Raw genomic sequence first — 555,808 nt, 5'->3', positions numbered from 1 at the left:
TTTAATTGATGGGAAGGGAAAAATTACAGAATCGCTAAAAACACTAAATACTAAAAACAGTCTCTTATGTAATCCTGCTGCCTGCACAGGGTAATACACATATGACTGAAGACACCGAGACTTTGTCACAACTTGTCACAGGAAAGACAGAAATGTATACAGAGAAAATCTGACTCCCAGGATGGAGATTATACTCTGTATACCCACCCGTCCTAAAACAATATCAGGACATCATTTCGGATGACTTTGTCACGCAAGACTTCCGGGAAAAGCATTCCAGGCTTCATGGTATCTAAAGGAACATTCTCTGTGCGATAGAAGAAATGCTGAGTTATGTCAAACACCTTGTGAGCAGCCGGGCATTGCTCCGTCACCTCGTCATGATCTCATCTACCGGCTGGGACTTTACCCAACACAATGCAAGAAGAGATAGATAGATAGATAGATAGATAGATAGATAGATAGATAGATAGATAGATAGATAGATAGATAGATAGATAGATAGATAGATAGATGATAGATAGATATGAGATAGATAGATAATAGATAGATATGAGATAGATAGATGATAGATAGATAGATAGATAGATAGATAGATAGATAGATAGATAGATAGATGATAGATAGATATGAGATAGATAGATAATAGATAGATATGAGATAGATAGATGATAGATAGATAGATAGATAGATAGATAGATAGATAGATAGATAGATAGATAGATAGATAATAGATGGATAGATAGATAGATATGAGATAGATAATAGATAGATAGATATGAGATTGAAAGATATGAGAGAGAGGGAAAGATAAAAAGGTCGACCATATTAGACTGAACATAGATATGAGAAAGATAGATACATAGATAGATATTAGATAGATACACATGTTGGGGGGGGGGGGGGGTTGTACGGTATATGTAATGCGCTGACAGACCTTTTAGCCCCCCAGGAGCCACCCTCTCGTCTCCCTCCTTCTGTAAGGGTGGGCGTCCATAAGCATTCTTAGCCTTCGGAAAAATTCTCTCCTTTGCTGGTGGTTAATGGGTCTCCTAGGTCTCAGAATTTCCTGGAGTTCAGGTGGGTCGATGTCATCGTCTGTAGGAAATAAATATTACCGCTATTACCCTTGGAGGAACATACAGGAGAGAGGGGATTACCATATGTGTGTTTGCTGCATCCCATGCTGAGAGGCAGGAGGATACAAAATGACTCTTGGGCTTTTACCTTCCCACCTTTTTCTACTATTGTGGTGCCTATGGAGAGCGGTAAACGTGCTTAAAGGGGTCTCCGGGATTAGAGAAAAGCATCTGTTTCTTTTTTTTTTTTTTAACTGAATTGGAGCTGAGCTGCAGTTCCAAGCATAGCCTATTGACAAGAATGGCGCTGGTTGTGGAAAAAGGACAAACCTGTATACCATTTCCAATCTGCTTCCTATGTAAGTTACGTTAAGGTGAACGGTTATCACATATGAAAGAACTCCGGGTGAGATCTGCTGAGCTAAATACCCTGATATTCTGGCTCAAATTGTGAAAAAAATACATACATATTTGCCTTGCACCAGTTGGGTTGTGACATTTGTTTGCATATCACTAGACAATGGGGCATGGCTTAAAAAGGAAGGGGGCTGAGGGTCACAAGACTGAGGGGTGGCTTAAAATTTTGATGCAAAAAATTGGTCTAAAGTAAGACAACAAAGAGATAGTGTAAAGGTAGCAAAAAGTGCAAAAATGCATCAAATTTATTATCCGGCGTGAGCGTTTCATATGCCAAAATGCATTGGAGTAAAATGTCACAAATTTATTAAAGGGGTTTTCAGGTAGTAGAATATGGATGGCCTGTCGTGCCCTCCTGATCAGCCTGTCTGCCCCATAGGTTCAGTATAAAGCTGTGGCCTGCTCTCACTACATTCATTGGAAGCTGTCTGGCACAAGGAAAGGTATAGAGTGGGCTCAGCATGCATGTTGGTACCTGCATCCCTTGTAATGGAGGCCATTATGGTACCAAAAATGGTAAAAAGCAGAGTGGATCCAGCATGCATGTGCTTCCAACACTACCTGAACTTTATGGCGGCCATTATGGCGCATAACAGGTAGTATTTAGTGTTAGGACCCGTCTAACAGAGATCGCCTTGACGTACGGCAGACGGGCTCAGATGGTTTTGTACAAAATGCATTGGCCAAGCATCTCACTTTATAAATAAGCGTAGCATTAGCACTATAATTTTGGGCATTATTGTACTTTATCTGATTTGCAGGGTGCTGCTGCATTGTCTCTTTTTTTCCTCTGTCGTCAGGATAGGTCATCAATATCTGGTGGGGGTCCAACTCCCGGCACCCACGTCAATCAGCTGTTTGAAGAGACTGTGGTGCTCCGTTGAGCACTGCGGCCTCCTCACAGCATATCGAGCACAGCACCACACATTGTATAGAGACTAAGCTGTGCCTAGGCCGTGTGACGGATGTACGCGACGTCACCGGCCCAGGAAGAGGCAGCAGTGCTTCAAACAGCTGATCGGCGGGGGTGCACACCTCTTAATAAATTTGGCACGTTGGTGGCTGTTCTAAAGACAGGAATTGAAACCTAGATTTCTGCTTGAATAGTAAATCTGTGGGACCAATGGTTGTCCCACCTCCTCCCTCTTAAAAGGGTCATCCAACCCCTATAATGACCCCCCTTCCCCCAATGCCAGGGCCCTGCAGATAGATTATCCTTACCCCGCTCCCCGACACCTGCGTCGCTCCTGTTCCCCACACAGCCACCACTGCATCTCCCCATCGCGCGAATCAAAACAATCGGCGATAAGGGGGGCAGCCAATCACAGGCCGCGACGGGAATGAGCCTCCCTAGCACCGCAAATGACACCGCGTCACGGCCTGCTATTGGCTGAACCCTTTCCCCCATCACCGGATGCTTTGATCCACGCGACAGGTGGACGCACGCGACAGGTGGACGCAGCGGCGGCCGTGCAGGCATCAGAAGTTAGAAAAGTCACTTTTTTTTTTTTGGGAGACGGGGACAGGTGGTCGTTTGCTCATGGTGACATCTAGATTTCAGATTTTTGGCCAATGATAAGGAGCTGAATTTCTGATAACAACTCCCATCATTGCTTATTAGAGACTGGAAGAATGAGAATGGTTGTCTTCCTCGCCTCCGCAATTTGACAGTAAATAAGAGATGGGGACGTAAAAGGCATCATTGGTAATATTGGGACGAAAGTGGTTTGGTCTATTTTTTTAAATGTAATTTATATGACCCTCATTGACCTGGTGTCCTCTCATTGCCTCCTTATCTCAGACGTTTAGATGTTCCTGGAGGGTATCTGGCCAAATAACTGTTATCTGGCGGTTATATACTGTAATACCCAGGGGTGGCTGCAGTCACACATTACGTTACTATGATCTGGTCTTACGATCTCACCTGACATGGTGATGTCTCCGGGTAAAAGCGGCAATAAGTGAAAGAAAACTTCAAAAATTAGAGAAATCGCACAAAGAGATGCTGTCCCTCTGATCGCTTTCACTGCAGTTTGTTTCCATGGTGATGATTATGATGTTCTATCCCTTTTACAGACTTCCATTAGCCAATCAGAATCAAGTACTGGGTTTTAAATGTCTATGTGGTTGAGTCATTGTAGCACAACACTTAGTATTTTAGGCCACGCCCCCATTTCTGTCTAAGCCACGCCCCCTTTCAGAGTAGGCACAGAATTTGATAACTTTTGACGATAAGAAGGAAATGGACCAATAAGGGTGGCATTTTGAGGTAAAAACACCATGGAAACCCATTGACCTAGAGGTCAAAAAATGGAGCGATTCGGCGCATCTTGGTGTAAAGAAAGCTTCTGTGCCCACTCTAAAAGGGGGCGTGGCTTAGACAGAAATAGGGGCGTGGCCTAAAATACTAAGTGTTGTGCTACAGTTCAGCATAGGCACCCGCTCGAAAGAGGCCACTGTGACGTGGTAGGTGGGCCTACGCATTTTGATCAAAATGTATATGAAGAACCTCACGGTCAAATAATGGAAGAAGTTTATTAACAGCTTTGTGGCAGTTTTTAGCACAAATAAGTCATCATTTGTGCAACAATTCACAAAAAAGTTGCAACCAACTCACCAAAAGTTGAAAAAGCGGGTGGCCTAAAAATTTATTAGAGATCTATTAATACGAAAGCCAGAAAATTAGACAAATTTTGTAACAAATCTACAACTGCTCATGGTGTAGATTTAAGTTTCTATCTTTAGGACACACCAAAAAACACCAAATTTATTAAGCGACGTTCTCCTTTAAAAAATAAAATAAAATACATTTTAGTTTTTTTAGATACTGTACCTCTATACTGGTGAACTGTACCATGGGCATATGCACTTTAGAGGCATCCCATGAAGCTATTATGGAACACTTGGGAAAACTGGGCCCGGGATGGTCCCATCCCCTTTGGTGGTGATAACCTGTGTACAGCATCGGACTGAAGTCCATTGGGCCCACCAGAGGAAATGATCCTGAGGGCCCACCCTCTGTGTATATAGGAATAAGCGTAGCATTAGCACTATAATTTTGGGCATTATTGTACTTTATCTGATTTGCAGGGTGCTGCTGCATTGTCTCTTTTTTTCCTCTGTCGTCAGGATAGGTCATCAATATCTGGTGGGGGGTCCAACTCCCGGCACCCACGTCAATCAGCTGTTTGAAGAGACTGTGGTGCTCCGTTGAGCACTGCGGCCTCCTCACAGCATATCGAGCACAGCACCACACATTGTATAGGGACTAAGCTGTGCCTAGGCCGTGTGATGGATGTACGCGACGTCACCGGCCCAGGAAGAGGCAGCAGTGCTTCAAACAGCTGATCGGCGGGGGTGCACACCTCTTAATAAATTTGGCACGTTGGTGGCTGTTGTAAAGACAGGAATTGAAACCTAGATTTCTGCTTGAATAGTAAATCTGTGGGACCAATGGTTGTCCCACCTCCTCCCTCTTAAAAGGGTCATCCAACCCCTATAATGACCCCCCTTCCCCCAATGCCAGGGCCCTGCAGATAGATTATCCTTACCCCGCTCCCCGACACCTGCGTCGCTCCTGTTCCCCACACAGCCACCACTGCATCTCCCCATCGCGCAAATCAAAACATTCGGCGATGAGGGGGGCAGCCAATCACAGGCCGCGACGGGAATGAGCCTCCCTAGCATCGCGAATGACACCGCGTCACGGCCTGCTATTGGCTGAACCCTTTCCCCCGTCACCGGATGCTTTGATCCACGCGACAGGTGGACGCACGCGACAGGTGGACGCAGCGGCGGTCGTGCAGGCATCAGAAGTTAGAAAAGTCAGGTGGACAGGTGGTCGTTTGCTCATGGTGACATCTAGATTTCAGATTTTTGGCCAATGATAAGGAGCTGAATTTCTGACAACCAATCCCATCATTGCTTATTAGAGACTGGAAGAATGAGAATGGTTGTCTTCCTCGCCTCCGCAATTTGACAGTAAATAAGAGATGGGGACGTAAAAGGCATCATTGGTAATATTGGGACGAAAGTGGTTTGGTCTATTTTTTTAAATTTAATTTATATGACCCTCATTGACCTGGTGTCCTCTCATTGCCTCCTTATCTCAGACGTTTAGATGTTCCTGGAGGGTATCTGGCCAAACTGTCAGGCTCGGACTGGCCCACAGGGGTACAGGGGAATCCCCCGGTGGGCCCCTGAGCAAGGTGGGCCCCTAGTCTCCCACCCCCTGCACAAGTGGCACATAACACAGTAGACTTACTGCACTACATACATATATTCAATGTACAGCACCTCCAACAGCCTATGTTCATATAAAAAACTTGTTAGATTATTTATTATATTTGAATGTATCCGTACGGTGGGCCCCAGGTACCCCAGTCCGACACTGAAAACTGTTATCTGGCGGTTATATACTGTAATACCCAGGGGTGGTTTTACCTTTTCCCCGGAAAATATTTGTGGCCGTAGTCATACGTTACTATGATCTGGTCTTACGATCTCACCTGACATGGTGATGTCTCCGGGTAAAAGCGGCAATAAGTGAAAGAAAACTTCAAAAATGAGAGAAATCGCACAAAGAGATGCTGTCCCTCTGATCGCTTTCACTGCAGTTTGTTTCCATGGTGATGATTATGATGTTCTATCCCTTTTACAGACTTACATTAGCCAATCAGAATTAAGTACTGGGTTTTAAATGTCTATGTGGTTGAGTCATTTGCAAAATTGTATTTGATAACTTTTGACGATAAGAAGGAAATGGACCAATAAGGGTGGTATTTTGAGGTAAAAACACCATGGAAACCCATTGACCTAGAGGTCAAAAAATGGAGCGATTTGGCGCATCTTGGTGTAAAGAAAGCTTCTGTGCCTACTCTGAAAGGGGGCGTGGCTAATACAGAAATAGGGGCGTGGCCTAAAATACTAAGTGTTGTGCTACATTTCAGCATAGGCACCCGCTCGAAAGAGGCCACTGTGACGTGGTAGGTGGGCCTACGCATTTTGATCAAAATGTACATGAAGAACCGAACGGTCAAATAATGGAAGAAGTTTATTAACAGCTTTGTGGCAGTTTTTAGCACAAATAAGTCATCGTTTGTGCAACAATTCACAAAAAGTTGCAACCAACTCACCAAAAGTTGAAAAAGCGGGTGGCCTAAAACATTTATTAGAGATATATTAATACGAAAGCCAGAAAATTCGACCAATTTTGTAACAAATCTACAACTGCTCATGGTGTAGATTTAAGTTTCTATCTTTAGGACACACCAAAAAACACCAAATTTATTAAGCGACGTTCTCCTTTAAAAAATAAAAATAAATACATTTTATATTTTTTAGATACTGTACCTCTATACTGGTGAACTGTACCATGGGCATATGCACTTCAGAGGCATCCCATCAAGCTACTATGGAACACTTGGGAAAACTGGGCCCGGGATGGTTGCAGCACGCCAGACCTGCAGGGTATAGCGACAGTGAGGTCACGGTTATGGGCAATCGAGGGTTACTCACTTTTTGGAGGAGAACCCTGGGCAGGCATGCGGCAGTGAAGGAGAGGTAGACACAAGTTCCTCTGGGGCACACTCTATATGGAGAGACCTGGCCTGATGTTGTGTGAGGTGCCCTGGATGTTGCAGGTGTTTAGAGTGCCTGAAGCAAGGTCCCTTTTAAGATTCGTGACGCCAGTGCCTGTAACGGTGGCACACCGATTTGTAGGAGTAGTAAATGAGTACGCAGTTGATAAACCAAACGTTGCTTTACTTGGTGAAAACAGTCCAACTTTGTACATGCAGTTACAGAAGATGTTAATGCAGTCCTTTACAGTTCCGAATTCACAGCAGGTTCATATCACAGCAGGTTTCAATCTTGCAAGATACTTGGAGGGTATACAACTAATACTTTGCAGTGCAACGCTGCTCTATCCCCTTCAGCTATTTTAGCTGGCTGGATCCCAAGGCCCGGATGCCTAATTGCTGGCTTAAATCCTTGGTATAAATTCCTTCCTCCAGTATTGGCACTTGCTTTAAGGTTACAGTACCTTTGTTCCTTAGCTGTTTTCCATGATGGCTGTTAAGGGTGGCTGCAGGTTTCTCCCAGGAGGTCCTGTCCTACTACTGGGGTATCTCATCTGTGTTTTGCTGGCTAAAACAACTGGTCTCCAGGCAGGCTGTACTCTTCCTAGCCTCCTAAGGCAACTAGAAACCAGGACTGTCTAGCTGCATGTCAGGAGGAGGCCCTCAGCATATCTCTGGCTGGTGCCTTCTCACTTCTGTCTCCACAGACTCCTGACTATGAACTAACTCCTCCCTGTCTGGGCCTGAACATTTATACTAGGGGCTCCCTATCTCCCTCTAGTGTCTAGGATGCCTAACTACACCCAACTAGGCCTGCTATGCATAATACAGGGAAAGCATTGCATGTAAAAACACACAGAAAATACATTAAATGCATAATCAAATATAAGACAACTGTCCCTTGTGAGTAGAAGTAACACGCAAACCAATTGACCCTTGTGTAGTGCCCACGCCTACCTAGTGGGACACTACATGGTCCCATCCCCTTTGGTGGTGATAACCTGTGTACAGCATCGGGCTGAAGTCCATTGGGCCCACCAGAGGAAATGATCCTGAGGGCCCACCCTCTGTTTATATAGGACCTTAAGGACCCTGTTTTATTAGGGGTCCATTATTGTCAGAGCTTCGGCCACCGGAGGATCCTCTAGTACTCTGGTGGGCCAGTCTGACTCTGCCCGTGTAGGACTCTTCTGTATGGAAGAACAGGATTATAGCTTAGGCAGAATTTGGAAATCCACCCAATGGTCATGAGAAGGCATGAGTGGTAAAACCTGGCACCACAATGGAGGGGGTCCGCTTTGCTCCTTGTGGCCGTGTCTCTTATACCACCGATTTGTACTGATCTACTGAATTTGGTCCTGTGCATAGACGTTAGCCTTCTGATGCCAAATTCTTTCTATTATCAGTAGAAACACCTCCAGTCTGATGAAACTGACGAATCTCTACAGGATAGAGTTGAAAAATGGCTGAACAAAAAAAATCTGTTTTAGATATATAGCAGGGGTGGCCAACCCGTGGCTCTTGAGCCGCATGTGGCTCTTTGCTTCTTCAAGTGCGGCTCTAGCTGTGGAGCCGGGAAGCAGTCAGGCCGGCTCGCTCTCCACCCCATGCTCAGATCTCTTCTCCTGATCGGGCACTGTTACTACTTTCCAGCTCCATCTCACTCTCCACTATGTCCTGATGCACACAGTATGAGAACTTAGTACGTGGAGACCCGCACTATGACCTGACGTTGTGCTCATCAGGTCACAGTGGAGAGCGTGTCAGACCTGCAGAGTAGCAGGTGCCCGAGCAGGAGCCCAGTGCCTGATCAGGAGAGGGAAGACATTTTTTTAAATGATAGAACTGAGCATTGGGGTCTGATCTAAGCATGGGAGGTTTTGATCTGAGCATGGGGGGGGGGGTATGTCCTGATCTGGGCAATGGGGGTCTGATCTGAGCATGGGGGTCTGATCTGAGCATGGGGGTTCCGATTTGAGCATGGGGTGTCTTGTTTGAGCATGGGTTTGTCAGGTCTGAGCATGGGGGGTCAAATCTGAGAAAGGGGGAGATCTGTGCATGGGGGGGGGCAGGATATCTGAGCACTGAGGGTCTGTTACTGGGAGTCTGATTTGTGCTGTCTGATCCGAGCATGGGGGTCTTATTTTGGGGGTCTGATTTGGATGTCTGATGAGGTTTGGGGATCTTATTTTAGGTCAGATGAGGATTGGGGATCTGATTTAGGAGTCTGATGAAAAAAAAATATATATTTTTTCTCTTATTTTTCTTTGTTAAAACCTAGGTGCATCTTGTAGGGTGAAAGGTACGGTGACTCCTGTGTAAATGTGTAGCTTGTGGCTCCTCGTAGCCATATGTTGTTGTTTTTTGGCTCTTTGTGTCTGTAAGGTTGGCCACCCCTGATATATAGTTAAACAAAAGCTGTAAATAAAAGCTGGCCAAAAAAGGTAAAAAAACCACATACAAAAATATATGCTATGAAAGACTAAATGCCTTTTTTGGGGGATGATAGTCCATACTTAGGATTGGTCATCAGCATCAGATCAGTGGGGGCCGACTACTGGCACCCCCACAAGCTGTGGTGCTCCATATATTTCATAGTCACGGTGCCTAGTACAGGAGCTGCAATATGAGGCCTCGCCACTGAATAGAACATCGCACTCAACAGGACCACTAGGACCCCTTCAGCCACCTGACCGGTGAGGGTGCCGGAAGTCACCCCCCCCCCCATGCCGATTCGAAACTGATGGCATATCCAAGTCCCTAGAAGACCCCCTTAACTATACCACACACAATAGTACACTCACTACCTTAATAATAAGCTTCCTCAGAAATGGTCTGGAGGCCACTCGATACCTCTGAAGGCAGCTCATATTAGTTGTATTTCTGGATAAATAATAATTAAGACGTGCTATTTCCATCCAGGACACAGACGTGAGTGTAAAGCGATGGCCTCTGGTCTGTGTAACCGGCAGGAAACACGCACTGACACATTCTTGGATTGGATGCACAGCAACCAGACGGCTGTCACCCATCTACAAGCCAAAGAGAGAATGATAGCAAATAAAGCCACGTCAACACAGATGGGTTCGAAGAGAGATCTGGATCTGTCTAGGCGTAGATAGGAGGAAGGGTGGTGGGTTTATGTCCTGGATGTCAGGGGGCGTGATGAGATCCATCAGCCATCAAAGGACTGGTCAGGAGCAGGGAGGTAGCTAAAGGCTCAGGGGCCCTGGTGCAAGAGTTCAGCTTGGGCCCCCCTTCCCTCAGTGCTTGGTGGCAAGGGGTAGAGAAGCACATAGCCTTTGTGCTGCCTGAGGCTAAAAATGAAACGGGAACCACCCCCTTGCCAAATTCTTGACCTAACCCCTTACCTTCAGCCAGAGGTGTAACTTGACCAGTCTGCACTTTCTATAATACTGGTGTCTTATTATGCGGCACAATGCCCCTGGTCAGGAGGATGACTTTGATCATGTGTTGCCCGTTTATAAGAGGAAGCCATGGCCATGAGGTCCATAGGAGGCAGTCAAAAACCAACCCATTTACTGGAGGCCCATAGACCACCAAGGAACCTGATGTACAGGCAGGGAGGAGCATTTATATAGTCCTGATCAAAAGTTTAAGACCACTTGAAAAATGGCAAAAATCCTATTTAGCATGGCTGGATCTAAACAAGGTTCCAAGTAGAGCTTCAACATGCAACAAGAAGAAATGGGAGTGAGACAAAACATTTTTTGAGCATTCAATTTAATGAAAACAACGAATAAACTGAAACAGGCTGTTTGTTATTCAGCTGATCAAAAGTTTAGGACCACACCTCCAAAAAAAAACGAAACCCCCCCAAAACAGAAATCCAACTTCCAAACATGAACTCAGTAATGAGTAGCGCCGCCGTTATTGTTTATCACTTCCAAAATTCGTTTCGGCATGCTTGATGCAAGCGTTTCCATGAGGTGAGTGGGAACATTTCTCCAAATGGTGAAGACGGCCGCACGAAGGCCATCTACTGTCTGGAACTGTTGTCCATTTTTGTAAACTTCCCTTGCCATCCATCCCCAAAGGTTCTCAATTGGATTTAGATCAGGGGAACACGCAGGATGGGCCAAAAGAGTGATGTTATTATCCTGGAAGAAGTCCCTTGTCCTGCGGGCATTGTGTACTGTAGCGTTGTCCTGTTGAAAAACCCAGTCGTTGAGGAATGCTCTCTCCAACATCTGGACATAGCCGGCGGCCGTTTGACGCCCCTGCACTTCCTGAAGCTCCATTGTTCCACTGAAGGAAAACGCACCCCAGACCATTATGGCGCCCCCTCCACTGTGGCACGTATAAAACATCTCAGGTGGGATCTGCTTGTCATGCCAGTAACGTTGGAAACCATCAGGACCATCAAGGTTACATTTTTTCTCATCAGAGAATAAAACTTTCTTCCACCTTTGAATGTCCCATATTCGGTGCTTTCTTGCAAAGTCCAAACGAGCAGTTCTGTGGCGTTCAAGGAGACGAGGTCTTTGAAGATGTTTTTTGTTTTTGAAGCCCTTCCGTCTCAGATGCCGTCTGATGGTTATGGGGCTGCAGTCAGCACCAGTAAGGGCCTTAATTTGGGTCGAGGATCGTCCAGTGTCTTGACGGACAGCCAATTGGATCCTCCGGCTCAGTGCTGGTGAAATTATTTTTGGGTCTTCCACTTGACTTTTTTGTTCCATAACCCTCAGGATCATTTAAGAAATTCCAAATGACTGTCTTACTGCGTCCCACCTCAGCAGCGATGGCGCGCTGTGAGAGACCCTGCTTATGCAGTTCAACAACCCGACCACGTTCAAAAAGGGAGAGTTTTTTGCCTTTGCCATCACAACGTGTGACTACCTGACAGAAAATGACAATGAATCCACATCTTTGCACAGATTTGGCCTTTTAAAGGCAGGTGGTTCTAAAATTTGGATCAGCTGAAAAACAGCCTGTTTCAGTTTAATCGTTATTTTCATTAAATTGAATGCTCAAAAATGTTTTGTCTCACTCCCATTTCTTCTTGTTGCATGTTGAAGCTCTACTTGGAACCTTGTTAAGATCCAGCCATGCTAAATAGGATTTTTTGCCATTTTTCAAGTGGTCTTAAACTTTTGATCAGGACTGTATGTTGCTGGTTTCTATGGGACTGACTTGGATTTGTATAGCTAAGCTTGGTGATCCCTAACTGTTGTGGAACTACTAGTCACAGCAGTCACAAGGCTGGATGAGTATAATGGAGTTCCAGGGGTGGCGCCACCTGTCTCCTTCCGGATGGTATTGCACGCTGCTATCTATACAGAACAATAAAAAACGAACATTGCTGTTGCTGGATGTACAGTGCCGCTCTGAGTTTCTGTGCTGGTACATAGAAGAGAAGGAATGCACTTGCTGTTTGGGAGCCAGACAGATGTATGGGATCAGTCCGAGCAGCAGCTCACCATATTGCACTACAAAGTTCACTTTATTCTGCATATTTCCTGCAAACCACTGGCCGGGTCCCAGGCTCTGTGAAGGGATTTCTTTCTTTCAGCCACACAAGCTAAGTCTGGAGACAGTCGCTCCAAAGTGGGATATAATATATTATAGAAATTGATTCCAGCGCAGGGTACAGAGTCTGGAAATAATTTATCCCCATTTCTGTAAATGACTGTGGACAGGAGATGTTCCTTCCAGTCTGTAAAAGAAGGGTTAATGGAAGGAATTGCAGAGGATAGGATCCATTTGTAGTTTTGGGGCCCCAATGCAAAAAGACAGTAGATGGGCCCCCATGCAAATTCTGTATATGGGCCCCTTGCCCTTCAGTAGCTCATCGCAGAGCACCAGCTTTATGTCTTCCTTGCAATACAGAACTAATTTTAATAATTAAAGGGGTTATCCAACCTCAAAAATGCCCCCTTCCCCAAATGCCCGAGCCTCTCACACACATTGTACTTACCTTGCTCCCCGGCACCAGCTTCGCTTCTGATGCCCCCACGGCCGCCGCTGCATCTAGCAGGTGATGCTAGGGAGGCTTGTTCCCGTCACAGCCTGCTATTGGCTGTCCCCCGACGATCCGCGCAACGGGGAGGTGCAGCGGCGGCTGTGCAGGCATCAGAGACAACAGGGGTGCCGGGGAGCGAGGTAATTACAATCTGTGTGAGGGGCCCGGGCATTTGGGGGGGGGGGGGGGGGGGAGAGGCATTTTTGGGGTTGGATAACCCCTTTAAGTAAATAAATAATTATATTCAGTCCTGTAGATGGTAGGAAGCTGCTTTAAAGGGGTTTTCTGGGATTTTGATACTGATGATCTATCCCCAGGATAGGTCATCAGTATCTGATCGGTGGGGGTCCGACACCCGGGACCCCTGCAGATCAGCTGTTTTGAGAAGGCACTGACGCTCCTGTCAGCGCCGCGGCCTTCTCGGTGGTCACCAAGCACAGCGCCATACATTGTATAGCGGCCGTCCTTGGTATCGCACTTAGCCCCATTGAAAGAAAAAGTGCTGGCCTCTCTGGTGGCCGAGACGGTGCGAGCGCACATAGGCCGGTGCTTTTTCCTATAGTGTGCAAGCACGACCACCGCTACTGGATTGCAGGGTGGTTGTAACCATGGAAACGAGCAGTGTATAATGTGATGGAAAAATGAATCCAGCCAGCGAATGAAGCAATATGGACAATCACAATACATTAGTAAGTGCCTTGTATTAACTATCTCTACATGATAAATGTTACTTGCTGAAGTGAGAGGACCCCTTTAAGGCGTCATACACACAACTGTATGTATTTTGAGCTCCAAAAATTGCGTATCCACAAAATACGGATACTGCCCATGTTGCATCCGTATTTTTTTCTGACCCATTGACTTCAATGGATCTGTGGTCCGCATTTTGCAGCCAATTATAGGGCATGTTCTATCTGCAGAATGGACATACGGATGCAGAAATCACACGGATTGTCCATGTGCTTAAAATATCCCTATGTTTGTTAAAGTCAATGGGTCTGCAAAAAAATGCGGACTGCACATGGGCCGCATCCGTATTTTGCAGATTAGCGGTTTGCGAACTGCAAGACGGATACAGTCATGTGCATGAGGCCTAAATTCGTCATGTTAGGTGCCATGTCCCAGTTGTTTCTGAAATCTTTGTGCCCCTCTCCCTATTAGCTAGATCACTGCCTGCACAAACCTATGGAGCACTTATCCCTAAAATAAGGCTGCAGGACAAATACACGACACATCACTTACGTATTTTCTACTAGAAAGCGATTAGCGCCAAATACATTGAATTGCTGAGATTTTCAGTATTGAGGCGTGAAAAGGATGTGGTTTTGGCCGTTACCATCTGCTGCTCTAAGTCTCGGAGAACAGAAAGTTCCCATCAACAGAAAGGATATCGAGGAATGTCTGATTTTATCAGAAGAGCACTCGGAGGGCTTATATTGAGCACTGAAATTGGTATTTCACGCGGTTGTACGTCCTGGTACACGGGGATCAGTATAGCCTATGGTTGGGTCTCAATCATGGCGGGCGTCATGTATAGCTGTTGTGAGAAGCTGAGTTGCCACTGCTGACCCAGCTTTCCCAGACTCCTGATAGGCCAGCCAGCCGGACTATACCGATATACAGCTCCGAGGGATATAAAGCGGCACAACCGGGCATTTCTGGCACTCAGGATTCCATGTCGGGGGATGTCCAAGATGGGGGTCTCAGGATGACTATAAATATCAGTTCCTCAAAGGATTGTCCAATTTTTTTTTTAAAGGCAGAAAATCTATTAGAATAAAAATTCTAATACTTACTGCCCTGAACCCCCTCCGTTTCAAAATCTCTGCTCCAATCCTCCCTGCTGCTGCAGCCATGATGTCACAATTTGACTGCAGCAGTGACATACCCATATATGGCATGAGGGCGGTGATTGACTGCAGCGGTGATGTACCCATATATGGCATGAGGGCGGTGATTGACTGCAGCAGTGACATACCCATATATGGCATGATGACAGTGATTGACTGCAGCGGCAATGTATTTATATATGGCATGATGACAGTGATTGACTGCAGCGGCGATGTATTTATATATGGCATGATGATAGTGATTGACTGCAGCGGCGATGTATTTATATATGGCATGATGACAGTGATTGACTGCAGCGGCGATGTTTTTATATATGGCATGAGGGTGGTGATTGACTGCAGCGGTGATGTACCCATATATGGCATGATGACAGTGATTGACTGCAGCGGCAATGTATTTATATATGGCATGATGACAGTGATTGACTGCAGCGGCGATGTATTTATATATGGCATGATGACAGTGATTGACTGCAGCGGCAATGTATTTATATATGGCATGATGATAGTGATTGACTGCAGCGGCGATGTATTTATATATGGCATGATGACAGTGATTGACTGCAGCGGCAATGTATTTATATATGGCATGATGATAGTGATTGACTGCAGCGGCGATGTTTTTATATATGGCATGAGGGTGGTGGTTGACTGCAGCGGCGATGTATTTATATATAGCATGATGACAGTGATTGACTGCAGCGGCAATGTATTTATATATGGCATGATGATAGTGATTGACTGCAGCGGCGATGTATTTATATATGGCATGATGACAGTGATTGACTGCAGCGGCGATGTTTTTATATATGGCATGAGGGTGGTGGTTGACTGCAGCGGCGATGTATTTATATATAGCATGATGACAGTGATTGACTGCAGCGGCGATGTATTTATATATGGCATGAGGGTGGTGGTTGACTGCAGCGGCGATGTATTTATATATGGCATGAGGGTGGTGGTTGACTGCAGCAGTGATGTACCCATATATGGCATGATGACAGTGATTGACTGCAGCGGCGATGTATTTATATATAGCATGATGACAGTGATTAACTGCAGCGGCGATGTATTTATATATGGCATGAAAGTGGTGGTTGACTGCAGCGGCGATGTATTTATATATGACATGAGGGTGGTGGTTGACTGCAGCGGTGATGTATTTATATATGGCATGATAGTGATTGACTGCAGCGGCAATGTATTTATATATGGCATGAGGGTGGTGGTTGACTGCCGCAGTGACATACCCATATATGGCATGAGGGCGGTGATTGACTGCAGCGGTGATGTACCCATATATGGCATGAGGGCGGTGATTGACTGCAGCGGTAATGTACCCATATATGACATGAGGGCGGTGATTGACTGCAGCGGCGATGTATTTATATATGGCATGATGACAGTGATTGACTGCAGCGGCGATGTATTTATATATGGCATGAGGGTGGTGGTGTACTGCATTTATTGCGGGTCAGATGCGGACCCATTCACCTCAATGGGATCACAAAAGATGCAGACAGAACTCCGCGTGCTGCCCGCATCCGTATGTCCATTCCGCGCAATCTGAAAAAATATAGAACATGTCCTATTACTGTCCGCATTACAGACAAGGATAGGACAGTTCTATTAGGGGCCGGCTATTCAGTTCCCCAAAAAAAAAACGGAATGCACATAGGCAGAATCCGTGCTTTGTGGATCCGCAATTTGCAATTTGCGGACCACAAAACAGCCAATGGTCATGAGCATGAGCCCTTAGCTACAGATTTCACCCTTTACATTGGAAGTATGAGACGTGCATCAAAACCGCACCAAAAAAACGCTGTTAGACATTGCGGATTTTAGTGCGGATATACACAGAATTATGCGGATCTTATGCACGTTCACCCGCACTCGTGTGCAGGTGGCCTTGGGGTGCCTTCACACACTGCAGATTTTGTTGCAGAATTGTCATTTATTTCAATGGGACAGCGAGCGCATGGATTTCTACAATCTCCATTCAGAGAAATGGAAAATTCCGCAGCGTGGGAAGGCGCCCTTACACCGACAGCTCATAGACTTCAGAGGGAGCAGCGTAATTCTTTATTTCCCCTGTGGTGGCGCTGCAGAAAAAATTCCACGCTTGCTGCTGATTTCCTCCTGCTGATTGAGGGTGATCCCAGCGGCGGGACATCCTGTATCGGCTTCTTTACAAGGCTGTGTACATGACCTCTTTAAAGACTTACATTTCCTGGCAATTTTTCTCATTCGAGGGGACAGTATTGTTTAAGGGCTGACCTGTGAGCTGGATGTCATTGGGAATATATTTGTTATTCCGTTACCATAACTTTCTGTAAGGAGAAGAGTCCCCGGAGGATTAAACTAAGGTTCAATTCCAATTCTGATAAGGAAGTTTGTTGTTGGACGGTCTGGCGGCAGAAGTATGTAGAATATTTACTTTTCTCATGGGAACTAATATTTCTGTAGAAAGTTTCCATGTCTGTCCAGGATATAGCGTTCAGTGCGGCAGAGCCCTGGGAAGGAATTCTGCCTCCGTCGCCATTCATTAATATCTAGTCGTTTGGGCGGCCAATGATTTCTCCAGTTTAGAAGCAGGAGTATTTTCAGCTGAGAACTCTTCCCACTTTTACATTTTTTTTTTTTAATACATATACAATCAGGTCCATAAATATTGGGACATCAACACAATTCTAACATTTTTGGCTCTATACACCACCACAATGGATTTGAAATGAAACGAACAAGATGTGCTTTAACTGCAGACTGTCAGCTTTAATTTGAGGGTATTTACATCCAACTCAGGTGAACGGTGCAGGAATTACAACAGTTTGCATATGTGCCTCCCACTTGTTAAGGGACAAAAAGTATTGTGACAATTGGCTTCTCATCTGTTCCATGGCCAGGTGTGTGTTATTCCCTCATTATACCAATTACAATGAGCAGATAAAAGGTCCAGAGGTCATTTCCAGTCTGCTATTTGTATTAGGAATCTGTTGCTGTCAACTCTCAAGATGAGATCCAAAGAGCTGTCACTATCAGTGAAGCAAGCCATCATTAGGCTGTAAAAACACAACCAACCCATCAGAGAGATAGCAAAAACATTAGGCGTGGCCAAAACAACAGTTTGGAACATTCTTAAAAAGAAGGAACGCACCGGTGAGCTAAGCAACACCAAAAGACCCGGAAGACCACAGAAAACAACTGTGGTAGATGACTAAAGAATTCTTTCGCTGGTGAAGAAAACACCCTTCACAACAGTTGGCCAGATCAAGAACACTCTCCAGGAGGTAGGTGTAAGTGTGTCAAAGTCAACAATCAGGAGAAGACTTCACCAGAGTGAATACAGAGGGTTCACCACAAGATGTAAACCATTGGTGAGCCTCAAAAACAGGAATTAGAGTTTGCCAATCTAAAAAAGCCTTCACAGTTCTGGAACAACATCCTATGGACAGATGAGACCAAGATCAACTTGTACCAGAGTGATGGTAAGGGAAGAGTATGGAGAAGGAAAGGAACTGCTCATGATCCTAAGCATACCACCTCATCAGTGAAGCATGGTGGTGGTAGTGTCATGGCGTGGGCATGTATGGCTGCCAATGGAACTGGTTCTCTTGTATTTATTGATGATGTGACTGCTGACAAAAGCAGCAGGATGAATTCTGAAGTGTTTCAGGCAATATTATCTGCTCATATTCAGCCAAATGCTTCAGAACTCATTGGACGGCGCTTCACAGTGCAGATGGACAATGACCCAAAGCATACAGCAAAAGCAACCAAAGAGTTTTTTAAGAGAAAGAAGTGGAATTTTATGGAATGGCCAAGTCAATTACCTGACCTGAATCCGATTGAGCATGCATTTCACTTGCTGAAGACAAAACTGAAGGGAAAATGCCCCAAGAACAAGCAGGAACTGAAGACAGTGGCAGTAGAAGCCTGGCAGAGCATCACCAGGGATGAAACCCAGCGTCTGGTGATGTCTATGCGTTCCAGACTTCAGGCTGTAATTGACTGCAAAGGATTTGCAACCAAGTATTAGAAAGTGAAAGTTTGATTTATGATTATTATTCTGTCCCATTATTTTTGGTCCCTTAACCAGTGGGAGGCACATATGTAAACTGTTGTAATTCCTACACCGTTCACCTGAGTTGGATGTAAATACCCTCAAATTAAAGCTGACAGTCTGCAGGTAAAGCACATCTTGTTCGTTTCATTTCAAATCCATTGTGGTGGTGTATAGAGCCAAAAATGTTAGAATTGTGTCGATGTCCCAATATTTATGGACCTGACTGTATATATATATTTTTGCATTGCTAAGTATTAGCACTGTAAGGCCTCATGCACACAGCCATTGCCCAGCTGTGCCCGTATTGCGGCCTGCAAACAAGCGGTTCGCAATATACTTGCACCGTATCACAGATGCCGACCCATTCACTTGAAGGGGCCCGCAATCCGGGAGATGCACGGATCGGAAGCACTGCGGAGTGCTTCTGTGGGTTTCTGTCCGTGCCTCTGCACTGCAAAATAGTAATGCATGCACTACTTTCTTGCGGTGCGAACCGTTGGATGCAGATGTGAATGGGTCACGCGGTCGATGCCCGTGCATTGCAGCACGGGCAAGGCAGAGGCACGATTGTGTGCACGAGGACTAAATGAACAGATTGAAAATACTTTGGGTGAGATTCATTAAAGGGGTTATACCGGGATTGATGTAAAAAAAAATAAAAAATCTGACATCATATAGTACATGACAATCTCTTTCTAAGGGCTCAAGTACACAAACGTATTTTTGGTCCGCATCCGATCCGCAAATTTTTTCGGGTCGGATGCGGACCCATTCACTTCAGCACCCATATGGAGTGTTCTATTATGGGACCGACGTTCCGTTCCACAAAATGCGTTACATAGGCGATATCCGTGTTTTGCAGATCCGCAATTTGTGGACCGCAAAAACAGCTACAGCCGTGTACATGAGCCCAAACATAGCTAGAATCAACCCTGTACCTCACATGGAGACAGAGATCTCTACATTCACTGCTCCAATTGCTCTGCTAGATTAACTTCAACATAGCAGCTCAGGGGGTGTGTCCTTTCTCAGGGCACATGCCCCCTCTGCCGTAGCTCTCTCCCTATCACAGTGCAGGGGGTGTGTCCTTTCTCAGGGCACATGCCCCCTCTGCCGTAGCTCTCTCCCTATCACAGCGCAGGGGGCGTGTCCTTTCTGCTGCAGCTCTCTCCTTGTAACTGCCACAGCTTCTAACAGAACATGGCCGTTGAAGATTTAAACTGAGCATGTGCGACCAGCTCAGTGAGACGGACAAAAAAATAAGGAAAAGAACAACCAGCAGGTGTCGCAATACAGATACATTTTATTGATTAGCTCACTGGCTATACTACATTTTTAATTGCATGCAATTAAACCCATAGCGGTACAGTATGTCGCTGTATCTCTCTCTAGACTGTGGAGAAGGAAATCGCGGGGTGATTACATACCGTACCAAAGTGATGAGTGCAGAGAAAATGTTAGTGCTCGTATGGATTTGTGCCACAAAACTGGTGCAAATTGAATAGAAAATCCCTCTTTTGTGTTTCAGATCTTCATTGTTTTCTGCTTGCTATCAGTGAATGGAAACATTCTTGTTTACATCCAGAGGCAGCGCACACCCAGTGTGTCTGACAACAGTTTGTAGCAGTTGTAATTACATTGCAGGTAAATATTGAAGGAGACATATGGGCAATGTAACCCATTCAGCTGACCGACGGGGGTGTCGGGGGTGGGACTCCTGCCGATCCGATACTGATGACCTGTTCTAAGGACTCTAGGATGTGTCATTTCTCTATTATTCCTACTAGAAGTTCTGAATAAATTGCTAAAAGTTTGCCATAGATGACGCTGGATGAATTTGCGTGTTCATTTAGTAATTGGCGGCTCATGCACACGAACGTATTTTCTTTCCATGTTCGTTCCGTTTTTTTTGCGGGTCCGTTTTTTGCGGACCGCAAAATACATACAATCATGTGCATGAGCCTTTACACAGGGTATTCCTAGGAACACTTCTTCCCGATAATTGCCCCAGTCATCAAGGGGTCTTTATATCAGCACTTTCTGTTACTTGTTTTAACCCCGTCATATCCATTGACGAGCAGTCTATCATCAGATCCTAGGGAAGGGGGGGGGCTGTGCGCCCTATGACTCAGTCTCATTAGTCTCACTGATCTTTTGTGTGCTTGCAGACTAATGTAATTATAGAGTGTAATGGGTGGTGGCCCCTGCCTCCCGGAGCCCTCAGGCCTCCTCACCAGCTCCAGTGTTATTGATCTGCTGTCCGCACACAGCCCTTGTCCTCAGATAGTCAGGTCATAGATAATAGTATTGGCAAATTGGAGCGGGAACGAGATAAAGTCTGGAGCCTGAGCCCCTGTCTTGGTGTCTGATGTTACATGGACTGCTCATACGTGATGTTACATGGACTGCTCATACATGTTACATGGACTGCTCATACATGTTACATGGACTGCTCATACATGATGCTACATGGACTGCTCATACGTGATGTTACATGGACTGCTCATACGTGATGTTACATGGACTGCTCATACATGATGTTACATGGACTGCTCATACATTATGTTACATGGACTGCTCATACGTGATGTTACATGGACTGCTCATACGTGATGTTACATGGACTGCTCATACGTGATGTTACATGGACTGTTCATACAATATATTACATGGACTGCTCATACACAATGTTACATGGACTGCTCATACATGATGTTACATGGACTGCTCATACACGATGTTACATGGACTGCTCATACATGATGTTACATGGACTGCTCATACGTGATGTTACATGGACTGCTCATACATGATGTTACATGGACTGCTCATACACGATGTTACATGGACTGCTCATACATGATGTTACATGGACTGCTCATACGTGATGTTACATGGACTGCTCATACATGATGTTACATGGACTGCTCATACATGATGTTACATGGACTGCTCATACATGATGTTACATGGACTGCTCATACATGATGTTACATGGACTGCTCATACGTGATGTTACATGGACTGCTCATACATGATGTTATACGGACTGCTCATACATGATGCTACATGGACTGCTCATACATGATACATGGACTGCTCATACATGTTACATGGACTGATAATACATGATGTTACATGGACTGCTCATATGTGATGTTACATGGACTGCTCATACATGATGTTATACGGACTGCTCATACATGATGTTGCATGGACTGCTCATACATGATACATGGACTGCTCATACATGATACATGGACTGCTCATACATGATGTTACATGGACTGCTCATACATGATGTTACATGGACTGCTCATACATGATGTTATACGGACTGCTCATACATGATGTTACATGGACTGCTCATACATGATGTTACATGGACTGCTCATACATGATGTTATACGGACTGCTCATACGTGATGTTACATGGACTGCTCATACATGATGTTACATGGACTGCTCATACATGATGTTATACGGACTGCTCATACGTGATGTTACATGGACTGCTCATACATGATGTTACATGGACTGCTCATACGTGATGTTACATGGACTGCTCATACGTGATGTTACATGGACTGCTCATACATGATGTTACATGGGCTGCTCATACGTGATGTTACATGGACTGTTCATACATGATGTCACACAGACTTCTCATACGTGATGTTATATGGACTGCTCATACGTGAAGTTATATGAACTGCTCAAACATGACTAAAGTCTGGAGCCTTAGCCCCTGTTTTGGAGTCTGATATTACATGGACTGCTCATACGTGATGTTACATGGACTGCTCATACATGATGTTACATGGACTGCTCATACATGATGTTACATGGACTGCTCATACATTATGTTACATGGACTGCTCATACATGATGTTACATGGACTGCTCATTCGTGATGTTACATGAACTGCTCATACAATATATTACATGGACTGTCGACTGTTCATACAATATATTACATGTACTGCTCATACGTGATGTTACATGGACTGCTCATACACAATGTTACATGGACTTCCCATACGTGACGTTATATGGACTACTCATACACGATGTTACATGGACTGCTCATACGTGATGTTACATGGACTGCTCATACACGATGTTACATGGACTGCTCATACATTATGTTACATGGACTGCTCATACATTATGTTACATGGACTGCTTATACGTGATGTTACATGGACTGCTCATACGTGATGTTACATGGACTGCTTATACGTGATGTTACATGGACTGCTCATACGTGATGTTACATGGACTGCTCATACGTGATGTTACATGGACTGCTCATACGTGATGTTACATGGACTGCTCATACATTATGTTACATGGACTGCTCATACGTGATGTTACATGGACTGCTCATACTTGATGTTACATGGACTGCTCATACATGATGTTACATGGACTGCTCATACGTGATGTTACATGGACTGCTCATACATGATGTTACATGGACTGCTCATACATTATGTTACATGGACTGCTCATACATGATGTTACATGGACTGCTCATTCGTGATGTTACATGAACTGCTCATACAATATATTACATGGACTGTCGACTGTTCATACAATATATTACATGTACTGCTCATACGTGATGTTACATGGACTGCTCATACACAATGTTACATGGACTTCCCATACGTGACGTTATATGGACTACTCATACACGATGTTACATGGACTGCTCATGCGTGATGTTACATGGACTGCTCATACGTGATGTTACATGGACTGCTCATACATGATGTTACATGGACTGCTCATACGTGATGTTACATGGACTGCTCATACATGATGTTACATGGACTGCTCATACATGATGTTACATGGACTGCTCATACATGATGTTACATGGACTGCTCATACAATAAACTTCATGGACTGCTCATACATGATGTTACATGGACTGCTCATACAATATATTACATGGACTGCTCATACATGATGTTACATGGACTGCTCATACGTGATGTTACATGGACTGCTCATACATGATGTTACATGGACTGCTCATACATGATGCTACATGGACTGCTCATACAATATACTTCATGGACTGCTCATACGTGATGTTACATGGACTGCTCATACATGATGTTACATGGACTGCTCATACAATATACTTCATGGACTGCTCATACGTGATGTTACATGGACTGCTCATACATGATGTTACATGGACTGCTCATACGTGATGTTACATGGACTGCTCATACATGATGTTACATGGACTGCTCATACATGATGTTACATGGACTGCTCATACGTGATGTTACATGGACTGCTCATACAATATACTTCATGGACTGCTCATACGTGATGTTACATGGACTGCTCATACATGATGTTACATGGACTGCTCATACGTGATGTTACATGGACTGCTCATACAATATACTTCATGGACTGCTCATACATGATGTTACATGGACTGCTCATACATGATGTTACATGGACTGCTCATACATGATGCTACATGGACTGCTCATACGTGATGTTACATGGACTGCTCATACATGATGTTACATGGACTGCTCATACATGATGTTACATGGACTGCTCATACAATATACTTCATGGACTGCTCATACATAAGCTTTAAGGTAGAAATATAAGATGTCTGACTTAGACAAGATGGCAGACCCACAGATAACATCTTACACTAAATTCTCAGATCAGACCCCCCTAAATAATTTCAGTCTTCAGTAAAGACCCCTAGACTAACGCAGACTCCAGACCACATCCCTAAATAAATGCAGACCTCTGATTGTGCCTCATAAACCAATCCAGACCCCCTAATCCCCACATAGAGACTCCCTAAGCGCAGACTCAGACCCAATGAATAAATGCAGACACCCTAAATAAATGTTGACCCCGTGGCCGGGCTCAATAAACCAGTACAGACCCCTGAACCTCGTATACAGACCAGATCCTCTAAGTACAGACCCGTGAACGAATACAGAACCCCTAAATGAACAGACACCAGGTCCCCTAAATAAATTCAGACTTCTGTAGAGACCCTGAAGCTAAAACAGACCCCAGACCAGACCCCCTAAATAGCAACAGACCCAGACCTTGTAAATAAAACCAGACTCCGGACCAGACCCCATAAATAAGTGCAGACCCCTGACCTCCTGAATAAATAACATCTATGCTGTGAACTGTAATACGGTCACTGTATCCGGCATAGAGGCCGGCTTTCAGACGGACAAAAAATGCTACATGCAACATTTTTTTGCCTGGCCGAAAGTTGGCATATATGCCGGAAAGCTGCCGGATTACCGCGGGATCCCATTACAGTAAATGGGGATCCGGCGGTGCATGGTAGTTGCCGGCTATGCCGTACACGGTGAACTCCGGCAGTGCAGATGTGAACCCAGCCTTAGATATCTCCTGCAGGCTGTTTCAGCAGGGAACAGATGTCTGGATCCGGCATTGCCGAACGCTACCTGCCGGCCCTATTCACTATAAAGGGGGGAGATCCTGCTGCAACCCGGCAAACATGCCGAGAATATCAGCGGTTTTCATCTGCCCGAGAATCAGCATATTTGCCCAGTTGCGGCCGGATCTCCACTGGTCCACATTATAGTGAATGGGGCCGGACGGCGATACGGTAGCTTCTGGCAATGCCGGAATGCAGAGAGATCCGGCAGGGAGCCAGCCGCTTTCTGGCATATGCGTCGCCTTCATCTGCTGTGAACCCAGCCTAAAAGCGCTAGTGTGAAACAGGGGCGGACTGGGAACTAAAAGCGGACCTGGAAAAAAAAAAGGCAAAAGGTAGCTAGGGCCAAATTGACAGAAGGCAGGGCAACGTAATTAGGCAGGTCCAGCAATACCATAGTGTAGAGCAATATACCGCCCCCAGCTGGACCAAATACCACAGTGCAGCACAAACTACTGCCACCTGTGCCACAGGATTCAACTGTATCACTGTCCTGAGGACATCGATACTGTTGAATTCAGGAGGGCCCTGCAGCTGCTGGCCAGATGTGTAAGAGAGAATCAGATCTGGCGGCCGTGAGGATGACTTGGGTGGCTCTCCTGGGCATCGGGCCACCGGGAAATTTCCCTGGGTCTATGGCCAACCTGCCCCTGGTGTGAAACTAGACTTAGATGGGAGAAAAATTCCTGCGAGGAGGACAATTAATAACAGATCTCTAACAGAACTTACAAAAATGTATGCAAACTGATCAGAACTGACGCTCAAAATACGGGATCCTATTTTATTTTGTTTTTCAGTTTTTCTGATGGATCAGAAGAATGGAAAACAAAATGGTGATGTGAATGCCCCCTACATCCGTATCCGGGCGAAATAGTCACCTCTACTATAGTTCCTGCAATACTCTTCACTTCCAGGAACCCTCACAAACCCTCATGCACACGACCGTTGTGTGTTTTGCGGTCCGCAAATTGCAAACCCGCAAAACACGGATGGCGTCTGTGTGCGTTCCGCAATTTGCAGAATGGCACGGACAGCCATTAATATAAATGCCTATTCTTGTCCGCAAAACGGACAAGAATAGGACAGGTTATATATTTTTTTGCGACCCTCTAAACGGAGCAACGGATGCGGACAGCACACGGAGTGCTGTCCGCATCTTTCGCGGCCCCATTGAAGTGAATGGGTCCGCATCCAAGCCGCAAAAACTGCGGCTAGGATGCGGACCAGAACAACGTTCGTGTGCATGAGGCCTAACTGGAAGAATCGGCAGCGAGCACATTTTACTTTATGAAATTGTTGTTCCACCCCGATTACTTGTTTATACATATTCTCATAAAAGAAGTCAAATCTGCTGTTTTCAGAATTTTTTATTTCCTAATTCCCCAGCAAATATTTCACATTCTCTTCCAGGATCCACATCAAACCCCCGGTCTTCAAACAGGATAAAATATGCAGATAATTTGGCGCTCCATCTTTGATCTGAATCCCACTTGTCAATTAACCGGTTTTGACTGTGAGCCAGGAGAACTGATTCAGCCGAACCCAGGACAACGAGATGAAACGCAGAGGTTCTTGCATCACGACCAGTTCTTAGAACGCAGATTTCAATTATTGAGGATTAAAATATGGAATAAAATATGAATTTTATCCTATCCGTACATGTTCCTCGAGGATAAAAGTGGGCTTACCACGGGGAATTCCATCCTAGTCCTTTAATCACCTTAATATGATGGCCACAGTTATAATCCCCATTTACCGCGTGTATAGCGGCGCCAGATCTGTAGGCGCATTATTCGGATCCCCATCATTACCTGCGATCAAACCTCTTTATATTCACTCTACTATTTCATTAGAAATTATTCATCTTTATCTATCTATCTATCTAATATCTAAATTTGAAAAATTCTATTTTAAAAGTAATGTTCTTTAATCACCAAAAAGCAACGTTTCAGTCCTCTTACTGGGACTTTTCTCAAGCAGATATCTATCTATCTATCTAATATCTATCTATCTATCTATCTATCTATCTATCTATCTATCTAATATCTATCCATCTATCTATCTAATATCTATCCATCTATCTATCTAATATCTATCCATCTATCTAATATCTATCTATCTATCTATCTATCCCATATCTATCTCCTATCTATCTATCTATCTATCTATCTATCTATCTATCTATCCATCTCATTATCTATCTATCCATCTATCTAATATCTATCTATCTATCTATCTATCTAATATCTATCTATCTATCTATCTATCTATCTATCTATCTATTATCTATCTATCTATCTATCTATCATTATCTATCTATCATTATCTATTTATCTATCTATCTATCTATCTATTATCTATTCTATCTATCTATCTATCTATTATCTATTCTATCTATCTATCTATCTATTATCTATCTATCTATCTATCTATCTATCTCATATCTATCTATCTAAAAAGGTAAGGCGAATAAAATAACGCAGCATTTCAAAAATAACATTTGTGTGAAACCACCCCCTGTAATTCCTCCTAGACATGGATGAATAATTGGACAGGTGTTACCAGTAAGGGGATGTGTCCCACACAAACTATCCAATCATTGAGGACAGTATAAGGCCACATGCACACAAACGTGTGTTGGCCGGACCCGTGCTGCGGACCACAAGTTGTGGTCCCCAATGCACGGGCATCGAGCGTAGGTCCCCCACATGCTATTTACTTGAAGGGGGTCCGCGATCCACATCCGACGGTCCGAACTTCAAAAAAGTAGTGCATGCACTCCGCGGTGCTTCCATGGGTTCCGTGCCTCCGCACCGACCTTCCGGATTGCGGACCTATTCAAGTGAATGGGTCCGCATCCGTGATGCGGGGTGCACACGGCAGGTCCCCGTGTGCATGAGGCCTTAGGCTGAGTAGGGACACATCCTTTTGAAAAAGGGAATAGTGCCACCTGGTTGTCAATGTCATTTCCAGGAGGAACAACAGAAGAATGGCACAATGCAGCGGTATGCAAAAAGATGCAACAGCTTAATGAACTGCCTCCCCTGCACACCGGCCAAAAGGTATGGTGGGGCAGGATCCTAGACGCTCGCTGACAGTCCTGCCATCCTGATATTGCTCACTTTCGACACCTGTCGGCTCCATCACTTTCCCAATTCGGCACCATATTGCAGACAGTCTAGTGAAGGCTGTCTCGGTGACAGGTGACTCTTTGATCTCGGTGTCTTTTAAAGCTCAGACAGTTGCAAACTGGAGACTGTACAGACCCCGAAGCTTCAGCCGATGCTAAAGTCCACTATTAAAATCATGTTTGATTGGCATCAGTGCAAATATAGCTGCAGGGCCAATCCTCAAGTATGGGAGGGAGGAAGAACTCGTCTTGTGAGGAGTATAGCGGTATTGCTATTATCAATGGCTGCGGCCCGTGTGGACAGGCTGGGGATCTCCTAACAACGTATCTTGTAAATTCCTACAAGACCATCAGGGAGAATGCACTGGAGAAGCGGCACATTCACACGTGTCACAGGTTTTTCCATTGTGTTTTTTTTTTCTTTTCTAATGAAGCAGAATGGGTTAAAAAAAAAAAACGAAGCATTACTCACTTCACCGATCCTCCACTTCCATTCCAGCGCTGCTCTAGTCCCCGCTTCTCTCTACTTCCTGCTCCCAGTTTGACACACAGGAAATGGCAGAAGATGCCCCCTCAGCCAGTCACTGGCCACTCAGATGACCTGCCTCCAACAATGATTGGCTGAGGGGGCATCTCTAGCTGTTTCCTGTGTGTCCAACTGAGAACAGGAAGTGGAGAGGAGCAGGGACCAGAGCCGCATCAGAATGGAGGTGTGGGACTGGTGAAGTGAGTCATACTTCTTTTGCCAGAAATCTTACCTTGGCTTGGTGGCACTCTTCTCTTCCTCTTGGCGGGGGTGGGGGGTGGGGGGGGGGGGTGAATAAGGACTCACAGGCTTGTTGGCAGCAGGAACATGGGCAATTGGGATTTTAAATTTGGGAATCGGGGGAAACAGACCCCATACAGAGAATTGGTGGAGGAAAGTACACTTATGATAGTATGTACCAGATTTAAACCTACCTAGAGTACCCTTGCTGGTCCATACTCGGAGCAATGGGCTATGTATCTAGATATATAAGTTGATGGGGCCATAGTGCTGTTACAGCTATTGCTTAAAGGAGTTCTCCCATGATTGATGTAAAAAGAAAAAAAAATTCTGACATCATATAGTACATGACAATCTTTGTCTAACAAAGCTAGAACCAGCCCTGGACCTCACGTGGATCCACAGATCTCCCCACCATGTATTGCTCCAATTGCTCTGATAGATTTATTTCATGGGTTGTGGCCTTTCTGCTGCAGCTCTCTCCCTATCACAACTTAGGGCAAGTCTTTTCTGCTGCAGCTCTCTCCCTATCGCAGCTCAGAGGGTGTGTTTTTCTCAAGGGCAAGTCCTTTCTGCTGCAGCTCTCTCCCTATCACAACTTAGGAGGTGTTTCCTTTCTGCTGCAGCTCCCACCCTGTAACTGTCTATGGCTCTAACAGTAAATATGGCTAGTGAAAGTCGAAGGATGGAACTGAGCATGTGTAACCACCTCAGCGAGGTGGACTGAAAAATAAAAAACAAACAGCAGGTGGCGCTGTACAGATAGATTTCAGTAAATAACCCAGGGGCTATACTAAATTTTAAATTAAATGCAATTACAAAAGTATTCAGATCCAGGTGCTGGTTTGAAAAATGTAGTGTTTTTTTCGTGGGAAAACCCCTTTAACAAGCCTATGGCCTATGGATATGTGGTATCCCTTATTATCTCTTTCTACTGGTGCCAATGGGAATCCTATCCTTCGCACAGGCGCCTCCACATCCCTCCCAGGGACTTTCTCTCTATTCAACAGGGGATTCTCAGTCTATAGGATTTTGGTTGAAAGAATTTATTGGATTCTGCTTTTCTATAACCTGCATTGGCTCACGCCTGAAAAAAAATAAAAAATACCCCTATTCTTGAAACGTGTGGGTGTTACATAAAGCTACCGCCTCGGGGCTCGCTCATTTTTGCCTTAATCTATGACACGCAGATCTTTATCAGATAAGAGTGTTTTTACACAAATTCCTTACGTTGATCAATCTCGGTAGCCTGGAGGGACTGCACTGGTATTTTTATGGTAAGAGTCAGACAATGATGGGTTAATCGTAGATAATGTGAGAATGTGAAAAATGTAAAAACAAACAAAAAAAACGTCCAGCGTCGTATAATGCAAAATACAGATGCGGCCTGACGCTGTGCCGGAACGCGTGACCCGCCACTGAGTGGCAACAGGCAAAAGAGGGGGCCCATAGCAAAGATCAGATTGGGCCCCTCCTTATGGTGGTTTTGACGCCCACGACACAAGGATCTGGTGTTTGCTTTCGTCTCCTTGCTCTTTTCATGACCCTCAGGCCACTTTCCTCCATACAGTTCATCTGGTGAGGAGAGTCCGGCAGTGTCCTCTCTGCTTCTCAGTAATGCTGTCTCACTTTCTTCATCGGCGTTCACACATTGTGGTAACGTTGCAGGTTTTGCAGCATTTTTTTGCATTTTCTGAAGGCAACATTATACATGAACACAGCCTTACTGTTGCTTCCCCCCCCCCCCCCCCCTCTGAGGAGCAGGGAATCCGCTGCCGCTTCGAGAGCAGCCGCCCTTACAAGACGCAGCATGACCCCAAATCCAAAATAGCAGAAGAGACAGAGACAAGACTGAGCACGTGTGTCCACTCTTGCACATTTACTGTGGTGGACACCGACAAATGACTCAATAAAAACAGCAGGTGGCGCTGTTCTAATGTCATTCCGGGAATATCTGTGGATATAAGTAAATACGAAAAAAAAAAACAATGTTTAGAATAATGGCCTGGACTATATAAATAATATTCTTTTTGGGACACTCCTTTAAGAAGGCCATACTCATTAGATGAAGCTTGGCGGCACCAGTCTACCATCCAATGTCTAGGGCGGTCTCCTCTCTAAAGGGAAAGAAGGGTTGGGCATTCTGGATGCTTTGCTCTCACGGAAGATAATTTTATATATTTTTTTTTAGCTGATTGCTGTTGACTTGACTATCCTTATTATTCCTTCTTTTTTACTATGCCTTAAACATTTTATACTATTTATATTGAGACCATGACCGTACAAGCTGGAAGAAGAGAAGACACCATTGTCATACACAATGTGGCTCCTGAGGGCAAGCGAGAAAAAAAGCCAGTCTGCTCCTCTCCTGGTAAGCTCCGACAGGGATACCACTGGAGCGGTTTTACGCTTTCCCGTAAAAAAGAGAGCACGTCTGGCAGGGATACATCCAACATGTGCAATCAGTTAGCAGCTCGGAAAAATGTGGAGGTGTTGCACAAAAAAAAAAAAACATTTTCCTGTCTTGTAGCATCTCACACACCTATTGTTAGCGCAGGGCAGATGAGGATACATGAAAGGAGATGCTCCCTTTCTGGTTGGCACTGATGGCCGCCTCGCGGCATAATACAAAACATACAGCTCATGGGCTCATGTGTTAGAATTGCTGAAATGAATGCCGCCCTGTGGTTCTGATCTGACTAAGGTCTCCTGCACACGACCGTTTTTTCCCCCCGTTTTCTGGCCGTTTTTTGCGTTCCGTATACGGAACCATTCATTTCAATGGTTCCGCAAAAAAAACGGAATGTACTCCGTATGCATTCCGTTTCCGTTTTTCCGTTCAAAGATAGAACATGTCCTATTATTGCCCGCAAATCACGTTCCATGGCTCCATTCAAGTCAATGGGTCCGCAAAAAAACGGAACACATACGGAAATGCATCCGTATGTCTTCCGTTTCCGTTCCGTTTTTTGCGAAGCCATCTATTGAAAATGTTATGCCTAGCTCAATTTTATCTATGTAATTACTGTATACTGTATAAGCCATACGGAAAAACAGAACAGAAACGGAAACACAACGGAAACAAAAAACTGAACAACGGATCCGTGAAAAACGGACCGCAAAACACTGAAAAAGCCATACGGTCGTGTGCAATAGGCCTAAGGCAACATCTATGTGGAGTTTTCTTCCAATGCTTTTGAGGCACATTTTTCTGCAATGGGACACAATTGGCAGAATGTGTGTATTTTCTATGGATGGGAGAATTAGACTGGGGTTCCCATTAGGGAGATAAGCAAGCCAGGAAGGGAGAGGGTTAATGTGTAGAGAATAAAGGACTTCTTCTTGTGCCATACCTGTAAGGTGGGATCAGGAATACCAGAAAAAGATTTAAGGGTATGTCCACCTTCAGAACAATACTTTATCCTATTTGTCTAATGCAGGAGCTGTTGTAAAACTACAACTCCCACCATGCCCTGCTGTAGGCTGTCCGGGCATGCTGGGAGTTGTAGTTTTGCAACAACTGGGGGGGGGGGGGGGGGGCGCAGGTTGGGCATCCCTGCTCTAATGCATCCAAAATGAGTCTTCACTTAAGGGTGCATTCACAGGACCGCGCCACGCTTGGCGGTCTGCAAATTGCCGATCCGCAAAACATGGAATGCTGCCCATGCCAATTTGCGGAACTGAACGGGCGGCCCATTTTAGAAATGCCTATTCGCGGACAAGAATAGGAGACGCTCTATATTTTTTTTGCGGGGCCACGGAACAGAACAACGGATGCGGACAGCACGCGGTGTGCTGTCCGCATCTTTTGCGGCCTCATTGAAATAATTGGGTCCGCACCCGTTCCGCAAAATGACTGTTTTGTGTTTACAACTCCTATGCAGACCTTCGGGTCTCCATGGTAACAGACAACAAAAGAACCTTGTGTAGTCTGATCGTGCCCTCAAGATTGCTTTGTATCAAGAGTATGACAGCAGGATCACACGTTCAGGTTGCTTAATGCAGTTTTGGAATTCAGGAGCGGATCATAAAAGGTGAGAAAATATAAAGGACGGATACGACTTGTCCTGTTTTTTTTTTATTCACGCCCGATTTTGGCTTCTAAAACTGCATCAGGAGACCTGACCGTGTGGCTGTACTCACATGATGGTTGATCATATGAGTGACCTACATCACGCCATCATCCTTCCTGGCACAGTGACATTACCAGCTCCAGCCATAGAGCCCAGGGAGGTCTCGATTCACTACTGACCCCAAGAGTGGTTTCCCAAGGATTCTTGAGTGTGACTTGGGGCACAGTGGCGTAAAGTGAAGCACTTGGACCCAACGCAAAATCTTCAAAAAGTTATGCTTCAAAGCGTAACTTTAAATCTCCATCTATTTATCTCCTAATCTATAGTAATAATCCCAAATGTATGGCCAAACAGAAATGAAGTACATTAGAATGTTCTTATAGGAAGAGCAAAAAAAATATAAAAAAAAAAAAATACTGAAACTTCTGCAGCTGTTGTTTGAGAAATCTCGCCAACAAAATGCACATTCCTTATCTCCTGTGAGATTTGTGAGAAATACACTTTTTCTGCTCCAGTGCCAAAGTAGCAGAAAGGAATTATTTCGTCTCAATGGAAGACTGTGGGAAATCTTGTCGGTGCACTTGCAGAACAAATAAAAAAGGAGAGGCCGAGGGACGGGGAACAAAACCGCCAGACGTAGTCGTTTAGATGCGGACTCGATAAGGAGGAACCCACGCAAACACTCATCGTGCTGTTATGTGTGTCCAATGAGGGTACGTCTACGCGGCGATTTTGGCTGTAGCGCCAGCAAAGATCTCAGTGTAGCGGGGCTGTCATAGGTTGCAGTGTGGTTCGCACGCTTGCTGTGGATTTCTTGTGATTCACGTCTCGCAGTCACGTGCAAGTCCCGCCGCGACTCCATCCATTCCTATGGCAGTCCCGCCACATGGCGATCTTTGGTGACGCGACCGCTGTCGCTGCCAAACTCGCAGTGTAGTTGTATGCTAATGCTGAGGTGGAAGCGGAGAATTGCTAGCGCACGGGATGTCTGCAGATGTTGTTGGAGGATAGCGGGTTCAGGGTCTGCATATTTTATGATACGTTGCAAAGAAAAGTAAAGGAAGTCAAGTGCAAGTCGCGCCGCGACCACATCCATTCCTATGGCAGTCCCTCCACATAGCGATCTTTGGTGACGCGACCGCTGTCTCTGCCAAACTCGCCATGTAGTTGTATGCTAATGCTGAGGTGGAAGCTGAGAATTGCTAGCGCACGGGATGTCTGCAGATGTTGTTGGAGGATAGCGGGTTCAGGGTCTGCATATTTTATGATACGTTGCAAAGAAAAGTAAAGGAAGTCAAGTGCAAGTCGCGCCGCGACCCCATCCATTCCTATGGCAGTACCGCCACATGGCGATCTTTGGTGACGCGACCGCTGTCTCTGCCAAACTCGCCATGTAGTTGTATGCTAATTCTGAGGTGGAAGCGGAGAATTGCTAGCGCACGGGATGTCTGCAGATGTTGTTGGAGGATAGCGGGTTCAGGGTCTGCATATTTTATGATACGTTGCAAAGAAAAGTAAAGGAACAGCCAAAACTTTATGCCACGTGGTTACATGTAGACCAGCCGGGCATCATTACATTCTGTGTAAACAGGAGTGTGAATATTTGCAAAAAATTTCCTTGGTCATTTTGGGTCAAAGAAGTAAAGCCTGTATTAGACAGGCAGATCGGCAAGCGATTGTCGGGAGGAAAGCGTTGCCTGCTCGCTGCTATTACATCCACCAATGTCCTCCGTGGCATGGGGAGGAGCGATCGCTATACCATTGCTCATCCCCATACTGTTTAGTGGTTTGCCAGCGGCAGATCGCTATTAGACAGCATGATCTGCTGCCGGCAAGTGCTTAAAAATCAGAATAGCCGATTAATGAGCGTTTGCTGCAGTATTACACTGGAAGATGATCGATAACGATAGCGATTATTACCGGCCAGTGTAATACAGCCTTAAAGCTAGTTTCACACTAGCGTTAGATATCTCTGAGATATCTGGATCCGGCGTTGCCAGACGCTATCGGATATGAGTATAGGGTTGTCAGGAGAGATAGGCGATCATTTGGCCTACAGCTGTTGACTGTTTTTGTCCGCCTGAAGATTGATTATAATCAAACCCTTTGACCCCACTGCTATAGGTAGCGATAAAAACTACTGAACCTCTGTGCTGTCCGCGACACGTCGGACCCATAAGAAAACAAAGAACGCCAAGGGCACCACATGTTTACCAGACATCTCACGTGAGCTGCCTCCATCCTGGAGGAGTCTCCCCGGACACGTGAACCATCATGAAGTATTTACTTAGATCAACACTTCAGCTTTGTCATAGCCTGAGGCGCGGGGCGACATCTGAGCCGGGCAGGAGAAGCGCTCTTCTCAACACTGGTCTTATACAACCTACGTAGAATATCGACCACTTCATATAAAGGGATATAAATGGAAATTGTACGTTTTTTTATTTTTCCTGGGAAAATCTAAAATACCCCCAAGGATCATGGAGGACGGGAACCGTCGGCGGCTGTGACTTTATACATTTTTTTTTCCAGCTTGTTATCTGAACCTGTCAACGCAGAGTAGTCATTAGTGTCAGCGGCAGAGCCTGCCCCAGACTCTGAAGGACAGGCTCCCATCATAGGCGCTCTTTATGTCTTCAATGTGGAATTTTAATAGTTCTCAACGTAACCGCACAGTAAAAAAACAAAAAACAGCCGAGGCTAAATGTCGAGCGTCCATCTCTTCTGAGCCGAGCAGAAACCTCCGCTGAACCGCGCTTTACTGCTGACATCTAGAAAATCCACCGCCTGAACTTTCCAAGGTGGCTCAACTTTCTGCTGCTCAGACTTCTACATTCCAGAAACAATAAAACCGCGGAGCGAGCTAAGCACGCAGATTGATTTATTTTTTTAAATTTCGGATAAAAATAGCTTGTTCCACATAATTCATATCCGATTAGTCATAGCGACCTGATATCTCAGCAAAAAAGGCGCATTGGATATTCCCAGTTCTGTCGTAGCCAACATAATACCGCAGCCTAAAGAATATTGTATGCCGTATAAACATTGCCGTCCTCAGTGTTAGGGGTCATGCACACAAACGTGTTTTCTTTTTTGCTGACCATTTTGCGGAACCATTCATTTCAATGGGTTCGGGGGAAAAAAAAACGAAGTTAGTCGGTGTTTGTCCATTCCTATTATCGCATCACGGACAAGGATAGGACTGTTTTATTAGGGGCCAGCTGTTCCGTTCTGCAAAATACGAAATGAACACGGACGTCATCTGTATTTTTTGCAGATCTATTTTTCTTGCGGACCGCAAAATACATACGGTCGTGTGCATGAGCCCTTAAAGGGTTTTTTTTCCGAGATTTTCATATTGATGGCCCATCCTCAGTATCTGATTGGTGGGGGTTCCGAGTCCCGGCAGTCCAGCCAATCAGCTGTCTGAAGAGACTGCGGCCTCTTCCTAGACCAGTGATGTCACGTTCATCGGTCACATGGCCTAGGTGCTACTCAGTCCAATTCAAGTACCAAGCATGGCCGCTACCAATGGGCGGCACTGTGCTTGGTGAGCTGTAAGGAGGCTCAGGTGAGTGCCATGACTTCTTCAAACAGCTAATTGGTGGGGGTGCTTGGTGTCGGACCCCCCCACCGATCAGATATTGATGGCTTTCATGAGTAAAGGCTATCTCTATAAAAATCTCAGAAAACCTCCCAAGCTGACCAAGGAGGGGGCTGCTAATATGGGATTTAAAGGGGTTCTCCAGGCTACAGATATTGATGACCTATCCTCCTATATAGGTCATCAGTATCAGAATTTTGGGGATTGGACACCTGGCACTCCCACTAATCAGCTTTTTCAGGCAGCCGCGGTGTCAGAAATTATAGAGTGTATGGAGCAGAAAGCTCCATAGTTTTCGGCGCTGGTGCGCTGCAGTGCGGCTCCCATTTAATTAAATGGGAGCGGAGCTGCTGTACCCCAGCACGGCCAGTACACTGTATACACCATGGCTGCCTGAAACAGCTGATCGGTAGGGGTGCCAGGTGTTGGACCCCAACCGATCTGATGACCTAGGTCATAAATATCTGTAGACTGGAGAGTCCCTTTAAACCATTGACTGAACTGCATTAATGGCCCCCAACCTCTGGACAGGTGCAGCGCTGTTTTTGAAAACAATCATCCACGCTTTTCTAATCCTCTACAGCCTAAAGCCACCATAGATTGTAGATTGAAGTTAGTCATCTAAGACTGACAGCAGTGGCCTACAACCACGGCTGCCTTGCTGTTGCCAAACTACAACCCTAGCATCCCATTAGGGTTGTCTTCTGTTGGATCATTAGGGCCCATTTCTGTGTCGAAGACAGAGATCCCCAGGGGATCACACGCTCAGTTTGAATGTTGTCGTTTGTGTTGCCCATGGGGAGAGAGCTGCTGACGGACATCTCTGATGGCAGCTCATCTCCAAGCAGACCAAAACGTTCAGGTGAAAAACGTCACTTTGCCCGATTCTTCTCTACCCTGAGCTCATCTTTTGGAGAGTCGGAATCTCCCCATACACATTGGTTTGTTGGCCGAACCCAACTTTTTGATATGGGAGCCTTTACTGTACTCATACTGGTTGTCCAGTCCAGGTTGTAGAGCAGTCCAAGTAATGGAAATGACACCCACTTCTGATCAGAAGACTAGGACAATGTGTCTTTCATTAAACTGAACGGCGAAGAGCAGAATCTCATCAGCGTTTTACGGTTCTTCACAAGAGGATAGCTTGTTTGGCCATTCATTGGATTAGGTGTAACGAAGTGATGTGGTCTGCAGACGCAGACATCAGCTTGCTCTTAATGATATGATTAGAACCTCGTGTGCTCCATGTTGCACGTAGTCTTCCAATTACTTTAAGTTACATTAACATTTTTCCATTACATCTTAGTCATGTGTCCTGGCAGCAAATTGAAAAAGGGCTGATTTCACTTCCAGGACATAGAAGCCCCTTGTGTTGTACTGGCCACTGGCGGGACACGCAGTCCACAGCATGAGCTGGGTCATCCAAATAATCACAAAACCAGCAATGACCACATTTTAGGTCTACATTTCTGCTTACGAGTAGGACTTTCACCCTCTTTTCCCACAGAACAGCCTGGGTTCTTAAGGTCATGGTTTCCACAAGGAGCTGAAAACAACCAGAAGCTGATTTGATGGTGTCAGGCTGGGACTCTGCAGCCACTCGCTGGTCACTGTATGCAATTTATGGCAATGTTCAATGTTTCCTATGAAAAAAAAAAGGACCTTGTGACTACTGAAATAACAACGTCACCACCTTGAGATGCCATTGTCTTTGGGATATGTTGCACTATGCGATGGGAGTAACCATAAACATATGGGTAGATTGTGGCCACAAAGGGATGCACATGGACAGAAACAGTACACAGGTAGTTAAACCTTCTACAACCATCACCAGAACCAATGACACGTCAGGATGGGCCTGTCATGGTGGTGCTCTGCGTCTTTCTCTGCCCTCCAGCAGAGAGAAAGTCTTGTGTCCCATTCTACAGTCCTCAGCCTAGCTGCTAGATCTCTTCTTTTGTTCCATAGGGCATGCGTTTGTTCCCCAGGCCTTGAAGGGCCAGTGCACCCGTACACAACCTGCACCACCCGATGTGGGTTCTGTGGGTATTTAAGGCACCTCTCCCTTTGGAGAGGTGGCTGAACAATAGGTCTTTCTAGCTTGCTGGATCCCGCACATGTGCGATAATCAGTTTTTCTGCCTGTGTACTGACTTCTGCCTGATTCCTGGATACTCACCCTGTATTGCCTGTCCTTTGGACTGTTTCACAGTCACAGCGAAGTCGAGACCCTTGTTTAGGGCTTACAGGGTGAATACTAGGGAGCCACCAGGAGAACACCCTTAGGTTTAACCCCTAGCCAAATCCGTCGACTGGCACAGTGGTTTCACAACCACTGTCCGTAACAGGGTCCATGGAGTCTACACCAAATTCTGACTGCTGCAGCAGTAATTTCAAGATTTATTGCACGGTTTGTGTCCTCCCAAACGGCTGCCCAATTTTAAGCCTCTACCAGCTGAGCTTCAGTAACGTATCTGATCCGGTTTTTTAATCTTGTAACCCATGCTGAGAACCAACATCACAATCATTGCAGACTGGGCCTAGAAAAGAGTCCCGGCCACCTGAGAAGAGTCCTGGTCATTCATGAATTCCTGCTCTCCTGCTGATGACTGACCGTCTAATACCTAGTTTTCTCCCTTTTTCTCTAGGAGAGAACTGCCAATCCTCAGCAGATGGTCGGGGAGAGCAGGAGATTAGGAATAACCAGGACTCTTCTCAGGTAGATTTGACTCTTTTCAAGGCCTGAGCTGCAATGGTTATGATTCTGGTTCTCGGCGACCACTTAGTTTTAGCTCATGAGTGACACACCGCTGAGATCAGCATTTCTGTCACTGTTTTATGCTGCCCTCAGTGAGGTCAGCCTACAGTTGATGACAGGTTTTCTTTAAAAAATCCATAGATTGCTTTATAAAAAAAATAAAAAAATGCAAATTTTGGTACTGTTTCTTTTTGAGACAGAATTTGATTAAAAAAAGGAATGCAAAATTTAAAGGAAGGACTTCTTCCTGGATTTACTTCTGGCTTTGGCTCAAGTGCTTTATGAAGTCACCCTGAAGCTATGTCCTAAATATATATTTTTTTTAGAACTTGGATATTAACGTTAAGCATAGAAATGTACGGTAATTACCACGAGTCAAACATTATAGTGGTGGATAAATTGCAGCCACTAGATGAGACGATGGGGAGGGCTGTTCTAAGGAAATGCTGCCATCTGGTGGACACATATAATACACAGCAGTTCTGTGTGAGCGTTTACAGTATTATATCAATTTAAGGTCACCGACACAGATCTGGTCTACCAGTTAAGCTTCTACTGCCCTCCGGCTGGACAATGAGGTAGTGCAGTTTTTTCTTCTGATAGGATAAATACAATTTTAATCATTATGTATGATTCTTACAGTTCTGATTAGTATCAAATACTGTATCTACTGAACAAATACAGATCTCACAGAAGGTGGCCCACATTTACTAAAGGGAGTGTACATAGAGGTTGTCCCAGATTGCACCAAAATTTGGTGCACCTAGCTTTAGAAATATCTGCTGTGATCCACTGTGGATGGAGAGTACATTTGCATTGTGTAAAAAAAAAAAATTCAATTTTAGGACACTTATTTATTTTGCAGAACTATCTATTCTTTCTATTGGCTACTTCTGTCAATATATTATATATATATACACACTGCTCAAAAAAATAAAGGGAACACAAAAATAACACATCCTAGATCTGAATGAATTAAATATTCTTCTGAAATACTTTGTTCTTTACATAGTTGAATGTGCCGACAGCAAGATCACACCAAAAAAAAAATGGAAATCAAATTTTTTAACCCATGAAGGTCTGGATTTGGAGTCACCCTCAAAATTAAAGTGGAAAAACACACTACAGGCTGATCCAACTTTGATGTAATGTCCTTAAAACAAGTCAAAATGAGGCTCAGTAGTGTGTGTGGCCTCCACGTGCCTGTATGACCTCCCTACAACGCCTGTGCATGCTCCTGATGAGGCGGCGGACGGTCTCCTGAGGGATCTCCTCCCAGACCTGGACTAAAGCATCTGCCAACTCCTGGACAGTCTGTGGTGCAACGTGACGTTGGTGGATAGAGCGAGACATGATGTCCCAGATGTGCTCAATTGGATTCAGGTCTGGGGAACGGGCGGGCCAGTAAAATAGCATCAATGCCTTCATCTTGCAGGAACTGCTGACACACTCCAGTCACATGAGGTCTAGCATTGTCTTGCATTAGGAGGAACCCAGGGCCAACCGCACCAGCATATGGTCTCACAAGGGGTCTGAGGATCTCATCTCAGTACCTAATGGCAGTCAGGCTACCTCTGGCGAGCACATGGAGGGCTATGCGGCCCTCCAAAGAAATGCCACCCCACACCATTACTGACCCAATGCCAAACCGGTCATGCTGGAGGATGTTGCAGGCAGCAGAACGTTCTCCACAGCGTCTCCAGACTCTGTCACATGTGGTCAGTGTGAACCTGCTTTCATCTGTGAAGAGCACAGGGCGCCAGTGGTGAATTTGCCAATTTTGGTGTTTTGTGGCAAATGCCAAACGTCCTGCACGGTGTTGGGCTGTAAGCACAACCCCCACCTGTGGACGTCGGGCCCTCATATCACCCTCATGGAGTCTGTTTCTGACCGTTTGAGCAGACACATGCACATTTGTGGCCTGCTGGAGGTCATTTTGCAGGGCTCTGCCAGTGCTCCTCCTGTTCCTCCTTGCACAAAGGCGGAGGTAGCGGTCCTGCTGCTGGGTTGCTGCCCTCCTACGGCCTCCTCCACGTCTCCTGATGTACTGGCCTGTCTCCTGGTAGCACCTCCATGCTCTGGACACTACGCTGACAGACACAGCAAACCTTCTTGCCACAGCTCGCATTGATGTGCCATCCTGGATAAGCTGCACTACCTGAGCCACTTGTGTGGGTTCTAGACTCCGTCTCATGCTACCACTAGAGTGAAAGCACCGCCAGCATTCAAAAGTGACCAAAACATCAGCCAGGAAGCATAGGAACTGAGAAGTGGTCTGTGGTCACCACCTGCAGAACCACTTCTTTATTGGGGGTGTCTTGCTAATTGCCTATAATTTCCACCTGTTGTCTATCCCATTTGCACAACAGCATGTGAAATTGATTGTCACTCAGTGTTGCTTCCTAAGTGGACAGTTTGATTTCACAGAAGTGTGATTGACTTGGAATTACATTGTGTTGTTTAAGTGTTCCCTTTATTTTTTTGAGCAGTGTATGTGTATATATATATATATATATATATATATATATATATATATATATATATATATACATATATACATATACACACACACACACACACATACATACATACATACATACATACATACATACACACACACACAGTGCTGCCCATAATTATTCATACCCCAGGCAAATTTTGACTTAAACTTACTTAAAAATTTGCCAGGAGTATGAATTATTATGGGCAGCACTGTATAGAAGGACGTATATATGTGCGAGTATGTATGTTTCGCGATCACTCAAAAACGAAACTTGGTATACACTTCCCTTGCTACCTGGAAAGAAGGGGTGGGGGACTGTGGAGGTCACTGTTAAGGCGGCGGGGTGCTGTAGAGGTCACTGTTATGGGGGATACTGTTGATATGTTTTAACAACACACACAAACATTAAATTAAATAGATGAAATAGACCCGTGCGAAGCCGCGTCCTTCTGCTAGTTCATTTATATTTTTGACAACACTTAACATAATATTACTAATTACCTCAAAGAGGCTGGCCAGCTTCTACAGTTTTACCAATGCCTCGGACAGCGCTTCAGTTAAGGCTACTTTCACACTGGCGTTTTGGCTTTCCGTTTGGGAGATCCGTTCAGGGCTCTCACAAGCGGTCCAAAACGGATCAGTTTTACCCTAATGCATTCTGAATGGAAAAGGATCCGCTCAGAATGCATCAGTTTGCCTCTGTTCCGTCTCCATTCCGCTCTGGAGGCTGCTTGCAGCGTTTTGGTGTCCGTCTGACGAAACTGAGCCAAACGGAGCGGTTCTGACACACAATGTAAGTCAATGGGGACGGATCCGTTTTCTACGACACAATCTGGCACAATAGAAAACGGATCCGTCCCCCATTGACTTGGCTATGTTACAGATAATACAAACAGATCCGTTCTGAACGGATGCAGACGGTTGTATTATCTGAGTGGATCGGTCTGTGCAGATCCATGACGGATCCGCACCAAACGCGAGTGTGAAAGTAGCCTTACATAAAAAAGCACTCACCTGCTCCTCACCAAGCCGTTCCAGGTACTAAGGTCCGGTCCGGCTCCTTCCACATGCTGCGGATTTTGTTGCAGAATTTTCTGCGACTGAAAACCAGTTCCATTCATTTCAGTGGGGCGCTCGTCTGAAAGGGGCCTAAAGCGAATTCACTGTTACGCCAGGCACGGTGCTTTGTAGGGCTAGCTCGGCTGAATGTAATACCTTTCACTTACCGTTGCTTCATTCGGTAGAAAAAGTACTTTTAATCCATATGCAAATGAGCAGTTAAGTGCACTGAGAGTGGGCCCATGCCTCTCTGTGCTCCTCCTGCCACACCCTCCCTCTCCTTCTTGATTGAGAGGGCCAGGTTTCTGCATAGTCCTCTTGCCTGGCTATGACAATCAAGAAGGGGGAGGGGCTGGCAGTGGAAGAAGGAGGAGCAAGTGTGCTTGGCTTGGGCCCGCCCTCAGTACACTTAAAAAGGGGTAAGCTCCTCTCAGGCTTTGGATGGCATATCGCTAGGATAAGCCATCACTATCAGATAAGGGCCCTTGAAGTGAATGGAAAGCAGCGGTGCATGTGTGGCCCATCTCCATTCACAGCTATGGGAGTTCCAAAAATAGCTGGCTCGGCTACTTCCAGCACTCCCATAGCGGCGAATGGGGCCGTGACTGCGCTTGCGCAGCTGCTCTCGGCTATTTCCGGCAGAGAAGACGACCAACTTACAAAAAGCAGATTTAATTCCAGTCTTCTATGTACATAAATCAAGCGCTCTGCAGAACCCGTACAATAACTTACCGCGAGACGCACTCCTTTATAAAAGGTTTCTAACACAATGCAGACGAGTGGCAGAACCGAGCTGCATTATAATCACTGGTTCATACAGTAAAAACACGTGTATTGCCTGGCGGCAGCGGCAGGTCCTCACGGCTCATTACATTCACCAAGACTAGCACCGTATACCACACCCACGGTCCTAAGATAGAAGTACTGCAGCCAAGACGTTGTGCTTAAACAGGCAAATACCGATGCATGACAGATCTACACCAACGGTCTCCAGCCCGCTGCAAAGCTACAACTCCTGACATGTCAGAGAATGGCAGGAGTTGTAGTTTTGCTACAGGCTGGAGACCACCGGCTTACACATTCAGCTATGGAGGTCATCTGATGGCAGGATGGCTGTGGGAGACTCTTCTCATGGCCGCCCCTTCGATGCCGGCGTCCTGGTCAGTGTTGCAGTGGTCGGTCACACTTTGCGCTTCTTAGTAGAAGGCGGCTCGTCCTGGTCGTCCTCTGAAAAAAAGAAAAGGAACGGAAATCAGGCAGGCTCCGCAACTAACTTCAACTTCCGATGAAAATTCTCTCTCGGGGATCCCACGATCTTGTGATCCCAAGAATGAAGAATCCCCGAGTCCTGAATGTTGCTCCATTGATTTCTATGGCCCTGATGGCGCGCTTCCAATGCCTGCCCCATAGATGTGAATGGAGCGGTGGACTGACTCGCCCACTATAATAAAGTGTTAGAATGGGGTTTGATACATAATGGTGGGGATTTGTTCATCACTTTTTGCAAGTTTTCTACAAATTTTGCCAGATTTGCCAAAATTCTAATGTTTTGCAATTCTCCGCTTTTTTTTTTTTTATTTTTTTTTTAAAGCGTGCAGGACTTAGCAAAGAGGACAATGTCGGTGGACAAATTCACTATAGCTTATGCCAAAAACTAGTGTCAGCTACATGGCACTGCTAGAGCTACATGATTTTTGGGCAAGGGACTACCGAAAGAAGCGTTACATTTCGGAAGTGGCCTGAATGGACCTCTTAGTAAATTTGGCGCCTCTCACTCTAGCTAATGTCAGTCTATGTAGATCTCCCCCAATATGTGTAGTCTCAGGTGAAGTGGCGACAGGTTTGGATTTGCACGGGCAATGTGTGACTTCCGTAAAAAGACCTCTGGGGGACATTAACTCTTTAGAATTTATTTGGCTGCTTTCCACTGTCACTGTGGCATCCGAAGCCGCCGCAGATACACAGGCCTGTGGTGACAACCGTCACTGGCAGATCTGACCCGGACCGGCTAACACCCAGGGGTTCTGCCATGCCGCAATCATGTGATCATAAGGTCTAACAGTGCTCATTGGAGCAGTAGGTAGCCAGCTTTAGGCCCCTATTCGGTTCACCATTACCCCAGGAGGTCCCCGAATCTCCGTGTGACTGGAGCGGTGTCGTGCATGTGTAACCAGCCCTGCTGGGGATAGAGCACCGCGCCATCGCTGGCAGTCCCACAGAAATGAATGGAGCGGTGACCACGCATGCGAACCACCACTCCGGTCACATGGAGATTCGGGGACCTCCTGGTCAAATATTATGGTGCATAGTAGAGAAGTCCCTTTAGCCGCAGTGGTCACAGGTTTATGTAGGATAAGGTAATACCGCCTGTGAAAATACCGTAACTCCACTCAGACAGGAGCAGATAAGAGGTCTGCGGGGCCATACAAGTGAAAACCAGTCAGAGCACTTGTCACTGGTCTGGTGCTGGAGGTTTATTACAAAGGGCTCAAGTGCACAGCCGCAAAATACACATACTGACTGAGTGCACGCCGCCATTTTTATTACTTCTGCAGAAATGTCCTGTTCTTGTCCGCAAAACACACAAGAATAGGACATGTTCCATTTTCTTGCGGGGCCGTGGAACGGACTTACGGATGAGGACAGAACACTTTTGCGGCCCCGTTGAGATGAACTAGTCCGCCTCCGATCCGCAAAAAATGCAGATGGGATGCAGACCAAAACTACAGCCCTGTGCACGAGCCCTAATTCGGATCCATACGGTCTCTTACCAGAAGGGACGCCCTCTGCTTCTTCATCCGGCAGGAACTTGGCTTTGTTGACTTGCTGGGGGGCATCATCGCCGTTGTCTTGGTACATACTGGACCACTTTATTGCCATGTCCAGCTCCGGTGGGGGACCTTTCTTCTCCTCCACCTTGTAGGACTCGGGAGGGGGGACCGCATTAGTCTTCCACACTTTGAATTCTCGAGGCGGCTGCGCAGAAAGAAAAACGGAATTGTTAATATCCCAAAAAAAGCGAATAAAAGGTCAACGAGCCCCGGAAACCTCGATCCAGGGGGCAGCAACTAAAAGTAAGGGGGAGTGAAGGGCTCTGGATCCTTATTCTGGTGATTGGGATGATGGGAGGGGGGGGGCTATAACAAACCACTTTAGGCTTCTTTCACATACAAACCTGCTAAAAAAAAAAAACTAAAAATGTTTGAATTACTTTTTTTTGGTGCCATATCGCTAGGATTTGCCACCAATGTCAGATAGGAGAGGGTCGTCCCTGGGACCCTTACAAACATCTCCTAGCAACCATCCGTGAAAAAAACAGCGCACCCGACCGCAATGCGTTTTTCACTGAAGCCCCATTCACTTCTATGGGGCCTTTTAGAGCCCTGCACCTATCATATCCTGTCCAAGATGACAACTCCTGTAACAGACGCGCGCCTCTCTTCTGCCGTCCTCGTGCCGGGACCTGGAGCGGATTTCTGGCGTCATTTGCACCAGTTTTCTGCGTCCTCCCTGCGGCTTTTCTACGCCAACTGGTGTAGATTCATAAGTAATGACCCCCTTATCCAAAAGGCTCTCGGGATGAGTTGCAGTACCGGGCACCACCACTGGACAAGAGTGGTGCTGTATCAAAAGAAATATATAAATATTAAATAAACTCCTTAAAAAGGGGAGTGTTAAACATCTACGACCGACCCGTCAGTATCCGACAATCCAGAGCCTGGGGGGCCGCAGGGAGGAAGCGCTCACCTGATGCATATTAAGGCTGATGTTATGCTTACTGCTTGCTGTCAGTGAATGAAAGCACTGTTATTATACACATAAGGCAGAGGTCTGCAACCTGTGAAACTACAACGCCCAGCATGCACAGTAGAACTTCCGTAGAAATGACTGGAGCATGCTGGGAGTGGTAGTTTCACAGAGACCCCCTAGCCCCAGCTCCAGGGCTCCCGCAGCGCCTCCTCCCGACTGCCGGCGGTATTACCTCCTCGGGGGGCCGCACCAGGCGCTTCTCCCAGTCGATGGCCTTGGTGGTGGGGGCGCTGAGGAAGGAGGGCCGGGTGACGGTCTGGAAGAGCTCGTCCGGGCCCGGCAGCTTCTGGGCGGACAGAGGCCTCTTCACCGCCGCCTTCACCTCCTCGGCCTCCTCCTCGCTGCTGTCCGAGCTGGAGCTGCCATAAGCGGCGAAGTAGCTGAGAGGATCCTTGTCCTCCTCCGCCATGGTGCAGCCTCTAATGGCGTCCCGGGAAACAGTCACTTCCGGCGGCTCTGTGGTCACAAGTGGAGGAGCGACATTTACTGAGATGTCGGCGCCAGACAGTCTTCAAGGAGATGCCCCCATAGTGTCCGTCGTGGAATACCCCCTTAGAGTGCCAGTAATAAAATACCCTCATAAAGAGTTCCCCTATAAAGACTGCCTACCAGAGAATACCCCCATAAAGAGTGCCAGCCAGAGAGTGCCCCCCATAAAGAGTGTGCCTCCACAAAGAGTGCCAGCCAGAGGGCGCCCCATTAAGAGTGCCAGCCAGAGGGCGCCTCCATAAAGAGGGCCGGCCAGAGGGGGCCTCCATAAAGAGGGCCGGCCAGAGGGGGCCTCCATAAAGAGGGCCGGCCAGAGGGCGCCTCCATAAAGAGTGCCGGCCAGAGGGTTCCCCATAAAGAGGGCCGGCCAGAGGGGGCCTCCATAAAGAGTGCCGGCCAGAGGGCGCCTCCATAAAGAGGGCCGGCCAGAGGGGGCCTCCATAAAGAGGGCCGGCCAGAGGGGGCCTCCATAAAGAGGGCCGGCCAGAGGGGGCCTCCATAAAGAGGGCCGGCCAGAGGGGGCCTCCATAAAGAGGGCCGGCCAGAGGGGGCCTCCATAAAGAGGGCCGGCCAGAGGGGGCCTCCATAAAGAGGGCCGGCCAGAGGGCGCCTCCATAAAGAGGGCCGGCCAGAGGGGGCCTCCATAAAGAGGGCCGGCCAGAGGGGGCCTCCATAAAGAGGGCCGGCCAGAGGGGGCCTCCATAAAGAGGGCCGGCCAGAGGGGGCCTCCATAAAGAGGGCCGGCCAGAGGGGGCCTCCATAAAGAGGGCCGGCCAGAGGGGGCCTCCATAAAGAGGGCCGGCCAGAGGGGGCCTCCATAAAGAGGGCCGGCCAGAGGGGGCCTCCATAAAGAGGGCCGGCCAGAGGGGGCCTCCATAAAGAGGGCCGGCCAGAGGGCGCCTCCATAAAGAGGGCCGGCCAGAGGGGGCCTCCATAAAGAGTGCCGGCCAGAGGGGGCCTCCATAAAGAGTGCCGGCCAGAGGGTTCCCCATAAAGAGTGCCGGCCAGAGGGTTCCCCATAAAGAGTGCCGGCCAGAGGGGGCCCCATAAAGAGTGCCGGCCAGAGGGTTCCCCATAAAGAGTGCCGGCCAGAGGGTTCCCCATAAAGAGTGCCGGCCAGAGGGTTCCCCATAAAGAGTGCCGGCCAGAGGGGGCCCCATAAAGAGTGCCGGCCAGAGGGGGCCCCATAAAGAGTGCCGGCCAGAGGGGGCCCCATAAAGAGTGCCGGCCAGAGGGGGCCCCATAAAGAGTGCCGGCCAGAGGGGGCCCCATAAAGAGTGCCGGCCAGAGGGGGCCCCATAAAGAGTGCCGGCCAGAGGGGGCCCCCATAAAGAGTGCCGGCCAGAGGGGGCCCCATAAAGAGTGCCAGCCAGAGGGTTCCCCATAAAGAGTGCCGGCCAGAGGGTTCCCCATAAAGAGTGCCAGCCAGAGTACCCCCATAATAAACAGTGCCAGTCTCATTGCCATCATAAAAAACACAAGCCAGAAAATGCACCTATAAATAGTGCCAATCAGAAAATTCCCCCATAAACAATGTGTCAGAGTGTCCTCATAAACAGTGATAGAGCATGCCCCCCATAAACAGTGGAAGTCAGAAATTGACCCCAAAAATAGTGGTAGTCAGACAGTGCCCCCAAAAATAGTGGTGGTCAGACTGTGCCCCCATAAACCCATGGTAGTCAGACTGTGCCCCCATAAACTGTGGTAGTCAGACTGTGCCCCCATAAACTGTGGTAGTCAGACTGTGCCCCCATAAACCCATGGTAGTCAGACTGTGCCCCCATAAACCCATGGTAGTCAGACTGTGCCCCCATAAACCCATGGTAGTCAGATTGTGCCCCCATAAACTGTGGTAGTCAGACTGTGCCCCCTTAAACATGACAAGCCTGAGGGTCCCCCCCATAAAGAGTGCCAGACAGAGGACAGCCAAAAGCAGTGTCAGCCACAGAGTTCCCTGTAAACGGTGCCAGCCAGAGGGTGACGAGTTCTTATCAGAGTGCCCCCATAACACTGCCGACCATACAGTACCCATATATAAAGTGCCAGCTGGAGTGTGCCCTGCTGCCAGTCCTGCCCTCTCCTCCATACGCTGTGTGAGAAATCTGCGGCTGATATTCACCTGCCGTCACCACCAGCAGCAGCAGCCTGTATAGTAACGGTAACTTAACATTTAAACCATGTGATGAACGTAACAAATTATAAGTAATCGGTCCGCCAGAACCGGAACCGCTCTGTCATCGCCGCTGCCCTTCTTGTTACTAGAAAATATGGGCGGGGTGGCTCCTTATGTCCATCAGCGGGTCACCCGGGCTTCCTCCCATCTCATGGACATATCTGACAAATCTCAGCCTCCACAGTAAAGCCTCATTCACACGTCAGTGATTGGAGCCTCCACAGACATAAGGTATAAGGGAGAGATCCGCACCTGTTCTGTGTTTAGAGCCGCACCTGGTTTTGGCTGACAATCACTGATGGAAATCACTGACCGAACACTGACGTGTGACTGAGGCTTCACACGGTTCTGATTTAGTTTTTTAACAAGGTGTGAAGTGTTTCGATGACGACATCATGGAGGCCAGAGGCAGCGCGCGTCTCCTCCTGCCACATTACTACCTGGAACACAAGGTAAAGCATCGGATTCCTAACACATGTAGCAGTTTTATTATATATTCTGGACCCAAATGTGAACAGTCTTTTGTTTGAGTTAAGAAAATATTAAATGTGCACAGCAATTGGTTTCATTGCTCGGAAGCGTCTCCAAGGGCTAGTTCACACCTCGCAGTAAAACACAAAATGCACCCCCACCCTCCTACAGAAAAACGAAGCGACTTTGCAACCATCGTGATTTAGAGCTGTCTTACTGTATGCAGCTCCTATGCATAATAATATGTCTCCGTGGTTACAAGCCACGTACAAACCCTTCGCCCCCGGCTGATCCTGCAGTCAGGGGACGCTCCCTTTCATCTGCCCCATTTCCATCTGTCTGTAAGCTGCAGAGAGGGGCCCGTGAATGCAGGATCAGACTGTGCTCGTAGTCTGTAACTATGGAGACGCAGAAGTCTTCGCAGGAGCTGTGCACACAAAACGGCAGGTCATTTTTACTCAAACTATTCGCAAAGTTGATTCAATTTGCACTTGACCTTTCGAGGGGGTACGCAGCTGGGTGCAGTTGGATCCTGCAGTCATGTGTGACTCCCTTTCATCTGACCCTGCTGCGTGCTAAACAGCAGTGGAGGGGACACATGGAAGAGAGTAAGGGCTGTTTCACACACGCGTGTCATCCGCAGCGTGAATGAGAGCCAAGCCCCGCTCCGGACAGCAGAGACATGACTGATAATGCTCCGTGCCTCTCTGTGATCTTTTTACTACAAAATCACAGTGAGATTAAAGGGAACCTGTCACCGGGATTTTGGGTATAGAGCTGAGGACATGGGTTGCTAGATGGCCACTAGCACATCCGCAATACCCAGTCCCCATAGCTCTGTGTGCTTTTATTGTGTAAAAAAACCTGATTTGATACATATGCAAATTAACCTGAGATGAGTCCTGTACGTGAGATGAGTCAGGGAAAGGACTCCTCTCAGGTTAATTTGCATATGTATCAAATCGGGTTTTTAACACAATAAAAGCACACAGAGCTATGGGGACTGGGTATTGCGGATGTGCTAGTGGCCATTTAACAACCCATGTCCTCAGCTCTATACACAAAATCCAGTGGACAGGTTCCCTTTAATCTCACTGTGATTTTGTAGTAAAAAGGTCACAGAGAGGCACGGAGCATTATCAGTCATGTCAATGCTCCGTGTCTCTGCTGTCCGGAGCGGGGCTTGGCTATCATTCACGCTGCGGATGACGCGCGCGGGATCCGCTTGTGTGAAACAGCCCTAAGGCTTAATGCACACGATCAGGATTGCCTGCTGAAAATCCGCACATTGTATTCTATGAGAATTTCAAATTCTCATGTACACGATGCAGATTCTTTCCGTGCGGATCTTGACCTGTGGTGCGGATTAAAAAATTCGCAACATGTCAATTTATGTTATTTTTCATGACCGGATTTTCTTTATTCACTTCAATGGGGAGAGTAAAATCTGCAATCAAATCCGCACCAATTGATGCGGATTGTCCGCACGGATTTCAGTGCGGATTCATAAAACACATAAATCCTGAACGTGTGCATTTACCCTAAGGCTACGTTCAAAACCAGCCATTAAAAATGGGCACGCTGTCAGTTTTACATGGCCATTCTGCATCCATTTTCTGGCCACTTGTCAGTTTTTAATGGCTGTTTTGCATCCGTTTTTAAAAGCCATGAAAGGGGCGGAGCCTGACCACGCTGCAGTATGGCCGCATAAGGCCGAATGCACACGGCCGTGTTCCGCGGCCGAGAGCGGTCCGTGGTATGCCCAGGACTTGGAAGACCGCCTGGGAACAACTGGAAATCCCACCCCTTGACATCCCCTCGTGGATGCCCGCCGACCAAGGAGACTCACTCCCTAAGCTTCCGCGCCCAGAGTCGTGGAACCTGGTGTCGTCGTAGAAGACGGATAAAGCCAAGAGAGGCCGAATGTCTAAAACTGCTACCTGAGTACTCAAACTGTTTATCTCATACCCAACGTGTGTCCCGAGGCTACACGAGGGCGGATCCTGACCCAGATGAGCCTTAGCATCTCTGATTCAGGTCTTACTCCATCTGGCTTGAAGAATTCACCCACAGATTCGGAGACAGGACCCTTCTTAGTGGCTCCTCACAAGCTGGTGGAACCCTCGGCCCGCACGACAAGCCCTCCACCAAAGTTGCCCTAAAAGGATAGACTTCTTATTATATTCCTTTTTTTCTTTTCCCTTTGAGTTCCTCTAAAAGATTTCTATGCCGATAATTAGCTTAGATTAAGATCTATTGTTGCTTATTACCATGTTTTATCTTAAAAAGGGTTCAGCTAGTATCCCACCTATTTTGGTCTAACCCATACCCTGAAGAATTCACAAAAACCTCCAGGTGCTCTTTGGGACCCCCCTCTGGAGAGCTCCCCCGCAGATGAGAAATGCGTGGGTGCCCAGGTACACTCCAGAAGCCTTGTAGAGCGTTTGTTTCACTTCATGTGGTTGACCACCACACATTCTGAGTTATCTTGTACTGTCCCACCTCTAACCCACGCTACCCCCAGTTTCTGCCTGCACTATCCCTTTTCTCTCTATAAACCCTTTCCCTTGGGGGGGACCCCAAAGCTGCTGCAGTAATACTGTCATTAATATTATGGTATCTATTGTAGAGTGAGGTCTGAACGAGCCACGAAAGCGTTCCCAGGTACTTAAACTACTACACAAAGACCGATCATCAATTTTCTTTTTTCAGGAAACCCACTTCAAATTGGGTAAGGTACCAAAACTGCCTCCTAGACGATTCTCTCGATGGTTCCATAGCACATTTACATCTGCCAGTATTGTCATACACAAACAACTCCCATTTAAGCTTACTGCCACCATCGCTGACCCAGATGGTCGCTACCTTATGATTTAAAGGGACTATAGCAGGCTCGCCGGTTACATTAGCGAACCTCTATGCTCCCAATAAGGGACAAATTCCGTGGCTCGTCCGGACCCTTAGGATGCTCTCCTCCTTGAAAGAAGGAATTGTTGTGCTGGGGGGATATTTTAATACTCCTATGGAACCTGACCTAGATTACTCCTCTAAACGTACTTACCTCTCTTACTAACAATTAGGTCGGCTCCGAGGGGTGTTGAGAACTCTAGGGGTTACAATGTCTGGCGCACTTTAAACCCATCATGCATTGACCTCACCTATCACTTCCATGTGAGATCTTCTGATTACCTTTTCCTTTCCTCCCTAGAGTTCAAAAAGCGTCATTCATACACCTATTAGACTTCCACAGACATATCAGGCGCATCTCTATACCCATGATTAATAATTGAACCTTATCCTGGTTAGAGAACCAATTAAAAGCGACACAATTGCCCAGGAAGCTTCTCTCACCGTCATATAGACTATCTCTGTCCAGTGCTCTACTTCCTAGAGGCATGGGAGAAGGAGCTCGAGATCAACCTCACAGAAAAGGCCTTTATACTTGCTAAAGCTTTAATAGATGCATCAAAATACAAGAAAACTCATATAAACTTTTGACAAGGTGGTATAAAACTCCAGAATTCCTTCATAGGATAAATCCGGAAATCCCAGCCCATTGTTGGAGATGTGGGTTCCGTTTCCCACATCTGGTGGCTTTGCCCTCGCATATCCCCTCTCTGGCTAGAGATTAGCTTTAAGATCTCACAAATCTGCCATACCAAACTCACTTTAGACCCTAAGTTGATTCTACTATGGTGTCCAAACGAAACTCTCAAACCTTCTAACTAGGGATCGACCGATATAGATTTTTTTTAGGGCCGATACCGATAGCCGATAATTTATACCGATATTCTGTGAATTTTAATTTTTTGAAAAAAAAAAAGAATTCATACACAAATCTGCTGAAAATTAATATGTTTATTGTTAACGTTTTTTTTTGTAAATCTTTCTTTTTCATTTCTAATTAATATTTTGGTGGTTTTTTTTTTTCACTATTAGCCCCCTTAGGGACTAGAATCCTTGTCCTATTCTTCCTGATAGATCTCTATCAGGGTGAATAGGACTTCACACTGTCCCTGCTGCTCTGTGCACACAGCAGCAGGGAGATTACCATGGCAGCCAGGACTTCAATAGCGTCCTGGCTGCCATGGTAACCGATTGGAGACCCAGGCTTACACTGCTGGGGCTCCGATCGGAACTGCCACTGAGGAGGAGGGGACCCTGTGGCCACTGCCACCAATGATTAATACTGGGGGGCGTACTGCGCCACCAATGTCTTTAATACTGGAGTTGGGGGGGGGCGCACTGCACCACCAATGATTCATACTGGGGTTGGGGGGCGGGGGCACACTGCGCCACCAATGATTCATACTGGGGTCGGGGGGGCGCACTGCGCCACCAATGATTCATACTGGGGTCGGGGGGGAGCGCACTGCGCCACCAATGTTTTAATTCTGGGGTTTGGGGGGGGGGCGGGAGCTGGCTGCAGAATCACATAGCCGGCTCCCGACCTCTATGAGCTGTAGCTGCGATCCGCGGCAGTTAACCCCTCAGGTGCCGCACCTGAGGGGTTAACTACCGCAGATCGCAGTTACTTGTCATAGTCGGGAGCCGGCTATGTGATTCTGCAGCCAGCTCCCGCCTCCTCTATATGAATTAATGAGAGAGTTATCTTCATTGGTGGCGCAGTGGCCATAGCCCCTCCCCTTCTCTCCTCCCATTGGCGGCAGCAGCAGCACAGGGTGGAGGGAGACACTGCTTCCTTCTCCCCTGTGCTGCTGAGGGAACACGGAGAGCGCTGTCAGCAGCGCGATCTGTGTACCCGATTCGTTATCGGTATATCGGCAAAATAGATGTCGTCGATAAATGTAGTCAATCACTACTTCTAACAATAATCTCCCTACCATGCTCATCACAGCAGCACGGTTACTGATTCCATACTTTTGGAAGAGCAATACAGCCCCAACTATAACAGATTGGATAGAGAAAGTGGAGGACCAGATGTACCGGTTTGAGGAGCTTGCCCATTGGGAGACCGGGACCCACACCCACCCGAAGTTCCAGAAGTCATGGGGACCGTGGAAAACATTCCTAAAATTTGATTAACATAGGTATACCCCACTTTCCACAACTTGATATTTTCCCAAAAATTACCAGAACCATTCAAAACTCCTATACCTTTTCTCGCCTTCCTATCACACAGACCCATATTAGAAACTCGATTCTCAAGACAATCTTGTTCAGAGACCCTTATCTAGGCCTTGTAAGATACACCTCAAGAGAAAATGACGCTATTAACGTGAGAAGCATCTTTTCTGAAGTGACCCCCCACCCTTTGCCGCTGGTCACATACAGTACCTGATATGTTTGTAAAACCTCTCATCAACTTCATTCTGAACTAATGTTATTGGACTCCCCAATTTAGATTAGAGGTATATTTTGCGATATGACCAGTCTGTACTCCTGTTCAACTTACAGTGCATTTTTGTATTCTTATACTTATCTCAACATTTTGTGTCTTATGCTTTTCCAATTTGCTTCATGTAAATTGTTACTATTTTTGGTTTTAAATAAAAAGAGAATTGATAAAAAAAACTGCCATGAAAAACAAACAAATTTCATAGTTTAGTTTTCTTAGCACCTCAACCCCTGCAGTGCCCCCAATATAACCCCACAGTGCCCCAGTATCTATAATGGCTGCTCTCTAGTGCCCCCAATATCTATAATGCCCCCCCCCCATAGTAACCCCAGTATATATAAGGCTCCCCACAGTGCCCCCTGTATATAAAAGTACCACCTCGTATATAAAACCCCCCCTAATAGTGCACCTCTGTATATAAAATGTCCCCCAATAGTGTTCCCCTAATATAAAAAGGCCCCCAGTATAAATAAGGCCCCCCCCCCCCATAGCGGCACCAATTTTGCTGGATGCAAAAAAAAATACCTCATCCACTTGAATGCACTGACACCCGCATTACACTGGTGGGAACTGGAAGGACCTGACGGCAGTTAGATGGGTGCACTCCTGTTCTATATGGCCATTAAAAATGGGCCCATTGGGTTCAATGGGGTCCGTCTGGCCATGAAAACGGCCCAAAATAGGAATTGACTGCTATTCAATGGCCGTTAAAGAAACGGCAATGTGAATAGTCCCATAGACTTTGATTGGTTCACTCTTGTGAATGTAGCTTAACACATTCCTGCAGGAGTGGACTGCAAACAGGTTTGAGAAACATAGGACTGCATAGGAGCTGTATACTGAAAACAGTAGGATATTTCCAATGCTTATCAAAGTTGCTTTATTTTGTTCGATGAATTGGAGCAATACAATTGGTTGCATCAGTTCCACGCCGGTCTTAGCCTGTCCACCACTGGCACCAGATGCACCACAAATATCAGGAGGCACACACCTCTCAATAATTGTGGTGCAGGTCTATGCGCCAAAATGGAAATCTACACCAGCAAGGGAGCTAGTGTAGTCATTCACTATAATCTATGCCAGTTTCCTGCAACCAGAATGGATGGTCTATAGACCCTACAGGTAAATTACCTGGTGGGCTGATGCCCAGGGGGCCGCCCAAGGCCTCCTCATGGCCGCCAGCTGAGTATATAAAGATCTGATACTCTCAGCATTAATTAATGTAGGAGCGTGAATTCAACTGTATTCCCGTCCCTAGTGTGGGGTGGGCAGCAGTATTTGTGTTGGCCCTGCCTACTCTTGTTGTCCCGCCTTCTGTCAGTTTGGACCCACCTACAACATGGGGCCACTTTTAGTTTGTTTCTAGGGCCACTTTTAAGTTCCCAGTCTGCAACGCCACCTACAGTGCTGCCCATAATTATTCATCCCCCTGGCAAATCTTGACTTGAAGTTACTTTTATTCAACCAGCAAGTAGTTTTTTGACGGGAAATGACATAGGTGTCTCCCAAAAGATAATAGGACGATGTACAAGAGGCATTATTGTGGAGAAAAAAAACATTTCTCAGCTTTTATTTACATTTGAGCAAAAAGTGTCCAGTCCAAAATTATTCCTACCCTTCTCAATAATCAATAAAAAAGCCTTTATTGGCCATTACAGCAATCTAACGCTTCCTATAATTGCAGACCAGCTTTTTGCATGTCTCCACAGGTATTTTTGCCCATTCATCTTTAGCAATGAGCTCCAAATCTTTCAGGTTGGAGGGTCTTCTTGCCATCACCCTGGTCTTTAGCTCCCTCCACAGATTCTCAATTGGATTCAAGTCTGGACTCTGGCTGGGCCGCTCCAAAACATTAATGTTGTTGTCCGCTAACCATTTCTTCAGCACTTTTGCTGTGTGTTTTGGGTCATTGTTATGCTGAAATGTCCACTGTTGCCCAAGGCCAAGTTTCTCTGCAGACTGCCTGATGTTGTCGTTGAGAATCCTCATGTATTGCTCTTTTTTCATGGTGCCGTTTACTGTGATTAGGTTCCCTGGTCCATTGGCTGAAAAACACCCCCAAAGCATTAGGTTCCCACCACCATGTTTGACAGTGGGGATGGTGTTCTTTGGGTTGAAGGCTTCTCCTTTTTTACGCCAAATTAAGGAAACATCATTGTGACCAAACAATAAAATTTTTGTTTCATTTGACCATAACACAGAAGACCAGCAGTCTTCTTCTTTGTCCAGATGAGCTTTTGCAAAGGCCAAGCGAGCTTTTGTGTGCCTTATCTGGAGAAGTGGCGTCCTCCTTGGTCTGCATCCGTGGAACCCAGCAGTGTGCAGTGTCCGTTGGATTGTCTGCCTTGAGACATTGCCACCAGCAGAGCCCAGATTCACCAGGATGGCCTTGGTGGTGATCCTTGGATTCTTTTTCACCTAACTATCCTCCTGGCCAGCACCGGTGTCACTTTTGGCTTCCGACCACGTCCTCTGAAATTTTCGACAGTGCGGAACATCTTGTATTTTTTGCTCAAATGTAAATAAAAGCTGAGATTTTTTTCCCCCACAATAATGCCTCTTGTACATCGTCTTATTATCTTTTGGGAGACCCCTATGTCATTTCCCGTCAAAAAATTACTTGCTGGTTGAATAAAAGTAACTAAGTCAAAATTTGCCAGGGGTATGAATAATTATGGGCAGCACTGTACCTGCTATGCTTCGCCCAAATATGTAGAAAAATTGCAAGCAGCACCAGCCCTTCACCGCCCCCTTCCCACCCTGCTTCGCGGTGGGTTCCAAACCCCCTAAAAGTTGAGTAATTTTGTGTTCTTCAAACTGTGTTCCTTTTTGGTGCCAGGGGATAATAAAGGTCCCCCATAGTGTGTGCTGCCTTCTCTTCCTTTGTCAGTCTTCGTCTTGACCTCTGTACGGTTGGCACCTGCCAACCACTGGGGTGAGATCAGACAAGTAAACGCCCAATCCGTCCAGTCCCATTCTCCCGTGATGTATACACAGGAAAGTGTCAGTGGATCCTGCCAAAAATTTGAGAACCACCAGTAATGTTTTAAATCCTTTGCTATGACCATTGGAGCAGTAATGAAGTATTATCCACAGGATGTGCCATAAATGTCTGATAAATGTGGGTCCCACCTCTGGGACCCGCACCCGTATGGATAAAAGGGAATCCTTTTACCCGCCGCATTCACTCGGATAACCAGTATAGAGGTGGCCGGGCACATGCGCAGCTCTATCAGTTATATGGCAATTTTGTAAATAGCTAAGCAACCGTGCACTATCCCCCCCCCCCCCATTCTTCACATTCTATTAGGCATTTATAGGATATCCTGTGGATATGCCATACAAGTCCAACCAACCCATTCTAACTAGAGGTAGATGTGACTTTGGTTGGACCTTCCTCCTGGTAGTTGGCTACTATTTTGGGGGCAGGGGGTTTAAACAGCACCAGGACAGTTTTCAATATTAGCCCCATAGTAGCAGCATTAGCTTCCTGCTAGTAGCAATACCACGAAGTAGAAGACAAGTAAGTATCCCTCTATCCCCATCCCATTCAGTCCAACCCCATACAATGGGAAACCGGAAAGGAAAGCTTTGTACTCCAGGTGACAAATCAAGTCCACAAAAAATTACTGTACGTGTCCATGATGTTTTCTTCTGTCAATTACTCCACCATTCAGTGACCAGAGCTGTGCAGAACATGAATCCGATGCTACCTGGTGACATAAGGGCACAGTATATATTGTGGGATCATGGATTGAAAGGAGAACTGGACCTCAGAGGAAGAAACTGGCTGTCGATGGTAGAACACGCACAGGTCTCCACGGGCTCCCCTGGAGGAAGGATGGGAAGTGGGGGCGCTCCGAGCTCTCCGGGCTTGGGGAACTTGTTGGAGAAGTTGCTGTTCTTTGATTTGTTCTCGACAGTAGATGGACCTCTCAGTGTAGGGGGGGAACTAAAACAATGGGGGAGACTGGGCTCGCCTTCAGGGTGGTAGAGAATTGTGGATTCCATTTGGGGCGACGCCAGTTTTTCATCAGCAGTGCTTAATCCATTGGATGTCGGGGAGTGGTCCAAGCAGCAATCTGCAAGACACAAAATGTAGTTCGAGGGCTAAATGAAAAGTTTGTAGCATACAGGATATAGTGATGAGGAATTCAAGAGGGGCCTGGATGTATTTCTGGAGTGTAATAATATTACAGGCTATAGCTACTAGAGAGGGGTCGTTGATCCAGGGAGTTATTCTGATTGTCTGATTGGAGTCGGGAAGGAATTTTTTATTCCCCTAAAGTGGGGAAAATTGGCTTCTACATCACAGTTTTTTTTTTGTCTTCCTCTGGATCAACTTGCAGGATAACAGGCCGAACTGGATGGACAAATGTCTTTTTTCGGCCTTATGTACTATGTTACTATGTTACATAAAGGGGTTTTCTGGGGCCCAGCACCCCACCTTAATGAATCATATCTTGACTGCAGTAGAAACTTTCTAATATACTTAAACTTAAAGTTGTGGTGATCGGCCACTCTGAAACCCGGTCAATCTGGAATTCCTACATCCATCAATCTCGCGTCCTTTACCAGGTTTCTGGCCTGGACATGAGGTCACTACTGCAACTATTCCTCTCTCTGGCTCATGCGCAGATCCACCTTATCTGCACATGAGCCACGGAGCCGAATAGCTCTGGCCCCGGCATCCGCAGCACCTCCCCTCCTGCAGTAGTCACGTCCCCGTCTGTAGTTCAAGCTGTAAAGCTGGTAAATTATGTGATGTTGCCGGATGAAGGATTTTCGGAGGTGGTTCTAGAGCAGCCGATCCACGCAACTTCAAGATGGTAAGTATATTGAAAACTTTCTGCAGGAAAGATATGATGATTAAACTGGGGGCTGGGTCCCAGAAAACTCTTTTTAACATGATTTGTTCTAGGATTTGTCATCACGTCATGGTTAGTGGGGTTCTGACCTCTAGGAATTGAAGGGGCCATCGTGCTGATTCAGCAGAACGCTGCGGTCCCCAGAGGACTCAGAGATCGGACCCCCACACATCGTTTTGATGCGTTTTACGCAGTATGTTTGTTCAAATACGTCTGTAGTAAAATATTGTAACGCCTACATACACAACCATTTTTTGGGCTTTTTTTTTTCAATACACAGAGATTGGGTATTTCAGATTTTTTGTGGCATATTTTTCATAAGCTTTTCTATAGGATTTTGATGGTCTATCCTCAGAAAAAGGTAATCAATATCAGATCAGGTGGGGGTTTTGCTGTAACTCCGGTCCCGGAACGACACAGCTCCGTCCAATGTGTAATTTACAGCACCGATTACTGCAGCACTGCTGCCATTGAAGAAGCTGTGTGGTTCTGGTGTCGACTTCTGGCTCTGGAGCGCCAACCAAATAGCAGATTGGCGGATGTGCGGGTCGTCGAATCCTCCACAGATCAAATATGAGGATAGGCCATCAATAACAAGATCTCAAGCAACCTCTTTACGACTAATCGTCAGTTCTGCCATCCAAACTGTACTTTTTTCACCGAGCTGCTGTTTTGGTATAGCAATCAGTGACTACATTGTCCTCTCCAAGACAATCTGCTTCCATCTTCTCAGACTCCTTTGATTTACACAACCCAATATACAGGCTGATTATTGGGAACAAACATTCCTACAAACTCTCGTTCCTGATAATCGGCCTATGTAAAGGTGCTGCGTTTCGCTCATTCATCGGATGAAATGATCGGAGGTGCGGACACCTCAATCATCGTTCCTGGGCAGCAGATCGTGCGGTCTAAACAGTACTCTGCTGCCTAGGAACATTTTGTATGTGGAGGGGATCTCTGCATGTAAATGTAATGTAAATGCAGCACTTCACCTCCACTTAACGAGCAGCGACTGCCGGGAAGGATTGCTTCCTTCCTGAGAATCGGCTGCTCCTCGGCCCGTCTTCATGCGCCTTAAGGGTCCTTATACATGTACAGATGATCGGGCAGATTGCTTGTATAAAGGCTCGTTCTCGATAATCGATCACGTCATTCAGGCAGCAACGAAAATTATTGTTTCTGTAAATCAGGTTGTGGTGTATAAATAACGATCTGCTGCGCAGGAACAATGGTTTTCTATGGAGACAAGCGATCACTATATCGATCACTTGTTCACATACATCTAAATGCGGCCCTCATCTCCACCGATGATTAGGCAATTATTGGGAACATCTGCTTCATTCCTGATAATCTGCCAGATCATCTCTACTTGTGAAAGACCCTTTAAGTGTGCTGCAAAATTCCAGATAGCACCTGCAATAAGGGTACAGTAACAGACACCCCACTAAACTCATCCTTCTAAGAAGAAGACCTGCCACCGCCTCGATGAGCTTTGCAATGTCCTTCACCGTGGAGATGCTCAGATTACCTTTGCAGGAGTCCAGCCATGAGTTTTTCACTCGTAGCACCTCGTCGGTTATTTTTTCGATAAGAAAGTCCTGTGTCCTTTGTTGTCGAATGGATTCGATTAAAGCATCGAGCCCTTTTGGATTTTTGGCCAGTCGATCCAGCATTTCTCCAGCTCTTTTCCGACTTGTTGTTTGGCATAAAATTTCTTCTGTGTCCTCTTTGTTCAGTATCATTTTTGAGCGCAGGTAATCAAAGTGTCTTTCCGCAATCAGCTTTTCACATAAATAGGGTCGTAAGCGTTCAGTGGCCTACAAGAGACAAATTATATAATGACAGGGGATGCAATTACCGGAGAACTTGTCCAGATGGTGGCCTGGTTGCTGCTTGTAGGGCTAGGCAGGGATGGGGTTGCTCCACTCACCCTGTGTGTATTGGGTCTAATGCTAAGTGAACTTGTCTGCAGTACTGCTAGAGTTAATCTTTCCCTCTTGCTTTCTATCCAGCTGCTGACTAAAGTGCTGATCAGGTCTCCTATTTATACTGGGCTGTTTGTTCCTCCCTTTTGCCTGAGCTTTAAAGTTCCTAGTGTTGCAGCGAAGGTGTCCTTAGCTGGTTGTCTGCCCGTGTACTGTACCTCTGCCTGTTCTTTAACTATTGGATGTCCGCTGCCCTCACTATAGCCTAACTACTCTACTGAACCATTGCAGCCTGTCCTGACCTCAGACCAGTTTCACAGATACGTGCAAACTCTGCAGTTTCTGACTACAAATAGTGCCTGATCCTTCAGTGCTTCGCGCTAGCCTGCAGTGAAGACCAGATCCCCGTATAGGGTTTAAAGGGTAAAAACCAGTCCACACTCATTGCTCGTTTCATGTCGTATGTGACCCCCAATTTTGATGTTTTTGTCTTTGTTTTTGTTCTGTCACGAGACAACCCCTTTAAGCTCACCACCGGATATCATGAATACTGAAAACGACATGTTCATGATGTGGAGACACTGAAAAAAACAGATTATTGCCCCTTTATATGGGTGTTGTCCAAGATGTGAATGCTTCCACCCCTTCCAGAAAGACCTGTAAAAAGATGTATACTCACTGGCTCCCTGACGTTGCGGTCAGACTCCCTGGCTGTCTTCACATGTAACTGGCCTGCATGGATGTTGTCATGTGTACGACTGCAGCCAATAACTGGCCTCAATGGTGACACATCTCCAAGTGGCATGTGATCCAGCAGTTACGTGCCGCTGGAGGGGACTTCACCGCTTAGGCCTGTCGTTGGCTGCAGCGGCACACATTGGCCCATCAGTGCAGTAACCGGAACTGGAAGTCTGGTGGAGACAGACACAGAGCCAGACCGGAGTGGTGGGGAGCAGGTTAGTGTAGACCTTTTCACAGATCCTGCTGAGGAGGGGGGGATTTAAAAAATTAAATCCCTTAGAAGCGATTTAAGGCCCCGATACACATTAGAGTAAAATCAGCTGAACTTTGTGATTTTGGCAGGCTCTGCTGATATTAGGCCACTTTGACACTGGCGTTTTGGTTTCCGTTTGTGAGATCCGTTCAGGGCTCTCACAAGCGGTCTAAAACGGATCTGTTTTGCCCTAATGCATTCTGAATAGATAAGGATCCGCTCAGAATGCATCAGTTTGCCTCCGTTCCGTCTCCATTCCGCTTTGGAGGCGGACACCAAAACGCTGCCTGCATTTAGGTGTCTGTCTGACGAAACTGAGCCAAACGGATCCGTCCTGACACACAATATGGCACAATAAAAAAACGGATCCATCCCCCATTGACTTTCAATAGTGTTCAAGACGGATCTGTTTTGGCCATGTTAAAGATAACACAAACGGATCCGTTCTGAACGGATGCATGCGGTTGTATTATCTGAACGGATGCGTCTGTGCAGATACATGACGGATCCGCACCAAACGCCAGTGTGAAAGTAGCCTTATGTGTATGGGGGCCTCTTGTGAGGGAATGGGCTTGTTGAACATCAGCACCAGATTCTTCTGTTCTCTGGGGGAGATAAGCCGCCCATTGGGGTGCCTGGCAGCGTCTTATTCCCCTCGCCCCCATCAGCACACACGCATGCTTCGCCAGGCACGGGGCGCATGTGTATGGAGGCATCTGGAGGAATAGCTGTCAGCCAGAGGTGTGTTCGGACCGTTATTGAAGGTGTATGGGCCCCTTTGGACTGGGATATAGACTGAGGAGGGGGATTCCTAGCGTAAGCGTATATTCACACACCCGGAGCAGTTTCCTTCAGACAAAAGTCGGATTATAACCCGTCTGCTTCTGGCAGAAATATACAGACATAATGTGAGTAACGTCTCTCCAGCTTCCTGACCTTCAGATGGTCCTGCCCCAAACCCCGGTCTTAGATCAGTATAGTCTGTTCAAGAGGGAATCCACCTGCCACAAATCAGGTCCATGTCACCGATCACCACCATTGAATACTCTGCCTTTCGGTACTTACTTCTTTCTTAATATCTGCCATGACATCTTCGTTCAGTTGGGGCGTCATCTTGGGTGCACCTGAAGGGCCCCCCCCAGCTTGTGATGTGTCTATAGTCTGTAGTGCAGTGAGAGTGCTAAGGTGAAACCACAAGCTCAGAGCGTTTTTTGCCCGTGCACCACCTCGCCCGGTTTCCTTTGCAGACTTTTCTCTAGTAACCTGCCGTGCTTCCTGTTACAAAGGGACGAGTCTCAGCGAGCAGGTTACTGTGTGCTTCCTGCCAGCGAGGTTGTCGATGATTTGTTTTAACCCAGTCCTTCCTCTTTGCTCCGCTGTGACGTGCCTTCTCTCATTTCCTGAATTCCTCTGACACGTATCTGACTGGTGGCTGCGTTTTTTTCCAAAGCTTTGCAGAGCCGAAACCCTGAACGACAGGTGTCGTCACAGTCAGAGCGGGAATCTCCAGCGTCGGACACCTCGGAAAAAACCAGGACTGTGCAAAACAACCCCGAAGGTTGCACAGGGTTCACCTGTTTAGAAGAGTTGCTTGTTAAACCAGTCCATAAACCCTGTAATGAACAGTAATTTGGTCTTTAAAGGGGTTTTCTGGGGATTTTTTCTTTAAAGGGTCACAAAAAACGCCTACCATATTTACACTCTCTGATGCAGGAAACCAAATCCAGCGCGCCGGTGACTTCAAGTAAAACGTCATCTTTATTGTAGAATTTTTTTAAAAACAGTCTGAACGCTGATCCATTAGAAGCATAAACTTAGCTTGCGCGTTTTGGATATACAAATCCTTAGTCATGGCACGTTACTGAATCAGGGGCGGACTCGGAACTAAAAGTGGCTCTAGAAGTTCAGTGGAAGTTCAGTGTCCAGGTACGGGGGGGATAATATTCTGTATTAGTCGTGACGCCAATTGCAGCGTGCGCAGGGTATTATCCAAGGGCCCTTCCAAGGTGTTATAACGCATGTCCCAGATAAGGAATGCCAGAGTGGTGTAATGGCCTATAACGTCTCTATTGTTTTGTGGTAATTGTGTCACGGTGTCTCCCTACCTGGGTACGGCCGGGCTCCTGGCTCACTTGCAATAAATTTGAGTGTAGTGATAGTAGGATTAATAGAGGAACTTTGCAGAATAAATGATGTCCAGACCTTTAGAAGAAGTTCAAACGTTGCTTTACTTGAAATAATTTACCTCCAAACAGTATACAGCTTTGGTCTCTTGGTCCCAGCAGGTTTCGGCAATGATTGGCAGGAATGAGTACTTCTACTTTAAATGTGGAGCTTGCAGGATAAACGTCTGCTTGGTAGGATTAGCTTCTGCACTTATCTGTAACTTCTGTGTGGGGACAGACTAGCTGAGGAGGAATTGGCTTCTCCTAGGACTCTGGACTTATCTCACAGATGGATTCTCAGGGGATGCTTTCTTCTTGGAACTCTGGAGTTTGGCTGTAGTTTCTGCTCTCTTCATCCAGCAGAGCTGAGGGTGCTCTAGCTGGGATATATAGGGACATGTCTCAGCCGAGACTATGTCCTTGCTGTCCTCCCTAAGAAGGGGTTCTCCTGGACACAGTCACACAGCCTACCCTTAGAAGGGATGGCTGGCACACTCACACTAACTTCCTTCTCCACCCATACCTCAGGATGTGGGTCCAGCCCACCTCTCCACAGAGTGGGAGCTAAGCTGGAATAAACCATTCCAACTCAGAAACACTAAACTGTAACTTGTACCTGCCAATGAGTTGCTGCCACCTGCTGGTAACCAGGCTAATTACATGAACAATTGCATTTAACATAGATTTATATGCACATTTGTGGAAGACATGAGCAAAATCATATCTGATGACAGTATAAAGACTCTTAGAAGATAGTAGATGTGTAGTAACACAACTCTGGGGTGTTACAGAAGCACTACGGAGTGCTTCCATGGGTTTTCTGTCTTGTTTTATTTTTTTGTGGTGTGTACGGATTACAGACCCATTCAAGTTGAACGGGTCTGCACCAGCCACACGGACGGTGCCCAGAAACTGCTGGTTTTCCGCCCATGTATGTCTTTAATATGTCTGGATAACATGGAGATATTGGAGGTTTTATTCCCCTCAGCGTCAGACAAATGGTGCCTGATTTTGACTTTTAGGGGGGTTGTGGTGCATCCGACATATTGTTTCTGACAACTAGATGAAAGATGATATTGTATGACTTCTGGGGTCAAGCGTTGAATTTTTTGTGTAACTACCCGTATAGGAAGGCCGTGGTTTGCAAAGTGGGGGACCATCTTGCAGCAAATTTAACCCCTTCTGATAAAATGGATCTAAAGCCGTCATCCTAATATAATAGAGGGATGTATTCTTGCACAATTCTTTTGACTTCATAATGCTTCTTGCTGTAACCTGTAACTAAAGTAGTCCGGTGTTCTTCTTTATCTTTTTTTTTTTTTATATATTTTTTATTTTATTTTAGAGATGGACGTGACAGCGCGTTCATCCTTGATTTAAATCCTCCCGCTCCAGAGAGTCTGCACTGTGATACGCAGCATTCAAAATTTTAATAGAATAAGGCCTCTTTCACACGGGCATCGCGTGTGAGGGCCGGACAAGATGCGGGTGCGTTGCGGGAAAATGCACGATTTTTCCGCGCGAGTGCAAAGTGTTTTAATGCGTTTTGCACACGCGTGAGAAAAATCGGCATGTTTGGTACCCAGACCCGAACCCGGACTTCTTCACAGAGGTTTGGGTTAGGTGTTGTGTAGATTTTATTATTTTCCCTTATAACATAAGCCGGGCTGCGCAAACAAGTGGATGAGGTGATTTAAAAAAAAAAAATTTTAACCCCTCCATCCCTAATTTACTATGCATTCTGTATTCAGAATGCTATTACTTTCCCTTATAACCATGTTATAAGGGAAAATAATAAAGTTTGGGTCCCCATCCCGATCGTCTCCTAGCAACCATGCGTTAAAATCGCACCGCATCCGCACTTGCTTGCGGATGCTTACGATTTTCACACAGCCCCATTCACTTCTATGGGGCCTGCGTTACGTGAAAAACGCACAATATAGAGCATGCTGCGATTTTCACGCAACGCACCAGTGATGCATGAAAATCACTGCTCATGTGCACAGCCCCATTGGAGTGAATGGGTCCGGATTCAGTGCGGGTGCAATGCGTTTACCTCACGCATTGCACCCGCGCGGAAAACTCGCCCGTGTGAAAGGGGCGTAAGGATACTTTCACACTTGTGTTGTTAATTCTGGTATTGAGATCCGGCAGAGGATGTCAACACCGGAATTAAACAGATCAGTTTTGATTTTGCACATCAGGATGCATCAGTTCCGTTAGGATGCGGTTGTGTGAAATCAAAATGTAAAAAAAATTAATTGAAAGTCAATCAGTGCTGGATCCGTCTTTTTCCATTTTTATGACTGGACACTAAACTGCAGCTTGCAGCGGCTTTGTGTCCGATCACAAAACGGAATGCTGCCGGAACGCAAGACGTCCTGATGCATCCTGTACGGATCTCTTTCCATTCAGAATGCATGTGGGGACTAATATCGGAAAACAACAACGTAAATGTGAAAGTAGCCTAACCCCAGGCTAGTGACCTGTTTTATTAAGCTGATGACTCCCATTCTGACGATGGTGCAGTCCCCACTGCAATCCACTACCTGGTCTCTGCTCAAAATGCCAGGAAAAGCCCATGCAGCCAGTTTCTGCCACAGGCCTGATGCACACCACCGTATTTTTCATCCGTGTGCTATCAGCAATTTTTGCAGACAGTACGATGACCCATTCATTTTTATGCAGATGAGCATAGGCGAGTAAGGTGTTAAATTGCTGTTGGGGGAGGAGCTTTTGTGGGAGTGTGTGTATATATAGCAACATAGTATTAGCTTGCCTAATTATAGCTTATTATACAGTGGGTGAGAAACAATCATCTCCCATGCCTAAAGTATGCAAGACTGCAGCCAAAAACAAAAAGGAGAAGGTGAGGACTGATAGTAAGCAGCTGTTGGTGGGCGATTCCATCATAAGAGGTGTGAAGTTTGATGAAAATGGTGTTGTGAGATGTCTCCCTGGTGCTACCGCTAGCAGGGATAGACGACGGATCCTTAATATTGTTAGGCAAGAAAAGCAGAAAAGGGAGGTGGATGTTATTGTCCTTCTTGGGACAAATGATCTGGCTTGCAATGAGGTTTCAAAGGTGAAAGAAGCTTTTCACACACTTGTAAATGATATACGGGAGGTTGCATCAACTGTTTCATTCTCTGCAGTTTTGCCAGTGCATAACCTTCAGCATGACAGGAAGATGCGCATTAGGGAATTCAATGTATGGCTTGGTGAATGGTGTCTGAACCAAGGGTTTGGCTTTGTGTCTCATGTTAGCTCTTGTTGGAATGGAAAAGAACTGTGCAAGAAAGATGGTTTGCATCTTTCTCTCAAGGGAACGAATGTCCTCGGTGAACAGTTCCAAGTATTTGCTAAGGAGCATTTAAACTAGGAAAAGGGGGCAAAAGAGTGATAATCCAGCAGTCCAACTGCCCCCCCGGAACAATGCCAGAAGATGCCGGTAGCACAAAGGTTAAGAAATGACAAGCTCAGATTCTTGTCTACAAATGCTTGAGTAGCTGTTACTGAGACGTGGTTCAATGGGAGTAATGACTGGAATATAACAATACCAGGGTTCTCTCTATACAGGAAAGACAGAGAAGGCAAGAAGGGGGAGGGGTAGCCCTGTATGTGAAAGATAGCATAAAATCTAATTTGATACAAGTTAGCGAGAACAATTTAGAGTCAGTTTGGGTTACCTTGCAGCTTGATAATCATAAGGTAACTCGTGTAGGTGTGATATATATAGACCACCTAGCCAAGTCAAATAATTAGATGATCTACTACTTAAGGAAATAGCTAAAATGACATTGAAGGGGGAAGTTATCATTATGGGAGACTTCAATCTTCCTAAAGTAAACTGAAAAACCAAAATGGCTACAGTATTTTTCGCCCTATAAGACGCACCGGCCCATAAGACGCACCTAGGTTTTTGAGGAGGAAAAGAAAAAAAGAAAAATTTTGAACCAAAATGTGTGCTTTTGGTGGGTTTTGAACTAATGGTGGTCTGTGTATGATACTATTATGGGGGATCTGTTGAGGACACTGTTATGGGGGATCTGTTGAGGACACTGTTATGGGGGATCTGTGGGTGACACTGTTATGGGGGGTCTGTGGGTGACACTGTTATGGGGGATCTGTGGGTGACACTGTTATGGGGGATCTGTGGATGACACTGTTATGGGGGGTCTCTGGATGGCTCTTATTGGGGTCTCTGGATGGCACTGTTATGGGGATCTGTGGATGACACTGTTATGGGGGGGGAGATCTGTGGATGACACATTTATAGCATCTTATGCTATGTGTCATCCACAGATCCCCCCATAATAGTGTCCCTGCTGTGTGAATGACCCCCAATACAGGGGGTGGGGGTCGCATCTGGTTTTATAATGACAGCGGGGCCCGTGCAGTGACTGTATTCTACTACACGGGCCCCGCTCACTGTATATAATCTTATCTATAATTGTAGGCATTGTTAATATATAAAAGTTCAGGGTAATCAGCGCCTGTATACCGTACTTACAAGCGCTTGTAGCAGAGAGGAGGGAGGAGGCAGGTCGGGAGGATGGGCGCTGCCAGCATGAGTCACTACGTCATGCGCCCACGTGGCCTGCTTCATTCATAAAGTGGGCGGCGCAGGCGCGTGACGTAGTGACACACGCTGCCAGCGCCCGTCCTCCCGGCCTGCCTCCTCCCTCCTCTCTGCTACGAGCGCTTGTAAGTACGGTATACAGGCGCTGATTACCTTGAACTTTTATATATTAACAATGCCTACAATTATAGATAAGATCATATACAGTGAGCGGGGCCCGTGTAGTAGAATACAGTCACTGCACGGGCCCCGCTGTCATTATAAAAGCAGATGCCGGCCCCCAGCCCCTCCTCCCTCTCAGCTGATACATCCACCGCGCGGCATCGCGGCGGATCGTATCATTGAAAATTCGGAAAAATGCAGCATTCGCCCCATAAGACGCACTGCTATTTCCCCCCCCCTTTTGGGGGGGGGGGGGGGAAGTGCGTCTTATAGGGCGAAAAATACGGTAGTTCTGCCAGGAGTACAGATATTCTAAATTCCCTACTGGGATTATCTCTACAGCAAGTAGTTGAGGAGCCAACCCGGAAGGAGGCCATTTTAGATTTAGTATTCACAAATGGGAATTTGGTATCTGATATTACTGTAGGGGAAAGCTTGGGATCTAGTGATCACCAGTCAGTGTGGTTTACTATAAGTACAGTGACTGAGTCACACCACACAAAAACAAAAGTTTTAGATTTTAGAAAAACTGACTTTTCTAAAATTAGATTAGTGGTATACGAGTCCCTATCAGATTGGAACAGTTTAATTGGAGCCCAGGAGAAATGAGACTACTTAAAAGTGGCACTATAGAAGGCAACAGAAAATTGCATTAGGCTTGTCAGTAAAAGCAAAAAAAGGAAGAGATCACTGTGGTACTCAGCAGAAGTGGCCAAAATCATTAAAAACAAAAAGATAGCATTTAGGAATTCTAAATAAATAGAAAAAAAACTAGGATGACAGGCAAATTTATAAGATTAGGCAGAGAGAGGCCAAACAAGTTATAAGAGCTTCTAAAGCACAGGCAGAAGAGAAATTAGCTCAGTCAGGGAAAAAAGGCGATAAGGCATTCTTCAGATACATAAATGAAAAAAGGAAACTAAAACAAGGAATTACCAAATTAAAAACAAAAGAAGGAAGGTATATGGAAGAAGATAAAGAACTAGCTGACTGCCTCAATGAATACTTCTGTTCAGTTTTTACAAAGGAAAATGAAGGAAAAGGACCTCAGTTAGGAAAGAAGACTAATGAATCTTTTGATGCATGTGTCTTTACAGAGGAAGAGGTTCTAAGTCAGCTGTTTAAAATTAATACAAATAAGTCACAAGGGCCTGATGGGATACACCCAAAGCTATTAAAAAGGCTTAGCGGTGAACTAGCAAAACCATTAACAGATTTATTTAACCAATCACTGGCAACAGAAGTCGTCCCAGAAGATTGGAAATTAGCAAATGTTGTGCCCATTCACAAGAAAGGTAGTAGGGAGGAATCGGGCAACTATAGGCCAGTAAGCCTGACATCAATAGTGGGGAAATTAATGGAAACCATACTTAAGGAGAGGATTGTGGAACATCTAAAATCCCATGGATTGAAAGATGAAAAGCAGCATGGCTTTACTTCAGGGAGATCATGTCAAACTAATCTTATTGATTTTTTTGATTGGGTGACTAAAATAATAGATGGCGGAGGTGCAGTAGACATCGCTCATCTAGACTTTAGTAAGGTTTTTGATACTGTCCCACATAGAAGGCTTATCAATAAATTGCAGTCTTTGGGCTTGGACTCCCATATTGTTGAATGGATTAGGCAGTGGCTGAGGGACAGACAACAGAGGGTTGTAGTCAATGGAGTATATTCAGACCATGGTATTGTTACCAGTGGGGTACCTCAGGGATCTGTTCTGGGACCCATATTGTTTAATATCTTTATCAGCGAAATAGCAGAAGGCCTCGATGGTAAGGTGTGTCTTTTTGCTGATGACACAAAGATTTGTAACAGGATTGATGTTCCTGGAGGGATACACCAAATGGAAAAGGATTTAGGAAAACTAGAGGAATGGTCAAAAATCTGGCAACTAAAATTTAATGTTGATAATTGCAAGATAATGCACCTGGGGCGTAAAAACCCAAGAGCAGAATATAAAATCAGTGATACAGTCCTAACCTCCGTATCTGAGGAAAGGAATTTAGGGGTCATTATTTCAGAAGACATAAAGGTAGGCAGACAATGTCATAGAGCAGCAGGAAATGCTAGCAGAATGCTTGGGTGTATAGGGAGAGGCATTACTAGTAGACAGAGGGAGGCGCTCATGCCGCTCTACAGAGCACTAGTGAGACCTCATTTGGAGTATTGTGCTCAGTACTGGAGACCATATCTCCAGAAGGATATTGATACTTTGGAGAGAGTTCAGAGAAGAGCTACTAAACTGGTACATGGATTGCAGGATAAAACTTACCAGGAAAGGTTAAAGGACCTTAACATGTATAGCTTGGAAGAAAGACGAGACAGAGGGGATATGAGAGAAACTGCTAAATACATAAAGGGAATCAACAAGGTAAAAGAGGAGAGCATATTTAGAAGAGAAAAACTGCTACAAGAGGACATAGTTTTAAATTAGAGGGGCAAAGGTTTATAAGTAATATCAGGAAGTATTACTTTACTGAGAGAGTAGTGGATGCATGGAATAGCCTTCCTGCAGAAGTGGTAGCTGCAAATACAGTGAAGGAGTTTAAAGGGGTATTCTCATCACGCAGTTTCATACTTACCTGCTCCCGGCGCGCTGTCCACTTCCTGGTTTCAGCAGGGAGCGGGCTCCATCTTGATTGAAGTCTTCTCCCGGCCGGGCCGCGCATGCGCCCTGGTGACTTCTTCCTGGCAAGTATACTACTGTATACTGGCCAGGAAGAAATCACCATAACGCATGCGCGGCCTCGGCGTGCGCTTTCGGGACTGCGCACGGCCGGCCGGGAGAAGAGAAGCAGTCGTCTGCGCAAGCGCGGCCACCGCGATTCCTGAGAAGAGCGGTGGCCGTAACCAGGGGAGACGGAAGACAACAGTCAGGTAAGTATATGTTTATTTTCTTCTAAGGGGTGGGAATTAGTTAATTAAATATATTTAGAAAAATGATCACTGTTAAATCATTAACAGATTTAACAGTGATCATTAAGATGGGAATACCCCTTTAAGCATGCATGGGATAGGCATAAGGCTATCCTTCATATAAGATAGGGCCAGGGGCTATCCATAGTACTCAGTATATTGGGCAGACTAGATGGGCCAAATGGTTCTTATCTGCCGACACATTCTATGTTTCTATGTGGCTTTGCACACATTTTGTGGGTCCCTTTGGCCGTTCGGCCTATTGTGGCCTGTATCGCGGACAAGAATGGCTCTTTCTGTTGATGGGAGTGAGAAAAATGTGGAATGCACAGGGAAGGCATTCGTATTTTGCAGATCCGCTGTTTGCGGACTGGAATATGTACACGATCATGCGCATGACGCCTTAGGCGAGTAGCTGAGCAGGCCTTTCCTCGCATTTCTGGTGTGTTAAAATTGGACAAGAGAGAGGGTATGACCACTTTCACACAGTCAGTATGTGGTCAGTGTTTGGTCAGTGATTGTGAGCCAAAACCAGGAGTGGAGCCTACACCGAGATAAGGTATAACGGAAGATCTGCACCTGTTCTGCGTTTTGGACCTGCACCTGGTTTTGGTTTAGAATCACTGATGGAAAACACTGATCAAACACTGGGACCTCGTTCACATTTTAATTTCAAGAGCATTTCATATCTGTCTTCCGTGAAAAACAAACGCGCCTTGGATGCCATCCGTGTTGTGTCCGTGATCTTTACAGCCCCATAGACTTCAATGTCCGTGTTTGGTTTGCATCATGGACCAAAGTAGTGCATGTCTCCTGACCCACTATCAGTAAAAAAAAATACTGATGTGTGAACAGACGCATTTAAAATCAGTGGGTATGTGCGCTGCCCGTGGAAAAATGTGAACAGCATGCGTTTGCGAAAAACGTAAACGTGAATGAGGCCTGATTGCGTGAAAGCGGACTTATATTTCTTTATTTATTTTTAACGTTTTCTCACTGGAAAACCCTTTAATAACAAAAGTAATTTATTTTCCTGCCATAGATTTTACTGTGAACTTGAGTCGGTTTTTTAACCTTTGCTTTACAAATTGGGAAATCCATTTCAGTTCCGTAAGATAATACGCTTGCTGCGGATTCCATAATCGGTGCAGATGTTTTTCCGCTCCGTCGGAGGAGTCTATAAAAACCCCATTCACATGTATGGTGCTGTAATCTGCAGCTTATACCCTTAGGCTAGTTTCACACTAGTGGCAAGGAACTCCGGCAGGGTGTTCCGGCGGGTGAACAGCCTGTCGGATCCGTGCTGCCGCTAGTGCACGCCTGCCCCCGGACTACCGCTCTGGCCCCATTGACTACAATGGGGGCGAGCTGGAGTTCCGGCGGCAGCACAGCAAACATGCCAAGAGGCGGCCGGAATAAAACTACTACATGTCGTAGTTTTATTCCGCCCGCCAGTTCCTTGCCGCTAGTGTGAAAGTAGCCTTAGAGGCGCCAAAACAATGACGTTTTTCTCCTTTTTAGTTCTTTCTTTTTTTAATATTGCAGAATCAAACCGAAATAAACAAAACTGATATCTTCAATTGAGTTCCTTGTGTCCTTGCAGTTATTTAGCAGTAGAGCATTTATACGTTCAGGTGATTTTTTTCAGATTTTTTTTTTTACGCAATGTGTCCCCCACAAGGCTATAAAACTTCAACTTTACATTTATTTTTTGCAGTCCCGTCTTCTCTTGTGATCAGGGCAGACATAGGAGTCTCAATTCCAAGGAAATGTAGTCCAGAGTGGGTACATTAGCCATGTGAATGCAAAAGTATAAAAATCCGTGTTCCTGTCATCTCTAGGCACTCAATCTGCTCTGTTTCAGGAGCAGAGACCTCTGCCTGCACATCACATACAGTGATTTAGGTTAAAAGCCCACCACTCGCTAACTACCATTTACAGTGTGTGACTAGTTACAGGCTAATAAAGCTGAAATAAAAGGTAATGGCGACCATCTGGGGTGTTCCTGCACGCCCGACAGCGACCATATAGCAGTCAGATTCCAGATCGGTATCAATTTGCAGATTTGCACTGATCAGGCGGAGTCACAAGCAGAATACATAACGATTACATCCAGTGACTCACGTCTGTCATCTTCTCTGATTGGAGATGTTCCCTTTCCTATTCTTCTCCATCCATCCCAGACCACTATGATGACTTCTCCCAAAGACTGCAGTGTTTGCTGTACAGACATCTTTGGTCCCTCACTTCTGCAACCACCCACCTATAGCAGGGATCAGCAACCTTCGGCACTCCAGCTGCTGTGAAACTACAACTCCCAGCATGCAAACATGCTTGGCTCTTGTTCTAACTCCCATAGAAGGGAATGAAGCATTCTGGGAGTTGCAGTTTCTGAACAGCTGGAGTGCCGGAGGTTTCTGATCCCTGCTATATAGCAACATAAATTGAGACCCGAGGCCAGACTCGCTAAATTAATCAGACCCCTGATCAAAACTATGGGCACGGTCAGGTTTCCTGATGCAGTCTTAGAGGCGAAAAGCAGGAGTGAATTTAAAAAGAGGAGAAAAGTCCTATCTGTTGTATTTAGACTTCCAAAACCATATGCAGGAACCTGACCGTGTGGCCGGATCCTAAATTGAATCGGACCCCAGAACAGACTTCCAAATTAATTCAAATATCAGACTCCATAAATTTATTGGACCCCAGACCAGACCCCTAAGTTGAATCAGACCCCAGACCAGACCCCTTAGTTGAATCAGACCCCAGACCAGACCCCTTAGTTGAATCAGACCCCAGACCAGACCCCTTAGTTGAATCAGACCCCAGACCAGACCCCTTAGTTGAATCAGACCCCAGACCAGACCCCTTAGTTGAATCAGACCCCAGACCAGACCCCTTAGTTGAATCAGACCCCAGACCAGACCCCTTAGTTGAATCAGACCCCAGACCAGACCCCTTAGTTGAATCAGACCCCAGACCAGACCCCTTAGTTGAATCAGATCCCAGACCAGACCCCTTAGTTGAATCAGACCCCAGACCAGACCCCTTAGTTGAATCAGATCCCAGACCAGACCCCTTAGTTGAATCAGACCCCAGACCAGACCCCTTAGTTGAATCAGACCCCAGACCAGACCCCTTAGTTGAATCAGACCCCAGACCAGACCCATAAGTTGAATCAGACCCTAGACCAGACATGTAAATTGAATCAAACCCCAGACCAGACTCCTAAATTAATTCTGACACCAGACCCCCTTAAATTAATTCTGACACCAGACCCCCTTAAATTTATTGGACCCAGACTAGGGAATGGTGGTCCCCCTATTCGAATCATAAGCGGCTGGAGGTGGAATCTAAAAACTCACTTAAAGGATTACTAGCTGCCCACTCCCTAGTGCCGATTCTGGGGGGGCCCACTCTCTTGATCATGCGGGCGGCAATATGGACCTGGCGCCATCATATTAGGGGTATAAATCTATTCTCTCCTACTACCTCAGAAATCCCTATATAATCCCGGGGATGTGGGGAGAGGGGAGCACCATCACGTATGTGGTGGAATGGCCCTACCATATTTCCCTTTTGGAAGGAAGTCTTTGACCTTATGTCTAAAGTTGCTGGCTTTCCCCTTCACCCGTCACTGGCACTAGCTATATACTCCCTTATGGGTTTGAGACCCTCCCATACACCCATCGTTGGGTAGTGGCAGGGATATTAACAGCAGCACGAAAGCTAATTGCTACCTGTTGGAAATTACCTGTCACTTTTCAGAATTGATAGCCTTAATTATTAAATATATGCTGCTTCACCCCAAGCTAGATCGCAAGTGTTGCACATCCTCTTATGCTTCCCATATTCCACAGATAGTCTTATAGGAAATACATCACACAGCTATTTATATCCGAAAAAACAAATGAGTGTTTGGAGGGAGGATAGATGAGCGGTTCTGGCGTATCACGATTACTGGTGCTGTTCCTATGTTCACTATTTTCTCATTGATCACATTGTCCTATTACCTGTTAACAATATTGATTGTTTATTATAGCTCTAAACATTGTACAAACTATAAGAATGCTGAATGCTTTCTTTTGTATTCATTATAATGTTTGAACAGTATCTCACTGATTGTTCTACTAATTTATACTGGAAAACCTAATAAAAATCTGAAAGTAAAAAAAAAAAATATTGGACCCAGGACCAGACCCCAAGTTGAATCAGACCCCATACGAGACTCCTAAATTAACTCAGACACCAGAGCCCCATAAATTTATTGGACCCCAGACCAGACCCCTAAGTTGAATCAGACCCCAGACCAGACACTAATTCAGACACCATACCCCCATAAATTTGTGGGACCCCATACGAGACTTCTAAATTGAATCAGACCCCAGATCAGACTCCTAAATTAATTCAGACACCAGACCCCATAAATTTATCAGGCCGCTTGTGTGTGTGTGGGGAGGTTACACAGAAGACGCTCCTATGAGTACTCTAATACTGCTATACTCTGGTCTAGTGGTGTCAGAAGCAATTTGTGAATTATCTTAGGTCAGTATAATATGTCGGTGCTTTAGACAAGGCCTAAAAGATAATGATGATTATAATACTAGACACTAGAGCTGTTTAAGTACAAGACAATGCGGTTCAGATTGCTGGGGGAACATCCTTATGCCTCCTTACTAGGTCTGTCTAGTAACAAGACGACTGTGCCCTGGATGGCATCACGACCTAGTGTGGCAGAGCCTGGAGGGTTAAGTATAGCGTCGCTCCTCCACCTGTCAGTGCTGCCCAGCTATCTGCCCACTATGGTCCATCCAAGCTGAACAGCAGTGATAAGTTCTCGGAGTATTGTTCCACCTCCTCCCCCAGCAATCTGCACCCCCTCCCCCCCACCTCGTGGTAGACAGGACTATGGCAAAATGGAATTTCTCCAGGTATTTCGGTTATCTCCAGGATCCTAAACTGATACACCAGTGGCTGGTCCCGAAAGCCAATCTTCCATATAACATGACAGCACTACTACGATATTTTAATGGAGGCCTAGAAGCTTTGAGCAGTAAATAGGCCTGTATGCAGAGGCGTACCCACCTTCGAAGCAGACCACGCGACTTCTGTGGGGCCCTGCACTGACCCTTTTCTCCAGCTCCTGACAAATTTACTGAATTTTCCACTAGGGGGAGATCAGCGAAAAGACATTTACAGCTTCCGTTGAAGTCAGTGGTAACTGTATTCATTTCTATACACTAAGCTCCCCCTAGTGGTGGTCGACAGGCAGCCAGTTTTATAATATATAGTATGATGGAAACCTATTTATTAATGTATTCATGCCAGTTGTCTGGTGTAATTACATTGAGAAACATGGTGTTCAGAATGAGCGCCATATTTATGAAGCACCTGTCCCTTTTTTCCAACATGGAAGTTGCATAGAGGACAGAGGTAGACTTTTTTTTTTTAATTATTACTATTTTTTTCATTAGTAATTTCTTCTGCATTGCCTGCGAGTATTTGATGCATGCGCACTGAAAATTGGTTGGTGCTGTATAGATAACAGATGACAAATGATTTCAGATGTACAACGCAGTCGTGCACTTCAAATCCAATGCCAGAGAGCCAGTATTTCTCAGCCCGGTGTACTTCCATCACTGTCCAGCAGAGGTCGCACATGTCCAACCTTCCATCCAGCGAGAGCATTTCTAGCTTCTTGGTTGATTGCTAATCCACATGTCACAGATCAGACACATAACTAGACCTGTCTGCCTGGATGGGAGACACGTAACTACAATATGAGCGACTTGCTCTTTGTGCGGTTTAAATGATTTGCCCACTTGTACATAATGAATTGCTCGGTTTGAGTTCTGCAATTTTCTAGTCTATTTCAAGCAGCCAGACCAGCTATCAGCTTGCATGCATGAGCTCAAAGAGAGAAGCCTGTATGTATAAGGGCTCGTGCACGCAGCTGTATGTATTTTGCGGTCCACAAAAAATACGGATGACCTTCGTGTGCATTCCACATTTTGCAGAACAGAACAGTTTGGCCATAAAAGAACTGTCCTATCCTTGTCAGTTATGCGGACAATAATAGGACATGTTCTATTTTTTTTTTGCGGAAATGGAATGCACATGGAGTAACTTCAGTTTTTTTTTGCGGATCCATTGAAATGAATGGTTCCGCAAAAAAATGGAACTGACATGGAAAAAAAATACGTTTGTGTACATGAGCCCTAACTTAGAAAACCCTAAAAAACTTTTACGATATGTCCGAAACTTACTAACTGACGACCTATCCTCTGGATCTGATCTGTGGAGGTCTGTGGCCTTCTCTCTACTTTTCCTAGGCCAGTGACGACACGTTCATCGGTCACGCGGCCAAGGAGCAGCTCAGCTCCATTCAAGTGATACCATGTACAACTGCTATACAATGCACGGCGCTGTGCTTGGTAAGTCGTGAGAAAGGCTGCGGTGATTACAGGAGCGCCGCTGCCTTCTCAAAACAGCTAATTAGCGGGGGTCCCGTTTGTCGGACCCCCACCGATCAGATACTGAGGATAGGTCATTAGTGTAAAAAAAAAAATTTAAAACCCTTTTAATGCTGGCCATTGCAGAAAGTGCCTACGATGGGCGTCTGGGTGTTAGAGCTGGACCATGAAGCAATTTCTTTTCCATCATGTGGATGGCCCGGTTGTGCACGCTCCAGTTACCTGGGGTAGAGGTGGCACCAGGCTGCACTATGGGAAGAAGACAAGCTGGCGGAGGCAGTGCAATGCTCTGCCTAGAAACATGGGTCCTGGCATTCATGTGGATGAGATAGGTATCACCTACCTCACCTTCTACAGACTAAGTGACATCTTCATGGAAACAGTACTCTTAACCCCTGGAACGCCCACCAGTACTGAGAATGAAGGTGCCGCAGGACGGGTTTAGTGCTGCATCCCCGTCTGACGTCTCCCTGCACAGCGGCCGGCCACCTGGTTGTGTAAGCTCTTGGCCACTCAGCCATTTTACTGGACAGTCAAGGAAGGGGATTCAGCCTTATACCAGCACTGCTGCATCCCCCGGGTTAGTGGGAACTTAGAGGTTGGACTGCCGCCAATCATAAAGTGATGACATATCCTAGATCAGGGATCAGCAACCGGCTTCAGCATTTTCTGTGAAACTACAATTCCCAGCATGCTCCATTCATTTCTATGGGCGTTCAGAGGAGAGCAGAGCAAGTATGCATGCTGGGAGTTGTAGTTTCAGGTTGCCTACCCTTGTCCTAGATACTCAAGATTGGAAAACCCTTTAAAGGGGTGTCCCTGCCAAATAAAAATGATTAGAGTGGGATGCAAATAGTGTAAAAATCCGCTGCCGTGCCAACAGTGCCCGCTGCACTCCACATCTTGCTCCTGCCCTGACAGGACAGAGAATGGCTGTGAATGCCGCTCTGTCAATGATGCACATGGTGCACCCAGGCAAGCAGCCAATGGCATTCAGCGATTACTTGGGGGCATCCAGGTCTTCCCTTCCTGATTTCACCTGGAGTGTTCCTTTTGCACAGCAGCCAGATTCCACAAGAGCCGGTGCGGCCGTTCTTCTCTGTATATGTTCTGATTTCAGAAAGGCGTGTTGTTGGTTTTGGGCCTTGTATTTTATCTAGGTCGTTTTAAATCTGGTCTTTCCCAGTGGAGCCATGCTCCTGGTTATATAGTCAATGTGATTCCCTGACAATATTACTTGGAGACGTACCTACCGTGGTTATTCATAGTTTGCACTGATGACCTACCTCATCGGCTGAGCTGCTTTGCCAGTCGTTTTCTGTGAAGTGGAGAACATCGGAATCACAGCGGTGGGGGATCTGTATGTTATTTATATTTTCTTTATACCATTTGTATCCCAGTGCAACCCCTTTGCTGGAATGCGCCTTTAAGGGATCTGTTAATAAAATTTTGGTGCCAAATACAACAGACGTCTTGTGGAGTCCATGTCTAAATGGGTCACAGCTGTTTTTTTTTTTTGGCGCAACTTGAGTCTTTTGGTGTAAGGATGACACTTAGATTTAGACTAGCACGGCAAACAGGTTGCAGGACGGCAATTGGAATCCCATCTAGGACTATGGAGGTGTGAGGCCTCATGCATACAAACGTATTTTTGGTCCCCATTTTTTTGCCGGTCGGATATGGAACCATTCACTTCAATGGGGCCACAAGAGATGCGGACAGCACACCGTGTGTCTGTTCAGTTGCATCTGCAAAAATATAGAACATGTCCTATTCTTATCAGTTTTACGGACAAGAATAGGACAGTCCTATAGAGGGCAGGACATTCCGTTCTGCAAAATGCGGAACACACACAGCCAGAGCAATTTGAAGACTGCAAAAATGGCAACAGTTGTGTGGGTAAGGCCTAAGGCCCCCTGCACACGAACGTGTGCTTCCCGTTGCCGTATTGCGGACCGCATTTGCGGATCCGCAATACACTGGTACCGTTCCGTATCATGGATGCGGACCCATTCACTTGAATGGGTCCGCAAATCCAGAGAAATGCGGAATGGAAGCACAGAGCAAAACACTACGGAGTGCTTCCGTGGGGTTTCGTCCCGTACTTCTGTTAGAACATGTCCTATCTTTTTGCGGAACGGCCGGATCGCGGACCTATTCAAGTAAATAGGTCCGCGATCCGCTGCGGCTGCCCCATGGACTGTGTTCGTGCACTGCTGGCTGCATTTTGCGGCCCGCAGCACGACCACAGGGTGCACACGTTCGTGTGCAGGGGGCCTAAGGGTGATACACGGAATCTAAATTACCACTGCAAACAAGCGGCAGGACGACGTAGGACTAGCACAGTTTACAAATTGCAGGATGATGCTTGGGATCCCGTCTAGGGCTGTGTAGGTGTAAGGCCTACAGGACGCCATATTGGATGCCTCCTAGCACAGCACAGGTTTGTATGGTGCCCAGGGCAGACATTACTTTAGTGAAATGTACAGAACATTTGGCGACTTCTTTATTAAATCAAGAGCAGAACTAAAACATGAGAATAGAACTACAATGTCACGGTTCAATCGGAGCATGGCCTGGTCATACGTGATCTGACAACCACACACCGGACGGAGAAGACCTCACTGGTGCCAAGTAATTGGCCGAATAGTGTTCAGACTGTGCACACAGACCAGACACCGGTACGTTATATCTGACTCCAAACCAATGTGCAAGAACATGACAGTCCTAGGCCTCATGCACACGGCCGTTGTTGGCTCAAACAGCGGTTCCGCAATATACTGGCACCAGCCATTTGTGCACTGAATCACGGATACGGACCTATTCTCTTGAATGGGTCCACTATCTGGAAGGTGTGGTGCGGATCAGGGGCATGGAAGCACTACTGAGTGCATTACTTTTTTTTGCGGTGCGGACGGTCTGATGCGGATACCATTCAAGTAAATGGGTCCTGAATCCGGTGGCCCTACAGTCGGTGCCCGTGCGTTTTGGACAGCAATTTGTGGTCCGCAGCTCAGGCACTGGCCAACAACGGCCGTGTGCATGAGGCCTAATTGTGCAGCTCGGTATTTTCCTATAGAACATGGATCTTGCATTTGCAGGTGTTTCTATCCCAAGAACTTTCGGATCATATTAAGCATCCACACACTATTCTCCCTCCTAGAGATCACAGCACCTACCATACATGAACATCTAGCTACAATGTGGTCCCAGTAAATACCTGAGTATACGTTATTCACAGCATAAAAAAGTCCATTAGCCCACAAGTTATATGCCTAAGTGAGGAAAGGGTCACAATACCCTAAGAGGTAATTCATATACAGTATTATTAAAGGAGTACCCCGGAGTGCGGAATTGCTAACAAGCCGCGGCTTCCTCTCTGACCACATATTACCTAGACCAGGGATCTCCAGCTCGTGGCCCTCCAACTGTTGAAAAACTACAACTCCCAGCGTGCTGATAGCTGTAGGCTGTTCGGGCATGATGGCTGTTGTAGCAACTGAAGGGCCACCACTCAGCTGTGCATGGAGCTTCAGCCATTTTACTGGATACTCAAGGAAGGGGATTCAGCCTTATACCAGCACTGCATCCCACAGGTCGGTGGGATCTTAGAGGTTGGACTGCCGCCAGTCATAAAGAGATGACGCATCCAGGGTCGGACTGGGAACTCAAAGTGGCCCTGGAAAAAAAAATACTAAAAGTGGCCCTGTTTTGTAGTCTGGTCTAAATTGATGGAAGGCAGAGCCAGCAATACCATATTGTGGCACATACCGCCCCAATAGAGCCAAATACCACAGTCCATCATAAAATACATCCCCAATAACTTCCACTGGCTGGTCATGAGGAGGGACTCCGGTGGCCCCGTGGACATCAGCCCACCAAGAAATTTCCCTGTAAGGTCTATGGCCAATCCACCCCTGGACATATCCTAGATTGACATCCCTGACCTAGACAGTCATTTGAATGGCTGAATGTAATACTATAATCCACCACTAGAGGCTGCTACAAGGGAAAAGAGCAGCCTATGCAGAAATCAGCGGATTGCCTGGACGGAACTGATGGTGCTCATATTAAAGGGGTTGTCTTTGATTTTAGACAACCGCTTTAAAGATACAGTCATGGTTGTATGTACTTACGGTCTGATTTGCCGACATCAATGTGATTAAATCTGACATTCTGCGTGGCTACTGTATACATATGGGGGTCATTTACCATAGCAACCAATCTGATTCAGTCTTTCATTTTCCAAAGGAGCTCTGAAAAATGAAAGGTGGAATCTGATTGGTTGCTATGAGCCACTAAGCCATCTCTACTTTACACCAGTTTTCATACATTTCCCCCTCTATGTCCCCATGGTAACAGACTACAAACTGTAGTCTTACCTGATCTCATCCTGCAGTCAGGTGTTCCTTCTGCCATGTCAACTAAACATTTCAGGCAGAAATCATCTCAAGTCCATTCAGCATGGAGACGTACATGATACCACATTACTGCACAGGTATAATTGTGAAAATATCACACGATGGAGCAAGCGAAAGAGGTGAGCAGCTTCCCTCATATATCGTATTAGTAATACCACTGAGCAATGCACAGAAAGAGCACAGTGTATCGTGGGAGATGAGAATACTCATTACCGGTCTATTCTCAGTATACAGTGTCATTCTAGGTCCGATATACGATTAATGTACATTAAAGTAACACTCTTACAAATATATTTATCCTCTGACCTGTTAGAAAGACGCATGATAGAAACTGCAGTAAAGAATTTTCTTACCGGTGACTGTATTTGCGAGTTATATCCTTCCTTCTGATCCTCAGCTGTGTCATGTGACCAGCACTCTGATCTCCAACTGACACAGAACAGGAAGTCAGTCACTTCTCTATTCATTCCCGACTGAGACTCCCACTGAGATTCATAGAGGAACTGACTTCCTGTCACATGACACAGCTGAGGATCAGAGAGGAGGTTATAACTTACAAATACAGTCTCCGGTAAGAAAATTACCTTCACTGCAGTTTACAAAATGTACCTTTCAGGTCAGAGAATAAAATGCTTGTTGGAGTGCTACCTTAAGAAACCCTACAGCAGGGTCATATGACTGATCACACAAAGCAGGAAGATATGGCAGATGATTATTATGGCATAATGTGATATGAAGAGGGTCCCCCTCCCCCCTCTGGGCTGGACAGCAATATGGAATAAGGCTTCACTCCTCCATGGTTCACTGTCAAGTGAAATCAAGGTTGTCCACCCTAAGGCCCCTTTCACACGGGCGAGTATTCCGCGCGGGTGCAATGTGTGAGGTGAACGCATTGCACCCGCACTGAATCCGGACCCATTCATTTCTATTGGGCTGTGCACATGAGCGGTGATTTTCTTGCATCACTTGTGCGTTGCGTGAAAATCGCAGCATGCTCTATATTCTGCGTTTTTTTCACTCAACGCAGGCCCCATAGAAGTGAATGGGAGCGCGTGAAAATCGCAAGCATCCGCAATCGAGTGCTGGGGACACGATCTGTATTATTTTACCTTATAACATGGTTATAAGGTAAAATAATAGCATTCTGAATACAGAATGCAAAGTAAAATAGTGATGGAGGGGTTAAAAATAAAAAAAAATTAACTCACCGAGTCCACTTGATCGCGTAGTTGCGGATCTCTGTCTTCTTCTGTAATGTTGAGCTGCCGGCTAAGGACCTGTGGTGACGTCACATCACATGATCCAATCACATGGTGATGAACCATGTGATTGGACCATGTGATGAGCACATTGACGTCATCAAAGGTCCTATTCCTGTGCACAGCAAAGAAGAAGACAGAAGAGATGCCGGGCTGCACGATCAAGTGGATTAAGGGGAGTTAAATGTATTTTTATTTTTTTTAACCCCTCCAGCGCTAGTTTACTAAGCATTCTGTATTCAGAATGCTATTATTTTCCCTTATAACCATGTTATACGGGAAAATAATACAATCTACAGAACACCTAACCCAAACCCGAACTTCTGTGAAGAAGTTCGGGTACCAAACATGTTGATTTTTCTCACGCGCGTGCAAAACAATGTTTTACACTTGCGCGGAAAAATCGCTCATGTTCCCGCAACGCACCCGCACCGCCCGTGTGAAACCAGCCTAAGGCCCCTTTCACACGAGCATGACTGATTAGGTCCGGATGCGTTCAGGGAAACTCGCACCATTTTGCATGCAAGTTCAGTTCAGTCAGTTTTGTCTGCAATTGCGTTGTTTTTTTTCCGCGCGAGTGCAATGCATTTTGATGCGTTTTTCACGCGAGTGATAAAAAAAACTGAAGGTTTACAAACAACATCTCCTACCAACAATCAGTAAAAAAACACATTGTATCCGCACTTGCTTCCGGATGTAAAGCGTTTTTCACTGAAGCCCCATTCACTTCTATGGGGCCAGGGCTGCGTAAAAATTGCAGAATATAAAACATGCTGCGTTTTTCACGCAACGCAGAACTGATGTGTGAAAAAAATGCTCATGTACACAGACCCATTGAAATGAACGGGTCAGGATTCAGTGCGGGTGCTATGCGTTCACGTCATGCATTGCACCCACGCGGAAAACTCGCTCGTGTGAAAGGGGCCTAAGGGCTCATGCATTTTTTGTGGACCTATTCACTTCAATGGGGCCGCAAAAGATGCGGACAGTATATCGCGTGCTGTCCGCATCCATATGACCGTTCTACAGCACTCGCAAAATATAGGACATGTCCTATTCTTGTCCGTATTACGGACTAAGATAGGACTATTCTATAAAGGGCCGGACATCGCGTTCCACAAAATGCACACGGCCGGCATACGTGTTTTGCGGACCATAAAAACAGCTACATTCGCGTGCATGAGCCCTAAAGGTGTTGTCCAGCATTAGAAAAACATGGCTGCATTCTTCCAAAAATAGCACCTGTCCATGGGTTGCGTCTGGTATTGCAGCTCAGCTCCATTATAATAATCAGTAAGGCAGAGCTGCAATACCGCTCACAACCTGTGGACAAGGGTGGTGATGTTTTTCTGTGTTTTGCTAATGCTGGACAACCACTGTGGTCAGCGACTACAACCCTTTTAGTGGAGATGGGGGCCACCTTAGTGCTGGGCCCCATGGCAGCCCCTATGTCTGCTATACTGAAAGTTATATCCATGACTGGAGTGAGATTACGTGACCTTCCCCTGTAACCCTCAACTCCTATTTCTTTTTTAAAGGGGAGGTGCATGTCTTTGGGGTAAGGGATCATGTGGTATAATATAGCAACCTGTTTTTTTTTTTTTCCAGAAACAGCGCCACTCTTGCCTACTGGCTGTGTCTGGAATTGCATCTTATGCAGTATGTGGAAAAAATAAAATAAAAAATGTCTTTGCCAAGATGCAACCCGTTGGAAAATTTGTCTTGCAAACTGGTTTCCGATTGAACTGTAGTTTGAGGACCTGTCACCTCTACTGACTGTTCTAGAACATACTTGCATTCCCCCAGAAATAACAGCAGCAGGGCATCTTTCCTTAGAACAGTGCGCTATGCGGTTCCTCTTTTATTCCTATTGGAAATATACGAATAAATTGACAACTAGAGTTTACTATTCCTCTTGTCAACAGGGTCTGTGTCGCTACACAGCCTGGCACTGTCAGAGTTGATTAGAGAGTAGAAGCACACACCCTACTGACAAGGGGAATAGTAACCCCCAGCTATCAATTTAATATTACATTTCCAACAGGAATAGCAGAGGAACAGCACAATGCAACGATCTATGAAAAAAGGGCTGCAGCATTGCTATTTTATGAGGAATGCAATTTTTTGGACTAAAGCAGACATGTCAGGAGGCTGACTGACCAACTCAGGTCGAGTTGGTCAGTCAACCCATCAGGACGGCCTAGCCACATCCAATAAAAAACAAAAAGGATATATCGATAATCACAGTCCGATTTTCTGCAGTGCTTCAAGGGGTTGTCCAGGATAACAAAAACATAGCTGTATTCTTCTAAAAAACAGCACCACCTCTGTCCTCAGGTTGTGTGCAGTATTGCAGCGCTGTCCCATTGACTCCTATGGAGCCGAGCCGGAAACAACCCATTAACAGGGGTGGTGGTATTTTTGCAAGAGAGCAGCCATGTTTTTCTAATCCTGGAGAACCCCTTCTTTCAGTTGTAGTAAAAATAAATAAATAAAGCGTGTCCCTTTTACTGTAGATACAAAGTTTAATTTCAGAGATTCGGATCAGACACTTTATTCTCCATAAGACAGGGTGAGATTTTTAACACGTGCACCACAGGTAATTCTTAAAAACAATCATCTACAATTTGCTAAAATTCCTAATCTGAGAAAACGTCAAACTTGTCTATTCAATAAGACTAAAGAAAAGAGACGGCTATAAACTCCACCGTATGCGATACAATGTGACGTCACCAAGCGCTCAGGCACAGTGGAGGTGGCCATTTTTGGGCTGTGCCCATAATTGCCTAAATGCAGACCATTACTTTATATTGCATCCCAGGTTATTATGGATTTTCACGGGGTGTTTGCCTGGGCAGCGGATTAGTTGCACCCACAGTGTTAGGATGACGGGTGCTGCTATTCAAATTGGTCCTCAAATATAAGAGCTGCAACTTGTCAACAATCAGGATCCAAAAATATAGAGTAAGGAGGTGGGGTCTTTTTTTTTTCCTCCAGAAATAGCGCCCCTCTTATCCAGGGGCTAAGTCTGGTATTGCAGCTCAGTCCTATTCGCTTTGATAGGGAGCTGTAATACTGATCATAGCCTATGGACAAGAGTGGCGCTGTTTTAGATAGAAACAGACCCTTTTTTTCTAATATGGACAACCCCTTTAGGGCAATACAAAACAATAAAAGCTGGACTTTGGTCACTATACTTGAAGAAGTTTATACATGAGGTCCCTAGGACGAGACCAGCCAAGACTGGAGAGACAATTGTCAGGTTCCTGGTGGAACTTTGCATGCGTCCCGTCCCCCACCAAAAAAAGAAGACTTAATTGACTTTGCTCAAAATCCCGTTTAAAGTACTGGTCCCTCATTGGCTGTGATGGGAAAGTCACGCCCCTCATTTGTGTTGGTGAAAGTGGGTGGACCTACACAAATATGGCGCTTGAAACCCGACCATGCACATGTTTACATATATCTCCCCTCATTAAGTCAATTGACCCCCCCCCCCCACCCCCTTCCCAAATTGTGTAAAAATTGTAGCAAATTCATAAAATGGTGGAATTCTGGATGATCGATCAGGCTCTGTGTGAGAATTTAAGGCGTTTCTTGGATGAATAATGTGATTTAACGCAATGATTTCACTATTTGTGAGTAACTTTAGCCCTCGACTGGATTTCTCGTAGCGTTGGATTGTCAGGTAACGGAGATTGGCGAGGCGGCCGCGGTGTGCACTTATTGCCGGCCGCACGGGTGCTGAGTCCACGCCCTCAGAGGTTTGGCGACTTGTTTATCAGTAGTGAGCAGCAGGTCAGGCATCCATCCACTTTGGACAGCTCAGAATTGGCCACAGGGATCAGCATGTGCTCCTTCAGCTTCTCAAACACCTGCAAAAGAGGGGCCAAAATTCACTGCAATTATACAGCTATATTATGCAGGTGCACATGGGCCTTAATAGCGCCCCTCATAGATCGCCAAGCATGATCAGGTTCTCTGCGACTTACTTTCACGCTCTCGGGGAACTCCTCGGGTGCTCGGTGCAGGAGTACATGGCCTTTCCCGGGTATGTTCAGGTAAATGACGTTGGCAGCCTGATCATCTGGGACCGTCAGCTTGTCATAGCGGTGATCACTCATCTGCTGCATGGTCTACAAAACAGCACAAACGTCATTCATCCTAGGTTTCGGTCACAGACACATTGGGGCACATTTATTGATCCTTCAGAACACGTAAACTTAAAGGGGTTCTCCAGGAGTAAATACTTTTTATCTAATGCCTGCAGTAAGATTCATACTTACCTGTTCCCTGCCACCCTGGTCCTCCGCACTGCCTTCCACATGTCCATCTTCTGATCCCCAGACTTTACCATGGGCATGATTACATGCTCTGCCGCAGCCAGTACCTGGCTTCAGCAGTGACGTGCCAACAAGTGGCACATCGCCGCTGAAGCCGGTTATTGGCTGCAGCAGAGCATGTGACCATGCTCATGGACCGCCAGATGTAAACAGCTCAGGGACCAGAACATGGATATGTGGGAGCTAGTGAGGAGGAGCGGAGTGGCGGGTATGAACCTTGCGTTAGATAAAAAAAAGTCTTTATGCCCGGAGAACCCCTAGAGACGAGGCGCGCCAACAAGGTGAACTCACATTCATAAATGAGGGCCATCATTCTTTGGTTCTTTTGACTCTCTCTAATGCAAGTCATATGGATCCATATGACTCAAGCTTTATAACGCGGTGTTGAAGCAGTTACAAAACTACAACTCACAGCATGCCAGAGGTTGTAGTTGTGCAACTTCTACAAATGGATAGCCATAGGTTGGAGAACCCTGATCCATATGGAATATAGTCAGAGGAACATGTACTGATCATCACTGCTTCTCATTGACCTTCTTTGATCTGTATCCTCCCAGTGGAGGTAAACCTTTCCTGTTAATATTTTCCATGTCTGTCATTGACTGGTGGATCACACTCCCACTGGTAGAGGAAAGACTCCAAACTTCTATCACCTGTGCAATGTAACCGTCATACAGTGTACACTGTGCAGACCAGCAGTAAACCACAACTCGGCCAGCTAACAGGGCTGATCCAATGGCTCGTCCGCCGTGTCGGCGTCAGAAGGTCCAGAGGTTTTGACAGATGAGAAATGAAGTTGTTTTCCTGAAACATTCCAACTTGGAAGTAACGTTCTAGGGCGGGGGTGAAAGGTTGGCTTTTACAACTCTATACATCTAAAATGTTTTGGAAATTTTTCAGATCATCTAGGAGACACAGCATGCGAGTTATGAGGAGCTAAGGGGCCAATATACTAAGAGTAAAGTTGGCCGAACACGCTTTGGTTGGACAGGCTGAGTATGGTGGAGGTATCTCAACTTTCCACTGATAGCAAGTGTTGGGGTGAAAGAAGATATATTAGGTTTCAACATGCCCAATCCAGAAGTGCCTGTCAGCAGCTTGTTCCCCTCCCCCTAATAAGAACATGTTGAGTGTTCACTCTTATGGGGAAGTCCAGAAGATTAGAGTCAGCTGAATGAGCTTTTGGCCCACATCTAATGCAAGGTATATGGCCACCAGCTTGGAGAGTGGGAGTGTTCAAGAGCTAGGAAAAAAAATAATCCACCTTCCATCACCAAACTAACTCCAGGAAAAGGCAAGCACCAGAAATGTTCATCGGGAACTTCTCGGATTGGTTTTCTATAGTTTTAAATGGTACCCTCAAGCCTGGTGTCACCAGGTCAATGGTCGGCTGCAGTGATATAAACACTCTGGAGCACCAGAAAACATGTTCCTTGGAGGGATGGATGAGACAACACCATCTGGCAACATGACAAAAACTTTGGGCTTGGTGGGTGCTAGAGGAACCCACCTGGAGGAATATGAAGAGCCAACTGGATTAAGGAGAAACAATCTTTCTCTGTTCCTATAGGGGAAAAATGCTGCATTTTATAAGATATACCCTTTCCGTAAATATGTTTCCCGGAGCTTGATTTGTAAGACGTTGACTGATCTGAACCTCCTTGAAACCTTAGGAATGAACTAAAACACTGGATGCCAGCTTGGCCTTATCACCACATATCATACCAGACCTCACTAATGGTCTTGAGGCCAAATCCACCACAGCACAATCAAAAATTTTCATAAGAAACCTTTCTAGAAGATGGGGAGGGGGAATCATCTTTTATTACTGTCCATAGGTCTTCTTGAGCAGGCTTCTAGGGATGCGATGATTGAGTGTCCACCTACTTCACGGACATGGAGTGGACCATCATGTCGGATTACCACCGGCAAAAAAGCCAACACAACTAAACAAAAAAAATTATTGATCCAAGTTCAGCCATTTTGGCCTTTAGTAGCCAAGGCCCATGTTCTCCTTCAATGATGCAATGTGAATAGGTAATCACGGAGATGCGGAACAGAAGCACTATGGAGCGCTTCCGTGTGGTTTCTGGCCGTGCCTCTGCACCGCAAAAAAATAGAACTTGTTCTATATTTTTTGGCGGTTCGGACGGATTACAGACCCGTTCAAGTTGAATGGGTCTCGATACGTCCCGGCTGCCGCACGGACGTTGCCCGTGCATTGGGGACTGCAAATTGCTGTCCCCAATGCACAACGTTCGTGTGCAAGAGGCCTTACACCAATAATGAATTCATAGGAAAATATCTGCTCAGCTCCCGAATTGGCTGCGGCTTTAGAATTCGGTAATAGATACAGTAAAATCCACCAGATAATGTCCTCGGGGGCTTTCAAGCATCTTAATAAACTCACTCAATACCTTAAGAGCTTTTTGAGCAGCCTCGCTGGAGCCGATGACAATGAGGTTTGGTCCGGCCATGCTGCAGAAACTCTTCAGATGCAAGTTATCGCTCACGGGGACTGTGGACACGGCGTAATCCTGTGAGAACCGAAGATGTTAATGTTAGGAGTCAGGCCGGGTTCACATCACCGTTTTGTTTTCCATTCTTCTGATCCGTCAGAAGAAGAGAAATAAAAAAAGAAAAAAAATAATAAAAATGTGATCCTGTATTTTTTGCATCCGTTATGCCCATTTTGCACCGGTTTTAGCCATTATTTTGTATGACATAATGCAGATGCAACACAGACGGTATCTGTATTTTGCGGATCCACAATTTGCACACATCCGCGTGCATGACGCCTTAAAGGGGTTGTCCAAGTTATATTTATTGATGACCTATCCTTAGGATAGGTCACCAATATCAAATCGTCTAGGGTCCGACACCCCCGCCGATCAGCTGTTTGAAGAGAAGGCGCGTGCCGTGCCAGCGCTGCCTCCTCTTCATTGTTTACCTGCGCGCCGTTACAAGTATATAGAAGCGATCCGTATCATTGAAATGAACTGGACGGCTTGGGTGTAATTACACCGTCTCACCACTGCAGATGCAACGGCGCGCAGGTAAACAATGAAGAGAAGGCAGCGCTGGCACGGCGCGCGCCTTCTTCAAACAGCTGATCGGCGGGGGTGCCGAGTGTCAGACCCCAGCCGATCTGATACTGGTGACCTATCCTGAGGATAACTTGGACAACCCCTTTAACCTTAAACAATAATCATTGTGTCTTACTGTATTAGGACTCATGCACACGACCGTATGTATTTTGCGGTCTGCAAAACACTGTTCCGCAAAAATACGGATGATGTCCGTGTGCATTCCGTGTTTTTGCGGAACGGAACAGCCGGCCCCTAATAGAACAGTCCTATCCTTGTCTGTAATGTGGACAATAATAGGACATGTTCTATTTTTTTTTTTTGCGGAACGGACATACGGAAACAGAATGCACACAGTCATTTCCGTTTTTTGGCGGCCCCAGTGAATGGTTCTGCATATGGGCCACAAAAAAACGAAAACAAAAAACAGAACGGACAAGGCAAACAAAATACGTTCGTGTGAATGAGCCCTTAGGGTGTTACATGCGCCATTTTTGTAGCATTTTGCGATAGCAATTCTGCAAAACTGCAGCAAAAATATCTGCCGTGGTTACACTGAAAAAAAAAAAAAACGTATATAAAATAAAAAAAAGGGGTTTTCCGAGATTTTCTTACTAAATGTGGGGATCCGACACCCGGGACTCGTGAGCACTGTGGCCTTTTCTCTGCTTTTCCTTGGCCGCGTGACGAAACGTTCATCTGTCACATGGCCTAGGAGCAGCAAGTGCAATACCAAGCACAGCCACTATACAATGTACGGCGCTGTGCTTGGTGAGCTGTAACAAGACAGCGGCGCTCACAGGATTGTCGGGGGCTCCACATGTTAGACTCCCACTGATCAGATACTGATGAGTCATCAGTAAAAAAAAAAATATAATAATTATAATAAATCGGAAAACCCTTTTAACCTTAATGAGATGGGCTTTTCTGGTTGGAGTGAATTGCACCATCATACGTGTTATAATGGAAGTCAATGATATTCATACACGTGACTGTTTTATTTTCCTTACAGAAATCCCCCTGTATCATATACCATAAAATACAAGATATGTACACTGCATTATTCTTACCTTAAATGTGTCGGCCAGAATTTCTGCTCCCCGTTGGTTCGTTCTTTTGGATAAACCCACAAAGAATTCTCGCCCTGAGAAAAGAAAATCATGTTACTCAGCACTGCCCCCTAGTGTATCTACTTGGGCGAGCTGCTTTTTGATTGCAGTGAACTATTACATATGTAACACCCCAGAGTGGTGTTACCACTACTGCACCCTGCTACTATCTCTAATCACCTAATATAATGTCATCTTATGTACGGTATTTATTCTAGGTCCTCCACACTGTACATTTCTAATATTTGCAACTGTTTATATGTAATGTGTCTGGTTCACCAGCAGGTGGCAGCAAACACGGCAGAGCTGTACTTAGGTAGAATGGAGCTTTCCATTCCATTTTAACCTCCCCTGTGGAGGGTAGTGGACGAGTACAACTTCCTGCAGGAAAGGTTCCAGGACCAGTGTTAGTCTAGCTTACCCCCTGCTAGGGGACAGGTGTGCAGGGGGAACGTCTCTGCTAGACGTGCCCACGCAAGCCAGAGCACCTTAAGCTCTGCTGGCCATAGAGGCCAAAGCTTAGAGCCTCAGGAGCCAGGAGGAAAGTTCCCTGGACTAATCTAGAGACAGACCATACAAAGAAGTGCAGCACACAAGAAGAAGCCAAGTCATACAGTCAGCCTGTCAGTACAGCAGAGCCAGAGAGAAAAAGAGTAGCAGGGTCGAATTTGCCTGCCAGTGTTAAAGGGAACCTGTCACCGGGATTTTGTGTATAGAGCTGAGGACATGGGTTGCTAGATGGCCGCTAGCACATCCGCAATACCCAGTCCCCATAGCTCTGTGTGCTTTTGTTGTGGAGAAAAAACGATTTGATACATATGCAAATTAACCTGAGATGAGTCCTGTCCCTGACTCATCTCACATACAGGACTCATCTCAGGTTAATTTGCATATGTATCAAATAGTTTTTTTGACACAATAAAAGCACACAGAGCTATGGGGACTGGATATTGCGGATGTGCTAGCGGCCATCTAGCAACCCATGTCCTCAGCTCTATACCCAAAATCCCGGCGACAGGTTCCCTTTAATGCTAAAGCCTGCTGGGACCAAGACAAAGTTTGTAAACCGTTTTGGAGAACGTTTATGCTAAGTAAAGCTGCTATTCAACTACATACAAGGTCTGGACTCAACCCTATTTATTGCTTCGGAGCCAACGCCTGGGGTCCAGCCGTATCCAGGTAGGAGCACCGTGACACAGACATTTTAAGCCGCACTATACCACTCGGCATTCCCTAAGGGGAGGCGCATGTTGCACATATATTACGTTGCAGTTCAGAAACTTTAGATGTTCTCAGTTTGAGACCAGCAATATTACAGGATTTTTTTTTACTATGGACCGTCCTCAGCATAGGCCATAAATATCTCATTGATATTGGTCCAACACATGAGTACAGACCATTAATGTTAAAATCCTGGAATACAGCTTTGCTAAAAAAAAATTATAAGAATATTTACACTGATTAATCTTTTTTCGTTTTTGTTCTACAGCCGACACGTGCTTCCTATGCACAGCAGGCTCCTCTCAGCGAGTTTACAGAGAATCCGTCATCTGATGGATTTTCTGTAACTCCTCCTGTGTGCACAGGGGAGCGCGCACTGTCTCCATCTCCCCCCCCCCCACCAGGAGCCTTGTATCAGAAGCTGCCAGGTTCGGCACACTAGAAGCCCCTCCCCCTCCTCACGGGCATCTCTCTCACCAAGAGCAGCTCCAGACTACATTGTGGTTACAGGACCTGTGGTGATGTCATGTGTGTGGGAGGAGTTAGGGGAACACAGGCTCAGTGTAGGACTGTGCTGGTGGAGAATGCAGAGGTACTTTATGTATGGAAGGTGTGTATAAAGCAGAGGTATGTCCGTGTAACCAGTCTATTGTACAGTTTTCTGTGTGTAATGAGTAGTTCTATCTGTGTAATGGACATGTAGCAGAGCTGTGTGTGCAATGCGTATATAGTAAACTGTGTAATGGGTGCCGTGTATGGCAGCGTCAGGCGGGCGCTGTGTAGGAGGTTGGATAAATGTAAAATTGTCTACATTTATTTCTGCATGGGAGACTAGCAATGGTTTTTCCCTGCAGAAATATCAGCCTCATAACATTATGTGGGCCTATGCATTATATATGTTAATTACCGCAAAATACGTACTCCTCCTCGGATATTTTTACTCTTCTGGAAAAAACGTAGTGCGACCTCTGCTGTCAACTGTAACATACCGCTGACAATCTGCTTCAAACTGCAGACATAACCCCTTCCATGCCATGGTCCTTAGGGACCGCTGTATGGAAGGGGCTAACCATCGGGCCGCTGATCTGCTGTGGCAGCGGCCCGATGCCGTCCCTCTCCCCCTCCCTTCCCCTGCCGTGTAGTATGGCCGTCCTCACCTCCATACAAGCAGTCACACCCCCCTCTCCTTCAGGATGGCAACAAGCCCCACCCCTTCAGGATGGCCGGCGCTGCAACAAGCCCCACCCCTTCAGGATGGCCGGCGCTGCAACAAGCCCCACCCCTTCAGGATGGCCGGCGCTGCAACAAGCCCCCCCCCCACCTTCAGGATGGCCTGTGACGCAACAAACAAGAGTCCTCCCCTGCATAACGGAAACGGAACTGATCCGTTTTGCAGCCCATAGACTTCTATTATGACGGAATGAATAACGGAATGCCTCTAAAGGCTTTCAGTTACACATTCCGTCACAGAATTGCGTTATGGTTCGTAGTAACTGAATCCATAACGCAATTCACCTTTTACCAACAAATGAAGTGTGAACGAATTTCCAAATATGAAATTCGCTCATCTCTACTGAAAAGTATTAATAAGACCAATTGGAAAAATGATTTTTAGCCCTAAATGAGTGAAATGCAAAAATAAAAAAAACTGTCCCGAAGGTCCATAGCCTTTATTGTGAAAAATGCAAGCAGATATATCACCTGTGAAGAGCACATCTCCACCGTCTAAAGTGGCGGTTTCATCAGTCATCTCGACCACGTTCATCTGCAGATCCTGCAGAGCTTTCTTCACAGCCTCCACCTGCAAATACAACCGGATTTGTCATTAGGATTATAATGCATGTTTGCTTCAGACATATAAAAGCCCCTGATGTCAGATATCTGTAGACTGGGGGGCAGCAGTTGCTACCAGGCCCAAAGAACCCTGTACCGCATAAGAAGATATCAGTATTATAGAAAGTGCATGCTGGTCAAGTTACACCTCAGGCTGGAGGGAAGGGGTTAGGTCAAGAATTTGGCATTGGGGGGGCAGTTTCAATTTTAGCCTCAGCCAGCACGAAGGCTATGTGCTTCCCTGCCCCTGGCCACAAAGTACTGAGGGAAGGGGGGGCCCCCCAAGCTGAACTCTTGCACCAGGGCCCATGAGCCTTTAGATATGTCCCCGTCTGTAGATCTTGGATATCTATAGTAATTACAACATGCCTAAACCTGCTCATGGACTTTACACCGCTATTGACAAATCCCAATAATGGTCTTCAGTAGATGGTTGATTCCAAGTAACCGCTGAGGTCACCTGAAGAAGACATGACCCACCAACCTGACCTTATATTTCTTATAAGTGCACCATGCAGTTCTTGTAGGATGATTAACCTATACCATCGATACATGAAGAAAACCAGTCTCCTTCTCCCAGTTAGAGCATATGGACGTTGTAGAGGGGTCCAGGCCACCTTCTCAGAGGCAGAGCCAGTAAGTAAGAGCGGCTCATGCTCCATTCATTTATTACATGGTCGCCATGTACTGCTGAATCAAACTTCTCCTGAAGCCAACAGCGGATCATTGGGGCTTCCAGGAGCTGGACCTCATCACCAAGTTTGCAGTCTTCAGACAAAGTTTGTGCTCTATGAACCCCTTTAACCAGAAATGACCAAGTCCTCAATCTCTTATGAACAATGGAACTAAATTTAACCTGGAACCAGTTTCACTCATTCTTTGGAAAACTGACCAGAAAGGGTCAGTTCTGAAGAATTTCCATTGAGGTTTTGCTGCTAATGAAGATTTTTTTTGTGCATTGCAAATGGTGAAATCCACGGTGCAAATCGGCAGCTTGCACTGACTTTCAGGTGGATGAAAGGGGCTAATAGGGTGAGAATGTCAATGTGAAAGCAGATGAAACAAAAGCAGAGATCAGTGCAGCCGATGCCACCGTATGTTCTCCAGGGGAAGTGGCCAAACAGCCGGAGGAGTATAACAAGCCTTGGATGAAGATTGATGGACTAAGTGAGTCCAACTGGTGGAGCTGCTGTTAATGGCTGTGGCAGAACTTCTTATTTGACTACTGAAAACTTGAAAAAGGAGTCCCGAGTACCCCGAAACACACTGTCTAGGTTAATATTTAATAAAGGCTGTAAAGTTGATCACCACATCGGTCGTGTCCATGCGCCTGCCAGCTATCACCGTAGAGTTGGACTCATTTAGTCCATCAATCTTCATCCTATGCCTTCCATGTGGATGGGATTTTGAAAGCCCCATCCACTCGTCTTGTAAATTACTGCAGATTTTTGTGGGCGGAATCCATACTGCATACCTGCCACGTCTGGACCCAGCCTAGTGATAAACAATGAACATTTACTATTAGTCACTGACTAAATCAGTAGCCAAATCTACTACCATAATCAGCATCCCTCTATTCAATTGTTTAGAGCATACCTCCGGTAAAAAATTACCAGGGCCCACCAAGCCAAGGTGACGAGCTAGAAGACTCTGCAGATCACGTTTCTTTTGGAGAATTTGTTTTTTCTGTCTGATGCAATATTTGAAGACATTTACTTAAGTGGAACCTTTGCTCAGAAGATGATGGAATATTTTGGACTTAATAGGATTAATAGCAAAATATTTGAGGACTCTTAATTGTCTTTACACAGGGTGTCTGAACTCTGGAAGCCGGATTCAGTTCCTCATACCTGTGCAGTGACTACTGGCAAGAAGCTACTAAATGACGTAAGTTCTTGTTTACTCATGCTGACAATTAATGAAGCAGCCATCCAAGTCTTCTCGAGAAACATGAATGTCTCTGTAATGTCTGTTCCAAGCGCCCCGGGCCTTAGGTGGCATATGTCAAAAAGCGCAACGAAATATGCAGGACTGTAAACACAGCCATATATCTCCTGCACATCTCTGCAGGTTGACATAAATACGAGGCTGACATTTGACAGAAGCCTGAGACTGCATGGGGCTTCTGAGAAAATTTACAAAAGAACCTACACCATACTCAACCGTGGCGCGTTGCATCACCAAAAATAATCAGAGCCCTGAAGACTTCACGGAATTTAAAAAGAAAAAAAACAGGCATCAAGTAAGGAGGTAGCTCAGGTTCTGAAAAGAATACCTGACAGGTTATCTTACCTGGGTACAGTCAGGACCCAAGGCTTTATAGGGTTTACATAATCGTTGCATGTCTATCATTTTTGTCATTCCCCGAAAAGAAGAGGCCAGATATCTAGCCCCGGGGGGAGGGGCGGTCAATGGTCACAGATTCCCTTTAAAACAGTTGTGCTAAGATATCAACATAACCCCTATGCCCAGGAGAAGTGCTAAGCATCTGATCAGTGGGTGCGTCCGTATGAATGGAGCAACAGGTCGAGCATTCATTCTCTATGGGACTAATGGATATGGTGGAACGCTGTACTTGGCCATCTCCAGCAGTCCTATAAAAAGAGTGGGGTTTGGGGCCCTGAAGCCCTTCTGTGAAGGACCGGACAACTTGCTATGACATCAGTCTTCTCCCGAGTATTAATTCTGCCTATATCCTTGCACAAGCTGCAACGTTATTCCGATTAATCCGAACTGGTTTGAAGCTTTATTTCACCTTGCGGCAGCGGCGTCGAAAAATAATATGAGTAATAAAGAAAGATCCCGAAGTTTTGAAGCAGACACATTCCTGAGTTATAAAATGTCTATGAAGGTAGATGAGAGGCGCGGAGTATCTGCCAGAGCTTCTCCGTTTCTGGGAAAGAAGCAATAAATGCGTGTTAATGACATTTCTAAGAATTTCCTGTTGTCCAGCTCCACAGTAAAAATCCAGTCTGTCGCACAACCCATTCCACATGTCTCCAGCGGGTCAGGCTGCCAGACTGGAGGTTCTCCTTCATATGTTGTTTGGAAACAAACTTGAGATGTCGATCAGAACGGCGAGGATATACAGTATTGAACTGCTTCATTATCGGGGGCAACAAAGCGTAGACGGCAACGTGGCGCCAAGTGGAGGTGCTGCTCCTTTCATCTCTATGGGAGCGCCAAGGAGAGGGACAGAAGTGCCTGGCCATCTCCATCTGTCCAATAAAGATGAATGGATCATGAGCGGGCATGCATGCCCCATTCATACTGGGAGACATTTTTTTTTTTTTTTGTGGGACAACACCTTTCAGGTCCATTTTCAGATGTCACTTGCTCAAATAAGGACCTGAGGAACCGCCTGGAAGTTTAATAAATCTGCCTCAAGCATACTATAAAGAGATATGACAATTTCTTTACAATATGGGGGGGGGGGGGGAAAGTCACTTCTTACATATTATGGGCAAAAATTAAGACTCCTCCCCTGATTGCCCAGTTCAATACCTCCAGTTGTTTTCTTTTTCTTCCAGAAAGTACCGATTCTCCTTGTGGAGATCCATCTGGTAGGGCAATGCACCCTGGGAAAAGTTATGCAAAGTAGCTCTCCTCCAGAGGGTAGAAAACTGTCTCTCTGGTACCACCAACTCCAGAGCTATAATGAGTGTTTAGAAGGCCAGAGATCAGAGATAAGGAGCCCTGAGCAGAGAAAAAAATACAGATCCTGCTAGTAGAGCATCTCAGCTCTGTACAGAGAAAAGGGCTCCATATTTTTAATAAAGACCAATTGAAAAGCAATTTTTTTTTAGCTCATAATGAGGATAATGCAATAATAAAAAATAAAATAAAAATAATTGCCCCAAAAGTGTACATAGCCTTTAAGAAAGTAGTAAGCAAGTATTAGATTATATTTTGTTTTGAAACTCAACAAGTTATTCTGCTGCTGTATTTAATTTAGCTGTAGGGAGAGTGCTATATAAGCCGGACCTTGAAGGATTGACACTGGTAATTACAGTTGCCACAGATCTATCATTTTTTGTACCCTCACGGCGGATGATTATGCAGAAAACACATGACCCGATGTCAGTCTGGGCTGGAGCCTCTACCCCACTGGCATTCTCCTGTCATTAGGCGAGAGGGCTGCACGCAAGGTCTGCCGCTTGTCTAAACATAAAGGGTGAGCGGAGGACAGAGCGCGCTCAGGGTTTAAGTGCACACACGCGAGTAAACTGCACCCGTACAACTGTTACAATTATGAAGCATCCGTCAACACAGCTTTGGATTATGACATCAGAAGCTGTAACCCCAGGCAAATATTTTCCACACAGTAGACATAACCTTGGTTGAAATGAAAACACGACCTGCAATTCAGCGCAATTCGGCTATGCTTGGTGTCTAGCTCAAACACCCCATTGTTTAGTGCAACACATAGATCACAACAGGCCATTCCTAAGAATGTTTATCCCTAACCATTGACCCCAAGGACTGGAAATACGCTTGTTATGACAACCCCTCTGCATTGCATTGAAAAGGGGGAAGCTTCCCCGGAGCATCCCATTATAATGCACTAGGGATAACATATAAAAAATATATATATGGGATAGAGAAGAAAGCCACTGCCAAACATTTCTCCCTGGAGAAGAAAAAGGTGTTGAAATTCAACCCGCTTCAGTCGGGAGCTCCCCATACACATTAGACTGTCAACCAATCCCGGGGAAAACAGAGCAGGTTCGGCTGCCAATATGTGTATGGAGGCCTGGATTATTAGTCCAGAACTGCACTGAGATTTCTTCTGGTTGCTATTGGAAACAGTCAACAAGCTTGTCAATGGGCACAGATTGTGTTTTGTAGTGTTTATACTGCAGTATTCTTTTCCTAATACTACAATCTAGTCTAGTTTGTATTTTTTGGACAGTTCCTAGTCCAAACTGTACAGAAAGCAAATCGCCACAACAAGCTCTGTACAGATACTGTAAGAATAGTAGAAGATTTCAGCTCTGGATCTCGTAGCATTGTTGTGAATACAGCTGTGGTCTAACACCGGCTGTAACTCAGGATCCGTATAAGATAAGTAATGCAATATCTTTGCAAAGTTGTAAAACACAGTGTACAGCGTATGCCCATTTTAATTTCAAATCATACCTATAATTAAAAGGGTTTTCTGAGATTTTTATACTGATGACCCATCATCAGAATAGGTCACCAGTATCTAATCGTTAGATATATATCACCACACCCCTTTTTGTACAGAACCTAGCTCCCTCATTGCACGCTTGGGCAGCAGGGGTTGAGTCTAATGATGCAGCATCCCAGTGTCACAAACATTTAGAGTGCCAGGAGATAACAGCCCTCCATGCAGAACCTGGGAGATTTGCCAGCACTTCTGGTTTCTGGGAGTCTCCCCTTTTTCCAAGAGCCTCCTGCACATGTATTGATCAGGTTGGAGGTGGCTACAACCCTACGCTGGGTCCCCCAGACACTTGAGTTGTCACAGGTTTCTGCTTTTCCAAGGGGATGGTAAGGCATGGTGCACGCCAATGGGAAATAAGTCCAGAGAGTCAAGGTCTGCAGTAAAACAGAGTGCTTCTTTACTGGAGGAACTCAAGTTGAAAACAATATAGGCAGTGCACTGAGCTGGCTTCTTCAATCTCCCCCCTGGCAGAAGAAGGTTTTGTGCTGAGGAAAGGCCTGAGCTACCTGTCCTTCTCTCTCTCAGAAGCCTGGTACCCTGACAAAAGGCTGGTGGCCCAGGGTCTGTGGCTCAGTTCACTGGCAGGTTATCCCCGTCTCGGCGTCCTCTTCTGGTCACTCGTGAAGTCTGACAGAGTATCTCATATTAAACACTGGTCCCTATCTGCAGACAACTCTGACTGCTCTACTTTTAAACAGTTTCCAACTCATCCAGAACCTTCTAATGGGAGGGGTGAAGCTGGGGAAGCATAGCCCAAACAACAATGTTATAATTCATGGCTGACATAGAATCTTATTGAGCCTCAATACAAGTCAATTAGAATGACTGATCAGTTTCCAGACCTAACCATCTGACAGAGCTAAACCAGACATTTAAAAGTTCACTGTGCCTGTTTTTTCCCTCCACAAATTATCTCTGCACAGTCCTTTATAGTTTTGAAAAATTGCTAGCTTCTCAGTTCACAGGCTCGAAAGTCCCAAAGTCTCTCAGTACTAGCTAGCTGTGCAGTACAAATACAGTGCAATAACTGTTCAAATGAATAGGATATATTACGATAAACCTATAAAATGCAGTTGAACAATATAAAACAGTATAAGTGTAAACAACAGCATAAATCATAGTGCAAGTTAACCCTTCAAAGTGCAAAGTAGTGCATAATAGAAATAGGGGAAAATGCCCACAAACATCAAGACTCCAAAGTACACTTGCTTCAGGGCACTGCGGACATTTCGGGAGAGTTTGCAAGTATGTATCTAACCCAGGATCTTCATTTCACAATAGATGATGGTCATAGCTCATCTCTTCCCCCTCCCTGCAAAATGACCCCTGTACAGGTCACAGAGCATGTCCACAACACTGCCATAGAAGTTAATGATCAAGATTGCTGGAGTTAACAGTGCAGATGTAAAACGCAGCCCTACATCTTGCATGGACCTTAACAAAATTTCAATGAGTATTTTTTATTATGTATATACACAAACACTTTGAGAAATGTATGTATGTCACTACCCTAAGTGCAGCAATGAATCCATCCAACGTGGCCAAGCTTAGTTTTTTCTAAATACACAAGAATTTATTCTTAAAGTCAAAAAAAAAGGAAAAGTTATATAATGGTGTTACTGGCAGCACCAAGGCTCAGCTTAGAAATACCAGCGCAGATTCTGTCTGATAAGGATGATGACATGAAATGGGGATCTGTACAAGCATGCTGAGAAAGTGCATCGCTGAATACTTTTCCTCTAACTTTTACAAAATGATCAATTGTTAAATATTGGGCAAAGAAACATTCCCCTCTCTGTCTGGACATGCTCATTGGGTAAAGTATGCACCTGGTCAAGCCAAGAATTCATTATCTTTTTAGGCACCAGCTATATCCCAAACTACCCAGAGTGCCTGCCAGCTCCCCGTCCACCCATGACCACACGCCATGTGTCCTATTTTCTAGTAGAAAAGTATTTAAAATTCATGAGTCTTGTTGAAAGCTCGGCTGTCACATTCTCGTCATTCCACAGTGTATGGGAAAGTGGGGGGAAAATAGAAGCTTCAACCTAGGCCATTATTACTGCCGAATACGAGATATGTCATTAAATTGCAAATAAAGCTACTTGGAGATAAAGTCGGTATCAATCACCAGGAATTCCTGGGCTAGGTTTCACTATCGGGGCTCCTTTCCAGCTGCGTTGTTTGTGCTAAAATAGCCTGTGAAAGAGGGTAACATTAAACTAGACGCCACCATTTAAAAAGTTGGGGGAAAAGAAAAAAAAAAAAACAACATACGCTTGAAATGAAGTGAAAGAATTCAGGAACAAAACAACCATCAGCAGAACCGAAGACTTGCTTTGTTCTTAAACAATACCAAAGACCCTTGGTCTACTTGGTACAATGCCGAAAAACCATAGCAACATCTGAGGGACAATGCCAGAACTTTCGTGACTGAGAAAAATAGGGTTGATGACCAAGGGCAGAGTCAGGGAAAGGCCCAAAAAACATGACCTTGGACGGCAGTAATTGTACGGACAGCTTGAGAAGAAGGGCTACTTTCACATCTGTCTTTTTGTTGTCCGCTTTTGAGATCCGGCAGGGGATCTCACCACAGCAGTAAAACGCATTTGTTTGAATAATACAACCGGCTGCATCTGTTCAGAACAGATCCGGTTGTATTATATTGAAAATGAACATACCGGCACTAAAACTTTTGTAAGCAAATGGGTGCAGAATGAGTTTTTTTTCTGTGTCCGAAAAAAACGGATCCGGCATGTTCAGTCTGCTTGCAGCGGTTTTGTGTCTGGCATGGGAACACAACAAACCGGAACGGAATGCATTCTGGTGCACTCCGTTCTGGTTTGTTCAGTTTTGTCCCCATGGGGACAAAACTAAAGCATTTTCCTCCGGTTTTGAGATCCTCTGCCGGATCTCAAAACCGGAAAGGAAAACGCAAGTGTAAAAAAATAGCCTTACAATGTAGTCCGAATGTGCAAAATGTAAGCCAAAAAGCAAACCTGCCACAGAACACAATCTTCGAAGAGAAGGAAACAGCCTTGGGATGTGTCTATCAGGATAGTTTGAGGGTCAAAGAGGGGAATGGCTTTATCAGGGTCTGGTTGACTAAATGGATAGAGATATCTCAGGCTATAAATAAGAGGATTGATTGGGTCATTATGGCTTCCACCAATCCAAGTGTGCTCATGTGCTTCAAGCTACTTAGCATGGGTATGGTTGCATCAGATCAATTTCGTTCACCTAAGTGCACCCACATTGGACTGATCAAGTCCTGGTGTCATCAACGGTTATATCTAGCTTGCTTTACCAATTTATGCCGTAGGAGCAAGATGCAATGTTTGATTCTGTGCGTTGGTTAGCTGGGGAATCTGGTATATATTGTTTGCCAAAAACAGGAGTAGATCCTCACAAGGAGCAGGCTGACTACTCGGGCTCTGCCTGAGAACTCGTAGAGAAAGCCAGGGACAATGTACACCTTTTGGAACTAAAGTTTTCCTGAACATTTTTTCCTGCAAAATTTTATATCAATCTGCTCAGCTCCTCCTTTTCTATAACATGATACCTTTGAATCACACACCATCTTCATCATGCAGGTGCCTTTTTTTTTTTTTCAAAGGCATGTATTTTGGTCTAAAGAGCATTTTTTGTACATTTTGGGTTTTAATAAAATGTTTCACCTTTTGGCCTCTGCAGCATCTGTGTATCACAGTACATAGCAGGCTGCAGTGCCGTTCAGAGTTAAATCCGTCAGAGAGCACACCTGACGGCTCAGTTTCTAGCCCATCCTTCTCCTCCTCCTGCACAATCTTCTACGCCATTTTATGATCAAATCAAAGTTGGACTGTGATGCACAGAAGCCAAACGGTGCAAGTCTTTTACTACAACTGTATTGCAGAAAAATGCTTTTCATGCAAATATATGTGCATTTACGTGAACAAAAAAAATTCACCTAAAAGATGTCCATGGCCTTTAAGCATAGCTTATGGGCCTCCATCTATAGGTGGCAGTGAAGTGACTAATTAGCTTGTCTGGCTAGCTGCTCAACATTCTTTACAGGAAATCACCGCTCTGGTGCGTCAACATTGATGTGTACAGCATCTTCACTTAGGGCCACTGTGGGGTGGAAGCTAAAAAATGTGCTTCTTCCAAGACTCTTCTCACGCTTCCTATCTGACCAGGAATGCCCCATCACCCAGGCAGTGGGACAACCACCTACCCAAGGGACGGTGAACTCAGCGACCTCAATAAGCAGATGTGTTCTGTATAATGCTATGCTCTCAGAGGTACAGTCTCTCCAGCTAGTGTGGTGGAGTCTTACAGGCAATGCTCCCTGGGAAACTCTATGCAAATCAACTCTCTTCCAGAAGGAGTTGGCCATCCTGTAAGACGATGACTGACCCATGAAAGTGGTTGTACAGGCAATATATGGTGATTACTTATCTTCAGGATAGGTCATCAATATATGATCGGCAGGTGTCCGACACCTGCTACCCTGCCGATCAGCTACTTGAACAGGAGACAGAGCTCCATGCGAGCTCTACTTCCCCTTCATTACACTACCCATCGTCTCGGAAGTCACGGCGGTGCAGCGCAAATACAAGTACTCTCTACAGAATGGAGCAAATATATTTGTAATTGCACTGTGCTCCCGCTTCAAGGGAGGCAACGTGCAGTGTAATGAAGAGGAAACAGTGTTCGCATGGAGAGTCACTTCCTCTTCAAACAGCTGATCGGTGGGGAACGGTTTGCCGATGAGATATTAATGATCCATCCTGAGGGATAGGTCATCAATATATACTGCCTGCACAACCCCTTTACAGACCCTTAAAGGGTTATTCCCATCTTGGACATTGGGGGCATATTGCTAGGATATGCCCCCAATGTCTGATAAGGCATAGGTCCCAGAGATGGGATATTTAGAATAAGGCCCACAGGATGCCAGACAGTGCATGCCCGGCCTCCCTCCACTCATTCTTATGGGAGCGCCGAAAATAGCAGCAGCTATTTTCGGAAGTCCCATTGAAGTTATCGGCAAGCGCGGCAACTGCACCATTCACTTTTAAGGGGGTTATGGAAATTTTTATTTTTTATATGTAACTTATGGAAATTTTTATTTTCGGCACTCCCACAGGAATGAATGGAGGGCGGCCGTACATCCAACACTTTGTGGGCTTCTTCTAAGCATAAGTGCAGGTCCCAGAGCTGAGACCTGCAACTATCAGACATTGGGGGCAAATCGCTAGGGATGTGTCCCCAAAGTCAAAGATGGGAATACACCTTTAACACATGACTAGGGATTTTTGGGACACCAAAAAGGAAGAGACGCCCGTCTGTAGACAGCCGTTTTGGTCTTCTTGCCTTTCAACGGTCCCTAGCAGGGCGAGAGGCTACTGATGTAGCTTCTGGGGAATACCGTTTTCTTCTCGTGGAGGTGCCGCCTTGTATTGGTGGCATTAGAGCAGATGTTTTCTTCCTGCTGAATATTTAAATCTGAGTGGGTGTAAATATTTTTGTTTTTTATGTCATGTATATGTGTAGGCACAGGTTTCTGGTATTGGTTATAAACTATGCGGCGGTATTACATAGGTACTATATGATAGTATGATTTTGCTACTGTAGCAATAGTTGAGAGAACTAAAATAGTTTTATAATTTTATGACGTAGTCACTAAATATATTTATGTGATAACAATGGTAGTTTTGGAGGCATTTCTGTTGCATGGAGAACACAAGTAGTTACTAATTCAGAAGCAACAGGTAAGGCCCCCGTGCACATTAGGCTATTGTCAGCAAAACCTGCCATTGTCAGTGGGACAGGCCGAGTGTTTAATCTGCGTAAGGACCTCCTGACATACCATGTTGAGGGAGAGACAATTTGGGCACTTTAAATTTAACAGTTTGACTGGGGAGCTGTGAATATAGTGCTCCTGGTGCTAGCTTTACTCACCGCTGCCAGGCCTTCTGCTGGCGCTGTGTCCTGACCGCGTACAGCATCAGGATGTAGTCACCAGGCGTCCTATGTCAGGTCACAATGCTGCGCTGTAGTGAGAGGTAAGCTCTCATTTTGTTTTATGTGTGATCTAAGGTCTGATGAAGATTGGGGGTCTGATCTGAGGTCTGCTGAAAAAAATATGGTCTTATGGTCAGGTGCGTCTTATAGAGCAAAAAGATATGGTATTTACCCCTCACCATTAGGCACCAAGTAGTAATGGCACAATAACCCATATCATCCAGGGGCCTAGGCCTGTCTCAGTGCCGCCTGACCAAATACAACTGTTTTTGGAAAGAAATATATGGACCATACCATGACCAGAAATGCAGCTTGGTGAATGCGCCCTTAGTCTGCAAATTCACAATGCTTTCTTCAGCTGTAAATGGAAAGAATCTGCATGTCATAATGGGCATCTATTCTCCTGCACACATGTTTTCTGTAACATTCAAAAGTCACTGACTCATAAAACATGCATGATCTCAGCAGACCCTTATTTGATCTTACTCCCCAGGCCTCTCTCTTTCGTGCGGAACAAGGATGACTTACGCAAATTTTTTTTTAGATGCCTTTACATGGGAAAAAGGGGGAACGGAGCAACAGGATATAAGGACCAAACATGGACAAGGCCTCAATTTCCTGGATGATCAAATCCTAGAATAATGTAGTGGAAAGAATGGTTTGCTCAGAAGAGCGATGAGGTCTGATCTGAGGACCCTGCAGAGGAAGAAAAGCCCAGTACGCTCTGAATGAAGTTTAACATTTCTCCTGCGGAGTGGAAATCTTGGCAGGAGCGTGTCCTTGCAAACAAAACAGTCAGTGTTCCTCCAGCTGTTTTGCAAAGAATTGGCAAAGGGACAACTTCGCGAGGGGAAAAGATGCACAAGTTTTCCATAAACTACAGCAGACTGTGTAAGCGACAACTCCTCCCGGAATAATGCTCGGTCTGTTCAATAAAGAATAATGTCCGATTTATTCGCCAGGTTCATTATTTGGATAGAACCATTCCCGCGCACCTTCGCGAGTTCACCGTCATTATTTATCTATTAGGAGATTCCTTCGACAAAACGGCCTTTTCACAAAAGACTGACGATCTCGTTATGGTGGACGGTGAAATATTATACAAGGAAGAGCGTGGTTTACAGAAAAAGTGTAATCAAAAGTCATAGATAACCCATTATCCGTCAGGGACAACTTTTTAATTCGCCTTTAAAACTTGCACAGACAAGTATCAGATTTTAAAAATGTACTTTTTAAAAAAAACTTTTTTTTTTATTTATTTTTTTTAAAAAGCGCTGCTTTTGCCTATTGGCGGTTACCAGTATTACCAGTGAAAATTGTAGCAATATTCCCAGTTACAGCATTGAAAGCCACTTTTAGAAGCAGTTGGTACGATCAAGAAATGCGTCAGACGTTTCGACTGACCGCTGATGAACATCACCAATGTAAAGATCCTAATTTTCTTTATCTGTTACACCACTATGGACAAGAGTAATACTCTTTCTTTGAAAAGACAAAAAAATAGAAACATGGACAACCCATTTAACCCCTTAAGGACCCATGACGTAGCTGTACGTCATGGGTCCGATCCCTAAACATGGCGCGTGCAGCAGGCGCCTTAGCCGCGGGGTCTCTGCTATTTTAAATAGCAGAGACCCGCGGCACATGTATGCGATCAGCCATAAGGCTGATCGCATACATCTTACCTTTCAGATGCCGTGGTCAAATGTGACCACGGCATCTGCGCAGACCAAAACCGGAAGTCGCGCTTCTGGTCCAGTAACAGCGTTCCCCGGCTGAGATCGGGGGACCTGTTACCTCGATCTAATAGACCGTAGCCTCAAGCAGGCTTCAGAGTCAATTAGATGTATATATCAATACAGGCCACTAGGTGACAGCCTTGTATTGATCTAGTGCAAGTGAAGTCTTTAATGATGGCTATGGGCAATTGAATGATTGCCAGTTATTGTCACCCAAGGGGACTTGAAAAAAAGTAAAAAAAAAAAGAAAAGTTTTTACAAATATATAAAAAAAAAACTAAAAAGTTCAAAATCACCCCCCTTTCCTTAAAATAAAAATACTTAACCAATAAAAAAAATATAAACATCATGGGCATTGCAGTGTGCGAAAATGCCGATACTATTAAAATATAACAATATTAATGGCATACGGCAAATGGCGTAGTGGGGAAAAAAATAAAAACAGCCAATAATTTTTTTATAAAAAGTAATCAAAAAGTCACACAAAATTGATATCACTGGAAAGAACAGATCGCCCTGCAAAAAATGAGCCCTCACACAGCCTCGTACACATAGCTACAAAAAGTTATAGGGGTCAGAATATGGTTATGAAAAAAATATATAAAAATCCCTCAAAGGTTTTAATTTTTTTTTCAGTATTAAAACGCAAGAAAAATTATACAAGTGTGGTATCGTTGGAACCGTACTGACCTCTAGAATGAAGATAACAGGTCATTTTTACCACATAGTGTACAGTGTAAAAAAATAATAATATAAAAACCTTTATCAGAATTGCGTTTTTTCCCCCAATTCTACCCCATTTGGAATTTTTTTTCCAGCTCCCTACTACATGGTATGCAACCATAAATGGTGCCATTAGAAAGTACAACTTGTCCCGCAAAAAAAAAAGCCCTCATAAGGCTATGTGAATGGAAAAATAAAAAAAGTTAGGATTATGGGAAGGCGGGGAGTGAAAAACGAAGACGCAAAAATGGAAAATCCCAGGGTCCTTAAGGGGTTAAACCATGCAAAACTAACAAAATAGGTAAATATATTCATCAAAAAGTATTGCTCGGTTGTGTCCCTTTCAAACCACACTTGGGACACAGCATAGCAGTATGGCACACACTTGTATTCGGCTGCCATTGACTTGACGGTGGCGTATACATTATTATTTTGCTGTATTGTATTGCACACTGTGTCCAAGCCTTACCTTTGGCGCATATGCCTGTAAACGCTCCTGGGTATAGGTCTACCACCAATGGTCCTTTTGGTCTCCATTGGATAGTATACCATTTTTTCACCTGTATGGTGAAGTGCAACAGACTGCGCTTTCCTATACTTTAAAACCTAGGTATATTGGATGGCATACATTTTATTTTTTACAATGATACAGGGGGGATATATGCCACTGTATGCTTATATGGTGGCACAAGTTAGAGCCTTCTGTTAGAGATATAATTCAGTAAATCTTCCCGATTTATACTGAGCCTTAGTCTAAACAGCAAAAAAAAAAGACGCATTTCCACACTACTTTCAGGTGACTTCCGAATAAGCTTACATGTGAGTACATGAAGATTAACAGTACTTCTGGCCATTACACAACTTGTGTCTCGCACTATTTAGCCTTGGTCTGTTATGCAGGCTCTCTCTAGTTCTCAGTTTTTCCACAGCTAGTGGGTGGAGGCTAGCTGCTATGATGTCTCCCATACATTGCACTTCGAAACAGGAGATTCTGCTCCCTAACTCTCTATTAATCAGAAACTGTATATAAGAGACATTCTAGCGATGTAGTGAACAGTATATATGTGACTACTTGGAGCGAGATATAACACTATTAGCTCCAGCCTTTGCGTCTGTGGCTATGTCTCCCTCACTGGTGCTCACTACCCCCCTCTATAGACGTCTTTGGGCAACGGTAATTTCATCCTTCAGTGATCCGACAGTCTGTTTTGGACTCTCAGCAGAGAATTCAGAGTGAATGTTAAAATTGCTGATAAAATGGAGAAAGAGGCATTTTTTCTCTAATAAGATATATTACAAAGTTTATTATATTCACCTGTACTATTGATTTATGCAAAGTTGTGTGACGTTAGTGACCATTTAAAGGAGTTGCCTCCATAAGACATGCTGCTGAAGACAGAAGGGTCATGTATTTGTTACCCCTACATGCCCTTCCCATGACCACTGGGCCGACTCCTTACCTCTTGCTTGCCAACATTGTGATTCCTCTGGAGAGGGTAGTGCTTAACAGGTTCCTCCCTCTAGCCCTAAGCAAAGGAGATGGGACCAACCAAAGTTGGGCTCGCTCATTCCAAGGACCCCACATCAACTTCATGTTCTACCTCTATGGGTGCTAAGTTGGGCTCGCTCATTCCAAGGACCCCACATCAACTTCATGTTCTACCTCTATGGGTGCTTTAATAAGTTTGTTCATATTCGGATAATTAACTTAAGTGATTAGTGAAGATTTGTACTTCATGTACGTCATGCCTTTGCCCTCCAAGTGTAGTCTTTGGTGTAGACGTACAGCTGATCCCGGCCTTGCCTAGAGATTTGGTAGATTTACTGCTCAATTATGAAAACACTTTGCTAGAAAACAGACTTGGCAGCCTCATTAGCTCTTAGTCATTGTGGATTACTTCCCATATTACTGTGAAACATAACAGGAATCGAGGAGATTAATCACAGCCCACGGTCCTCATCGCCACTGCGACTCCACGTATTCTTCTGTCTGGACCCGTCTCCCTTCACCTACCAAAATAATGAGACTTTCCAACAGTCTCCTTTCATTACTGTATGATGCAAGAGTCTTCCAGGTTATTCCTTTGTAACATCTGATGACGATCATTTGCGTCTGAAAATCAAAAGTCCTGCTGCAGAAGACTAATCCGGTCAGCTCAGCCGTGTTTTTTCAGGACAACCCAGAGTTATAATGAAAATGCCTGTGTCGGAACTGGATGGAAGCTCCGCCATCTATTGTATTATAGGTTTATGCCGGAAAATTATAAGTCCAGATGTCCTTTTGCAATAACGACGTATAACGGTTCGCAGGTTTCCGAATGATTGAGGTAAAACTTACATTGTAAACTGCAGTTTTAACCAGTTCTGCCACATTGGGACACCGCAGGAGTCACAGCGACAAGTAGTTCATGAATTAATCTAAAGTTTCTCTTACCAATTAAGGGATCCTATGAAAAAGATGAAACGACGGTTCTTGCCGAGAGCGAAATGGTCTACGTGAATTCATAATTTTAGAAAGTACAGAAGAAAATATAAGTGGTTCTCTTTGTCTCCTTCAGGTTGTATCGAGGAGAATTGTTTGCAATAGTTTTTAGAATGCATTTTTTAAGTTTTTGGATTCTCAGAAGAAAGAAAATTCAAGGCATGTTCACATGCGGTTGGTTTTTGCAGCAGATTTTGGTTTGATTTTTCGGTCCTGAAATTCTCTGCCAAAAAAGACTAACATAGCTGTCCACTGATTGTACTGGGAATCCATGCCGTAGTTCCTATGGCGCAGATTTTTCTGTAGACAGAGTTGAAACCAGCTGAAAAAAAATGAAAAAAAGCGTCCAATCCACGGGTGGATCCGTGACAGGCAAACTGTAAAACTGACAAGTTTCAATCTCACATTTCTACAGCAATTTCATGCCAGATTATTCCGGTGTGTATTTTGGCCTTGTGAACATGAGCTTAGAGAGGCTTCTGCTTCCGGCTATGTGCATTTCCCATTGCTTACATAGAACCAACATATTCCACAAACTTTCTTGCTTCCCTTTGGACTCTTTCACACAGGGGTCACGTGTGAGGGCCAGACAAGATGCGGGGTGCATTGAGGGAAAATGCATGATTTTTCCACGCGAGTGCAAAATGTTTTACCGCGTTTTGCACGTGCGTGAGAAAAATAAGCATGTTTGGTATCCAGACCCGAACCCGGATTTCTTCACAGAAGTTCGGGTTTGGGATCGGTGTTGTGTAGATTTTATTTTCCCTCATAACATGGTTATAAGGGAAGATAATAGCATTCTTAATGCAGAATGCTTAATAAAATGTCCATTGAGGGGTTAAAAATAACAAATTTAACTCACCCCATCCACTTGATCGCGTAGCTCTTCTATCTACTTTCTTCAGGACCTAGCTAAAGGACCTTTGATGACGTCACTGCGCTCATCACATGGTCCATCACCATGGTGATGGACCATGTGATGAGCGCAGTGACGTGACCACAGGTCCCTTCCATCAAAAAAAGAAAGAAGACATGCCAGGCTGAGCGTTCAAGTGGATAAGGTGAGTTTATAAAAGAGTTTTTACCCCTCAATCACTATTTTACTAAGCATTCTGTATTAAGAATGTGATTATTTTCCCTTATAACCATGTTATAAAAGGGAAAATAATAAAGATCTGGTCCCCATCCCGAACGTCTCCTAGCAACCATGCGTGAAAAATCGCACCGCATCCGCACTTATTTGCGATTTTCACGCAGCCCCATTCACTTCTATGGGGCCTGCGTTGCGTGAATATACAGCTTGCTGCGATTTTCATGCAACGCACCAGTGATGCGTGAAAATCACTGCTCATGTGCACAGCCCCATTGGAGTGAATGGGTCCGGATTCAGTGCGGGTGCAATGCGTTCACCTCACGCATTGCGCCCACACGGAAATCTCGCCCGTGTGAAAGGGGACTTTGTACTCCTGGTATTACAATACATCCCTTAGTTCAGGTATCAGGTTCGGGTACTATATGATCAATGGCGTAGCAAGTAACCATGGAGCCCCATGACAAAACTTGCATTATTGGGCATTATTTTTGAGTTGTGCTCTGCATTAAAGTGGTTGTGCCAAGAAAGGGGATGACCTATCTGTGGGGTGGCTGACTGCTGGAACCCCCACTGATCCCAAGAATGAGGATTCCATTCCTTAATGGAGTGGCAGGGTTCATGCTTGACTTGCTCCAGGATAGGGTAATGGAACCAGTGGGGGTCCCAGAGGTCAGACCTGCACCGATCAGATAGTTATCCCCTATCCTGCGGAAAAAGATGGCACAACCCCTTTAATGCAGTATTGTCACAGGACAAAAATAATGCAAAAAGTAGGGCTCTTTTCCTCTATCCATAGTCTAAGCGCACCTTATGTCTGATTGAAAATGGGCCCCCGTAGAAGGTGGCCCGGCTGCTGTAGTTATACTCATGATCCCAACTGAGGTCATCATTAGAGACCCTATGAGGTAAATAAAGTCTTGGTGCCACATAATACCCAACCCTGAAGCGTCACATGGTTCAAGTCCCATAATGCAACTTGAGTGCATGTAATTTGAATCATTTTCCATGCCCGTGTCCTGACAAAACACTTGCAATCTAGAAGCCTTCGGTATAGTATGTGTCCCACCACCATATGGCACTTCTGTATAGTAGTCCTCATGTATCTTCAGTGGTATAACACAACTAAGAGTTAATTATGCGTTGTATCACCATCTCGGCATCTTCTGTAGCCTTTCCAACATCATGGAAAAGAATAAAAGGAATATGAAGATGAACTTTCCACACGTGTCCATGTCCCCAGAGGTCATCATTGTCACACACAAACGTTTCCGCCTCATTCCTTTCCAGTGACTTTCCAGGAAAAAAAATATATATATAAAAAAGGTCCACCTGTCTGACAGCTGAATTCTTCCTGAGCATATTTCTCTGCTTTGGTTCAACCAATACGAGATTGATAGCAAAACCAGACAGAACGTATGAGAACATTACCAGACTCACGGGGGAAATGCGGAATACGTTACACGATGCTATCATGACCTTCCATGTTGAGTCTTTCCCTTCTTTCTAAATGCTTTTCCATTCTGTAATGCCGAAACCATGTCCTTTGTATGCTATGTAGTAAAGATGTCTAGTCTTTTGAGAGCAACTACTGAGAGGGGTACATACCTCATCCTGCAACATAAATAGCTCACCGCCAAAAGGCCTCACAACGACTGGGACCATTGAGGCCACAGGATTGAGAGAATGGAAATATTCGAAAAGGAGGAATGCATAAACCCAAGGTTCACTCCAGATGGCCGGTCTGAATTGTAATAGCAGACATGGCTGTGGGCAACAATAACATCAATATTGAGAGGGCGATTTAACCCCTGTCCTGACAGGGGTCTAGAAGATTATGGTCATACACAGAGAAGGCCAAACCAGACAAAATTCAGTCTAAGGTTTGTCCAGTAGGATGATTTTTTTTTATGATAAGGGGCAAAATGACATATTCTTTATTGAATAAATAAAGCAGCATTACTCACCTCACCGATCCCTGGCCACTGCTTTTCCGACACTTACTGGGTCTTGGCTGCTCTACATTTCCATGTCTGGGATCTACACTCAGGAAATGGGGTGAGATGTCAGCTCAGCCAGTCACTGATTGAGGTGGGTTATTTCTGTAGCCAGTGATGAACCTCTATGGGTACCCACTTGCCTCTCCTTTTTTTTGTTTGTTCTTTAAGGTTTAACCTACAAAAAAATAGCAGGAGATTAGCCCTGCATCTCCTGCTATTTTTTGTAGGTTAAACCTTAAAAAAAAAATAATAAAAAAAAGCACATAGAGGCCAGTGGGTACTGGGTAATTTTGAATGACAGCGAGGTGAGTAATGACTCTTTTTCCTCAGGGTTGGGACTGTCTAGCGTTGATGCCCCCAAGTACAGATACAAGTCTAGTTAAGCATTGAGTCTTGCATCTAAATCTTTCAAGATTTACAACAGACAATAGCAGCTCACAAAATGGAACTAATCTTGTGTTGTAGGTGGCGATGTAGGGCTGCAGGTGGTGGCTGTTGACGCCCACTAGGATTGTGTCCCATACTCAATGTATGCTCCTCTGCTGCATAATGAATCAACCTGGCGAGGTTTATTGATGTTTTCTATATATATATTTTTCTGTATTCTTCCATTTAAAGTCATTGGCCCCGATTTGTGATAGACCAGTGGCATATGCCAGACTGATGGCCCAGCACACTGCCGACAGCTGCGCCAAATTATGACGAGACGTATGCCTTGTAATAATTTAGGCACAACCTTCAGCAGTCTGTGCGTCTGAACTGGCAGCTTGCGTAGATTTCAGACTTCTTGGCGTAAATGAAGATAAATGTGGCTGGGGTGGGGGGTTAGGTCACAGGACCCGCCCCCTCCCCACCCCGTTTTCACAGAAAGGCCACTAAAACAAAACATTTTTTGCTCAAGTGGTGTTGAAATAGTCAAACACAGTTTGTGACTTTTTCCCGCCAGAAAATTGGAGTAAATATACGACGAATTAGGCTCATAGTGTGCAGCATGGAGGCTCACTGGTTCGCGCTGTTTTGAAGAAAAAAAACTTTGTGGCATTCTGTTGTTAGTACGCTACTGGAAGTCGGGTTCCCACCCAGTTTCGTCAGGCGTAACGTTACTTAATGCAGAGGTCTTCTGCGATTCCCACATAACGCCCGCTATCTGAGCAGTCTTTCCAGCGGCACAAGTCTGATGAAGGCCGGATTGTGGCCGAAACATCACGTATATGATATGCCGCATTTCTAATTAAATAAAATTTATTACACCGCACAAACTGGAGTCAATATTCTTCTTGGTTAGTGCTGTTGCCATACAGCGCTGGGTTCAAGTCCCACCATCAATCTGTTTCTTCACTTTTCTCCTGCACTCTAAATTTTTTTTCTCAAATTGTCCCATTTAACAGGGATTATCCCACAAATTTAAAACTGTTCTAACTCATACCTGGAGGACTGAGAGCAGGAAAGCGACTGACCACGCGAGTGCATCTCTGAATGCAGGAGAAAGTGCACCAGAAGGATAGACAGTAGGGGGCGCGACCAGAGAGCACAATTGTACATTAAAAAGACTGATAACGTTTTCCTTGCAATAATACTTAATTTAAAATACCCTATACATGGCTGTAATATCTGTTGAGGTTGTTCCACTAGGGCATATGGACATCATAAAGGTAAATCACCTTTATGTGACACAGAGAAGAGCTGTGGAGTATCAACTACATCAGCAATTCTTTTAAATGGCCACTGCAGGGAAAATCCGTGTATGGTAGTAACGGCCCCTGATGACGACAGCTGGTGGTTTCAGAAGACGGACCCAAGTCAACCATCTGGCTTCACTTTTAGAACAGTTTGTCATGGTAAGGTAACCCCGTTTAGGATTTGCCTTTAGAAAAGTAAAATCAAGCTTCGTCATAAACCACCAAGAACAAGACCTTTCTCATTATGGAAAACGTCTTTGACTACAAGAATTTCATCGGGATGTGTTACTGTATCGGGCACCTACAGGAATTATGTAATCTTCCCACCAAAAATCTGTTTAAAACCACAAAGAATCCTTAAACAAGTGCAATACCCAAAAGTTATGATGCTGCCAGTGGGTGGAGGGATGATGTTCTTCTACTTTCCTTTTAAAGTTTTGAAGCCTCCAGTGATAAGAGTGGCTTTTGTACGTGTGAGTCTTGATGACTCGAGTGTCCCTATGACACGAGGATGAGAAGAATCCTCTCACTGTTTTACCTTATAAGGACAAACGCCGCTCATCGGAAAAGTCTTCCCTCTGCACAGATTTCGTGCAGCTGTTACAAAGATCCGCCGCCAGAAGATGGCTTCGAGACTTCAGATTCCTGCGTGTTGGGATAATCAGCTGGGTTTGGAAAATCCTTCAATAATCTACTCGGTTGGCAATCTAACAAGGCTTCCGAAAAAACAACAGTTCAACATCTGGAAAGAAAATGTGCACAAGCCACAGAGAGCCCGGGGAGAACACAGGTCCTCATTTCGAAAAGAAGTCTTTTGCTCAGAACTAATGAAGACAAAAACGCGGGTGGAAAGAGTAAAACAAACTGGTTGCCTACATAATCTCACTCCAGTGGTCATAAGGAACAGAAATATTAATATTAATCAGGAAACTTCTAGCGTGTCAACCCCTGCTTTACTGGATCAGAACTACTATGGTGGTCTATCCAAAACATACCTATATATCAAAGGAAATAAATTCAAAAATGATCTTCTGGGAAGTCATACGAACAGGTCTGGATGCCACTTATTTTCTGTTTGGCAGGGCTCCATCAATGATTGGTATGGGATTTTGAATGTCCTATCAGGTTTCAAGAAAAAATAAAGAAAACAACAATCTACAAGCAAAGAGATATCCGCGTGCTTCAGATTAAAAAAAATCTGTGGTGTCCTAGGTCATTAACATCACCAATGTGATCTTCTCATGGCTCAAGACTTACGAGAAGACCTTTTTGACTTCATTTATGTAAAAAAAAAAAAATATATATATTTCTTTTTTATTATGATGATTACACTCACCGGTAATCAGATTTTCCAGACCCCATGACAGCACCACAGAGAGGAAAAAAAAAAGACCATGCAGCAGCACCCTGCAAATCAGATAAAGTACAATAATGCCAAAAATTAAAGTGCTAATGCTACGCTTATTTATAAAGTGAGATGCTTGGCCAATGCATTTTGTACAAAACCACCGGAGCCCGTTTGCCGTACGTCAAGACGATCTCTGTTAGACGGGTCCTAACACTAAATACTACCTGTTATGCGCCATAATGGCCGCCATAAAGTTCAGCGTGCACTCCTGATTAGCCTGTCTGCCCCATAGGTTGATTTTAATTAGTTAGGCACCAGAAGACATCCCCATGCCACCGGGCCGCATGCGGTTAAAAAACGCATCACCCCCCTGGAGCTGCTTCCCCAACTCCAAAATGTCACGTGGCCTTACTCCCATGGAGGGGCCCACGCACCTGCCGCAAGAACCGAGGGAAAATAAAAATCTTTTTCAATATCTTCTTGCATCACCAGTTCCATAAACACTATGTCCAGTGAAAGCTCATCCATGTAGGTCCAAAATTAGGCAGTTAAAGTAGAGCTTCAATAAGACTTGAGTAGCCCATAGGTTCTCAATGTGCGGTATGTATACCCCAGAGGGTACATGCCACGTCTCAGTGTACGATCATAGCCTTCGAGGTACTTTTGCATAGATTGTTTGAGTAAAAGGTACTTGGCTAAGGAATGTTGAGAATCACTGTTTACATGACTTAAAGGGGTTATGCCAGGATTAAAGTAATAAAATGAAAATCAGACATCATATAGAATATGACAATCTCTAACAGCTAGAACCAGCCCTGTACCTCACATGGATCCAGAGATCTCCTCATTCATTGCTCAGCTAGATTTATTTCAGGCTGACGGCTCAGGGGGCATGCACTTTCTCAGGAGGAGTGTCCTTTCTGCTGCATCTCTCTCCCTGTAGCTGCTGCAGCTTCTAACAGAACATATGGCTGGTGACAGCTAAAAATTTTAACTGAGCAGCTCAGCGAGATGGGCAACAAATAAGGAGAAAAAAATACCAAAAAACTAAACAGCAGGTGGCGCTATACATATACATTTTATTGAATAGCTCACTGGCTATACAAAATTTTTAAATAGATGCAATTACAAAAGTATTCAGATCCAGGCGCTTATTGGAAAAATGTAGAATATGTTTAGTGACGCAATCCCTTTAAGGAGGCCATATACATAGTGGCATAATAGAAGAATACGCCGTGGTACCATCATCATGTATCCTACCTAAACTGGAAATCTGGCATAAAAACGGTTTACTGTCAAACAAAATATAAAGGGACAAATGAGCGCCCGTTTCCGAGTACACCAGTTTAGGAGCATATCAGGGCAGACCTAAGTCATTGTCTTATATCCCATACCAATAGTCAGAAATTATGAGTTTGTATTTTTTGTTCATATTATTTTCTAGAAGTGTAGAACTGGCAAGAATAAGTCATAAATCAGTAGGAGGCTTAGCAAGAACGCGTTGTACTTTGACAAAAATAAATAAAAAATAAATTACCAAGTGACTTATCAGCAGAAACAGAATTCACCAGCTTCTCGGTCCAGAACCGCGTTATGTGGCTGCAAAACAAAGTATTTTTAGCTAACTCTGCAAATTCATGGAAAAGCATTACATAATGCCACTTTCCCAGAAACATTATCTCTCTCCAAACTGAACTAAGTTTCCTATCATACCCCTGACCTACTTGATAAAACCTTCACAACCTCAAGAATATTCCTTCCCCCCTGCGGGAAGACCATATATTTTTCATTAATATCTTGCATAAGATTAGATTGAAATTGTAACATTTTTTTCTAAGACATCTTTTGTGTTACAATGGTCTCCATACAGTAAGATGGTACCTTAGTGATCAGCTGCAATCTGCAGGGAAACTTGGCAGCATGTGCTCCATTCCCCTGCAGCACCCCCACAGGGGAAATTAAGTATTACACAGTCCTAGTAGAAATCAATGGACTATCCGTGTAATACGTCGACCTGTCGGATCCTCCGGAGTGAAAGACACTCTTCGTAGCCACTCTCTGCCACTGGAGAATAGGTGTGAATAAGTCTGAGCTGCAAAACCACTGCCCACGAAGAGCGTTGCTCTTTCTGAAAGAAAGCAACCATATTTTTCTAATTTCATATTACCCCTTTTAAGCGTTTTTTTTTTTTTTTTTAAAGAAGTGATAAATATTTGATCGCTGGTTGGCCGCACTCCTCGGACCCCCATTTATCAGTAGAACAGGGGGTCCAGAAACACCAGTTAATCCTCAATGCATGGCTGTGGTGTGGAGGAGCTTGAACGGAAAGGTGGTTGAGCATGCCCGATGTGACGCCAATCAATGTCACTACTCAGCTCTTTTCATAAGCTCCATAGTGGCAGGGGTGGAGTAGCCATGGACCTTACAGGGAAATGTCCCAGTGGGCCGATGCCCAGCGGGCCACCCAAGCCTTCCTCTCTGCCGCCGGCCAGGTACATAGTGAGCTCTCAGCAGTAATTAACGTTGGGATAATCGTGTACCCCGCCATGCCGTCCTGAATTCAACTGGAGAAATAGGAGGACAGAAAACAGCAGCTATTGACGGCCATCACAGAGGGACAGCTGTTGGGGCAGTATATTGTGCTGAACTGTGTAAATATTGTTCTGCTGGGACGGTATTTTGTGCTATGGTATTCCTGAACCCACCTACTTGTGTTGTCTCGCCTTCTGTCAATTTGGACCTGCCTACAACATGGGGCCACTTATTTTTATTTTTCTAGTGTCCACCCCTGTACAGTGGAGAAGTGTTTGAATGGAGAGGTGGTCAAGCATGCCCAATGTCACCCCGTTCAATGTCTGTGTGACTCATTGACCTCACTTGGCCGTTTCCATCCGCCCCAGAGACACAGTGGGGAGATGTTTGAATGGAGAGGTGGTTGAGCATGCCCGATGTTGCTTCATTCAATGTCACTGCTCAGTTGTTTCCATAAGCCCCATAGACCCTGGAGAGGTGGTCGAGCATGCCCAATGTCACCCCGTTCAATGTCTGTGTGACTCATTGAGATCTCTTGGCCGTTTCCATCCGCCCCAGAGACACAGTGGGGAGATGTTTGAATGTAGAGGTGGTTGAGCATGCCCGATGTTGCTTCATTCAATGTCACTGCTCAGCTGTTTCCATAAGCCCCATAGACCCTGGAGAGGTGGTCGAGCATGCCCGGTGTCACTCCATTTAACGCCTGTTTATATCAGTCCCATAGACACAGTGGGGAGCAATCTGAATGGAGAGGTGGCCACTACATTTTATTTCAAGGGGCTGTAGGGGGCCCAAAGTATAAAATTATCGAAAAGACATTAAATCCCTCCATCATGGTAGCTGCAGGACCTTTATAGCATATATACATGAGGCCTATGGTAACCTAGCCAAACACCGACGCATTTCATGTCAGGATGCCGTCTCCTGAACACATGATAAGAGAAGGCTACGACGGCGGAAACTGCTATAATACCACATAAAAGCCAATCCTACATACATCTTATCTCTGTATATATATATGTTTGCTAGACAGAGACAGATGAAAAAAGGGTGGGTGGCTTTAATAAACTCTTCTGCTGCTATCACCAAAGTGTCTCATTTTTTGGTTTTCAACGTATATATCTCTCGCCCCCTCCCCCCTTCTTGGCGCTATCTTGGATTCGTGCAAATGTTTGGTTTATATAGATAATCTCCTCCGGGGGTGGAGATCGTTCTGTTTAGATTAATCATACGACAAGAATGCTGTGGGCTAGAACTGCATTTTATTTTATAGAGGGGAAGCAATGATCCTCTCTCTGTTATCTGGGCACTGCAGTACATTCCTGGTGCTCAAATACTTCGGCTGCGGTACTGTTAAATCATAAACTGCATTTAAGCTGCAAACTGTCAGGGAACAGGATGTTCCGGATATTCTGCAAATATTTTCTGCGAACGAGAAAAGACAACAGAATAAAATATAGCATTGGGGAAGCCATCGTTGTGAAGGCTCACGTGCCGTATCTGTGGGCGGCATCGCTCAGACGAGTACCTGTCAAGTCAGATGTTGGGGGCACCTAAGCCTGCACTTAGGGGGCATTTACCCCACACTAACTTCTCTTGCAGATTCAGTGTAGCTCTGTCCATTGTACTTCCCTCACCAGCATCCACTGGAGCTCCTGGGTACTGTAGGTTAGAGGCACTTTAATGGAGTATTCTCATCCGGGACATTTATGGCATGTGGGTAGGATATACCAAAAATGTCGGATAGGAGCGAATCTGCTCCTATCTAAAGATCAGGACCCGCCACGAATGGAGAGCATGCAGCGCAAATGTGGCTCTCTCCAGTCTCTGCTGTGGGACTTCCAAAAATAGCTGAAAGAATGCACTCCGCTATTTTGGAAAGTCCCATAGCACTGAATGGAGAGGATGCAGCGCATGCGCAACATGCTCTCTATTTACAGCTCTGGGACATCCCTAAATAGCCAGGTCCCATAGCAGAGAATGGATAAAACTGTGCATACTGTTCATTCATATCAGGGCCCCATTCTTGAGGGAAGAGCAGGTCCTGGAGGTAGTATCTGCACCTATCAGACATTTATCTCCTATCCTAATCGATATGCCATATATGCTCCACATGAAAATACCCCCTTTTAAAGGGCACAGCCAAACCTTTTGGTATTCCGCTGCACCATTTGGTGTGAATTCTGTTGCATTAATCTCACGGATTTGCTGCAGGTTCGCCACAGATTTCACCCTCTGCATTGCAAAGGGAGGAATCTAAGACAGATAGCCACATACAGTTGCAAGAAAAAGTATGTGAACCCTTTGGAATGATATGAATTTCTGCACAAATTGGTCATAAAATGTGATCTGATCTTCATCTAAGTCACAACAATAGACAATCACAGTCTGCTTAAACTAATAACACACAAAGAATTAACTGTTACCATGTTTTTATTGAACACACCATGTAAACATTCGCAGAGCAGGTGGAAAAAGTATGTGAACCCTTGGATTTAATAACTGGTTGAACCTCCTTTGGCAGCAATAACTTCAACCAAACGTTTCCTGTAGTTGCAGATCAGACGTGCACAACGGTCAGGAGTAATTCTTGACCATTCCTCTTTACAGAACTGTTTCAGTTCAGCAATATTCTTGGGATGTCTGGTGTGAATCGCTTTCTTGAGGTCATGCCACAGCATCTCAATCGGGTTGAGGTCAGGACTCTGGCTGGACCACTCCAGAAGGCGTATTTTCTTCTGTTTAAGACATTCTGTTTATTCACTTCTATGCTTTGGGTCGTTGTCCTGTTGCAACACCCATCTTCTGTTGAGCTTCAGCTGGTGGACAGATGGCCTTAAGTTCTCCTGCAAAATGTTTTGATAAACTTGGGAATTCATTTTTCCTTCGATGATAGCAATCCGTCCAGGCCCTGACGCAGCAAAGCAGCCCCAAACCATGATGCCCCCACCACCATACTTCACAGTTGGGATGAGGTTTTGATGTTGGTGTGATGTGCCTCTTTTTCTCCACACATAGTGTTGTGTGTTTCTTCCAAACAACTCAACTTTGGTTTCATCTGTCCACAGAATATTTTGCCAGTACTGCTGTGTAACATCCAGGTGCTCTTGTGAAAACTGTAAACATGCAGCAATGGGTTTTTTTTGGACAGCAGTGGCTTCCTCTGTGGTATCCTCCCATGAAATCCATTCTTTAGTGTTTTACGTATCGTAGATTCACTGACAGGGATGTTAGCATATGCCAGAGACTTTTGTAAGTCTTTAGCTGACACTCTAGGATTCTTCTTCACCTCATTGAGCAGTCTGAGCTGTGCTCTTGCAGTCATCTTTACAGGACGGCCACTCCTAGGTAAAGTAGCAGCAGTGCTGAACTTTCTCCATTTATAGACAATTTGTCTTACCGTGGCCGGATGAACAGCAAGGCTTTTGGAGATACTTTTAGAACCCTTTCCAGCTTTATGCAAGTCAACAATTCTTAATCGTAGGTCTTCTGAGAGCTCTTTTGTGCGAGGCATCATTCACATCAGGCAATGCTTCTTGTGAAAAGAAAACCCAGAACTGGTGTGTGTTTTTTATAGGGCAGGGCAGCTGTAACCAACACCTCCAATCTCATCTCATTGATTGGACTCCAGTTGGCTGACACCTCACTCCAATTAGCTCTTGGAGATGTCATTAGTCTAGGGGTTCACATACTTTTTCCACCTGCACTGTGAATGTTTACATGGTGTGTTCAATAAAAACATGGTAACATTCAATTCTTTGTGTGTTATTAGTTTAAGCAGACTGTGATTGTCTATTGTTGTGACTTAGATGAAGATCAGATCACATTTAATGACAAATTTGTGCAGAAATCCATATCATTCCAAAGGGTTCACATACTTTTTCTTGCAACTGTAGTGTTGTGTGTTTCTTCCAAACAACTCAACTTTGGTTTCATCTGTCCACAGAATATTTTGCCAGTACTGCTGTGGAACATCCAGGTGCTCGTGTGCAAACTGTAAACGTGCAGCAATGTTTTTTTTGGACAGCAGTGGCTTCCTCTGTGGTATCCTCCCATGAAATCCATTCTTGTTTAGTGTTTTACGTATCGTAGATTCGCTAACAGGGATGTTAGCATATGCCAGAGACTTTTGTAAGTCTTTAGCTGACACTCTAGGATTCTTCTTCACCTCATTGAGCAGTCTGCGCCGTGCTCTTGCAGTCATCTTTACAGGACGGCCACTCCTAGGGAGAGTAGCAGCGGTGCTGAACTCTCTCCATTTATAGACAATTTGTCTTACCGTGGACTGATGAACAGCAAGGCTTTTGGAGATACTTTTATAACCCTTTCCAGCTTTATGCAAGTCAACAATTCTTAATCGTAGGTCTTCTGAGGGCTCTTTTGTGCGAGGCATCATTCACATCAGGCAATGCTTCTTGTGAAAAGCAAACCCAGATCTGGTGTGTGTTTTTTATAGGGCAGGGCAGCTGTAACCAACACCTCCAATCTCATCTCATTGATTGGACTCCAGTTGGCTGACACCTAACTCCAATTAGCTCTTTGAGATGTCATTAGTCTAGGGGTTCACATACTTTTTCCACCTGCACTGTGAATGTTTGCATGGTGTGTTCAATAAAAAACATGGTAACATTTAATTCTTTGTGTGTTATTAGTTTAAGCAGACTGTGATTGTCTATTGTTGTGACTTAGATGAAGATCAGATCACATTTTATGACCAATTTGTGCAGAAATCCATATCATTCCAAAGGGTTCACATACTTTTTTTTGCAACTGTATATAATTTGACGTGCTGCAGATTTAAAATCCACACCACGGGTCGGGTTATGTGCAGATTTTCTTGCAGAAATCGCAGCACGTGGATGATTATCTTCTCCAAATTCCTGCTGATGTGGATTTTCTGCATGCAAACCCGTTGCGCCTACGCCACGTGTCCATGCCTTTATACAGAAGATTGTCATATTACGCAGAATTTGGACCCCCTAGAACAGGGATCAGCAACCTTCGGCACTCCAGGTGTGGTGAAACTACGACTCCCAGCATGCATTATTGCTTGGCTGTTCTCAGAACTTCCATAGAAGTGGAGCATGCTGGGAGTTGTATTTTCACAACAGCTGGAGTGCTGGAGGTTGGTGACCCCTACACTAGAATATCCAGCAGGCCTCTGAAGTGCCAGTCCAACATCAGATTTTGGATGCAAGTTTGTAGATATATCCTACCTAAAACAACCCTATGTTCATGTTGTTTCAAGAGGACAGGTGGCCGTTTTTTTTTTTTAAATACAAGAATAAGACAGAAAAGAAACAAAAAAACATTCAACATATCAGATCTTAAGACATGGGGGATGGGGGCAGGAGGCCCCTCTAAGACGCCTAAGCTCTACCCAGTCTTATGTATAATGACGGTATAAACAGGTTGTCCAGGATTTGATTCCGCTTCCAACAACAGTGCTGCACCTGTCCACAGGTTGTGTGTGGTACTGCAGTTCAACCCAATTCTCTTCAGTTTGGCTGAGCTGCAATACCCGATGCAACCTATGGACTGGTGTGGCGCTGCCATGTGTTACATGATCATGCCTGGAGGCCCCATGCTCACTAGGCCTTGCAACATAAGTCTGGGCTCATGAAGGGGAAATATTCAGGGGTCACAGAGCATGAAGGTTCAGCATTTAATAGCCGTAGATATAGCAGACACTTAAACAAAAGCGCCACTTTAAGTAACGGGGCCTGGACGAAATCTAGTGTTACCTGAACAGACGGGCTATGTGTTGCTATGAAAAGAATTCACCTATACAAAAGGGCGCATTGTAAGTTGAGCCTTCCCAGAAACGCCATCCCGATCCCACCTGTAACGATCAGTATCTCCAAGCCCACACGTAGTGCTCAACCACCCATCAGTGCTTCACGGCCATGAAAAGGGCTTAAGATGAAGCCCCGAATACACATACCAGAGCTGCGGCCTACCTAGGAGCAGCATGGCTGCACATACGCTGAAACACTGCGCTGTCCACATTCCCGGCCAAGGAATTCGGCTTATAAAACAGGGGCTGAAAACAACCCTCACACTCAGTTCCAGTAATAGAGGGGATTTTGGCTTTAGAAGAAGCGGAGTTGGGGGGGGGGGGGGGTAAATGAATGGCAATCTGTCCTCCCAATATTTATTTTGGATTTGGACGACGTGACCGAGCCTTGAAAAGCGAAGAACGGGAAAAGGCCATCGCTTGTCTTCCATGGCTAATTAGCGGACAGCCCCACAGTAAAAGGTTACGCTGCTGCAGGAATGTGTTTCCAGTAAGCGGAAAAAGCCAAAAATACCTCGAGCAGCTGATGTTGGACCCTTTTCAAGAGATATTTGGTTTAATACGGAATTAAGGTGGGGGGGGGGGGGGGGACACACACTTCTTAAACATATCTGTAAAGAATAAATCAAGGCAACTGGACGTACTGTAGATTTCTTGAAAACGTTTCACTCGTTCTTCCAACGAGCTTTCTCAATTCTGAGTGACTGTACAAGAATTCTCTGGGAATAAATATGTAACTGAATCAACATCTGGTAATTATACCCAGCATGGGGTCAGAGGTCATTATACCCAGCATGGGGTCAAAGGTGTTGATACCATTATCCTAATTGGAGTCAGTAGGTGATAATGACCTGCCAGAAAAAGGGTGTCAAGACAGCATTGTATGTGGCAGACAATAGATGTCTAACCCCCCCGCCTCTATTCAAGCTTGGCTTCTCAATTTTTTCGTAGATGGCCTCCTTCACACCTCGTTTGTACCAATCGGCCTCCTTATCCAAAACACGTACTTGACTGTCTTCAAAGTTGCCTTGATTTATTCTTTACAGATATACCATGACCTGGATAAATGAGAACCTTCACAGACATATTCTCAAACATAGTCAGGGCTAGAGGACCTGTGGTATCCCAAGCATCTCCACTAAGGGACTGGGACGCTGTAGTCCTGGAGAGGTTCATGCATGGCCTTATAGCAGTTCATTAGTAATGCCCACTGAGAGCAGTCATGAACTGGTTAAGGGCTCATGCACACAACCATTTTTTTGCGTTCCGTATACAGACCGTATTTTGATTCCGTAACGGTCCGTATACGGAACCATTCATTTCAATGGGTCCGCAAAACATGCGGACAGCACCCCGTGTGCTGTCCGCATCCGTTGCTCCGTTCCGTGATCCCGCAAAAATTATGAGACATGTCCTATTCTTGTCCGTTTTGCGGACAAGAATAGGCATCTCTATAATGGGCCTCCTGTTTCGTTCCGCAAATTGTGGAAGGCACATGGGCGGCATCTGTTTTTTTTTTATGGATCCACAATTTGCGGACCGCAAAAGGCGGCACGGTTGTGTGCATGAGCCCTAAGGCTACATCCACACGACATGAAAAAGGGCCACTTTCAGAACCAACTGAAGTCTATAGGCCTTTAACAGCCAGTGAATGGCGGCTGTCAAAATCAAAGGGGCCGTTTGGACAGGAGTGCACCCGCCTAACGGTCATAAAAAGTGGGTACACTGGTGAAAAATGGCTTTTGAGGGGTTAAAATAAATTAAAAAAAACACTTGCTTCATCCTCTTGCACAGGCAGAGACAAATCGCTCCTCACTTGATGCAGAAGCACCTGCACTCCCAGCGGGAGGATGTAACACACTGGGAGCGCATGGTGACGTCATTACGCTGGGAGAGCAGGTCCTTCTGCATCAAGTGAGGAGCGACTGTCTCTGTACGTGCAAGAGGATGAGCGAGTATTTATAGTTCTTTAACACGAGCAGAACTGGGGAGCACTAACGAGGCCATTATTCACACTAGGGGGCACTATGGGGACCATTTTTTATACTAGGAGGATACTATAACGACCATTATTGGTAATGGGGGGACGCTAATGGGGGAATTCTTTATACTTGGGGGCACTATAAGGGTCACTATTCAAACTGGGGGGGGGGGGCGGTATGGGGACCATGTGTTGTCCAGGGGGAATTATGTATACAGTTAGGGGTTGGGATGTAAAAAAAATATAAATTAATAAAAAACCCACACACATGGATGCAAAATGGCCATTAAAAATGGACAGCCAGCCAGAAAATGGATGCACACCCGTGTTTTTTTTCTTCTTTTCCCCACCGTTGTGTGCATGTAGCCTTACAGGACACTCCTCTGCCCAGGGCTACATGGCGACTTTATGAAGATCACAACGTGACGTCGTATCTGATGAAATCAGCAAAAAATCCAAAACGTGCTGCATTTTTTTGGTCACCGGTTGTACGGCACTTGGCTATCAAAGACCGCAATGAGTGTCACACGCGACTCGATTGTGAATTTTTTTTTTTTGCAGCCAGATAGGAAATCTAAAATAATTCTGTGACTGCAAGTCGCAGACAAAAATCGCTGTGTCTTATGCTTCGTGGCCATATTATAACATTTCTATTCAACCGTTCTATCTGGGTCTGGGAAAGCTGGGTGACCACCAGTATGACCACATTATGGATCCCGCAGGGGTTGTCACCAAGTTCTTCCATATAATACAATGGTAAAAATGCTTAGTGAGGCTTTCAACGTTTCCATATTATTGCATACCTAAGTAGAATATATATATATATATATATATATATATATTCCTCAGGATTCTAACATGGTGCAAAAACAGCACCACCCCTGGATTTGTTTGGTATTGCAGCTTAGCCCTATTAATTTCAATGGAGACAAGCGGCAATACCAGGTACAACCCATGGACGTGTGGGGCGCCGTCTCCGCAGGAAAACATTAAACTTTTTTTTTTTTTTTTTATCACAATATACTACTTTTACATTTCCAGAACATAAAATGCAGATGCTGCCACTGCCCGATATGTACAGGGCGACTCGGGGGAACCTGAAATTCCACATTCCAAGCCACAGACGACACGAATGTAGAATGTCGACGAGCGACGTTCAAGATCTCAAAAATCACACAGAGCTTAGCATGACAATTACAATGGCCATTTATGTGGAGCAGACGCTAAACCTGACGAGTGCCTATAAGAATGTTTCACTGACTTGGCATGGACACCTCATGCCCTGTCACCTACCAGCAGCACCTGGAAATGACAAAAAAATAAAAAAAATAAAGGCTAAGTGCAGCATTCCCAGTGCAGCTCATGGAGACTCCACTAGGTGGCGACAGGGAATGGTTTCTAGAGACTAGGAATGTTTACTGGGTCTGCACTCTAAGCCCTCAGTCCTGACCCTTCTACACACACAGTAGAGAAAACACAACACACGTCCTAAAATATCCCAGAAATAGTCAATGTAATGCTGGCTCCTGGCAGTCAGGAAATCACCTGTATATCCAGCACTAGCGAATCTAGTAAGGACTCATGCACACAGCAAAGCGCGGATCCGCAAAATACGGATGACGTCCATGTTGCAATGTTTTTTGGTGGACCCATTGACTTCAATGAGTCCGTGGTCCAAGTATTGGACATGTTCTCTCTCTTGTGGAGCGGACATAAGGATGCAGAAAGGACACAGATCACCCATGGGGTCCATTCACAGGACAGTGTCAGTTTTGTGGAACTCAAACCATGGACAACGGCAGGTGCTCCATGCATCATGTTGCAGACCCATTGATTTCAATGGGTCCATAATCTGCCAGATACATTAAAGAATAGGACATATCTTATCTTTTACGGACCCGGAAGCCATCTCCAAAAGGGCCACCTGAGTAGGTTTCCTGTTCCATCATAGACTGTGCATACTGACCTTCTCTAATCAGACCACCCACCTAAAGACCACTTTCCAAATGGATTTTGCGTGGTCGTCGCAAAAGAGAGGTTCCAAAACACTATCCACATGGAGCAGAAAGAAAAATACGTATAGAAATAGGAGCACGCGGCAGATATGGAAAGCCACAGATTATACGGTGAATTGCACCCACCACTGGGAATCCACGACAAAATTCATAGAAAAAAAGTATCTGCCATATGGCACCATATCATGGAGGCAATCCTGTCAAATAAGGAAACTACCTCCAAGATAATAGGTAGTCCCTCAATTTAACTTAAAGTGAACCTCTGGCTTACTTACCTGGTACGGATCAGCCAATGCCCGGACCTCTCTTTTGACATTTAAGATGGCCTTGCCTCTTCTCGGACTCCCCTGCACACTGTGCATCCGTAGCCCAAGACACTTCCTGCTTTCCATTGCTGCTCTCGGATTGGCTGGCATTGTTCATGTGAGCCGCACCAGCCAATCAGATAGCCGTGCTGGACAAGCTGAAAGGGTCTTGGACCATGGATGCAAAGTCTACACTGGGTAGTCTAAAAAAGCGGAACGGTTATCTTGGATGGCAGAAGAGGGACCGGGGATTTGGGGAGATCCATGAGTCAAAGGATGAAGAGGAGGTCTCCAGGTACAGGATCTATCCATCCCCCACATAATGTGAGAGTTTGTGGTTTCAAAATGGAGGGTTGCTTAAAAGGGGTTTTTCCAATATTTGAGAATAGGGCCTGTTTTTATTCCTAGAAACAGCATCACCCTTGACCAAAGTCGGTGTCTGGCATTGCAGCTCAGTCCTATTGACTGCAAGGGAATGTGTCATCAGAAAACGTTTTTTATGTTAAACACTTTTGTGTTTTAAAAAAAAATAAAAAATAAAAAAAAATACTGCCGTTCTCATACTGACCACTAGGCCTAATATATGTCAAGGACTGCAATACCCGACACAGCCCATGCAGTAGAGTGGCACCGTTTCTTTAAAAAAAAAAAAAAAAACATTTGTTCTAAACTCCTTCTACTGTTAGAAGCCCCTGAATAAACCATGGCCATTCACAGCACCAGGTGCAAGATGAACCGACCGTCAGTGTCTTCCTATTGCCATTTTCTGTTTTTCCTTCTGTTACTACAGTGATTGTGGAACCACTGACAAAAATATGGACCTAACCCAAGGGTGTTATCCTGCCAGCGCCCTGTTTTTCACCCTTTAACCTCTACACAGGCATATGGTCTTTCCTGCAGGGGAGCCACCAGGCTGCTGCCTCTTGGAGGAGTCTCCATGTGGTTGGCTGCTGACCCACGGGGGTCAAGGGACCCATGGTGCAAAGCACGAGGGATCAAGAGAAACTCAACCAATAATAGGCTGAGGTCAGTGCAGGAAGAGTTTTCGTGAATCCGTGAAACAGTCCAAAGGTCAGGGCAGACAGCACATGGACAGTACAGTGATCAGGCACAGGTCAGGTCAGGTGGCAGAGGTTCCAAATTCGGGAATCAGGCAGTGGTAAGAGTCAGTGCATGGGCAGACAAGAAGATTATAGAACCTTTGCAGGATCTAGCAACCTAGTAAACCTATTGCACAGGCAGAGAACGAGACAAACAGCACAGCATATATAGCAGAAGCTGATTAACACATTAGAAGCAGCTGCACACAGAACCAAAGTAGGGTTTAACCCTTGCAATACTGCAGAATGAGATTAGGTTCAATGAAGAATATCTCCAAAAAGCACACAGTACGCAGTGCTGGAACTGGGACAGACACAGGCTGAAAGGAGCAGGGCCCATACCTGCCCAAAGTAGGGGGGCAGCGGCAGGCACGGGATGCAAACATAACACTTTCGGTGTATTCAGACACAGACATTCGCTGGGAATGTCCCAAAAACCAGACAATATGGAGCAATCTATAGTCCTAGTCCCATCGCTCAGTTGGATCTCACTGTAGAGCCATCTTGACGTACGTCTCAGCTGTGCTAACATTTGGTTTTTCACCTGACCTCATCCGTCTGGAACAGTTACATAAGATCCAGCTCCAGCGCTGATAACCGTTTTATCAGAGTGATCAGTAGACGTTCTGTCTGTACCAGACATTTCAGGAACTGGGAGCAAACTTTCATTTTTGAACATCTGTATTTCCCATCAAGCAGGATGACTCTCGTCTCCCCACCTGTGCTCAGTTAAGAGGTTCTTAAGTTTTCCTCTTCAATGAGGATTCTTCTAGCTCTTCATACTTCAACAGTAAAGTCACCGTAAGGATCGAGGGATGAGCAGGAGATGACTCAGGTGTCTGACACAGCTTGGGGTTCGGTAAATACATGGCAATCTGCACCTAACAATAGAATATTTGCCCAGCCCTGAGCTGATGCATCTAACCAAGAGAACTACAACTCTCATGATGTCACTTCTTTGGAACACAATGCTCTGTGTTAGAAATGTAGTAACTAAAAAAGCTAAGAGAACATGAGTAGGTGACATCATCGTTCTTCCATTGGCCATACACCTTTACTACTGGCAGGTCCATCATGGGGAGGTGAACAGGAACTGAACTTAAGGGTGTATTACATGGGCAGATTTCCATACAAACTCTTATTAGCGATCATCTTGCAGTGTAATACTGATGCTGATTGCCCGATGAATGAGCATGCTGTAAGATCAGGATTTGCCGGCGGCAGATCATGCTGTTCAATTACGATCTGGCGCCGGCAAACCACTGTAAAGCATGGGGGATGAGCGATGGCATAGAGATCGCCCCCCCCCCCCCCCTATGCTGCGGAGGAGATCGCGGAATGGCATTTGTCTCCTCCGCCAGCGAGCAGGCGATTAACGGGAAGGAACGTTTCCCTCCCGACAATAGTCTGCCTTAAAGGGGTTGTCCAAGTTATATTTATTGATGACCTATCCTCAGCTGTTTGAAGAGAAGGCGTGCGCCGTGCCAGCGCTGCCTCCTCTTCATTGTTTAGCTGATCGGCATGGGTGCCAAGTGTAGGACCCCCGCCGATCTGATATTGATGACCTGTCCTGAGGATAGGTCATCAATAAATATAACTTGGACAACCCCATTAAGACCAACATGTTCCTCCAAGGTCCATATTAACAAAAGGTCAAGCCCTTTTATGACCTAATCCATGTCCTTGAGGTCTTATCCCATCAATTGCTAAAGAAAAGCATTGCATCTTAAAAAGGCTCGTCTCACTAAAATATTCTACATTTTTCAATCCATCACCTAGATCTATTTTTAAAAATTGGATGTAATAAAAAGTTTTGTTATCCAAAAAAACTGCTGCTTGAACTTTTCCTCATTTATTTTTCCACCTCAGTAACATTGCTGAGGAGGTCGCACATGCTCAATTCCATCCTTCAAATGCTACCAGACAGATCTAATGTTAGGCCCCTTTCACACGGGCGAGTTTTCCGCGCGGGTGCAATGCGTGAGGTGAACGCATTGCACCCGCACTGAATCCGGACCCATTCATTTCTATGGGGCTGTGTACATGAGCGGTGATTTTCACGCATCACTTGTGCGTTGCGTGACAATTGCAGCATGCTCTATATTGTGGGTTTTTCAAGCAACGCAGGCCCCATAGGAGTGAATAGGGCTGCATGAAAATCACAAGCATGTGCGGAAGCAATGCGATTTTCACGCATGGTTGCTAGGTGACGATCGGGATGGGGACCCGATCATTCTCATTTTCCCTTATAACATTGTTATAAAGGGAAAATAATAGCATTCTTAATACAGATTACAATTAAGTAAATTAGGGATGGAGGGGTTAAAATTTTTTTTAACTCACCTCATCCACTTGTTCACGCTGCCCGGCTCGTGTTCTTTCTTCTTCTTCGATGACCTGTGAGGAAAAGGACCTTTGGTGACGTCACTGCGCTCATCACATGGTCCATCACATGATCCATCACCATGGTGATGGACTATGTGATGAGCGCAGTGACGTTACCAAAGGTCCTTTTCTCACAGGTCCTCAAAGAAGAAGAAAGAAGAGAAGCAGGGCTGCGCGAACAAGTGGATGAGATGAGTTTAATTTTTATTTTTTAACCCCTCCATCCCTAATTTACTTAGCATTCTGTAGTATGAATGCTATTATTTTCCCTTATAACCAGGTTATAAGGGAAAATAATAAAATTTACACAACACCGATCCCAAACCCGAACTTCTGTGAAGAAGTCCGGGTTCAGGTACCAAACATGCACGCGCGTGAGAAAAATCGGCAAGACGCATTAAAACGCTTTGCACTCGCGCTGAAAAATCGCGCATTTTCCCGCGACGCCCGTGTGAAAGAGGCCTTAGAAGGAGTGAGCTGCAGCAGGAAGGACACCACCCGAGCTGTGATAGGGAGAAAACTGCAGCAGAAAGGACATGTCCCCCAAGCCGTCAGCCTGAAGAAAATCTAACAGAGCAATGAATGGGGAGATCTCTGGATCCATATCCAGGACAGGGCTGGTCTAGCTTTATTATGTACTATATGATGTCCGATTTTCATTTTTCACATTAATCATGGGACAACCCCTTTAATAATGAAGCAATAAGCAGGAGAAATATACAAAATTCTTAAAACCCAAGTCAGGGATTAGTATATGGCACACCTTGACTCTCCTTGGACAGCAGAGGTTGGGGGGTTTTTGAATTTCATCCTTTTGTTCTAGGGGGAGATAAGCTGGTTCTAGAGGTGTAGTCCTTCTCCCCATTATGAACACATGCATGCTTTGGAAAATCTCTTTGTCAGAAGGGTCTCCCGACAATACGCTAAGCCAAGGGCTCCTGCTCCTGGGTCCCCATTGATCAATTCTAATCTGTGTGAGGAACCTGGTGTCAAGTGTTCAATTCCCCTACAGCACCCCCACAGGAGAAATGAAGAATTGCACGGTTCCTATTGAAAGCAATGGGCTGTTGGTGTAATGTATGCGACATGTAAGGTAGGGAACAGTGCAGCCCTAAGCTACACCTTACCACTGTCCCTACCTACTTGGATGATACGTCCTAAATGACGGCCTCCAACTTGGCGACGGTCCCTAATATAACCGAATGCAAGGGCCTAGACAAACTGGGATAGACAAACTGACTGACAAAGACAGAACCCGAAGGTCAAAACAGGCAGATTCTATACCAGGAGGAGACATCAGAAATATAAATCATCAGTCAGAGGCAAGCTCAAAGTCAAAGTATAAGTCAAGATCCAAAATGAGCAAACACTAGTGTGGCCATCCTAGGCGCTCATTGCCAGAAGACGCCTGTTAACAGCCGCCATTGACAGGTAGCATGTGATGTCGGCACAGAGCCCGATTGGGGTGATGTCCCTGCTCCCTCATAGGCTGACCAGCCCGACTACCGAGAAGTATGGTCGTGTTAGGTCCACCATTGTGAGAGACGTCTACAGTGAATGAAGTCACCCAGCTCAATCGAGAGACGCCACACAACAATGACGTTTAATGACGTACAGGCCAGAGGAGGACAAAATGAACTTACTCTGCTGCTATTTTTGTGGCACGTGCCCAATGTAGACATTTTTGTTGGCAGCCGGACAGAAAGAGATGAATTGTTCTTAACTTTTAGTATCACAGAACTAACAAATTGTTATAGACCCGACAATGGAATGCTAAAACGGAGCGACAGAACAATGCCCCCAATGTCCCGCACACAAGACGCCTTTGTATTCAGATATGTCGTGTGCACCTCTGACCACCTGCTGCTCCCCATATTACATGTCAACTCTGCTGACATTTAACCCCTAACTATGGGCAATGGCGTGGAAAATATCAAGAGTCGCCAGTGAGCTATACGTAGATCCCGTTACCGGCACCGCACAGAGATTACAATCTCCTTATGCAAGCCAAGGAACCTGTAGATGTAATGATATGACCGGTGGGGGGGGGCTCTTCATGCTGTAAGTCAATTCCTGAGGCATTGCCTCAAAATATGATTCGCAGACCTGCCAAATTTCTACATTTTTAGCACGCCTGTCATGGGAAAGAGAAGTGTGTAGTAAGCAACGCCAGATACATTATGCAACTTGTACAATTTCGATAAGCTTGGGCCGATTCCGTAGCACCAGCCATTGACCCAGCTATCCCATCCACCGTGAAGTTCTCCTTGGGTCGTCCTAAGGCTTCCTTCACGCGTCACGTGAATCACAGGCGTGGCGTGTGCGGTCCGTGTTCTCTATGGATTTTATTTCACACTCGCGGTGGGTCAGTGCGTTTATTTTGGTCTGTGATGCGGACCGTACACGTCAGTTAATGTGTAGAGGTCCCTAAAAACCACTGACACAACGTGTTTGGTCCATGGTTTTCACGGACCATTGATAGGTGACGCTCTGGAAATGAATTTTCAGCCTAGCAGCGTACGTGGAATACGGATGACGCATGCAGTGCTGATAGGTCATCAGTATCGGATTGGTGGGGGTCCGACACCCGGGACCCCCACCGATCAGCTGTTTGAGGAAGCACCGGTGCTTGCAGTAGCGCTACTGGGCTTCTCTCTGCTCACCAAGCCCGGTGCCATACATTGTATTATGGCTGTGCTTGGTATCGCAGCTCAGCCCCTATTCACTTCAATGTGACTGATGAACATGATGTCACTGGCTTACGGAAAGCTGCGAGAAGACCGTGGCGCTACTGTAAGCGTTGCCGTCTTCTCAAATTGCTGATCAGCAGAGGTCCAGAATGTCGGACCTCCACCAATCAGATACTGACGATAGGTCATCCGTAGAAAAAACGCTCAGAAAACCCCTTTAAAATTAGGCACCTTGTAGTTGTCGTTACCCTGTATGACCATAAACTATATGGAAGGGGGCCAGTAGTAATTAGACCGGGCACCAGCCAGCAAAAGCATGTAGTAACATTGGTCTCCTGAGATGTCTGCTTTAGTAACTACTTGCATTCCCCACGTAATAACAATTCTGGAGCATCTACTGTTACGACCATGTTCTGTCATTCCTCTACTATTCCTACTACACATTTATGAATGAATTACTAGCAGTCTGCAAGTAATGTCCACATGGGCGTTACCAGTCGGGGGTGTGTCCCTGCACAGTATGACACTGGCAGTGCTGATTGGATAAGGTCAGACTGTACAGGAGTAGACCCTCAACTGGTAACACCTAGTTGGACCTCCACTGCAGACAGTTAGCAATTCATTTGTAAACTTTTAGTAGGAATACTAGAGGAATTGTGCAACACAGTGTCATAGATGCTCCAGAAACGTTATTACATGGAAAACGTAAGTAGGAGTTACAGACCTGATCCTGTAGCTAGTGTTCAAGATGTTATCTAAATGTTAGATACAAGAGTTAGGGTGGGTTCATATCACGTTTCATGCCTCCGTTTGACGTATACGTTATATTAAAAGAAAACTAGAAAAAAAAAAAAAACACGTTCTTATATCCTGCGTTTTTATATCCACGTTTTTTGTATACATTAAACAGATTGGGAAAAATGTGATGGGGGCTAAGCCTTAATGGGGAGCGGTCCTGCGGTCAGCGATAGCCCTGCATACTCCATCATCTCCTTCCATCAATCTTCAAGAAATCTGTTTTTATTGTTTGGAACAACAGAAGGAAGTGATGAAGCGAGCGGAACCGAACCCCGGGGCTCATTGCTTATTCTCCTCCTGTTACATAATATCATTACATAATTAGCATCCGTGCCAAACAAGAAACAAAAAAATGGTGATAATAGGAAACAGTAAGAAGCACAATGTGATGATACTCCGCCGCCCGATACTCCGCCGCCCGATATATTCCCTTACAATGCCATTTCCAGGTATCAGATATTGGTCTGTGGAGGCCCACCATCTGGCGTCTATAGTGTCTGTAGCTCATTGATCGCCATTGTCATCTTGTCACACTAAGGTCGTAGATCTTTTTAAAGGGGTTATCTCATGATTAATGTAAAAAAAATGAAAAATCGGACATCATATAGTACATGACAACCTCATTCTAACAAAGCCAGAACCAGCGCTGTACCTCACATGGATCCAGAGATCTCCCCATTCACTGCTCCAATTCTGCTAGATATACTGTAGTTCGAGCTGGCATCTCAGGGGACGTGTCCTTTCTGCTGCAGCTGGTGGCAGTTGAAGGACGGAACTGAGCGTATGCTTCCGTCTCAGTGAGCAGGACAGAAAAATTAGACAAAGAGCAAACAGCAGGTGGCGCTATACAGATGGAGATCAGTGAATAACTCTGTAGATGGAATATGTTTTTAAGGACTAAAGTATTCAGATCCAGGAGCTGGTTTGAAACCTGCAGAATATTATTCGTGGGACAACCCCTTTAACCCACCCGGGGACAATACTGTAAGTTTTCATTGTTCTTATGTGGGTTTTCTCCTTTCTAAAAACATATGCTGGTAGTAAATGATCAGTTGTGCGCCATTAGGCTACAGGCGCACAACTGCGCCGTGTTTTGCGGTCCGCACTCATGTGCATTCTGTAATTTGTGCGACGGAATGGGCCGCCCATAATACAAATGCCTATTCTTGTCCACAAAATGGACGAGAATCGGACAGGTTCTATTTTTTTGCAGGGCCACGGAACGGAGCAACGGATGTGGCTCTGATATGGACCTAGACATCTGCACGGAGATTGAGACACGCCCTGCAATATCACACGGTGCCTCACGGTCGGTTCACACATGGGTTTTTAGTGCCATTCTTGTGGACTTCTGAGTTTTTAGTGGCTTTTTTTGCACCCCCAATTTTTGGGGCATTTTTTTTTTTTTTTTTTCGGCTTCGGATGTCTATGGAAAAAAAAGAAAAGGAAAAGAAGAGCACACAAAGAATTATTTTTTTTTTACTACTGGCATTTTTGTTAATTAGGTGGCTTTTTTTTACTCAAAAATGCAGCATGTTGAAGCTTTTACCATTTTTTCCTGGTGTTTTGACCTATTCTTCTCTCAGGGGAAAAATGCCAGAAAAAAAAACCTCAACTAACCAAAAAAATAATAATAATAATAATAATGTTAAAAATATAATAAAATAGGTTAGCAAATTTATAAAGGTCATTTTGGAATGTATTTATTTTATCTTTATTGCTCCAGTCTCCCGTTCTGGGCTTTGGTCACATGACCATGTAGCTCTCATTTCCAGTGATGTCATGTCCATGGGTGGGGCAGTGATAGGGGAGTGTCTATATAAAACTAGCTGGGTGGGAGGAGCTATAAACTAGTTGGGCATTGTTAGGGGAGTGTCTATATACCTCGATGGGTGGGAGGAGCTATAAACTAGCTGGGCATTTTTAGGGGAGTGTCTATATAAAAGTAGCTGGGTGGGAGGAGCTATAAACTAGCTGGGCATTGTTAGGGGAGTGTCTATATAACTAGATGGGTGGGAGGAGCTATAAACTAGCTGGGCATTGTTAGGGGAGTGTCTATATAACTAGATGGGTGGGAGGAGCTATAAACCAGCTGGTGTGAGGAAGGAGAAGTGCATCATGGGTTTGGTGGGATACAGGAACAGGAAGTGCTACATACAGGATGGATAGAAACCAGAGGGATTGGTTTACATGGTGAAAACGGGTCAGGAGAGTCCAGATTGAGAAAAATAACACATATGTACATGAAGTAAGCAACTACCTGAGCATATCTGTTAAAACACAGTGATCCTGGAAAACCTCTTTAAAAATGTCAGGTTGAGCCGACAGGGAGCCTTATATCTAAGAGCGCAAACCAGCGCTACTTCCAGATCCAATATGTAATTAAAGTGCATCTCTCCCTGCACAATGACAACTGATTAAGAAAACCTTCCAGCTCCACAGGCCTGCCCGCCGCTCAGAAACTGCTTTCACTGAAAGTGAAGTTTAATCGCTTCCTCTTCCATTTCACAATATTCTGCTATCTTCACAATGTACCACCAGGTGACAAAAAGGGTCTCATTTTATTCTGCATCTTCCTGTCCAAAGAATGTATAGAATCTACCCGGTCACGAGATCATCCAGGTGGGAGAGCAGAAAGTCTCAGCTGCGAGGTTCATACATGATCTATTATCTCTCTTCCGAAATGAAAGGAGATGTCTACAATTATCTAGATGTGGGACGCAGAGCGCGCGGCTTGTCTGAAAGATGGTGTAATTGCTCATGATTATACATGAGGTGGCCTACATGCAGACGAATGCTGCTATGGAAATCCTTGTGCTAAAGTATATCCATTCATCCACCCACATTGCAGAGGTTCATTGAAGTCCTACTGCTATAGCTGAAGCACCGCCGGTTCTCCCATCAGGGGTTACCTCGGGGTGGTGGCATTTTTACCCCTTGGTGACCACTGATCCGTGTTTTTACAGCAGTCACTAAGGGGCCTTAGGCTGGGCCGCTGCTTTTTAACAGCGGCCCAGTCTAAGCGATGTACGGGTCCCCCGTGCAGCGGAGGCCCGCCTCTTACATGAGAGTCGCGGCCCTGCCCTAACAGCCCGGACTGGCAGGAGTGCCGATCCGGGCTGTTTAACACTTTACATACCGCGGGCAATGGCGCCCGCCGCATGTAAAGTGCTGGCAGAGAGAGCGGACTACCCATGTCTCCCATCGGCACCCTGCAAATGCGATCACGGGGTGCCGATGTGTGTGAAGGCTGGCTGGGGTCTAATGTAGGCCCCAGACCAGCCTTGAGTAACTGCTCTGGCGCAGCCTGCTGGTCAATGTCAAAATAGCATTGCCATTAAAATTCAATGCACTATAGGGATAGTGTATTGCATTTTAAAGTAATCAAAATATTGCCTGTTATAGTGCCCTTGTGGGACTATTGAGTGGTAATTTTTTTTTTCCATTAAAGGGTTCCTACCACCTCATTTGGACCTAATTAGCTGTCAGACACTAGCGGTCTGCTCTACCTAACCATGCTATTCTAAGACCTTTGTGAGCAGCCGTTACACTAAAAAAACAACTTTTATTGCTATGCAAATGAGCCTCTAGGTGCTATGTGGGCGTCTTTTCAGCACCTAGAGGCTCCGTCTACTCTCCCTGTATTCCGCCCCGCTCGTCCCTCCAGCCCGCCCATCTCTAGATTGCCAGCCTCCATCTCATCCATCGGCCTTATTCTCGCGCCTGCGCCGTGTGAGTCTGTATTCGGCGCAGGCGCAGTGACTGTCTGACCGGCCGGGCGTCGTCTGTTCGGGAGCGGTCAGACAGTCACTGCGCCTGCGCCGAATACAGACTCACACGGCGCAGGCGCGAGAATAAGGCCGATGGATGAGATGGAGGCTGGCAATCTAGAGATGGGCGGGCTGGAGGGACGAGCGGGGCGGAATACAGGGAGAGTAGACGGAGCCTCTAGGTGCTGAAAAGACGCCCCCATAGCACCTAGAGGCTCATTTGCATAGCAATAAAAGTTGTTTTTTTAGTGTAACGGCTGCTCACAAAAGGTCTTAGAATAGCATGGTTAGGTAGAGCAGACCGCTAGTGTCTGACAGCTAATTAGGTCCAAATGAGGTGGTAGGAACCCTTTAACAAAAAAACGAAACTTTTATCCCCCATGGGAAATATGTTTTCAATAAAAAAAAAATTGCTAAAAGAAAATCTCCCCCATATGTTTGGTATTGCCGCATCCATAACGACCCAGACTACAACAATATCACATAAATTATCCCCTATGATGAAGGTCGTAAAAAATAAAAATTAATAACACGCGATCAAAAAGCATCATTTATTATTCCAAAATGATACCAATGAAAAATACAAGTCATTCCGCAAAAATCAAGCCCTCACATAACTCAATAGAAATAAAAATAAAAAAAATAAAAAAGTTATGCGTCTTGGGAAGCAGCAATGCAAAAATATTTTTTCTTTTTAAAAAAAAAAATATATATATATGTATTTGGTATCACTGTAATTGTACTGACTCAGAGAATAAAGATATTATGTTATTTATACCGGAGAATGAACGCTATAAAATTTATAACGTAAAAACGCAGTGGCAGAATTGCTGTTTTCCCCCATCTCCCTCCCAGAAAGAGTTTATAAAAGTTAACCAGAAAGTTATGCGTACCCCAAAATGGTGCCATTAAAAACTACAACTTTTTTCCGCAAAAACAAGCCCTAAAAAAGTTATAGCTCTTGGAATGTGACAATGAAAAAAAGGAAGAAAGACGCTTGGTCAGGACAAAAACAGGCTGGTCACTAACAGGTTAATCAAAAAGCTATAACCAGGGGCTGATCGAAGTGAATCTGCTAATATCATCCATAGTCCAAGTATGTGAATACCTGATCTCATCTATGTGCACTCCTCTAGGGAGACTTTAAACCTAATTTTGGAACATGACTATGGGGATCTGCATGTATAGGAGGTAGGCTTTTTTCTTCGGTGCCATAAAACACTGATGAGCATGCTCGATCGTTGCTCCAGACAAGGTCCTCCTAGTCATGGTCTTTAGATTTGGAGGAGCAGAGTACCCTGTTTTAACAATGGCCCAGCAGTTACTCCTCCTTTAGCAATCAGAAGTGCTCTGACCTTCAGGGGGTCATCAAACAAAATAGTAATTCTCCACCGCTGAGAAGTCAAAAGGCAACTCTATGACGTGAAGGCCCCAGCAGACAGATACCCATTTCTCAGCTTCCTGCATTCTCATGAGTGTGGCATGAGAACTGGGTATTGAGGAGTGCGGTATACTCAGGTATTAGTTACCCCAAAATTTTTACTTAGGCAAATTTTTACTTAGAAATTCAGGAGCTAAAACGGTCTATTCATCCATACATTCCGAAAGGAATTGACTTATAAGATCACGAACACCAATATTTACTGTAAACTGAATGCTGTAAAAAAAAAAAAGAAAAAGCGATGGCGCGTGGCTAAACCCGATATTAGAATGAAATCCTGCTGCCGAATAATAATTAACCTACCACTGGAATCTCAGCAATGTTTGGTCTATGAAGGAAGAATAACGTACAGTAAATGGTCCAAGATACGACCTATAGGTTTACTAAATACTCCACAAAACAACTACAGATGTCAGGAGTGAAGACCTTGCTGATGCTATGCGATTCGTATCAAATGGACTTTCCAGTATTTTGACCAATACAGGAGCTTTTATACCATTTACCACGCTCATCAGCGGGCACAAAACGTATCGGATTCAATTATATACTCGGGGCCCTGAACTGTAAGAGTCCAAGGGAGTCAACCAAACACTGGGTCATTCTTATAGGGCAGGGGTACTCAACTGGTGGACAGTGGTCTGAATCCGGACCGTGGTTGCCAGCTGTCCGGACCCCTCCGTGCACCCGGGTGTCAGCTCTCAGGGGGTGCCACAGTCCAGAAGCAATGAGGGCTTCCATTAATACAGATGGCAGCGCTCATTACTAGAGCGCTGGGAGCTGTAGTCCTGTCACTCACCGCTCAGCTCCCGGCGCTCCTCCCCTCCTTCAAGCCGGTGTTCTAACAAAAATCGTGAAAATACCTTACTCCGTGACTTCCGGGGGTGTGCGCCTCAGCGCAAGCACACTACCACGGCACGGGTAAGGTAACGTTACAGGGAGCGCTGACTCACGGACACTGCGCGTGCTTCCTCAGGGTTAAGGAGATCTGACGGTCTTTTCTCCTTTGCCCTCACACTGCGCACGCACGGATTGTGAAATCTCCTTACCCTCACAAGGGTTAGGGTTTAGGGTTATGCCCCAATATGGTGCACCCATCACCCACCCCCTGGACGACTGATAGTGCTGGGAGCAAAAGGAGAATTCACAATGGGCATTACTATTCTTAAAAAAAAGAATCGGTAGGACCCCTACAGGGATTTTCCGGCATAGTTTTTTTTCATAATATATCCCGAGGGTCTTAACCAGGGCCCATTCAGATACAGTGTAAACTGCAATACCTCACATGATCCATGAACAATTGTGGTTTCTACATTTTCTTTTATAGGTGCTGATCTTTGAGAGCATACATGTATACAGCTAAAGGACAACTCCACCCAAAACATGTCACCAGCTCTGTCTCCATTTTCGAAGTCACAAAACTGGTGACTGAACGTATCATCATAAAGGAGTATTTGGATAAAGCAATTCTATGGCCAGGATTAAACATTTGAAAACCTGATGTGTAACTCAGTGCCTAGCTACATGGGGATCGCCTCCTCGGTGCCTAGCTACATGGGGATCGCCTCCTCGGTGCCTAGCTACATGGGGATCGCCTCCTCGGTGCCTAGCTACACGGGGATCGCCTCCTCGGTGCCTAGCTACACGGGGAATCGCCTCCTCGGTGCCTAGCTACATGGGGATCGCCTCCTCGGTGCCTAGCTACATGGGGATCGCCTCCTCGGTGCCTAGCTACATGGGGATCGCCTCCTCGGTGCCTAGCTACATGGGGATCGCCTCCTCGGTGCCTAGCTACATGGGGATCGCCTCCTCGGTGCCTAGCTACATGGGGATCGCCTCCTCGGTGCCTAGCTACATGGGGATCGCCTCCTCGGTGCCTAGCTACATGGGGATCGCCTCCTCGGTGCCTAGCTACATGGGGATCGCCTCCTCGGTGCCTAGCTACATGGGGATCGCCTCCTCGGTGCCTAGCTACATGGGGATCGCCTCCTCGGTGCCTAGCTACATGGGGATCGCCTCCTCGGTGCCTAGCTACATGGGGATCGCCTCCTCGGTGCCTAGCTACATGGGGATCGCCTCCTCGGTGCCTAGCTACATGGGGATCGCCTCCTCGGTGCCTAGCTACATGGGGATCGCCTCCTCGGTGCCTAGCTACATGGGGATCGCCTCCTCGGTGCTTAGCTACATGGGGATCGCCTCCTCGGTGCCTAGCTACATGGGGATCGCCTCCTCGGTGCCTAGCTACATGGGGATCGCCTCCTCGGTGCCTAGCTACATGGGGATCGCCTCCTCGGTGCCTAGCTACATGGGGATAGCCCCCTCGGTGCCTAGCTACATGGGAATCGCCTCCTCGGTGCCTAGCTACATGGGGATCGCCTCCTCGGTGCCTAGCTACATGGGGATAGCCTCCTCGGTGCCTAGCTACATGGGGATAGCCTCCTCGGTGCCTAGCTACATGGGGATAGCCTCCTCGGTGCCTAGCTACATGGGGATCGCCTCCTCGGTGCCTAGCTACATGGGGATCGCCCCCTCGGTGCCTAGCTACATGGGGATCGCCTCCTCGGTGCCTAGCTACATAGGGATTACCCGCTATTTATTCTTCCTCAGATGTTGCCGATTGGCTCCTTTTCAACTCAGCTCCATTAAGGCCCCTTTCACACGGGCGAGAATTCCGCGCAAGTGCAATGCGTGAGGTGAACGCATTGCACCCGCACTGAATCCGGACCTATTCACTTTAATGGGGCTGTTTACATGAGCGGTGATTTTCACGCATCACTTGTGCGTTGCGTGAAAATCCAAACAAGCTCTATATTGTGCGTTTTTCACGCAACGCAGGCCCCATAGCAGTGAATGGTGCTGCGTGAAAATCGCAAGCAAGTGCGGATGCGGTGCGGTTTTCACGCATGGTTGCTAGGTGACAATCAGGATGGGGACCCAATCTTTATTATTTTCCCTTATAACATGGTTATAAGGGAAAATAATAAGCATTCTGTATTAAGAATTCTAAATAAAATTAGGGATGGAGGGGTTAAAATAAAATAAATAAAAAATTAAACTCTTTAAATTGTCTTTTTTCTTCTTCTTTGAGGACCTGGGAGAAAAGGACCTTTTGTGACATCACTGCGCTCATCAAATGGTCGATCACATGGTCCACCACCATGGTGATGGACCATGTGATTAGCGCAGTGACGTCACCAAAAGGTCCTTTTCTCCCAGGTCCTCAAAGAAGAAAGACGACAAGTCGGGCTGCGCGAACAAGTGGATGAGGAGAGTTAAATTTTTTATTATTTTGTTTTTAACCCCTCCATCCCTAATTTACTAAGCATTCTGTATTAAGAATGCTATTATTTTCCCTTATAAAATCTACACAACACCGATCCCAAACCCGAACTTCTGTGAAGAAGTCCGGGTTCGGGTCTGTGTACCAAACATGCCGATTTTTCTCACGCGTGTGCAAAGCGCATTAAAACGCTTTTCAATCACGCATTTTCCCGCAATGCACCCGCATCCTATCTGGCCCTCACACGCGACGCCCGTGTGAAAGAGGCCTAAGGCAGAGCTGTGATCTGTGACTAAGGCCTCTTTCACACGAGCGTGACGGATTAGGTCCGGATGCGTTCAGGGAAACTCACACCATTTTGCAAGCAAGTTCAGTTGGGTTTGTCTGCGATTGCGTTCAGTTTTTTCCGCGTGGGTGCAATGTGTTTTGATGCGTTTTTCACTAAAGCCCCATTCTCTTCTATGGGGCCAGGGCTGCGTGAAAAAAACGAATATATAGAATGTGTTTTTCACACAACGCAGAACTGATGCGTGAAAAAAAAACTGACCGATTGAAATGAATAGGTCAGGATTCAGTGCGGGTGCCGTGTGTTCACGTCACCCATTGCACCCGCGCTATTTCAGACGCTTGTATTTGCAATGCATATATAGTCCGTATTTAATGTAACGGATTCTGCTGCTAATGTTAATGAATAGAGCCATTCACATGGGCGATTAATTTCCATCAGTATTTGTTCGTGTGCAGGAGACCTAAAGCTTAGTAACACTGTCTGCAGGGAGCCTGAGGTAGTCTGGGACACACCCTTGTCTCATCATTGGTCCCTCCCCCCTGCAGCTCTGCCTCTTCTGATAGGCTTGTGCCCACACACGGCAGCCAATCACAGGCTCAGCATGAAGCCAGTGCATGGAGAGGAAGGGCCGAATAGCTACAGTACAGATTAATAAAGATAACCAGTGACTGCTGCACATATAGTGAGGGGAATGACCCCAAGTAAGGGGAGTCTGGAGGGTCACATTAATCAAAGACATTCAACTTTACCCCAAACTCTGTCGTTGTGGGCGGAGTCACTGCCTGTTATTTGCTAGGTCGCACGTTTTCTATTTTTGTATTATGAGAAAATGAAATATTTTAAATTTTGCAGCAGAACTTTCCACCATTTACCAAAGAATGACCTATTAAAGTTCTGGGCAAGTTCTGAACTAAAAACACATCATTAAATACAATATTTCTTACAAATCAGAGCCGCGCATTCCTTTGAAATAGACGGCATCTACTGCAGCCTGCCTGGTACTTGCTATAATGGGATATTTCCTGCTGTTATTTTTCTCAGGAAGGCTTCCAACCCCCTACCCCTCCCTGTCACTTGGAGACTCATTTTCCGGCTGGCTGCCCCTTTCCCCTGCCATTATGGAGCGACAGACAGTCCTTCCAAGCTTTGTGCATGCCATGAGCATTGCAACAAAGATGGACCAGGGGCGTGGTGCAGGCAGACAGACGAGCGGCCAGCAGAGCGCAGGACATGGGTCCTACCACCGCCAGACGTCTGATCCCACTGCAAATACTCAGCACCTCTGCTATCGTCAGTTATCCATATTTACTGGAGAGAGAGAGATAATAGAGAGAGAGATGATAGAGAGAGGATAATGATAGAGAGATGATAGAGAGAGAGATGATAGAGAGAGAGAGATGATAGAGAGAGGATAATGATAGAGAGAGATGATAGAGAGAGAGAGATGATAGAGAGAGAGAGAGAGATGATAGAGAGATGATAATTATAGAGAGAGATGATAGAGAGAGAGAGAGATGATAGAGAGAGAGAGAGATGATAGAGAGAGAGAGATGATAGAGAGATAGAGATGATAGAGAGAGAGAGATGATAGAGAGGATAATGATAGAGAGATGATAATTATAGAGAGAGATGATAGAGAGAGAGAGAGATGATAGAGAGATAGAGATGATAGAGAGAGAGATAGAGAGACAGACCTCATGCACACGACCGTTGTAAGCGGCGGCTCGGATGCAGACCCATTCATTTCAATGGGGCCGCAAAAGATGCGGACAGCACTCCGTGTGCTGTCCGCATCCGTTGCTCCGTTCTGCGGCCCCGCTAAAAAAAATCTAACATGGCCTATTCTTGTCCGCGCTTTGTGGACAAGAATAGGCATTTATATTGCCGCCGCCAAGCCCGCAAATTGCGGAAGGCAACAGGGGCGGCTTCCGTTTTTTGCGGATCCGCGGTGAGAGAGAGAGTTAAGAGACTTCATTCGCCTCTTTTCTGACATGCTCAGTGCATGACTTTTTATGCTTTTTTTTTTTAATGATGAGGGTTTTCCTCTCACCACCCCCGCTTTAACCCCTGATGGACTGAGGATTATAAACGTTACCCTCCGTGTATTATACAGTGCACTTTATAGATTTAGGTTATGCCTTTAGCAATGACACTTATGTTTTGCCAATACATGGAACGCACTTTATATAGGACTATGATGCGCTGTTGTATTGGAGGTCATTATTCGCTGGCATACACGTGTATATATCTGCTAGGAGACGTATCACGTTGCGTGAAAATGGCTCTGGAAAAAGCTGAGGTGCTGATGGTGTAAGGCGGTGTTCACACCAGGTTTTCGTCCCACTTTTAACATTACATTGGGGGAAAGAAAAAGGTGGAAGCACATAGTATGCTCCACTTTACCATCCTGTGGAGTCCAGGACAAGCGGAATCCTGTAGTGACGGATGGTCCTGTACGCCACCTGTCCGACCCATTCATCTATGGATACATCATATATATACATTAAACGTGGGACAAACACCTAATGTGAACACAGCCTGACAGAGGAATGAACTGTTCTGCACTGGATACTTGTCGAGTTCCGTAAGTTCTTGTGTAAGCAAACTGGACCTTGGATCAGGGAGTTGGTCGAGGGCATCCATCCGTGTAACTAGGTCCAAGGGCCGCTTCCCTCTCAGTATGTAGATGGATAGACGATAGATTCGATGGATGGATAGATAAATAAATTTGATAGACAGACAGATTCAATGGATAAATAGATTTGACGAATAGACAGACATATTTGATCATTAGACAGACAGACAAATAGATGAATGGTAATTGTGATGTGACCCTTATTGCCCAGGGGATGAATACATGGATATTATTTATTAATAATATAGAATAATAAAACATGAATTATTATTCTATATTATTGATAAGAGTGAAATTGATTGCCGCCCCCACCTCTCTACCATTAGGCTAGGGCTACACGATGACGTGTGTCACGTGATATTTTGTCGCACCAGTCACGCAACAATTTTTATAATGATAGTCTATGGTGCCACACAACAGTAGCAAAAAAACCCCATCCAAGATGGACTGTCGCGTCACAGTCGCAACGCGACACCATAGACTATCATTATAAAAAGGTGTGGTTGCGCCCCTTTGTGTCGCGCGGTGTGGTTGCGCCCCTTTGTGTCGCGCGGTGTGGTTGCGCCCCTTTGTGTCGCGCGGTGCGCTTGCGCCCCTTTGTGCCGCGCGGTGCGCTTGCGCCCCTTTGTGCCGCGCGGTGCGCTTGCACCCCTTTGTGCCGCGCGGTGCGCTTGCACCCCTTTGTGCCGCGCGGTGCGCTTGCGCCCCTTTGTGCCGCGCGGTGCGCTTGCGCCCCTTTGTGCCGCGCGGTGCGCTTGCGCCCCTTTGTGCCGCGCGGTGCGCTTGCGCCCCTTTGTGCCGCGCGACACATGTCGTCGTGTAGCCCTAGCCTTACTCTCTGAGCCAGGACACACCCTGGCTGGATGTAGCAGTATGTGGCAGTCAGGAGTCACCGTCTAGTAAGTGATATCCCTTCACCTGCTTCTTCCATACGGACCGGTTCCCCAGGCTGGGCCTACATCCCAGTCCGGCTGAAGCTGATGGGATACAGGTAGATTTAGCGCCGTTCTGACACTGACAGAGAAGCCTGGATCACAAATCACCGAAGATACAAAGTATCAACATGTGCGACACAATCCTGTCCACGGATACAGGCACAATACTTGTAACATTCACACACACACACACCATAGAAGGGTCCCCCATTATATTAATACGGGCCGCTCAGATACCACCACAGATTAAAATCTCCCACAATTACTGAATTCATGGAATTAAAACAAAAAATAAAAATAATAAAAAAAAGAAAACCCCCAATCTCAGACCTCTGTTGTCTGTCGGGTAAATTGCATTTGCTAAATCTGCTGATAAGAGCCTGAAATTCCTAATCAGCAGCGAGCAGATGGTCCTGTGGGCACGGCCGGAGCCACACCTTGTACCCATGCTTTTATTCCACCCCCCATACATATGCATTAATACAATATCTATCTCCGAGTAGCAAGACAGAAATGACCATGCACGGTTAACCCATGCAATGCCGGCCCCTGTGCAGGAGAGAAAGGGTTAACGACGACAACAGGTTGGCTGGGTCATTTACCTCTTTCCTCCTGCTGGGTGCCCCAGGTCTGGTCACCAGGGCGGTCTCGTTGAGCACAATGGCAACGTCTTCCACAAAGGGGGCATCTGGCATGGTGTTGTCCGCCTCCAGCTCGACGACCTGCAGCCCAAGCTTGTCCTTTAAGACCCTGGTGTAGAGCTCGTGCTCCCTCCTCGCCCTGGCTGTGTCCACCTCTCCGCTCTCATTCATCCGGAGAGCCTGCTGGCTCAAGGAGTCTGGGATGCTTCGCACGATGGCGTGTGTGCATTTGCCTAAGCTTGACACTGCTTGCACAGACATAGTGACAGAACCGTGCTCAGCCCTGAGCTGCTCAGTGACCACCCGGGTAAACAAAAACCTAGCAAGAGGCAAAGCTACATTCTCCGCCCGCATGTAAACTGGGCCCTAGGACAAAGATGTAATGCAGTTTGCAATTGGTCACTTATCACTGCCAGCTGATTGGGTGCTGCACAATCCAGTCTGACAGCTGCAGCCTTGCCTGGTGGGGAGCCGAGCATGTGGCTTCATTCATGGTGATTACTGGATGTTCCCAGCAGCAGCAGAGCGCAGGTTGCAGCATCTTCCAGGAACCTGCACCTAACGCTCTGGAGTTACGAACAGATAATGAGCAGGCGAATCCGTAAATCCAATCTGTAACATCATCCTTAACCCCTTAAAGCCTATGGACACCTATCTTTGAATCCAGATTTTTTTTAAATATTGCATTGCCTATGTTAAATGATAAAAAAAAAAAAATACAAAGTCTTCTGCAATTGGTGGCGATTAAGATTTGCAGCGTTTTGCATCAGCATCCTTACAATACATAGCAAGCTGCAGGGTGCTGTTCACAGTGAAACGGCATCTGTCAGCAGATTTGTGCCCAGGACACCGGCTGACGGGTAGGGATGAGCGTCAGGGGGCTATATTCCAATTTTGCGATATTTCACGAATATTTAGTAGAATATTCGTCATATATTCGCAAATTTCGACAATTCGAGATTATTTTATTGAATGCGAAAAAATCGGCAATGTAAAAATCGCGTAATGCGAATTTCGTAACACGAAATACAGGCGTGGGTCACTTTGGCTACATTTTTCAAGCTGCTAGAAGTTTCCTGAGACTGGAGAAAATGGTCGGCACGGCAGAACATTGCAATAGCTTTATACGCAGATAGAGCGCTCCAATATATTCGCGATTGCGCTAATCGGCAGTAATTAGAATATTTTTTCGCACTGCGTGCAACTTTTTAGCAGGTCTGACTACAGATTACTGATTGGTGCACTAAGTATTGTTGTGAACTTGACATTGCTTCCTTCTCATCGGCCCACAAGCAAGAAGCATAAAGTATTCATGTGTTCAGATGGAAAAAGATTCCGAATATTCAATATAACGAATATATAACACTATATTATAAATATTCGTGGCAATATTCGCAATAAAAATTCGCTATTCGAATATTCGTGCTCAACACTACTGACCTGTTACATGTGCACTTGGCAGCTGAAGGCAGGACTGGTGCAAGGATTTTTGCCACCTAGGTGAAAGCTCATTTTGCCGCCCCCCTTGACTCAGCCCTTTGACCCGACCCTTTTTTGTCGGCCACCTATTTAATGATTGTTGCATGCAACATTTTACTTGACCAGCTAATTTTATATATTCTAGGTGGTCATCGGTGCCATTTTGGCCTCAAAACATTAAATGACCCCCTACACTACATTACATCATTGACAACTGTAAGTTTTTACCTTGACTGGTGGTGGCCTAGGTGTGTTTATTAGCAGGTCTGCTCCAGTCACTGTTATGGGAGATCTGTGGATGATACTGTTATGGGGGGATCTGTGGATGATACTGTTATGGGGGGGATCTGTGGATGACACTGTTATGGGGGGGATCTGTGGATGATACTGTTATGGGTGGGATCTGTGGATGACACTGTTATGGGGGGGATCTGTGGATGATACTGTTATGGGGGGATCTGTGGATGATACTGTTATGGGGGAAATCTGTGGATGATACTGTTATGGGGGGGGATCTGTGGATGACACTGTTATGGGGGGGATCTGTGGATGATACTGTTATGGGGGGGATCTGTGGATGACACTTATGGGGGGGATCTGTGGATGATACTGTTATGGGGGGATCTGTGGATGACACTGTTATGGGGGGGATCTGTGGATGATACTGTTATGGGGGGGATCTGTGGATGATACTGTTATGGGGGAAATCTGTGGATGATACTGTTATGGGGGAAATCTGTGGATGATACTGTTATGGGGGGGATCTGTGGATGACACTGTTATGGGGGGATCTGTGGATGACACTGTTATGGGGGGGATCTGTGGATGATACTGTTATGGGGGGATCTGTGGATGATACTGTTTATGGGGGGGGGATCTGTGGATGACACACTATTATGGGGGACCTGTGGATGACACACTGTTATGGGGGACCTGTGGATAACACACTGTTATGGGGGACCTGTGGATGACACACTGTTATGGGGGACCTGTGGATGACACTGTTATGGGGGATCTGTGGATGACACTGTTATGGGGGATCTGTGGATGACACTGTTATGGGGGATCTGTGGATGACACATACGGTATATAGCATCTTATGCTATATGTGTCATCCACAGATACCCCTCCCCGCCGCTCACAGGAGTATACATTTATAAACTGTAATCCGTATCCTGCAGTAACTTTAAATTTAAATCAGCGCTCATCTCTTTACTACCTTACATTCAGCTCCAGTAACAGGCAGTGCGGGCGGCGCTCACTCACTGGCGTCACACGCCTGCTCCTCCCACTAGGTGGCGCAGGCGCGTGACGTCAGTGAGTGAGCGCTGCCGCCCGCACTGCCTGTTACTGGAGCTGAGTGTAAGGTAGTAAAGAGATGAGCGCTGATTTAAATTTAAAATTACTGCAGGATACGGATTACAGTTTATAAATGTATACTCCTGTGAGCGGTGGGGCCAGTGTAGAGTAGCACAGGAGAGTCAGAGCGGAGAGCGCTGTGACTTCTATTGCAGCCAGAGCGGTGGCCCACCTTGCTTATGGGTGGCGCCGGCCCTGGCTGAAGGCATCTGTGTTGGTCCCATGTTCATATGTGCTCACATTGCTGAGAAAAATTAGGTTTTAATATATGCAAATGAGCCTCTAGGAGCAAGGGGGCATTGCTGTTAGGCTAGGGCTACACAACGACATGTGTCGCGCAACATATTTTGTAATGGTAGTCAATGGTGTCGCACTGCGACATACTGCGACACGACAGTCGCACAAAAATCCATCCTGGATAGATTCTTTGAGACTGTCATGTCGCAGTGCGACACCAACTGTCGGCGTGTAGCCCTAGCCTTACACCTAGAGGCTCTGCTCCCTCTGCAGCTGCTGCACCCTCTGCACTTTGATTGACAGGGCCAGGTAGTGATGACATTTACACTGCCTAGTGTTGGTATACTATATACATTTATATACAGGGTGAGTCAAAAGTCCCAGGACACCCTTTTATTTCAGAAAGTAAAGTGAAAATGAAATATCTGAATACAGATGGTGGATGAGGGGGGCCTATCTTTTAGGCCAGGGATGCCCAACCTGTGGCCCTCCAGCTGTTGTAAAACTAGAGTAGGCTATCTGGGCATGCTGGGAGTTGTAGTTTTGCAACAGCTGGAGGGCCGCAGGTTGGGCATTCCTGTTTTAGACTATGTCCGGAAAATGGCTGCCATCTTGAAAGCCGCCATATTGGATCAAGGACACATTTTTCTAATGGGAAGGGGGTCATGTAGCATATGAAAGAACACCAGAATATGATCAGAAATCGATTGCCGCAATCTTGTGGTTCAAAAGATATCAACACACAAAGTTGCAACAACAACCGAGAACGCTCGTTCATCAGGTAATCGGTGGTGCATTTACACGGCGAGATCATCGCTAACCAGCTGGTTAGCGATGATCTGTTCAATTGTCGGCCCGTGTAAAGGGCCTTTAAGGTGCATGGCAAGCTAATCTATAGGATCTACTAATGCATATGGCCAACCCACCTAGTTCTTCCCAGAAGGAATGCACAGAATGTCTCACATACCTTGTGTTGTCCCCCACCAGAGAACAAAGCAGGTCTAAAAAAGCACAGACATCCAGAAATTTACATTTCAAGCGGATAATTCCGTCCTCCATAAAAAAGAATCAGACAAGAAGACTATTGGAGTCTTTTTTCTTTGATACTTTCATGCTAATTATTTCCCATACATGACATAGAGGGGAACTTTCCAGATGCACCTCTAGGACAGGGTCAAATGGATGGCTTATCCTTAGGATATCCTGGCACCCTTGGCGATCAACTGACTGAAGGGGCCTCAGCGCATGTGCACTTCTTTGTGTACCAGGAACATCTCCGTACATTTGGCAGTGGTCGCGCTTGGTATTACAGCTCAGGTCAGTGAAGGGGCCTGAGCTGCAATACCAGGAACGGCCACTACCAAATGTACGGAGCTGTTTACAAACAAGCATCCTCCCAGTCCCTACGATCAGTTGATCGGTGGCAGTGCCGAGAGTCAAACCCACCACTGATCTGATATTGATGCCCTATCCTATAAATATAATTCAGGACAACGGATGTAATAAAAATCTATTCCATTTTCGGGCAGGATTGTTCAAATTTCCAGACTATTGGATTTCAAAAATATTTCTGAATATCTAACCTTCGCTGTTTTCTCTCAGGGGACATGCTGCCACTATCTCCACGTGGTGTCAGAGGACTTCATGGTGGTCCCCAGTGCAGAGGAATGCTTATCATCTTCATCATCCCGCCATTCATAATCCATCCCGAGCCATGATGTGGATCCTGTGTGTGAGGAAGCAAAATGAAGTGAGCTATGATAAAATCAAAGGCAGGCACGGCAGCTTATAGGGCTAAAGGCTTCCGGCTCTAGTGAAAAAAAAGGAAAATGTATGGAATTTTCTTGTACGTATCTCCTTTAGGTCTGACTCAACGTACTGTAGACATATGGAACGATTCAAGGGTGGGGCAAGTAAGGCAGTGGCCTAAGGCCACAAACTGAGAGATACATTGTCATTTAGGATTGCATGTGTGCGTAAAATCCTGACAACGGTGAAATTTCTAAATAAATCTGCGGTATACGCATTGCAGCTCTTCCTTTGAATTGATTCAGACCATGCAAGTAAATGGGGCCGAACCGCGATACCAAACATTGTCTATGGACAAGGATGGCGCTGTTTCTGGAAGAAGAAGTAGACCTGGCTTCTTTCTAATACCGGACAACCCCTTTAACTTTTTGAATCCTAGGTTTATGACATCCGTCATAGTTACGCACACACTGACCATGATACATGAACATCATGTATTTCAGTACGAGATAAGTAAATCAAGGCAAGGAGTTTTCAATCTTTTACACAGATTTTATCTCTGAAATTTTGTACATTTCTGAGCAAAAGCAGATTTTTTTTCCCTAGACGTGCATACTTAAATCTGGTCTCTCATCAGGACAACCCCTGGTATGTTCTGCTAGGGCATACGGAGGTCATAAAGGGGGGGTCTCCAGATCACGTGACCCCCTGTGTGTGCCAGAGAAGAGAGCTGCTGGACTTCTGGCAGACTCGAGACGTTGCTGTAGGGAAAATGCTTTGCTGGCTGAATTTTCCCACAACACAACATGATGCTCTTAAAGGAATTGTCTATTTGAGAGAATCCCTTAAAAAAATGCTATAAGCTAAATGGTGTGAACGGCAAAAGAAAGAAATAGGACCGGATGCCCCCCTTTAAAAATAGCTCCACCTAAAAGAATTTTGTGACCATAAATCTGGTCTACAGATCCGAAGAAAAAAAGAAGAGGAACCAGCAAGTAACATCTTCTCCTTGTATCATACTTATTAAGTCTACTCAGCTACCGTTTCCTGTTTTGGGTGGAGCCAGGGAAGTAGAGGTTGGAGTTGCACCCAGGCCCTAGAGCCAAAAGATCTCTTTGCCCCACATATGGAGAAAAGGGAAGAGGCCATATTACAGATTTCACATTGTGGTTGGAGCTACCTTTCAAGGTGTACTGGACATACACATTAGATAGCTACCTCTCTCAATGACCCCCTCACCACACATACAAGCTCACCTTGGTATATTGCATATGCTCTGAATGGGCAGAAAGCAACTGCCAGACACCTTGGGCAGCGACTTATCCCCCCGAGAACAAAAGGATGGGACCTGTTGAAGTTCAACAACATGATCTTTCTATGCCCTGACATCCACCACTAGGAAAGAGTTGGGAGGCCCCATACATAATACCTGATTAGCTAGTCCTGCTAAAATAAGTGAGTTTGGGTAATATTAATTTAGTATTTCTGAGGTTTTTTTGGACATATAATACTAACTCATCAGTTTAGTGGCATCAATAAAATTTGGACAGGGTCATGTGATCCCAGTCTGACTTAAAGTCAAGAGCATACTCTCCTGTGTAGACTGGTAGTCAGTCTCTCCTGTGTGGCTGACTTCCTGGGAACTACCAGATTACATTACCACCTATCAAATCCCTTCTGGCAGCATTCAGACACATCTCCTCCACACCAGTCTCCACCGTCCTTGTTCCTCTGTATGTGTCCTCACACACTTATCGCAGTTGAAAATATCAAAAGAGCAGTGATATGGTAGGTGTGTCCAAACAATGATTAGCTGCAGACTTATAAAACTCTCTTGGCTCACACTTACTGTCTATACTATCTGAGTGCACTGTGTGCAGACTCTCCAGTGTATTTCTATTAGAGGCATTTGCACACTGGTCTCCCCTGACTCACTGTCTATACCTGTGTTGGCTAACCTCCGGCACTCCAGCTGTGGTAAAACTACAACTCCCAAGATGTACACTTGCTTGGCTGTTCTCAGAAATCCATTGAAATAAATGGCGCATCCTGGGAGTCGTAGTTTCACCACAGCTGGAGTGCCGGAGGTTAGCCATCACTGGTCTATATTAACTGTGTGCAGACTCTCCACTGTATTTGTATTAGATGCATCATTACACTGGACTCCCCTGACTCGCACCTACCATCTAATACTATCTGTGTGTACTGTGTGCAGAATATCCAGTGTATTTCTATTAGATGCATCTTCATACTGGTCTCTCCTCACTTACATCTACTGTCCATACTGTCTGTGTGCAGAATTTCTATTGTATTTCTATTAGATGCATCTTCACACTGGTCCTACTATCCATAGTATTCATGTGTGCTGTGTGCAGAATACCCAGTGTATTTCTGTTATGTGCTGCTTCACACTGCTCTTCCCTGCTTCCTGTAACGGTCACGTCCACACACACACAGGGGGAAGGATAGTGACCACTGCGCTCCACCCTCACACCAGGCCCTGCCTACTTGCCTCACGAGTCCTGATGACAGGGGACAACTGGACGACAGTCCCTTACTTAGGATATGTGCAGGGAAGACAGACAAGACAAAATACGGAACGTGAACGGACCGGGTCAGAACCAAGAGAGCTACGCAGTACAAAGGGTTAAGCAAAGAATGGTCAGGAGAAGCCGGGGTCAAATACCAGGAGAGTAGAGAAGTACCAGAGGAGTCCGCAAAGAGTAGTCAGGTGGGAGCCGAGGTCACAATACCAGGAGCGATACGCAGTACAGGAGGAGCAGGCAAAGGATCGTCAGGGAACAGGATCAGGTGAGTAATCAGTAGTCCAACAAATAGCCAGGAACCTAGAATTAACAGGCAACCTGTGGCCAGCAGGCCGCCTCTATTTATAGTGGGGTCTGAGGGTCATGTGACGTGGCCAGCGTCACATGACCGACAGACAGACAAGTCGAGCACCGAGTGATCAGCTCGGCGCTCAAGGCAGACCTAGGAGCAGGGAGCCTCCCAGCTAGCAAAGCCGCCCTGGGAATGAGGCCAAACACAGATCCTCGCTTCCGAAGCTAAGCAGCAGGTCTTCGGCTGATGGGAGACCGAGTGAGCCTTTGGCGCCCCGTAACACTTCCTGTATGTAAGGGCTGACAGGAAGAAACCTATCTCAAGCAGAAGGTCGGGAAGACAGGCTGAAGCTGCATCACAAAGGAATACACAGAGACTCTGCAGTAGCAGCGGTTCCCAACCGCCGGGCCGCGGCCCAGGACCGGGCCCTGAAGGATTGTTTGCCGGGCCGCACAGGAGAGAGGAGCGGAGACGCTAGGCGCATGCGCGCCCGACGCGCACATCAGAGTGGCCAGAGTCAGTGGAGAAGGAGGTAGGGACGGAGGGAGGGAATCCCTCCCTACCATGACGCGGCCGCCACAGAGTACAATAAAATGAGCGGCTCTGACGCTGCCCGCAAAACTGCCACCAATGAATGTGTGGCTAATATTAAAGTAGGAGGAGGGGCGGGGGAGGGTTTACCGCTGCACCATCTCAGCTAGTGTGCTCGGCGAACGGCAGCAGCGGCCTCCTCCTCCTCCTCCTTGTGTTCTTCAGTCCCCAGCCATTAGTGCTCTGAAAAGCAGCCGGCGCAGGTACCCGGCCCACACACTGCAAGATTATTGGCCTGCCTCAAAATAAAGGCAAAAAACATGTATCAGGCAGCCAGCAAGATTTGGGGTTAATGTGACTCATTAACCGCAATGTTGCCAGTAGCCATCATTTGAGAAGAAGATGGGGTCACCTATTATTAATCTGAGATACATGGTGCTATTAAATTAGTAACCCAATGTACCTCACAGTATAAAAGTAAGTGGCCCCAAGCACCTCATCAAATAATGGGCAACATTGGGTTAACCATTAATGTGAGGTTCACATGATGAGGTTACTTACTATTAATGTGAGGCACATGCAGGTCCAAATTGATAAAACAATGTGCCTCATATTAACAGCAAGTTACTCCAGCATGTACCTGACGCCATTAACCCCCTCTTTATATAGTGTTATATATTTTAATATGCACCTTGTGTTTTGTTATGCGCGTGAATCAGTCAGCGCCGACCAGCACCTCCCTAAGCCCCGCCCACCATCTGAGCCCCGCCTCAGAATCCCCTCACCCCGCCCGATCCCTGGGAAAATTGTCTTGCATGAAACTGGTCCATGGTGCAGTTCTGAGGTTGTGCGAGTTCTATAAAAACCCTGGCAACCCCTGTAAACTGTCTAAAACAACAAAAGAATGCATACCCACCCATTTTCTCTGCTGTTTCTTCCTGCGCTGCGCTCTGGTCCTCACTGCTGCTCTTTGGTTTTCTGTGCACAAAGGTCACCACTGCAGCCAATCATTGGTCTCGGCAGAGACGTCCCATGAACAGCTGAGGTCATTGATTGGCTGTGGTGGTGACCTGGGCACGGAACGTCATTACTGCAGCCAAGAAGATGATAGCAGCAGTGGAAGGACAGAAGCGCAGCGCTACAAGAAACAGAGGAAAATGTTTTCATTTGCTATTGTAGACCATTTAGAGGGGTTTTTATAAAATTTGGCCAACCAAATTTAAAGGGCGTCTGTCAACAGATTTGTACCTATGACACTGGCTGACCTGTTGCATGGTCATGGTTGGCAGCTGAAGGCATCTGTGTTGGTCCCATGTTCATATGTGCCCGCATTACTGCGTTTACACTGCCTGGTCCTGTCAATCAAAGTGCAGAGGGTGCGGCAGTTGCAGAGAGAGCGGAGCCTCTAGGTGTAACGGCAACGCCCCCGTTGCTCCTAGAGGCTCATTTGCATATATTAAAACTTCATTTTTCTCAGCAATGCGGACACATAGGAACATGGGACCAACACAGATGTCTTCAGCTGCCAAGCGCACATGTAACAGGTCAGCCAGTGTCGTAGGTACAAAACTGCTGACAGATGCCCTTTAAGAGTCAGCATAAAAAAGACAATGTGATGAGATGCCATCCATTCTGTCTCTGCAAAGCCAGAGAGGCATGATGGGAAATGTAGGCTGCATTAGGGGGACCGTATCAGAGGGCAGGAGGAAATTAAGGTGGCTGGCAACCCATAAATGGCACATTACATAAGAGCCTCTACATTACATAATCGTCTATGCTGCACTATATAGGCAAAAGGAAAAAAATGTCACCGCCACGCTTCTTTACGACAAGAAGGTATGAAGAACATTCCAGTCCCGTCTCTGTGTCTTGTTCTCTTTCCACTGTCTATATATTTATTTTGCCTAGACAAGTAAATGAGAGAGCGCATTCCTCTAAGACACATCTTCAGAATGGAAAGGAAAAAATGTCCAGGTGGGAAAATGAATAAAAGATGAATTTGCCTTTTCTTATATAAGGTATATTTCGAGCTGGCGGGTGAATAATGCGCCCCATTAGCTCCGTCTAATAACAGCCACATTTAGTTCGGAAATTTGGAATAGTCTCCGGGTAAATCTTTATTTTTTCTTCCATTCAATTCCAAACGGTTTTCCTTAGACATTCCATTCTGCAGCAGCGGAAAGTCATTAATCTCGTGTCTGACACAAATGAACATGGAGCAGTAGACATAGTTTCCACTGTTTGCGGACTGCAGAGGTTGTTTTAATAACTCTACGGGGTGAAAGCCGATGTGAACGGTACGAGAAATCTCAACAGATAGCCATAGTCTGATCTGGGAATGAATCGGAGCTGGGTGGCTACAGGATGGAAGCCTTCTTGTGGGAGGAACGCAAAACCCTTGAGAGGTACAAACAAGAAAGTTTGCTCTAGTCTAAACGGTGACAATGACATTATTATCATTCCATCACCAGGCAGGCAAACTGGGCAGAACAGCGAGGAGAGGCGCAGGCAGGCGTAAGCCCATTCAGTGTCATAGCCATACTGCAGAAACAGCAATTGCAAAACCTTGCAGGACCATGTCATCATTACACGTGGTAGACATGTATGGTCCCTGGTGGTCAGGTGTCAGGCCCAGGATATTTAAAGGGAATGTCCAGCGACCATATCATCAGAGCTACTTTCTTTCTAATACAAAGTGAGCTAGGATAGGATATGCCACCAATGTCAGATAGGTGCAATCTAGAGAACGGTGCCCCTGAATTGTAGGAGTGTACACTGTGCATGCACGGCGGCATGCTCTCTAATCGTTTCTATGGGAGTTCCAAAAATAGCTCGGCTATTTTCTGAAGTCCCATAGAAATTAATGGAGAGCCCACAGCGCAAGCGCGGCCACCGCTCCATTCACCTCTATGGGACTGCCGGAAATAGAAAGGAATGGAGGGCGACTGAGCATGCGCAGCTGCTCTCCGTTCACTTTAGTGGTCTTGTTCAGGAGATAGGACCGGGTCCCAGAGGTGGGATTTGCACCTCTCTGACATTGGTGGCATATCCGAGTGATATGCCACCAATGTCTAAGGTGAGACAACCCTTTCTAAAGGGACTTCAGGGACTCTATCAGGATAGGCCATCAATATCTGATCTGTGGGGGTCCGACTCTTGGCACCCTCCAAGATCAGCTGTTGGAAGAGGCTGTGGAGCTCTGTGACCTCTTCCTCAGGCATTGATGTCTCATTCCTCGGTCAAATGGCCTTTGTCCACCTCAATCCCATTCCGGTGAATGGGCCAGGGCTGCATTACCAAGCACGGCCATTATACAGTGTGTGGCGCTGTGCTTGGTATACAAGCAGAGGCTGTAGAGCAAAGTATACTATGCAGTGCTGCAGCCTCTTCAGACAGCTGATTGGCAGAGGTGACAAAAGTCGGACTCCCCCCATCGATCTAATATTGATGACCTTGCCTGAGGATAGGCCATGAATAGTTAAGCCCTGGAAAAGCCCTTTAAAGGGGTATTTCAATTTTTGCAGGATATGCCACAAATGTCTGATAGATTCAGGCCGCAGCTCTGACCATTTCCCCCCACCACATGAATAAGGTCAGGATGGAGGGGTGTGCAGAGATGGGAATGCCTGTTATAGTAAACTTCTGGCTGCTTGCAGTCACCACTAGAGGGAGCCTAACCCTACTACATACTGCAAGCAATGAACTCAATGATAAAAACAGATGTAATTAGTTCCCAAGCCCACCCTAGTGGGTCAGTCTCCAGAAGGGAAGTAATTTAATTCAGAGGTGGTCTTCTCAAAGAAGTGGGCTTCTGAAGAGGTCTCACTGTATATTGAGCTCCTAATAGCATCAATTTGCAGAATAAATGCCTTTGTAAATGACATGGATACAATAAACGAGCAGGTAAATCAAGTTCTTCGCAGAAGACTCCTGCTCTGGAGTCAGTACAGATGTCTATGTATAGGAAATGTCCTGAAAGACGAGAGGAGATTTACATTTGGATCCAAAAAGGTTTATTTCCAAGACTTATTTCCATCGGGACAGGTTGGATGACTTGAGGACTCTCATAGTGCCTTAAGCCATGAAAGCTCAAAGCCCAATGGAGTGATTGTCATCTAGGCATGTGGACCTCAAAGAGGACGGTCCCCCACTGGAGAGTTGCTGACAAGAGCGTCGCTTGCTCTGGAGGACTTGGCCTTATATAAATGGCCTGGTCCCATCATCGTCATCTAACCTGGTACTGTCAATCAACGAGGAGGATCAGTGGGGCGCTGAGTATCTTGGGCCCGCCGTCAGTGCACTTAACTGCTCATTTGCATATGGATCGAAAGTACTTTTTTTCTCCAAAATGAAGCAACGGCTCGCTAAGTGAAAGGTATCATTACATTCAGTTGTGCTAGCCCTACAAGGGCTGTAACAGTGAATTTCCTGCTGACGGACTACCTTCCAGGACAGTAATATCGATAGCCAATCCTTAACTGATCATTGGGGTACCACTCCTTAAACACCCCGGCTTTTTAGATGAACGAAGCTACACCATTTTCAATGTGGTTGTGGCTGAGCCTGGAACTGTAGCCCACAATAGGTCAGTTCCCTTTAAATGAATGGGCCTGAGGTGCAGTACCAGACTCTGCCAAAGCAGGATACATGGCACTGTGCTTGAGTGAACACCCATCGATTAGAAAACGATAGCAAATGGGCCGTCAATATGTACGGTCTCGGGGCCACCGTATCTGCCAGTCTGGGCCTGATTGGCTGCATTCTCATGAATCGCTGGGTTCATGGTGTGTGGGAGTTGCCCATCCTAAGCCGATCCTATTTCTCATCTCGCCCAATTGACGATGCACGCACACACAATGACCATTATCACTCGCCCTTTGTGTCACCGCTGCAAACATTTCTTTTTTTAATTTCAGGCATGTGAAGAATGCGTTTACGTCATTGGATTTCTATCAATCTTTCTGAAATAGTAAAGTGAAGAGGATGGCGTCGCCAAAATGTCAAAAAAATCTGAAATGTAATGAGACCATTCCGAAGCCGTTCGACGGCTACTATCTGCAGCTGAGAAAATTCTTAAGGGCTTTTTTTTTGTTAAAATGGCCTCCCAGTGATCGATTGACCCGGAGAGATTATCTGTAATCTGTTAGTGAACTTGGTAGCAAGTGCTTAAATTCCACTGCAGCGCCACCGCAGGAGAAATGAAGCATCACACGGTATCCATCAAAATCAATGTACTGTCTCTGAGACGCATGGACGTGTTGAGTCCTCCAGCATGAGAGACACTCTTTGTAAACGCTTTTCTTTTTGTTCTGGCTGGTTAATGAGTGTACTGAGCAGGGAACCCCCATTATTAAAGGGTTTGTTCCACATGGACGGTTATAAAGAATTTCTATCTATTTTTCTTTTTCATTTCGGCAGTACTGTCAGTTAAAATTAATAAAACAAAATACTGTCCTTGTGTAGCAGTCAGCACAGAGAGATAGAGCTCCTATATACATAGGGAAACCATTGTCAGTTTACATAAGGGGAAGATGTTATCCGAAGGATAATTCTCGTGAAAATAGTAGGTGTAGAATTGGGACAACAGCATGACAACTCTATTATTCTCTTGATAGGCCTCGATAAAGATGACCACAGAAGAGTATCGCCTTGGTTAGTGTAATATGTGATGCTCTAACTGAGCGCCTCTCTCTGAGTGAGTTAAGAGAAATGCTAAAAATCCAAGAAAAAAAAAGGAAGTTAAAGAGCCAGGAGAAAACATAGAATACCTGGAGAGACTTCAAAAAATGATATCCAGAAACCCATCCATCCAGTTCTTGTAAAAAAAAAAAAAAAAAAAATGAATATTGACATATGGGCTGTTTAAACGTGCAATTTTTTTTTTGATGGAAGCGTCCCTTTAATATTGAGAAGCAGGGGGTAGGAGAGTCCTTTTTCTGGATCTTCATCTATTGCGCAGAGAAAATAGGTTACAAAGAGCGCCTCTCTCTATGGAGGACCTGTCCTGTCCTGCATTACAAAGGCAACCCATTCACTTGAATGTGCACTGTGTAATGCTTCCTTTCCCCTGCGGGGGCGCTGCAAAGAAACTGAACACTTAAGCTGGCTATACACATTAGATCTACAGTTAGGGCCATATATATTTGGACAGAGACAACATTTTTCTAATTTTTGTTCTGTACATTACCTGTCACGGACGGGGGTAGGGAAGCGCGCACCCCTGACTGCCACCCACGCCTCTGCCCCTACCTACTTGCACGATCCGTCCTAGGTAACGGGGCGCAACTGGACGGCAGTCCCTAACTTAAGTAAGTGCAGGGGAAAACAAAAGACAGGACAAACAGAACACAAAGCAAGTCAAACTAGCCGAAGTCAAATACCAGGAAGTCAAATCAGTACAGGGGAGCAACAAGAGCGAGTCCAAACACAAGCCAGAAGTCAGTACCAGGAGATCACGACAAGCAACAGGGGATGAGCAGAAGTGAGATCAAACGAGCAGAGCTGAGGTCAGGATACAGGAAAACAATGCCAGGAATACAGGAGCGTATAAGGACCTTAATCACAGTTAACCTGTGGCCAGCAGGCTGCCTATTTAAATAGGCCTGGCTGGTAAGTGACATGACGTGGCCAGCGTCACGTGACTCACAGCAGCCCAACTCAGCCGAGCACCGATCATCATTATCGGCGCTCAGCTCCCCTGATGCTCGCCTGCTGCCATGGAGACGAGGACGCAGGCTACGTCCTTGCCCCTCTCCTTGCGCAGGTTGCCGGCGGTGCTGCGAAGGAACCACGCCTCGTCTGCCCCTCGTTACATTACCACAATGGATTTTGAACAAAACAATTCAGACGCAGTTGAAGATCAGACTTTCAGCTTTAATTCAGTCGGTTGAACAAAATTATTGCATAAAAAGGTGAGGAACTAAAGCATTTTTAACCTAAATCCCTTCATTTCAGGGGCTCAAAAGTAATTGGACAAATTAAATAATTGTAAATGAAATGTAAATTTTTAATACTTGGTTGAAAACCCTTTGCTGGCAATGACTGCCTGAAGTCTTGAACTCATGGACATCACCAGACGCTGTGTTTCCTTCTCTTTAATGCTCGGCCTTTACTGCAGCGGTTTTCAGTTGCTGTTTGTTTGTGGCCTTTCTGTCTGAAGTTTAGTCTTTACCAAGTGAAACGCTCTATTGGGTTCAGATCCGGTGACTGACTTGGACATTCAAGAATATTCCACTTCTTCTTTAATAAACTCCTGGGTTGCTTTGGCTTTATGTTTTGGGTCATTGTCCATCTGTATTATGAAACACCGACTAATCAGTTTGGCTGGATTTGAGCACACGGTATGTCTCTGAAAACTGTCATCAATAAACACTAGGGCCCCGGGGCCACTGGCAGCCATGCATGCCCAAGCCATCACACTGCCTCCGCCGTGTTTTACAGATGATGTGGTATGCTTTGGATCATGATCTGTACCGTGCCTTCACCATACTTTTTTCTTTCCATCATTCTGGTAGAGGTTGATCTTGGTTTCGTCCATCCAAAGAATGTTCTTCCAGAAATGTGCTGGTTTTTTAAGATGTTTTTTTCTAAGCAAAGTCCAATCTAGCCTTCTTATTCTTGAGGCTGATGAGTGTCTTGCACCGTGCAGTGAACCCTCTGTATTTCCTTTCATTCAGTCTTCTCTTTATGGTAGATTTGGATATTGATACGCCTATATCCTGGAGAGTGTGGTTCACTTGGTCGGCTGTTGTGAATGGGTCTCTCTTTACCATGGTAATTATTCTGCGATCATCCACCACTGTTGTCTTCTGTTGGCATCCAGGTCTTTTTGCATTGTTGAGGTCACCAGTGCTTTCTTTCTTTCTCAGGATGTACCAAACTGTAGATTTTGCCACTCCTAATAGTGCAGCAATTTCTCAGATGTTTTTTTTCTGTTTTCACAGATGAAGGATGGCTTGTTTCACCTGCATGGAGAGCTCCTGTGACCGCATGTTTACTTCTCAGCAAAATCTTCAAAATGCAAGCACCGCACCTCAAATCAACTCCAGGCCTTTTATGTGCTTAATGAGAATGAAATAATGAAGGAATTGCCCACACCTGCCCATGAACACAGCCTTTGAGTCAATTGTCCAATTAATTTTGGTCCCTTTAAAAACAGGGTGCCACAAGTAAAAGGAGCTGAAACTCCTAAACCCTTCATCCAATGTTAATGTGGATACCCTCAAATGAAAGCTAAAAGTCTGGACTTTATGTCCATGTCCATTATATAACTATAACTTGAATATGTTTTAGTAAACAGGTAATAAAAACTAAATGTGTGTCAGTGTCCAAATATATATGGACCTAACTGTATGTAGGCTGAACCTGCCGATTTCATTGGGTTTATCCGACCATCTAATGTGTATACGACCTCCTGACAGTAGTCATCGTGCTGGATTTCAAAGTCTGGCCATTTCTTTTTTGTCTTGGGGAGATAAGTCACTGCATACACTCACCTAAAGAATTATTAGGAACACCATACTAATACGGTGTTGGACCCCCTTTTGCCTTCAGAACTGCCTTAATTCTACGTGGCATTGATTCCACAAGGTGCTGATAGCATTCTTTAGAAATGTTGGCCCATATTGATAGGATAGCATCTTGCAGTTGATGGAGATTTGAGGGATGCACATCCAGGGCACGAAGCTCCCGTTCCACCACATCCCAAAGATGCTCTATTGGGTTGAGATCTGGTGACTGTGGCGGCCATTTTAGTACAGTGAACTCATTGTCATGTTCAAGAAACCAATTTGAAATGATTGGAGCTTTGTGACATGGTGCATTATCCTGCTGGAAGTAGCCATCAGAGGATGGGTACATGTTCTCATTCTGTTTACGCCAAATTCGGACTCTACCATTTGAATGTCTCAACAGAAATCGAGACTCATCAGACCAGGCAACATTTTTCCAGTCATCAACAGTCCAATGTTGGTGAGCTCGTGCAAATTGTAGCCTCTTTTTCCTATTTGTAGTGGAGATGAGTGGTACCCGGTGGGGTCTTCTGCTGTTGTAGCCCATCCGCCTCAAGGTTGTGCGTGTGTTGTGGCTTCACAAATGCTTTGCTGCATACCTCGGTTGTAACGAGTGGTTATTTCAGTCAACGTTGCTCTTCTATCACCTTGAATCAGTCGGCCCATTCTCCTCTGACCTCTAGCATCCACAAGGCATTTTTGCCCACAGGACTGCCGCATACTGGATGTTTTTCCCTTTTCACACCATTCTTTGTAAACCCTAGAAATGGTTGTGCGTGAAAATCCCAGTAACTGAGCAGATTGTGAAATACTCAGAGCGGCCCGTCTGGCACCAACAACCATGCCACGCTCAAAATCACCTTTCTTTCCCATTCTGACATTCAGTTTGGAGTTCAGGAGATTGTCTTGACCAGGAGCACCCCCCTAAATGCATTGAAGCAACTGCCATGTGATTGGTTGACTAGATAATTGCATTAATGAGAAATAGAACAGGTGTTCCTAATAATTCTTTAGGTGCAGTGGCGTACCTCCAATAGAGGCAGACCACGCAGCTGCTATGGGGCCCCTGGGGGAAGGGGGCCCGCAGTGGAGGATAGGCCCCGCCCACTAATTACACTTGTATGGCTACCTGAGAAAGAGGTGGCGAAGGACCTTTGGTGATGTCATCATCATGTGACCAGTGCAGAGGACTGGTAAAAGACCTGTGGCATATCACTGTGAGGGGGCGGAGCTTCTGTGTGGCGCCAGAAGGAGAGGTTAGTGGTGTTCTGGGATAACATAACATCCTAGAAAAGCTGGGAGTTGTAGTTTTGTCGTATTATATGTTTCTCAATGTAATTTAAACGTATGCCCTAGTACAGGCTGGTAATGCTGGGAGTTGTAGTTCTCTCCTCTTATACCCTCTCTTTGGAATGTATACTGATGACCGATAATAAGTCTGGCCATACTGGGGGTTATAGTTATTTCTTTTTAAAGCTCTTACCTGGTACAACTAGATGATGTCCTATAATCTGGACATGCTGAGAGTTGTAGTTCTCTTTTCTTAGGCTGGATTCTCATCACAGTTTAGTTTTCCGTTTTGCATGCAGGACTTTTTTCTGTCTAAAATAACGGATCTCCGACAGAAATGGCATAAACGGATGCGGAATGTGCAGAACTGATGCTTGAAATACAGGATCATTTTTTTTTCTTTCTTTTTCTGTTTATCTGACGGATTAGAAGAACTGAAAACTAAACGGTGATATGAACCCGGCCTTATACTCTGTGTAATATCTACTTGTATCTGATCATAACAGCCTGGACATGCTGGAAATTGTAGTTCTCTCCACTTTCACCTCTCCCTGTGTTGCTCCCTAATTTCCAATAATAATCTGGTGATGATGAGACTTGTAGTTCCCTTGTCACTATTATAATGTTCTGCAGCAGCTGAGGTGTATATTACTTGTTCACTTCTGTGCTGGTGACGGTCGCTGTTCTGCCGTCATAGGAGCACAACAACGAAAATCACCGCAGTTCCGGATCTGGCACTTCATGGACGACAACACCTGACGGATCCCGCTGACTATGATGAGATCTGTCAGGTTTCCATCTTCCAGGCTATAAAATTGTGTCCAGCATTTATGACCTGATCCACGAATGAGGCCCCAACACAGATGTGAACGAAGCTTTATATGTTCTGCAGCAGCTGAGGTATGCATTAGGAGGTTCTGACAGTTCATAAGGCAAGGGAGGCCATGGTGGCACTGGTATACTATTATGCCAGCACCACCATAGCACCCCCTGTGTGCTGCTTATAGTGGACCCTATGACGGATCTCAATACCGGAAAATAGAAACGCAAGTGTGAAAGTAGCTCCTAATGTCTACACGGCTGCAACTGCTGGGGGTATGGCAGGGGAGAAGCCAGGGCAGGTGGTGGGATGGGCCAGTGGACGGAGTTAGTGGGGCCCCATTAAGATTCTTGCTATGGGGCCCAAGGATTTCTATGTACGCCCCTGTTTAGGTGAGTGTATGTATGGGAGGATGAGGAGAGACGTCTGTTGGCCTAATGAGCATTCAGCCGACGGTTCCCTCACAGGCCACAGCTGACGGAGATCCACTAAAGGTGACACAGAAGTAATTAACATCTAGAAGAATGGGTCCTCATGCAATTTTCTATTAGAATTCCAAGTGTCCTAGAAAACAATGACTTCCCTCTAAACTCAACCATATAGCCCCAAAGGCAAACACATTCATATGATGTGAGCTCATCCTAACAAGGGAGTACACAACAATGGGCGAGCACATGAGGTGCCATGACATTCCTGCAGCCAAACACCTGTCATTTCAAAGAGTACAAAGAACATTGAATTCATTCAAGTCATTGTCATAGGAGTTAAGACCAGGCTTAACATGAGGTAAAATGAGTACAACTGTAAAATGTCAGTAACCAAGTTTAGTGGTCAGTAAAACACCAGGTTATGGCTTCCACCACTCCGCTTACCCATTCCGATGCTTCCGGCGGCATGGACCCACTGTCATCTCCCTTCCTTTCAGTGGGTCTGGTCTGCCCCTCCGTGCAAGCACAGCCTGCTTCTTGTAGGAAGGCCTTACCTCCATAGGGCCTGTGCGCACTCTCTCTGGCTCTTAAGGGGCCAGCACGCACCCTAATCCACACCAGCCAATGGCTGGCCACCTTGGGATACTTAAGGAAGGTTTGTGCGCTGGCTGTACTCACCCTCCCTGGTCTTCTTCTGGGTCCCGCTGTGCACTGTGATGTTGTGCGCCATCAGGTCACAGTACACAGTGGTACCCGGAAGAAGCGATAGAGTGGTGAGTCCTGGATCTGCAGCGTCGTCCGCAGTAAGAGAGGTAAGTTTATTTATTTTTTGTAAAGTCTGATCTGAGGTCTGATGGGGTATGGGTGGTCCGATCTGAGGCTAATAGGGTCTGATTAAGGGGTCTGATTGGGGACTATCTGAGGCTGATGGAGGCTCGGGGGTCCAAACTAAGGCTGATTGGGGCTGGGGGGGGGGGGGGTCTGATCTGAGGCTGACAGAGCTTGGGGGTCTGATTTTGGGGTCTGATGGAAAATATATTTTTTCTTATTTTCCTCTTCCAAATCCTAGATGCGTCTTATAGTCTGAAAAATACGGTAATCTTCATTTTCACTGATACTGAACCTCGATACCATATGGTTGCATTATTTAAGTATTTAATCAGCAGTGGAGACGTCATGCTGTGCTGTAGTTGTTGGAATAATAATTCTGCTCAATAGCCCACCGTAGCGACGGCACTGCAGCAGCAGGGGATTTAATGGGTAAGTACTGGCTTTTTTATCTTATACCATTTGATGCCCATGTCACATGATGATGCTATTTCGGAACCACAAATGTGCAATACTTCCCATCTATGGCATAACTGACAATACTGCACATGTGTGGTCCTGGGATCGGATGCATTAGATTTCACTGCAGGGCTGGGCGACCTCCCTATCCAGGTGTTTGCATGTACACATCACTGTCGTTCACCTGATTAAAACACAGTTTTCCTTTTGTTGATCAGAGGCTCGGTTTCCCGAGTTAAGATCCTTTTTCTTAATATACAAATTAGGCCTTTGGTGCAATGAGGGCACCATCGTCGCTTCTTTTTGCAGCCAAGCTCGGCTACTTTCTGTGACCAGCCCTTCCCTCGCTTGTTGGATTGATTTGGCAGAGGGAGGGACTGTCACAGAAATGAGTGGAGCTTGTGTGCAAAGAAAGTAATGGTGACGCCCTAATTGCACCAAAGGACTAATCTGCATAGTAAGAAAAAGTATCATAACTCAGAATCGGAACCCCCGATCAACAAAAGAAAAACAGCGTTTTAATCATATAAAAATGAGTCACGCTACAAGAGAAGGAACACATTTCCCAAAAACATGAAGCCAATAGATAAGTATACATAAAAAAAGTTATATAATTAATGCATGAAGATGGGCGGTATATCATAAATTGCAAAGTGAATATGAGATAATTGCAGCAATTAATGGTTTGAATGATGATAATATGAATTAATTGCTGCAATTATCTCATATACACTTTGCACTTTACTATATAATATATTGCCCATCTTCATGCATTAATTATTTACCTTTTTTTATGTATAATTATTATTTATCGGCTTCATATTTTCGGGGAATGTATTCCTTTTCTTGTAGTATGACTCATTTTTATATAAATTAATTTGTTTTTAACTAATTTAAAGGGCATCTGTCAGCAGTTTTGTACCTATGACACTGGCTGACCTGTTACATGTGCACTTGGCAGCTGGAGGCATCTGTGTTGGTCCCATGTTCATATGTGTCCGCATTGCTGAGAGCAATGAGGGCGTTGCTGTTACACCTAGAGGCTTCAGTTTCTCTGCAACTGCCTCTCCCTCTGCACTTTGATTGACAAGGCCAGGCAGGTGTGATGACAATTTCACTGCCTAGCCCTGTCAATCAAAGTGAGAGGGTGCGGCAGTTGCAGAGAGAGCGGAGCCTCTAGGTGTAATGACAACGCCCCCGTTGCTCCTAGAGGCTCATCTGCATATATTACATATGAACATGGGACCAACACAGATGCATTCGGTTTTGATGTGCGGCACTCTACCGCTACCTGTGAACCCATGCTATCTCTATCAACCAATCTGTCTCAAATGACTCAACCGTTCAGCTTAAATCTAGACCCGCGCTGCGCTGAGGAGGCAGAGGAGACAAGCAGCAAGTAGGCCACCACCAAGTCCTCCTGCATTATTGATCAGATGCTTCTAAAAATACGGTGCAGAATGACTATAAGACGGTATAACATTATAAACCATCTATGTATGCAGAGTGCCCTACCGTCTATTCTAAGGATCAGCAAGCAAGAAAGTGGTAATGTGGCTCCCGCTGTAATGACTGAGATGATCCCCGCTGTTTAACCCCTCCGTTTCCACAGTCAATAGTGACCACAGTAACTAAGTGGTCAGAGATAGGAAAGGTACCACCCTCGGTCACCCCATTGCCCCCTCATGGGTTGCTATGGCGGATCCTTCTTTCCACATTAAAAATGTTTTACGAGGGGGGAGGCATGGCCAGCAGCCAAGATGGCTGGACGTTTCTGAGCAGGGATCTGTGGTGTCGGCTATACCGGAATAAATCCTCACCTCTCCTCCTCATTGTGCGCGCTAGCAGTGGCGGACACGCTCTGGAACCAGAGCCTTTGCTCCTTTTCACCTGCTCTGTGACTACCGGTCCTGCCTTCCGAAGGATCGAGCCAGGCGGCGCGTCTTCAGGCAAAAGAAATGCCCATCCGACATCGGGACTAGCCGTGCCAGGGCACTGGACAGTACTGGGGGACCCCGCTTGAGGGGTGAGTTCGGGGAGAAGGGACCCAAAGTGTTTTGCTCCTGTTCCCAAGGTACAGGGTTTTTTTCCTGCCACACGGCCATTTTGTCAACTAGTCCTGGCATTGAGAAGGAGGGAGGGGTGTCAGTCACTGTGCTGCGATACTCTGGTCTGCAACTTCAGTTCCAGCGCTCCCTGGAAAACTACCACAGCCAGCTTTCACCTATATTTAACACCCTCGGCTATGCCGAAGGCTCCCTCATATACCCTATACTATATATAACGGCCCATAGCATCCTGCAAGTAGAACTTTAAAGGGGCAATAGCCTCATTCTGGAACTTTGTGCTCGGGCACATTGCAGGCACTATTGGCCTTCTCTGACTAATAGCCTGCCTTCCACGCAGTACACATGGGGCCACAGAAGCCACAAAGTTCCACTGAACGACTGCTTGAATTTGCTAGACAACCAGAGGACAGCTAGTGCTCCCCACTACCACAGCACAGTGTTCACATTAAAGCCAGCACGGCTACAGAACCAGCAACAGTGGATATGCTCTCTGAAGAAGAGTCTGAGGAGCTCACTCTTAAGCAAGTCTCTGCCCAAGTACTGGCGGCCATTACTGTAAGACATCCCTCACTGGGAAAATTGAGGAAGTGAAAATTGACCTTGGGCTCCTCCGCCAAGATTTACACAATTTAAGAGACAGAGTACAACATAGTGAGGAGCACATTTCTCATATAGAAGATGTCACTTCCACGGTCCCAAGATCCATTTCTGATCTCAACGCTAAAGCGGAGGCCTGGAAGGCAGACAACCTGGAAAACAAGCTACGCCGAAGGCCGATCACCAGACGAGTTCATAGAAAAATTAATAAAAGATCTTCCCAGATGCGACTTTCTCTCTGTCTTATGCTGTTGAAAGAGCTCATAGAGTACCAGCTTAGCCCCCGCCACCTTGGACCTCCCCTCAACCAATGCTGGCTAGATTTCTAAACTGCAAAGACAGAGACAAAATTCTCGAACTTGGCAGACGCAAACAAGAAATCAAGTATGACAACTCCAGAGCCTTCATTTTCCATGGAATTGCAGAAACAATGGGCTACTTTCATGGATGTTAAGCGGCGCCTGAGAGAGGCCAATATACCATCCTCCATAGGATATCCAGCCAAGCTTCGGGTAGTTGATGGCGACAAAGCAGTATTCTTCACCACACCTGGAGAAGTCTCCAAATGGCCGTCCCTGAGACGATGTTACCCAAGACATTGAGGAACCCTTTGCAGGCCGACAGGACCCTCCGCAAGTTCTCCGTAGGCTCTGGTTTGACTTTTCTTTCGCAGCTCTTACAGCTTAGTTCAGCTCCTTTTTTTCTTTCTTTTTGACACATTGGGTGTCCGCCATAATACAAATTTTTCTTGTGGTCTTCTGATCCAGCCATAGCCACAAACCCGCATGCTTCTGCCACTTGACATCATCCTGGTATTTCTGCCATAGTGAATGGTCTCAGACCCTTCACACCGTACTTCATACAGTGTAAAAACTTCTTTGTTATAGTTATCACTTTTTTGTTTCAGTTTGCTTGTTCTCTCTTCCAAGACGCCCTTATGGCATTACGGTTACAGAAATGTATGCATAGTGCAGGATGTTTACTTATGGGTGACACATATCTGCCTTTGAATCCATGGCTGACCTAAAGATTATGTCATGGAATGTCAGGGGTTTGGGCACGACTCTCAAAAGATCTATGGTTCATCAGAAACTCTAGGCCACACATTGTCTGTCTCCAAGAGACGCACCTTACCACCGCTACTTCAGGGTCAACGAAAAAGCCCTGGGTTCAGTGGGTTGCATGATCCCATCACTCCTCCTCCTCTAGGGGGGTATCTCTGTTGGTTCACAAACATTTACGTTGGGAGGTAAAAGATCTAGCTATCGATTCGGAAGGCAGATATGTCTTTGTTCATTCTCTTATTGACAATGTACATGAAACTTTTCTTGGCATTTACAATCCTTCCTGTGGGTCTATGCGTGTGTTACATTTGGCTGCGACTTTTGCAGCCAAAGGTTGCAGGTTAAAATAGTTTGCATGGGCGATCTAGATAGGTTACTTTACCCGCTTGCGGATCTTTTGCGGACATGGGTGGGCAGAACCATGCTAGGTCCTCATCATACCCGAGTACATTTCTACATGAGTTCGGCTGGTTTGATCTGTGGAGAACTTCACATCCTACTGAGCGGGAATTCTCTTGCTACAGTGGAGGTCACAACTCCTTACTTTGGATAGACTATAGGATAGGCAATGGGAATGTTCTTTTAGAGCTTTGCGCCATCAGTTAACTACCCAGAGGCATGTTGGACCACCCCCCTATATTAGGCACTCTGACACACAGCTCCACATTGATCATGTACAAAATGAACATACACCCTTTCTGACTGAACCATATGGGTTCTGCGGATGGCATTCCGGACCAGTTGGGCGAGTTTCTTATTACTGGATCTCCTTTGGGATGCTCTTAAAACGTACTTACAAGGTTTTCTACACTCTAGCATATCCTATATCAAGAAAGATACCAGTCGCTCTGAATCTGACCTAGCTGAACTTTGTAGTACCTTAGAACAGCAATTTATTAAACACTCGACTGATACTAATCAGTCTGCCTGGCTAGAGGCGAGTAGGCAGTATTAGCCACGCTAAGAGATAAGGCTGACTGGAAACTGTTCTTTATGAAACAAACAGCCTTTGAATTGGGCAACCAATCGGCTAAACTGGTAGCACAATTAGTACGTCACTCCTCATCCTCCTCCACAATACTGGCAATCTGCTCCCAGACAGGACTGGAATATCTTTCATACCTTTACCCACTTTTAAGACACCCTGTATCAGTCTAGAATCACTGCCTCAGCAGAGACTATCGCCACTTATCTGGAGGGCATCCCTTATCCCACCTTATCAGTCTCACAGTGTGCTCAACTGGAGCAAGCCATCACACTAGACGAAGTACTACAGGCTATCTCAAACCTCAACAATGGCAAATCCCCGGGACCTGATGGTCTTCCTAAGGAGGTCTATGCTAAATACTCAAATACACTGTCATTTGTTATCTACTTTCCACTCAGCCCTAGAGACAAAGACCCTACCTGATTCATTTATGGAAGCCACCATAGTCCTTTTGTTGAAGCCTGACAAGGACCCATTGGAGTGCAGTTCTTACAGACACATTACCCTAGATAGTGACTGTATACAGTCAAACTGGGAGAGAGGGAGGTCGGTATTGGACTATACGCTGACGATATATCTTCCCCTGAAGTTTCCCTTTCCCATGCCATAACAATGATAGATGGATTTGGAAGGTACTCAGGCTTAAAGGTTAATTGGGAAAAATCTGTATACATGCCGCTGAATAGCGATCCATGGTCTGGCTCAACACATATGGGCGGGAACCAACAAAAAAAAATTATATTACCAATAAATATGGACCAGACATGCAAAAAATCCATAATCCCTACAAATGATGTATAGTCCCAAATAGCAACAAATAACACTAAATATGTATAAATAACCAGTTTTATTGACATATATATATATATATATATATATATATATATATATATATATATATCAGCATAAACAAATGGCCATCACAATAGTTAAAACCATTAAAAACAGCAAAGATGTGATTGATAATGCCATGAACCCCTAAGGCTACATGCACACGACAGTAAAAAAAAAAAAAAACATCCGTTAAAAACTGACATTTTTAACGAACGTTTATTTCACTGATGCTTTTCTGAGAAACGGACGTTAAAAATGGACCCATTCAATTGTATGGGGGCATGTAGCCTAAGTATACAAAAATATGTACATGATTCAAATATCTGTCTCCAATTCTCTAGGTCTTGGAAAATCCAACAATAGGTATTAATTACATGAGTCATAAAGTGCAAACGTAAAGTCAACCAAATAATCAAAAAAGTAAAGTGCTTGGAAAACACCAAATAATTAAGAGGTCAACATTGACCCATATTATTGAGACACGGGGGACTGATGGCTACCACACCAAAGAGATCACCCAACGTACGTTTCGTGGTCAGCTTCCTCAAGGGATAATAGGAGTCCACCACCTTCAGGCCACCCAACGCATGTAGATGGCCTGAAGGTGGTGGACTCCTGGGTATCAAGATCACTAAACAACACTCCCAGGCCTTGCCTCTCAATATTCACCCCCTATGTATGAGATTTTAAAACTGGAAGTCACTGCCTCTGTCGGTTGCCGGGCGAATCAACTTAATTAAGGCGATCATACTCCCCAAAACACTTTGCTTCTTCCAGAACTCTGAAGCACCCATTCCGAAATGCAGACCATGGACCCATTATAGTAAAATGGGTTCGCAAAAAAATGCGAACGGAGCACGGATAAGGTCGTGTGCATGAGGCCTTAATCTTTATCCATCAGTAGCATCATGTGGCATATGTTACGCTGAGCACACGACCTGCAATCTGCATTGTGTATCCTGCATGATTTATATACAGAATATTGGCTCGAAACTCAATATGGACGCCTTCTGCAACGACTACCAAAGCAAGATAAGACTGCATTCGGCTCTCGCTTGTTTTCACAGTGGATCTTCCTGTTTCGCCACATCTGAAAAGCTCCGAAGGGCGACTGAAAATATACAGATGTATTTTGTTTTCCGACTCTTTAAAGATTTGCCTTAGACAAGAGGATGTGAAAATTTTCCACATGAATATGCGCTGAGCTTATGTTTAAACGGCATCGTTGTCACAGGCGTGCTCGCCAGGAGCTCATCAGGAATCAGACTAAATATTTATAAGCTCCGGAGGCATTACGTAATATCATACATCCCGATTCTACTTTATTTCATATTTATCTTACTATTTCTAACACATAGGTATATATAGACCCTTCATACACCATCTCTCTTATCCCTGTTTTCTCACACCGGCGCCATCCTTCAGTGTACCTCCAGCCAAAAAATTAACTCATCTGTGTCCCTTAAATATGTTTTCCAAGATTCCTAAGCTGTCCCATGAGCTGTCCAATCCCTCTAATGTTCCAGCACCACCACTCTGGTGCTCCCTGCAGCAATGACACCTTCGCCGACCCCACAAAATGACTGCAGCCAATTTCTAGCCTCAGTGTTCACGTAGTATAGTGGGGTACGTCACTGGTACAGTGTCAGTTTCTCTGCAGTAGTGACGTCCCAGACTACCCCATATGACTGCTGAGGCCAGTGACTGGCTGCAGTGTTCATGTGGGGTAGTCAGGATGCTGAAGTAATGGTTTCTCTACAGTGATAATGTTCCAGACCATCCCACAGGACTGCTGAGGCCAGTGACTGGCTGCAGTGTTCATGTGGGGTAGTCGGGATGCTGAAGTAATGGTTTCTCTACAGTGATAATGTTCCAGACCATCCCACAGGACTGCTGAGGCCAGTGACTGGCTGCAGTGTTCATGTGGGGTAGTCGGGATGCTGAAGTAATGGTTTCTCTACAGTGATAATGTTCCAGACCATCCCACAGGACTGCTGAGGCCAGTGACTGGCTGCAGTGTTCATGTGGGGTAGTCGGGATGCTGAAGTAATGGTTTCTCTACAGTGATAATGTTCCAGACCATCCCACAGGACTGCTGAGGCCAGTGACTGGCTGTAGTGTTTATGTGGGGTAGTCAGGATGCTGAAGTAATGGTTTCTCTACAGTGATAATGTTCCAGACCATCCCACAGGACTGCTGAGGCCAGTGACTGGCTGCAGTGTTCATGTGGGGTAGTCGGGATGCTGAAGTAATGGTTTCTCTACAGTGATAATGTTCCAGACCATCCCACAGGACTGCTGAGGCCAGTGACTGGCTGCAGTGTTCATGTGGGGTAGTCAGGATGCTGAAGTAATGGTTTCTCTACAGTGATAATGTTCCAGACCATCCCACAGGACTGCTGAGGCCAGTGACTGGCTGCAGTGTTCATGTGGGGTAGTCGGGATGCTGAAGTGCTAGTTTCTCTACAGTGATAATGTCCCAGACCATCCCAAAGGACTGCTGAGGCTAGTGATTGGCTGCAGTGATCATGTGGGGTAGTCGGGGATGCTGCAGTGCTGGTTTCTCTGCAGTGATAATGTCCCAGACCATCCCACAGGAAGGCTGAGGCCAGTGATTGGCTGCAGTGATCAAGTTGGGAAGTCGGGGATGCTGCAGTGCTGATTTCTCTGCAGCGATGACATCCCAGACTACTTAACATGACCGCTGAGGCCAATGATTGGCTGCAGCAGTGATCATGTTGGGTAGTCGTTCACACAGGATCAGTGTCAATGATGATGTCCCTAGCTACCCCATGTTTCCACTGAGATCAGTGACTGGCTTCAGTGTTCACATGGGGTATTCAAGTAGATAAGGAGAGAGTTTCACAGCAGCATATCCAGTGTGACTTTTTATTTGGGGACCAAGAGTGCACACACAAATACACAACGTTTCGGCTCCACAGTAGCCTTTCTCAAGTATACTGGTACAAAATTCATTGAACATATAAATACTATAATGAGCCCCCCATGTGACAAAATATAACCAATAAGGAAGACATACTACTTAATATCACCTGTGCGCTAATTAAAACCATGTAGCCGAAACGTTGTGTATTTGTGTGTGCACTCTTGGTCCTCAAAAAAAAAGTCACACTGGATATGCTGCTGTGAAACTCTCTCCTTATCTACTTGTGCTTATGGGATGGCGTTGGATTGGCGGTTCCACCGCGGCTGATGCATTCCGGACAGGTCAAAAGATCCATTTTGTGCTGCTCTACAATTATTTTTTACTACTGTATGGGGTATTCAAGGACGTCATCGCAAAAGACTGTACCAGGGCGAAGGTGCTGGATCCTCAGGGGATCGGACGTATAAGTAAACCTTCTTTTGTCATTTTCTAATATCCCCGAATTTACCTACATTTTTGGGGCCTCAAAGAACCCCTTCAATCCTCCAAGCTCGGCTGTTTGCACTTGATTTTCTTGGATAGTAAGGAGCTGTCTGATATCTACTTCCGTCAGTCCTGTTAGCTGTCCATGGTCTTCTTTGTCACTGAGTCAACTACAGGTGTGCATAGGAGGCCTTACATCATTTGCATGATTTTGGGGGCCATTGGCCATTACACTGGGTCAAAGCGGCCAAATATGTCCAATTACCCCAAGCTGGTAACAGTCAATGTATTGCTGGAATGATTGGTTGTGCATCACCCATGTAACCTAACTACCAAACACGGACAACTTTATTCCAGACAATGACGTTGCGTGCCAGTAAGGGATAACCACTGTGATGTCCATATGCCCTAAGAGCTACTGAATACAATAATTTCACAATGTATAGGAGCTATATATGTTACGGTATGGTTTAGTGGTAGACATCAAGATTAATCATTCCATATTTGCATTAACCAGTTATTGCCTTGTGTAACGGGCGGTGGGTGTGGACACACTGTGCCAACCAATCAGCTTCACTTTGGGCTTAACCTAAGGGAGTTGTCCTAGTGGTTCCCTGGTATTCACCCTTTAACCCCTATACAGGGATCTAGACTTTGCGGCAGGGAACAAACCAGGCTGCTACCTCCTGAAGTAATCTTGGTGTAGACGGCAGCTGAACCACTGGGGTCAGAGACACTGGTGTAAAGCACTTAGGGAACAGGCAAAAGGCATAGTCTGAATACAGTCCAAGGTCAGGGCAGGCTTTGTACATGCGTATCCCAGAGAACAATTCCAAGGTCGGGGCAGCAGCAAGGAGCAGAATCGGTAGTCAGGCAAGGTACGGTACATGGGTAGTCAGACAAGAGATCACACCTTCGCTGGTTACTATACATAAAAAAAACCTCAAAGCTCAGGCAAGGAGGTGGATCTATAAGCCAGTTAGATACGGAGGCTGATCAGCAGCTGGACAGGGAGCAAGAGGAAAGGATTAACTCTCACAGTGCTGAATGGAAGTTCACTGACCAATGGTTCCAATACACACAGGAAGAGAGGAGCGATGCCCGGGACAGCAGTGGGCATGGACAACTTCGTTCTTCTGTGACAAAATTGCAGTCGCCAACCCCCATTATTCCGGCCCCCTGCCCAAACCACCTTGATGCTGTGATGTCATCAATAATATTCATCAGCTGTACCGCAGAATCCCATCATTTTGCTACCAGCAATACATCCCGATCAGAGCCAACCACAAGACATGGGCACCGATTGTTCTAAGTGGTATCACCATGCCAAAAATAATGAGCGCATCCAGAATTTGTACAGCCAGAAGGACCGGAGGGGATTATGATAATTAGTGAACGTTACTCTGCATCTCTGTAAATACCCCTAGATAACAATGACATCATGCAAATCACAGAAACGTTGAAGCAACCACAGCGGATGCAAAAGACGTAGTGCGTAGACACATGGGGGAAATTTATCAACACTGGAGTTTCTGACGCCAATCTTAAAGAAATACACCGGGTACGATTCACCAAAATTATTGAGAGATGGTCAGTAGAAAATGTAAAGTAGATTTCTGATGTAATGTGTGCCAGTTTCCTGTTATTGTTAAATGTGGCAAGGTTGCAGACAAATGAGCTAAAAGTCGCAAGTATTGGAGCAAAACGGACTGGAAAACTGAAAACTGAAGTAGAAGGTTAATACTAGGGATGAACGAAGAGAGCTCTGGATCCTCGATCCGAATTAGCTTTGCTCAAAACGTCTGTTTATTGCTGAGATCTGTCACCGCGCAGCATTATGCATGGCCTCCGACGAGGCGAAGTCAATTATTCCCGAATAACTTTGGTATCTGATTTTTAAACTGAAAAAAAAAAAAAAACATTTTAAAATTGGATGTGAACTCTGCTTTGGTTCCGAGGTACCAGTCGGAACCGAAGCCAAGTTCGGATCCAAGTTTTAAAATGGTTTTTCAATTTAAAAATCAGATACCAAAGTCATTCACTGCAGTCTCGTGAGACTTCGGGAATAACTCGCTTCACTTCGTCGGAGGCCATTTTAATGCTGTATGGAGACGGATCTCCATACAGCATTAAACCGTAGTTTTGAGCGATGTGACTTCTGATCTAGGATCTGAAGCTCACTTCGCTCATCCCTAGTTAATACACTTCCCCAATTGTCCCTTATTGATATTTTTAAAGGGAATCTGTCACCAGCGACCTCCCTATCCATCTGTTTGCATAGACACATCGCCATGATTCTCCTGATTAAAAGGCTGTTTTTCTTCTGTTTCCGAGTTATGATAATATTTCTTAATATGCATATTAGGCCTTTGGTGCACTGAGGGCGTCACCATTGCTCTGTTCTGTGGTCAAAAGCTTTGATTAACAAGGCCAGGCAGTGGCAAAGCAGCAAGGGAGGGGCTGGTCACAGGAAGGAGTGGGGCTTGGGTGCAACACGAGCAATGGTGATGCCCTCAGTGCACCAAGCGCCTAATTTGCATATTAAGAAAGAGAGCCTCAGATCAACAAAAGAAAAATATAATTTTAATCAGGAGAGCCACAACAAAGTAGAGCATGCACATTTATTTCAGTAGCGAGGAGATGGGCTGCTGCCCAATACCGCCATATGAAACACGTCTGATACTTGTTTCCACCAACAGGTGAGAGTTGGGAGACACTCATAGACATTAGATGGTTGGCGGACCCCGATATCCGCCAACATTAATGGAATGTGTATGGGACGCCTAAAGGAGTAGAAAAAAAGGTTCCTTTTTGTGTCGAGAAACAGCGCCACTCTTGTCTACAGGTCATATTCGGCAATGCAGCTTAGCCTCAATTCAGTTGAACATCGACGAGCTGTAATACCGGATACGTTACTTCCATTTGTCAGATTAGCAAGAAGCAGAGGAGAAGTGGAAGAGAGTGCGACTGCAGGATCAGACTACACAGGGCATGTTTGTTGTCTGTTACCATGGAGACACACAGCCCTGCATTCTAGCTATACACACAAAACAGTACAAAAAAAACTAAAACATTTTGGATGCACTAACTGCAAATGCAGCCTGTTTAGAAGGTCCCTCATGCTGATCAAGCCTTGTTCTACCACCAGGTTATCACTTGCTTTTTACAATTTTACCATCCTTTTAATTTTAGTTTATGCAGTTTACATTATAGTATAACCCCGAGGGCCACAGTGAACTGACATTCCCTCCATGAAGAAATGTCCCGCCAGGAGCCAGGTATGTCCTGCAGGGATTAGGTGCTTCGGAGAGTACAAGATGCTCATGGCTGGAAGGAGCGCAGGTCCATGTAAGGATCAGATTCTCCGGAGCAAGGAAAATTCAAAAACATTCGCACACACATATTTCTTTTTAGACATCACGCCTGTACATTCAATTATAATGGCCTCCGGCTCCTGGTATGCAAATACATGGAGACGATTAAATCTGAACAGTGAGGCCAAGAGCGAATGTATATAGGTACATTATATATTATGTAACACCTGTGACTCCCACCGATCCCAAGTCTGGGGGACCGGTGTCCTCCTTTATGAATGGAGCGGCAGTGTGCATGCTCGGCCACTGCTCCATTTACATGAACTGACGCACGGATTCCATGAATGTGACATCACTGGCCTAGGAAGAGGCTGTCACCAGAGCACCCTCGCCCCTTCAAACAGCTGACAGAAAGGGGTGCTGGGAGTAGGACCCCCACCCATTTGAAATAGATCTCTATTTTACTCCAGCAGAACCTGTCTCCTCTCCCGACATCTTTCTTGGTAACTGCTCGCATCCCCCATGTAATAACAATTCTGGAGCATCTATTGTTATCACTCTGTGCTGAGCCATTCCTGTATTATTCCTGCTAGAAGTTTACAAATACATTGCCAGCAGTTTGCTGGGTGTTACCAACAGATGGTGTGCCTGACTCTGTCCAATCAGTGTTGCCAATATTAGACTATGCAGGGACGCCCCCCCCCCCCCCCTCCCCTGCAAACTACTGACCATTCACAAAGTTCTAGTAGAAATAACAGAGGAATCGTACAACATAAGAAATAAACGCTCCAGAATTGTTATTAGATGGGGAATGTCAGCAGAGGTGATGGGTCATCTTTTATATTCCCAGTGTATGGTAGTGACAGAGTTAAATAACTCGGACACAGCCCTTGCTAGGTGGTGGCTGGCTCCACTCCTTGCTCTAGAGCAGCGATGGGCAAACTACGGCTCGGCGGACCTTTTCATCCGGCCCGCAGAGCTGTCCGGAGGCAGCAGGAGTGGAGATGAGCGCTTCCATTGTGGACAGCGATACAGATGAATGGTGCAGAGGAGCAGGGGAGAGGCGTCTCCCTCGCCCGTTCCTCTAGTGCATGGGTGTCAAACATGCGGCCCGCAATGAATATCTTTGCGGCCCGGCAAAGATGCAGCATCGGGAGAGAGGAGGGGCTGGAGTCCGTATCTAGGGGCGGGGCCCGGTGCAGTCACTGTACTCTTACACCGGGCCCCGCCGCTCACCAAAGTATTTATAAACGTGAATCCTTATCCTGTTATTAAGTTGAACTAACGCTGCACTCTCCCATGTTCCCATGTTTCCGCAGAGCGGACGGCAGCAGTAACGTCACTCACTGACGTCGAGCGCCTGCTCCGCCCACTTTATGAATGAAGCAGGCGGAGCAGACGCGCGACGTCAGTGAGTGACGTTACTGGTGCCGTCCGCTCTGCCTGCTATGGAAGCGTGTTCGTAAGTGCTGTGGGGATACAGGGGAACATGGGAGAGCGCAGCGTTAGTTCAACTTAATAACAGGATAAGGATTCACGTTTATAAATACTTCGGTGAGCGGCGGGGCCCGGTGTATTGGGGGACACTGTTATGAGGGGGATCTGTGGATGACATATAGCAGTGTCATCCACAGATCCCCCCCATAACAGTTCCATCCACAGATCCCCCACCTCATAACAATGCCATCCACAGATATCCCACCCCATAACAGTTCCATCCACAGATCCCCCACCTCATAACAATGCCATCCACAGATCCCCCATAACAGCACCATCCACAGATCCCCCACCCCATAACAATGCCATCCTCAGATCCCCCCACCCCATAACAATGCCATCCACAGATATCCCACCCCATAGCAGTACCATCCACAGATCCCCATAACAGTGCCATCCACAGATCCCCCATAACAGTGCCATCAACAGATCCCCCATAACAGTGCCATCCACAGATCCCCCATAACAGTGCCATCCACAGATCCCCCATAACAGTGCCATCCACAGATCCCCCATAACAGTGCCATCCACAGATCCCCCATAACAGTGCCATCCACAGATCCCCCATAACAGTGCCATCCACAGATCCCCATAACAGTGCCATCCACAGATCCCCCATAACAGCACCATCCACAGATCCCCCATAACAGCGCCATCCACAGATCCCCCATAACAGTGCCATCCACAGATCCCCAATAACAGTGCCATCCACAGATCCCCCATAACAGTGCCATCCACAGGTCCCCCATAACAGTGCCATCCACAGATCCCCCACATGACAGTGCGTCATCCACAGATCCCCCATAATAGTGTCATGCACAGACCACCATTAATTCAAAGCCCACCAAAAGCACAACTTTTGGTTAAAAATATTTTTTTCTTATTTTCCTCCTCAAAAACCTAGGTGCGTCTTATAGTGAAGTTTAATATTTGTGTATATATATATAGGTCTCACTTGTGTTATTGGGCAACGGGATGTTGGAGGTCAGCAGTCATGAAACAACAATGTTGTTCTATGAAAATGTACAATTTTTTTATTTTTTTTTTGATGCGGCCCACATAAACTTAAATTTAGTTTTTTTGGCCCATGTTAGCCTTTGAGTTTGACATGCTTGCTCTAGTGCCTATAGCCTATTAGAGGCCGGTGCAGGCGGCGCAATGACATCATCGCGCCACCTGAGCCGTACAGCGCGGGACACAGGACTGAAGAGATCTGCATCGCATCACTGACAGCAGCATAAGGTAAGTATATGTGTTTATTGTTTTTATTATTTATAGTATACTGTGGCAAGAAGGGGGGTGGGGGCCCTATATACTGGCACAATATGGAGGGGAACTATGGAGAAGAGGGGAAGCACTATGGGGCCCTATATACTGGCACATTATGGGGGGCACTATGGAGAAGAGGGGGAAGCAATATGGGGGCCACTATGGAGAAGAGGCACTATGGGGGCCCTATATACTGGCACTATGGGGGCCCTATATACTGGCACATTATGGGGGGCACTATGGGGGCCCTATATACTGGCACATTATGGGGGCACACTATGGGGGCCCTATATACTGGCACATTATAGGGGCACTATGGGGGCACTATCTACTGGCACATTATGGGGGGCCCTATATACTCGCACATTATGAGGGGCACTATGGGGGCCTCTATACTGGCACATTATGGGGGGCACACTATGGGGGCCCTATATACTGGCACATTATGGGGGGCACTATGGGGGCCTTATATACTGGCACATTATGGGGGCTCTATGGGAGCCCTATATACTGGCACATTATGGGGGGCACTATGGGGACTCTATATACTGGCACATTATGGGGGGCACTATGGGGGCCCTAAATACTGGCACATTATGGGGTGCACACTATGGGGGCCCTATATACTGGCACATTATGGGGGGCACTATGGGGGCCCTAAATACTGGCACATTATGGGGGGCACACTATGGGGGCCCTATATACTGGCACATTATGGGGGGCACACTATGGGGGCCCTATATACTGGCACATTATGGGGGGCACACTATGGGGGCCCTATATACTGGCACAGTATCTATTCTGCATTGCAACAACAAAGATAACTCCAGACTTTGATGCCTTAGCAAAAAAGAGAGAACAACAACACTGTTCCCACTAAAATTGAAGGTGAGTTATACATACTATGTTACGAAAAAAATATATTGCATAAAAGTTTTGTACAATAACTCTTTTTATGCTTTTCTACCTTGAATTAAACTAAACCTTTAATGTTACGAAATTTAAATTAAATTTATATTAATTCACACAAAAACGCCCCATCCATCTACTCTTGGTCTGGGTCCAATACATGAACCCGTTGTGGCCCACGAGTCAAAAAGTTTGCCCACCTCTGCTCTAGAGTGTTCTAGGAGAGTCTGAGGAGTGAATTAGGAGAGGGACGACCCACAGACCATGGTTCTCCTACCTCGGGCCTTAGGATTCAGGGACTAACAGATCTCTATCTGATTGCTGCAAGATCTACAGCAATAAAGAGTAGGGAGAGAATTTGAGAACTTGGAATCTGCATGGCCAAGCAGTGGAGTCAGTAAGTTCAATACAGACTTTACTGCAGTGGAGGGATTACAGGTAAGACACCCTACACACTTAAGGAATGACCCAGTCAGTTGCATCATTCAGCCTATGCACATTACAGGTATAATTGCAAAACCACTGCCAGCCATAGGTTCTACTGAGAGAGACTTTAGCAAGATAGAGAGGAAAGAGGGCCATACCTCTCTAAAGAGAGACGTTTATTCTTCTTCCTCTGGCCTGGTTACTGACTCTTGCACTATGCGCCGGCCATTGCACCCATCCAAACACATCACTGGCCCCCCCGGCTGCCATCAGGCAGGATCCCCAGAAGCAGGGTCTGCCCCCATTGATAAAAGGGTGTAAGCATAGCTGCCATGATTGACTGTGACTACCAGAGCCACTACTACTCTCATCCTCCTCTCCAGCTCCTCACAGGTCACTCCAGACTTCCTCCCTCTTCTAAAAAAAAAACCTATCTTCATCCTTTTTCAACCAGACGTGACAATTTGCCAAGGTCCCGACTTTCATATGGTGGTATGAAATTATAAAAAATGTCTAAAAATGGCGAGCTGGGGTTCCAAACTTGCTTATTGCCCGAGGCCTCATTTTACTCATAATCCCAGAAAAAATGAATGAAAACTGTAATAATAATCAGACGCAAGTCTGTGGTGAAAGAGTTACTTGGCAGGCTCTGAGGCCTGATTGAAGAATGGGGAAAACTTGAAACATACACGTGAAAAGGAAGTTTACTTTTGTCATTCAAGAACTTTCCAACCTCAATACAAAGAGAGAGACAGAGAGAGAGACAGACAGCGAGCGAGCTGCAGAATTCCACCCCGAGATCCGTCTTCAGATAAATAGCACCGCTTTATGTAATCGAATATTTCTCCCGATGGTCAGTAATATGCAGCCTCCGGATCGGTCACCTCCGTGCATATTGCTTCTCCTGTCTGCGGCTGGGTCTGGTTCTTATTAGCCGGGAAACTGTACAAAGAATCCTTCTCTGCTCTGCCTGGAGCATTCCTAGGGGCTGACGCATGTCCCAGCCAGAAGCTGTTACTTCCTAGGCCAGGAGACATTCCCACGGAAATACTGGCCACCTACAGGCCTTGCATGAAAGGACTGCATTCATTCTCCGCTGTCAGCCATGTGCCACCAAAACAGTAAAAAAAAAAAAAAAAACTGATCTTACCTCTATCTGGAGACCGGCTCTAGAAGTCAAACAACACATCTCATAGGTTCAGAAGAAATCCAGCGCAGGGCAGAACCAGGGGACGAGGTGACCGTACAGATGTAGTATGGAATGATACCGGCCTATAGTAACAGGACAGCTAGGCTGTAAACGATATGTGAACATGATCAGCACTATGTGACCCTATAGTATTAGCACTATGTGACCCTATAGTATTGGCACTATGTGACCCTATAGTATTAGCACTATGTGACCCTATAGTATTGGCACTATGTGACCCTATAGTATTAGCACTATGTGACCCTATAGTATTAGCACTATGCGACCCTATAGTATTAGCACTATGTGACCCTATAGTATTAGCACTGTGTGACCCTATAGTATTAGCACTATGTGACCCTATAGTATTAGCACTATGTGACCCTATAGTATTAGCACTATATGACCCTATAGTATTGGCACTATGTGACCCTATAGTATTAGCACTATGTGACCCTATAGTATTAGTACTATGTGACCCTATAGTATTAGCACTATATGACCCTATAGTATTAGCACTATGTGACCCTATAGTATTAGCACTATGTGACCCTATAGTATTAGCACTATGTGACCCTATAGTATTAGCACTATGTGACCCTATAGTATTGGCACTATGTGACCCTATAGTATTAGCACTATGTGACCCTATAGTATTAGCACTATGCGACCCTATAGTATTAGCACTATGTGACCCTATACTATTAGCACTGTGTGACCCTATAGTATTAGTACTATGTGACCCTATAGTATTAGCACTATATGACCCTATAGTATTAGCACTATGTGACCCTATAGTATTAGTACTATGTGACCCTATAGTATTAGCACTATATGACCCTATACTATTAGCACTATGTGACCCTATAGTATTAGCACTATGTGACCCTATAGTATTAGCACTATGTGACCCTATAGTATTGGCACTATGTGACCCTATACTATTAGCACTATATGACCCTATAGTATTAGCACTATGTGACCCTATAGTATTAGCACTATGTGACCCTATAGTATTGGCACTATGTGACCCTATAGTATTGGCACTATGTGACCCTATAGTATTAGCACTATATGACCCTATAGTATTAGCACTATATGACCCTATACTATTAGAACTATGTAACCCTATAGTATTAGCACTATATGACCATATACTATTGGCACTATATAACCATATACTATTGGCACCATGCGATCCTATTCTACTGGCACTATGTGACCCTATACTATTAGCACTATATAACCATATACTACCGTATTAGCACTATATGACCCTATACTATTAGCACTATGTGACCATATACTATTAGCACTATATAACCCTATACTATTAGCACTATGTAACCCTATAGTATTATCACTATGTGACCCTATAGTATTAGCACTATGTAACCCTATAGTATTAGCACTATGTGACCCTATAGTATTAGCACTATATAACCATATACTATTAGCACTATATAACCATATACTATTAGCACTATATGACCATATACTATTAGCAATAAATAACCCTATACTATTGGCACTATGTGACCCTATACTATTAGCACTATATAACCATATTCTATCAGCACTATGTGACCCTATACTATTAGCACTATATAACCCTATACTATTAGCACTATATAACCCTATACTATTAGCAATATATAACCCTATACTATTAGCACTATGCAACCCTATACTATTAGCACTATATAACCATATACCATTGGCACTAGGTGACCCTACTCTATTGGCACTATTTAACCCTATACCATTGGCACTATATGACCATACACTATTGGCACTATATGACCCTATACTATTGGCACTGTGACCCTTGATGTGTTCAGCTCTGCTCAGCTGCTCCTCGGGGGCGGGGTTAGTAGTATATGGGCGCATAGAAACTATAAGTCTGTACATTACTCTGCTCACGTATCTCAAATGAGATAAGCACAGCAAGACAGGGCTGAAATAGCCCAGCAATCAGCAGAGCGCTTCTGTCTCTGTATTTCAGTGATCAGTAGAGGTCTCAGGACCCTCACTTTTGACATGTCGCTATGTCAAATCAGACATTTTCTGAAAGTGAAGGTCCACTTTAATTATTAAAAACAGCAGTGGACCACACATGCTGAGATGTCCCATGAGACATCTCCCGGTTCATAGACCAGATGTGGGGGTGACACCAGACGGACTTAATACTAATTATTTCAGTTAAGAAATATCTGTATCGCTCATTGGTGGCTGATATGTCATATTCCTTCCCAGTTCCTGCAAGGTTTCTGTAAACAATGGAGAGAAGCGGCATCTCCGCACACAAGCACCTGGAGTGGAAAAAGGGCTCAGGCAAGGTTCAGATGGGAAATGTGCCCGAGGGTCCAATAAATAGGGAGGTCAAACGATGCAGAGGTCAGGGCAGGCTGTGAGCACCATGTGCAGGCGTACATGTAAACATCAGGCAGGTGCTACACAAGAACACAGGGCGGACGGGACCGCAGCAAACGGAAAACGGCTGACGCTCCAAACAGAGGGTCATAAATGGCTTCATATTTACATATTTGGACATTGGCGCCTGCGGTGACTGCATTGCGTGACTTGTTGACCGCACGGAATTACGTTGATGTCACATCAGTAAATACACAGGAAACGCAACAAATAGAAATGTTATAAATGCACCAGAAATGCAACATTTTGTGCCAATGTTGCGTCTTAGGCCTAGTTCACACGATCAGTTTTTTTTGCGAGTGTACGGTCCGTTTTAATGTGTTCCGTATACGGTCCGTACACGGAACCATTCATTTCAATGGTTCCGCATTAAAAACGGAATGTACTCCGTATGCATTCCGTTTCCGTATTTCCGTTTTTTCGTTCCGTTGAAAGATAGAACATGTCCTATTATTGCCCGCAAATCACGTTCCGTGGCTCCATTCAAGTCAATGGGTCTGCCAAAAAAAACGGAACATATACGGAAATCCATTCGTATGTCTTCCGTATCTGTTCCGTTTTTGCGGAACCATCTACTGAAAATGTTATGCCCAGCCCAATTTTTTCTATGTAATTACTGTATACTGTATATGCCATACTGAAAAACGGAACGGAAAAACAGAACGGAAACACAACAGAACTCAAAAACGGAACAACGGATCCGTGAAAAACGGACCGCAAAAAACTATAAAAGCCATAGGTTTGTGTGAACTAGGCCTTAGGCCACACCCCTCAGCAAGTTAGGTGCCGAGGATTTTCCGAAAACTAGATGCACCAAATTGCACCATAAATGCAGCGATTTGTGACAAAGTTTTGCACGATTTGTGACAAGGTCCAGTGCACTGACATTAGTAAATCAGGGCCCATCGTTTTATAATCCTGGAAAACCCTTTAAAATGACCTACAATCGTCACAACGCTATCTTCTCCTGCATTGGATCTGGGAAAACCTTCAAGAGACGATCATTAAAGGGGCCTTCCGAGACTCTGCTGAAGCAAAATATTTTGTAATATACTTGTGGTCAACTACTAACCTGCCACCGGTAGGTAGTTTACGAGTCCTCATAGTAATATGGCCAGGGTGACGTTTACCGACTGCAATCTCGGCATGCCTAAGGGGCGCAATGTCATCCTATCCCCATCACAGAAAATGCGTTTTTCAAGGCCCACTAGGGTTTCAGAAAACTTCTTAAGGCTACTTTCACACTGGCGTTTTGGCTTTCCGTTTGTGAGATCCGTTCAGGGCTCTCACAAGCGGTCCAAAACGGATCAGTTTGCATTCTGAATGGAAAAGGATCCGCTCAGAATGCATCAGTTTGCCTCCGTTCCGTCTCCATTCCGCTTTGGAGGCGGACAACAAAACGTTTTGGTGTCCGTCTGACGAAATTGAGCCAAACGGATCCGTCCTGACGCGCAATGTAAGTCAATGGGGACGGATCCGTTTTCTATGACACAATCTGGCACAATAGAAAACGGATCCGTCCTCCATTGACTTTCAATGGTGTTCATGAAGGATCCGTCTTGGCCATGTTAAAGATAATACAAATGGAATCCGTTCTGAACGGATGCAGACGTTTGTATTATCTGAACGGATCCGTCTGTGCAGATCCATGACGGATCCGCACCAAACGCGAGTGTTAAAGAGTGTTTTTTCTGTTTTTAAGAAAAATCAAGAGGGGAACGAGGACTGTGCGTCTCTGTGAAGCCTGGGTGACTCTATGACTAAATGCCTTCTGCAACTTAGGCTACTTTCACACTTGCGTTTTTAATTCCGGTATTGAGATCCGGCAGAGAATCTCAATACCGCAATTAAACGGATCCGTTTTAATTTTGCACATCAGGATGCATCCGTTCCGTTAAAATGTGTGAAACAAAATGGAAAAAAAACGAATCCGGCACTAAATACATTGAAAGTCAATGGGTGATGATACGTTTTTTTTAGGCTGCCAAAAAAAATGGATCTGTCACCATTGACTTACATTGTTTTTTTCCCCCCATTTTTATGACCGGACACAAAACCGCAGCTTGCAGGTTACAAAGCGGAATTCTGCCGGAACGGAAGACATCCTGATGCATCCTGAACGGATCTCTTTCCATTCAGAATGCATGGGGACCAAACGGATCTCAATACCAGAAAACAGCAACACAAGTGTGAACGTAGCCTTAGTTCTTTCCTGGACCCAGAAGACGAAGAGTTTAGCAGAACTGACTGATAGGAAAAACACAAGGGTTACAGTGTAAGGCCTCGTGCACACGACTGTATGTATTCTGCAGTCCGCCGGCCGTGTGCATACCGCAATTTCTGCAGGCCCCGTCTATTCTTGTCCGTTTACATGATCAATTTTTTTTGTGGGACAGACACGTAGACTTATGGATGTGGAATGTGTTGTCCGCATTTTTTGCGTCCCCATTGAAATGAATGTGTGGGATGCGGAAAAATATGGAGTCGTGTGCATGAGGCCTTACTAGGAAACCTACATTAGAAGTATAAGTGGAAATCTTTTTTAATCTAAAATGTTATGGTCAGTTCAGTAGCTCAGGAGGTTGCGCCCGCTAAGTACACAAGAGTTTTTATTATTCACTAAAATCAGTGGAAGAAAGGACGATTTAGCGAGGATTCCTTCCAGCGTTCAGGATGTGAGGATTCGGTGCCATTGGTCAATATAGGAAAAATAAGGTCATTTCCAGGGACAAAAAATATTTACAGTGGCAAACGTGGGACTGTCCCTGGAAAGAAGCGATAATCTTTCAGACAGGATGAAGCCTCAACAGGACGGCTCTTATGATGTAAATGCCATCTATATTTAACGTGTCCCTGACGCATAGAGGCAGCCATTTTGTAGCCAAAGCCAATATTCCTAAAACTGCACCCAGTGAAATCACTGGGCAACGGACCTTGGATCGTCTTCTAAAGATCCAAGGAAAGAAAGGTTATAATTTATATTTTTTAAGATTTGGGTGCACGAAATGCCTGTCTTCAGACGGAGAGAGGTTTTTGTGGGAAAAGGTTCAGTATCAGTTGTAATTTATTGGTGTAGATCTCGAGAATGGAGTGACTTCTATAGAGCTATGCATTCATGGCAGAGTAAGGAGGGCCTGGTTCTTGAGGTGGGTTCCAAAAGTATTGGACATTTATGGCATATCCTGTGGAATACCCCTTTATAAATCACCTTGTCCCCAGGCAGGGGTGGATTATCAAACGGGAAGAGAAGAATGGGGGTTGTCACAAGCTTAGTTGCATCCACCACCCACTGTCCCTGATGGTCATTCGGTGATTCTATCCAGCCAAAAATTGGTGGAGAGGCACTTCATATGAGAAGGCCACATGCAAGTGTGGTCACCTCTGCTGCAACAGGGAGTCTTGTGGAGTCCAGGTTCAAGAGGCAGGATGGGGCCTCCAGAAAACTTTTTTTTGCTTTGCCCAAGGATCTCCACCATCCTGGTCAACCGAAGAAGAATGGGGGTTGTCACAAGCTTAGTTGCCTCTACCACCCACTGTCCCTGATGGTCATTTGTTGATTCTATCCAGCCGAAAATTGGTGGAGAGGCACTCAGGTACCTCTCATATACTTCATATGAGAAGGCCACATGCAAGTGTGGCCACCTCTGCTGCAACGAGGAGTCTTGTGGAGTCCAGGTTCAAGAGGCAGGATGGGGCCTCCAGAAAACTTTTTTTGCTTTGCCCAAGGATCTCCACCATCCTGGTCAACCGAAGAACCTGTAATAATTGGAAACCTCTTGTGGAGTCCAGGTTCAAGAGGCAGGATGGGGCCTCCAGAAAACTTTTTTTGCTTTGCCCAAGGATCTCCACCATCCTGGTCAACCGAAGAACCTGTGATAATTGGAAACCATCCTGGTCAACCGAAGAAGAATGGGGGTTGTCACAAGCTTAGTTGCCTCCACCACCCACTGTCCCTGATGGTCATTTGTTGATTCTATCCAGCCGAAAATTGGTGGAGAGGCACTCAGGTACCTCTCATATACTTCATATGAGAAGGCCACATGCAAGTGTGGCCACCTCTGCTGCAACGAGGAGTCTTGTGGAGTCCAGGTTCAAGAGGCAGGATGGGGCCTCCAGAAAACTTTTTTTGCTTTGCCCAAGAATCTCCACCATCTTAGTCAACCGATGAACCTGTAATATTTGGAAACCTCACAATGTTTTAGGAGCGGACAGACTGCGGTCACTGGGAGAGTAAACAAAAAAGAAACAACCAGAAGGAAATTAAAAAAGAACATAAAGTACATGGAACAAATGAGGGAGCGGACCCTTTACAATGAGTTCCAACCACATATTTGCCATCATGACCTCAAAGTCTCATTTCTTTGAGAACACCCATGGCTCGACACGATCACCATGACATAATCTGAGTCCACGGGACAGACAGCTTCTGGCTCAGCGGGAGGCGTCACCTCTGTCCGTGTTCATAGGGTAGAAGTCTGGACCCAATAGGGCCCAGTTTTGATTAAACACATTCCTTTCCGTATAGCAAAGCATGAGATGTATGGAGGCCTTTTTTTTTTTTTTTATGCACACGAAGGGGGTCGATTGTATACGCAGGCAATCACAATGCTAAATGTGATAAATCATTTCACGTCCTCTGGAACATGCTGAAACCATCCGAAATGATTTTTTTTTTTTTTACTTGAAATGGAAAAATGAATGATGTCATTATTTCCACCTCATTACCATTCTGCAATGAGGTAAACACAAGAAAAGAAAGCACAAGCCGCCCGCCTCCCCCCCTCCTCCCCCTCGTCCCGCAGCCTTGGAGGGATTCCACTACATAAGACATGAGGTATGCTACGAGCGATGCTGACCTCCCTCTGGAGAACCAGCAATGACGCACACCAGGGTCCTACCAAATATGGATCATTGCTGGATCGGTGGGAGGTGATGTCATGGATGGAATGTCCCTCTGATGGTCTGACCATCAGAACTGCAATCGTTAACCCCTAATGTTCATTTTGCTTATCTTTAGAAGTCCGTCCACCAACAGAACAGAAAGGATATGTGCGCACAAAAAAGGGCAAAATATGGAATTTTCAGCCAAAATAAGGGCTCATAAACATGAACGTATTTTTTGTTCGAGTCCGTTCCGTTTTTTGTTTTTTTGTGCGGCTCGTATGCGGAACCATTCAATTCAATAGGGCCGCATGAAAAACGGTAATGACTCGGTGTGCATTCCGTATCCGAATGTCCGCAAGTCCGTTCAAAAAAAAAAAAAAAAAAAAAGAACATGTCCTTTCCAAGCTTTCCCATTTCAGTTTCTGGGAAAGCTGGGTGTCAACCAATATGTCTGCCCTTACATCATCACAGGGGTTGTCACTGAGTTTTCCTGCAAGTCTGCCTAGTTATGCAGAGATATAGGGGGATGTGTCTAGTTATTCAGGTGACAGCTGCGTGACAACCGATATACAGGAAGCCATATTGGTTGTCACTCAGCTTTTCTAGGAACAGATACAACTAAGAAGAGCCAAGCTCGGAGGTCGGGCTGTCTCTGACGGTCTCCTCTCCTGACATGTCTGTTTTAATAACTACTTGCAATCCCCATTGTAATAACAATTCTATTCCTAAGACTCTATCTTGTACCATTCCCTTGTTATTCCTCTTATAATTTTACAAAAAAAATTGCCAGCAGTCTCCAATAAAGGTCCAGCTGGGTGTTACCAGTTGAGGGGGTGCCCCTGCACAGTCTGACACTATCCAATCAGGCCTGCCAGTGTCAGACATTGCGGGCTGCCGGCAGTTCATTCATAAACTTCTAGTAGGAATACTAGAGGAATGCCATTAGATGTTTCAGTACTGTTACTACCTGGGGATGTAATCAGTGTTTATAATAGACATGTCGGGATAGGTGACAGGTCCTCTTTATGAGGCCCCTTTCACACGAGCGAGTATTCCGCGCGGGTGCAATGCGTGATGCGAACGCATTGCGCCCGCACGGAATCCCGACCCATTCATTTCAATGGGGCTGTGTACATGTGCGTTGGTTTTCACGCATCACTTTTGCGTTGCAGCATGTTCTATATTCTGCGATTTTCATGCAACGCTGGCCCCATAGAAGTGAATGGAGCTGTGTGAAAATCGCATCGCATCCGCAAGCAAGTGCGGATGCGATGCGTTTTTCACGGATGGTTGCTAAGAGATGTTGTTTGTAAACCTTCAGTTTTTTATCACGCGCGTGAAAAACGCATTAAATCGCATTGCACCCGCGCGATAAAAACTGAACAACTGAACGTGATCGCAGACAAAACTGACTGACTTTGTTTGCGAAATCGCGCATTTTTCACTGAACGCATTCACAACGCATCCGTACCTAATCTGCACACGCTTGTCTGCAAGGGGCCTAAGGGTTATCAGCTGGATGCCCCAAGGTCCGCTCCTGGCCTCCCGGCAAACACCCGATTATAATGGAAACCACGATAGAATTACATAGTGCCCATTCAGATGAATAGCCGTAATACATAGCAGCTCTGCGTTCTGGTTCTGTGAGGTCCATACACTATCAGGGCATATGAACGGCGTCTATCTTCATGAGAATATTTATTTATTTTGTGGTGGGGGGATCCATATCCTTAATATCGGACGACACTTTTCAATACAGTAAAAAATTTATACCAACCCATACGGCTCAAAATATTTGGTCAACAAAAAAGTTTTTTTCAGGATTACTATGGTTTTTAGCAGAGATGTTCATGTACGTCTTACATCTTCCCCCTGCTTTCTCACTTTGGACCCTCCTGACCCATTTCTACCATATAAACCCATCACCCTGGTTTGTTTCCATCCTGTATGTAGCACTTCCTGTACCCGTCTCTGCACTTCCTGTTCCCATGTCCAACCAAACCCTTGATGCACTTCTCCTTCCTCTTCCACAGCTCCAGCCCCTCCCCTAAAAAACTCCCAGCTAGTTTATAACTCCTCCCACCCACCTAAGTACATAGACACGCCTCTGTGGCTGCACCCCGCCCATGGACATAACATCATATGAAATAGAAAGGAACTGCATGGACATGGTCATGTGACCACAACCCAGAACGAAAGATAGGAGCGATAAAGGATTTAAGAAATACATCACAAAATTACACAACCTCCATAAATGATCTTAAAGCAGGCATGCTCAACCTGCGGCCCTCCAGCTGTTGCAAAACTACAACTCCCATCGTTCCCGGACAGAAGGGCATGGTGGGAGTTGTAGTTTTACAACCGCAGGAGGGCCGCAGGTTGAGCTTCCCTGTCTTAGAGGATGTTGATGCAAACCAGAAAACCACTTTAAGCATGTAGCCTATGATCACAATTGGGGGATCCGTCAGAAACATTTCCCAATGTGACATATCTGATCCATTGGAGCATCTTGTGGAATTGTACCTCACTGATCTACGGATTGGACGTGATCCAGTAGAAGATCCGATGTCCCACCACGGTCAGACACAAATCACTGATTGCTATCCTTCTACATAAATGATACATAAAGGGGTCTTCCAGTTTCAAGAAATAAATTATATTCTTTGCCTAGTGAAACGTTACGCAATGTTCCAATATACTTTCTGTATCAATTTCAAGACCTCTGCTTGCTGTCATTCAACCTGTCTGCTTCCAGTGTCCCAGTCACACAGTTACAGGCTCATTGCCAAGCTCTGATACCTGGCCTGTAACGTGCTGTGGTCGCATAGCATGACTAGGACAGATTCCTGTCTGGCAAAAAAGGAGTTAAAAACTTGCCAGGGAAACCCCCCTCCCCCCCTCCCCCCCCCATATGAAATTAACATACAAGAGGAAATGTGAAAGGTGGGGGCGGAATCCCCCTTAACCTCAATCTCCAGCTGAGAACCTAAAAATACAATTTCCCTAGTGTGCGATAAAATGCACATCCGCTCGGCCCACACATGTGCACGGTCTACATACATCCACACATACATATTCCACCGTGCACTTACCTGAAGACTTGAGGGCCACCTCAGGGCATCCAGTGACTCCCACATTCTTTCACACCTAGATGTCTGAGATTTCGCTGAATTCCTCACAAAATAAGAAAGGTCAAGTTCTCTTTCCATTCCAGAAGCTACGTTGCCTTAAGCAGATTCTGCAGAGATCCTCAGTGTTAGTTTACCTGTCAGTTAAAGAGAGCGTCGTTATAATGGATCAGTCTACGAGACTGTCAGAACAATAGACAGAGAGGCTGGAGTGCACTCCGGTTGCTTAAGACTGCTCCAGCTATGAGTTAGAAGTCTTGGCGAGACAGTGCCGGGCTGTGGTGCCTAGGGCCCACCAGTGGAAATCATTCTAGGGGCCCACCCTACAGCTACCAAAAAGAAATATTACTTGTTCATTTTTCGGGCTCACACACATGAATATTTGCCGTTTTAGCACACAATACAGTGTGCAGAACAGAACTGTATTGTACACTGCTCTATATCAAATTGTTTCTCATTAAAGAGGCCCTCTCACCGCTCCTGACATGTCTGTTTTAATAGCTTCATGCATTCTCCATGTAATAAGGATTCCAGAGCATCTATTCTTATGGCTCTATGTTGTGCCATTCCTTTATTATTTCTACTAGAAGTTATGAATGAATTGCTAGCAGTCTGCAGTAAGGGTACAGAGGGAAGGTAACCAGTTGGGGCAGGGCCGATCCTAGGGTCACAGGCGCCTGGGTGCAGAAATATTTCTGGCGCCCCCACATGGGCGTGGTTATCTTACTAACTCCTCCCCTTTACAATGTTTCTATGGCAACAACTTCAGCCCCCAACTTCAGCCCCACCAATTTGCTTTGACAATAACTTAGTCAAAACCCAGTTTCTGACCCTTATGTTAAAACATAACTTTCATTTGATTGCTCTAATACCTAAAGGAAAAAATAATTAAAAAAAGCTGCTGTTTCTCTAGATGACATTATGCTGATAGTAGTGATAATAGAGTCTCAAGGGTCTATAAAAGCAGCTACACTATTTTTACAAAGCATTGAAACTCTATTAACACTACTATCAACATAAGGTCATCTAGAGAAACCGTAGGTTTTTATTTATTTTTTCTTTCTCTTTAGGTGTTAAAACATAACTTTCATTAGATTGCTCTAACACCTAAATGGGAAAAATAAGAATTTTAAAAACCTGCTTTTTCTAGTCTAGATGACCTTATGTTAATAGTTAATAGTAGTGTTAATAGAGTCTCAAAGGTCTGTAAAAATAGTGTAGCTGCTTTTATAGACCATTGAGACTCTATTACCACTACCATAAACATAAGGTCATCTAGAGAAACAGCAGGTTTTTAAAATAATTTGGGGGATCTGTGGATGACACATTGTTATGGGGGACATTATACAGGGGTAATATAACTGAGGGGTATCAGGTAAATTATACAGGGGGTAATATAACTAAGGGGTATCAGGGTACACTATACAGGGGTAATATAAGTTATATTACCCCTGTATAATAATGTCCCCTGATACCCCTTAGTTATATTACCCCTGTATAATAATGTCCCCTGATACCCCTTAGTTATATTACCCCGCCCTGTATATTTTAACCTGATACCCCTCAGTTATATTATATAACTGAGGGGTATCAGGGTACATTATACAGGGGTAATATAACTAAGGGGTATCTATCAGGGTACATTATACAGGGGTAATATAAGTGAGGAGGGCTATCAGGGACATAATACAGGGGTGAGGGGTAATATAAGTTATATTACCCCTGTATAATGTCTGATAGTAGCCTAGCCCTCCTCCTCAGTTATATTACCCCTCATGTACCCTGATACCCCTAGTTATATTACCCCCTGTATAATTTACCCTGATACCCCTCAGATATATTATATAACTGATGGGTATCAGGGTAATACAGGGGACAGCAGAGGATTCGTAGCACTGTGGGACAGGGGGGGGGGGGGTACATACTTCTTTTTTTATATGCCCTCACCTCACCAGCTAGCAGGCGGCCAGGCGCGCAGGGTACTCAGATCAGATGTAACGTGACGTGACGTGACCTCAGCCTGCGCCGCACAGCACGCACTCCCTCTCTGCCTCCGGCGGGTCCAAAACTCCGCCCCCCTATTTGAATACTAGCCACCGCCCACCGGCAGCCCACAGCCAGGTATTGTAAATGAACTGACCGTGCGGCGGGCGGCGTCAGCCTGCAAAACAGCGGGGGAATCAGCTGGGGGCCGGCACAGCTGAGTGAGCGGGCATTATAAAATTGTGAGCGGGGCGGGGCCACAATAATTGCTGCGCGGCCGCCCACCCGCGCAGCTTAGAGGGAACACTGGTCGTCAGATTCCTCGGCGAATCGGCGGCTCGGCTTAAAAAAAAAAAAAGTCAAAAAAAATAAAGTCCCGGCGGCTCGCTCGGCGCCTTTCGGGTGACAGCGCTGGGGTGCGGGGCACCCACTGCACCCCGTGTAGGATCGGCCCTGAGTTGGGGGCGTGTACCTGCACAGACTATCCAATCAGTGCTGTCATTTTCAGACTGTGCAGGTACACCCCCCCAACTGGTTACCTTCCCTCTGTACCCTTACTGCAGACTGCTAGCAATTCATTCATAACTTCTAGTAGAAATAAAGGAATGGCAGGACATAGAGACATAAGAATAGATGCTCTGGAATGGTTATTACATGGGGAATGCATGAAGCTATTAAAACAGACATGTCAGGAGCGGTGAAAGGGCCTCTTTAAGCAGCTCATTGTAGTTGATAACCTAATCTGTTAAGGTCCCTTTACACAGGGCGACAGAGCAGGAGATTGTTGGGAAGCAAGCGTTCCTTCCCGATAATTGCCTGCTCTTTAATGGAGGAGAACGCTGTATTTACAGGCAGTGATCTCCATTGTATGGGGAGCAGTGATCACTACTGTCAATGTTCTTCCCCATACTGACTAGTTGTTTGCCGGCAGCAGACCGTGATTACACAGCACAATCTACTTCCAGTAAATGATTATTTTTATGTGCGCACAAACGATCGAATTACGGTACCCGATGAATGAGCGTTTCGTTCGTTCATCAGGTAATCAGCCTACACGGCATCCTCCGCAGCCAGTACGCCCAAGAGCTACTAAAGCAACCCGTGTCACAGTGAACTACACTGTGACAATATGTCTATTTTTATTTTTTTACGTAAAAAAGCATTTTTTTTTTATTGTGTTTCAATTTCTGAAAGCCATATATTTTTTATTTTTCTGCCACTGATCTTGTGTAGGGGTTGCTTTTTTTGCAGGAAGAGTTGACATATTTATTGTTGCATTTTTTGGGTGCATATGATTTTTTTGATTGCTTAATATTACACTTTTTGGGGGCAAGGGGACCAAAAAATGGCAGTTTTTTATTTTTTATGGCAGTCACCTGAGGGGATAGGTCATGTCATATTTTTATAGAGCAGGTCGTTAAAGACGCAGCGATACCTAATATGTCCATTTTTTTTAATTTCTATTAAAGGGGTTGTCTCATCTCCTATTGCTAGGATATGCCCCCATTGTCTTATAGGGGCGGGTCCCACCTCTGGAGCCCTGAAAGTGGTGGAGGGCGCGCTGCGCATACGCAGCCGCCCTCCATTTATTTTCCAGGGGGCCGCTATTTCCGTCGGGCCCATAGAAGTGAATGGGAGCGGTGGCCGGTCATGAGCAGTGCGCTCTCATTCACTTCTATGGGGAGACCGCTTGACCGCTTAGTGGTGGCCGGACCAGAGTCCTCCAGCCACTAGCTTTGGCGGCTCTGTTACTGATATAGGTGGGACCCACATCTATAAGACGAGCCATATGCCCCCATTGTCTGAGATAAGACAATCCCGTTAAGTTTTACACAGTGAAAAATATCTTTTTGTGTTACCATTTTCTGAAAGCCATATTTAAAAAAAAAATTTGGGCGATTGTCTTATGCAGGAGCTTGTTTTTTTGCAGGATGAGGTGACAGTTTGATTGGTACCATTTCGGAGTACATACGATTTTTAGATTGCTTTGCATTAGACTTTGTTTTGGCACTGTTTTTATTTAGTTTTTTTTTGGCATTCACCTGAGGGGATAGATCGTGTCATATTTTTATAGAGCAGGTCGTTACAGACGCAGCGATACCTAATATACTGTATGTCTGTTTTTATTATTTTTCTGTTATTTAGAATTTTATATGACTTTATTATGGGAAAGCTGCGTTTTTTTTACTTGAAACCTAGGTATCCAACAGGTTAATACAAAAAAAAAAAAAAAAAAACTACAGCACAAAATTAAACTAAAAATACAGTATTTTTTTACATTCACGTCTAAGGAGATGTGTGAGGACTTTTTTGAGGGGCCCATCTGTACTATATTGATACCGTATGTAGTGTGTATGACTTTTTTAGCAGTGTTTATTCAAATTTTTGTAGTATGCAATCATAATTGTGATATAAAATTACAGCATGTTGTAGGAAAACTACAACTCCCAGCAGGTCCAAGTTTTGCATCTCACATGGCATGCTAGGAGTTGTAATTTCCAGAGAGGAATGCAGTAAAATGTGAAATTATATTTTTATTAAACTACAGATTTACCTATATTTTATACTGTCTCGGGGGACTAGCGGCAGCCTATGATGTCCACCACTGAGTCAGAAGCAGCTTCTGTTTCATGGAGGACACAGCAACACCACCAGCACGCCTGCACACCCAGGAGCACAGTAAAAGCCCACCGCCGCGCTCTGCAGACTCTAGAATATGGGTGGGCGGCAGGGCTCTGTGAGGACGCAGCGTGCTTGCAGCGCAGGCACCGCACCACATGTATCAAGAGGCGGGTCCTGCCGCCCACTGAAAGATGGCAGCGCCACAGCATCACTGCAGGGCAAGTTAAGTGGCGAGATGATCAAGATCATCTCGCCACCTTCTGTATGTCTGTGTAGCTCTGCTCTTGGTATTGAAGAGGCAGGCAGCGGCGCTTGCCAGCAGAAAGCTGGGGCTGCCTGCCGCTGCTGATTAATATGTAGACTATAACTAGGCAGGGGCCCACCGAAGATTTCCTCGGCTCCCCGGTGGGCCAGTCCGGGCCTGGGGTGAGATACAGCTGGCATGGTGGGAGGATAGAGCATAATTGCTGGACTGAGACCGCCAGCAAAAGGTGTCAGGTTGGGAGACTTCTAGCATGAGGTGCAAGATGTAAAATTAGTAACTTAAAGTGTAAGAGACATCTTCTAGCAAAAGGTGAGGAGTTAAGGGTTTGCTTGACTATGGTTTAAGGTTTAGGAGGCTTCTACCAGAAGATGTAAGACTAGGAGCTTCAGGTGTATGTGGCATCTTCTAGCATAAGGTGGGACTGTCTGCAGAAGGTGCAAGGTTTAGAGACTGCTATCATAAGTTAAAAGGCTAGATAAAAGGTTAGGAGATTGGTACAGAAGGTGTATGGTTAGGAGTCTGCTGCAGAAGGTGTATGGTTAGCAGACTGCAGTAGAAGGTGTATGGTTAGGAGATTGGTACAGAAGGTGTATGGTTAGGAGTCTGTTGCAGAAGGTGTATGGTTAGCAGACTGCAGTAGAAGGTGTATGGTTTTGACACTGCTGCAGAAAAAGTATGGCTAGGAAACTGCCGCACAAGGTGTATGGTTAGGAGACTGGTACATAAGGTGTATGGTTAGGAGACTGGTACAGAATGTGTATGGTCAGGAGACTGGTACTGAAGGTGCATAGTCAGGAGACTGGTACTGAAGGTGCATAGTCAGGAGACTGGTACTGAAGGTGCATAGTCAGGAGACTGGTACTGAAGGTGCATAGTCAGGAGACTGGTACTGAAGGTGCATAGTCAGGAGACTGATACTGAAGGTGCATAGTCAGGAGACTGATACATAAGGTGTATGGTTAGGAGACTGGTACAGGAGGTATATGGTCAGGAGACTGGTACAGAAGATGTATGGTTAGGAGACTGGTACAAAAGGTGTATGGTTAGGAGAATACTGTAGAAGGTGTATGGTAAGGTGACTGCTACAAAAGGTGTATGTTTAGGAGAATGCTGCAGAAAGTGTATGGTTAGGAGACCGTTACAGAAAGTGTATGATTAGGAGACTGGTACAAAAGGTGTATGGTCAGGAGACCGTAACAGAAGGTGTATGGTCAGGAGACCGTAACAGAAGGTGGATGGTCAGGAGACCGTTACAGAAGGTTGATGGTTAGGAGACTGTTTGCTGAAAATGTAATATTAAGAGGCTCATAACATGGTATTAGGAGTATCTATCTCGAGGTATGGAGTATAAAGCCAATCTTCAGCATAAAAGAAAACCAACACAATGAAAATATTAAAAGCATTGAGTGCAAGCCTTAAAAATACAGTGCGCGTGGGGTAAGTATAGTGGGTAGGAAATCATCAAAGAGGAAGTGAGGGAGACTTACCCTTCCTCCAAATGCCAGGCTCCAGAAGCAGGCTCTTGTCGCTCGCACAGGTCACTAGACCCTGCTAGACTTGATGTGCCCATCACTCTGATCTCCTTCCCCGGCTACAGGTTAATGAGGGAGTGCAGCTCTCTGCGAGTGGGTTCTGGGTGGAGGATTTGGTTAGCGTGTCGCTGGCTAGGAAACAATCCTGTCTACTACGCTGACTCGGTGATGAAACCCAAATTGAGAGTAATCTGATGGCGGTAGATATCTCTGGTATGTGACTTATTTTCGTGCTGTGGGGAAGGAGTCTGGATCCCTGTGCCTTTTTTTTTTTTTTGCAGATTTGCGCAGCCCCATGGAGGACAGTCAGATTGTTGTAAAGTCTATTTTGGAGCCTATCATGATAGACACATTGCGTGAATAATGAGGAATTCCAGTGAATTTCCTGAGCCTGGAACACCAGGCGAGTCTATATTTAACAGCATCTAAAACTGTCAAGAATGTCTTGTGGTTGGATAACAGGGGCAGAAAAATGTGAAAAACGCAGAAGTCCAGCTCTTCCAAATATGGAAATATTGTTACGTCTGGATGTGATTCCACATCTGGAAATGCTTACGACCTCTCCAGGCTGCTGCACAAATACCTCTTCCCCTAGCAGACTGAGAAACCCATTGTACCCCCTGAACGCTGCGAACCCAGGAGGAAAACACTGGCATATTTGCAAAAAAACACACAGTTTGGTTGGAGAGAGGCGGCCTACGATGCCCTGCGCTCGCACCCAAGCCTACCAGATAGCAGATCTACATAATTGCCTGCTCTAATGAATCGTCTTTGGAAACCACAAAGTCCGGCGTGCCCAGCAATCCGAGTGATTCGTTTCCAGTCGTTTTCTATGTCTCCTTCCTTTGATGGTGGCCACCTAGAACCAGGGGCATTTTACGTTTTTGAGCTAGGCCTTGCCGCAGCTTGTCCACGAAGTGTGGCACCCCGAGCTATGAACAGCTACATATGTGCTGCATGGATCAGAGGCGACGCATCCGCGGTCTAGGGTTTGGAGCATAACGGGAGCGGGAAAAGTCACTGACCCTTTAAGGCGGCCATGCACATTTCAGCTGGACCGGCCAACCATCTAATGCAGACGTTGAGGGGGGGAAAAAAGGATTGGACAGTTGCATTTCAGCATGCTCAATCCTTTCGTACTCAAGGGAGATAAGAGGTTGAGCATGCATGTTTATTGGGGGGCTGGAAATGATAGCTTTCAGTTAAATGAGTGTCTGGCCAACCGATATTTCAAGTGTATGTCCAGCCTCACATCGGAGGTTAATAAACCTACCAAAAAGCTGAGGAGCAAGCACAGGAAAATGGGAACCAAAAATGGGTCCCCTTTGCTTGTTGCTTGCTTTGTCAATCAGGGAATTCTGGGTTAAAAAGAATCTGTCATCTCTCCTGACATGTCTGTTATAGTAACTACTTGCAATTCCCCTGTATTAACAATTCTGGGGCATATTTTCCCATAACTATGTGTTGTGCTGTTCCTCTGTTATTCCCACTCATTAATGGACATCTGGGTGTTACCAGTTGGAGGTGTCTCCCTGCACAGTCTGATACTATCCAGTCAGTGATGACAGTACCCCTTCAACAAGATCAACGGTAACACCCAGCTTATTAATTAATTTCCTGGATGAATAATAGAAGAGTACCCCCATCTAGTAGCCATACTGGAGAGCGATGGAGTACATTGTGGAAAAATGTGTAGGTGGTGGCGATCCTTACATCAATGTCTGTACAGTATGCCACTGGGCCCAAGCAGTCTAAGGGTCCTTCTACATGGGGCAGTGATCGGTAACGAACCGATCATTGCTGGTTAATTAGCTGCAGTTACATTGAGATGAACGACTGTTATTACGATCATTCATCCCCAAACAGATTCATATTTACAAGAAGATGCGAACACCTGATGAGCAAGCGTTTACTTGTCAGCTGCACCTCTACATAGAACAATTATCGGGAAAGAACGATCGTACCTGATAATTGCCCCCATCCTCAACTTATGCAAATCTGGTCATCCCTGAATATAACATTCACAAATTCCAGAGTACCCCTTTAGGGATGCTCCAGCCTGGCCAAATTTAGGTCGCTAAGCCCCCCCTCGCCCCCCTAAAAAACTACCCCTCTCCCCTTATATTTACACCAGTCATGGTCCCCAATATTAGGGCTGAATGAACAGGTGGAAGTCCATCTATGGCTCTGGTATAGGAATATTTAAAGGGGTTGGCCCATCTGAGATATTGACTGCATATCGCTAGGAAATGCCATCAATGTCAGAACGGGACCTCCGAAGTGAACGGAGAGCGCGGCCGCCCGCCATTCATCACTGGCTCAGCTATTTCCGTCAGTCCCATAGCAGTGAACGGAGAGGTGGCTGCGCTTGCGCAGTGAGCTCTGCTTTTATTTCTATGGGAGCTCTGAAAATAGTTGGGTGAGAGCACTTGGTGAATGGGGGGCGCTCTGCTCAAGCGTGGCCATCTCTCCATTCACTGCTATGGGACCAACGGAAATAGCTGAGCCAGTAATGAATGGCGGGCGGCCGCACTCTCCGTTCACTTCGGAGGTCCCGTTCTGACATTGATATGCAGCCCAATGTCTCCGATGGGCCAACCCCTTTAAATATTCCTATACCAGAGCCATAGATGGACTCTCACCAGCGGTGAATGGAGATAGAAGAAAATCCCAGACATTGGACCCACACCTACCTGGCATTGATGACATAACCTAGTGATAGAGGCCATCAATCTCTGAGATGGGAATACCCCTTTAAGGGCATATTTAATGACTCGCGACACCCTATGCCAGGTCTTCTCCTTACCACTTCCCCCCGCACCCCAGTAAAATCGTACTTTTGGTAGGAGAAAATATTTTTGGTGTGCTAACACAGGCGCCTTTAAATCGGCGCAGACTTTATGGAACAATATGACATAAAACACACAAGGAAAACATTCCAAAGCACTAAACACATAAAACTATACAAGGTGAACAGTGTCATAAATGTAGAAGCCAAATGGACTTGGAAGCCAAGGGAGGATATTATGCATACAAATAATATGTCTGCATGGAAAGAGACGGCGTGAAAAAGAGACAGGGGGGATTTGGGTTTTTAAGAGGCGCCCTATAGGATATTGATCCCTCATTTCCTCTGCCTGATGCCGCTGTGTATTTTAACAGCACTGTATGATTAGGTCCCATTCCTAATTCTCTCCTCCTGATGCCAGACTAGGAGCCTTTCCTGTGTCTCAGGCTGCTCTCCCCCCTTCTCTCCTCTCCCTCCTTGGGAGACTCAGCCAGGCTCCATTAGACGGGGAGGGTCTTGGCCAGAGTTTGAGCCCAGCCGCATTCCTGGGATGTTTTTTTGAATGTGAAGCTCTGGAAGCGGTGGTGACGTCACGGGCTGTCTCCTATTTAAGAGACACAGAGCCTGGAGCAGCTCAGAGAGCAGAGGCAACAAGCTAAGCACAGTACTGAGGCACAGAAACCAGTACTGCCACCGAGATCACAGCACTGGGACCAGCAGAGCACAGACCGAACTTGTCACAGCAAGGTTACTGGGACCAGAAAAGCACAAGGCATTGCAACCAGTGGAGCTACACTCAACAATTTAGAAGCTTCACTCAACTTCTTAAATTTTAGAGGAACCATGCCTTCCCTACGAATGACCCCTCTGGTGGTTGTGGTCATCCTTGCCGGATTGCTAGACCTGGTAAGTAATGCTCATGTTGCATTCTTCCAGTGAATCGTGCATGCTCTGCACATGGGATGGCTATAATATGCTCGGTCTCTTCTTTCCAGGCATTTTCATCTTGCCCAGCTGTGTGCCAGTGTCCCCTGGAGGTGCGCAAATGTGCCCCAGGGGTTGGTTTGGTTCTTGACAGTTGTGGATGCTGCAAAGTGTGCGCCAAGCAACTCAACGAAGACTGTAGCAAAAGCCAACCTTGCGACCACACCAAAGGACTGGAGTGCAACTTCGGTGCCAGTTCCAGAGCCACCAAGGGCATCTGCAGAGGTAAGATGACTTTCTTTGGCTTGTTCCTTTAAGAAGACCCCCTGGTGAGGCTGCAGGGCGAGCAGGTTCTTACTGGTTGCTTTAGTCAAGGAGTTCAGGGGAATCTCAGACCTTGTATGGATATGCTTTTATTGATGATAGTTTGGCAGAAAGTCGCATGATTTCAGCAGTCTGGAATGCAATTCAGTGTCTGGGTTTAGCAAAATGTGCAGGAAAACTAATTGTGACTTAGGATCAGGAATTCAAAAATCCAAAAGTTTGCAATGGAGTTCTGACCTTTTTGTTTTTTTGTTTCCTCCTTTTCAGCAAAGTCTGAAGGAAGACCTTGCGAATACAACTCCAGAATTTACCAGAATGGAGAAAGCTTTCAGCCCAACTGCAAGCACCAGTGCACATGTATCGACGGGGCCGTGGGCTGTCTTCCCCTGTGCCCTCAAGAACTCTCCCTCCCTAACCTGGGATGCCCAAATCCAAGACTGGTGAAGGTGCCTGGGCAGTGTTGCGAGGAATGGGTGTGCGACGACGCCAGGGACACAGGCGACGACCTGGAAGATTTCTTAAGCAAAGATTTCGGAATGGATAATGAAGGAGATCTTACCAGTAAAAACGAATTTGTCCCCATCGTGAAAGGAGGACACAAAATGCTACCAGGTACATATTCCTAAACTATGGAGTAACTAGATCTATAGAGATATAGATGGATATATTGCATGTGGTATCTCTGCCCACCATGTATATTAAGAAGTGGGCAGCCAGTCAGGCCCTGGCATATGCCAACCTTGGGCGTACTAACTTTTGCATCACCTTTCCTTCCAGCCTTTGGTTCCAACCCACAAGGCCACATATTTGAGGCTCAGAAGTGCATCGTCCAAACGACGTCTTGGTCTCAATGCTCAAAGACGTGCGGCACCGGCATCTCCACGAGAGTCACCAATGACAACAAAGACTGTCGATTAGTGCGAGAAACCAGGATCTGCGAGTTGCGGCCATGTGGACAGACAAACTATTCACAGTTAAAGGTAAGGACTCTTAGATTGCCGACCTGGACTCTTTCCCACCTGCCTGATATCATATCTTTGCATTGTTTGCATGGGTCTCTAATATCTTTTCTTATCTATTCATTTCCAGAAGGGAAAGAAATGCACAAAAACAAAAAAATCTCAGGCTCCAGTCCGATACAGCTATGCCGGCTGTTCCAGCGTGAAGAAATACAGACCTAAATACTGTGGATCATGCGTTGACGGAAGATGCTGCACCCCCCAACAGACGCGGACTGTCAAAATCCGATTTAGGTGCGAAGACGGGGAAACCTTTACAAAGAACGTGATGATGATCCAGTCCTGTAGGTGCAACTACAACTGTCCACACACCAACGAAGCCTACCCTTACTACAGACTATTCAATGACATCCACAAATTCAGAGATTAAAAGGAGCAAAAACCAACCAAGGGACAATCGAGAATAATGGGAATATTCTGTTGTGGAGATGTTGCAATACCATCTTTGGACACTATGTGGCACTAGGAACTTATAAAGTGTATCACCACCTGGTCTTCATTACAACAGACTGAAATCTTTAGAGCTTCATAGTACTGGAGCAAACTCGTCGCTTCTTTTTTTGGAGCAATTGATAATAATAATATAATAATATTTTTGTTTTTGTTTTCTGTTAGTAAATTATCTTTAAAGTATTCTTCTGGTCCTTTAAAAAAAAAAACTAAAAACTAAGAATTGTTCCTGCATAAAGTTATTGAATGACCAAACTTGGGTAAAAAAAAAAAAAGTTAAAAAGCAATTGAGAGTTTCTACATTCCTTCCTAATCGCGCTCAGTGAAGCGTTTCTCTGTGGCAGCTATCACAACCCGACAATTCTTAAGCAAAGCAGAAGTTCAAATTCATTTTTTTTTTTAGTTTTTTTTTTTTTTTTATTTATCGAAAAAAAGAAAATGTAGCTTTTTTTTCGTTCGGTGACAAATGTAATACTGGAATAAATTGTAAATTGTTTTAATTTTTATATTCAATGAATTAAAGAATTTATTTATGGAAATAATCGAGTAATAAAAAAAATTGTTACCTATTTTTTATATCTGCTTCCACCTCTTTCTTTGTAATTTTGTGCATGCAACAGGTTAAGGGTTCTGGGTCCTAGTAGATTTACCTTTAATTACCTCTTTGCAATTCCATAGGTTAAAACATTCGCTGACCTATAGCAATTTGAGGTTACCAATCAAATCTGAAGAGAAAGCTGCGAATGTGTTTTCCTATTGAAATGTAATGTCAGGAATTTAGAAAAGTAACTTATACGAGGGGCTGTTCATATCACCCACATGTAGAAGAATGTTTCTGCAGATAGGAGATAAGTGAGACGACATAATGACGGGGGCGGGGATTTTTCTGCTCATCCTGTAAAGTCGTCCCATTGAAGAATACTATAGTCCACCTCTATCCAGCCTGATATGGGTGATAACAGAGATCAGCAGCTTGTAGTTACTAAAGATCTATCAATGGAGATCTACCTTGACTTTGGGTCCCTTTAAGTATGTAAACAAAATGCAAATCCTTCAGGCAAAGAAGGCCTTGGCAAATGGTCACCACTTTCGAGGGAATTCCCCATTAAGTATGTACACTAAGGTCCAGTTTTCAGGCCTAGGAGGCCTTGGTATAGGGTCACCACATTCCTGGGACTCTGTCTTTAAAGGGGTTGTCCAATACTGATGACCTATCCTCTGGGGAGCGCTGCGGCCTCTTCCTAGGCCAGTGACGTCACGTTCATCGGCCACATGACCTAGACGCAGCTCAGTCCCATTCAAGTGAATGCGGCTGAGCTGCAATAGCAAGCACAGCTGCTAGCCAATGGACGGTGCTCAGTGAGCTGCGAGAAGGGCACGGAGCTCTCTTCAAACAGCTGATAGGACCCCCCTTCCCGATCAGATACTGATGGTCTATCCTGAGGATAGCTCATCAGTAGTGTTGAGCGAACTTGTGTTTTAAGTTCGGCGTCTAAAGTTCGGGTTATCGAAGAATCGCGTTACGGATTCCGCTACCACGGACGATTCTTCGATAACCCGAACTTTAGACAGCGAACTTAAAACACAAGCTCGCTCAACACTACTCGTCAGTATTAAACACTCGGAATCCCCCTTTAACTATGTAAACTAAAGCAGTTGTTGAAGGAAATCCAGCATCCACAAAACTGAAAGGTTAAGTTTACAGGCATATAAGGCCTCAGCATAGGGTCACCACTTTCCGGGGACTCTATCTTTAACTACGTAAACTAAAGTACAAACTGGAGGAAATCCAGCATCTAAAAAACGAAAAGGTCTAGTTTTCAGGCACAGGAGGCCTTGGTATAAGGTCACCACTTTCCTGGGACTCTATCCGTAACTACGTAAAGTAAAGTAAAAATTAGAAGAAATCCAGCATCTATAAAACTAAAAGTCTCGTTTTCAGGCACAGGAGGCCTTGGTATAGGGTCACCACTTTCCTGGGACTCTATATAAATTAAAGTAGAAATGGAGGGAAATACATCATCTATAAAACTAAAAGGTCCACTTTTCTGGCACAGGAGGCCTTGGTAAAGGGTCATCACTTTCCTGGGACTCTGATTGCCTCTGATCACTTTCTAAATCCTCATTTTGGCAATGACTACAGTAGGATACATAGCCTAAAAATTATATACTGTGATGACATCACCAGGGGATCTGAAATATTACAGCCACGATGTAAAGCTCCATCAAGTCTAATTTCCCTGATACAAAGGGTTGAAGGAGGTCACACGTGTGCATAGCATGACTTGACATATTATTTACCATTCTTTGCACGCCTGCGAGGACCCCCCCGGATGGTGAATGTGCAGGGAATACATTAACCTGTCGGCAGGAGGTGGCTTGCTTTCACTAAATGGGTCTGAAGCGAGAAGCGAGGAGGGCAGTTAATCCGAATAACTACATCATTAAAGGCAAACATGCTGGTAAATACATTGGAATGTCTGGAATCTCAAGAACTTTCAATTAGGTGTCCAGGCTGCAGAAAATATCCCTTTATCGTGAGATGACTTTTTTTTTTTTTGCCAAGACATTATGAACCAGAGTCCAGCTACGCAGGGGGTTACATTCCTGATGGTTGGCATCTCACGGAGGAAGGGAGGGGGGGGGGGGGGGGGGTTATGGAAGCTCAAGGCTTTGCATATCATTATACTTGGGGATAATATGGAATAGTACACCATTCCAAGGAGGTTCTACATGAGAGCTCAAGAAAGGGATTGCGTTGATATCATGTCAACAGACTTAGAGGAGGTGGACGCGTTCTAGGCTGAACCAGAGGTTCTGCAGTTTATGAACTGATTATTTGAACCCCATTGTTTTCAAAATTGGGTAGTAAACATATACAGGTCCGGGTTGATGGGTAGGTATTCCAGCAATTGGACCTCTACCAAAAAATTTTATTTTTATTTTTATGGGAAAACCCCTTTAAGAGGTTTATCTGATGTTCCAAACGCAACGTTTTAGGACATATGCAGCTAGTAGAAGAGGTCACCCTCTATAAACAATGAGAAACCACTGACTATAATGGTTCCCAAGGACAATAGTCCCAGTGATGAGCTTCTGGGAGGAGGCAGTGTTAGGATGGAGTTCCCTGGGCCCACCAGATAAAATTATTCTGATGGTCCATAGAACACATCTATGGTGACATTGTAGTGTAATTCAACCCCCCAAATAAACAGACCATAGCGGTAAGCACCTGGTTCCAAAGTTGTCTTCTGTTGCACCTTTAGGTCCAAAGTCTGGGCCTGTTGATGGTTTTTCCAGTAATCTGGTGGGCCAGGCCAATCTTGAGAGGACTCACATTAAAAAAAAGGGGTTGTCAAGTGGACAACCTTTTTAATGCATGTGTAATATCAAGTCACTCATTAATACAATGCTACCATGTTGGATTCAGGTGATGGTTGGACTAGAGCTTGTCTTTCGGTGATCTAGATGAGATATCTATTTATCTGATGGCTCAATGTGTAAGGTACAGCTGGAAAACTGGCTCCTGGGGAGAGCTGGGGCTGGGGAGAAGAAGACTCCTTGCTTCACCATAGCATTCAACTGTACCTACATCATCAGGACCCAGGTAAAGTTGAAATCGGAACATACTCAGAGCCAAGACGAGGTATTTTGGTGCCCTAGGCAGATTAGGCAAATGAATAACTTGCTAATAAATTTCATTTTAAAACATTCTACCAAGGGGCAGACACAGAATACTACCATGGAAGGTTCTTCCCAAGATTGCAGAGATGGTAGCAGTGGCATCTAAGGCTGTGGGTCCAAACACCCGTCTGCCATATAACAAGACACCAATAGGGGCCTGTTTGATATTTTGCATTGTGGCAAAAACAGCTACTACCAAACCTCATAATTAGGGATGAGCGAATCAACTTCAGATGAAACATCCGAAGTCAATTCGAATAAAACTTTGTTTCAATACTGTACAAAGGCTCCGTACAGCATTAGAATGTATTGGCTCCGATGAGCTGAAGTTATTACTTCGTGAAGTCTCGCGAGACTTTGTGTAAAAATGTCATAAATTGACTTCTACTGTAATAAACCATTTCCCGAACTTGGGTTCGGATCCAAGGTTCCACTTGGAACTGAACCAGAGTTCGGGAAATGGTCTTTAAGGTCTTTCACACTTGCGTTGTCCGGATCCGTCGTATACTCCATTTGCCGGAGGTGCCCGCCGAATCCGTAACACCGCAAGTGAACTGAAAGCATTTGAAGACGGATCCGTCTTCAAAATGTGTTCAGTGTTACTATGGCAGCCAGGACGCTATTAAAGTCCTGGCTGCCATAGTAGTAGTGGGGAGCAGTATACTTACAGTCCGTGCGGCTCCCGGGGCGCTCCAGAATGACGTCAGAGCGCCCCATGCGCATGGATGACGTGATCCATGCGATCACGTCCTCCATGCACGTGGGGCGCCCTGACGTCACTCTGAAGCGCCCCGGGAGCCGCACGGACGGTAAGTACACTGCTCCCCCGCTCCCCACTACACTTTACCATGGCAAACAGGACTTTAGCGTCCTGGGAGCCATGGTAACCATTCAGAAGAAGCTAAACGTCGGATCCGGCGTTTAGCTTAAGGCCGGATCCGGATTAATGCCTTTCAATGGGCATTAATTCCGGATCCGGCCTTGCGGCAAGTGTTCGGGATTTTTGACCGGATGCAAAAAGCGCAGCATGCTGCGGTATTTTCTCCGGCCAAAAAACGTTCCGTTCCGGAACTGAAGACATCCTGATGCATCCTGAACGGATTTCTCTCCATTCAGAATGCATTAGGATAAAACTGATCAGGATTCTTCCGGCATAGAGCCCCGACGACGGAACTCTATGCCGGAAGAAAAGAACGCAAGTGTGAAAGAGCCCTTACAGTGCAAATAGATTTTTGAAGTTATTATGCGAAGTCTCGCGAGACTTCACGAAGTAATAACTTCAGCTCATCGGAGCCAATACATTCTAATACTGTACGGAGCCTTTGTACAGTATTGAAGCAAAGTTTTATGCAAATCGACTTCGGATGTTTCATCCAAAGTCGATTCTCTCATCCCTACTCATAATACACACCTCAGCTGCTGCAGAACCTCATAATACACACCTCAGCTGCTGCAGAACCTCATAATACACACCTTAGCTGCTGCAGAACCTCATAATACACACCTCAGCTGCTGCAGAACCTCATAATACACACCTCAGCTGCTGCAGAACCTCATAATACACACCTTGTACAAATCTGGCTGAGTCCATACAACACAAATATGGGTCAGACAAGGATCAGAAATAGGATGCAGGTGGGTTTCTCAGCATTGCTCCTATTTGGCAGCAGAGGGACCAGAGGCAGCAGAGAGCTGAGAGGGATGTCAGACGCAGTGGCCATGTACGTGCCCAGTGTCCCATTAAAGGGCTTATCCCATGACTAATGTAAAAATGAAAATCAGACATCATATAGTACATGACAACCAGCCCTGGACCTCACATGGATCCAGAGATCTCCCCATTCATTGCTCTGCTAGATTTATATCAAGCTGACAGCTCGAGGGGCGTGTCTTTTCTGCTGCATCTCAGGAGGCGTGTCCATTCTGCTGCAGCTCTCTCCCTATGACAGCTCAGGATGCAGCTGAAGGATGAAACTGAGCATGTGCGGCCATCTCAGTGAGCAGGTCAAAGAAATTAGAAAATAAAACAAACAGCAGGTGGCGCTATACAGGTACATGTTATTGAATAACTCAGTGGCTTTGCAAAATTTTTAATTACATGCAATTACAAAAGAATTCAGATCCATGCGCCGGTTTGAAAACTGTAGAATATTTTTCGTGGGACAACCCCATTGAAGACAGTGATAGCCTCTCTTCAGCTCTTACAATTCCCCCTTATTCATCATGCAAAATTCAGCCAGTATTTTCCCAATGCCTTTTTGACACTCCCTGAAATATTACAACCCTATACAGTATCTTCAGATTTTTATTTTCCTTGCCAAAGGCAATTTAGCTGTTTTGGAATTTAAATACCACATGGCATTTGTTCTAGAGAAAAGTGGTGAACTTGTCAGAGCAAAAATTGCAAAAAAAAAAAGTCAAGAGCTGGAGACTCAGATGCATATTTTCAGGCAAAGCTAAATTTCAACCTCCCATGTACTCATATCAATCAACGTTTTAAAGAGAAAGGAGATATTTTGCCTCTTGCATTTCAAGGTCATTCGGAGGTTATGTAAATCAAAAAAAGCATAAAGGGACAGCGAATGTGGGGAATGAGCTACCACTGTAGACGTGACAAATATCTGGCCTAATAGCTCATCTCTTCTAAGGGTATGACCACCTTTAGGCTGGGTTCACACGTGCGTTGCGCGAACACCCGCGATTTTTCCGCGCAAGTGCAAAACATTGTAATGCGTTTTGCACTCGCGTGAGAAAAAATCGTGCATGTTTGGTACCCAAGCCCGAACTTCTTCACAGAAGTTCGGGCTTGGGATCGGTGTTCTGTAGATTGTATTATTTTCCCTTATAACATGGTTATAAGGGAAAATAATAGCATTCTGAATACAGAATGCAAAGTAAACTAGCGCTGGAGGGGTTAAAAATAAATAAAAAATAATTTAACTCACCTTAGTCCACTTGATCGCGGCCCGGCATCTCCTTCTGTCTCCTCTGTTGAATAGGACCTGTGGTGAGCATTAAGTACAGTTACAGGACCTTTGATGACATCACTCCGGTCATCACATGATCCATCACCATGGTAAAAGATCATGTGACGTACCATGTGATGACCGGAGTGATGTCATCAAAGGTCCTGTAACTGTAATTAATGCTCACCACACGTCCTATTCAACAAAGGAGACAGAAGGAGATGCCGGGCCGCGATCAAGTGGACTAAGGTGAGTTAAATTATTATTTTTTTTAACCCCTCCAGCCCTATTTTACTTTGCATTCTGTATTCAGAATGCTATTATTTTCCCTTATGAAAATAATAATGATCGGGTCTCCATCCCGATCGTCTCCTAGCAACCGTGCGTGAAAATCGCACCGCATCCGCACTTGCTTGCGGATGCTTGCGATTTTCACGCAACCCCATTCACTTCTATGGGGCCTGCGTTGCGTAAAAAACACAGAATATAGAGCATGCTGCGATTTTCACGCAACGCATAAGTGATGCGTGAAAATTACCGCTCATGTGAACAGCCCCATAGAAATGAATGGGTCGGTATTCAGTGCGGGTGCAATACGTTCACCTCACGCATTGTACCCGCGCGGAATACTTGCCCGTGTGAAAGGGGCCTTAGGGTTTTCTTGGTCAAAGTGAAGGGAATCAATCACTGAATAGGTTGCGTCATGAAACATATTCTACAGTTTTCAAAGCAGCTCCTGGATCTAAGTACTTTTATAATTGCATGTCATAAAAAATGTAGTATAGCCAGTGAGTTATTCAATAAAATGTATCTGTATAGCGCCACCTGCTGTTTGTTCTTTTTCTTATTTTTTGTCCGTGTCACTGAGCTGGTCGCACATGCTCAGTTTAAATCTTCAACTGCCACCAGCTATATGTTCTGTTAGAAGCTGTGACAGTTAGGGCGCATTCAGACGACCGCAAAACATGGATATTGGCCGCAACCATAATAAAAAATACCTATTCTTGTCTGTGATTGTTGACAAGAAAAGGACATGCTCTATCTTTTCTACAGGGCCGCGGAACGGAACCACTAATACGGACAGCACACGGTGTGCTGTCCGCATCTTTTGCGGCCCCATAGAAATGAATGGGTCCGCACCCATTCCGCAAAATTGCAGAACGGATGCGGACTCATTCATGCGGCCGTCTGAATGAGCCCATACAGGGAGAGAGCTGCATCAGAAAGGACATGCCCCCTGAGCTGCCAGGCTAAAGAGAATCTAGAAGAGCAACTGGAGCAGTGAATGTGGAGATCTCTGGATCCTTGTGAAGTACAGGGCTGGTTCTAGCTTTGTTAGAAAGAGATTGTCATGTCCTCTATGATGTCTGATTTTAATTTTTTTTACATCAATCATGGCATAACCCCTTTAAAGGGGACCACCAACATTTTCATGCTGCCCTAAGGAGGAAATGTATGAAATGGTCTTGGTAGGAAAATCTTGCAAATCCTACTTGCCCCTTGTTTGCCCTAAAATTTGTGGCAATTGTGCGTTGAGCTGTAGACAGACTGGTTGCTAGGGATATATTGCCTGGCAACTCCATTGGAAAGACCTAGCAACCAGACTGTCCTATATGACATGTGAGTCAGCATCTGTGGAGCAGTCAGGTCACATCAGTCTCCAAGTATCAGATTTTTCCAAGAAGAAGTTTAGGTGGACACTCTCTTCAAGGAGACCGAACATTACCAGGCCCACAAATAAAGTTCTAAGTACTCCCATACCTACTAAGTTGTTTAGGTAGGTAGCACCGATGACCCCACTCTTGGCCAATGAAAAACACCAAAGGCATTCAGATTAGCTTATTGGCCTGGAGAATAAGAGGGATTTCCTAAATTTACCGAATCTATTAAGGGGTTGTCTCATCACAGGTGGTACAGCTCCCCAACCTTGTTCGTGGGGGATGGCCTTAGACGGGGACCTTCCTTTATGAAGTGTCCTCAGGGGACAACCCCTTTAAAGAGTCAGTGAGTAGGCCGAAGTAGTGAACAGTCGGGGAGGTTAAACCTACAATACATTAAAGGGGTTTCAAACAATACCAACCTATCTACACTATATAGAAGATAAAAACGTGACCGTGGCGGTCTGACTTTGGGCTGTCCTGGGCCAAAAACGGGCGGGGCTCATAAAAATGGGCAGTGCTGCACTGTTCAGGGTCTATTTGTCCCTAATTTACCAACTACTGTTAGTTATACGATATTCACTTCCAGTGGTTGAATATACCCAACGTCTCATCACGCTACTAGACAATAGGGTCAACCCCTGACCATCTGATATGATCCATTGAAAATGAAACCTTACAGGCAAATACCATGAACAATATGGAGGCTGCACACAGCAAAGGTCGAGCGCCGAGCAGTCCTCCACCCGCATAAGCGTTTTCCATAAAGAGTACAGCCATTGTGCATTCCCCTCCCCTTGATATTTTCCCAAAATATGTCTTGGGCTTCGTTCACATCACCGTTCAGCCTTTCCGTTCTCCTGCCCCGTTTAGGATGGATTCGGCACATAACTGAGCCGTACGGAGCCCACGGGCCAAATAGACTATAATGGGGTCCGTTAGGTTTCCGCTCAGAAGAAGATTTTGGAGCAGAGACAAAAGTTGCGCATGCGGAAACCTAACGGACCCCATTATAGTCTATTTGGCCCGTGGGCTCCGTTCGGCTCAGTTATGTGCCGAATCCGTCCTAAACTGGGCCGGAGAACGGTGATGTGAACGAAGCCTTACAATAATTAAAACTCTTTTAATCTGCTCCACATGTCTCCATGTAGTAAGGAATTATGTAAAAAATATAAATTACGTTGCCTTCTGGATCCCCCTCCCCCCGAACTTTGGCCACATGTGGCTGTTTTTGCAGGTATGTGCGTAGGCATTATAACATCTCGGACCATTATAGCGAGCGGCTTCTTGGGTTTAGTGGATAAAATCCGTTTGATCCAAACGCTAGACTTCAGAAAACATAATAAAATAGACACAAGGAATGCTCGTAAAAGCCCGAAACTGGAATGATGGTCGGCATGATGATTGGGAACAGATGTGGGACGGATTTCTGGGCTCATTCTCCAAGGAAAAGTTAGTGAGACCAACTGGCTTGCGATGAAAGCGTGCCTATTGCCAACACATGGGGAAGACAGACATTATTGACTGAATTAGCATTGATGACTATGCAGTCTATGTATTTTCAAGGAACTGATGACATCACTGAGGCGCAAGGCATTCAGTGCTTCATTGACGTAAGTAGTTCCTAATGTGGTAGGTAGCATTCTCTTGGGAAGGCTAAAATGTCCGCTTCCTATATGTAGATGATGGCAACACCCAAAAACTGTCCTGGTGATCAGCTGATGGAGCCAAATGATCGCACTCTGGCAATCGCTGAGGGAAAATGACAAATATGACATGCCTCCTTTACACTACCTGACGTAGAAAGCGATTGTCAGGAAGGGAGCTTTGGTTTCAGACAATTGCCTGCTCGTCAGTGTAGAAGAAAGCTGTATTTACATGCAGTGATCCCCTCGACGGTATGAGGGGGGAGTGATCACCAATGCCATCGCTCGTTCCCATACAGAATCATTGTTTGGCGGCAACAGAATAGTATTTAGTCAGCACAATCTGCTGCCGGCAAACAATGGTTTAACCCCTTAAGGACTCAGCCCTATTTCACCTTACTGACTTGGCCATTTTTTGCAAATCTGACCATTGTCACTTTAAGTGCTGATAACTTTAAAACGCTTTGACTTATCCAGGCCATTCTGAGATAGTTTTTTTCGTCACATATTGTACTTAATGACACTGGTAAAATGAAGTAAAAAAAAAAATGCATTTTTATTTATAAAAAAATACCAAATTTACCAATTTTTTTTTAAAAAATGGCAAATTTCCAAGTTTCAATTTCTCTACTTCTATAATACATAGTAATACCTCCAAAAATAGTTATAACTTTACATTCCCCATATGTCTACTTCATGTTTGGATCATTTTGGGAATGACATTTTATTTTTTGGGGATGTTACAAGGCTTAGAAGTTTAGAAGCAAATCTTGAAATTTTTCTGAAATTTTCAAAAACCCAATTTTTAGGGACCAGTTCAGGTCTGAAGTCACTTTGCGAGGCTTACATAATAGAAACCACCAAAAAATTACCCCATTCTAGAAACTACACCCCTCAAGGTATTCAAAACTGATTTTACAAACGTCGTTAACCCTTTAGGTGTTCCACAAGAATTAATGGAAAATAGAGATACAATTTCAAAATTTAACTTTCTTGGCAGATTTTCCATTTTAATAATTTTTTTCCAGTTACAAAGCAAGGGTTAACAGCCAAACCAAACTCAATATTTATGGCCCTTATTCTGTAGTTTACAGAAACACCCCATATGTGGTCGTAAACAGCTGTACCGGCAGACGGCAGGGCGCAGAAGGAAAGGAATGCTATATGGTTTTTGGAAGGCAGATTTTGCTGGACTGGTTTTTTTGACACCATGTCCCATTTGAAGCCCCCCTGATGCACCCCTAGAGTAGAAACTCCAAAAAAGTGGCCCCATTTTAGAAACTACGGGATAGGGTGGCAGTATTGTTGGTACTAGTTTAGGGTACATATGATTTTTGGTTGCTCTATATTACACTTTTTGTGGGGCAAGATAACAAGAAATAGCCGTTTTGGCACCGTTTTTATTTTTTGTTATTTACAACATTCATCTGACAGGTTAGATCATGTGATATTTTTATAGACCAGGTTGTCACGGATGCGGCGATACCTAATATGTATATATTTTTTTTATTTATGTAAGTTTTACACAATGATTTCTTTTTTGAAGCAAAAAAAATCATGTTTTAGTGTTTCCATAGTCTGAGAGCCATAATTTTTTCAGTTTTTGGGCGATTACCTTGGGTAGGGTATGATTTTTGCGGGATGAGATGACGGTTTTATTGGTACTATTTTGGGGTGCGTGTGACTTTTTGATCGCTTACTATCACACTTTTTGTGATGTAAGGTGACAAAAAATGATTTAGCACAGTTTTTATTTTTTACGGTGTTCATCTGAGGGGTTAGGTCATGTGATATTTTTATAGAGCCGGGCGATACGGACGCGGCGATACCTAATATGTATACAATTTTTTATTTATGTAAGTTTCACACAATAATATCATTTTTGAAACAAAAAAAATATATTTTTTTATAGAGCCGGTCGATACGAACGCGGCGATACCAAACATGTATATTTTTATTTTATTTATGTAAGTTTTACACAATAACAGTTTTATAAAACAAAAAAAATGATGTTTTAGAGTCTCTCCATATTCTGAGCCATAGTTTTTTTTATTTTTTGGGCGATTGTCTCAGGTAGGGGCTCATTTTTTGCGGGATGAGGTGACGGTTAGATTGGTACTATTTTGGTGGACAAAAGCCATTTTGATCACTTGCTGTTGTACTTTTTGTGATGTAAGGTGACAAAAAAATGGTTTATTTAGCACAGGTTTTTTTACGGTGTTCATCTGAGGGGTTAGGTCATGTGATATGTTTATAGAGCCGGTCGATACGGTTGCGGCGATACCTAATATGTATACTTTTTTTCCCCCTATTTTTTACCAATTTTTTTTTTTACTTTATTTGGGGAAAATGACGTTTTTGTTTATTTTTACTTGAAACTTTTAATTTTTTGGGGGGGAAACTTTATTTTTTCAACTTTTTTTTTGTCTCACTTTGGGACTTGAACTTTTGGGGATCTAATCCTTTACAATGCATTCCAATACTTCTGTATTGGAATGCATTGGCTGTATGAGTAATACACTGTGTGTATTACTCATACAGCTTCTCGCTTGTGAGATCCAGGGGGCTGGATTTCACAGGCTCTTCGCCGGAAGGCAGCGCGATGCCTTCCTTACACATCGCGCTGCCTTCCTTGCCATCGGGTCCCCCCTACAGCCGCATGGGGACCCGATGGCACGCCCGATCGCCGCCACAAACCGCAGGTCTGAATTGACCTGCGGTTTGCGGCGATCGCCGATACGGGGGGTGTCACATGATACGGGGGGGGGGGGGTCACCCCCGCCGCGCCGCAATCTTTTTTTAAGCTTCTTAAGGACTCGGGAAACAGCCCTAAGTCACTAAGGGGTTAAAGGCTATGTACACATTTGGGGGAATTTTTTATTACCTCATTGTGCTCATTTTGAGCTAAAAATCATTTTATTTTGATTGGTCATTCAAATTTTGAGGCCCCTTTCTCTGTACAGCCTTGAGATTCTCTAGTACCATGCTCTGTATTTTTACTGTTTCCCATCAGGCAGCTCAGCTGATGGCTTATTATTTCCTTATAAACATTCATTATAGCTCAATTCTGACCTTACTGATAAGAATGTAGCTTTAATAAGTGTTTACCTTTTAGTAACTTAGAGATAAGGTTTATTAGATGACCGGCACAAAGTGAAATTAAAAAGTATGATTCACACAGCTAGAAAAACAGTTCACCCTTTGTGACAGAATGGCTCAATATTTTTAATAAGGACCAATTGAAAAAAAGATTTTTAGCCTAAAATGAGTAAAATGCAATCATAAAAAAAATTGCCCGTGAAGGTGTAGATGGTCTTTAAAGCCCCTTTACACTGTCCGATGTTCGGACAGACCATATGAATTTATTTATTTATTTTATGCACTTATATAGCGCTACTATATTCCACAGCACTTTACAGACATTAGCCTCCAACTGTCCCCAATGGGGCTCACAATCGAAGTTCTCTATCAGTATGTCTTTGGAGTGTGGGAGGAAACCGGAGAACCTGGAGGAAACCCAGGGAAACATGGGGAGAACATACAAACTCCATGCAGACGTTGTCCTTATTCTAACCCATGACCCCAGCGCTGCAAGGCACCAGTGCTAACCACTGAGCCACCGTGCTGCCCATATGAATGATCGTTAATAATAATTTGTGTAAAGGTGTGACCAATTATTCGATGAATGAGCAAAACACTCGTCGGGTAATTGGATCTTTCACGCGGTCACATAAATCATCATTTACTGGCAGCAGATCGTGCCATCTAAACAGCCTCTGATGCCGGCAAACAATGATTGTGTATGGGAACGAGCGATGGGATTAGCACGGTCAACGGGTAATCGGTGGCACCTTTACATAGGTAGATTTGTACGAATACTTGACTATTGCTGATGGAAAAGTAGTACTCTCCAAGTCTCCAGCACTCATTTTTGAAGATCAGCCCTGGAACGCTTCATGTTGCTATTTTGGGGATATGGTCTTAAATTACAGCCTAAATTATTGAAACCATTTAGCTGTTATGGAGCTTTTTAGAGCTTGGTTCAAGCTGAGACTGTATCTGCTTTTCTCAACCTGTGTGAGGGTCAGCTTGCATGTTTACCGGTTTCTAACCCTGTAATGTATCATGATGTGATGTGATCCCTGCAAGCACAGACAATCACTTTGCTCCCTCTTTGATATAAAGCTTAGGAAGAAGATTTATTATTTCTCTAATGGATGGATGAAGCTGCCTCAGAAAGCAGGGTTCATTACCTGCAGGCACTTCAATTGGCTGATGCAACATGACAGCCAGACGGGTGGAGGCTGTGCACATATACTGCTACATATACTGCTTGCAACACCAGGGTGTGGAGCATGAATAAGTATACCAGAAGTGCTGTGAGATTGTGTCATGGACACGACACCCAGTTCTTTAAGCTACCAGTACTTACTTGGCCTACCAATGGTGTAACTGGTCAACATTAGAGAGTGCGCAGGAACGTTCACAGAGAAGATGGATGACACTGCTACACCAACCCCTTAGAAGACAGGGTCAACGGCATCTCTGTGGTTACACAGAGGGAAGCATCTCCCTCTTTCGATCTATCGGTGCCATTCAACACAATCTTGGGATGCCAATGTTTTTCATGGTAGCTGAGGGATCTAACAAAGGCAATATTCCTATTAAGCCATGCCACAAGTACAGCCTAATGGATTGCCAGTCAGTTTACTACTGACAGGGAAAAATGATTTTGGTATACTGATCACTGAGTATACCAAAGCGTTATGGAAGCGATCAGGTCAGGGGCGTAACTATAATTTATAGGGCCCCATAGCAAAATAAGATGGGGCCCTCACCACCTGGTGTAAGAAATTTAAAACAGCAGCATAATTAAACAAAAATTAAAAGGTATCTATAATAGCAAAATATATCAGATACCGAAAAGTCTCGGAAAACCCTTTTAATTAAACCAAAATAAATGTAATAAAGCTTAGTTTAAAAAAAGTGTTCACGGTAAAAAAAAAATTGTTTGGCAAAAAGAAAAAAAATTATTGCCCATATAAATGACCCATATATGGAACATTTTCAGTACAAAACTGAACATGTCAAAATAGCTTTTTGTTCCTTTTCCCCTCAAAATAGAAGTTAATACATAATTTAAATGTACCCCACAGTGGTTTTATTAAAAATATGACTTGTCCCACAAAAAAAGTCACCTTAAAGTTACATCAACAGCAAAAATCTAAAAAAGTTATGTTTTTTAATACAGTGACGTACAAAATTTTTTAAAAAATATCACCAAAATAGGTTTAATAATAAAAACACTGCTTAAAATATGGTGACCATGGTGTAGCCCCAGCCTTAGAACTCGTCCATGTCTACAAGTCCTGTAAGAATGAAGCACATTCTTGTAGGGTTTAGCTGGGAATGTTATGGAACGTTCTCTACTGCATTTCATAACGTGGAAGGAGAAACATTCCAGAGCTGTATGGGGGTGGAACAAACGCACCTTTATAGCACATGACAGAAGCATCTCGCCTGCGCTCCCATTACATCCCCTGTGTAATGTCGTGAAATGTTATTGCTGGCTGCAGTAAAACTACAAGTATTTTACCTTCTAATCGCATACCATACAATTCATCCATTTTACAAGGAGTCCAAAATGTGCCAACAATTACAAATCATGACATAAATCCCACAGACAGCAGGCCCTTCTTCCAAAAATACGAGATAGTTAGCTAACAATTAGTGGCAATGTTTTTTTATTGAAGGGAACGCCCAATCGGAGCCTGCAAATTGAATCCAATGTGCAGACAGTTGGAAATTAGCCTGTACCAGACCAGAAAACCGCAGGGAGCTTCTCCAGTCAGGCCTGCAGCACATTTAGATGTCTCTTTTTCTCATCTTTCCTGTAAAAGAATTGCCTTCTACAACCTAAATACCATAAACGCTACTGGAAAAGAGACCCTATAACAGGGGCCCAATACAACTAGCCAACTGCCTTCTTCCTTGGACCAGAAAACCATCAAGAACTGGCAGCCACTTTCCACAGTCCGAATATGCCCAAGGGTTTACAACTTCTTGCTAGGGGACGGACCTGTCTGCAGGTAGTATAGCCCTTGTTGACTGTCCCAACTAAATACTGGAATTTTTGTGCTGCTAGTCCAATGGTCCACCATGACCAAAATTAGCTACTGAAGCAAGTCTGCCAGTACTACAGCATCAGACTGGCCCACCAGGAGATCCTCCAGTGGGCTCAGGCTCTGATAGCATAGTGGGCCCTGAAGGTCCAGGAGAAAAAATTATTTGGATCTGCCTTTGGAGTCAATAACTTGCAACTATGGTGTATTTCTTTCAAAAACGATTAGACTTTATTGATGATATTGGGGTTGGGCCCCAAGAATAATTTCCTCTGGTGGGCCCAAGGAACCCCAGTCCAACCTTGCAGTACTATATAGAGAATTATATAGAAATTATTCTTGGGGCCCAACCCCAATATCATCAATAAAGTCTAATCGTTTTTGAAAGAAATACACCATAGTTGCAAGTTATTGACTCCAAAGGCAGATCTAAATTATTTTTTCTCCTGGACCTTTAGGGCCCACTATGTTATCAGAGCCTGAGCCCACTGGAGGATCCCCTGGTGGGCCAGCCCTCCAGCTGTTGTAAAACTACAACTCCCACAATGCCCTGCTGTAGGCTGATACCTGTAGGCTGTTCGGGCATGATGGGAGTTGTAGTTTTGCAACAGCTGGAGGGCCGCAGTTTGAGGATGCCTGCTCTAGGCCTTTGCGGCCCATGGTAAAGTGTCATGCCTTCTTCTTTTTCCTCCCTTGTTGAATCAGCCAGCTAAGCGCATCGAGGCCCCAAGGGTAAGACTGCGTGTACACAAGACTATACATCATCATAATCATCATTTGTTTCCACTTCTCAACATTCTGGACAAATGTTGCCCAGGTACTAAATTAAAGGGGTTGTCCAGGATTATACAAGTGACGGCTTTTCCTCAGGACAGGCCATCACAATCTGATCGCAGGGTCCACCATCCCCTGTTCTGCAGTAGCTTCGGGGCCAGAAGTTGGTGTCAGAACAACATGGCTCCATCTATTATGTAGTAGATGGAAATGGTTACTGCAGAGCTGCTCCATTTAAATACTTGGGAGAAGCACTTCAGTAACACCTTCTTCCATCGCACAATGGATAGGGATGTGTGGTTTCGGCACAAACTTCCGGCATTGGAGATACTGTAGAACAGCTAATCGGAGGAGGTGTGGGGTCTCGGATCCCACCGATCAGATAACAATGGCCTATTCTAAAGATTCTGAACAAACCCCTTTAAGACCAGACTGAGATGGCAGCAACATGATCGAAAGACCCTGACCATTTGTGGTTGTAATGGATCAGACTTGGATCATCATAGGGTTCCTTGATGTCTTATTGTAAGTCCGGTTTAATAAAACTGTGAGAGGTCCAAAATATGGAACTATTATGATCATGCGAAAGGGGTCAACGTATAAGATGACATGCCAAAGACCCAGCATTCCTTGTATGAGTCCATAAAAATCATCTCCAAACAGGAAAGTCTCCATCTACTCTGTAAACCCTACCATATAAAGGGAGGTGCTAATATATATTTATAGTGGTGCAAATACAATGATGCCAAGATAAGGAGCTGACTCATGGGAAACTTTTTAGGGCCTTCATACAATACTGAATAGCAGGACATAGCTTTCCTCCTGCTCATTTTCATTCCATTGTCCAACACATGTTCTCGTCTCGTCGACTTATGCCCACACATGACACTTTCACCAGAAATCGCTATGATCCATGAGTCAGCTTACAAACAGTTCCTATAAAAATAACACTGCACAGAGCATGGACTATTTTGGTAAGCGGATGCGTGGTCTCCTCGAAGACTGTTATAGTCATTTGTCATATCTCCACATCTGCATGACTATTATCTCCTCCTCTGTGGACTTCCTCAGAAAGACTAATGGGGAAATAGTTGTTCTGAGAAGAATGCGATGACATTCCCATTAAAATTTTGCAACATATCTGCTGCCATCTGGGCAGATACATAGTCTATCCACCTACGTACCAAGAATTGGAAACCATATTGGTGGACATTTTATATCCCACTTCTGTTCTGGCAACGGAACAACACTAAAATGAGCGGAAATTCTTCCAGGCAAAACTGCTCCAACTCCTTCACGTTATATGGGTTGTGCTGGTCTCCCAGCAGTCTTAAAGGCATGCCACTGATTGTCCACCGGATTGAGGTCTGTGCTTCTACTAAACCGTTCCAAGATATTCAGGCTGGTGTGAAATGCGTTGTATGACCTGAAGGGCAGTCATGTTGCATTGCGACATCCCATCTAATGATTTTTAATGGTGATGTGACTATGACTTGACAGTTGCAAAACCTCAACACTTTTGGATTTTTGGTCACACATGACTGCCGACTGTCTGTGACATTTCTGTTAGTTGGCTGCGTTGGCCAAATCACAGCTCTAAAATAGTTGCATGCCATCAAGTTGTACAAATGTTTTTGCTTGTGCACCCTTGCTCCTCCTGCTTCCTCTGCCAGCCTCTTCTTCTTCTAGATTGACAGGGCCAGGCAAGATGACTATGTCAGTGGAAGGTTTCTAAAAGTAAAATTTTTATGTTTTTGCCCCATTCAGGCAGCTTGAAAGCCAATGTTTTAGTCTTGTGATATAGTATAGAGGAAATTTTTTTTATTTCTAGACACAAGGGACTAAAAATATTATGTCATACTGCCGGCTTCCGCATGTTACGTGTAGATTAGTATTATCCACAGGAAGCCCTGCTATTTTTATGTTTGACTTTGGCCATATTCATCTTCACCTCGTGGGTTATGGGAGGACCATACAGCAGGATCCATACTAAAGACCCATGAATAACATGTACAGTAGGTTCTTGCACAGAACATGACAGGATACCAGCACAGACGTGGTAATGGTGTGGCCACCTCTCAGAAAAAAACGGATCACTTAGTATCCCCTTTTTTGGAACCATCTTTTGGACGCCTACAGAATTAATTTTTTTGCATATTCTACTGATAGCAATGTCAATAATCATAAAAAAAAACCTCTTTAAAAAACGTCAAAAGTCAAATCTAGCCTATGACACAATACAAGTTCATCTGTCTTGAGAACGTTCTTCAGCCTTTGGATGAAATTATCAGAATTGTGGTCATGTAGACAGACATCCATGATACACACTTGTGATTGCTGCTGGCCGTAGATGCTGTTACCACCACCGGGTGGAGGGATCCGCCAAGTAATAATTCCTATGGGGAAGGGAGGAGGTATAGCTGCAGGACATCTTTGGCACGGCTTCCGCTGGAGTGGAGGAATGAATTGGACGATTTATCTTCACAAGAAGAGATGCCCAAGAGGTTCTGACCGCTCCCTTAAAAATGTGATCTTTGTCAAATCCTACCAATAACTATGGACACGTCGAGTGTAGATGCCTTCAAGAAAGGTCAGTTCCTCAAAATGACCATTGCAAAATCAATTGATATGAACATCTCCATCTGAACTGCAAATTGTATAATTGCATCTCCAAAACCTATGTCTTACACAATGTCAGTCTTTTTCCTGAAACGGGAAAGATGTTGCAATAAGCCGGGATTTAATATCTGACCCCAATAAGAGCTACAGACATCCCGCCCGGGAGTCTTCTGTTTTCATCTGAAGCATCTTTCTTGCATCTCTCTGCCTGGGACTTATTTGTGCATTCTCCTCCAGCAAATCAAAGCACGTGAGTATCCATGTCAACGCAAACAGTCCTCGTACACAGCGCTGACCAAAATCTGCATCTGCATACAGTTTAATCCAATCGCGTAGCAACAATACAAACAGCGATTCCAATGGTGTGCTATTGAGAAACACATCTTGAAACGCATTCTTGAGACATCTCGGCTGAAACCGAATAAAGCTACCTAATGAAACGGAGGGGCCCTGCCGCCTCTCTCCTGCGTGTCCAAACCAATTCACATCAGTGCGACTCACTACACACTACAAAGCGCCCTGATGGTAAGTGGCAGTTTATGACACTTTCCTTCAGTCATACGATGCAAAATACATTCGCCTTTATTTTTTCTCCCCTTACCCTCTCTCTGATCCCTTGAACATAATCCTCTAGAAATTCACTTACGTAGGGGTCACGGGTTGGGAAAAAGAAAAAAAGAAGGAGCTTGAAGATCTGGGACGCATACTTTTCTCTAAGTCATGTTCCGAGCTAATGCTCTTGCGTCATTACTGAGGACAATCCATTTCACAAGAATGTGGACCCTGCAGAAAATTGCCGGCATAGTTGCGCACATTCTAAATCCGCCCCCCACCCCACCTTTGATTTTCAGCATTGACTGTGGCTGGTTCAAACCCCTTCTGGTTTCATTTGATACCCCCTAGCTATTACCTTTGAGGTCTCTGTGGTTCCTGTTTTGGCCTTACATACATCTTTTTTTTCTGAATTCCAATGTACTAGGTCAATAAAGTTAAAAGGGACCTGTCACCACTCCTGACGAGTCTGCTTTAATAAATACTTGCAATCCTTGTGACTAATTCCGGAGCATCTTTTCTTGTTCTTCATGGAAATGTATGCTTAAAGGGGTTATCCTCAGGATAAGTCATCAATCTCAGATTGGCGGAGGTCCAATTCTCGCCACTCCCGCCGATCAACTGTTCGAAGGAGCCGCTGTGCTCACTGAACTCCAGTGAGCGTTGCGGTCTTCTCTTGGCTTACCAAGCACAAAGACGTACAATGTACAGAATATTGGCCATACTTGGTATCACAGTTATGGCCCATGCACTTGAATAGAACTGAGCTGCACCCAGGCCATGTGGCCAATGTACGGTGACGTCACTGGCCTAGGAAGAGGCCTAACTGCTCACAGAGTGAGTGAACAGGTGATCGTCAGGGACTGCAGGACTTGGACCCTGCTGATATGATATTGAGGACCTATCCTGAGGATGGGCCATTAATATCAAAATCCAGAATAACAACTTTAAAGGTATTCTGGTATTAATTACTACATTTATACATTTTACATTTACATTTTACATTTTTAAAAGACAGGTTTTTGGTGCGCAGGCCATAGTTGGTGGAGGAGAGAAGGATGTGCCGTTTTTTTTTTTTTTAGAAAATGCAGCATGTGTTCTTTTAAATGTAATAGTCCTGAGGAAGGGGGCTGTTCATATGTCCATAGGACCACTATTAGCCATACACTCCACAGAGGAGATTAAAAGATCTGTCCATAGGACCACTATAAGCCGTACCCTCCACAGAGGAGATGTAAGGACCTGTCCACGGGAGCACTATGTCATGGTGGGGAGTGGGGGAAACTCCCCACCGTACAATGGGAAGCAGACTGGATAGCAACTAGGCCAGCGACTGGGATAAGGGAGCAGGTCACCTCCTAAAGCATCCCTAATCCCCGCCCTAACTCCTCACCGCATGAGCGGACCTGGATGGTAGGACGGCTCATACCCAGGAAACCTAGGACCCTGAGTCACCCTGATAATCCCTCAAATAAAGAAAGGGCAGAGACGACCTGTTCATCCCAGACACAGATGAACAGGAGTCTCCACTGGCCTAGCTGCAAAAAGAGGAGACTGTATACAATAACTGGATCGGCAGGTAAGCACACCATACAACATACTTACCTACCGCAGCAACACCGACTGGAACCCGAGCATGAGTACTGATCCCCACACACCATACAGGACACAGTACAAACAACCACAACCAGGTATCCAGCACACCAGTTACTGCCTGGAAACCCCCATTCAAACAGGACGCATGGCGGCCCCAGGCCGAGCAGTATACAGACTTGTAGTTCCCCCTCTGGGGAACCCTGACACCCCCTTCCGGAGGCACACCACACAGGGAACATGTCTAGCAAACATGCTGGACTATAAACATCAACAGACCAGACATGTAACAACCACTAGACAAGACAACAACCACCCATACATAAACAACACTAAACATATGCAAGGGCAGTGAAGGGAAAGAGAACAACGGGAACATAGGGGAGACATCATGGCGACCTTGATGTTCCACAAGGTGGCCCTCAAGCACTGGGCAGATAGGAGAGGCCTGGCAGGAGCACAGCCCTAACACAAAACAAGGCTGGAGGAACACTGAACCCAGCCAACAGGCCACAGGCAATATAAACCTCGTGGCCACACCCAGGACACACCAAAATACCCACCGGATAGATAATTAACCCCTCCGGCACCAGACAGTGCAACATGCTGCAACCAAAACACGTTGCCGCTGGCAAAAGCATGCATGGCAACCGTGTCACGGCGCACACCCAAGGCTGTGACACACTATTTGCAGTTCACTCCACAGAGGAGATGGAAGGATCTGTCCATAGAAGCACTATAAGCCGTACCCTCCACAGAGGAGATGGAAGGATCTGTCCATAGAAGCACTATAAGCCATACACTCCACAGAGGAGAAGGAAGGAGCTGTCCATAGGACCACTATAAGCCGTACCCTCCACAGAGGAGATGGAAGGATCTGTCCATAGGAACACTAGTATCTGTCTATAGGACCAGATTCAGTACACCATACACTGGGAAAAGATTTAGTATACCATTTAGTTTATTCACTTAAATATCCTTAAATATTCTGGGCTTAGGAGTCCAGTGGGCGTTCCTACTTAATGACTGCCATTTAGGTCAATAAATTAAATGTTATGCTGAATATTTTTCCATAAACCTATATATCAATCTCAAAAAAAGAGAAAAAAGATGGATTGCACATCCACTATGTATCAATCCGCTCAGCTCCTTCTGCTCTGTAGCGTGGTGCAGTTAAATTGGACTGCGTTTTAATGCTAACAGGTTCCTTTAATATGTTCTAATTAGTGATGAGCAATCCAATTTGTAGGAATCAATTCGTTAATCAAGCAAACTTCTGGAGCAGCGAGGGGCTGGCCCCGCTATTCACAAGGCTCCCCCTTCCCCTGTTGATCTGGGTACCTGGAAGTGTAGCGGGGCATGCACAGTTGACATCTGCCCTGCTCCAGTATCAGAAGCAGAGACTTTGCGCTTAGTTCTAATATTGTATATGAGAAGAGGCTGTTCATAGCTGATGACCCTATAACACATTTAGCAGGTCGTCAACAAGGTCCAATGATACAGCGAGACAGATCCGGGTAAATAGGTCTAGAGCGTAGTTTATCTTAGGAAGTAGAATCAATATGAAAGTAAACACTGCTCTGTAGTATAACAGCTCTGTGTGGAATTACACGCCTGGATCTTAGACATGCAGATATTCGGGGCAGAGGAGGGTGCAGAGTACTGAACCACCAAAACAACTGTTAGAATTTGGCTGATGCAAAAACTTCCTGCACTGTCAGTGGCAGCTCACAGCAGATGATACGTGTACCACACAACCAGCCCTACCAAGCACTAACTTCTCATATTGTGGGTTTTTTCCTTAGTTGACTTCAATAGGTTCGATCAGAGGCATACACAGATCTCATAGGGCCCCGTAGAAAGAATTGGGCCCTACCAAGGTTCCCAGTACATGTCCATCAAACATTGGCAGGAAACATGGAATGCAAAGTGCATCTCAGTGGATTTCTGACCAATTTACAATTTATTTTATTAAGCGGAAGAAATTTTTACGTAAAGAAATTAAATAAAAGTCGCCCTCCGACTCCCCAAAAAGTGGACCAGTTGCTTCCTAAATATGGGGCTCATTCTGAACACCATGGGCCAGATTTATCATTAGCTCAAGTCAAAATAATGGAGTGAAAAAGTGGACGTGTTTTCTTATGTAAATAAATCTCTAGACAGATTTACTATTGCGACTATTTAAAAAGTCGCAAAAATTGCACAATTTCACTCCAGTGAGGACCATGCCTATCTTATGCTACTTTTTAATAGAACATGCGACTTTTTCGTAAAGAAGTGCGACTTTTGTAAAGCCGCTTACTGAAGGATAAACTGCTACCGTCAAACCACATTTATCACAGTATTAGGCCGCATGCACACGACCGTGGTGTGTTTTCGGTCCGCAAATCGCGGATCCGCAAAACACGGATGGCGTCCGTTCGCGTTCCGCAATCTGCGGAACGGCACGGACAGCCTTTACATATAACTGCCTATTCTTGTCCGCAAAGCGCGGACAAGAATAGGACATGTTTGGTTTTTTTTGCGGGGCCACGGAATGGAGCAACGGATGCGGACAGCACACGGAGTGCTGTCCGCATCTTTTGCGGCCCCATTGAAGTGAATAAGTCCGCACCCGAGCCGCAAAAACTGCGGCTCGGATGCGGACCAGAACAACGGTCGTGTACATGAGGCCTTAGCCAAAAGTGACTTTGGACATATGCAAAAGTGAAGCAAGATGTAAGTGTAATGATAAATCTGGCCACATATTTCTCAATGTATTCACACCTGACAGGTGGTGTAAATACACTGAATAATCTCCTGTTCCCCCTCACACAGTACATTATAAAACTGTCTGCCTGCAGCCACCACTAGGGGGAGCTCAGTGCATAGGAAATTCTACAATTGCCATCGACTGCAAAGGAAGCTGTAAAATCTCTATGCACTGAGCTCCCACTAGTGGTAGCTGCTTGAAAATGCAGTGTTTATATATCAGGAACTGCAGACGCAGTTGATTGCATGTCCTGATAGCAAATCTGGTGGTCTGCCTCCATTGAAAGAACCGATGGACACGCTTCTGGAGATTTCAGCACAACTAGTGGTATTTAGATAACATCCTATGAACAGATCGGCTTGAAGATGTATGGACAATTCAATGACTTCATGTTCAAGACTATTTTGGTGATTATATGTTAATTCACAAAGTTTTCCTGAGTATTCAGATAGGTCACAGTAAGATCTGTCGACAGCAGCTTGTTGGCAGCTTTCATGTCACTGACATCACAAAGTAGAGCCATGTCTGCTACATCAGAATGGTGGTATGCCCATGGTTTTGTACTATGCAGACGTAGGCGTTTTGTGTGGTGCTTCTGTTTGGCACCATCTTTTGGAGATAATAGAGTGTCCAGTGGAGCATGCAACCTCTCTACGATTAATAGGAGATGCCATCAAAGTCAGATAGGTGAGGGTCCCACCTCCGAAATCGGCTCCTATCTCCAGAACGGGTTCCCTATAGTGAAGGGCAGTCTCATAACTGAATAGAGAGTGGCCATGCATGTATGGTGCGCTCTCCATTCAATGCTATCAGACTTCTGAAAATTGCCGATTGTGCTTGTGTATTTTCATAAAAGTGAGTCGGGACCCGCACCTATCTAACATTGGTGGCATATCCTAGCGGTGTGCCATGTGCCACCAATGTCTGTAAAGGGTATAAACCTAACTGTCATGCTTTTTTTTATTTCTGTAATGTTTAGGGGCAGTGATACTGACCATTTTTGTAATATACTTTAATTACTGAAATTGCACATTTCTATTAGAAAAATAGCTCTAAAGTGGCCTATTTTGAGCCTAAGCAACTCTCCTCTGTCTTCTGTTTACATAACACAGTTAATGTTGAGCAAGTCTCCACTGTTATGTAAACAGATGACAGAGGAGGGTTGCTTAGGCTCAAAATAGGCCACTTTAGAGCTATTTTTCTAATAGAAATGTGCAATTTCAGTAATTAAAGTATATTACAAAAATGGTCAGTATCACTGCCCCGATACATTACAAAAAATAAAATAAAATGACAGCTATACTTTAGGTCTCAGATCATAATTTCCATGTAAAAGGACACATTGTATCTGAAGATCTTAGTGCTGTGTCTTTATGAATTTAGGGTATTATTTTACTCTATAAAGAAGAAGACGATATGTTGCCAAAGGGAAGGAATGTAAGGATTGTAGAATTACATGTACATAGCAATATAATAGAGGAAGTAGAGGAGACCTGGTTAACAGATGCAAATGAACTTTATTTCAGTATTTCGCACTCTGCCGATAAAGCCGTGTACATGAAAATATCCCAGTAACTATTCTTATAGGGAGGTCATCAGAACATAGCATTCATCCCTTATGCTTCAGGTAGGATAGACAATCAATGTTTAGTTGGTCAGGGTCCGATCCAACATCTGAGACCGTTGAGACTGACATAATGAAGGAACGGCTCCACTGCAGCCATAAACACCCAGATGTCTCTTTGACAGTGGGAGCTGTTCAGTCATCTCTCCTTGCACCACCTATCCATGGTCTTATAGATTTCATCAGTGGACAATGGGCACTGACCACCATCTGTCCCCCTCATATCATGATGGACAATTTCATCAGAACAGTCAACCATAGAGAAATAGGGTGTATAACTAAAAATAAATTTCCATATTTGGCCTAGGGGGTCATACCATTTATAAAGGATGGAAGGGGGGGGGGGGGAATGATACTTCCTACCTTCTTCCTTACACAATCTGAATCTAGTCCACTTAATTGGGTGAAACGAAAAATTGCAAGAAATACGTATTGGATTTTTAAAAAATCTATTCTCGTTAACAAAAATTAATAACCTATCACAAGCTCAGTCAAATGAAGGGTATTGTCCTCTTTGCATAATCTCAGGGTCTTGAGATAATCTGATCACAGTGATCAGCTCTGATCTGTGCATGAAACCAGGGGCAGGTGTTCAGTTTCCCTGCAGCGCCACCACAGGAGAAATGAAGCATTACACAATGCCCACTGAAATCAATAGGGTGTCTATGTAACGGACATGTCAAGTCCTCCGGAGTAATAGCATTGTTTATAGATAATTTTCCCCTTGGAATCTCAACATGGATTTCTAAAACAGACAACCCCTTCAAGTATTCAGAAGTGAATGTAAATCTTAGTTATCAGTTACCGACAACTTGGTGGAACCTGAAGATCACAATAAAATTAGGCCTAAACCTAAAGGCCCTCATACATGTTACAGTACTGAATGATGGATCCCCTGACTAGTTAATGTGTATGTGGAGCTCCTGACACTCCTTGGTGAGATGATGTTGGGGGAGTGAACTGAATTTTTTTGTCTGACCCTGTTGTTCTCCTGGCAGATGCCGTACTTTTTGCTTCATAAGACACACCTATGTTTTGGAAAATAAAAAGATAAATAAGAAAAATATATATTTCATCAGACCTCTGATCAGACCCCCAATCAAATCTTCATCAGACCCCTAATATGTCACGGGTAAAGTTTGCAGATAGCTGAAACTTATGAATAAACGAGCGATCCCAAACTAAGGAGCTTATAGGTGAGCCCTATAAAACCCTAAGAGCTCTCCCTGACTGCTATGCACATGCAAGTGTCTCGATGGTAGACGATTGCATGCCCGTACCCAAGTCTGTGTGACTCCTGAAAACCCTATAATAGTGAGGGGACACGACCACCGGCTCTCTGCACTTAATACGGACGGAGTCAGGGTCACCTAGAATCAAGCCAGCAAGGAAACACAATAAAGTAAAGGACTTATCTGAGCAAACAGCAGAAGCAGCCTCCAGCAGTGAACACTTGATCCAGGAAGTAGTATAAACCGCAAAGTGAGGCAGTATGGGAGGGAATATAAAGGAAGACGATTAGTCTAAATAAGTGACACCTGGCAGAAGGAAAGGAGATGAGAAAGTGAAACCAAAACAAAGAACATCATACAAGAGGTAGAGAAGAACGTCTGCCAGACCTTCTCACAGAACTGGTGGTGACAGTACCCCTCCCTCTACAGGTGGACTCCGGACACTCAGAGCACACCTTCTCAGGATGAGACCTATGGAAAGCCCTGATGAGACGAGTGGCCTGCTGATGGCACAGTCTTGGTAGAAACCTCTGAAAGAGATGCCGTGAAGCAATTCTCTCTGCAAAACTCACTCCAACCATTTATTTGCCTTGCTTGCCAATCAATGGTGGAGTTATGTTTAGTGAGCCAGGGTAGCCCCAACACTAGAGGTGTAGGTAATCCGCTTAGGACGAAACATGACATATCCTCAACATGAGCGTCACCCACAGTCAAACGGATATTGTGAACTATGCCCTTTAACGATCTTTGAGAAAGTGGAGCGGAATTGATAGCAAAAACAGGTATATCCTTTTCCAAAGTGCATACCTGGAAACCATGCGTTGTTGCAAATTGATTATCAATGAGATTGACAGCTGCTCCACTATCTACAAAAATCTCACAAACAATGTTCTTGCTATCTAGCGCCACCCTGGCAGGTAGGAGAAAACGGGAACTACAAGCAAAAGGCAAACCTTCAATAGTAGCAAATGGAAAGGTTTTAGAGAGTTTTTTTTGTTTTGTTTTTATTACCCTCAGAAAACTTCATGAATCTCCTAGAGGGGTAAACATTAGCTAAATGATTTATACCCCCACAACAGAAACAAACCCTCTTCTGAGAGCTGAATCCTCTACTATCAGAGGCAAGCAAACCCAGCTGCATGGCCTCCTCCTCAGAGGGGATTGAGACAGATTGAGACCCCTGCGCACTGAATGAGACAGCCCTACTGTCCTTGGGCTGAATATGACAGGAAAGAGTAGTCTCCTCTCTCTCTCTAAGACGCCTGTCAATACAAACAGCTAGAGACATGGCTGACTCTAACGACGCTGGTCTCTCATGAAAAGCAAATGCATCTTTCAATCCCTCCGAAAGACCATGGCAAAATTGACTTCGGAGTGCAGCATCATTCCAACCAGTATCAGCTGCCCATCTCCGAAATTCAGAACAATATATCTCTGCGAAGTGTTTACCCTGGCATAAAAAACGCAGTTTAGATTCAGCCAGAGCAATACAATCTGGGTCATCATATATCTGCCCCAGGGCTACAAAACATTCATCCACCGATCGGAGGGGCCGTGCCCCCACCGGCAGCGAAAAGGCCCAAGACTGAGCGTTATCCCTGAGCAGCGAGAAGATGATCCCCACCCTCTGCTCCTCATCACCAGAGGAATGAGGAAGTAGGTGAAAATTGAGTTTGCAAGCCTCTCTAAAGCGAACAAAATTCTCACTACCCTCGGAAGCGAGATCTTAGGCTCGGAACAAACTCCATGAACGCCAGCAGAACCGGTCACCTGAAACTGAGACACAGTTTTACGGAGATCTGCTACCTCCAGTGAAAGACCTTGCATGCGGTCAATCAAGGCTGAAACCGGATCCATGCTTAAGACGGTTATGGTGGTTTATAATGATATGGGTGAAGTTTGCAGATAGCTGGAACTTATGAATAAACGAGCGACTGGCTTGATCCCAAACTAAGGAGCTTATAGGTGAGCCCTATAAAAAACCCTAAGAGCTCTCCCTGACTGCTATGCACATGCAAGGGTCTCGATGGTAGACGATTGCATGCCCACGTAGCTAAGTCTGTGTGACACCTGAAAACCCTATAATAGTGAGGGGACACGACCACCGGCTCCCTGCACTTAATACGGACGGAGTCAGGGTCACCTAGAAACAAGCCAGCAAGGAAACACAATAAAGTAAAGGACTTATCTGAGCAAACAGCAGAAGCAGCCTCCAGCAGTGAACACTTCATCCAGGAAATAGTATAAACCGCAAAGTGAGGCAGTATGGGAGGGAATATAAAGGAAGATGATTAGTCTAAATAAGTGACACCTGGCAGAAGGAAAGGAGATGAGAAAGTGAAACCAAAACAAAGAACATCATACAAGAGGTAGAGAAGAACGTCTGCCAGACCTTCTCACAGAACTGGCGGTGACAATATATTAATCAGACCTCAGATTAGACCCCCCCCCCAATCATACTCCAAACCTTCATCAATTCCAAATCAGACCCCAAATCTTCATCAGACCTCAGTTCAGACCCCCAATCTTCATGAGACCCCAAATCAGACAGTAAAATAAACGGCTCCAAGGTGCTGCCACTCTCTAGATCTAGGGCGATCTTCCTGCACTCACCACTCTTCTCCCGACACCGCGCTGCACTGACCTGACGTTGCACAGCATCACTACATACACTACGTCCTGGCGCTATATGCAGTCAGGACACAGCCCAGCGCTCTGAAAAAGACCAGGGAGTGGTCAGTAGGGTCAACACTAGCAGGGCTATACTCACCGCTCTCCGCGCCTCTTACATACTAATGAGCATTTCCATAGTGAAAGTTCTCATTAGTATTTGCTTTATAAGACTTTTTTGGGGGAAAAAGTGTGTCTTATAAAGTGAAAAATACTAGAAATACTAGAAGTTCCCCATTGAACACACATGCACACTTAACCAAACCAGCTATGCATGTGTATGGGGGAGTTGGGAAAGGCAGCTGTCAGCAGCTATGTCCTATCAGCCATCATGCTTACATCCTGGGAGCAGGTTTCACAATCTGATTTCCCTCACGGTGGGGGATGTATATGGATGCAGTGACCTCGTTACGCGGTTACTTTAAGATAATTTGTTCTCATCTTATTGAAATCTAAAGTACAAGGAAAGCTGCCATTGTTTGTATCCTTTTCCGCTATCCCATTTCTCTTTGGAGATGGAAACTATCTAAGCCTCCCAGATACTTCTCAGGCTAGCTCATTTCTCTCGTTGGCTCCAATCCATGAATTTAGCTTTTTTTTTTTTTTGGGTTAACAGATGTGCTCATTCTTAAAACCAGAATTAACTGGAAGTATAAAAGTTTATCAACATTTATAACTTCCATAAAAGGAACCCCCAAATCCTGGCCGCCAGCCGTCCTGGTGGGTGGCTGGAAATTTTTTGCAACTTTCTAAGAGTTCATAGAAAATATAACTTATAGGACGCAGTCAACCCTTTCGATAACCCTTGACATCCATCCCATCCCCCAGTCATCTATCATCACCAATCGCTGTAACGCAGCCACATTTTAGCATCCGTACTACCGCCACAAGTCCTGGACTGCCCTATAGTGATCCACTAAGGCCCCTTTCACACGGGCGAGTATTCCGCACGGATGCGATGCGCGAGTTGAAAGCATTGCACCCGCAATCTATAGCAACCAATTCATTTCTATGGGGCTGTTCACATGAGCGGTGATTTTCACGCATCACTTGTGCGTTGCGTGAAAATCGCAGCATGCTCTATATTCTGCGTTTTTCACGCAACGCAGGCCCCATAGCAGTGAATGGGGTTGCGTGAAAATCGCAAGCATCCGCAAGCAAGTGCGGATGCGGTGTAATTTTCACGCACGGTTGCTAGGAAACCATCGGGATGGAGACCCGATCATTATTATTTCCCCTTATAACATGGTTATAAGGGAAAATAATAGCATTCTGAATACAGAATGCATAGTAAAATAGCGCTGGAGGGGTTAAAAAAAATAAAAAATATTTTAACTCCCTTTAGTCCACTTGATCGCGCTGACGGCATCTCCTTCTTTGCCGATTGTAGGAACAGGACCTGTGGTGACGTCACTCCGGTCATCACATGATCTTTTACCATGGTGATGGATCATGTGATGGACCATGTGACGACCGGAGTGACGTCACCACAGGTCCTGTTCCTACAATCAGCAAAGAACGAGACAGAAGGAGATGCCGGCAGCGCGATCAAGTGGACTAAGGTGAGTTAAATTCTTTTTTATTTTTTTTAACCCCTCCAGCACCATTTTACTTTGCATTCTGTATTCAGATAGCTATTATTTTCCCTTATAACCATGTTATAAGGGAAAATAATACAATCTACAGAACACCGATCCCAAGCCCGAACTTCTGTGAAGAAGTTCGGGTTTGGGTACCAAACATGCACGATTTTTCTTGCGCAAGTGCAAAACGCATTACAATGTTTTGCACTCGCGCTGAAAAATCGTGCGTGTTCCCGTAACGCACTCGCACATTTTCCCGCAACGCCCGTGTGAAAGAGGCCTAAGGGTTCACACAGCCACAATGAAATCTCTCTGGTGGCCACTCTGAGAAGGGACATGTCCATGTCTTTAAACCGCCACTCCGCGATCTTCAGCACTGCCTCCCACTGAAATAAAATGGAGGCAGAAAGGACGCACCTGCCAGGAGGATCTTGGAGAAATATCAGCACCTATATTCTGCAGAAAAAAATGCTGCCTGGACGGCCTCCAAGTCTGCTTCCATTAGGAGGCCCATACCATGTTTTGCTATGGGGCCCTATGATACATATGTGTGTATGTCCCTGTGGGGCATTTAGCCCTTTTGAGCATAAGAACGGAATAATACCTACCATGAAGAGAAACCATGCGACTCCTATAGGACAGAGGGGTCAGCACTGAACTTCAGTTTCTATTAATATCAATGGTAACTATACAAGATCCTGTTCTACTTTTTCTTACGTGGATGACCTTGGGGTAACTATGACTGTTTTTAAAATATTCTTCATGAACAAAAAAGAACTCTCACTGGGGTCCCTTACTATGTTTTGGGGCCCTATGAAACCTGTGTATGCCCCCGGCTTTTGGCTCCTTTGAACTGCGGGCATGATAAGGATGCTAAAATGCGACTGCAGAGGTGTATTAGTAGCCGGTATATGATATCACACTCCAAAAAAGCCATCATTGATTTGAAGATGGTTTCTAGCATGGCTGAGAATATTGCACTATAGCAGGGATGGCCAACCTGCGGCTCTCCAGATGTTGTAAAACTACAACTCCCACCATGCCCTGCTGTAGGCTGCTAGCTGTAGGCCAGGCATGCTCAACCTGCGGCCCTCCAGCTGTTGCAAAACTACAACTCCCATCATTCCCTGACAGCCTACAGCTATCATCCTACAGAAGGGCACGGTGGGAGTTGTAGTTTTGCAACAGCTAGAGGGCCGCAGGTTGAGCATCCCCGCTGTAGGCAGTCTGGGCATGCTGGGAGTTGTAGTTTTGCAACAGCTAGAGGGCCGCAGGTTGAGCATCCCTGCTGTAGGCAGTCTGGGCATGCTGGGAGTTGTAGTTTTGCAACAGCTGGAGGGCCTCAGGTTGGCCATCCCTGCACTATAAGGACGCTGGTCCGAAACGCGTCAACTACCGCATGTTGCAAGGATTTGTCTGTACATGGTTTTATGTTACATTAATAAAGAGGAAGTTTCTACTGAAAAGTATCACAGTGCCGGAAACCTTTCTTCTCATATAGTAAGTGAACCCTGAGCTGGTATTAATAATGAGACAATAGCAGGAATTGTAGATCTGATGACTGCAGGTTCAACCGCACACTTTCATCATATAGAAACATGAAATATTTGCTGTGGGACATCAATAATATAGAATCGGAAAAAAAGCATGACCGCACAAGTCTGTGAAATGATGAACCACTCCCTGAAGCCGGCAGTGCATTCCTCAAACTTTTAGATGTAGCACAAGGGAAAAAAAAAAAATTGCCATCCTTTGCAGGTGTAAAATATTGTATATCAGAAGCGCAACAAGGGCTGATATATACAGTACGTTCTTATAAGACGTCATGCACACGACCGTATTTTGTATTTGTGTCCAATCCGCATTTTTTGTCGATTGCAAAAAAAAAATATAACCCAGACAGAACACGGATGTTGGTCTACGCGGTCATGTGCACGAAGCCTGAAGGGGGTAGGGGGGGACACAGGCACCAATGTAGACCGTGTAAATCAGTGACTGTGAGCCAAAACCAGGATTGGAGCCTCCACAGATATAAGGTATGAGGGAAGGATCTGCACCGTTTCTGTGTTTAGAGCCGCACCTGGTTTTGACTGAGGCATTAGGCACATAGGCTGGGATCCAGTCTCCACTGCTAGTATTGCCAAAAGGGCAGGATTTAAGCCCCATAAACTTCCTTTTGCATTCCAGAAAAAAAGAAGTCTACAATTCTGTGCCAACTTATATCTTCACAGGAATTCTGAATCTCTTGCACAGACAGAGAATGACATTATAACATTTTGACATCATGCAGCCTCCACCAGGGGGAGCTCACTGTGCCTTTATTTAGTGCACAACAGCCGGCTCCCTCTAGTGGTGGCTGCAGACAACCGTGATTTCAACATCTCACTCAATATCCATGCAAGGGACATAGAGTCCTGGAGATGTGGGCTGCTATAAAGATTTAGGAAGAATTTAAAGGGGTATTCCGGTTACCATAAATATAACTTATGTTTTAGACTAATTCATCATCAATAATTACCTAATATAAATGTAAATTTCACATATTTGTCATTCAGTAGATTTCTTCCTCTGCTACCCACGGTGTTTCCTGATAGATTACCATGGCATCGACCTTCTGAGCCTTTGTTAGGTCGAGCATGCTCAGTGTGTTGCTATCCATTCTGTAGCTAAATGTCTTGCGAAACAAAGGGTGTGTTAGGGCTCATGCAGACGAACGTATTTTCTTTCCGCTTCCGTTCCGTTTTTTTTGCGGACCGTATGCGGAACTATTCACTTCAATGGGGCTGTAGAAAATACAGAAGTTACTCCGTGTGCATTCCATTTACGTTTGTCCGCATGGCCGTTCCGCAAATTGTCCGCAAATCATGGTCCGAGGCCCCATTCAAGTCAATGGGTCCGCAAAAAATACGGAACGCACACGGAACACATCCGTATGTCCTCCGTATTTTGCGGATCTATACTGTAGATATGCTATGTCTAGCCCATATTGCTCATGTGTTTGGTGATTAATAAGTTAGGCCTCTTTCACACGACCGTTTTTTTTTTTCCGTTCCGTATACGGAACCATTCATTTCAATGGGCCCGCAAAAAAACCTGAATGTAATCCATATGCATTCCGTTTCCGTTCCGTTCAAAGATAGAACATGTCCTATTATTGCCCGCAAATCACGCTCCGTGGCTCCATTCAAGTCAATGGGTCAGCAAAAAAAACGGAACACATACGGAAATGCATCCGTATGTCTTCCGTTTTTTCCAGAACCATCTATTGAAAGTGTTATGCCCAGCCCAATTTTTTCTATGTAATTACTGTATACTGTATATGCCATACGGAAAAACGGATCTGAAACGGGAACACAACAGAAACAAAAAAAATGGAACAACGGATCCGGAAAAAACGGCCCGCAAAACACTGAAAAAGCCATACGGTTGTGTGAAAGAGGCCTTACTGTTTCTGTATACGATCTGCAAAAAACTGATCAAATATGGAAACCATAGGGATATGTTTTGTGCAATAACGGAACGGAAGAGGACTTAAATCAGAGAGATAAAAAAACCTCAGATGCGAAACAACGGATCCGTGAAAAACAGACCGCAAAACAACATAGGTCGTGTGCATGAGCCCTTAGTGTGCTGCTGATTACTGAGTCCAGGGGGCGAGACCGGACGGTACATCAGGCAGCCAATCAATAAACATCAACACTCACAGCAGGAAAGCTGGGGATTGTGGGGGTTGTAGTTTTGTCAGGGAAGATCAGGTGCCATGATGCTCTCAGGGTGTTGCAGGCTCACACAGGAGCTAGACATATGGATTGCAAGTAGGGATGAGCGAATCGACTTTGGATGAAACATCCGAAGTCGATTCGCATAATACTTTGCTTGAATACTGTACGGAGCGAGCGCTCTGTACAGTATTAGAATGTATTGGCTCCTATGAGCCGAAGTTATTACTTTGCGAAGTAAATCAATTTCTAGGTACCACTTGGAACCGAACCCGAGTTCGGGAAATGTTTTTTTCACTGTAGAAATTGCTTTATGAGACTTCGCAAAGTAATAACTTTGGCTCATAGGAGCCAATACATTCTAATACTGTACAGAGCGCTCGCTCCGTACAGTATTCAAACAAAGTATTATGCGAATCGACTTCGGATGTTTCATCCGAAGTCGATTCGCTCATCCCTAATTGCAAGGTAAATTGAAGCTCTGGTTATATGTAGAGGTATGGGTTCTGGTTGGGTCACACCTTGCAGCCTTAAAGGGAACCTGTCACTAGGATTTTGTGCATAGAGCTGGGGACATGGGCTGCTAGATGGCCACTAGCACATCTGCAATACCCAGTCCCCATAGCTCTGTGTGCTTTTATTGTGTTAAAAAACAGTTTTGATACATATGCAAATGACCTGATATGAGTCCTGTATCCGGAGATGAGTCCAGCGGAAAGGAGCCCAGCACCGCGTCCTCCGAATCGCCTCCTTGCTGGCTGACGTCACAGAGCTGGAGCGCCGAAATCTCGCGATGCGCGACCTAGCGCATGCGCAGTGTCGGCATCAAGTTCATTCCCTGTACTGGCATCAGCACAGGGAACGAACTACGCATGCGCTAGCTCGCCCTTAGTCTCTGTTCTAACCTCCCTCCCCCCGTCCGTTAACCCGCGCATGCGCACGCTAAACTGCGATGCCCCGGCCCGTCAGTGCTCATTCAATGCGCACGCGCCGATATCGCGTTCATCGGCGCATGCGCGGGATTACGGACGGGAGAAGGGAGGTTAGAACAGAGACTAAGGGCAGGCAGACGCGGCGGAGTGCCTTCGTATGAAAATGACCCCGGAGCCTGGGCACCGGCCGTTGCACCTTCACAGACTCATTTGCATGCGGATTAAAAGTGTTTTTCTCCACAACGATGATAGCAAGGAACAAACGGTAAGCACCGCCTTAATAGGGGGGATGCCGTGGACATAACACTGTTATTAGGTTAATAGGGTGAATCTGTGGGAAAGACTCCCTTTAAGTTACTTTACCGGAATTACCCTTTAATGTTGGCACGAAAAACGACAGAAAGATGATGAATGGAAACTAATATTTCAGTACAAAGAGCAATAGTGTATCATAGAAGAGAGGATGAGACCACGCAGCGTGTGACATCTCTGGCTCTGTGTGTTTGGCGGGTGTATCCGATTATTCACTTGACCCAATCGGCTTAGTACATCTAAAGTCCTATGACGGCATTTCTAAGAACTCCGGAGTAACACCGCTTGGATGACCTCGTCTGCGCTGTGATCTGACGGTCCCAGCACCTCTTAGAGCTCAATTAGACCATCTGTCGCCAAGATCGATTCGAAAATTTGGATCCAGATATCCGGGGGAAAGAAAAAATAAAAGATAATGCGAAGGGAGAGCCCCCGGTCACATCTAAGTTCTCATGATTTCTAAGAACTGCTTCTGGCGTCCGGAAATAGCTGAAGCACACAATGCAAACATCTACGGCGCGCACTATCACTAGGGAAGGTTGTATTAAAACCAGATTCTGGTCGGCGGCCCAATGTGAATCGTTAACCACCAAAAAATACTCCTATAGCCTCCTTATGGCCTCATTCACACTTGTGAGCCCTATTCTTTCTGCAGAGAACACTGGACCGACGCTATTCTAAAGCCTCATTCACACGTCTGTGTTCCACGTACGCGTTCTCCGCGGACAGCACACGTCATCATTCATTTTAATGTGTGTATTCACACATCAGTGTTTTAGCACGGTCCGTTTTTTTTTTTTTTTTGCAGGGATGCATGCTCTACTTTGTCCGTGTTCACAGATCCATCACGCCGCTTATAGTCTACGGATCCGTGAAAACCACACATGCCATCCATGTTTCATAGATCATTAGGAAGAGATACTTTGAAAATATTTTTTCAGCTGTGCAGTGTCAGTGAAATACAGATGACACACGTATCCTTCACGGGCAACTTCATGGAGGCATCACTGACTACCTTTTCACGGATTTGAGCACGGACATAGACGTGTGAATGAGACTTAGGCCTCTTTCACACGACCGTTTTTTTTTTTCCCGTTTACGGGCCGTTTTTTATGTACTCCGAATGCATTCTGTTTCCGTATTTCCGTTCCATTGAAAGATTGAAAGATATAACATGTCCTATTGTTGCTCGCAAATCACGTTCCGTGGCTCCATTCAAGTCAATGGGTCCTCAAAAAAACGGAACACATACGGACATGCATCCGTATCCGTTCCGTTTTTTGCGGAACCATCTATTGGAAATGTTATGCCCAGCCCAATTTATTCTATGTAATTACTGTATATGCCATACGGAAAAACGGAACAGAAACACAACGGAAACAAAAAACGAAACAATGGATCTGTGAAAAACGGACCGTAAAACACTTAAAAAGCCATGCGGTCGTGTGAAAGAGACCTTAAGAAGGTATTCCAACCATTTAGGAATCAGGGTGGGGGGGACGCAGCGCTCAGACCGCCATAGATTTAAACTTTTGATGTGTCTCTGACTTATCAAAAGTTTTTTAGTGACTCTTTAATAGGGGGATATCTCTCATTCAGGCTTCTTATCTATTAGGCCGTGCAGCTGCAAGAGAGTAAGTACTTACTCCAAACCCCGCACCGCCGCTGCTCCTTCTTCCTGTACACAAATTAAAACATCCGGTGCCGGGGGGGGGGGAGCCAATGGCAGACAGGGATGGGGGGGAGCCTCCCTAGCGTCACCCGCGATGCTAGGGAGGCTGGTCCCCGTCCCCACCTGCCATTGGCTGCTCCCCCCCCCCCCCTTCCCGACACCGGATGTTTTCATCCGTGTACAGGGAGAAGCAGCAGCGGCGGTGCAGAGACCACGAGCGGCTTTGGGAGCGGGGTAAGTATATTACCTGTGAGGGGCCCGGCTGTTTGAGAACTTGGATAACCCCTTTAAGAAATGCTGGGTGATGTAAGAAGGATCGGACCCAAAGCGCACCAAAAGTCAACCAAAGAATGGCGGAAAAAGAGGATTTGTGTTTTGGAATGGCCAAATTCAGAGTCCTGACCTTAGCCATTCAGATGCTGTGCATGGAAAGGCATCCCAGAAATAATGATGAACTGAAACATCTGCAGGGAGGAACGGCTCAAGATTCCCCTCAACGTTGTGCCAATCTTATCTGCAACTAAGGCCTCTTTCACACGACCGTATGGCTTTTTCAGTGTTTTGCGGGCCGTTTTTTTCGGATCCGTTGTTCCGTCTTTTGTTTCCGTTGTGTTTCCGTTCCGTTTTTCCGTATGGCATATACAGTATACAGTAATTACATAGAAAAAATTGGGCTGGGCATAACATTTTCAATAGATGGTTCCGCAAAAAACGGAACGGATACGGAAGACATATACGGATGCATTTCCATATGTGTTCCGTTTTTTTTGCAGACCCATTGACTTGAATAGAGGCACGGACCGCGATTTGCGGACAAGACTCAAAATCTAGCGGAACGGAATTGCGGACATACGGAAACGGAATGCTCACGGAGTACATTGCGTTTTTTTTGCGGACCCGTTGAAATGAATGGTTCCGTATACGGAACGCAATAAACGGCCCGTATAAGGAACGCAAAAAACGTTTGTGTGAACCAGCCCTAAGGGAAATGTTTGGGGGGAGGCGACTGCCAGTAAAGGGGGAATCTACAGGTTATTAAATTTAAGATTTAATTAAATTTGAGACATAAAAGACAGACGGTACAAGTAAGTGTTATTGGTTTCGTTACATTGTGATAACAACAACCTGATCACATTTTCTCAGTAATCAGTGCAGAAATCCAAGGTATTCTGAAAGGTTCACTTACTTTTTCAACCAACTGTATTTCTACATTCATTCAGGATTTTCCAATACGCAGCGAGCTGCACTGGGTACCGTATGATGGACGCACTCTCGTCATAATCAGTGGAGCCATAAAAATGGATTTGATAGGAATAACCCTTTAAGGGCTCACTTTTTTAAAAACTTTTGATACGTCAAAAGTTTTGATCGGTGGGTGTCTGAGCGCCGAGACCCCACAGTCCCGTAAATGAGGGGAGAGAAGATGTCACATACTGCACGAGACGTGCTACACCGAAGCCTAAGGGCCCGGTTCGATTCTGTCTTCTGCAGTGAGGAGAGCGTGACATGCGTGCGCTTCTCTCCCCTCGTTCTAGGGAACGGTAGGGGTCTCGGCACTCAGACCCCCCCACTGATCGAAACTTTTAATATATCTCTTATCACATATCAAAACGTTTGTGACCCTATAATATAGAGGAGGTCTCTCATTCAGGCCCCTTATCTATGAGGCCTCGCGCACACTCCGGTATTTTGAATCCATGGCTAATCTGCATTTTTGTGAGGATTGCGCACAGACCCAATTATTTCTACGAGTTCACCCAAAAAAAACGGACAGCACATGGATGTCATCTGTGTGCCATCCACATCTGTTTACCTGCTCCGAAAAAAAATATGTCCTCAAAATGCAGACCACAGACTTCATGCCTTTTGGCCTGAAAACGGTTGTCAGATGCTGCAACCTATGTGTTATGGTCAGGTCAGACGGCACGGTATCAGAATGGAAGGGGGTCCCCAGCACTGGACCACGATACCCCCAGCAAGTCTACCTGCTGTCCTCTAAGCCACATTCACATCTGGGGCTCTAGTTTTCTGTAGAATCCTGCCTAGAAATTCTGGGGACCCATTCATACAGAATGCGACAGGATAGGGGATAACTGGATGTTGACGGTCCGGCCGCTGAGGCCCCCACTGATCCCAAGAACAGGGTCCGTCATAATGGAGTAGTAGGCAGAGTATGTGCCCTGCCACTCTATTCATTCTCAATGGGACTGCTGGAAACAGCTGAGTGCTGTACTTCACCATCTCCGACAGAAAGCATGACGAATGGAGCACCAGTGGATAGGGGGTGACTTTAATACTTGGCACAACCCCTTTAAAGGGGGGTCTCCCATCACTAGGATCAGTGATGGCAGTGTCAAACTGTACAGGGACACCTGTATACAACCTACAGGCGGGGGAAATATCATGAGCACATGTGATAATGTATAGGCAAAAGCTATGGAGAGGGTTCACATACAAAAGAGCACCCAGACGTTAATAATGAAGGGGGGGGGGGGGAATTTATCAAGTGATTTGTGCCACTTTAGTGTCATAAAGAAAGACAGCAAATGATGGCGCACGTCCTACTGCTGCGACCCCCACTGATCACACGAATGGGGACCCTGTACCCCGTGGAGCTCCTGTCACAAAGAGGGGTAGAGGATAGTGACCACTGGCTCCACCCGCACCCCTGTCCCTGCCTACTTGCACCACTCGTCCTGGGCAATGAGGTACAACTGGACGACGTTCCCTAGCCTGGTTAAGTGCGGAGGGACATACAAGACAAACAACAGATATGTCAGCAAGCCGAGTCTGAACCAGGATGTCGCTAAAGTACAAAAGGATAATCAAAGAGAAGTCAAGTCCACGCCAAAGGTCAAACCAGGAGGAGCCAATAAATCCAGGGAGCAACCGGGGACGAAGTCGGGAACGGAGCCGGGAATCAAGTCACGCAGAACAAGTTCAGGAAGAGACTGAATTCACAGGCAACCTGTGGCCAGCAGCCTGCCTGTTAAATAGTGGAGTCGTCATGTGCCGAGCACCGAGTAAGCTCAGGCTTACCGCAGTTGCCATGGACACGAAGGACGCCGACTGCGCCAAGGGAATACGAGCGGCCAGATCCTCCCCGTCCCTCGTTGCTGTGGAGAAGAGGGTGTAGCGCACGTCCTTGCTCCGTATGAACCGCAGAGCGCCGACGGCGGTGAATGGGGGGAACCTGCCGTCGGCGCCCCGTGACAGCCCCAGAAATAAACAGAGTGGCCGGTCCAGCATGTGCGCTGCCGTTCCATTAATTTCTATGGGAGTTCAGGAGATAGCCAAACATAGCACTCCCATAAAAATGAATAGAGCAGGAGTGGCAGGGTGCAGGCTGGACCAGCAGCTCAGTTAATTTCGGAGGGCTCCACGGGGTACAGGGGTCATAATGCTGCGGAGATAGTCCAGAGCTGTACTCAACTACGTCCGGAAGAAATGAATGGAGCAGCAGCGCACATGCCCAACTGGCCACTCTGTTAAATTGTGTGTGGGGGGGGGCTCCACTGGCTCTTCATTCTCGTGGTCGGTGGTGGTCCCAGTGGTACGACCCCAACCGATCAAATAGTTATCCCTAATCCTGTGGATAGGTTATAACTTCACACAACCGGAATACCCCTTTAAGACAGAAAATGTACATTTGAAGGGCCGGATCTTGCACCTGTAACACGGAAGCTAAAATCCAGTCAAATTACGGCAGTCTGAACGCAGCTTTCGAGTGACAATCACCAATGGATACAGGCCATGGCCATTGTTTTAAACCACTCAATATAAGAATACATGAGAAATCGGCTTAAGGGGAACCTGTCATCGACTTGGGCAGTTTAAAGTAGTGACAGAAATGCTGATCTCAGCGGTGTGTCACTCATGAGCTAAAAGTAAGTGGTCCAGTGAGCCCAGAGCCAGAATTAGAGTGAACGGTCAATTATCACCCTCAGTTGCATTGGAGAGGGGGACGAGACAGGGTTGCCCGCTGTCTCCCTTGCTATTTGCAATAGCGATTGAGCCATTGGCGTGCCTTTTACGATCTACTCCACTGATGAGAGGGCTAGGGAGGGGCTCTAGTGAGGAGCGCGTATCTTTATACGCCGATGACATGCTAATTTATGTAGGTAATCTGGTGGACTCCATAATCTCTATAATATCGCAGTTTGGTGATCAGTCTGGACTTCGCATAAACTGGGATAAGTCAGTAATTCTCCCGGTATCTTCTCGAATGCATACCACTCACGCTACTTTCTCTGAACTCAAGGTGGTGCAATCCTTTAAATATCTTGGAGTAACTGTGTCAATGAACCCTGCAGATTATATTCCTAGCAATTTAATACCCTTGTTAGGGAGGTTTAGAAGCAAGGTTGCTGTCTGGCATAAATTGCCTCTTTCTATGATCGGAAGAGGCAATTTGCTTAAAATGATATTCATGCCTCAGTTGCTTTATATTTTGCATTATTCCCCCATATGGATCCCAGTGCACTACTTCCATAAAATACAACAGTTGTTCCGGTTTTTTATTTGGAAAAATAATAGAGGAAGAATAGGATACGAAATCCTACAAAGGAATAAAGAAGCCGGTGGTCTGGCTTTGCCCAATCCTATGCTTTACTTCCTATCAGCCCAACTCCAACACTTTAAAGGGTGGGGGGTAATAGATGACATGGGAGGGAAGAGTGGTCAGCTGATAAAGTGAGCTGCAAATAGGTCTCCCCCGCTGGTAGCCATTGAAGGAGAAATAAAAGGAGAAATGGGAAATATTCCGACCTTGATTCTTATGAGGAAAGTATGGAATAAGGCAAAGAGTATTTTAGGGATAACAGGGCTGATGAACATCTCGCCTTTATGGCATAACCCTGCACTTCAGGAATTGGAAAACCTGAATGGATTCTCCCAGTGGAATAAAAAAGGGGTGTGGAATCTGAGCCATATCTATTCTAATGGAATCTTAAAACAATACCAACAATTGTGCTCTGAATATGGGCTGCCCTCTTCACAGTTCTATCGGTACTTACAACTTAGACATGCTTTAGAAGCTCAATCTAAGATAGCCCCAGTGACATTTATGTCAAGCCAGACATTGAATATGGTGATTGCAGCTGGTTCAGTGAAGGGAGCAATCTCCATGGTGTATCAGGCCCTTTTAGAGGACTTTCTTAAGGGGTATCCATTAACAAGTAGACGTCAGTGGGAAAAAGATCTAGGGGTACTCACGGATGAGCAGTGGACGGAGGTAGTGGAACTTACCCCTATTTTATCCCTTAGTGAGGCAGCACGGTTATCCCATCTATATTTAATACATAGGGTGTATAAGATCCCAGTGTTCTTGCATAAAATAGGCTACAGAGATAGTCCAGCCTGTCCGAAGTGTGGAAGTGATGAAGCTGATCTATTGCACATGATGTGGTCATGTTCATCACTGTCATCTTATTGGAAGGCAATACTACATCTGGTGAACAAGGTATACAGTGCTAGTTTTAAGTTGGATCCCAAACTGTGTGTATTAGGCCTGGTACCAGATGATAATTTACAGTCTGTTATAATTACTGGAATAGGGAGAATGCTATATCAAGCTAGGAAAACATTGGCAGCAAAGTGGATCCAGCCCATACCTCCTGATATATCAGAATATGTTGCTAGATTAAATACTGTGATTCGCTTAGAAAGAGGAGTATATCAAAAAAGGAAGTGTCTGTCCAAATTCGAAGCAATCTGGGGCAGCTGGATTGATAACTCTGGGTGCTGTAGCTCCTGGCTGGCACTTACAAGGACTTTTTCTATGACAAGGTGAATGCAGTGAGAATGGATGATATATATGGAATATCGGATGGTAGTAGGTGTGTGGTGCATTTATAGAAGCCTGATAGTGAGGGGGTTACCTGGAATTGGAATGTGGCTGTATGGGAAGATTGATAATGGACTGTGATGTTATATGAAACATCGCTGATTGGAATTAGATGATGGTGGATGGCTTATTTAGGAGTAATGTGGTGCCGACACCCCGAGAGTGATGACTAAGGAAGATGTTTTAAGAGTGTGTCCTGCCTTAAAGGGATTAGGGAGGGGGGGGGGGGGGAAGGTATGGGTTTATTTGTTTAGGATGGATAATTGTACTCACATTGAAAATACTTTTGATAACGGAGTTTTTATGTGGATTTATGCCATGTCTTATGTAGATATGTGTAATATAATGTATATATTATATATGACAGATAATGTATACATCTGTGGTCTACAAAATATCATGTTAATGTGATAAAATAAGACTGAAAAATGTTAATAAAGAAACATCTGATTTAAAAAAAAAAAGTAAGTGGTCGCCGAGAACCAGCATCATAACCATGGCAGCCCGGGCCTGGAAAAGAGTCACGGCCACCTGAGAAGAGTCCTGGTTATTATAATCTCCTGCTCTCTCACCCATCTGCTGATGATTGGCAGTTCTCTCCTAGAGAGAAAGGGAGAAGACTAGGTATTAGACGGTCAGTCATCAGCAGGAGAGCAGGAATTCATGAATGACCAGGACTCTTCTCAGGTGGCCGTGACTCTTTTCCAGGCCCAGTCTGCAATGATTGTGATGTTGGTTCTCGGCAACCACTTACTTTTAACTTTTCAATGACAGACCGCCGAAATCAACCCACCTGTCTCTACTTTATGCTGCCGTTAGTATGGGTAGCATAAAGTTGATGACAGGTTCCACTTTAAACAGCAGACCCCTATATGACGTGACCTGAAAACACAGCACAGGTGGTATCAGGAGGTCTCGTCTATCCATCTGCAGATTACAGACTGCTGTCAAATTTCTAACCCACTGACGAGTAGCTACGAAGCTGCAGATCACTTATAACCCAGAGCTGTAATACTGGTTTAATGCCTATGTAATAAGTTCATATATTATGCAGAACACTCCAAGTGTTTTTCACCAGAACTGTCAAATATTTTTTTTTTGCAAAAATAATCTAGGAAATTAAAAATTCTGGCAGAAAATGTCGCCACCTAGTGACGGGAATTCACACTAAAAATCTGTTCCATATTTACTCATCTAGATAACTTTCAATGGGATGATATAAATTGGCTTCTAAACCATCACAGCATGTATTATAATTTGCCACTAACAAGGGGGCATCGACTATATCTACTGCAGGAACAATTCACAAAAGGGGCGGCATGTTGTAGCAGGGCAGCGGTCTAGCCTACGTAAAGGCAGTCACGTAGCCTGCAAGCCGATCCCTATGACCAGCATCCAAATATGTTCTCATTCTGATGGGGAACAGATGCAACATTATGCAGAGCCGTAATATGTCAGCGTGCAACAGAGGACAACTATGACACTGATGGAAAGGTCCAGCCGCCCTCCCACAGAACATCCATTCATTCCTTGCTCTTTCTAACGCTCGTCCCGACGTTCAGGCATTGCAGAAATTCTTTCCAATTTATTTTTAATTTTTTTATTCAATCAAGGCTACGTGTTCACCCATCAGCAGGGATAACCCTGACCGGGCAAACTGGCTGAATTTACAAGCTTCTTATGACTAATGTTGAAGACAAAAATAAATTTCATAGCAATGGAGACTAAACATACGACTCGGTGCTTATTCACACGGTGCAGTCAAGATGCAGGTTTTGTGGAGTTTAGAGTTTGCAATGAAATCTCGCATTTTTAGCGAATCCATTGACTTCAACGGGTCTACATTTTGCTGTTCTTTCTGCAGAACGGACATGTATCATCTGTGCGCTTTCTGCATCTGTATGTCCGTTCTGCAAACCACAGACCATTGAAGTCAATAGGTCTGCAAAACGGAACCGGTGATGTGCATGATGCCCAAGACCCCATTTCTGTTTTACATGAAAAAAATTTTTTTTTATAGATGCTCATGTTCTTGATCCTTTAGGTTCCCTGGCCACCCCTCCCCACCACCATCAGAACCTACCTGCAGAGGACACACCCAGTGGAGACTGAATTACTTAAAATATTGTCCCCAACCCAAAACCAAAATTATCATGGCAGGGGAAGTTCACCGTCTAGCCAGCTTTCTCTGACCAGTGGCTCTGGACCACGTGGCCGGGTTGCATATACTCTCGTATACTAGTGGCACCAAGCACGTTCTGGTTTTTACTAAAGTTTGGCACTAGGGTAAAATCCCTATCAAGGGGCTGCGTCATCGAGACAACCCAATTCACAACAGTAGCCGGCCTGGTGAGAAACTGCCACAGGTCTAGCTGGCAGTGAGATGTGGCGGGGTAGGCTGCAGTTGCCCATATATTTGCCCGGCAGTGGAAATGTAGTAGTATGTGGCGGCTGTTCAAATAACTCAATACATGAACAGCCAGGGAAAGACCTTCATAGTGATCCACGATGCTGCGGGGTCCAGCCTGACCGTGGGTCTACTGGCCTGTATTCACATGATGCAGCGAGTACAGGAGAGCAAACCTGCAGTCGGGTGCAACGATGAAGTGAGTTCGGGTCAGCTGAGCGACGGTCGGTCTGGGAAATACGGCTGTCGCATGGATCCTATTCGCCAGACTGAACACGCTTGGCCTGGAGAATACATAGGATTTCCCACGCTTCACAGGCTAGATTCCCCTCCAAGTCAGATCCTGGGGGCTGAATAGTTGGCGCCTGGGTCAAGTGCCCCCCAGTTTCGGGGCATAAGATCTATTTATTTCTACTAGATGGCAAAGAACCCAGCAAGAGACAGTCCACTGGTAACCCTTGCAGAGCAGCGGGATCAGGTTCGGGCCATTGTGAAATTCCTGGTTTTATTTTTTTATCTAGCCGTATGTTTTTAGTTTTTTTTTTTAAATCGCGCACTATAGAGCTGTATTTATTGCCTAATCCGTCCTGGGGAACGTGCCTTGAATCTGACTCATCGCAATTAAAGACAAATACAGTAAACGGCGGTATTAACAGGAAACCTCAGAAAAATGTTAATTGAGAAAATACGTGATAAGTGCACAGCGGGTGACTCCACATCTGGCCGCGCCGCTGGCACGAGAAAAATGCAGATCGCCATCCAGATCCCTGGGCGCAAGCGGCAATGGCTGGAAAACAATTATTTCTAACATGGTGGAAGATCACAGCAAAGTAATAAAACACGATGCTGACGGGCTGCAGCGGCTTTACTGGGCCACTAAATTCAGAGCACATGGGCGACAGGAATGCGCACATGAAAGGGAAGGAGACTTATTTATTTCAATGGAAAAATTAAGAAATTCTCTTTTGAAATCGCCTCACAAGACGTGTTAGGGATGCACAGCTTGTCAGGGTGTAGCAGCTAAATTTAGTTATTGGAAGGACCGAGATCACATTTTAGCAAACTTTCGATTCATCTTTAAGACCGCAGAATCAGCACACCCTACACGTTTTGATACTGATGGGTTATCCTCAGCACCGCGCTGATCAGTTGCTCCAGGAGGCTGTGGCGCTTCATGAGCGCTTAGGCCAGTGGAGTCGCCATACATCAGTCACATGGCCTAGGTGGAGCTCAGCCCAATTCATGTCAATGGGCCTGACCTGCAATACCAAGCACAGCCACTATGCGATGTATGGCGCTGTGCTTGATAAGCTGCGAGCAGGTGGCAGTGCTCATCGGAATCCTGTGACTGCGACCACTTCTTAAAACAGTTGATTAACGGGGGTTCCAGGAGTGGGACCCCCGCCGGTCTCATACTGATGACCTATCCTGACATTCAGCCATCAATATCAAAATCCCAGGTAACCCCTTCAATTAGTTCAAAGCAAAAACATATTAAAGGGGTTGTCCAGCCTTTTTAAGTGATGGCCTATCCTCAGCAACAGATCCACCCCATCTGACTTAATCCTTAAAGGGGTTGTCCTGTCTCAGAAGTAAAACTGGACATCTCTCCGGATCAGCATGAAATAAAGAACCAATCACTAGCCTCAGAGGGGCACCCAACAAGCCCAATGATTGGCTGCAGCGGTCACGTGTTGCCGATATGATGTCACTACTGCAGCTGGGAGAATAAGAGCAGCAGCGCGGGATCGCTCAGGTAAGTGATGTTTGGTTCTTTATTTCAAGCAGATCCTGGGGGTTTGTCCACATTTCTCCTGAAATCAGACAGCCACTTTAAAGCTGACCACAAATGGGGCAGCTTGCTGATTTAGGCCAGTTTCACACTAGCGTTAGTGAGAGCCGGCAGGGAACAGCCTGCTGGGTCTCTCTGGAACCGGCTTTGCAGGAAACTACTTGAATGCTATCTGGCCCCATTAACTATAATCCGGTTGCGGACGGAGGATCCGTCCGCAACAGGGCAAATATGCTGAGAATCTTCCGGAATTAAAAACCTCTGTGCGCAAACTAGCCTTAACAAGCGTTCCAGCTCCAGCTGGTGCGGCCAATGATACAGCGGTGACGGAAACTTCAGTCGCTAAAACCAGAATAGAATATCCCTTTAATATGAACAAACGGGCTGGAGAAATGTAAGCAAAATGATATATATACAGTACAGACCAAAAGTTTGGACACACCTTCTCATTCAAAGAGTTTTCTTTATTTTCATGACTATGAAGGCATCAAAACTATGAATTAACACATGTGGAATTATATACATAACAAACAAGTGTGAAACAACTGAAAATATGCCATATTCTAGGTTCTTCAAAGTAGCCACCTTTTGCTTTGATTACTGCTTTGCACACTCTTGGCATTCTCTTGATGAGCTTCAAGAGGTAGTCCCCTGAAATGGTTTTCACTTCACAGGTGTGCCCTGTCAGGTTTAATAAGTGGGATTTCGTGCCTTATAAATGGGGTTGGGACCATCAGTTGCGTTGAGGACAAGTCAGCTGGATACACAGCTAATAGTCCTACTGAATAGACTGTTAGAATTTGTATTATGGCAAGAAAAAAGCAGCTAAGTAAAGAAAAACGAGTGGCCATCATTACTTTAAGAAATGAAGGTCAGTCAGTCAGACGAAAAATTGGGAAAACTTTGAAAGTAAGGGCTATTTGACCATGAAGGAGAGTGATGGGGTGCTGCGCCAGATGACCTGGCCTCCACAGTCACCGGACCTGAACCCAATCGAGATGGTTTGGGGTGAGCTGGACCGCAGAGTGAAGGCAAAAGGGCCAACAAGTGCTAAGCATCTCTGGGAACTCCTTCAAGACTGTTGGAAGACCATTTCAGGGGACTACCTCTTGAAGCTCATCAAGAGAATGCCAAGAGTGTGCAAAGCAGTAATCAAAGCAAATGGTGGCTACTTTGAAGAACCTAGAATATGACATATTTTCAGTTGTTCACACTTGTTTGTTATGTATATAATTCCACATGTGTTAATTCATAGTTTTGATGCCTTCATAGTCATGAAAATAAAGAAAACTCTTTGAATAAGAAGGTGTGTCCAAACTTTTTGGTCTGTACTGTAATATATATATATATATATATATATATATACATACACACGTACAGTGTTTGTTCTCAGAAATCACAGGGTATAATAGACAGCAGAAGGAACGACTGACTTTCTTTATAATAAAACAAACCGCAAAAAAAATAAAAATCTTTGGCAAAAAAAAAAAAGAAAGTGCAGCAGTGGCAAAAGTCATCAATGGATTTTCTGCCCAATATACGTCACATGCTGGCAAGCGACCTACAGCTCAGTCGGTAACATATAGGCACACGGGTGTCTGCTCCCCTCTAGCATAGCTCCAGATCTCACCAGTCTCTTCCCTGTGATACAGACGGTGATGGATCCCTTCCTGGAAAGAGAAAGAGCAGAGAAAGCAGAGACCGTCACTTGGATGTATGGCTCATGGATATTGTGCACCCCACAACAATAGAGCCCCATCCCTCGGCACAGGCAATCTATGGACAGGGCAAGAGACTAAAAGTAAGGTTTTCCATTTTAGATATTTTTACAAAAACATCAGTAAAAGAGAAAGGAGGGACTGATGCCCTGCCAAACCCCTTTGCCCATTACATGCCCTTAGTTCAATTGCTATTTTGGCGTAAGCTATAGACTCGAGAAACATGACGGGATACTAGGAACACCCAATTTAACTTCCCTGAAGGCAGGGAGCCCTCTCCATGACACCAGAAAGTGGTAGAGGAGCTGCATACAGGGAATTATGGGTATGTGTAGTGTTGCTATCCAGCCGTGTCTAGGCCTCAAGTGCTACAAAAGAGCAGTTATTGAGGCCCTCACCCTCTAATAGGAATGAGCTGACTCTGCTGAACTGCTCCAGTCTACGCAGCAAAGCTGAAAGGCGAGCTGCAGAAAACAGGAAATGTTTAGGTAGAGAACTATTTCTTCTACGAAAATAAAGCCAGAGAACCTGCAGAAAAGGAAATGTACGAGCGATAATGCACATCTACACCTGTCTGCACGTATACTCACCCTGATTAACCAGCAGAATATCCTTGGTAAAATCCTTTAATGTGACATAGAGGGTTGGGTACTCAATGACTGTTTTGTTTCGGAGATTTTCTAGAAGACTTTCACTAGAGTCCAGTTCATAGTACCTATAAAAACAAGCCAAGTAAGAACCGAGCAGTAAGACAACAAGGGGTTAAAGTATGCACAATTCTCTAATAAAGTTTGGTCGTCATTTACTAACATCCCTACGACACTTTTTTTTTTTTCCCGGGAGTTTTTTCAGCCATCCTTGCCACTTGGTAGCTGCAGGGGACGGAACATCGGCTCTGGTCAATTTATCAAAATTGATGCCTGGAAAAGGTGTAAATGTTGGCAAAAAACAACTCCACTTAGTAGTTGTTTTACACTCCAGGCACACGGACTGCCGAAGGGCGCTCCTAATTTATGACGAAGTGTGCGGCTTGTCATAAATTAGATGCATCCTCCGGTAGCGCAGTCGGAAATCACTTTGCATGCGGTGCAGCGGTCCACTGCAGATCTCACCCTTTGCAAAGCTGAAGGTGAAATCGTTGCAGATTCTGCAGTAGAAGAGCCACTAATTTTGCAGCGGATCTGTGGTGGATTTTCCGCACAAAATGACACCACCTTTGGCTGCCCCCCCCCTCCCCTTTAATGTTGGAACCAGTATAAAGACCATGTGATCATACCTGTTTGGACCAGGCATTTTCCTTTCTGCCACCATAAACACCTTCACATCAGACGGTGACCTCACGTACTCTCTTAACCTGAAAAGGAAGTAGGAAATGGTGAATGAAGGTCACCAAATGAGTTCCTATAGTGAAACGATAGTCAGTTTGTGGCTGTAATTTGGTTCTAGTGACAATCAGTATAATAAATCTGTAATAGATACAGAAAAAAAACTATGAAAATGGGTTATCTGGGAAATAATATTGATAACCTAATCACAGGATAAGTCATCAATATCCCATCGGCGGGGACCGAACCCCCATCGATTGGCTGTTTCAGGAAGCTGCAGCGCTCACTGGAGCTCTGGTGAGTACTGCGGCCTCCTGGGCGTTTACCAAGCACAGCGCCGTACATCGTATAGTGGGAGTGCTTGGTATTGCAGCTCAGTCCCATTGACTTGAATGGGGCTGAGCTGCAACTAGGCCATGTCCATCTAGGCCATGTCCATCTAGGCCATGTCCATCTAGGCCATGTCCATCTAGGCCATGTCCATCAAGGCCATGTCCATCAAGGCTGCAACTAGGCCACGTCCATAAAATAAAGTATGTACATACTTCACCCTGCAAGACACACCAAGTACTTACCTTTGGCGAATGGTTGGATCAGACTGGGCTGGGTCGATGTAGGTTTTCAGGATCTCATTGAGTATTTTATTATCTGGTACCCTGCCAAATAAACAGATATTAATGACGGATTCTGATTCTTAAAGTCAGCCATCCTTGACCTCTGCTCCCTTTGGATTCAGTTACAGCTGCCATTTTTAGCAGCCATCACTGAGTCACAGAGTAACCCAGGCTTTACAGAAATGCAGAGCCCCTGCTTTCTCCTCCCTTTTCTGTGACTCCTCCTCCTATTTTATACTAAATTCAGAGTTGTGCCTAATCTATGGCATCTGAAGTAATAATTACCACAATCAGACATAATTTGCGCAATTTTAGTGCAGAATTTATTAGATTTTATTATTGCATTTTACAATATTTTAGTCAATAGAATTAGAAATGAACCGTTACCTCTTTTCCGTGTACTCGGCCTGACTCTGCGGAAACTGAAGCTTTAAATGCCAATAAAATCTTTGCTCTCTAGAATCAGGAAATAACAAGAATAGGACATAAGGCTCCACGTAAGACTTTTCATCCATGAAAGCGGTTGTCCCATGTGAAATATTCGACATTTTTTAAAACAGCACCTGGATCTGAATATTTTTGTAATTGCATGTAATTAAAAAATATACGTCAGTGAGTTATTCAATAACATGTATCTGCATGTATAGCGCCACCTGCCGTTTTCTCTTTTCCTTATTTCTCTGTCCACCTTACAGAGATGGTCGCACATGCTCAGTTTAATCTTTAGTCATATCTTTCTGTTAGAAGCGGTAACAGTTACAGAGAAAAAGCTGCAGGAGAAAGGACACACCCCCTGAGCTGTGATAGGAAGAGAGCTGTAGCAGAAAGAACACCCTCCTGAGAAAGGACACACCCCCTGAGCTGTGATAGGAAGAGAGCTGTAGCAGAAAGGATGCACTCCTGAGAAAGGACACACCCCCTGAGCTGTGATAGGAAGAGAGCTGTAGCAGAAAGGATGCACTCCTGAGAAAGGACACCCCCCCGAGCTGCGATAGGAAGAGAGCTGTAGCAGAAAGAACACCTTTCTGAGAAAGGACACGCCCCCTGAGCTGCCTGAAGAAAATCTGGTAGAGCAATAGTGAATGTGGAGATCTCTGGATCCATGCGAGGTACAGGGCTGGTTCTAGCTTTGTTAGAAAGAGATTGCCATATACTATATGATGTCTATGTTTTTACATAAATCATGGCAGGACCTCTTTATAACGGAGCTGTTTTGATATCTGCAACAGGCCCAACGAGTTTCACAGCCAAATCCGCACAACACTTGTTGCTAGGCCTATCTATGGCAAAGCTCTCACACATGAGGGTTATAAAACGTGTCTTTATGGGCTCAAGACTGGACTCTCGGCCAAGAAGCAGCCCTTTCTGAGGTAATCCTCACGAAACACGCCTTGGCTCCTGGCTCCGCGTCACTTGTCTCTCCGTGGACTGAGGAGGCTTTTGATGCGTTCCCAGACTGGCACTGCCCAGCACCCACATAAAGGAACACTGTCTTTTTTTTTCCTATGTTGTAAATGTATGTCTGGAAAACGCACGGAATGGATCTGTGATGTCAGCGTGGACGAGGAATGTCTGACAGGCGTCCACATGAGGCTGTCTCCTGGCTCCGTAGACGTCTGACCTGACGCCATGTGTTATGTAATAGGTCAGACCAACCCCGCGGCATGGCCAAAGGGCTTGTCTAAAATTAGTAAAAGGGTCTTTTTTTGGTAGAAACAGCGCCGCTTCTGCCCACAGGCTGTTTATGGCATCACGGCTCAGCTTCACCCACATGGGCAGGTTACAGCTGCAATAAGGCACACTCCTTGTGGATCCACTCCTAACCACTCTCTCGTTCTCTGCTTGCTGTCAGTGAATTACAATACTCTTGTTTACATTCAGAGGATGCCAGCTGAGCCGGCTCATGTGTCGTGGTTTTCTCTAGTTTGGTTCATCTGTGTGGGGCAGGATATGACCTGGACAGATTTCTTGTCTCGGCTATAATAGTGAATGGAGAGAGCTGCAAACATTATCACCCAGGCGTGACGGGGGCCCATCCCTGAGATAGAAGCAGGCCCCAGAGGTGGAACCTGCACTTATCAGCCATTTATAGCATATTCAGTCATAAACGTCCCAGATGGGAATAACCCCTTAAAGGGGTGGTCTCACTTCATCAAATGGCATTTATCATGTAGAGAATCACATTAACAAGGCACTTACTAATGTATTGTGATTCTCCATATTGCCTCCTTTGCTGGCTGGATTCATTTTTCCATCACATTATAAACCACTCGTTTCCTGGGGTTACGACTACCCTGCAATCCAGCAGCGGTGGTCGTGCTTGCACACTATAGCAAAATCAGCAGCCTCTTTGGTGGCAAGGACCGTGGGAGGACGCATGCACAGCAGGTCCTGTCCTCATATCTGCGCTGCAGCAGTGGTCGTAACCCCCTGGAAGCAAGCCGTGTATAGTGTGATGGAAAAATGAATCCAGCCAGCAAAGGAGGCAATATGGAGAATCACAATACATTAGTAAGTGCCTTGTATTAACTTTCTCTACATCAGATCTGCTCAACCTGCGGCCCTCCAGCTGTTGTAAAACTACAACTCCCACAATGCCCTGCTGTCGGCTGATAGCTGTAGGCTGTTCGGGCATGCTGGGAGTTGTAGTTTTGCAACAGCTGGAGGGCCGCAGGTTGAGCATGCCTGCTCTACATGATAAATGCCATCTGCTGAAAGAACCCCTTTAATGACCAGGCCTGGAAGGGATTTAACATCCAGCTAATTTTTTCGATTTTACATATTAATAACTTTATTTTTCCATGTGGATGTATGCCATATTGCTGTATTTTCAGAGCAGTTTATAGGTATATATAGTAAATATGTCATTTATATTATTTTTTGCGGTCCAAATACAGTTTCTTGCCGTTGTTTTTCTGTTTTATGCTGTTCACATTGCTCACTGTATAACCAGTTATATTAATTCTTCAGGTTATTATGGTCACAAGTGTAGATATTCGTCTTTACGTAATGCACGCATAATAAACTACACTTTATATGAAATAATCGCTTTATTTTTTGGACATTTTTTTTTTTATTACCGGTAAATTTTTAATGTAAAAAAAAATATATATTTTTTTATACTTCTATTGTATTCAGCAGATGGCAGCAAAGGGTTAACAGCCAGGGTCAGAGCTTCTTCTTCTCCTGACCCGGCGGTAGAGCAGAAGGCTGCTCTAGGAACCAAACGATTCCCAATCAAAAGAGAGAGTGGTTTGGCATTAAAGGGTTAAAAGCCAAAAAAAAAATAAAAAAATCACTTTTTCATTATACAAGGATTAGGCTACATGCAAACCGCGGATCCGTAAAAAACGGAAGCCGCCCGTGTGCCTTCCGCAATTTGCAGAACGGAACGGGCGGCCCATTGTAGACATGCCTATTCTTGTCCGCAAAACGGACAAGAATAGGACATGCTATATTTTTTTTGCGGGGCCACGGAACCGAGGCACGTATGCGGACAGCACACGGAGAGCTGTCCGCATCTTTTGCGGCACCATTGAAGGGAATGGGTCCGCATGCGAGCCACAAAAATGGCGGCTCGGATGCGGACCCCGAACAACGGTCGTGTGCATGAGGCCTTAAGATTTTGTTGCAGAAAACTCCCGCTACGGAAAATCAGTTCCGTTCACTTGAACGAGATTTACGGAAATCCATGAACTTCCCGCCAAAACGACCCCATTGAAGTTGAACCAGGTATGCCGTCTGGTAGGGTTGACCCTGCTGATTAAAATAATACCAGACTTGTGAAAATGGGTTCCCAAGAAAAAAAAATGACTTTTAATCAGGTCTTCTGGGCACTAAGGGGTGTGGCCTTGCCACTCCATGCTCCTCCTCTTTCCAGTGCTGGCCACGCCCCGGGTGTACCCAAGCCCTCATTTTGCATGAAGAATAAAAAAGTATTTTCACAGGACAGGTATGATTTTGATCAGCAGGATCGACCCGGTCTGGTTTAATAGGGTTGATCCTGCTGGCACATGCTCTTTCATTTCCGAAGAAACAGGAAAAAAATTAAATAAAATATTTATATGTTTCCAGGGATGATGGACACCTTTGAAGGTCTCTCTCCGTCACTCCCAATCAGCGCGCTCCAGCAGATGGACTTTTAAGAATTAAAGAAAATGTATTTATTTGGAAAGGGGAGGAAGCGTGAAAAACCTGCGGCTATGAGAGCGGCTCTGTCCACCAAAAACAAGCCCGGCCGCTCTGCTGATGGGGGGGGGGGGGGGGGGGGGGGGGAGCTGGGGGCGGCCGGTACAAGCGGGCTTTGTCTGTAAATATCCTCGGACAAGCCGCCGTTTCAATCAAAATCCATCTTTTAACACTTGATCTGATGTTTTGATTCCAGGTCAGTTTCCCAGAACAAACACGAGGCGCACAAGAGGCTTGTGTGAGCCGCCTGCATGCTGGACGCGGCACATGGGAAGAATGTGGGCTGCCAGGAGCTGCTCCGAGATTCCTTTGGAAAGCTGTAATGTTTGTGAGGCAGCGAGTCCGAGCCTCGCAGAACCCAGAAATGCTCTCGCTGACTTCCATTTGGGTTTCCGCCCCTGGTATGTAAGAAAACACTGAGAAGCCTCAACGCCGCAGTACATACATTCCGACAGAAGACCGACACATGTCTCCTTATCAGGGCCAGCAGCAGGGGTGGGCACCTGGAGCTTGCACCCACATTTGCTGTGGGCTGTGTACTGGATCCAGCCACTTCCCTAGTATAATCCATTGGACGGTGTTGTTTAGGCGACTGTCTGGCAGTGTTATTTGGGTTCTATGGCTATGTGCAGGCAGAATCACTATTATTTTGGAAAAATATGGAAAAGGGAGGGGGTACAGGGGTCCATCAAACATAAGGCTCTGTTCATATCTCGTTTTGAACCCACATCGAGGTGTAAACATCGGGAGGATCTCGTATACAGAGTGCACTCATTTATGGTGTCCCTCTGTACAGGAAGGCGTAGTCGACAGGGAGGAGCGAGCTCGCCGTTTTCAAGTTCGGGTTCTGGTGGAATTCCGTTATGGATGCTGTTATCACGGAACTCTATGACGGAATGTACCACGGAAGCCTCCGAGAGGCATTCCGTCATGATAGAAGTCTATGGGCAGCATAACGGATCCGGACGGCTTCCGTTATGCAGGACAGGACTCCTCTATAACGGAACCGGCCGGATTCCGTTATGCTGCCCATAGACTTCTATTATGACGGAATGCAAAACGTAATACCTGTTCAAGGCTTCCATTAGGCATTCCGTCATAGAATTCCGTTATATTCTGTGTTAATGGAATCCATAACTGATCGCTCATCCCTAATAGTAGACTCTGCTTCCCCTATACAGGTCACTCTTCTGGCATCAGCCGGTGACATGACGGTCTGAGGACCGCGCCCTCAGCTATTTTCCTGAAGTCCCGTAGTGAAGAATAAAGAAAGTCTCACAAGCATGGCGCCCTCTCCAGTCATGGCGGGGCCCTGTTCTTGAGATAAGAACGGGTCCCAGAAGCGGAGCCCACACTTATTGGAGATACATATCCTACTGATATTCTATTACAGGGGTTTTCCAAGAGTTTTTTTTTTTTTTTTTTTTTAATGATGACCTATCTACTGGATAGGTCATCAGTATCAGATCGGTGGGGGTCCGACACCCGAGACCCCCGCTGATCAGCTGTATGAGAAGGCAGCAGCGCTCGCAGTAGCTTTGGCGTTCATCGGTCACATGGCCCAGGTGCGGCATCAAGCACTGCCGCTATACAATGTACGGATGTGCTGTGATTGGTGAGCTCCTATGAGCGCCGCTGCCTTCTCAAACAGCTGATCGGCGGGGGTCCCGGATGTCAGACCACCACCAGATACTAATGACCTATCCAGAGCACTGGTTAGGAGTAAATAAAAAAACACTTTAACCCCTCCAGGACCTTCAGGACCAGGCCATTTTTTGCAAATCTGACATGTGTTACTTTATGTGGTGATAACTTTAAAACGCTTTGACTTATCCAGGCCATTCTGAGACAGTTTTCTCGTCACATATTGTACTTCATGACAGTGGTAAAATGGAGTCAAAAAATTTCATTTATATTTATGAAAAATTACCAAATTTACCCAAAATCTTGAAAAAAATACCAAATTTCCAAATTTCAATTTCTCTACTTCTATAATACATAGTAATACCTCCAAAAATAGTTTTTACTGAACATTCCCCATATGTCTACTTTATGTTTGGATCATTTTGGGCATGCCATTTTATTTTTTGGGGACGTTAGAAGGCTTAGAAGTTTAGAAGCAAATCTTGAAATTTTTCAGAAAATTTCCAAAACCTACTTTTTAAGGACCAGTTCAGGTCTGAGTTCACTTTGCGAGGCTTACATAATAGAAACCACTGAAAAATGACCCCATTTTAGAAACTACACCCCTCAAGGTATACAAAACTGATTTTACTAACGTTGTTAACCCTTTAGGTGTTCCACAAGAATTAATGGAAAGTGGAGATTAAATTTCAGAATTTCACTTTTTTGGCAGATTTTCCATTTTGATCCATTTTTTTCCACTAACAAAGCAAGGGTTAACAGCCAAACAAAACTCAATATTTATTCCCCTGATTCTGTAGTTTACAGAAACACCCCATATGTGGTCGTAAACTGCTGTACGGGCAGACGGCAGGGCGCAGAAGGAAAGGAATGCTATATGGTTTTTGGAAGGCAGATTTTGCTGGACTGGTTTTTTGACACCATGTCCCATTTGAAGCCCCCCTGATGCACCCCTAGACTAGAAACTCCAAAAAAGTTACCCCATTTTGGAAACTACGGGATAAGGTGGCAGTTTTGTTGGTACTAGTTTAGGGTACATATGATTTTTGGTTGCTCTATATTACACTTTTTGTGAGGCAAGGTAACAAAAAATAGATGTTTTGGCCGCGTTTTTTATTTTTTGTTATTTACAATGTTCATCTGACAGGTTAGATCATGTGGTATTTTTATAGAGCAGGTTGTTTCGGACGCGACAATACCAAATATTTTTGAAACAAAACAAAAATCATTTTAATGTCTCCATTGTCTGAGAGCCATATTTTTTTTTATTTTTTGGGCGATTGTCTTAGGCCTCTTTCACACTTGCGTTGTTGGGATCCGGCATGCACTTCCGTTGCCGGAGGTGCCTGCCGGATCCGTAACAACGCAAGTGAACTGAAAGCATTTGAAGACGGAACCGTCTTCCAAATGCTTTCAGTGTTACTATGGCACCCAGGACGCTATTAAAGTCCTGGTTGCCATAGTAGGAGCGGGGAGCGGGGGAGCGGTATACTTACCGTCCGTGCGGCTCCCCGGGCGCTCCAGAATGACGTCAGAGCGCCCCATGCGCATGGATGACGTGATCCATGTGATCACGTGATCCATGCGCTTGGGGCGCCCTGACGTCACTCTGGAGCGCCCGGGGAGCCGCACGGACGGTAAGTATGCTGCTCCCCTGCTCCCCGCTACACTTACCATGGCTGTCAGGACTTTAGCGTCCCGGCAGCCATGGTAACTATTCAGAAAAAGCTAAACGTCGGGTCCGGCAATGCGCCGAAACGACGTTTAGCTTAAGGCCGGATCCGGATCAATGCCTTTCAATGGGCATTGATCCCGGATCCGGCCTTGCGGCAAGTCTTCAGGATTTTTGGCCGGAGCAAAAAGCGCAGCATGCTGCGGTATTTTCTCCGGCCAAAAAACGTTCCGTACCGGAACTGAAGACATCCTGATGCATCCTGAACGGATTACTCTCCATTCAGAATGCATTAGGATAATCCTGATCAGTATTCTTCCGGCATAGAGCCCCGACGACGGAACTCTATGCCGGAAGACAATAACGCAAGTGTGAAAGAGCCCTTAGGTAGGGTATCATTTTTTGCGGGATAAGGTGACGGTTAGATTGGTACTATTTTGGGGGGCATACGCCTTTTTGATCGGTTGGTGTTGCACTTTTAGTGATGTAAGGTGACAAAATTTTATTTTTTTAAGCACAGTTTATATAAAAAAAATTTGACGGTGTTCACCTGAGGGGTTAGGTCATGTGATATTTTTATAGAACCTAATAGGTCTACTTTTCTTTTCTTTTTTTCTTGATTTTTTGTCCCACTCTGGGACTTCAACTTCAATACTTCTGTATTGTGATGCACTGGCGGTACGTGTATGACACATTGTAATACACTTACAGCCCGCTTCCTGTGAGATCCAGGGGGCTGAATCTCACAGGCTGTCACGGAAGGCAGCCACAATGCCTACGGAAAGCATAGTGCTGCCTTCCCTGCCATCGGGTCCCCGTCACAGCAGCGCGGGGACCGGATGGCTGCTCTCTCCCTCCGCACATCGCATGTGCCGCGGTCAGCAAGGGTTAATCTGTGATTTCACCGATGCCAGCGCATGCATCAAGGGTCCGGCTATCAGTGACTGCCGGACCCCTGCCGCGGATCGGGCGGGCGCATCTCCTGCACCTGCCGGATCACAGCGCCGTACATGTACGGGGCAGGTCCTTAAGGGGTTAATGACCAGATGGGAATACCCCTTTTAAACAACATACATACAGATTAGAATCACTGTATATGTCTGATTGACACATGTCATTCCAACAGGACCCCCACTGAACGTGTTAGCATGTGCGAATACGTTTTACCTGCACTGATACATTGTAACAAACAGAGATTTGTGCAGCTGATGCATTTCCTAGACTGGATGCCGCTGTAGCAAATGAAATGATTACTTCTATTGGGGCTTCGGGGTCTGGATGAAAACAAGAATGTTCCCATTCACCAACACAAGACCAGTGTCTGACTGGCGAGGGTCTTCTACTGGAGGCACCACCAAGGGGTGGTGCTAAGAAAAACGCCTCGCTTCCGTCCACATTTTTCTGCAATGGAGCCATTCCTGAGCAAAACCAGACGCGAGTGGGTCTTTGCTATAATTCCCGACACAGCCCTGGGTCTGGAGCAGTGAACAAGGCGGATGTCGTCCATTTTTCTCGCAGACCCATTCAACCAAGTGAATGGATCTTGTAGTAGAACTGACGATTTTCTTGCCGTGGACTGATGGTCCGTCCTCGTAGGGAAAAACGGAAGTGGCTTTTTGAGTTGTGGTGACCAAATGCACCAGGGAAGCCCTAGGAAACAAACAATTCCCCAGAAAACCGTTCAGTATTTTACATTCCGTCCAAAGGGGAAAAAAACTAACCGCGAAACTGAAGATTCAAGGAAACTTTCCTAGAACTGCTTCCTGCCACATCACATCCTGGCACTGCCAGCATCTTCAAGTGCAGTTTTCTATCAAGTGGGTGAAATAAATCAAAGCGGTTCCTGGAGATTAGTAACTGACCCCCCTACGTCCGACTCTACATTGTCCATCATTGCTTTAAACATATGAGAAGAGTCCTGATAATATCTGAAAATCTACAAATTGCTAATTTGCTCCGAGACCAAAAGCTCAGGTCCAAAGCCCGTCCTGCGGGCCGAGAAGGATCCTTTCCTCTGCGGTCGCTGTGCATTCTGGAAAGAGTCTTATTTCCTTAGCTGTGTGTAACCATCTCAACAACCTGACCACATCCACATTGTATAAACACGTGCTCCTGGCCGCAGGACGGAGGAGCAGAGAATGAATCGCGAGGTCCTAACAGATGTGGTCAGCGGGCAGCACGCTTGCTTGGAAATGGGAGATTTTGGTCGCTCTCAAAAAGTCTATTAAATATCATGGATAGAACGAACGCCGGCGCTCGCGGACCGCAGACGCTGCCGCTGAGATGCCGATTTATGAGCCAAATCACAAACCGGTGAGATCGTGTCTTGAGCCTCGTGCCTCAGAGACATCACCAGTCTCGGGTCCTTTTAAAAGCACAGCGGTCGCGTATACAGTGTCCTCACATGTAAAGTGTCGCCAGACTGTCTGATATGCGGGCAGCTCCGGAGAGAATAGATTACGTGATTTGCACCAGTTTTCTGGCGCCGCTCTCGCCACTGTTCACAAAGTGAGTAATTCAAGTGGACAGTGCCCTCTGCATCCCGACAGTGTAAAACTATGGCACAAGTGGCTTTTCTGGTGCACGGACTGGAAGAACATTTATTAGGAGGCTTGTGCATTTTATAATACATTTGGCGCACCGTACTCCAACGCACTTTCGATTAAGAACGCCGTGCAAATCAACAGTCTTAGGGTTCATTCACACGTCCGTGGTGTATTGCGGATCTTCAAATTGCGGATCCGCAATACACCCGGCCGGCACCCCCATAGAACTGCCTATTCTTGTCCGCAATTGCGGACAAGAATAGGACATGTTCTATTTTTTTCCGGAGCTGCGAACCGGAAGTTCGGGGCCACGCTCCGGAAATGCGGATGCGGAGAGCACATAGTGTCCTCTCCGCATCTATTCCTGCCCTATTGAGAATGAATGGGTCCGCACCCGTTTCGGATATTGCAGAACAGATGCGGACCCATTCCACGGACGTGTGAATAGACCCTTAGTTAATACCCCCCATAGTTTAGAAGCCTGGTGTATTTAGGAGAGGAGCACCGTCAATCTTCACTGACAGGGGCGGAGGAGGCAGGAGGAGCGTTCCCCTCATGAATACACCGGATTCATAACCTACAGTAGGTGATCGGTGTATTTTAGGTAATGGGAGACAGGACCGGTCCCCATATTACGCAGCACAGACGGACGAGAAATCCGTCTGTGCTTCAGAAAGGGGTATTTTATTAAACTCAATATTCATAGAAAACATTTTTTTTTGCATTTTTGGCTGTTTTTCCTTTTTATTCTGACAGTGATACATCATTGAAAATTTAATGCAAAATATCATTCTTATGTAGCAGTCAGCACAGAGAGACTCCTACATAGAAAGGTAACCCATTAACAGTTTACTGCTGCTGTGAGGGGAAATGTTATCTGCATGATAATCCTCATTATACTAGTAGGTGTAGAATCAGGTTAACAGTATGACAGCTGTATCGTTCTCTTCTTAGGAATAGATAACGATGCCGGTAGAAGAGCATCGCATTGATGAGTGCAATGTTTGATGCTGTAGTTGAGTCACTACAGGGGGGGGGATCTCTCTGGTCACAGCGATAGTCTGAGAGAGTCTTAAAGGGGTTGTCTCATCTAAGACAATGGGGGCATATCGCTAGGATATGCCACTATTCTCTTATAGAGAACGGAGCCCCGCAAAGTGGTGGCCGAAGGACTCCGGTCCGGCCAACACCAAGCGCTCTCCCCATAGAAGTGAATGGGAGCGCACCGCACATGACCGGCCACCGCTCCCATTCACTTCTATGGGCCAGACGGAAAAAAAACGTGCAAGCGCTTGGCTATTTTCAGCAGCCCCATAGAAAATGAGCGCATGCGCAGTCTGCCTTACTCCACTTTTGGGGCTCTGTTCTCTATATAGGTGCAGGTCCCAGCGGTGAAACCCTCACATATGAGACAACGGGGGTACATCCTAGCAATATGCCCCCATTGTCTGAGATGAGACAGCGATACCGATCCTTTTTTTCTAATCTATTTGCTAATCTTCATTCTGTTTCTTGACCATGGGGATTATGGGGACGGCCATCTTGCCTGAGCTGTTCTGAACAGCATTTACCGATATGGGCCATAGATACAATGGACAGGAGCTAGCCTCACTGACTTCTATGGGATAATTTTCTGGACATGCTCCGAGACCTGTGCAGAGATAGGCTATCATATCACCTACTGTAAATGGTGGATATTGTATTATCTATAAATACAGGTGGTATCTGTCATTGTAATCCTGCCTGTAATGATAATCGGATAACTGCAGTAAAGTGATCTGTACAGACCAAGATGTGGTATCTCTTATTAGGCTTAGTGGTCAGATGTTGTTGTTGTTTTTAATACAGATTTTGACAGGGGAGGGGTTAACTATAAGATTAGTGAGGGTCCTGCTGCTGGGACCCCCACTGATAATGAGAACGGGGACCCCTAAAGTGAAAGGAGTGGCCGGTTGAGCATGGGCTCAACCGTTCTCATGATCGGTGGGGTCCCAGCAGTAGGACCCTCACTAATCTAATAGTTAACCCCTATGTTGTGGATAGATGATAACTTGTAACAACCGGAATACCCCTTTAATACATAATCCTGTACACATATTACATATAATATATAAGATATTTCAATTCATACTCTCCACAGACACACACAGACCCAGTTTTTATTTTTGTTATTTTTTAAGATCACAGCCCCCGGCCCGCATACCTGCAGCACCTGAGTACATAACTACATCCATGCCTCGGTTTCCCACATCTGAGCCCGCCACAAACATCCCCTCTCTGGTCTTCGCCACCCAGCGCCCTGTGTTTACTTGTTGGCTCTTGAACCGGATCCAGGCCTCGTACATGTGAATGAATGACTATATTTACCGAGCCAGGAATCTGCAGGTTTTCATTAGACTGAAATCTGCACAGAGCCGCACTCATTCCGTAGCGGGGAGAAAGAATTGACTGTCAATGCAGTTGCATTTGGCAGAGGACCATTACATTTCACATCCTGGGGTTACTCTCCGCTCAGCAGACAACATCTTAATATAGGTCTCGCCGAGGTGTGAAGAGTCTGAACCAACTGCTATACAACTTACACACTATTCCCAATTCCTGCCACAAGCGCAAAACAGACGCAGCGCAAAAAGCCGGACGGCGCAGACTGGACTCCTGGTTCACAGCAGGGGCATATAGATTTCAGAGGAGGATCACAATGCCCCCATTACACTTTAAAAGCTACCTGCTGTATAAAAATATCACATGATCTCACCTGTCAGATGAACACTGTAAATAACAAGATAAAATCGGTGCCAAAACAGCTATTTATTCTTACCTTGCCTCACAAAAAGTGTAATATAGATCAAACAAAAATCATATGTACCCTAAAATAGTACCAACAAAACTGCCACGTTATCCCCTAGTTTCCAAAATAAGGTCACTTTTCTAGAGTTTCGACTCTGGGGGTGCATCAGGGGGGCTTCAAATGTGACACGGCAGCTTAAAATTATACCAGTGAAATCTGCCTTCCAAAAACCATATGGCGTTCCTTTCCTTCTGTGCCCTGCCGTGTGCCCGCACGGCAGTTTACGACCACATATTGGGTGTTTCTGTAAACTACAGAATCAGGGCAATAAATATTGAGTTTTGTTTGGCTGTTAACCCATGCTTTGTTAGTGGAAAAAATGGAAAATCTGCCAAAAATTTGAAATTCTGAAATTTCAACTCCATTTTCCATTAATTCTTGTGGAACACTTAAAGGGTTAACAAAGTTTGTAAAATCAGTTTTGAATACCTTGAGGGGTGTAAGTTTGTAAAATGGGGTAATTTTTGGGTGGTTTCTATTATGTAACCCTTACAAAGTGACGTCAGACCTGAACTGGTCCTTAAAAAGTGGGTTTTGGAAATTTTCTGAAGAAATTTCAAGATTTGTTTCTAAACTTCGAAGCCTTCTAACGTCCCCAAAAAATAAAATGGCATTCACAAAATGATCCAAACATGAAGTAGACATATGGGGAATGTAAAGTAATAACTATTTTTGGAGTTATTACTATCTATTATAAAAGTAGAGAAAAGTAGAGAAATTTAAATTTGAAAATCTGCAAATCTTTCAAAAATTTGGGGTAAATTTGGTATTTATTATTATTTTTTTGACTCAATTTTACCACTGCCATGATGTACAATATGTGACGATAAAACAATCTCAGAATGGCCTGGATAAGTAAAAGTGTTTTAAAGTTATTACCACATAAAGTGACATATGTCAGATTTGCTAAAATGGCCTGGTCCTTAAGGTGAAATATGGCAGGGTCCTTAAGGGGTTAAAGGGCTCATGCACACGACTGTATGCATTTTGCAAAAAAACAAAAAACAAACAGAGGACATCCGTGTAATGTCAGTGTTGTAAAAATGCCTGTCCTTGTCCGCAAAACGGACATGTGGACACGGAATGCACACTGAGTCATTCGCGTTTTTTTTTTTCAAGCCCCATTGAAATGAATGGTTCCGCATACGGACCTGTAAAAAAACGGAACGGAAACGGAAGAAAAATATGTTTGTGTGCACGAGCCCTAATCCCGATAAAGCACTAGTTTAGCACTTGCCATCGCCTTACAAGTCTTCCCTGCGCAGTGCAGCTCCTGGTCACCCCTTCTGCGGCATGGCCCTATCTAAGGGACAAGCTGCAGTTCCCTGCACAGCCGGGGGACACAGCAATACATCAGCTCTGTGGCTCCTGCTTTCTTAGAATCGGTGGGGGACCCAGCGGCCGGACCCCCAGCAATCAAACTCTTGCGATGCACCATCACCTTATAAGACGGAATAACTCTTTAAAGCACAGAATCATCCTTTTGACCCTACACTCCAATATACGGTAAATTCATATACTGTGGCAAGATGCTGTCTGTGGTCATGTGGGGGCTAGAAAGCACAACACTGCTATTTTAGCACATTTGACCGCGGAAGCCAGTGATTGGCAGCAGTGGTCACAGGACTAAGATACTTCTGGTTCATCAGGGACTGAAAGCGGCCAGAAATGGGGTAGTGGCAAGAAAACGGCAGGACTGCAGACAGGCGTTTTTTTTTTTTTTAATTGACCCCAGGTTCCAACCATTGGGGTTTTTGGGTCCTAGACTGGTCAATCCCTTTAAGTTTTCCAGGTCCAGATTTCCTCCTGACTCATTAACTTATGGGGGGGGGGGGCAAAACGGGCAGTTAGCACTGACCTGTGCCTCTTCAGTTGCTCCCATGCAGCTGTCAGGGCATGCTGGGAGTTGTGGTTTCACAATAGGTCGGAGACCTGGCAAAACTAAGACGTAGCTAGTGCAAGACACTCGGATTGAAAGAACGCCCACGTGAATATATCTCTGTATCATGGTCCGAACCAGATTTTCCTAGAGTGTTGCTTTAAGAGGCTGCACTACAGTGACTTGAGGGTGACACATACACAGTCCCGGGCTCTTATGAAGATATGCTTATGTCACCCACACTGAATGCACTAGAGAGGAAACGCCACCTGCTGGAGACACTAATAAAGAGGAGCTGCCCCCCCGCTCCTGACATGTCCGTTTTAGTAAAGGTACTTTCACACTAGCGTTTTTCTTTTCCGGCACCGAGTTCCGTCAAAAGGGCTCAATACCGGAAAAGAATGGATCAGTTTTATCCCCATGCATTCTGAATGGAGAGTAATCCGTTCAGGATGCATCAGTTCAGTCTTTTTGACTGATCAGGCAAAAGATAAAACCGCAGCATGCTACGGTTTTATCTCCGGCCAAAAAAGACTTGCCTGACATTTTTTACCCATAGGAATGTATTAGTGCCGGATCCGTCCTTCCGGTCTGCGCATGTGAAATAAATGCCGGATCCGTTTTGCCGGATGACACCGGAAAGACGGATCCGGCATTTCAATGCCTTTTTCTGACTGATCAGGATCCTGATCAGTCTTACTAATGCCATCAGTTGGCATACGTTTTGCCGGATCCGACAGGCAGTTCCGGCGACGGAACTGCTTGCCGGATCACTCTGCCGCAAGTGTGAAAGTAGCCTAACTCCTTGCATCCCCCATGTAATAAACAATTCTGGAGCTCATATTCTCTATTCTATGACTCTATGTTGTGCCATTTCTCTAATATTCCCGGTAGAAGTTCTGAATGCATTACTAGCAGTTTGCAAAGAATGTCAAGATGGGTGTCACCAGCTGGGAGGGTGTCCCTGCACAGTCCGAGTCTGGCAGCACTGACTGAATAGCGTCACACTGTGCAGGGACAACCCCCCCCCTCCCCAACTAGGAACAAGCTGGACCTTACATGCAGACCTTCTAGTAAGAATAACAGAGGAATGGCACAACATAGAGTCATAAGACTACATGCTCCAGAATATATATTATATGGGGAATGCAAGTAGTTACTGAACCAGACATGTCAGGAGAGGTGAGAGGTCCTCTTTAAGGGTTTATTTTTTATTATTTTATTATATTATAGCAGGTAATGTATCTCTGTTATATGTACTTTTATATTAGGTAATAAGTCAGCAGGCTAAAGATGAAATGCGTCAGCCGTCCTCCTGAGCACTCGTGGTGCAGAGAGAGAGAGAGAGAGAGAGAGAGAGACACCCAGTGGACAACTGGGATCTGGTCTCCTGCGCACAACTCTGCACAGCGAGGCGTCTGGGCGTCTTTCAGCTTCATATGGCGCTCAGCTGTCACTTTTCACTCCGGCGCAGAGCAATGTAGAACGCCCGCACAGATTGCCTCCGTCTACACCTTGTCCCTAGATGAGATCTTCTCAATGCAGAATCCTGCAGGTCTCCTGTTAGCAGGGAGCACTTTTTTCATTTTCCCAAAATAAAATTGGACCCCAGAAAAAAAAATGCGTCAGTGAGTCTGCGCAGCGACGTCTGACAGCGGAGGAAAATGGGCCGCTGTCTGTTTCCAAGGGCAACGGCAGACATTTTTCAGGGAGATTTTAAAGGGCTTCTGTCACCCCATTAAACCGTTTGTTTGTTTTTTCTTTACTAATAATCCCTACACTGCAATCTCATCATACATAAGCTAATTAATGATTTTCGTTCAGTAGAATGTGTTAAAAATCGATTTTTATAATATGTAAATTACCTTGCTACCAGCAAGTAGGGCGGCTACTTGCTGGTAGCAGCCGCATCCTCCGATGGTAATGACGCCCCCTCCGCATTGTGATTGACAGGGCCAGGGAACGGAATCGTTCTGTGCTGGCCCTGCCTGTTTTGATTCAATATCTGGCGCCTGCGCCGCGGCCGTACCTCTCTTCAATCTGCGCAGGCGCACTGAGAGGCGGCCACTCGATCGGCCGCTCCATCCTCAATGCGCCTGCGCCGATGACGTCACATCTACACCCGGCGCAGGCGCATTGAGGAGCGAGCGGCCGAGTGAGTGGCCGCCTCTCAGTGCGCCTGCGCAGATTAAAGAGAGGTACGGCCGCGGCACAGGCGCCAGATATTGAATCAAAACAGGCAGGGCCAGCACAGAACGATTCCGTTCCCTGGCCCTGTCAATCACAATGCGGAGGGGGCGTCATTACCATCGGAGGATGCGGCTGCTACCAGCAAGTAGCCGCCCTACTTGCTGGTAGCAAGGTAATTTACATATTATAAAAATCGATTTTTAACACATTCTACTGAACGAAAATCATTAATTAGCTTATGTATGATGAGATCGCAGTGTAGGGATTATTAGTAAAGAAAAAAAAAAAAACGGTTTAATGGGGTGACAGAAGCCCTTTAACTGGCGAAAAGTAAACCGTCACGGCGCGGCTTCCATTTTTAAAATGCAGAATACGATATGAAAGCTGCACTGTGATTGGCTGCTGTGGGCAACAAGAACAATTTATTTCCGTTTAGACAGCTTCAAAAATCTCCACATTTGTGCAATCAGCAAACAAGCACCGATAGGAAGAATCTATGGAGATTTAAGCCGGGAAATTTCGTTGGTGGCAAATTTTTACTTTAACTCCTAAAAACGGACCTGTCCCCTCTCCTGACATTGCATTCCCCACTAATAATGATGGCGCATCTATTCTTATGACAACGTGTTAGCAAGTTCCTCTATTACCACTGCTGCGAGTTTATGAATTAATGTACAACAGGGTGTCCCCCTGCAGGGTCTGATATGATCCAATCAGTGGTGCCAGTGGCAGACTGGGCAGGGACATGCCCCCAACTGATATAACCCAGTTCTTCCTTTATTTATACATTTCTAGCAGGAATAACACAGGAACAGCACAACATACAGATGCTCCAGAATTGCTTTTACATGGAAAATGCAAGCAGTGACTAAAACAGACATGTCAGGAGAGGCGACGGGTGCTCTTTAAAGGGGTTGTGCCAACATAGAAATGTATCCCCTATCCCAGGAAATCTGTTCTGCGGGGCACCCGATTGGTGGGGCCCCTTACCAATCATGAGACAGGGGCCCACAGTCTCTTAAGGAATGGAGTGGCAGGTCGGCATGTGCATTGCGGCTCCATTCATTCTCTGTGGGACTGTTGGAAATAGCTTATTATATTGCTCAGTTATCTACATCAGACCAAACGACTTGAGCGGCACGGACGGGGTAGGGGGTGGATGCAAAAAATACCCCATACAAACAAAAAATAAAAACAGCATTTTCACCATTAGAGTAAATAGAGCCATAATCAGAGATCGCTGGTGTCAGTCGTATCAGCATTTGCGAGTACGGTATACGTACGACATGTACGGTATTATAAAGTACTACAGTAAACATTGCCATCTACTCACCGCTCCAAATACACAAATCACTTACTTTTTGTGAAAAAAAGTTGAATTTGTTTTCCTTTTTGTGAACCCGAGCGGCAGCAACTTCATATCGATGCCAAGTTTCCGAGCTCTATTTTTCATATAGTTCAACTGCAGAACAGGGAGACCACGGTCATGTATACACACTGGCGCCCCCTGCATGCCACATCTACACAACACCACCATGGGAGACGGGATTCAATAACCAAAAACATAAAACGTACAAACTTATTGCTTGTTTGGCGGGGTAGCATGGCATCCCTCATGGCAGCATCTGCCACTCTGCCGGCGTCTTCCAGAAACCGATAATCTGCAGGTTAAAGTAAATACAGAGGGGTTAGAAACGAAAGAAACAAATCACTTCACAAGCACAATAATCATGGTGGGGCTTGCACAGCGCTGCTAAAAAGGAGGCGTAGACACAAAAGCCATCCAAAAATAAAAAATCTTGGCAGGTTTATCAGAGATTTTTTGCTCACTGTGGTATCTATGTGACTGAGACTGTGTCCAAGCAGGAATCGAAGCAGCTCTATCTGCCTGAATCAGAGCGGGAACTCTCAACACGACCTGAAGCACTGCCTGTGCACACGCTGCCATGGTGCAGACAACAGCATATCCTTTTTGCCAATCCCTCTAGACCTGTGCCCAAATAGTTATCAAAGCAGCTCTATCTGCCTCGACCAGAGCAGGAACTCTCAGCATGGTCTGTGCACACAATGCCTCTGTGCATAAATGGGCATGTACTTATTGTCAATCCCTCTCCATAAACCTCCACCAGGATACCTGTGGGTTCACCATAGCAGGGCGCACTGCTGAAGAACCCTTGGTCTCTGCACGCTACATGGACGTCCAATGAGGTCCACGAGTAAAGGCTCTACCCACACTCATGAAGAGGACACAAGTATACATTCTGTAAGCCCAAAAACTGCTAAACCTGCTTCTCCGAGAATCAGACGAGCAAAGCCGATCCCAGCTAAAGGGGCACAATGCTCTGCGTAGTGTTTCTGCCCCATCTTTTCAGCAGTCTATGAACATCTCTGCATCTGGACCTTTTTGGACCGACTGGCAAGTCATTTGCCATGCTCCGCTCCCACGCACTAGTTCTGATGAATCCATCCATAAAATGTATTTAAAGGGATTCTGTCACCACAACCCTGGCCCATTATCCGCAGTAATACATGAGCAGTTCTGCAGATTTATTTTCCTACTGCCGGCGCTCAAATCTGCACTGAAATATACTGTCAGCACTGCTGTGCATGCGCACAGGAGTCCTCTCCATATGTTAGCACAGCACAGAAGTCTGTATTTCAGCACAGCTTTGAGTGCAGACATTGGGGAAAACGGGGCAGTAGTAAAATAAAAAATACTGATCTGGACTCCTTATGTGCAGCAGTACTACTCTACTCATGTATTACTGCGGATAATAGTCCAGAATTGTGGTGACAGATTCCTTTTAAAGGGCATCTGTCAGCAGATTTGTCCCTATGACACTGGCTGACCTGTCACATGTGCACTAGCAGCTGAAGGCATCTGTGTTGGTCCCATGTTTATATGTGTTCACATTACTGAGAAAAATGATGGTTTAATATATGGAAATGAGCCACTAGGAGCAACGGGGGCGTTGCTGTTACTCCTAGAAGCTCTGCTCTCTCTGTATCTGCTGCACCCTCTGCTCTGTGATTGACAGGGCCAGGCAGTGTAAATGTCATAATGCCCGGCGCTTTCAATCAAAGTGCAGAGGATACGGCAATTGCAGACACAGCTGAGCTTCTAGGTGTAATGGTAACGCCCCCGTTGCTCCTAGAGGCTCATTTGCATATATTAAAACATCATTTTTCTCAGTAATACGGACACATATGAACATGGGACCAACACAAATGCCTTCAGCTGCCAAGCGCACATGTAACAGGTCAGCCGGTGTCATAGGTACAAAACTGCTGACAGATGCCCTTTAACCCCTTAAGGACGCAGGGCGCATCGGTACGCCCTATTTCCCGAGTCCTTAAGGACTCAGGGCGTACCGGTACGTCCTAGCTTGAACTCAGTATTCCGGCGCCCGAGGGGTTAAACGGAACGGGATTTCGGCTGAAATCCTTCAGCCGGCATCCTGTGACAACGCCAGGGGGGGTCATGTGACCCCCCCGTGTCGGCGATCGCAGCAAACCGCAGGTCAATTCAGACCTGCGGTTTGCTGCGCTTTTTGCAGTTTCTGATGCCCGCGGTCCCTGACCGCGGGGATCAGAAACTTTTGAGTGCCTATAATCAATATTTTTCACCCCCCCCTGCACCCCTGCACGATTTTATGCCGGCGGGTGGTGCGGGGGGGGTGTCGCATGCGGTGGGGGCGGTGCGGCAGGCGGGATCGCGATCCCCCGCCCGCCTCCCCATGAATGATCGTTGGCTTCTAGTGGTTATACCAGGGTGCCAGCACATTGCTGGCACCCTGGTATAAACGGCTGACATCTGTGAAGATGTCAGCCGTTTAACCCTTTCCATACCGCGGTCCGTACGGACCGCTGTATGGAAAAAGTTAACTGTCGTCGGTCAGGGAGCTCCCTCCCTCTCCATCGGGGGGCTGCTGTGCCTTTGCAGCCCCCCGATGGAGAGGGAGAGAGCCCCCAGAGAGCCCCCCTCAGCCCTGTGCTTACCCTTCCCCGTCTGCGAAGTTCTGAGCAGACGGGGAAGGTTCCCATGGCAACAGGACGCCTGCTCAGGCGTCCTGCTGTCCATGGTGCTGAACAGATCTATGCTGAAAGCATAGATCTATTCAGTGTAAGTAAAATACAGTATAGAACAATATATATTGTACTGTACTGTATTATACAGACATCAGACCCACTGGATCTTCCAGAACCAAGTGGGTCTGGGTCAAAAAAAAAGTTAAAAAAAGTGAAAAAAGTTAAGATAAAAAAAAAAACATTCATCACTGAATAAAAATAAAAAAAAATAAAATACACTACACATATTAGGTATCGCCGCGTCCGTAACGACCTGATCTATAAAACGGTCATGTTACTTTCCCCGCACGGTGAACACCATAAAAATAAAAAAATAAAAACTATGAGAAAATTGAAATTTTGCCCACCTTACTTCCCAAAAAAGGTAATAAAAGTGATCAAAAAAGTCACATGTACGCCAAAATAGTACCAATCAAACCGTCATCTCATTCCGCAAAAATCATACCTTACCCAAGATAATCGCCCAAAAACTGAAAAAACTATGGCTCTCAGACTAAAGAAACACTAAAACATGATTTTTTTTGTTTCAAAAATGAAATCATTGTGTAAAACTTACATAAATAAAAATAAAGTATACATATTAGGTATCGCCGCGTCCGTATCGACCGGCTCTATAAGAATATCACATGATCTAACCCCTCAGGTGACCACCGTAAAAAATAAAAAATAAAAACATTGTAAAAAAAGCCATTTTTTGTCATCTTACGTCACAAAAAGTGTAATAACAAGCGATCAAAAAGTCATATGCACCCCAAAATAGTGCCAATTAAACCGTCATCTCATCCCGCAAAAAATGAGACCCTACTCAAGATAATCGCCCAAAAACTGAAAAAACTATGGCTCTTAGACTATGGAGACACTAAAACTTTTTTTGGTTTTAAAAATGAAGTTATTGTATAAAACTTACATAAATAAAAAAAAGGTATACATATTAGGTATCACCGCGTCCGAGACAACCTGCTCTATAAAATTACCACATGATCTAACCTGTCAGATGAATGTTGTAAATAACAAAAAAAAAAAAAACGTGCCAAAAAAGCTATTTCTTGTTACCTTGCCGCACAAAAAGTGTAATATAGAGCAACCAAAAATCATATGTACCCTAAACTAGTACCAACAAAGCTGCCACCTTATTCCGTACTTTCTAAAATGGGGTCACTTTTTTGGAGTTTCTACTCTAGGGGTGCATCAGGGGGGCTTCAAATGGGACATGGTGTCAAAAAAACCAGTCCAGCAAAACCTGCCTTCCAAAAACCGTATGGCATTCCTTTCCTTCTGCGCCCTGCCGTGTGCCCGTACAGCGGTTTACGACTACATATGGGGTGTTTCTGTAAACTACAGAATAAGGGCCATAAATAATGAGTTTTGTTTGGCTGTTAACCCTTGCTTTGTTACTGGAAAAAAAATATTAAAATGGAAAATCTGCCAAAAAAGTGAAATTTTGAAATTGTATCTCTATTTTCCATTAAATCTTGTGCAACACCTAAAGGGTTAACAAAGTTTGTAAAATCAGTTTTGAATACCTTGAGGGGTGTAGTTTCTTAGATGGGGTCACTTTTATGGAGTTTCTACTCTAGGGGTGCATCAGGGGGGCTTCAAATGGGACATGGTGTCAAAAAAACAGTCCAGCAAAATCTGGCTTCCAAAAACCATACGGCGCACCTTTCACTCTACGCCCCGCTGTGTGGCCGTACAGTAGTTTACGGCCACATATGGGGTGTTTCTGTAAACGGCAGAGTCAGGGCAATAAAGATACAGTCTTGTTTGGCTGTTAACCCTTGCTTTGTTAGTGGAAAAAATGGGTTAAAATGGAAAATTAGGCAAAAAAATGAAATTCTCAAATTTCATCCCCATTTGCCAATAACTCTTGTGCAACACCTAAAGGGTTAACAAAGTTTGTAAAATCAGTTTTGAATACCTTGAGGGGTGTAGTTTCTTAGATGGGGTCATTTTTATGGAGTTTCTACTCTAGGGGTGCATCAGGGGGCTTCAAATGGGACATGGTGTCAAAAAAACAGTCCAGCAAAATCAGCCCTCCAAAAACCAAACGGCGCACCTTTCACTCTACGCCCTACTGTGTGCCCGTACAGTAGTTTACGGCCACATATGGGGTGTTTCTGTAAACGGCAGAGTCAGGGCAATAAAGATACAGTCTTGTTTAGCTGTTAACCCTTGCTTTGTTAGTGGAAAAAATGGGTTAAAATGGAAAATTAGGCAAAAAAATGAAATTCTCAAATTTCATCCCCATTTGCCAATAACTCTTGTGCAATACCTAAAGGGTTAACAAAGCTTGTAAAATCAGTTTTGAATACCTTGAGGGGTGTAGTTTATAGAATGGGGTCATTTTTGGGCGGTTTCTATTATGTAAGCCTCGCAAAGTGACTTCAGACCTGTAGTGGTCCCTAAAAATTTGGTTTTTGTAAATTTCTGAAAAATTTCAAGATTTGCTTCTAAACTTCTAAGCCTTATAACATCCCCAAAAAATAAAATATCAATCCCAAAATGCTACAAACATGAAGTAGACATATGGGGAATGTAAAGTCATCAAAATTTTTGGGGGTATTACTATGTATTACAGAAGTAGAGAAACTGAAACTTTGAAATTTGCAAATTTTTCAAAATTTTTGGTAAATATGGTATTTTTTTATGCAAAAAAATTTACTTTTTTGACCCAATTTTAGCAGTGTCATGAAGTACAATATGTGACGAAAAAACAATCTCAGAACGGCCTGGATAAGTCAAAGCGTTTTAAAGTTATCAGCACTTAAAGTGACACTGGTCAGATTTGCAAAAAATGGCCAAGTCCTTAAGGTGAAATAGGGCTGAGTCCTTAAGGGGTTAAAGGGGTTGTCCAGCTTTTACTGAGTGATCGCCATTCCCAGGACAGGCCATCACTAACTCATCGGCAGGGATCCGACACCCCAAACCCCTGCCGATCAGCTGTGCCTCCGTCACTACACACAGCACCCATCGACTGTGCAGCGGCGTATCCTGAGAACAGGTCATCACTTAGTAAAAAGGAAGACAACCCTTTTAAAGGTCCTGGTGAAAGTGTCTCTCACATCTGTGGCTCTCCGGGGGTTTTAGAACTACAACTCCCAGCGTGTCCTGACAGTGTGCATCCTGACCTACGACCTTTGATGGGGGCTGACCTAGGGAAGGGGAGGACTGCGATGACAGGAGGACAATCTGCCTCTGTCTTCACTTACCACTGAGTAGATGGATGTCACTGAATGTACTTAAAGGGACAAAGGCCGTCTTGTCTCGGACGCCGCTGCAGGGAACGTCCACTTTATGCTTCTTTACACAAGGTAAACTGAGGGAAGAGAAGAGACGTCATGAACAAGGAGAAGTGAGAAACTAAGACATGAGATGGTGAAGAACACGTCACGTACCTGCAGGAGTACTTCAGACACTGCGGACACTTGTACTTCGCCTCTTCACTTCCACAAGTCTCACAGCTACAAGAAACACAGTGTGAATAGAGAAAACCGAGCGCGGACACTAGAACGGCAAATACGAGACGAAGAGAGGGTGGAAAACATGCTGCAAACACACAGGGCCGGCGCCACCAGTAAGGCGACTTAGGCAGTCCCCTAGGGCGCCATTTAGCAGGGGGCGCCCGTTGCGGTGTAAAAAAATAAAAACAATAAGTTGGTTATATAAGTTCGGCCGGCCGGCGGCGCCCCTCATGCTGCACCTCCTGAGCGGCTGAGCGCTTGCCACTCTAAAGAATCTCCGGCCGCCGGCTCAGTGCTGCGCAGTCTGCCTGTGCCTGCTGTCATGCTGTGTCTGCTCTAATGTAGCGTGGCCGAGCTCTGTTCGGTCCGCGGTACAGGAGCTTTTGTTTCCTGTACCCGGCCGGACTGACAGAAAGTGTTCACTTAGTGTGCACTTCCTTTCAGTCCAGCCGGGTACAGGAAACAAATGCTCATGTACCACGGACCGAACAGAGCTCGGCCACGCTACACTAGAGGGGAGGGGGGGGCTGGAATGAGAGTGACGAGGGAGGGGGGGCTGGAATGAGAGTGACGAGGGGGGGGGGGTAGAATGAGAGTGACAAGGAAGGGGGGGGGGGTAGAATGAGAGTGACAAGGGAGGGGGGGGGGTAGAATGAGAGTGACAAGGGAGGGGGGGGTAGAATGAGAGTGACAAGGGAGGGGGGGTAGAATGAGAGTGACAAGGGAGGGGGGGGTAGAATGAAAGTGACAAGGGAGGGGGGGGGTAGAATGAGAGTGACAAGGGAGGGGGGGGGGTAGAATGAGAGTGACAAGGGAGGGGGGGGTAGAATGAGAGTGACAAGGGAGGGGGGGGTAGAATGAGAGTGACAAGGGAGGGGGGGGGGTAGAATGAGAGTGACAAGGGAGGGGGGGGTAGAATGAGAGTGACAAGGGAGGGGTGGGTAGAATGAGAGTGACAAGGGAGGGGGGGGTAGAATGAGAGTGACAAGGGAGGGGGGGTAGAATGAGAGTGACAAGGGAGGGGGGGTAGAATGAGAGGGACAAGGGAGGGGGGGGTAGAATGAGAGTGACAAGGGAGGGGGGGGGGTAGAATGAGAGTGACAAGGGAGGGGGGGTAGAATGAGAGTGACAAGGGAGGGGGGGGTAGAATGAGAGTGACAAGGGAGGGGGGGGGGGGTAGAATGAGAGTGACAAAGGAGGGGGGGGGGGGAGAATGAGAGTGACAAAGAGGGGGGGTAGAATGAGAGTGACAAGAGAGGGGGGGGTAGAATGAGAGTGACAAGGGAGGGGGGGGTAGAATGAGAGTGACAAGGGAGGGGGGGTAGAATGAGAGTGACAAGGGAGGGGGGGTAGGGGGGAGAGTGACAAGGGAGGGGGGGTAGAATGAGAGTGACAAGGGAGGGGGGGGTGAATGAGAGTGACAAGGGAGGGGGGGGGGTAGAATGAGAGTGACAAAGGGAGGGGGGGGTAGGAATGAGAGTGACAGAGAGGGGGGGGGTAGAATGAGAGTGACAAGGGAGGGGGGGGTAGGAATGAGAGTGACAAGGGAGGGGGGGGTAGGAATGAGAGTGACAAGGGAGGGGGGGGTAGAATGAGAGTGACAAGGGAGGGGGGGTAGAATGAGAGTGACAAGGGAGGGGGGGTAGAATGAGAGTGACAAGGGAGGAGGGGGGGGGTAGAATGAGAGTGACAAGGGAGGGAGGGGGGGGTAGAATGAGAGTGACAAGGGAGGGGGGGGGGTAGAATGAGAGTGACAAGGGAGGGGGGGGGTAGAATGAGAGTGACAAGGGAGGGGGGGTAGAATGAGAGTGACAAGGGAGGGGGGTAGAATGAGAGTGACAAGGGAGGGAAGGGGTAGAATGAGAGTGACAAGGGAGGGAAGGGGTAGAATGAGAGTGACAAGGGAGGGAAGGGGTAGAATGAGAGTGACAAGGGAGGGGGGGGGGTAGAATGAGAGTGACAAGGGAGGGGGGGGGGTAGAATGAGAGTGACAAGGGAGGGGGGGGTAGAATGAGAGTGACAAGAGAGGGGGGGGTAGAATGAGAGTGACAAGGGAGGGGGGGGTAGAATGAGAGTGACAAGGGAGGGGGGGTAGAATGAGAGTGACAAGGGAGGGGGGGTAGAATGAGAGTGACAAGGGAGGGAGGGGGGGGGTAGAATGAGAGTGACAAGGGAGGGGGGGGTAGAATGAGAGTGACAAGGGAGGGGGGGGGTAGAATGAGAGTGACAAGGGAGGGGGGGGTAGAATGAGAGTGACAAGGGAGGGGGGGTAGAATGAGAGTGACAAGGGAGGGAAGGGGTAGAATGAGAGTGACAAGGGAGGGAAGGGGTAGAATGAGAGTGACAAGGGAGGGAAGGGGTAGAATGAGAGTGACAAGGGAGGGGGGGGTAGAATGAGAGTGACAAGGGAGGGGGGGGGGGGGGGGGGGGGTAGAATGAGAGTGACAAGGGAGGGGGCTGGAATGAGAGTGACAAGGGAGGGGGGGTAGAATGAGAGTGACAAGAGAGGGGGGGTAGAATGAGAGTGACAAGAGAGGGGGGGTAGAATGAGAGTGACAAGAGAGGGGGGGGGTAGAATGAGAGTGACAAGAGAGGGGGGGGTAGAATAAGAGTGACAAGGGAGGGGGGGTAGAATGAGAGTGACAAGGGAGGGGGGGGGTAGAATGAGAGTGACAAGGGAGGGGGGGGGCTGGAATGAGAGTGACAAGGGAGGGGGGGGCTGGAATGAGAGTGACAAGGGAGGGGGGGGGCTGGAATGAGAGTGACAAGGGAGGGGGGGGGCTGGAATGAGAGTGACAAGGGAGGGGGGGGGCTGGAATGAGAGTGACAAGGGAGGGGGGGGCTGGAATGAGAGTGACAAGGGAGGGGGGGCTGGAATGAGAGTGACAAGGGAGGGGGGGGCTGGAATGAGAGTGACAAGGAGGGGGGGGCTGGAATGAGAGTGACAAGGGAGGGGGGGCTGGAATGAGAGTGACAAGGGAGGGGGGGGCTGGAATGAGAGTGACAAGGGAGGGGGGGGCTGGAATGAGAGTGACAAGGGAGGGGGGGCTGGAATGAGAGTGACAAGGGAGGGGGGGCTGGAATGAGAGTGACAAGGGAGGGGGGGCTGGAATGAGAGTGACAAGGGAGGGGGGCTGGAATGAGAGTGACAAGGGAGGGGGGGCTGGAATGAGAGTGACAAGGGAGGGGGGGCTGGAATGAGAGTGACAAGGGAGGGGGGGCTGGAATGAGAGTGACAAGGGAGGGGGGGCTGGAATGAGAGTGACAAGGGAGGGGGGGGCTGGAATGAGAGTGACAAGGGAGGGGGGGCTGGAATGAGAGTGACAAGGGAGGGGGGGCTGGAATGAGAGTGACAAGGGAGGGGGGGGCTGGAATGAGAGTGACAAGGGAGGGGGGGCTGGAATGAGAGTGACAAGGGAGGGGGGGCTGGAATGAGAGTGACAAGGGAGGGGGGGCTGGAATGAGAGTGACAAGGGAGGGGGGGCTGGAATGAGAGTGACAAGGGAGGGGGGGCTGGAATGAGAGTGACAAGGGAGGGGGGGCTGGAATGAGAGTGACAGGGGAGGGGGGGCTGGAATGAGAGTGACAAGGGAGGGGGGGCTGGAATGAGAGTGACAAGGGAGGGGGGGCTGGAATGAGAGTGACAAGGGAGGGGGGGCTGGAATGAGAGTGACAAGGGAGGGGGGGCTGGAATGAGAGTGACAAGGGAGGGGGGGCTGGAATGAGAGTGACAAGGGAGGGGGGGGCTAGAATGAGAGTGACAAGGGAGGGGGGGCTGGAATGAGAGTGACAAGGGAGGGGGGGGCTGGAATGAGAGTGACAAGGGAGGGGGGGCTGGAATGAGAGTGACAAGAGAGGGGGGGCTGGAATGAGAGTGACAAGAGAGGGGGGGGCTGGAATGAGAGTGACAAGGGAGGGGGGGCTGGAATGAGAGTGACAAGGGAGGGGGGTAGAATGAGAGTGACAAGGGAGGGGGGGTAGAATGAGAGTGACAAGGGAGGGGGGGTAGAATGAGAGTGACAAGGGAGGGGGGGGTAGAATGAGAGTGACAAGGGAGGGGGGGTAGAATGAGAGTGACAAGGGAGGGGGGGGTAGAATGAGAGTGACAAGGGAGGGGGGGTAGAATGAGAGTGACAAGGGAGGGGGGGTAGAATGAGAGTGACAAGGGAGGGGGGGTAGAATGAGAGTGACAAGGGAGGGGGGGTAGAATGAGAGTGACAAGGGAGGGGGGGTAGAATGAGAGTCACAAGGGAGGGGGGGGTAGAATGAGAGTGACAAGGGAGTCCCCAATTTTTATCTTGCCTAGGGCGGCAAAAATCCTTGCACCGGCCCTGCAAACACATTATCTGTCCTGGGAAAAAAACAGACTGCCAGGAGGAAGAAAAGAGCAGCACAGGGGGACAGGAGGAGCTACAGAGGGATGAAATCATAGCCGCAGAGCACCGCCGGCCTCGGCTGCTGCAGAACATCCTGCCGTCTTGTGCTTGCCCATGGTGACCTGTAATAACCTTATAATTTACAGTGGGGGAGAGATAAGAACAGCGCCCCCCTCACCTTCTCCCAGCAATATCCTTTCCAAAACAACATTACCTTTCAGGCTGGACATGCTGGTACTTGCAGTGCCGCGGCATACAGTGCTATCAGTACCCACCTATACAGGGACATCTTCCTCTTCGGCCGCACCGTGTGTTCACATTCCTCGGAGTCCACTCCGATTCCTAACGCATCAGACACCAGCAAAACCTCCATGGCAGCTCCCGTCACTACACGTGTGGACTACTTCCGGTGTGAGCTCCGAGGTAAACAGGAAATCGGCGCAGCCATATTGTGCTTGGCGAACAGCAAAGAAAGACCGCCATGTTGTGAGTGGCGGAAATACGTCAAACGCTTGGCTAGTGTCGCAGCCATGTTGTGGTTGGCGAGTGGGTGGCAACGTGGTTGTGTATAGGGCATGGGTGTCAGCTCACAGGATGTTCCTTTGTTATTACAGAACGGGAGGGTTAAGGATGGAGTCTTGTAGAAAATTTATTGAATTCACTATGTGAACACACAACCATAAAACTAGAATGTGTCATTAACAGCGACATAATCGTCCTGGTGTCCCCCTAATAAACAATAGTGTTGGCAAAGTGTGGTGCCCACCATAGACAGTAGTGTTGGCAAAGTGTCCCCCATGGACCGTAGTGCCGGTAAAGTGCCCCCCATGGACAGTAGTGCCTGTAAAGTACCCCACATAGACAGTAGTGCCGGCAAAGTGTCCCCCATAGACAGTAGTGCCGGTTAAGTACCCCCCCTCACCCCACCTATACACAGTAGTGCCAGTAAAGTGCCCCCCACAGACAGTAGTGCCAGTAAAGTGCCGCCCAAAGACAGTAGTGCTGGTAAAGTGCCCCCCATAGACAGTAGTGCCTGTAAAATGACCCCCTAGACAGTAGTGTCGGCAAAGTGCCCCCCATAGACAGTAGAGCCTGCAAAGTGCCCCCCATAGACAGTAGTGCTGGTAAAGTGCCCCCCATAGACAGTAGTTCCGATAAAGTGACTCCCATAGACAGTAGTGCCTGTAAAGTGACCCCCATGGACAGTAGTGCCTGTAAAGTGTCCCCCATAGACAGTAGTGCTAGTAAAGTGCCCCCCATGGACAGTAGGGCTGGTAAAGTGCCCCCATAGACAGCAGTGTAGGTAAACTGTCCCCTATAGACAATAGTGCTGTTAAAGTGCCCCCCCCATAGACAGTAGTTCCGATAAAGTGACTCCCATAGACTGTAGTGCCTGTAAAGTGACCCCCATAGACAGTAGTGTTGGCAAAGTGTCCCCCCATAGACAGTAGTGCCGGTAAAGTGCCCCCCATAGACAGTAGTGTTGGTAAAGTGCCCCCCATAGACAGTAGTGCCGGTTAAGTACCCCCCCTCACCCCACCCATACACAGTAGTGCCAGTAAAGTGCCCCCCACAGACAGTAGTGCCGGTAAAGTGCCGCCCAAAGACAGTAGTGCTGGTAAAGTGCCCCCCATAGACAGTAGTGCCTGTAAAATGACCCCCTAGACAGTAGTGTCGGCAAAGTGTTCCTCCATAGACAGTAGTTCTGTTAAAGTGCCCCCCTTAGAAAGCAGTCCTGGTAAAGTGCCCCCCTTAGAAAGCAGTCCTGGTAAAGTGCCCCCCTTAGAAAGCAGTCCTGGTAAAGTGCCCCCCATAGACATTAGTGCCGGTAAAGTGTCCCACATAGACAGTAGTGCCGGTAAAGTGCCCCCTATAGACATTAGTGCTGCTAAAGTGCCCCCCTTAGAAAGAAGTGCTGGTAAAGTGCCCCCTATAGACAGTAGTGCCTGTAAAGTGTCCCCCATAGACAGTAGAGCCTGCAAAGTGCCCCCCATAGACAGTAGTGCTGGTAAAGTGCCCCTCATAGACAGTAGTTCCGATAAAGTGACTCCCATAGACAGTAGTGCCTGTAAAGTGACCCCCATAGACAGTAGAACCTGCAAAGTGCCCCCCCATGGACAGTAGTGCCTGTAAAGTGTCCCCCATAGACAGTAGGGCTGGTAAAGTGCCCCCATAGACAGCAGTGTAGGTAAACTGTCCCCTATAGACAATAGTGCTGTTAAAGTGCCCCCCTTAGACAGTAGTTCCGATAAAGTGACTCCCATAGACTGTAGTGCCTGTAAAGTGACTTCCATAGACAGTAGTGTTGGCAAAGTATCCCCCCATAGACAGCAGTGCCGGCAAAGTGTCCCCCATAAACAGTAGTGCCGGTAAAGTGCCCCCATAGACAGTAGTGCCTGTAAAGTACCCACCATAGACAGTAGTGTCGGCAAAGTGTCCCCCATAGACAGTAGTGCTGGTTAAGTACCTCCCATACACAGTAGTGCCAGTAAAGTGCCCCCCACAGACAGTAGTGCCGGTAAAGTGCCGCCCAAAGACAGTAGTGCTGTTAAAGTGCCCCCCATAGACAGTAGTTCCGATAAAGTGACTCCCATAGACAGTAGTGCCTGTAAAGTGACCCCCATAGACAGTAGAGCCTGCAAAGTGCCCCCCATAGACAGTAGTGCTGGTAAAGTGCCCCCCATAGACAGTAGTTCCGATAAAGTGACTCCCATAGACAGTAGTGCCTGTAAAGTGACCCCCATAGACAGTAGAGCCTGCAAAGTGCCCCCCCATGGACAGTAGTGCCTGTAAAGTGTCCCCCATAGACAGTAGGGCTGGTAAAGTGCCCCCATAGACAGCAGTGTAGGTAAACTGTCCCCTATAGACAATAGTGCTGTTAAAGTGCCCCCCTTAGACAGTAGTTCCGATAAAGTGACTCCCATAGACTGTAGTGCCTGTAAAGTGACCCCCATAGACAGTAGTGTTGGCAAAGTATCCCCCCATAGACAGTAGTGCCGGCAAAGTGTCCCCCATAAACAGTAGTGCCGGTAAAGTGCCCCCATAGACAGTAGTGCCTGTAAAGTACCCCCCATAGACAGTAGTGTCGGCAAAGTGTCCCCCATAGACAGTAGTGCTGGTTAAGTACCCCCCATACACAGTAGTGCCAGTAAAGTGCCCCCCACAGACAGTAGTGCCGGTAAAGTGCCGCCCAAAGACAGTAGTGCTGTTAAAGTGCCCCCCATAGACAGTAGTTCCGATAAAGTGACTCCCATAGACAGTAGTGCCTGTAAAGTGACCCCCATAGACAGTAGTGTTGGCAAAGTGTCCCCCCCATAGACAGTAGTGCCGGCAAAGTGTCCCCCCATAGACAGTAGTGCCGGTAAAGTGTCCCCCCATACACAGTAGGGCTGGTAAAGTGCCCCATAGACAGTAGTGCTGGTAAAGTGCCCCCCTTAGAAAGCAGTGCCGGAAAAGTGTCCCCCATAGACAGTAGAGCCTGCAAAGTGTCCCCCATAGACAATAGTGCTAATAAAGTGCCCGCATAGATAGTAGTGTCAATAAAGTGCCCCCCATAGACGGTAGTGCTGGTAAAGTGCCCCAAATAGAGAGTAGTGCCGGTAAAGTGTCCACCATAGACAGTAGTGCCGGTAAAGTACCCCCCCCCCCCCCATAGACGGTAGTGCTGGTAAAGTGCCCCACATAGACAGTAGTGTCGGTAAAGTGTCCCCTATAGACAATAGTGCTGGTAAAGTGCCCCCCATAGACAGTAGTTCCGATAAAGTGACTCCCATAGACAGTAGTGCCTGTAAAGTGAGCCCCATAGACAGTAGTGCTGGTAAAGTGCCCCGATAGACAGTAGTGCTGGTAAAGTGCCCCCATAGACAGTAGTGCTGGTAAAGTGCCCCCCATAGACAGTAGTTCTGATAAAGTGACTCCCATAGACAATAGTGCTGGTAAAGTGCCCCCCATAGACAGTAGTTCTGATAAAGTGACTCCCATAGACAGTAGTGCCCTTAAAGTGACCCCCATAGACAGTAATGCTGGTAAAGTGCCCCCCATAGACATTAGTGCTGCTAAAGTGCCCCCCTTAGAAAGCAGTGCTGGTAAAGTGCCCCCCATAGACAGTAGTGCCTGTAAAGTGTCCCCCATAGACAGTAGAGCCTGCAAAGTGCCCCCCATGGACAGTAGTGCTGGTAAAGTGCCCCCCATGGACAGTAGTGCTGGTAAAGTGCCCCCATAGACAGCAGTGTAGGTAAACTGTCCCCTATAGACATTAGTGCTGGTGAAGTGCCCCCCATAGACAGTAGTGCCTGTAAAGTGACTCCCATAGACAGTAGTGCCAGTAAAGTGTCCCCCCATAGACAGTAGTGCTGGTAAAGTGCCCCCCTTAGAAAGCAGTGCTGATAAAGTGCCCCCCATAGACAGTAGTGCCGGTAAAGTGTCCCCCATAGACAGTAGTGCCTGTAAAGTGACCCCCATAGACAGTAGTGTCGGCAAAGTGTTCCTCCATAGACAGTAGTTCTGTTAAAGTGCCCCCCTTAGAAAGCAGTCCTGGTAAAGTGCCCCCCTTAGAAAGCAGTCCTGGTAAAGTGCCCCCCTTAGAAAGCAGTCCTGGTAAAGTGCCCCCCATAGACAATAGTGCTGGTAAAGTGCCCCCCATAGACAGTAGTTCCGATAAAGTGACTCCCATAGACAGTAGTGCCTGTAAAGTGAGCCCCATAGACAGTAGTGTCAGCAAAGTGTCCCCCCATAGACAGTAGTGCCAGTAAAGTGTCCCCCATAGACAGTAGTGCTGGTAAAGTGCCCCTATAGACAGTAGTGCTGGTAAAGTGCCCCCCTTAGAAAGCAGTGCTGATAAAGTGCCCCCCATAGACAGTAGTGCCGGTAAAGTGTACCCCATAGACAGTAGTGCTGGTAAAGTGCCCCCCATAGACAGTAGTTCTGATAAAGTGACTCCCATAGACAGTAGTGCCCTTAAAGTGACCCCCATAGACAGTAATGCTGGTAAAGTGCCCCCCATAGACATTAGTGCTGCTAAAGTGCCCCCGTTAGAAAGCAGTGCTGGTAAAATGCCCCCCATAGACAGTAGTGCCTGTAAAGTGTCCCCCATAGACAGTAGAGCCTGCAAAGTGCCCCCCATGGACAGTAGTGCTGGTAAAGTGCCCCCCATGGACAGTAGTGCTGGTAAAGTGCCCCCATAGACAGCAGTGTAGGTAAACTGTCCCCTATAGACAATAGTGCTGGTAAAGTGCCCCCCATAGACAGTAGTGCCTGTAAAGTGACCCCCATAGACAGTAGTGTCAGCAAAGTGTCCCCCCATAGACAGTAGTGCCAGTAAAGTGTCCCCCCATAGACAGTAGTGCTGGTAAAGTGCCCCCCTTAGAAAGCAGTGCTGATAAAGAGCCCCTCATAGACAGTTGTGCCGGTAAAGTGTCCCCCATAGACAGTAGAGCCTGCAAAGTGTCCCCCATAGACAATAGTGCTAATAAAGTGCCCACATAGATAGTAGTGTCAATAAAGTGCCCCCCATAGACGGTAGTGCTGGCAAAGTGCCCCCATAGACAGTAGTGCTGGTAAAGTGCCCCCTATAGAGAGTAGCGCCGGTAAAGTGTCCACCATAGACAGTAGTGCTGGTAAAGTACCCCCCCCCCCCCCCCCATAGACGGTAGTGCTGGTAAAGTGACCCCCATAGACAGTGGTGCTGGTAAAGTAGCCCCATTGAGAGTAGAGCTGGTAAAGTGCCGCCCATCAACAGTAGTGCGGCTGATAAAGTGCCCCCCATAAACAGTAGTATTGATAATGTGTCCTCTGTCAATAATAGTGCAGGCACAATAAACCATAGTGCTGACATAGTGCTCCCCAGAAACAATAGTGCCGGTTGATCTGGTGAATTCATCTTTTATGTGGACATCTCAATCATCGTTTTTAAGCATCAAATTGTGCTGTGTGAACAGCGATCTGCTTCCCAGAAACAATTTGTATGAGGACGAGGGACCCTACAGGGAAATTTCCCGGAGTGCCTATGCCCAGGTGGCCACCTGAGCCCTCCTCTCTGCCGCTGGCCAGGTACATAATGAGCTCTCATCGCTAATTAACGCTGTGAGAGTCAGGTATCCATTTACCTGGCCAGTGCTCCTGAATTCCGCTGCTGTGGTCGCTTCTCAGGAGGAGGATAGAAAATGGCAGCTATTGATGGCTACCACAGAGGGACACTTTTTGGGGTAATATATTGTGCCGCACTGTGGTATATGGTTCTGATGGGACGGTATTTTGCCCTATGGTATTGCTGACCCTGACTATAGCAGTAGCCATAACTCATCCCCATATTGTGAAGGAGATTGGTACATGTAAATGCAGAGCTTTCCTTCACTGACGAGCAGGTAGTTAACGGGAAGGTACATGTCCTTCCCGATAATTGCCTGCTCCATCGGTGCATGTAAATGCACCTTTAGTTCAGCTTAAAAACACATTTGATTTTGAGGGGTCCACTTATAATCTAATATATATGGGGGCTTCCGAAATGTTGGATTTCAACATCCCAGATCCTTGCTCTGTAATCCTCTACCCTTATGAATAAGTGTGCATGCTCGGCCAGGATGTTTACGGGAAGGTCAGGGGGGACATCGGTCATCTGATCGAGCATTTGCTTATTAGAGATAAGATCTTATTCATTTTCTCAGTATCTGATACCATACAGCTAGGACTAGGACATTTGCTGTGCAGAGGTCACTATGCTGCACCTTCCTTTATTTCTGAGCAGCACAGGGGTCAGCACTGGATCCTTCCAGCAGGAGGAACTGGGCGCTATCTGCATGCAGAATCTCCCCAATATTCTCCCATGTTCTAGAAATCTTTTTAGGGTAGTGTATGAAATCGTCATAGGCAAACTACACTGCTCCCTGTCCTTTCAGAAGCTCGCTATGTGGGTGCATTTTATGTACATCGGTCTGGCTGGCGTTATACAAACCTCTCCTCACCGTGGTGTCATCATCGCCATGGGTACATCAGTAAGGACACTTTCACACTTGCGCTTTCCCTTTTCCGCTATTGAGATCTGTCATAGGATACCTGGATACCTTACGTTTTTTCACACACTTCCCATTCATTTCTATGGGATAAAGGCTTTGTGAAAAAAAAACACAATATAGAACATGCTGCGAGTTTTCCACAACGCAAAAATGCTGCATGAAAAACGGATTTAAATGAATGGGTCCAGATGCAATGTGTTCACTTCATGCATCGCACCCGGATGGAAAACTTACTTGTGTTAAAGAGCCCTCACATAAGTAGCTGAATATATCAACCAAGTCCGAGTCAGTGTATTATATTTTTATTAAGTAAGATTTGCAACATTCATACCACATGTGAATTGTGTTCAACATTAACATTTGTTACATCTGTATCTCCTTTATAGGTGGTGGTGGGAGGGGGAGTTGCCTCTGCTGTCTGACTATCACCATGGGTCCGGCCTCTGAATTGGCCTACTACAGATGAAATGACGTATTACATGGCAACCGTTCAGTGCAAGAATTGGCTGGGTCCCCCAAAGTAGGAGTCACAGATACCTCCCTTTTATGACTCTCTGGAGTTTCGTGTCGTCCTCCTGTGTCTTCTCGGCGGTCCTGGTAGGGCTGTTCCTTCTGCCTGCAGGCTCTTTCCTCCCTAGGGAGGACACTTGCATCCCTCCCAGCCTCTTAAAGGGGCCATCACTTGTGCTTTCACAGCTGCTCCCAGGCTGGGAGGGTTCCTAACCAATAGGTACTAATAATTATTTCCTGCAAAGACATGCTATGGTCTTATTTGATATTTTATGTACCGACTATTGCCTGTTATCTTGATTTGACCCTTTGCAGCCTGTACTGATCTCCACCTGTCTCTCAGATTGTCCCTGTGCTGCCTGCCCTGACCCTTGGACTGTTTTCCAGATTGCACAAACCCTACCTGACCTCGACTTGTTTCCTGGCTATGGTTTTGCCTGATCCTTTAGTGCTCCACGCCAGTGTCTCTTGGTTCCTGTGGGTCAGCAGCCACTGCCTACTCCAAGAGGTAGCGGCCTGATAGTTCCCCTGCAGCGGAGTCCAGATCCCTGTATATGGGGCTGCCAGGAAAATGCGCTTAGAGTTTTTATACCCAAGTCAAATCTGTTCAGTGGCACAGCGGATCCACAGCCATTTCCGTAACCACATCCATATGCCTTATGGAAGGGAACCTGTATAATGAATAATCAATTGGTATTGCACTTACAGTGTAACAAATCAACATGACTAAATACAAAGCAGAGAAACAGGACGCCATTCCTCGTCGTGTACAGCGCTGTTTTATTAACACTAAGGCAGATCTTTTACTACAGTGGTAATTGTACGGCTGACAATCTCACTTTATCATGAAAGGTTAAAATATACCGGTAGACACATAACCAATACACAACCGGCTGCTAACACATTTTCCGGTTTTGACTGAAACATGGATTTTTTTTTTTTTAGACAAATCTGAATTAAATAAAAAATAGCACCAATTAATAATGCAAAAAATATATATATATCATCTAAACATCTGAAACGATTACAATTATTATAATTTAACATCAGCATTATAAAATATCCGCTGTATTAAAATCTCAATACATGTTACAAAATATATACATACTTATATAACAACACGGATGCCGTTTCGGATGTCAGCGGAGGGGGGGGGGGGGGGGGAATAATACAAGCTGAAGAAGGCAAAACTTTATTTGCATGTTTTTTTTAAAACTTTTTTTACAATAAGAAAATATGACTTATAGGCACCATATACATTGTGCTATGCGGGGCTACCACAAAAATAGACTGATCCTTTCACATAAATAAATGTCTTACTGAAATAAATGGATTTCAGATAGGAATACGAGAGGACAATTGATGTAGCCAGTACATACAGAAGTGAAGCAATCAGATTTATTCAATTTTAAGCCGTTAGCACCTTGTTATTATAGGGGGACTAGGCAACGCGGAAGAGGTAGGGTACCATCTCACGAGAGGTATGCGTCCGCAAAGGACCAAGATCCAACTTAGTGTTTCGTCGCCGCTGCAGGGCAGGTGATCGTTCTGCCGTCCAACCAAGGAGTTACTCATGATAAAAAATGTATTTTTATTTTTTCAAAAACATTATTGCACTTTCCAGAGTAGTAACCAGTACTGCTCCTCTGCAAGCCGACTGCTTCCTTGAAGGCAACTTGTACAGTGCTATATTATATTTGTCTCAGGTATAGATAAAGTTTTTGATTCAAAGTTGTATTTATTAAAAAAAAAAAAAAGATTAATTAAAACTTAAATACTCTATCAATATTCCTGTGAAATATGTCCTTCTTAGGAGGAAGTCTCTTCCGGCTTCTTTAGAAGATTGCCCACACAATGGTCTGTAATAGTCACGCAGTGGAGACACTGCTACCTTCCCTTAGTTTTAAAGGCTCTTTTTTATAGAAAAGAGACTTGCGCTTAGCAGCTGCCCCTCTCAGAGGAAGCAGACCGGACCGTTCTCCAGATAATGCTGTCCTTTCTGGACGACGGTGAACTTGGAGATGTCTACAATTGGAAGTTGGTTCGTGTCTTGAGTGTAAAACTTGAATTTCGTCTTGTGCCAGCTGCCGTCCTGTACCTGCAAGAAGAGTCCTTGATTAATCACTGTGATGGACAAAGTGAAGGGGTTAAAAGGGGTTGTTGGAGATTGATATTGATGGCCTATCCTCAGGTTAGGGAGTCAATATGGTATTAAGGAGCTGTTTAAGGAGGTGGGGGTGCTCTGATGAGTGCTGCGGCCTCTTCCTAGCCCAGTGCTGTTACATTCATCGGTCATGTGGGCCTAGTGGTGGCAAACCTATGGCACGGGTGCCCAAGGGGGCACTCAGAGCCCTCTCTCTGGGCACCCGGCCCCTGGAAAAAGCCTAAAGTGTACCAACATGCTTTAGACCTGTGGTGGCTAACCTCCGGCACTTTAGCTGTGGTAAAACTACAACTCCCAAGATGCACTCTTGCTTGACTGTGCTCAGAACTCCATAGAAATGAATGGAGCATGCTGGGAGTTGCCATCACTGCCTCAGACTTTTCCTGCCAATCATCAGCACAGGGCGCACTATGAACGGCACAGGCAGCGCATTGAATGCAGGCAGGCTATTATAGCTAAATGATAAAGAACATGGAAGATATACTATATTGGACTGTAGTATTCAGATTAAATTGGCGTGTTGGCAATTTGCAATAAATAAGTTGGTTTTGGGTTGCAGTTTGGGCACTCGGTCTCTAAAAGGTTCGCCATCACTGGCCTAGGTGCAGCCCAGCCCCATTCAAGTGAATAGGGATGAGCTGCAATACCAAGCACAGCCACTATACAATGTATGGCGCTGTGATTGGTATGCTGTGAGGAGGCAGCTGTGCTCTCTGGAGCACCTTGGCCTCCTCAAACAGACGATTGACAGGGGTCCTGGATGGCGGATCTGACCTTTCCTGAGGATAGGTCATCAATATCAGAATTTTGAAAAACCCCTTTAATGGCCGAGTGATTAAAAGGGTTTTCCAAGATATTTTTACTGATTACCTATTGCCAATCAGCTGTTTGTGAAGGCATCGGCGGTCCCAGTAGCGTCTCGGCCTTCTCACAGATTTCCCTAGGCCATGTGATGTCATGTTCATTCATCAGATGGCCTAGGCACAGCTCAGATCCCTTTGAATTGATTGGGGCTGAGCTGCAATACCAAGCAAAACACATCAAATGTGTGGCGCTGTACTTGGTGAGATGAGAAAAGGCCGTTGTGCTACTGTGAGCAACGGTGATATCTCAAACAGCTGAACAGCGGGGGTCCCAGGGGTCGAATCCCCACAGATCAGATACTGATGACCTATCCAGAGGATAGGTCATCAATAAAAATATCTCAGAAAGCCCTCTTAACTGCTGTTTAGCTGCAAAATCGCACAACCATTAACAGCAAAAAACTTTTTTGCTGCAGTCAATTTGAAGATTGTGCCACCTGGGGCAACTGCAATGTGATAACCCAGCCCTACAAGAGAACCAGTCCCTTCAGCAATAAGGGAGTCAAGGGGAAGAGCAGTTTGCTGTCAGAACTTCCTGCAATCAACTGGTATTGCCAGGGGAAGCAGTTGGTCAGTCATTATTTTCCCTGCAGCTACATTGTACCCATTGAAATCAATCAATGTAGACACTCATGTACACTGGTGAACAGAGGGGGGTTGCACTTTTTTAAATCAATGGGCCACTTAGGTACAAACTAATGCAGACTGGTGAATAAGTGGGGGTGTCAGTGTCACGTTGAGGACTCATCTCTACTACATTCATTTGCAAATGGCAGAAGACAACACTAACACTGAATGAAAATCAGTTCCCACTCCAGTTCTAAAAATTTAGAGCCACATTCTGTGCTGTGTCTGATCCCCTCTGGGGACTTCCATCTCTAGAGGTTTTTTTTAAGTACCATAAATTTCAGTGGTGCTCTACTGAAAAATAGATATATAGATATAGAACCCCAGTATAAAGGGGTTCAGGCACAGCTCACCAAAACCCTTTCTGATCTCACATTTTGGGTTTCTGCCAATGCCATCTCTTGAGGACAGGATTCTTATCTCCAGTCTATTGAGTAATATTCTGTGACTACTTCAGTTTCACTAAATCAGCCCATTCAGGTCAATACAGGGGTTTCTCATAATTATAAGCCGCATCTATATCATGGAAGTCTTATCACACTGAATGCTTTCTGTCACCGTGTAGTCATTATCACTTTTCTCGTATTTGATTTCATCAGAAGCTGGTCTGATATCAAAATCATCTAAAAACGTCCCATCACTATTTAGCTGGGCCTGTGAACTCTTCTCCTCTTTCCTGTGCTTTCCTACTTGCTTCTGGTTTCCTGTTGGTGACATGTACTTGCACATATTGCATTTGCACTTAATCGTCTTACCTTGCATTCATCTAGATGCACGTTTCTTTCAAGTAAGTTTTTTCCTTCAAATTTGTGGCCATTCCATCCTTTGAAGATAAGGGGTGTCCCTTCTCCAGCCTCCATCCCCAAAACCGGTGTGTTCAGACAGTGGATAGTGATGGTGTGAACGGCCTGTAAGCTCAGCAAATGGAGAAAATTCATCTGCACTTTGCCGACGCCAAACTCCAGCTGGTTAGATGGAAAAGATGAGTGAGTAAATAGATTTATAAGTTGGAATATGAAATACTTGGAGACTAGTGTCTGACTGAAGTCAAGAAGCCGAGTAGGGGTCTCTATATGACTTGGGGGTTTTCATTTGTGGAGACCCTGAAACACATTAATGGGACTGGTGACCTTAGCAGAACCGTCTCTACAATTGTGCTGTTCCCCATTTTAGGGCCTCTCGGAAAAAAACCTTACAAATATGTCTCTCCCCTTGTCGAAAGCCGTAATTGACAGGTTACGATACCTTTGTCACAGTGACAGGTGATAAACATGTCTGCCCTCCTGCTGTAAAGTTACAAAACACTTCTATGGCATCTGATGGACATCCAAGATTGGGATCAATCCAGTACTTTCCTACAAGACACAATGCAACCAATGAGTGAAGGACGTAGGTGGTGACATGACTTTATGCAGTAACAGAACTTTATGACTTTTTACCGTTTTGTGCGAATGATAAAAGTGAGTGTGTTTTAGTGACATGGGGCCTGGCCTCAGCCTTATCAGATTTACTGTAATTTATTCCAGATTTAGGCAATTTGTGTAAATGTAGCCTTATTGAAACAATCAGGTCTGCAGCTCATTCAGGGCAGCACTCATCATTATGAACACAAAGTACTTGAGACCAGAATATCAGATATGAGAGATAAAACTAAGTCTGTGAACAGCAGCAGCCCGTTTACAGTTTCCACCTGAGCACAGAGATTTTTTCATGAGTAAGTAAAAATGAGCAAAAGGATAATTCAAAACAGCAAAAAGGTAACGGAGACCTATTAAAGGGCATCTGTCATCAGTTTTGTACCTATGACACTGGTTGACCTGTTACATGTGCGCTTGACAGCTGAAGGCATCTGTGTTGGTCCCATGTTCATATGTGACCGCATTGCCTAGAAAAATGAGGTTTTAATATATGCAAATGAGCCTCTAGGAGCAACGGGGGCGTTGCCATTACACCTAGAGGCTCTGCTCTCTCTGCAACTGCCACAAGCTTTGCACTTTGATTGACAGGGCATAATGATGTTTTCACTGCCTGGCTCTGTAAATCAAAGTGCAGAGGGCGCAGCAGTCGCAGAGAGAGCAGAGCCTCTAGGTGTAATGGTAACACCCCCATTGTTTCCAGAGGCTAATTTTCATATATTAAAACATCATGTTTCTCAGTAATGCGGGCAAATATGAACATGGGACCAACACAGGTGCCTACAGCACATGTAACAGATCAGCCAGTGTCATAGGTACAAATCTGCTGATAGATGCCCTTCAAGCAAGTCATTTTAGCTTTAAAGGGGTTATCCAACCCCTATAATGACCCCCTAATGCCCGGGCCCCTCATATAGGTTATAATTACCCCGTGCCCCCAGCATCCGCGTTGCCCCGTGATGGCCGCACGGCCGCCGCTGCATCTCCCCGTCACACGGATCAAAACATCCGGCAATGGGGGGTGGGGGACAGCCAATAGCAGGCCGCGACAGGGTCGTTAGGGAGGCTCATCCCCGTCGCGGCCTGCTATTGGCTGCCCCCCACACGTGTGTCCCGCCCCCCCCCCCCCCCCCCCGGATGTTTTGATCTGCGAGACGGGGAGATGCAGTGGCAGCCGTGCGGGGTTCAGGAGCAACGCAGGTGCTGGGAAACAGGGTAATTATAACCTATATGAGGGGCCGGGGCATTAGGGGGATGTCGTTCTAGGGATTGGATAACCCCTTTAACATTTTTTGCTGATCAAACATTTTAAAAGGGGTTCTCTGCTTTGGAAAATCCCTACATTAATAATAATAAAAAAAGACTCCCAGCGACCAGTGGGGAAGCCTGTTAGTAAGTGTTCAGTCTCCCTGCAGGTGAAATGAAGCATTACACATTCTGTGGGTTATCTGTAATACAGGACAGGTCCTCCAGAGTCAAATGTTCTTTGTCACCTCTCTACACCCTGACCATGAGATGAAGATCTTGAACAGAGGATTAACTCACAATTTCTATTTAATACATCTTCATAGAGGTTGGACTTATTAAGCTTTGTTCACACAGAGGTTATTTTTCAGATCATTTGACAAATCATGCTTGTGGCCTTATCGGTTTAGAACTTTTCCTTGGGAATAGTTGAGGTATATTTTTTAAACTCATGGGGCCTAGTGCAACATCTGAACAGCAGGACCCCCGACCTAACACACACTTGGGGGGGCTCTGGTTGAGAAGCGAATACCATGCACCTACCATCTGCCACTTTCCGTTCACAGTTGAGAAGGTCTCGACAAATACGAGCCGGATTGTCCCGGGTTCCAGGAGGGTTCTTTATACTGTGCATTAAATCCGTCAGGTAGCGGAGGGTTTTAAAGATCTCCGTGTTAAAATCTAGCACGGTTACTTCAGTATTTTGATAGCTCTGCATGTTAGTAAGAATGCAGCCAGAGAGTAATGTATGTCAGTAACATGTAACCAGAGGGTAACGTAGAGGTAACAAGGTACAAAGAAGTGCCAAATGCAAAAATTACAGACAGACACAAAAAGGTCATGCGCAGCATTAGTTGGACAAGAAAAAAGGAAAAAAGGGAAAAGAAAAACAATTAAATTTAACAGTTAACATCAACATCTTTGGAACAGAATTATTTTAAAGGAGGTCACCTGGTATCAGAATAATTCATTTCTTAGACCACTGTGGCTCGTGTTTATAATGAAAGTTACTCTGTTCTATGACGAATACCGCCGGTGCCCGATCGACCTCAGGGGGCCGTCAGGTCCAGTCATGCTTTCTGTCATTTTCACAGGAAGAATAGTGGTGCAAGCAGAGCTATTCCTTCTCACAAACTGCTGACTGAACAGATTCTCTGATGGCAGTGTGAACAGAACCTTAGGGCCCTTTCTATGCATTTACAATTACTATACTGCATGTCATATATATATTTATATATTTATAGCATAACGGAATAGCAGATATGCTGTATATACTTAAAGGGGTTTGTCGAACCCTTTACAAGTGATGGTCTATCCTCAGGATAGATCATCACTGTGTGATCGGCAGGGGTCTGACACCCCACGCCCCTGCTGTTCTGTGCTGGAACTCCACAGCGTGGTCCATTGTGCTGGTTACTGCAACGTCGCTCCCATCCACTTCAGTGGGAACAGCACTGCACAATGGATGGAGCTCTGCAGTAAGGCTCCAGAAGCAGTAGATTTACTGATTACCGGAGGTATGGGGTGTTGGACCCAGGGGTGGATTGGCCATAGACATTACAGGGAAATTTCCCAGTGGGCTGATGCCCAGTGGGCTGCCCAAGCTATGTCCCCTGCTCCCTATCCTAATCAGAGACAACTGGAGAAGGACAGAACATGGCAGCTATTGATGGCCACCACAAAGGGACAGCTCCTGGGGCAGTATATTGTGCCGTACTGTGGTATATGGTTCTGACAGGATGGTATTTTGTGATATGGTATTGCTGGCCCAGCCTACTGTCAATTTGGATCCGCATACAACATAAGGCCACTTTAAAAAAAAATTCCAGGGCCACTTTAAATTCCCATTCCGCCCCTGGTTGGACCCCTGCCGATCACTTGTAAAGGTTTAGACCTCCCAGACATTTGCTGAAAACTTTCAGCTATGTATGCCTCATATATTCTCCTCCAGTCTCCCAACCCCTATACCTTAATATTGATTGAAAAATAGTGATGTGGTAATAATGATATAATGCAGCCAACAGCACACATCATGGCGACATAGTATCCACCATGGCCATCGCAGCCACATGACATCACTATGGATGAGACTACTTTTTCATTACCCTTTATTTATATAATGAAAGTCACCGAGTCGTCCTATTCTTTTAAATTACTGAAAGTTCACTACACAATACGTCGTTCTAGGAATACTGATGACAACCATTCAGTTCTACCAGACTCTGAATTGCAATTTTAACTAATTAACTAGATATGATTTGTGCTCCAGCCCCAAAAAAACATGTCCGTTGTGTGTAATGAATTCATTCACCTCCATCTGCAAAGCTGCATGCGATTCCATCAGGGCCTGAATAGCTGAGTTCATGTCCATCACTTTCTATGTAAAGAAATGCAAAGAGTTCATTAAAGATGTGGCAGCTTGTACTAGGATTAGTGTTTAGCGAATCGAACTGTCCGAAGTGGACTTTGATCTGAATTTGAGGGAAAATTCGATTCACAGCGAAGCCGAATTTCCTCATGCTTCCTGGTAACGAATCTATTTTCCCTGGAATAAAGTAAAAAAAGAAAAATCATACTCACCTAATCCATTTGAGTGTGAAGAGCTCGCGGCCGCCATCTTGATTGAAGATCCTGCGCAAAATCTCATGCGCGGTGACGCATGACGTCACCACGCCGGCCGACGTGATGACTTCATCACATGCTGTGGGAGATTTTGTGCTGAATCTTCAATCAAGAAGCGACAGCGGGCTCTTTGTAAACAAATGGATGAGGCGAGTATGATTTTATTATTTTTAAATTATTATAGAGCTTAATATTAATGTCAGATGCCGCAATCAGTGATGAACGCGGCATCTGAGGGGTACAATGAGGTGGTGCAATTGCCATTCCCTGACATTGCACCCACTACTTGCAAAGAGATATGCGTTGTGACAAAGTAATTAGTCACAAAGCAAAATTTTTTGTAAAATTCGCCAAGGCAGCCGAATCGAATTTTCAAGAACTTTGCTCATCTCCAACTGTGATCTAATGAAAAATTATTTCTCCTTTTATTTTTCTCCCATAAAGGACAAAGGATCACAATCTGTTGTGTTTTGTTTTTTTCTCTGTTACTGCCAAAAGAGGGAGATTAAAGCTGGCCGTACAGCCGAGTTAGTTCACCGAAATCGATATAAACATGCATGCTTGGCTTGGATCAGCGTGCACGTTTATTCCAATGGGAAAAGGAATGGCAGTATCTTATTCTCCCATTGTAACAAAGGATTGGGCATACTGAAGTCCCATATGCCTGATCCTTCTTTCCCCGGACATCTCTTGGACATTAGGGGCCAGATTTATCATTACACTTACCGTATATACTCGAGTATAAGACGAGTTTTTTGGCACATATTTTTGTGCTCAAAAAGCCTCCTCGTCTTATACTCGAGTCTAGGTCTTAGCTCCGGTAATACAGGCAGTGCGGCGGGCGGCGCTCACTCACTGACGTCACGCGCCTGCGCCGCCTAGTGGGAGAAGGCGCGTGACGTCAGTGAGTGAGCGCCGCTCCCCGCACTGCCTGTATTACCGGAGCAAAGACAAAGTAAGATATCCACAGTTAAAGGTTACTGATTAGTTTAAATATACTGCTGTGAGTGTCGGGGAGGGGGATCTGTGGATGGCACTGTAGGGGGATCTGTGGATGGCACTGTAGGGGGATCTGTGGATGGCACTGTAGGGGGATCTGTGGATGGCAGTGCCATCCACAGATCCCCCTACAGTGTCATCCACAGATCCCCCCTCCCCTAAACAGTGCCATCATGGCACTGTTCAGGGGAGGGGGGATCTGTGGATGGTACTGTTTAGGGGGGAGATCTGTGGATGGCTCCCTGTATTTAATGCAGAGTGTGTGTGTGTATATAATGCACACACTCTGCATTAAATACAGGGAGTCACCCTCTTGCAGATGTGTGTATATAATGTAGAGTGTGTGCATTATATACACATACACTCTGCATTATAGCTGCATTTCCCACCCTAGTCTTATACTCGAGTCAATAATTTTTCCCATTTTTTGGGGGTAAAATTAGGGGCTCGGCTTATACTCGGGTCGGCTTATACTCGAGTATATACGGTACATCTTACTCCACTTTTACATAAGTCAAATTTATTAATGGTCCTTTAATACTGTGATAAATTTGTTTTGACGGTAGCAGTTTATCCTTGAGTAAGCGGCTTTACAAAAGTCGCACGTCTTTACGAAAAAGTCGCATGTTCTATTAAAAAGTCGCATAAGATAAGCATGGTCCTCACTGGAGTGAAATTGCGCAAATTTTTGCGACTTTTTAAATTGTCGCAATAGTAAATCTGTCTAGAGATTCATTTACATAAGAAAACACGCCCACTTTCAGAAAACTGGCGAGCATAGCGCAGAGCCAATAAAAGTTGAAAATTTTTGCACAGTTTTGGCGATTGCGCAAAAATTAGCGACTTTTTCACTCCATTATTTTGACTTGAGCTAATGATAAATCTGGCCCTAGATCTCTGTATGATCTTCCTGTAACCAGTGGGTGGAGGGGAAGCACACATGTTAACGGAAAGACTCGAGTGTGAACACAATGTATACAGAGCTGTCTTTCTATGCTTAATACATCTTGTACACTTACCGTTGGTCCTGGTCCACCTCGTGGACCCTAAAAAAAACATATAATATATTAAGTTTACAATTGTTTGCCATTTTAAACAGTTATTGAAATTGTATATTTATCGTGTAACATTGACGAAAATATATTGGTGCTCAAGCATCAGTCTTCATGCAGCAGAACATAGGGCTAGAAAGCTGCAACATTGTAACAACGTACAACAATATTGCAACATAACTCACCCCATTATTTTATGCACCTAAGGCTTCGTTCACATCACCGTTCAGCCTTTCCGTTTAGGAGCAGGAGAACGGAAAGGACGGAGGAGGCACATAACTGAGCCAAACGGAGCCTGAGGACCCCATAGACTATAATGGTATCCGTTATGTTTCCGCTCAGAAGATGATTTTGGAGCGGAGACAAAAGTTGTGCGTGCAGGACTTTTGTCTCCGCTTCAAAATCATCTTCTGAGCGGAAACATAACGGACCCCATTATAGTCTATGGGGTCCTTAGGCTCTGTTTGGCTCAGTTATGTGCCTTCTCCGTCCTTTCCGTTCTCCTGCTCCTAAACGGAAAGGCTGAACGGTGATGTGAACGAAGCCTAAATAGCGCTACTATATTCCGCAGTGCTTTACAGACGTTAGCATCAACCTGTCCCCAATGGGGCTCACAATCTAAGTACATTACACCAGTTACATATAAAATAAAGGTCTACATATATATTCACTAGACATACGTGTTGTAGGTCAGCTTTGATTTTCCAGTGCAGGAGGAAAGCCGACGTCTGATTCATTGATTTTGGCAACAGTTTTTTTTTTTACCGTTCTGATACCTGAGGTTCAATGCATCTAGTGTAGATGAATAATAGTATTATATTATTGCTGTGTATCGTACTTACAGGTGGGCCTGGGTTCCCTGGGGGTCCTTGAGGTCCCTAGAAATAAAACAAATAATTATTACAAAAAGCACAACCTACGGTATTTATATTTCCATATACTTGTCTATCAATGGACACAGACGTAAAATGTCAAGTACTGGTTTTGTGGAAGTGGTAAGAGATGTACCTTCTGCCTCTACAAGATGCCATAGTGGGTTAATCTAATGGACAGCAACTACACTGAATTTCCACTGAGTTCTTTACATCGGGAAGACACAATGGCCCAGGTTGACTGGCGTGTCTGCACCAAGAAACCATCTACAAAGTGGTGTAATATGGCGCGGCTAGGGTTGCTTCAATTTTGTTTGACTCGTTCAAAAAGAGGTGGGCTTAGCGGAAAGGGGAGTGGCTTCGCAGGAAAAGGGCATGGCCTAAGATGCAATATTTTACACCAACACAGCTCTACAATTCTGGCATCAAATTCTGTCTCAAAGTAAAGCCAACCAGTAGCTGGCATAGAGCTAGACAAGAAAGTCTATCCCTGCACCAGACTTATCATCCAGTCCGAGCCCCTGTGAGAAATCTGGTGAAGGTGAAGACAGCTGGTCTAAGCTCATACCATCTATAGCAGGGGTCAGCAACCGCTGTTGTGAAACTACAATTCCCAGCATGCTCCATTTATTTCTATGAGAGTTCTGAGTACAGCAGTGCAAGTATGCATGCTGGGAGTTGTAGTTTCACAACAACTGGAGTGCTGGATAGGATGCGGAGCCATTCATTTCAATGGGTCCGCAAAAAATGCGGACAGCACACCATGTGCTATCCACATCCATATGTCCGTTCCGTAGCCCTGCAAAAAAAATAGAACATGTCCTGTTCTTGTCCGTTTTACGCATTGTTACAATGGATCTGCAAAAAAAAAAAAAAACTACGGGTGGCATACGGATGTCATCAGTTTTTTTTTACGGTTTAGCAATTTGCGGACCTCAAAACACATACGGTCGTGTGCATGTAGACTAACTCTGTCCTATAGGATTAGTAAATCTTCCCCAATTACTCCAATTTGGGGGCTGTTCGGTGCATGATCTCAACACTGGGTTAACCCTTTGTAGGAAACTAGCATATGTCCCTAGTTAAATGGAAACCTTAGTTCAATATCATTTCCTATGTAAAAATGAAAGGGTCTGAGCAGGGATGAGGAGTCCTCCTAAGAGTCCTCAGCCAGTAAGATGCTAATGAGACATACATCTTTTGCCCCCCTTATTTGGGGTCTATTTAATCACTGAATGTGCACAGATTTGCAGGGCTTCTTATAGATGCCTTCAAATAATTTCTAGTACTTGCCTATTCTCAAACATCCTATACATGGCTCATTCTACACCCCAAGCATTAATATGCACAGGTTTATTACCATATTTTCTTACCATTTCACCTTTTGATCCCTTTTCACCCCGATCTCCCTGCAAATCAAATAAATACATCAATAAGGTGGAACATATTGGAAATACAGACTTTGCTCACAGACGTCCCAGTCACTCAGTCCCTATAGACAGGATACATACACAGGTCTCAGTGGACTGCCTATAGTGCCACTTTCCATTAGGTGAATAGACATTTGCTCATTCCCCCAGGGACGGCGGTTCAAGGGCTTCCCCTCTCGTACCCCACTCACTCCCTGTCACTGTGTCTATACCTGTGTCAGGAGTGGGTTAACTCCTTCCTTAGGTGCCACAGTCAATAGCAACCGCAGCACCGAAGGAGACAGAGAGGTAGGAGGCAACTTCTGTCAACTCCACTGTATAATTTATAATTTTATTATGCAGCGAAAGTGTAAAAATATCCTTAGTGATATTATAGCCTGTGAATGTCAGTGAAACATCGTAGTAGTACGTGAGGTACGTGTGTGTTCGGGGGCTGTGTCCATCCTCTGTTCACCTTAAATGCCTGAGCTGCAATACTTCAGTAACTGGGGATTTAACATTCCTTTTATTTATCTTGGAAATGTTCACCATCTCAAGACATATATGTACTGTGTATACATGTGTTATCATTTACACTTTGTCAATTTGGATATGAATTTTGCCATTTCAACATTCCACAATGTAAATATAGAGACGTGTAAATATATGGTTGAATTCAGAAGGTCAAAGCAACTTTCCCCATTTTATAAAAAGAAAAACCCTTAAAGGGGTTATCCCCTGAAAAATATTCTACATTTGTCAAACCAGCACTTGGATCTGAATACTTTTGTAATTGCATGTAATTAAAAATGTAGTTTAGCCAAAGAGGTATTCAATGAAATCTATCTGTATAGCGCCACCTGCTGTTTGCTCTTTTGCTGATTTCTCTGTCCTGCTCACCGAGATGGAAGCACATGCTCAGTTCCATCCTTCAACTGCCACCAGCTGCAGTAAAAAAGACATGGCCCCCTGAGAAAGTGCACGCCCGGGGGGCTGCCAGCTTGAAATGAATCTAGCAGAGCCATTGGAGCAGTGAATGGGGAGATCTCTGGATCCATGTGAGGTCGAGGTCTGGTCTAGGTTTGTTAGAAAGAGACTGTCATGCATTATAAGATATCCGATTTTCATTTTTTACATTAATCATTGGATAACCCCTTTAAGGGGTTTGTTTTATGAAGGCCACTTCTCTCCATATGTCCTGCTAGGGCATATGAACGACATAGAGGAGGGTCCCCTGCTCAATGTACCCCTTCTAGGAGGCAGGAAAAAAAAAAAAGCTGCCCCTGGCGGACTCGAGTCGTTCATATATTTCGTCGAACACTACATTTCCTCTGCAGCCACCACAGGGAAAATCTTTGGTCAAACGTGACTTCCAGCCACAAAATTATGTGGTTTCCAGAGGTGCCAAGAGCCATATCAGCTGATTGGAGAGGTGCCAATCTACAATGGGTTGTCTCCTTGGAGACGAACTCTTTAAAGGGAATTTGTCACCAGGAAATTCACTCTTAGACCAGTCACAATGCCCTGTAGGGCTAGCTCAACTGAATGTAACGATACCTTTCACGTAGTGATCCATTGCTTCTTTTGGGAGAAGTACTTTTAATCCATATGCAAATGAGCAGTTAAATGCACCGACAGCGGGACCTCCTCCTGCTCCCTCTGCCGGCCCTTCCCTCTCCTTTCCTAATTGAAAGGGCCAAGAATTTGCCCCTGTCAATCAGGAAGATGTGGGAGGTGCTGGCAGAGGAAGCAGGAGGAGCAAAGGTGCACACAGTGGCTTGGGCCCACCCCAGTGCACTTAACTGCTCATTTGCATATTGATTAAAAGTAAATTTTCTCCCAAATAAAGCAATGGATTGCTAAGTAAAAGGTATCATTACATTCAGCTGAGCTAGCTCTACAAGGCATTGTACCTGGTGTGACAGTGAATTTACTGGTCACAGACTCCCTTAAAAGTTGAAACTCATACAAAAATGGTCTTCTAACTCTAGGATATCATAGATACATGTCAGAAGGTCATTTATAAGTGAAGTCTGTAAGTTCCGACCACCAATTCAGACCTTGCATAGACGGGGCTGTGTCTTTACAGATCGTGTCCATTCCACTGAATTTACCACGGGCGACTCCAATGAAGGTGTAGAAACATTTCAAAGATGACCGAGAAAAATGCGAGGCTCCAGGGCTTAATGTCAAGTGTTGTAGCAGAGGGTCTGATTACTGATGTCCATGCAAAATGTTATTTTCTCCTTTTTAATAAATTTGCGAAAACTTCTTAAATTCTGTTTTTACTTTCTCATTATAGGGTATTTAGCGCAGATTGATGGGGGAAAACTTGAATTTATATGAATATATTTTAGTACAAGACCGCAACTTTCCAAATGGATTGTATGTCAGAAATTTTCAGTATGTGATGCCAAAGGAAATTCTGAAAATAGGTGTCCAAGCACACATGTTCTACCACTGTCTCTGGGATCTTTTATTCTAAGAATTGTTTTCTCCTAAACATAGCTGTCCTGGTGCAGACGAGCCGGGGGGGGGGGGGGAATGTACTAGCAATTTGACATTATATGAAATTAAATGTGGTCATCTCTAATTTCGCACTGTACCTCATTTATCAAACCTAAAAGGAAAACCGACGTTGTTGCCACAGTAACCATTCACAGTCTAGCTTTTATTATCCTGAGTAGTTGGAGAAATTAACCACCTCAGCCCCCAGTGCTTAAACACCCTGAAAGACCAGGCCACTTTTTACACTTCTGACCTACACTACTTTCACCGTTTATTGCTCGGTCATGCAACTTACCACCCAAATGAATTTTACCTCCTTTTCTTCTCACTAATAGAGCTTTCATTTGGTGGTATTTCATTGCTGCTGACATTTTTACTTTTTTTGTTATTAATCGAAATTTAACGATTTTTTTTGCAAAAAAATGACATTTTTCACTTTCAGTAGTAAAATTTTGCAAAAAAAACGACATCCATATAGAAATTTTGCTCTAAATTTATAGTTCTACATGTCTTTGATAAAAAAAAAATGTTTGGGTAAAAAAAAAATGGTTTGGGTAAAAGTTATAGCGTTTACAAACTATGGTACAAAAATGTGAATTTCCGCTTTTTGAAGCAGCTCTGACTTTCTGAGCACCTGTCATGTTTCCTGAGGTTCTACAATGCCCAGACAGTACAAACACCCCACAAATGACCCCATTTCTGAAAGTACACACCCTAAGGTATTCGCTGATGGGCATAGTGAGTTCATAGAACTTTTTATTTTTTGTCACAAGTTAGCGGAAAATTATGATTTTTTTTTTTTTTTTTTTTTCTTACAAAGTCTCATATTCCACTAACTTGTGACAAAAAATAAAAAGTTTTATGAACTCACTATGCCCATCAGCGAATACCTTGGGGTCTCTTCTTTCCAAAATGGGGTCACTTGTGGGGTAGTTATACTGCCCTGGCATTCTAGGGGCCCAAATGTGTGGTAAGGAGTTTGAAATCAAATTCTGTAAAAAATGACCTGTGAAATCCGAAAGGTGCTCTTTGGAATATGGGCCCCTTTGCCCACCTAGGCTGCAAAAAAGTGTCACACATCTGGTATCTCCGTACTCAGGAGAAGGTGGGGAATGTGTTTTGGGGTGTCATTTTATATATACCCATGCTGGGTGAGAGAAATATCTTGGCAAAAGACAACTTTTCCCATTTTTTTATACAAAGTTGTCATTTGACCAAGATATTTATCTCACCCAGCATGGGTATATGTAAAAAGACACCCCAAAACACATTCCTCAACTTCTCCTGAGTACGGGGATACCAGATGTGTGACACTTTTTTGCAGCCTAGGTGGGCAAAGGGGCCCATATTCCAAAGAGCACCTTTCGGATTTCACTCCTCATTTTTTCCTGAATTTGATTTCAAACTCCTTACCACACATTTGGGCCCCTAGAATACCAGGGCAGTATAACTACCCCACAAGTGACCCCATTTTGGAAAGAAGACACCCCAAGGTATTCCGTGAGGGGCATGGCGAGTTCCTAGAATTTTTTATTTTTTGTCACAAGTTAGTGGAAAATGATGATTTTTTTTTAAATTTTTTTTTTCATACAAAGTCTCATATTCCACAAACTTGTGACAAAAAATAAAAACTTCCATGAACTCACTATGCCCATCAGCGAATACCTTGGGGTCTCTTCTTTCCAAAATGGGGTCACTTGTGGGGTAGTTATACTGCCCTGGCATTCTAGGGGCCCAAATGTGTGGTAAGTAGGTAAATGACCTGTGAAATCCGAAAGGTGCTCTTTGGAATGTGGGCCCCTTTGCCCACCTAGGCTGCAAAAAAGTGTCACACATCTGGTATCTCTGTATTCAGGAGAAGTTGAGGAATGTGTTTTGGGGTGTCTTTTTACATATACCCATGCTGGGTGAGATAAATATCTTGGTCAAATGCCAACTTTGTATAAAAAAATGGGAAAAGTTGTCTTTTGCCAAGATATTTCTCTCACCCAGCATGGGTATATGTAAAATGACACCCCAAAACACATTCCCCAACTTCTCCCGATTACGGAGATACCAGATGTGTGACACTTTTTTGCAGCCTAGGTGGGCAAAGGGGCCCATATTCCAAAGAGCACCTTTCGGATTTCACAGGTCATTTTTTACAGAATTTGATTTCAAACTCCTTACCACACATTTGGGCCCCTAGAATGCCAGGGCAGTATAACTACCCCACAAGTGACCCCATTTTGGAAAGAAGAGACCCCAAGGTATTCGCTGATGGGCATAGTGAGTTCATGGAACTTTTTATTTTTTGTCACAAGTTAGTGGAATATGAGACTTTGTATGAAAAAAAAAATAAAAAAAAAAATAAGCATTTTCCACTAACTTGTGACAAAAAATAAAAAATTCTAGGAACTCGCCATGCCCCTCACGGAATACCTTGGGGTGTCTTCTTTCCAAAATGGGGTCACTTGTGGGGTAGTTATACTGCCCTGGCATTTTCCAGGGGCCCTAATGTGTGGTAAGTAGGTAAATGACCTGTGAAATCCTAAAGGTGCTCTTTGGAATATGGGCCCCTTTGCCCACCTAGGCTGCAAAAAAGTGTCACACATGTGGTATCGCCGTATTCAGGAGAAGTTGGGGAATGTGTTTTGGGGTGTCATTTTACATATACCCATGCTGGGTGAGAGAAATATCTTGGCAAAAGACAACTTTTCCCATTTTTTTATACAAAGTTGGCATTTGACCAAGATATTTCTCTCACCCAGCATGGGTATATGTAAAATGACACCCCAAAACACATTCCCCAACTTCTCCTGAGTACGGCGATACCAGATGTGTGACACTTTTTTGCAGCCTAGATGCGCAAAGGTGCCCAAATTCCTTTTAGGAGGGCATTTTTAGACATTTGGATACCAGACTTCTTCTCACGCTTTGGGGCCCCTAGAATGCCAGAGCAGTATAAATACCCCACATGTGACCCCATTTTGGAAAGAAGACACCCCAAGGTATTCAATGAGGGGCATGGCGAGTTCATAGAAATTTTTTTTTTTTGGCACAAGTTAGCGGAAATTGATATTTTTAATTTTTTTCTCACAAAGTCTCCCGTTCCGCTAACTTGGGACAAAAAATTCAATCTTTCATGGACTCAATATGCCCCTCACGGAATACCTGGGGGTGTCTTCTTTCCGAAATGGGGTCACATGTGGGGTATTTATACTGCCCTGGCATTCTAGGGGCCCTAAAGCGTGAGAAGAAGTCTGGAATATAAATGTCTAAAAAATTTTACGCATTTGGATTCCGTGAGGGGTATGGTGAGTTCATGTGAGATTTTATTTTTTGACACAAGTTAGTGGAATATGAGACTTTGTAAGAAAAAAAAATAAAAATTCCGCTAACTTGGGCCAAAAAAATATCTGAATGGAGCCTTACAGAGGGGGGGATCAATGACAGGGGGGTGATCAATGACAGGGGGGGTGATCAATGACAGGGGGGTTGATCAATGACAGGGGGGTTGATCAATGACAGGGGGGTTGATCAATGACAGGGGGGTTGATCAATGACAGGGGGGGGTGATCAATGACAGGGGGGTGATCAATGACAGGGGGGTGATCAGGGAGTCTATATGGGGTGATCACCACAGTCATTGATCACGCCCCTGTAAGGCTTCATTCAGACGTCCGGATGCGTTTTGCGGATCCGATCCATCTATCAGTGCATCCGTAAAAATCATGCGGACATCTGAATGGAGCTTTACAGGGGGGTAATCAATGACAGGGGGGTGATCAGGGAGTCTATATGGGGTGATCACCACAGTCATTGATCACGCCCCTGTAAGGCTTCATTCAGACGTCCGGATGCGTTTTGCGGATCGGATCCATCTATCAGTGCATCCGTAAAAATCATGCGGACATCTGAATGGAGCTTTACAGGGGGGTGATCAATGACAGGGGGGTGATCAGGGAGTCTATATGGGGTGATCACCACAGTCATTGATCATGCCCCTGTAAGGCTTCATTCAGACGTCCGGATGCGTTTTGCGGATCGGATCCATCTATCAGTGCATCCGTAAAAATCATGCGGACATCTGAATGGAGCTTTACAGGGGGGTGATCAATGACAGGGGGGTGATCAGGGAGTCTATATGGGGTGATCACCACAGTCATTGATCATGCCCCTGTAAGGCTTCATTCAGACGTCCGGATGCGTTTTGCGGATCGGATCCATCTATCAGTGCATCCGTAAAAATCATGCGGACATCTGAATGGAGCTTTACAGGGGGGTGATCAGGGAGTCTATATGGGGTGATCACCACAGTCATTGATCATGCCCCTGTAAGGCTTCATTCAGACGTCCGGATGCGTTTTGAGGATCGGATCCATCTATCAGTGCATCCGTAAAAATCATGCGGACATCTGAATGGAGCTTTACAGGGGGGTGATCAGGGAGTCTATATGGGGTGATCACCACAGTCATTGATCATGCCCCTGTAAGGCTTCATTCAGACGTCCGGATGCGTTTTGCGGATCTGATCCATCTATCAGTGGATCCGTAAAAATCATGCGGACATCTGAATGGAGCTTTACAGGGGGGTAATCAATGACAGGGGGGTGATCAATGACAGGGGGGTGATCAGGGAGTCTATATGGGGTGATCAGGGGTGATCAGGGGCTAATAAGGGGTTAATAAGTGACGGGGGGGGGTGTAGTGTAGTGTAGTGGTGCTTGGTGGGACTTTACTGAGCTACCTGTGTCCTCTGGTGGTCGATCCAAACAAAAGGGACCACCAGAGGACCAGGTAGCAGGTATATTAGACGCTGTTATCAAAACAGCGTCTAATATACCTGTTAGGGGTTAAAAAAAACACATCTCCAGCCTGCCAGCGAACGATCGCCGCTGGCAGGCTGGAGATCAACTCTCTTACCTTCCGTTCCTGTGAGCGCGCGCGCCTGTGTGCGCGCGTTCACAGGAAATCTCGCCCATCGCGAGATGACGCATATATGCGTGACTCTGCGCAGGGCTGCCACCTCCGGAACGCGATCCTGCGTTAGGCGGTCCGGAGGTGGTTAAAGGGCAGTTTTTCCTAAAATGTCTGCTGCACGTGTGAGGCCATGAAGCAAGGAACTCTGGGAAGGCGGGATCGCCCATAATGCCATGCATGCAGCCAATCAGCAGCCAGACAGCCCTGTGATGTCACAGCCCTATAAATAGCCTCAGCCATCTTGGATTCTGCCATTTTCCAGTGTGCTTAGTGCAGGGAGAGACGTCTGCAGGCGCTAGGGACAGTGCTAGGAAAGACTTCATTTTGCTAAAAAGACGATTTACAAGTTATGGGAAAGATTACTCAATGTGTGGGGAAAGGATAGGGAGGAATCGGTCCACAGCATTTATGTAGAACAGGGTTCAGTAGGGGAGGTTACAGCCTGGGTAATAGGAACAATCCTATTACACCTTGCTGCACTGACTGCGGATCCAAACTGCCATTATACAGCTCTGTAATTCCAGCAAACCGTTCCTGTTATTGTTTGATACAGCCATTAACAGGGTTTATTACAAGGAAATATTCCTACGTCTTATTTGTTGGCGCTAACATCGACCTGTAAGGCTGAGTTCATACTTGAGTTATTTGGTGAGTTTTGGCCCAAATAAGTGAAGTGTGCAGTGATTCTAAGAGCGACGCCTGTCATCTGCATGTCATACGGACTCACAGTATTGTATCACTACCAGAACCGACTCCCTATGTGTGTTACTGCAAGGCACAGTGTTCTACCACTAAAAAGGCTCCCAGGCAGGAAATAGCTTTTTTTTAACGCGATTCGGCGCAAATAAATTTAGATCTAAGCTAATTTTTTCAAAAAATTCGGCGAACCGGCCGAATTGAATTTTGGAAAAATTTGCTCATCTCTAGTGATCACATTTACACTGGCCCTGTCTAACACAGTGGAGAGGGTGCTGCAGTTGCAGAGAGTGTAGAGCCTCTAGGAGTAAAGGTAACGCCCCCGTTGCTCCTAGAGGCTCATTTGCATATATTAAAACATCATTTTTCTCAGTAATGAGGGCACATATGAACATGGGAACAACACAGATGTCTTCAGCTGCCAAGCGCACATGTAACAGGTCAGCCAGTGTCATAGGTACAAAACTGCTGACAGATGCCCTTTAAACCTGAGCCGTTTGGTTGCCATGGGTAACAAGACCAGTTTTTAGACAGATTTAATTCATTGGCCCATTTATCATCATGTTTAAAAACTAGAGCAGACAAGACAAAGAGGCTACAGTGACCGTTCAGATTCTAGTTTCCATTTTTTTCATACGTTTGAAAGGTGTAATCTCACATCAAAAATGCAGATGAACATTAATGGCTACTCACCAGGCTGCCTGAGGGTCCGATCATTCCATCAGGACCTACGGGACCACTGTTGCCCTTTTACAAAAAGATAAGTGAGTATAACTAAACAGAATTCATTGGCCGTTAGTGCGCACTGTTTTCAATATGGCGTATCTGGAGTTAAGCATTATATTGACGCTGCCCCTCGACTTCTACCAAGGCTAGTTTCAGACAAGCGCGTACATTCCGGGGAAACACACTCCATGTATGAGCTGGTGTTTCCCAGCTGAACGCTGCTCCTTCGAAATGAACCTACAGCATTATAATAATTGATAATGCAGTGTGTGTTGCTTGCGGACCTCCTCTCTGCTGAATTGTACTGGCGGCATTATGTTAGTACAGTTCAGCAGAGCAGAGGTCGGGTAACACACAGCATTATAAATCATTATAATGCCATGGGGTTCGTTTCCCAGAACCAGCGTTCAGCCCGTGAAACACCGCTCATCATGGAGTGTTTCCCAGAATGAACACGCTGTCTGAAACTAGATGATCACTTTGACAAGTTTAGTCAAAGGATGAGAACTTCATAGGTCCATTCTACCATAACAAAAGTGATTAGCATAGGTCCACTACCGCCCAGAGCCGAAAAAGTAAGGAGTGCCCCTGAATTTGAGGGAGCTCAGTGAACCATCTGCCATATGACACAGAGAGAGTCCAACAGAAGGAGCCTGATCTTTGGTCAGGACAGCCAGGGAAGGAGATTGAATCTAGATTGTAAGTGGGCAGGGAATACTGCTCCAGTGTGTGTGTATGTGTGCAGAAACAGGATGTGGAGATTAGGGTGAATTCGCACAACCGTATTTTGGGTCTGCACGCAATCCGCATTTATGTTAGTAGGGGTGCACCGCCAATGAGGCGAGATGGCGACGCCAGGTAGGGACAAGTGGGGGGCAGCGGAAGGGCCATGGGCAATGAGCGCTTCCACTGTGGAAGCACGCATCTCTGCATATTCAACTGTACAGCTGTTCTCTGCCTGTAGCCTATGAGAGGTCGGTGTCATCATCATCATCGCGCTGCCTGAGCCGGGCTGCATACAGCTCAGGACACAGACCGGATGAGGTGTGTCCTGCACCGCATCGCTGACAGTAGAATGGAGGTAAGTATTTAAGATTATTATTTTTATTTGGCAGCATGCTGTTGGGCCACAATTTGGGGGGCGGGGGCTAGTCATTATTTAGTAAATTGGGGGAAGCCGTATTGAGACATCTATAAAAAGGATCATTTTTGTACTGGCACATATTATAAGGGTGCCATTTGTTCTTCTGGGGGCACAAAAGGGGGTATTTTTTTGTTCCGACACACGTTATAAGGGGGAATTATTTTACTGGCAAACATTATAAGGGGGAATTATTACAACTGAGGGACTACGTGGAACATGATTACTAGCATGAGCACCATGGGCAAAATAAGGGATATTATTGCTATTGGGGCCACTGATACCACATAATGCACTCTGGCAAAGAATTATTGGTGGGACTTTGTGTGTGTGGGTGGGGGGGGGGGGACGTTGGCACAGTATCAGAACAATTATTTTTGGAGGACACTATGTTTACAGCACCATTAGTGTCAGGAACATTATTTGCTGGGCAAAGTTATTTTTTAGAGCGCTGTGTGCCAGTAATTATTGAAGGTAGCACTATCTGTGTGGCAATAGTATTTTCAAAGGGACTGTTTCTGTATAGTATTGGGGAGCACAGTGGGCATAGTATCAGGGGTGGCCGGATGGGGTGTTCAGAAAGTGCGAAGGATGGTGAAAAGTAGGAAACTAAGGGTACTTTCACACTAGCGTTTTTCTTTTCCAGCACTGAGTTCCGTTCTAGGGACTCAATACCGGAAAAGAACGGATCAGTTTTATCCCCATGCATTCTGAATAGAGAGCGATCCGTTCAGGATGAATCAAGATGTCATAAGTTCAGTCACTGAACAGCGTTTTGGACGCCCAAAATTCCGGATCAGTTGCCGAAATGCCGGATCCGGCATTCATTTACATTGAAATGTATTAAAAAATACTGCAATGCCGAATCCGTCCTTCCGGTCTGCACATGCGCAGACCGGTAAAAATGTGAAAAAAATATATAACTGATCCGTTTCTCCAGGTGACATCCGGACAGACTGATCCGTTCTTGCAATGCATTTGTAAGACGGATCCGCATCCGGATCCGTCTACAAATGCTGTCCGTTTGCATGTAGATTGCCGGATCCGGCAGGCTTGCCGGATCACTCTGCTGCAAGTGTGAAAGTAGCCTAAGATGTCTGTGTACCAAACTCTTCAGAGACAAGAAATGGGTGAAAGAAATCATCATGGCGGTCTGCTCTGAATGGAGAAGAAAGAAAACATCATCAGAGACATCACTGGATGTAATAGGTATATGGCGCTGTATTACCGTGTATTTTTTTGTTGCTCTGTATGTAATGGTTTCCAAGTATGCCTTTAACAGTAGGGCTGGAGGGAAAGGGTTAGGTTAAGAATATGACATTGGGGGGGGGGCGCCATTTCAGGTTTTGCCTCAGGCAGCAGAATGGCTAGGTGCACCCCTGTATGCCTGTATGTTAGTCTCAATCATTATATTTCAATGTGGCTCAGTGTTTAGCGCTGTCTTCGTCTTCTTGCGCCTTGTTGTCTTGGGGTCCTGGGTTTAAATTTGACCAAGAGGAACATCTGCCTGGAGTTTGTATGCTCTCTGTACGTGGTGGATTTTGCGGAAGATGGCTTCATTCATCTGAATGGCTGCGTTGCCAGGAAGCACATGGGGTCACTTATTAAGACTGGCATTTTTGACGCCGGTCTTGATAACCCCTTGCGCTGGCAGGGGATCACCAAAGTTATGTAGAGGCGCCGGCCTCTACGTAACTTCAGCGCATCCACCGCAGGTCTAAATGTAAGCCAGCTTCCGTGCTGGTTTAAATTTGTAACATTCTCTCTGACTAAGGCTACGTCTACACGACGACATTTGTCGCGTTACATTTTGTTGCACTAATGTCGCGCAACATTTTGTTGCACTAATGTTGCGCGACAATTTTTAGAATGGCAGTCTATGGTGTCGCACTGCAACATGCAACATGCTGCGACGCAACAGTCGCAGAAAATCCATTCGAGATGGATTTTTCTGCGACTGTTGCGTCACAGTCGCAGCATGTTGCATGTTGCAGTGCGACACCATAGACTGCCATTCTAAAAATTGTCGCGCAACATTAGTGCAACAAAATGTTGCGCTACAAATGTTGCAGTGTAGTTGTGCCCTATCTGTCGTGCGACTTATTGTCGTCGTGTAGACGTAGCCTTAAACAGGTGTAGAAAATGATAAATGTGACAGGTCTGCCGGCCCTTCCCCGCCAACGCCACTCCCCCTTTTTTTAGCCTGGCGTGAGAGAGGAAAAGTCGCAGATGGCTGCGCAAATAAGCTTTGCGCCGCAATCTGTGACATATATACGCCAGAAAACTGGCGTATATAGGATAGTAAATGACCACCATGATTTTCTGCAAGCCCCATTCAGTTGAATGGAATTGATTTTCATTCGCTGAAATTTTCTGCAACAAAATCCGCCACATGTGAAGTCACCCTAATAATAATACCGATAGATTAAATGCCTTCCTATGAACCGGACATTAAGATGTGTGTTTAAGAGCTCAACGAGTTAATGCCAGGGATTACAATGTGTGCACAGCAGAGCAGAATATATTAATCCTATGGAAATAATATCTAAATGATGTCCACTCTAATGCTATAGAAAATACTCACAGGCTGACCGTGGGGACCTTTAGGACCGGTGATACCCACTAGACCAATGTCACCAGAAGGACCCTATAAACATATATTGAGAATAGGTGATTCAACTCCTGCAGACTAGAAAAGGTTAACAACTACTACTCCTCCCCTCCTTACATGGGGTATTGTAAGAGAAAGCAAATTAATCTTATTGTACCTTCGGGCCAGGAAACCCTTGGAACCCCATGAGACCTTGTTCGCCATCTTCTCCCTGTAAATACACGATTTTTATTTATTCCATGTTCGTTATAGCATGAATTTTAGTAAAAAAAGAAAGATCCTCACCGGAAGCCCTTTTAAGCCAAATTCACCCTTTGCTCCTTGATCACCTTGAGCTCCAGTTAAACCCCTTGAGCCTGCTTTTCCTGGGTAACCATGTAGTCCTGTCTCCCCCTCAAAAAGTAAAAAAGAAAAATTAGAGCAATTAATTGGAATTGCAGTCATCGAACCCACATCATCGATCCCGTACCACAGTAAGTAAAATGTGCATATATCAGTAGTACTATAATACCTTAGGCCCCGGAGCTCCTTCACTTCCTTGTACACCAGGAGAACCCTTTGGCCCCTGTCGACCAGGTAAACCAGCCAATCCAGAGAGTCCGGGGCGTCCACTGTTACCCTATGGTATTTATAGATAGAAAGGAGGGTGTTTCAGAATTAACTGGGTGCAGACTGTACTGAAAATGTGTCCAGTGAGTGGGGCAAAACCAGTCAACAGCTTGTTATAGAATTGAGGTCTTAAAGGGGTTCTCTTATAATTAATACAAGGCACTTACTAATGTATTGTGATTCCTCATATTGCCTCCTTTGCTGGCCGAATTCATTTTTCCATCACATTATACACGGCTTGTTTTCAGGGGTTATTTATGACCACCCTGCAATCCAGTATTGGTGGTCAGGCTTGCACACCATAGGAAAAAGCGTTGCGACCACAAGGCCGACGCTTTTTTCTATAGTGTGCAAGCACGACCTCCACTGCTGGATTTGGATTGCAGGGTGATTATAACTAGAGATGAGCAAAATATGGAAAATTCGATTCAACTGCTTCGCCGAACTTCACAAAGAAATTCGCTTTGTGACAAATTACTTAGTCATGAAACGCAGTTCTTTGTATGTAGCGGGCACAATAGCGTGAAACGGCGGTCCCCCCCCCCCCCATCATTTAATTCTTTAGATGCCGCGTTCATCACAGGTAACAAATCAGTTACCTGTGATGAAATGGCAGTAAAAAAAAAAAAAAAAAAACATACTCCCCTTATCCATATGATTGCGAAGAGCCCACCGCGGCAATCTTAATTGAAGACATCACGCGAAATCTTGCGCAGTGACGTGGTGAAGTCATATGTCACTGTGTGCGAGATTTAGCGCGGTATCTTCAATCAAGATGACTGCGGCGGGCTCTTCGGGCGCCACCAGTGTCTGGCAGCAACTTTCTCTGCTATCCCCATTGAATACACATATATGTCTGCCAAGCCAAACATGTCTGTGTAACGAGGAGCTGGGAAGGAGTCCGGAGACATGGCTGTTGTTCGGCTGAATGTGCATCGGGGAGTCGGGAGAGATAGCTGATGGCCAAACGATCTTTCGACCGACAGCTATTGAATGTGTGTGGCCAGCTTTAGAAATGTCAGAATTCAATTTATTAACAAAAAAGGAATTTACAAGATTAAAAAAGAAAGCCTGCCTTATTTTCAAGAAACAGCGCTACTTCTGTTCATAGGCCGTGTCTGGTATTGCAGCTCAGCATCATGCACTTGAATACAGTTGGGCTGCAATATCAACACAGCCTATGGACGCGGAGGGCGCTGTTTCTTAATCCTTTTTTTTTTTATGTTTTAGCTCGTACAATTTCTTTTAAATGGTTTATAAAAATAAACTTCTGACAGGGCCGGAGGACGCGGCATGTTTTATGCAGATGTTCTGTCACAGCTTCTAATAACTCTTAGGTTTTTCTTTTATTTTGTGAGTTTGCACTTGGAAAGTATTTCATTTTATAAGGTTTGTGAAAAAAACAAGTAAACAGACAGGAAGTCAGGAGACATTTTTCTCCATAAGGTTTATTTTTTATTCGTACATCAAACAGCCGGGAGCTTCTTCTGGATGACGTTAACGAAGTGATCTATTCATTTGATATTATTTAAAAACACACAATATATGAAGCTGAGAAGGGACAAGTCAAATGGGTTTTGTAATTGATTCTTACATCCCACATCCAATCAATAAACATAAATTAAGACAATGTATACAGCCCCTGCATGGCTTTACCACATGGGGGTCGGCATCAAGATGTATGAGCAGGAGGTTAAAGGGGACCTCTCATATCTCCTAACATGTCTGCTTTAGTTACTATTTACTAGTTCTGGAGCATTTATTCTTATCACTTTATGTTGTGCCATTCCTCTATTATTCCTACTACAATTTATGAAACGATTGTCAGCAGTCTGCAATGTTACCAGTAGAGGAGGGGGAGGAGGAGTGTCACTGCACAGTCTGGCAGCGCTTATTGGACAATGTCAGACTGTGCAAGGACACGCCCTCAACCGGTAACACCCAGATAGACCTTTATTGCAAACTGCTGGCAACTCACTCGTGTTGGGGAAGAGAAGGGTCAGGCATGTTGGATTTCAAAATGTTCAATCATTTAGTTGTCCCAGGGATAAACCACCTGCCAGAGGTGCCTGGCAGAAGCCTAGCTTGCACGTGTATTGGGGTGGTAGAGATAACTGTTGGCTGAAAGAGTGACAGTTATCTCATGTATGGCCGACGTAGCTTAGTCACACAGCTCTTCCAACCGGACACTAGGCCGCCCTTTCTAGAGGATCTTATTGTCCGCATTAACTGTTGTCCTTTATACCACGTTTATAACCTATGCAATACTCACAGGTAACCCTGGTTTTCCAGGCAATCCAGGTTTTCCAGGAAATCCAACAACAAAATCAGACCCGGGGTACCCATCTGCACCTCTCAATCCTGGCGGACCTTGATTTCCCTTGGAGAGGAAAGTAGTACAGATTATAGATACATATAATGGAGGGTTCTGATTAAACTAAGGGCCTGTTCATAAACCCGCCGTGTGAACAGGCTCTGAGTGGATTTTCATTATATATATATATACACACACACAGTATCTCACAAAAGTAGTACACCCCTCACAGTAGTTTTGACCAGATACAGTATCTCACAAAAGTCACTCCACCCCTCACATTTTTGTAAATATTTTATTCTATCTTTTCATAGGACAGCACTGCAGATCTGACACTTTGATACAATGTACAGTAGTCGGTGTACGGCTTGTATAACATGTAAATTTGCTGTGCCCTCAAATGAACTCGGCACAGCCATTAAACCGCTGGCAACAAAAGTGAGTACACTCCTATGTGAAAATGGCCAAATTGTGCCCAAAGTGTCAATATTTTGTGTGGCCACCATTATTTTCCAGCACTGCCTTAACTCTCTTGGGCATGGAGGTCACTAGGGCTTCACCGGTTGCCACTGGAATCCTCTTCCCTCCTCCATGACGACATCACGGAGCTGGTGGATGTTAGAGACCTTGCGCTCCTTCCATTTGAGGATGCCCCACAGATGTTCAATAGGGTCTAGGTCTGGAGACATGCTTGCCCAGTCCAGAACCTTTACCCTCAGTTTCTTTAGCAAGGCAGTGGTCGTCTTGGAGGTGTATTTGGAGTCGTTATGTTGGAATACTGCCCTGCGGCCCAGTTTCCGAAGAAAGGGGATCACGCTATGCTTCAGTATGTCTCAGTACATGTTGGCATTCATGGTTCCCTCAATGACCTGTAGCCCCCCACAGCCGGCAGCCCCAAACCATGACACCCCCACCACCATATTTGACTGCAGGCGATACACACTTGTCTTTGTACTCCTCATCTGGCTGCCACGACACACGCTTGACATCATCTGAACTAAATACGTTTATCTTGGTCTCATCAGACCACAGGACATGGTTCCAGTAATCCATGTCCTTAGTCTGCTTCTCTTCAACAAACTGTCTCCGGGATTTCTTGTGCATCATCTCTAGAAGAGGCTTCTTCTGGGACGACAGCCATGCAGCCCAATGTGATGCAGTGTGCGGCGTATGGTCTGAGCACTGACAGGCCGACCTCTGCAGCAATGCTGGCAGCACTCATACACCCTCTGGATATGACGCTGAGCGCGTGCCCTCAGCTTCTTTGGTCGACCATGGTGAGGCCTGTTCTGAGTGGAACCTGTCTTGTTGAACCGCTGTTTGGTCTTGGCCACCGTGCTGCAGCTCAGTTTCAGGGTGTTGGCGATCTTCTTATAGCCTCGGCCATCTTTATGGAGAGCAACAAGTCTTTTTTTCAGATCCTCAGAGAGTCCTTGGCCATCAGGAGCCATGTTAAACTTCCAGTGACCAGTATGAGAGGGTGTGAGAGCGATGACACCCAATGTAACACACCTGCTCCCCATTCACACCTGAGACCTTGTAACACTAACGAGTCACATGACACCGGTGATGGAAAATGGCTAATTGGGCACAATTTGGCCATTTTCTCTTAGAGGTGTAGTGTACTCACATTTGTTGCCAGTGCTTTAGGCATTAAAGGGGTTGTCTCATCATGGACAATGGGGGCATATCGCTAGCATATGCCCCCATTGTCTTATAGGTGCGGATCCTACCACTGGGACCCGCACCTATATTGAGAACAGAGCCCTGCATTTTCTATGGGGCCGGTGAAAATAGCCGAGCTTTCACCGCCGGCCCCATAGAGATGAATGGGAGCGGGGGCCTCCAGGTACGCTCCTATTCACTTCTATGGGGAGCCGGCTTGGTGGTGGCCGGACCGGAGTCCTCCAGCCAGGGGTGTAGCTATAGGGGGTGCAGAGGTAGCAGTCGCTACCGGGCCCAGGAGCCTGAGGGGGCCCAAAGACCCTTGTGCCACATAAGAAGACATTGGTATTATAGAAAGTGCACGTTGGTCAAGTTACACCTCTGACTGGGGGGAAGGGGTTAGATGAAGAATTTAGCTTGGGGGGGAGGGGGGAGGCATTTCGGTTTTTCCCTCAGGCGGCATGAAGGCTATGTGCTTCCCTGTTCCTGGCAACAAAGCACTGAGGGAACGGGGGCCCAAGCTGAACTCTTGCACCAGGGCCCATAAGCCTTTAGCTACGTCCCTGCCTCCAGCCACCACCTTATGGGGCTCCGTTCTCAATATAGGTGGGGGCATATCCTAGCGATGGGCCCCCATTGTCCATGATGAGACAACCCCTTTAATGGCTGTGTTTTGAGTAATTTTGAGGGCACACTAAATGTACATATTATACAAGCCGTACACTGACTGCTGTACATTGTATCAAAGTGTCAGATCTTCAGTGTTGTCTCATAAAAAGATATATTAAAATATTTACAAAAATTCGTGAGGGTTGTACTCACTTTTCTGAGATACTGTATATAAGGTGTACTTTCTGTATAAATGAAAAGTTTTACAAATTTTCAATATACTTTGTGTTTAAATTTCTCACCATTTTCAAGATATGTGTTTGCCGTCATTGAATGAGAACACTCTTGCTTAGGCCGAGTTCCCATCAGCGTTCAGTCTTTCCGTACGGAAAGGACGGTTTCGGCACATAACTGAACAGACCAGGGGTGCACAACCTTTTTTGGCCTGGGGGCCGCATTGTCACATCTCTCTATTTCAAGGGGCCGCAAATAAAACAAAATGTTGATCGGCGCTCATCTGCTTATTACACAAGCCAGTGCAAAGTGACTGGGGAGGAGCGATCGCTGCCACAGTCATTCCGCCTTGATTTAGATTACACAGTGAGATGTGCTGCAGATAATCGTACATCTTTCATCCTGTAATTGTCCCAAATATCATGCTGCAGCATAGCCCCTGAAACCGAAGTTATACTTACCTGCCCCCCACCGCTCCGGTCCTCCGCACTGCCCCCGCTGTTTACACCTGGCAGTGCATGGACATGGTCATACACCACTCCAGCCAATGACTGACTTAGGCTACTTTCACACTAGCGTTTTAGTTTTCCAGTATTGAGATCCGTCATAGGCTCTCAATACCGGAAAAAAACGCTTCAGTTTTGTCCCCATTCATTATCAATGGGGACAAAACTGAACTGAACAGAAAGGAAAGCTCCAAAATGCATTCCGTACCGTTTAGTTGCGTTCACATACCGGAGAGCAAACCGCAACATGTTGTAGTTTGCTTTCCGTCCTGGAATGCGGAGCAAGACGGTATGACCCCCAATGCAAGTCAAAGGGGACGGATCCGTTTTCTCTGCCACAATCTGCCACAATAGAAAACGGATCTGTCTCCCATTGACTTTCAATGGAGTTCATGACGGATCCGTCTTGGCAATGTTAAAGATAATACAACCGGATCCGTTCATAACGGATGCAGGCGGTTGTATTATCAGTAACGGAAGCGTTTTTGATTAACCCTGCCGGATCCATGCCGCTAGTGTGAAAGTAGCCGTACGCGGTGATGTGGCCACAAGCAGCGTGTCACTTCTGAAGCCAGTCATTGACTGGAGCCGGGCAAGTGACTATGGCCATGCACTGCCAGGTGTAGACAGCACGGGGACCGGAAGATGGGGCAGCGCAGAGGACCAGAGCGGTGTGGAGCAGGTTATATGAATCCTTTATGTCACAGGCCATGCTGCAGGAACTTGTTTAAAAACATTTTTACGAGAAAAGTGGCGACATTTCTTTCCATCCGGCCTCCTATTTATAAATCAGCGCTTTCCTTCACTGCAGAGGACGGAGCTCACTGGTTATTACCATCTCCTGCCAATCCAGTTGTAGGCGCCCTGCAGTAACCAGTAAGCACTTTACCTTGCTAGTGGGGAAGGCGCTTATTGGTTAACACTTTAATGACCAGGCCTGAAAAGGCCTTAACGATCAGACACTTTTTTGTGATTTAGCGCACATGGTGGTTCAAACAGTTGTAACTATCTATTATCTATTATTTGTTGGACTACCAAAATCAGTTTTGAAAAAAAAATTATTTGGGGGAAACTGTACAAAACGTTTTTAAAAAGTTTTTTTTTCCAACTATAGCTCCTTATTTTTTAAATATGCAAACTGACACCAAAATAAATTATTATAATTAGTTCCCAATTTTGTGTAGGCCGTTTTGTTATATAATATGTATAGTTTCACGTGAATGGGGCGGTAATGGTGTCGGTTTTGGTTGCTGTGGGTGATTTTTCTTTTATGTATTTAATTTTTTGAATTAATTTTTTATATATTTCTGCTACATAATGTGTCCCCCAAGAGGTCATAAAAAGACCTTGGGGGACACCGTCACTTTTTAAAATTTTGCACTTTTTCCTTTTTAGTTTTTACTTTATTTGAATGTATTAATATTTTTCTGTATTATTTTTTTATAATTGGTTTATTACTTAGTTTTTTATATATATTTTTGCCACATAATATGTCCCACAAGAGGTCATAAAAAAAACTGTTGGAGGACAATGAACACTTTTCCGTTTTTCTTTTATTTGTATTTTATTATTTTTTTAATTTCCTTTTTATTTTATTTGTATTTTATTATTTATTTATTTTTAGAATTTTCTATTATTTTTTTAAATATATTTTTGCCACATAATATGTCCCCCAAGGGGTCATAAAAAGACTGTTGCGGGACAGTGAGCACTCTTATTTAGCACTTTTTCCTTTTTATTGTATTTTATTTTTTTAAATTTTAAGAATTTTCTATTTTTTTGTGCCACATATTTTACTTCTCTTTTCTTTTTTCTGTATTTTATTATATTTTTTATTTAGTTTAATTTTTTTTTTAATCATTTATTAACCTATTTTTTTAAAATATATTATTACCACATAATTTGTCCGCAAGAGGTCACTGAAAGACCTTTGGGAGACAATAAGTGACTTTCTTTTGTACTATTTCCACTGTAACTGGAGCATCCAAAGGAGCCCCAGTTACAGGGAAACTAGCCTGCTGGGGGGGCTTTGTACCAGGGCAGAGCTGATCAGGTCTATTGACCCTGCAGCTCTGCGCTCCTCTGCCCCCGAGACACCCAGCGATCCACACTGCAGAGCGCTCATAGGGGTGAAGGCAGAAGCGCTGATAAAGCTCTTCTGTCTTCTGCTCGGCTTCCCCGCTCTCAATAATAGCCGGGGACCCTTTCCGCTCCTGCAACAGTGCAGGAGCAAAACCTGTGATCCATCCTCTGTGCGGCGCTCTGTGCAGAAACAACGCTGATCGCAGGATCAGCTGTGTTTCTGCCCAGCAGTACGGGGCCGCAAACCATGGCGCTGGGGGCCGCAGGTTGTGCACCCCTGCCTTAGACTATAACTGGGACCCTTAGACTATAATGGGGTCCGTTAGGTTTCAGCTCAGAGGAAGATTTTTAAGCGGAAACAAAATTCCTGCATGCACAACTTTTGTCTCCCCTTCAAAAATCTTCTTCTGAGCAGAAACCTAACGGACCACATTATAGTCTATAGGGCCCATACGCTCGTTCAGCTCAGTTATGTGCCGAATCCGTCCTTTCCGTTCTTCTGGTCCTATAACGGAGCAGGAGAACGGAAAGGCTGAACGCTGATGTGCTCAGCCTTACATTCGGAGGTTGCAAACCTGCACATACCGATCCCGCACTCCGCTGAGAAGTGGATACTACTGAATCAGTCTAAACAGCTGAAGACTGATACACTGTAGCAAACTACCAGAGAAATGGCAGCTTGTGTATTTAGTGTAGCTCATAGACCAATGGTCTGGACTGGACACAATTGTATTCCACTTCGGTGAAGTCCGTCACCTGAGGATTTTTTGTTCCTTGGTCTTGCTATGGACTGTAATACAAAACTATATTGCAAAAACATTTCTTTAACTGAGATCTTTATATTTTCAACTGTTCTTCAGAAGGTGAAACTATGCAGAAAGTAAAGGCTGTATTACACTGGCTGATAATTGCTAACGAGCGTTCACACGAATGCTCGTTAGCGATCATCTTGCAGTGCAGTACTGCCGCGATTGCCCAATGGCAAATCCTCAGACCTCAGGCAATTCAGATTTTTAACCATGCTTAAAAATCAGCGCTTGCCGGTGGCAGACCGCGCTGTTTAATAGCAATCTGCCGCCGGTAAACCACTAGTATGGGGACGAGTGACAGCATAGCGATCACTCCTCCCCATGCTGCGGAGGAAATGGCTGCATGTACTAGCAGCTATCAAGCGATTGCCGGGCAGGAAAACTTCCCTCCCAACAATCGCTTGCTGACCTGCCTGTAATTAAGGTTAGTATTACACTAGCAGATTAGTCAGACGATTGTCGGGAGGTAAGTCCCGGCAATCTCCTGCTCGCTATTGCATTACTCGTCCCCATCCTGAAGCATTGCTTGTCGGTAAGCAATGATTTTTAAGCACGCAGAAAGTTTCCGATTGCGGCAGCATTACACAGCCAGATCATCGGTAATGAGTGTTCCTACAAACGCTTGTTAGAGATGATCTGGCCGGTGTAATATAAGCTTAACCCGAAGTGCAAGAAAGCCTCTGCTCTGTGGGGAGGTAATGCATAGATTACATCGTAAATGGTAGATTTATCTTGTGAATGACACAGAAAGCACATGTATGAAAATGTGTCACAATTAGGGATGAGAGACTCGACTTCAGATGAAACATCCAAAGTCAATTTGCATAAAACTTTGTCAGAATACTGTACGGAGCAGGAGTATTAGAGTATTAGAATGTATTAGCTCCGATGAGCCGAAGGTATTACTGGGTAATAACTTCAAAAATTGATTTCTACTGTAAAAATAACTTTTACCGAACTTGGGTTCGGTTCCAAGGTACTACTTACCCGAAGTCTTGCGAGACTTCGTGAAGTAATAAAACTTCGGCTAATCGGAGCCAATACATTCTAAAACTGTACGCAGCATAGCTCCGTATAGTATTCTAAGTGAGCTTTATGCAAATCGACTTTAGATGTTGCACCCGAAGTCGATTCGCTCATCCTTAGTCACAATGAATGGGAACGGGGATTGACAGATATTTCTTTACATTTCCAATAGGTTTCTGTACTCATACATTCCCTTACAATGATTTGACACATTTTATACATTACAGTGGTTTTCCAGGCTCCTGATATTGATAACTTATCCTCCGGACAGGTCAATAATATCCGATCGGTGTGGGTCTGACACTCCGCACCCCCAGTGATCATCTGTTCCCTGCAGCTTGTGAATGGGGCAGGAAGCATAGCTCTTTTCAAAGTGTAGTGGTCATGCAGGATCACTGCAGCTCCGCTCCCATTCACTTCAATGGAAGCTGAGGTGCAGTACCCACCGCGGCCACTACACTTTGAACGGAGCTGTGCTTCCTGCTCCATTCACAATGCTGGAGGATGCAAGGAACAGCTGATCGGTGCACTGATCAGATATTAATGACCTATCCTAAAGATAAGTCATCAATATCAGGAGCTGGAAAACCCCTTTAATATGACTGACATTACAGTGGCTGTGCATTCGTCAGGTCTGCGCTGATACAGCTTTACAACTGATCCATATAATTATATAGGATCACAGCAATAATCCATCATGTAGTTACACTCTCATCTCCCTGGTAAAGTATTTCAAGCTTCTTGCCACTGATTAGAGATAAAACACAGAACATCTGCTTCCCATAAAGCACGACTGCAATGTGATATCACTGGCGGAAGAAACGGGTGTTATAGCAATATCCCATTTAAAGATAACTTGTCATATTCAATATTCATACGACTCACCGGAATTCCTGGTTTGCCCATTGCTCCTCTCGTGCCTTTCTTTCCCTTTGCGCCCTGAAATATAAATGTTTCTAGAATTTAGGCAATCGACTTCACAGAACAAACGAGTCCGACCTTCTATACAGGCTGTAGATGCAGGTTGAGACAAAAGTAGGGGAGACTCATTTTTGGGACCAGCCCCTCCCTGGCTGTTTTACCACTGCCTGTCCCTGTCAAACAAAGCAGCCAGGGAGGGGCTGGTCACAGAAATGAGCAGAGCTTGGGGGCAACAAGAGCATTGTTGATGCCCTCATTGCACCAAAGGCCTAATTTGAATATTAATAAAAGTATCAGAACTCGGGAAGGGAGCCTCAGATCAACAAAAGTAAAACAGCATTTTAAATCAGGTGAACCGCGGCTAAACGTCTGTGCAGACAGCTGTCGCTGGTGACAGATTTCCCTTAACGGATCAGGTTTCAAATGAAATGAAGGAAATCTCAAATAATGAATGTAAATACTTACTGCTAATCCTCGCTCCCCTTTTTGTCCTTGATCCCCTCTTTCACCCGCTTCCCCCTGAAATAAAAGTCAAAACGTAACCATAAAATAGTGTAACAGGGTAATCAGAGGTCGCACTACGTTTTTTGCAGAAGAGTAAAAATACTCCTCTGACCATTTTTGAAGGGTATTTTTACCCGAGGAGGAGTACGAAAGTTGCGGTAATTCAAATACATAATACGTAGCCTGCACTTGTTCAAATCTGCATTTGAAATTCTGTCGAAAAAACTGACAAAAAATCCTTTTATGCAGAACTTTTGTGTCCGGTTGAAAGACAGGATCCCGAACGGAAACTGAACGGATTCCATCAAAGTCGGTGGAGTCTGTTCAGCTTCTTCCCTGTGGGGTGACAGGAGGAGGAGGGAGCAGGGTCACTAGTGGGGTGACAGGGGGATGGGGGAGCAGGGTCACTAGTGGGGTGACAGGGGGATGGGGGAGCAGGGTCACTAGTGGCATGATAGGAGGAAGGGGGAGCAGGGTCACTAGTGGGGTGACAGGGGGATGGGGGAGCAGGGTCACTAGTGGGGTGACAGGGGGATGGGGGAGCAGGGTCACTAGTGGCATGATAGGAGGAAGGGGGAGCAGGGTCACTAGTGGGGTGACAGGGGGATGGGGGAGCAGGGTCACTAGTGGGGTGACAGAAGGAGGGGGAAGCAGGGACACTAGTGGCGTGATAGGAGGAGGGATCAGGGGGGAGCAGGGTCACTAGTGGGGTGACAGGAGGAGGGGGGAGCAGGGTCACTAGTGGCTTGATAGGAGGAGGAGGGATCAGGGGGGAGCAGGGTCACTAGTGGGGTGACAGGAGGAGGGGGGAGCAGGGACACTAGTGGCGTGATAGGAGGAGGGATCAGGGGGGAGCAGGGTCACTAGTGGGGTGACAGGAGGAGGGGGGAGCAGGGTCACTAGTGGCTTGATAGGAGGAGGAGGGATCAGGGGGGAGCAGGGTCACTAGTGGGGTGACAGGAGGAGGGGGGAGCAGGGTCACTAGTGGCTTGATAGGAGGAGGGATCAGGGGGGAGCAGGGTCACTAGTGGGGTGACAGGAGGAGGGGGGAGCAGGGTCACTAGTGGGGTGACAGGAGGAGGGGGGAGCAGGGTCACTAGTGGGGTGACAGGAGGAGGGGGGAGCAGGGTCACCGGGGACCAGTCACATGAGTCCGCGGCTCCTTACCTCTCCCTCGTCCTCGGGCAGCGCGCCCCGCTCTCCTTACTACAGCCACCCCGGGAGCCGGCCTCTCCTCCTTCCAGCTCCCGCCGGCTTCCACTGCTGTAGGACCTGTATAGCTCCGCCGCGCGCCTATACCAACCAATAACAAAGCTAGTCCTTGCTGTAAGGAGCTTTGCTATTGGCTATTTCAGGCACAGGCTATTTCACTGCACTGAGCTACTATCGGTACGCCTTAGACTTTTTTCAGAGAGTAAAACAGCCTGAACAGGCGTCTATGACGCTTGTACAGGCGTTAGTGCGACCTCCGAGTGTAATAGTGTATTCCTCAGAGAAATCTTTGCAAATTATGTGCCAGATAATACATAATAATTTGTGTTTTCTCTTAGTTTCTTGTATTCTTTCCTTGTTGTAATGGAAATCCCCTTCCAATGCATTATTCACCTGATTCCATCAAAACCACTGGACAAAAAAAAAAAATCCCACATGCATTTCCCCAAACGGAAGCTGAATGGACACCATTAGAGACGGGCGAGGTATTGTAAAATTCGATTCGGCTGCTTTACCGGATTATACAAAGAGTATTTCTTCTCTTACTGTGCATATGATGATAACACGCTGCATGTGACACACTTGATATCATGAGCATCTTTTCATACTAACTCGTCACCACAGTGGACTTCAGATTTCTATAGGCCCTCCTTGAACCCATCCTCTAAACCAGGCATCCTCAAACTGCGGCCCTCCAGCTGTTGTAAAACTACAACTCCCACAATGCCCTGCTGTAGGCTGATACCTGTAGGCTGTCTGGGAGTTGTAGTTTTGCAACAGCTGGAGGGCCGCAGTTTGAGGATGCCTGCTCTAAACAAATGTTAAAATCACCTTTTGTTCCGTACAAGGCACGTCCACGTCATTGTGAGGGTCCCAATTCAGAACCCCCTTCCCCACCTTCTATAAGCCAGATGTGAGAGCCTGTCCATGCATTTCATGGTCAGCCATTGATCTGCGTGGCGGGCACGTGATGTCACGTCTGGCTAGATAGACCCTTTAATGACCAGTGAAAATGTGTTTATAACATATTAAGCAATCAAGGAAACCTACTGGTGCTCCTTGCTGTCCGATGGCGCCTCTTGGTCCAATTACGCCAATCATACCCTATAAAATAGATCACATTATCTCACATATTATTCTTTCAGATTGTTATGATGGAACCTAAACCAAATACTAATTGCTGTAAATTTCCTAGAAAAATATGGCATCTATTGTGCAACTATAAGCCCCCGAATGCCACTCAAATATTTCATGGGACACGTATCTACCTGACATTACCTTATATCCTTCATCTCCAGGTTCACCTCTGTCTCCGCGTTCTCCGGCAGGGCCCTACGTGGAAAAATGTATTTTTAGTGTATTGTTGACCATAGACTATGAGAACATTAATTTACTAGTTAACTAATTAAAACTCTGAGCATACACATGCATATAGTAGATCATTTATGGTGACCCCAGAGTAGTGAGATCAGTACCCACAGCAATAATCAAAATACTTTCTTTCTTAAAGGGGTCCTCTCCCTTCAGCAAATGGTATTTATCATGTAGACAAAGTTAATACAAGGCACTTACTAATGTATTGTGATTCTCCATATTGCCTTCTTTGCTGGCTTGCAAAATTTTTCCATCACATTATACACTGCTCATATCCAGGGGTTATAGCCACCGCAGACAGACCTCCCTAATATGACCATCGGAGCGATTCAGCGCAGGGCAAAGGCTTTTTCAGGAGATCCGGTAACGTACCAGGCTCTCCATACTCCATGCTCAAGTCAGGGGGGCTGGAGGGGTGAAAATGGGGATAAGTCCGGGTTCAGCTCTGAACCCGGACAACCCCTTTAATCTGCGGGATTGGACCAGTGGGCTACCTTGAGCACTCATGACCCCGACATCGGTTCACTGGTTGTCCTTCCTTAGTAGGTAGTAACTGCTTACCAGGAATGGCCATTTTTCCTGATTCCAAGACATCAACATCAAGAACTGACTGTTCACTTGCTGCTTAATACATTCCTTCTCCTGGACAGATGCCATTGTCAGGAGATAATCAATGTGATTCCCTCCATGTTATTGCTGATCAGCGCATACTGTATTTTTTTGTGTCTGCACCTACAGAAAACTACACCTCATTGAACTGTATGAACAATTAACAAACCATTTCCCGGTTGTATATGTAGTGTACGGGAACTGTAATACCCGTCACTACCAAAGTGTCACTTGGTGTGCTGTCGTCCCTCCTAATTATGGGGAAGTTGTTATATGTCAGTTTTATAAAATGTCATGTAATGCAATGCTATGTGTTTCCCTGTTACTATGACACTTGCATGTACAGGCCTGCTAGGGGTGTCATTCCAGCTTCTAGTCATTAGAGGGAGCTAGGGAGCCCTAGTTTATATAAGGCCCAGTCAGGGAAGTAGAAGGCAGACGGAGTCTAGTGTCTGTAATCCACAGTTGGAGATTAGACAATGTCAGAAACCAGTCCAGGCCTGAAGCCTGCTGTCCAGGAGAAGATTCCCATATGCAGAAACAGGAATATCTTAGCTAAAGAGCCTGAGGAAGCTGAGAGGGGCAGAGGCAAAGATCAGGAAAGCAAGAGGTACTTTTATAAAGCTACAACCAAGGATATAAAGCCAGAACTAGGTTATTGGGCCTTGGTGAAGAATTGTTATATTCCAGGATCAGACAGAAATAGAGTGCAAGCTCCTGTACTGCAAGTCCTGTGTTCAACACTCTGTAATCACCTTGCTAAATCTGTAATTGCCTGCATCAACCGTATTGCAAAATCGACTGTATGCCAAGGAACTGCGATTCCAATATTGTCTCTGCATGAAAACTACTAAAGTTGGAGTTCTGTTTTAATACCACGTGTTCCTCAATTTATTCCTGCTATCCGCAAACGGCGTGCCACCATTTAATTGGCACTGGCGTCACGAACAATTTCTACCATCACCTGCCTATGCAGAGAGTCAGCCGTCTCAGGTTAGTGTCATTGCACTACTACACCCAGAAACTCTATTACACACAACTTGAGTACGCTGCATATACAGCTGTATGTATTCTTCTAATATATAAGATTTGCACAATAAGCATTAAGAATGGATAACGATGGCCCCTATGTCAATGAGAGCTGCATGAAGCAATTGTGAATATCATATTGAACATGGATTTCATCAAAGAGTCTAATCATAACCAAATATACAACTACACGGTGAATATGTACAGTACTTGTTTTATAGGCCTAAGAGAAGATGATATATCTCCTAAAACAAAAATGCTTTAGGGAAAAACCTACTGGTTCACCTGGGGATCCCTGTGGTCCAATTACAGTATTGTCTTCTCCAGGATAGCCCTGCAATACAAAGATATGCTTTTCAATAAGATTTATTTATTTATTATTAGTATTATGATGTATTATTTTATTTATACATTATTTCTTATTTGTATTATTTATTTAAAAAAAATATTCCAAAATAACTAACACTGCAACAATCTCTAGGTTTATTCAAAAATGAATTTCCCAGGTTGTCTGTTACATTTCTCAGTATCCCTCCATATTGTTTTAACCCGCATAATTCGTGGGAACCAGGAGTTCCCCAAAATAATCCTCCTCTAGTGTTACCAGTTAGGCCCCTTTCACACGGGCGAGTATTCCGCGCGGATGCGATGCGTGAGTTGAACGCATTGCACCCGCACTGAATCCTGACCCATTCATTTCTATGGGGCTGTGCACACGAGAGGTGATTTTCACGCATCACTTGTGCGTTGCGTGAAAATCGCAGCATGCTCCTCTTTGTGCGTTTTTCACGTAACGCAGGCCCCATAGAAATGAATGGGGTTGCGTGAAAATCGCAAGCATCCGCAAGCAAGTGCGGATGCGGTGCGATTTTCACGCACGGTTGCTAGGAGACGATCGGGATGGAGACCCGATCATTATTATTTCCCCTTATAACATGGTTATAAGGGAAAATAATAGCATTCTGAATACAGAATGCATAGTAAAATAGCGCTGGAGGGGTTAAATAATAAAAAAAAAAGTTTAACTCACCTTAGTCCACTTGATCGTGTTGCCGGCATCTCCTTCTGTCTCCTTCTTTGCTGATTGTAGGAACAGGACCTGTGGTGACGTCACTCCGGTCATCACATGATCCATCACATGATTTTTTACCATGGTGATGGATCATGTGATGGATCATGTGATGACAGGAGTGACGTCACCACAGGTCCTGTTCCTACAATCAGCAAAGAAGGAGACAGAAGGAGATGCCGGCTGCACGATCAAGTGGACTAAGGTGAGTTAAATTTTTTTTTATTTTTATTTAACCCCTCCAGCGCTATTTTACTATGCATTCTGTATTCAGAATGCTATTATTTTCCCTTATAACCATGTTATAAGGGAAAATAATACAATCTACAGAACACCGATCCCAAGCCCGAACTTCTATGAAGAAGTTCGGGTTTAGGTACCAAACATGCGCGATTTTTCTCACGCGAGTGCAAAACGCATTACAATGTTTTGCACTCGCGTGGAAAAATCGTGCGTGTTCCCGCAACGCACCCGCACATTTTCCCGCAACGCCCGTGTGAAAGAGGCCTTAGTGTTACCTCTACACAGTCTGACAGTGCCCAGTTATTACTGGCAGTATTACCCTGTGCAGCGACACACACTTTGACAAGGGAAATGGTAACACTCGGTTGTCAATATATTCATGCATTTCTAGGAGGAATAACAGAATCTTCACACAAGTTGTTATTTCATGGAAAATAAAAGTATTTACTAAGACATAACTGGAGAGGTGATGGGTCTTCTATATTATTACAGGATGCACAGTTAGGCCTCTTTCACACGAGCGTGTCCGGATTAGGTCCGGATGCGTCCCGGTGCATTACGGCAAACCCGCGCGAGTAGGTACGCAACTGCAGTCAGTTTTGACTGCAATTGCGTTCCGTTGTTCAGTTTTTATCGCGCGGGTGCAATGCGTTTTGCACACACGTGATAAAAAACTGAATGTGGTACCCAGACCCGAACTTCTTCACTGAAGTTCAGGTTTGGGTTCAAGGTTGTGTAGATTGTATTATTTCCCCTTATACCATGGTTATAAGGGAAAATAATATCATTCTGAATACAGACTGCATAGTACAATAGGGCTGGAGGGGTTAAAAAATAAATAAATAATAATTTAGCTCACCTTAATCCACTTGTTCGCGCAGCCGGCATCTCTTCTGTCTTCATCTGTGAGGAAAAGGACCTTTGATGACGTCACCATGGTGATGGATCATGTGAATGACCATGTGATGAGCGTAGTGACGTCATCAAAGGTCCTTTTCCTCACAGATGAAGACAGAAGAGATGCCGGCTGCGCGAACAAGTGGATTAAGGTGAGTTCAATTATTTATTTATTTTTTTAACCCCTCCAGCTCTATTGTACTATGCATTCTGTATTCAGAATGCTATTATTTTCCCTTATAACCATGTTATAAGGGAAAATAATAATGATCGGGTCCCCATCCTGATCGTCACCTAGCAACCGTGCGTGAAAATCGCACCGCATCCGCACTTGCTTGCGGATGCTTGCGATTTTCACGCAGCTTCATTCACTTCTATGGGGCCTGCGTAGCGTGAAAAACGCAGAATATAGAACATGCTGCGATTTTCATGCAACGCATAAGTGATGCGTGAAAAATCACCGCTCATGTGCACAGCCCCATAGAAATGAATGGGTCCGGATTCAGTGCGGGTGCAATGCGTTCACCTCACGCATTGCACCTGCGCGGAATACTCGCCCGTGTGAAAGGGGCCTTAATGTGCAGTACAGTGGCTCTGTGGTTAGCACTGGGGTCCTGGGTTTGAATCCGACCAGGGACAACATCTGCATGGAGTCTGTTTCTCTCCATGTTTGTGTGGGTTTCCTCCACACTCCAAAAATATACAAACAGGCAAATTGTCTTCCTACAAAATTGACCCTATTGTGCATTGGGGTTGGGATCGAGTGCCTATATGGCAGCCACTGATATCCCAGGGAGTTGCCCCAGCCACACAACTATCCCTGCGAATGTTTGTCCCTCAGTTGTGCCTCATGTTGATCCATTGAGGAGAATAGCTAAAATCCCAGAATGGCCACTGGTTTTTAGCATTTCAACAGGGAAGAATGGCAGAATCTTTTCTTATCCGATCAGATGTGCCACGTCAAGCTGTGTGTGCAGTTAAGTGTTAACCTCTTAGCGAAGCCCACTAGGCCACTTGTCCACCAGGACCAATACAATTGACCATGGATCACCAACATTTTGAGAATTCTGTAATATCTATTAGAACATCTGTAGGACCCTAACTGAAACACTATTTTGCCCTACGTTGGGTGAATGATGTCTTATGGATACGTTTCATGCATATGCTAGGGGTTTTCCTGGAATATATGTCAAACATACACTGCAAAAGTGTGAATGCCGCCTGACACGTGTAGCCCGGAGCCCAAGGTTCAATAACTATCACTTGCCATGATTACTGTTACTCATGTTAAGTGCTAAGAGCCCAAACTTCCCATGGCCTCTAAAATGATATAACTTTATTACCTTCTCTCCTTTAGGTCCAGGAGGCCCGGGGTGTCCTGTTGGCCCTTGATGGCCCTGAACAGAAATATATAAGCAACATGTGAACATTACATTTACATATATCTGCTATGAGAGATCCGAACAGAAAAACCCAACAGAGTTTGTAATATCTTTTCATAACTATTTCCAGACTAACAAAACATTGACTCCCGTGCAAAAACGGGTAAATCCCTATCCAGAGGATAGGTTATGAATATTAATTACCGGTAATTAACCCGGTGAAGAGGCCGTGGCGCTCCTTGAGTGCTTAGGCCTCTTCCTAGGCCAGCAACGCCATGTTTATTGGTCACGTGGCCTAGGCACAGATCAGTCCCATTCAAGTGAATAGGGCTGAGCTGCAATACCAAGCGCAACCACTATACAATGGACAGCGCTGTGCCTGGTAAGCTGTGAGGGGGTCACAGTGTTCACCAAAGCTCAAGTGAGCGCCTCAGCTTCCTCCAACAGCTGATCAGCAGGAGCGCCGGGATATTGATGAGCTATTCTCAGGATAAAACATCAATATAAAAATCCTGGAAAATCCCTTTAATAATACGAAATGAATACAACAGCCAATCTAAAAAAAAAAAAAGAAGCCAAGTACCAATAAGTCTATGGTTAAAGCCCACATAAAAATATCATCCAGTTGTATTTTTGCTTGTAAATCTTGGTTATGAAGAAATCATTATGGTACTGGGCAGACTGACTTCTGTGACGGGTCATTGCAATATCTGACATTACATTTCTTCTGTTGTTTCCATTTGGCTTGCAGAAAGCAAATGTCGGAAGTTTAAATATCAACATTGAATACAAAATGGCAGAAATTTTCAGCAAGATGTCAACATGACAAAACGTGTTGTGTGAATCATCGGGTTGACACAAACAAAGGCTGCAAAGCTGAACGATCCAAACTAAAAATAGCAAAACAAGCAAACATAATAATCTAACAAGAATAGCAATTAGCCTAATAATTACAGAAGTAAGATGCCCCGCGTCCCTATTGCTTTTGCAGAGTAGGAGCATTTACTTGCTGGTTGCTTCAGCCAAAAGTTCAGTAAAACTGCCTGTGAAGAAGCTCCATCGCTGGATGTAACCGAATGTTTAGCTGGAAGCCATACTACAATTCATGGAACGGCATCTTCTGTTCCTACTAGGGGCATCCTGAGCAACCTCGTCGGACCCTTTTTCTACCAATTAGCTAATATAGCATAAACCATTGCTCAGTGTCCCTTAAAAGTCAATTGCTTTAAATGGACACCAACGGTCTCCTAGAGGCTAGTTTCTCAACCTGTGGTACGTGCACCCCTAAGGGCACAGATCTAGCTAGAGCGTGTGGTGCTCCTGGGCTTTGCATCTGTCACAGGTGTCTTCCTAGTCCACTGTTTAATCGTCCATGTTGGAGGCTGGATTGATGGGGGCCACTGTTTCAGGTCAACTCATTGCAAGATGGCAGTTTTATGGGGACAATATGATGGAGATGCTCGATTATAGGGGTTCTGTCTAAGGTCATTTCTTTTACGGACACGGTCATAAGCTGGGTCTGTTATGGGGGCACTCCAAGTATAAAGTAAGGCTCCAACCAGCTAATAACGAAAACCAGTGCAATATAATATGATAGCAGTTGAGCCTTGGAGGTACTTGTGACACCCTTGATTTAGCTTTTAATTCTAATTAATAGCAGGGGGTCCTACGTGGAGACCCTTCCCCCACATTTATCACCTTAAAGGGGTGATAGGTCATTATATGACTGGTGTGGGTCCGACTTGGCAACCCCAACAATCAGCTGTTTGAAGAAGCCCCGGTGAGCCCTGCCTTCGTCTCACAGCCTATCAAGCACAGCGCCATACATTGTATAGTGGCTGTGTTTGGTATTGTAGCTCAGGCCCATTCACTTCAATGGGACTGAGAAGGCCGCAACGCTCTTCCAACAGATGAATGGGAAGTGTGTGTGTGTAAGTTGGACCCCGCTGATCAGATATTGATAACCTAGGCCATTAATATTAAACTCGGAAAAACTCTTTTAATAAAGCAGATAAGCCCTTTTTGTTATCCTGTACATGGATAATGTTATTATATTATTACAAAAAGTAAAATAAAAAAATTAAAATATTAAAACAAGACAGAAAGAAAAATGGATGAACTTCATACCCCATATCCTGGTATTCCAGCCTCTCCGTCTGGCCCCATTGCTCCTAAATGCCCCTGTCCAAACACAAGGAAATAACAATCACGTATGGCACAATGCTTCCTGCTCTCTTGTGTTCTTGATAATTAAGCATCTTATTATCAAAGGCTTTTTTTTATTTATTCCACTTGAAGTAAATAAGACATGGTCCTGCGTGACTCTGTAGCGAGATAGGAACCACTTTCATAGTTATGCCCCCTGGAATTATAAGGAAGAATGTCTTCTCTGGCTCTCATGATAATTACCGTCCTTTGATCTGAGCACAGAGTTTATTTTGCAGATACAAACAAACACAGACGCTTCTATGTTGCTTTCAATTCTGTGTTGTTCTGTTACATCTGATTACACTAAAATTAATTCCTTCCACATTCGAAAATACCCACCAGTGGTCCTCTTGTACCCCGTGATCCTTTCGGTCCTGCTTCCCCTGATATTCCTCTGTCACCCACACTTCCAGTCTCTCCAACCGGCCCCATCTGACCTTTGTCTCCCTGCAGAGGACAGTATCAAAATGGCAGAATTAAATTCTTACAGAAAATAAATATCGCCATATGTAAATTTAATAAGACAAGAAGAGAGACCATAGAATGAATACAGAAAAAAAGGGTGCAGTGTTGCATGGCGGCTGTTATTGCTGTAGGGCCTGTCCTGTTGGGTGGTGTGCCACTGAGCCAAGGGGTCTTAGCTTGGCAGCAGGGGTGCTGTTGGACTGCTGAGCCCTCACCCCGAGGGTGCTGTGCTGCAGCTGCAGTCACTATGCTGTGCAGCTTCAATTTAGTTTAGGAACCCACTTGAAAGAGGCTGCCATGAAGTGGCAAGTGGGCTTATGCATTTTGATCAAAACGTATACAAAGACCTTTAGGTTCATGTTTGTAAATTTTCTTTGCAGCAGTAGATCACATGTATAACATGTGGTCAAGGCTTTTTTACACTTGTAAGAAATTAGACAATTTTCGGCTACAACCCATGTGACTCAGCTTTTTCTCTGAATTTAGTGACTAAATAGCCAATGTCAATCCAGTGGAGCTTCATTTTAGCTATTTAAAGGGAGTCAGTCAGCAGTTTAGACCACGCTAAACTGCAGACAGCAGTATGTAGGGGTTGAGGAGAGCAGTACAAACATATGGTATCTTTTTTAGAGAGTAGAGTGAATATGGAGTTTTATTCTGTCAGATTTTACTTCTGCAAATACCCAGGAGGCGGAGCTTTAATGTGAAGTGCACTCTGCATTGAAATGTTTTAAAGCCCCTCCCCCTGCTCTGAGGGGCAGATATAGCATCCAACCAGGAGACCAGTTCAGCTGTGACTCAGACCAGAGGGGAGGGGCCTGGCACTAGTTCAATGCAGATAGCACTACGCACTGAGGCTCTGCCTCAGGAGCATAATCTTGGCAGAATAAAAGTTCATATTCACACGACTCCTGTGAAAAGCTCCACAAAAGATATATTTGTACTGCTCACCCCAGACCCTGCCTAGTTCTGTCAGCAAAATAGCATGGTCAAAACTCCCTTTAAAGTAGTTATTTAGGCTTTAAAAGTTCATTGCCTATATACTAAGAAAGGTTATCAATTTTCAATTGGCGGGGATCAGAGAAAGCCCCACTGGGGTCATCTTTACCATACTGTTTGTAGAGGCTACTGTACAACACCCTGCACTGCTGCTAATCAAGATATAGCTTTTGGCAGCATGAACCAATATCCCGGCTCATGTAAACAATGAAGAGGCTGGAGTGCAGGACTTGGACCCCCACTAATCGAATATTGATGGCCTACCCTTAAAGGATAGTCAATCAATTGCAACAGCATGGATAACCTCTTTAAGATACAACATACTAAAATCTGTATTTCAAATGGAAAACAGGGATATTGGAGTGCGGAAGTGTGATGTCAGAGTGATCTTAATAACTAAGGACTTTCACAGAGGGGGCTTCTCACCTTTTTGCCAGGACGACCCCTTTGGCCTGGAGCTCCTTGTTTCCCTTCTGGTCCCTGTTTGTTAATAAAGCAATCACTATTGACTATGGTACAGCTCAATATATTATCACATGTTATCAATAATCAAATACAGATATAGTTTTATATACCTATAAAAATTAAGTTGTGATTATTTGCTGTTGGTTTTCCTTTGTTAATTTGGATAAATATACTGTGGACTGCAGGAAGAGTATCTTCCTTTTATTGTTTTTTAAAATAAGAATTGCTCCTTTACAAGCAGGACATGAGAGAATCAACAACTAGCACAGATTCCCTGCCTTTGTCCTGCAAAACAGTCAGCAGAATGGCCACTGATGTGTATAGTAGTATGTGTTCTGCATATGAACCAAAATAACGCAAGAATTCTGCTAAATGCCTAGAGGAAAAATCCTAGGGAATTGGCCTCACTGCCTTATTACTGGAACCCTTGGGGGTTTGCAAATAAGTGATTCTATTAATAAGTATACAATATATCAAGGAAATGCTACTTAAGGATCCCTGACCTAAAACTGTATAATATTTTTTTTTGCAAAAGATTAACCTATACTTTAAAGTGAATTTCCACCTTGACCAGGTCCAACATTCACAATATATCTTTACAGTGGTCAGAGTTCTGTTTTCTGTGACATAGAATTAAAACTTTTTTCAGCCACCACAAGGGGGAGCTAACCACATACGTTTTTTTTATTTTATTTGAGTTCAGTGTATAAACAGTATGCGGTAAGCTCTCATGCTCCCTCTAGTGGTGGCTGGCAGGCAGCCATAATTTTAGGTCACGGCTACACACAGCAACTTGTGGGTGCAAGACATGAAGATGGCAAAAGTTGCGCTGCCAGTAATACCAAATGATAGTGAATGTGGTTTAGATTTCTGCCGACTATCATGACACAGTCGTGGCAAGTTGTGGATTGTAACACAACCACATTCACTATCATTAGGTTACAATTAAGTCACTGTGTAAAAAAAACGAATGGGTGGACATTCACTTTACAAACAGTGAGGCGGTCACTGAATACACCAAAAAGACCAAGGTTGTATGGTTTGGATACCCAAATATAGGAAACATACCGGTAATCCGACTCTGCCAGGTTCTCCAACAGATCCCTGGATGCCAGGTATTCCTTCATCTCCCTTTTCTCCATTCTCGCCTTGAAGGCCGGGATCACCAAGTTCCCCCTTCAAAATAACATAAAAGTTGGAGCCTCTGATACCATTTTAATTAGCCAGACAACATGCGTCCATTGGGTGGTCATTCTTCTAGCAAGAACAGCAAATCATAGGGGTCCCACCACAGTAACCCCAGTGGAGAATCCATGGCCTGAAACGTAGTTGTTACCTTTGGGCCGTCTTTTCCTTGAACACCTTCTTCTCCTGGAGGACCTGGTTCTCCCTGTTCCATAAAAAAAAAAGAAGAAAGAAAAAAGTTCGATCACCAACCTACTGATGTCAAAGTCATATAGAAAGGCAGAGGCAAATTTATATTGCTGTCATTTCTAAGATTATATGAACCTGTTGTTAACAGACTTAAAGACAAGCTTAGCCAGAGAATTGCTCCTTGGCACGCAAAGGGCACCCCCACCAAGGAGCTGGCAGTTGACAGCCAGACTCCTTGAATCCACTGCCAGCAGTTCACCACCGTACTGCCACATAGCGGCTCTGCTTGTGGTAAGAATGGCTGAAGCTTGCAGACAGTCTGCCAAAATTGACATTGCATCTCCTGCAAGGGACATCACTGAGGTGGTGTTTACTCTTGTAGAAGCCTGGGAACCGGCAGGCGAGTACCCAGGAGTAAATGTTCGGCAATGCAAATGGTAGACAAAAGGTGGTTACGGTAGTCAGAGCACAGCCAGTCTCATCCAGCACAGCTAGGCAAAAAATTGGATTCCAGACCATGGCTTGCAGGCCCATCATGCCATTATCAAATTTCAAACCACAATGAACTTACCCGTATGCCTTGCTCCCCTGGTGCCCCCATGTTACCGATATTTCCGATGTCTCCCTGCAGTCAGTAAAAATCAATCAACAATGTTTTTACACAATCTGTCAGATTAATGTAGTAGGGTATAAAATGGTGACATTTGAGGAAGAAAGTGATTCTTAGAGAATTTGTTGTATGAGAGACATCAAACCTAGAATATTCACAAAAATACCCTAGCGGTTCCTCTCTTACTCTCTTCAGTTCATTGATCTTTTTTATTACAATTAAAACTGAGAAATACTATATATAAAGAATCCCCCCCCCCCCCCCCCCTCCCGCTCTGTCTGCAGTAGCCTCTGTGCCTCTTTTGATAAACTTGATGCAAGTCTTCCCCATACTGGTTAGATATAATGTCTCTAAAATACCATTGCATGCATTGCATGCTTTAGCATTCAGATTTCTTTTTCCTGGGACCAAAGGAAACAATCCAAACCAGGAATAACAGTCCCAGATAATATGGCTGCCATTCAGACAGAAGGCATTCTGCTGGTATCTTTCGGACATGACTGACAGACTGCTAAATATAAACATGGATTCCATGTCTGGAATGGAAAGTACAATAGTGGCTTTACATTACTACAGCTAACACTTGGCATTGTACATACTACCTAGCCATGGAAACCCAATGCTGTAAGCTCCCAACAAACTGCTCTTGTGCTGTCATGGCTTTCAAATACGGTCTTAACCTTGGCATAGGTTAAAGCAGGGATGCTCAACCTGCGGCCCTCCAGCTGCTGTAAAACTACAACTCCCATGATGCCCTGCTGTAAGCTGATAGCTGTAGGCTGTCCAGGCATGCTGGGAGTTGTAGTTTTGCAACAGCTGGAGGGCCGCAGGTTGGGCATCCCTGGGTTAAAGCCAACAGAGGATATTCAGCATACAGTGAAACATCTTTAAAACATTCACCCAAAATTGTACTGAAAAATGATCTTCTAGAGGGGTGGTCTTCTCAAAGCAGATGGCCAATATAATTTGGATAAGTTGGAACTAATAAATATGGAGAGTTCACCTACTGGATATAATGTCTGACATAAAATGACCCACCTTTATGCCAGGATCTCCTTGAGGACCAATATCTCCTTCAGTTCCATGTGATCCCTGTTCAACATAAATCATATAGTGTCAATATAGTAGAGCTTAATTCATGAGACATTCAAAAAGTTGGGCAAACACGGGCCGAAATAACAAAAGAGATGATCATCAATCCACATTAGGGCTTTACAAAGGGAGCTTTGACTGGGAGATCTGCTGGATGTAACAAAAGGAGATTTTTCCGACATATTACTCACTGCTTGGGAATTATCAAGACATTACACAACGTGTGTGTGTCTCACATAAAGAATGATGTGATGTTTGCTAACTACAGTACAAGGGGGTCATTTATCAAGACCGGTGTTCTCTACGATGGTCTTGATATCCCATGTATCACCAGGGGATGCTCTTGATTTATGACAAGGCGCATAGTGGTAGGACTATATCCTGCTCTATTTTGTGGTCACTTTGTGTGACTTTATAAAAATCTAATCACCATTGTCTAAAAGAGTGTGGCCTGGAATTATGGACTACTAGGGGTTGAAGAACCCTTCTAGGGGGCACCTCTGTAAGTGTACCACCTGTCCTCACAGACATGCATGTCCCGTCATAAATTAAGCATATGTCTAAAATTAAATCCGTATTTCTAAAATTAAATACATGCCATCTCATAGCTGGCATGGATTTCTATGGTCATTTATGCTTAAAAAAAACTAGTGCAAATTCTAAAATATTCTGGGGCTAACAGCAAATTTTGTGCAAATTGCATTTTTTGCTACTTTTTTCATGCCACTTTGCTGAGGTAGGCACAATGGGAAATAATCCCCAATATTCTTTTAAATAAAAAAAGGTACAAAATATTTTCTTGAACAATGAAATTTAAACATAGAGAGGATAACTAATCAAAGAACTCCAGAAGTTTGTCATAATGTGTGCTAAAAAATGGGTATAAAAAAGAGATGACTAAATTGATTCTAACCATTCGATTTGTCTCATTAGCACGAGTTCTTCACCTTTGAGGTTGTGCCCCCACAGGTGAAGAAGCAACCACCTGCCTGTTGACAGGGTCGGACATTTCACCTTGGGCGGACTGGGAACTTTAAGTGGCCCTTAAAAAAAAAATACTAAAAGTGACCCCGTTTTGTAATCGGGTCCAAATTGATTGAAGGCAGGGCCAACACAAGCAGGCGGTCCAGCAATACCATATTGTGGCACATTATACCAACCCAACAGAGCCAAATGCCACAGTCCATCACAAAATACTGCCGCCAGCAGCACAAAATACATCCCCAAAAACTTCCACTTGCCGTCCGTGAGGAGGGCTCAGGCAGCCCTCTTGGCATCTGCCCACCGGGAAATTTCCCTGTAAGGTCTATGGCCAATCCGCCCCTGCATTTTACCCAGCGCTGAGAAGCTGAACCCTGTGCCGCTGCTCCCAGTGGTGACACAGGTGCCAAAAGGTTTAAATTTGGCTTATACACTTTTGGTTAGTGGCACAAGTGCAGTAGCAGCTCCTGAAACTAATTTTGAGCTTAGCGTCTGCGTCCCTATTCAGAACAAGGCCAGGTGAGATGTCCGGTCCTATTAATCTACAGACGGGCGCTTCTTCACCTGTGGGGATAGCCCCTCACAGATGAAGAATTCTTTGTAATGAGACAAATCAATTTGTTAGAATTGATTCGATCCTTCCTAGTATACGTCTTGCACTATACTTATTAAGCGTTTTAGATACTTTTCTGCTTTTTCTGAAAAGGAACATGACAATATTGGTAAAGGGTTTGGCCTTTCAGGAAAGCCATGGCTTAAGATGCACCAATATTTGCCAACATTGTGCCTAAATCCAAGTGCTCAATTCTGGAGCCGAGCAAGACAACCAGTAGGTGGTATATAAACGTAGACTAGACAGTCTATAGATGCACCCAGCCTAAGTTTATACTGTCTCAGTATTAGACAGGATTACTATATCTGCCCCTGTGTAAACAATGAAGTGGACGTGTTGTGTAATGGTGCACTGTAGCCTCTTCATTCTTCTAATCTGCAAGGGTTAAACCCCCAACAATCCAATATTGCTGACCTACCTTATCCTTGGGTCTTGTACTGATGAGGGGTAAGAACCTGATACAGCTGGGTCTCTAGTTTCGCCTGATATGAGCTAATTTGCATACTTCTTTCCCATGGAGCATTGCCTGTCTCCACACACTACGCAGTCTCTTCAATAAGAGCCTGTACCCCTGGATATACGTAGATAAGAGTGCAACTTTAAAAAGGTAGAACTTACCTCTAGCCCTGTTTCTCCAGGTGGACCTGCGTCTCCTTGTGGTCCCCTCGGTCCCTAACATTTAAGATTAATGATATATTTCATATTAGTAACCCAAATTTAATTTAAGATGATAATATATATTTATTGCTAATGGGGAATCGGTGTCCCCAGAAGTTTATTTCATTTTACAGTGTTCCTTTAATATTCAATTAATAAGTTGGCTCACCTGCTAACTGATGAGGAATGGGTGCTCTAACTAATTGACTCACCCAGTCTAAACAGAAATATGCATACATTCAAATATAGATAGGCACACCTTCATCTGGACAACATACGGAGTCAATATTATTGATAGAATAATAGTATATTTATTTTTAAAAAGTTTATTAAAATTCTTGAAAAATTAAAACACTAAAAATATCCCCACAAAAATATATAAAACACAAATCCCATAACCAAATATCCTCCTGTAATTCTTATTGGATACAAGCAACCAACTTTAAATGGTATTGGGCTATTGTAAATTAGATAAACATGATGCTACCCATGGCAATATGGCCAAATATAGTAACTGAAATAGAGATAACCGTGGTGGATCCGCAATCAGCTGTAAGAGCCAATAAAACTAACAGCGAAAGGCACAAAGCTAATAGCTGTGGCTTACACTATGGTAGTTTTATTCAACGATGGATTTACAATAATATTAATAATAGGAAAGCCATTGGTAGCGCGTGCAAAGATGTAAACCCGCAAGCAGTGATCTAAATACGCAAGCAGCGGTATATGCTGTATGCCACAATTGCTATGTATCACAATTGTATACTTTATGTTTACATTCCAAACTAACAATCAACTGTCGTTCAGCAGAGAATAAATCTAAACAGCGCAGATAATCCTCACCGCGCCGCAAGGTAAGTGCACAAAATCTCTTTAGTCTGTTGTGGTTGTATCACATTTGTGCCCTATGATGGTTAATACAGATGAAGACAGTCCATATATTAAGGTCAAAATAATCTGTGCTGTGGTAGATGTTATAATGTTACAATGGTCCTGCTGGTTAATGTTGATTACACGGACTGTTGTGCACTGCGCAGTGAATTATTCATTGTTCTCTGTAATTAGTAATAGAAAAAAAGGCAGTCCAAACAATACTGCCTATTAGAGTAATACTGTTCATTGTATAAGCATTAGGATGTTGCTTGCACGTATATGTTTGAGCTTCTGAATTGCCAGTTACTCACTGTTTGTTGAATTGGAGCGGAGTCCCATACCTGCGGTCTGGGCAACACACGTGGGATGCCACGGCAGGTACGAGACTCCGCTCCAATTCAACAAACAGTGAGTAACTGGCAATTCAGAAGCTCAAACATATACGTGCAAGCAACATCATAATGCTTAAACAATTCGATGTGATTCCGATCCGGCAAAACTTATGCCAACTGATCAGTATCCTGATCAGTCTTAAAAATGCCTGATCAGTCAGAAAAATGCATTAAAATGCCAGATCCGTCTTTCCGGTGTCATCCGGCATTTATTTTTTTTACCTTTTTTTCGGTCTGCGAAGGATGAATCCGGCATTCCGGTATTTTGAACTAATACATCCGGCACTAATACATTCCTATGGAAAAAAAATGCCGGATCCGGCATTCAGGCAAGTCTTCCGTTTTTTTTGGGCCGGAGATAAAACCGTAGCATGCTGCTGTTTTATCTTTTGCCTGATCAGTCAAAATGACTGAACTGAAGACATCCTGATGCATCCTGAACGGATTACTCTCCATTCAGAATGCATGGGGATAAAACTGATCAGTTATTTTCCGGCATAGAGCCCTTTTGACAGAACTCTATGCCGGAAAAGAAAACCGCAAGTGTGAAAGTATAAGGCACATATGTGATACAACCAAAACAGACTAAAGAGATTTTGTGCACTTACCTTGCGGCGCGGTGAGGATTATCTGCGCTGTTTAGATTTATTCTCTGCTGAACGACAGTTGATTGTTAGTTTGGAATGTAAACATAAAGTATACAATTGTGATACATAGCAATTGTGGCATACAGCATATACCGCTGCTTGCGTATTTAGATCACTGCTTGCGGGTTTACATCTTTGCACGCGCTACCAATGGCTTTCCTATTATTAATATTATTGTAAATCCATCGTTGAATACAACTACCATAGTGTAAGCCACAGTTATTAGCTTTGTGCCTTTCGCTGTTAGTTTTATTGGATCTTACAGCTGATTGCGGATCCACCACGGTTATCTATATTTCAGTTACTATATTTGGCCATATTGCCATGGGTATAATCATGTTTATCTAATTTACAATAGCCCAATACCATTTAAAGTTGGTTGCTTGTATCTAATAAGAATTACAGGAGGATATTAGGTTATGGGATTTGTAGTGCTCCTTTAATACTCAGGGGCTAGGATAAACACTGCAATTTACTCAAACTCCTATATACTGCAGTATTTAGAGGCAGACATGTGGGGTCTGATGGTCTGAACCTGAGTACATTTGGTTTATAATTGAACAAATTATAAACATCTGGTTGAATTCTGGCAAAACGAGCTTCAATGAGTTGTGGAAATCTGCTCTGAATTACGCCCTGCAGTTTGTGGATTCCTCATAGAAGGCTATTGTTCTTTACATTATTATGAAACAAAATAACAGTATTCTAAATGGCAAACTAATCAATCTGGTTTTCTGGGTCATAGAGCTGTACAAATATGTATAGGAAAGTCATTGAGATTTGTTAGCAACGGGTTGTAACATTTCCGTATTTTACACCAGAGCTGCTTTTTTCAGGCAGGAACTGGTCAACAGTCATTGATCAAAGAAAGCCGCTCTTAACAGATGTGCCACAGTGCAGTAAAGTGACCTAATTGCAGTACCAGCTATGACCACTAAGTGGCAAACTGGAAAATCTATATTGGGCAGGAAGTGTGCTCCAGATTTTTTTTCTATAATATTCTTATCTTATCAACACACTCCTCAACATTGAAATTGCAACACCAACAAGGAAAAGCTGTAAGGTTATGCAAATCGAAGAAGTAGCAGGGGTTGCTCAAATCTGCAGATAATTACCGAGCTCCAGTCTATGGCACATAAGAGGGTCATAAAAGCCAGATTGAAAGCAAAGGCTATCATGCTGCAGAGCAAGATGGCAATGGAGGTCTATCCTTTTCCTCTCGGATGCAATGATAGCCAGAGATTGGTCTGGAGACCACGTGGGCACCACCATTAAGAGGCCTTCAGAAAGGAATGTCACATCAATCCTACTCCCAGGATTAAAGTGTAGGGTGGCATAATATATGGGTAGCCGGACCCCTCTAGTCTTCATTTCAGGTACACTAACTGCTTGGCGTTATATAGATTTGGCCATGGAACATGTAGTACTGCCATTCCTCTAGGAGACTTTTTCTACAGGACAATGCCAGGCCAAATGTTGCTTGTGCAACTGGGAGCTACCATGGCCTGCAGCGTCTTCGGACTTGTCTCCCATCAAGCAAATCTGAAACTTCATTGGTCTTCAATTGCAAAGGGAGCTGCCAGCAGCAGATCTTGATGATTTGAGTGCTCAAGTGCATTCAGCGTGGCAGAACATTCCTCAGACCACGATTGATAACCTCACTGATAGCATGCCATGGTACATAAGTGCATCACTGAAACTCAGTGTACTGAATAAATAGAGAGGTTTTGAATATTTATTTTCCATTTTTTGTATAATTTGCATATCATTAACATGTCTGCTGATCCTGTGATTTCCATAATGCCACGATTTTTCCTTCTTGGTGTTGCAATTTCAGTGTTGAGAAGTGTAGAATAGGGAATTATATCCTCAATGTACAGTTGGAGTGATGTCAATAAGTGCACACTTTAATTTCTTTAAATTGGCATAAAAAAAAACACTTACCTCACCGGTCCCCTGCCACATACCAGGTCAGGGCTGGTCTCTACCTCCTGGTTCCTCTTGACACAAAGGAAATGACAGCTCAGACAATCACTGCATGCAGTGGTGACCCACCTTGGCCAGTGATTGGCTGAGCAGTCATTTCCTGTGTGTCAAGAGGAACCAGGAAGTAGAGGCCAGCCGTGACCTGGTAAGCATCAGAATGGACATGGGATGGGATTGGTGAAGTGAGTGCACAGTTCCGTTAATGAGGCTGATGCCGGCACAGAAATTCAGAGCGCACGAGCGCTCACATTACCTGGTGTTGAGCATGTGCGAGATTTTACTGCTGCGTCAGGGTGACATCCACAACAGGGAGGAGAATACCAGATGAGTGGAGGAGCGGGGCTCACTGAGAATGGGCATGGCTGAGCCCCTTGGGCTCTTTTCAAGCTTATTAGCATATTTATAAAATCGTTCTTTGAGGGGCACAAATACATTTATATTGCAGATACAGGTATGCTTAGAAAGCGATTCAGGAGACCTACAGCACCATATAAGCAGTTGAATACGCTCGAGGGTGGTGACAGATTTCCTTTAAAGTGATGTCATAAGCTCCACCTAGTGGAGACTTTAGGCAGCCAAAATGTTAGCATTTAATGGCATGTCTATTCAGGAGATTTGGAACTCTGCTGAAACAGACTGATAAAAAGACAAAATGAGGAATTACTCAGCACAGACTTCCATCATATAAACCCCTGCTGTACCATAAAACGGTTTTATATCCGACCACGCAGTGCATTTAGGCATAATATGATCCGAAACAATTGTATGACCTGACATTTTTGGGTGAATTGTAGTGAAATCAAGCTTTTCTAAGGTAGTGGTCATATGTTAGGCTGAGTTCACACTTCAGTTATTTGGTCAGTTATTTCCATCAGTTATTGTGAACCAAAACCAGGTTTGGGTCAAAAACACAGAAAGTGCAGATCTTTTCATTAGGGTACTTTCACACTAGCGTTATTCTTTTCTCGTATTGAAATCCGGTAAAGGGTCTCAATACCAGAAAAGAACGCATCAGTTTTGTCCCAATGCATCCTGAATGGAAAGCAATCTGTTCAGTATGCATCAGAATTTCTCCCGTTCCGTCCCTTGTACGGTATTTGACTGGACAAAATACCGCAGCATGCTGCGTTTTTTTTTCTGGTCAAAATCCCGGAACACTACCGCAATTAAAAATGTATTAATGCCGGTACCATATGTTCCAGTTTTCCGGTCTGCGCATGCGCAGTGCTTTCTAGCTGTGAAAAAAATTAATACCGGATCAGTTATTCCGGATGATACTGGAAATAAGGATCTGGTATCTCAATGCAAAAGTCTAACGGATCCAGATCCGGAAAAAAAAGATATCAGTTTACATATGGATTTCCGGCAAATGAACTGCCTGCCGGATTCTTCTAACGCTAGTGTGAAAGTACCCTTATACCTAATCTCTGAGGAGGCTTCACTACTGGTTTTGGCTCACAATAACTGATGGAAATAACTGAACAAATAACTGAAGTGTGAACTGGGCCTTAGTGGCACAGTGGCTCATTTGGTGGCACGGCTGCTTTGTAGCACTGGGACAACATCTGCTTGGAGCTTGTATGTTCTCTCTTTGCTTGTGTGGGACCAAGGTGGATGATTATAATGTGAATGAGCTTATATGTTTGGTTCTATATGAACAGTAAGAAAATATGAAATAAATGATATATAATATAAAGAATAATCATACTGATTCTCCAGGAGGACCCGAGTCTCCCACGCTTCCCGTTGGACCAGGGATGCCCTTGAAAGAAAAACAAAAGAAAAGCAAATCACTGTAGCTCTCCATTTTTGGGAAACTACATCACCCAGCATGCCCTAACAGCCACAGCCACAGCATATGATGGCAGCTGTAGTTTTCCAACAGCTGCAAAGCCTGTAACTATCGGAGTATCTACGCAAAAATGCTGCATCTCTGGCAGAGACCTGTGAGGGCCTCTTAAGTCATTCCACAGACATAAAATCTATTCCTTAGGTGAGCACGTCCCTCACGTCTTTCTGCCATAACATCTCCTCGCTAGCAGTCATTTGCTGACATGTCATCTGATTATTAGTGAAACAGTCCTGGGGCATCTGTCTGAAGTCTACATATGTGTAACATGATGAGCAAACATGTGCCTTTTCATGCATCTTCTACCCAGGATGAAAATCTTTACAGAACTGCATGATCCTAAAAAATGTCATCATTTGGAGCTGCTGCAATGATAATTCTATCTTAAGTATATTAACACAAACTATACTGCCCCTATTTAGTGGGACTGCTATGGGCCCTATGGTGGAAGGGAACCATTTATTGAAGTCATAACTGTGGCTGCCACTAGGGGGAGCTCACTGCACACATGTGTTGAGAGTTAAATACAAGCTATTTAAATCCATATGCACTTAGCTCCACCTAGTGGTGGCTGCCTGTGGTCATAATGATGACTGTGCTCCACTATATAGATATATTATCTATCAAACTAGCAGAAGGACCTGGCTTCACACGGGTATATTTCAGCTATTTCATTTAATGTTTGTGTGTCGTTAAGTAGACAGTATCCCCCATAACAGTGACCTCTACAGCACCCCGCTCCTTTAACAGTCCCCCACCCCTTAACACTGACCCCCCCACAGTGCCCCACCACTTTAAAATGGGACCTTCACAGCACCCAACTCCTTTGACAGTGACCTCCTCAGGGGCCCGCCCCCTTAACAGTGACCTCCGCAGTACCCTGCTGCCTTACCAGTAACCTTCACAGCAGTTGTCCCTTTAATAGTGGCCCCTGCCCCCTTAACAGTAACCTCCACAGTGCCTGCCCCTTTAACAGTGACCTGCACAGCGCCCGCCCCTTTAACAGTGATATCCACAGTGCCCACCCCTTTAACAGTGACATCCACAGCGCCCTTTCCCTTTAACAGTGACCTCCACAGTGCCCGCCCATTTAACAGTGACCTCCACAGTGCCCGCCCATTTAACAGTGACCTCCACAGCACCCTGCCCCTTTAATGCTAGGGCCACACGACAACATATGTGGTGCGACATTTTGTCTCAACAATTTTTATAATGATAGGCTATGCACTGCGACATGCGACAGTCGCAAAAAATTCATCCAAGATGTATGCATGTAGCAGTGTATGTCACGGTCCCTTCTGTAACAGCTGTCAGGAGATCAAGGAGACTGGCAGAGCGTGGAGGAATCTAACAGTCTCTTTGATTACTCTTTATTCAGTGTTTGTTTGTGACCTCATCCCCTGTTTCAGATGTAGCTTAGTACTCATTACTCTACCCTATTTAGTGTTGCCCCACCCTTCTGACTGTGCGGTAGATAGCTTCATTTGGGTTTGGCAGAGCTGGTGTGAGGTCGTCTCTGGTGTTCCTGCTCTTCCATCACTATAGAAGTTAAGTGTCGCATTTGTGTTTTGTTTTCCCTTCCTTGCTTTTTGTTACTAGGCCTCAGGGAGACACCTGTTCCTTCATCGGGGAAGGAACGGGTTGCCTTAATCCTGACAATATTCTTAGGGCTCTCTAGGGTCTCCAGGGTATTGTCATTTCTACCTTTAAGGGGTGCCCATACGGTTAGAAGTCAGGGCCAGGAGTAGGGTTACTAGGAGGTGACCTTTTCCATTCCCTAGCGTTGAGGCCTAGTGGCTTTCCCTTTCCCTCCTGGTTGTTAGTTTGGGGTTTCCTCCTATACCTCATCTGTGACAGCGTAGTTGTGCCCTATGTGTCGTGCGACTTATTGTCGTCCTGTAGCCCTAGCCTAAAGCTGACCTACAGCAGTGAAGAAAAATGGCTGGGTTGTTATGGAAACCTGGAGTAAAACTGTGTGTATGTAGAGACTAAGGGCCTGCGAGCTTCTATTGGCTGATAAGGGACATGTGACCATGTGTATGGCAGTTGGGATATGAGTGAAAGACTTGCAGGCTTGTATTGGCTAATGCAGGTACATCCTAGAGAGCTGAGACCCAGTCTAAAACCTTCCCGGACACCTGATGTACCTGTGTGCCAAATTTGGTGAAAATCGTTTCAGTTGTTTGGTCGTGCATAAAGAACAGACAGACAGACGTCCAGACAGACAGAAACTCATTTTTATGTATATGTATATAAGAGATTATGAATCTAAAAACTTGGTTGAAAAATGGTTAATAGTAACATACTTTTGCACACTAAAACATGCTTTATGGAAAAAAAATTTAATTTTGTTGAGCTGCACAGAGCTTACAGAGCCAGAACATATTTTTCTGGGCAACTTTTTTGCAAGGTGATTTGTAGTTTTAATTGATGCCATTTTTAGAAACATAAATTATTGACTAATTTTAATAAATCTTTTGAGGGGGTGGATAAATCGGGGGAAAAAACATCAAATTTTTCTATTTTTACGTCATGCGTCAAGTGGCATGAATCTTTATTCTATAGGTCAAGGCAGTACCAAATGTGTATTTTCTTATAAACTATAAAAAAAAAAAATGTTTTAATGAAAAATGGCTTTATTTTTCATTACTGTTAATGAAACTTTATTAAACGTAATTGTCTTCTTTTTTTCCACTAGAGGACTTGAAGCAGAGATCATATGATTGCTTGAGTAATGCTTTGGAATGAAAAAGCTAGCCCTCTCCCCCTTCCAAACATCAGTGTTGCTATTGACCGCAGCATCTAAGGGGTTAAACCGCCAAGAACGGAGTTATCCCTGATCATGGCGGTTGTGGTCAGAGCCCAGCTGTTACAGACAGGCCCCCACTGCAACTTCATAGACACAGTGTAAAGCAGCCCTCAATTGTGACGGTTATATCCATCGTTCCTTGTTAAGGTGTTCCCGCGGATCTCCTGGTCAGTCCCAAACTAGGGACATTACAACAGCACAGAGAGGGACTGTCCCTTCAAAATGCTTGGGAGGTACAATGTAACTATTCAGTTCAGTTTACAACTGCAATGCATCCTGATCATCTGTTCACATGACAGCCCAACTTCACAATCTGTATCTAATTATGTAAAGTATAACGGACTACAGGGAACCAAAAATCCTCGAAGAACTTTAAAGGGGATGGGGAGCCGTGCTTACATCCTGCTTCCATACTTGGAAGGTCATCTGTAGGGCAGCGCGCTCTTATTTTTTAAACATATGTCAATCGGAATTTTCCACTGACTTGTCTTTATATAATATTTATACAAATTCTGATGATTACAGAGATAAGCAGCGCTAGATTGCCGCTGCTTATTTCTTCCTGAAGAAGTTATCTTTTGTGTGACTTTTGTAGGACATTCCTTGGCTTGTGATTGACTGAAAGTGCTTCCACTATCTTTAAAAAGAGGTTCTTCAGCAGCTACAGTGTGTTCTGCAGTTCTGTGTCCCAGCTGCTCCAGAACCTCATAATCAAAGTACATTAGCTGGTGTACATATTTTTTTTTTTTTTAAAGATGAGGAATCCATTTATTATGGAAAGGAATCCGTTATAAAAGAGGTTCTACAACAGCTGCTGTGTACTATAAGGAATGATGAAATCCCTAGACATCGCCTCAGTGTGGAATTACCTATATAAACAAACTTTTAAATGTTCATTAAACTCCTTAAAGGGAATCTGTCACCTGCTTTAACCATTTTTAAGCTGGCACCATCGCTATGTGGACTAAAGTACCTTATTTCCAGCAGTCTTCTTTTTACTTGATTTCGTTTTGTAGTTTTGATATAAAAGCGCTTTTTATGATATGCTAATTAGGGTCCAAGGAGCCCAGAGGGGCGTTTTTTCCACTCTCCGGAGCCCAGTGACGCCCCCCTGCAGTGCCCAAGAACGCCTCCTGATCATCAAATAACCTCCCACAGCCCGGCAAATGGTTCCGCCCCCTCCCCACGTCATAGTCTACCTTATAGAAATGCCCCGTCCTTCTTCCTGTCTGCGGCCCGAAAACTCGCGCAGGCGCAGTACCGCCTGCGGCCTGCGCGATCATCAACGTCCTGAGGGCAACAGCGCTCAGGTCACATCACTGGGCTTGGCGCATGCCCAGTGAGACTTTTGAGGCTGTTGCCCTCAGGAGGTTGATGATCGCACAGGCGCAGGCTGCAGGCGGTACTGCGCCTGCGCGAGTTTTCTGGCCGCAGACAGGAAGAAGGACGGGGCATTTCTATAAGGTAGACTATGACGTGGGGAGGGGGCGGAACCATTTGCCGGGCTGTGGGAGGTTATTTGATGATCAGGAGGCATTCTTGGAATTCAAATGGCGGGCTGGGCACTGCAGGGGGGCGTCACTGGGCTCCGGAGAGTGAAAAAAACGCCCCTCTGGGCTCCTTGGACCCTAATTAGCATATCATAAAAAGCGCTTTTATATTAAAACTACAAAACGAAATCAAGTAAAAAGAAGACTGCTGGAAAAAAGGTACTTTAGTCCACATAGCGATGGTGCCAGCTTAAAAATGGTTAAAGCAGGTGACAGATTCCCTTTAAACTTCTTAAAATTTAGTAGGGCGTATATTATCCCACAATTATTTACGATAATTCTGCCACCTGTCGCAAAATAATTATGTTTATCAGCTAACAAAAAAGGAGATTTTTGTATAACTTACCAGTAAAATCTCTTTCTTGTTCTTCATTGGGGAACACAGGAACCGTGGGTATAGCTATGTCCTCTGGGAGGCGTTGACACTAGTAAAAGCTGTTAGCTTCTCCCCTGGCAGCTATACCCCCTCCAGCCTGGAGAGAGAGCTTCAGTTTGTGCACAAAGTAGTAGGAGAAGCAAGCCAACAAAGAAAAAACATGGAACACCAACCTTGCCAAGGACCCAACAGGGTTCAAACCAGCAACAGCTACAACTGTGGTCGAACAACAATACTGGGTGGGTGCTGTGTCCCCCAATGAAGAGCGAGAAAGAGATTTTACTGGTGATTCTCGCCCATATTCATTGGGGGACACAGGAACCGTGGGACGTCCGAAAGCAGTCCACAGGGAGGGAAAAACCACAGACCCATGGAAGCAAGCGTCCCTGCCGCCTGCAAAACCACGTGGCCCAAGGCAGCATCCACCGATGCCAAGTATGCACCTGGTAAAATCTTGTGAATGTGTGTAAGGAGGACCGGTAGCCGCGTTACACAACTGCGCAGCCTAAGCGCGATTCCTCAGAGCCCAAGAAGCGCCCACCGCTCAGTGGAGCGAGCCGTGACACCTAAGGGCGGAACCCTGCTGCGGGTGCAGAATGTACAGTATTTGTAGACCGAATCCATCGTGCAATTGTCACCTTGGAGGCCGCCAATCTCCAGCGTAAACCCTCCGGATGACAACAACAACAAAAGAAAAAAAAAAGAGAAAAAAAAAAAAGGGGGATTCCGCACGCCGGAAGGAACTGGAGGCTGCCAATAATGATCAGAGCCCTGACCACGTCAATGACGTAACTCCCTTCCTAGGGAGTAAAGGAGAGGGACAGTGAAGGAAGGACAACTTCTTCATAGATGTGCAAGACACAGATCACCTTCGGGAGAAAGAAGGAATAGGCTGGAGAACCGCCTTATCGTTGTGAAGACCCAGGAAGGGTTCTCTGCAAGAGAGCACCACCAACTGGGAAACCCGTCTGATGGATGTGATAGCCACAAGAAAAAACTACCTTCTAGGGCAGGAGCCAGAGAGAGATCTCCCCAAGGGCACAAGGGAGAAGACTGGAACGCTGGGAGAACTATATACAGATCCCAAGGCAGTAAAGGATGGTACGGAGGAACCGTATGTGCCACTCCCTGAAGGAAGGTTTCCATGGCCACCAGAAGACGTTGGAGGCTGCCCCAGGATAGAAGCACCAACACCTGACCCATCAAAGAACTAAGGGCTAAACGAAGGTCCAACCCTGATTGTAGAAAGGATAGGATCGTGGGGAGAGAACAAAACGGAGTGAGGGAATGTCCCGGCTTACACAGAAGCCCAGGAGGACCGCCAGGTCCTATAACAGATCCTGGGAGGTGCGTCCGCCGAAAACCCTCTCCACATCAGAATTGCGGATTTAATAGCCACTCTGTCAACCAAGACACTAAGGCTGATGTAAGACCGGACCCTGTGAAAGAAGGTCGTCGCTGAGTGGAAGTGACCAAGGAACGTCTCCTAGAAGCAGAACAAGGTCGGCGAACCACGTGCGACGGAGCCAATCCGGAGCGACTAGTATTTGTCGGAATGCCCTCCTCTGATCCTCCATAGAACCCTGGTAGGACAAAAAACACGTAAGGAGGAAGAAGTCCCGCCAAGGAGATATCAGGGCGTCCATGCCGTATGCTTCCGGAACTCCTGCTCGGGAGAGAAAGGTGGGGAGCTTCTGTGATGATACCGTTAGCACACCCAGACCAATGGAAGGAGTCCCTGTAGAGGGAGTGATGTGGAGGGCGCCACCGCCCACCAGTCAGGACCGGAGCGTGTCTGGAATGGAAGGCCACCAAACGAATACCCCGTGCAAATGCAGATGAGGGAAGGTAGTAACGTAGGAACTACCAAGGCATGCGGGGTGTCTATGAACCATGAGCCAGAGGAGGAAAAAGACATGAGAAAAATCTTCAGGAGATCCCTGCAGAGCAGGAAGGTCTTGCCTCCTATTGACACTAGAAAAAACTGAAGCTCTCTCTCCAGGCTGGAGGGGGTATAGCTGCCAGGGGAGGAGCTAACAGCTTTTACTAGTGTCAACGCCTCCCAGAGGACATAGCTATACCAACGGTTCCTGTGTCCCCCAATGAATATGGGCGAGAAATATTAATTTGGAACTGTCTGGAATAAGCTCCCTCTAGTGGTGGCTACAGGTAATCAGAATTTTATCAGTTAAAGGGGTTGTGCAGTGTTAGGCTACTTTCACATGTACGGCACCAATTCCGGCAGGCTGCTGGAGTTCTCCGGATCTGGCACTTCCAGATGCAACCAGAATGCCCGCTAGCCCCAATAGCTATAATAAGGTCCAGTGGAGATATGGCCACAATCCTCCAAAAATGCAGAGAACTGGCCTGAGAGAAACCGCTGCGTGCTGCGGTTTGTGTCTGGCTGATTCCCGGCATTCTCTGCTGGAACTGGCATCCAGATCAGCCTGCCGCAAATGTGTGAGTGGCCTTAAAGGGGTTTTGCCACTTCAGCAAATAGCATTTATTATGCAGAGAAAGTTTCCATGGTTACGATCACACTGCAATCCAGCAGCATGGCCGTGCTTGTACACTATAGGAAAAAGTACAAGCCTACATGAGCTTCCACAGTCCCGGCCACCATTTTTTCTTATAGTGTGCAAGCACGAGCACCAATGCTGAAACGAGCAGTGTATAATGTGATAGAAAAATGAACCAAGCCAGCAAAGGAAGCAATATGGACAATCACAATACAGCACACAAATGTTATATGTGTGCTGTCCGCATCCATCTATCATGTAGAGAATGTTAATGCAAGGCACTTACTAATGTATTGTGATTGTTCATATTGTCTCTTTTGCTGGCTTGGTTCATTTTTCACATTGTTCACATTATACACTGCTCGTTTCCATAGTTACAACCACCCTGTAATCCAGCAGCAGTGGTCGTGCTTGCACACTATAAGAAAAAATGCCAGCCTCTCTGGTGGCCGAGACCGTGGGAGGACATGTAGGCTGGTGCTTTTTTCTATAGTGTACAAGCACGGCCACTGCTGCTGGACTGCACGGGGGTCGCAACCATGGACAATTTCTCTGCATAATAAATGCTATTTGCTGAAGTGGCAAAACCCCTTTAAGATATTGAAGACCTATAAATATCACATTGGCAGGGGTCCAACTTCCGAACACCTCTGCCGATCAGCTGTTTGAAGGGGTCGCCTCCCTCGTGTGCGCACTGCATGCTCTTCAATGTTCAGCTTCATGCCTGTAACAGCAGTGTAGTGAAGTGTGAAATTGCTCCTCGCATTAAAAAATATATGTCCCTTGTGAATGGGAACGATGGGAGAAAATCAGTCCGGCTGTCCTCGCCGTGGAATCAGCAGTTGGGTGATCTGTCTCCAGTTTGGCTATGGCTTAAAATTCACATAGGAGATCTCCAGCATGGAGATATCTAGTAAGCAGTGTTCTAACCGCTGAAGCCCTTTGATGTCTGTCTGTCTGTCAATCTGTCTGTTCCACTTTATTATACTGTTTTTATTATACTATTATATTATACTTTATTCACTATTTACATGATTAACAACACATACATTAATTGCAAGTCCCCATAGATGACATTATTTGTCAGCATTTTCACCATTCAATGTCTTACTTACAGGTTTTCCTTGTTCGCCTCTTTCTCCAGGATTCCCCACCTTCCCCTATGTATATGAAAGACAACTTATATAAATATATCAGAGCAAAAAGAGCAACAATAAGAACATATTAATACAATATAACCACCACAAGTAACATCTTAGCAGATCTTTTAAAGGGAAAGCATCATTTACCTTACTAAAGTAAAATCAAATATTAACATTCATTTTGTTAAAAAAAATATATATTATTTTGTGATTGCATTTTTAATCTATTTTCTGTACATAATTATGGGGCAGCCATTATGCCTGAGCTGCTCCTAACAGAAATGTGCTTTATAACAACCACATGGACTATAGAAACATTTTCACACGGGCGAGTATTCCGCGCGGGTGCAATGCGTGAGGTGAACGCATTGCACCCGCACTGAATCCTGACCCATTCATTTCTATGGGGCTGTTCACATGAGCGGTGATTTTCACGCATCACTTGTGCGTTGAGTGAAAATCGCAGCATGCTCCTCTTTGTGCGTTTTTCATGTAACGCAGGCCCCATAGAAATGAATGGGCTTGCGTGAAAATCGCAAGCATCTGCAAGCAAGTGCGGATGCGGTGCGATTTTCACGCACGGTTGCTAGGAGACGATCGGGATGGAGACCCGATCATTATTATTTTCCTTTATAACATGGTTATAAGGGAAAATAATAGCATTCTGAATACAGAATGCATAGTACAATAGGTCTGGAGGGGTTAAAAAAATAAATATATAATTTAACTCACCTTAATCCACTTGTTCGCGCAGCCGGCATCTCTTCTGTCTTCTTTTGTGAGGAATAGGACCTTTGATGACGTCACTACGTTCATCACATGGTCCGTCACATGATCCATCACCATGGTAAAAGATCATGTGATGGACCATGTGATGAGAGCAGTGACGTCATCAAAGGTCCTTTTCCTCACAAAAGAAGACAGAAGAGATGCCGGCTGCGCGAACAAGTGGATTAAGGTGAGTTAAATTATAATTATTATTTTTTTAACCCCTCCAGTGCTATTGTACTATGCATTCTGTATTCAGAATGCTATTATTTTCCCTTATAACCATGTTATAAAGGGAAATAATACAATCTACACAACCTTGAACCCAAACCTGAACTTCTGTGAAGAAATTCGGGTCTGGGTACCACATTCAGTTTTTTATCACGCGCGTGCAAAACACATTGCACCCGCGCGACAAAAACTGAACAACGGAACGCAATCGCAGTCAAAACTGACTGCAATTGCGTCCCTACTCGCGCGGGTTTGCCGCAATGCACCGGGACGCATCCGGACCTAATCCAGATGGTATATACACAATATGCACCTTTGGTGCCCCCACTGATTACAAAAACAGGAGGCCATGTCCACCGTTTAAATGGAGCACTGGTCGAGCATGACCACTACCACTCCATTCAAAATCTCTGGTAGCCAAGGCCTGTACTCCATTATCTCTGGCAGTACCATAAAGATGAATAGAGAGCAGTGCTCCATTCAAACGAGATTGTGATCCCAGTGGAAAGACCTCCATTGAAACAGTCATCCTCCAACCAGTGGATAGGGGAAAACTTGTAATCAAAATCCCCCTTTTAAGGAGTTGTGTCACCTCAGACATTGGTGGCATATTGTTAGGATATGCCCCCAATGTCAGATAGGTGCAGATACCACCTCTGAGATCTGCACCTCTCTCTAGAACTAGGCCCAGAAAGCGAACAAGACTGCACAGTGTATGCGCGGCATGCTCTCCATTCACTTCAATGGGAGTTCCGAAATTAGTCAAGCGAGCACTCGGCTATTTTCGGAATTCGCATAGAAATGAATGGAGAGAGCAATGCGCAAGCATGGCCACCGCTGTATTCACCTCTATGGGACTGCTGGAAATAGCCAGAGGGCGAATGGAGGGTGACCCTGTATGCGCGGCTGTTCCTCGTTCACTTGCAGGGGTCCTGTTCTCGAGATAGGAGCAGTTCTCATAGGTGGGACCCGCTCTTATGACATTGGTGGCATATGCTAGCGATATGCCAAAAATATCTGAGGTAAGACAACCCCTTTAAGCATGATCATACTGCATGAAGGACAAAAAACCCCTCTTCAATATAAAAGACTGTGTGGTATGATGCTGCTATGGACAGTTAGGGGCACAGTGTTGGGTGGGGGTCATCTCTTTGATAGTCTAGGTCAGGGATGGCCAACCTGAGGCTCCCCAGCTGTTGCAAAACTACAACTCCCAGCATACTCACATTGCCTACAGCTATCAGCCTACAGCAGGGCATGGTGGGAGTTGTAGTTTTTCAACACCTGGAGAGCCGCAGGTTGGCCATCCCTGGTCTAGGTAGATATGTCATCATTGACACATAGATCTCTTTGTGTCCAAATATCAGATTATTCTTGTTTGGACGTAGATTTTGAATGCTACTTACAATACGTCCAGGAGATCCTTTTTTCCCAGATTCACCTCTTTCACCCTGCAGGAAGGAATATTAATATATAATTGTAATCACATTGAAAGATAAGAAGATTACACATTCAACAAGATCAGTAGTTCATTTACCTTTAAACCTGGGCTGCCCTCATCTCCCAGGGGACCATCAGGACCTCGTGGACCCTAAAGAAAAAGATTGAGTAGCCATATATCAGTGAAAAATGAACAGAAGAGGCACTGGGTATATAGATCACTATAAAAAAACGAATGGTCCTCTGCATAAATCCTCATCATTCTGCATGGAAACCTGCTAAAAAAAGGTTCTGTTTCCCCTACAGCGCCACCACAGGGGACATGAAGTCCTGTTGAACTCAATGGCCAGTCTGTGTAATCCATGGACATGCTGGATCCTCCAGTAAGAAAGTCTTTCTACCCCCTCCAACTAACTGATGGAGATTCCGAATGAGGGATTGCCCTCTATTTTTCACATGGAAATGGATTTTCTAAACCAGATAACCCCTCCAAGGAAAATCCTCAGACATATTTGTCAAACATCAGTGTGAGAGAATTATAGATTATGTTGATCTTTTTAGCACATTTCATCATGATTTACTAGAAACATCTTGTTGCATTTGCTCAAAAAACCCTTCAGCTTTCCTCAGTTTCCAGATCACTGCAATCGGTAAAACTGACCGGTTTTTAATGGTTAAAATGCCAAAAGGAGGATGACATTAATACTGAAGGGAAGAGAAATTCCATGGGGAGACATAGAGTTAGTGGTTAGCAGGTTCATACACGCTCTCCAGGAATGTGACTTTCCATCTGAATCTAGAACATGAATGGAAGAAAGTGCATGATGCGCCATATCCTTCCCATTAGTAGCAGTGCTCACCTGGTGGTGGCGCCCTCCTCCCCCTTGAGAATCCTGGACAATTTTGGTAACTTATATTTAAATGTTTTGAAGTCCCAGAAAGAGGACATGTCTTGGAAAACCATCCAAGGAAAATCTGTAAATGGTTTACAGTAGCAACAACGTAGATGGGATTTTACAAAATCTCATCCACACAGTGCAAAAACAAAAATCACCAGCAGAAATTGACCTGAAGGGGATTTTAAATCCACAGCATTTCAATTTATGCTGCAGATTTCCACCGGAGATTTCAACCACTGCAATGTACAGGGTGAAATCTGCAGCCAAATCCACATGTAAGACGGATTTTGCTGCAGATTTAGGGCTCGTTCACACGAACGTGTGAAGCCCGTGCTGTGAACCGCAAATTGCGGCCCGCAATGCATGGGCACCGTCCGTGGGACAGGCGCAAGGAATCGCAGACCCATTCACTTGAATGGGTCCACGATCCTTCAGTTCCGCAAAAAGATAGAACTTGCTCTATCTTTTTGCGGTGCGGAAGCACGGAACGGAACCCCAGAAAGCACTCCGTAGTGTTCCGTTCCGTTCTACCGTTCCACACTGTTCCGCATCTCCGGATTTGAAATGAATGGGTCCGCATCCGTGATGCGGAATGGTCATGAAACGGTGCCCGTGTATTGCGGATCGGTAAATGTGGTCCGCAATACGGCAACGGGCATCACACGTTTGTGTGAATGAGCCCTTGTTGTGGATTTTGCAGTGGACCTGCGGCAAAATCCATGGTGTAAATTCAGCTGTGGAAAATCCACGATGTGTGGCCGTAACTAGTGTTGAGCGAACTTGCAATTTGCAAGTTTGGCGTTCGGGTTATCTAAGAATTCCGTAATGGATTCCGTTACCACGGACCATAACGGAATTCTATAATGGATTGACTTCTATTATGACAGAATGCAATATGGAATGCCTCCTATAGACTTCCGTGGTGTATGCAGTCATAGAATTATGGTCCGTGGTAACGGAATCCATTACGGAATTCTTTGATAACCCGAACACCGAACTTGCAAATCGCAAGTGCGCTCAACACTAGTAACTTCGGGTATAAAATGCATGGCAAACGTAACATGAGTAATGTGCAGATTTATTGTGGATTTTGTTGTGAATTTGACACGGATTTAACCCTGTGACTTGCAAAGGGTGGAATCCAAGGTGGAAATCTGCAGCACAGATGAACATTTACGTGGTTGACTTTTTAAAGTCTCTTCCACGTGGCTGGTACTGTAAAACACTGTGGATTTGCCATATGCAGATCCGTGGTGGGAAATCTGCAGCATGTAGACAAGCTCTTGTCGATCTTACAAGTACATGCAGAAGGTCATTTAAATAGTGTAAGAACGTAATTACTGGGCCAGAGAATGGATAGCCAAGGGAAGATGCATCCACGGAATAAATCATACTTGGGTAAATGGGGGAGGTGATGGGATTCTCTTTGTGGTCTTTAGCACCCAAGCATCTCAATACTTTCCTCCACCATAGAGAGTGTTTCTTGGCACTTCCTCCTTAATTTCTCATGATCACAAGTATTCGGTACCTCTGGCGCTTACTTGTCTTCTTGTTCCACATCTGGATTAGATGTGATCGCTCCATGACTTAGAGAGAGACCAGGCTACTTCCAGTTTTATGGCTCAGCCGTAAGCCTTCGCTTTGTGCAGCTTCAGAGCAGGTCATTTAATTAGCTTGCACTCTGTGTCTAATTAGCATTTTTCTCTTCGAGTCTTCTCAGAACATATGCATAAACAAATACATCAGCATTTTGGTTACGTCTGACAAACAGGCCACCGCTAGTCGCGCAGAAATGCTTTACAGCTGCCTCCGGATCCTTCCTCAGTAGTAAGATTGTTCGGAGAAATATGTCAGCCAGGACTCCAATCGCAAACAGAAACGCTAACGTCGCTAATTTATATTCAATGGGGAGTCAAACTATGGTAAATCCAAAGTCTTGTCCAGTATGGACAACCTGGATGACCAACTGTGATTGTGGGGTGATCTGAGAGGTAAGTGCTTGTAAGCATCACAGGCATCATACCCATTGCTTTCTGTCTAAAGAGGTATTTCCAAATTCTCTCATTGTCCTCCGGAAAGGCCATCGGTATCTGATCAGCAGGGGTCCGATACCCTGCACCCCTACACCACAGGCCATCAGTATCTGATCAGCAGGGGTCCGATACCCTGCACCCCCACACCACAGGCCATCAGTATCTGATCAGCAGGGGTCCAATACCCTGAACCCCCGCACCACAGGCCATCAGTATCTGATCAGCAGGGGTCCGATACCCTGCACCCCCACACCACAGGCCATCAGTATCTGATCAGCAGGGATCCAATACCCTGCACCCCCACACCACAGGCCATCAGTATCTGATCAGCAGGGGTCCAATACCCTGCACCCCCACACCACAGGCCATCAGTATCTGATCAGCAGGGGTCCGATACCCTGCACCCCCACACCACAGGCCATCAGTATCTGATCAGCAGGGGTCCAATACCCTGAACCCCGCACCACAGGCCATCAGTATCTGATCAGCAGGGGTCCAATACCCTGCACCCCCACACCACAGGCCATCAGTATCTGATCAGCAGGGGTCCGATACCCTGCACCCCCACACCACAGGCCATCAGTATCTGATCAGCAGGGGTCCAATACCCTGAACCCCGCACCACAGGCCATCAGTATCTGATCAGCAGGGGTCCAATACCCTGCACCCCCACACCACAGGCCATCAGTATCTGATCAGCAGGGGTCCGATACCCTGCACCCCCACACCACAGGCCATCAGTATCTGATCAGCAGGGATCCAATACCCTGCACCCCCACACCACAGGCCATCAGTATCTGATCAGCAGGGGTCCAATACCCTGAACCCCGCACCACAGGCCATCAGTATCTGATCAGCAGGGGTCCAATACCCTGCACCCCCACACCACAGGACATCAGTATCTGATCAGCAGGGGTCCAATACCCTGCACCCCCACACCACAGGACATCAGTATCTGATCAGCAGGGGTCCAATACCCTGCACCCCCACACCACAGGCCATCAGTATCTGATCAGCAGGGATCCAATACCCTGCACCCCCACACCACAGGCCATCAGTATCTGATCAGCATGGGTCCGATACCCTGCACCCCCGCACCCCAGGCCATCAGTCTGATCAGCAAGGGTCCGATACCCTGCACCCCCACACCACAGGCCATCAGTATCTGATCAGCAGGGATCCAATACCCTGCACCCCCACACCACAGGCCATCAGTCTGATCAGCAAGGGTCCGATACCCTGCACCCCTACACAACAGGCCATCAGTATCTGATCAGCATGGGTCCGATACCCTGCACCCCCGCACCCCAGGTCATCAGTCTGATCAGCAGGGGTCCAATACCCTGAACCCCGCACCACAGGCCATCAGTATCTGATCAGCAGGGGTCCAATACCCTAAACCCCGCACCACAGGCCATCAGTATCTGATCAGCAGGGGTCCAATACCCTGAACCCCCGCACCACAGGCCATCAGTATCTGATCAGCAGGGGTCCAATACCCTGCACCCCCGCACCCCAGGCCATCAGTCTGATCAGCAAGGGTCCGATACCCTGCACCCCCACACCACAGGCCATCAGTATCTGATCAGCAGGGATCCAATACCCTGCACCCCCACACCACAGGCCATCAGTATCTGATCAGCAGGGGTCCGATACCCTGCACCCCTACACAACAGGCCATCAGTATCTGATCAGCATGGGTCCGATACCCTGCACCCCCGCACCCCAGGTCATCAGTCTGATCAGCAGGGGTCCAATACCCTGAACCCCGCACCACAGGCCATCAGTATCTGATCAGCAGGGGTCCAATACCCTGAACCCCGCACCACAGGCCATCAGTATCTGATCAGCAGGGGTCCAATACCCTGAACCCCCGCACCACAGGCCATCAGTATCTGATCAGCATGGGTCCGATACCCTGCACCCCCGCACCCCAGGCCATCAGTCTGATTAGCAAGGGTCCGATACCCTGCACCCCCACACCACAGGCCATCAGTATCTGATCAGCAGGGATCCAATACCCTGCACCCCCACACCACAGGCCATCAGTCTGATCAGCAAGGGTCCGATACCCTGCACCCCCACACCACAGGCTATCAGTATCTGATCAGCAGGGGTCCAATACCCTGAACCCCCGCACCACAGGCCATCAGTATCTGATCAGCATGGATCCAATACCCTGAACCCCTGCACCACAGGCCATCAGTCTGATCAGCAGGGGTCCAATACCCTGAACCCCGCACCACAGGCCATCAGTATCTGATCAGCAGGGGTCCAATACCCTGAACCCCGCACCACAGGCCATCAGTATCTGATCAGCATGGGTCCGATACCCTGCACCCCCGCACCCCAGGCCATCAGTCTGATTAGCAAGGGTCCGATACCCTGCACCCCCACACCACAGGCCATCAGTATCTGATCAGCAGGGATCCAATACCCTGCACCCCCACACCACAGGCCATCAGTCTGATCAGCAAGGGTCCGATACCCTGCACCCCCACACCACAGGCCATCAGTATCTGATCAGCAGGGGTCCGATACCCTGCACCCCTACACAACAGGCCATCAGTATCTGATCAGCATGGGTCCGATACCCTGCACCCCCGCACCCCAGGTCATCAGTCTGATCAGCAGGGGTCCAATACCCTGAACCCCGCACCACAGGCCATCAGTATCTGATCAGCAGGGGTCCAATACCCTGAACCCCGCACCACAGGCCATCAGTATCTGATCAGCAGGGGTCCAATACCCTGAACCCCTGCACCACAGGCCATCAGTATCTGATCAGCAGGGGTCCAATACCCTGAACCCCCGCACCACAGGCCATCAGTATCTGATCAGCATGGATCCAATACCCTGAACCCCTGCACCACAGGCCATCAGTATCTGATCAGCAGGGGTCCAATACCCTGAACCCCCGCACCACAGGCCATCAGTATCTGATCAGCAGGGGTCCAATACCCTGAACCCCCGCACCACAGGCCATCAGTATCTGATCAGCAGGGGTCCAATACCCTGAACCCCCGCACCACAGGCCATCAGTATCTGATCAGCAGGGGTCCAATACCCTGAACCCCCGCACCACAGGCCATCAGTATCTGATCAGCAGGGGTCCAATACCCTGAACCCCTGCTAATCAACTGTTTCAGTGTAGCTCAATGTGTCATTGGAGCAGTGCTGCAGTAACCAGCTTTGTCCACTACACAATGCATGGAACTGCGCCTAGGCCACATGACCGTGACGTCACCTGAGGATAGGTCATCAGTATAAAACAGTTGGAAGACCCCTTTATTCATGTTAACCATAATTCATGATATAGAGAAGACCAAAGCATACTTACTCTTTGCCCTTTTGGACCTTGTATTCCTGGTAGTCCCCTTTGCCCAGCAGGACCCTAAGATGGAAAGAATTTGGTGAACAACCAGAATGACCCGTCAATGCATCTACACGTCTCTATCTGACTGGCTTGTAAATCACTAAAAATCCAACTATATCTTGTAACCAGCAGCAAAAAAAAAAATCAACTTATCTTTGATCTTTCACTTACTGGTAATCCTGGTGGGCCAACTGGTCCAGGTATGCCGGGGGTTCCCGGATAGCCCTAAAAGTTTTAATTAAAAGCAAAAGTTAAAACTTCAGAAATTTACACACACATTATATGCAGTATGTTGCACTATGTTGTTTTATTTTTACAAATTATTTTTTGCTGTGTTTTAAAGCTTTTTTGTTGTAACACTTCAAGGATTCCTTTACAGATAGTTTTTTCTGACAGTTTTTTTGGGGCTTGTAAAAAAAAAACAATAAGGTCAATGAGTGTTTTCTTGGTTATGATTTTTTAGCCACGTATTTTTGACATGCATTTTTTATGTGTATTTTTTCCTATAGGCAAGTACATTAGAAAACAACTGAATTTTCCATTGACTTATAATTCACATCTGGCCACTATGTTTTTTATTCCACAAAAAAAGGTAGCATTTTTGCTTAAAGTGACATATCACAGATTTTGATCTGTGGGGGTTGTGTGTTATGACCCCCACCAATTGATAGATTGAGAATAGAGAAGCACTTATATAGAGCGCTCTCACTCCTCGCTGCAGGAGATGGAATAGAGACAGGCCCAACAGACTTTCTATTGAGCTCATGTGGGGGCTCCTCTATCCTTTTTCAAATGATCGGTGGGGGTCTCAGCACATTCTCCACTGATGAGCAGGCGATTGCTGGGAAGGAACGCTCCCTCTGCTGCATCATCCCGTCTAAAGGGACCTGACCACTCGAAGCTCTGCCCCTTTCAGGTAAGCCATGCCTCCTTGGAAAGTATTGTGGAAATGAATTGCTCTAAATTGCAGCCAAAATCATATCAATTTGCTCCACTTTTTAGAAATATTTTAGGTGCAAACACATTAGTAAATCTGGGCTACAGTGAAAAAATAAAAGCAGCAAAAAGTGTAGAAATGCCTAAAAGCGCAATGTAAAAAACAATCATGAAAAAATGAAATATATATACAGTATATATTTTAAAATAACATCTGTTTTCAAAAAATGCTAAAAAAAAAAAAAAAAGAGAAAAACAGTAAAGATCACTCTGAAACAGCTTTTTACATGTCTCTATATGAGTATGGGTGAAGGAATATTACATATGGGTGCAGGGAAAGTATGTTAAATTTGGGTGCATCAGCTCATCCTCCATTTATCAATGATGTCTTGAGAAGAACACTTTCCAATGGGAAATCAAGTAACTTAATTTAAAGGAGTTCTTCAGGATTTTAATATTGACGGCCTATCCTCAGGATAGGTCATCAATATCAGATTGTTGGGTGTCTGACTCCTGGCACCCCCTCCAATCAACTGTATGAAGAGGTCACAACGTTCCAGTGAGCGCTAAGGCCTCTTCCTAGGCCGGTGACATAACGTTCTTCAGTCACATGGCCTAGGCGCAGCTCAGTCCCATCCAAGTGCATGGGGCTGGGCTGTAATACCAAGCACGGCCGCTATACAATAATATAAACCACTACTGTGCTGCTTTATTTTGCTGTGCAAGTTGCAGAGCACTTCTATGGGAGTTTTGGTGCAGGCAGGTTGTGTTTCTCTGCATGCGCAGTACGTTTCGCCACCATTCTTCGTGATGGGGTAGACAGACTGCCTACGGATGAAGCAGTCCCTTCTGTTTGGGTGCAGAAAGTATCATTTAATGTCTGTGGTTTTGAGCATGTGAAAGTTATGTTTTGAAGTGCAAAGCGCACATAGTTGTGGTGAACCCTGTGTAGGTAGCGCCTATAGGGACTGGAGAAAATCTTTGTAACATGGTTCCAGTTAGACAAATTCTGCCGTTTTGCAAATTCTTCTAACCCTATATGTCCTGTGGCAATTTATAGAGAGACGTTAAATTTCATTTCCATGAAATAAGTCTTGTAATGTTACCCCGGTGGTCAGTACAACGGTTCAAAGTAAAAATGGTAATGATGGAAACTTATTTCAGTCTTGAATAGCTCAGCAGAAAGTCGGAAAATCTGCAAGATCCATTGAAACCACAAAACAATCTTTACGTAACTTCCTGGTACCAGTCTGTCAGCGAGCCTTCTCTGCCAGAGGAAATGTGTTCATTCTGCTGCAGGCAATCCCTGCATTATCCATTAGATGTGTATTATATAACATTGTACATAGCAGTTCATCTGTAGAGGCAGGAATGCTGCCCTATTACTAGTGGTGGTTAACCACTGCTGGGAAAACAGGATGAAATGCAAGCAACGGAGCTTCATGGCAACATGTTAATGAAGTGGGGGGAAAACTGTAACTTCAATTATTTCCTATAGAAATCAAGATCCTGCACAGATCAGGTCAGATTTTTGACATCAGTCACAGCGATCGCACATTTTTAATGTGTAATTTGTTCAATCAAAGCTTTGTAGCTCCCCAGCCTTAAAGGCTATGGACACCTTCAGGGGCATTTTTTTTATTATTGCATTTTACTCATTTTAGGCTAAAAAAACCCAATTTTTTTAATTGGTCGTTATTAAAAATGTTCAGCCGTTTCTGAAATACAAGGGTTAAAAAAATCTGTCTGTTTGCAAGGTGTCAGCTCTTATCTCTGATTTCCTGACCTCACAAACACTTATATAAACCATAAGCTCTAATGAGTGTTTATGAGGTCAGCGGATCAGAGATAAGAGCTACATATGAGGCGCCAGATGACGAGAGTCAAAGAAAACAGACTGTGACACATTGCAAACAACAGATTTTTAACCCTTGTAACTCAGAAATGGCTAAACATTTTTAATAAAGACCAATTGAAAAAAAATATTTTTAGCCCAAAATGAGTAAAATGCAAGTATAAAAGAAAATTTCCCCCAAGTTGTCCATAGCCGATACAGTTGGAACTTTTTAATTTTTTATTAAATTTACATGTTAAATTTTAATTTGGAGGATATTTCAACTCAGAAGATCAAGGTCAAGGAAGGGACTGGAGAACGATCAAGGTTAAGGAAGGGACTGGAGAACGAGCCATCAGACAACCTCTATGCTGGATTTATGACTAGACGGCTTTCTGCAGCTACTATGTAGTGTAAAATAGGCTAAAAAGGCAAAATTTAGCAATTGTTTTTTAAATATAAAAAATATGTCATTCACTGTTGTGTCGAAAAAAGATTGTGCCAACATCAAGATTTTACACCCGGGAGTTTGCAAAAGCTGACATATTTTGCCACAGTCTCCCTTTTAGTTAATTAAAAAAAAAATCTAATGTATGGAAACATCTTGGAATGTGATTGGTTACTAAGAGCAACTGCAGCACTTTTTTCAGCATTAAATGATTATTTCCATCTGGACATTCATGGCACATCCACAGGATCCAGACCCCTATCTAGTGGTCTTTTTGTGAATAGAGAGGTGGTTGCGCATGCACAGTTGTCTATTCACTTCCATGGGAGTCCCAAAAACAGCAGATTAAGCGTGCTCAGCTATTTCCACCGACTGTGTGAATCCTGTATTGCGGCACAGACCCATTGACTTGAATGGGTCAGCGAACCACAATATACGGCAAAAAATAGGACATGTTCTATCTTATGTGGTGCGGAGGCATGGATCAAAAAACCAACGGAAGCACTTCTGTGGGCCTCCGATCCGTACCTCAGTTCCGCACCGCTCCGTATCTTGCGAATTGCAGACCCATTGAAGTCAATGGGTCCGCATCCTTGATAGGGGTTTCACAGGGCCAACTGCAGACCCGCTGTTTGCAGGTCGCAATACGGGCACAGGGGCACACACGATCATGTGAATGAGCTCTTACCCTGTGGATTTGCCAAAAATGTCCGGATGGGAATAACCCCTGATGTTTCATACATGGGGTGCACATTCTTCAAGCAGTTACCGTAACAACAGTTAAGGAAGCAGACATTTTTTATGTGGTTATGGACTTTACATTTACACAGTGGCTATACCTGTGTCCCTTTTTCACCCAAAGGACCTTCAGGACCAGGACTACCACGTTCTCCCTGAAAAAAAAAAGAAAAAAGTAAGGCTGTACATGAAATAAGGGATAATAATAGTAATTTATAAGACTTAATAACAAGTAAATATGTTTTAACCCCTTGAGGACCGGGTCGTGAGTAAATGAACATGCTTTCTGTCTCTTTGCATGCGGTCATAACTCATTTATTTTGAGGGTGACATTGCTGCACAGGGCATTATTTTTACTGGGCCGAGTGGATTTCATTTATACCTTAGCATCTAATATAGATTACATTTTTGATCTTAGGAAAAATACAAAAATAATTATTCTACAGTGTTTTCTTTATTTTTAACGCGAAGCATGAGGAAATTCGGCTTTGCGGCGAATCGAATTTTCCCTGAAATTCAGATCGAATTCCACTTTGTCCGAATCAGTTCGATCAACACTAGTGATTGTCGATAGGTCGGATCCCCACGATCATATCCTAGCAATATACTGTACCATCACTTTATGAGATGGGAATACCCCTCCAAGTGTACCCTAACAACAGACAATATATGGTCAATGGAACAATTGCATTTTGTAATTTTGATTGGCTGTTTGCTGTGACTTACCAAACACAGGACTGTAACCTTAAAAATGGTCCAGTTGTGAGATATTCTCTTTACTTCATAATAGTGGTGCCCCCTAGTGTTTAATATGTATAGCAACGTGTACATCCACCTACTCCGCTCCGTTCATTCCTTTACCTGCCACCAGCCGTATCTACTGTTAGAAGCTGTGGCAGTTACAGGGAGAGAGCTGCAGCGGAAAGGACACACCCCTGAGCTGTGATAGGTACAGAGCTGCAGCAGAAAGAACATGCCCCTTGAGCTGTGATAGGCAGAGAGTTGCAGCAGAAAGGACATGTATCAGGAATAAAGGACACGTCCCCTGAGCTGTGGTAGGCAGAGAGCTGCAGTAGAAAGAACACGCCCCTTGAGCTGTGATAGGCAGAGAGTTGCAGCAGAAAGGACATGTATCAGGAATAAAGGACACGTCCCCTGAGCTGTGGTAGGCAGAGAGCTGCAGTAGAAAGAACGCGCCCCTTGAGCTGTGATAGGCAGAGAGTTGCAGCAGAAAGGACATGTATCAGGAATAAAGGACACGTCCCCTGAGCTGTGGTAGGCAGAGAGCTGCAGCAGAAAGAACACGCCCCTTGAGCTGTGATAGGCAGAGAGTTGCAGCAGAAAGGACATGTATCAGGAATAAAGGACACGTCCCCTGAGCTGTGGTAGGCAGAGAGCTGCAGCAGAAACGATATGCCTTAGTAATAAAGGACACGTCCCCAGCCATCTTTACTTTTTGCTGAATATTTACCCCCTTATTCCATGTACTGTATATTATGTGCACATAATACTGAAGCCATGTTTCCATGACTTACATAATTACCTCACTTAAAGGGATTCTGTCACCTCTTTTTACCCTATAGAGATGCGGACATGCACGGCTAGATCGCCGCTAGCATGTCCGCAATATACCTGTCCCATATCTCCGAGTGTAAAAAAAAAAGATTTTATTTATATGTAAATCAGCCTGGTAAGGAGCCCAAGGGGCTGCACTAACCGTTCTGGAGCCCAGCCCCGCCCCCCTGTGAAGGAGCCCAGCACCGCCTGTATCCACGAATCTCCTCCTTGCTCACAAAGTCAGATCGCTGCGAGCTCGCGCGTGCTGGCATCAGCCTCAAGGAAGGAACTGCGCATGCGTGAGCTTGCGCACAGTGAGATTACGACGATCTGACTTCGTGAGCAAGGAGGAGATTCGTGGATACAGGCGGTGCTGGGCTCCTTCACAGGGGGGCGGTGCTGGGCTCCAGAACGGTTAGTGAAGCCCCTTGGGCACCTTACCAGGCTGATTTACATATACGGTATATAAAATCATTTTTTACACTCAATAAAACCACTCCGAGATATGGGACAGGTATATTGCGGACATGCTAGCGGCGATCTAGCCGTGCATGTCCGCATCTCTATAGGGTAAAAAGAGGTGACGGAATCCCTTTAACAACAATTTATGGCTTTGAGCGATAATAGTTATTTGGAATTTTTGGACAAGCTGCCTCCATCTGTGCTTTCTGCTACAAGAAGTAATGCTTGGAGCAGAGATATCAATAAATCTTTATCTACCCCTTCACAGTGTGTTTGTATGAGACTATAATCCATATAACCCCTGTGTTGCAGGAATCCTTGCAGATATATTTCTCAAGACCTATAGACTCTCAGATATATTTCTCAAGACTGTTTTCATTCCAAGTGAAACATAACGCGGTAGGGCCGAATCAAAAGCAAAACATACTGTATATCCAATAATAAATCTAATATATAAAGCTGAGTGAATGTGTGCGTGTGTATGTCTGCTAAAGGAATCCGCACCGTCGCATTTACAATCACAAAATTTGGCACACAGGTACATCAGGTGTCTGGGAAGGTTTTAGACCAGGTCTCAGCTCTCTAGGAAGTACCGTTCCTGAGATATTCCAAAAAAATGCATTAGCCAATAGAAGTTTGGTCACATGACCCTTATCAGCCAATAGAAGATCACAGGTCCTCCAGCCTCCACATACACAGTTTTACTCCAGGTTTCCATAACAACCCAGCCATTTATCTTCACTGCTGTAGGAGAGCTTTAAAGGAAATCTGTCACCAGAATAATTGCTATTGAAGTAAAGCCATGTCCTAATAGCACTTAGTACCTTATTTCAAGATGTGCCTTTGTTATAGCAATAGATGTTTTTATCCAGTTTATTTGTTATGCAAATGAGCCAGTAAGGTGTCCAGAGGCACGTCACTCTTGCAGGAAGGAGCCCAGACATGCCCCCTGCCACAATGTGTCCACCCTTAAAAGACTTAAAACCCCGCCCCCAGGTCCTGCTAAGCCACGCCCCTTATCTGGTTATGCCACGCCCCTCCCACTGGGATTGGAAAAAATGAAGGTAAAAATCAACTTCTGTCAGCTGCAGAGGTAGGAGGGAGGGTGACTCTCTCCCTGCAGCTCACACTCAGACAGTACAGTGCTGCTGTCTTAGAGTGAGCTGTTCAAAAGGACACGCCCCCGATCCAGTAAAGGCCACGGTTAAGGGGGCAGGCCTGTGTGGAGGTCACTGTCAAGGGGGTGGTATGCTGTGAAAGTCACTGTTAAAGGGGAAGGCTGCTGTAAATGTCAAAGTTAAAGGGGTGGGCTGCTGTGGAGGTCCAATTTTAAGGGACGGGGCACTGTGAGAAAGTCAGTGTTAAGGGGTGGGGGGCTGTGGAGGTCACTGTTTTGTGGGCAGGGTGCTGTAGATGTCGCTGTTATAGTGGATAGTGTTGATATCTTTTAACGACAAACAATTAATTAAATAGATTAAATATACCCAAGCGAAGCCGGGTCCTTCAGCTAGTATTACATATTATTAACATTTTATGGTGGTGTCTGCTATATAAGAAAATCTCGGCTGAAGCATACACAGGAGGCTGACATTTTAAATGTTCTGCAGCATTGCTGTGTAGACTGGGGCAGAGCCATCAGTCATCTCATTATTATTAGAGATGGGAATTAAATGACATGAAATCTTTATTGTACTGCTAGAGGTCTAAATAAGAAAAGCAACACTATATGCATCGCTAAGGCACTATGTGCAGCTTCCCTATCCTGGAGACTGTATTGATCCATAGACTCTTTTGTGACTGATAAATCCCACGCATTGCAGTCTCCATAAAGCGCACACACTCTGCTGCACTTGTCTATACAGATTATAGGAAGGGGGTGTGTGCTTCTATAATTTGAAAAAAATAATACATGTGGGGGCGATCTAAAAATATTTTATTAGAAACAAATTATTTTCCAAGGGGATCATTTTGCATATTGAGAGATATTAATTTGTGTATGCCCCTTTCCCCACAAATGGCTCAATATGTGGGAATGCTTGGCAGATCTTTGCCTTTAACCAAGCAGTGATGCTGGCATCCTCATTTCTGAGAGGCACAGTTTGGTACAAGGCTCGTATTCTCTACAGATGTCTGGCCAATTTTGGTGTAGTCAGTCTATGTTGTTTACATACCATTGACTACATACTAGTGATTCTCCTCAAGTTCTGAGAAGAACCCTCCTGAGATACTGAAAACATGGCCACCATAGGTAGGTGTCTGACCCTCACTGACAGCTGGCAAGGGGTTAGTCCATTCTTGAAAATTCGGAGCAGTTGTCCATCCCCTCGCTATGAGACCCCCTCCCAAGGCTGGATTTATGGCATGTAGAAACCCTGCCAAGAAACCCCACAAAACATCATACATGCAATTTTTCAGGGTGCCCATGGTACCTTTTCTCCAGGATCTCCAGGTGGCCCAGGTTCTCCTGGCAACCCTTCAGGTCCCTACAAAACAAAAGCAAAAACAAATCAACAAAATCAGAATGACCTTCCAGGAGATGAACCAGACAAAACACATTTTCCAGCTAAAAGTAATAATAAAAGGCAAAAAAACAAAAACAGATTTCTTTTGATTAAACCATATCCAAATGAAAATCCTCTACAAATTAAAAATTAGAGCACTACAATCCCTACTCAATAGGAGTATTTTACAGCTCTGACTGTGATGAGAATGGCCGTAGCTGTGACTGATGCACTGCTGTTGCAGCAGCCTTCAGGGCCACACTTTTTCTTTGGTCGCCCATCTAGAGGTGGGGGCAGGTAACATTTCATCTGATAACTTTTAGGTAGGAATGATGATTTACGATGCTTCTGTCACGGTAAAACTGGTTAGCTCTGTTTCCACCATGTACGTAACTCAACGGCAGCAGCTTCTGTGTCCTCATTAGGGGCATGGCTAGGATCTCAAAAGATTACAGTCCCATGTAAATAACATCACACCATCTCTCCTGCCCCCTCCAAAATACAGTCCTACGTAAATAGCATCACTCCCCTCTCTTCAGCCCCTCCAATATATAGTCTCATGTAAATAACACTATTTCCCTCCCTTCGCCATATAGTCCCATGTAAATAACATCACACCATCTTTCCAGCCCCATGTAAATAACATCCCTCTCTATCTACAGCCCCCTCCAAAATACAGTTTCATGTAAATAACATCACCTCCTCCACAGCCACCTCCAAACTGCAATCCCATGTAAACATCACCCCCTCAACATTCAGTCCCATGTAAATAACATTGCCCCCTCAACATTCAGTCATTTAAGTAAATAACATCGCTCCCTCCCTCAGACCCCTGTAACATTCAGTCCCATGTAAATAACATTACTCTCTCCCACAGCCACCATCAACAAATAGTCCCATGTAAATAACATCACTCCCTCCCACAGCTGCCTCCAACATACAGTCCCATGTAAATAACATAATGCCCTCCCACAGCCGCCTTCAACGTACAGTCCCATGTAAATGGCATCACCCTGCCCCAGCCCCCTCCAACATTCAGTCCCATGTAAGTAACATCACTCCCTCCCACAGCCGCCATCAATAGTGTTGCGCAAACTTGTGTTTTAAGTTCGACGTCTAAAGTTCAGATTTAGGTTTTCGAAGAATCCCATTATTGATTCTGCTACCACGGACCACAACGAAATTCGGAATCCATATCGGGATTCTTCGATAACCCGAAACCAAACTTTAGACCACAAGTTCGCTCAACACTAGCCATCAACATACAGTACTATGTAAATAACATCACTCCCTCCTACAGCCACCATCAACATACAGTCCCATATAAATAACATGACCCCCTCCCCAGCCACCTCCAACACACAGTTCCATGTAAATAACATCCCTCCCTTCAGCCCTTATATACAGTCCCAGGTAAATCACCACAACTCCCAGCATTCCTTTGCCTCTCCCTTTACTTACCTCTCCTCATGTAGAAGACATCACTATAGCTTCTTCTCCTCTTCACTGCCGTCCTCTCCTGCACTGGTCACATGATGGTGACTTCATCGCAGGTCCTTCCCAACCACTGCCTGTTTTGCTAGTCACATGACCTGTGATGTCACCACAGGTCCTTCAGCTCTTCCAGTGCATTAGATTCAATTGTATTGCCGTCCTGAGGATGGCAATACAGTTGTATCTGGCTGGCAGGCAGGACATTCGGGGCCTGGGACAAAACATCAGGGGCCCAGGCCACGAATGTTTTAACCTAGCAATGCCCCTGGTCCTCATGTAATAGAAGAATCCGGCACTGGACATGAGTCAAAGCTCCAATAATTCATCCCAGCTTCGGTCATCTGTTTTCATTCACAAATTGTCTTCAAACTTATCTTCCAGATTTTCAGTTACAAAAAGATGTTCTCACCCACAACACATATTTCTGCAGCTGTGCGAAGCTAACGTTATTTTTCATTACCCTGTAAATGTAATATCTATAGCAGCGTAGAAAAAAAAGCAGAGGTGTAGCTGGACATTTTTGAGACCCAATGTGAAATCTCTTTCAGCTCCCCCCCATCTCATTAATAGTACGGTTGTTTTTTTTATGTGGGCCTCCTTAAGCAGCAGTGTGTAGGTCAGATGTGTACATTGAATATTCTGAGCCCTAATGCTAAATTTATAAGAGGGCCTATGAAATACAGGTAAAATATATGTATCCAGTACATGCTAAATGGGAGAGCACTTTGCAAAACTGACACGGAAAAGGAGTTGATGGTATACTTAAAGGGGTTGTCTCACTTCAGCAAATAGCATTTATCATGTAGAGAAAGTTAATACAAGGCACTTACTAATGTATTTGTATTATCCATATTGCTTCCTTTGCTGGCTGGATTCATTTTCCCATCACATTATACACTGCTCATTTCCATGGTTACGACCACCCAGTAATCCAGAAGTGGTGGCTATACTTGCCAGAAATCTACGGCAGCTCGGAGCTGTTAGGTGCATGGATTGCTGGAGGATGCACCAAATTTATCATGAGACCTGTGCCTTGTCATAAATTAGCCGAATTCTCCAGTAACGCAGGGGATATCAAGAAAGCACAGGAAGCACCAACCTTGATAGAGCTCCCCCATTGGGTTTTGTGGACCAATAAAAATATAGGTAAAAGCTCAGTAACCTTAAAAATTATATAATTAAACAAAAGAAGAAAACATCTTTAAAGATAATATGCAATTAGAGGGAAATCGTCAATGTATCGCATCTAAGCTATGGCTTTTCAAGACATACAGACATGCTTCTTCCTACAGCTGCTAAATAAATCAACCCATAGACAAAGGTGCATGTGAGAAACATATATTTGTTTAAGAACATTTTAGGCCTGATATTCTCATTAAGCAAAAAATCTACAAAACCTATGGTTCATAGATCCAGTGCCTGCCCTTACCAGATTCTACTTGTCCATGATAAAGAGGATCTGTCATCATGTCCGTTTTTATGTTGTGCTATTCCTTTATTATTTCTACTAAACGTTTAAGAATGAATTGCTAGCAGCTTGCAGTAAAGGTACAGATGGGTGTTACCAGTTGGGGGAGTGTCCCTGCATATTCTGAAACTGGCAGGCCTGATTGGAGTAAGACACATCAACTACTGGTAACACCCAGCAGTACCTTTACTGCAGAGTGCTGACAATTTATTTGTCTCACTTCAGCAAGTGGCATTTATGATGTAGAGAAAGTTAATACAAGGCACTTACTAATGTATTGTTATTATCCATATTACATCCTTTGCTGGCAGGATTCATTTTTCCATGACATTATACACTGCTCGTTTCCATGGTTACGGCCACCCTGCAATCCAACAGTGGTGGCCGTGCTTGCACACTATAGGAAAAAGTGCCAGCCTCTCTGGTGGCTAGGACCATGGGAGCACACATTGGCTGGTGTTTTTTTTTTTTTCTGTAGTGTGCAAGCACGACCACCGCTGCTGGATTGCAGGGTGGTCATAACCAACAATATATCATGTGATGGAAAAATCTAAATTGGGACACCACCATACACATCAGGTGGTCGGTTGATCCAGCCAAAATTAGGTGGTTTGTCCGACATTTACGTAATGCGTATGAGCAGTCAGAGAGGAAGAAACAGGAGATAAAGAAGTAAAAAGTAGAAATGAAATTATATATTTTTTTAACACACTATACAAATGCAGGTACAGGTGTTAGAAAACTGGCTCCCAAAGTAGGAAATCAAGGTCATGGTATACAGGATTTTTATGTTACAACTGTACTAAAATACACCTGCATGACATCACAGGTGACACAGGTGAAAGTACACCTATACGTTCTATAGGCAGCATGCTGTGACAGCTCATGCGTTCTTCTCCACCACTTATTATTATTATTCTGTGCAGAGAACGCTTTCAGTAGTCTCCTTCTGATCAAAGCAATTCATGATAACTTCTGCATACTTCAAATGGTACAGATAAAACATTTGCCTGAAACACAGGAACATGGCAGACTGCCAGCGCTCATGCTTCTCGGTTGCAAAAACTATTTGATGGGAGCAAGCTGACCCATTCTGTACAGATGACAAAGGTGACGATTGGTTCTAATATCCTGGTGTGAAAGTGTTAATGCATATGAATAAGTCTAGATTTATTCTTTATGCCCTTTCATGTATGCAGCATTGTGAATATTCTTTATATTTAGAGTGGATGTCAATCATAAAGTAAACCATTTCCCATCATAGCAGTAAAGGGTTTATATGCTTATCATTTGTATCCCGCATATGGTTTCTCAGTAGGGCTGGCTTAAAGCTTATGAACACCTTCAGGGGCAATTGCATTTGACTTATTTTGAGTTAAAGTCTTTTCTTTTATTGGTCTTTAATAAAAGTTTTCAACAGTTTTTGTCCTATATGCAAAGTGTCTTACATTCAGTTTCACGCTGAGCCATTGCTGCTCTGGCGGCTTGATTTGCAGCCCTCATCTCTGAACTCATGACAGCTCATAAACATAATCTTATCAGTTTAGAATTTAGCTATAATGAGTAGAGATGAGCGAATTTATGAAAAGTTCGATTCAGCCGATTTGCCGAATTTTACAAAAAATTTGCTTCGTGACGAATAACTTCGTCACAAAGCACATTTTTTTGTAAGCAGTGGGTGCAGGGAACAGCGATAGCGCCGCCCCCCCTGTCATTGTACCCCTCAGATGCCACGTTCATACATGATCGCGGCATCTGAGTGTAAAAACAGTGTGAAATGAACATTAAAAAAAATGAAATCATATTTACCGCTTCCATTTGCTCGCGACGGGCCGGCAGCCACCATCTTGCTTAAAAATCTGAAACGAAATCTCGTGCGGCGTGGTGACGTCATACGTCACCACGCATGGGATTTTGGCCGAGATCTTCAATCAAGATGGAGGCTGGTGACCAGTCGTGAGCAAATGGAGGAGGTAAATATGTTTTTTTTTTTTTGTTTTTTTACACTATTTCAGGTTAAATCGTTTCGCTGACACGAAGCACGAGGAAATTCGGCTTCGAGGCGAATCGAATTTATCGTGAAATACGGATCGAATCACACAAAGTGTTCATGAGCTGTTGGGAATTTAGAGATAAGGGCTATACATCCAGCCATCAGAGCAGCAACCTGATGGCTCAGTGTGAAACTGAACGCAAGATACTCTGCAGACAGGCTGAAACTGTAGGACAAAATCAGATAAACATTTTCAAAAAAGACCAAAAATCTAAAAATATATTTACCCCAAAATGAGTCAAATGCAATCATAAAAAAATTGCCTAAGAAGGTGTTCATGCCTGTAAATATTCTGCTTTATGATGCTGGAGGTATGGTAGCTTGGGGCGATGGTAGTTTGAAGGATCCATTGTATCTGCTAAAGAGAGATTATGGCATTTTGTGCACTAGTGACCAAACATTCTGTGTATCTGAAATTTTGTGTTATAAAAGTGAAAACATTTAAATATTTCTGGTATTTTACTTCAAGTATAAACTAAAATAATCTGAATCTGTTGCATTATAATGAAACTTACCGCTTCGCCAATTTTTCCGATGTTTCCTATATCTCCAACTTCACCCTGACAAAGAAAATAAAAGAACAATTGTTATATGGTAAAGTATACACAGTGCCGTATTGACATAGAGCTAAATGATACAATTCTGCCCGTTTGTAGTCACCAATAGGGGGAGCCACTTAGATTGTGAGCCCCATTGGGGACAGAGTGATGCTAATGTCTGTAAAGCGCTGCAGAATATATGTCAGCGCTATATAGGCGAGTATAATGAATAAATAAATAAAGTACAAACAATATGCAATACACTTCTAAGCTCCCTCTAGTGGTGGTCGAAGGCAGACAACATTTTGCAACCTGTTAGGTCTGTTTTTCTGCCTTCTCCTAGGGCAGCATAAAGTAGTAACAGACACCCTGATTTCGGCGGCCTGTCACTTATGTATTTAAGTGCAGTAGATTGTGAGAACTTGGTAATCATGTCAATCAAGTCGTTTTAAGCACCGTCAGTAAGAACTCTAATAAAATTCGTGATGCACGCTCCCTCCAGCTGCTGACTGACAAATTTCACCATTTACACTGTAATATGGAGAAATCTGTCAGTTACTGGCTGGAGGGCGGGCGAGCTCACATCTCACTGGACTCCTTTCCGGCAATGTGCTGCAGAGTTCAACAAGTTCTTAAAATCTGCTTACATTGAATACATCATTGACAGACAACCGAAAGCAGTGTGTCTGTCACCATTTATGCTGTCCTCAGCAAAACCAGCGTCATGGACCTGACAGGTTCCCTTTAACTTTATGTGGCTGCAAGGGCTCAGTGGTTAAGGACGTTTGCTTTGACTAGAGGCTACACGTCCGTTTCCTCTGGTTCCCTCTCAAGTAAGCAATTCTCAAATTCTCCAAAATTAGCTTTTTTTTCTCTACTAGAGATCCATGCACAGCAGTTCACTATTAATTAAAGATAAAAGATGATAATTTCTCTCAAACATTTTGCAGCCATAAACCTCTATAGACATAACAGCCAAGAAAAGCTGAGGAGGAGGAAGAGGAAGCGATTTCAAGTCCCAGATGACAATCTCATCTGCAGTCTGTAAGATTTTCTAAGCACTAGAAGTAGCTGCACTTTTTCGGAGGCAGATAATCACCATTAAGCCTTCTGGGCCTTGTACTCCAGCATATCCTTTACGTCCTGGTCTTCCCTGACAACAAATTAGAGAAAAAATAATGTTTTTGGTGAATGAAACTTTTGGTTTTAAACATGATCACCCCTGCTGTCCCTTGATTTTGGAAAGATATGAACGAGCAGAAGCAATCACAACAGCAAAAATGTCCCCCCATCAACTACCAGTCACTCCCAAGAAGAAGCAGGGTTGACTCCCTTGAAACAGGACTCTTGTTCTTTCTTAGGAGTCCATGCTGCAGGAATTGGGACAATTCACCATTCTCAGATCTCCCTGTTATACATGCATTTATTCTCTTTTCCTTTGTGAGCCCTTTCACCCATGCGGTAATCAGTTTTTCCAGACTAGTGATCTGGGGGTATTTGCCCCCTTGACCAGTCTTATATATGCAATCACCATTTTCAAGTACACTGGTAGGGCATTTGGGCTTCAAGGGATTCCACAAGATTAGACAAACAATGCCTGCCTTTTCCCCAAAAAACAGTACCACAACTGTCCATAGGTTGTATGTGGTATTGATGCCAAGCTCCATTCAATTCAATGTAACTTAGCTTTAATACCAGGCACAAACCATGGACAGGTGTGGTGCCGTTTCTGGAACATTACAGTATAATTTATTAGATTGGAATCTTATGAATCACATGGAGGTAGCTGGCCCAACAGGTCACCCCAGATACTGGGTAATTTTTTGACACCACTATCATGAATCAAACCCTTTAGCAAGTGCTTAATTACAGTTGGATATGCAGCCAGGCGGTTTTGAACACTTCAAAAATTCAGTCCAAAAGCAATATTTCTGTAGTAAGTTGAGTCCAAGAACACCCCGAACCACATTATATTAATATACAGCTTTTTATACTTGAGTTTGTGTCATTATTGCCTGAAGACCGTGAAGAAAAGTGTCTTGACTAAAGAGATTGCCATGTGGTTGTGCACCAATCACGTGTACCTCACATCCAGTGATATCCTTCGTTCTTTAGCTGAGAGCACCCAAAACATGGAATGTATATTGGGGTCTCCAAGGCCAAGGACATTTTGTACAGTCTGCGAGATGTATATTGCATTGAAATAAGTTATCCACAATTGCCTTTGTGTGTCTTTGACACTTCATTTAGTCCCTAAAGCTTATAAAGAGATGTCTTCTTGTTTACAAGTTCTGCTAAACGACTCAGATTTATTTGCACTTTTCAATTTGGGTTCATGTATTTTTATAGGAAGTCAATTTCTGCCATTAACACAATACAAGCAAAGGTACACAAACATGACCATAACTCATGTGACTTCGTGAGTACAAACAATGACCATAACCATGACCATACTGTGACTTGGTGACTAAGAACCATGATCTTAACCATGATGACCATAACCCTAACTCATGACCTGTTGACTAATGACCACAAACATAACTCATGTGACTTGGTGACTACAACCCATAACCATAAACATGACAATAACCCTAACTGATGACCTGGTGACACGAACCATGACCTTAACCATGACCATGACTTGGTAACTACGAACCCTGACCATAACCATAATTTATATGACTATGGTGGTGTTGCCTGACCATTCTATTGAAGGAGGGGTGTATATATTAGATCTTTTTATTACTAAAGATAAGTCAAAGCAATTAGGAAATAGAAGGTGGTATGGTATTTCACATTGCTATGATGGCTGATATAGATTAGCTTTGATCTATAATTAAAATATTAGCTCATCCCAAATTCCCATGAATATCCAGAAGGATAACAATAGCTCAGCAGGAAAGACATGTGGTCCTCATACCAGAAAAGAGAAGCAAAACCCAGCTTGAAACTAAGCAATGAAAAGCAGTGACGATTATGACAAACAACTAAATAACTAATAATAACTAATAAATTACGTAACTAAAAGCCCTAGAGTAAGGAAAGCCATCAATCTGTTCCAGATTTCCCAATGAAGCACTTTGTAATATGGAAACAGTATCTCTGAAGCCCAGGAGTAAATCTCATGATGTTAGCTTCTGTACGAAGACCTTAGTTAGGTTTTGTATCAGATGGTTGATCCATTTATATAAATAAAAAAACGTGACACATTTTCTTGCAATAAAATTTATAAAGTATTAGTGAAAACTCATTATTAGGAGATCGGATGACTTATAGACATATAATACAACACAAAGGTGTACAAGAAACTTACAACTGGTCCGAGACCACCTGGTGGTCCTAGAGGTCCTTCATCTCCCTGCACATACAAAAAATGAAATATTAGAGGTAGAACACAGAAAGAGTGTAGACAAGGCACAATGAACTTTTTGGACAGGGGAGTCACTGGTTAGGGAGGTCACTGTTAATGCCAGTGAGGGGCTGAGATGCCTCTTCTGGGAGAGGTAGTGCAGAGCAGTGGGGACCAGAGCAGTGTTGGAACGCCAGCACCAGGGGATCCATGGAGGGGTTAAGCTTCTATGTTATTTTTAGCATGTTTTAACCACCCATTTCTTTTTTTTTTTCTTTTTTAATTCTCCCAGGAAAACCCCTTTTAGGCTCCATTTACACCTCCGCAATTCCATTCTGCATTTTGCGGAACGGAATTGCGGACCCATACATTTCTATGGAAGTGCGGCCCCGATCGGAATTGCGGACCCGCACGTCCGGGTCCGCAATTCCGATCCTGAAAAAAATAGAACATGTCCTATTCTTGTCCGCAATAGCGGACAAGAATAGGCATATTCTCTTAGTGCCGGCAATGTGCGGTCCGCAAAATGCGGAACGCACATTACCGCTGTCCGTGTTTTGCGGATGTGCGAATGGACCAAACTCATAGGGCCAGATTTATCATTAGCTCAAGTCAAAATAATGTAGTATAAAAGTCACAAATTTTTGCGCAATCGCTAAAACTGCGCAACAATTTGCGACTTTTATTGGCTCTGCGCTATGCTCGCCAGTTTTCTGAAAGTGGGCGTGTTTTATTATGTAAATTAATCTCTAGACAGATTTACTATTGCGCCAATTTAAAAAGTCGCAAAAAATTGCGCAATTTCACTCCAGTGAGGACCATGCTTATCTTATGCGACTTTTTAATAGAACATGCGACTTTTTCGTAAAGACGTGCGACTTTTGTAAAGCCGCTTACTGAAGGATAAACTGCTACCGTCAAACCACATATATCATAGTAATAAAGGACCATTAATAAATCTGACTTAGCCAAAAGTGACTTTGGACATATGTAAAAGTGGAGTAAGATGCAAGTGTAATGATAAATCTGGCCATAGACTCTTTGACAACCACTAGAACCATGATAAATTGTAATTGAGGCTCATCTATTACTTGCATATAAAAAAAAAATTGTAAGGCATAATGTTATAATGTCCAATCAGACAAATTTTTGTATTTCTGCATGTGTACATAGGTTTACAGACCACTATGAGCAGATGCTCAAATTTTTTGTCCAGGATGAGAAAACATGACTGCTTTTTTCTAAAACAGGGATCCTAAATCTGCGGCCTCCAGCTGTTGCAAAATTCCCAGCATGCCCTAATAGCTGTAGGCTGTCCAGGAATGTTGGGAATTGTAGTTTTGCAACAGCTGGAGGGCCGCAGGTTGGGCATCCCTGTTCTAAAAACAGGTCCCTTTGGTTGTGTCTGGTGTTTTTGGAAGAAAGAATCCATGTTTTTCTAATTCTGAACAGCCTTTGTTAGACTAAATAGAGAGAATTTCATCTTTAAGGCATATCAAAAGTTTAGATTAATGGGTTCTGATTGTTGAGGCCAGAGGTGGACTGGGAACTTAAATGTCCCTGGAAACCTAAAAGTGGCCCTATGTTGTAGGCGAGTCCGAATTGACAGAAGATGGGCAACACAAGTAGACAGGACCAGCAATATTGTAGTGCAGCACAAAATACCGCCCCTGCAGAGCCAAATACCAAAATGCAGCACAAATTACCACCACCCTCACTGTAGTATTTAAATGTACTACTGTCCTGAGGACGGCAATGCAATTGAATTCAGGAAAGCATCAGATCATTCTGTACCTGGCCAGCGGCCACGAGAAGGGCTCAGGTGGCCCCCTTGGCATCAGCCCCACCAGGAAATTTCCCTGTAGGGTATATGGCCAGTCTGCCTCTGGTTAAAATCCTCACAATCTCTAGAATGAGGGGAGAAACCCCTCACATATCACACTTTCTCCTCACTGCAGAGGACAGAATTGAGTTCTATTGAGCTCGTCTTGTGCAGCGAGGAGGGAACATGATATGTATGTGCTTCTCTCCCCTCGTTCTAGAGATCAGGGGGGGGGATCTCAGCACTCAGACTCCCACCTATTAAATCTTTTTTTGATGTGCTATGTATATATATATATATATATATATATATATATACACACACACACACTCACCTAAAGAATTATTAGGACCACCATACTAATACGGTGTTGGACCCCCTTTTGCCTTCAGAACTGCCTTAATTCTACGTGGCATTGATTCAACAAGGTGCTGATAGCATTCTTTAGAAATGTTGGCCCATATTGATAGGATAGCATCTTGCAGTTGATGGAGATTTGAGGGATGCACATCCAGGGCACGAAGCTCCCGTTCCACCACATCCCAAAGATGCTCTATTGGGTTGAGATCTGGTGACTGTGGGGGCCATTTTAGTACAGTGAACTCATTGTCATGTTCAAGAAACCAATTTGAAATGATTGGAGCTTTGTGACATGGTGCATTATCCTGCTGGAAGTAGCCATCAGAGGATGGGTACATGGTGGTCATGAAGGGATGGACATGGTCAGAAACAATGCTCAGGTAGCTCGTGGAATTTAAAACGATGCCCAATTGGCACTAAGGGGCCTAAAGTGTGCCCAGAAAACATCCCCCACACCATTATACCACCACCACCAGCCTGCACAGTGGTAACAAGGCATGATGGATACATGTTCTCATTCTGTTTACGCAACAAATTCGGACGGATTGAATGTCTCAACAGAAATCGAGACTCATCAGACCAGGCAACATTTTTCCAGTCTTCAACAGTCCAATTTTGGTGAGCTTGTGCAAATTGTAGCCTCTTTTTCCTATTTGTAGTGGAGATGAGTGGTACCCGGTGGGGTCTTCTGCTGTTGTAGCCCATCCGCCTCAAGGTTGTGTGTGTTGTGGCTTCACAAATGCTTTGCTGCATACCTCGGTTGTAACGAGTGGTTATTTCAGTCAACGTTGCTCTTCTATCAGCTTGAATCAGTCGGCCCATTCTCCTCTGACCTCTAGCATCCACAAGGCATTTTCGCCCACAGGACTGCCGCATACTGGATGTTTTTCCCTTTTCACACCATTCTTTGTAAACCCTAGAAATGGTTGTGTGTGAAAATCCCAGTAACTGAGCAGATTGTGAAATACTCAGACTGGCCCGTCTGGCACCAACAACCATGCCACGCTCAAAATTGCTTAAATCACCTTTCTTTCCCATTCTGACATTCAGTTTGGAGTTCAGGAGTAGTGACGAGCGAACTTCTGTTTTAAGTTCGGCGTCTAAAGTTCGGCTTCCGGTTAGCGGAGAATCCTGATATGGATTCCGAATTCCGTTGTGGTCCGTGGTAGCGGAATCAATAATGGCCGATTATTGATTCCGCTACCACGGACCACAACGGAATTCGGAATCCATATCGGGATTTTCCGCTAACCGGAAGCCGAACTTTAGACGCCAAACTTAAAACAGAAGTTCGCTCAACACTATTCAGGAGATTGTCTTGACCAGGACCACCCCCTAAATGCATTGAAGCAACTGCCATGTGATTGGTTGACTAGAGAATTGCATTAATGAGAAATGGAACAGGTGTTCCTAATAATTCTTTAGGTGAGTGTATATACATAGCAAAAGTTTTTGAAAAGTTATTGACCCTTTAAGTAATTCTAAATCTTAAAAGACTTTAAACTAATGAGATTTGTGGGAAACCAGTAGACTTACCTCTGCACCTTTTGGACCTTGGGGACCTGGAGGCCCTCTGTCTCCAATAAGACCCTAGAAAGAAATATGCATTACCACTCGCTGTTACATCGCAGTTATGAAAATCCACAGCTCACATGTAGCAATGTCCTCAAGTGTTGGCAAAAGTCAGGTACTTTATTAACGCTTTGGAAAAATACCATGGAAAATACACCTATTTTAGCAGGAATATACAGTAGGTGTAAGGCTACTTTCACACCAGCGTTAATATTTTCCGGTTTTGAGATTTGTCATAGGGTATTAAATACCGTAAAAAAACGCTTCCGTTTTGTCCCCATTCATTGTCAATGGGGACAAAATGTAACTGAACAGAACTGAATGCTCCAAAATGCACTCCGTTCCATTGTCATACAGGAGAGCAAACCGCGGCATGCTGCAGTTTGCTTTCCGTCCTGGAATGCGGAGCAAAACGGATCCGTCATGACCCACAATGCAAGTCAATGGGGACGGATCTGTTTTCTCTGACACAATCTGACACAATAGAAAATGGATCCATCGCCCATTGACTTTCAGTGGAGTTCATGACGGATCTGTCTTGGGTATGTTAAAGATAATACAACCGGATCTGTTCATAACGGATGCAGACGGTTGTATTATCAGTAACGGAAGTGTGAAAGTAGCCTAAATGAGAGTTCAAATGCACAGAGTTGATGTAAAAAAAAATATTACCTTTGGTCCTTCAGGTCCATTTAGCCCTGGCAAGCCAATGTCTCCTGGAAATCCCTGGGTAAAAAGTTACATAATAATGTGTTAAGTTTAAGTAACATATTACCTACAAGGGGTTGTCCAGGATTGATGATTTATCCTCCTATCAGCGGTACTGGAAGTAGGCGCTGGAACTGCACAGTACAGCTCATTGTGTAGTGGATGGAGCTGGTTCCTGCAGTGCTGCTTCCACTGAAGGTAGCGAGGAGCTAAGAGTTAGTGAGCACCTACCTCCACCGCCTGAGCTACTTTGGATCAGCTGATCGGGGGGTTGGGAGTATGCCGATCAGATATAGATGGCCTATCCTGAGAATAGGCCATCAATTTAAAAATCCCAGAAAGTAAATACCCTCACCTTGAATACCACTGTGTATTTTGTAAACTAAATAGGGCAAAATTCTCTGCAAATGTATTTTATTAATATGTCCAGCCAGTGGTTAGAGGTTCACTTTTCTGAGGCAGATCTCCTCTTTTATAGACACATATATAAGATAAACTTTGTGCTGCTGACAGCTGACAGTAGGGGGGAGGCTAAATGCTGACTGCATTGAAGTTGATATAAACCAGTAGGCAGCGAACTCCAAAGCTCCCTCTAGTGGAGGCAGCTGGAAGCCAAAATATTATCATGCAACTTTGTCTATTTGGTGCTTTGTAACCGAAAAATGGAGCTCGGACTGCAATAAAGATCTATTAATAAACAACGTGGTTTTAATAGGTGGACATTCACTTGAAGGTGAATTAGAATTATTGATATATCTCAATGAAAAAAGTTTTGAGAAAAGTTAGCGAGGCCTTAAATGTAAATTAAAGTATGTTAGTTCCAAAACAATTTTGTGGGATCAGAGCGAGATTTTTATTTGTCGATCTTAAATGTACATAAAGTATAGCATGGCAAGCCTCTCACCACCCATTGATATACATCCTATTCAATTCCCATCCCCACAGATTACTCTGGGATCACAGCCCTTACCTTTAGAAGTTATTGCATTATACAATATTAGATGGCTTTTTCCCTCATATAGAAAAATTTGACACTTTCTTAGTACAAAAGAAAAATGTCAAAGCATGGTGGCTTTTTAAAACCATCATACTGATCAGAGCAGGACTATTGGTATAGAAAATATGGGAAATCTACCCAAACCCTCCATCATATGCTATAATATGTGCATTTTGGTTCAAAAGTTCTGATGGTGGGGGGATCAAGCAGGTCTTGGCCCCCTCCTCCATATCCTTTTTCTAATACCGCACAGCATGTAGAGGAAACTATAATTTGCTCTGTTGTGGTTATTTACAGGACCATAGTGACTGCTGTTGATTGCTGATTTGGGTCGTTGTTATTTCTGGGCACTGTATGGAACTATTATTTCAGCACTGTATGGTACTCTCTTGTCACTGGATTTCACTATTATTTCCACATCAAAATATTCAGTCACACATGAATTTCACCATAATAACTGAAAAAAAATCTCTTTGCACTAGCAAATTTTAAGTATTGTAAAGTGTAAATTTTATTAGCAACAGTTAACACATCCCAAAATAGGGATTTGCAACTTTTTGGATATTTGCCATTGTTGCACCACTCACTTCAGTTTTTATAAATGGGTGGGAAAGTGGTTAGTCTGATGACCTAATTGATCAACTTTTAAAAAGTGGAGTAACACAGAAGTGTTAGACTTATTGTAGCACTGTACTTTGGAAAAACTTTTCATATTGTCATAGTGATACATAAAATATTTAGATTAGTGGGGAACCGAGCACTGGGACCCCCACCGATGCCCATACCCCTCAGGGCCCCCTAAAATGAACAGAACACCAGATCGGGCATGCTTATTTCTGCTCCATGTGTAACTATGGGAATTCCAGAGACAGCCAAGTACAGGGCTAGGCTATTTCTTGAACTTCCACAGAGATGACTAGAGTGGCAATGCACATGTCTGACCAGAGTATGGGGTACCCGTTCTCATGATCATTTGGGGTCCCAGGGGTAGGACCCCCACAGATCTAATAGATATCCCCTTTCTTGTGTATAGGGGATAACTTGTCACAACCAGAATACTCACTGTGATACACATATCACTGGGTCATTTGTTTGGCAGTATTATTTCAGCTTTGTATGGTACTGTTATTTGGTCACTGTATGAAAGTGTATGACAAATATGGTTCTTGTTGCCATGTGTATGCTTCGCTTATGTAATCTATGACACATTGTACAAAGTCATTCATGCATTTGGAACAAGTCACTAAAACACTGCTGGATGTATTTAAAGGTCACTGCCATATACATGCTTTAATTAGTAGGATACAACCTTGAGAAAAAAGTGCATGAGAAGATTTCCAGACACAGAGTTTACGGCCAGCATCCCTATGCCAATACCAACTTTTCCTGGTGTGAAAATGAGCAATCAACATGAGCTGGGAAGGGAACTTGGCCAAATGAAACTAATCAGTGATAACTTATGTAAACTATATTGATGTGGACATGTTAGTGGATTATTTAAATAAAGGCCAATAGACTATCAAACATCCCATCCATCAATGTTGTGAAGGGGTATGGAATGAAGTACTGCGCTCCAATTCGTTAGGTGCATCTCTGTGATGTCCTTTATGCATTGAAACGGTATGTAACATATGGATACTGTGCATTCCTACTACACCATACGCTGGTCATCGCACTGCATGCCCTGCCTTGCACCCACATGGAAAGTTAACATCACGGGCACCCAAACTTCCATCAGGAAGGAAACGCCAGCATCAGGGTGTGCCCCGAAGGAGTAACAGGTGTACCCTCCATTGGCTTTACCTGCTATAGGGAGCAACGGCCTGAGGGAGACTACCGTAACACATCATATCCAGCCCTAGGGAGCAACGGCCTGAGGGAGACCACCGTAACACATCATATCCCGACCTAGGGAGCAACGGCCTGAGGGAGACTACCGTAACACATCATATCCAGCCCTAGGGAGCAACGGCCTGAGGGAGACCACCGTAACACATCATATCCAGCCCTAGGGAGCAACGGCCTGAGGGAGACTACCGTAACACATCATATCCAGCCCTAGGGAGCAGCGGCCTGAGGGAGACCACCGTAACACATCATATCCAGCCCTAGGGAGCAACGGACTGAGGGAGACTACCGTAACACATCATATCCAGCCCTAGGGAGCAACGGCCTGAGGGAGACCACCGTAACACATCATATCCAGCCCTAGGGAGCAACGGCCTGAGGGAGACTACCGTAACACATCATATCCAGCCCTAGGGAGCAGCGGCCTGAGGGAGACCACCGTAACACATCATATCCAGCCCTAGGGAGCAACGGCCTGAGGGAGACTACCGTAACACATCATATCCCGCCCTAGGGAGCAACGGACTGAGGGAGACTACCATAACACATCATATCCAGCCCTAGGGAGCAACGGCCTGAGGGAGACCACCGTAACACATCATATCCAGCCCTAGGGAGCAACGGCCTGAGGGAGACTACCGTAACACATCATATCCAGCCCTAGGGAGCACCGGCCTGAGGGAGACCACCGTAACACATCATATCCAGCCCTAGGGAGCAACGGCTTGAGGGAGACTACCGTAACACATCATATCCCGCCCTAGGGAGCAACGGCCTGAGGGAGACTACCGTAACACATCATATCCAGCCCTAGGGAGCAACGACCTGAGGGAGACTACCGTAACACATCATATCCAGCCCTAGGGAGCAACGGCCTGAGGGAGACCACCGTAACACATCATATCCAGCCCTAGGGAGCAACGGCCTGAGGGAGACCACCGTAACACATCATATCCAGCCCTAGGGAGCAACGGCCTGAGGGAGACCACCGTAACACATCATATCCAGCCCTAGGGAGCAACGGCCTGAGGGAGACTACCATAACACATCATATCCTAAAGGTAGATTTAGACGGCCAGATAAATCGGCCAGATTATCAGGAACCTGTGAATGCTCGTTCCCAACAATCTGCCTGTCTAAAGGTGCAGTCGATCACCCGATAAACGAGTGAAACGCTCGTTCATCGGGTGAAACTGTCATTCATGCAGGCACCTAAACTATGCTCATCCTCGTACTGTGGAGATGATCGCTGCATGTAAATACAACGATTCACCTCCACTGAGCGAGCAGCCAACTGTCGGGAAAGAAAGCTTTCTTCCAGACAATCGCCTTTAGCTTGGCCCATGGAAATCCACCTTTAGAACTACCACCACTCCAATCCTCTGCTCTGGCTTCTCAAGGGCTCTCTGCATTAGTAGTTCAGCATGTTCAAAATTGCTGAGAGACCCTATTTAAGGTGGAGTAGCAATTTATTCTGTGATTTTGTATATACCGTATATGACTGCAACTATTACCTCTGGTCCAGGGGGGCCTGGCAAACCCTGTGGTCCACGATCTCCAACTTTTCCCTAAAATATACAGGAAATCATTAGAACTTCAGGGCTTTATTTTTTAAACGGTTTATTATTTGGTTATTTTCCATGCATTGTGTTTAACCATTGGTATATTTTATTTTTGTATTAATCCAAGTGGAGACTGTGCTGCTGAAAATAAATTTGGCAAAGCAGTTCTTTAGTAGATGTGATTTGTTGTGATGGTAGTTGTGTTGTTCTTATGGCAAAAAAAACAAAACTGTTGTCAGAAAGAATTGCACATTGGCCTGATTCTGCTGCTAAACAGCTCAGAGCTCTAAAAAGTGCAAAATGTAAATTTTACAATTCTCATCCATGTTTGTGTGATATCTGGATAGAGCAAAAAGCACAGTATGAATACAGCAGCAAACAAGAAATTACCCTCAACAATCAATTTGTGAAAACTGTAAAGTCTTATGTAAAAAAGCTAGGTTCCTGAGTAACAGACAGCTGTCAGCAAGCAGTGATCTTGAACAAACATCGGGGGAATGTATCAAGTCTGCAGTCCACAATTTCAGCATCAAAAGATTTTGGCTTTTTGAGGTTTAAAAAAACAAAAACATTGCAGCATTTTCATTTAAGTCACACCAATTTGAAAAAGTGGGTGGGAAAGTGAGCATGGTTAGCCTGTCGAGCTGATTTAAGACAGATTGATCAATGAAGACTTTCACAAAAACTGTTCAAATCTTACTCCAAAAGGGGTGGTATAAAAAAGGGGAGTAACATCTCAAGACAGAAGTGTTAGACTTAAAGAGTACTTGTCAGCAGGATCAACTTTTTTAAACCTTTATTAGACATACAGCCTGGTTGGGCCAATCCTGCCGATTAATCTATCTTGTGAAATTCAGTCGCAGGCTTCCCGAGAAAGAAGACAATCTACAGAAATGTCACAGGTTCTCATGATAAACCTGCTTATATCAAATGTTGCTTGGAAAGGATGATGGAACGAGATGTTGTCACTATGGCCCCAGTTACAATCACAGGAAGGACGGTGGATCACTATAGAAATAAAAAAATTGATCGTCCTAATGCTGATTATTGCCGACTGCATAATTCTGACACTGAAAGAATAATTGAAGAACTTGTTAAAAAGTAGCTGCTTTTCATAAAACTTTGACAGTGTAAAGACATGTCAGAGGTTTCTATCGGTGGGGGTCCAGGTGCTGGCATTCCTACCAATCACCAAGTGCTGCGGCCCTTCAGCTGTGATAGTCTCTCCCTGTTAGCGGGCTCATAGACTTCTATGTACTAGTCTTCAGCTAACGTCTACTACTCTCCAAGGAGAGCCGAGGACATGTCAAAAAATGTATGAAAGGGCTACTTATTACCCTTTAAGAGGAACCCAAGAACTGGAGTGTAAACCTCATTATATCACTTTACCACTGTCCTAATCCATTATATACCATTTTGCAGTATGGCAGCTGATATCCGTATGATGTCCATGTGGCATGCGTTATTTTTTTGCAAATCCATTAATTTCAATGGGTCGGTGGTCCGCATTTTGAGTCCAAGTATAGGACATGGTCTATCCTTTTGTGGAACAGACATGCGGATGCAGAAAACACATAGATCATCCATGTGCTTTCCGCATCGCTATGTCTGTTCCACAAAAAGATAGAACATGTCCTATTCTTGACCACAAAATGTGCTCCATGGACCCATTTAAGTCAATGGGTCTGCAAAAAACTGGATGCAACACGGATGTTTTGTGGATCACGTTTTGCAGACCGCAAAATACATATGGCCATGGACATGAGGGCTTGGACCTGTGGATCCCATCTGTCAATAAGCTTGTGGCAGGAATGGTCAGAAATGATCAGATGGCCTGTACATCTTCATAGTCAAATTACCATCTGCCTTTGTAGGGTTGAACGAGTCTGTGCATACTCATTTTAACAGATTATAATGTTCAGAATTTAAAAAGATACATTATCAGAAAATAAATTGGTTTTAGCCATGTACACACCTATTTTCTCAAGGTGGCCGTACACTCAAGAGCAAAGTTGGTTGATAGTGCCTATTATGGCACTTTAGTGTATAAGGGTGTGCCAACTTTCTCCCAGAAGATTATTTTGAGAGAAAGAAGGATCAGGCATGCTAAATTTCAATATGTCTAAATGTTTGTTCTGATGTGAGATCCGACATTTAGTGAAGGTGTATGGGAACAGTTAGACTACATGAATCTAAATTATCTTCTATGGTGCTTTTTAAAGACTCCTATTACAAGGTCTTACCCTTCAAATTTGAACCCCCAAAAGGCACAACATTTTTAGCCCTGCCTCTGCTCGGCCTATTAATGCTCCCAAAACTGTTTGGATAAAACCTGCTGCCTTTTTTTTAGATCCAGTCGGTCAGATGGTGCCATCAAAATTGGGACTTTTGGCAGGTGTGATTGGTTATGTTCCTTGCTATTAGTGCATACTCTAACTAAATGATTCTGAAACTGATCAGTGGGGGGGTCTTCGTTAAGTTTTCCACCCACACCATGCTCCATATGTATGTGGACTCGACTAGTATAACGAAAAGGAAGACGAGACTCTTGATAAACATATTTCAATAGCGTTCTTATTGTTGATCTTACTTGCAAACCAAAACAGGCTGACATACCGGGGGTCCTTGTTTTCCTTTCAACCCAGGAGGTCCCGGCAAGCCAATAGCACCCTGTTGAAAAAATACTGAATCAGTAAGCGATATTATGTAATAGTATCATAAGACTTGTCGCGAAACATTGTTAAAAACCTTAAAATTTAAGGAGAACAAAATTCCAAAACATCACCGTGAACCTAAATAGTACTATAAAACACATTGATCATATAATAAGTGTGCTTTCAATTTATCCATCAATTACAGGCAGGTGTAATGTTTAGAAAGGGTAAAGGGGATGCCTGGGATTTGACCAAATGGAATACTTGAATAGTAAATAGGGCTGAGCTGCAATATCAGACACAGCCTGTGGACAAGAGAGGAGCGTTTTCTGGCAAACCGATTTAAATGCTATAGACACCTTCGGGGCAATTCTTTATGATTGAATTTTACTCTTTTTGAACTAAAAATAATTTTTTCAATTGATCTTTATTAAAAATGTTCAGCTGTTTCTGACATACAAGGGTTAATAATCAGTCTGTCAGCAGTCTGTTTTCTTTGAATCCTGTCATATGACGGCACATGTGTAGCTCTTATCACTGATCTCCTGACTTCATAAACACTCTATCTGAAAAGAATATTACTTAAATAAGTGTTCAGGAGGTTAGGGGCTCAGACATATGAACTACACATGAGCCATCAGATGATGGGTTTCAAAGAAAACAGACTGTGACAGCTTGCAAACAGACAGATTTTTAACCCTTATACCTCAGAAATGGCTGAACATTTTTAATAAAGGCCAATTAATTAAATTATTTTTAACCCAAAATGAGTAAAATGCAGTCTTAAAAATGCCCCCCCCCCCCCCCCCATGGTATACATAGCTTTTAACTGCTGACAGCACTAGGTAGATGCTGAGAAATGCAGGACAAACATACCTTTTGAAGTTTTTATTGTCAGGAGTAGTGTGAATATGTACTTTTACTCTGCCGGGTTCTGCTCCTGCAAGTGCCCAGGGTGAAGCTTCACTGTGAAGTACTCTCTGCATTGAGCTGACAGCTGTAGAATCCAACCAAGAGACCATTACAGCTTTCACTTAGGGCAGAGAGGGGGGGAGGTGGAGCAGCTCAATGCAGAGAGTACTTCACAGTACAGGTCCGCCTCTAGTGCACTTGCTGGAGCAAAATCTACTTCTGATAATAAAAGCCCCACAAAAGGTATGTTTTCCCCACTCTTCCGAGCTCCTACCTAATGCTGCAAGCTGTTTTTTTTTTTGCATTGTTAAAACTGCTGACAACCTCACTATAAGATAGATCATTTGGCATCCTCTAGTATTCCAGTATTTATGTGATATACATTTTACTGATTTCAAACTTTATTAACATATGAGAACCTGTGAAAATGATTTTGGGAAAATAGTTCTGTATTGTGGCTTTGCTTTGCCTGTCCCCATGATAAGCAACTATGAGGCTCAAATCAGTTTGCCATCTCTACTGTAAAAGCAACTGCACTTGCTGTTGTCTTCAGAGGAACTCCTGACCAGATCTGAAGGGACCCAAGTTTTCCACTGAACAGTCATTAATAACCACTGGTCTAGAAGTCATAGAGTATCATTCTTAGGCCTCATGTACACGACCATTGTGTGTTTTGCGGTCCGCAAAACACCGATGGCGTCAGTGTGCGTTCCGCAATTTGCGGAACGGCACGGACAGCCATTGATATAACTGCCTATTCTTGACCGCAAAACGGACAAGAATAGGACTGGTTATAATTTTTTTGCGGACCATGGAACGGAGAAACGGATGCGGACAGCACACGGAGTGCTGTCCGCATCTTTTGTGGCCTCATTGAAGTGAATGGGTGTGCATCCAAGCCGCAAAAACTGCGGCTCGGATGCGGACCAAAACAACGGTCGTGTGCATGAGGCCTAATAATGGTATGAAGTATCTTTCTGCATTTTCAGCAGACCGTTGTAGACAACAATCCAATTTATATTGGGCAGTAAACCAACAAATGGTAATAATCAGTTGAATGACCCTGGTTAGGAAAAATGTTTTTGTTTAAATGATTTCTTTTTTTTTTTCGTGAACTATACAAATCACTCTCAATCGGCTGTGGTTTTATGGCCGAACTGGGATGAAATCTTCATAAATGGGCCTGAACAAACACAATATCTACCATGTAACCTACCTTATCTCCTGGATAACCCGTCTCGCCTGGTTCCCCTGAGAATCCGACTTCACCCTAAATAATATATTGTGATAAGTCATATAATAATAATGACTCTCAGAAATATGCAAGGTTCTCTGGCAGCAAAAGCTGGATACATTCTCGGGAATTAAAAAGAATTAAAATTCCAAAAAATCTGCCAAGCCGCTCTAAATGCGGCAACTTTGTTGTCAACTATTCTTTCAACAAACTTGATTAACTTTACAAGTGCGGATTTTCTATGTAATAATATTCACGCTGATAATAGAAATATTTAGATCACCTTATCACCTTTCAGTCCAAGTTGCCCCATAATTCCTGAAAGGCCCTGAAATTGAAAATCAGGATATAAGGTTTGCAGTTCTTATGATCACGTGTCCAAAAATACTGATGGTTATGAAATACCTGAGGACCAGGAATCCCAGGCAGCCCAGGAGGTCCCACCGGCCCCACTTCTCCCTAAAATACAACATAAAAACAGTATTATTAATATTATGGGTAACCAGTGTGCTATATATGGTATATTGCTAGAGGCATTAAAGGAGTTGCAGCATTTTTGGATAATGCTATCTCACGGCCAAGTCTTTGTAGTTTGCTTTACAGCAGCTATGCTTGTAGAGTGAATTTGCTCTTAAAATAATTTATTAATACACTTGTATTATACCTTTTTGCCACTTGGGTGACTGATGTCCGGTCCTTACCAGGTGCTCAACCCTCCAAACACAAGACTAGTCCAGTCCCAGTCATAAACTCAAGACTAAAGGAGCTGAAGTCAGACCAGGACACGAGAACAAAAAGGTTTCCAAATCCGACAAGTAGTCCAATGAATTTTAAAATCACTCCAAAGGCAAGGAGGAGGGAGGTAATTAAAATGCCAAAAGATTTATTTCAGCAATTTACTGTAGACATAGGCAAAAACTTAACGACTTTGGCTTAATAAATGTGAAAAGTTTAGGGTTCGTACACCACTAGAGATAAATATGCAGACAGAATATGTGGATAATTCAGTAACACAGATAATGAAAGAAGCATTGGAAGGGAACCTGTCAGTCATATACTGTTCCACTTTTTGGACAGTCCCTAGTCAATGTAAGTTTAGGTCATGCATAGGTTAGTTTCACCCGTGCAGCACAGCAATCCGGCAGGCTGTTTCGGCAAAGAAGAGCCTGCTAGAGTTCTCCGAATCCAGCATAGCTAGACAGTGCCGCATGCTCGTCAGATCTCATTGTCTAAAATGGGAACCGGTCGGGATCCAGCCGCTCCCTTGCATAAATGCCAGGATTCAGCCGGTCATAAATTGCTACATGCTGACCTAATCCCTGCATTTATGCCACGCAGCAACCAGATCTCCACCAGTTCCCATTGTAGCCAGTGTGGTCTGGCTATGCTGGATCCAGAAAGCTCCTGTCAGGCTGTTCTCTGACGGAACAGCCTGCTGGATTGCTGTGCCTCATGTGCGAAAGTAGTCTAATTGCGGTGGACTTATTATTCCCCTATTAGTGGAATCTGTCCATAGTAAAGCTTGATTAGTTTACTTGGGGTGAATTGACAAAGACATATTATTACATCTTATTCAGTACTTTTGCTCCTTAAAATTCTGAACTGGTCCATACAAAAATTGGCAGAACTTGGAGTTCTAATTGTATGCACACTGAACCCATTTAGCATGGTATATCTGCTGTGGCTGTATGCTATCTGATAGTTATGTTGTATGGTCCTACTGAAGTCCTAATTTCATTTAGAATTGCAAGCCTTTATGTCTCCTATATGATTCAGATGTTAAGATCAACTGATACAAATGCTGTCAAACATTCATCTGGACCACATTACTTTATCCTGTCATGCTGGAGTTTTAATATCAGTTTGAAGGGAGAAAGTGCAGACGATTGTGTCACAGTTTACAGACAGGTTAAGTGCACTATTTGTCCCCAAGTGGTCACCTCTATGCACTATTTGGTGTCTACAAAGCCTTACTAGAAGTTTATGAATAAGCTGCCAGCAGTCTGCAATAAAGGTCCTACTGGGGTTTGGTGTGTCCCTGCACAGTCTGACATTCTGACACTGGCATCGCTGATTGGATACTGTGCAGGGACACACTCCGAACTGGCAACACCTGGTGTCACGGTCCCTCCCATGAGGTGAGAAGATCGGAGAGACTGGCCGCACATGAGGATATCTGACAGTCTCTCTGTTTTCTCCTTTCAGTGTTGTGTTTGGTAATGACCACACCTCTTGTTAGGTGCAGCTTGTAGTCATTACTGAGGCCCTATTTAGTTCTGACGCACACTGCTTACCATGCGCTTGATATTTCCTGCTAGAGTTGGATGATCTGGTGTGTTGTTTCTTTGGATCTCCTGCTCCTCCATTCTACTTTAAGCCAAGTGCATTTTGTCTTGCATTTTGTTGTTCGCTTGTGTGTTGTTGTCTAGGCCTCAGGGAGACGCTGGTTCCTTTATCTGGAAAGGAACCAGTAGTCTCCCTTTTCACTGCCACCATTCCTAGGGACTTCCAGGGTCTTCAGGGCCTAGGTTCCGGTGTATTAGTATTTCCACCTTCAGGGTCTACTCATACTGGCAGGGGTCAGGGAGAGGTCTAGGGATTCCTAGGAGGTCACCATCCCTCTCCCTTAGCTTTGAGGCCTAGACTCCGGTCTATTCCTTCTGTGTGTCATTTGGTGTTATCCCCTCCCCATTACTAGTGACACCTGGCTAGACGTTCTGCTGGCAATTCAGTCATAAATTTGACATAGGAATAATCCTATTCATGTATTACTGAAGATAATAGTCCATGATCCTGGTGACAGATTCCCTCTAAACGATAAGGGGCCCCATACTATTATTGTACTAGGCAGGGGTACACCTAGTCTTTCTGTTGCCTGAGGCGAAAACTGAAACGGCGCCCCACCCAATGCCAATTTCTTAACCTAATCTCTTTGCTACAATGAAAGTGCTCATTGTCCATGGCCCTTGTGCTGATCCCTTTGCCCCTACCTGGTGCTGCCTGAGGCGATTGCCTCACCTGGCCTCATTGGTGGGGCACCCTTGGTACTAGGGCCCTCTACATACACCCCTGGGTCTGGCCTATTTTTGAAAGTTATCATAAGAACATATAAAGTTTGGTGGCTGTTTAAAATCATGTGCGTCCCAAAATTATTCATTATGACACTCAGGAAGAGACTTTAGGGCTCCTCCCTGGATATAAATGTAGTACTGTGCTACCACACTCACTATACTGAAAGAAATATTTTAAAAAAATATTATTTTAACTATATACGTAGTAATGTGCTACCACATTCACTATACTGAAAGAAATATAAAAAAAATATTATTTAAACCTAAAAATCATATAAAAAGGTTGAGGAGTAATGTGATGCTTGGCCACAGGAGTAAGAATAAATACATATAGCGTGATTCAGAGCCAAGTACATCCATGTAGACTTTGACGTTAGAAATGTTCTAGACCATGTTGAGCAGGGGGCCTAGCCGCCTACATCTTGTCTTTTCGAAACAAGGATATTTGGTCCAGTCACAGTGCCTTTCATTCAACAGGTGGCGCTGCTGAGCCTCCTCATTTCTCAACTGGCAATGTTAAGTATAATGTTGATCTGTCTCTACATCCGCAGCTGCAGCCTACAGTGTCTTCAGATGTGTGTAAATGCATATTTAGATGAGCAAAGACTTTTTGATCTTTTTTTCAACCTTGTGTTTGATTTCCTTTGGATGGCTAAGGCTGGCCATATATACATTAAAGAGTTGTTTTTGGTCGACAGTTCTCCCTGCTCACCCCCTATACACATGTACACTCAGCTCGGAGAGTGTCTGAGGAGCGTGCTTTCTACACCTGTGCAACAAAATCATGCAGCGTGCCACACAAAAAACGTGCACAAGGTTACGCTCCATCGCAGGCCCTCTCCATAAGAGAAGGGCCCCCCTTAAACCTTTCCCAGACCCCCCGGGCCAGAAGGCTCCCGCAAGGGACCGAGACAAAATAGGCAATCCCCAGCCGAAGCTGGGAGTACACCTGGGCAACCCTCAGGCGAAGTCGAGGGTACGCCAAATCTATGCTCCGGCTTTCACCTAGGCTGCCACCCAAGGTGTTGGCACAGATCTTCGACTACTAGGTTTGGGCTCTCCCCTTGGAGAGTGCATGTGATCTGAATGTGGAGCGGTAGAAAGACGCTGCCAGGCACCTCTGACTTTGGCTTCTCTCCGTGAGAACAAAAAAGGGCAGAGCAGTTGAATATGTATTTTGCGAACCACAAAAGGTGAATCTGCAAAATATAGATGACATCTGTGAAATGTTTGTGTTGCATTTATTTATTTTTTGCGGCCAAGTATTGGACATATTCTAACCCTTTGCGGAACGGACATACGGATGCAGAAAGTGGATGCAACACGGATGTCAATCAGACGCCATCGTAATTTGTGGACCGTAAAATACATATGGTCGTGTGCATGAGGCCTTAGATCAGGGATGGCCAACCTGAGGCTCTCCAGCTGTTGCAAAACTACAACTCCCAGCATGCCCAGACTGCCTACAGCTATAAGCCTACAGCAAGGCATGGTGGGAGTTGTAGTTTTACAACAGCTGGAGAGCCACAGGTTGGCCATGCCTGCCTTAGATGGTTGGCCGAAAATCAGCATCTTCAGCCGATATAGATGTAATGTATATGACCAGCTTAAAGGGGCTGTACCAATTCGACAAGTCTGAACATCCAATCTCTAGACTGCTGGAAAATGTAACTACTTAAAGGCTTGGTTCACATTTTTTGGGTGCAACAAGACAGAGATGTGTCTGAGATGTGGCTGAAAACCATGCATCTGACAGGGAAATCAGTGTGGATTTGAAATGACTGCAACTAAAAGAACTATCACTTTTAAGAGAACGTCTATAAGTACCAGAAAATGTTTGTGCCGATTTTTTTAAATTTTATCCACCTTGCTGCAAATGTGCAAAGATATCCTTAAAGGCTCTTAGGGTCCTAACTTGTCACTCATCTGTCCATGGTCCCAGTCTGCTGCTCGACTCCTGGCTGCTTCTAGTCCCCACAGGACCAGGAAGAGGCTTAGTCCCTTGACTGCTGCAACCAATCACAGGCCTCAGCGGTCACATCAACTTGAACAATACATCACAGACTGAGGCCTGTGATTGGTTGCAGTGGTCATGGGACTAAGCCACTTCCTCGTCCTGTGGGGATCAGAATCAGTCTGGAACAGAGCACAATGGGACTGTGGACAGGCGAGTGGTGTTTTTTTATGTTAAGTGGCACAGATTACGACCCCAAGGGTTGTCGGCTCGAAGGCCAGACAGCCCCTTTAGTGGCCCAGAGGTTATGCAGCAAAACAGCAGTTCACCACGCAACCATAAAAAATGAAAGTTATTTTAGCTGCAGTCATCTGAAAACCGCGTCAATCTCCATGACAGTGTCATTTTTGGCAGCATCGAGGACGCACCTTGGCCACGGTACATCGGAACTCAGCCAACAGAATTCTGCTATTCTTATTATAAATCACTGGGCTTTTTATTTACCAAGTCAATGACATGAGAAGTAAGACAGACCCTGAAATACGTCAGAGTCCAGACAGCAATCAAAAAATGGCTTGCCACTGAAGGAAGAAAAAGATAGTAAACTTAATTCAACCCAAATGTTTTATCCCTAGTTACTTATACCTTGATACGGGTCTTGGAATCCCCCTGGTGTTATATAATAGCATTTACTGAGTGACTCCAAGCATCCCCCCTATTCATGAGGCTCTTGGCACACTGCAGGGTCAATATGGAGCTAGAGTATGTATTTCACAAGGTTCCGACAAGCCATTTAGATTCAGTAGTCGAGAACCGCGGCTAACTCTCTGCAATAAATCAGCAAGCTCTTAAGATCTACAGCTGGGATCGGAGCTTAGTGTTGGCAGCCCGGTAACACTCTTTTGTCTAAAACTACCAAAATGTTCCAGGCTGATTTGTGTCAATTGTCCAACAAATAAAGAGGCGCAGTGCCAACTGGCAAGACTCGCTCGGTACAGGAAGAGAGATGTTATTTTCTGAAAGATCTTTTAAGGAGCAGGCAGGACACCAACAATCAGCATTACACAACTTTAGAGAAAACGTGCAATATCTCAGTGTGATGCAAACTGTAGGTACCTAGAGGGTATCATATGTAGCTCTACTGGGGTGGTAGATCCCTATGAGTGAAGGTCCGATGTTTAGAGGGGTTTTCCGGGATTTCTATATCGATGACTTATCCTCAGGATTAGTCATCAATATCTGATGAGTGGGGGGGGGTCCACCACCTCCATCCCCCACGATAAGCTGCTTGAAGAGGTCTGGTGTGCACTGTGGCATGCTCACAGCATATCAACCACAGCATCATCCATTGTATAGTGGATGTTCTTGGTATTGCAGTTCAGGCCCATTCACTTGAATAGGACTGAGCTGCACATAGGCCATGTGATCATTGAATGTGAAGTCACTGGTCTAGGAATAGGCCGCAGCGCTCAATGGAGCACCGCGGCCTCTTCTAGCAACTGATCGGCAGGGGTTTCGGGAGTCAGACCCCCACGATCAGATATTGCTGACCATCTTGAGCATTGGCCATCAATATATGAATCCTGGAAAACCTCTTTAACAGGCCTTGCAACTATAGGATATAAGTCAAACCAGAATCTTCTCCATAAAGGAAAAGAGATCCATCCGCAGACAGCTGTTTCAAGGTTTTGCTTGTGGTCAGTGCAGAGAAGGGTAATGGTTGGCTGGGTAAGAGGCCTTTGACATGGTTCTGGGGGAATAAAGTTTCTCCATGAAAGCCTATGTGGTGTGAATGCTCATGTGCGTAGCTCTATCCATGGAAGTATACATGAAGTGGACACTTGGCTCTGTCCATGGAAGACTATGTAGGAGTATGCACATGTGCGTGGCTCTGTCCATGGAAGTCTATGTGGAGTGGACGCACACATGAGTGGCTCTGTCCATGGAAGTCTTTGTGGAGTGGACGCAAATATGCGTGGCTCTGTCCATGGAAGTCTTTGTGGAGTGGATGCACATGTACATGGCTCTGTCCAGGGAAGTCTTAGTGGAGTGGACGCACATATACCTGGCCCTGTCCAGGGAAGTGTATGTGAAATGGACGGTCACGTACAAGGCTCTGTCAATGGAGGTCTACTGTATGTGAAGTGGATGCACACCTGTTTAGATTTGCTTTTGGAGGTTTATTTGGAGTGGACGCACATGTGCAAGGCTCTGTCCATGGAAGTCTTTGTGGAGTTAATGCACATATGCGAGGCTCTGTCCATGGAGGTCCATGTGAAGTAGATGCAGATATGCTTGGCTCTGTCAATGGAAGTCTGTGTCTGTTTTGGGTTATATCAATTACCTTTGGAAATCTACTTTAATTTACAGCATATTAATATTGGAACGCTATAAAACAGCAGTAGATATTATACTTACTCTTAAGCCAGGAAAGCCAGAAGGTCCAGTACTACCAACCGACCCCTGCAAAATCATATGGAATGGTCAGAGTGATAATGCATATGAACTGGGAGGCAATAGTTGCAATGCATGACTGTTTATGGGAGGCAAAGAAAGCAATTATTGCCATGTTTTAATGTATTATGTATAACTCATAGAATCTATGGAAACATATACTCATCTGCAGACCAGCTTAGATAACAAAACCAGCGATGTGCATGAATGCTGAAAGATTTTATAAACGGCTAATTTTTCCAAAAGCCAGTAACATAACAAAATACGCAACTTGCAAAAAATCTCATCTGTAGCATGTGTTAATAAACAGAAGGGCTCCTGATATTAAGCATGTAATGTCATAAATGCAAATAAGGATTACATTAGGATGACCACAAGTAAAGCTGCTTTTGATAAATGGTCCTATGTGCGATTCCCATTATTACTGCAGCAGCTAACAATGAGAAGGGATATGCACGGCTTAAAATCTGCACGGATATCTGACATTAAAGTGAACCATATGGAGTTAGAAGGAAACTACATGGATGATTTATGGAAGCTTGGTAATGGTGTTGGTTTACAATGAAGAGAAAAACCTATCATAAGACCACCATCTTGCTGACACGATAAATCATTTTCCCTTGTAATTGTCAGTTTAAGTTGGATTTCGGTATAATATGGCCACATTGCCTTTATATGCTTGTCAATTGTAAAAACTGTTTTGGACACGCGCTATGATTGTATCATGATATTATGTAAATGTTATGAGGTTGGAGGGGAGAGGATGAGAGTGGTAGTGGTGGCGAGAATGCTGGTAGTACTACTCACAGTGGTGGTCATCACCCTGATGCTCCCTGGGCTGTGCAGTGAAGGAAAGGCTGCACCCTTTCTTTCACTTGGGGCACACCCTGGTTTCGGTTCTCCAACCTGGTGGTAGGTGGGGTGCCCTTGGCGTTGGTGGGTTTTGGGGTGCAAGGCAGGGATCCTTTGAGGTACTGGACAGTGCAATACTGTGGCAATGCCGGTGGTGATATAGAGCAATGATGAGGATGGGCTTGGTGTAACAAGTTGGATAACATTGCATTAAGCAGTTTTCCCAAGGCTGCGTATAGGGGTTAGGCAGTATAGTGAGTCTCTCTGTGTCCCTTTCCAGATAAACTGTGCATTCTATAAGGTCCAGCCTAATTGGTGAAATTTTTTATTTATTTTTCCAGTAATTGTAATTCTACAATACCCACCTGCAGGGTATAGTCCTTTAACAGATGCACAATATGTCTGTTCAGGATGAAAGGGTGCCTGAAGCTTCTAACCCAATCCAAATTGCAGTGAAGTCCATAGCCTGACATGTGCATTACCTTTACTGGCTTTTTGTCTATGCACTGTCCCTTGTAACAGCTGCTCTACCTTCTATTAAGTTCAGTTTTCCTCTCCCTCAGAGGCTGGCACTTGCTGCAGACACGTTTCTTTCTTCTTTCTGCTGGCTACTCTTGGTTCACAGGGCTGGTGTATCCCTGTCTGCTTACCTCTCTTCCCCACTGTGGCTACTACACTCCAACTCCCTCGCACAGTAGCTTCCAACCAGAGGACTAGGATGACCTGCTCACACCTGTTACTGCATCTAAAGGGCTGGCTAGTTAACCCCATATTTCCATACCCAGCCTTCGGAAGGAAAGTGCATTACATAGTGTCATAACACCCCTTTGCAGTGACCACTGGGTCACTGCATAAAGTCTTGTTGAACAATTCAAGAACTTACTGGATTTCCATCTGGACCGGCAGCACCCCTGTCACCAGGGTCTCCATGAAAACCCTGAAAAATAGAAACATATAAATGAGTGACCATATATGCTGAAGATATTGAAGACATCCCCAATACTGGAATCCAAAGTCTGGAAATTTTTCGATCAATCTGTAATACTGCAGCCCAATTTACCAAGTCGTCAGGATAAGCCCTCATTTACTCAGTGTTTGGGCAGTGATTTCCATCAGTGATTTTGAGCCAAAACCAGGATTGGAGCCTCCACTGACATAAGGTATAAGGGAGAGATCTGCACCTGTTCTGTGCTTAGAGCCGCACCTGGTTTTGGCTCAAAATCACTGATGGAAGTCACTGACCGAACACCGACTGTATGAATGAGGCATCAGCCATCCATATTTTACTGGCAGAGGTTGGACACCCTGCAATCTTGCATTCAGCTGTTTTGCAGTAGTGCCGAAAGTCAGTGCTGGAACTACAGCTCCGTCCATGGAGTGTAGTAGACAGAGCTGGTTACATTCACTTCAGCGGGAGCTGTAACCAGCAATGTCCAGTACACACAATGTACGGAGCTGTGCAGTTTCAGCAACGACTACCAGTGCAGAAGCTACTGCAGAACAACCGATCGGTGGGGTTTGAGGAGTCAGACCCCAGTTGATCAGATATTGATGACCCATCCTGAGGATAGGTAATCAATATAAAAGGACAGGAAAACCCCATTAAAGTAGTTATCCCATTTATATCCATCTAGAAAATGTATTTCTGCAGTCACGTAGAGCTTGCTATAAACGTTGTCTGGCTTTCAGCTATCAACCCTTTGTCTTGGCCAAATGTTATTTCAATAATAAGATAAGTGGTCACCAGGCATACTGATGCCGCTTATCTCCAGTTGGAACAGAACCTAATTTAACACTAATAGGAATTAGATTGTTATTCCATACCAGCAAAACTGAAAGAATTTGCCTAAAGAAATGTCATCAGCCCTGAATAGAAACTAATAGTGACAAATGCACAGCAAGTGTCATCCGCAGTATGTGAGCGGCATTCATTCACTTCCTTTCTCTGGGCTGCAGATTGGAGATTACATCATTTTGTTGGCTTTGATAAGGCTCAGTGTAATATGCAGGCTGTGAACAGCTGTCGCTGAGGTACAATATATGGGGGAGCTCAGTTTGTCAGATGTGGCAAAGCTAAGGAGTTAATTGCAGCGACTAGAATTGCTATTTTCACGTTGGAACTGAACCATAAACTGTAATGCATATGAAAAATGAGAAATTAAAGGGAATCTGTCAACACGATCTTGCACTATTATCTTCAGTACTACATGAGTAGCATTGCAGATAAGGAGTCCTGATGGATATTTTTTATTTTATTCTGGACTCCTGTTTCCCCGCATTGAGCATTTAAAGGCTATGGACACATTCAGGGGCGTTTTTTATGATTGCATTTTACACATTTTGGGCTAAAATAAAAATTTTCAATTGGTCTTAATTAAAAACGTTCAGCCTTTTTTGTGATACAGGTGTTAAAAATCTGTCTGTTTGCAAGCTTTCTGTCACTTTGCTTTTTTTTTTAAGCCCACCCTCGTAAACACTTATTTAAGCAATATTCTTATCAGTTTGATAAATAATTAGGCTAAAATACGTGTCTATGAGGTCAGGAGATCAGAGATAAGAGCTACATATGAGACATCAGATGGTGGGATAAAAAAAAGACAAAAAGTGACTACTTGCAGACTGAACTTAAAAAAAAAACAACACAATTGAAAAAATGACTTTTAGCCCATTTAAAATTGCCCCAAAAGGTATCCATAGCCTTTAAAGGCTATGGACACCTTCAGAGGCAATTTTTTTTCTATGATTGCATTTTACTCATTTTGGGCTAAAAATATTTTTTTTCAATTGGTCTTTAGTAAAAAAAAAAATATTGAGCTGTTCTGTCACAAAGGGTTAGCTGTTTTGTAGCTGTGTGAATGGTACTTTTTACTTTCAATTTGTGCCGGTTATCTAATAACCCTTATCTCTAATTTACTAAAAGGCCATAAACACTTATTTAATCCACATTCCTATCAGTAAGAACTGAGCTATAATAAGTGTTTATAATGTCAGAGATATGGAGCCAGTCAGATTAGCTGGCTGACCAGCAAAGAGAAAATTCTGATCCCTCTATTAGAGCATCTCAGCCCTATACAGAAAAAAGGGTTCCATATTTGTAATAAAGACCAATTTTAAAAATGATTTTTTTGCTCAACATGTGTACATAGCCTTTAAAGCTGTGATTAAATATTTTGTCAGGACTGCTGTGCATGCGCACAGGAGTCCTCTCGATTGTGTTAGCACAGCAGTGCTGACAGCAGGGGAATGGGGGACAGTAGGAAAATTAAAAATGGTGATCTGGACTCATGCAGTACTACTCATCTATTACTGCAAATACTAGTCCAAAATCATGGCAACAATTTCCCTTTAATAAGAAAATAATATTAGCATTCCTCAGCTTTCACGTTTATGCCTGTTTTCTCTACAGCGCCCCTGCTGGGAAAATAAAGCACAACAGTTCCTGGTTCAAAAAGACTAAAGCTACCTATTGACATTGACATTTTTAGCATCAGATTCCAGTATTTTCTGTATGATATTGCAGACAATCTAAAGTCTATGTGAAATTTATTTTTAGGGGGAAATACGACAGAGGTTATTCTGGATTGTTTTGTCCATGTCATATGCCAATAAAGATAACATTAAGAAGTACTGTACATTGACTGGCATTGATATTTATGACTTTTTTAAGGGTATGACCAAAATGTCAGGTTTCCTGATGCAGTTTTGGAAGCCAAAATTAGAAGTGGGTCATAAAAGGAGAGTAAGTGTAAAAGACAGATATGACCCCCTATTTTTTGAATTCGCTACCTGGTTTTGGCTTCCAAAACAGCATGCAGAAACCAGATCATATGGCCGTGTCCTAAGGGATTCTTTGCCAGGATGACCCATAGAACTGGTCTATTTCTAAAGCATATAGCACTACTAATGTAAAAAAGTGCTCCTCTCGTTCTGGGTGTTATCATTCTTCCTTTCAGACTGTAAAAGATTCATTGAGTACATACCCCAAGATCTACCATTGAGAACTGCTCTTGCCCCATGTTATAAGGGTATTGATAGGGGCAGGGACGTATCTCCCATGAAAGAAGGAGAAGCAGCTGCTATGGCTTCGAACTTAGGAAGGAGCCCAGGAGGAGGACAAATACATTTATTTTCAGGGCCCAGGGAGCGGTGAGTATAGTGCTTCTAGTCCTAGCGCTGGTATTACTCGCCGCTCCCTGTTCTTCTTCTCCGGGTGCCCGCACTGCACTAAGTCCTGGAAGTGCACAGCTTCAGGACGGGATATAGTGTGCGTAGGAGTGCACTATGACCTGACACTGTGCGACGTCAGGTCACAGTCTATAGTGCGTGCCTAGACACAGTGCTGCACGAACAGCGGAGGCAGCTATAGGAGGAGAATAGGTTTTTTTTGCTTTTTTTCGGTCTGGACTGCATTAAGGTGGAAGCCCCAATCACAAATTTTCTGTGGACACAGTCAGTTCCAGTTATGATCCTGGAAGGGGCCATGGCAATGAATTATTACACAGTGCTCCATTGAAGTCAATAGGTCATCCATACAATGCATGGATGTGTAGGGTCTCTCTTTGTAGCTGCTCTCCTCCCTGGCTGATAGAGGGGGGTCCTAATTGGATTCCAACTGCCCTGTTAAAGGGAACATGCCACACTTAACATGCCGCCTGAACTGCCAGCAGCATGTCATAGAGCCCGAGCAAATTGATATATAGCTTTGTGGAAAAATATTCAGTATAACTCACATTTCATTTATTAAAGTTTCTGTGTATCCTGGATTTACAGGCTATGTACACCTTTAGGTGGATTTTTTATGATTGCATTTTACTTATTTTGGGCTTAAAATCATTTTTTCAATCAAAAATATTCAGCATCTTTCTGATAAATGGTTAACTTCTGTCTAGCTTTGAGAATTATACTTTTACTTTTTGCCGGTTATCTAATAACCCTTATATCTAAGTTACTAATAGCTGAAAAACACTTATTTAAGGCACATTCTTATCAGATAAGAATTAAAGGGAACCTGTCATGTGGATATTTGATTATAATCTAACTAATTATATACAATCATTAACTACTAAAAAGTGCCTTAGATGTATTTACTTACTGGTGTGACAGATGGTTACCTCATAATATACACACAAAGATGCCGCATGCTAATGAGCTGATTGGAGTCCTGCGTGATGTCATTGAGTCCAGCGTATATTTAATTCAGAGTTATAGCCACTCCCCTGCCCACCTGCTGCTGATTCATATGGAAAATAACTGTCAATCAGCAGCAGGTAGGCGGGGAGAGTCAGGAGCTCATGAATATTCAGGACTCATCATTATCAGCTGGAGCTTTTCAATACAATGTTGATGTTGGCAGATTGACTGGGTCAATTAAAGAAAGTGACCCAGCATTTTGCTAAGAGAATCAGTCACTTATTTATGTTGCCCTTAGTTAGGACACCATAAAACTGGTGACTGGTTCCCTTTAAGCTATAATGAGTGTTTATAAGGCCAGAGATAAGGAGCAGTCAGCTGAGCTGCCTGACGGAACACAGTAAAAACACAAAGCCTGCTACTAGAGAATCTCAAGGCTGTAAGGAGAATGGGGCTCAATAATTTTAATAGACAGATTTTTTTTAGCTCAAAATTTGTACAATCCAATAATAAAATACATTTCCCCCAAAGGTGCCCATAGCCATTAAGAGCCCAGTGGGCAGTCCTAATAAGTAATTGCCAGCTATCTGTATGCACAGTTATACAGGGAAAGCAGCTAATCACTGTGTAGGACTGGACTCCTAAATCCAGAATGAGCAGAGATTAAAATTGATAAAAGGCAAGTTATTCTGACTACTCAGTTTCCCCTGCTTTAACTTGCTGCCCTAAGATTGGATAATATTTTCAAGATGACAGGTTCCCTTTAAGGTAGAAAAAAGGCCGTCTTAACCAGATAACCCTTTTAAAATAATTCCAGATTTTTAGAAGCATTGTTTCTTCTCTTGAATACAGATTGCCTTTTTGGCTGTTAATTCAGATACTCCCAAGAGCCATAATATTAAAACAAGATATGCACTGCAATATATAGCCTCAGCCCATAAATCAGCCGCTTCCATTCTGTGCTGCATGATCCAAATGTATTTCTCACACTCAAACAGCTATAACCTCAGCTCTAAACTCCTACGTATGCGTTTGCAGATCACATCATTTATCTATGAGTACAATAACAGAGCAATGGTAGATAGTGATAGTCAGAAATTACAGAATATAAATCCAATGTTGGTTATGTGAAGTAGAACATACAGGACAGTGGAGCAATTTACTAAGCTGAATGCACCAACATTTTTGATTAATTTGCCCAAAAATACAATACAAAACAACCGGTGTACATGCCAGGACCATTTATAGGGAATTTATCATCTATAATTTTTCTGCTAGTTAAAACCAGATACTGACACATATTTTTTTTTTTCTAGCCTGTTTTTATTTTCTGACTGTAGATTTTTTTTATTCTATCTTCTATGCAAGATTACGGGGGGCTACCATCTTGCCTGAGCAGCTCTTAACATCATTTAGAGATATGCTTTACAGAAGGCACATGGGCCACTGACACAATAGACTCGAGAGAACTCACTGACTTCTATGGGAGAGTGTTGTAGGCATGCTCTGTGACCTGTGAAAAGGTCATTGTGCAGGGACGGAGAGGAGCTGAGCAGTGACCATATCATAATAAGAATGGTGGTGTTATCTTTCATTTTAAAAGGAGATATAATAAATGGATATGTCGCACTAAAATAAGGTGGAGATCCAAACAGAGGTGCTCCCACTAACAGACAACACCCAGTCTGAAGGAAATAAATAGTATAAATAATTGAGGTGGGGCACACTCTAAAAGTATAGGGATCTTTATTAACATGTAACACTATTTATCACAATACAATATGGTATCAGCATATATAAGAATAAATATAGAATAAAAGAGCAGCAGATAAATACTGTTACCAATATTAAAATAGTGGGTTTAAAAGGCAACAATAAATAAATACAAAGTAAGAATATATAGTCAGATAATATAATTTAATATAACTATGGATCCCAATAAATTATGTTGTGGAGTTCATATATTCAATAATAAGTTGAACTGTTCAGTACTGATCATACAAATTTGCAATAATGATCATACAAGTAATCCACTGATCGTACTTGGTATATTATTCCATAAATTTTTGTTGCGGTAATGCAAGTAATCCTCTCCTGCAGACAGTCCTTAATCACAACTGTTAACAATAGTCAGTATTCCAAGCGTATTCAGCCTGAAGGTTTTGTTGAGCAATAATCTGGCTGTTCATACGCACAGCGGCGTCCCGCTGTATTTGCTATGAGAAGCGATCGCTTGGAAGAAATGTGCAAGATCTTACCCGAGGGTTTAGATGTACTAGATAATGAGCTCTCGACTCGGCGTGTCTGTCTTGTCTCCGGTCTCAAGAGCTGATGTCCAAGTTTGAATTTTGGCGCCAGTGGAGTGTGTTTGCTACACGAGGTATGAACCGGTCGTATAGTAGCGTATAGTAGTCATTCTTTAAATCCCCAAAACGCGTCTGGTGTTAATCCCCCCATTGGGAAGAGAGACCCTGCAAGACCGAGGAAGCCTGGAAGATTGCTGTCCAAACCAACGAATTGCCGCAGTGATTTAAACGCTACTATACGACCGGTTCATACCTCGTGTAGCAAACACACTCCACTGGCGCCAAAATTCAAACTTGGACATCAGCTCTTGAGACCGGAGACAAGACAGACACGCCGAGTCGAGAGCTCATTATCCAGTACATCTAAACCCTCGGGTAAGATCTTGCACATTTCTTCCAAGCGATCGCTTCTCATAGCAAATACAGCGGGACGCCGCTGTGCGTATGAACAGCCAGATTATTGCTCAACAAAACCTTCAGGCTGAATACGCTTGGAATATTGACTATTGTTAACAGTTGTGATTAAGAACTGTCTTCAGGCTGAATACGCTTGGGATACTGACTATTGTTAACAGTTGTGATTAAGGACTGTCTGCAGGAGAGGATTACTTGCATTACCGCAACAAAAATTTATGGAATAATATACCAAGTACGATCAGTGGATTACTTGTATGATCATTATTGCAAATTTGTATGATCAGTACTGAACAGTTCAACTTATTATTGAATATATGAACTCCACAACATAATTTATTGGGATCCATAGTTATATTAAATTATATTATCTGACTATATATTCTTACTTTGTATTTATTTATTGTTGCCTTTTAAACCCACTATTTTAATATTGGTAACAGTATTTATCTGCTGCTCTTTTATTCTATATTTATTCTTATATATGCTGATACCATATTGTATTGTGATAAATAGTGTTACATGTTAATAAAGATCCCTATACTTTTAGAGTGTGCCCCACCTCAATTATTTATACTATCTTTCATTTTAAGGCTGCCTGTGATGATGAACAAGACGATTGCTGAGAAGTGATATCTACAGAGCAGGAAGCCTTGACATATTCAGTGGTCAGTGTTTCTTTTAAATATAGTAACATGGAAAGTAAAAAAAATACAAAAATTCAAAACACATTTGTAGATATGTATGCTGGTGTTGAAGCTGGTCTTGAAGCTCCTGGGCCCCAATGCAAAAATCTATAACATGGCCTCTTACGTGGCAACCTCAGGCCTTGGGCATGACTGCAAACTGTTCCAATATGGAGCATAAACATAACTGCAAATGTTTGATAATTTTCATGTGGCTCCATCTTGCATTGTTTTAGGCTCAGCGGTCCTTTAAGTGCTTCACGAGACAGAGGACAGCTGTGGTGAACAAGCGCTACTGTTGTACACGACACACCCAGATCTGCGTTCTTAGCAATAGCTTTTTAACTCTTTTATGTGGAAAAAAAATAGATTTTTGAGAATGTCTGAATCACACTGCCGAGTTCATGAACTAAGGTGAAGCTTTATTTAAACCATGTGCGCAACCTACTCAACTTCTGCATTTTTTATTATAATGTGTTTTTTAATACAATTTGTATTTCTCTGTACTTGTCCACCTACACATGGAAATTCTGATTTGGGTGGGATATCCTCTATCAGTACAACAAAGTATGGGGCCCTCAAAGTATTTTATCTGGAAGTAGATTACCAAGTTTTCACCATATTATTGCTCCTATCAGGTACATGAGGGCCCTTATGTGGCCTCCAGTTGGACATTTTTGCCCCAGGTGGTCATGATCATAGCCATGGAAGTATTTTGATCTCATTTATCTGAATTGGGAACACTCTGAGCCGTTTAAAAGGACTGCTAGGCTATGCTATGCTCAGTTGTACTAAAGGCTAGATCTAAGACCAAAATCTTTACTGCTACAATTTCAAGTGCTACTTGTAGGGTCCCAGGCAGAGATGGAGGCCCACAGATTTTTGCAACCATAGGTCCAATAAATAATTTGTTTATTTATAAGCTCACCAATGTTACCTGCCTCACCAACATGCTTATAGGGTATGTTCAACGCCTCGAGGTGGGACCCGCACCTATCTGACATTGGAGGCATATTCTAGTGCCACACATGTATGAACTGAGATGACCCCTTTAAAATATGTATTTGTGATCTGCACAAGCACAAGCATAATGGCTTCATTATTGATAGGTAGTAAGGGGAGTAGATCAGGGAGCTGCCAGGGCATGCGTCCTTGGTGCTCTCTCACCATCTATTCAAAGGGGTTGTGCCAAGATGTCAACTTAACTTCTATCCACAGGAACACTCTGAATGTGTTGTGCCCAAGCATAGAAGCTGATAAAATTGGGGGTTTGGACATATTTGGTAAAAGGATGACAAATTACATACAACGCCTTGAGTCTGATCAAGTTGAACATTAATTCAATTTGTGGCACAATATCACAGTCGAAGAGGCAGAGCAGTCATGAACTGATCTTGGGAACATCAACCACGTGGAAGATCACAGAGAGTGGCTGGGCCGGGATTTCACGTACCTCCTATAGTTGTAGAGATGGATGTGGCTCTTGTGAGATACCCTCTACCAGATGGAACCCCCAAGAGTAAGCCACTGGCTGAGCCGCGAACTCTTTGTGGGTCACTATAGCACAATCTGTTTCACTATAGGCATGTGATGACATGTATACTGTAAAGGGCCTTTACACGGGCCGAGAGTCCAAAAGATAATCGCAAACAAGAGTTCATAGGAACGCTTGTTAACGATTATCTGGCAGTGTAAATGTGCTGCCGATTACCCAATGAACAAGTGAAATGCTTGTTCATTAGGTAATTGAAGTTTGTGCGCACACAAAAATTGTCTTTTACCGGCAGCAAACAATGAGTACTGGGAAAAATGATGGCATTAGTGATTGCTCCTCCCCATACTCTAGAGCAGATCGGTCTCCTCCATCAAAGAGCAGCAGATTGTTGGGAAGGAACGCTTCCATCCCAACAATCTGCTGCTCTGGCATCCTGTGTAAAAGGACCTTAAGAATTCATGTTCTACACACCAAGTGGCAGAGCACCCAAACCTAAGACTGTCTGAGCAGCTCTGATTGTATAAGTACCTTGTATTGGGCCCCCTGCAAGGGTGTAGCTAGGGGAACAAGAACTGGAGCATGTGCCTTGGGTGGGGGACGTCTACAAGCTACTTTGCCTGGAACAGGGTATGTAGAGGTTGAGGGCAGTGAACTGAACCTTGACTCGGGTAAAGGAAAGCCTAGCTGTGATCTGTATGTGGTTTCACAAACCCCCAAATAACCCAGTGCCAGGTGTTGGCAAGAAATCCTTGATCCGTAAAGCCAGAAAATCAGTAGGAATGTCTCCTTGCCCAGTAGTCGTCCCTCTTTGTGCTACAGTGTTCTAACCTCTTAGTATACAATTACACAGTGGGCATTTGTACCAGCCTGAAAGAAGTCGAGACACCATTTATTGTGAAGGATTTACTTACAGTCGACCAGCTATGGACAAGTGCTGCTATTCATGGCCTTCACTTATGATAGATTAATCAATAAAACCTGATGCACTTGGGATCCCATAGCAAACAGGAGGGACATGGGATACAAAGCGCACAAAAATATTCCAAAATACAAGCCATAGGTTGGAGCTCCTGACCAAAATGTGTTTGTTGTGTCCTGCAGTTTAATTCTGTTACACAAAAAGTCTTCAGCCACAAAATTAAATCTTTGTCGACAAATAATACATTTTTTGTTACAAAGTAGACAGTGGACTGAATAAAATGAATGGTAACCCTAAATTAACTTCTCGCATTAAAAATAGTTCCTGCGCCAGGGAAAACACATTTTTCCGGAAACCTAAAATGAAGACTTGAAAAAAGAAATGTTACAGCTTCAGCGGCAGACTTTCTGAATAGCTTAATAGTCCAGCCACCAAGGGGACCATTTCCCTCAGACGTGCTTCCTAAACACGTTATACAGTTACAAGGACCAGGAAAGCGCGTGATTGGTTGGCTTCCAGTACAGTACCTATTTAGAACCGTAAAGCTCATGTGCACTTTGTATGACATCATTTGGGCCTTTTTATAGAGCCAAGAGCAGAAAGCCAGCGGCATAGTAAACATATGGTATTATAAGGTCTCTGAACTTTGCCAAATTGCAACATTTACAAACTAAAGCTTAATACGGTCCCAGCCAAGTGTGAACTGTGTCTGACTGTGTGAGATTAATCCTCAGTAGTAAAGTTTTAAACCCCCAAGGGCTCATCGTGCAAAATAGCATTGGTACAAAATACATGTAGGTATCACTGGGCATTAGATGTACCTTGATTAAGGTTTAGACCCAGACTGCTAGGATATGCTATCAAAGTCAGATAAGTACACCTATCTCCAGGATGGGGACCCAGAAGTGAAGGCGAGCACACTGCTCTCCATTCACTGCTAAAGAAGTGCCAAATAATAGGCAGACGGACATGCTCGGCTGTTTTTGGAAGTCCCATAGCAGTGAATGAAGAGTGTACCACACTTGCACAACCACCTCTCCATTCACCTCTATGGGACTGCCGGAAATAGCCCAGATAACGCTCATCTATTTTCCGAACTCCCATAGCTGGAAATGGAGGCTGGCCTCTCTTGCGCAGTGCGCTCTCCTTAAGTGTTGGAGGTCCATTGTGGATATTGCATGAATATCAAAAACACTATAGGTCAAATGATTTCATGTTTTTTGTGATCTGGAATGGATCTGAAACTCAAATATAAAATTTTGACCATCACTGTCCTACAGACATAACATGTACCCTTGGAGAACACATACAGTATCTCAGGTGGTGAACCTGGGTTCTAGAGGACCTGCACACCCCACTAGGTTTATCATATTATTTTTATACATTATGGGGGTATTTACGGTTGTTTTTGTGTCATTTTAAGTCTGTCTTTCCTTTATGTGCCAGCACCAAATTTCTAAAATGGTGTACCTTTATAATATATTTGGAGTGAGTACAATGTCGTAGTACACCAGGGGGTTGACTGGCGTAGCTTGCAACTTTTTGGCGACTTTTGTAAAAGACACACATAGTAAATGTGCCATAATCCAGGTCTAATCTCACTTTTAGCTCTTAAGGTCCCTTTACACGGGACAATATTACAGCAGATAGCCGGGAAGGAAGCGTTCCTTCCCGACAATCTGCTGATCGCTGGTGGAGAAGACTGCTGCATTTACATGCAGTGATCGCCTCCAGAGTATGGGGAGGGGCGATCGCTAATCCAAACGCTCTTCCCCACACTGACTCGTTGTTTGCCGGCTGGAGATCGTGCTCTGCTGTAAACAATCATTTTTGTGTGCGCACAAACGATCAGACTAACCAATGATCAGGTAATCGGCGGCACATTTACACCGCCCTTTCATCTGTACCATTCACGACCTGTGTAAAGGACCATCTAAATATAGACCACTGTGAAAAGTGGTGAGGAACACCAAATTTTGCAAACATTTACCAAATGTCGCAGAAAACTGCGCAGTTGCCACTTCGTAAAGCCACAAAACGGACATATCTGATTTGATAAATGCCCCCCTATCTTTTTATGAAAATGTCATAAGCTCTCTCGTTACTTTGGTCAACTAATTCTATCTTTTTCATAAAATGATACAAAGACAATTGACTTTTTTTTTTTAATAAACATTCTTGAAGATCCTTTTCTACGTACCTGCCCACCTTTGGGTCCTGTCTTTCCAACTGGCCCTGGTATCCCCTGAGAGTAAGCACAAAAAAATCTGCACTTAAAAAGATTTTGTTGTTCACAAGCTAACTGAGCTGTTAGTAGTAAGACCCCATACTGAGAGCCTTGGTCAAGCTCTAAATGATATTTCATGGCACTTTAGAATAAACTTACTCGTTCTCCTTCAGGTCCGGGAGGTCCTGGCACCCCAGGTATTCCAATAAAACCCTAAAATAAATACAGAATTTCTTATTTGTATTACAGGTTTCTTAAACCTACACCAAATTGTACAGTCTACTATTATGGATCCAGTCAAACAACTTTAGTTCTTTGAGGGTTGAGTATGTCAAAGCTTTACTGGAAAATGCAGAATGGAATACACAAGTCATGCATGAAAATAACCCGGAGGTATTTAAAGAAACATCTGCCTGGTGAGTGGACTTGTTAAATGTGTATCATTCATACAGGAGATCTGTCATAAATACAATTAATTTGCCCGGGAACGTCTGCTGTGCTTTAGAGCTGCCAAGCTCGGGGGAGATATGAAATGTTAATCGTCACTTGTAGACAACTTCCCCCATACAAATATGTTACTAAACCTCTCGATGCAGAATAATCCCTCTCTGTCCACTGTCTGATTGTTGTGTTTGTACATGCAGAATCCAGGGCTGCCATAACTTGCTCAGGTTTCCGTTCCTCTTGTAGTATTAGCTAATCCGGTGATTGACAACTCACTTGTGTCGTAAGGGTGGTAAAGTGCGATATTTAACCATGATTAATTCATTGTATGGAAGATTAGTAAGCAAGGTTGAGGGACTTTAGATGTTCCTGTCTGTGTCTTCTCCGTGACTTATAAGTCTCTCTTCTAAGAAAGGAAGTGACTAACTCTTGGTATTTATGGTATAAGACCAAATGTATCTTAAAGTACATCTGTCACCTGCCACTTACAGCTATTTTATGGTGACGGGAATGTAGGAGATTCACAAAGATCCAGTGACATCTCCATGTTCCTGTGGACAGATGGCCTCCTATATCTTTTTCCCATCCTGCCCACTTCTTTACAACCAGATCATCTTGCTCCATCACTGGTGCTGGACGGTAAGTCCTAGTGATATGGATTAACATGCACTGATAGTCAATGTTAGTGAATCTATCCACACCTTCACAAGAGCCTGGGGTAGATCTTTTAGACATAGCAATTCTCTGGAGCTTAGGTCTAGTCCTCTGAGGAGTGAGCACTTAACACAGTAACAACTTCTCACTTCTCACTCCGCTAACTATAGACTGAGCTAGGGACGGACTTAAGTCCCTCCACTAACTTCCTGCAGGGACCGGGTCAGAATTATTAACCCCGACAGATCCATACATAACTATAATGGGTACATTACAAAGAATTGAATAACATCACATAACAAGAACAGTGTGCACGTACCCTGTTCTGAGCTACTGCATTTGGATGTAAGCACAATGTTCTGCATTGCTCAGAAAGGCCTGAAAATATCTAGACCCAACCTATCCAACAGCAGGGTCTGAATGACTCTAATTAACACTTACAATTATATCAAGAGGCTTTCTTCATCACAGGAGTGCCTCTTTTCTGGCATTTCTGTCCATACTATCTGTTCACTAGAAGCAAGCAGCAATAATAAGGCGCTTTAAGAGGACCTGTCACCTCTCCCGGCACATATGTTTTAGTAAGTATGTTTTGCCCCGTGAAATGACAATTCCGGAGGGTATTCCCTCATAACAGCGCAGTGAAAGGGTATCCCCTCAAAACAGCTGTGAAATTCCTCTGTTATTTCTCCTGAATATTTATAAATAAATGGACAACTGTTACTATTTCAGTTGTCAGAGTGGGGTGTGTCCTTGGACTGTGAGCACTGATAAGACAGTCTCAGACACCCCCCCAACTGGTAATACCCAGTGTCAATTTAGTCCTACATTTTTAGGAGGAATAACAAAGGAAGGTCACTATGCAGATTATTATTATTATTTTTATTAGGGATACAACTTACATTCCTCTTTAAATTGAGGCATCAATGTTGGAGCTACTTTGAATATTAGAAAATTGTTTTGAATAGTAATTTCTTAATACCATATTGTATCATACTTACTCCCTATAACAGTGGGCATGATTTAATATCAAACTTGAGGGTCATCAAGAATATACAATTTCCTGTGTTTAAAGGGGTTGTCCGAGACTTACTTCTTGATGACTTATCCATAGGATAGCAGATCAGCTGTTTTACCAAGCTCTGGTGCTGGGTTACTGGTCCCATTCACTTGAATGCTGTGGTAACCAGGCATGACCATTACACTGTAGATGGAACCAGGCATGACCATTACACAGTAGATGGAACCAGGCATGACCATTACACAGTAGATGGAACCAGGCATGACCATTACACAGTAGATGGACCATGGCATGGCCATTACACAGTAGATGGAACCAGGCATGACCATTACACAGTAGATGGAACCAGGCATGACCATTACACAGTAGATGGAACCAGGCATGGCCATTACACAGTAGATGGAACCAGGCATGACCATTACACAGTAGATGGAACCAGGCATGGCCATTACACAGTAGATGGAACCAGGCATGGCCATTACACAGCAGATGGAACCAAACATGACCATTACACAGCAGATGGAACCAGACATGACCATTACACAGCAGATGGAACCAGGCATGACCATTACACAGTAGATGGAACCAGGCATGGCCATTACACAGCAGATGGAACCAGGCATGGCCATTACACAGCAGATGGAACCAGGCATGGCCATTACACAGCAGATGGAACCAGGCATGGCCATTACACAGTAGATGGAACCAGACATGGCCATTACACAGTAGATGGAACCAGACATGGCCATTACACAGCAGATGGAACCAGACATGACCATTACACAGCAGATGGAACCAGACATGACCATTACACAGCAGATGGAACCAGACATGACCATTACACAGCAGATGGAACCAGACATGACCATTACACAGCAGATGGAACCAGGCATGGCCATTACACAGCAGATGGAACCAGGCATGGCCATTACACAGTAGATGGAACCAGGCATGGCCATTACACAGTAGATGGAACCAGGCATGACCATTACACAGTAGATGGAACCAGGCATGGCCATTACACAGTAGATGGAACCAGGCATGGCCATTACACAGCAGATGGAACCAAACATGACCATTACACAGCAGATGGAACCAGACATGACCATTACACAGCAGATGGAACCAGGCATGACCATTACACAGTAGATGGAACCAGGCATGGCCATTACACAGCAGATGGAACCAGGCATGGCCATTACACAGCAGATGGAACCAGGCATGGCCATTACACAGTAGATGGAACCAGACATGGCCATTACACAGTAGATGGAACCAGACATGGCCATTACACAGCAGATGGAACCAGACATGACCATTACACAGCAGATGGAACCAGACATGACCATTACACAGCAGATGGAACCAGGCATGACCATTACACAGCAGATGGAACCAGACATGACCATTACACAGCAGATGGAACCAGGCATGGCCATTACACAGCAGATGGAACCAGGCATGGCCATTTCACAGTAGATGGAACCAGGCATGGCCATTACACAGTAGATGGAACCAGACATGACCATTACACAGCAGATGGAACCAGACATGACCATTACACAGCAGATGGAACCAGGCATGGCCATTACACAGTAGATGGAACCAGGCATGGCCATTACACAGTAGATGGAACCAGGCATGACCATTACACAGTAGATGGAACCAGGCATGGCCATTACACAGCAGATGGAACCAGGCATGACCATTACACAGTAGATGGAACCAGGCATGGCCATTACACAGTAGATGGAGTGGGGTCTGTAGCTTGTAAGAACAGCTAACTCCCACTGATCTGATATTGATGACCTATCCTAAGGATTAGTGGTCAAGAAGTAAGTTTATGACAACCCCTTGAACTTGAAGTTCCGCCAGCAGCCAGTCATTTACAACAGCAGGTATTATGATAACGGGATTTGCAGGAAAAGTACGGTCAATACTATGGAGTTGCTATTCATGCAATTTCCAAATCAAATATATATTTGCTCCAATCTGAACCTGAAGAAACAAATAGGGATGAGCGAATCGACTTCGGATGAAACAGGAGCAGGAGCTCCGTACAGTATTAGAATGTATTTGCTCAGATGAGCTGAAGTATTGGAACCGAACCAGAGTTCAGGAAATAGTTTTTTTACAGTACAAAGCAATAACTTCGGCTCATCGGAGCCAATACATTCTAATACTGTACGGAGCTCCTGCTCCGTACAGTATTAGAAACAAATATGATTTTCTGGGCCTAATCTCATAAACATTTCTAACGCTGACTTCAGGATAGAAAGCTTCTCACCTTCAAAATGTGCCCCAGGCGGAATTTTTTAAAAAAATATTTCTTAACCTTTGTTTTTTTAATGTTTTGAGAAATAAGATGGTTTTCACTTTGAAGCATGTATCAATCCCCCTCCTGTGATTTCACACATGATCATTACATCTCAACACTCCGCACATGCCAAAAAATGCAGCGACTTACTCCAATCCCTTTAGGGCCTGGGATTCCTTCTGGTCCTGCTAAGCCCTGTTATAAAGAGATGAAGTAGGTTAGCTTCCTATGGAGACGGTTGTGTTATTCTCTCTTGTATACAAGTAGTAGCTGCCTCTAGCAAAGTCATCATGAAAACCACTAACCCACAAATGCTCTCATGGCTCTTAGTTACTTTGCCTTCAGATGGGCTCGTCGGTTTGGATCCTCTAATGTGGAATATTTCGAGTGCAAGAAACTCGTACACACTTTATGCATTTGAAGGTTGTGTCTTATAGGAAGATGCACTTTGCCAGTTAGTGGCATTTATGGATCTAAAGACACCTGCTGTTTAGTCTTGCAAATAAACCTTAAAGGGGTCGTCCAGGATTTTAATTTTTTTTACGGAAACAGCATCACACCTGTCCATGGGTTGTGTCTGGTAGTACTTGAGTATTTCTCAGCAGGATCCACCCTATTAAACCAGGCATGCTGCCTGGTAGGATTGATCCTACCGATCAATGGGATACCTGTCTTGTGAAAATCAGTTGCTGCTTTCCCTTGAAAAAAATAATAATGCAGTTTTTCATGCAAATGAGGGCTTCAGTGCATTGAAGGGCGGGGGTCTTGTAACTCAGTGCACCTCGGCTCCGCAGCTCGCCATTGTTGTTCCCCCACCCCTTGGTGCACTGAAGCCCTCAGTTGCATGAAGAAGATGTCTTTTTTTTTTCTCAGGAACCCCAAAAACCATTTTCAAAAGATACTGTAGGTATTACTTTGATTAGCAGGGTCAACCCTACCAGGCAGTGTGCTGGTTCAATATGGTTGGTCCTGCTGAAACGTGCTGTTTAAAGGGAACCTGTCATCAACTGTATGCTAACCTCACTGAGGGCAGCATAAAATAGTGACAGAAATGCTGATCTCAGCGGTGTGTCACTCATCAGCTAAAGGTAAGTGGTTGCTGAGAACCAGCATCATAATCATTGCAGCTCAGGCCTTGAAAAGAGTCCAATCTACCTGAGAGGAGTCCTGGTTATTATAATCTCCTGCTCTCCCCGACCATCTGCTGATGATTGGCAGTTCTCTGCTAGAGAGAAATGGAGAAAACTAGGTAGAAGACGGTCAGTCATCAGCAGGAGATTATGAATGACCAGGACTCTTCTCAGGTGGCCGGGACTCTTTTCCAGGCCCAGTCTGCAATGATTGTGATGTTGGTTCTCGGCAACCACTTACTTTTAACTTTTCAATGACAACCGCTGAAATCAACTCTCCTTTCTCTACTTTATGTTTCAAAAGGCGTTTATTGTTTTTTTTGCACATAAGAAACTGTCTCTACTTTATAATGCCATTAGTGTGGGTAGCATAAAGTTGATGACAGGTTCCCTTTAAGTACTATATACTAGAAAGTTATACATATTTCTGATATACTTTGTGTTTCTCTTCTTTGCCATTTTTACAATCTCTGCTTGCTCTTGGTGACTGGAAACATTGTTCTTTTTAGTCATGTATGACCTAAATACATCATCAGTGCTCCCCTGCCTTGATTGTGCTTAAAGAGGACCCTTCCCCTCTCCTGACAGGTCTGTTTTAGTAACTACTGGCATTCCCTGTGTTATAACTTTTCTGGAGTATCTTTTCTTATAGCTTATTTTGTGCCATTACTCTATTATTCCTGCCAGAAGTTTAGGAATTAAGGTCCATCTGGGTGTTACCAATTGGGTGGGGGGTGTCTCTGCACAGTCTGTAACTAGCAGCATTGATTGGATAGTGTCAAACTACGCAGGGACACCCCCCACCAACTTGTAACACCCAACTGTACCTTTATTCATAAACTTCTAGCAGGAATAATAAAGGAATGGCACAGCATAGAGTCATAAGAATAGATGCTCCAGAATGGTTAGTACAATGGCAATACAATTATTTCCTAACACAGACATGTCACTAAAGAGGACACGTAACCTCTCCTGACATATACCGTAAGTGCAAGTAAAATCTGTCAGGCTCACAAAACAGATTGCCTATAATGGATACATTGTAGCAAACCATCATCTGCGAGAAATATTTGCTTCCCCATCCTTTTGACACCTGATGGCTGGCTTACTCATATCAGTATTTTGTGCCCAAAAGTCATGGACGCCATTTATAAATTTAGCTCATTTTACGACTCATCTTAGTCACATCTATTTTTCAAGATAATTCTCATTCAAGGGAGGAGTAAAAATTGGTGCATTCAATGTACTTCACTTTTTTGGTGCATTTTGCTTCCGCAGATTTTGTTGCAGAATTTTCCGCGACTGAAAAAAAGTACCATTCACCTGAAGGGGATTTGCAGAAATCCGTGTACTTGCTGCCCCATTCAAATAAATGGAACAGATTTTTAGCCAAAATCCGCACTTTGTGAAGCCGCCCTTAGAAGTCCATATACTTATATAGTGACTAAGCTTAAAATGATAAAACATAAAATGATACTACATTTCGTCAGCAGTTTCTGTGGCACCGTCACCACCATATGGCACAGCATCACAGAGATTATCTCCCCTGTGGATCTCAATACCGGACAAAAAAAAAACTTTTCCATTTAGTCCCCACATGCATTCTGAATGAAAAGAGATTCGTTCAGGATGCATCAGGACGTCTTCCATTCCGCAGCATTCTGTTTTGTGACCGGACACAAAGCCGCTGCAAACTGCGGTTTTGTGTCCGGTCATAAAAACGGATCTGGCACTGAAAACAATGTAAGTGAATGGTGACGGATCATTTTTTTTTAGGAGCCTAAAATAAAAAAAATCGGATCAGTTACCCATTGACTTTCAATGTATTTAGTGACAGACTTTTTTTTCCTTTTTGATTTCACACAACCGCATCCTAACGGAACGGATGCATCCTGATGGGTAAAATCTAAACAGATCCGTTTAATTCCGGTGTTGATCTCCTCTGCCGTATCTCAATACCAGAATTAACAACGCACATGGGAATGTAGCCTGATACGGCATCTGATGGAGCATGCTATCATATTTTTGCCTTTCGGAATAATACTATGGGAGCTGGATTATGGTTCTGTACAACTCATTAGTCCAAGTTTAAACTGAAATATTTGCACGGATATCTTTAGACAGATTGATTTAGAGGGGTCCTCTATAGGTCTATCAGATTTGTATACATGAGGCTGTGGGCCATATACAAAAACACCACAGCCCTACAAGCATGGATGATTGAGTCTGCTCTCCATAAATTGCGGAATAAGATGGCGGACTCATTTTCTCAACATAAAAATTGTATTTTAACTAGTAAAATGCTGTATGGCTGTTGATACTCAGCCTAAAATGGTTAAGCACAGTTACTGCACCTGCCTGCCAGGGAAACCACGTGCCCCCACGACGCCAACCAGCCCAGGAATTCCCTAGAAGGAATAATAAAAACAGAACAAAACACAGTTAACATTAATTAGTAACAATGAATCCACTTTGTGAGTGATAATATCCAGATGACACCTGCTACAGCAAGACTTTATCATACTTATCATAGAACACTTGTTCTATTCAGATGCAATAGTGTCGTTATTTTACTAAGTGCTGGCATTAGAGATTTTTTTTTACGCCGGTCTTTTACTCCCCTTTTGCCCTGGCTTTGCTGGTGGAAGATGCGACTCATCATAGATTAGACGCACCTTCAGCGGTCCATGCACCCGACAGAAAAAAACTAGACCAGCCCCTGATTGGAGTTGTTTTTCACCAACATTTACGTCTGTTTCCAAACATAAATGTAGATAAATTTGTCAGGGTCGGAGTCCGGTTCCAGCACGCCCCCGCCGCACCCTGGACACTCCTGTGCATCAAACGCAGCGCAAAAATGCCCGTGCGCAATATATTGTAGGATTGACATTCAGAAAGTCACACAAAGGGGGTCGTGCAACATTGTAACAGCAAAAACTGGCATTAAAAATAGGTTCGTATATGACTCCCAGTATGTGTGAACTCCAGGCCTATTAGACATACACACTATGAGGATTTTGGCGTCCTCGTGCTGTCTATAACGTGACAGATTCTGTTAAATTTGGCCTCTTGTTTTACTTTCGAAGCAGCCGCCAAGCCACAGTTAATGTGGTTGATTTAATAAGTGCACTGCAGACATGTAAATGGAAAATGTAATATAAAATCTCTGAGCTACTGTTACAAAGGATTTCTGCTGAAATGTGTAGGCAAAGAGTGAGATTTATTCCGATCAGCACTGGAGTGTTTACTAGGAGACATTGACGTCGGGCTGTGGAATTGTAGCTCCTGGCAAAAGTAGAGGAGAAGAGTCTGAGGCTTTGTTTTGGGTAGCCACATGGTCGGCCATGGACTGTGATCGGCTTCTTATGTGACCTCTGTTGGAGCTGACTGACCTTTAAAAAGGTGAACATCCCCTGGATAAGAGGAGTGTTTCAATATTTTTTGTCATTGAAATGCTCTTAAGGAAATGAACATATATGTAAATTTAATTTGCAGTGTATGTCTTGGTCAGTAATAGTATTGATGACTACAGAGCTATTGATGGCATTACCGGGCTGGTAGGGCTGCAACTGCTGTGACGCCAGCTGATTTATAGAATAATTTGTTGGTGCTATCATCTAGTAAACTATTGCGCTAGATTGGCATCTATCATCAGTTTTTTATGGCAGGCCTCAGGGTTAGCTCATTATAGTCACTGACTAACTAAGGGACCTCTGGGAAAAGTAAAGTGGAGACGTCAGAAGACAGCTGGAGCTCATGACATCACTTTGCACTGTATATGGTGTAAGATGGTAGATGGCCATATTGTGGATGTGCAGAACAAGGGTTCTTTGGACTATGGACGTTTGTGGACATTTGCCCATATGCAAAGCCATCACATCACTACTTTAGTGCACTTGGAATGGTTAACTTGCACTGTGATTTATGCCGTTGTGTGCACTTATACTCTTTGATATTGTGGAACTGCATTTTAAATCTTTTAAGTAATAGATCCAGTTCATTTGCACTGTTAATGCTATATCTGCACTGTACAAAGGGTTAATGCACAGCCAACTAATACTGAGAGGCTTTGGGACTTTCTATCTATACACTGAGAAGTTAGAGGTCTTACATAGCTACTATAAGGGACTATGTAAAGTTTTGGAGGAAAAAAGACACACTAATCTATTAACTGCCTGGTTTAGCTGTGTTGTTTATGTCTGTAAAAACGTAGTCATTCGCATAGACTTGTACTGAAACGCTATACAAGTCTATGACAGACTGAAATTGCAACATTGTTTCTGGTTAGGCTGTGATTCTCCACTCCACACCTCCTACTTGAAGGTTCTAATTCAGTTGGAAACTGTATATAAAGAGAGGAGTTAGAGCCCCTAGTTGTCTACAGATAGGAACTAGTGTTTAGTAGAAGAGACTCTGCCAGACTGCAGTAACCGAGTGACCGGAAGAAGATGCTGAGACTGGATACTCTGCCACAGACCCTGAGCCACCACCCGTTTGACCAGGGGGCCAGCTGGACGAATGAGCCACAAACTTAAGGCCACCAGCCATTTGGCCAAGGTACTAACCTTCTGAGAAAGAGAGAGTGGCATCTAGCTCAGGCCTTTCCTTAGCATATAACCTTCTTCTACCAGGGAAGAGACTGGAGAAGCCAGCTTAGTGCATTGTCTGTGTTGTTTTCCACTTGAGTTCCTTCAGTAAAGAGGCACATTGGTTTACTGCAGACCCTGACTCTCTGGACTTGTTTCTCATTGGGGTTCACCAGGCCTTACCATCCCGTCCGGAGAGCAGCAACAAGTGGTGACACCTCGACGGTGTCTGGAGGACCCATCATATTGTTGGAACCACCCCAAACATGGCCACAACAGATGCATTTTAGTATCTGTCTTACAACTACACTGCGTGCAGAATTATTAGGCAAATGAGTATTTTGACCACATCATCCTCTTTATGCATGTTGTCTTACTCCAAGCTGTATAGGCTCGAAAGCCTACTACCAATTAAGCATATTAGGTGATGTGCATCTCTGTAATGAGAAGGGGTGTGGTCTAATGACATCAACACCCTATATTAGGTGTGCATAATTATTAGGCAACTTCCTTTCCTTTGGCAAAATGGGTCAAAAGAAGGACTTGACAGGCTCAGAAAAGTCAAAAATAGTGAGATATCTTGCAGAGGGATGCAGCACTCTTAAAATTGCAAAGCTTCTGAAGCGTGATCATCGAACAATCAAACGTTTCATTCAAAATAGTCAACAGGGTCGCAAGAAGCGTGTGGAAAAACCAAGGCGCAAAACAACTGCCCATGAACTGAGAAAAGTCAAGCGTGCAGCTGCCAAGATGCCACTTGCCACCAGTTTGGCCATATTTCAGAGCTGCAACATCACTGGAGTGCCCAAAAGCTCAAGGTGTGCAATACTCAGAGACATGGCCAAGGTAAGAAAGGCTGAAAGAAGACCACCACTGAACAAGACACACAAGCTGAAACGTCAAGACTGGGCCAAGAAATATCTCAAGACTGATTTTTCTAAGGTTTTATGGACTGATGAAATGAGAGTGAGTCTTGATGGGCCAGATGGATGGGCCCGTGGCTGGATTGGTAAAGGGCAGAGAGCTCCAGTCCGACTCAGACGCCAGCAAGGTGCAGGTGGAGTACTGGTTTGGGCTGGTATCATCAAAGATGAGCTTGTGGGGCCTTTTCGGGTTGAGGATGGAGTCAAGCTCAACTCCCAGTCCTACTGCCAGTTTCTGGAAGACACCTTCTTCAAGCAGTTGTACAGGAAGAAGTCTGCATCCTTCAAGAAAAACATGATTTTCATCCAGGACAATGCTCCATCACACGCGTCCAAGTACTCCATAGCGTGGCTGGCAAGAAAGGGTATAAAAGAAGAAAATCTAATGACATGGCCTCCTTGTTCACCTGATCTGAACCCCATTGAGAACCTGTGGTCCATCATCAAATGTGAGATTTACAAGGAGGGAAAACAGTACACCTCTCTGAACAGTGTCCGGGAGGCTGTGGTTGCTGCTGCACGCAATGTTGATGGTGAACAGATCAAAACACTGACAGAATCCATGGATGGCAGGCTTTTGAGTGTCCTTGCAAAGAAAGGTGGCTATATTGGTCACTGATTTGTTTTTGTTTTGTTTTTGAATGTCAGAAATGTATATTTGTGAATGTTGAGATGTTATATTGGTTTCACTGGTAAAAATAAATAATTGAAATGGGTATATATTTGTTTTTTGTTAAGTTGCCTAATAATTATGCACAGTAATAGTCACCTGCACACACAGATATCCCCCTAAAATAGCTAAAACTAAAAACAAACTAAAAACTACTTCCAAAAATATTCAGCTTTGATATTAATGAGTTTTTTGGGTTCATTGAGAACATGGTTGTTGTTCAATAATAAAATTAATCCTCAAAAATACAACTTGCCTAATAATTCTGCACTCCCTGTACAATATTCCCCCTTCTTGAAGTTCACTTTAGCAGAACCACAGAGAGGTCTGTGTATTGAAGTGGTAATGGTTGGTAAAATTCTGATGCGTTATGGCCGCAGGAAAAAAAAAAAAATTCTGTTAGTTACTGTTAATGTCGCCTGTGTGATAGACGTGAGGGATTTTTTCCAAGTCATTCTCATAAATACCAATATAAACGCACATATGGAAGATGGAGATTTTGGCAGCATAATACAGTTATAAATACAGGCAAGAACCGAGATCAAAGCCCTTAACTTTCCATTCAGATTTCTGATCTTATCAACATTTTACGGTGTACTTATTTGCAAAGCGTTTTAGCAGTGAAAGAAATGTTTCAGCAAAAAGCCATAAACGTATCCATACTGTATGCAATTTTTGTCACTGCCTCCTGGGCAGAAATTTCCCAGAATGATCATAAATTAGATCAATTCAACAGTTTTTAAGGCAGTTATTTTAATGACAATGAAGTCTGGACACATATCTGCTAATACTAGTCCTTAAAGAGGACTGCTATCTTATTGGGAATTGGAGTATCTACTATAACATGCATGTAAGGAGCAGTGACGAGCCATCTTTATATATTATTTTATTTGCTACTTTGTTACATTATTTAATATCCTATTTTATTTGCTACTTGCTATTTTTTAAGGCAAAAATGCTTATTGGGCTACATGGCAATTTTAGCTGTGTAATGAGCTGTAGGAGCATATGTGGCACAACCTCCCATTCTATTATGTTCAGAATTTGATGAGGATTTAGGAGCAGATTCCACGTCCAATGCATGTGTGGTGCCCTTGAGCAAGGGTACTTTGGACTATGGACATTTGTGGACATTTGCCCTAATTGCTACTGTGCAAAGCCATCAACCCACTTACTGTTAACTTTCACTGTGATTTATGCTGTTGTGTGCACTGATATTGTTTCATATTGTTGAACTGCATGTATATGTTTATTGTAATATATCCTGTTTAATGGCACTGTGGAAAGGGTTAATGCACAGCCAGCTAATACTAAGAGAACTTTATGACTTTCTACCTATGCAAAGTTTTGGAAGGGGAGACGAAACAGACCCCCTTGTCCTCCAGACTGTCTGGTTTAGCGCTGTTATTTATGGCTGAAGACTTGCTTATGTCTGAAAAAATACTGCTTATTCATACCCATAACCTTGCATTGAAGCACCATACAAGTCTATGATAGACAGAAATTGTAACATTGTTTCTGTTTAGGCTATGGGTCTCCACCCCTCCCACTAGAAGGTTCTAACTGTATATAAGGAGAGCAGTCAGAGACTCTAGTTGACTGCAGATATGGACCAGTGTTTAGTAAGAGAGACTCTGCCAGACTGCACGAGGTACCAGAAGAAGATGCAGAGATGGGGATGCTGAACAACAGACCTCAGGTTACCAGCCTGTTGACCAGAGCTCCAGCCAAATGATTAATAGTGATGAGCGGCATAGGCAATATTAGTTTTCATGATATTTTGTAAATTTTTCGCATAATATTTGCAATAAATTTGTGAATTCTAGAATTATTATTTTCGCGATTGCACAAATCGGCACTAATGATGCGCATTTGTTTTGTGCAATACATGCAACTTCACATTTTATCAGGTCTGACTACATATTACTGATTGGTGCACTAAGTATTGTTGTGACATCACAGCACTATGTCTAACAGAGACACTAATCCCTATCACAGCACAGTAATTCCTATCACACTACCTAACATCCTGCACTGGAACCTATCAGCTACACTATATCACTATCTAACCTACACTGACTATCTCCCACTAACTATCTGTATTATATACACTCACCTAAAGAATTATTAGGAACACCATACTAATACGGTGTTGGACCCCCTTTTGCCTTCAGAACTGCCTTAATTCTACGTGGCATTGATTCAACAAGATGCTGATAGCATTCTTTAGAAATGTTGGCCCATATTGATAGGATAGCATCTTGCAGTTGATGGAGATTTGAGGGATGCACATCCAGGGCACGAAGCTCCCGTTCCACCACATCCCAAAGATGCTCTATTGGGTTGAGATCTGGTGACTGTGGGGGCCATTTTAGTACAGTGAACTCATTGTCATGTTCAAGAAACCAATTTGAAATGATTGGAGCTTTGTGACATGGTGCATTATCCTGCTGGAAGTAGCCATCAGAGGATGGATACATGTTCTCATTCTGTTTACGCCAAATTCGGACTCTACCATTTGAATGTCTCAACAGAAATGGAGACTCATCAGACCAGGCAACATTTTTCCAGTCTTCAACAGTCCAATTTTGGTGAGCTCGTGCAAATTGTAGCCTCTTTTTCCTATTTGTAGTGGAGATGAGTGGTACCCGGTGGGGTCTTCTGCTGTTGTAGCCCATCTGCCTCAAGGTTGTGCGTGTTGTGGCTTCACAAATGCTTTGCTGCAGACCTCGGTTGTAACGAGTGGTTATTTCAGTCAACGTTGCTCTTCTATCAGCTTGAATCAGTCGGCCCATTCTCCTCTGACCTCTCGCATCCACAAGGCATTTTTGCCCACAGGACGGCCGCATACTGGATGTTTTTCCCTTTTCACACCATTCTTTGTAAACCCTAGAAATGGTTGTGCGTGAAAATCCTAGTAACTGAGCAGATTGTGAAATACTCAGACCGGCCCGTCTGGCACCAACAACCATGCCACGCTCAAAACTGCTTAAATCACCTTTCTTTCCCATTCTGACATTCAGTTTGGAGTTCAGGAGATTGTCTTGACCAGGACCACCCCCCTAAATGCATTGAAGCAACTGCCATGTGATTGGTTGACTAGATAATTGCATTAATGAGAAATAGAACAGGTGTTCCTAATAATTCTTTAGGTGAGTGTATATATGAGCTAACTAACTATCTAATGAAATTAAATAAGGATCCAGATGACTCAGCAAAGCACAGAGCACAGCAATGACACTGCTCTCTCTCTCAGAACTGCAAAAAACTGCAGAAAATGGCTGCTGGGGAGGTTCTTTAATAGTAAGGGGTAGGCAACGTTCCTGTTGGTTGCTAGGGATGTTGCTAAGCTCAGACAAAGACATTGCAGCCTTCTCATTGGCCCATAAGCAAAAAGCAGTAGTACTGATGGAAAAAAAAAACTAGAATATTCGCGATTACAAATATATAGCACTATATTCTAGATTTTTGCGAATACACGAAGTGCCGATATTCGCGATAAAAAATTCGCAATTAGAATATTCGCGATCAACACTGAAGACTAAGGCTACTTTCACATTGCCATTTTGGCTTTCTGTTTGTGAGATCCGTTTAGGGCTCTCACAAGCGGTCCGAAACGAATCAGTTTTGCCCTAATGCATTCTGAATGGAAAGGAATCCGCTCAGAATGCATCAGTTTGCCTCCATTCAGTCACCAATCTGCTCTGGAGGCGGAAACCATAACGCTGCTTGCAGCGTTTTGCAGTCCGCTTGACGAAACTGAGCCAAAACGGACCTGGCACACAATGTAAGTCAATGTGGACGGATCCGTTTTCTCTGACACAATCTGGCACAATAGAAAACGGATCAGTCTCCCTTTGACTTTCAATGGAGTTCATGACGGATCCGTCTTGGCTATGTTACAGATAATACAAACGGATCCCTTCATGACGGATGCAGACGGTTGTATTATTGTAACGGATCAGTTTTTTCAGATCCATGACTAATCGGCCCAAAACACTAGTGTGAAAGTAGCCTAAGCCACAGACCCTGGGCTGCCAGCCTTTGGCCAAGATGCCAGTCTTCTGACAGAGATCAGGACAGCTAGTTCAGGCCTGATCTCAGCATGAAACCTTGTTTTGCCTGGAGGGAGACTGGAGAAGCCAGCTCAGTGATTTGCTTGTATTGTTTTGCAGTGATGGTCAGTTTGCAGTGTTCGCCAGCGAACACATGCGGGCTGCCATCTTTAGGAAGGTATACTCACCCGTCCGGCGATGCACAGGTAAGCCCTTACCTGTGCCAGGAGCTGGTCTTAAATCAAATGCAGTCACCGGAAGCAGGCAGTTCAGAGAACAGCCGCCGGGGCCTTCATCGGGCTGTTCTAGGAACTGCCTGCTCCCGGTGACTGCATTTGATTTCAGACCGGCTCCCGGCACAGGCACAGTATACCTTACTAAAGATGGCATTCCGTATGTGTTCGCTGGCGAACACTGCGAACTGACCATCACTGTTGTTTTGTACAGTAAAGAAGCACACTGGTTAACTGCAGACCCTGACTCTCTAGACTTATTTCTTATTGGGGTGCATCACACCTTACCATTGCTTCTGGAGAGCAGCAACATGGGTGTCTAGGGGACCCCCAACCCGGCCTCTGCACATGTGAATTTGGGTTTTTGAAACCCCCGTGCACATGTTCTGAAAAAAAAATAAATGGGCTGATTTTTATCCATGCTATGGAAGAAAAATATCCACGAGTAGAATGAGTGTGTTTGTTCTTCTTGTGGCTTCCACTTATTAAAATCGGGGGTAAGCCCCACATGGTTTCACCGATATATCGGCTGCACGTCCATGGCAGAAATGAAAGTGTCGGCCTCAGATTTCTGCCATGGATGCTCTTGTAAGTAGAGGTCCAATTTACAGTATAAACTGGGCATATATAACTATGGGTACCATATAACAAATCTGTACTGCACATAGCTGTAGAACAAAGCACAAATAAAACCTGAACAACAAAAGCGGATGTCAGACGTGACAACTACCCGAGCAGAGGTTGAGGGATGATTGTTCCTTGCACAACATTTCAGCAGGCTCTGTAATGATTTGACTCATGCAGTGATTAATGACACATGGCAGGTATCATGAAGACATCCCACCCCCAGTGGAGCGCACAGCACTGAAATCCGTTCAGGAGATTAACAAGTACTTTGGTGCTAATTTATTTTTATCAGCACAAAAATGAGACGAGGCTCAAGGCAATGAACAGCTGCTTGCCGTTCATTTTAATAATGTCTGCCTGTTATTAATGGAGGCACACCTCAACTTGTTCTAGCACATACTGGAAGTTGCTAAAAGCATGTTTAATGAAAACACAAAAAACTGACATTTAAAGAGGACCTTTCATCGGTCCAAACATTGTGAACTAAGTATCATGACATATACACTCACCTAAAGAATTATTAGGACCACCATACTAATACGGTGTTGAACCCCCTTTTGCCTTCAGAACTGCCTTAATTCTACGTGGCATTGATTCAACAAGGTGCTAATAGCATTCTTTAGAAATGTTGGCCCATATTGATAGGATAGCATCTTGCAGTTGATGGAGATTTGAGGGATGCACATCCAGGGCACGAAGCTCCCGTTCCACCACATCCCAAAGATGCTCTATTGGGTTGAGATCTGGTGACTGTGGGGGCCATTTTAGTACAGTGAACTCATTGTCATGTTCAAGAAACCAATTTGAAATGATTCGAGCTTTGTGACATGGTGCATTATCCTGCTGGAAGTAGTCATCAGAGGATGGGTACATGTTCTCATTCTGTTTACGCCAAATTCGGACTCTACCATTTGAATGTCTCAACAGAAATCGAGACTCATCAGACCAGGCAACATTTTTCCAGTCTTCAACAGTCCAATTTTGGTGAGCTCGTGCAAATTGTAGCCTCTTTTTCCTATTTGTAGTGGAGATGAGTGGTACCCGGTGGGGTCTTCTGCTGTTGTAGCCCATCCGCCTCAAGGTTGTGCGTGTTGTGGCTTCACAAATGCTTTGCTGCATACCTCGGTTGTAACGAGTGGTTATTTCAGTAAACGTTGCTCTTCTATCAGCTTGAATCAGTCGGCCCATTCTCCTCTGACCTCTAGCATCCACAAGGCATTTTTGCCCACAGGACTGCCGCATACTGGATGTTTTTCCCTTTTCACACCATTCTTTGTAAACCCTAGAAATGGTTGTGCGTGAAAATCCCAGTAACTGAGCAGATTGTGAAATACTCAGACCGGCCCGTCTGGCACCAACAACCATGCCACGCTCAAAATTGCTTAAATCACCTTTCTTTCCCATTCTGACATTCAGTTTGGAGTTCAGGAGATTGTCTTGACCAGGACCACCCCCCTAAATGCATCGAAGCAACTGCCATGTGATTGGTTGACTAGATAATTGCATTAATGAGAAATAGAACAGGTGTTCCTAATAATTCTTTAGGTGAGTGTACAGCGGCTCCCAGGGATCTCACTGCACTTACTATTATCCCTGGGCGCCGCTCCGTTCTCCCGTTATGTACTCCGGTATGTTGAGGGACTTGGTTATAGTAGGCGGAGTCTGCCCTTGTTCTGTGGGCGTCTCCTTCTCCTAGGCTGTAGCGCTGGCCAATCGCATCGCAGAGCTCACAGCCTGGGAGAAAAAACCTCCCAGGCTGTGAGCTCTGCGCTGCGATTGGCCAGCGCTACAGCCTAGGAGAAGGAGACGCCCAGCAGAACAAGGGCAGACTCCGCCTACTATAACCAAGTCCCCTAAGTCTCCGCCTACTATAACCAAGTCCCCGAACATACCGGAGGACATAACGGGAGAATGGAGCGGCGCCCAGGGATAATAGTAAGTGCAGTGAGATCCCTAGGCGCCGCTGTATATGTCATGATACTTTGTGAACAATGTTTAAATACAATTGTAAATTGTAATCTTTAAATACAATTGTAAAATAGAATTATGCAGATTGTGATGTTATTTACCCCAAACCCATTTTATTTCTCATCGAAAGGTCACATTTATTTCAATGGGAGTTTGTCACCTGGGCAGACCCCTTCAAAGTGCCACCCCTTTCCACCACATTTGGATAATTTAATTATCATCTCTGTTCAAGTGTAGAAAATAAGATCAGATCCTGCACATCCAACTGTGTGGGATTTGACCTTATTTTCTACATGTGTGGCTTTCCTATGTTATCTATATACACTACTGGAAAATGAAAAAGAACACCTAGAAGGAGTTAAGATAATAAGCCTATTACGATATGATAGTGCTGGAAGGGGTTTCATACTACTTCACATACAGATGGTCCTTACTTTACATAGAGATGCCCCAAAGACTTTCTATGCCTGGCATCACTGTTGTTGTTTTTTGTCAGGCAGCACTGTTTTTTTTTTTTGCCTTCTCGCTTACGGGACTGTTGATTGGGTGTTGCTGAACTGTTCACTATACCTGACAAAAGTGTGCACCAATTGTGCAATTAATGGACTTCTAAGGGCCGAATAGCTGCCTGGTCCCTCCATCAAACCTTGAAAAGAGTGGGATGAGACATTTCTGTAGTGCATTGGTGGTGTCAACACTGATCAAAAGAGGGCACTCACACAAGTAGAAAAGGTTCTGGACAGTCAAGATTGACAGACAGGGTTGGCTATAAACCCTACAGGGAAATTTCCTGGTGGGCCGATGCCCAGAGGGGCCACTCAAGCCCTCCTCAGGCTGCTGGATATGTAACAATCTGATGCTTTCAACAGTAATAGGACGGAGCATCAAATACTTATGTACCCAGCTGGGTACCCCAGATACAGTTAAGTACTGTGGTGGGCACAGGAGACTCATGGCTTCCTGCTCCGCCGCTCAACCTCTCTGTGGCCTGCATTGCATATTTTATGGCTGAGCCCCCCTTCTTTTGTTGCCCGTCCTTCTGTCAATTTGGATGTGCCATTATTTATTTTTACAGGGTCACTTTAAGTTGCCAGTCCGCCCCTGTCGACAGAAGCACACCAAGAGCACCATATAAGAAGAGCCACTGTATCTCAAAGGACAGTTACAGCATCGCAAATTGGTACAGCAGCAGCCCACGCAGTGACCTCTCGGACCATAAGAAAATGTCAGCATTCATGCACTCCAGTAGCTCATATGCCACTGAACTCTCATCATCACCAAGAGCGCCTGCACTGGTGCTGCAAGAGAGTTCACTAAAGGCATGATTGGCAAACAATAATGTGCAGTGATGAAAGCAGGTTCTGCCTTGGTACTAATGATGGCTGCATCAGAATTCGGAGGAGGAGGGCTGGAGAATGCCTAATGCCGTCATGTAACATGTTGTGGGGCACCATTAGCTGCCATGGTCTTTCCTGCCTTCTATTAATGGAGGGAACATTGACCAGCCTTCGTTATGTCAACGACATCATGGAACCAGTCCTACTGCCTTTTTTGAATCAGTTAGATGTGGTGTTTCAACAAGGTAATGCTCACAAGCACACTGCCCGCGCTACACAACATCAGGGTATCCAGCAGCTCCCTGGCCAGCTCAATCGCCCGGTCTCTCCCCCATCGCAAATGTTTGGTACTGGGTGGGGCGACTGATCTCCCATGCACAGCAGCCAACGACCACCTGGGCTGAATTATGGGTCCAAGTTGAAAGAGCCTGGAAATACCACAAGAGGAATTTCCATAATCTGTATGACCATTACCATGTCGGAGTGGCAACGTGTATCACAGCAAGGGGAGATGCCAGCCAGTATTAGTGCCCTGCCTCAATGTATATCCCACTATAGAACCTAAATAAAGAGTGCAACACCTTAGTTGTGTGATAGTTGACCAAGCAGTTTATACGTTGTCAGTCTCAGCTGAATCCTATTACTTTTCCCAGGTGTTCTCTTTTAATTTTCTGCTAGCATATATATAGCATTGTAATTCTATCTGTGAGGATAATGAGATGACTGCTGGAAAGTGATCTCTACAGAACAGAAAGCGTCAGCCTATTGTGATAGAATGCACCACAGTGAAAACTGTGAGAATTCAAGATTTTTTTTAATGTAGTGACTTGAATTTAGTGAATAAAAAAAAAAATGTACAAACAATTGTTGCAAAAATAACAGATACTTGATTCAATCAATGGATCATTCTTTGTTAAAACATGTTAGAACATACCTTCTCTCCTGGTAGGCCTGTTGGTCCGGGATAACCCTTTGGGCCCTACAGAGAGAATAAACCACAATATAAACCCAATGCACGTGTACATTAAAGGGGTTGTCCAGCCGTTAATATTGATCCAGGTTTCAAGGGGTTGTATGAATTTTTTTTACATTTTTTTTTCAATTCTTAGAAACAGGACCACTCTTGTCTATAGGTTATGTCTGCATCTCATCTCCTTTCACCTGAATGGGGCTGAGCTGCAATATAATAAACAGCCCGCAGCCAAGAATGGAACTGTTTCTGGGAAATAAAAGAACATTTTTAATAAAATCATACAACCCCTTTAACATTTTTGGCTTTCAGGAGGGACAATGTGTTATGACGTCATCCGCTGACCATCACCCCATTATCTTACGGTGGCCCATTTTAAACATATAGGTATTACCAGCTTTAGGAAAGCAAAGTTCTGCAACTGTAAGTTTTAGATTATCACTCTTTTCAGCCTAAGGCCTCATGCAAGTGGTAGAAACATGTGTATGTAGACTGTACATACACAAGAAGTCCCTGAGGCCCTGTGCTGATATATAGTGCTCCATATGGCACCATATTGCAAGGTGATTCTCCCAGTGCTCCATGGAACAGTGTCAGAAGGAACATGCCAGATACTTCTGTACCAACTGGAGAATTATGGGGACATGGCTCCATGCAGCAGGTAGAATGAGAGCCATGATACAGCTATAAGCATGGACCCTTGAAAGTATGTGGAACCTAATCCCATAATCCATGTGCTTTTTGTGTAGGTCTGTAGAATACTAACCACTAACCCGGGTAATGGGACATGCACTGCGCCTACACATGTATATGTATGTATTCGGTTGGAGTTTAGTTAAGAATAAATAATATAAATTATTACTATGTGCCCACTGGGAACATTATTTAATTGCAGGTTTGCTGAGCATCTGGTATTGTATATACAGTATGTGATTTACAGTGCTCAGTGTTTGGGGAAAGAACATCAGAACAAACACTTGGAATGAGATGAGAGGGAATAACAAATTCAAGATTTTATTTCTTCTTTTTTTTCCTTAAAAGCACTTTAAGAGTACCAGTAAAGCAACATCATAGTTCAGCCATTAATTAGAGGGGTCTTCCTGAAATGCTGAAAACAATGTAAATGTAAAATTTTTTAGACACAGTTGAGATGACAATGTGCACCGTCATCGTTCGGAAACAAGAACCAGGCAGGGCTCCATAACATAACACGTTAACCATTTGGTGGGATTTCTGCCTAAGGGCTAAAAGCACGAAGGCAGTTTACGAGAGTAATCGTAGCGCAGGATAGGGTCACACAACATTTATGTCATTTTAGTATATATATATATATATATATATATACACACACACACATATATATACACACACACACACAAGCTACATATATTGAGTCTGTACTGTCAGTCTGTTATCTTGTACTGATGAGTTCCATCCTGTATTATACTCCAGAGCTGCACTCACTATTCTGCTGGTGGTGTCACTGTGTACATACATTACTTATCCTGTACTGATCCTGAGTTCCATCCTGTATTATACTCCAGAGCTGTACTTACTATTCTGCTGGTGCAGTCACTGTGTACATACATTACATTACTTATCCTGTACTGATCCTCAGTTACATCTTGTATTATACTCCAGAGCTCTACTTACTATTCTGCTGGTAGAGTCACTGTGTGTGTACATACATTACATTACTATCCTGTACTGATCCTAAGTTACTTCTGTATTATACTTCGGAGCTGCACTCACTATTCTGCTGGGGGAGTCACTGTGTACATACATTACTTGTCCTGTACTGATCCAGAGTTACATCTTGTATTATACTCCAGAGCTGCACTCACTATTCTCCTGGTAGGGTCACCGTGTACATATATTACATTACTCATCCTGTATTATTCCTGACTTACAGCAGGTATTATACGCCAGAGCTGCACTCACTATTCTTTTGCTATTCTAGACATCCAAGACAAGCTTAGCTGAGCACCTATTCTGCAATTAGACAGTAAGCTATAGTTTACTATGCAGTCTCTGATGTAAACCTTACATTTCCCAGAAGTCAACACAGCAAGCTAAGCATAGACAGTAAACAAGCAAGGGATGCTGAGATTTTAGCTCTGAGGCCTGTGGAATTGTGAATGCAACTCAACAGTAAGTTATAGTATGAGCTGTATGCAACTCAGAATCAGTATGAGAAGTAATGTGTTTACAGAGCTACACAACTTTCCAGGTGGATTATTTTATCAAATTATTTACTGCATATTGGTGTTAAAATGTAAAATTGACAAAGCCTATCAATGTCGTCTTGGCCCTGCAGATGCATGCTCTTAACAACAGGGGGCAATATTAGTATTGTGCAGTACCCCAGACCTGCTTAGTATGTTATGTTACCATGTACACCAACAGATGGGGTATAGCTGACAGTGGTTGACATTAGAAATGGGACTAACCATCCCATTCTTCCCCTCTTAGTAGGAATCGGCTGGTCCATCTTCTTTAGTCTACATAGTGAGGAGTGAGGAAGCATGCCCAATTGCTCCTGAGAGGTTACAGGAATGCCCTAGAGGCAGCTTTCCTGAAAACGAATGCGTTTTACAGTTAGCGGAGTAACCAGCAAGCTACAGCTTTACAGACCCCGCTGCAGGTGAGGGACTACGGTTCGGACATCCATCACCTAGATTACATCCAGACCAGAGCAACTCAAAGCCTGTATTGCACAGTGGACACCTATAGCCACAAGTGCCAGCACCCAGGTGTTAGTCAGAAGTTCAGGAGAGAGACATCAAGATACTACATCAGAGGTGCCATTATCTACCACTTTGCCAGCCACCATACCTCATCATCTGGAAAGAGAAATTGCACTGTATACAACTACTGCTGGATGTACTGCAACTCCCATTTTGAACTAAGTAAAGAGAGACTTTTATTCTTCTGACCCGATTCCTTATACCCCCTTTTTACGGCACTGATCGGCCTGAGGGAGTAACCTGCGATCACATCAGGGCCACTACCACTCCCATCCTCATCAGCTCCTCAGGGGCTGTCCAGGATTTTAAGAAACTTTGCCAGAAATGGTCTAAAATAGACCATAGAAATAACCATTACTCACCTGTTATAACCCCTGCATCTCCAGCACCACTGATCTTTTGGTCCTACTCCCTGCCAGCCTTGCAGTGTTGACACCATGTACATCATACATATGACCACAGCAGCCAATCACTGGCCTCTGCATGACCAGCTGGGACTACTGGAGTGGCATGGGGATTTAATGGATGAATGTAGTTTTTTTTTTAATTGTGTACCATTTATGGCCCTTGTGCAAGTTTATTAAAATCAACCAATTTAACCCTTTTCCACATTCCACCTTACTTTTATCAGCTGAGCCATACATGGTAGGTGACTGCTGCACCCACAGGCAATGTCTATGCTCAGAGATTTGGGGTTTCTGCTATTCACTTCTAATGGAGTGTGACTTAAAGGGAACCTATCCATATTGCACGTGGTGAGCCGAGGGATAATAAACAACAGGCGGAGTAGGGGGCAGAAAGCTCTGTCCACTGTGTAGTGGGGATGCCAGCATGCTGTAGTTCAGCTCCCATCCCAAAAGGTCTGCTTGATGGGGGCGCCGGATCCTCCCCAATCTGATATTCATTAGCTATCCATAGAATAGGTCAACAGTATCTAAAAAGTGAAAAATTGCTTTAAATGTCTGCTCACTTTGGGTCCAGTGGGCGGTTCTTCTCAGTAACGGACATCTCTTTATGCACAGTCGTATCAGTATTGCTGTCAGTCACTGAGTAGGACCGCCCACTGGACTCCTGAGCATAGAAGAGCAGGGTTTTAAATGCATATATTGCAACTTATGATGAATATTTTCCCACAAAACTACCTATTAATCTCCTCAGCTCCTCCTGCTCTATAAGATGCAGGTTCCCTTTAAAGGGGCTTTTTGAGATTAGAGAAAAAAAACTATATTTTTCCAGAAACATCAATACCAGACGCAGCCCATAAACAAGCCCTCCATACAGGGGTGGATTGGCCATAGACCTTACAGGGAAATTTCCTGGTGGGCCGATTCCCTGGGGTCCACCCAAGCTCTCATCTCTGCCACTGGCCAGGTACATAATGAGCTCTAAGTAGTAATTAAAGGGGTTGCCCGGGTTCAGAGCTGAACCCGGACATATCCCTATTTTTACCCAGGCAGCCCCCCTGACTTGAGCATCGGAGCAGTTCATGCTCTGATGCTCTCCTTTGCCCTGCGCTAAATTGTGCAGGGCAAAGGCATTTCCAGGAGATCCGGTGACGTACCGGGCTCTCCATGGGGCTGCCAGGTGGAGGCTTCTGCCCAGCAGTGTGTTTGGTGACGTCACCGACTCTGATAGGCGGACTTTAGCGCTGCCCTAGCCGTTATAAATAAATAAATAAATAAAAGAGCCCTTGCCCCGGCCGATCCAGCGCAGGGCAAGGGAGCGCATCGGAGCATAAAATGCTCCGATGCTAACATCAGGGGGGCTGCCTGGGTGAAATTATGGGTATGTCCGGGTTCAGCTCTGAACCCGGACAACACCTTTAACTCTGTGAGAATCAGAAACTCATGTACCCACTCTGAGTCCATGTGCTTACTGAGTAAAACGGGTTATTGTATGGCTTTGACAAAATGTGGGCAATTAAAATTGGGTGCCTCTTAATATGCCGGTTCCATCTGACATTATTGACACAGTGTTGTCATTTATGTGATAAGACTTATACTGTGTTGGTGCACTTCACCACTTTTCATGTACTTTGCAACCCATCTGTTCGTAAGTGGGATGCATGTATATATATATGGAATATTTTGAATCCATCTGGCATACATTGTCTCCGGTTACTGTTATATGTCACCAGTCTTTTTGACTGGTAATTGTGAATTTTTGTGATCGCTGTCACTTATACTTACCTGTGTAATTTGTGTTTCCCTACCTTCTTTTAATTTGGACACCCTTACAACATGGGGTTCCCAGTCCGCTCCTGCCTCCATATTACACCATGGTTCAGGTGCACCTAAACAGATCATGGCGCAATATGGAAACCACACACGGCCCTGTGACTCTTGCCTCAATTAACATACTGCCTGTACTAAAGCTATAGAAATATGTAGAGCCAACCACAATATAAAAAATAAAATAAAATAGGTATTCATCGGATAACTAGGTCACAAATTATAATGATAGAGGTCCCTTATATATGGCTTTTTTTGGATTGTCCTCATGTGATACAAAAAGACAAACCTGCAACAATGTAACATGTAATGATCATCAAATGTCAACATAAAGAAGTAGAAACATTATATCATGGTCGTTAACATTCCTGAGCGCTGCCTTTACACGTTCAATGCTACTCCAGCACACAGGAAAGTGATTTGTCATCTCACCTTTTATCTTGACACTCCTACTGAGAGAACAAATTATTTTATCCTGGTAATGGTGCTGCCTAAATACGGACTATCCTGCAAACACACATCCTGTTACAGCCACCCTACAAGGTGTGACTGTGCCAACAGAGGTGGCAATTGTTTAACAAGAGCTAAGACGCATTTACACCACGCCGAGCGAGCAGGCAATTATTGGGAAGGAACTGTTCCTGATAATTGCCTGCTCCTCAGTGGAGGTGAAGAGCTGCATTTACATGCGGTGATTGCCTCAGCTGTATGGGGACAAGCCATGGGCGGACTGGCAATAGACCCTACAGGGAAATTTCCCAGTGGGCCGATGCCCAGGGGACTGCCTTAGACCTCCTCACAGCCTCAGAGAGGGTACATAACTATCTGATGCTCTAAGAATTAATTAATGCTAAAAGCATCAGGTAGTTGTGCACCTGACCAATGGCCGCAGGTCCCTCTCCTGAATTCAACTGAATACTGTGGTGAAGGCGGTAGTATTGTGTGCAGCACTGTGGTATTTGGTTCTGCTGGGGTGGTATTTTGTGCTGCTCAGTACTGCAGGCCCCACCTACTTGTTTTAAACCTCCTTCTATGAATTTTGACCCGCCTACAACATACGGACACTTATGTTTTTTTCCAGGACCACTTTACGTTCCCAGTCCGCCCATGGGACAAGCGATGGCGGCTGCCATTGCTCGTCCTCACGAAGATTCATTGTTTCTGGGCAGCGGGTCACTGTTTACACAGCACGCTGTGCTGCCCATAAATTATTATTTTATGTGCTGCATGAAAGCTCATTTCACCCGATGAACAAGCGTTTTGCTCATTGATCGGGTGATCGGCAGCTCTTTCACATGGGCAGATTAATTGGGAACATGTGTTCTTTGTAAAGTTTGCTCCCAATAATCTGCCCGAAAATTGTGCGGTGTCAGTCTACTATTAGTCTTATGTCCGAAACGCGTAAACAGGAGTAACAGATCCTGTCCCAACACATGTATGAATTTTCAATAAAGAACCCATATATTTTATGACCTGTGCTGGATTTTTCTACGTATACCATCTTAGACATTTATGGCATATCCACAATAAATGCCATAAAAGTCTAATAAATGCGGATCATGTATTTGGGAGCCAAACCTATCTCCAGAACTGTGGTTCCTTGTCCCACCCACTGCATCAAGGAGGAGAATGAATTGAGATTTGGGGCACATCTATGCAGCTCTTTCCATTTACTTATTTGGGACTCATGGGAACTGTCCCCCCTTAAACCTATATCATTGTCTATTACGTAATCTTCATTCAGGGACTGTCCAATGAAGACAACCTGTTTTATGAATGGAGAACAATATGGAAACTTGCTGCTACTGCCATAGAAATTACATACAAACAATTATATTACCGTTTGACCTGGAGGTCCACGATCTCCCATTAAACCCATTGGCCCAGGATCTCCCTATAACAAAAAAAGGCAAAGAATTTATAAATTATATAGCAAGGAACGTAATAGATTATATGATGAAAAAAAAGGGAGTAAGTCAGTGCAGAGGCTCAGTGAGCATAGTCTCTTTGTAGCTCTTGGGTTCAAATCTCACCAAGGAGGTTTGTAGGTTCTTCCTGTGTTTCCATGGCTTCTTATGAAATTGACCCTACTGTGTATTCATTTTGGAATTTAGATTATTAGTCCCATTGAGGACAAGAAACTAATGACAATCTCTGTACAGCACTCTGGAATATGTTGGCGTTATATAAGCTACATAGGAAGAAGAACATGAAGAGAAATTCTTTCCATTACTTGTCAGAAGACATTCAGCATTCTACATATTTATATTGACCGTGTACCTGACTGACAGATATTCTCACTTATGAGCCTTAGGCACCTAGTGTTAATAGACAGCTGGGCTTGAGCTGGGATCAGAGAGGCCTCTGGACCCAACTATTTGACTCCTTAGATGAGCTTGACAGAGGTGGGTGGGCTCCCTCTGTCTCCCCATCAGTGCCCTGTGAAGGGATTGCAGTGTGTTGATGGGTTATCATAGCAAGTAGGGTCTCAACAAAGGAAAAGTTGCCAATGCAGTGACCCACTGGTTCACTGCTAAAGGGTTAATACTATAATGCTGTGGTTCACTGATAGCGTTGTTAGAATTCTTACGGCGATGCTGTGTACTATGTATTCCGAATGGATATATATATATGGGAAGGAAATAGTTAACAGGCCATTATTAGTTACAGTTGTCGGCTAGAGGGCTGGTCCTATTTCCGCTGGTGAGTGAGTCTGCCAGTAAGAAAGGCAGAGTGAAGACCTGTCTTGTATGCGCTGCTGCAAAGTAGGCCAAGAAAGAATGCCCCCAGGAAGACACCATTTCTGTGAGTTACAACTGCCAACTTTGTTAAGAACCAACCTCTGAGGGGAAAAAAGCATTGAGTTATTGAAAAAGGTTGAGGACCAGTAAAGCGCCATGCTTGGACAATAAAGGTAATGCACACCTATGGCTTTAGAATTTAAGGCATGTGGTGTGGGTTATTGCTTCTGGTGCCCGCCACACTACTGAGATGGACTGGCCATCCGATCTAGGAGTGAACCCAGCACTTGGGCATTGCAGAGAGTAGGGATGAGCGAACCCGTGGAAGTTCGGGTTCACCAGGTTCGGCTGAATCTCAGGTCAAAGTTCGGGTTCGGGACCTGAACTTGACCCCGAATCCCATTGAAGTGAATGGGGACCCGAACTTCACTTTATGATTTTTCATTATAACATGGTTATATCGGAAAATAATAGCATTCTTAAGACAGAATGCAAAACAATATGGCCATTTAGGGGTTAAAAAAAAAAACGAAAAACTAAATAAAAATTACCACATTCACTTGATCGTGCTGTAGCAGCTTCTTCTATCTTCACTAAACAGGACCTGCCAAAGGACCTGCGATATGCGTGATGACATCCTTTGGCAGGTCCTGTGAAAATAGAAGAAGCTGCTGCAGCGCGATTAAGTGGATGAGTTGTTTTTGTTTTTAAACCCCTAAATAGCTATATTGTTTTGCATTCTGTCTTAAGAATGCTATTATTTTCCGATATAGCCATGTTATAATGGAAAATAATAAAATCACCCAAACACCGAACCCGGACATAAGTGAAAAAGTCTGTGTTCGGTCCGGGTAACCGAACTTGCAAAGTTCGGTACGAACTCGAACTTTGCAGTTCGGGTTCGCTCATCCCTAATTGAGAGTGATTGCTCGCCTTTGATCATTTGGAAAGACTGCATTAATTTATTGAAGGAAACTCAAGGAGGACCATCATAGCCATCCTCTATAGAGAGTCTTTTGAACAACCTACTCTGTTAAATTCCTTAGAGCTGCGCCTATTATTTGTACTTGAACAGTGACACCCATCATTTATTCTGTAAAAGAGAGACTTTATTTTACTTTAAATCAAGTTGGCCTGGTTATTGGTCTCCACATCCAATTACGCTTCCTGCTCTCCTGCCTTGCACCCTGCAACCCATTAACCCAACATCAAGGCCACCCCAGCCACCACAGACAGGAAATCCAGAGATTCCCCGAAGGGAAGAAGGATTGTGCACCTCTAAGTACTAAATGCCGGGCCTGGGGGAGTGCTGGAGCAGGGTTAGCCACCATGAGAACTACAACTACCCTTATTGCCACTGCCACCACTTCCATCCCTTCTGCCTCCACATGCATCCCCTGTGGACCTTGCAGGCTGCACCAACAGTTCCAGGAAAGGCGAGGAGCTGATGGGAAAGGGGTTAAGGAAGAGGGCAGGATTTGTGAACATTTTCCCCAATGTGGGAGGTTTATGGGAGTTTTCTGGCCATTTGGTTTGAGCATACCAGGGGACAGGGCTTAAATGTCCTGGGATATGTTGGCAACAATGCAAAAGCCCTCTGGTCTGCCACAGGTATAAGCCTATTAGGTAATCACATATAGAGTTATCCACTTGATCATAGATTGTAAGCTCTTGTGAGCAGGGCCCTCACTCATAATTTTTTACTCTGTAATGTGTGATTTTGTTTGTACATATTCCCTCTGATGTGTTAGCTTGGGGAATATGTTGGCGCTATATAAAGATTATTATAATCTTTAATGGGTGGTGGGATCCACTGGGAAAATCCCACATCTAATGTCTTTGGATATTTTTAGTGACGTGCCTGGTCTATTACTAGACATTGCCTGACATTTAGCTACTGTTGGGATGAATGCATTGGAAAGGTCAACACATTTTTAGTATGTTTACTTGTCCTTCTGATTTATTTAGGCCCCTTGAGAGTAGTCTGTACACTCGAGAAGCCCAAACAAATGAAAGAAAAAATAGAGTCACCGCAAGAAACATGAGACCACTGCATTTTCACTTCCATATGGATGGCAAATCTATCTTTGATCTTCACCTGCTTATGGGAATAATGAATTCCATCCATATTACTGCTGATAAACACAATGGAGGAGATTTAGCAGAGCTGGGGCAAGGGAAAAGCAGAGCAGTAGCCCACAGCAATCTGTCAGATTGTTGCTATCATTTCCAAAGGACATTTAAAAATATGAGGAGATGAAACCTGATGGGTTGCTCTATTTGCACTTTGATAAATATACCCCCCAATGTGAATTAGGGTGTTCTTACACTGCATTTTGCAATGTCCACTTGAAGTATGCACAGGGAAAGCTCCCAATGTATACATGATATTAAAGAAGCAAGCATGTCCTTTTGGCCTCTGTCAGGCTTGTGTATGTTGGTGTACCTTTATTTTGTTGTATAGCTCAATTTCATACAGAATTATCCCAGTATGGTAACATCACCCATATGTTACTATATATATATATATATATATATATATATATATATATACACACACATACACGTACACACACATATATACATAAACATACATACACATACACACACACAGATATTAGTACCTTTGGGCCAGGTAGAGCTTGTCCTGGGGAAAATCCTGGATCTCCTTTAGGACCCTGTTAGACAGGGGAAAAAAAATGTTAATAAATACAAGGACAAAAGGTAATTGTTCAGTTCTACTTTGACTTTTTTTGGAATTAGTCCGCACAATATTTATAGAAAAACATAAAATCAATGACTCCACTTTCACACGTTTACATCTGCCAGTACTATTGTATCATGCAGGATTGAAAGAGCTTCCTCCTCCGAGAAGAACTCTCCCACCAGGGTGGAAGTTTTTGTCAGACAGCTTTCAAAATATTTGCCCCCATTTCACTGACCCCCTGTACAAGCATTGATCACTAGCCCAGGATGATCATTGTAACTAGATCTATGTATACACAAGTTTGCTTTGATAAAACCTCCATCCATATTACCTGGAAGGTGCCCAGTTCTGATAAAATAATAATCACGAAAGGGTAATGGGGATATAGGGGGTCACAGTTTTAACATATGCCCCTATATTATGGCCATCCTATATTGCACACTACCATATCATGGCTCTGTAGAGGCAAGTTGTACAGTTTCCAAATACGGCACCCAGAAAAATCTATGAGCCTATACAATACTTCTGTATGCCATAGATTTTTTTGTTATGCATTCAAATGGAATCCATGACAAAATATGGTGTCATGGGTCCATCAGATGCTATTTTATGGAGGCTTCCTAACGGTCAAGGGGAGTATACCACTTATGCTAAGCGCCTAGAGCTCTATAAAATGGAATCACATGGACTCCATGTGCAGCCATACTTGGTCTTAGGCAAAGTTCATACCTCATTTGCCCAGCATGTTGTATGCAGTGTAAAACAAAACTTACTATGGAGTATACAGATTTGAAAAGTGGACTTTTCACAGAAGGGTCAAAAGTTTACATCAAGATCCTGTTTTAATTTTTAAGACTTGCAACTGAGACAGAAACGGAGGTGGGGGATCAAGCATCTGTATTGCCATTGCTGTCCAGAACAAAGAGCCTCGAGGCCTCTTTCTCGGCCCAAGAGGCAGACAACAGAAAGAAAATCTTTCCAAACCTTTCCACCCAGGAAAGCCCCCCTATCCTGGAATAAAGGGACTACTCAAGTGCCATTATAAAGTATGCACACCCAAGGGGTAGCCAAAGCCAAGTAGATACCTGTAATGGAGGCAGATCATGCCCGCCAGGGAGCAATACACTCGAGCCAAATTGCCGAATTTTCTTCCCATATTATATAAGACAAAATGCCTTGTATACAAAGCATATCCAATATTGTATAGGCCTCCTCTAGAGCAATGGTTTCATAGCTCTGTGTATATTACCTGAAAAATCTTTACAAGGACGGTTTCAAGGAAAAATCTAGAATACGCTCAAGTTTATGGGAAGCCACTTCTTTGGCTTGGAACGCTATCCAAACTGATTTCTCTCTTGCTTATTCTGTGCTCTGCAATCATAAAACCACCATAAATACCAGACTATCTTATTGCTGGTTTAAATATAACTCTGTTTAGGCTGAAGAATGCGTTGTATGTATAATCATCCCAAATTACAAGCTGCTATTTGGAATGAGAGCAGAAAAAGACATCTTAATCTTCCTCTGTTCACATAAGCGGTCTACTGATGAGAGATTTAAGCTCCACACTTACTATTATATACACTCTGTGGCCAAAAGTACGTAGAAACCTGCCCGTCACACCTTGCTGGACATCCCATTTCAGAACCATGGATGGTAATATGGGGTTAGACCTGATTTTGTAACTAAAACAGCTTCTGATGATGTTGGGAGAGGTCTGGCTTGCAGTCAGAGTTCCAGAACATCTCAAAACCATTGGTGGGGTTGAGGTCAACGCTTTGTGTAGCCACATGTGATCCTCCACACCAAAGTCCTCAAACCATGGGCATGATTTCACACTTCATGAAGTTTGTGTGGTCTACCAGTTGGAGTGCTGTAGAGTGTTACTCAGCACCTGCTTAAATCAAAGCATGTCCTTTAAAGAAAGAGTCATGCTGTGAAATGGCGCATTGCTTTGGCTTTTGGAAGGGGTTTCTAGTGTAGATTACAGGCATTGACTTCTTGGCATAAGTTAATACAAAATAGTCAATCTAAAGGCAAAGCTGCACAATAAAAGATGGGGAGAGTGGACCAATGGGTGCTAATTTTAGACCATAAAGGTAAGCACTACCCAAAATGGAGATACACTTCCTACTATAGGTTAGAAGTTGTTTGTTTGAATAAAGGGGTTCTCCACTTTAGACAATTTCTATTTGACAAAAGGGTTCCTTGACCATGAACTTATTACAAAGTATTGTCTGTAGGGAAATCTGTCTAAGTGTTTCATTTCCCTGCAGCGCCACCGCAGGGGAAACTAAGCATTACACAGTGTCCAGTCAAATCAATGGGTTGTCTGTGTAATGTAGGACAGGATAGGTCCTCCAGAGCGAGAGATGCTCTTGATAGCTCGTTGGTCAAAATATGAAGATCCCCTCTATCAATTCCTCAATAAGGTACATGATTGTGGGTTCCCTAAATGACCAACCCCTTTTAAGAACATGTATTATAAGATGAACAAAGGTTTTAACCTGATTATACAGGGATTATTCAAGGATCACATCCATCTGTTCCAGTTTATACAGGAAACATTTTATGTTAGGTTCAATTATTATTTTACTTTTTCGAGATCTTTGAGCGAGGAGCTTTGTTATGGCTGTCGAACACATGCTGGATACATGATTACAAACACATGCGACACTCTGCTGTCCAAAAAACAGACAACACAACTACTTCAAAGCTTTTTACTATGACTGGCTCTCTTTCAGTAAATGAAATGAAGACATATAGAGCGGGCTGCACAGGCTGGTACAGTGGTCATAATAGGAGATTTTAACTTCCCAGACTTCGACTGGGGTCATGGTTCTGCCTCAACCGCAAAGGGGAGAAGATTCCTCAACTTTCTGCAGGACCACTTTATGGGCCAGCTTGTAGAAGCTCCCACTATGGGCAATGCTCTGTTGGATCTGGTAATTTCTAATGATGCAGAGCTTGTTGGAAAAATTATTGTTCAAGAAACACTAGGTAATAGTGACCACAATATAATTAAATTTCCCCCTAAACTATAAGAAGCAAACTCTGTCAGGCAGAGCAAAGACACAAAATTTTAAAAAGGCTAATTTCCCTGGGTTGAGGGCAGCATTTCAGGGCATAGACTGTGAGCAGCTACTGTCACATCATAATACTGAGGATAAATGGGAGAGCTTCAAATCCACATTGAGTAATTGCACAATTTTTTTTATTCCTTTATGTAACAAGTATAAACTGCTAAAATTAAAAACCCCTCTACGTCTCAGTGAGGAAGCCGGCGTGCGTCCTTCCCTCACTGCGCCTGCGCCAAATACTGAACTGGACGGCACAGGTGCAAGATTTCCCCGGCAGACAGGAGGAGACCAACGCTGGCCTGGCCCTGTCAATCAAGAGTAGAAGGGAGTAGAAAGAGGTGGGCAAACAGAGCCTCTGGGAGCAGGTGCAACGCCCCCCCCCCCCCTTGCTCCTAGAGGCTAATTAGCTTATAATAAAAGTTATAATTGCACAAAAATGGGGGCACACTGAAAAAAAAGAATAGCAGAGTTAAATTCAGGTGACATTTGCACATGTATAATCTCAGCCTGTTTAATAGTGAAAGGTGTGGTGACAGAAACCCTTTAAATAAGGTAAATGTGAACAAGACTCTGGGTCCAGATGGATTACACCCAAGAGTTCTTAAAGAGCTCCATTCAATCATTGCTGTGCCCCTGTTTATAATTTTTAAAGATTCTCTAGGTAACTGGTACAGTGCCAAGTTATTGGCACAAGGCAAATGTGGTGCCCATATTCAAAAAAGGATCTAGGTCCTCCAGAGGTAATTATGGAAGGGCGGCTGTGGATGTAGTGTTTCTGGATTTTGCAAAGGCTTTTGATACTGTCCTTTATAGACGTTTACGGTAAAGTAAGGTCCATTGGCTTGGAAAGTATAGTTTGTAATTGGATTGAAAACTGACTGAAGGACCGTGTCCAGAGAGTTGTGGTCAATGATTCTTATTCAGAATGGTCCCGGCGGGTTATAAGTGGTGTACCCCAAGGTTCAGTACTGGGTCCTCTATTATTTAATTTATTTATTAATGATATCGAGGACGGGATTAATAGCACCATTTCTATTTTTGCAGATGACACTAAGCTATGTAGTACTGTACAGTCTATGGGAGATGTCCATAAACTACAAGCTGACTTGAACACTGAGTGATTGGGCATCAACTTGGCAAATGAGGTTCAATGTGGATAAATGTAAAGTAATAATCTCTGTGCTTCATATGTCCTAAGTGATGTAACACTGGCAGAGTCACTTATAGAGAAGGATTTGGGTGTCCTTGTAGATGGTAGATTAAATAACAGCATACAATGTCCATCAGCTGCTTCTAAGGCCACCAGGATATTGTCATGCATTAACCTAGGCCTGGACTCGCGGGGCAGGGATGTAATATTACCACTTTACAAAGCGCTGGTGCGGCCTCATCTGGAATACGCAGTCCAGTTCTGGGCACCAGTCCATAGAAAGGACGCACTGCAGCTGGAAAAAGTACAGAGGAGAGCGACTAAACTGATAAGGGGAATGGAGGGTCTTAGTTATGAAGAAAAATTAAAAGAATTGAATTTATTTATTCTTGAGAAGAGACGTCTAAGGGGGGGGGGGGGGGGGGGACGACATGATTAACCTATACAAATATATAAATGGGCCATACAAAAAATACTGTGAAAAAACTGTTCCATGTAAAATGCCCTCAATAGACAAGAGGGCACTGCGTCCGACTGGAGGAGAAAAAAATTCAGTCTCCAGAAGCGTCAAAGCTTCTTTACTGTAAGAACTGTGAATCTGAGGAATAGACTTCCTCAGGACGTGGTCACAGCAGGAACAGTGGACAGTTTTAAAAAGGGCTTAGATGATATCTTGAAAGTAAACAACATTAATGCTAATGAAAACATGTAGAAATATGAGTGTCACTTCCTTCTGGGATTCGCGTCTCCACCTATCCCTTGGTTGAACTTGATGGACTTATGTCTTTTTTCAACTGTATCAACTATGTAACTATGTAACTATATGTCTAATAAACCACAACAACGTCACTGTCATTCTCTCACATGCAACCTATCAGTTATTCCTCACTTAAGAAATCCCCATGTCAATCATCATTCCTCCATGAGAAACTTTGTACATATGCGCAGCTTTACTGCCATTCTGCATATTTCTTTCCCTCAAACGGGAAGTTCTAAGAAGTGATTTTGTGGGTTTTCCCCATCAAAGTCTGTACAGCTAGCTCCTGTTCTGGCGGACTTTAGTCGTCCTTGTATTACAAAGATGATCCGACCACCATCATGTAATACTACATTGCCCCAGCAGCGGTGACTGCAGCAGACATGCATGGCTAGCTGTTTGCTGAGAGCCTGCATCTAAAAAGGGGTTTTAAAGAGGACCTGTCACCACTCCTGACATGCCTGTTTTAATATGTACATGCATTCCCCATGTAATACCAATTCAGGAGCATCTATTCTTATGGCTCTATGTCCTGCCATTCCTTTATTATTTCTACTAGCAGTCTGCAGTAAGGGTAGAGAGGGGAGGTAACCAGTTGGGAGGGGGGGGGGTGTACCTGCACAGTCTGAAAATGGCAGCTCTGATTGGATAGAGTGAGTCTGTGCAGGTACACGCCCCCAACTGGTTACCTCCCCTCTGTACCCTTACTGCAGACTGCTAGCAATTCATTCAGAACTTGTAGTACAAATAATATAGGAATGATACCACATATAGCCATAAGAGTAGATGCTCCAGAATTGTTATTACATGAAGAATGCATGAAGCAAACAGGCATGCCAGGAGCGGTGAAAGGGCCTCTTTAACAGAAATAACTAGAGATGGATTCACTTAGGACATTTTTGCAGTGCTGTGTTTAAACACATTTATAACATACTTGAATACTAAAAATGTGGCACAAAACAGTAAACAATTCCTTTTTCATATGTCTGACATTACTTAGTTCCCTCACATGAGGCAGCATTTATCTGCCGCCCCTTCACATGGAATCCATCAGCTGATCACGTTGCAATACAATTTATCAATAATTTCCCTGTGTCTGATACAGTTTAGTATTTATTACCTCATTTCCATATGCTATCCTGTTAATTAAACCTTTATATGCCTTTACCCATTGGAATTAGGTCTATTGGTGGCACCCCCCTCAAACAGCCGATTCACCCAGAGGAAGCTGTGGTCAGTCAGGCAGCTTTAGGGGAAATGTACTTTTATACAGATGAATGGTCATTTTTGTAATAACAGCTTGAGTCCACCAGAACAGGAATCACTTGTACAGAGAAAATCTCCATTCTGGCTCAAAGAAGGAGGACATGAGCGGGAAACCCACCTCTATGATGTCCATAAGCCTTAATGGGCAGGGATTGTATTCATGAAACAATGCCTATGTGTCATTCATTTAACAATATGCACCATCAATTATGCACATGGAATCAAATAATTACTCAAAGAGGTTGTCAGGCCTAGGTGCCAACAAACCCAATGGTCAGACCCTATGCCCAATTTTAAAAAAAGCCACTCACTTGTTTGCCATTCCACCATTCTCGCACCATTGCCCCTTTCTGGCTGCTTCCGGTCCCTACTGGATTGGGAGAGGCTTGGTCTTGTGGCCACTGCGACCAGTCACTGGCCTCAGTGGTCACATGTGCTTGTTCAGCAGTGTTGTGCTATTCTAGCATATGTGATTGGCCGCAGAGGTCATGGAATAAGCCACTTCCAGTCTTACTGGGGCCAGAAGCAGCTGAGTGATTTTTATAAATCTGGCACAGGTTCCAACCGCTAAATGGGTGCCTAGTTTACATAACCAAAGTACCTCATTACAAGAATTTAAGATGAATAGGTATGGGTCATATCTATTAGTCAGAGCAGAGAATGGCAGTAAAGAAAGTCTCTCACTCTGGAGGACCCAGGATTACATGAACAGCATGTTGCCTTCAAAAGGAACTGGGTAATACTTCATTTCTCCTGTGGTGGCGCTGTTGGGAAAGTTGAACACTTGCTGACCCAACAGATTACATCTGATCACTGGGAGTCCCAACAGAATGAAACTCCTCCAACCCACACCATATTGAAAGTTCTATCATTGGCCTCACTAGGACATGTTATATGTTAAAATAAATGGCAGACAACGTTGGGAAAATATTTATTTTACTTTAGCGGATTTATTTAAAAAAAATCTCTAATTATAAAAAAATTTCATGCATTTTTTCTTGTTTTGCCCAGCACAGTTTTTTCACACTAGAAAAATGGCAGCACAGAAACCATAACAAAACCAAAAGACGTGTGAATATATCCTGCTGGCTCTACAATTATGTGTAGATCCGAAGTATACAACTGCATGCTGAAAATTCTCAGATAAGGTGAGCTTCTTCCAAAAAAAGGATGCTCCTGGGCTTGAGAGAGTCATTCACTGATCTCATCACCTTTAACTTGGCAATGTTTTAGATAATGTATATTGGCATATTGTTGGAGTTTTCTCAAATTTTGATTTTTATCTTTATATGCAAAAAACCCTCCCCTTTACCATTGAAGCTACATGAAGCTATGAGTTAGAAACAAAAAGTGTCAACATTAATCATTTTATACCTCCTCGGCTTGCTCTTCATCTACACGCAGTTTACTAATAACTTACTTTTGGACCAGGTGGGCCAGGTAATCCAGGTTGGCCGTGGGGTCCAACCATTCCCTAAAAGACAGAATCCAAAATAAAAGTGTTAAATGAAAATAATATTCATGTTTTTTCATTTTCCCCTTTAAATGCCATTTTAAAGATTATGTATTAAATACATCCACATAAAAAGTTTAGAAACTGTGCATATTGATCCCTTACAATATTAATTGGTTCCCGGATGACCAAGTTGAAGCAATTGTATTCAAAGCTCCCAAAATAATACAAAATGAAGATGAAAGAACATTAAGAAGACTACAAATACAGATAAAGCAAGTTCTTACAGGGAAAGAACCCCGAAGAACAGCTGTCTACAGATGGGTCTGAGGCTTGGCTGATATCTCTGGTCTTGTTTCAAGTTTCATAAAAAAAAAAAAAATACTATAAAATAGCAGCAAAGGCTTTAAAATAGCACAAAAAAAAAACAATACTCACCTCTTCAATCCGTCTCTGAGCCAATGCAGATGCTCTGCCGATTGTCTTCCCAGCACGTGACTGCTGCAGCAAACCACTGTCCTCAGCGGTCACTTGCTGTACTACTGGCATTACCACCAAAAGTGGGAGCCATGATGTGAGTAGTAAGACATGTGACTGCTGAGGCCACAGATTGTGTGCTGGCTGCTTGCAGTGTCTACTATGGATATGTGGGACTTTGAAGAGGTAAGTATTGTATTTTTTGTTATTTTAGAGCATTATTTTTGATAGCTCCATTATAACTCACGGGTGGGACATGGTGGCTACCTATAGGTGACAGTAGTGGGACAGATTTTGCTGGAGGAGAGCTAATTTTCATAGAAAGATCTTAGAAAGGTGCTACCAAATAGCCAATCAGAGCATGTACTTCAGTAATATAGGGGTTTTACCAGCCAAATAACCATTCTGAATGGTAGTTTTTTCCAGCCAATTACACATGCAGTAAATCGGCATTGTGGCTTCAATTTACGACGACAGGAAACATCACTATGAAAATATTGTAACCCGAGGCCACTGGAACTTGTGGAACTACTTGTATATATATTGCATTGTTTCCTACTGATCCTGAGTTTCAGTCTGTAATAGAAGCCAGAGCTGTATTCATAATTCTGTAGACTTCAGTGCTGAAATCTCTGAGCATTCCTTGCTGGCTCAACATCTGTAGAGAGACAACCTGTCAACTGCATTACAAGTGTTGTCTCATTGGGCAAGCCTATTGTAATGCTGCTTTGACTATGTGTTTAAAAGGAAATTGAATATAAATATGTAATTTTAACCGTGAAGACTCTACTGGAGCTCACTCCTTTGGAGTGCAGAGGACGCTCCTAAAGACCTTCTTTGACTTTGTGGTGGCATCAGCCATATTCTATGGTGTGGTTTGTTGGGGGAGCAGCTTATCTGTGGCTGAGAGACAGAGATTAGATAAGCTCATTAAGAAGGCCAGCTCTGTCCTAGGTTGTCCTCTTGATCCAGTTCAGGAGGTGGGTGACAGAAGAACTCTAGCAAAATTAACATCACTGTTAGACAATGTCTCCCACCCCATGCATGAAGCTGTTGTGGATCTGGAGAGCTCCTTCAGTGGCAGACTGCTGCATCCTAGGTGCACGAAGGAACGTTATCGGAGGTCCTTCCTCCCGGCAGCGGTTAGGATTTATAACCACCACTGTTCCCAGAAACCCAGTAGTGAATTTTTTATGTAAATTCTGTGTTATGTTTTTCTTGTATTTTACTCTTTAATTTCTAACTAATCTTATTTTTCTCCTGTTGTAAATGTGATTGCTGCTGCTATGCCAACATTTCCCCACTGAGGGACAATAAAGGGATTTTCTTCTTCTTCTTCACACTTGTTGTGTCAGAAGTCCTGGAAGGTGCGGTTTTCAAGGTTATCACTTTGTTGTATCATCAGGTCCTAGCATCCAAACAAATGACATCCATGCAATTCAAGGACGGCTCGAGTTTGCCAGAACGGGAGCCACTCTTACAGCACTCCTTCTTGCCTCATAGATGGAGGTTCCAAGCTGGGGTCCACCTTTATTATGTCCATCTGCCCTAGTAGGTCATATGGACAGGGACTGTCTTCATTGGACAAGCCTTTTCTAAGTTTGTAAAGATATGTTGTTGACTGTTTTCTGGTAATAGCCAGAGGAAATGTGAATAGACCTCGGGACTATAATGCAAGCTGTAACTCCGATTTAGTGAATTAGCAGAATCTGCAACAGGGCCTTCGATGCAGACATGAACAGAACCTTATCCCATGACAACAAAAATACACAATTTTGAAATAAGGTCAAGTGCAAATGTGAACATAGAAACATAGAAACATAGAATGTGTCGGCAGATAAGAACCATTTGGCCCATCTAGTCTGCCCAATATATCTGAATACTATGGATAGCCCCTGGCCCTATCTTATATGAAGGATAGTCATATGCCTATCCCATGCACGCTTAAACCCCTTCACTGTATTTGCAGCTACCACTTCTGCAGGAAGGCTATTCCATGCATCCACTACTCTCTCAGTAAAGTAATACTTCCTTATATTACTTTTAAACCTTTGCCCCTCTAATTTAAAACTGTGTCCTCTTGTGGTAGTTTTTCTTCTTTTAAATATGCTCTCCTCCTTTACCGAGTTGATTCCCTTTATGTATTTAAAAGTTTCTATCATATCCCCTCTGTCTCTTCTTTCTTCCAAGGTGGGAACATATGATGACACTTGCACTGTCTAGTACTGCATTAAGTCTAGTTTCACGCTAGCGTTAGACATCTTCGGCAAGCTGTTGTGGTAGGGAGCAGCCTCCTGGAGATGTCTCGATCTGGCACTGCTAGACGCTACCCAACACCCACTAGCCCCATTCACTATAATAAGCCGGCAAACATGTCAAGAATAAGTGAGAAGAAAACCGTTGCATGGATGGCGTTGCGGTAGCTTCCAGAAATGCTGGAATGCAGAAAGAACGGGCAGGCTGCTCCTTGCCGGAACAGCATGCCGGATCTAAAAGTACTAGTGTGAAACTAGCCTAACTCGTCATTGCCAAAGATAGATATTCAAAAACTAAATGAGGAATATGTGAACCTTCCCATCTACAGATGGCCATTCTTCATGAAAAGTTTGGCCCCTAGCACAGATATTGCTGCAGATTTATTTTCTTGCCTTCCAATCGGACGTGTACCAGTACCGACCAAGGCTAATTTCACACAAGCGTGTTCAGTCTGTGAAATACGCTCCGTGTGTCAGAGGTATTTCCTGGACTGATTGTTGTTCCTGTGACAGGACCTCACGGCATTATAATGAATTATAATGCTGTGTGTCCCTGAATTGTATTGACAGCATTGACTACAAGGACAGCATCATAGATCATTAAATGATTATACTACCGTGAGGTCCTGTCACAGGAGCAGCATTCAGCCTGGGAAATACCTCTGACACATGGAGCGTATTTCAAACACTGAATATGTTTGTGTGTAATTAGTCTTGGGGTACTTTCACACTTGCGTTTTCCTTTTCCGGCATTGAGTTCCGTCCTAGGGGCTCAAATCCTGAAAAGAACTGATCAGTTTTATCCCAATGCATTCTGAATGGAAAGCAATCAGTTCAGGATGCATCGGGATGAATCCAGTTCAGTCTTTTTTACTGATCAGGCTTTTCAGAAAACCGTAGCATGTTGTATTTTTACCTCCGGACAAAAATCCGGAACACTCTGATTGAACGCCGGATCCGGCATTTTTCCCATTGACTTGCATCAATGCCGGATCCTGCGCCGTGTGTTCCGTCAAACCGGATCTGGCTTTTGTATGTTAAACCCCAAAAATGTGAAAAAAAGTCCATAAATGGCGGATCCGTTTTTTTCCAATGCATTTTTTCATTGTGATCAGAATCCTGATCAGGATTCAAATGTAATCCGTTTTCACGCGTTTTTCCGGATCCGGCGGGCAGTTCCGGCGACTTCAAACAACGCTAGTGTGAAAGTACCCTAAGACTAAAGACCCCCATACACATTAGAGTATTGTCAGCTGGACCTGCAGTTTTTCATCTGGGTGGGCCGGTCAACAACCCATCAAAGTCATACCTTTAAACAAGAGTCCTCTGTTCCCCCCGCCACAGTCTCCATTAGATCCCTAGAAATGCCTTTAAAGGGGTTGTCTCACTTTACCAACTTGCATTCATCATGTAGACAGAGTTGCAATCCATCAGAGATGGTCGTTCTTGCACACCTATGTGCACTCCCACGGTCACGGCCACCAGAGAGGCTGGCATTTTTTGCCTATGGTGTGCAAGCACAGCCACCGCTGCTGGATTGAAGGGTGGTTATACGAGCAGTGTATAATGTGATGGAAAACTGAATCAAGCCAGCAAAGGAGGCAATATGGACAATCACAATACATTAGTAAGTGGCTTGTATTAACTTTGTATGCATGATAAATCCCATTAGAATAAGTGAGACAATCCCTAAAGATTATCATTATGACCAATTTTTGTCATACTATATAATCCTCCATTCCTCCTGCTTTTCTTTATTTTCCTCTTCTTCCTTTCAAAGAAATCACTGAGGAAATCATATAATCCTTTTTTCTTTGCCCAAACAATTAGCATAATTGGCATATTCACAGACACATAGCAGTTTTTGCCATGCTTTAGTGTAACAACCATTACTTGTTGTATAAGGATACATTTCCTTTAAAGAAGTGGACCACCCACTTAAGAACACATGTAATCCTGTGGATCTATTCCACCGAGGTCTGTCAGGGACAGTGTTTGAGGCTGAGGAGGATGGCATGTCTGGGTTTGCTTATAAAAGTAGACGTTCCAACCACACGAAGCCATTAAACCAACTAGGCCGCTTGCCATTCATGAGCAGGATTTCAGACACCGCAGCCTTTCGAAGAATATTTTCCAGCGTTTCTAATTTCTGATTGGAAATGGTCAAAAAAGTCAAGGTTTCATTTAAAGGGGTACTTTGGGATTTTCATGGTTTATTTAGGGGTTGCCTAGGATTTGAAAAATAGCTAGGTGCAAAAAAAATTAAAAAAGGAACCAATCCTCACCTGTTCAATCTCCCACAGCTCCAGCACCACTGCTCTGGGAGTCCCAACTGGTCTTTGGTACGGTAACTGCTCCTGCTGTGGTGAAGTGACGTAAATCCACAAGACCGATGCAGCCAATCAGTGGTTGTGCCACACAGGCAAGCTTAACCTCCAGTGATTGGTTGAAGTGGCAGAAGCCAGTGATTGGCTGCAGTGGTTATGTGCCTATATGGCACATCATGGCTGCAGGAAAGCAAACTAAATCTGTAGGGGACCATCAGAGTGGCAGCGCTGGACGGATCTAACAAGAGTATTATTTTTATTTTATTACATTCCAGGCATGCAAAGTTTTTTTAAATCGTCTCACAGTGAGAGTCTGACCTCCTGGACTCTTGACGCTCGGCACAATGATGGAGGCTGTGGCACTTCATTGTGCTGATCAGTGGGAATCTCAGAAGGACAACCACCACGATCAAGCATTCATTGCCTATCCTAGTTAAAGTTAAAAATAGCCTTCAACTAGGGTTATGTAATAGGTAGCAGGGTCAGGTGGATGTGGCCCATGGGCAACAAAGATACAGCACATTGGGCACCCCGTCTATCCCATCCTTGGCTAGACAAGCATTGAGCATGTGTACCCAGATAACAATGGACTCCCCCAAGCCCAATGGGTCTCGAAATCTTCCAAGGTTTCACGATGATGCAGGTTCTAGACAGACAATGCGCAAGCACATCATTCATAAACTATACTATAAAACCAGAGCCATGGACAGGGACGGACTGGCCATAGACCCTACAGGGAAACTTCCCAGTGGGCCGATGTCCAGGGGGTCACCTGAGCCCTCCTCACAGCTGACTCTCCTAGCTTTAATTACTGCTGGCAAAGTCTAGTACTTATGCACCCGGTCAGCAACCACAGGTGATCTCAGATGGGAGGGGGGTATTTTGATCTACACTGTGGCATTTGGTTCTGCTGGGGTGGTATTTAGTGCTGCATTATGGTATTGTTGACCCCACTTAGTTTAGTTGTTGCTGCTTACTTGTATTGACCCTTCCTCCTGTCAATTTGGAACCTCCTACAACATGGGGCCACTTTTTCCAGGGCCACGTTAAGTTCCCAGTCCACCCTTGGCCATGGACAAACTTTTTGACCCAGACATAAAATTGAATACCTGCATACTGAAGATATGGTTTGGATTCATGCTAATAATTACTTTGGATTAGTATGTATGTTGCACTGTGTGTGTCATTGTAATTTTGGGGGGGGGGGGGGGGGGGTTAGCCATGCCCCTTTCACTAAGCCATACTAGGTTTCTTTCAGCCCACACCCCTTTTTATGTGCCATGGTACCACCTCGTTCCTAGGTAGAAGAGGAATGTGGATCAGATTATGGTGAGACTGGCTGACCATCTAATGTGTATGGGGTGTCCTGACTCTCCTCCAACATTATGAATTCCAACATGTCTGATTCCTTTGTTCTCAGAAGAGATAGTCAGCTTATTCTCTCCCTATTTACAAAACATGCACAGACGTATTCAGTATGGGAAAGCGGGGGTTCCGAAGGAATAGTTCATGACCGAAAGCCCTCTAAGGCTACTTTCACACTGGCGTTTGGTTTTCCATTTGTGAGATCCGTTCAGGGCTCTTACAAGCGGTCCAAAACGGATCAGTTTTGCCCTAATGCATTCTGAAGGGAAAAGGATCCGCTCAGTTTGCCTCCGTTCCGTCTCCATTCCACTTTGGAGGCGGACAACAAAACGCTGCTTGGTGTCCGTCTGACGAAACTGAGCCAAAAGGATCCGTTCTGACACACAATGTAAGTCAATGGGGACGGATCCTTTTTCTATGACACAATCTGGCACAATAGAAAACGGATCCGTCCTCTATTGACTTTCAATGGTGTTCAAGACGGATCCGTCTTGGCCATGTTAAAGATAATACAAACGGATCCGTTCAGAACGGAGGCAGACGGTTGTATTATCTGAACAGATCCGTCCATGCAGATCCATGACGGATCCGCACCAAACGCGAGTGTGAAAGCCGTCTAAGGTGTATGGCCACCTTTACTGATGAAATGCTGTGTGTGTACAATGATAGCAAATATTACTATGCGGTTAAAAGTGGATGTGAACAAGTTCTGTACAGATGCAGGGTGAGTCTGACACTGGTTGCAGGGGAGGTGGTGCCCCATGGACCAATAAGGGGCTTTTCAACCAAACTTTATACCTCCAGACCTTTTATGAGAACACAAAATTCCTTGTTTGAATTGTTTGTTTATTTTTCCATAATGCAACTTAAAAAAGCAAAATTCTAATAAAATCCTAAATATTTTTTAAATGTAATTATTTTTAACATTTGACGCTTTCATTCAAAATCAAATCACAGGGAATTTAAAGACACCATAGCCCTAAGAGTGTTGCCCCGAGCGTTTTGCACCATAATTGCACGACAATTCTAAACACGGCCCAGCTTCCTTCTCCCCTGTAGCTAGGTTTAGCAGAAGACTGGAGAAGTGGAGAAGCGGACGACTTGCATTCCCTGCTTGTCAGTGGCGCACATGTAAATGCTCTCTGATCTCAAACAGACAGTTGGCTGTACTTGAATGGTATGGTCTCCTTAAATAACCCAAAATACAAACTTGGAGGAAAAAAAAGCTGAAACAAAACTAATTCAATCTGTTCAATTTCAAAAGTAATAATCGCAGCAGAATCTGGTGAAAACCTGTTGCAGAGTTCTGCATTTGTCATTTTTGATGGGATCCTGTTTTTATTTTTCATAATCCCATCTGGTCATTGACAACACTGAAAATAGACGTCCATTTAGGACAGCGTTTTTCGCCATTTTGCGGCCTGATACAATAATCAAATGTTTGCATCTACTAACCTTAAAGTGGGATCAGATGATTTTGCCTCTGTAATGCCATCTGTTCTGAGTCAGACACAGGTAAGGCCACTTTTCCACAATCCGTGTTTGATCAGTGATTTCCATGAGTGATTGTGAGCCAAAACCAGGTGTCTAAAACACAGAACAGGTGTAGAACTTTCCATTATGCATTATCTCTCTGCTCCACTTCTGGTTTTGGCTCACAATCATTGATCAAACACTGTATGAAAGCAGCCTAAAGGTCCTTTTACATGGACCGATAATCTTCCAGATGATCAGGAAAGAGCGTTTGTATAAATGCTCGTTCTCGATAATCTGACAGTGTAATGGGTGCTGGCAATCACCAGATGAACGAGCAAACGCTCATTCATCGAATGATCAAGTCGTTCTGCTGGCACAGAAGATTATTGTTCATGCGCAACAGATAGTAGCAAGTCAGTTCTCCTTCCAAAAGGACAGGAAGACTAAGGGGGTCATTTATTAAGCTGAAATACGCCTATATTAGGCCTGTCTAATTTACCATTTCCTACGCCTGTTTTAGGCATAGAAAATGGTCTAAATGTAAGACAGCTCAGAAGCTATCTTACATTTAGAACTGGCGGAGGATCCGCCAAAGTTATAAAGAGACTTGCACCTTTTCATAACTTCGGCGGAACCACCGCCAGCTTTGGGGTTTATTAAGACCAGCATCTAAAACGCCAGTCTTAATAAATGTGCCTGTAGGTGTCTCAAAATAAAATTGCCCTGGTTAGCGGAGTAGCCTTTGTCCAGGTTTTGGGGGGTGCACTCTTTCATTAGGGAGACCACATAGTATGCATGAGTAAATTATTTTAAGCCTTAAATGAGTAAAATGCAATCATTAAAAAAAAAATTCCCCCTAAGGTGTGGGTGTAAAGATAGTCATAAGGGTGAAGGTAGCAGTTCTGCTAAAATGCCTTCATGCATAGTAACAACAATGTTAATGCACAGGTGTTTGACAACATGGGGTGCAATTCTTTGTTTTATTAGGGTGGATTCACTTACCATGTGGACAAGGCCTTAGTTAATCAACTGCAGTCCTAGACAACTGTACGTGGACTATAAAGCGGTCAAGTACATACAGGAAGCAATGTCAGCAACGAATGTTTGTGGAAAAGCAGATGCTTCTAACATTGGGTTTTCATGGCTGAACAACCATATACAAGCCTGTGATCAATCGGTGTTATGCAATCCAGAAAGATGTACAGCCCACCCCTATTGGATGAAGCACACTTTCCCATCTGGGAGTCTGATGGACGAATCTGGATTTGCCGGCTACATGAAAACGTTTTGCCCAAATCAAAGTTATCTTGCAATGTTTGGTTTGAGAGAAATGGTCTAGGGATTTTTTGTCATGGTTCAGGCTGGGCCCTTTGATGTGTAAGAACCTGATCAACTTCACAGAGCTCTGACCACAACTCGCTATGAACTCCTTTGGGACAAACTGGAATGCCAACTTCAAGCTAGGATCTTATCTCCTAAGGCCAGTCCATGACCTTATTACAGCTAATATGGGACCCAGTCTGCTTTTGACAACCCTTTTCTGTTAGAAGGCCCTTGAAAGTCTACGATTCTAGGACGTCTAATCATCAACTGTAACCTGCAAGGAAACCTGGCTGTAAGTGTACAATGCCTCCCTGCAGGGCTATCACAGGGGAAACGACACATTACATGGTGACCATTAAAAAAAATTGTCTATCAGGGATCAGCAACCTTCGGCACTCCAGTTGCTGTAAAACTACAACTCTCAGCATGCGCACTTACTGGCTGTATTTGTAATTCCCAGAGAAGTGAAAGGAGGATTCTGGGAGTTGTAGTTTCAGAACAGCTGGAGTGCCAGAGGTTGCTGATCCCTGATCTGTGTAATGCATGGATATACCTGGTCTAGAGAGAGAGACTCTTTCTAAGGGCCTAATGATCAGGTACACGATTGGCAAGTTCCTTCACCAATCATCGTCTCATGTAATCATGCCTCCGACCACCAGGCAAAGGAGCCAACATTTATGTCGGGTGATTTCTTCTTTTATGAAACGTGAAAATTATCAGTTTTTCAGTAGCACATTGCCCTGTGTAAACCCGGATGTGCTCCTGACAATAATGGTAGGTGTCCGAACAATCACATTTAATGATAATTCAGGCGCATACAATTGTGATGATTGCTCTATGTAACTGGAGCTAAACGAGCGGTGATCAACATACGATATTGTTAATTGGGACTCAATTTGGGCAAAAAACTTCCCTTTGTAAGACTACTTTCACATATGCATTTCGCATTCCGGTTTTGAGATCAGGCAGAAGATCTCAAAACCGGAGCAAAACGCTTTAGTTCAATTTAGTACATCTGTTCGGATGCGGTTGTATTAAATTAAAACTGAACTAACCGTATCCGGCACTAAAAACCAGATCTGCACCATTGACTTAAATTGTTCAGTTTTGCAAACAGGACACAAGACTGCAGCTTGCAGCAGTTTTGTGTCCGGCAAGGGTGCACCTAGCCTTTCTGCTGCCTGAGGGGAAAACTGAAACTGCCCCACCACCTGCCAATTTCTTAACCTAACCCCTTCCCTCCAGCCCTACAGGCTGTTCACCATGTCGGATCCGTCCTGCGGCTATTTCGCTGTGCCTATAATGGGGACGGGGGCGGAGCTCCGGCGCAGCACAGCGAAAGCCGCCGGACTAAAAAGCCTGACATGCAGTAATTTTAGTCCGGCGGCCTTTCGCCGTGCACCGCCGTGCTGCGCCGGAACTCCGCCCCCGTCCCCATTATAGTCAATGGGGACGGAGCGGCGGTCCGGCGGCGCGGCGAAATAGCCGCAGGACAGATCCGACATGGTGAACAGCCTGTCGGATCTGTCCTGCCGCAAGTGTGAAAGTAGCCTAATGCGTTTTGCACTCGCGTGAGAAAAATCGTGCATGTTTGGTACCCAAACCCGAACTTCTTCACAGAAGTTCGGGCTTGGGATCGGTGTTCTGTATATTGTATTATTTTCCCTTATAACATGGTTATAAGGGAAAATAATAGCATTCTTAATACAGAATGCATAGTAAAATAGTGCTGGGGTTAAAAAAAATAAAAATAATAATTTAACTCACCTTAGTCCACTTGATCGCGCTGCCGGCATCTCCTTCTGTCTCCTTCTTTGCTGATTGTAGGAACAGGACCTGTGGTGACGTCACTCCGGTCGTCACATGGTCCATCACATGATCCATCACCATGGTAAAAGATCATGTGATGACCGGAGTGACGTCACCACAGGTCCTGTTCCTACAATCAGCAAAGAAGGAGATGTCGGCAGCGCGATCAAGTGGACTAAGGTGAGTTAAATAATTATTTTTATTTTTTTTAACCCCTCCAGCGCTAATTTTACTATGCATTCTGTATTGAGAATGCTATTATTTTCCCTTATAACCATGTTATAAGGGGAAATAATAATGATCGGGTCTCCATCCCGATCGTCTCCTAGCAACCGTGCGTGAAAATCGCACTGCATCCGCACTTGCTTGCGGATGCTTGCGATTTTCACGCAACCCCATTCACTTCTATGGGGCCTGCGTTGCGTGAAAAACGCACAAAGAGGAGCATGCTGCGATTTTCACGCAACGCACTAGTGATGCGTGAAAATCACCGCTCATGTGAACAGCCCCATAGAAATGAATGGGTCGGGATTCAGTGCGGGTGCAATGCGTTCAACTTACGCATCGCATCAGCGCGGAATACTCGCCTGTGTGAAAGGGGCCTTGGGGTTTCGGCTGTGGATTCCAATGGAAAAATCCACCAATTAATCTTAAAAGGACATCTGTCAGCAGATTTGTACCTATGACACTGACTGACCTGCTCCGTGTGCGCTTGGCATCTGAAGACATCTGTGTTGTTCTCATGTTCATATGTGTCCACATTACTAAGAAAAATGATGTTTTAATACACTGCTCAAAAAAATAAAGGGAACACTTAAACAACACAATGTAACTTCAACTGTCCACTTAGGAAGCAACACTGAGTGACAATCAATTTCACATGCTGTTGTGCAAATGGGATAGACAACAGGTAGAAATTATAGGCAATTTGCAAGACACCCCCAATAAAGGAGTGGTTCTGCAGGTGGTGACCACAGACCACTTCTCAGTTCCTATGCTTCCTGGCTGATGTTTTGGTCACTTTTGAATGCTGGCGGTGCTTTCACTCTAGTGGTAGCATGAGACGGAGTCTACAACCCACACAAGTGGCTCAGGTAGTGCAGCTTATCCAGGATGGCACATCAATGCGAGCTGTGGCAAGAAGGTTTGCTGTGTCTGTCAGCGTAGTGTCCAGAGCATGGAGGCGCTACCAGGAGACAGGCCAGTACATCGGGAGACGTGGAGGTGGCTGTAGGAGGGCAACAACCCAGCAGCAGGACCGCTACCTCCGCCTTTGTGCAAGGAGGAACAGGAGGAGCACTGCCAGAGCCCTGCAAAATGACCTCCAGCAGGCCACAAATGTGCATGTGTCTGCTCAAACGGTCAGAAACAGACTCCATGAGGGTGATATGAGGGCCCGACGTCCACAGGTGGGGGTTGTGCTTACAGCCCAACACCATGCAGGACGTTTGGCATTTGCCAGAGAACACCAAGATTGGCACATTCGCCACTGGCGCCCTGTGCTCTTCACAGATGAAAGCAGGTTCACACTGAGCACATGTGACAGACGTGACAGAGTCTTGAGATGCCGTGGAGAACGTTCTGCTGCCTGCAACATCCTCCAGCATGACCGGTTTGGCATTGGGTCAGTAATGGTGTGGGGTGCCATTTCTTTGGAGGGCCGCACAGCCCTCCATGTGCTTGCCAGAGGTAGCCTGACTGTCATTAGGTACCGAGATGAGATCCTCAGACCCCTTGTGAGACCATATGCTGGTGCTGTTGGCCCTGGGTTCCTCCTAATGCAAGACAATGCTAGACCTCATGTGGCTGGAGTGTGTCAGCAGTTCCTGCAAGACAAAGGCATTGATGCTATTGACTGGCCCGCCCGTTCCCCAGACCTGAATCCAATTGAGCACATCTGGGACATCATGTCTCGCTCTATCCACCAACGTCACGTTGCACCACAGACTGTCCAGAAGTTGGCAAATGCTTTAGTCCAGGTCTGGGAGGAGATCCCTCAGGAGACCGTCCGCCACCTCATCAGGAGCATGCTCAGGCGTTGTAGGGAGGTCATACAGGCACGTGGAGGCCACACACACTACTGAGCCTCATTTTGACTTGTTTTAAGGACATTACATCAAAGTTGGATCAGCCTGTAGTGTGTTTTTCCACTTTAATTTTGAGTGTGACTCCAAATCCAGACCTCCATGGGTTGAAAAATTTGATTTCCATTTTTTTATTTTTGTGTGATTTTGTTGTCAGCACATTCAACTATGTAAAGAACAAAGTATTTCAGAAGAATATTTAAATAATTCAGATCTAGGATGTGTTATTTTTGTGTTCCCTTTATTTTTTTGAGCAGTGTATATGCAAATGAGCCTCTAGGAGCAACGGGGGCTTTGCCTTTACACCTAGAGCCTCAGCTCTCTCTGTATCTGCCACGCCCTTTCCACTTCATTAACAAGGCCAGGCAGTGAAAACGTCATCACGCCTGGTCCTGTCAATAAAAATGCCCTGTTAGGGTCTAATAGGGTTTCCTCTTTAATGCCAATGGTGTTGAAACAAGGTTCAGCGCGGTGAAAAAGTATTTGCAGCTTTTTCACACTTGAATGTTTCAAATCATCACTACTTAGAAAGAGGTAAACCCAAGTAAAACGCAAAATGGTGTTAAGTGATGGTTTCCTTTAGTGAAGAAATAACTGCTGGTCCGATGGGAGAAACTCCCTGCTCATAAGCTACTAGAATCACCACTTACCCAAGTTCAATTGACACTTGATTACTGGTGGACCTGATGAAATGAGACCTCCCTTACAAAGAACCTGTCTGTCAATGTGTATCACCTAGAAGGCCCCATAGGTTCAAAAGAGATTCAAGTACTGAAGCAAAAGGATAAAGCTACTGCTAAGACTTTGGGACGAACCACAGTGGGCACCATTGATGGAATTGACAGAGCCATGAACTCTACTCTCTATTAGAAGATCCTGAAGGAGAACATCCGCCCCTCAGTATGTGATCCAAAGCTCAAGTGCGGTTGAGTAATGCAACAGGACAAGGTTTTGAAGCTCACAAGTCTACCTCTGAATGGCTTAAAAGAAACAAAATTAAGGTTTTGGAGCAGCTGTCAAAGGTCTGACTTGAATCCCACTGTGGCAAGAGCAAGCCGGCAGTTCATGGTGGAAACCCCTCCAATGTAGCCGAATTAAAACAAATAAGAATGTGCTTAAATTCCTCCACAGTGATGTTATCATGGTGTAGGGGGAGGGGAGGAACACCAGAATGACAACAGAAGGAAAATGACCAGGAACTAGGCCTCAAAGCTAGGGAAAGGGAAAAGGTCACCACCTAAGGAAACCCTAAACCTAGCCCTGACTCCTGTCAGTATGAATAGACCCTGAAGGTGGGAATATTCATTCACCTAAATCCTAGGCCCTAGTAACCCTGCAAAGCCCTAGGATTAGTAAAAGGGTCTTAGACTACTGGTTCCTTCCCAGATGAACGAACCAGAGTCTTTCTGAAGCCTAGTGAACAACAAGCAAATGGGAGCAACAAAATACCAAGAGAAGTACACTTATCTTCAATATAAAATGGATGAGCAGGAACTCAGGTGAGGACCACACACCAGATCTTCAAAGTCCAGGCAGATAATATCAACCGCATTGTATGAAGTGTGAGTCCAGACTAAATAGAGGAGCAGTAATGACCACAACCTACACCTGAAAAAAAGAGGTGTGGTCATTACCGACAACACTGCAAAAAGTGAAAACAGATAGACTGTCAGATAACCTAATGTGCAGCCAGTCTCTCAGATCTTCTAACCTCTGTCACTGGAGGGACCGTGACAGATGTGAAAGACTCATCGCAAAAGTTTGATGGCAGTGGTTACTATCAAGGGTGGTGAAAACCAGTCATTAGGTTTATGAGGGGCAATTTTGTTTCACATGGGTCATATAGGTTTTTAAAAAAATCTTAAATTAATCTATAAGAAATGGAATGATCATTTAAAAGCTGAAGTTGAGTTTCCTTTTGAGGTCTTTTATATTAAAATTAGTTGGATGCTGACTATAAACTATATTTTATGGTAAACTTGCTATACAATACTATCATCTATGATCTGTCGTAACAAAACCAAAGCCCGTTTCAGACCCAACATAACAAAAACAGCCATTGATCCACTGCCATCATTACAGTACTTTCTGCTTATGAATTGTTTGATTTACTCAGTACTCTATTGAGTCACACTGGGTTTTACAGTCCTGCCAAAAATATTATCTTTCAGGTTTTTTGCAATGCATTAGTCTGTATCAGAAAATGTACTGAACGAAGGTCAAGGTGAACGATGATTCAGGCTTTTTGGCCCAATTTACAAATAATTTATTTATAATGGACCGAGTGTGCCTTGTAAAAAATAACTTTTATTCAGATACTTTTAAAAAATTATCACTCGGGTAAGGTAATGGATTGGAGCGCAAGACAGGGTTCAATAGCCTAGTCACTTTTCCTGTGGTTGAGGCGAGGGTCAGATAAAGCTGACGGTTTCTCACGAATCAATTCTAGCCTGTAGCTGCTTTCCTTACAATTCCTAATCTCGGGTAGGGGAGTCTAGCGTGGCTGTATGTCGGAGCACTCGCCCTGAAAAGGGCGACCCCCAGCCTCAGGATACCTCGGACCTGGTCTGCATTTCCCTTTTTATGCTAAATTGCTATTGCTGGATTGCTTCTGCTTCTACGCGTTTCGCCTAATGAATAGGTCTCTTCAGGAAGCGATGTGTGTAGTCTCAGCAAGTAGATTAAGGCAGTGGCAATATTGTAGCGAAATTACCTTCCTTATAAAGTTGTAGAACCTCCCCTTCCGCGGGGGCGGATCTGGGAGTAACGTCTCTCCCTGCGATCTCGCTCCCTGCTCCTGCCGCTCCCTGCTGTTGTTATGGGGACCTTCTGGCTGGCATCTCCGCTGTCAGATTTGCCTCGGATCAGAGCGGTTCTGTGTAATGGGTGGCGAGGACATGTTTTCAAAGGCAGATACTGCAAAGGATCGCCCACACCGGTTCTGTTACATTAAATATCGTGGTAACTTGATCATGTTGAATAGACCGGCCCAGTTACATATACAAAATGCAGCGGCATCATTACAGGAAAGAGGTCCATATATTAGTCAAAGACCCCATGATTTTTAGGCAAGTAAATTGTTGTTGTGGGGGGGGGGGGGGATCATAATATCATAAAGCTGTTAATAGTGGTATACCATATATTTACTGATCCCAGATGTATAGATCAACTTATAAAAATGGCTTGAAAGATAACATTTCATTCAGTCCATTTGGTGCAGTAGACTGCATCATGAAAATTTATTTTGTCTCTATTCCAGTCACCCCCTCTCCGCATTTGTGGAATATATGTTCAATTCCCATAAATTTGATACAGTTCGTGTCTCCTCCATCTACCATATTCATGTGTCCTGCAACGGATGTATCTTTTTTGTTGACAATATCATTATAATGGTCTTGGATGCGTCGTCTGAATTCCCTTTTGGTTTTCCCAATGTAGTCTAATGGACAGCTACATTGTGCTCGGTAGACCACTCCTGTTGTCTGACAATTGATGAAGTCGTTGATTTTGTATACTCTATTTGTTATTGAGCATGTAAATTCTTTTGTTACCCTCACTTGACTACAGGCCATACATTTACAAATTTACAAATAACCAACTTGATGATTGCACCGTTCCCAAAATATAAAAAAAAAAATGGAATTGTTAATATTACAGTAAAGATGGACACTTAATCATACACCAAATATAAACTCTGCCTGCACGGCTTCCGGGGACGAGTTATAATAAGACATAGCTCACCATGTAAAGCCACAATTATATCTAGCCTTCACATAAAAGACAGGGTGGAAACAGATATTTTATATTTAGGATCTGACGAGTGCTTTGAGGGCCAGTAAATGGGTGTATCCATAGAGAAGGTCTAAACGGGGGAAGAAAAGAGGAGCATAGGATTTCTGCAACCACTTAGAAAGAAAGTATAAGTTTATATAACACCGGATCTCAAAACCGGATAGCAAAAAGACAGATGTGAAAGCAGCCTAAGGAGGTTAGGCTGCTTTCACATCTGTCTTTTTGCTATCCGGTTTTAAGATCCAGAGGGGGATCTCAAAACCACAGCAAAATGCTTCCGTTCTAAGAATACAACCGGCTGTATCCGTTCAGAACGGATCCAGTTGTATTATATCGAAAGTGAGGAAACCGGCACTAAAAGCACCGGAAGTCAATGGGCCGGATCAGTTTTTTTGTGCCCGAACCATTGACTTATAGGGTTTTTTGATCCCGGATCCGGCTTCCCATGCCGCACACAAAAACGCTGCTTGCATTTGTTTTGTGTCCAGTATGGGAATGCAACAAACCGGAATGGAATGCGTTCTGGTGCACTCCGTTCTGGTTTCTTCAGTTTTGTCCCCATTGACATTGAATGGGGTGAAAACTGGAGCGTTGTGCTGCGATTTTGAGACCCTGTGTCGGATCCTAAAACTGGACAGCACAACGCAGAAGTAGCCTCAAAGGGGTTGTATAGCACTGCAATATTGATGACCCATCGTTAGTATAAAAACATTAATTGGCCAGTGTCAGACAATGTAGCGACACCCCCCCAACCGGTAACACACAGTCAATTTAGCCTCCTTCCCGACAATTGGCTGTACCATCGGCCCTTAACACTCAACATCTACTGGCAACCATCATTGTTTTCAGATGCCTTCCGTTTTTCACATAGCCTCACTCATTTGTGTGGACCCAGAGCTGTGTGAAAAATGGTCAAAACAGAAAGCGGAGCAATTTTTCCGGAACCCAAAGATGGTGCGCGAAAAACAATGTCGTGTTCACAGATCAACTGAAATGAATGGGTCAGGATTCAGCCCGAATGCTGAAAAAGGGACCTATCCGGACGGAAAACTCGCTCGTATAAAATTAACCAAATATATATTTTTTTTGTGCAAAATTTCAATTAATGTAAACTTAAGCAGCAATGAATGTAGTCCCGAGAAAATAGTTCCATTATCTCTATTTATAACTTCTGTACTATCTATATGAACCAAGCTCAGGGAGCCAGCGCTTAACATTTCCCGTCAAGTCATACAATTCCAATCTTAAAAAAGCCTCCTCTACAAAATATTTCTAAGACACCAAGAATATAAACTAAATGCGATTTATTATCAGGTTTTAAATGAAAAAAGCAGATGTGAAACGTGATATGCCAGTTACTCACCCTTGGACCTCTTTTCCCTGGGGGACCTGGTAAACCGGGAGGACCTGGAGGACCCTGAAGACACAGAAAACACACAAGTATTTTACTGAATGACTAAGCTCCAGTGTCTCAGACTCTAAATCCCAAACTATTAATTATCAACACCTTCTAACCCTGCAGTAAGATCACAGAGCGCTCGGCTTAAAGCTCTGACTTTCAGCTGAAAATAATCCAAGCATTTAATGGGGCTCCCAACACACAGATTCTCATTGAAGCCAGTGGAATGTGTGTTATTTCCATAAGGAAACGATGGTTGTCCATTATTTACAAATTTTTGGGAAATAAATGGCCGTAGTGTGAATGGTCTCAGAACCTCAGAATTGTACCTTTGTGTACACCCGCTTCTCTCAAGGAAAATAATGCTGAAGTATGGCGGTGTAGAAGCCAACCAGGCTACGCCATACAGGCGCAGCGCATTTCGTGTACAAGAAGTTTTCTGTATCCATATAATGTAGTGGTTAACACCTGGTTCTGCAGATTTCCCCCCCCCCCCACAAATCCTTCCTTGATCCCCTCTGAGCTGTGGATGATTTGGCTATAAGATCTTTTCCTCATATACATTAGTTGTTCTCCAGACGTTTTAAAACTTTGAAATGTAGATAAAAACTCAACTTTATGCTATTGCATGTTATCACAGCCAAGAAGATGCATTTGGAAACTGTCCTGAGGCCTGGTGAACACTCCAGGACCATCCAAAAATTCAGATACCTCTGAATAGTAATGTATATACTGTATATACATTTTATATCTATAATAAGTAGTGGTAGTCTTAAAAGGGGTTGTCTCATTTCACCAAATGGCATTTATCGTGTAGAGAAAGTTAATACAAGGCACTTACTAATGTATTGTGATTGTCCATATTGCCTCCTTTGCTGGCTGGATTCATTTTTCCATCACATTATACCCTGGTCGTTTCTATGGTTACGACCACCCTGTAATCCATCAGGGGTGGTCGTGCTTGCACACTATAGGAAAGGGGTCAGCAACCTCCGGAACTCCAGATGTTGTGAAACTACACCTCCCAGCATGCTAACTTTCTTTTGGAGTTCTGAGAACTGCCAATCAAGTGTGCATGCTGGGAGTTGTAGTTTCACCACAGCTGGAGTGTCGAAGGTTACTGATCTCTGATATAGAAAAACGCGCTGGCCTATGCATAGTCCTGCGGTCCCGGCCACCAGGGAGGCCGGCACTTTTGTATGCAAGCACGACCACCACTGATGGATTGCAGGGTGGTTGTAACCTCTAGAAACGAGCAGTGTATAATGTGATGGAAAAATTTATGAAGCCATAATATGGACAATCACAATACATTAGTAAGTGCCTTCTGTTAAAGGGGTTCTGCAGTTTGTTTAAACTGATGATCTATCCTCTGGATAGATCATCAGAATCTGATCGGCGGGGGTCCGACACCCGGTCAGCTGTTTGAGAAGGCAGCAGTGCTCCAGCAGTGCCGCAGCCTTCTCACTGTTTACCGCTGGCCCAGTGACGTCACGACTAGTATCAACTAGCCTGGGCGGGGCTAAGCTCTGTTTACTTGAATGGAGCTTAGCCCCGCCCCGCCCACGCTAGTTGATACTAGCTTAGCTTAGCCCCGCCCACGCTAGTTGATACTAGTTGTGACGTCAGTGGGCCAGCGGTAAACAGTGAGAAGGCTGCGGCGCTGCTGGAGCACCGCTGCCTTCTCAAACAGCTGATTGGCGGGGGTCCCGGGTGTCGGACCCCTGCTGATCAGATGCTGATGATCTATCCAGAGGATAGATCATCAGTTTAAACAAAGTTCAGAACCCCTTTAACTTTCTCTACATGATAAGTGCCATTTGCTGAAGTGAGAAAACCCCTTTAATGTCTTTAAAGGGATTGTACACTGTGTGATTAAAGAGACTGCTTGTTTTCCAGGAACAGCACCACTGTCGTCCATGGGTTGCATCTGGTATTGCAGCCCCACAGCCTGTAGACAAGTGTGGCGCTGCTTCTGGGAGATTATTGCACACAATACATTATAAATTCTATAAAATATTAAAATATGGCTTAATAAAAACAAATAGATAATTAACTTTAATAACAGAATCTGACATGGCAAATAGCTTTCCTCGTATACTTTATTTAGCTTGCTTTTCATTACATGTCCACTTATCATCTCATTTAAAGTCACGTTCAGAATGTGACTGACTCCAGATACGTCAGCAGTGTGTTGGACAGAGAATGAACCAACAGGGGGCAGCAAAGATGTTTAAATCAACCCTAACCTTTCAATAAACTTTGCATAACTTTGTAATATATCTTATCAAAAGACTCTTTCTCCTCCTCCTAGACTAACATTCTTTGCTAAACCCATTGAGAGATGAGACAGACTGTCAGCTCACTTAAGGATCAGATTACATGCTGCCCATTGAAGGTTATAAAGGGGGAGAAGGGAAGAGGTGCAGAGAGACACAAGCATATGCCGCCCATAGAAGTCTACAGAGAAAGGAGTTTTTTTTGCCTTCCTCTGGATCAATTTGCAGGATTACAGGCTGAACTGGATGGACAGATGTCTTTTTTTCAGGCTTATAAACTATGTTACTAGAATAGGAGAAATCAGCTAATAAAAGGGAGCAAGAGACATTTTCTCTAATAAGATATATTACAAAGTTTCTTCTATTCAATATTGGTTTATGCAAATTTTGTTGAAAGGTTGCTGACCATTTAAGATCAGTGCAGACAAGACATCAAGGGAATTTTTAATGTAGCCCGGGATGAGTATGAACAGGGAGAATTGATGTCATTCGAGAACAGTTAAGCTATTTGGAGAACGTACTCAAAATTATATTAGGTTTATGTCGTAAGGATGGGTTAACTTCCAGATCATTCTTTTAAGTTCTTGCTAGAGCCTTAGCTTCATTACTAGGGATGAGCAAACTTGTGTTTCAAGTTCGGCGTGCAAGCTTCAGGTTTGGGTTATCTAAGAATTCTGTTATGGAGGCTACCACTGACTATAACTTATGGTCTGTGGTAGCAGAAACCTTAACGGAATTCTTAGATAATCCGAACCTTGTACGCCGAACTTGAAACACACATTCATAACCTTATTTAAATAAAAAAAATACTGTACAGCAAACTCCTAGTTATGAGGGGAACACTTCCACTGTCTCTTCTTCCTGCTGCCATAACACTTCAGATGGTAAGACTCCTTTAAATCAGGGATTTGACTGACAGGTATGAACAACAACTACAATGACGTTTTAGAACTAAAAAGCCCATAATCAACACAGCCTGTACAGTATATCATAGAAGATACAATTTTACATTTCTGTTCAAGACAGTCAACACTATTCATTTGACAACAATTAACAATACCAGTGATATCCTTACAGTTGCATGCAACATAGATACTGTACATGTTCGTTAAAGGGATTCTCCACTTTGGACAATCTCAACTTGTTAGAAGCATCCATTGACACAAAAAATAACAACAAAGAAAGAGTCCATCTTCTGGGACCTCCAGGAATCTGAGGACAAACCTGGCAGTAAGTGTTCGATTTCCCTGCAGCACCACCATAGGTCAAATGAAGTATTACACTCTGCCAATTTAAGTCAATAGGTTTTCTGACAGAACATGACAGGTCATTTACTGAGAAAAAGATTCTCTTTGTAACCAGTCTGGCATAAAGATTAAGATCTGGTACAGTGGACCACTCTATAAACTCAGAAGTACCTAATATGAAAGGGGGTGGGATGGAATCCATGTTCTGTCAGTGGTTTTCACTTTGACCATTGGTAGGAGATACACTGGAAATCCCTTTTCAGCCTAGTACTTTACGTGGAACACAGATGACATACAGAGGGCAAATAATGGACATCGGGACCAATAACAAACCCATCACAGCCAACTTCACAGATGAAACACTGACTGCCTTGCCATGGACGTCATCACTGATAGGGACGCGTGAAAGAGCCATTAGATTGTAATAGCATAATTCACCACATTAATCATATGTATTGGATTTTACTAGTCGAAGTAGAAAACACATACAAGATTGCCTGACAACATGACCCATTCCTAAAGCTTCTAGTAATGAACAGACTAAACAGAGTTTCGTTTAAGGGACCTGTACAATGCCCCACTCATGACTCAAACAGAATTATAAAATTCTTAGACTGTCACATATTGCCCAATATCAAAACCAACAGGGAAATGTGTGAAACCATATTCTGTCTGAAATTTGAGCTCCATAAACTTAGAATGAAAAATGCTTCATTACAGTTTGAAATATTTGGCTCCATCTGTAAGAAGATGGAAGACATCTGAAATAACGTTCCACTGAAATTACTATCTTTTTGCTTAGCCAAGGAACTACAGTGAGTCATGTTGCAAGCTCATCAAGTGTTCCAACTCACTTTTCACAAGTCACACACACACATACATACATACAAAAGAAATAGTCAACTTACTGGAGGTCCAGGATCTCCTTTATCCCCAAGCAAATCATCCATTTCAAAAAGAGTGTTCATCTCCTCGTAGTCATAATTGTAGTTCTCCATGTCGACTTCATAGAGGTTTTCTGTTCCGTAGTTATTTTCTGTTCTGTAATCATTCCCCGTTCCATAGTCATTCTCTGTTCCATAGTTACCATTCTCATCAGGATCATCCCAAAGGTCAAGCTGGCTATATGCGTCACTACTGGCCTGATACAGCGTCCTGTTGAAGATCTGATGAATACCCACCTTTCCATCCTTTTGCCTTTTCATATATTGTTTCTTAGAGGTGTTGTTCTTTGACCATATCTTTTCATGAACCAAGGTATCATGGTTTGGTGGCTGGATACTTGTTTCAGGAAGCGGAGTAACCTCAACATGAGATGTTTCATTCTGGGCAAAACTACTATTTTGGGATTTTGGGGACAACTGAGCTAATGAAGTTTTAGAAGCTGATAAAACTGGTTCTTGGGCTATGTCTAATATAGACTGTGATTGGATACTGTCCTCTACATTTTTATTAGTCTCTAGTTGTCTAGATGGATGAAGACGTTGTTCCATACTAGAGTCTCCAGGTTGAGATCGGAAAGTGTCAGCGTGAAGACAATGCTTCCGCACATAGAGGCAGTAATTTGCAGAGGCTTCTGCTGAAGGAATAATCTCCAGTTGACATATTACTCCTTCAAATTGAACAGAATGAAAAGTCATTCTCCCCAAAGTAAATATACTACCGGGAGCAAGTGTCTGTATGTCAAATACAGCTGCTTTGTTAAAGTATTTCTTTCCACATTCTGCAAACAAAGAAATGGACTTGTGTCCAACACCAATAGCAAAGCTGTGCCACTGTCCATCCTGCACTGTGTAATCGAAGGACACAGACTTTTTGCCCACTGTGTGCACGACTACCTTTCTCGGCAGCAACTGTACACCAAAAAATATCCTATTTTTATTTCTAATACTGAAGAGGAAAGCATTGTTGGTTTCGTCTGATCGTAGACTGATCAACAAGTAAAATGGAAGTCCCAATTTAGAGAGAATGTTACTTCCTAGTGGATATTCGATGATTGTGTCTCTGGTCAGAACTACTCCTGGTTCTGCTAACTCCACCCTGTGGTCTTCTGCAGTAGCTGTCCATGGTTTGCCAGTCACTGATGACAATAGTAGTGGCTGCTTCTCTCCACGACCTAACCAATGAGAAGCGTGTATGCCTGCAAAAAAAAAGAAAGAAATTATATTTTCAAACTTTTTCTACTAAAAGGTGAAACAAAAAACTCTTTCTGTAGAGTTGAAGACAATCCTAGACTTATGTCCATACAAAAATGTGTACCCTCAGCTGAGAAGTTTTAAAACTTTGCACTGTATGGTTTCCATACACTGTATGGTTTCCATTGTTACAACTAGAGGCTCCTACTACTGCATGAGAAAATAAACCAAACCCCATCCACTTTTGCAACTTGCCTATGCATGGTTAAGTTGGTAGGTGCACTGTCATGCGATCATGAAGGATAGAAATTATGACCAAGATACCTAAAATACATTCTAAGGGTTTTAAATGTTTTCGAATTTTCAGTCCATGCCGGGCCACCTACGGGTGGTCTTTATTTCTGATCTATGAGCATGTAACATTACAAACAAGCGCCGTTAAATAATCTTCAAAGTGACATATTGTGGTTTTATTGAATGAAGAAGACAGTTCTTTGGACCAATAACAAACCCTCCACAGCCATCTTCACAAATGAAAAACACTTTGCCATGGACGTCATCACTGATATGGACGTGTGAAAGAGGCCTTAGATTGTAATAGCATAATTCACCACCTTAATCATATGTACTGGATTTTACTAGTTGAAGTAGAAAACACATACAATATTGCCTGACAACATGACCTATTCCTTCTTTATTTCTGATCTATGAGCATGTAACGTTACAAACACAATCACGTTGGAATAATCTTCAAAGTGACATATTGTGGTTTTATTGAAAGAAGACAGTTTGTCTGTTTTCTTGATTGCCAAGTGTGGTGTAGGCCTAATTCCATCAGTCTACTTGGAAACTTACCAGTAATTACTCAAGGAAATGAGAAACCATACAAATCTCTCGGCTACATGTATTCATTTAGAACAATTAAGGCAAATGAGAGAATTAACCCACATTCTTGGCTTTCTATAACATACATACACACTGAATTTTGGGGTCTTAGGATTTTGTGACCATTTAGAAACCAGTCCTTGAGCGAGTGTAAGGAAAGAAACCTAATCAGCCACTTACCTAGACGTCTTCCAACATTTGGGATCTCCTGACATTATAAATGTACAGTTTCAAAAAGGACCATGCTGTTTAAAAGAACCAAACTCTGCAGACAGTAGGACCATGTCTGAATGGACAGGTACCTGCTGGTAATACGGCTATAGTGCTAGATAGGTTCCTGAAAACACGATGCCACATCTGCACTTGACTACTTACCCCTAAAAAAACAAAAACTGTTGTTGCTTGCGATTTCCCTCTAGAAACTGTTCTAAACTTGTTAGCACCTTGGGGTGGTCATCATAGAATTAAATACAAAATTGCATAAATATAAAAAAAAAAGGGTTAACTGAAAATGTAGATATCTGGAAGAGTGTTTTTCTGTAATAGGAAATTTGCACACTGCATCAGATTTAGGAATTCCCATGGCAATAAACAGTTAGCATAGCCAGCATACCATGGACTAATCCAATGTCCAGGTCTACAATATCCCTGGCTGCTATTAAATAATTTATCCAGCAGAAAATGACCTGTTTATAAAAGGAGACATCAGTCCTCGTGTTATCAATAATTGATGGAGGTTTAATACATCACGCACAGGATGTTTACCTCTTACATCGTGGTTCCTTTTTTCAACGGCCAAATGATGTAAATATTTCTGTCTGAGGAGCACAAAACTAGAAGATACTGAAGCTCAGCCTGGATGATGACGGAAGCAGCGGACCTCAGTGCAGCCTTCCTCATACAGGGTTATCTTAACCTCCAAAAATGCGCCATGTGTCTAGTTGTAGTGTACAGGACTGAGAGGTCTTAGCTGTGGTCAGGATGTTGCAGTACATTCTTTATGAGGAACAGGTGGGATGGCGCACTCCATAGTCATGGTCGTCCCCTTTACGCTCCATTTGAATGCCTAGAACATGCCTAAGTTGTATGTTATTCTAATAAGGTCTTGAATGAGCCCCAATATCCAAACTGTCAAGGTCAATTAGTTGGCTGTCATGGTACCTTTGGAAAGTGAGGGCTCAGCCCTTGTTGGAATCTTCCCTTTGCTACTGGATGTCGTGAGGCTTGGCAGGAACTATACGGTTATCGAGCAATCTGTGGGGAATTGACCCAAAGGTCTTGGAAAGTGGGTGAAGTGACAAACACACACCATGTTTCTCTGTCATGGGTGGCAAAATCTGGAATCGTAATGGGGGGACCATGCTGATTTGTGCTATGCAGCCCTCATCTTCTCTGCATGTTACAGTCTACTCTCCTCAATATTACAGTCATAGGTGTCCAGGATACCAAGATACAGGGAGTTGTCTGGTAGGGTCCTTACACTAAAGAGCTGATGATGACCAGTGGTACCTATTTTATTCAGGGCATTTTCTGATTGCTCCTGCAGGATTGTTTCCAGGATTTATTCTGGCAACCCATACACCAACCAGCACCTACCTGCCACCAGCCACCCTAGTTCTGGTTGGGGCACTCTTATAACAAGAAATCAAGTGGTAAAGCTGGAAAAAAGCATGAAGTTTGGTATCCATTGCTTGTGTGCACAGTAGCATTGAGCCTGTTTACTCTCAAACATCCTGGATTACTAGAGTCAATCTTAATAAACAAGAGAAGCACTTAATAACTGCAAAAAAAAAAAAAAATAGCTTTAAACCACTGAAAGTCGTTCTGGCGCCCCCTCATTCTCTTGATTAATTGGGTTTGGTCAGAGAGTGTTTCGTTTTACAATCCAGTTTACGGTTATATGACTGGCTCCCTATTTTTGCTGCAGCCTTCAAACCGCATAGTATTCATAAATCATATTAAACTGGATATTGTTTCTCTTACCCTAACCCAAAGTATTAAAGGGGTGTTTTCACTTCAGTAAGTGGCATTGATCATGTAGCGAAAGTTAATACAAGGCACTTACTAATGTATTGTGATTGTCCATATTGCCTCCTTTGCTGGCTTCATTCATTTTTCCATCACATTATACACTGCTCGTTTCCATGGTTACGACCACCCTGCAATCCAGCAGCGGTGGTCCTGCTTGCACACTATAGGAAAAAGCAATGCCCTCTCTGGTGGCCTGTGGGAGCGCGTATAGGCATGCATGAGCAACAGCTCCTGTTCCAGCACCTTGTGGTCGTAAACCCTGGACACGAGCAGTGTATAATGTGATGGAAAAATGAATGCAGCCAGCAAAGGGTGCAATATGGACAATCACAATACATTAGTAAGCGCCTTGTATTAACTTCCTCTACATGATAAATGCCATTTGCTGAAGGGAGAGAACTCCTTTAATGTGATCGTTTCAGACCATGTACCATAGATCCATCCTTAGCATGCTCATTCTTTTGTGGAAAAGCTGTGGACTTTGACCGTGGACTTCACCCTTTGCAATGCATAGTGTTAAATCCACTGAATTTGCAGCACAATCCACCACAAAATCTGCATGTCTGAATTTACCCTAATTCTACATGCACGTGGTAGTGTAAGTTATGCAGATTTTCCATGTGGATTTTCCACACCAAATCCGCTCCACAATCCGCCCGTGTTACTTGCGGATTTTGACGCAGATTTGCCCCAAATCTGGCCTGAAAATCTTCAAAAACAATTGACATGCTGCCGATTTCTAACTCTGCACTGCATGTTAACACAGTGTACATGAGATTTGGAAAGTCTAATTAACTTTGCTGGTACAATATTATGCTGCGGATGTTCCACATGAAAATCCACTTGGAAAAAACAAGAGCGTAATACGCATCAAGGGCATACTGTATACTCTAACACAGCTACATCCACATTAACCTTGACTGTGCTGCAGGTCAAAAAGCACCTCTAACGGTGCTCTAAGTGGTTGGATGAACAAAGATGGCATATCCTAGAGATACTCCATCACTTGTAATACTGGGAAAGTCCTCAGTTAGGCCTCTTTCACACAGGCGTAGCGTGTGAGGGCCGGATAGGATGCGGGTGCGTCACGGAAAAATGCGTGATTTTTCAGCGCGAGTGCAAAGCGTTTTAATGCGTTTTGCACGTGCGTGAGAAAAATCGGCATGTTTGGTACCCAGACCCGAACTTCTTCACAGAAGTTCGGGTTTGGGATCGGTGTTGTGTAAATTTTTTTTTAATTTTCCCTTATAACATTGTTATAAGGGAAAATAATAGCATTATTAATACAGAATGCGCTTAATACAGCATTCTTAATACAGAAAGACGCGCAGCCCGGCTTCTCTTCTTTCTTCTTTGAGGACCTAGGAGAAAAGGACCTTTGGTGACGTCACTGCACTCATCACATGGTCCATCACCATGGTGATGGATCATGTGATGGACCATGTGATGAGCGCAGTGACGTCACCAAAGGTCCTTTTATTCCAGGTCCTCAAAGTAGAAGAAAGAAGAGAAGCCGGGCTGCGCGAACAAGTGGATGAGGTGAGTTTAATAAAAAAATATTTAACCCCTCCATCCCTAATTTACTTAGCATTCTGTATTAAGAACGCTATTATTTTCCCTTATAACCACGTTATAAGGGAAAATAATAAAGATCGGGTCCCCATCCCAATCGTCACCTAGCAATCATGCGTGAAAATCGCACCGCATCGGCACTTGCTTGCGGATACTTGCAATTTTCACGCAGCTCCAATAACTTCTATGGGGCCTGCGTTGTGTGAAAAATATAGAGCATGCTGCAATTTTCTCGCAACGCACAAGAGATGCGTGAAAATCCCCGCTCATGTGCACAGACCCATAGAAATGAATGGGTCCGGATTCAGAGCGGGTGCAATGCGTTCACCTCACGCATTGCACCCGCGCGGAAAACTCGCCCATGTGAAAGGGGCCTTAGGTTACATATATTCACAAAAAGACTAAACCCAAAATGGTTGCCCCGCCCTCTCATTGAGCTCTACGATATGACTACTTTCCCCAAAAGATGGCTGCACCTTGGAACTGAAAAACATAGGGAGTCATTTATGACCAGATCTACGCCAGTTTTGCAGCATGTATCTGGTGCAGATTCTGTCGCATGCCCTGCCCGCTCATGCCAGGTCTAAAAAAGTGATCATTTTCTATGCCTGGTTTAGGAGTAGAAATGGTCTAACAGCTAAGAAGTTGTCTTACATTTAGAATCAGAGTTGGATATGCCGAAGTTATGTAGAGGTCGGTGCCTCTACATAACTTCGCCAATCCACCACCAGATATAAGGCTTATTGCAAAACACCATTCTTAATAAATGTGCCCCATAGTGTTCCCTTTACTATCCTAATTTAAAGAGGTTCTCCAGGATTTTGATACTGATGGTCTATCCTCAGAATAGGTCATCAATATCTGATCGGTGGAGGTCCATCTCCTGACATACCTGCCTATCAGCTGTTTGAAGAGACCACGGCGCTCTGGCAGGCGCTTAGGCCTCTGTCTAGGCCAGCGACATCACGTTCATCGGTCACGTGGCCTAGGTGCAGATCAGTCCCATTCAAGTGAATGAGACTGAGATGTGATATCAAGCACAGCCCCTATAGATTGAACACTTGGTTAGCTGTGAGGAGGCCACAGCGCACAACAGAGCTCCGGTGAGAGACCTGCTGATTGGTGGGTGTGCCAGGAGTCAGACCCATGATGATCTCATATTGATGACCTATTCTGAGGATAGGCCATCAATATGAAAATCCTGGAAACTCCCTTTAATTAGATTGCGAGCTCCATTGGGGACAGCTTGATGCTCTGTAAAGCGATGCGGAATATGTCAGCGCTATATAAGTGCATAAAATAAAAATAATGGTATAATCATGGGTGTAACTACCAGGGTAGCAGGCATAGCAGCTGCTATGGTGCCCCAATAATAAGGCATCTCCATCTCCACTCATCTCCACCCCACCTCCAGTCAGACATACAGTCCTGATCAAAAGTTTAAGACCACTTGAAAAATGGCAAAAATCATATTTAGCATGGCTGAATCTTAACAAGGTTCCAAGTAGAGCTTCAACATGCAACAAGAAGAAATGGGAGTGAGACAAAGCATTTTTTGAGCATTCAATTTAATGAAAACAACGAATAAACTGAAACAGGCTGTTTTTCAGCTGAAACCAAATTTTAGGACCACCTGCCTTTAAAAGGCCAAATCTGTGCAAAGATGTGGATTCATTGTCATTTTCTGTCAGGTAGTCACACGTTGTGATGGCAAAGGCAACAAAAACTCTCCCTTTTTGAACGTAGTCGGGTTGTTGAACTGCATAAGCAGGGTCTCTCACAGCGCGCCATCGCTGCTGAGGTGGGACGCAGTAAGACAGTCATTTGGAATTTCTTAAATGATCCTGAGGGTTATGGAACAAAAAAAGTCAAATCACTGGACGATCCTTGACCCAAATTAAGGCCCTTACTGGTGCTGACTACAGCCCCATAACCATAAGACGGCATCTGAGACTGAAGGGCTTCAAAAACAAAAAACGTCTTCAAAGACCTCGTCTCCTTGAACGCCACAGAACTGCTCGTTTGGACTTTGCAAGAGAGCACCAAACATAGGATATTCAAAGGTGGAAGAAAGTTTTATTCTCTGGTGAGAAAAAAATTTAACCTTGATGGTCCAGTGAGGCCGTACTGGGGACGCAGTTGAGGGGAGGCCGACATGATAGGGTTTGGACTGAGTGGGCCGGCAGTGTAGGGGTTAAGGAGTTTGAAAGTATGGTGGGTGGAGAGTAGAGTGGGTGGGCTGTTAGGCTAGGTTATAAGAGGGGGAGGTAACCGGCGCCATCTTAGAGCAGTTAGTTTAGGTGGAAAACTCACATCATGCAGGCTGTGGAGCAGATTATCCAGCAGTTGCGGGCAGCGGCGGAGGCCCGGGGACCCGAATGGCTGCAGGAGCAGGTGTCCGGCCTGCTCCAGGGGGCGGCGGTGAGTACTGTCAGCTCACCGCCACGGGCGAGACGGCCGCGGCGGGTACGGCCGCCGGCGCGCCTTAGTCCAGAGGTGACCCCCAGGGCCCGGCGCCGGGTGCAGAGCCCCTCCGGGGACCCTCCGCGACGGGGGGCTGGCAGGGTGTCTGTTGCCAGTGCCGCCCGGAGCGGGAGGAATCAGAATGCACGGCGGGGCCCAGCGTCAGGCGGTGGGAATCCTCCCCCGCCTTCAACATCGCGAGTCGTGGGTTCGGGACCTGGTTCGGCGGGTGCCCCCAGTCCAGGGGAGGCCGCTCGGCGAGGGAGTGAGGCTGCCTTAATCTCGGCTGTGCGCATGGAGCCGGTGGTTGGGCACAGGCCGGAGGAGGTGAACGGACAGCATGGCGGAGGCTCCGCCCACAGAGGAAGGTCGGATCAGGACGCATCCAGCCGGCTGGCTGGGATGTCTGCGGCGACGAGCGAGGAGTCCCTGGGAAGAAGAGAAGAGGATGAAAGTGTGCCAGAAGATCATCAGGAGGCAGGACCTTCGGCTGCGGGGTTCACAGCCCCCCGGCAGCCAGGTGAGGGGTTTGGGGGGGCGCTTAATCCATGGGCGGGTGGCCCGGGGGGGATGGGTGTGTCACAAGGGGACCTGGGAAAAGGTTTGGGGCAGTTTTTTTCAGAGCTTGGCGGGGTGGATGTCAGGTTTTGGGGCGGCTGGTGTTTCCCCGGTGCAGGCGTGGGGGATGGGGGCCGGGGGTGGCAGGGCAGCTGGCGAAGCGCCTGGCAGAGTGTGTGATTCGGTGTCAGTGCAGACCCAGGTAGGGGGGGAGGCGGATAGGCAAGCAGTGGAGGATGGGGCGCGTGGCGAGGTATACGTGTGTTTTGAGGGGCCATTGGGGGCGCATCTGAAGCAGGAGGTGCGTGAGAGGATTTGGAGGGGGGAATATGTAGAAATTTTTTCCTTGCTCCCTTTGGAGAGGTTTAATTTGGATAAGGTTAAAAAAGATGAGGGAAAAAAGGAGGAGGAGGAAAAACGGAGGTTTCGTCTGATCCCGCGGACTTTTTCTAATTGGCTTCAGGCCTTTGCTATTTTGGCGAGCGTGGTTGGGGAACGGAAGCCGGAGTGTTGCTCGTCTCTCTTTTGTTACATGGATGCGATTGGGGAGGCTTGGCGGGTATACGGGGGGACTGGCTGGTTGCGGTATGACGAGCAATTTCGGCAGAGGATGGCGGTTCGGAGCAGCATAAGGTGGGATCACAAGGATATTGGGTTATGGATGAGGGTGATGGCTCCGGTACGGGCAGGGCAGTCCTTTCGGAGTGAGGCGGGGGGATCTGGGCAGTCGGCATTCTCGGTTGCCTCCGCAAAAGGGCTCTGTTTCCTCTTTAACGAAGGGAATTGTAAGTTTGGGTCAAAGTGCAGATTTAAGCACGAGTGTTCAGGGTGTGGAGGTTCCCATGGGGCAAACAGGTGTTTTAGAGGTAACAGACAGAGAGGGGGGGAGGCGGCTGGAAAAGGGCCTGACTCCGGTGCGGGTGGAAAGGATGGAGCCCTATTTAAGTAGGTATCCAAAAGGAGGGGTGGCAGAATTTTTGAGGGACGGTTTTATTAAGGGGTTTTCTATACCATCGGCACCGTTGCCTGTGGTTATGAGGAAGAGGAATTTGCGCTCGGCATTGGAACACCCGGAGGTGGTGGCGGATAAGTTGGCCAGGGAGGTGGCTTTGGGGAGAATGGGTGGTCCTTATTCGGAGCTTCCGCTGGCTGGTTTGCGTATATCACCTTTGGGGATTGTACCGAAGAAAGAGCCGAATAAGTTTCGGCTCATTCATCACTTGTCATACCCGAAGGGTGCGTCGGTCAATGAGGGTATTGATCCGGAACTTTGTTCGGTGGCATACACTTCATTTGACGCGGCGGTAGGTTGGGTGCGGAAGTTAGGGGTGGGGGCGTTGTTAGCTAAGACGGACATCGAGGCGGCGTTCCGGCTCCTGCCTGTGAATCCAGACAGTTTGCATTTGTTGGGGTGCTACTGGGATGGAAAGTATTTTGTGGACAGATGCTTACCGATGGGGTGTTCTGTGTCTTGTGCATATTTTGAAGCGTTCAGTTCATTTTTGGAATGGGTTGTTAAAGACGTTTCGGGTTGTTCATCCATCATTCATTACCTGGATGATTTTCTGTGTTTGGGACCGGCGGGGTCTAGGGTTTGTTCGGTGTTGTTGAGCACGGTAGAGTCGGTTTTTGGGAGGTTTGGGGTACCATTGGCAAAGGAGAAGACTGTGGGTCCTACTTCGGAGTTGAGTTTTCTGGGTATCGTGATTAACACGGACAGTATGGAGTGTCGTTTGCCTGAGGAGAAGGTACGGGATCTGAGGCTGGTGGTGGAAAAGGCGCGGGGGGCAGCGAAGATTAGGTTGAAGGATTTGCAATCTTTGTTGGGCAAGCTCAATTTTGCATGCAGGATTATGCCTATGGGGAGAATTTTTTGTCGACGGCTGGCGGGGGCTACGGCGGGTGTTACGGCCCCGCATCATTTTGTCAGGTTGGGTAAGGAACTTAAAAGGGATTTGGCGGTTTGGGCGGAATTTTTGTTGCACTTTAATGGAAGGACGTTGGTTATGGGGGAGGCGGTGGATAGTTTCGATTTTGATTTGTTTTCAGACGCGGCTGGGGGTTCAGGTTTTGGGGTATATTGTCATGGGCAGTGGTGTGCGGGGAGTTGGCCTAGTTCCTGGGTGGAGCGGGGTTGGGTTAAGAATCTGGCGTTATTAGAGCTTTTCCCAATTGTGCTTGCGGTGGTTTTATGGGGGGATTGTTTCAGGAATAAGAAGATTAGATTCCATTGTGATAATTTGGGGGTTGTTCAGGCCATTAATAACATGACAGCGTCGTCGCCGCCTGTAGTTCGTTTGTTGCAGCATTTGGTGTTAGTTTGTTTATCACTGAATGCTTGGATTGTGGCTGTTCATGTCCCTGGTGTGTCTAATGGTATTGCTGATGCCCTTTCTCGTCTACAGTGGGAGCGGTTTCGGCAGTTGGCGCCGGGAGCGGACAGCGAGGGGTTGGAGTGCCCGGATTCCATGTGGGAGCTGTTGGAGGTACCATAGGAAGGTTGCTGCAGGACTCAATGAGTGCTGGGACGTGGGTGGCTTATGGGAAAGCGTGGAATGACTGGCAGAGATGGTGTGAGGATTTGGGGGTGGTAGTGGACGAGGGGGAGACCCCTCTGTTGTTGTTCTTGGGGCATGTAAAAGAGCAGGGATGGTCTGTCGCAAAAATGAATAGATGGACGGCTGGACTTGCTTTTGGTTTTAAGCTGAGGGGATTACAGGATGTGACAAAGACTTTTTTGGTGAGGCAGGTGTTAAAAGGTTGGAGGCGTGGGAAGCGGGCGGAGGACAGGAGGAGGCCAGTCTCTTTTGATCTGTTGTCAAAATTGGGTAGGCAGGTGGAGGTGTGTTGTAAGTCAGGTTGGGAGGTGAAGCTGTTCAGGGTTGCTTTTTCCTTAGCGTTTTTTGGAGCATTCCGTTTAGGGGAATTGGTGTGTGGTAGTGTTCGGTCTGTTGGTGGAGGTTTGTTGAAGGAGGATGTTGGGCTAGCGGGTGACAGGGTTGTCATCAGGATTCGTAGGTCTAAAACGGATAGGGAAGGTAAGGGAAGTTATGTCCGGTTGTTTGAGGTCCCGGGCTGTGCTATGTGCCCTGTGCAGTGCTTGCGGGAGTATGATGTGGGGGGTGTGACAACAACAGGTCCATTGCTTAGGCATGAGGATGGGTCATATCTGTCGAGATATCAGTTCGTGGCGGTGTTTAAGCGCTGCCTGCGTGAGTTGGGTATTGCAGCGGAGGATTTTACTGGGCATTCGTTTAGGATAGGTGCGGCTACTGAAGCGGCGAGAGCAGGGATGAGTGATGAGGTGATTAAGAAGATTGGGAGATGGGAATCAGCGAGGTTTAGGTCTTATGTTAGGGTTGGCTTGTTGGATTAATGATGGTCGATGAATGACGGAGTCTTGTGTTTTTTCTTTGTTATATCTTCCAGGTGATAGGCCCGCGTTGGTTTGGATACTCGGACACTCCTTTGTGTTTTGGGGGGCGCTGAGGGCGGACGTTCGTCCGGACGGACGGCAATTGGGGTTTGATCGGGATGTTGCAGTTGTTCGTTGGATTGGGGTAAGGGGTATGTTGTGGGAGGGGGTTATGAGGGAGGTGCACCGATATGCTCGGCTGGGTGGCCCCCCGGACGTATTGGTATTACATGTGGGGGGGAATGACTTGGGGGGTAAGCCGGTTAGGGAATTGATAAGGGATGCAAAATTTGATTTGTTGCGTTTGTGGTCATTGTTCCCGGCCATGGTAACAGTTTGGTCGGACATAGTGCCTCGCCGTGTGTGGCGTGGGGCTAGGTCGGTAGACCGTCTTAATAAGGCGAGAGTTAAGGTTAATAGGATTTTGGGAAAATTCATGGCAAGGAATGGGGCAGTGGCAGTGCGGCATATGGAGCTGGAGCCGGGTGTGGGAGCGTTTTGGAGAGCGGATGGGGTGCATTTAAATGCTGTGGGGATTGATCTGTGGTCGCTTGGTTTGCAAGGAGGGATTGAGAGGGCTCTGGGGTCGTGGAGGAACGCGCAAGCCTGAGGGAGGTTGTCAGTTTGCGCGTCGTTGGCGGTGGGAGGTCCTCGAAGTTGGTGGTACGGATACTTCGGAAAAATGGGAGGGCCTCAATGGTGGGGGCTGGACTCCCATGGTTGGACGGTTGGCTGGTGTAAAAAGGCGTCCGTCAGTTGGTCTCCGAGCTGGTGTTTTACGGCTGGAGGCAAGATGGATGGGCCTGTTTCGTGAGTTGTGATAACAAGTTCTGGGGCTTCAAGGACCTCCCTCGTCAGGGAATAAACAACTGGTGTTATGTTATTTATGTTATGTATTTATTAATAAACGGCTGCTGTGGCCATTTAAATCCAAAACTGGTCTCAGTGAGTTATTGTTATTTTTGTATCTGGTAAAGGGGGGAGGTTTAAGATGGGATTGGTAAGAGGCCCACGAGGAATGGACAATACCCTACTCAAGTGAGGCCGTACTGGGGACGCAGTTGAGGGGAGGCCGACATGATAGGGTTTGGACTGAGTGGGCCGGCAGTGTAGGGGTTAAGGAGTTTGAAAGTATGGTGGGTGGAGAGTAGAGTGGGTGGGCTGTTAGGCTAGGTTATAAGAGGGGGAGGTAACCGGCGCCATCTTAGAGCAGTTAGTTTAGGTGGAAAACTCCCACCCTCCCGCCCTTGTGGAATAGGGGTAAGGTAAGGGACGGTTTTTGTGAAGGAGTGTTAAGGAGGAAGAGGTGATTGTTTTTTGTGTGCGGTGTCTTGTATGTGCTTATGTCTTTATTGTCGTGGCAGTCGTTGGCGGTGGGAGGTCCTCGAAGTTGGTGGTACGGATACTTCGGAAAAATGGGAGGGCCTCAATGGTGGGGGCTGGACTCCCATGGTTGGACGGTTGGCTGGTGTAAAAAGGCGTCCGTCAGTTGGTCTCCGAGCTGGTGTTTTACGGCTGGAGGCAAGATGGATGGGCCTGTTTCGTGAGTTGTGATAACAAGTTCTGGGGCTTCAAGGACCTCCCTCGTCAGGGAATAAACAACTGGTGTTATGTTATTTATGTTATGTATTTATTAATAAACGGCTGCTGTGGCCATTTAAATCCAAAACTGGTCTCAGTGAGTTATTGTTATTTTTGTATCTGGTAAAGGGGGGAGGTTTAAGATGGGATTGGTAAGAGGCCCACGAGGAATGGACAATACCCTACTCATGATGGTTTCCAACGTTACTGGCATGACAAGCAGATCCCACCTGAGATGTTTTCTACGTGCCACAGTGGAGGGGGCGCCATAATGGTCTGGGGTGCTTTTTCCTTCAGTGGAACAATGGAGCTTCAGGAAGTGCAGGGGCGTCAAGGCGGCCGCTGTCTATGTCCAGATGTTGCAGAGAGCATTCCTCATGACTGAGGGCCCTCGTCTGTGTGGTAACAGGACAACGCTACAGTACACAATGCCCGCAGGACAAGGGACTTCTTCCAGGATAATAACATCACTCTTTTGGCCCATCCTGCGTGTTCCCCTGATCTAAATCCAATTGAGAACCTTTGGGGATGGATGGCAAGGGAGGTGTACAAAAATGGACAACAGTTTCAGACAGTAGATGGCCTTCGTGCAGCCGTCTTCACCACTTGGAGAAATGTTCCCACTCACCTCATGGAAACGCTTGCATCAAGCATGCCGAAACAATAACGGCGGAGCTACTCATTACTGAGTTCATGTTTGGAAGTTGGATTTCTGTTTTGGGGGGGTTTAGTTTTTTTGGAGGTGTGGTCCTAAACTTTTGATCAGCTGAAAAACAGCCTGTTTCAGTTTATTCGTTGTTTTCATTAAATTGAATGCTCAAAAAATGTTTTGTCTCACTCCCATTTCTTCTTGTTTCATGTTGAAGCTCTACTTGGAACCTTGTTAAGATCCAGCCATGCTAAATAGGATTTTTTGCCATTTTTCAAGTGGTCTTAAACTTTTGATCAGGACTGTATGTGCAGTTTGTGATGTATATAGACGATGGAAGAGTGCATTACTTTTTGCATTATTTCTGCGCTGTGACATCACTGATTCACTTCTGTACCTCCCCATATGTATTGTCATACTATCGTGATATTACCAAGAGCCTTATTGTTGTACTGGGCCATCATAGGAAACATTATGTCTGTGCTGTAACTTCATGGTGTACGTTGTCCCACCATTGTGACATCACTGTGTGCATTACAGGGGTTAGCCAGGAAAAGATATTTATGGTTTATCCTCAGGTTAGTTCATCAGTATCAGAACTGCGGGGGCGCGACACCCGGGATACCCGCCAATCAGCTATTTAAAAGAGGCCTTGAGTGCCGCGGCCTCTTCTCCTCACTGCACATTGCCTAGTTGCAGCTCAGCCCCATTCAAGTCAATGGGACTGGCTGCAATACCAAGCACTGCCACTATACGATGCATGGCGCTGTCATTGGAAAGCTGTCGGGAGCCTTCATCGCTCCCCAGAGGTCCGGTGAGTGCGTCAGCTCCCTGAAATAGCTGATCGGCGGGAGTGCCGGGACTTGGACCCCCACCAATGGGATAATGATGACCTATCCTGAGGATAAGAAAATATTGAAGGAACAGCACCACCCATCCCAATCTGGGAGTAAATGTACCGATTGTTGAAAGGTAGAGATCCAGGCTAGGGGTCCCATAAGATATCCAAAGTGAAAAAAACCGCAGCACTCGCCAATAAAGTGAAAATAATTCTGTTGATTTATTCAAGCAGAATAATCACAGCGAAGTTTCGACCGGGGCTGGTCTTACACTGCTTAAGAAAGACCAGCCCTGGTCGAAACGTCGTTGTGATTATTCTGCTTGAATAAATCAACTGAATTTTTTTCACTTCATTGGCGAGTGCTGCGGATTTTTTCACTTTGGATATCTTATGGGACCCCTAGCCTGGATCTCTTTGGCGGATTTTTTCACTTTGGCTATCCTGAGGATAAGCCATCATTATCTTTTCCAGGATAACCCCTTTAAGAAAACGAACGTAATCATGCGCTTCTCATATTCAATCTAGTGAAGGTGGTCATGGTGACGTGGGGCCCCATTCTCAGTTTTGCTATGGTCCTTGTAACGCCCCTGGATATAACCCTGGTATGTCAGCAGCCATCATGACCAGCCACGTTCATGTTAACGCCCCTGTGTCACTTTTCCCTGTTGTCTGTCATTTCCCATGCCTCTTCCATATGTTTGCTGTGCAATTAACCCTCATCTCCTTCCCGATCATCCCAAGATTCCTGACAGACACTGCAATCATCTGCTTGAGACGTTATTCTGGAAATATTTCTTGCATTAAAGCAGCAGAACCAGAAGATGCTCATTTTATGTCCACATGATGAAATGGCCCCCCCATCCTGAGTGACGGAGGCGGCGCCGGCCATTGTCATGCTGCGCATAATCACATCCTGCTGTTTTACTTATTCTTTCCATTTGTTTAATAACACTCAAATACAATGTAATTCCCAGGATGGCCTTGTCGCTCCCATCCCCCACAACACCCACGGGCGGCAGAGTCACAATCGGAGCCTTTCTGCTGCGGCACAAAATGTCACAAGCTGAAGAGATTTTTCCAAAGGTCATAACTGGTTAGGTCATGGCCGTGTCCTCCACGTTACCGTGTCACACTGCAGTGGACATTTGGGACTAAAATGCAGAATTTCCTCTCACCTTGCGCTCGTTCCTCTGCCGCACTGACAGCTGTGCATACTGCGACTGCAACCAGGAGACTTATCCTGAAACAAAGAAAAGAAGAAAAAAGATTAATACAATAATTATTTTTACACCATTTTAAACACCATTTTTGACACGGTAACCACCATAGCACCAAGACCCAGAGCAGTCTCCCCTAGCAACCAATCAGATGACAGCTTTCAATTTTCATAGGCAGATTGGAAAATGGAAGAAGTAACCTGATTGGTTGCCAGTACTTTTTTTTGGTCAAACAAACTTTATAGGTCTATTGGAAAAGAGAACAAATGCACATCATTTTTGATAAAACATCATTTAGTAGGGAAATTTAAACTTTCAAAGGGGTTTTCCAGGAGCACCCCATCTTCATCAGCTGTTTGAAGAGGCAGCGGTGCTTTAGTGAGCGGCATGGCCTCTTCATGATCCAGTTTTGTCACGTTCATCGGTCACATGGCCTAGGCACAGCTTAGTCCTATTCAAGTGAATGGGCCCGGGCTGCAATACCAAGCACAACCGCTATACAATGGACGGCGCTGTGCTTGGTAAGCTGTGATAAGGTTGCAACACTTGCTGAAGAGCTGATGCCATCTCTGGGATCTCAAAAAATGAAGTTCCCCCAACTCCCATCCCACCCGGTCAGGTGGCCACCAGCTTCTTTGTGTCTTTCCATAACTCTCATAAAAATATACTAGAAGTTGGCAGGTGGAAGATGAGTGAGGGAACACAGCCGAATCTTTTCACGGCATGAACATGTCTCTTATCTAGACTCATCCCTTTCCTGGAAGCTCCTGCCATATTTTGTCATGTGTCACGCTCCTTTACAGCATGTATGAGCACCAAGTGCTGTGTCTAATGATGCAGCATCTTGGCAACACATGCAGTTAGAGCCCATGGAGGTCTGCCTTCTATCCTCCATGAGCTGTGCAGGATATATTTTAGCTCTTCTGAGAGGCCAAGATATCTCCCCTTTTTCTGGGAGCCTCCCAGATGTTTTGGGAAAGTTGGCAAGTATGTATAAAAAGGCATAGAGAGACATGTCCACCTTGTCTTCAGTCACCCCCTGTCTGGATGCAGCAACTAGAGATGAGCGATTCGAAGGTGATGAAGTGGAATTCGATCCGAATTTCAGGAATAATTTGATTCGCACCGAATCCGAATTTCCTCATGCTTCGTGGTAACTAATCACATTTTTTCCTAAAATGGCTGCTGTGAGGACATGGAGCAAGGAACTCTGGGAAGGCGGGATCACCCATAATGCCATGCATGCATGTCACAGCCCTATAAATAGCCTCAGCCATCTTGGATTATGCAATTTTCCAGTGTACATAGTGCAGGGAGAGACGTCAGCAGGCGCTAGGGACAGTGCTAGGAAAGACTTCATTGTGCTAAAAAAACTATTTACAAGTGCAGGGAAATATCATTCAAGGTGCAGGGAAAGGATAGGGAGGAATCAGTCCACAGCATCTATGTTGAACAGGGTTCAGTAGGGGACGTTACAGCCTGGGTAATAGGAACAATCCTATTACACCTTGCTGCATTGACTGGGGATCCAAATTGCCATTATACAGCTCTGTAATTCCAGCAAACCGTTCTTGTTATTAGGGTGCAAGTGCTGTTTGATACAGGCGATATGCAGTTATATGTTCTAAAGCCCTTTTTGTCGTGTATTAGTGGCAAAAGTAAAATATATTCGCAATTCAGCTGTGCAGTTATATGTTCTAAAGCCCTTTTTTGCATGAATTAGAGGCACAAAAAAAAGGATTTGCCATTTTGTGGTGAAGTGAGAAAATGACAGCCCTTTTTGGCGTGTATTAGTAGGAAAAAAAAGGGCTTATTAGCTGTTGTGTGGTGAAGTTAGAAAATTACAGACTTTTTTGGGCGTTTTAATTTCTATTTTATTTATTAGATTTTTTGGCATTAGCAATACTGATGGATTACTGACCAAATGCTGACCGAGTGAAGGCGGATGCTCAACAGACAGAATCCGTTTTTTGGGGGTTATTGTTCTGACGGATCAGAGGAAGGGCAAAATAATCAGTGACGTCAACACAAATGTACTGCTGACACCCTCTCCACTCTGTCGAGGGGGGGGGGGGGGCCTTACTAGTATAAGCGTTTAATAGAACAGGTTCTGTAGACATCTATGTGGAATCAGCTGACGACGGTGTAAAAGGAGTGTGCTTCTTCTTGGCACTAACATCGACCGGTAAGGCTGAGTTCATACTGGAGTTATTTGGCCAGTTTGGGCCCCGTGACAGCCCAAATAAGTGAAGTGTGCAGTGATTCTAAGAGCGACGCCTGTCATCTGCATGTCATACGGACAGTATTATTTCACTACCAGATCAGACTCCCTATGTGTGTTACTGCAAGGCACAGTTTTCTACACCACTATAACAGCTCTATGCAGCCAGGAAATAGACGTTTCTTAACGCGATTCGCCGCAAATAAATTCGTATCGAACCAAATTTTTTCTAAAAATTCAGCGAACCGGCCAAATCGAATTTTTTTTATCATTCGCTCATCTCTAGCAGCAACCAGTGAGACCCCATTCTGGAAATACTGTAGCTGCAGGTCCTGTGGATATTCTGTATAGATGTCTATGATGGGAATCAGCATAAGCACCAGTAAATAACAAAACAAAAAAATACCAAAGTCCTTGAAGGGGGAATTATACGAGTTTCCATACATCATCCAGATACCTTTTCCATTTATAGTCTGCACAAGTGACAAGTGTCAACAAGAATTAAAGCTATGTTGGTTGTCACGTCTGATTTAGTGTCTCAGAAACCAAAGACGTTGGCTTGGCATCTTCAAGCAATAACAAGGTGACAATTTCAAAAGTGACGATGCCCTGACCAAACAAGATAAAATCAATTTTTAGCAACAACGCGCCTATAACTAGTGTCAAACAAATGATACTACTGATACAAAGATGCCCCCTAAGCAAGCAAGGGTTAACTCCTCCTCCTAACCACTAGCCAAACAGTATAGCCTCCAGAGCTACTTCTTCATTCGGTTCATGTATTCAAAACCCAATGTCGCCTTCTTGGCTGAGTACAGCCCCATCGCGTGCCATGAGTTCCAACAACCGTGAAACCCCCTCCACTGTAAGTAAATCTACACACCACACGATAAACACAACCGCCAACCAAATAATCAGATGTCGCCCATCGTCCCCTTGGGCCCCCCGGCCCTTGTGTTTCATGCCATGAGCATTATATAAGCATACATGAATGTTCAGTGATCAAAGACAGTCACATATGATTTTCTGGTTTTCATTCCATCCTAAAGCTCGAAAATCCAGAATTAGATTGGATCTGACGCAGAACCTTCACCTTTTAGTATAGGGGCCCCGTTATACGGCAAGGCAGAAGTTTGCATGAACTTACAAACCAGTGCTACCTCAGGCTGTTTGGTCAGTCTCACTTCAAATACCTGACATTCCTTTTTTTTTCATAAGAAAACTATATGTAAAGCACTGCCAGCTGGCCAAGCAAAGAATGTCAGCTCAACCTGGACGAGTCTGCGGCGCACCTGATGCATAGGTCTAGTCATGGCGATGCATATAAAAGTTTACACCTAGTCTACCTCTTCTGGGCTTTTGTGCAGCGGAAAAACAGTTGAACCGTCCAGGTGTTGCAGGTAGGGGACGGACAGTTTTAAAAATCCTTATGATACCTGATCCAAGGGATCTCATTGCATTCACTGACTGAAGCGCAAGTAAAATAAATGCACACGACCATATACGTTTTGCGGTCCGCGATGTGGTCCATGCACTGTTTGCATTTTATTTGCTGACCCATTGTTTTTCAATGGGCCTGTAAGTCCTCATTTTGTGAACATATTCGTGTGCTTTCCTCATCCGTATGTCCACTCCGCAAAAGGATAGAACATGTCCTATACTTGTACAAAAAATGCAGACCACAGACCCATTGACGTCAACGGGTGCGCAAAAAATGCAGATGCAAAGCGGACAGTATTGGTATTCTGCAGCACCGCAATTTGCGGACTGCAAAACGGATACAGTTGGGTGCATGAGGCCTAAGGACTCATGTACGGAAATGTATTTTTTGCGGATTGGACGCAGACCCATTCACTTCAATGAGGCCACATCCGTATATCCATTCCGCGGCATCCGCAAAAAAAACATAGAACATGTCCTATTCTTGTCGCATTACGGACAAGGATAGGACTGTTCTATTATAGCCCGGCTGTTGTGCTTGGCAAAATGCGGAACAGACACGACCGGTATCCGTGTTATGTGGATCCGCAATTTGCGGTCTGCAAAACAGGCAGCAGTCGTGTTTATGAGCCCTAAGGGAGATTTGGTTGCTGGGATCCCACCAGTTCAGAGAATGGTCCTGTTTTGGTCTGGAAAACTGGTAGAGAGCAGAGTGACTGAAGCTAAAAACTAAAGGAGGATTGGCAGAAGTCTCCAGAAAATGGACAGACCTCTTGGACCCCTGGAAGAATTGGCAAATCTCCCGGGAACAGTATTGGATGACTGCTTTCTCCTACTTTACTGTATGTGGCGCTAGGATTCTGAATCACAAGACGCAGCCCTTGCACCCAAAGTGCATTGAGAAGGCAGGGTGCAGTTTGAACAGGGCGAGGTGATGCTCAAAAGGACGTGTGGTTTACATGATCAGGGAGCGGGACCTGAAAAATTGTTCCACAACCACCTGTCTCCTGTATGACAATACTCAAAAACTGCCTGACAGCAGCACACACTGCATGTGGCGGGCCACATTCACCAAGACGACTGCTGCATCCCGACCCATACCCTAAGTCAGGAATGCTCAACCTGCGGCCCTCCAGCTGTTGTAAAACTACAACTCCCACCATGCCCTGCTGTAGGCTGATAGATGTAGGCTGTTCAGGCATGCTGGGAGTTGTAGTTTTGCAACAGCTGGAGGGCCGCAGGTTGAGCATGCCTGCCCTAAGTGAAGGTCTGCAGCTTTCCCACTCTCCTAAACATCAGGGGAAGTTCTCCTTTGCCCGTCCACGTCAGAGCATCAATAAAATGGCACTGGCATGACATCGGTGCAGCCAATTGGTGGCTGAAAAGCCTCAAGTGACCCTGAAGCTGGCCATGAACACCATATTGCGATACTATGATGCTGCATTGACACCTGGTATATATATATATATATATACAGCAATTTGACTAAGACTAGGTTCACCATCTCAGTAACCTTCTCTGCAGGAACAGCCTTCTAGAGTTCACTGGATCTGTCATTGCCAGATACTGCCGTTCACCACCAGACCCCATAGACCTTTTTTTGTCCAACACTCATGGCAGAAAGTGGCCAGATCCCATCATAGTCTAGGGGTCCATCGGTGAACAGTAGTATCTGGCAATGCCAGATCTGGTGAACTCTGGCAGGCTGTTCTAGCCACAGCAAGCCTTCCAGATCAGATTACCCGAGATGTGAATATAGCCTTAGGGGAAAAAAGCATTTGTGTCCCCCACCATTAATGAATGGTCATCATCATAGGAAAAAAAACATACCGGCAAGTAAAATTTTTATGAACTGCAGTAAAACAAGTATGATAAGTATAATCTTCAAGCAGCAGCTGGATATAACAGATGTCGATATAGAAAATGAAGCAAACAAACAGATGTTATTTTCAACTGGAACAGCGCCGTGCGGGACATTTCTGCAGATTTTTTTTGCAATTGTTACCAAGCTGATATAGTCACAGCAGTAAAGAATAAACGATCGCTCAGTGACAATGGGGGGCCCAAAAATAAAGCATAAAATATACAATATAATACAATAATATACAATATATATTACTATACTATACAATATATTGCAATAATATACGATGTAGAGTATTAGTTTTAGGCAAGTTTGGAAAAATGGTGCAGAGTAAGGCCTCATGCACATGTCCGCAAATTGTGCGTCTGCAAAAAAGAACGGATGCGGCATCCGTTTTTTTTTTGGAGGATCCGTTTTTTTCCACAGATCCCTTGTAATAAATGCCTATCCTTATCCGCAAATGTGAAAAAAGTAGGACATGTGCTATTTTTTTTTGCTGAAACACGGACAACGGACGCGGAACACAAATGGATGAACTATCAGCATTTTTTTGCTGACCCATTGAAATGAATGGGTCCCCATCCTATCCGCAAAAAAAAAACGGAACGGAGGCCGAGAAAAACAACGGTCGTGTGCATGAGGCCCAAGTGTGAATAGTTTATTTTTTATAAATTAACAAAATAAAAAGGTAAATAAATCTAAATCCAGTTAGTATTTGGCGAGACCACCCTTTGCCTTCAAAACAGCATCAGTTCTTCTAGGTACACTTCGGCCTCATGCACACGACCGTTGTTGTGTTCCGTTCCGCAAAATGAAGTTCCGTTGTTCCGTGATCCGTTTCTGTTTTTGTTTCCGTGTCTTCCTTTATTTTTGGAGGATCACCAGACATGAAGGAAAGTAAAAAAAAGTCTAAGTCAAGTTTGCCATGCAAATGATAGGAAAAAAACTGACACGGACGACAATCTTGTGTGCCTCCGCGTTTTTTCACGGTCCCATTGACTTGAATGGGTCCGCGAACCGTTTTCCGTGAAAAAAATAGGACAGGTTATATTTTTTTGACGGACTGGAACCACGGATTACGGACGCGGATGACAAACGGTGCATTAGCCGAGTTTTCAACGGACCCATTGAAAGTCAATGGGTCCGCAGAAAATCACGAAAAACGGAACGACGGACACGGAATAAAACAACGGTCGTGTGCATGAGGCCTTACACATAGTTTTTGAAGGAACTCGGCAAGGAGGTTGTTCCAAACATCTTGGAGAACTAAACACAGATCATCTGTGGATGTAGGCTTGCTCAGATATTTCTGTCTCTTCACATAATCGAAAAGAGACTGGATGAAGTTGGGATAAGGGCTCAGTGGGGGCCATATTATCACCTGTTCTACACTGAAGATAGTTCTTAGGGCTCATGCACACGAACATTTTTCTACTACGGAATGCCCACGGCCGGTATCCGTGTTTTGCAAATTTCTGGACCGCAAAACAACAACGGTTGTGTGCATGAGCCCTAATGACATTGGTTGCGTTTTTCATTAATGGTTGCTAGGAGATGTAGATTGTTAATCTTCAGTTCTTTTTCAGGTGTATGAAAAATGCATAAAAAAAACTGATTGCACCCGCGCAGAAAAAACTGAAACACTGAACACAATCGCAGACAAAACTGACTGTACTTGCCTGCAAAACCATCCGTTTTTTCCTGAACAGACCCTGAGAGAATCCATAACCCTCGTGTGAAAGAGGCCTAAGACTAATTGCAATGTACAAACCCAAGAATTCACAATATGGGGATACTTCTAATTTTTATACCTGGGTCTATAACCATGACATGAAGGCATTCTCTACGTCAGGGGGACACAACCTTTTTCTGTTCCAAGGGCCACATTATCAAAATAAATCAATCACAAGGGTTGCAATAAAACTTAAAAGGGTATTACCACCTGAGACATTTTGGACATATCAAAATCATATGCCATAAATGTCTGATGAGCACCGGTTCCACTTCCAGGGGCCCTTCATTCCAGAAAGGGGGAAACCATGCATGCATGGCCACCTCTCCACCTCATCTACTCATTTCTGTAGTGCCACATGGGGGTCAGAATATCTCCATTCTGCCAATATGGGTATCCCAGAGATGGCCACATAGTTCACCATTAGTACATGCCCGTCCTGCCCGTCCTGGGGCCACACAGAATATTGTTGCAGGCTGTGCCCCCCTGCTCTAAGTTTAGAGGAAAGAAGGTTTCATCATTGTCATAGATGGGATTCTTTACTGTAAGAGCAGTGAAACTACAATAGGCTGCTCTCTGCCCGAGGAGGTTGTGATGGCCAGTTCAGTGAACAAGCTCAAGAAGGACCTGGATGCCTTCCTGGAAAGTGATTATTACACGTTACTAGAATTTGGGAGAAGACATTTATTCTGATTGATATATACGGAATTGGGAAGGAACTTTACCCCTAATATGGTGTCATTTACATCCACCACATAAGGGTTTTTGCCTTCCTCTGGAACAGTATAGTAGGGTTATAGGTTGGACTTGATGAACCACTTTCTTTTTTTCTTTTTTTTTGTCAACTGGGCAAAGAATAGAATTCCAGAACTGCAGTGAAAACCAAACACTTAACCAGGGGTGTAAACAGAGCACAGTGGGGATCCAACTCTGCATAATTCCGATCTAGGCACAGTTTAAAGGGATCCCGTCTTGCATATATGGTGCAATCTGCATGCAGTATGTTATAGAGCAGAAGGAGCTGAGCAGATTGATATATAGTTTATAGGAAAAGACTTGTAGACTTAAAGAGATTGTGCAGGCAGTATATATTGATGACCTATCCTCAGGATAGCGCATAAATATCCGAATGACGGGGGGGATCCGACGCCCTCGCTGATCCGCTGTTTGAAGAGGAGGTGGCGCTCCATGTGAGCGCCGCTTCCTCTTCATTACACTGCCTGGAGTCTCAGAAGAGCAGTGTCATTTACAAGTACTTGCGTCAGTCACTTGAATGGAGCGAGTATTTGTAATTACACAACGCCGCGTAGAGTAATGAAGAGGAAGCAGCGCTCACATAGAGCACCGCCTTCTCTTAAAACAGCTGATTGGCGGGGGGGTATCCTGAGGATGGGTTATCAATATATACCACCTGCGCAACCCCTTTAAATCTCTCCTGGGAGTCCACTGGCCAGTTCTAGCAGCTACCTCTCTATGTATAGCCATACAGGGAAGGCTGCCAATCACTGATAAGACCGCCCACTGGACTCCTAAGACCAGAACGAGCAGAGATTTAAAAATGTATAAATCATAGGTTTTACTGAATCTTTTCCCATAATCCTATATATCAATCAGCTCAGCTCCTCCTGCTCTATAACACGTTCCCTGCAGATCAGACTCTATGTTCAACATGACAGATTCCCTCTAAGGTCTGTTGTAAAGGCTCCACAGAATTTAGAGAGTTTCTGAATTGCCTCAATTTACAGTAGATTGGATGGCGGATGGCAAGGACCCTACAGCCTCAGGAAACTGAGCATTCTGCCATTTGCTGCTCCCTATAGATGCCTTTGTCTGGTACGTATGACCAGTGATGATGTCAACATGTTGATGCTGTTTGTCCAAGTCCACCAGACGAACCCCTGGGGATCTTCAAGGTGGGATTTTCCATGCTCTCCTGAGGTTTCTATGACCACATCTTGTGGTTTAGTCACTGGTAAGGAGGAGACCCCCAGCAGCTGTCATAACACCTTGCATTTCCTAACAGTGTGAATACAGTCGCTGCTTGGTACATAGCACAATCTCACTGGACAAATAGTTTTCTTTGTCCTCCCAGAAGATCAGAACGCATCATTGCATGTTGGCTATGAAGTCTGCCTGACCACAGACAAGGACCAAGACAAGCAATCGATTAAGTGCATGGTCAGGGGCTGATGTGTGACGTACACTAGTCACCAGATTTTGTAATGCAAAACTACCAATACCCACCAGCAGAACTGGTTTTCTAACTGCAATGTACACTAGCTACGATAAAGGACTTAATTACTAAGGTGAAAGGAACCCCAAAAAATGTAAGGGCTGTATTACATTAAAAGATTTTGCAAGCGTTCCTTCCTGACTGTCATCTGCTGGTTAGTGGAGGAGAGCGCTGCTATTACATGCAGTGATCTCCTCCATAGTCCGGGGAGGAGTGATCACTAATGCCATTGCTTGTCCCTATACGGACTTGCTGTTTGCCGGCAGCAGATTGTGATTAGACACCACGATCTGCCACCGGCAAACAATGATTTTTAAGCCTTGATGAATAAGCAAACAGTGGCAGTATTACACTGCCAGATCATCCTATCCTCAGGATAGGTCATCAGAATCTGATCGGAGGAGGTTTGACACCTGGGACCCCTGCGGATCAGCTGTTTGAAAAGGCACCAGCGCTCCTCAGAGCGCCGCAGCCTTCTCGAGTGTTACCCCAAGCCGGTGATGCCCAACCTGCGGCCCCTCCAGCTGTTGTAAATCTACAATTCCCACCACTCCCTCTTGTGGGCTGATAGCTGTAGGCTGTCAGAGCATGCTGGGAGTTGTAGTTTTGCAACAACAGCTGAAGGGCCGCAGGTTGGGGCATCCCTGCCCTAGGCCATTGTCGTCACGTTCATCGGTCACATGGCCTAGACGCAGCTCAGTCTCATTCAAGTGAATGGGGCTGAGCTGCAATACCAAGCATGACCACTATACAATGGAAGGCGCTGTGCTTGGAAAGCTGCGAGAAGGCTGTACTCACAGGAGCGCTGATCAGTGGGGGTCCCAGGTGTCAGACCCCCCACGATCAGATACTGATGGCCTATCCTCTGGAAAACCGCTTTAATACTGTATCATGCATATGAATTCTCTGTCCAAACTGGAGCAATGAAGGGGGGATATATGGCAACATTCATCAATAACTTATTGTTGGCATGAGAGGATGCAACATAAGATGACAGTGCCACACATGTCTGTAGGATTCCTCTAGATACAATGTACCACCCGGCTCCAGCGAGGCCGACGAGGCTCCTTAGAAGCCCTAGAGTTTTATTACAGCTAACTGCATTTTCTTTGCTGAAGTCTATTTCTAGAAGCATTGGAACGTTTCCAAGTGTCAGCCTCTGATCTCAAAAGCGGATGAAACGCACGCACATAATGATTTAATCACTCTCAGCCGTCTGCTGTTTTTACATATATTGTGCTCAACGTATAACTTTCCTCTCTCGCTCTCCATTGCTGGCATTTAATGAAATACACACGCCGATGAAGAACTATGGGTGCCCACCGGGAATGTCGATAGAAGCTGCAAAACAGACCTGGCAGATCCGCTGCTGCATGTTCTACCCGCAAACTTTTTGAAGGATTATATTGACAACACAGGGAGACACTCCAATTTGCTGAAATCAGATGGAACGCGTTACATACCCTAGAAAGATGAGGCTGTATTTTACTCATAAGAGGTTGGTCTACAACTAAGGCTACATGCACACGAACGTTGTTTGTTTCCGTTTTTTGTTTTTTTTGCGGATTGGAATGCAGACCCATTCATTGCAATGGGTCCGCAAAAAATGTGTGCTATCAACATCCGTATGTCCGTTTCATAGCCCCGCAAAAACATGTCCTGTTCTTGTCTGTTTAAGGCATTGTTACAATAGGAAAAAAAAAAAAACGGATGGCATATGGATGTCATCCATTTTTTTTGCGGACTGCTAAACACATACAGTCGTGTGCATGTAGCCTAAGAAGTAAAGTATATCTACCCTATTTTGGATCCGGATCCAATCAGCATTTTTGCAGAATGCACGGGGGCCCAATCATTTCTATGGAGTCACAAAAAATGTGGACAGTACACGGATGTCATCCGTGTGCCGTCTGTATCTGTGCAGCAGTTCCGCAAATTATAGAACATGTCCTATTCTTGTCCATTTTGCAAACTAGAACAGGCAATTCTATAATAAGGACTGTGGAAAGTGCGAGATCTGTGGTTGGCATGAGGCAGAATCATGTCCACCATGCCCGTATGGGTGCACAAGGGGTCCTTCCAGACTAAGGAGCCGTAAGCACTCCATGTGCTGCCGTAGGGTACGGGTTTGCTGATGCAGTTTTGGATGCCAAAATCAGGAGTGGCTCATAAAAGGAGAGAAAGTATAAAGGACAGATACGACATCTCTTTTTTCAAATTCACTACTGGTTTTGGTTTGGTCCAAAACTGCATCGGGAAACCTGAAAGTATACCCGTACAATACTTCTGTAGGGCACTGTATTGCAGAGGTATTCTACCCTAGAAGCGAAGAAGCAGAACAGCAGGGCCCCACAGACCGGTAAGCATTAAGCTAGGGCTCCACATCCAATGCCTGGCTCAAGTGTGCAATCCAACTCAGGAAACAAGGCATTCAATGATTGCAAGCAACATCTATTACCAGGGGCGTACATAAAAATCACTGGGCCCCATAGCAGGAATCTAAATTGGGCCCCCATTCCCCTTTTATAGCCCCTCCTTTTGTTCCATGAACTATTCTTGCTGCTGCGTTTTATAATTGGGATTGCGATTACAAAACAGCCCTGGCACACAAAAGAGGTATACAGACCGGAATGGAGTGGTAAGAGGAGGTCCTCCACTTCTAGTCATTCACTCAGGTACAGTGACCACAACCTCATGTACTTCACACACAGTGACCATAATGTATAACTGACCACATATTTCTGTAAACACTGCATCTGCAGTATTATACCTTCTACGTCTTACATCAATACACTGCTCTGTGTGTATATATATATATATATATATATATATATATACACACACACACACACACATACACAGCATATATTACACAGTATTATACATGCAATATGTACAGATATATAGTATATACCGCAGTGCACTGATATGTGAGGTATGAGGTATAATAGATGCAGTGTGTACAGGTATATAGTATATTCCCTAGTGTTCTGATATGTGAGCTACAGGGTATAATATATGCAGTGTGTACAGGTATCTAGTATATACAGCAGTGTACTGATATGTGAGGTACGGGGTATAATATATGCAGTGTGTACAGTAGTGTAATATGTGAGGTACGAGGTATAATAGATGCAGTGTGTACAGGTATATAGTAAATACAGCAGTGTATTGACACCTCGTACCTCACATATCAGTACACCGCTGTATATATTATATATCTGTACACACTGCATCTATTATACCTCGTACCTCACATATATCAGTACACTGCTGTATATACTATATACCTGTACACACTGCATCTATTATACCCCGTACCTCACATATCAGTACACTGCTGTATATACTATATACCTGTACACACTGCATCTATTATACCTCATACCTCACATATCAGTACACCGCTGTATATACTATATACCTGTACACACTGCATCTATTATACCTCATACCTCACATATCAGTACACCGCTGTATATACTATATATCTGTACACACTACCTCTATTATACCTCATACCTCACATATCAGTGCACTGCGGTATATACTATATATCTGTACATATTGCATGTATAATACTGTGTAATATATGCTGTGTATGTGTGTGTGTGTGTGTATATATATATATATATATATATATATATATACACACAGAGCAGTGTATTGATGTAAGACGTAGAAGGTATAATACTGCAGATGCAGTGTTTACAGAAATATGTGGTCAGTTATACATTATGGTCACTGTGTGTGAAGTACATGAGGTTGTGGTCACTGTACCTGAGTGAATGACTAGAAGTGGAGGACCTCCTCTTACCACTCCATTCCGGTCTGTATGGATCAATACAGAGCTGCTTGTGAACTTCTAATACTTGCTGTTAGGGGTTGAAGGACCTGTGATGATGTCATCACAGGTCCTGGCAGATATACCTTTGAAACCTAGGAACTACACCATTTTTGGTGCAGTTCCTTTGCTAGATTCTGCAGGACCTGTGATGTTGAAGATGATGTCATCACAGGTCCTGGCAGATGCACTGTTCTAACCTGGGAACTACACTTTACACTGTGCAGTTCCCTTACAGGACCTCTGATGACATCATCAAAGGTCCTTTAGCTTTAGAAAGATAAACAGGAGCAATTAGGAGGCGGGGCCTCTCCTCCACTTCGGGCCCCTCTTTCCCACGGGCCCCATAGCAGCTGCGTGGTCTGCCTATATGGTAGGTACGCCACTGTCTATTACCTTATGAAGCAGCAGTCAGCAACCTTCGGCACTTCAGCTGTGGTGAAACTACAACTCCCAGTGTGCACTCTTACTTGGCTGTTTTTGTAACTCCCATAAAAGTGAAAGGAGGATTCTGGGAGTTGTAGTTTCAGAACTGCTGGAGTGCCGGAGGTTGCTGATCCCGGTTATGAAGGGTCAGTTGTGTTACCATCTGCCCAATCTTGTACTGTAAGCAAGAAGCAGGGAGCAGATGGAAGGATCAGACTTCACAAAGAATTTGTAGTCTGTAACCGTGGAGACATACAGGTTTGCTTACATGGTGCATACACAAAATGATATGTGATTTATACAGATGAAACTCGAAAAATTAGAATATTGTGCAAAGTTCATTTATCTCAGTAATGCAAATTAAAAGGTGAAACTAACACATGAGAGACTCATTACATGCAAAGCAAGATATTTCAAGCCTTTATTTGTTATAATTTGGATGATTATGGCTTACAGCTTATGAAACCCCAAAGTCACAATTTTGAGGTCCCCTTTGCTCAGGGGGTATGGATTAATTAGCTGACTACAGTGTGACACTTTGAGACTAGAATATTGAACCTTTTCACAATATTCTAATTTTAAGCTGCATTAATGCAATTCCTTTTAAGTTGCATTACTGAAATAAATGGACTTTTGCACGATATTCAAATTTTTCGAGTTTCATCTGTAATGTAGACTATTTGAAAAGTTGCTTCATTTATTATTATAGATGCATTAGAGCAGGGATGCTCAACCTGCGGCCCTCCAGCTGTTGCAAAACTAGAACTCCCCAGTATGTCCTAATAGCTGTAGGCCATCCAAGGCATGCTGGGAGTTGTAGTTTTGCAACAGCTGGAGGGCCGCAGATTGGGCATGCCTGCATTAGAGCATAAATGGTCGCAAAAGTGTATATAGCTTGCCATACATGATAAAATCCGGCATATAGCCATCTATCATCATGGATGCTCTTGGAAAATCTCTTCTCAATCCTTCCTCTTACAGAAATGTAGAGATTCTCACTAAATTAAATCAGATGCGTCACTGAGCATGACTAAGGCTAGTTTCACACTAGCGGCATCCTTGTCCCCTGCCGGATCCGTGCTGCCGTTAGTGCACTATGACATGTCGTAGTTTTATTCCGGCCGCCTCTCGACATGTCTGCAGTGCTGCAGTGCTGCAGTGCTGCGGCCGTACCTTCGGTCTGCCCCCACTATAGTTAATGGGGTTGGAGCGGACTTCCGGCGGCACGGTGCACTAGCGGCAGCACGGTGCACTAGCGGCAGCACGGTATAAATAAGTGGCTACTACAGCAAAACAAACAACACAAAACAACTAGAAAAGGAAACAAACCTACCAAGGGGCAGACAAAGGCCATAAACATACGGCATAATATACGGACTGTGTGACCTGTGGAAACCAGCGACTGGTCAGAAGATGGGCAAGATCAAAAGGTGCAACTGATTTACAGCTGGACGATTACATCAAACAAACCTTGTGATCTCTGACAGGGTTGTATCAATGGTGGATCAGAATGGATTATAAGATATACTTAACCCGAAAACATTTGCCCAGTGCTTAGTGGGAATTCAGAACGAATAGTGTGCTCAACCTTCATACAGTGGAAAACATATTCTGAATTGAAGCTAACCCATGTGTTAAATTAATACAGGAACTACAACAACCTTGTAGAACTTGCTATAATAAGGACAATTATTAACTAAAAGGAACAGAAACCATAAGAAGCCAACTGGTTATAAGGGTATCAAATGATATCCACAGACATGCTAGATGGCTAGATTTTCCAAATGATCAGATCTAATGAGCAGCACAATAATCATAGAAAATATCTTCTCATTTCATAGCCAAGTACTTTCACACTAGCATTAAAGTTTTCCGGTATTGAGTTCTGTCCCAGGGGCTCAATACCAGAAAAAAAACGCATCAGTTTTATCCTAATGCATTCTGAATGGAGAGCAATCCGTTCAGGATGCATCAGGATGTCTTCAGTTCAGTCCCTGTTACAGTATTTGGCCAGAGAAAATCGGCCAAAATTCCAGAACACTTGCCATTGAAATGTATTAATGCCGGATCCAGTACCAAGTGTTCTGGAAAAACGGATCCGGTTTGCTGGTCTGCACATGCGCAGACCTTTAAAAATGCAAAAAAAAATAAAAGAAAAATACCAGATCCGTTATTCCGGATGACACTGGAGAGACGGATTCAGTACTGCAGCGCATTTGTCAGACAGATCCGCATCCGGATCCGGAAACAATTGCTATCCGTTTGCATACGGATTTCCGGATCCGGCAGGCAGTTCCGGCCGGAATCCTCTAACGCAAGTGTGAAAGTACCCTTAGAAGTCCTCTACAGGTCAACTTACGGATGTTTCGATCAATTTTCAACAACTTTAGGCTACTTTCACACTAGCGTTCGGGGCTCCGCTTGTGAGTTCCGTTTGAAGGGTCTCACAAGCGGCCCCGAACGCATCCGTCCAGCCCTAATGCATTCTGAGTGGATGCGGATCCGCTCAGAATGCATCAGTCTGGCAGCGTTCAGCCTCCGCTCCGCTCAGCAGGCGGACACCTGAACGCAGCTTGCAGCGTTCGGGTGTCCGCCTGGCCGTGCGGAGGCAAACGGATCCGTCCAGACTTACAATGTAAGGCTACTTTCACACTAGCGTTCGGGTGTCCGCTCGTGCGCTCCGTTTGAAGGGGCTCACGAGCGGCCCCGAACGCATCCGTCTGGCCCCAATGCATTCTCAGTGGAGGCGGATCCACTGAGAATGCATCCGCCTGCCAGCGTTCAGCCTCCGCTCCGCTCAGTGAGCGGACACCTGAACGCTGCTTGCAGCGTTCGGGTGTCCGCCTGGCCGTGCGGAGGCGAGCGGATCCGTCCAGACTTACAATGTAAGTCAATGGGGACGGATCCACTTGAAGATGACACAATATGGCTCAATCTTCAAGCGGATCCGTTCCCCATTGACTTACAATGTAAAGTCTGAACGGATCCGCTCAGGCTACTTTCATACTTAGAAAATTTTCTAAGTTTTAATGCAGACGGATCCGTTCTGAACGGATGCGAACGTCTGCATTATCGGAGCGGATCCGTCTGATGAAACATCAGACGGATCCGCTCCGAACGCTAGTGTGAAAGTATAAAAGCGTGAATGTCCACATTGTATCAACATTTTGTTTTTAAGTCTGATTAGTTATATTTTCCTGATGCAGAGGACCACATCCCAGCAAGCAAACAGTGAACTTCTAGAATTCTACCACATACTGTTTTATAATTCAATGTAGGTCAATGTAGAAATAATATGCAGTAAGTTCCTAGACTCCCTCTCTAGTGGTGGCTGCAGGCAGGCAGATTTGTAACATTTACAGTAACTATGACTTTGCAGAGAATTTGCATTTGTTTCAGAAAAATGGAAGGCGGTCATAAAGATTTTATATATCAATTTTGTATGCTTTCAGATTAAAATAAAAACAAAATGGTGTTAGAGGGTGGATAGGATTAAGACATGGGTTACTTGTGAACTGAGGGAATCATACTATGTGCCCATTTACGTAAAATATAAAAGACCTATGGACCAAATTGGGAGTTTGCTATATATATATGAGTTATGGAGGAAGTAATTTTCCAAGAAACAGAACCCTTGGAGGGGTTCTTGGGATTTCTTAACATACATTTGTTATATTAGTCCTCCAGTTTTATGGATAATTATTTCATCCATAAGGATGATCAATGAATAAGAGACCACTATACAACGAAACTTATCTAAAAGACCATCCCTTTGAGAAGTCTACTCACTTATCAAGACCAAACTTCCGGTGACCGATTTGTAGTTCCACCACAGATTATGCATACTCTTCTCCAAGAAGACCACCCACCTAGAAGACCACTTTTCAATACAATTTTCGCTGGCCCTCTCAAAGAGGTTTTATGGCATATGTATTGATACCTTTACGGACAAGTGATGTGTAATTGATAATTCTCCTCCACCATGCTGTCATTATCCCCTTGCCTCATGCTACCATCCTACCGTAGCCCATGCTGCCATCATCCACTAGCGCATTGCTGTTATCATATTCTTGTACCATGCTGACATCCACCACTACCCCATGCTGACATCCACCACTACCCCATGCTGCCATCCACCACTACCCCATGCTGCCATCCACCACTACCCCATGCTGCCATGCTCCCATAGCCCATTGCTGCTATCATCTCCTCGCCCCATGCTGCCATCCTTCCCAAGCCCATGCTGCCATCATCCCCTTGCCCCATATTGCCAACATCTCACACCATGCTGTCATCCTCCCCTAGCCCATACTGCCATCATGCCCTCCCCCGTGCTGCCATCCTCCCTTCCCTAATACCGCCATCCACCTTATGACCACACAGTGATATACTAGTGAGCAGGGGCGGATTGGGAACTTAAAGTGGCCCTGGAAAAAAACTAAAAGTGGCCCCATGTTGTAGGTAGGTCCAAATTGATAGAAGATGTGCCAACTAAAGTAGGCAGGGCCTGACCAGCAATACCATAGTGCAGCATAAAATACTGCCACCCCTTGCCACAACTGCATTCAACTGTATTAGGCCTCTTTCACACAACCGCTTTTTTTATTTTCCGTTTACGAGCCATTTTTTGCGTTCCATATACGGTTCGTATACGGAACCATTCATTTCAATGGTTCCGCAAAAAAAAAAAATGGAACGTACTCCGTATGCATTCCGTTTCCGTATGTCCGTTGAAATATAGAACATGTCCTATTATTGCCCGCAAATCACGTTCCGTGGCTCCATTCAAGTCAATGGGTCCGCAAAAAAAAATGGAACACATACGAACATGCATCCGTATGTCTTCCGTATCCGTTCCGCTTTTGCGGAACCATCTATTAAAAATTTCATGCCCAGCCCAATTTTTTCTATGCAATTACTGTATACTGTATATGCCATACGGAAAAACGGAACAGAAACGGAAGCACAACGGAAACAAAAAACGGAACAATGGATCCGTAAAAAACACTGAAAAAGCCACACAGTCGTATGAAAGAGGCCTTACTGAGGATGAGGATGGTAATACAATTGAGTTCCGGAGGGCACCTGTGGCCATTGAGCATCAGATCATTATGTATCTGGCCTGCGACCACCAGGAGGGCTTGGGTGGCCCCCTGGTCATCAGCCCACGGGAAGTTTCCCTGTAGGGTCAATGGCCAATCCACCCCTGCTAGTGAGTCATTTAACGCAATCACCCCAGAATGTACATGTTTCTGCTACATGTGAATGGCCACTTTATAATGTACAACCAACCACATAAAACCAAAGTTATCAAGTGTTAGAACTTTCACTGTAAAGTGCCTTTTACTTAGGCTACTTTCACACTAGCGTTCGGAGCGGATCCGTCTGATGTTTCATCAGACGGATCCGCTCCGATAATGCAGACGTTCGCATCCGTTCAGAACGGATCCGTCTGCATTAAAACTTAGAAAATTTTCTAAGTATGAAAGTAGTCTGAGCTAGGGGTGCACCGAAATGAAAATTCTGGTCCGAAACCGAAACCGAAAATTCAGGATGCCCTTGACCGAAAACCGAAACTGCCTTTTTGCCCAAATACTTTTAAAATACTTTTTTTTTAATGATTTTATTAATAATTCTTTTTCATGAATGAAATTCATCTGTGGGTGGCGCTGTTATGGAGAGGGGGATCTGTGGGTGGCGCTGTTATGGAGAGGGGGATCTGTGGGTGGCGCTGTTATGGAGAGGGGGATCTGTGGGTGGCGCTGTTATGGAGAGGGGGATCTGTGGGTGGCGCTATGGAGAGGGGGATCTGTGGGTGGCGCTGTTATGGAGAGGGGGATCTGTGGGTGGCGCTGTTATGGAGAGGGGGATCTGTGGGTGGCGCTGTTATGGAGAGGGGGATCTGTGGGTGGCGCTGTTATGGAGAGGGGGGATCTGTGGGTGGCGCTGTTATGGAGAGGGGGATCTGTGGGTGGCGCTGTTATGGAGAGGGGGATCTGTGGGTGGCGCTGTTATGGAGAGGGGGATCTGTGGGTGGCGCTGTTATGGAGAGGGGGATCTGTGGGTGGCGCTGTTATGGAGAGGGGGATCTGTGGGTGGCGCTGTTATGGAGAGGGGGATCTGTGCACTGTTATGAAAAGGGGATATGTGCACTGTTATGGGCATAACAGTGCACAGATCCCTTTCCCCATAACAGTGCACAGATCCCTTTCCCCATAACAGTGCACAGATCCCTTTCCCCATAACAGTGCACAGATCCCTTTCCCCATAACAGTGCACAGATCCCTCCTCCCCATAGCAGTGCCATAGACCGATCCCCCTACCCATAACAGCCCCGGCCCTGCTGCTCACAGCATCACTCACTGCATCTTTATTTTACCTTACAATCGTGACGCTCCAGTAACAACTCTGCAGGCAGAGCGGAGGGCGGCGTAACGTCACTTACTCACGTGACGCACCTGCTCCGCCCACTTTATGAATGAAGGCGGCGGAGCAGGCGCGTCACGTGAGTAAGTGACGTTACGCCGGCCTCCGCTCTGCCTGCAGAGTTGTTACTGGAGCGTCACGATTGTAAGGTAAAATAAAGATGCAGTGACAAAGTAAACCGCCCGCCCGGCGCCCGCCCGCAGATGGTGGGTGACAAATCCCACACCCCATATTTTCGGCCGATATGTAACAATATCGGCCGAAGTGGATTAGTTGCATTTTCGGCCGATATTTTCGGCTGCCGGAATTTCGGTGCACCCCTAGTCTGAGCGGATCCGTTCAGACTTTACATTGTAAGTCAATGGGGAACGGATCCGCTTGAAGATTGAGCCATATGGTGTCATCTTCAAGCGGATCCGTCCCCATTGACTTACATTGTAAGTCTGGACGGATCCGCTCGCCTCCGCACGGCCAGGCGGACACCCGAACGCTGCAAGCAGCGTTCAGGTGTCCGCTCACTGAGCGGAGGGGAGGCTGAGCGCTGGCAGGCGGATGCATTCTCAGTGGATCCGCCTCCACTGAGAATGCATTGGGGCCAGACGGATGCGTTCGGGGCCGCTCGTGAGCCCCTTCAAACGGAGCGCACGAGCGGACACCCGAACGCAGGTGTGAAAGTAGCCTTAAACGGGTATTTCCCAGGACTGAGCAATCAGAACTGCCTGTAGGTCAGTAATCTCTGACCTGCAGGATCTGAAAACCGAGCGGCAATGGTTTCTTCTCCATTGGCCAGCACAGTGCTTGTACAGGAGATAAGAGCTGGAAATGACTAGGAAAAGGGTGTCGACAGCATCTTAGGATTGCCAAAGAGGATAAAGCTCAAGATGGAAGACGCCCAAAGTGGACAGATGTGAGGAACAGGGCCGTACGCTGGTGTATTCTCAGCAGTATTCACTTACAGAAGAAACAAGTCAAAATGATCAATATTTTACACAGGCCCTGTTCAATTCAGACTGAAAATGTGCAAAAAAAAAATACTTAAAAACTTTGTTAATGCTGTAATGATATAAAATGTAACAGGTGGTTGCATATTATTATTATTACGTTATTCTTCATACTTTGTTATATTGGACTTTCTGAAAGACTATGGCAAGGTATATCAGTTCTTGTCACCATCGAGTGATTCGAATACGACCCAGGACAACATCTGCATGAAGTTTGTATGTTCTCCCCGTGGGTTTCCTCCCACACTCCAAAGACACACTGATAGGGACCTTAGATTGTGAGCCCCATTGGGGACAGTGAGTGATGATAATGTCTGTAAAGCGCTGCGGAATATGTCAGTGCTATAGAAGGGAGCAACATAAATAAACTAAATAAATAAATAAACAGAACTCCTAATCAACTCTGGGAAATAAATTGTTAATGAAATGAACTACTGTACGAAGGGTCCCTCTGATGATAGAGGGATAACTGGGTGTCTGATTGATGGGACCCCTAGTGGTGAAGCAGTGAAGTGCCTTATATCCCTGCAGCGCCACCACATGTGAAATGAAGCATCGCACAGTGCCGTTTGAAACCAAGGAGCCTTAGGGCCCCTTGCAGACGAGCGTGTGCGGATTAGGTCCGGATGAGTTGCGAATGCGTTCAGTGAAAAATGCGCAATTTCGCAAACAAAGTCATTCAGTTTTGTCTGCGATAACGTTCAGTTTTTATCGCGCGAGTGCAATGCGATTTAATGCGTTTTGCACGGGCATGATAAAAAAACGGAATGTTTACAAACAACATCTCTTAGCAATCATCCGTGACAAACGCATCGCATCCGCACTTGCTTGCGGATGCGATTTTCACGCAGCCCCATTCACTTCTATGGGGCCAGCGTTGCGTGAAATTCGCCAAAAAAATAGAACATGCTGCGATTTTCACGCAACGCACAAGTGATGCGTGAAAATCAACGCTCGTGTACACAGCGGGTCTGGCTTCAGTGCATTGCACCCCGCGCGGATTACACGCTCGTCTGCAAGGGGCCTCATAATGCTTGGGTGTGTTGCGTTCCTGCAGCCTAGGAGACATTTTCGTAGTTGCTCTAAGTTAGCATCCACGTAAATCGCAGCGATTTACTGTTTGTGGATTTTCGTAAACCCAGAAACCAAAATGCTTTTCTTGTCATTTTAGAATTTTCGACAAATAAAGTCTTCAAGAATTTTAGGACACTGGATTTTTTGGATTGAAAAGCGTCAGGGTGCGTAGGGACATGCCCCATTGACAAGGGGAATGGTAAAAAGTAACACCCAGCTGTTAATGTATTGAGACATTTCCAGAGGAATGGGACAGTCCAAAGATCGGAGGAATAACAGGATTTTGTAAAACAAAGCGGTGACGGCTCCAATAGCAATCATTGCAGTGCCACTCACAGGCTGCAGGGGGGAACTACACTTTAACAATTAAAACATTTACAAAGCAATGCATGAAGTTTGAGCAGGCTTTCTTAAACAATTCATATGGGTATTACATGATATAAAAGATATAATTATCTCTCCATATAAAAAGAACCAATAATATGAATATGCCACCTGTGTGAGCAACTATCCGACATGTAGAAAAAAAAAAGAAGGGAACCGCACCATACAGCCACGGAGACCATATATACAATGGGTGGCGATCATTCCATAAGTGCAACACAAGGGCCCGTTAGATAAGGGGGCATGGGCAAACTGGCCATAGACCATACAGGGAATTTTCTCAGTGGACCGATCCCCACAGGTCACCCATGCCCTCCTCACTGCTACTGGCTGGGTATATACTACAGGGGGGGCACTATAGGGGTCGATATTAGAGGAAGTCCAGGCGGCACGCTGAAGGTAGGGCTGGCTTGATATTAGGGCCAACTTCTCACCTTATCTTAGAGACAACTAGAGGAGGACAGAACATGGCAGCTCCTTAGGGGCACCACAGAGGGACAGCCTCTGGGGAGGTATTTTATGCCGCATTGTGGTATTTGGTTCTTTGGGATGGTATTCTGTGCTGCACTATGGTATTACTGACCCTGCCAACTTGTGTTGGCCCACCTTCTGCCAATTTGGACCCACCTACAACATAGGGCCACTTTTAGTTTTTTTCTTCCAGGTCTACTTTAGGTTCCCAGTCCACCCCTGGCCGTGAACCCACTGCCATCCGAAAGGCAGCTAGCACCTACTGCCTATTAGATTACACGTAAGGGATGAAGATAAGAAGAAAGGGATGCATTAGCATTTGCATCCCTTTCTTTCTAAAATTCCAGAGGAGCATGTATGGCCCATAAGTCACCTCACATCGATTTCGGCTACTTTCACACTAGCGGATCCTGCAAAAACGCTTCCGTTACTGATAATACAACCGTCTGCATCCGTTATGAACGGATCCGGCTGTATTATCTTTAACATTGCCAAGACGGACCTGGCATTACCCCCATTGAAAGTCAATGAGGGACGGATCAGTTTTCTATTGTGGCAGATTGCGTCAGAGAAAACGGATCAGTCCCCGTTGACTTGCATTGGAGGTCATGCCGGATCCGTCTTGCTCCGCATCCCAGCAAAATACAACATGTTGCGGTTTGCTCTCCGGTCTGGGAACGCAACTAAACGGAACGGAATGCATTTTGGAGCTTTCCGTTCTGTTCAGTTCTGTTTTGTCCCCATTGACAATGAATAGGGACAAAACAGAAGCGTTTTTTTTCCGGTATTGAGCCCCTATGAAGGATCTCAATACCGGAAAACTAAAATGCTAGTGTGAAAGTAGCCTAAGGTATCTCTCTCCAATGAGAGATAAAACTCCCCCCCCCCTCCCCCAAGGATGAAGCTAATGAACGCCATGGCTCACAGTAACTAGTGGATTGTTACACAGACATATGGGGGGCGCTCTATGATGAGCTACTGGCGTAAGGAACCCACGTACAGCTTTTACACAGGGTCCTCTGTTTTCTGGAAGAACGTATACGCTATATTCCTAACATCTACATGGTGTGTGGTCCTGACTTTATGTATCTGCTGACTCCTACCCCCCCAGCAATGTGATCCAGGTCATTCCCGATATGGGGTATGCAGCTGAACGCAATCAATAGTTTCCTGCCATCGGCCACTGCATGCACACCATTAGGAACACTAGTCCTCTGGCTTGTGCTGGATAATCCGATACAAGGCTAAAGAAGATTAATGAGTGCTGCAGATTGTATGGACTTCCTATGCTATTCTGTATCACACACACAAGTTCATAGGAGGACAGACCAGGAAGGTGGTGGACTGTGTTACATCAAGTAGCTATTGAAAATGGCTCAGACTTAATTGACTGAGATGTGGAAATGACCTCATTATTTCCAGCAGGGGTTTTCCAGGAGTAAGATATCGATGACCTATCCTCAGAATAGGTTATCAATATCTGGTCTGTGGGGGTCCGACTCAGGAGGCAGCATTGCTCTAGAGCGGTCTTTCCTGCTCTTAACTTTCCTGCCATCTAAATCCCGGGCTTAAAGGGGTACTCCTCAGGATAGACCATTAATATCAGACTGGTGGGGTCTGACACTTTGTACCCTCAGTGACCGGCTCTTCCCTGCGACCTCTAGAATTGAAAGTAGCTCTTGAATGGAGCCAGAACCACAGCTCTGTTCAAAGTGTAGTGGCCGAGCTGGGGTACTGCAGCACTGCTCCCATTCAAGTGAATGGGGACAGAGCTGCAGTAACTCAGTACCACCACTACCCTTTGAACGGAGCTGTTCCTGTTCGATTCAAAGCACTAGTTCCTGATCTAGAAGCTGCTGGGGACAGACCCCCCACCAATCAGATCTTAATGACCAATCCTGAGGACAGGTCGTCAATATCAGGAGTCTAGAATACTCCTACAAAGGAGGCATATCGCTAGGACTCGCACCTACAACGAGAAAGGAGCAGGGAAATTAATGGAGGGCGCACTGCCGCCCTCCATTCATTTCAATGGGGCCACTGAAATTAGCAGAGCACTGGCTCGGCTATTTCCGTCTGCCCCTTAGAAATGAATGGGAGCAGGAGCCACGCGTGCACGGTGCGTTCCCATTTACTTGTATGGGAGCAGTGCTTGGTGGTGGACGGTCCCCGGGAAACCCAGGGTCCACCAGCCACAGCTCTCCCCGGCTCCGTTCTCCTTGTAGGTGCGGGTCCCAGAGGTGGGACCCGCACCTATCAGACAATGGGGGGATATTGTAGTGATTGTATGTGTGGGGAATACCCCTTTAAGATCAGCTGCTGCTGACCCACTATTCAAAGTCCTTTAGTGCAAACTTGAATGAATTATCTTCTATGAATGTCCAGTATATAGATACCAGACAGTGCTCACCTCCATTACTCATGGGAACTGGTCCCGTTTCAGACTGGGGGGAGAGCAGGAGAGCATATAGTATGTGTGGGATCTCCACTGATTTCCGACCCATCCTAAGCATTTCCAAATGATTTTGTGAAGGTGTAGATTCAAGCCAGATGATCCTCCTCGCTGCATTGGATTATGGGCGTAGTCACATATTATTGATGCACATCTATGTGATGTCCGTGTTCTTCACAGCCAGTACACAGATCCATTGAATTCTACATGTATAGTCTACCTTAAAGGGGGTTTTCCCATCTTGGACAATGGGGGCATATATCGCTAGGATATGCCCCCATTGTCTGATAGGTGTGGGTCCCACCTCTGGGACCCACACCTATCGTAAACGCAGCCGGCAAAGTGAAGGAGGGTGCACCGCGTAATAGCAGGCTCGGCTATTTCCGTCGGCCCCACAGAAGTGAATTGAAGCGGTGGCCGCGCAAGCGCAGTGCCTTCCCGTTAATTTCTATGGGGATTCCAAAAATAGCCGAGCGCCCTACTCCTCTATTTTTGGCAGGCCAATAGGAACGCTTGGTGGTGGCCGGTCTTGGCACTGCCGGCCACCACTTTACTAGCGTGGTTTTCAACTGCGTTTACGAGATAGGTTTCGGTCCCACCTCTGGGACCTGAACCTACTAGACAATGGGGGCATATCCTAGCGATATGCCCCCATTGTCTGAGATGGGAATACCCCTTTAATCAACATACCTCCATCACCAGGAATACAGAGAGGATGAGAGAAGGGAAAATTACGTGAGCCATAATGTGGACTGGGACAGAATGACTGAAGAATCTGTTACCAGGACAGGTCCCTTTAAGTAGGAGAAACTATTTGAAACAATATAGAAAAAAAAAGTTCAAGATGTAAATTTCAGCGACTCTTTTTAAAGTGTGTGATTTTGCAAAAATCACAGCAAACACCTCAATTTGACTGCACTGTGTGAAAAGACTAATCCGTTCAAACAGATGGCCCAAATGTTGTCCTAGCAGGATTACCCTGAAACCTCCCCGGCCATCCACTGATTGCTGGAGGTCCGGTTCCTCTAACCACTGGGCATCACCTATGATTGCTGGGTTATGCTCTTTCTGGTCGCCCACTTTTCTTGTAGCCCATATAAATGTCTGGTGACCAAGTAATACACGGCTGCATTGAGTTAGAGCAAGAGCTGCTGTTCGTGGTGGCTCTTCACACTGGCTAAGGGCTCGTTCACACGACCGTTGGTGTCCCGTGCTGTGAACCTGAAATTGCGGTCCGCAATGCACAGGCACCTTTCGTGGGGCAGGCGCATGGGGATCGCAGACCCATTCACTTGAATGGTCCGCGATCCCTCCATTCCGCAAAAAAGATAGAGCATGTTCTATCTTCTTGCGGTGCGGAGGCACAGAACGGAACCCCAGAAAGCACTTCGTAGTGTTCCGTAGTGATTCGTTCCGTGCTTCCGTTCCGCATCTCCGGACCCATTGAAATAAATGGGTCCGCATCCGTGATGAGGAATGACAACGGAACGGTGTATTGCGGATCCGCAAATGCAGTCCGCAATACGGGAACGGGACACCGACGGTCGTGCGAACGAGCCCTAATAGAGGGGGTCCTTATGAAGTCTGTGGGGGTATTCCTAACTAACTACTGGAGAACATTGGGTCCTTGACCCACCTGTTAAGATGGGCACCAGCCAGTGCATCCAGTGCAGAGAGTTGAACGTGTATGCGCACAGCTCTCTCCATTCACTGCTATGGGAAGTACAGAAATAGCGAGCATGCTTAGCGGCTGCCTCACCAGGTAGGTCAGGGGACCCTATCCTAGAAGTGGGACTTGCATCTACAAGATGAAGCGGATATACCGTAAATGTCTGAGCTGGGAAGATCCTTTTATAGGGCTCTTAAATCCTTTGCTACCTTTCCTTTAGATTATTCCATCCTCCTACAGTGGTTAAAGGCTTTCTAAAACTCCAGGGTAATTTTTTTTGTATGATTGCACTACTGATTTTGGGCTAAAACATTTTTTATTTAAAAAGTTTTTTTTTTTTTCAATTAGTCTTTATTAAAAAAACTTTCATAAGTTTTTCTGATACATGCAGTTAAAAATCAGTCAGCTGTAGGCTCATGTGAAGTCTTTTCTCTGATCTCCTGACCTCATAAGCACTCATTATAACTAAACTCTTTATCAAACTGATAAGAATATGGTTTAAAGGAGTGTTTATGAGGTCAGGAGATCAGAGATAAGACTTCACATGAGCCTTCAGCTGATGGAACTCAGGAGGGACAGGTTGCAAATAGACAGATTTTTAAGATCATGTATCACAAAAACTGCTGAGAATTTTTAATAAACACCAAATGAAAAAAATTATTTTAGCCCAGAATGCAACCATAAAAAAAAATTCCCCCGAAGGAGTCCATAGCCTTTAAAGCAGTTGTCTAGGACCAGAAAAAACATGGCCGATTTCTTCCAGATACATTACCACTTCCGTCCACAGGTTGTGTGTGGAATTCCTGCTCAGCTCCACTGAAATGAACGGGGCTGATCTGCAATACCACACACAACCTGAGGACAGGGGTGGTGCTCTTTTTGTAACAAAGTAGCCATGTTTTTCTGTCCCTGTTCCTTTTTATTAAATCTTTGTGTTACAATGTACATTTTTCATTTATATACTGTATATTGCTTCCCTTGATTGTACAGCGATGAGGAATACGTTGCCGATATTATAATAAAAGACAGTGTGATCATTAATTGCAGCCGATGCTTAGAACAAAGGATCAAAATGAACAAAAAGAAAGTCAGAGAGAATGGTTTGGAGATCGGCAGTATTCGCAGCCTGCCATGTGAGAAGGTCATTGACAGCTCCGCAGCAGTGCCTGCTTCATTACACATGCCAAGGAGCATCCAGAGTGCAGCGCAACCGGGAATCTGGAATATGTTTAATCTGAAGGAGGCTGCTAGAGGTGACTTAAAGGGGTCGTCTGACTTCAGCAAGTGGCATTTATCATGTAGAGAAAGTTAATACAAGGCACTTACTAATGTATTGTGATTCTCCATATTGCACCCTTTGCTGGCTGGGTTCATTTTTCCATCACATTATGCACTGCTCGTTTCCAGGGGTTTATGACCACCCTGCAATCCAGCAGCGGTGGTCGTGCTTGCACACTACAGGAAAAGGCATCAGCCTCTTTGGTGGCCGGGATCGTGGAAGAGCGCACATAGGCACACATGTAGCGGTGGTCATAACCCCTGGAAACGGGCAGTGTATAATGTGATGGAAAAATGAATCCAGCCAGCAAAGGAGGCAATATGGAGAATCGCAATACATTAGTAAGCGCCTTGTATTAACTTTCTCTACATGATAAATTACATTTGCTGAAGCGAGACAACCCCTTTAAAGAATCATAAAATAATAATCAGGATATCAGACTCTTGTGTCAACTTTTTACATGTCGGTTCACCTACGGCCATCAGTGGGGTCCGCTGTGGATTTTCTTGCAGGAAATGTCCACAGCATGTGGGTGGGATTTGTGAAAATCTCACTACTTTCCTTCTACTGTGAGGCAACATGCAAATGGTGCGTATTTCCCGCGCGGATAAGCTGCAGTGTAAGGCTACGTCTACACGACGACATTTGTCGCGCAACATTTTGTTGCACTAATGTCACGCGACAATTTTTATAATGGCAGTCTATGGTGTCGCACTTTAACATGCAACATGCTGCGACTGCGACGCAACAGTCGCAGAAAATCCATTTGAGATGGATTTTTCTGCGACTGTTGCGTCGCAGTCGCAGCATGTTGAAGTGTGACACCATAGACTGCCATTATAAAAATTGTTGCGCGACATTAGTGCAACAAAATGTTGCGCTACAAATGTTGCAGTGTAGTTGTGCCCTAATACATTGCAGTGTAGACGTAGCCTTAGGCTAGGTCTACACGACGACATTTGTCGCGCGACAGATAGGGCGCAACAGTTGTCGCGCGACATTTTGTTGCACTAATGTCGCGCGACAATTTTTATAATGGCAGTCTATGGTGTCGCACTGCAACACCAGACATGTTGCGACTGCGACGCGACAGTCGCAGAAAAATCCATCTTGAATGGATTTTCTGCGACTGTCGCGTCGCAGTCGCAGCATGTCGCATGTTGCAGTGCGAGACCATAGACTGCCATTATAAAAATTGTCGCGCGACATTAGTGCAACAAAATGTCGCGCGACAAATGTCGTCATGTAGACCTAGCCTAATACATCAACAGCTAAGTAGATGAGGTTTTCAAAAACTTCTCTACGCGGTGAAGAAATCTTCTGTGCAGAAAATGCCCTCTGGTGCAGATTTTGAAACCTGCAGCACGTCCACGGTTTGTCCAGATTTTCATAGCAGATTTTACCCTTTGCAATGCAAAAGGGTGATATCTGGGGCAAATCTGCATCAAAATCTGAATTGAGAATTTGATGTAGAAATGCAGCAAAATCCGCACGGAAAACCGCATTAACTACTCTGCGGGTTTCAAAACAGAAAATGCGCATGTTTTTTTCCAAATACACATCAAAATTCGCACGTTACAGTTTTTTTTTGTGTGGATTTAATGCAGTTTTGCTGCAGATCTCACCCTTCCATTGAAATTTGCACAAAGAATTGACATGTTGCGGATTTCAAAATCCACACGGAAGGTCAATTTCTGCACAGAAGAGAATGTACATGATATTTCTCTAATCTCATACACTTTGCTGGTACTTTATTAGGGTTCGTTCACACGACCGTTGGTGTCCCGTGCTGCGGTCCGCAATGCACGGGTACCTTCAGTGGGGCAGGCGCATGGGGATCGCAGACCCGTTCACTAGACTGGGTCTGCGATCCCTCCGTTCTGCCAAAAGATATAGCATGTTCTATCTTTTTTGCGGTGCGGAGGCACGGAACGGAACCCCAGAACGCACTCGGTAGTGCTTCCCGTAGTGTTCCGTTCCGTGCTTCGGTTCTGCATCTCTGGATTTGCGGACCCATTGAAATGAATGGGTCCGCATCCGTGATGCGGAATGACAACGGAACGATGCCCCGTGTATTGCGAATCCGCAAATGTGGTCCGCAATATGGGAATGGGACACCAATGGTCGTGTGAACGAGCCCTTATTCTGCGGGGGGGGGGGGGGGGGGGGGGGGGGGGGTTTCAGCGCGTAATCTTCAACGTGTGCAGGTAGACTAAGGTGACCTAAACACAGGTGCGGGGGTGTCTTGCATACATTCTGCACAAAATTTCCTTGATCTTCTGCACCAAAGTAACACATGCAGTTTTTGATGTGGATTTTGATGCAGATCTCACCCTTTCATTGAAAAGGGTGAAATCCGCACAAACAATTGACACGCTGCGCATTTCAAAATAAACACGGCAGGTCAATTTCTGCAGGGAATGAAAAAGCAAAATGTACATGAGATTTGTCTATTCTCATACACTTTGCTGGTGCAGTATTACTCTTCGTTCAGAAACAGAAAATAGACATTGCCGATTTTGGTGCGGATATGCTGCAGAAACGCAGACGGAAATTCATACGGATCTCATGTGCGTTCACCTGCACTCGTGAGCAGGTGGCCTAATGCTGCAGATTTTCTTCATGCAAACTTGCTGTGGAAAATGCTCGGTTTTTACGGAAAATATGGCCGTATTCTTGTTATTGCACATGCAGAATCTCCCTATCATGGGGTTATCACTGAACCTTTCCACTGGAAAGTCATATTTTATGCGACTTCCCATCCAGCAGGTCCACAGACTGCGAATTGTACATTAACAACCTGTAATCTATGTCCCAATGCAAGACGGGAAAGGGAATTCATCATTTCCGACACCTCATATATTATTATTGGATCGCTCCCACATTTAAAGAGATATTTCTAATAGCAACACTATACAACGGAATCACTATTTCTGCTCTGAAGGACACATTTTTGACTGCCATATACTACCTATTAGGGACTCTAACTCCTGATATCCCTGTGGTTGTAGTCAGGGGTGCACCTAGCCTTTCTGCTGCCTGAGGCGAAAACTGAAACGGAGCCCCCCCTCCTTCCCTCCACCCAATGCCAATTTCTTAACCTAACCCCTTTGCAACAATGAAAGCGCTCATTGCACATGGCCCTTCCACTGACCCCCTCTTGTCGCCTGAAACGATGGCCTCACCTGGCCTCATTGGTGGTGCACCCCTGGTTGTAGTGAACTGAAGCTAGATCCCTGCATAGCCCTATGGTGACCTATAGAACCACAGGGAAGGGGGTGGGGGTCTTATGTTGCAGCCATAATATGGACCCTAATATGTCCTACTGTAGCCGTCTTTATTTTTGAATGCCATTTTTCTGCACTTCTAGGAAACGCTCCGTGAACAGCTTCTATGATAACCATATGGAATTTTTTTGTCGTTAAAAAAATCCCACCAATACGGCACGCTGCAGACAACCACCCCTCTCTGTCCCTGAAAGGAATATTTGTTTAAAATTCCATGGACTTCCATGTAACATCTGGCGGCGGCAGTAAAAACCCATATGCCGCCAGACCGCTCTTAGAGGCAAGGTGTGAATAAACCCTGAAATATGGCGTTCTTCATGCCGCAGCAGAATACCTCTGCCATATCCTCGCTTTTTATCACTAGGCCAGTCACGATTCTCCCCGTGCATGTCGAGAGCCTGTGTAATGTGACTCCTGGTTATACATTTAGGAGCTGAGGAGCCCTCAGTGGTTGCAGCCCGAGTTCCTCTCACAACAAGTTCATACAAATATGTGAAGGATGGCGTCTCCCAAACTGCTAACATATGGGGGATATCAGCTCGCAGCCCACTAGACCTCCAGTTAGTGTCATTCCTGTCACAAATAGACCGGCTAAGAATGGCTGTCAGTGACATCCCCTGGAAATAGCTTTTACACAGCGCTCAGGGTTCCATTTTTGTCCCAGAAATGTTTCATACCCCTCTGTTTTCATACATACTTTCCACTCAAGTGCAGCCCTCGGGGCGTTGAGGGGGGTGTATTTACTCTGTCATATAGCTGGCGGTTCCTTACAGTGTATACCCAGGCCACTAGGCAAACAAATTCACCTCCTGTCATCTATTTCAACTATTTGTCTCATTGCAGAAGCTGTCCGGGCAGACGGGGCCACTTTACAAGTCACCGCACGTGACGCATTGACTCTTAGGCTGGGTTCACACCTGAGCGTATTCGATAAGCGCTGTTTACAGGCGATTGTGAGGCGTATTTTGGGGCGTTTTTGTATTTTGGAAACGCGCGTCGTACGCGCGTTCTTGCTATTGACCACAATGAAAAACAGAGGTGTTACGCGCAACAATACGCCCCAAAGACGCTCCTGTACTTCTTGGGGCGTAGGGCTTTTAACAGCGCATTCGTACGCGCTGTAAAACGCTCAGGTGAGAACCATGCCCATAGGGAAACATTGGTTTTTGCCTGTTGAGCGTTTCACAGCGCGTAGGAACGCGCTGTAAAACGCTCAGCTGTTAACCTAGCCTTAACGTGGTCGTCAGCCTTCAATGACACGAGCCACCTCAATGTTGAGATTCAAATGATCCCAGCACTCATCTATCACTGGTTTTCACAGGGTGCTGCTCGTCTAGATTGGGCCCCAACTCCACCTCGGGAACTATTTCGTCCTTATATATACAAATTGACAGCACTCCAGAGTTGAAGGTGAAGTAATTAATGATTTTAATCAGCCGGACATAATTTGAGGCAACGTTTCGGGCTGTAGACAGCCCTTCATCAGGCCCGGCGTGGGGAGCATCAACGTGAAAGCCGGCATGAGACGGCTTCCATGCTGGGCCTGATGAAGGGCTGAATACAGTCCGAAACGTTGCCTCCAATTATGTCCGGCTGAATAAAATCATTAATTACTTCACCTTCAACTCTGGAGTGCTGCCAATTTGTATATATAAGGACGAGCCACCTCAATGGACAGCCACGATCCTGACGAAGTCCACCCTGTGTCTACTTCTACCTATATCCTCATCCCTGGAACATCACGGCGGATAGAAAGGCATTGAGTGAAGAAAAAAAAAAAAAAAGAACAAACGTGGGAAAGTTGTTGCGTCCGTTTTGCGAGACGCAGCCAGGACAGCCTGATTCGGTAACAGGGTGCACAACAAAATTGCAGGATGGCGTTGTCAAGCATGTGGAATATCTTGCCGGTATATACCGGTAATAACATTGTAGCAACGGTAAAGCAAATATTGACTGCAACACGTAATAATAAAAGAAAACTGAGAACCTCGTCCAAAAAGGAGATGACGGCAGTGACACGACAGGCAGAACTGATCTTATCACACGTGAGCCACAAGGGCTTGCAATTCATTCGAACCCAAGGCATTTTTAAGGCTTTCTGCAGGTCAGAACTGGCCGGTCAAAGTAACCAAGAGACTTCCAGTTCAGTAGGAATTCTGGCCAAAGAGTTACATGTTCTCTGTACAATCTGCTCTCTATAACTGGCATAGCAATGACTGTACCCATGACCTCCCACCTGGCGACTTACGTTTTTGCTATGGGAGAGATGCATCCACTCCTTGTCCTTTGAGCTCCTAAATGCATTTGTCTGCATTTGTCCACACAGCTGAGATCTAATCGAAATCAGAAGCCAAGTGTAAGATTCAGGTAGCTGCAGGCACATCCACCCCTTGGCATGGCTTGCAAAATCCAGGGACTGGCACCCATCAGTGGCACGCTGCACCTGGTCCTGCTGCAAGTTTTGGGACAAGTTGGCGAGTTCTTCTGGGCCAGCTGGGCTCCGCAGTCAGCAGAACAACTCCAGCTCCTTCTGTGTTCAGTGCAGATTGTCTGTGACTGCAGGAGAATCCTGCCTGGTGGTGTTAGATTTCAGCACACAGTGATTGCTGATGACATCAGCAGCTGCGGTATAGTATATGGGACTGTGTGAGGAGATGTATATGTGTGTCACTAGTGGAAGCTCCTCCTATTCATCACATACAGTAATCCCTTTTTTTTTTGACCACTGATTTGCCAGCATTACATCCAGATATACTCAGGACAGGAAGTCGTGCAAAGCAACGTGAGCCAAGATGCAGAATCAAGAAGGGAAATCCAGCTTCTGTATCTCACATTGAACCTACGCTGTGGACCATCAAGCGATCAGTATCCTCCGACCAATCTATAGACATGATCAGGAACCCTTATCGTTAGGGCTACACGACGACATGTGTCGCGTGACACATAGGACACAACTAGTGTTGAGCGAACTTCTGTTTTAAGTTCGGCGTCTAAAGTTCGGCTTCCGGTTAGCGGAGAATCCCGATATGGATTCCGAATTCCGTTGTGGTCCGTGGTAGCGGAATCAATAATCGGCCATTATTGATTCCGCTACCACGGACCACAACAGAATTCGGAATCCATATCGGGATTCTCCGCTAACTGGAAGCCGAACTTAAAACAGAAGTTCGCTCAACACTAGACACAACTACACTGCAACATGTGTCACGCGACAATTTTTATAATGATAGTCTATGGTGTCGCACTGCGACGTGACAGTCGCAGAAAAATCCATCCTTGATGGATTTCTAGCTACTGTCGTGTCGCAACATGTCGCGTGTCGCAGTGCGACACCATAGACTATCATTATAAAAATTGCTTAAATCTTGCAGAAGAAAATTCAAATAAATGATTATGAAGGAAAGCTCAACAAGATCTCTAGTAGTTCTCTAGACAAGTAGACATACAGCTCAATTATCATGTGAAGAAACTATCCCATAAATGAGTTTCTTAACAAATGTCCTAAAAGGCTACTAATAGTGTTTTTAAAGGGCATCTGTCAGCAGATTTGTACCTATGAAACTGGCTGACGTGTTGCATGTGCAGCTGAAGGCATCTGTGTTGGTCCCATGCTCATATGTGCCCGCATTGCTGAGAAAAATCATATTTTAATATATGCAAATGAGACTGTAGGAGCAATGGGGGCGTTGCTGTTACACCTAAAGGCTCAGCGCTCTCTGCAACTGCTGCACTCTCTCAACTTTGATTGACAGGGCCAGGCGTGATCACGTTTACACTTCCTGGCCCTGTCAAAGTGCAAAGCGTGTGGCAGTTATAGAGAGAGCAGAGCCTCTAGGTGTAATTGTAACGCCCCCGTTGCTCCTAGAGGCTCATCTGCATATATTAAAACATCATTTTTCTCAGCAATGCGGGCACATATGAGCATGGGACGAACACAGATGCCTTCAGCTGCCAAGCGCACATGTAACAGGTCAGCCGGTGTCATAGGTACAAATCTGCTGACATTTGCAGTGTTTCTTGAGTATAAAGTACAATATACCTGAGCTCTGGGCACAGTTAGTGTCCTTCACCCTCTGGCAGAATCAGTCCCCTTCCCCCTTAAAGAGGACCTTTCACCGATCCTGACATTGTGAACTAAGTATCATGACATATACAGCGGCGCCCAGGGATCTCACTGCACTTACTATTATCCCTGGGCGCCGCTCCGTTCTCCCGTTATGTCCTCCGGTATGTTCGGGGACTTGGTTATAGTAGGCGGAGTCTGCCCTTGTTCTGCTTGGCGTCTCCCAGGCTGTGAGCTCTGCGATGCGATTGGCCAGCGCTACAGCCTAGGAGAAGGAGACGCCCACAGAACAAGGGCAGACTCCGCCTACTATAACCAAGTCCCCGAACATACCCGAGGACATAACGGGAGAACGGAGCGGCGCCCAGGGATAATAGTAAGTGCAGTGAGATCCCCGGGCGCCGCTGTATATGTCATGATACTTAGTTCACAATGTCAGGATCGGTGAAAGGTCCTCATTAAAGGCTATTACTAGAATTTTTACTGTCATTTGCAGTGTTTCTTGAGTATAAAGGACAATATAACTGAGCTGTGGGCAGAATCAGTGTCCTTCACCCTCTGGCAGAAATAGGTCTTCTTCCCCTTAAAGGGTTTCTGTCACCCCATTAAACCGTTTTTTTTTTTTTTCTTTAATAATAATCCCTATAGTGCGATCTGATGATACATAATCAAATTAATAATGGTTCAGTAGATTTTGCTAAAAAACGATTTTTAAAATATGCTAATTACCTTGCTACCAGCAAGTAGGGCGGCTACTTGCTGGTAGCAGCCGCATCCTCCGATGGTAATGACGCCCCCTCGGCATGCTGATTGACAGGGCCAGGGAAGGTAATCCTTCTCTGCTGGCGCTGTTAGAATTTGAAATCTCGCGCCTGCGCCGTACCTGGCTTCAATCGGCGCAGGCGCACTGAGAGGCGGCCGCTCTGCTCGACCGCTCGATCCTCAATGCGCCTGCGTCGATGACGTCATCGCATACACCCGGAAGAGAAGACGCCGGCGTCTTCTCTTCCGGGTGTATGCGATGACGTCATCGACGCAGGCGCATTGAGGATCGAGCGGTCGAGCAGAGCGCCTGCGCCGATTGAAGCCAGGTACGGCGCAGGCGCGAGATTTCAAATTCTAACAGCGCCAGCAGAGAAGGATTACCTTCCCTGGCCCTGTCAATCAGCATGCCGAGGGGGCGTCATTACCATCGGCGGTAATTAGCATATTTTAATAATCGTTTTTTAGCAAAATCTACTGAACCAAAATTATTAATTTGATTATGTATCATGAGATCGCACTATAGGGATTATTATTAAAAAAAAAAAAAAAACGGTTTAATGGGGTGACAGAAACCCTTTAAAGACTATGATTGTGTTTTTACGTTATTTGCAGTGTTTTTAGAGTAATAAGGACAATATATCTCAGATCTGGGAACAATCAGCTATTTCCCCCTCCAGCAGCTGACATTGTCACCCCTTCTTACTTTTGCTGCAGAAGAACTCTTCTCAACTACACAGCCATGTTACTGCAGAGGTTTTGCTCCTTACCTGACAAGCAGGGCAGAAAGCTGTTTCTATTGGCTGCCTGCAATAAACAGAGGATCACTATGACTGTGGGGAGAGTGACTGAGCATGTGTGACCACCGACACTCGCCGACAGCTCTGTAGATGGAAGCGCACACTGCTACACACTTTGAACACCATTTGCTATGTAAGTTAGGCTCCATTCACACGTCCGCAAAATGGGTCCGCATCCTTTCCGCAATTTTCATTCATTCTCTATGGGGACGGAATGGATGCGGACAGCACACAGTGTGCTGTCTGCAGCCGCAATTGCGGAGCGCGGCCCCGATTTTGGGTCCGCAGCTCCGCAAAAAGATAGAGCATGTCCTATTCTTGTCCGCAGCTTGCGGACAAGAATAGGCATTTCTATGGGGGTGACGGGCTGGTGTGTTGCGGACCCGTAATTTGCGGGTCCGCAACACACCACGGACGCGTGAATGTAGCCTAAATGTCATAACTCTTCATTACAACTGCTTTAACAGCACGTTAATGACAAATGTGATAATTATAATAAAAATTTTACAGGATTTTTCCCCACAAGACTATATATCAATCTGCTCAGCTCCTCCTGCTCTATAACATGCTGCTTATCGATCAAAAACCATGTTTAATGTAACAGGTTCTTGAATATTTTGATTTAAAAAAAATACATGTATGAGCCTAAGGCTACATTCACACGAACGTATTTTGTTTCCGTGTCAGTTCCGTTTTTTTTGCGGATTAGATGAGGACCCATTCATTTCAGTGGGTCCGCAAAAAAAAATAGAGCATATCCTATTCTTCTCCATTTTGTGGACAAGTTAAGGTATTGTTACAATGGATCCACAAAAAAAAAAAACGGATGCCAAAAGGACATCATTTTTTGTGGATCAGTGTTTTGCGGACTGCAAAACACATACGGTCGTGTGCATGTAGCCTAAGGGCTTGTTCACACCAACGTAAGGGCTACGTGCCCGTGCTGCAGGCCGCATACAGCGGTTCCGCAATACACGGGTCATCAGCCGTGTGCATTCCGCATGTTCTATCTTTTTGCGGAATGGACATATCGCAGATCCCATTCAGACGAATGGGTCTGCGATCCGCATGCGACTGGCCCGCGTTCGATGCCCGTGCATTGCGTACCGCAATTTGTGGCACGCAGCACGGGCACGGAGCCCTTATGTTCGTGGAAACAAGCCCTAAGGTCTCCTGCACACGACCGTAGGTGTCCCGTTGCTGTATTGCGGACCGCATATGCGGATCCGCAATACATGGGCACTGTTCCGTGTGCATTCCGCATCACGGATGCGGACCCATTGACTTAAATGGGTCCGCAAATCCGGAGATGCGGAACAAAAGCACGGAACGGAACACAGTGATTCCATGGGGTTCCGTTCCGTACTTTCGTTCCGCAAAAAGATAGAACTTGCTCTGGATCTGTCGCGCGGCCGCACGGAGGTTGCCCATGCGTTGGGGAAGTTTTTCACGGATCCGTTGTTCCATTTTTAGTTTACGTTCCGTTTTTCCATATGGCATATACAGTATACAGTAATTACATAGAAAAAATTGGCCTGGGCATAAAATTTTCAATAGATGGTTCCGCAAAAATGGAACGAATACAGAAGACATATGGATGCATTTCCGTATGTGTTCCATTTTTTTGCGGACCCATTGACTTGAATGGAACCACGGAACGTGATTTGTGGGCAACAATAGGACATGTTCTATCTTTCAACGGAATGGAAAAACAAAAATACGGAAACAATGCATACGGAGTACATTCAGTTTTTTTTGCAGAACCATTGAAATTAATGGTTCGTGTATACGGAAAGCAAAAAACAGGCCACAAACAGAAAAAATAAACATGGTCGTCTGAAAGAGGCCTAAGGCCGAATGCACACGGCCGTGTTCCACGGCCGAGAGTGGTCCATGGTATCCCGGGCTGGATTCCTGTTAAAAAGCATGAAGCCGTGCGCTTCATGCCGCCGCTGCATTACAGTAATACACTCGTATAGTGTTTTACTGTAGTGCAGCGGCAACATGAAGCGCACGGCGTCATAGCAACCAATGACGCCGTGCGCTCCTGCTCTGAACCAGCCCGGGATACCATGGACCACTCTCGGCCGCGGAACACGGCCGTGTGCATTCGGCCTAATGCTGAGATTTTTATCTGCAGATCCTAATCCCATATCAGTAGGAACAACCCAACTGTGGCATGTTGGAGAAAACAGAGGGGAACAAGATTGGATCTCTCCCTCCCGAGATAAGCGGTGCCAGAGGTTATCTCTCACCCTCCATAGAAACAACATGCCTGCTAGCTAAGAAAAATGGGCGTCAAGCTGTCAGGTGCACAATATGTTGGCCAACATCAATAATCCATCTATGGCCACCTTGTCTCTTAGGCTACTTTCACACTCGCGTTTTGTGCGGATCCGTCATGGACGGACCCGTTCAAATAATACCGCCGTCTGCATCCGTTCAGAACGGATCCGTTTGTATTATCTGTAACATAGCCAAGCCGTCTTGAACACTATTGAAAGTCAATGGAGGACGGATCAGTTTTCTATTGTGCCAGATTGTGTCATAGAAAACGGATCCGTCCCCATTGTCTTACATCGCGCGTCAGGACGGATCCGTTTGGCTCAGTTTTGTCAGACGGACACCAAAACGCTGCAAGCAGCGTTTTGTTGTCCGCCTCCAAAGCGAAATGGAGACTGAACGGATGCATTCTGAGCGGATCCTTTTCTATTCAGAATGCATTAGGGCAAAACTGATCCGTTTTGGACCGCGTGTGAGAGCCCTGAACGGATCTCACAAACGGAAAGCCAAAACGCCAGTGTGAAAGTAGCCTTAAGCAGTTTCTTAGAGCTCTGAACTCTAAAGTCATAGACATGAGACATCTGCTGGCCACATGATTTGAAGTTATCTCAACCCAAAACATGTTATTTCTCTGTTTAGCGCAGGATAAGTGGCCGCCAGAGGCATCTGAAGCTGCTTATCTTAGAAGACAATAGATGTACTGTATTCAAAACCTACTCTTTCCATCTCTGAGGCCAAAATTTTAAGGGGCGCCAGCAGGGCTGCACCGCCAATTAGGCAAAGTGAGGTGATTGCCCTAGGCGTCGCGGCCCTGCTCACAAGTGGGGGGCAGCAGCAGGGCACAGGGAGATGAGCGCTTCCATTGTCATAGTCATCTGTATCTCGGTCCTCAGGACAGTGATACAGATGGATGTGCTGCGGGGCAGGGGAGAGGCGTCTCCCTTTCCTCTGATAGGGTGCAGGCCTAGTGCCTGCAGCCTATCAGAGGCCGATGCAGGCGGGGCGATGACGTCATCGCGCCGCCTGAGCCGTACAGCGTGGGACACAGGCCAGAAGAGGCCTGCATCGCATCGCAGCCATGGAGGTAAGTATAAGTGTTTCTTTTTTTATATGGTACAATACTGGCTACTGGCACGATTGGGGGGCAATCTATGGGGGCACTTGTTATTGGCACATGATTGGGGGGCACTTACTGGCACATGATCGGAGGGCCATCTATGGGAGGCACTTCTCACTGGCACATGATTGGGGGGCACTTACTGGCACATGATTGGGGGCATCTATGGGGGCACTTACTGGCACATTATTGTGTGGCATCTATGGGGGCACATCTTACTGGCACATTATTGGGTGGCATCTATGGGGGCACATCTTACTGGCACATTATTGGGGGATTTTTACTGGCACATTATTGGGTGGCACTATGGGACACTTCTTACTGGCACATTATTGGGGGCATCTACTGAGGCCACAAAGAAGGAGTATTTTATATGAGGGGCTCTGTATAGGGGCATTTTATACTGGGACACATTATGATGGGTACTATGGAGAAGGGGGGAGAGGAGTACTATGGGGTCATCTACAGACGGCACTAAGAAGGGGTATTTTATACTTGCAAATTATGGTGGAAACTGAGGGCATCTACTGGGGCACTATATAGGTGTATTTTATACTGATACATTATGGGGGCACTAGGAGGAAGGGGGGAGAGGAGCACTATGGGGCATTTACTAGAGGCACTATATAGGGGTATTTTATACTGGCACATTATGAGGGCCCTATGGGGACATTAGCTCAACTGGGGGCATTAATGGGGGTATTTTTTCCACTGTCGCACGTTGTGTAGATTGTATTATTTCCCCTTATAACATGGTTATAAGGGAAAATAATGGCATTCTGAATACAGAATGCATAGTACAAAAGGGCTGGAGGGGTTAAGAAAAAATCCACTATGGTGATGGATCATGTGATGGACCATGTGATGAGCGTAGTGACGTCATCAAAGGTCCTATTCCTCACAGAGGAAGACAGAAGAGATGCCGGCTAGGAGAACAAGTGGATTAAGGGGAGTTAAATTATTATTATTATTTTTTTTTTTAACCCCTCCAGCCCTATTTTACTATGCATTCTGTATTCAGAATGCTATTATTTTCCCTTATAACCATGTTATAAGGGGAAATAATAATGATCGGGTCTCCATCCCGATGGTCTCCTAGCAACCATGCGTGAAAATCGCACCGCATCCGCACTTGCTTGCGGATGCTTGCGATTTTCACGCAGCCCCATTCACTTCTATGGGGCCTGCTTTGCGTGAAAAACGCACAAAATAGAGCTTGCTGCGATTTTCACGCAACGCACAAGTGATGCGTGAAAATCACCACTCATGTGCACAGCCCCATAGAAATGAATGGGTCAGGATTCAGTGCGGGTGCAATGTGTTCAACTCACGCATCGCATCCGCGCGGAAAACTCGCCCGTGTGAAAGGGGCCTAAAGGAGTATTCCAATTTCAACATTATGGCATGTCCACAGGAGATGTCATAAATGTCCGATAGGTAGGAGTCTCACACCAGTCTTGAGAATGGGGCCCTGTCTCATGACTGCTGTGAGAACAGAGGCGGCCATCACTTCTATGGGAGTTCTGAAAATAGCCCACCATGCTTACTTGGATATTTCTGGATCTCCCATAGAAGAGTCGCACATTCACGGTCACCTTACCATTCAGAGCGACCCCAATCTCGGCATTAGTGTGGATTAGAGACGTGCGAATTTCATATTTTGAAATTCGTTCTCACCTCCTTTGGTGGTAAAAAGTGAATTGCGCTATGGATTCCGTTACCACGGACCATAACGCAATTCTATGACGGAATGCATAACGGTATGCCTTTAGAGGACATGGATCACATGAATACCACATCAAATACCTTAAAATAAATAAAAGACCACACGTTTAATTTGGAATAAATAGGCCGTGTTGCTTTATTCGGGGTTACCAAGTTTAACCAACCAATAAATATTTAATAAATAAACCAAGAATAGTCACCAATAAATATTAAAAACCAATAATGAAAATACTGACCACTAAGCATTAGCTGGGCGACGATCTCCCCCAAATAAGCAACACGACTAAAAATTAGGGAAGGGGGGTGGGCAAAGGTCCCGGTCTTCTTAAAACTGCAGCTCAATAACGGTGACTCTCTTCTTTTAAACTTGCAGGATTCCCGCCACAGGATGTCACCGCCAATCAGCTGATTAGAATCTTCCCGCCGCCGGACAGCTGACCAATGAACAGCTGAGCCACTGACGGCTGTCAATCCACTGAAGACATCAAAGACCAGCTGGAACCGGATTTAACCAGGTAAGCCTGAAATACAAAGGGAGGGGGAGAGAAGCAGCCAGCCAAGAACCACCACAACCAGCCATAACAATAAAACCTTCTGACAGAAAAAGTGATCATGTCCCCATGCGTCCCTCAAGCTATCCGCTCTGGGGGGCACCTCCATTCCGTCATAATAGAAGTCTATGGCCTGCATAACGGTTCCGTCCCGTTTCCGTTATGCAGGAGAGTCCTCCCCTGCATAACGGAAACAGGACGGATCCATTTTGCAGCCCATAGACTTCTATTATGATGGAATGAATAACGGAATGCCTTTAAAGGCATTCCGTTATAGAATTGCGTTATGGTCCGTGGTAACGGAATCCATAACGCAATTCACCTTTTACCACCAAATGAGGTGTGAACGAATTTCTAAATATGAAATTCGCTCATCTCTAGTGTGGATCCCAGAGGTGGAATCCAAACATATCGGATATTTATGGCATCTCCTGTGGACATGCCATGAATGATGAATGATACCTCTTTAAAGGGCAAGTCAGTACATTTGTACCTATGACACTGACTGACCTGCTCCGTGTGCGCTTGGCAGCTGAAGGCATCTGTGTTAGTCCCATGTTCATATGTGCCCGCATTGCTGATAAAAATGAAGTTTTAATATATGCAAATGAGCCTCTAGGAGCAACGGGGGCGTTACCGTTACACCTAGAGGCTCAGCTCTTTCTGCAACTGCTGCACCCTCTCCACTTTGATTCACAGGGTCAGGCAGTGAAAACATCATAATACTTGACCCTGTCAATCAAAGTGAACAGGGTGCAGCTGTTGTAGAGAGAGCTGAGCCTCTAAGTGTAATGGCAACTCCCCTGTTGCTCCTAAAGGCTCATTTGCATATATTTCATGCACATTTTTCTCAGCAGTGGGGGCAGTGCCGGGACACATAGGAACAGGAGACCAACACAGATGCCTTCAGCTGCCAAGTGCACATGTAACAGGTCAGCCAGTGTCATAGGTACAAAACTGCTGACAGATGCCCTTTAAGGACATGCAAAGACCTAGTACACGCAGTAGCACCCGTAGGCGTTCCACGTCCTATTGTGTGGTACCTGCACGTGACGCTTTATTTTCCCCTAACAGCAATGCTCCATTATACCTCCATCGTACGAACACGCAATGGAACAGGACTCCATTTGCTTCTTCATGGATTCTGTATGAAAAATACAGTGTGGCTTCAGGTCCACATGATGAGATGGATGGTTGGAGAATTGACAATTTGGCAAAATTGAGATTTATGAAACTGTCTAAAACAAGTATGGTCACCGTTGCTCATAGCAACCAATCACAGTACAACTTTCATTTTGCAAGAGCAAAATAGGAAATGAAAGCTGCACTGTGATTGGTTGCTATGGGCAACAGAGGCCATACTTCTTTTACACAGTTTCATAAATCTCCCCCTAGGCTCCTTTTCGAGCGATTAGGAAGGTAACGACTTTTGACTTTAAACATTGGTTTAAAAGTTCGAAACTGCAACTATTTACGACAGTAGGATGGATTTCAATGCCATATATACCATCCAGGGAGAAGCCATCACTTCCTGCTGCTTTTTATGATCTAGAACATTTCATAACTTTGTGGATTTCCGCTGCAAAGATTGTTTGCATATGGAACTTTTTTTTTGTGTGTAGAAAGCGAGGGCATGTGGCCTATAGCTGGACGAAGGAGGAGAGTTGTATATATGTAGTCGGCCCTTTAAGAGTGCCTACACACGGTGCAGATTTTGTCGCAGAATTTCCCGTGACTGAGGGGCCGAGGAACAAATGCGGAGTGTTGTCACACAGTGTGCTGTCCACACCTTTTGAAGCCCCATTAAAATAAATGGCGCCGCATCCGATCCACAAAAAATGCAGATCAGATGAGGACTGAACATACGGTGGTGTGCATGAGCCCTAAGGCCTAGTTCACACTTCAGTGATTTGGTCAGGGATAATCATCCCTAATTGTGGGCCAAAACCAGTAGTGGATCCTACACAGAGATAAGGTATCATGGAAAGATTTGCATCTGTTCTCTGTTTTGGACCCGCACCTGGTTTTGGCTCACAATCACTGATGGAAATAACTGAACGAACACTGAAGTGTGAACTAGGCCTAAACTAACTGCCCCACTCCAGGCCTCTTCAGGTCTCCGCAGGCCTCAGCAGATTGAGCATTACATCTCACACTGTGGCCAGTCACAGATCTCTGTGCCAATAACCGCTTGAATTAATCATCACAGGTGTCACGTGGCATTCAAGCCACTGAGGCCTGTGATTGGTCACAGTGGTCATGAGACCATGCCCCTTCCTGGTCCGGCAGGGCCCAGAAGCTGCCAGCAATGGAGCAGCGACGGGATAGCGGACAGGTGAGTGCGTTTTTTGTTTTTTTTTTCTGTTCAGGGGCACAGATTAGAACACCAGGGGTTGTCAGCATCAAGACAGGACAATTCTTTTAAAGGCATTATCCCATGATTAATGTAAAAACTAAAAATCAGACATCACATAGTACATGGCAATACCTTTCTAACAAAGCCAGAACCAGCCCTGGACCTCACATGGCTCCAGAGATCTCCACATTCATTGCTCCAATTGCTCTGCTAGATTCTCTTCAGCCTGGCAGCTCAGAGGGCGCGTCCTGTCTGCTGCAGCTCTCTCCTTGTAAGTGCCACAGCTTCTAACAGAATATATGGCTGGTGGCCATGTATTCGACCTGCTCAGAGAAATGGACAAAAAATAAGGAAAATAACAAACAGCAGGTGGCGCTATACAGACACATTTTATTGAATAGCTCAGTGGCCATACTAAATTTAGATGCAATTACAAAACTATTCAGATCCAGCTGCTGGTTTGAAAAATGTAGAATATGTTTAGTGGCACAACCCCTTTTAAGTGTACTGCGTATTAGTGCTACATTTGAATACTTAAATCTTTGTAATATATCTAATTAGAGGAAGTCAGCACCTTCCACATCTTCCGGCAGCCTGTACTTCCCCTGAATGCTATCTGTACATTTTCAGAGACCTCCTCAGTCACCCCCAAAATCCATCTATTGTAAAATAGTAAATAGATGAGAGAGGAGGGGTGGGGTGGGGATGCAGCTGCAGGATCTTGCTGTCTGTGTGTGGCTGTTACTGCATGCTGCGAGAGGGGAGAGGGAGCAGCAAGAGGAGACATCACGCCAGGGAGATCCTGCTCACTCAACAGTTGTAGGTAGAGAAAATGTACTTGGAAACCAGCAGAGGGAAGGAGCCACAATATGTAGGCTATTTTTTATTATAGGATGGATCCATTTTTGAACAGATGCTATAATGGTATCCATCATATTAAGGGCTCATTCACATGGCCGTTGTTCGGCCGTGCCCGTATTGCAGCCCGCACACAGTGAATGGGTCGGCGCGGAACAGAGGCATGGAACTCCATGGGAGCACCACGGAGTGCTTCTGTGGGGCTTCTCTCCGTGCCTCTACATGTTCTATTTTTTTGTGGTGCGGACAGATCAACTTGAATGGGTCCGGATCCATCGTGGAAGCTGCACTGATGGTGCCCGTGCATTGGGGACTGCAAATTGTGGCCCCCAATGCACGGAATGGCTGAACAACGGCTGCGTGAATGAGCCCTAACTTTGTGCTTACCTTCCAGTACTTTTTTATGGCAAGAATAGCACTGAAGACTGCGCTATTTTTCTCTGGACAAAATGCCAGAATCCTTGACGGAAAGCAGATAGCACCAATGTGAACAGAGCCTAAGACTCCTAGCGCCTGTTCCTGTCCTGAATCATAATTCATTTTCGGTGCCTGGATTATGACCGTCTAAATCCAGTCATAGTAATAAAAATAAAAAATCAGCTGTCCATATTTAATATATTACCGCTAAACTGTAGCTGTACATGATGTGCCCTGGTGTCTGGGGTTTTGTACATCAAGACACCAATGTTGGTGGGGCTGAACAAAAATATCAATCCTCAGACAAAAATGGGTCAGTGTAAGAAGGTGTCAAGGTCTTGATCGTCCTTTGGGAACTAAATAAATTGCTGGAACCTGGAAAAGACTAAACTCCACATCCCCCATCCCCCCCATGTCCTGACACATCAGAGCAGA

General features: G+C 44.9%; 6 protein-coding genes across 7 annotated transcripts; 1 reads left to right on the top strand and 5 right to left on the bottom strand.

Moving 5' to 3' along the window:
- Nucleotides 1–43,994: 43,994 nt before the first annotated feature.
- C9H1orf52 (chromosome 9 C1orf52 homolog) lies at nucleotides 43,995–47,592 on the bottom strand. Its single transcript, XM_040407919.1, has 3 exons — nucleotides 47,321–47,592; nucleotides 46,110–46,314; nucleotides 43,995–44,565 (listed from the first exon to the last, which is right to left on the bottom strand). Exons 1-3 carry the CDS (start codon nucleotides 47,555–47,557, stop codon nucleotides 44,519–44,521), a joined length of 489 nt encoding a protein of 162 aa, XP_040263853.1. The 5' UTR covers nucleotides 47,558–47,592; the 3' UTR covers nucleotides 43,995–44,518.
- Nucleotides 47,593–58,482: 10,890 nt separating this feature from the next.
- On the bottom strand, nucleotides 58,483–64,832 carry BCL10 (BCL10 immune signaling adaptor). The gene is made up of 3 exons (XM_040407917.1): nucleotides 64,496–64,832; nucleotides 62,040–62,328; nucleotides 58,483–59,722 (listed from the first exon to the last, which is right to left on the bottom strand). The coding sequence occupies exons 1-3, from the start codon at nucleotides 64,541–64,543 to the stop codon at nucleotides 59,388–59,390; spliced, it is 672 nt and encodes a 223-aa protein (XP_040263851.1). The 5' UTR covers nucleotides 64,544–64,832; the 3' UTR covers nucleotides 58,483–59,387.
- Nucleotides 64,833–88,398: 23,566 nt separating this feature from the next.
- DDAH1 (dimethylarginine dimethylaminohydrolase 1) lies at nucleotides 88,399–207,008 on the bottom strand. Of its 2 annotated transcripts, XM_040407916.1 has the most exons (7): nucleotides 206,702–207,008; nucleotides 200,309–200,481; nucleotides 96,866–96,965; nucleotides 93,905–93,978; nucleotides 92,166–92,285; nucleotides 89,398–89,541; nucleotides 88,399–89,280 (listed from the first exon to the last, which is right to left on the bottom strand). In XM_040407916.1, the coding sequence occupies exons 2-7, from the start codon at nucleotides 200,423–200,425 to the stop codon at nucleotides 89,164–89,166; spliced, it is 672 nt and encodes a 223-aa protein (XP_040263850.1). In that variant the 5' UTR covers nucleotides 200,426–200,481; nucleotides 206,702–207,008; the 3' UTR covers nucleotides 88,399–89,163. The 2 variants fall into 2 exon arrangements, with proteins under 2 accessions (XP_040263850.1, XP_040263849.1); XM_040407915.1 differs by lacking the exons at nucleotides 200,309–200,481; nucleotides 206,702–207,008 and adding an exon at nucleotides 151,808–152,217.
- A 3,146-nt stretch (nucleotides 207,009–210,154) lies between these two features.
- On the top strand, nucleotides 210,155–212,612 carry CCN1 (cellular communication network factor 1). The gene is made up of 5 exons (XM_040407425.1): nucleotides 210,155–210,440; nucleotides 210,530–210,743; nucleotides 211,050–211,394; nucleotides 211,560–211,762; nucleotides 211,872–212,612. The coding sequence occupies exons 1-5, from the start codon at nucleotides 210,378–210,380 to the stop codon at nucleotides 212,169–212,171; spliced, it is 1,125 nt and encodes a 374-aa protein (XP_040263359.1). The 5' UTR covers nucleotides 210,155–210,377; the 3' UTR covers nucleotides 212,172–212,612.
- A 49,148-nt stretch (nucleotides 212,613–261,760) lies between these two features.
- On the bottom strand, nucleotides 261,761–293,365 carry ZNHIT6 (zinc finger HIT-type containing 6). The gene is made up of 10 exons (XM_040407103.1): nucleotides 293,231–293,365; nucleotides 288,514–288,579; nucleotides 288,328–288,434; nucleotides 282,605–282,690; nucleotides 282,388–282,491; nucleotides 264,450–264,518; nucleotides 264,024–264,104; nucleotides 263,400–263,477; nucleotides 262,714–262,838; nucleotides 261,761–262,075 (listed from the first exon to the last, which is right to left on the bottom strand). Exons 1-10 carry the CDS (start codon nucleotides 293,326–293,328, stop codon nucleotides 262,032–262,034), a joined length of 858 nt encoding a protein of 285 aa, XP_040263037.1. The 5' UTR covers nucleotides 293,329–293,365; the 3' UTR covers nucleotides 261,761–262,031.
- Nucleotides 293,366–301,268: 7,903 nt separating this feature from the next.
- COL24A1 (collagen type XXIV alpha 1 chain) lies at nucleotides 301,269–542,975 on the bottom strand. Its single transcript, XM_040407488.1, has 60 exons — nucleotides 542,690–542,975; nucleotides 508,597–508,661; nucleotides 492,200–493,431; nucleotides 487,730–487,783; nucleotides 469,426–469,479; nucleotides 461,670–461,723; nucleotides 458,145–458,198; nucleotides 451,291–451,335; nucleotides 438,312–438,365; nucleotides 434,978–435,022; nucleotides 430,551–430,604; nucleotides 430,365–430,409; nucleotides 418,098–418,151; nucleotides 416,327–416,371; nucleotides 409,289–409,342; nucleotides 409,167–409,211; nucleotides 408,866–408,919; nucleotides 406,700–406,753; nucleotides 404,036–404,089; nucleotides 399,641–399,694; nucleotides 398,933–398,986; nucleotides 395,179–395,223; nucleotides 392,965–393,018; nucleotides 391,842–391,886; nucleotides 386,240–386,293; nucleotides 381,893–381,946; nucleotides 378,007–378,060; nucleotides 377,800–377,853; nucleotides 371,625–371,678; nucleotides 371,494–371,538; nucleotides 369,062–369,106; nucleotides 360,552–360,605; nucleotides 354,907–354,960; nucleotides 352,641–352,694; nucleotides 351,564–351,617; nucleotides 350,955–351,008; nucleotides 350,687–350,794; nucleotides 349,580–349,633; nucleotides 348,029–348,136; nucleotides 347,609–347,662; nucleotides 345,443–345,496; nucleotides 342,168–342,224; nucleotides 340,157–340,210; nucleotides 339,929–339,982; nucleotides 337,628–337,681; nucleotides 337,127–337,180; nucleotides 329,269–329,376; nucleotides 326,899–327,006; nucleotides 326,673–326,780; nucleotides 326,545–326,598; nucleotides 326,361–326,423; nucleotides 322,603–322,656; nucleotides 313,708–313,743; nucleotides 312,305–312,340; nucleotides 311,430–311,456; nucleotides 309,101–309,166; nucleotides 307,333–307,501; nucleotides 305,375–305,484; nucleotides 304,885–305,094; nucleotides 301,269–302,573 (listed from the first exon to the last, which is right to left on the bottom strand). Exons 1-60 carry the CDS (start codon nucleotides 542,743–542,745, stop codon nucleotides 302,430–302,432), a joined length of 4,998 nt encoding a protein of 1,665 aa, XP_040263422.1. The 5' UTR covers nucleotides 542,746–542,975; the 3' UTR covers nucleotides 301,269–302,429.
- Nucleotides 542,976–555,808: the final 12,833 nt, after the last annotated feature.

This window comes from Bufo bufo, chromosome 9, assembly GCF_905171765.1.
Source record: "Bufo bufo chromosome 9, aBufBuf1.1, whole genome shotgun sequence".
Taxonomy (NCBI): domain Eukaryota; kingdom Metazoa; phylum Chordata; class Amphibia; order Anura; family Bufonidae; genus Bufo; species Bufo bufo.
This window is presented reverse-complemented; position numbering and strand designations above follow the sequence as displayed.

Coding starts and splice junctions, on each gene's coding strand:
- C9H1orf52 (XM_040407919.1), bottom strand. CDS start 47,557: ATGGCGGAGGAGGACAAGGATCCTCTCAGCTACTTCGCCGCTTATGGC. Junction 46,315..47,320: donor TGGTGCGGCCCCCCGAGGAG/GTAATACCGCCG, acceptor CTTTCTGCGCAG/CCGCCTCGAGAATTCAAAGT. Junction 44,566..46,109: donor AGCAGAGGGCGTCCCTTCTG/GTAAGAGACCGT, acceptor TCTTTTTTTCAG/AGGACGACCAGGACGAGCCG.
- BCL10 (XM_040407917.1), bottom strand. CDS start 64,543: ATGACGCCCCAACTGAACGAAGATGTCATGGCAGATATTAAGAAAGAA. Junction 62,329..64,495: donor TGGCAGATATTAAGAAAGAA/GTAAGTACCGAA, acceptor TGTCTCTTGTAG/GCCACTGAACGCTTACGACC. Junction 59,723..62,039: donor ATGGCTGGACTCCTGCAAAG/GTAATCTGAGCA, acceptor TGTGTCTTGCAG/ATTGCTGCTTGGACCACTCC.
- DDAH1 (XM_040407915.1), bottom strand. CDS start 152,200: ATGCGGGCGGAGAATGTAGCTTTGCCTCTTGCTAGGTTTTTGTTTACC. Junction 93,979..96,865: donor TGGAGATGTGCTCTTCACAG/GTGATATATCTG, acceptor TTCTTTTCTCAG/GGCGAGAATTCTTTGTGGGT. Junction 92,286..93,904: donor TTCTGGCCGACACATTTAAG/GTAAGAATAATG, acceptor CGGTTCTCACAG/GATTACGCCGTGTCCACAGT.
- CCN1 (XM_040407425.1), top strand. CDS start 210,378: ATGCCTTCCCTACGAATGACCCCTCTGGTGGTTGTGGTCATCCTTGCC. Junction 210,441..210,529: donor TTGCCGGATTGCTAGACCTG/GTAAGTAATGCT, acceptor TCTTCTTTCCAG/GCATTTTCATCTTGCCCAGC. Junction 211,763..211,871: donor CAAACTATTCACAGTTAAAG/GTAAGGACTCTT, acceptor ATTCATTTCCAG/AAGGGAAAGAAATGCACAAA.
- ZNHIT6 (XM_040407103.1), bottom strand. CDS start 293,328: ATGGAGGTTTTGCTGGTGTCTGATGCGTTAGGAATCGGAGTGGACTCC. Junction 264,105..264,449: donor GCCGAGTACACGGAAAAGAG/GTAACGGTTCAT, acceptor TTTATTTGGCAG/GGTACCAGATAATAAAATAC. Junction 262,076..262,713: donor TATTCTGCTGGTTAATCAGG/GTGAGTATACGT, acceptor TTCTCTTTCCAG/GAAGGGATCCATCACCGTCT.
- COL24A1 (XM_040407488.1), bottom strand. CDS start 542,745: ATGCATTTAGGAGCTCAAAGGACAAGGAGTGGATGCATCTCTCCCATA. Junction 398,987..399,640: donor ATGGACCTGAAGGACCAAAG/GTAATATTTTTT, acceptor ATTTCTTTCTAG/GGTCTTATTGGAGACAGAGG. Junction 342,225..345,442: donor CTGGACCTAAAGGAGAGAAG/GTAATAAAGTTA, acceptor TTTGTATTGCAG/GGCTATCCTGGAGAAGACAA.